This window comes from Drosophila hydei, unplaced genomic scaffold, assembly GCF_003285905.1.
Source record: "Drosophila hydei strain 15085-1641.00,03,60 unplaced genomic scaffold, DhydRS2 tig00008130-arrow-arrow-pilon, whole genome shotgun sequence".
Classification (NCBI taxonomy): domain Eukaryota; kingdom Metazoa; phylum Arthropoda; class Insecta; order Diptera; family Drosophilidae; genus Drosophila; species Drosophila hydei.
In genome coordinates this window covers 1,289,276-1,787,493 of record NW_022045839.1, presented here as the reverse complement: position 1 = coordinate 1,787,493, position 498,218 = coordinate 1,289,276, and the positions used below count along the sequence as shown (strand labels likewise).

Sequence of the window (498,218 nt, the reverse complement as noted above, 5' to 3'; positions counted from 1 at the left end):
TTAAGAAAATAATTTCCCTACCGCATGGAGACAATGTGAAAAACAAAAACAAGTAAGAAAACTCTTGTCGGGCTTGACTGACTGCATAATACTCCGGTCAACCAGTTCAGAAGGCGTGGACGATATTTTAACTACGGAATATATAGCTTATTTAACATGAACATTTTAAACTGTGTTTATATTCATATGAATTTAAAATATCCAAAAATCTAAAAAATTTATTCCACAATATCCCAAGAGTTTGGATACAAAATGGATCTAGCTTAGAGAGCGTTTAACAGGCACTAGGCATTGATCTACTGATATACTTTTCGAGCAAGTATAAAAAAGAGAATGATAACGGCATTAAGCGTGCAGCTTAACGGTACATTAGGTAAACAGTCTTGTCAACATTCTGCTGAACTCTCTTTCTCTCTCTGCCTGCCTCTCGTATAACTTAAAATGGCGCCCAGCCAATGACCCTGTCAAGGATGTGGGTGTTCAGAGGCTGGCCACGTCTCCACCTCTTACTCCCATTCCCATTGGGGCTCCGTCCCCTTTTGGGGATCTGCTGGTTTTCCGTTGTCTAAGTGTGCGTGCATTTGAAAAGTGACCGAGATAATTTTTGGCATGCTTTGTTTGCTTTTACTTTTGCTGCTTCACAAAACAGAGGCCGCCCATCCACAGTTCCCTTTGCCATAAAATTTTGATGAGCAGCTGCTGTATTTTGGGTTGTGGTTTAGCCCAGGGTTTGGGCTCGGGCTCCGGAACAAATAAATTGGTGCGACTGCAGGCGGGAGGATTCTACCTTTATCAGCGACAAACAACAGGAAAGTGTGCTTAAGTATGTAAATGCCAGACTAGGAGATAGTCTACAGCTAAACATGTTTATAAGGCACAGCAAATTCTATCTTTAAAAATTAGTTCTTCACAGCAAACTTTATACCATAGGTATATGAACTAAACTTAGATAAAAACTTTAATTTATCGATGATTTGTATACAATAGGCAGAGATATCTAAAATGCACATCTCTAGGTTTTAAGAGTTCCAAGAGCTCATGCATACAATACACAGAGGACGTTACTCATCAGTTGATTCTGATCAAAAATGTATATAGTTGAGATGACGCAAACTCCTCCTTCTACCGGGTTTGTACTTTTCAACAAAAACTAATATACCCCGTTTAGCATCCCGCAAACGCAACGAAATGATTTGGAAGCTACTTTTGGGACAATGCCTAACAACCCCTTCGGTCCACTTTTACTCGTGCCCAACCTGCAGCCCTCTTGTAAAGGGTTTGCTGCTGTAATTATGCTAATTTCTGTTTAACATTCTTCTTAATACAAATAAATACCATGCATAGAGAAAAAACACAACCACAAAATTCCCAATTCAAGCATCCATCTCCTTCCGACTGAATTGGCTTTGACGTTTAAAGCTTAACGGAAATTGTTTAAAAACGTCTTTCGGCACAATTTCCGGTTAAAGCTGGCAACAGCTGCGGTTACTAAAGCAAATAACGTTTCTTATTTACATAAGTAAATGGATTTCAAATTTTACTAATGAAAACCAAGAAAAGACCATTTTTTCTAGAACTGGCAACTCTAGTTAAACAAGATGATTCGTTTCCATTGGAATTCGATTAAAATAATTATTTACCGAAGCTTAATAAAATAATATTAAAGATATTCAAATGTTTTCAAACAAACTCTCAAATTACGTTAAATTTTCTATACGATTTAGTTCTTCAATTTGACTGTACTGATAATAGTAGAAAGGAAGACTGATTATATGTATAACTCACGTTCTACACAATAATAAATATCTTAAAATGAAAAAGACAAACTCTCTTATTAAGCTGCTTAGCCAAGTTTTTGGCCAATTACTAAATACGTTTTTAGCATTAGGAACTTTGTGCCTTAAGTACATTTTGGCACTTGATAAACGCCGAAATGTTTACCGAGGCGAGCCTTTTCATCAATCAACTGGCTAATGAAGCCTGCCTGTAGAGCAAACAAGCAGCTAATTGAAAACTTTTGCTCCTTAACTAGCCGTAACGCCTCCTACAAATCCGGCGACCCAAAAACACCTGCACAGGTCCCACAGACGGTTGCCCACTCTCCATGTACTTTAACGGACAGCTTTGCTGCTGCTTCTTATAGCGCCCGACAAATAAGACTTTTTGGCAAGAAACATGGCGCACAGGCACCTTATATATTGGGCACGCTGTCTGAACTTAAGTTTCCGGTTGTGTTTTACTTCTTTTGGTTCTGTTTGCGCACGGCTTCCGTTTCCGCACCAGACTCGACTCAGGTCGCAGCAGCTGGTTGGTTCTCTTATTAGAGTTGTGCACATGTCGTGATGTAGCTAAAAATAATATGGAGATCGAAGTGTCTTGCCGATATTTTTATGTTCACAAATTAAAACTGTGGCTGGCTTAGTTCGCATTGTCTTACTTCTATCGTTTCAATATTGTAATGAATCTTGGATATTATCGAAAAGTCGTGCCGATATATTTTCTTATGTTTTAAGCTTCGGTTCGTTATTCCAGTTTCTTCTGTACTGCTACTATTGTTCATCTCTGCCCTTATCCTTATCGAAACCTCGTGCATCGCTATATCGATATTTACGTATGAGAGTATTAAAGCTGTGTTTCGTCCATCTCCAAACTCTTGGCCATTGTTCGTTTCTTTTCTTACTCACACTTGCTGTCACATCGGCAGCTTCACGTGACGCATTGCCGAAAAATTTATTGCTTCGCGCCTGGTGGCGAACCCAAAAGCAATCTCGCATTAATTTCTTAAATTGAAGCCTCGGCCAGCAGCAGACACAGCATGCATATATTTTCACATACACATACAAACGTATTGTTTCTATCCATTGTCTTTTCCAGTCAGGAAAATCGATTCGAATTACTTGCCAACAGTTACTGGCGTCGCCGATCTGAAAATAATTAAATATGTCTATGGTACAGATGGATATGTACATTTTCTTGTGCCTGGTGCCTGCTAATTAAGGTCGGCACTGTTTGCCAGGTGTTTTGTCTTGTTTAATTTATGCATCGTCCAGTCGCTGGCGAAGTGCATTAAAAACACAAATAATTAATCAATTAGTGAGACTATATAAAGAGGCGAAGCTTGCATGTCTGAACAGTGTTGATTAATGCTTTTAACGGCCGATAAATTATATCGTTTGGCAATTGCCGTTAAATTTAAAAAACTTGAATATTCATTTTTCTTTTAATTAATTATATAATAAATATTTATACGTGTTAAACGTAGTTGTCGGCTTGAATATTTATATAAAATATTTACAGCATACTTCTGAGCGTTTAAATTTCTTTATTGTATTCGTCGATCAATATTCGGAATGCCTATAATTCACTTCGTTTGTGGTGAAATGCTGCAGCTTTATTCGGGGCAACTGCGCGTTGCGTCAGCAACACAAAATGAATGTTTCTTTTGGCTCTTGTAGCTGCTGGTCATGCGACCCGAAATTTACAACAAAAAAAATGGAAAAAGATAGAAGAAAAAGAGGCAAGATTTACGAGTTGCATTTATGAGCAAGCTTTTGGCCCTACCATGGACCAAGGGGGCTGCTGGCAGTTGAGTAATGTATGTTTCACAATCGCCAATTGGCTGCCATATATCAATTGTTAGCAGCCAATTTGGCGATCAATATAAAAACGCGTGCTCTGGCCATTAACACATAATCATGGCTCGGCCACGTTGCTGGCCTGCAGTAGTTAAAATGGGGAAGGAAGGACGATTGCTTTGGTACGCAGTGGCCCGCATATTTGTATTGGCTTTGGTTGCGCTCCACAGCTCCAGCTGGACTCGTTCTGCTGCTACCTTCATTAAATTACACAAGCACACTCACACACACTTACCCGCACACCCGCACGCAGAGGCAGAGGCAGCCATGTGTGCTGGTCGTCGTGTCCTTCGTTTCAAGGATTTGCTGTGGCTCCCATTGCCTGCTGGCCGTGTAATCGCAAATAATCATCCACTTAGCGTCATGAAACTTTATGCCAAATGCTCCTCCGTCCGGCTTAGCCAAGAGCCGTGCAGTTCTCAGAGCTCAGCTGAGAAGCTGAAACTCGGCACTCAAATAGCCAGGCCCTAAGAGACCCTAAGAGACTCCGCCTCAGCCTCATATAAAGTGCCCGAACATAGTCATAATAATGTTTATTATTGTTCGCAATTGAGCACATGTCGACTATTTGTTTGCTCTGACAATGTTACGCATAAAAGATACAAATGGATTTCACATACCACACAGTACTCAAAGTGTGGCTGGGGCCTACTGCGGCTCCTCGTTTTAGGAGCTTGCTTAAAGCCAAAGGAAATACTCGTTAAGTGAATGTACTTATTTTTGGATACTAGACCAAGGGGATAGCTGATAGGTAGCTTTAATTTGTTGTACAGGGAAAACACTCAAAGGAGAAAATGAAGTAAAATGAATATAGATTAAAGAGAACAAAAATGAATATTTTTAAATTAATTTGTAGAGCTCATTTTTTAAATGAACTAACCTAATTCATATTATTCAATTTTTGCCTATAGCAGATAGTTGTATTGCATGTAATTAAAAGTTAATAAATATTTAGAATCAATATACAAATATTAAAGGCTTAGTTCACATGAATAGATAATCAAATGCAACAATCAAATTACAAAATACAAAATAAATTTCATTGAAATATAGAGAGAATTTCTGGTTACATAAAGGCTGCGGTCCTGATCAACATGGCGTATAGTTACAGTTGCAGTTAAAGTAAGTGGAATCCATTTGTGGCTAACAAAATTTGCCGGTAATTACGCACAATTTGAATTTGATGTAGCAAAGGCCCTGCAATTTGGGGCTCATTATGGTCAAAAATCAGAAATACTCGTAGCCAATAGGCTGGAATAATGCGCAAGAACAAAGCTCAATGGGTTGTTAATGAATTAATTAATGCTTAAACGCGAGTTACACTAAATTTATTACAACAACAACAATAACAACGGCAGCAGCAGCAGCTAGAAAAGCCATCAATTTTAGTGGGCGTTTCGTTGTAGGGAATTGGGGAATTCGGGGGCGGATGCGCCAACGGAGCCAGCCAAGCATGCAATTTGCAAGCTTATTTATGGGCCCCAAGACGGAACGCTAAACCGGATGCGGGTCCGGAACCATAAAGAAAACTTGCAAAATAAAACTTTTCCGCTATTTGATTTGTCGGTCAGCGCAGACCAGGCCGAGTCGAAGGGTTGCGAGTCTGCGAAAATCTATTGACCCATTAGGCTATCTGCAAGCAGCAAATAGAAATTGGCAAACTGCAATTGCAACTGCAACTGCCACTGCAACTTCGACTGCAACGCTGCTCTCGTCTGCTCCTTCCGCTCCAGCAAATGTCCCGTCCACATCCTGTTACTGGCTCTCTTTTGTTTGTGCACTTGCGAAAAAACTTTACAACTTCTGGCCCCGAGCTGCGGATGTTCGTTGCTTGTTGCTGCCGCAGGATGGGGGCCCAGAAATGGCTGCACTTCCTTTCCGCTTTCTGCTTTATGCTTGGTCTCGGACGGCCAAACTACTCTATGTAAATAGCATTTTATTATGTTTTCTACTTAATTTATACAAATTATATACCTAACTATAAATTACTAAAATACAGCTATAATTAAGTCACGTCACAATGAGAGTAGAAGAGTTGCCCGACTAAAATATACCCTTAACTGTAAATTCCTTAATCTGGGCATATTATTTAAGAAATTAAAGTAAATGAGCATATATTATTATATGACTTCTTACATTGCCATTTAAATTCCTTAATCTGTGTATATTATTTAATAAATTAAAGTAAATGATCATATATTATTATATGACTTATCTAGCTTCTAAAGTCTTTTAATAATACTTAAGAAACTAAAATCCTGCAGACAGATCTTATGAGCATTAGCCAAATTAACATTTTCTTCATCATAATTTTTGTAAATGACAATTTTAGCGCCACATATTTTACATTGCCATTTTACTTATTTTTAATACATATCATTATCATTATAACATGATTTATTAACATAATTGCATTTAACATCAATGCCTATGTTATTATTTTATATACAATCATCATTTTGATCGTTGTGTTAATGATCATTATTACAATGACAATTAACCTCATCATAAATACGATCAGTGTCTTATAAATATTATATATATATATACATATATATTATTTATATATATATTATTATTATATATATATATATATATATATATATTATTTATATATGTATTTATTCATATATATATTTATCTATATATATTATTTTTGCTTAACATTATTAACAATTGAAATATTTACTTAATTATAACAACGTTTAACAGCACCACGACTATTTACTGAATGATCCTAAACATGGCGATCATTATTTTAAGTTTACAATAATTATTATAAATATTGTTTAAACAATTTCTTAAAGTTATAAACATTAAGCTATTACATTTGCACTTAACATATACTTAATATTATTAACTATTTAAATACTCACCAAAGGCAGCAGAAGAGGAAGAGGAAGAGCACTGCACCACACAACACTGAACGACTGACCACCAGCAGGTCAAAAATGCGACTGAAGAAGCGCTGCAGCAGCTCGCCCTTTTATAGGGGGGAGCGACGCTTCCACTCAAAGTCGAGCTCAACTCTAGAGCCTCTCTCTGAGTGGTTTTTTGCGCGCGATCATTAGGCAACCAATCAGAGCATTTTCTGCTCGCTCTCCATAATATACCAATCGAAAAGAGCTGCTGCTGCAATTATACTCAACTCAATATGTTTTTTCAATTTTTCTTAAGCTCTGCTTCAGCTCTTCTTCTTGTTTTTCTTTTCTTCTATTGATTAATTTAGTTGTTAGATGTGCGATCAATGTTAGATGGGTAGACAGAGAGACAAACAGACAGACAGACAGACAGACAGACTAACAGACTAACAGACTAACAGACAGACAGAGAGACCGACAGACAGACATACAGACTAACAGTCTGATAGCCTGACAGACTGAAAGAAAGCTAGACATGATTAGATTAGCTCACCGATCTGATCAGGAATATATACTTTGGCAATCTGTCACGCTTCTTTTTGTATAATACATGCATTTGAAGGGAGCTTTGGAGCTTAATAATCGAAGCAGGGTATTTTCGGCTTCTCTGTTGATACTAAATAGATACTAAATATACTGCATGAGCGTGTCCTTCCTCTACTTGCAACATACCAAAAGCAATATACCCGGCTTAGCAATTTGGGCTAGGCTCGGAGTATATAAAAAGCTGGCGCATCATAAAACAGTGTTGTAAAATGTTATAAAATGTGAGATTGGCTTTAATTAGCTGAAATAGCAGCAAATGCAATTTAATTTAATTTTTATGCGAGTCAGGAAATCTTCATTAAAAGAGCACAGATGACGCTCCTAGTTACAGACAGAGCTTTAAAGCGACAAAGACAGAGGCACAGAGAAACAAAGAGAGAGAGAACAAAACGGCGTGTGCAGGTAAATAGAAGGTAAACACCAGGTGTAAGTAAGCGAAAAAAAAGCCAAGTTGAGCAGCTCATAAAAACTCAAGAAGGCGAAGTATTTAGCTTGAAGGGTGCAGCAAAATGGAAAAGTATATGAAGAGGGCGTGGGGGCGTGGCATGGCTTAGCAAAGAGGCGGGCTTACGGGGCAGAGAGCACCTGCATTTAGCTAATCCATGGCCCAAGTTTAAGCAAAACAAAGCCAAATGCCAAAGCACAACTCAAGGACAACGTCGACGACGACGCCTGCCAGGATGTAGAGAATGCAGGCAGGTAGGCAGGTGGGCAGGTGGGCGAAACTGGCAAGCTGGCAGGTCGTCGAGTGGCACTGGGGAACGACAACTATGCGACTACTTGACAGTCGCCAAGTCTTGAGCTCAGTTCTTTATTTGAATGCTCTATACCCAAGGTAAATGGGCGAGTGAAGAGAGTGGCTTGGTTGGCTGACAAGGAAAACGTATTTGACAAATAGGTGAAAGGGTAGAAGCAATTTTTGAAACCACCCTCGCCTTTATTCTCAATAACAATAAGATGATCTCTGTGCTCTGCTGCTTCTCTTTGGCTCGATATATTCCTTGCGTAGCACAACTTAAAGCTTATAATATATTCGCAGATGTTATATCAAATGTCTTGAAAATCGATAAATATCGGGACCTGACTTACAGACATTTGTGTATATAAATGGGAACATTCTTTATGTATTTCAATTTTCGATAAGGTATGCAGCTCAAAATTATGAAGTTCCTTCTACAACCTTCACAGAGTCTGTGCTTATCGATAATTATCGATTATCTTATATGAGGTTAAGCATATGATATGATATTTCTTATGGTATTTTCGCCTATTTTTTACAGAAGAAATCAATTATTCTACGTTTACACTTATCGATAATTATCGAATGTCAGCCTTAAGGTTAGAGTTGTGTATATGCCGTTGCTCAGCTTTGGTATTCCATCTGACCTCATTTGCAAACAAGTTCGTGCATACCCTACGTCAAATCAACTCAGCGTCCAGGGTATCTACAGCTGCTACTGCTTTCTTTTCGTAGCTCTTTGTGCTGCATACTTTTGTGCGCTTAAATTTGCCGTTGCAAATATTTTTTGTGGAACGCTTCTATGCAAATTGATGGCTTCTGTTTGTGTTTAGCGCGCAGTCGAAAAACTCGCAAATCCGTTGAAAATCCTTTTTTAACTTTTAATGATGCCTGCCTCGTGCCTTGTGCCTTGTGCCTGCTGCTTGTCTCTCCTTCGACAGCTCGCATAGTGCGGCAATGTTTTCTCTTGGGATTTGCGTAAAGTATCTGCTAAAAGCTTCCTTTCATTTCGGCAACACCGACCACATGGCCGCAGCAAAAAATGAGCCAAGTGAAAAGAGCAGCTGCCCCAAATTCTGTTTGCCATCAATTTAGCCTGGCTAACAAATATGAAAGCCATTTTCATGCTCACGCAGCCTCCCAGCTGGGGCTGACTCGCGAGTCTCATAAATGTGACTTTATTTTTCACTTTATACGTGTTTTGTTCTTTTTCGCCTTTTTTATGATCCTCGCGGGACAGTTTTGATGATCTTTGCTCTCTGATTAGAAGTTGGTGTTATGGTAAAAAAAAATGGAACTCTGCACGCCTGAAGTGCGAATTCGTACTTAATTTTGTTTTCAAAATGCACGCGAAAGTCTAGAAAGCTTTAGCTGCTCTGTATGCTTGTGTAGAGCTTCTATACAATGTCAGTTGAGTCGCCTGAGTGGACAGCAAGTGGACAGGTTCAAGTCCCAGCTCATGTGTATGAATCCGTTTTAGGAACTGAGGAATAGATATTTAAATATACTGAGAGGTATTTCATATAAGTATGCGCGACCACGATTCCTTTTATAACAGTAAGGCTACACTTGTATTTCTAATTATGTTTCTATCTAAGCTCAATTTCCCTCACATTCCTGCTTCTGTCTACTCCACAACTGCCCCATCTCTTAGCCACTTTATTCATATCTTCAATTTCGTTTGTCCCTTTATTATTTATTACTTGTATCCGAGAGGCACGTTTCGCATCTAACACATCATCCTCTACCATGTTCGTTTTATTATCAAGAAATACTTTATCTCTTTCCAAGATTCCTTTTTATCACTCACTCTTAGAAATGTTGAGCTCTCTTTAAAAGTACCTAGACTGGGTATATTGGTTTCGTTAAATCCAATTCGATTCATATAATCAAAACGAGACGTCGATAATTGTTATCAGTTTACATGACATCGATTAAAATCGATAACAAGCATAAATAACTTGATAGAAAGATTTGATAGATAGATTATATACTTGAACAGCATTTTCACTGACTCGAGTCTTGACTCTTGGCACAGAGTATCTCCTAGTCGAGCACGCTCCGCTCAGCTCTAAGCACAGTCACTGTTTTATCACTTGTTTCACGTCTGGTTCCTTTATTACTTTGCTTACGTTGCACATTTTGCTCACGCATTGCTCTTATCTTCAGCTCGGAGCTCCCTTTATGCTTTTCGGTGCCAAATTATTTCCGCAACATTTATTCGACAATTAAAATTGAGTGAGTGGATGCTGAGGGTAGTGAACACTTAAAAATGATATAGCACCTTTTCATATTCAGTGGTCGTAAAATTTTAATTGCGCACGCAGCCCAGACGCAGCCAACCTCCTGTATTTCAATCAGCAAATTCAGTACATATTTGATTGCCATCCACGTCCTGGTCGGCATCTATAACCTCAAATGTAGCTGGCACTGTCTTAAGCGCTGAATGGCGAGGGTTCTGGCGTCTGGTCCAAGGACACGAACAATTTCTAGCACGTGCGCAAACGTTTGAATAATATAACAGCTGCAGAAACAGACGCCGAAACAATGGCAATGACAGTGCCACGCCTTGACGCCTTCGTCTTGGCCCTATTCATTGCCGCGTAGGCCTCCCTTCGGCGGACTAAACTCATTAATTATGGGAGCTGGCCATGAATACGACATTGTATTTATAATCAACTTAAACCATTCGTAATGCTTGCTCATCAGCATTCATTCAACATGTTTTATACGTTTTCGTGCGCTTTCGATTCTTCTGCCTTAATGTTGCGCGCCGTAATGATTATTGCAATAGTTTTCGCATTAGCCAACACTGGAAAGCCAGACAGACTTTCAGCTGCTCTATACGATAGGGAACACTAAGAAAATAATTCGGATTGATTGTTGAAGTGTGACCAGACTTTGGCTAAGTGAACAGTGTTGCTAAATGCAGTTTGTGTCTGAGATAATTCAAAGTTAGTGTTGGCAAACAAATTATTGCTTCCTTAACTTATGTTGTAAATAGCTCTGCGAACCGAAGCTATATTTTACAGAGCTCGTAAGCATTCATGGAATTTCTTTAAACTCCCTTTTCTCTTCATACTTTCTACTATTCAGGGTGGCCCAAATTTCATCTCTTCTATGAAACACATGCAATCTCCCCTTAATGTCCCTAGCAACACGTTTTAGCGCCATTGTTTGACTTTTTGTCTGCATTTTTGATCTCGTTTGTCTTTGATTTAATATTAATCAATGGAAAAATGCGACATTATGCTCTCTAACTGGCTTTCCATGTCAATTGTTTGCGCTAACAACTTCTCGGAATTGATTTATCGTATGTGCTTGAATGACATTTACATGATTTTGCCGTGTCGACTGCAAATGTCGCTTTAACAGGCGAACTCCAATCATTTGTCCACCCCGGCAGTTGCAGTGGGAAAGCATTAATCAAAATAATTCTATTAGCTCGCTAATATGGCAATCGTAGCAACTACAAAACGTCCCAGACACAGTCATCAGCATGAGAAAAAAGGGCAAAAGAACAGATGTTGCTGCGGGTAGATTAGGTTAGGTGCCCAACCTCCGAGAGCCACTGCCTGGCACTGATTTATATTAATGGTTTAACAGTTTCACATTAAGGCAGTCTAATATTCAGCTTAACAATATTGTTCTCTATGAAAGTATTTATTTTAAGTTTCTGATCAGCTTTTTTATGGATGCAGTAATTTATCTGTTGAAGTCTATAGTATTAGGTGGATTGAATTGTATAAGAACAATGATAAAGTATCTGTGTAAGGGTATTAAAGCTTCGTTGAAATTAACTCTTGGTATTTCCACTCTGCATATAAATAGTATAGCCTGTTAAATAAATGTGTATAAAGAACTATATATGTATATGTATGTATGAGGATTGGCTGGCGTGTGACGGAAATTAAAGTAGTGAAAAGACCTTCGGGCTGGGCTCACATTCCATTCTAGCACAGGGCTCTATTGGCCCTTTCAGCTTGACAGCAGCTGCTGCCTTCTGTTCTCTGTCCTTCGATGTTTTTGGCTCAAAGGCATTTTAATGATTTTAATTAACTGCATGTTTGTCAGTAATTACACTGGCAACAATGCAATTATGAGTCTAGTTCGAGCCATAAACAACTGTCTTTGGCTCTGGCTGTGGCACAGGACCTGCACAAGGCCTTTCGGCTTTTGCTACAAATACATACACTCACACACATACACCTTAGTTGACACAATAATTACATGCATACAGCACTCTCTTCCCTGCAGTCCCAGCCCTTCAAAGCGCACAGCTTGACGCAATTGTGGGGCAGGCAGTCAGGCTCTTAGTTCATATAAAAGCATTTTGCCTGTTTGCTGTTGACAGTTTGAGCCCACGTGGTGCGATTGATGTGGCACAGTGGGATGAAACTTAATTGGCATGACAGCACAAATACAACGCAATATGACACCGTTTATACTGAAGGCAGCCTGGTAGCAAGGTAATTGGATTTTATACGAGTTTTGTATAACAATTCTGAAGCTTGTTTAAAATTAATTAAATTAAATTTTATAAAATCTAATTTAATTTATGCGATATTGGGAAGTTAAATTTGATTTATTTTAGAAATAATAATTTAATTGATTAAATTTTTTGTACTTAAATTTTTATACTAATTTGTAATGAAATCTATTTATTGGTTTAACTATGCAAAAGTGTCAACCATGTTAAATTTAATAGTTTTCATTTTTTTACATTTGTTTGGAAAGATAATACAATTTTTACAATTTAAAAAATTAGCTTTTTATTTTTAAAATCAATTTAATTATTTATATTATTAGGAATTCAATATTTTATAAAAAAAACAATAATTATTTGTTCATATTTCATATGAAAATGGTTCCACAGTGCGTATGTGTGACTCTCGCACTTATTACTCATACGACATGTGGCCCCACACACCCACACATACACACTCAAAGATGGTACATGTGTAATTATGGCCAACAATGTGGCCGTCCTTGAGTGTCATTGATGTTAGATGGAACCGAACAGAAAAAAGAATAAACCGAGGAAACTTGTTGCACTTGTGACGGCTATTGGACAATGGGCGTGGCCCAGTCGGACAATCGGACCGTTCAACCCGTTGTCCTCCTCGACTTGAGCTTTGTAAATATCAAGTCATTTTCTGCAATTTTTTTTTTGCACTGTCAATTGATTTATGGCTCCACAGCCCACCCCGCCACGCCCACGCCAACAGTCCGTGCTTTTGTTGGCAAAACACAAAAAGAAAAGCCAAGTGAACGCGTTGTACTCTCTGAAATATATATTGCGCCTGTCGCCCGCGGCTGTCATGTGCTGGGCTCCATTGTATGCAAAGAAATATATAAAAAAAATGTGTCGCCTTCGTTGACCGCCCACAGTTCGCATTGGCATTTGGTTCGTTCAAACTGCCACGCCCACCCACTGGGCGTGACCGTTTTACAAGGAAATTCGTTTAGTGAATTTCATTTACATATTTCTTGAGACACTAACACGCATATATATACATATATATATATATATATATATATATATATATATTTATATATATATTTATATGTATGAATTTGTTGTTAAATAAAAAGAAAGAAATGTTTTTTATTTGGATGCGTGCTTCTGGCGCATTTAATAAGGCGTTGCTCATACGCCACGTGGCGCAGATTTCATCTCCGCCTTAATTGGATCAGTGACATTTCCACTGAAGTGTCCCCTAATGGAGACTTTCTCTGCCTGTCTCTCTGTTTCATGGCTGTCTGTTTTATTTATGCAAATTGCATAATTCAATTGCCTTGTAATTGTCCAGGCATTTAATTAGTTTGATGACAGTTCTGTGGGGGTAAAACACTTCTGCAAAGGACATGCACAAATTTACTTATAGATTTCTCTATTGCAAATACTTACGCAAGCCGTCAACTCTTATATTAATTTGACCTCGTTTATATGTCGAAGTTTAGATTCTGTACGAGTATCTTTGTGTGTGGCCAAAATACTTCATTAACCTATTTAATAATTAATTAATATAATAATCAATTTGGAATATTTCTCAGTGAAAATAAAGAAAATTCGTAAAGAAACACTGTCTATTAGAATATGAAATTTGTTTTGCTTATCCTTTTTGAAGACAAAGATCAGTCAGACACCAGATTATCTACTAGAGCAGCTTGCTTTTTGCAATGAATCAATATTTCTTTATTTTTACAAATACATTAAATGAACTGAATAAGAATTGATATAGATTTAGTTGCAAAAAATTTGTTACTAAAAGTTGTAAGTCTAATGTCAAGTCAAACTCAACACAAAGCAGCTATAAACATTTTGATTTATTGTTAAATACAGTAATGTTGGCAACTCGAAGTTGTAAGTATCTAGAAAAAACGCCCTTCACTGCTGCAAGGAAATAAATAATAGCACTACTAAGGCACTTTGTCTTGATTGATCAAAAAGCAAAACCAATTTCTTTTTTATATATAGCGCGGACCTATTTGGGACTAAGAAGCGTACAAAGCCAATAATATACGAAAATATTTAATGCTAGCCAGAAGTACAAATAAAACAAAGTAAAGAAAAATATAATAGCACCACTGACAAGTCGAAATGATTCACATATTTAATTTCTTAGCAAACATTTGTCTGGGGTAATTGACATGGATTATATTATTTCATTCATTAAAGCTTAATGTGTCACAGAAATGTATATAGTATATATAATTAAATATTACTCTATTTACGCAGTGTCTACTATAGAGTAGCCCACTTGGCTGGCCAGCCAGCTGTAATATATTAGAAGCGTCAGTGGTTGGTATGGCGACGCATAATTTATCTGTTTAAAGATAATATCCTTATATATTATATGTTTTTATTATGGTTTTACTGCCTGGTTGCCTGACTGCAACAAATTGTGGGCTCAGTGTCGCTAACAAGCAGCTGCGCTGACCGCAGCATCACATGCAACCAGAAGCCGCAGAGCGCATCGCGTTGACCTTTTCGCTTGGTCTACTAGGCCCACAAAACCGCACGCAGAACATTAAAATGCAGCACACATGTGTGAGGGAAGGCCCCTCTTCTCTCTGTGTGTGTGTGTGTGTGTGTGTTTGTGTGCATTTCTCATTTTTATTCGTGCTGCAACGTTTCATTTAATTTATGACGCCCCCATGAACCATGGAACTGCACCTTGGAGATTTATGCTTGAGGCGTGAGTGAGTCTTATTAAAGGACTGGGCGTGGCAGCTGTGCTGCTGCTGCTCCTGCTTAACAGTTGGCAATCAAATTTAGTTGCTTTTTGAAGTCGATGCTCAACTTAATCGCATTTACGGCAATCAAATATAAACACACACCCAAAATACAGCCCAAAACATGCGCCCGCATGCAAAATGGCCCTACAGCGCACAGTGGTTGAAAAGCCCATTTTTAAGGAATTCTAAGTATACTTAAGAGTATGCTATGAACATAGAAGCAATTCTCTAAAATGCAATATAAGAAAGAGACAAATAAACTGATCCAAACTTAAACACTTTCCAACACTGAAATTATGCTCTTTACTGTAATTGCCTTTAGTACATTGTCCAACACTGTTGCAAGGTGTTTTGAGCCAACTTTTACATTATACTTTTCAAACTGCATCAATCAATCAGCAAATTGATTGAATCTCTGCGCTTTTTGACCACTGTAAATTGGGAGTGAAACGGAAAAGCATTTTCCATTAACGCATTACTGAACTGCTGCTGCTGCTGATGCTGCTGCTGCTGCTGAGCTAGCAACTGTGTGTGTATGTGTTCCATTTTCCATGTGACTTGGGCTTATTTCCTCGCTTTCCACTTGTGTTAACCAATAATGTATGCAAATCCAATTTTGCGCTCCATAAGCTTTATTAGATGCCAAAGTTGACACAGCTCCCCAACTACCTTTCGTCATTTAATGATAAACTTCTAGTTGATTGACTGACTGACTGCTTGACTGCCTGACTGCTTGACTGCTTGTTATCTAGCTCAGCTTGGCATTAAGTATCTTGTGTAATTTAATTTTCTTGCAGTCAATCATCTGCTCGATTGACCAGGTGGCCGTCAGGACGTGCCTTTTGGCACGACAATAACAAGAGCCAACCGCATAAGCCGCAGCACGTTTGCCACATTATGAGTTATTGCCAGTGTTGTATAGCAATAAACAGTTTTCCCTCTACACATATGAGTTAGGTTTACGAGTCGCAGCTTTTGTCTGCTGGCTCAGCGATATTTGTGTTTTTATTATAAGTTGGAAACGTGATGCCCAGATTCACAGATCTAATTTTCTGATTCAGGCAAAGCGATTAAATAGCAAATGTAGGCGACGACTGCAATTTTGTGAAATCGATAGTATTGTTATCGATTGCCGACGATTGCGTTTAACTCAATTTAGTTTATTGTACTACATTTTGATAAAAAAAAATAGAAATCTTAGATAATAGCTCAGAGTCTGAATCGTTAGTATTGTTATCGATTAATATTCTATATTGATACAGTTAAGTAATCAAATCTAATTCTGCAATTCATAATTTATATTTAATCTATCGATATTATTAACTATCGATAATTCTATATTTGACTAAGCTTGACTTCTAAATTTAAGTATTTCTCAAAAACTAACTCATTTTGGCGTTAATCTGTTTCAACACTAACGATAACAGCTCAATTATCGATAGATAAGTGCTTTGCTTTAGTTTCTTGTATTAAATTTATGCCATGATTTTTCAAGTTTAAAGGATATATTTGCTCTATTTGCAAAATATACGTTTCAAATGAAATTCTATTTATTTATTCCTATAATCCACTCAGATCGCAATCACCTAAGCTCAAGCTCAATAAAGCTTGCTTCTCCTTTATACCAATATTATATTATTGGTATATTCGGTAGTTAAGTCATCGTAAAGACCTCGCAAAGCTGCGGAATTAACTTTAGTCGTCTTAAAATACAATTTTCTCTTACTTTTTTTATTTCTTTTTAGCATTTCGTTTACATTTTTTTCCAACTGTTTGAGCTTCAATCCATCATGTGGCTTAGCCCACCTGTCGGACGATTTTATTAGGCTCTATATAGATATATTTATACACAAATGTATGTGTGTGTGTGCGTGTGTTTATATGGTAGATATATGTTAATTTCATTTAGAACATTGGCTGCTTAATATTTCGCTTTAGTTGTTATAGCATCTGGGGGTTAAGCAAAAGGCAATCTTTCTGTTTGCTTGTGCAGTAGACGAAGACGAAGACAGAGGCGAAGCAGGACGAGAAGGCAGAGGCGAATTACGTGTCCTGCAGGTAGACAATAAAAAAGCAACAATGGGCCACAAAATAAGCTTTTGCCACAGCCTTGATGATGATATACGAGTGGGTGGTGCCTTGGGTTGCTTATCAGAGAGACTGAATACAGGACCAGTAGCGGCAGCAGCAGCAGCAGTAGCAGGAGCCAGGAAACGTGCCCGAATGTCCTCTTCCTCTTTCTCTTATACATCTACTTGGCAGCTGCTGTTGCGCAAAATCCAAACTAATAATGACATTTTGCAAATTATTCCACATCGCACGCTGCTTGACACACTGACACTGTAACCGAAGGCGAGCGGGGTAGCCATGGCAGCGAAGGCTGTAGCAACTGGGTAGAACAGGTGTAGCACAGGTGGCAGCCAGCAGCCCGGCTGGGTGTGAAATTTATTTGCTGCCAGTAGCTGTTCGTTCTCGTCACGTTGCCATTTCCCATTTGCCACGTATGTGTTGCATACAATTTAACATTTGCCAGCGCAAAAATGAAAACAGTTACGCGGGCGACATTCGAATTGCGTTCTTTTTTGAAAGGGTATCTGAAGTGTGGTATGTCCGCTTGCAGAACAAGGTACTTATTAGCGAAAATTAATTGAATGAAACATTAAGCAAATATTAAAATGTTATCAGCAGTCTGTTAAGCATATAATATTATGAGAAATCTTTGAGTTGTACGCAAAAAGAAGACTATTAACAGCAGTACATTAAGTATAGCATGTTAACAGTACTTTATTTTCTTATTATTCAAGAAAATGACACGTCACTGCTTGCTATCAATAGAAAGACTGTTAACATTACTATGTTAAGTCGGTAACTTTTCAAAATTTCAACAGCTTACAGCGTAAGCTGTTAGCTATACAGTGTAACCAGAGCTTTATCTTCGACTTATCCAACAGACCTGATAGCTAACAGCATACGCATATGATATCAACATGAAAATTATATTTTTCTTGAACTTAACAGATATTTGAGCTAACATCTTAATAGCTGATAACATAATTATGTTACGAATATAGTGTGAGCAGAACTTTGTTTCAATTTGGCAAAAAAATTTAACAGTGGTATGTTAACTGCTGAGTGCTGTTAAAGTACCATGTTATGCATGGAGTATCACTAGGATTAAATAATATATGTTATGTGCTATGTTATAGGTGGGATGTTAAAAACTGTATGCTATATTATAAAACTCAAGCGCTTAATTCTATCGCGACTTGCATCACATGCAACATTTCATACATATTCCATAGAATGTTGAGCTTGAGATTAGAGAAATGTTAATTAAACAAATTCTAGTCCTCACACACTCTTTTACCAGCACAAACAAAATCCTATTAAAAGATATTCTCAGAGCTTTCATGCTAGATGTTTGCTTGATTGCTTTAGAGCAGTGAATATGCATGCCAATTAGTGGTAGCTGAGGACACATTTCAGCTGTCAGCTGCTCAGTTGTTGTTTCTGTGGGTTTCCATTGCAGTTTGCATTTGGGTTTGGCCTGACAGCTTATCAGTTGGCGTAAGCCAAAGAGAACTATAATAAATATAAATAAATTTTCCTGTCTTTTCATTTCATTTCGTTTATTTTGTGACATAAATTTTGTGAGGGTTTTCTTACGTTATTTACATTTTTTTCTGTCTCTGCCTGCCTTTTGGGCTGTCGTCTCTCATGCGCTCTGCATAATCCCAATTTTTGGCCTAGGCCCCGGGTTGACGTTTGTCAAATAAAATACGAAAAGGCATTTGTCATGCTTGAGATGCAAAAACCTGACTTAATTTATTGATGGCTCGGCAATTTGTTCAAAGGGATTTAAAAGTGAACCTTTTCTTATTACTGCTCCGCATCTGTTTTAAATGCGCTTCACAACTATAAATATTTGAAAGGAAAATTTTACACAAACATTTCTCATGTATTTTTTAAAGGTAATTAAGATGTTGTAAGCATGGAAATTATTTATAAAAATATCATTAATTTATTAGAATTATTATATTATAGCTATTACACGTATATCAATAGATAGATAAGTCTGATTGGGACTTTTTATCTTTCTATCTATCGTTATTTTTATCTACCTATCTTATAACTTACTCTATATATTCATCAATTCATCTCTATATCCATGTTATATTTATATTTATATGTACCTCTCGTGTCAGTTGCATACTTTTTTTCAACAGCCAAAATCAAAGTTTCTTTGGATTAAATATTTTTATACTTTTATACACGCTTAATGCAAACATAATTAAAATGTCGCGTGCTCTCATATATTATAGATATTATTAGTTAAGCAGATGTTATAGATATTATTAGTTAAGCAGATGCTGCTTATTCAACAAAGTATCGCATTTTTTGCAGCTCGATTTATTTTTCTGTCGTGTCCGGTGAAATTCTTTGGCTAAATATTTGCTTAGTTGTAAGTGAGATGGTAAAAGCGAAATGCAAATAGCGCTGCAGTTGCAAAGTTGCAGCAAGCACAGCACTTGTTGACGCAACAGCCACGCTGCGTCGTCTAACTGTAAGTCCACTCCGCTCTCCTGGCTTAACTGCATGGCTGGCTTTTTATTTTAATTTAGCTGCTTCAACTAATGGATTTGGGGCTTACGTAACTTCCAACACTTTGCCCCAGTTACGCCCCCGTCACGCCCCCACCACTTTTTTGTACTTAATTTGCATTTACACTACGCTCCGTACGTGTGTGTTTATATGTATTTATATAGGTGTATATAGTTAGCGCTCAACTATTGTGGTACGTGACTGAGAAGCTTTTGCCTATATATAAATATTAAGTATACGCAGTGCAGCACACACTGCTGTCACAGCATGGGTGTTGTGTATGAGTGTGTGTGTGTGCGTGTTTTTAAATTACAGTATGTACAAAGTGAAGCAAAGTCTCTAATGACCACTTTGAGGGTTTAAAATGCGTGACAGGCATTGGCCACATAAACAACACTTGTGAGGGCAGGATAAAATTAACTTATTCATTAGCAAATGGCAAACGCTGGGGCACACTCTATATATGTATATAGACATATATCTGTACAAGCTTCGCTTCAAGCTGTGTGTTAATTAAAAAACATTCTCGCATTGCAAGGTGCAAAATAGCTGGCAAATTGCATAAACGGCAAAGTTTAAAGCCTCAACTCCCACTCCAATATATATGTGTGTATATATATATGTGTATATATGTGCACCGTTAGCTCTGCCTGGCATCTCACTCTGACGTTATTGTTCTGTATAACAAAAAAAAGAAAACTTTAATTAAGTTTTCAAGTTTATTTTTAGCATTCTCTCACTCTCATTGTTTGCATGCGTTGCCTGGCGAACAACAACAATAACAAGTACAATTGTGATTTTTGACAGCTGGCTTTAATTTATGACGGCATTTAGTTGCAGATTTTTGACATGCTGCAGCGAACGCCATCAAAATTGTTCCACGTGGCTTAAACCAAAAACTTTTACAACGTGATATATGACGGGCATTTAAAACAATGAACAGCCCACACAATGGCCAACAAAAAGCAGCTGTATGCGTATATATATATTCATATATATATATCTGTATATGTGCATAAAGGCCAAATTGAAATGCTTATCATAAAATTTAGTATCTGGCAACAAAGAAAAATGTGAAGCTTATCACAATTGAAAGCGTACAAAGAATTGTTTTCATAAATTTATAATTGACTTCATATTATTTTTTTTAACATTAACATTACCTTTATCATGAATCTCATTATAAATAAAATAATTGTCATTGTCATTGTCATTGTCATTGTCATTGTCATTGTCATTGTCATTGTCATTGTCATTGTCATTGTCATTGTCATTGTCATTGTCATTGTCATTGTCATTGTCATTGTCATTGTCATTGTCATTGTCTTTGTCATTGTCATTGTCATTGTCATTGTCATTGTCAGTGTCATTGTCATTGTCATTGTCATTGTCATTGTCATTGTCATTGTCATTGTCATTGTCATTGTCATTGTCATTGTCATTGTCATTGTCATTGTCATTGTCATTGTCATTGTCATTATCATTGTCATTGTCATTGTCATTGTCATTGTCATTGTCATTGTCATTGTCATTGTCATTGTCATTGTCATTGTCATTGTCATTGTCATTGTCATTGTCATTGTCATTGTCATTGTCATTGTCATTGTCATTGTCATTGTCATTGTCATTGTCATTGTCATTGTCATTGCCATTGCCATTGTCATTGTCATTGTCATTGTCATTGTCATTGTCATTGTCATTGTCATTGTCATTGTCATTGTCATTGCCATTGTCATTGTCATTGTCATTGTCATTGTCATTGTCATTGTCATTGTCATTGTCATTGTCATTGTCATTGTCATTGTCATTGTCATTGTCATTGTCATTGTCATTGTCATTGTCAATGTCAATGTATTGTTATTCGCTTAAGCTGAACTGCAATTAGATGACATGAATTTGCATTGGTTCGCTTTAGCTCGTCTGTCTTCATCGCAAATGCATTTATTTTAAAACTTTCGTAAGCGAATGGACAGCTTAAACTGCAAGCAGCATTTAAAGTGCAATTTGCGCGCTGGAATTGACAATTTTCCACTTTTCTACTGAAATTTCTTTCCAAATAAAATGGCGACCATAGCTGATGGAAAAAAGAAAATGTGAAAAACCAGCTCGCATTTTAAGTTTTCTGCTACAATCAAAAGCTGCTGTGACAAATCCGGTTACAATGTGCAAGCAGCAATAAAAAATGATATTCCTGTAAGGTCTTTCGCTTTGTTTGCTAAGGGTATTAAATTATTTTAAATTTCCATGCCATTATTTTATGAATAATTAAATGCCTAATGCAAAGTCTTTTAGAAAACGACTTTTTGAAATATTTTGAAAGTTCACTTCATACGCATTGAAAGCAGTTAAATTCAGAATAGGCTAAATTGAGTTGAAATTGTTATATGGAATGCATATCCTTGCACGTTTTTTACGACGTGTCCACCTGGCCGTGGCAATTGAACACCTTTTCCGATGGCAGGCAGGGCAGGACACGAAAATGTAGCACACGTTGCGCGTCCAGGACCTTTCGTTTGCTTCGATTCAGTGAAGTGCGAAATATTCGCGCCTCGATTTGCATGTCCACATAAAGTTTGAAAAGGGGAAAAGCACAGGGCAAGGGAGCTCGGCAGGTTCGTGTTGGCGCCGCACATAAATGCAAATGCTAATGGGTTCTGGGTGCCAAAAGAAAGAGTGGAGACTGGAGAGTGGCGAGTGGAGAAGGGCAGCAACTGCTTAGGCGCATTCGAGCAGAAACTGTGGCATACATTTAGGCGCCGCCGCATGCAAATGTTTGACGTTATGCGATAATAAAAGCAAATCCGAGCACACAAAGTAAACACAAAATGCAAAAAGCAAAAAAGAATTTATATATATTTACTCGTATATATGTACATAAAACGCAGGCAAAAAGATATTTTCATCTTTCTTTATTTCAGTTGTTCCCTTTATGTTTTTTTATGCGTTTCACTTTGCATATTTTCTTGTTGCTTGTTCGATTTTTATCGCAACGTCTGCGACGATATTTGAAATTGTTGCGCAAATATTTGCGCTTTTATGTGCATTCTCCAAACGAAGGTACCGAGGCCCTACCCTGGCCAACGCCAGCGCAATCTCGCTCATCTAATGCCTTCACTGCTTCAACGAACTGAATTTTTCTTTTACTCTTGATACCCTGTAGATAATAGGTAGCAGATAACAGACTTAGACAAATTGCTGGGTTACTCGAGGGTATTACAAGAGCCAAACAATTTGAGATGTGTACAATTCACTCATAGTAAAGTTGAGCTATGAATTCATAGAATAAATAACTAGATTTATGGCTTATGAGCAGAGACATTGCACATAGATATAATTAAGAATTTATGTCTAAGATTAGTGTATCTCAATTTTTATAGGGTATATCTAGGCAAAATAGTTGGCATTTATATATATATTTCAGTTTAGTTAAGATTGAGGCTCATTCAGATTTTTCTGATACTTTGCATTTGCATGTATATAGCCTTAAAAGTTATAGTTAATCTTGTGACTTTATAGGGTATATAAAATTAAAAAAAAATGTTCATAAATCAAAAATTAGAGGTTTTTTTAAAACATTAAATGTAACCTTAAAAAATCTTATAAACAAATAAAAAGTTCACTTTGTTTCTTCTTCCCTCTCTCTTTTTCTACCCCTTAGTATTACACTACAGGATATCTCTCGGTCATGCTCCAAAAATAATACATTCTTGCTTTTTATGCATGCTGATTTCCTTTACGTTTCATTTTTTTTGTTTGATTTACTTGCGCTTTGTGTTTGTCTTCTCATTCGTATTGGTATTTGTATTTGTATTTGTGCTTGCAGTCGCATAGGGTATACGTATATATATATAGGGTATACGGACTGGTATTGGTATTGAGTATTGGGTATTGCAAAGGTAAATTGGATTGAGAAATTGAAATCGCATTCACAGCATTGGAAAAGCGTAAGGAAAATAAGAAAAAAATGCCAGCAACTGTAAAACAGTTCGCAGCAATTGAAATTTTCTTGTCTTATTTGTCTTATCGATTTTATATACATGTAAATATATGTATAGACTAAATAGAGCATGTCTGCGAGTGTGTGTGTGTGAGCGTTTGTTTGTCTAACTTGTGTAGCAGATAATCAAGCCAAAGTTACATCCAAGCCATAAACTTTAATGAGTTCGCCCAAAAGGCAATGCTCAAAAGATGCCTGAAGCACAGCTTTGACCCTAGATATAAACATGTAATATTAGATTGCAAAGAGAATATCATTGTAACGAAAGTACCTGAGGAGCTTTACTTTGTAGTTTGTTTGCTTGTCAACACTGAATTGGAAAACTTAAGGAATACACTGAAAAAAACTGTTTATCTTAAAGATCATTTCAAGTTTATGCAAAATACTCTTGAAGAGTTAATACATAATTAATTTAGGGGCAACTCTTTATAAAGTGGCATTTCCTTAAAACCAGTTAAATGCAGATTATGCCAAGTTAAAGTGGCAACTCCTTCAACCTATATTTAGGGAAAGTATTTTTCTGACAGAGCTTCAATTCTAAGCCTGCTCTTTTGTCATCTAGCTAAACATTAAATTTAATATTCACCATTGTGAATTTATTCACTTAACATTCGTTTCAGGCTCTTCATACATTATTCAGTTGCTGCCCGGTAGCAGCTAATTAACTTCGTAAGATGTGTCCAATTTGCAGCTGCTTTTTAACAAATTACAACGTTCATGGGCCCAGAGCTTCACTTCTGACTAATTTATGCGCCCACTGCAACATAGGAGGAAAAAATTGAATAGGAAAGTCGAAAGCGAAATTTCAATACTCTTTAGGGACATAGAAAAATATTTATATAATCAAAATATTATTATTTATATAATTTTATATAAATTATATATACTTTTTCAACTAATTTTTTACAAGAAAGCCCTTGTACCACCTTTAATTTAGATAAATATAGTGACTAGTTGAGGCTATATGGATGCAGTTCAACAATCTTAGAGCACTCAAATGACTTACAGTCTTGGCTATCCGAACATAATACCCTGTGTGTCAGGGTATCAGAAGTGCTTTCAGTGGAATTTTCAACGTTTCACTTTAATTAAGTATGACGTCATCAAGGTTCTGCTCTGTTTTTTCCTTTCCACATTTTTATTATTTTTTTTTTGCTCACGTGGTGGTCAATTAGGCAAAGTCATCGCTTGGCATACGCCTTCATTGGCTTTGACTATTTTCAAATAACATGGAAAACTTGTATGCGCTGACGTTGATGAATTTCCCCAACATTTTGGGCAGCATTTAACCTCAAAGCCCATTTTCTAGCTAATAGTTGGGCAAGGAACCCAACAGAAAATGAAGTGCAATATGGAAAGTTGGAGTCTTGGCAATGGGGCGTTGCCTAATGTCTGCAATCAATTGCCAAATGTCAGGTCAGGGAGTGCTTTAAGCGGGTTGCATATATTCTTTTAAAACCATTTGAAAATTTTCCGTAATTGCTGGTGAGTGTTCAATTGGAATTAACACAAATAACTTAGCTCGATTAATCAACTGATAGACGTAAGTCGCAGAGACAAACAAACAACTTGACTTGCTGAAGCGCTTCAAGCTCGCTGAAATGCAGTAGCTTCCTCTGTCACTCAGCCTTGCAAGAAGGTACACAAGTAATAAACAAGTAATACAATTGCAACAAATAATACTTTTTAATACTAACTTTTGCTCTTCATTTATTGTAGTAGAAAACGTTGCCTACTTTTGCGCGTTTCCTTAATTCACAATTAGGTAAAATATGCAGCATACTTTCGAGCGCCCGAATAAGAAACGTTCAGTTTATAAGAGTGAATCACTCTTAACATATAATCACTTTAATAAGTTTTATTATTTAATATGTTTAAGTTTTTTAATTATTTGTAATAAAAATAAAAATAACGAAAAATTCATCAGCTTGTTTTTGGATGCCAAAATGTTATTCCGCTGCTCGCTAACAGATTGCAGCTGATGGTCGACTGTTAGGCTGCAACTGCATTGCAATCTAAACTGTTAAACAGCTGTTAACTTACAGCTCATGTAAAAAAAATAGTGCTGAAAGAGAAATTGTTAGTGTTCGTAGGGCATTTTAATGTTATTTTTGTATTTGTTAAGATTCTTACAGCAAGCCAAAAATGTTCATTACTAACTCCAAAATCAACAAAATTAATAATAATTAAAAGTAAATAATTTTTGTAATATCATTTTATTCGTTATATCTCAAAGACTTATTGCACGATAGATGCGTGACTTGGAGAGCGACTAAGAACGATGCTAAACACAATTTAAATTATTTGGTACGGGTTGATTCATCTTTTTTCTTTTCAAGTAAATATATAAGCAGGTGAAGTGAGTTACGTACAAATGGTTTTTGCTTTTCATTATCGATGGTTCTTACTGTAAATAGTTTAACTAGAGACTAAAACCAAACACCCCAATGACCCGAGTGCCGAGTGCCCGTACCGTGGACGCTCAGTACTGTCGACCCATGACTCGATCCAAATCATTCCAACTGCAGGAATAATCGATCTGCAGCAGACCCTTCTTGCTCAAGCCAAATTTACGCGAATAAATTCCGGCGTAGAGCGACGAGTCGCTTGGCGAATCGCTCTGCGTCCCACCCGTCCGTCCGTATAGTGTGGATGGCGCCGCATAGATGAGCGACGTCGCCTGCTGCTGGCACTCGGCGCAATCCGGTAGGCTGCAAAACGGCATTGTAGCATACGGATTGCAATAGTCGTACGCGGGCGAGAGCGGAGGCGGCGCTGGAAAATCAATCTGGGGCATAGCCTTTGCCTGTGCCATGGCCAACGATTTGCCAGTGGGCGTGGCCGAGCTACGCTTGCGTCGTGGATGCGGCGCAGTGCCATAGCCCGAACTATAGTTGGAGTTGTTGTAGCTAGTGCGATCTCTGGTCTCACTCGGTTGGGCATGACGCTGCAGCGTGGCTGCACGTCGAGGCAGCGTCGTCATCAAGGGCAACTCATCACTTATGGAGGAGTGTGGCTCCGTGGAGCTGGCGCTGGAGAAACCTGACAAGAAATGGAAGATTGTAAGTAAACTGGATAAGAATAGAGCATGGATTGAGCCTGACATTGTGGCCCACACACATACCTCCATAGCCATTGTATATCTGACGCTGCTCCTGTTCCTGTTGCTCGATGTCATCGTCATCCAGATGCAGCTGCCTGGTCATGGTGGCCATATAGTCATCATATCGACTCGATATGGGTGCCTGGCCATAGACTTCGCTGCGTGCTGCATAGAGCAGCTCCTTGCGACTGCGACTGCGATTGCGACTGCCGTTGACATTGGGCAGGCGACAGCACTCCAGCTGGCACTGGCTGCGTGACAGGCGTCTGGTGTGTGGGCGTGGCATGGTAGAGGCCATGACCAGGCGATTGCCATGACCATAGACAGGACTGGGCGACTGCGAGGGCTCCAGTTCGTAGTCCAACGCCGTTTCGTAGTCTGGCAAAATGTTGTCGATGTCCATTTTCTTGCGCACATAATCGTAATTCTCCAGATCCCACGGATCCATAAAGCGGCGCTGCGACGGCAACAGCGTCGAGCCATAAATGGCCTCGGTCTGCTCTAACTGGTAGTTGGACTCCACGGGCAGCGCCTGCTTGGGACCATTGCGACGACGACGCGGCGTTGTTTGACTGCGTTCCCGCATGCTGCAGAGGGAGAGAGCGAGAGTGAGAGAGAGTGAGTGTGCGTAGCTGGTTGAGTTTTCAATGGCTCGATTATGCAATCGGATAACTCCACATTATGCGACAACAAAAACTCTTCCGCCAACCATCAACAGCAACAACAGCAATTGCAAATCTGTTGCATGCCCCATCAATATGCCACAGATTCATAGATTGTCGCGTTCATTATGTTCGCTTAAAAGCCACTAGCTCACCTTCGTCGAACAGGTGTTACAATTAATGGCATATTTAAACATCTGCATCGATTTTTTTGCGGTCAAACTAGTTGGCTTTTATATGTATTAACCACGTTTTGTTATTTATGGAAATTCACATCAACTTAATGTTTATTTTACTGTGGAAAGCAAAAGCCGATCTATTAGATAAAGTTCTTCAGACTATATATGTGATATCAGGAATTAGAAGAGCTATTAAAGCTTTGATGGACATGGAGTTGGTCTGCTGATATAGTGATATCACAGGTCTCTCATTCAAAGAACTGGATTATTTAATCGAAGAAATTTAGTACATAGAATATAACCAGAAATTTCATATATAGAAATCAATATGCATGGGAAGCTTTAAGATGTTAAATAAAATTTAAAATTTATTTGTACAAAGTACAGAGAGATGAATAGTATTTAAAGACTAAAGCCAATTTGAAGTATTTTATTTTATTTTTCATTTTCAATAATTAAATAAATTTTTCATACATATATTTTTTACATTTAAAAATATAAATAAAATTTTGACATAATTCTGAACGGAATTTACAACATTTCTTGCAGTTTTTTCTGTATACAAAGTAGCTTTAACCAGTTTCCATTATTTTTTTTCTGCATAAACTGAGCATAAAATGTAATTGGCTTGGCTGCCTGACAAAGTTGTAAAGTTTTTAATTAAAAATCTGTTAACTCTTCCGCAGTAGAAAATATTCATTTACTATGAATAAATATATTATATAAAATATGTGAAATGCAACTGACGCTAAAATTTGGCATTGCATGCCGAAAAGTTAATTGAGATAAAATCCGATTCGCTGAGCTGGAAAATCAAATAGTTGATAAGCTCCCCTTAAGGGGGCATGGGGAAGGGGGATTGACTTTTCATGATGTCCATTTAATAGCATATTTTGTATTGTCCGACAGCTCCCTAATTGAAATTAACAGGAATTGTGTTTGGCATATTATAATTATATATTTTTACATTTATTTCATGTTTGCTTTTATATTAAACTCAAATTTATAGCCAAAGGTTTTTTTGTTGAAAATCAATTTTTTTTATACATAAAAAAACCAAATTCCCCATCATAAATTATTTATTATTGATTTGCATTCAAAGGTCGACAAATTAAAGTGATTTAAATATAACAAAAGACTTTTGGCACTTGTATAAAATATTTTAGTTTCAAATGAGGCAAATGATGAGCCGAATCAAACGAACTAAGTTGAAGGTTAAGCTATAAAATTGTACTAAGATAGGTAAGATAGATATTTGTATAGCATAAGCTGAATATAGAAAGGCGTTGACTTAAAAACTAAATAAAGAATTTTGTAAATATTTACAAAGCTTTCTATTTAAACTATTGTCAGTTCTTGTTAAAATATAAAAGAATTATTTAGCTAATTTTTATAAGATATTTGCGAATGAAATATGAGAGATATCAGCTTGAAATTTCTTGTTTCAAACGAAACTACTCGCTCAACCAGGCCTATCATATCGCAACATTTCTCCAACTATTGGCATGATGTCATGTATTAAAAGGGTATATTGTGCTATCTAATTAGAGCGTCTAGGCCACACCCATCTACTTATAATGCTTATTCACACATACTCATGCATATTTGAAAAGATATTTCATATGTTCAGCAAGCATTGCCTCAGTCCCGGCAAGTGCAACGATCCATTATAACCCGCACATTCATCTGTTTGTTTGGCAATATGTTGCTTGAGATATTGGCCATATATTGACTATTGATTATTTGGGTTTTTCTCTTTTGTTAACCACATTTTGTTTTACGCCCATTTCAAGTCGCTGCGGCTTATGCAACTATTTTGTAGGCATTTGCAATTTGCTAATTTGCATAGTTTTTTGTTTTAATTTCTTGGGCGATCGATTTACATTTCTATGGGTTGCATGCCTCCCCCTCTAGCCATCTCTCTGTTTCCATCTCTCTTTTACTAAATTCCTCCCGCTCTCACTAGCCATTGACACAATGTCGGGCGCCCCTAACCAATATTTTATTTAGCATTTCTTTTGTTTTCTTAGCCAAAGCAAAAAAAATTTATAAAATACACAAAATAAATTGCAATATAAACAAAGCAACGTGACTTTGCTTTGGCACGCAAATCAAATTGGCTGGCAACAACTATTTGCCTGGGCGCATATATTTTTAAATAAAATAACTAAACAGATGGGTATGCGCGACTAGGCAGATACTTAGAAGATCGGATGGAGCTTTAAAAAAATTATTCATTAATAAGTTTTCTGTTCATTGATTAAAGTTTGTCTTTTGTCTTTGAATTCCTTGTTGATTTATCTATATTCAAGCAGTTCTTTAATCTGTCATGAAGGATCAACTGTTACCTAAGCTCTTATAATGGACACTTGTACTCTTCTTTCCCTCTGCTCCAGTGCCAATCTAACCGTATGCCCAATCCAAGCTCAACTAACTTTCATCTAGACCATATTCCGAAATACATATTTTCCGAGCATTTAGATCATGTCTGAATATACTTTACTAAATACAGTTGATATAATTTTTATCCGAAAAGCATAAAGAAATAAAACCAATCACAATCGCTGAACGTCATAAATTAGATTCTTAGGAAAATGGAAAGAGATTTCTCGCTTCGCTACAAATACAACTTTCTTATTACCTTCTGCCGAATATAGCCAATAAATAATGGAAATTAGTTACTTTTCCCTGCTGCTTACTACCCAGAGTACCCTCTCTACAAGTATACAGGGTATTACCACGATGCCCATGCCTATGCCTATATTTTACCATATTTCCATGCACGCAAATAAATCGAGCGATGGTTACAATATTTTGATTTATTACAGTTTTTGCAACGCTTAGTGAGGCATGGAATGCAAACAGATACAGACTGAGTTACACACACAGAGACACACGCACACCCTTCGGCATGCAGCTGTGTAGTTGCATAAATGCATATTACGTATACGTCATGTGGTACAAGCAAGCAACTCCAGCAAGACAATGCAATTAGCATTAACCACAAGGTATATATACATGTATGCATATATATAATTGTATAGTACTGGTCGTCGTTTAATTAATTGCCCACGATGCAGATAGCGGTCTTGGTCAGGGGTTAGTTGGCCATTTGTTTGATTGGACTCGGCTAGCAGTCATCAATTGGCTATTTGCATACCAAATGTGCGAAGTTCACGCTATAATTAAAGTACCTCAGACTTAATATAGCTGCTGCGCACTAATATGTCGCTTAAGCTAATCAATATTCAAATTCCCTGACTTAATAAACTTCATGTTATTTGGCTTTATTAAAGCAAAGCAAAAACCCACTTGAAGCTTATTATGACTTTTTAATACGACTATAAAAGCCGCAAGTGCACGACGCTGGAGTCCAAGATAAACCAAGTGAAATTTGTGTAATCATTTTTAAGTGCATTTTCATAGCCAACGCAGCGCATAAATTGATTAAAAACGAGACACAATAAAGTGAAGCAAGCGCCATAAAACAAGGCAGCTATAGAAATGTGTGAAACAGATTGGAATCTTATCGGCAACTTTGCAACTCTTCAACTAATTCAACTTAGAGTGTATAAGAATTAGAAGTTCATAAATTGAATATATTATTTTCCAGTTTTGCCATCCTTCTCTAGATCTATTCCAACTACAATTTCTAAGACACAAATTGAAGAGCTAATCAATATACAAATTTAATCCCTACTAAAGTGCGTAAGCTTATTAATAATATTAAAAAAAATTATCAATAAAATTCCAAAAAACGATTCAAAAAATTTTTTTTGCAATCTGCTTTAAAATATTTTAAATTAATTTAAAATTCACTTTTTGATTCATTCACAAATTTGACTCTTAAGTCATGTTTTATTAACATTTCAGTTTATTTGTTCTCATGTTTTCATTTTAAATAATCGTAAATAAAAATAATCTGCATTGTTTTCTGACTGCTCAGCTAGCTTCAAAAATGCAGAGCATGAAAATACTTCCTGAATTATCAGTAAAATATGTTTTTAATATTCAAATTTAATTTTTCAAACGACGATTGATTGTTATGCCAATGATTTTATTTAAGCTGAATGAAATCTTCATCTCGTTTTTTTTGCATTTTTTGGCAGTGCGTCAAAATTTTTGATAGTTGAAGAAAAAAACAGGTTTTATTTTTATGTCTGACGACCTTGCGAATTATGCGAAATGATTAGCTTAAATGGAATACAAATTCCTATAAATAAATAGCTGAACTAGCTGTGATATCATCAAAGAAGATGAAGATGTATGGGTTAGTTGGATATTTTATATATAGGATATAGATATAGAATATAGATCTGAACTGAATCAATTTTCATTTTTATCTGACAAAAATATTATGAATAATTAAGAATTTTTGCAGATATCATAAGATATCATCATTTATATATAAATAAATCTAAACTTTTATTAATGTCAAAGAACTCCAAGAACTCTCTTTCTCCATATATAAATATAATTTATCTTCAAAGAAAGATCTCACGTATATTGCTTGATTATTTATTCAGTGTCATTAGAATGCTTTCTTTTATGTCCTAAACCTTAACGTGTTTTCTTTTCAAATCAAAAAGTTCTCTTCTTTAGAGCACAGATTAAAGATATTTCGCATTTCAATTTGTGGCTCCGCTGGTGGCTTGCCGAGCTGCTTTCTTCTGGAATGTGTTCTTCCATGCTGAAGCCTAAAGAATCTTTTGTATTTATTTATCACATTCGCATCACGCATCAACCGCGCCCTCAAATAAACACCCAGCAACAAGTGTTTAACGAAATGACTCAGCAAACAAATTAAAAATAAAAATAAAAAGTCTTGCAAATCTTCTCAATAATTCTTCTGCTTTTCGAACTGGCCTGCCTGGGCGTATGACAATTGCCAACGCTTGATGATGATCATCAGCAATGAGTTATCCCAAAATGGTCTTCTTTACATTGGCATTGCAATGTGGCCTACGCCAACACCAACAGCAACAATACAGTGCCCGAGACAAGCCTCAGACAGCCTACCAGCTGTCGTTATAATCATATGTCGTAAATCATATTTCATTCTATATGTTGTTGAGTAGCCCACGTTTGGCTCTTAGCTGTGTAACTTTCTTTGCATTTGACATAGTTTGCCATTTCTGGATATTCATTCACCTTTTATTATTATTATATCGATTTTTGGACCTTATATTCTTTATTTGTTCACACTTTTTCTTTTTGGTCGCTTGGGCCAAAAGCTGTTTCCACAGTTCTTTCTTTTCAAGTTTGCTTTTTTATTTGCGAATTTTAAGCACGTTTCAGTCGCGGCACATAGAGTACATTAATGCGCTTGCCAGGCATGGCAAGCCACAAATCTTTTCGAAGATCGCCGCATAAAAAACCTCCCACCGATACATGCGCTTCACGAGGCGCTCGCGTCTTGACTGACAACTTGATTTGTCTTCACTTCTGCGCAGACTTACGAACTTAAGGCTGCAACGCACAAGGTTCGAGCGCTGATCGAACATAATGAGGTAGTTGCGTCTCGACTCGAAGCCGCTGCGCTTTTGCGCAGACTGACTACTTACAACCAACGTGTATGCGGCTGCATGCTAAGCGCCGATCGAACATGTATGCATGTTACAGACTCTGAGGCTCAACTTAAGCTATTGTATGCACCGACTCATAACCAGGTTCGAAAGGTGTGCTGCTGACGCATGAGAAACGCCGATCAAATATTCCCGCTATCACTGACTGATTGCAGAGCCAACATGCAACAGGTTTGAAGTTGCAGCTGCTGGCTAATCGAGTCTCTAGAGCCTAATAAGCCTCTTAAGCTTATGCCAACAACATTTTCGTTGATCTTGTTCTGCTTATAACTGCCTCTCAAAATGTTGTTGCTTGTTAATTAAAGCTAATTATTTGACAAACTTTTCACTTGATTGACAATAACTTACAAGTGATAGCTACATTTGAACAATTTCTTCTTTCTCTCTGTCAACTTGTCAACGAACTGTTGCCAATTAAAATACGTGGCTTTGTCGCAATGACAATTTGAACAACTCGTTGACAGCAGCAACATGCCAACTAACATGAGCTTTGACAGACATATAAACACAAGAGATCGGTCATTAATACTGATTGAATGCAAATATTTTTCTGAGCTGTGAGCGTAAATACTTGATGACTTTTTAATGCAGTCATACTGTTTGTACTTTAACATACGCTTTAAAAATTAGATGACTTTATATTAAAGATTCTTAGATTAATTGATCTGCTAGAGTCCTACTTCTTCATATCTATTCCTATGTCTTCTACTTCTAGCAAACTTAATCTCTTCAAACCTGGTTTGACACACATGTTGCACTTGTTCAATGTTCGTTTTCAAACTTGAATTGATGTCGAATCTTGTTGGTGTGGGTTCGATCTTGCTAAAGCCAAAATTTTACAACTTTGAACCCTCACCCAGTGCTCAGGCTTTAATTAATTAACAACATATTTAAGCCACTGTGAACTGATTATATCACAGCCAGAGCTAAGCTTTGAATGCGCATTGATATGTAAATTTGTTTTTCTTTGTTGGATTCGTAGCTCTGGCATGCAGTTAAACTAGTTGCCAAGTTCAAAGAGAAGAAATGGCTAGCAATTACATAACAACGTGTAGCCTTTAAACTTGAACCGGCTTTCAATTCGTTGTTGTTTACTTTTGGGAAAATATGAGAGTCAAGTCGACTGTCACCGCCCGCCGCACTGAACGTGGTCAACATCAACACTTCGTTGGCATTTGAGGTTTGTAATATAATCTATCTCACTCTCTCTCTCTCTCCTTTTATGCCTCTCTCTGTTTCACTTAACAATTCAGCTCCCACTTTTTCAAATGTAAATATTAAATTTATGCATAGTTTTTTTTTTCTATTTGTGGGTTTTGGTTTGAAAACTTTTCGTTTATTTATAAAAAGGTAAATAATTGCCAAGCCACAGAAAAATGTTGAAAAAAAATCAAATAAAACAAAAAACTTTCACTTTCAGCGCGTTGGCGGCATTGTCATTGAGTCGCTCACATATCATTTTCATGGGGCAGGTCAGTAATTTCGTTTGCGGTCGAAACCTCGTTGAGTGCCAATAAAAAGCAGCTATTGATGTCAATTAATCATTGCAAACAATTTAATTAACATTTAAAGAGCTTTTGAGGTCGCTTTGCGGTGGGCAAACATGAGAAATTTGAATTTACTTTTTGATTTTAATAATTGAAGAAGAAAAATATTTGAAGTGAATAAAATATGAGCGATAAAAATATAATATCGATTTTGACTTTGAAAATTTGTAAATAAATTGTGGAAGCATAAAAGCTATTTGAAAAAATGTTTAACTAGTTATTAAAAATATATGAAAATAATTTAAGGCCATAAAGATTAATAGAAAATATTATATTAAAAGAAAAAATATAATACTGCATGCTGTGCCAAGATCTCATCATTCAGCTTAATTATAATCATTCACTGAATTAGTATAAATTGCTTGCATTGTATAGAGAAAAAATTTGACTCTTCAGTTTATATTTCTGATATTGAAAAGTATTTTAACTCCAAATTGAATTCAAGTTATTAACTGGAAAACTTTTTAATGGCATTTCAGCTAATTAGTTTCAGTTTTAACAATTTGTCGTCTTTGTATATCATATCTATAAATATTGGCCCAGTCGTATTGAATTAAATAAATACAAGTAAATAAAAGGGAGCTAAACCACAGCCCGAATAAGCCGTCGTAAGTTTACTTCAAAATTCATTCAAAAGCTGCAATCCAGATTTTATAAATCAAAAGCCCACAAATTCCACTAATAAAAAATATTTATAGATAACCCATAAAAATTGTTCTACTTTGGTAATTCAATAAATATTTGCACCCATTTAGAAACTAAACTGAGCCGAAACTTAATGCTCGTGTGCCAAATACCTGGCTACCAAAGCTAGTAAAAAAAGCAAGTAAGAATGTGTAGCTGACCGAAGCCGACTGCACAATACTCGTTCACAGCTGAATTAAATGTTATTTCAATCTTATCGAATAGATCTATATAGAGAGGCGTAAATATAAACCAGTTTCATAGCTCTTATGCCAAGCTCCTTTTAATATTATAGTTTGAGCTCTGAATGAAGTCAACAAATTTTATTTATTTTTATCGATTTACTATCGTTATTTAATATCGATCTACCATTGGTTATAGCGAAGAAATTTTAACAATTCCTTTGAGTGAACGCACCAGAATTTGTTTAAAATTCCAAAGCTTCAAGCTTCAAGAGAAACAAAATTAATAAACTCCTTTCATTTCCTGAACGGGTATATAAAAAAGAACCAGGTAAACTGCGCAAATGGCCAACGGGGCTTATTGTATGCATTTATGAGTGTGGCAGAGAAAAACCTGCTCCAGTATGCCTCTCGCCTCTCACGCCTCACTCCTCGCCAATTGTGCCGCGCCTCTCTTTCGGGAGGCAGCAGCTGGTTGCCTTTAAAAGTGTCGACTCGGCGGCTCGTTGATCTCTGCTCCAATTTTTGTGCGCGGCAACTTTGGCATTGTGCAACATGCGGGCAGCTATACATATGCTTGCTGCCACGCGTTGTTAGAGGCAGCTGCATGGCAGCTGATGCAGATTTGCCAGCCCTCCCTCTAACGCTGCCTGCCTCTCTCCCCACCTGGTTCACCTTTTTGTGTTGAGCTGCCTTTGCCTCACCTTTCGATTTTTCATGTGTCGTTTTATAGACGCATTTATCGCTTTATGCGTTTGATTGCAACACGTTTCGATTATATTTTTTTCTTCCTCTTTTACTTGTTGGAATTGGACCTGCACCTTTATGGCCTTTTCCTTTTCCCCATGGCAAGTTCCCCGCGAGACCCTTGAAGCCACCTTGCCACTCTTGCACTCATTGTTCGACTTGCACGTGTGCTTCACACACACAAAAAACCAGCTAAAGAAATGGCTAAGAAATTTGTCTTCTTATTGTGTGTGTGTGTGTGTAAGAGTGTGTGTATGGTGTGTGCTTCCCATTTATTGTGCCGCGTCAGCAAAAACTTTTGCAATGCCCGCTGCCAAGTGGGTTGGTCCAACAAGGAAACAATACATTAGCTCTATGAGTCGCACAGGCGGCGAGAGTTTCCAGAAAAGAAGGAAAATCAAATAAATAAAAGAATCAAAAGGGAACAAAATACATATTTTATTTAATAAATAAATAAAAAGAAACTTTTGCTTCTCTAATAAAATAAACTTCAATCTTTGTTTGTTTCTGCCTGAATTTCAATGAAAGCAAAAATGTTTTAGGCAAAGATTTATGAATTTAGGATTAGGCTAACTGGCAAGCAAATGCAGAAAAATATCCTTAGGTTAAATGTTTTTATTTGTAGTCTTAAAACTTTATATATTGAACTATTGATAATCAAATATTGGCGTGGTATTTATGGCATTGCGATTTATTGATTGGCATTAAAAAAGGAAAATTTCGAAAGGAAAAATTATTTAAGACTTCAAATAATAGCTTTAAAAACTTTAGGAAGATTTTTAAAAATTATATTTTAAACGAAAACAAATTATAATTAAGTCTAAGCGGTCATATAAACAAAAAGTATTATTTTAAAATCTGAACTCATTGAATTCTGTCATCTATTATAGATACAACAACGTTGTAAGGTTCCTTTATAGCCTTTATAGAGTTAGAAATTCATAAAAATTATTGCCAAAAAGGGCTTTCGCGCAGTTTTCAGACAAATTGTTATAATATAGCTTGTGGAAATATAACTTAAAGATAAATCTTTTTATATAATATATGCTTTGATTTCGCAACTGCAATCTCTTTATCAAAATTAAGCTTGAACTTTCGCGCGGCTGATCGATGGTTCATGTATTTGATGGGCGTACGTATCACAATCATATTTTAAACCATTTATTGCACAATTGAACAGAGATGATGCAACAAGATAGCAACAATATAATATGCTCGTAAGTAAGCTGTATTACCAGACAACAGACAACAATAACAACAACGACGTGAACAACTTGAACAGCTCACTGAGGGCCAACAAATCGCCAGCAGCTTCAACGCAAATCTTAAGTCCACAAACAGCTAAAGATGCTGCTGAGTTCAAGTGGCACTGGCACAAATCATCAGCATCAAAACAACAACAACAACAACAACAACAGCAACAATGAAAACTGCAACGCCAGACTCCAACTTTGGCATAATTTGGTCAGATCTTTCGAGCTATGTTTGGGTTTTTATGCGAAAACAGGGTAAACAGGGTATATTGTTTTTGTCAAGCTTTTTTTGGCTAGCTAGTGACTCTTGATGTGTTAGTCTGTCCGTCTAGGAAAATTCGTCGCTCTCGAAAAGCGTAAGAACGGGAGACTTAAATTCTGAGCAGTAAGTTCATTAGGAGCTCAACTTTAATAGCAATAAGTAATAGCTATAAGCTAAAATTTTACAGGGTATCTACTAGTCAGGCACTGGCCACTCCAGCAATCTTATTTGTTTTTTCTTTAGTTTTCGCTTAGGAGGTCGTCTTTTTTTATTTGTGTTTATCTTTGACGAGTTTTAATTTGTTTTTTTTTTTTTGTTTTTGCTGATTGCTGTTTGTCTTAGTGCGTCCCATTGTTGTTGTTGTTGCTTAATAGTCGCTTTGCTGTTGTAAATCAAAAGTTTTGCCTTTATTTGGGGTGTGGTGCGGAAATGTTCAGTTGTTTTTCTCTTCTCATTAATTTAAAGCGTTTGGCAAACAGTCGACAAAATAAATAAATAAAAAAATTGCATTGTGCAAGCATTAAGATTTGGCAAAATTTAAATATTATGTCAATACGTTTTGGCTACAAAATGTGTGAAATATAAGTAAAGATAAAGAAATGAATAAGATATGAGTGAAATATGCGATCGATAAGTCTAGCAAGCGTAGCTAACTTTCAAAGCTGCAATGGGACGTACTTGAAATGCCTAGACTCAGTTTTAATTTTATATAATAAAATATTTATTTGAGTAGAAAAAGAAGCCATCTCCTAAGCAAATTTTTTTGTTTATTAAACAAATGTGAACGGCTTCATCTACATCCCTAGAAGTCATTTTACTCATTTTTCATTTGTTTAGTAATAAATATTATTAGAGTTTAATTTGAAGATTTCTGTATTAACAGCAAGCTGAAAATCGTAATACAGAAACCTTATATATATATATATATATATATATATATATATATAAGGAAAGTTTTCAATTTCTAATTAGCTACTTTAACAAGCTTTCACATTAAATAACTAGTTAGTTAATGGAAAACTTTATCTGTAGTCCATCGGGGTCTTTGGCTTTGGCTTGAACACTTGCCAAGAGTAAAATTAATGCATGAGATCAATAAGATCCATAAGACATAGCTCTAAGAAAGAATGTGAAATATGCTTTCACAAGGGCATAAAATAAAAAACAATTAATATTTTTATATATTTTATTTCAATTTTCATATATAGTTTTATTTTTTTTTTTAATTTTTTTTTAAATATTTTTATATTATATATTTTTTTCAAATTATTGTTAGATAGTATTATATTTATATATTTTTCTAAGCTAAAAAGTAAAACTGTCTAATATATTTTATATAATTTATATTTCTTTTAAGTGTCCCTTAAAGAAATATATAAATAAATAAATTTGCCATTTTGAAAAAATGATTAGAAAAAAAAATACTAAAAATAAATAAAACATACAAATTACTTAATTTAATTTAAACTTTTGAAAATGTCATTGAAAAAGGTCTAAGGAAACACATGTTGCACAATAATTTGTAGATTTATTTTAGAAAGCTTTAAGATTTATATTTATCTATCTCTAAATCTGATTTTCGCCTAGTATAAAATTACCTGACTGAGACTCATTAGCACGTTCTAGTTAATAATAAGTTATAGCCAGTTAAAGCCATAATCTAAATTGTGATATCCGTTGAATCTAGTTTAGAAATCAGTTAATTTACGAAGCTTCGAGCTGAAGAGTCGTGGTACATTAATTGAATTAATGATATCAACAAATATTAAGAAAACACAAAGCAAAGGTTATTTTTTTTGTGTGTGTTTAATAACTTTTGTTATTAAGTGCTAGCGAAGCGTTAAAGGCAGCAGCAGTAGCTAAATGGCAACAAACTGTTGCCTGTTTAACACATGCCAAATATTGTAGCGCACAGATACTAAATGTATCTCACAGATACAAAATGTGAGCAGTTGCGCCTCTTCACGCGTGGCAAATTTTCAATTTCAGTCGCCGTTTCAGTTTCAGTTTCAAGTGCAGCATGCAATGTTGCAACCGCAAGAAGTAGAAGAAGCAGAAAAAAAAGAGAAAAAAGTGAAACTTGATGTGGTGTGTATCTGACAGATACACGAACATGTATCTGCAGCCATAATTGCGGCTCAGTGCGGCATGCAAAATGAAAAGCGAAACAAAATTAATGAAGTGTGTGATAAGCGCTGTGAAAAACGCAACCCACACAACAAGCCAACACACCCACACACACACACAGCAGCCGCAACAATGCACAAAAAGTACCACAATTTGCAGTTGTTGTTGTTGATTAACGAGTATCTTTAACTTTGCATCTCGCTGAGATATTTTTGTGTGCGGCACGCGGAAGTTGAAAAAATTTAAAAAAAACCAAGAGAAACAAAAATTTGTATCTAAAACAATGCACATTGTACACAGACAGCATCAAATTGTCTGTACACATTTGTATCTTGAACTTGAGGCATCATTGAGCAATGTGTGTGCAAGTGTGTGGGTGTAGCTAGCGGGTGTAGCCAACATGAGTAGTTTGTGTTGAGGCGTGTTAGCCGTATGTCAAGTCTTTGTTTACTTTTTGTTTCAAGCAGCAGCACTTGAAGCACTCCAACAATTAGAAGACAATTTTCAAGCCAGTTAAGCATCTCCGTTCTTTGCACAATACATATCTTCATTAAGAATAGACAAATAAGCGAGAATAATTATCTTTGCAGTTGCCAAATTTAAAGAATTTTTTAATTATATTTAACTTTGTTTTGGTCTTATGGTTAGATTATTTCTATTATTTTTTAGTCATATTTTAATATAATTTCAATTACATCTGAGTCGTATTTTGAAGCCTTAAGTTCTGATGTCATTTCATAAAGATATATTAATGAGGAATTTTTTTTTTTTTGTTAATAAGACATTAACTAAATAATTAATACGTTGTTAAGTTAAGTTTTGCTTAGAAATCATAATATATAACCAAATAGTGAATGATAAGGATGAAGTAATATATATAATTAAATAAGATGTTTATCATGCTTCCAGACGTCCACTTAATTCAAATCGTATTTTTTCTTAATTTATTTAAGTTTCTGTTTCAATAAGATTTGGTTAATACAATTGTAAATTTGAATTTGAATTTGAATTTGAACTTGAATATAATAATATTTCCCTCAGCTTTAAATACTCAGATCATATTTCAAATACACCTATTTCAAGTTAATTATAGCTGAAAAAGAAACGATGCGTTCATATTGCTTTAATAATAATAAATTAATAAATAAATAATAATATGTATTCAAATAATATTAAATATTTTTCTTTATTATTAACAATCCATTTAAGTCATGTTCCGTTTAACATTTACATCCGATCGGCTTGTAGCCACACGAATAGCGCACATAATTCAGCTAGTTATACGGAAATTATTAAAGTCAAACACGAAATATGAATTCATTGCAAAATGCATGTGGAGAGGCCAATCAATAAGACGATTTGCGGGCGAGTTGCATGAACTGCCGCACGCAAATTCCTTTAATTATAAATGGGAGAAATCCACGGCAGTTGTTGACAAGTTCAATGGCTGCTGCAGCGGCGCACGCGGCGTATGCGCAATTTGCATTGTGCTTTTAATTAGTGGCAATAATTACGCATACGCCGCGTTGCACCTGTCAGTATTAATACAAACACACATACACACAACTCTGCACACATAATTAAGATTAACTTAATTAGGTCTTTAATTGGCAGTTGCTGCGGCAGCTGCAGCTGTTAAAACAGTTCGTAAAGCCACTGCCACTGCCACTGCCACTGCTGGAAAGTTTTTCAATTTAATTGATATTGATGCTTCGGTTAGTTGAATATTATCGATCAACATGCACTTAATTGAGTGCTTCAATCTCATTTGCTGGCTACTATACTGGACGAGAATGTAAGTCCGTTTGCGTATGTACAGAGATGAATGTGAGCTTCAGTTCAAATTAGTTTGCAGAAGATACCTATTCGAGTTTTTATTTAAATATCTATGAATATAAATGCATGTGCATGAGGTAGCCCTAGCTCTACAATCAATATTTTTTTACATTGGAGTAATAGAATCTAATCAAAAATTGCAAATTATATCTGGTGAACAGGTATTCTATATACCTCTCTATAATGAAAATAAACTTGGTTCCATCCATCAAGCTACCTGTTCTTAACAGCTGCGGAAGTTATCTCTGGCCATTAGTCAGAAAAAATTTCCAATTCTGCACAGGCTCAAACAATATAAATGACAAGTAAATTAATCTAATCGCCTAGGTAGCACACCTGTTAAATCACATTTTAGAGTAGCCAAAACACAATCAAATAAAAAAACTGTTAAGTTACAAAATTTGCATAAATAGCTGAACGATTTCCTTATAGCAGCAATTACCTGCTTCCCTCTCTCTTTCTCTCGCTCTCCCTCTCTGTCCCTTGTTTCGCAAAAAAACTACATAAAATCGAAAATTGATGTGAAGTTATAAATCAGCAAAAGGTGTTAAAATTGTCGCAAATATTTTGCCTCAAGATCAAAATCATGATGATGATAATGATAATAGCAATAATGATGATGATGATAATGCAATAAGTTAGTTCGAAACTTTGACAAACATTTTATTGTTGATTGTTTTTTTTATTTGTTTCTTTTTATTTGTTTTTTTTTTTTTGGGTATTTATCAATGTGTTTTTCATGGTTTCGAGGCAAAGCAAATAAAATCGCATTAAAAACGCTCATTACAGCGGGCTGTGGCTGAGACTGAAGAGAGATGTGTATATGTATGTATATATATATATATATATGTATATATATATATATATATATATACATATATATATATAAATATATACATATCGCTATATATGTGTATAAATCAATAAATCAGCCCAATTGCTGTCGCTCCACGCTTGGCAGTTATGGCTGTAATAATCATAATGATTATAACGATTACAGATTATTATCGGCCTCTGTAAACGCATCTCTGTCGTGTCGATTACCAAATCCGTTGGCCTTGTGCGAATTTTAAGCATCGTCAGTTTTTTTCCTGTGTCTGCGACTGTGTTAATTATGACGCCAACTGCGAGCCGAGCCACTCGAATGCGATTGCAACTCTTAACGACCGACAAATTGTTTAACTACATGAAAATATTAACTCAATTTATTCTGCAGAGCTGAACGGCAGCGAGTGAAGCCCTAAGAAGATTGCATAATATAATTGCTTTAAAATCATAATTAAACACAATTAAAGCCAAAAGACTTAGAAGCAGACAAATAATATTTAATATGTGCACACATTTGAATGCCATTTGGAAGCTCTAAGCAAGTTAAATATAAATTAAAATGGCAAAATTGAATATTTAATGCATAAAGCTGAGCTTAGCAGCATTATTAGACATCGCCTATGCCCTGTTAAAGTTATCTGTGCTTGTCTAGCTGTTTACAGCGTGTCTTCAAGCCAGTTGCCCCAATGAATAGTTGCTATCAAAATATTCAAAACACAATTCCGAGCCAACTTCATACATGAAAATGATATAATTACAAACAGCTCTAATAAATTTTGATCATAACCCAAAGCTGCTTTCAATTCAAATGTTCGAAAATAAAGAGAAAAACAAATAATAACTGTACAGTTGTATTTGTCAAATAACTGCCCAATGACATTTGTTATTTACAGCTCAATATTAGTATTCTGTGTATTGTCAGAGAAAATATATATGTTTATATATATATATATATAAAACAACAACATAAAATTGAATATTTTGCAATACTAATTTAAGCCTCAGCGAAAAATAAAAAAAAATATGTAAGAAAAATGAAGAAGAGGAAGAGGGACCTTTAAAAAAATGGTATGATAATTAGCAAACGCGGCACGTAGACGCACAAAAACAATTCAGCATTTCGTTTGAGGTTCTTGGGCCCAGCCGCGATGGCATTTGTAGGCTATATATGGCGATATTTGTCGGTCATGTCGTTGGAGAGGGGCGAAACCGTTAAGCACATACACAATTTTGGCAGTGGCAGTGGCAGTAGGAAAAAACCAAGAGCTATACGTGAGAGACTGCAAAAGACCCTGTAAAAAGTAGAAAGATCATATTTTGGTTATAGCAAAAAGAAGAAGTTATAGCTATAAATATAGCGAAAGGAGAAAGTGCAAGATAAAAAAATGCTGTTTACTCAGTATGGAGCTTTAAAGTTATAGGCTAATAGTTTTTGATTATATCATCTTTATACTAAATTATTTATCTCTAGCTTTTATTATAATATAATATATCTTCCATAATACGGGAGCACGTAAATATAAATCGTATATATGTATATGTATTTTTTTATATTTTATATTGCTGATCTAATCCCCGTCTTGTACTGTCTTATGATATTTACCGCTGCCGGCTCAAACAATTTCTTTGTCATATAATGACAGTTCGAATTAAAGCTAACAGACTAAGAAATATCTAGTGCCTAACAAAACTTACCCTATAGAGTGCACTTAAAACTAATACACCCTGTCCATCTACACTAGCTCAGTGCATAGGGTACGCATTAACAGTTTGGCTCATTTGCATGGACAGTAGACGTCGAGCAGACGCTAAGGCCGTCATGCACGTGCGCTCGAGCATGTTTGAAGCGAACAGGTTGCGAGCAGCGGCAGTTGCAGCTGTTGTGGCGTGATTGCCACGCCTGCGCGCAAGCTGCTGTAAGGCTGGTCATTTTTAGTTGGCCATAACTTTAATTAGCACCAAACCGAAAATAACATTAATTAACCAACTGGCGACGCAGACGGAGATGTTGTTGTTGTTGCTTGTATAAATTAGACAGGCTTAAATTGTTTTATGGTCATTCTTGCCACATGCCCCACAGATTACCAATTGGCATTCGCAGCGATTGCGACAAACGCGACACACACTCAGCTTTTGGCCAAGCAACCACTGGACAGCCGCTCACTGGACAATTAAAGATTGGACACGTTACCCATTGCCCAATCTGCAGAGCTCCGCTGGCCAAGTTAGCGAGAAGCCAGCCACAGCTAACTATAGCCGCTCTCATTAGTGCAGTGAACCATTTGACATTTTTAGTGCGACGACCTCACGCATGCGCCCCATATGGCCTGCCCACCCTAAAGCTTCAACTGGGGGCTATCTGCAGGCCTCTCTTATGGACAATATGTGTTATATATGGTTATCGAATGAAGTGTCAGACCCTAAGACCTTCACGACTTGGCATATCGACTTTTCGCTTTTGGGCTTATGCTCATTAAAAGTTGAATGCTTTCGGCTACAGTGAATAATCGATAACAAGTAATGGACGATATGGTAATGCCATCTTAAGACGGCTACCTCAAGCTGGGAGTGATTAAATATGACCTTGAAATTCAGTACTATGAGTAAGTCAGGTGTTAAATCGATAACACTAGAGTCGCAACAATTAAAAGCATTGGCTCTTAAGATTTAATTATAGATTAAGACGGCTGAAGAAATGTAGGTCTGGCCTTTAAGCGACTAATTATTTCGAAAAATGCTTTAAGGCTTATCGTTAATCGATTAGGTATATCGTTTAAATTCTTTCTTTTTAAAAATTGATTTTCGTTAGATTTAGTATATTTCTACCTTCTGCAATACATGTGGTAAATATTTGTTAACCGAATCTTAAAATACACTAATCGATAGCCACATTTTACTTATCGATAAGCGTTGCGCTAAGCTACATAAAGGAGGTCATTAATATGATAGCAATGAATAATTTCTTAAATATTTTCTTCCATCCTTATCTAGAACAAGAACTACAAATCAAATCGATTGTAAAATAATCGAAAAGCAGCTTCCATTAACCGATAGCACAAGCATAATTGATATTAGCAGCAAAATCCCACTCTACATTGTACACTCTAACAGCTTCCTTTCAATCTATATAATTGATAGTTAAATGCTCCTCGCCTCGGCACATATTCATCTGCCAATGCATAATTTATAGTCTTAAACTCCATCAGCTTCGGGTCTTCAACTCAGCTGCCTCCACAGGCCAAGAGGCCAGCAAAATAATTATACAAATTGTGTGTTCAATTTTAGTTAAAATAGCACTCAAAACTTTAAGTGCTGCAAGCACTTTCATTGAAAGCCAAAACGACGAACGCCTCGACAGCCAAAAAAAAAAAAGGGGGCAAAATCGACAACACCAACAATGAGGCTTAAAAATTGTATAATCAACAAAAAGCGGCTGCAATTGGCAATCATTTCTGGTACAAATTAAAATTATATTACAACATTTTCTTAAGCCAGAGTCCGAGCACAATGCAACCAGAGCTACTTGGCCTGGGCATTAAGCGCGTATATCAGTCAACTAACCCAAAACAAACAAGTAAGAATATTGTGAGCGGCAGTGATTGACGGGGGTATATCCTGGAATTTAATTATGCATTGTTGCTAAGGAACTTAGCTTACGATATGAACTAAGTTAATAATTTTTAAGAACATATTTTAATATTTTAAATAAAGAACAAAGAATTTTTAAGAGTAATTTTACAATATTCATTTTGAGACATATGTTTATTTATTAAATAAAAATATTTAAAAAATTACAACAAATTTATTTCATATTAAATTATTAAGTTAAAGATTCTTAAATACTTTTTCATTGTTTTTAAATATATTGAAAATATTGTATGTATATATATATATATATAATCTTATATATTATATAATCTTAAATTAAAAAGATTTCTTTTCCTGCTGATCTTAACTTAAAATAAATGCAAATTGCTTTGGCCACTCTTGCCTCGCTTAGCTTACATAATCTCTAAGTGCAATGAGTTTGATAATGCCCATATTTAGTTAATTACAGGGTATATCTAAAACACAATAATTATATGAGTCCGATATCTGAGGCGGCCCAAATCGCAAATGCGCTCAAGCATTGCAAACTCTTTTGCAGGCGGCGATTTGTGCTTTAAGCCACGTCTACAGCAAAACTGACCTGCCCAAAAAATACAAAAAGCTAAGAAAATAGAAAAACAAAGAGACTGAATGAAACGAAATACGGGCAGTTGAAAGTGAAAGTCCTCTGTTGTTGCTGCTGTTGATATACACTGTTTGTAATGCGAGCTAGGGTATATAGTTGTTACTGGAGAGGGTTTAAATATCATTGCATTTAGACAATGCGTTCAGTAGAGGGAAAGTCTCCCAAGGGGGAGCTAATTTCTTTGTATCTTTTTTTGAAAAATTCCTATCAGTTTGAAAAGTATGAGACACAGAGTATGCCCAGGTAGGTAGCGTAGGTCTCTTGAAAGCCGAATCAAAGAACTACTAAGATTACCAAACTAGCCTTGAGCTCTAGAGCTGGCATCAGCAATTCGGTTAGCTAGAAAATTGAAGAGTTAAAGCTTAAAATATCTAGATATATAAAAAAAATGTAGCTAGCCTTATGTCATTTTATATACTAAGATAAAATAAATAAATTGAACAGTTTCTGTTTTGGGATTGAAATCACAGAACATTACAAAAAGCTCTTAGCTGCTGTTCGACTTTAAACAGAGTATGGTTTAGTTATGCACAACTGAAGAACTTATGAGTAGAAACGCATTGACAGTTCTTGCTTTGGACTAAGGAACTTCAAAAACCCCAGCAGCTAATCACTCCATCAACAGAGTATTATGCAGTTGCTACTAAAAGTTCCCCCCTTTCCTATTTTCCTCTCATTCAGTATTAGAACCTCTGCAACCTCTGTCAACTCTCAGCTGCTTGTACAGCATAAACAGTGTATGCTGCAGTCATGGACCCTGTTTGGGGCTTTTCTTAACTAGGGGGAGCTGCCGCATTGGCAGCATCACGCGAATTTCAATTGGCAAATGAATAAGCCGCATCTAGCGAGTAAATTAAACAATTTTATTGCACACGCAGCTAAATGGAGCGCTGCAATCAATTGCATTGCGTTGACCAAAGTAAGATGCAATAAACCAGTTGATAAGATCTGCTTTGGAAGCGCTTCCTGCTACCGAAAAACCCGTTAAATGTTTCGCAGTTAAGGCCAGCAAATGAGGCAGATGCCTGCGTGGTTACCTGGCTGGCTAACTGCCTTCTTCTTCTGCTTAAACACGCCTGTTTTCAAGTTTAACCACATTCGCTTTTATTTCTTTTTTTTGTTTATATTTTTTACTCGCATTTCGTTTCGCTTTTCCATTCGCATTCGTTTTGTTTTCGTCTTATTTGTTTTTATCGCCAATTTCTACACTTTTCTCACCTTTCGAAGCGGCCTTTTGCCTTTTGAACTCTTCGTGAACTAATTTACATTAGAAATCAACCAGATTTCCCCAAGCTAAATAGTTTTATAATACCTATCTTAATATTGATTAGGGCCCTATTTTGTAGATTAGGTAAGCGTCGAGGCTTTATTGTTTTGTTCATAAGCTTTGTCCAAAGCAAAGAGTGAAATATAATAAATGATTGTTTTTTAATTTGCTCTACACACAAATTAATCTTAAGCAGCGCCGCGACAATAATTAATGTCAAGAGTTACGAAAATGTCTCAAACGAAGATAACACTAATGATACCCTGTAGCAATCATAAATAGGGTAGTCAAGTCAACTCGCCTGTTAACGCTTAGTTCAATCAGAACTCTTTCAAGGCTCTCTCTATTAGCATAGTTAATACACTACGTTAATTTGCAGATACATTTGTATCTTATAGATACAATGGCGTTCATTGGAAATTATTTTCAATTTTCTTTAAACGATTTTGTGGTAAGTAAAATTCCCCATCGATTTGTGGCGACAAAATTGATACAAGCGTGCTGCATGTTGCATGTGGTCGCTACTAAATTCATGAGTCTGCATATTTATTCAACTTTGTCGCTTATGACAATTAAATTGCTCTTGTTTAATATTTAATGGCCGGCAATTAGTTTTTATTGGCTATTAAATTGGTTCTACGAGAGCTCAAGATTGGTGAAATGTTTTGGCCAGATTTTGTCGCCATAGAAAAAAAAGCAAGTGACAGGGCTCTAGTGAGGAGTGCACGACTAGTAGATACCCTGAAATGCATGATGAGCTGCTGTTTGAAGCATTTTAGCTTCTATTTCTGGGTGTAAGAGTATGAATATAGAGCAGAATTGAATATAATTTGTAAGAGACCCAGAATATAACTTTGTATCTATAATTTATTTCTTTTATAACCAATGAAATATAGGCATGCTAGAATACTTTCTTGCAAATATCTAAAATATTGTGCTAGAGATAACTTCATATATGCATACACACAAGACGCATAAAGTGATTGATAAACTGCCTGGCATAGCCAGAACAACTCTGCTGTGGCTTCCAACCAAGAATACAGAGGCACGCTTAATATATTAAAATACACAGCTAAACTTTGTAAGGTGAGCTACGCCACCTTCTCGTGCCTCAATTCTCATTTTTAATTTACGCTATAGAAAACAAAAACAAACTATTGATTAAACTGCGAGTTGTTGAAAGTTGTGCACTCAACCAAACTAAGCTGGCTGTTATTGATGAGGCTTTTGCCTGAGGTGTAAGCTGCCACGCCCACACGCACCTACGTACCCACTTGTGACCCAGTTTCTAAACGTTTTGATATCGATGCAAATTTATGCAGCAGCAAGGCATAATTAAAACACACGCACAAGCTTTGCATTGATATTGGGTTCTGATTTGGCCACTGCACTGGCCAGTGCTGTGTCAATACATCACTTTAACAATATATCAGCATGGATTTAAGCCAAACTATTTAAGGCCAATTAACGCAGCAGATTTTGCAGCCTTGACCAATACGCAACGGCATTTTATTGTAGTGCGTTTATGGAATGTTTAAACAAAACATTAAAAAACAGTGCAAATAACCACATTTTTGACTTAAATGATAGTTGGAATACCCTTCATATTATTGAAATTGAAATATTAAGATATTGTATATGGAGCTTTGATCAAGATCCTATAAGAGAATATAAATAGATTGGTCAAAAATATATCATTTAAAAATATATGCTTAAATACTTTGAGCTTATTATTTATTTGTATTATATATTAATTACTTAATAATCATTATTAAAAATATGTAATTTTGAAATATACAAATATAATAATTTGAGTTATTAACTTAATTAATATTTCTATTGATTATCATGTTAAATATATCAAGATTTCTCTTAAACACTCAGAAAATTGTAAAATAAAAATGTAATTTATTATTATTTTAATTATTATTTATTATTATTTATTATTTGTATATCAATTTATTTTCACTCTAGACTTTCATGTTAAGTTCCCTTACATTACACATTTTCCTTAAGACATCATAATAACCTCAAGTTGAGGGTATTCGTTCAAGAAGTGCAACCAACAAAAAAAAGGAAAATAAAAAACTTTACGCGTTCGCGCTTCAAATGTTTATGCGCTGTTTGTTTTGCGCGTTTATTTATTATTTTTTTTGTTCGCCTCACTGTTTTATTTATTTATTTCTTTTTTATCTTCTTGTTTGTTTTATGTTCATTTGAACGCTTCGCTATGAAATTTAATTTGATGTGTGGCCCAAGCGCTGACAGGGTCGAGTAGCCCAAATGACGTTGTCAGTCAAATAATTTTAACTGCGCGCGTGTGTGTGTGAGTGTAGTTGTTGCTGTTGTTGTTGGCTTGAGCTGTGTGTTGATGTAAATACTCGAGCAAGTGCACTAGATAGTCAAGTGTGGATCGGACTTTAAGTGGCTGTTGGTTATTGAAAGGCCATTAGCAAATAACCTTCTTATCTGATCTTTCTGATCTGCAACCGAATTGGAATTTCGAACGTTGTTTAGCCCATCTTAAAATCATCGTCAAGTTTAATTCAATAATATTTATAAACATCGTTAGGAGTAATATTGTAATAGGCAAGAGGTAAATTGAGTTCGACTCTGTTTGCTCTTGTAATTATGAACCTTTTTATATGAAACTAATATTGAAGTGGGTGCAAATTCTTATCATCAATATTAGCTGATTTCTAATTGGATTTTACAGATAACTTAGACAATTACTCCAACGGTCTAGAGTGAAGGATTAAAAAAAAATATATATATATATATATTTTATATTTTATTAATATATTATATTAACTTTCCCTTTAAATGACTTTGTCTTTAGGGTTTATGGCATTGGCTTCGAGACTGAAACAGCATTTCTTAGCTTTTATACTTTTCTCTACTTTTGTTACTCTGGCGATGAGCTAAGGGCTTTGCTGTCAGCAACAAAAATATCATCCATCACCCACCTTTTTATTATAATAGATTTAGTTAATGTTGTTAATAAGTTTGTAATTTGTTGTTCTACTAAAATGTTCCATATATTGTCAATATATATCCAAATTAATTATATTTTAAAATATCATTTCTCAAGTCTAAATTATATACTTTTAGGCATGGTTAAATATAGTTGTAGTAAAGTAGTCAGAGATGTATTTAGCCCTAATTAAAGCATATTAACAGCAGACAGAGCATAGTTAACAAGAAGCTCATTAATAAATCTCTCTACAATCTAAGTTCAAGTATTTTATCCTTTAAGATCTTTTGAGTACATATGCTAGAAATAAACAAAAGTAAAACTTTAAGCTCATTGAAAAGATTTAATCTGATTTCATTGAAGGTTGTTGATTATTAAGTATATTAAAATATTAATAATATAATATTTATGAATAGATTATATAAATAAAATGTAACAATAACTCATTATTATTGCGCCCTGCACCTAAACCAATTATTCATATATGAAAACTGTTGCCTACTTTTGAGCGCTGCACATTAAATAATTAAGCCCTGAATAAATTTAAATTCATATAAAATATTTGTGTTATTTTAGGCTTTTAAAAAAAATTGTCGTGAAAAAAGTTGGCAAAAAATTTTTGTGTTTGCGCAACTGTTTTGCCAAAATGAATAAAAACTGTTGGCTAACAAAGTGTTCAATGTCGATCAACATTGAAGCAAGGTCACACTAGATTAAAGAGCCTTAGATTTGCTATAAAAACTGGCAAGCAGCATTCGGAAAGCGAATTCAAATCAAGAACATGAGAGCTACGTTACTTCTGACTGCGCTCTTGGCAATCTTGTCCAGCGCTGTTTTGATCAATGGCCAACTCTTCAACAGTGGCAGCAACCTGCTAGGCAGCGGCAGCAGCAATACACCAAGGATCTGTGTGCTCTCCAATTGCAATTACTATGCAGTTAGCGAAGTCTGCGGTCGCTATGGAAGCTCGAATCTCTGCAAACGTTTCAGCAACAGTTGCATGCTGCGCTACGAGGCCTGCGTCAACTCCGTGGCCTACACAACTGTCTCCATCTCCATGTGCTCAGGCATTCCCGTGGGCACACGCAGACTGTGCGCCGGCAGCTCCACAGGCTCCACATCGAATATACAGCCCATATACATAAACAGACGTCGTGGTCGTGGTTAAGTCAAGCTTACATTTTGTTATTGCGTTAAAAATAAATATTTAGCCTATTTAAAATGAAGAAAATTTGACGAAATTGAGAACATTATATAATTTGGCAATTAATAGAAATACAATAATATATGAAGGGTGTCCAAGTAAGAGTGATACTAATTTTAATAACTATATTGAAGCAACTATTAGAGTTAAGAGTCATAGGCAGCTAACAAAATAATGAATAAGATTTGCCATTATATTTAAAAGTCTTTTTATGCCAGTAGAAAACATTAAAAAACTCTAACAAAATTTAGATTTGGTCGTTGTCATTATGACTTCAGTACACAGAAATTCGAAATGGAAACAGCCTTTTGGGTATAGAAAATATCACTTCCATAGCAATTGGTAGATCACACCTAGATGACTTGAATCGGCAACGATTAGCTTAATTGTTCAAGGGCAGAGAACTAACCCATATATATCCTTAGAGAATTGTGTCATACTAAAGCTACAAAATAAGCTTTATAATAAAATGAATAAAAACAAAATCAAATAATTTTTTCTGTTTCCTTCAATTAATTAACTTAAATTCATTAATATTATATTATATAAATATGGGCTTAATTACAGACAATTGCTTTTAATATATTAAATAAATACACAGAATTAGGTAAGTATTTGAGCAAGTGCTCGAGCACAGAATAAAGACTCAAATTTCTGAGAGCATCTTGGATAGCCTTCTTGAATTCTTTGACATTGGTAAGCAAACACAGCTGACAGCTAATTGGCATAATATTTGGCTGAAACACAATATAAATGCCAACAGTTGCTTAGCCATATTATATGCGTTCTGTGGCACAATGAGAGCTCTGCTATTGGCAGTCGTGCTGCTCACTTTGGTGTACCTAAGCAGCTCCGCTGAGACGAAGGCAAGCGCCAGCAGATTGCAAAGCTGTCGACGCACAGTTCGGGCCAAATGTAAACCGAATGGCAAAATATGTGTGCGCATCGCACGCAGCAATCTGTGTCAACTGAGAAGTTACAGCTGCAAACAAAGGCTGGCCAATTGCAGAACAGCCAACAGCAATAATTCGCTGTCCCAAGCATGTGAGTTATGCCCTCGATATACGCACTCACAATTGTTAACCCTCTTGCCCGCTTCAGTTTATCAGAGAGTCAACAGAAAACTCTGCTCGAGCAACAAAATCAATCAAAGTTTGCCCTGTGCCAGCTCCAACAACAACAACAACAATAGCACGAATACTCCAATAATATATGCATGAAATGTGTGTAGAGGGAAATTTCATATATGCTCATCGTTTGCATGTGAGAGTGAAGTGCCAAAGTTGATTGACTCTCATCTTGAATAATTTATGCTATCAATATAACATCTGGATACTTTAAGTAAAAGCTTGCCTTTGTCTAACATGCATTCAGCTGGTGCTATGTTAAGAGTTAACAGGTTTAGGTTGACTGATAATTAAAGCAAATTTTTATTGATGAAAATAAACCAAAAAAATATAAAGAAATGATAATATTCTTAACTTTTTAGTAGATAAAATATAGAAATTATTACAAATGCTATCTACAATTAATAATAGTAAAATACTCAAAAAAAAACCATAATAAAATGTATTTAATAATTTAATTTAATTAAGCATCAACATTTCAATTAACATGTTCATATGACCCAGGGCAAATTTATAAATTTTAAATTATGTGGCGTATGAGGAAAAGTATCTATTTGATGAACAGACAAACAGACAGGTCTATATTGCCTCATATGTACTTCAAAAAGTTCAAGTAAAATGTTAGTCATATTAGTAAATATTAAATATTATTGCAAACATCAATAATACTATTAAATAAGCTTAAAATAAAATGCGAAATTTAACTCAGTTTATCTTCCCATATTTCAGGCTAGCGCTCTGTCTCTAGCTCTCACTCTCTCTCTCTCTTTCTCTCTCACTCTCCATCTCCCACTAATCGCCATATATTGTGACAATTATATATGTATTTGGTTTTATTGCTGAAATTTTTAATTGCATCCGCAGGCGGTTTCAGTAATCCGCAACACAAAATAAAAAATAAAGCACAGCAAAAGGCAAACCCAAAAACAAAACATAAAAAGCGAAAAAAGTGCTTTTATAAATTGCGCGTGTGTGTGAGTGTTTTTAGCCATAACTATAATTTTCTTTTCTCCTTTTGCTGTTGTTTTGCCTTGAAAATGTGCAATTTATGGTAAATTCGCTTTCATGTTATGCGATAGCAATTAAAAAGCAGAGCACACAAAAACTGCAGCATATATCATGGCGCGATGTGTGCATTACTGCGTGTGTGTGTGCGTGTGTATGTGTCTGGCTATGGAACACACTCACACACACAGTTGCACGCGTTTTGCCAGCGCCAAATGATAAAATGAATAATTGTTCAGCTTTTTGCTGGCACAACGGAAATGCAATCATCAAAATGGACGAACTGCTGTTTCCGGTTTGACAAACGCCCATCGAACGCTTAGTTGAACCCGTTATGCAACACTTGTGCGCCATTTGCAGCACAGCGAAACCAACACAGGATTCAAATTTACTGCAATCAATTTTAATACTCCGCTATCTAGAAAAAATATTTTTTAATATTACATATGTTTTAATTATTTTAAGCTTTATTTTGCAAAGTTATTAAAAATATTTATGCAATGAAAATTAATTTTAAATATTTTAAATTAATTAATAAAATAAAAAAGTATTTTTGTGAATTTTGAAAATAATTTTTTGTAAATTTTTTAGAACTATTTAAGCAGAAAATAAAAACTTTTCTTTCAAACAAAATCAAAACTATTTTTAAATTATTTTAATTCAGTTAAAAATATTTTATTAATTTTTCAAATTCATAAGTGCAAATATTTTTTTACAAATTTGTACAATTTCTGTAAGCTCAAATAAATAATATTTATATTTTATATTATATTATAAATATGTTTATCTTAAGTAATGCAATTATGTGCCGCAGATGCCCATTTGGTTGATACCAAGATTCTTGCAGCCTGGAGAGAAACTCACTGGGGTTCCCTGGCGACCGAATTCTAAGGAAAGCAAACCGATTTGGTTTTATATATAGTCTATATAGAAGTTTCCTTATATAAGTCTTTGGCTTACCGGTTTTAGACAGACAATTATCAATCATAAATTGGCATTCGTTTTTGTAATTCTTGCAATAGCTCATCGCATTATCGGTATACGAGACACATATGGCCCCGAACTTATCACAGATTCGCCGATTGGCCCATTTGCAGTAGATATATCCATTTCGGCTGAGAAAGAGTCCAGCCTGAATTGACCCAAGCAGCTGCAGCAGCACACAGCAACAGATAATTAGGCGAGTGAGTGTCTTCATCTTCGTCTTGAGCTAATTGAATTGAGACTGATCCAAACACTAAATATTCTTCCACATTTTATAGTCGAATCGGTAAAGCCGAGCTCGAGAGCTTCGACTGCAAATATTTGCCAACTGAAAGCGGTTCAAAATAAACTGTTTGCCAAATGTTACGACAGTAAGAGCGAAAATGTCAATAGCTGAGGCTGAGCAAATAGAGCACGAGCTTAATGCTTTCAAATAGACCAAAATTATTACTTACATAAGTATGCTTGGAGATATGTATAGCAAAAGATTTTGTTTGCAAATATGTGCGTACGGAAGGGATCTGAGTAGCTTGCGGCCTACTTTTGAAGGCAACAATTATAGGAAACATGTAGATAAATAAAATATAAATATCTATAGTAGTCTATAGTAGTATAGAGTAGTAATCAGCTTTACTTTTAAAATAGTAGTATATTTTAGTACTATTTATGATAGATACTACTCTATCATAATTAATTTATAGTAGTAGCAATTAATGGAACTTATGATAGAGTAGTAGACTACGCTAGTTATTTTTCATTTAGTAGTATGTTAAAATAGTAGTATCTGAGTAGTAGTATTGAGTCCGCAGTACTTTTTATATAATACTGTATTTAAATAGTAGTATCTATCGCATAGTTTAGAAAACTACTGCTCATAAAGTAGTAGAACAAAGTATAGTCATAGTAAATATACAATATTAGATATTCTCAAATCTACAACAGCAAAAGTATAATATTAGGAGTATATAACAATAGTAGTATATTTGGCTTAGTAGTTAACAGTTGCAGTAGAAAAAGTAGTTTGTAGTACTAAAGATCAGTTAAAATAAAGCCGCAGTAGAGCATGGTCGCAATACCTATGATATAGTTAGTAGTAAACTATAATAGTAGTCTGTAGATATATGTCATATATCATATATCACATATCATATATCATATATCATATATCATATATCATATATCATATATCATATATCATATATCATATATCATATATCATATATCATATATCATATATCATATATCATACATCATATATCATATATCATATATCATATATCATATATCATTTATCATTTATCATATATCATATATCATATATCATATATCATATATCATATATCATATATCATATATCATATATCATATATCATATATCATATATCATATATCATATATCATATATCATATATCATATATCATATATCATATATCATATATCATATATCATATATCATATATCATATATCATATATCATAATCATATATCATATATCATATATCATATATCATATATCATATATCATATATCATATATCATATATCATATATCATATATCATATATCATATATCATATATCATAAGCAGAGGCAGAGAGCAGAGAGCAGAGAGCAGAGAGCAGAGAGCAGAGAGCAGAGAGCAGAGAGCAGAGAGCAGAGAGCAGAGAGCAGAGAGCAGAGAGCAGAGAGCAGGAGCAGAAGCAGAGAGCAGAGAGCAGATGAGCAGAGAGCAGAGAGCAGAGAGCAGAGAGCAGAGAGCAGAGAGCAGAGAGCAGAGAGCAGAGAGCAGAGAGCAGAGAGCAGAGAGCAGAGAGCAGGAGAGCAGAGAGCAGAGAGCAGAGAGCAGAGAGCAGAGCAGAGAGCAGAGAGCAGAGAGCAGAGAGCAGAGAGCAGAGAGCAGAGAGCAGAGCAGAGAGCAGAGAGCAGAGAGGCAGAGAGCAGAGAGCAGAGAGCAGGAGAGCAGAGAGCAGAGAGCAGAGAGCAGAGAGCAGGAGCAGAGGCAGAGAGCAGAGAGCAGAGAGCAGAGAGCAGAGAGCAGAGAGCAGAGAGCAGAGAGCAGAGAGCAGAAGCAGAGAGCAGAGAGCAGAGAGCAGAGAGCAGAGAGCAGAGAGCAGAGAGCAGAGAGCAGAGAGCAGAGAGCAGAGAGCAGAGAGCAGAGAGCAGAGAGCAGAGAGCAGAGAGCAGAGAGCAGAGAGCAGAGAGCAGAGAGCAGAGAGCAGAGAGCAGAGAGCAGAGAGCAGAGAGCAGAGAGCAGAGAGCAGAGAGCAGAGAGCAGAGAGCAGAGAGCAGAGAGCAGAGAGCAGAGAGCAGAGAGCAGAGAGCAGAGAGCAGAGAGCAGAGGCAGAGAGATGGATCAGAAGCATAAGCATAAGGCATATAGAGCAGAGAGCAAGAGCAGAGATGCAGAAGCAGAGAGCAGAGAGCATAGAGCAGAATCAAGGAGTCATAGATCAAGAGCAGTAGAGCAGAGACAAGAGCATAGAGCAGGAGCAATAGCATAAGCAGATATCATATAGCAGATGAGCAGATAGAGAATCAGGAGCATAAGCATAGATGCATAGAGCAGATATCATATGCAAAGCAATATCATATATCAATATCATATATCAGTATATCATATATCATATATCATATATCATATATCATATATCATATATCATATATCATATATCATATATCATATATCATATAATCATATATCATATATCATATATCATATATCATACATTCTATATGAAATCTTATAGCTCTATCATATCTCCTTCCACAGAATTGACGTTTAAAGTCTCTTTTGACTCTTTTCTAGCTGCCAAATATCCTTCTATTGATTATAGAAAAACCAATATTTTTTAAATTTAGTTAATGGTAAGCCATTTCGTGACTACGCCCAGTTATTATATGGGTTTATTTAAGTGTCCATAACAGTTTGGTCCTGTTGTTGGGTTCTCATGATTATTTGGCTTTTAGGCTTATTATAAATTCAAAAAGTGTCGACCGCTAATGAAATAGCTCTGCTTTCTCAAACACACACACATATATATATATATATGTATGTATATATATATGTATATATTTATATACATTTATATAGTTGTAAAATACCGTGTATAATAATAATTACTATGCCGCCGTCCCAGTAATTAGCGAGCTGTGTACAAGCTCAAGTACAGCTCGGTAGGGTTTTCGTGGCTATGTCACTCAGTCACTCATAGCCAACAGTTTTTATTTTTTCATCATGCAAATTTACACACATCACACAAACACACACAGCTGTACACACTCGCATTCTCCTGAGAGCTTTGCACATTTCATGTCAAAACCGTTGGCATGTCATGTCAGGCGCTCATTTCGTTGCATGTTCAACTGTAAATGTACACCGCCCACCTGCCCACTAGCCCAGCTGTCTACCTGCCTAGCCACTAGGCGTGTGTGTTACCCAAATGCGTCTTAGTATACTCTGATATGCTTGGTGTACTCGTAAGAATAAGCTGCTTACAACCAACAGGCGCAAAGGGAATACCTCAAAATAACTTGGAGAAGCTTAGGCATGAGCTTTCAGAAACTTGCAGTGCTAAGCTCTGCGTTATTAACAGTTGTATAAGAAGATAAAGTTTCTGTTTAGCTAAATTTAAGCGTCTTATCAAATTTAAAGAAACTTAGCTCTAAAAGCTCTTATTGATTAATGTAGCAGCAAGTTTCCATTTTCAGAGTTGCTTCAAAGGGTATGCGATAGGTCGGCTTGTTTCTTATTTTCCGTTTTTCCATTTCCATTTCTTCTATCCAATTTCCCTTGCTGCTGTTATTTGTGGTGCATTTGTTGTTAAGGCTTTTTGGGGTTTAATGTTTTTATTTTATCGCACCTTCAGGGCTCGACAAGAGGCCAGACCCAAGCGCAGTCCTCAGCACAGCCAGAGACTCGATAAAAATGTTGCTTTTCTTATGCTTTTCAGCATTTTCGCCTTCGTTTTTTGCACACTTTTCCCTTGAGCAACTCGCACTTGCATGCAATGCAGAAAATGATTAACAATGCCCACAACGCCGACCGACAGGCCCAGCCAGCAAAGTATTTTCGTACAATAATAAATAATAAATGAAAATGAGAAGGAAAAAGAAAAACAAAAAAATAAATAATAACAACTTGGCTTTAATTAGTCGCACGGTTGCACAGTTGCATGTCATATAAATTACAAATGGCTTATCGTCATTTTACCTCTCTTTTCAAAGTATTTTTTTAGTATTTTTTCAGTATTTCTTATATATATAGTTGTTTTGCAGCTCTTACAGCTTGCAGGCAAGGTCAAGCAGTCAGGCGCAAAGCCACGCGTAATACGAAAATGTCATAAGAATTAAAACAAAATATTAAAAAAAGAGAGAGAAATAAAAAAGCAACGCAGTAAAGTTTCTATACCCTGTAAATAGTTGTTTTTACTAAAAGAGTTTTTCGGAATAAATTTTTAAAATAATAATAAAATTAAATAAAAAAATAAAAATTATAAGGAATTAAAGGCCTTATGTATCCCTGTTTAACCTCTAGGCTTAACTTTTATATTTTATTTATTTATTTAGACATGAAAATTTGTTCATAACTGACATATTTGAAGTACTTAAGTTTGTTTTTAGTTTTTTATAAACGAAAAATAAAAATTAAAAACAAAAATAAATGAGTCAAGCATCAATCAACAATTTAGGCAAAGATCTCATAGTTCACATACCCGTGTTATAATATATATATCTGTATATGTCTTTATTTTTTCTGAGTTCCAGCTTTATTTATCCTGAGTACAGGATATTTGTCAAGTCGTATATACAAAGTTTTAAGTTTGTTTCGCTAACTAACTTGTTTGCATTGTCAACATGGCTAATTATTTTCCATTTTCATTTAGCCCTTTGGTTTCGCTGGACTCAACTTGTCGACTTTTCCTCTGCTAGTCTCCCTCCCTCTTCCTCTCTCTCTTTCTCTCCCTTTCTCATGGTCTTTGCCTTGCTTTCCTTAATGCGCTTTGAAACATTCCGTTGGCATTTTCTTGCTTTTTATTAATAGGCTTAAATGCACTTTCTCTGTTTCAGCTGTGCTCTAAGCATTTCGCAATTTATGTCATCCCCACAAATTATATAATTATTCGAATTACCTCAAGGCAAATGCTTTCAAATATTTAAGCTTTCGAAATGAAATTCTCTTGAGGCATGAAAAGTCCTTGAAATTATATCAATTATCTATTATTTCCCATTTGCCATTTTCCATTATCGACCAAAAATATTCTTTTAAAGGGCATTCACATGTCGCCTGACCAATTATTTTATAATTCGATTCACTTTTAGCTTTTAGTTAGCTCATTTACAGCTACAACCTCAGCTGTAAATTTTCTTGCATTGTTTCGCTTTCTCTGTTTGCCTCTATTGCTTTCTCACTCTTTCCCTACCTCTCTCTCTTTCTCAGTTGAAACTGTACATTATGCATGAGGCACTAATTGAATAATAGCCCTTCGTTCCATGCGTTCACATACCGACACACACAACTGTGGACTGCACTTGTAATAGCTCTAGTATATTACATCGATCAATCTCTAGTTTTCGTTGATTTAAAGAAAATTTAATTTGATTTTTATCTGATATTTATTTGAATGCTGAAAAGTTTTTCATAGAGATTTCAAAAATAAATTATAGGTATATATATATATATATATATATGTTTTTCCAATGTTTCATTCCAGCGTTCCACTTTTTGATATATTGCTTGAAAGATAATATAAAAATATAAGAATTTTTTAGGAAATAAATAAAAATGTTCAAAATATATGTTTTACTGCACTTATCATATAACAAATGTTATTAAATAACACTATAAATACATTAAATGTTTCAACTTAATCATATTCCTTTCACTAACTCCATAACACCTCAAACTCGAAACTTTGTGGAGCAGAAACCCGAAAAAGGTTTGCCAGCTAAACAAATAAATCAAGTTTTTGTCATTCGCAGCAATAAAATTCAAATTATTTTTAGCTTTAGATCGGGCGAGAGCCTCAGAGGCTAGGCACACGCAAGCCAACCTGAAAGGGAATATATTAAACATATACATATATATAGATACAGGCTATACCATATCATGCACTATATTTGTTAATAGCATGAGAACTTTTTCCAGCCTTTGCCCTTTTATTTCCTCTTTCTCTGCTTCTCCTGCTGCTTCTTTATATTTTGGCGACTCAACACGCGGCGCGTCAACGACAATCAAAAGTTTGTGGCTTGTGGCAGAGTTGACACAACTAATGTCTGTCTGTCTGCCGGTACCAATTTCCTGTCAATACCCATAAACACCTCCCCTGCCTCCCTCTACAGACACCAGCATAGATATGACTCCTGTTCTGAACAGGGTTTCGTGTCTGCAAAGCAAAAAAAAACCGATTTTTGGATAGCACACAAAAGAAAATTAAGAATATTTCAATGTGTTTTGAGAGTATGCCTAACTTGCAGATACCCTGGAAGTAACTTTGAATGTATGTCAATGAATCTTTAGAGTATGCCTGACTTGTAGTTAAGCAAGCTATTAAATTCTAGGGTATTATTAGAGTACAGAAGGCATATATAGAAAGTTAGTGTGATATATGTATATCTGCAATAAAAAGAAGCTAGATAAATGCGCGAATAACATAAGTTTATTAAATTAAGAAAATATAATATCTGATATATATGTATTTAAAATTATATTTTAAATCAATTTTGAGCTATTCCCCTAGCACTACAGCACTATAAAGATGCTATTCAAGCTATATTTGCTTTTTGAATTATTTTAGCAGCAGATTGAACTGAAGTCTGTGAGATGCAGGAATATATAATTAACTGAAGTAAATTTAACTTAATTTTAAAAAGTAAAATGATCAAATGAAGCTAACAATTTATATATTTGTCAATTAATATTCTAGAAATTCTAAATAATATATATATTTTTATATATATGTAATAACCAATTTAAATATATTTAAGAATATAATAAAGGACTATAAAATATACCCGCAGTTGAGCTCTATGGCTACAGGGTATGCCTGACTGGTAATACAAAGCGAATGAATGGAAAATGCGGCGCCTGCCAGTTATAAAATTTGTTGTTTGTTATATATATCGTATATACATACATATATATCGTGTGTAGCTCACGATTTATCGATAAAACATGCGCCTAGGCAGCGTTAAGCGTCTCATTACGCCCACGACAAAAAAAGTGTGTATTGGAGGCCAGGAAATTGAAAAGCAAAAATAAGAAGAAGAAGAAGAAAACGTAACCGTAAACGTAAACGTCAACATTTTGTTTGCACTCGCAAATATGTTTCTGGGTTGTTTTGTTTGCGAAATCAAATTATTGCATGTGCCACCAATTCCAATTTGAGCTGGTGCTAAAAGCTAAAACTAGAAATGGCAAAACTGCGATAAATGGCAAAAGTATCAAGCCCAACACACACACACACACACACAGATGCACACCCACACAGAGGCTAGTAAATTGGCCCCAAAAACGTTTTTCCTCGTAACTGCCTGTCGAAAGTTATTCGCAGCCAAAGCTGGAAAAATGGCTAGATGGGAGCAAAATACTTGAAATGAAACTTTGATGAGCTATTAGTCATTTTGACATGTGCTTTACGACTCTAGTACATAGAGCAACTCAGCCAACGAACAACATCTAGCCACCATCAATAAACATTTGTCTAGACTCCAGGGCGTTTTTCTGCCATATATTGCGCATACGCAATGTATTACGAGCAAAGTAGTTGCCATAGCTGGGCAGCTATGTTTGCTGGGCACGAAGTGTTTACATACTATATAAAAGTGATTCCTGGGTTGCATATAATGTTGGCTCTTAAAGTTAACATGAGTAGTGTTCGCTACATGACAGAGCATTACTAGAGTCAATCGAGATGGAGTACATTTATTTAAGTATATTAATGCGACTAGTAACAGCATGTTACGGTATTTTATAAATTGTAGATAGTTAACAGCTGTTACTGTTATGAGCTGCAACCACTGCTATCTTTTACAGCACTTTAACATAACTATGCAAAGGCTAGCATTGCAGCCATGCTACTGTTAGCAGCTACACTTACTGTTAACATATGTTACGTGACTAATGCTAAAGCTTCTATATTGTATTTATATTATATATGCCATATATGCATTATTTTTAGTGTTCGCTAAAATGTTTTTCTCAACTTAAGAACTCACATTTAGCTTAATTATCATTCCGAATTTAATTTCATTAAAATAACAAGCTTAATGTTAATTAAGAAACGGAATAGCTAGCCAAGTTTGGAACACATCAGCCAACTTTATGAAACTTTGGGAAGTGTTCAACTCATTTAAGACTTGGTTTGCTGTGAACTGGCAAATTGGCAGAGACAATTCAAAAGTATTTCTTTGCTCGTTCAGCATGGTGAGGAAAACGAGTATATTGGCTTTGTGAGAGGCAGCCTTTGACAGAACATATATATATATACTTGGTATCAACTTTATCTTTCAAGCTTTTACAACTAGAAACTGTAGATTGAGAGCGGGAAGAGCTATATCTTATATAGTTTCAGAGTCAATAACATCAATTCAATTCATTCAGAAATTATGGATTATTTATGCCTCTTTTTCGAAGCCTTAAGCAAGTATCAAGTAGTTAGTTATGCCCTGCTTCAACCTCTTTACTTGTTTCTTTTTTTGGCAGCAAAGAGCAGCAGCAGGCACTTAAGTTCCGTCTGGTTAGCCAGTTGTAGTACTTCAGTTCAGAATGTGCAATGTCACTTAGCTTGATTGCGAATTATTGTCATTGGGCCGGAGAGTAGAAGCTGGAAACTGGAAACTGAAGGCCGGCAAAAGATGTTTCCCTTAATTCCATTGGGGCAAATGTAGTTTGAGCTATATTTGAGGCATGCCAAATAAATAAAGTCCACTGGTCAACGAAATGCAGCAGGAAATTTACTTTTATCTATTTTCTGCACAGTTTTTTTTCTTTATCGAATTGGGTCAACATAAAATGCTTCGACTAAGTGCACTAAAAAGCCCACTCGACTAGAACTTAAGTCACGTTTTGAGGGTTGTATGGGCAGGGCAAAGAGAGAGAGCGAGAGATAAAAGAGAGCATATCTTAATTCTATAAATACCCTGTGCTTGAATAACAGTTTCTATTAACAGAAGTGTAAGCAGAAGTATTACATAGTTAGTTACTTAACAGCGCCTGCACTTAACATAAAGTTACAAATGCTAAGAAGGAGTCATTGAACAGAGTGTAGATTCATAAACGAGTAAGTAGGAGGGAGAGAGAGTCGTTTAACAGACTTTAACTTAATATAAGTATTACTTATTCATATATGTTACCTCTAACACTAACAGAATGGAGATGATGATACTTAACATTGTTTCAAAATGAACATAAAATGCTGGCAAATATGACTTACAGCTGTTACTGTTTGTCTGTTAACAGCTATTACTGCTCTCATGTTAACCACTGTTAAGCTTTTCTGTTAATTATATCAGTGTTAGAGAAGAGACTACTAACAGACTGTAGTCAATTAGACTATAACAGTGGGACTTTTTGTTAACTGCATTGAAATGTTTTCTTAGACAGCCTGCAGTTTGCACGCTTTTAGCTATGCGCTAAGAAGTATGCTATAAACATTTGACAAGTCGTAAATTTAGCCACGTTGCTCTTAGACTGAAAGTACGAGTATATTAAGCTTATGTGGGGCGACAGCCCAAGCCCTCTAATTTAGTGGAGTGGGCTGTTTTAAGAGCCACTCGAGTGCTCAGCATATGCGACACGTCAACATTCAATTTTGTAATGAAATTTTCATTATAATAAGCATCAGGCAGTTGATGAACGCGATTGAGAACGTGAAACGGAGTGAGAATTTGAAAGAGAACGGGAGATGGGAATGGGAGATGAGATACGACAAGCACTGGAGTCTGCCTCTGTATTTTTGGTGCCTCGGTGCCACGCCCCTTGCAGAATATGGTAAAGTATTCATGACGCCAGCGCCCCTTTTCTCTCTCTCTCCTTCTCTCCCTCTCTCTCTCTCTCGCTCTCTCTTTGTGCAGAGCTCAAATGGAACGCAGCTCCATCCGCAACTCCTACTCCTACTTCAGCTCCTGCTCCTGCTCCCGCTCCTGCTCCTGCTTCTGCTTTTGTTTCTGCTTTAGCTCGTATTTTGCCCAGCCCAACATGACCTACATTTTGGCCTGGGCCGCGTAGCTAAGCAACCCCAGTTTGAGGGCCTGGCAGCAACACCCCAACAAGCAACAAAAAAAATTAAGCAAATAAATTCCTAAAGACTAAGAAATACCCTGTAAACTTACATAAAGCGTGTTGTTTGATATTATATATGATTATAAGCTCTAGCATAGGCCCATTGATAATATCTAATAACAATTTCTTTTGCATGACATCATCATACCCTATACAGTAGGCTATATACAGGGTATTCACAAAAATGAAATATAAAGAAAACCAGACCAGAGCACGCGGCACGCATAGGCAAGTATGCCAGCAACCCCCGCTTTACCCCAACTTCAGCCCTCCCTTCCTCCTTCTCTCTTTGTCTCTCAGTTTCGCCTCCTTTCGGCCGACTTACATTCAGTGCACACATATAAAAATTGTTTTCGGTTGCTTATTGGCAGCAAATTTGCGTGCCGCGCATGCACAAGCAGCCCGGGTGAAATGAAAAGCCAAACGAAGGTTTCCACACGATTTTCACCAACTTCATTTACATGGGATATGTTTTCGTACAGGATTTGCCTATGGTTTTTGCAATTTCTCTATCAACTGCCTGGCAAGCCCCCCAGAGTTACGAGTTTCTAATAGACCTTGTGGCTTAGGCATTTACAACGTGTTGACAACTGAATTTCTCTTTACTTCTCATATATTTAAGCTCATCAATCACTTGAAAATAGGTATATATGTATTAGTTGACCTTAGGCATCGCACGTGCCAGCATTTTGGTCATTTCACTGTTGATTTTGGCTTACCAAATAGATCCGTCTACGTATCCCCAAACATACCAGGCAATCATCAGCATTTGATATATTTGTCAAGGGCAAACTTAAGTGGGCAAAATTACCATTTTAGGGCTTAAACATAAAACTTCAGACTAAAGCATATTTAACAGTAATGTTAATGTTACATAGGGAGTAGCAGAAGATCGCATACAACTACAGCTGTTAGTTGTACAGAAGTCTCCTATCTATTAAATAGCTTAACATAAATGTTAGCATTAACAGTATCTGTATCTGCTAAGACTTAACAGTTTATATTATAGTCCACTTTAATAGTGACTATCTATAATAACATTTAATTTGAGCGATAAAACATGTCATAACAGTAGCCATAATGTTAGCCACACTTACCGTTAACATTAAGAGTTAAAGCTACTTTTTATAACATAACATTTTGCAAATGGACTGCTATATAAAAACGAAAGCCATATGTTCTTCATTTACATGTATATTTAGAATAACATATACTACCCCAAAATAGACATTAATCGAAACCTCTCGAAGCCCCACAACTGTCATCCTAACTAGTTTTTACAGGCCTATAAAAGTCAGCGGGAAAAAGGTCATGTCAAATGCGTTTATTGATAAAACTAAAAAATAAAGCGACTTCAATTTTTATTGCATACTTTTCGGCGCGTGCTGAAGAGCCCAAAAAATCGTAACGAAAAAGGAATTTTATTACTGTTTTCTTTTTTTTATATGCTCCTCTTCAATTGCGTCGCAGCGCAACGGTTAGGTGCCCTCTCCTTTTCTACCATGCCTCTCTCCATAACATGTGTTAAACGGACAAAATAAATTAACGAGCTGCTCAATAAGCGAGCAGATGGCGTATATGCCATTCCTCCGTTTCGCTCACACATCAAAGTTTGCGCCATTTTTATTTTTGTTTCCTTTTGTGCTGTTTGTCAATCAAAGAACATTTTTCATTTATTTTGCGCGGACGAAAAACTCAATTTAATTGTGAAAAAAAGTTTTTCACGTTTTCATAAATTAAATCTGGGCCAAGTTTTTTCTTGCTTTTGCTCTGCGAGCTTATTAAATTATCCACAAAAGAGAAACAGAGCGTGGGAAAGGGAAGGCGACAAAGCAAAAACTTTTTTAATAGCAGCAAAAGTTAAGCGCAGCGAAAAGCCAGAAGGCGATAGAGCACAGAGTAAACTGAGAGAGAGAAGAAAAAGAGGAAGAAGAAGCAGAGCGAGCAATTGGATCGTATTGAGAAAGTCTTGTGAGCGTGACCTGCATAACAGAACAATATGTAGATCCAATCATGAAGGAAGGATGTAATGTTAGTTAACAGCTTCGAATACTTGTGCTTATGTTAAAGTAACATATGAATAGGAAGATCTAAGAGGCAAGTGTATATTGTTAGTTAGCGACTGAGCTAATATTACCCAGTGTACTTTAAAATCATATTTAACATAGTATAAAACGTTTGATATTAAAACTAGTTATAACTAAAAATACGCTTCAATGTTAAGCCTGACTTGCCCGCATGTTAGGTAACATAATGTAACTATAACAGCTTTGCTAAAAGCACAAAGAGCAAAAAACTTTTATAATACAATCAAATCTAAGATTCACTCACACACACCCACACACTGGCTCAACACACAAATTGCCTTGCAAGCAGTTTATTAGATAACAGAAACTCTTCTACTCTGCAAAGTTCTTGGCCCATAATCAAGCCCAAGTGGGAGGCGGCGGCGGAGGCGTAGCTTCACAGTTGAAAAAATTCAAATTACAAGCCAAAAGGTTGAGACAAAAAACAGCAACAACAAAATGGCTGAGCAGCTGCCAAAGGCCAAAAGACCAAGAGACCAAAAGTTCGAGTCCTGAAAGAAAACCCAAGTGGAACCTATGAGAGAATTGCAAAGCGAACGCTTTCAAATGAAAACTTTTATGTAGGCGAGCGCAAGGGGGACGGGGTGGGAAAGTCAAGCAAGTGGAAATAGAAATGTTGAAAATTGTCGTTAAGTTTTATACTCGAGCTGAATTATCAACTATGTGGGATCTGTACTGTATAAAAAAATATATATAACAGTAGAATACAAAAGACAATGGCAGAAGAAGTGAGAAAAAATAAATGTGGCAGCTCAAGATATGAAAAAAAAAATGAAATAAAAAATAAAAAGAATAAAATATACTTTTAATAAATAATCTTCAATTAAAAAATTTTGCGAGGCAGTGTTGTCTAATGTATAAATTTACGGCAGCAAACAAACACACAGATAAGAAATTATTCATGAGGAAAGAGAAAGCATATTAAAAATTAACTGTGCATGCCCTTTGGAAGACGCAAAGCTAACCTTTTTTTATGAGTTGGCAACCCTGGCCGCAAGCACTCATTGCCCCCTAAAGTAATTCACCAAGGCGAATGCAAAATACAAAAAAAAGAGAAGGAAAAAACCACAGATTTATAACTGCAATGCGGCCAAGCGAAGCAGAACAAAAATTTTTAGCTAGTCGTGAAAATAAAGTAAAGACAATAAAAATATATAACATTAAGCAGGAATGCTGCCAAGGCGACGCCGACGGCAACGGCAGCGGCAACGGCAACGGCGACAGCGACGCCAGCGACATAATGAGCAGCCCAAACGGTAAAAATCAGACACAGCTGAGCCTGGCAAATGTGGGCCAAGCGGCAGCAGCAACAGCCAGGAGCACGAAAGTGAGAGAACGAGAGCGAGTCGTTGCTATTGGTTAGATTTTGCTTTGCGCTGCACATTCTTTGCAGTACCGTTAACGTTTTTCTGCGGTGCCGCTTTACATGGCCATTTGCTACACACACACACGGACGTAAGTCGAGGCGAGGCCAGTAACAAATACAGCTGCATACATCTGGGCGCGAGCTCTCTCTGCCTCTCACAAAAGTTTACCCTCTCGCACTCTCTCTATCTGTTATTCTCTCTCTGTAAGCTGCTAGTGCTTCTCCTACTGCTGCTTATGCGTCATTTTTTCATTCTTGTCCCATTGCTATCGCTTTTTCTTACCATCTTTATCACGCATTCGCTTTCGCTGCCAGCAATAACAAGAACAACAATATCATTATTGTTCTTGTTGTCCGTCAGCATTGCAGCATTTTACACAGCACGAAGAAAAAAATGTTATTTAGACTTTTGCTTGGCCTACGACGTTTTGCTGCTGCTCTTGCTCTTTCATTTTGGCTGGTATATTATTGGACGTTTTGCTTCAACCTCTTCACCTATTGCTTCTTCTTACTTGTTGCGCTGACGCTGACGCAGCTGACACTGCGGTTGCCTGTCCTCGCTGGCTCCCACTCTCATGCCCACACTCACTCTTTCTCTCTCTCTCTCTCTGTCTCTCTCATTCTATGCGAGTTGACTTTTAGCAGCTATTGCTGCGCTATGTTTGAACACTGTAAATCTGCCTGTCTGTGTGTGTGTATGTACGTGAAAGTGTGCAAGCGTGCATATGTGAGCGTGTGCCTGTGTGCTTTTTGGAGGTCTTTCATGTTACCTGCAAATTGTGCGTCACATAGCAGGGGAAATAGGCGTACGTTTGAATGGAAAAGGAGAACAAAAGTGAAAAAGGAATAGGGGCTGGATTTCAGCTATTTGGGTAACATATCATTTAGAAAATAACTATAAACTGACAAATAGAAAAGAGGACTTTACTAAAATGGACACATCAAAGCTGAAAATGTTTATGAATAGGGTATTTGAGAGCCTATTTGCTAAGTTATTAGTGTATGATGAGTCTTAGGATGAACATGAATATTAATAATACCATTGGATGATTAATGTTTATTTTATTATAGGTATACAATAAGTTTTAATAATATAAGTATTAATATTATATATATTAGTATAAGTATTAGTATTATTATTACTATAATTATAAGTGTCCATATAATATTAGTATAACTTTTCGTATATATTAAAATTACTTGTAGTATTATTAGTAGTTCTTAGATTGGGAATTTCTTTGATAGAATACCCTCTTTTCAGTACCCTTACTCGCTCGATGCAATAAAGCTTAAGCCAAACCGACTATGGAAATCTATTCTTTAAGTTTTCTCCACATTTTCTCAACTTTCCCACACACAATCTAACAAAACTTTTCGCACCTGAGGCCTATAATTCCGTACACCTCTTTTCTAGTAATTTTGTTTGTTGTCAGCGCTTTGTATGAAAGTTTACGCTTTGCCTTTTGTCAGGACACGCCCAGTTCCTCCTGCTGCTGCTGCTGTTGCTGCTGCCTCGATTCCATTTTCCATTTCCATTTCCATTTCTTGAAAGGCCTGTTCGCCTGGCAAACAAACATTCAGGCAAACGGAAATGCCCCTCCGCAACGTTTTGCAGTTGTAGTTGCTGCGTTGTTTCGCCTGTCGCAGCTATCATTCATGCCACGCCAGTTGACATAATGCGACACACGCCAGCCCCCCAAGTGCCCCACACACCCTCCGCACCCTAGACAACCAACCCCACCCCCTGCGGTCCCCCACTATCTGTGATCCTTCTGCAACAACTTTTTTGCAGGCAGGCAGGCAGCCAGCTAGAGCCAAGGTCCCAAATACAACTGAAGCCAACTGCCAAACACACACACACGCACACCCCTTCCCATGCCACGCCTCTTTGCACAACTTTGCATAGCACATCCAAACGCCCACGCGAGTGTGCCACACCCACGCCTAAAGGCGGCATACGCAATGCTATATTTAGCTCGCAAACTGCGATTTTATACCCTGTGCGAAAATAGTGCAGCAAAGGGTATGCTCAAATAGTTTGACTGCTTGTAACAGAAGCATTCAAGAGTCAGAATAGATGTATATATAGTATATAGTATATATAGTCTTGAATATTTCTTAAGCCATCATTAACAAATCAAAAATAATTGTGGCTTTACTAACTCCCTTTCTCTGTCTATCTCTCTCTCTCTCTCCATCTCTATCTCCCTCTCTATCTCCCACTCTTTCTACCTCTCTCTCAGTATCTCCTTTTCACACTACCTCTCTCTCTCATCTCCCTCTCTCTCCTCTCTCGCCCCTCTCTCTCCCGACATATTCCACAAACCCAAATCGGAAATAGATCAATCTAGATATTTCGAAGCTACTCTTATCTCTTCCACAACATTTTCTTTTCTTCACATATTAAAATTAATTTTTCCTGAATTCGAATAGATTTCTCTCGAAACAAACAACAAACTGTAATATTTATGGTTGTTACCTAGCAACCTCCATCAAGTAAGCCAGGCAACAAGCTTCGTTTTCCTAACAGCCAAAACGAAGGAACATAACTTAGTGCCCAAAAGGAAACACAAACATACACAATATAAAACATACAGGTACAATACAGAAGATATATACAAATGCACTTAAATATATACAAATAGGTATATACAAATATATCGATATATATATATGTAAAAATATATATATATAGATCTGGTAGCTGAGACCCAGAGATGCAGAACGTTGAGGCTTCTCTGGCAGAAGGTGAGTTTGGAGATTGGTATATTATGGAACCTATGTAGACTTGCATTCCAAACCGATTTCCATTCCGATTTCGATTTCGATTCCTCGCAGATTTCGCGCGTATTCGTGAAGTACAAGTTAACAATGTTATACGCATTTTGGAGGATTCGCTTGGCCGGATCAAAGTATCGCTTATATTGCCGCAAATGGTCTCCGATCTAGACACTGTCGAGCGGCAACTGCGCGGCACTGCCTATCAGCCGGCGATTGAGCTGTTGAGCAATGTGAAGAAATTGGGTACGGTCAATATGCAGCTGGTCGATAGCGAGATACTTAAGACAATCGATTATTTTCATCGAAATTTTGAGATGAATGAACTATTTCCACGCTTTCTCAACAATCTGTCGCCCTACGATAAGACCGTATTGGTGGCCTTCGAGACAATTCTGTCCGTCGCTCGTAGACAAATCGAGCGCACTTCGAAGGCCGAGATAAATATGGAGCGGCAGCTGTATGTCATGTACCGGGAACGAGAGGAGACCATGGCACGCAACGAGAAGTTCAGAAAGAAGCTCAAGTCGAAGTATGCGGCTCTGCGCTGGAAGCAGGGCGCCCAATTCGTAATATTGGAGAAGCATGAGAGCGATCTGGCCAACAAAAAGTGGAAGAATAATGTGAGGATTCAAAACGAAATGTGAGTCGAGTCGTCCGGGTTAGATGCCAGCTTCAGGTTTTCACACTTTCCACTCTTTTCTCACGCCACACAGTGAAAAACGCAGTCGCATGTTAAGAGATAATCACAAGCTTAGCCTGCTCAGGCAAAAGGAACTGGAGGAGGAGCTGGAACGTGCAGAATCTAAATACGAATTGCTAATCAAAAATAATGTGATTAAGGAAAAAGAAATACGCGGTGAAAAGTAAGTAAAAGGCTCGAAGCTTTATAGCCCATGAAATAATTATATATTTGATCTATAGTTATTTCATGGGCTATAAATTTGTAACTTAGTTTCTTAAACGAAGATAAAAATCCTTTTGAGCAGATATACCTATTCTTCTGCTTATCTAATACCTCTTTCGCTATTCTGTCGCCCTACAGAAGCAAGCTGCTGATCCAGCTCGAGAATATACTTCGCAAATATGACACCAGTGTCAGTGACAAGTTGCGCGAAAATCTCGAACTGGAGGATATGTATAAGGTGGCGAAAAAGCAGTTGGATGAGTTTATGGTACAGTATCGCAAGGAGGAGGCAGTCTACAAGAACATTGTTGTCAAATACGAAAAGGAGGAGCAGCGCAAGCAGCAACAGCGAATCATGATATACATGATGAATCGGGCGGCTCGCAAGATCCAAAGATATTGGCAGAAATGGCGAAAGGATCAGCTAAAGAAAGCACGCAAGGCTAGGAAGAGCAAGAAGAAGTAAACTGATTAGATTATATATTGGATTTGTATATTTATTAAATTAACACTCGAAGAATCTTGTAATATGCAAAGTTTTTCACTTTTCTAACATAAACTAGTCTCGACATTACTTTGAGACGAGGTTTCCTTTTCAGTTTCATAGCTATGAAGTCGATTTCATCATATGTTAGGTTAGGTCGAAGGATCTCCTACAGTAAAAGTTTACTGATGTTAGCAGCTGGAAAGATATTTTTACCTTTATTTCCCTATCTAAAAAGTTAAAGAAAAGTGTATATTCAGGATCTGAAGTATCATACATTTCTTTATATATGTATATCAAATAAAACTCCATTTAAGTCCTTTACCACATATCAATACCTACACATTATTTTTTATTTCCGGCACTTTTGGCCACATTCCTCACATTTCGCTCATTTTTGACTTTAGGCGTTGAATTAAACGCTTAGCTTTCCATAAAAATAGCTTAAATGGCCTTTTTTGTCAGCTTCTAGTGGAACTTATTGAAGGCCCCGGGACGCACTGAGGAAATCACCTTTTAGTGGCTCCATTAAAAGACCATCATATATACCCAACGTAATTGCCAGCGTTTATTTCGCTGACAATTAGCGGGCTCACACAGAGAATTTTCTGGCTGTTTTATGGCTAGATGTGCCCTCGTAATTAGCTTTTATTTTACTCACATACCCAAAAAAAAGAAGGAAGCAAAATGTTAATGCTTAATGCCCTGTGGTGCAATTTGATGGTTTCAGAAGTTTTGCACTAGGAAAAGGAAATTTATAACCTCACAAAGTTAGGCTAAGATAATAGATTAATATACATTATGTCATCAGCTGCCACAACTATCACTGGAACTCCATAAAGTTGGGAGATGAACTAAATAAATTTACGTTTGGTATATACATATAAAATAATAATAATAAGCCTTATAAGAGTTAGGATAATATATATCCAATCCTGATTTTGCTTTCTATTGTCTTCTATAAATAAACGCTTATAAAAAATTCTATTCAAATAGATGAAAATGCAAATAAACCAAACTTACACTCCAAAGTTATTTAAGCTTATAAAATTTTAACGGATTCATGTTTATGCATAAGCCCCATAAAAAACAACTGTAAATGAAGAGGCGAACAAATGAATTTTCAGCAAGTTTGAACGCATTGCGACGAAAGCTTTGACAAGTCACCGAAAGGAAGGAGAGAAAATGGTTTTTGGCTTTGGGTTTGGACTCTGGCTGCGGCTTGTAGGGCTTCGCTGGCTTGCAAAATGTTTACCCAACATACACACACACATGTATGCACTGACTGACGGACGTAGAGCGAAAGACGTCCCTAACCGAATTTCATGGCGAAAAATGGCGCATTGCTGTCGTCGCCGTCGCCATCACCAATGACGACGTCAGCGTCGCAGTCACCGTTACCATCGTCGTCGCCGTCGCAGTTGCTGCATTGTTACTTCATTTCTGTGCCCTTTCCCGCTTGTTGGCTCTCTTTCTCCTCCTCCTCCTCCTTGTCTAATTTACAGAGGTTAACATACTTAACTTGTTGGCATGCGTTGAATTGGACGACAACTGCGCCAAAAGAAAGAAAAAACACATTGCGACAATTTGCTGCGGCAAAAAAAAGCAAGGCGAGTACAAAATCGAGGGGTAGAAACTGACCAAAAGAAAAGTCCAAAAATCGAACCAATGCAACAACTTTTACACATGTACATGAAAATGTATGGGTATAACAGCATAACATAACATAAGAACATACACATAAACACACATGTCTATTTGAGCTTAAAACCAATATCAAAAGCTAAGTTTATATGCATTTCTGTGTACAATATTGGACTTTTAAGATAGTCGGCGTAGAGCAAAGATCAGACAGTAAGAAGAAATATTTTTAGCCCGAATTCTACTCATTGCAATCACAATCCTATGTTATATACAATTGGATGTTTTATTTTACCATAAATACCAATAAAAATTTAAACAATTCCAATTAGAAGATTCTTAGTTTTTTCACACAAGGGCGCCGGCGCGACTGTTTGCAAAAATTGTCCTCAAAATTTCTTTTCGCATTGGCCCTTTTTTTGCGTTTACGCAAAGCAGAAAACATGACAAAAACGAGAAAACGCAATGGAGAGCGCAACTGAGCCGTTTCGCTCCACAACCGTTTCGCTCAACTGCTTGCTTTGCAGCAGTGCGAGCGTAAACTAACAGCAGTTATGTTAGTTAGCAGAGCCACTGAGCACAACAGCGGGGCTAGCAGCTCACTTGAGCAGCGTCGTGAGCGAATGCAGCTCATTTGAGCAGCTAACAGCCCCCACTTAACATTATCTTTGCAGCCGAACAACAGCTGAACACCACGAATTTATTGTAGTACGCTAACGGTTTTTAAACGGTACAGTTACAATTGAGTTGTCAACCGTTACGGACGCAAGTTCTGATTAAGATCGTGAGTTACCCACAATAGCAAAATTATAAAAAAATATATATAAATTATAAAATACAAAACCCAACAAAGTTGCAGAGGGAACCTTTAGTCAGGCGAAAAATCTTCTAAAGCAACTAGCCCACACAAAATTCACTAAAAATCAAATGTATTAAACAAATATAAATATTTGTATAAACCGAAATCGAGCAATTTGCATATATATTAACGAGTGTGCGCGCGTGTGTTTCGCCATTATATCGCACAATAGAAAAACCAAAAGAAATAAATACGCAAGAAAAAAATTTGTACAAAAATTCGGCAGAGCAACAAATAGCAACAAGAAATTTGCCACGGCAAAAGATAAAAAAAAGAAGAAAATAAGCAGTGTCGCTGCCAGCGGCGACGTCAACGTTAACATTTTTGTCGCCTCTTTTTTTTGCCTCACTTCATTCTTTGGTTTCCTTCATTTCATTTGTGTTCGGCGCCGGCAACGACGCTGCTTTAGTTCTTGGAGTGTGCGAGTGTGTGCGTGAATTTTTTTGCTACTGTTGTTGCTCCGTTTTATGTGCATTATTCTCAACATCTTCTTCTTCTCGATCTTTTACAGTGTGTTATTAAAGTAAATTTGCTTAAAACGCAAATCAATTTACAAGTTAAACGTTGAACGCGCGTCGTCCACGTAAATTCCACTCACACATACCAACAACAGCAAAAAGTCGCCGCCAGCAGCAGCAGCAGCGGATTAACCTTTAGCTACATTTCTTTCCAAACACAACTACAAAAACCCATCAACAAAAATGGTAAGTTCATAAATTTTCCCCACTTTTTTCGGCTCTCTCTCTCTTTCTCACTTGTGCATTGTTTACACAAAATATTTCCATTGAAATTTCAACAATTTGGCGAAATCTCAAAGACACAAAGGTTAAAATTGAACATGTGTTCTCGTTTGCGTGTGTATGTATATATGCCAGTATGAATTACTTGCTTGTCCAATTGGATTACATTTGATCCTTAGCCCTGCAGCAGCTGCCGTGCTGAAATGCATCCCTTTGGTTCATATGACTGAAACTGGCTTTTCTGCCTGCACAGTTTTTATTTTTAATTTTTTAAAAGCTGAGGGTTAGTGTTCTAGTGACTCACCTTTGCGTAGCGTCAGCAGAGAAAATAATTTTCTTTATCATCTTAGACGGCGTTTTTTATATTTTTTAGACTTGATAAACATTATCTGTAACTCGATTTTGCATAAACAGTTGAGTTTGTATATTTTAGTTATTAATACAAATATGTTTATATATACATGTATAAACAAATAGTTTCGAAAAATGCATTAAAAAATTGTGTATATTGTTTTTTTGTTATAAAAAAATGTTTATAAAAATGTTTATAAAAAATAAAAAAATAAAAGCTATATATTTGTATACATTACCATTTATATTATTTATTAAAAATAAAATATATGAATTCCACTAGAAATTTTGAATAATCAAAAATAAAATATCAATTATTATTTAAATTGATTTTTGCACCGAGTTAAAAAAACATCAATTTAATGCTTATAGGAAATTTGAAATAAAATAACGATAAATAATATTATTTCTTTTTATATGTTCGTACGGTATCAACAAATACTGTGAAATATGTCTGAATACTGGGAAATTTATATATACCTTTATAATTTAGCAACTGCAAAAGAAATATTCAAGGCTAATAATTCTCACACAACTAAAGTTCAAGCTAGTATTATCCAAAGGGTGCAACTGACGAAACATGTTTCGCTCGCTTAGCACCGCCCCACCCCATATTAATTAAACTTTAAGGCAGGCAGAAAATAGTAAAGCAACACAAAAAAACTCGTTATCAGCAACGCGCTGTGGTGCGCCCCTCGCGCTTCTCAAAAGGCGTCGCAGCGGCTCGGTTTCCAGCTGTATCACAGACAGACACACACACACACACACACAAATATATGAACTCATAAAAACTATATATACGTATATATATACTTGTGCATTGCCTAGTGCAGCAGCAAAAAAATGTGTTGCCAATCGGCACTTTATCAACATTTATTTGCACTCATAAATACAAGGCAAATTGTGAGAGAGAGCGCTGATCATCAGTATCAGCAACAACAGCAGTAGCTGTAGCAACGCTTCCAGCAGCGCCACCGGCATTTTTTTCTTTACTTGTTTCTTATTGTATTTCGTTTCGCTTTATTTACCGCGAAAATTGAGGTTAGATACGCTTGACGTGTGGAAGAAAAAATATAAGCAAAAATAAGAAAAGGCAACGGCGAAAATTCTTGGGCTTTTGGAATTCTTACTGGTCGTTGCTTTGTCGCGTTTCGTTGGCTTGCTCAGTTTAACCGTTTCGTATGCGCGCAGCAGCTAGTTCACTCTCCCACACTCTCTTGCTCAGTAATAACCGTTTCACACAGTTTTGCGCCTGGTTGCGTTTGGCTTCGTTTCGTTTCGTTTCTCTCGCTCTGCACATTTGTTATCAATCGTATTTCGCACTGCGTCGCTTTTGGCTCTCTGGCCGCGCACTTTTATCTGCGTGCGCTTTCTTTTGCGTTTTCGCAGTCGCTCACGCTCTCTCACGTTCTGACTCTCGCTGTGTTGGTCGGTTGCGGCGCCTACGTTTTGTTGTTTTCTTCCATAACCGTTTCATTTGCCGCATTGCGGTTATTTTGCTGTTTCGCTTTCAGCTTTGGCTTCTGTTGCTGCTGCTGTATGGCCATGTTGCTGTTGTTGCTTTTGCTGCTTGTTCTACTTTGCCATTCGCACAAGAATTTCATTGTAACGGGCAATCGTATGCAGCGTGCAGCATAATGAAGAGAGAAAAAAATTATTTTCCTTCTATTTTTTTAGCCGCAGACGCCAAACGTGGCGACGTCGCCATATTAACCGCACACAAACCCATTTTCACTGCTGTCTTTTTATTTTATTTGGTTTTAGTGCTTGCTGCGTTTGCTTTCTGATAAGCAAATACACACGCAGTCAACACCCACCCCCACCTTTCGGTTAATTTAATTAGCGTTCGCTTCTTTTTTTACAATGCAAACAGCTTTTAATTAAAACAAATCGTTTTACGTGCTCAATATTTTGTTTTGCATTAAATGTGATTCAGTTGGGGTTGATCTTTCATGTTTGTTGTTATTTAATTTCCTTAGCGCCCTATGTTGCCATATCTTCAAACATGGATAAAGTTGAGCTCTCAGTGTCGGCTGTTATTTCTTTTCTTTTAATTTTATGACTCATTTGGCTGAGTTCATCAAAAGCGCTAACAAAAAAACATTGACAACACATTAGCACAGCAATTCTTTTCGGCAAACATGGACGCATACAAGCACACACATACATGCATAGGCACATATGTTTGTATGTATGAGTGTACATATCTTGATACCAATGCTAACCGGTTCACACCGGCTGACCGGCAACTCTCTTTTTGACTTTGTCAATTCGCCTTAAAAGAAGTAACGAAAAAATGGTTGCTAAAGCACATTAATAAAAAAACCGCAATGTGCCGGTTTTTGGCTCAGCCAAATGCAAGCGGACGGAATAAACAGTTAGACGAAAGGTGAGAGAGCGAGATAGCTAGCTAGAGAAAGCTATTAAAAGTATTGTTTATGCATCATTTGTATCACATGTGCAATGCCTGCAAAGCGCAATACACACACGCACATATATATATACGTGCACAAGTATACTCACATGCATAGCCAGGTGTTCGTTAGGTGGGCGTCGACTGGACGCGCAATTTAAGGCTTGACAATTAGGCAGCGCCTGCGATCTGGTTACGATGTCAGCGTGGGTGGAGTTGCCATATTGTTTATAAGGCATCATGCTGCGCTTTGATCTGACTTTGGCGCTTTGACTCACATTTTTATGACATAATCAACAACAATAACAGCTTACTACTGACAAACACAAAAAAATCTATATGTAAAAATAAAAGAAAAAAGTGTTTTATCGGAAACAGCGATAAGCCAAAATTCAATTGACGCCCAACGCTACACCTACAGTACAGTGGTACAATGTCAATTGAAAAATACAATAATAATATATTTAAAGATTATTTTATATAATATAATCCAACAATTTTTCGAACTTTCCAAAACATCTAAACCAGTTGGCTATACCATAAGAGTTGCTTATCAATCGGTTAAAAGAATTTTAATTTCCGATCGTTAAAGATTATATAACACATAAATCTATATAGACCTGGTGCTCTTAAATTGTAATCGACAACGATTAGATAACATTTCAATCGTTAGCATTTTGGCAAAGCTCAACAGAATTTGTCCATATACACCTGTACAGGTATATATATATAAATACATAGTCAGCAAACATTTAGGCATGTCACTTATATAACAATCGAACTCGTACACCTTGATTCAGAAGTGTGTCTACTTAAAAGGTACATTTTCCATACGTTTTACTCCGTAAATTGATTAGATAGTGAATATTTGGGTTTATTGATAGAGTTAACTTACTTGGGCCATAAGAACTTTGCACTTCAGATTCTTCGGGGAACTGTAAAACAATATTGCGATATGTCAGTTGATATAGTCGCAGCGTTGTTATTTAACGAATCTTATCTGAAATCTAAGAAATGTTTTAATCTACTTTAAATTGCCCTGCAATGGGTGTTTTCAAATTGTTTTCATCTAGACTTGCATCTAGATTGAGTCACAATACGAATGAGCTCATAGAGGTTAAAATTCTAGTAATAATCTACAAGGTTCCGTCATCTATATTATAATATGAATATTTCTGGTTGATGAATATTAGCAACTACAGTGAAAATTCGATTTGAGCGACTTCTATGTTCTTTAACGTCTTCATAGTTTTTATATAAACAATTTATTAGAATTTAATTTCTTTGACAATTTTATTTCCTATATAATTCGAATTTCCATTAGTTCAGTAAATCTTTAGATTAGCTCATCGCTTACCCTAAATATGATTTCATATTATATTGTAATGCAAATGATTTAATAGAGCTAGAAAAGCATCATTTTGGCTACCTTTTATCTAAAAAGGGGAAGTCGCGTGCATTACGAGCTTAGTTTCCGAAATCAATCAATGCCAAATATATAATCAAAAATAAAAATAAATATGAAAATTATTTTGAAACTATTTGCTGCTGACGTGGGCCATAAAAATAATCATAAATATTATTGATATGCGAGTCGTACCTCTATTATACACTTGTGTGTATATATAGGGGCGCCGACCTTATCGCTTTGCTTGATATATATATAAAATAATATTTGAATTGATGTCTGTCAAAACAAATTGGATTCGGAAACGCTTCGATTGTCAACGAGCTTTGGTTTATAAAGTCAGGGAAATACTAGAAGCAAGGGCTCTACAATAACATAATATACCAAAAAAAAAAAACCTTGTAGCTCACAGAGCTACAGTTACGCATATAGATACATGTGTGATAATACAAAACTTTAGACCCCTTAAAAAATATAAGTAAATTGACGTCAGCGGAACCCAACACCTTTTTGCTAGATACCATCGCTGAGATATGAGAACAACTGTATCTCTATATACATATCTCTATATACATATATACATATATGAGTATGTATCTGGCGCCTTTTTGTTGAGTGCAAACAATATGCCAAATTATTCAAAAACCAACCTTTCCTTTGACGTATCTATTCGACTGAATGTTTCGACATATTCGCCTCTAACATTTTTATTGTTCTCTTTTGTTTCTTTTTATGGTTTCGCTAGGGGAACGCGCATTGTATTATAATTGCAAATACTTTTTTCTTATAGATACAATTGTCATGATTCTCGAACTATATGTGCCTCTATAGACATATTTAGAAGTGTATATAAAGCTCCTGACTGATTGACGCACATGGCCTAAATGAAAGATAGTTCACAAACTAATTTTGCCCTTCCTAACTTTAAAAGTTTTAGAATATTTTCTCTTAACGTTTATACCTTACAAATATCATATTAGTTCAAGGTTTTCATCCAAAATATAGGGTATAAGAAAAATTCAAGAAATCTTGAACAATTTTTTTTTACTTTTTACATTTTTAGAAAGTTTTTGGGCTGTGAATAAAAAATTGTATGGGATCTTATGAAAAATTACTCGGAAAACTTGTGGAAAACTTGGAAAATTTAAATTGTTTTTTATTTTAAATTATTCTTAAGAATTTTTGGAAAGTTGCCTTGCCTTACAAATATAAAAAATGTATGGGAAATGTTTATCCACACAAAGCCCCGCAGTACTGGCCAGCTTTAGCTATATATATAGTAGTTTATATATAGATATATGGGATATTGTTGTCTACCCATATGTTGGCATTGAAATAACATCAAGTAGTCGTCGGCTGTGTCATCATTCATAAACACTTCATAAACTTGACAGCAATTAATAATCAAATATACATTGAAGCAAGTCGGTTCAATCGAAAACTAAATTATGGTATTTAAAAACAGAAAAAGAAAACGACCCGCAAATAGCGAAAAGTGAAACTGAGAGAATATTCTGATTTTTCTTCTTGCAGGCCGATCAGCTGACAGAGGAACAAATCGCTGAGTTCAAAGAGGCGTTCTCGCTATTCGACAAAGACGGCGATGGCACCATCACAACAAAGGAATTGGGCACAGTTATGCGCTCCTTGGGACAGAACCCCACAGAGGCTGAGCTCCAGGATATGATAAACGAGGTCGATGCCGATGGTGAGTTGAAAATATCTAATATTGGCTAAGAAATAGATGAAGTTTACCGAAAGAAGCAAGCGAGAGGCTTAGTATTTTATTTTATTAAGTTAATTTCAGGCACTATAACAAGTGAAGAGTATTTAGAATTCTTATCAATATCTGTATCGCATTCGTAAACGTAATATTGTAAATTATATCCAATATTTAACTAGACTTATAAAAGAAAAACACATTTATTAATTTTATTTTGATTTCGTAAAAGTTCAATTGGAAAATCAATTCTCAATTGCCTGAATTCTTGAACTAGTTCCACTTGAGATTTGTGGTTCGGTTCTTGTATTCCTAGTGTGCTAATTGCTTTGAACCCTTTTTTTTTCTCTCAAGCTAATTATATACTCTACTATGGATCTATTCTTAAATGGGATCAACAGACAACAAAATTGTGAATAGATCAGACAGAAGAAAGACGGACAACGACGTCGAATTCTTCTTCGTCTTTTCTTAGCTTTTCGTTCTTTTTGCGATCGGCTAAAAATATGCAACAAAAACACGTCATAGCCATTAAAAATAGATTACAAAATATTTGGCCTGTTGTTTTGCCTGGCTAATGTTCATATTCTTGTAGCTGTTGTTGTTGTAATTGCTGTCAGAAGTGCACACCCAGGATTCCTGACAAAAGGTGGTTGAGGCCCCAAAAACTGGGAACACAAAGAATCTTAAGAAAAATGGGGAAAAAATAAAAAAGAAATATTTCAATTTTGTTTCTTTTTTAAAAGAAATTGAGCGATAGACGCCGCCAAATGTGTCGCCTGTTGAGGTTTTTCACCTTTTGCATGAAAACTTGCTCTCAACAACTGCACATTTTCACTTAAAGCCAGAGAGAGAGAGGGTGAGTGAGAGTGGTGGGGCGCCCGCTCGTGTGGCTTTTTATATGTATTTTTAGCAATTGTGAAATGTGTCTAGAATAATTTGTTTTTGCTCTTGCGGGCTATATAAATTTTCACAAATTATAAATCACTTTTTTATGCATGCACACACGCATACACATGTGCGCGCGCGTTTGTGTGTACATTTGCCTTTTGCATAATGTGCTCAAAGCTCGACAATTAGCTTAAAAATAAAACAGGCCCCACCCAAGCAAGAGCAATCATATGAGGACACTTACACACACAAACAAAAGCAGTGCGATAACTGCAAGGCGTAACAAGTAAAAAATGCAATGAGATAAAAATGCAAGAAACTGAAATCAAGTCACCCACATCCGCTAGCCAGCAACAACAACAATGCGTAAGGCAGCAGCTAAAATCTCTTCGATTCCCAGTTCTCTCTCTCTGTAGTGCGTTTGCTCTTTACCGCTGTTCTGCCTGCGCTGCTGTCGTGCCAAAGTGCAAGGCGAAAAAAATTCTGTAACAGAATTGAAGTTACCTACTTCGGTCGGCAGCAGCAGCCAGCACTCTTCTCTTTCCAGCACTTTCTTTGCAGAGTCTATGCTCTTCACCATTACTCTGCCGGAGTTGCTGTGCCGCCATGAGAGTGCAAGGCAACAAAAATAGCACAAACCGAATAGAAGTTACCCACATTCGATGGAAGCGGTAACAACGGCTCTTACTCTATGCTATTGTCGGCAGCGGCTGTGCTGCTGCTCGCGTCGTTACTTACAATAATAATTGTTCTTCTTCTGCTTCTTACACGTGCAGAATGCGCATGTGATGAAAAATCCAGGGCAAAGTCTGCACAAAAGACCCTGAGTAGCGCATGCGTCAAACAGTAAGCAGCAAAGAGGACAACAGGCACAAGGAGCACGTCGATAGGCAGGCATTTAAGAGGGTTGGAGGCAGTGAATGACAGATTGACTGACTGACGAACTGATACTTATCGTTCTAAACTAAAAATAGATTCCTGCTTGGCTAAGAACAAATTAGAGAGTGGCTGTAGCAAATGTATCAGTGTGTGTGAGAGAGAGAGAGAGAGAATAAAAGAGTGTTGAGCTTTGTTTTTGCAGTTAAAATTGAAGCTGTGGATAATGGAGTCGTGTGATTATATATGTGCTTGTGTATGTTCAAAGGTTGATGTAGGTTTTTATATTTATTCAAGCGTGAATGTTTTATTTTGAGTAATATGCAATGAATTAAATATAGTAAACATTTAGCCTACATAGCTGTATAATATAAATGTTTATAGTTTCTGGAATTCCCCAACTTTGCTTTTGTTTTGGAAATTTCAAATTGTAGAAATATTTCTGGTTTTTTATAGCTGTGTTGATTTTTTAAATTTTATTAACAAATGGACAGAATAAATTACACTATATTTAAATATTTATATTTCCAAATAATATATAGTTTATTATATCTCTAATCATTTTAAATCTTTAGTCACTTTTATTTGTTTTCCGCTTAGTTTTCTAAATATAATTCTACAATATTAATGTTTGTTTGTAATTGTTTTAAAAAAATTTCTGTTGCTTCACTGCAGTTAAGTAAACGATAAAAATTTATATTTATTAAGGCTGGTCACACTGTCTGACAGTCATTAAAAACTCAACTTAATTATAGTAATTTGCTTAAGTGTATTATATATATAAATATGTATATATGTATATGTATATATATCTGTACTATATAGAGTGTTTAGTTTTAGTCATTTATATTTGTTTTGCACTTGCATTATTCACATGGCTGTTTTTCTATATAGTAACTATGGTTTGCATAGCGATTATCTCGCCTATTTTACGATCTGGCGTTTCGTGCATCAAATTGTATAAAATATATACAAATACACTCACGCACACCTGTGTTCGTGTGTGTAAGTTTTGTAGTCTCTGAATAACAGACGGAAACATTAAACATTCATTACTTAACATTTTGTTGGCGACGTCCAAAAAGAACTGCAGTCTGCATACAAATGACGCCATTAGAGAGAGATAGCAATCAAGAGAGGGTGAGAGAGGCACTTCTCTTCACCTAAAAGTTTTTGTCTTTGGAAGTTTTTACAATTGTCCAGCTCTATGCAAATGGCATATAAAATGAGAGTCAGGCAGAAAAAGATATATATATATATATATATATAGATATGTCCATAAGGAATCCCAATGTGTTATTTATAAAGAGTTCATACACTCCTCTGTGTCTACCCAACTAAATTTAGCGTTGAAAAAATTCTTATTAAAATTTTAAATTGTCTGCAAGATAAAATTTTGCGCGACGTTGCGAAACGACGACGCGGGCGGGTATAGAGTCTGCGACTTATACATTTAAATATATATATATATATAATATTATTATAGAGGAAGTGTGACTCGTCTCTCTAGAGGTAATGGAAACCAAAAACCAAGCAGGCAACCAGACATTGGCAACACAAATTGGCAAGAGGCTCGTCATCATCATCATCATCATCGGCAACATCATATGAGCCTTGTCAAAAAGTGTTTCTGTCTAAGGCGCGTCTAAAAGTCGATCAGCCATATAGATATATATCTATATATATATAATATATATAAGCTATATCTGGCCTATACACAAAAATGGCCTCAAATTTGTATTTAGCTCGTTTCTTGTATTTTGATTTTGTTGGGGAAATCCTTAGCCAAAATCAGCTACATAGTTCGCGTCAAAAAAACTATTTTAAAATAGAAATTTCCATATAATATTTGTTTTCACTCTTGTCTCATTCAGTCAAAAGAGTATATTGGGCTGTGGGCAATGTTTGACATGAAATTGTGCCTCATCTGATTCGGATATTAAGATATTTGTGAATGCACTTGAACTGAATTACTAAATCTACTAAATGCAGCTAGTTAGTTGGAATACGGGAATACATATTAATATATATCAGAAATATACACAAATATATGGTTCAGCTCTTTTATAGAATGATTACAAAGTATGTCTTTTAGGTACGTCAACAATATCCAGCCTTAGAGCCAGACTTACTAAGAATTGTAGCTCGATGAGCCATAGGCCTCTACAGATAGACCTATAAATCCTATGGTTTCGCATATTCTGGCGTGTTTTCGTACAGAAGACGGGTATTTTGTAGTCGTTCACTGCCGATTGCAGCATTTTTACTGTTTCTTTTTCTGATTTTCTTTTGGCGCCTCTTTATTCGCCGATATGTGCTGCAGATGAGCTTCTTGCGCCTTGCTTATTATTTCTAAATGTTCCATTCAATAATCTTAATAATACTTGTGTGTTCCTTAATTGAAAGCACATTTTTTTTCACTTTTAATTGCTGGATTTTTTTTTAAGATTTCGTTATTTATTTTGCTGTTCGCGCTCTCGTTTAATGTAGTTGTTTTTCGGCTGTGTTCGGGAGTCTTGGAAGGTAACACTTGTGAATTGATTTGTATTTGTATTTGAACTTGAAATAATTGACTGGCTGCGTATTTGTTGTAGCTACTAAATACGATAGCTAAACATTAATTTTACATTTCGAATGAATTGTGGAATGTTTGCTAAACGATGTGTGTAGCATTGATTGTAATGAGTGAGTGGTGTTGGCAAAAAGTGGGGCTACGACAGGTAGCGGCGAGTGGGATAACGTGTTACCTTAACACTCAATGAGCGAATTAAAAAGTTTAGCAACACTAATTGAAGATGCATAGCTAAGTTGCAAGGCTGAGCAGCCAGTAAAACGTTTACGAATGCGATACAAATGTTTTATAATATTAAATTATAAATATATCTATTATAGAGTAAATAAAAATGATTTCTAAATAAATATGTCAGAATTATAAGAGAATATATCTGAATATATAATACTATGTATTTGAAGTAAAACGTTTAAGAATGTTAAATAAAGAGCAATTGAAAATTTAAGCCTGTGTTGGCAATGTTTCCAGAATTTCTATAAATACACCCATTATATATACAACTCAGCTGCACAATTCAAGCTTTCAAAACTTAGTCAGCAGGTAACAGACTTTCGACTTGATTTATCTGCTAGTTAAATTCGGCTTTCAAATATTTTTCACATGAGTTTTGGGAAAGTTTCCTCCTCTAGTTGCTCAAAGTTCTTCAAGTTAGGCAAACACTTTTCAAGCCCCTCGAGACAGTTGTGTTATCGTAACATTATGTGTAAATATGTAATGTGAATGCTCCATTAAAAGAGCAGGCATTAGTTAGATATACTAGATACAGTTCATGACATATACATGGAATCCTTTTTGTTGTTGGGTAGACATGACCCAGGCCACGCCCCATGTTTGCAGAGTCAATAACAATTAAGGTCTCAAGAGTTCGACACAAAAGTTTTGCTGGTTAAGCGCAAGGAAATGTTTCCATTTTCAGCCAATGGAGAGACATAAAAACCGAAAGAAGAAAAGAAAGGGAGGGAGGGCGGTAGGAGAAAAAACAGCACAAACTTTAAATAGAGAATGTATGTGAAGGGAAACTTTTTCAATTAGTCTAACGGCCATTTTAGGTAGCCATTGGAGGTCACTTCATTTGTGAGCCTCTGAAAAGTTTGTGCTGGTCTTATCTTAGCCATGGCCGGGCCCACAAAAATGTTATCAATGTCACAAATGTTGCGCATACGCCACGTGTGCAGAAAAAAAGCAAATAAAAGGAAAATCCTTTCAGCCAGCACACACACAGGTCAAATATGAAAATCTGCTTGATTGCGACTGAGGGGATTTTGGTTTGTGTGCGAACGAAAAGGGATTTGCCCGAGTTTATATAGCCGACAGGTACACAATGTGGGCGTGGCTGCCACTGCCTTATAATAGAGCAATTTATGTTTGCCTTGTAAATTATGACAAAGTGTGTAGAGGGAAGCTGACCAAAAAAGGTCTTGAAGGCCTTTCTTGATTATGAGGACTTTTTAAGAAGGTGAGAAACTAAATGAGTTATAATTGGAATAAAAAAAACAATGTTTGGTGAGAGATGTTAAAGAAGAATTGAAATAATTGGAATGAAATATGAGCAAATTTAAAAGAAAAAAAATTGTGATGCGAAAAACTTCGGAAAAACTTTAGGTAAAATTTATAGAAAAAGCCCATTGGAACCGAGGAGGTAATGATTATGTTATGTGGCACCTCTGGCGGCGTGTTCAGCTGGAGGATTTTAGTTTAAAATACAAGGATGAAATATAAAATGTAAGGGCTAGTTTCATGAAAGTCTGGCAACGCTATCGCTGCAACTGCAAACAAAAAGAAAACCAAAAGTTAATGTTTAATAGCTGAAATGATAGATTACGAGATTTAAATAGAGCAGAAAGTCTTACACTAGAAAATAGCCAAGTATTAGACTAGTTATACGAATATATGTGTAAAAATTAATAGATTCAAAGAAGACGAGCAACTGCATGGTAAACACATCTATTAACCAGAATTTCCAAATTACTCTTAACTAATTTATATTCCATTTTCGTTTTGGCCAGGCAACGGTACAATTGACTTCCCAGAATTCCTTACCATGATGGCACGCAAAATGAAGGACACCGATAGCGAAGAGGAGATTCGGGAAGCGTTCAGAGTGTTTGATAAGGATGGCAACGGCTTCATCTCAGCGGCCGAATTGCGTCACGTGATGACAAATTTGGGCGAGAAATTAACAGACGAGGAGGTCGATGAGATGATCCGTGAGGCTGATATCGATGGTGATGGTCAGGTCAATTACGAAGGTAAGCAAAGGGAAAGCAACAAAAAAGCACCTCCAATCAACGCTAAGCTGTGCCGGCGTATGCTGTTGTCGCGTGTCGTGTTGCTGTTGTTGTTGTTATTATTGTCATGTCATGTCAACCCACTAATTGGATATTCGCACAACATTTTCTGTTGTTAGACAATTGACTTATGGCTGGGGTTATGCGTTTTGCGCTGCCAAAACAATCGCATAGCTGCCGATTGAATCACACAACACGCGGACTCACACACACAGTCATAGTATATGTATTTGAGTCACACTTTGGCAGTTGTTTTGTCATTCGTTACTTTTTACTCATGAAATTTTCTATAAACTGATTCATTAGTGCGTGCTAAAGTCTATAGACACTGCACTCTCAATGCAGCCCAGCCCAGCATATGGCCTCTAGCAAATATACCCTGTAATTTTTTATTTCTTTTCATAAAATGTTTCTCTCTAAAATCCCAGTTCCACAGAATTTCTTCAATATAACATAATGTTTCACAAGAATTTGAGTTCATATAACTTCCTTCGTTCTATATAATTGAGTTCATTGTTAAACCAAATATTTATTAGAAAATGTTTGCAAATAATTGAAACATAGTTCAAGTATTTTGAATTCTAAAAGAAATTTTATGGATTAAAGATTCCTGGAATATTTTCGTGTCAATTGCTTATAAAAAGTTTTAGTCTGACATGATAAATAGTTGCTCTCCAATAAAGATTCTTTTTAGTCTAGGGCATCAATTAGTCATTCTTAGCCGGCACACTTGGTAAGCAATTTTTTTACTTTTTGTGTATTCTTCGAAATTTAATTTAATTGCTTGAAAATTGAATTTTCAATTGAGCAAAATACAGAGTAAAGCCTCAAGAAGAAAGAAAAGGAAAACAACAACTAGAATGAATATATAAAATATAGAAACAAGGTGTTAAGATATTGTTCATGCTGCGTCTCGTACAGCTTTAGCCCCTCTGCACCATTTGTGCCTCGTCTGCTTTGATTGTACTTAGAATAGCAACAAATACTGAAATAATGTGCTGTGATCTCTCTCTCTCTGACTGCGATAATCTAGTACACAGATACAGATAGAGATACTTATATATATTCACGCATATATATAGTTATCGAGAGTTCTTTTCTTCCTCAAGTTCAAATAAAAATCGTTTGGCGCAAAAATCTGCGGCGGATCAAATAGATTAATCACAAACAATTTATGAACCGAACATAAAAATAACCAAGTGAAACAATATAAAAATAGGCGCTACGAAACCTATTTTCTAACCCGAAACAGCAACAGAACTTGATGAAAAGTCAAGGAAGCAGAAGATAAACTACAAATTATCAGATTATACAGGGCGCCAGTTGATTATACTAAATAAAACTGAAAATCGATTGGCGAAGTAAATTAATCAGTTTTAAGTGTTGCGAAACGCGCTAACAGACTACAGGAATATAATCTATAATAGTCTGGTGATTTTTTTCGGGTTTATTGACTGTAAATTGTGAATTTTATATCATTTGAAATCTAATCTGAAATAGGGTCATAATTGTCATATGAAATTATTGATTTATATGGGTCAAGAACTAATTGACTTTTGCGTTGGTATGTCGAAAACCTATTCTATTATAGATTTGTAGTTAGGCAATTGTTTGACTTGAAATCCATAGGATATCTATCCTTCTTGATTGTTTTTCTTACATTGTCTAGCTATCTTGTAGTCTTTCTACAAGGTAGAAGTACCTATGCTACTTCAATATCTCCTCCCCTCTCTCTCTCTCTTCCTATCTACCTCACCAGATCCTTTCCTTCTTTATTTTTCTCTACGATCTACATTTACTCTTTTATGGTCACTTTCCTCCCGTTCTCTTCTGTGTTTTTCTCTTCCGTCCTCTGTCTCTTTCGTTTTTTCTTTATCTCTCCTTTTCTCTTATTTTTTCTCTCCCCTCTCTTACCATTTCTCTCGTAATTTTCCTCCTTGTCGTTCGCTCCCTTTCTCTCGTTCCATTAGTGTAGCTGATGCTTCTCTCGCTCTCCCCCGTATCTTTTCCCCCTTCTCTTATTCTGCTGGTCTCCTTTCTCTCTTATACTCTACCATTCATTACAGAAGCTGCGTGCTATGCAACGCATAACATATGGTCGCAGTTGAACATTTGTCAGCTGTTTTTTCTTCTTCCCTGTGTTAATTTGTTTTTGGGCTTTTCCGCTGCCTACGCGGAATGCTTAATGTTTAAATGAGACAACAACAATTAAAATCAAATATAAATATTGTGCAATAATTTGAACAACAAAAGAAATTCGAATAGAGCATGAAATGGGCTTCAGACCAAGCGAGAGGGCAATAGCACACGGCTAGCAGGCAATTTTGGCGAGCTGTTTGAACATTGACCGACAAGAAGCCGAACAAATATACATATGTCTGTTATATATACTATATGGCAAAATGAGCATAACATAAATAAATGCGAGTTGTTGCCATTTGCTTATTGCCAATTAACGAAAGTCTTTATTGTTGTCTTGTTGGTAACGACGGTGGGTGTACGGCAGTACGGCAACTGAAAATTATATGGCGCAAACAATGGGGCCAGACCCCGACTTCTCTCTATAATGACTATATGCACACACAAAGATGAGACTTACTTTGGCCTACGGCCAAATATAAAAATGTTGTCAGAAAATAGGCGAAAAGGAAAATAAAAGAGCAAAAAAAAAAAAATAAGAAAAAAGCAATACGAAATGAAAATCAAATAAAATGTTAAGCAAAATACAAAAGAAAAACAAATTCAGGCAATAGCACAGAAACGCGGCAAAATAAGATATGGCAAAGGAAAAAAAGAAACAAAATTGTTAGCTCTGGTGAATGTAAACAAAACGACGAAAGATAAACAGCAGAGCCACAGAAGCAAAGAGGCCCAACGATCATTGGAAAATCAAAAGTTTTCTGCGTTTTATAACACTATAAAATAGAGTTTTAATTTTAGTTTAATTGCCAAGAAACAGAAGTCCAAGCCCAAAAAATTCACGAAAAACCCATTAAGAAAATTCACTCGGCAAAAACATAAAAAAGCGAAAAAAGGGTGCGAAATGTCAAGGCCCAACACGAAAAGTCAATTTCTGATTCGATTTGGGTTGGGTTCAAGAAAAAGGAGCATTTGCATATTGTGAAAGATAGTAAAAGGGAAATGTTCTATAGGTGGTTCGAGGCGTGTCCTCTGAACTTTTTACTTGCTTGCGTTTGTGCCTCTAATAACGTTTTATTTATAAAACTGTTTAATATTTAACGAGCAAAAGGCGCGGAATCTTGGGCATTTTAATGGGTTATATAATAGTAGAATAGAGTAGAATTTATGATACAGTTTTATAGATAGTGCGAGAAAATAGAGTGAACTGTTTCTTATCAATCTATAAAATGAATTGGTGCTGTCAGGAAACGCGTGAAATGTTGTTGAAAATTAATGAATAAGCAAATAATACAAATGGAAACAGTTTGGAAATGAAACAGATATTATGGACTTATATATGGTAAGGAGGAAAGCCACAAGAGTGTGAAATCATGAAAATATAATTAGGCTGACAGAAGGGTATCCTTAATTTCAATATATGTGAGATACACTGATTTTTGAAACACTTTAGAATAGAAACAGACGATAAAACAGAATGAAATATATTATATTAGAAGCGAAACATTTGGAATAGAAACATGAGAATTCCGAAACAAGCTTCATTATATAACATTCTGTAGAGATGCTTGGAATTAGAAATAGCCCTGCATTGTAATAAAAACAAATGGTATAGCGAAACACTTGGCATAAAACGGAACACAGATCTCTCTAATCGCTACGTTAGCTATGAGAATTAAACGCAATGATCTGTTCAACTCGTGAGTAGATGAATTACAGCATCATCTTTTGAACAATCAGGTGCCATGTGACGTGGTCCGTTGCGATGTTGTGACTTACGTATTTGTTGTGGTCGAGAGGCCAAACGTTTTTCACATGCTACAAATATGTCAAAAATGCGCGCGACCACAACCGATAGAAGAAGAGAGAGTCACAACAATAGCCCCAACGCGGCAAATGCAGTTGGATGTACAGAGCTGAGGGGGAGGAGGAGGGGGTTGTGTGGAGGCAGTCACTTGTCTATATTTAGGAGCTGCATGCAAACACCTGATAAATCGGGGACACGAACGAACAGCCCCGGAATCGTTTCATCAGCCAACGTTGCGCTGACAACGTTTGCCAATTTGTGCGCCCCTCGCGCTACTCACTTATGTCCCTTGACACACACCCAACTTTGTACTGATTGCCGGTTTTATCAGGAAGAGAATGACGCGTCTGTCGTTCAAATCGAACCGTGTCCGCGCTCGCCCTTGTACCATTCCACTTGGATCACTTTTCATCTATATCTCGTCTGCTCTCTGTCTCGTTTTTCATTGCATCCTCCTGCTGCTCTGATTGCAGTTTCTATTTTTGGCACACATACTTAGCACAGTAAATGGAATAGAGTATATGCAGAGAGTCTATTCACTTGATGGAATCTCGTTTTTCATATTGTTTCTTGATTTCATATACCCTTATTTTTGAATGGATTGAAGAGGAACAGAATGCACTGGTTTCCATGCCATGCCAATAGCTTATATTCCCATTTGATTTCATTCTCCAAACATTTTATTTCCGCAGCGTATTTGAAATTCGAATTTATTTGTATACCTCTTATTTCCCCCATATCTTTTTTTTTTTTTTTTTTTTTTTTCGTTTTTATTTCTTTATTTTGTTGCAGCTTATTGTCTTAGACTCTATAGCGCATTTAGCTCTAAACCTTAACTAATGGGAGGGCAGATATGCCAATTATTCTGCACTTGTAGCTACTATCTTAATTAGTTCTAATATTGTCTAGAGGATGCAATCTCTTCAGTCTTCGCCTATTGTTGTTTATAGCCAGGTTGCTTGCGAGATGGTTAGGATGCGCTGCAAGTCTGTCCGCGTATCTTGAACTGTGTCGCCCAATGAGTTCAGCAACTGTGGGAATTGCTAAATCCCTATGTAAGACTGAGTTTCTTACAAACCAGCTGGCTCCAGTCCATCTGCGTAGTGCTTTATTCTGCAGGGTCTGAATTTTGTTCCTTGTAGTCTTCGCCGAGGAGCCCCATAGAGAGATACCATATACGAAGGTTGGGACAACTATTGCCTTGTAGATGGCGGCCTTGCTGCTGTAAGACAACTTGCTTGAAGCTCTCAGCATCCAGTCGAGGGTTTTTAGCTTGCTTTTGCATTTTGAGGTTACTTGACTTATGTGCGCTTTAAAAGTCAGCCTTCTGTCAAGAGTGATACCAAGGTACTTTACTTTTGAGGCTTTGGGAATAGTGGGCCCCAATGCAACGCTTGGGCAATCTCCTCTTCTAGTGGCGAAGGTAGTATGTACAGACTTTTGTGCATTAATGGTGATACACCACCGTTTTGCCCAGCGTCCGAAAGAGTCCAGATATTTTTGTAGTGAGTCTGAAGCTTCTTGCGCAGATACGTGACGTGATAAGATGGCGGTGTCATCTGCATAGGTCGCTATGAGTACTGCATCTGTACTTCCTATATTTGGCTCGGGAGTTGGCATATCTCCTGTGAATAAAGTATAAAGTGTTGGGCCTAGAACACTACCCTGTGGTACTCCAGCCATAATTGGTCTAGTCAAGGATACTGTTTGCCCCCTTGACACTTGGAAGGTTCTTCCAATAAGGTATGAGGATAGCAACGCGAAAAATGGGGCTGGAAGGGTGGTCCTCACTTTCTGCAGCAGTCCCAGGTGCCAAACTCGATCAAACGCCTGTTTGATGTCTAAAAAGACGGCAGAGCAGTACATCTTTTCTTCAAAGGCTCCAAGGATATGGTGCACAACTCTGTGAACCTGTTCCGGTGTTCCATGCTGTCTCCTGAAGCCAAACTGATGGTTTGGAATGGCCTCCTGGCGTCCCAGATGTGTCAGTACTCGTTCCAGAAATATTCTTTCGAATATTTTGGAGAGTACTGGCAACAGGCTAATTGGTCTGTACGACTCAATTTCTCCCACGGGTTTGCCAGGCTTAGGAATCATCACAATCACGGCGCGCTTCCAGCAGGCTGGAAAGTGCCGGATGCGGAGCATGGCGTTGTACACCATAGTTATGTAGTCTATGGTGGAGTCAGGCAGTGCTCTAAGGACTCTGCCGTTTATTAGATCATATCCAGGGGATTTTTTTGCCTTCACTCTTCTGATGTGTTCAAGAACCTCTTCTTTTGTACATCCAGTTATCTGGTCTTCAGCTGGGAGGGGCGAGAGAACGATGTCTTCTGTTGCTTCGATTTCTGAGGCCTCTGCGGTAATCACCGGCGTGAATTGGTCTTGAAGGTGGTTTGCAAAAGCCTCAGCTTGAGCTTCGTCTCCAATGTGCCAGGAACCAGAAATGCTCCGAATGGGATGACGTCGTATTGGCTGCCGTTTGAGCTTTCTTGTAAATTTCCATAATTGAAACTCTGCGTCAGTGGGCGATTCAGCTCGTACCAGCGCATCGCTGATACACCTCTTTTGAAGCAGGGCGAGAGCAGCTTTAAGATGCCTCGTGGCTTCGTTGTACATGGATTTGGCATCAGGCGTGCGTAATCTTAACCAGCGTCTCCTGGCCCATCTTTTGTGTATTAGTAGGTGTTGGGCCTCCAAGGTGAGGGGGATGTTGTACGGAGACTGTTGTCTTGTTTGGCAAGATGGTGGGGCGGCTTGGTGCGCAGCTTTGACTATTTCTTCCTGCAGTTTGTTTGCTGCGTAGTCCACGTCTTCAGGAGTGTTAAGTTCCATTTCTATGTGCAAAGAGTAATGGAGCTCGCGCCTAAAGACTCCTAAATCTGATCCTGCTGGCAGTAGTTGTTTCCTAATGGGCAAGGGCTGTGGCTGCGCGTGGATTGTGACTATTAGTGGCAGGTGGTCAGAGGATAGGTCCAAGGATTCTTCAATGGTCAATTGCCGGTCACAGATGCCTTTGTAGACAGCGAAGTCGATTGCCGAGGGCCTGTGTCCATTAATTGGGTAACGGGTGGGGGCTCCAGTCGCCAATATGCTGAATTGTAAGTTTTGAATCGCCTCAAATATGACTTCTCCGCGACGATTCGCACTATTGCTTCCCCAAAATGGGTGCCATCCATTCCAGTCGCCGCCGATGAGGGTCTTATTCAACCTTTGGCCTAGAACCTGTTCCATGTGATGATCACACAGACCAGTGTTTGGCGGAAGATAAATTGACGCAACTTCGATCGCTCCAATAGACGTAGGCAGGGTGATGGCTGAGACCTGCATTGTTGCGTTGCAAATTGGCAGTAAAGGTGTATGCGGTATTGTTGCTCGTATGAGGATTGAGGATCCACCAAAGCAGTTTGCTCCTTCACCATGAGCCTGATAGTGTTCGTATCCGAAAATTTGTGTAGTGGGGCACTCATGAGTTTCTGTTATTAACATTATATCTATGTTTTCTTGTGAGAGAAACGCAGCCAGTTCCTGAGTCTTGTTTCTCAGGCCATTGGCGTTCCAGATACCCACACGTAAAGCCATTATTTGTAGGCAAGCTTGGTTATGATGGCCATTAAACTGTTTAGCATGGTTGCTTGTTGGGATTGTACTTCTCGCATCGCTTTGAGCTCGGCATTAATTGCGTCAAACTGACGTTGTTGTTGCTGAAGCATTTCAGTGAACAAAGTGTCACTTGTGGTATTCTTATTTGACGGTCCACCTCTAGCGGCCTGTGCGTAAGAAACACCACTAATAGGCGTTGCAAAGCTCGTGGCTTGGGTAATGCTCCGGGGCCTTGTAATTTCGGAAGCAGTACTCGGACCCGTAGACGGTGTTTGTGTGGGACTCCTTTTTTGTGCTGGGGATTGCAATTTGCGCAACCGCTTGTATACTTGGCAGCCCTTATAGTTGGCTGGGTGCTGTAACTCACAGTGCACACAAGTTGGTGCCTGGTCCTTTTCGCGGGTGCAGTCTTTGGATGCGTGTTTCCCGGCGCAACGCACACATCTGGGAGCTTTGTGGCAGTAGCGTTGTGTGTGTCCAAATTCTTGACAGCGATGGCATTGTGTCAGGTCGTTGTATCTTCTTGGCAGTTCCACTGTGCAGCGTTGCCTGCAGACAACTCGAATGTCCAAAATTTCTTTGTTGTTGGGGGCCTGAGCCACGTCAACAAAAAATATATTTAGCGGTGTTTTGTCCATACGGCTCAGTGGGTTGTGCACATTTGTAATTGTGTGGCCTTTGGTTTCCAATTCCTTTTTAATTAGTGTTGTATCAGTGCTGGAGTGAAGCCCTTTGAACACGACTCTATATGGTTTGTCCTCCTTAAGCTGGTAGCAGTGGAACTCCAATTCCAGCTTAGTAAAGTGGTCTATAACTCTGCGATAGTCCTCACTGCATTGGGTTAATACACCTATGTTATTCTTCTTTGGCTTAATTACGTATGATTTAGCATCAATTACTTTATCTATTATCTGTTGAAGTAGGGCCACAGACTTGATGTTTGGACACCATATGGGGGGCGGACGAGGTTTCGGTGTAGTTTGCTGGTCGGTCAATACTGGGGCTTCTGGAGCTACAGGTGATTCGCTGTAGTCTTCATCTTCTTCTACGAGCAGTGAAAATCGATTTTCTGATATTAATGCTGCATTGCTGGTGCTTGGTTCGTCGAAGATGAGCCTTTTCTTGATGGTTTTTGGTGAATTTGGCTGTTTACGTTTCGTGTTTTTGTTGTTAGTGATGCCTTGCACGGAGGCGATATCTATTTTTGAGTTTATTGGCATGATGGAGGCTTGCCTATTTGCCATCACAACGTTAAGCTGGGCTTGCATTTCTGCTCCCCCATATCTATCTGGTCTCTTAATCTGGCGTGTCTGGCGGTGCACTTAATAAATTTCCCCCTGATTTCTGTTCTCGCCGTTGTTCGCGCGAACAGCTTTTCATCAGTCACTCAGCGCGTCGCTGCGCATCTTGTGACTTACCTATTTGTCTTATTGATTAGTTGATTTTGTGTTTGGCTGGGGCCTCTCTTGGCGCACGACACATCTATTTGCAGCTTTGGCCTCCTACACTCACGTATAGCTTGTCTCGAGTTCTAGTGTAATGATTAGCTATTTTTGTGTAACGGTTCATTGTAAACTGAACAAGTTCATGGTATATGTTGGCTGTAAATATTTAATTTATGTTAACATTCCGAAATTCTATAAATATCCCACTAATAAATTGTGTTTATTTTTTGACTTATGAGTTATGCTCAGTCTAAATCAAACAAGTTCATGGTAAATCTTGCTTGTAAATATTTAAACTCTCGTAATTGGATAGAAACTTATCAAGCGCAATATGAATCAAGAAATCAAATTCTGAATTGAAAGGGGAATCTCAGTCTTTTTTAACATTTCCTTTAAGCAATATTTAACAGATTAAACTCTGGAACTTCCCCCAACTAATCACATTCTTGTTCTCTCCCTTTCTTTGCAGAATTCGTGACTATGATGACATCGAAGTGAAGCGTTAAATTATTTCTTTTTAAGCCTTTCTATTTTTTTAAGATGTTGACGAAGACTGTAGCTGTGCGCAAGAACATCGCGCCGCGCTGTTGCTATGGACCCCAATAAAAGATCTTAAAAAAACAACAAAGAGTTAAGCAAAAAACATCAACAACAAGAATAAGAAGAAGAACACATAAAAAACAAAAACATTTAAGAAACTTATAAAACAAAAGAAAAGAAAAACTTTACACTTAAACTAAACGAAGCAAAAAGCAAAACGCAAGAAAATTTAAACAAAGCAAAAAATGAGAAAAACCCAGAAAAAATTACATAAAAAAATTTATATAAAAAACAACAAAACACACTTAATTTTAATGCAAAAAGAAATGCGAGAAACCAACAACAAACAGCAAAACTTAAAGAAGTCACCGTTTAAACAACAACCAACAGCAAAAAGCATGTTATAAGAAAAAAATTAAACTACTACACTTAAACTACAGGCATACCACACTATAACAAACAATCAGAACTTTGTGTAAGCCGCGCGCAGAGCGTAGCGTGTAGCGCCCTCTACGGGCCCGCAGCGAAGCCCACTGGCTGGGGCGACAGCAGCGCCAACTGGCGGCGGCGGCGGCGACATTTGTAGGCAAGAGAGAACTGTTAAAAAAAAAACAAAAACTAAATTGTTTCAAGTGTAAACATTTGTCGAAATTCGTTGCAAAAATAATAAAAAATAAACAAAAAGAAAAAGAAAATTAAATTTGTAATTTCTGCAAAAAGAGGAAGATGAAAAACACCAACAACAGCTCTGCACACAAACACACACACACATATACACACCAACACACACTCACACACAACACACAGAAATAAAATATATTATAAATACAACATATATATATTATAAATAATGTAAAATCAAACAACAAATTCTTCTTATTAATTATATTTAAATTTAAAATTAATAAATATAAAGAAACAAACAACAACAAAAAAGAAAACAAATAAAAATTACCAAAAAAAAACAAAAAAACCAAACCAACTAAGAATACATTTTCGATATAAAATTAAATTAAAATTATGCAATATGTGTATAGATATATATATATGATATATGTTTATATATATATATATATATATACTAACTGGCTGGTCAGAGTTTCAGCTTTTGGCGCGCTGAGGATGGGTTTATTTTAAAAGTTTGAATGGATGAACAGCGTTATATATATATATATATATATATATATATATATATATATATATATATATATATATATATATATATATATATATATATATATATATATATATATATATATCTGAGATATCTGATAAAGGCAGCATAAACTTATTAAAAAAGCAAATCGCAACAACTAAAAACATTTCTCTAGCAAATTAAGTGGCAACAAAGCAAAAAACAAGTTAAAACTAACCTATAAATAAATATATATATATACACATTCTTATATATATATATATATATTTAAAAGAAAATTAAAATAATTTTATTATAAAGAATATACAAATTAAATATTTATATGCGAAGAGAAGGGCGCAGAAGCGAAAAGATTTCATCAAACACACACATAAAAAATTATATATAAATAAAGGAGGAGCAGCTAGTAGAAGAAGAAGCACCAGCAGAAGAAGACAACTCTTAATAGCAAACTAGACGACGAAGAAGATGAAGCAACAACAGCAGCATAAACTTAATATATATATAGCAAAAAGTAAAAAACATAGTTATACATATATATATATATATATAAATCATATATTATTATATATGTGCCTATATGGGGTTTTCTTTTAAGTTAAGTGAGCTTATGATAAATGAATCCTGAAACAATGCACGCGAATGAAAAAGAAAACAAAAGAAAAGCAAACACAACTGTACCCAACGTCGGCGCGCATTAGCCAGACCTAACCTAACTTATAGAGAACTAACCTCAAAAAAAAAATGAAAAAATGTTGCCACCAAAAAAAGCAAACTGAACACAACTGTACTTTAATTTAGTTTCATATCGAAAAAGCGTTTTCCTTGTTTCCTTTCTATGAAAACTTTCTGCTTAAGTTTTTCCTCTTATCTCTTGTACTGTCTCTTCCCACGTCTCTCCTCCAGCTATATTGTTGCTCTTGCTGAACGAACTCTGCTAATAACTTCTCTCTCTCCATGTATCTATATTTATATATATATATGTGAGAAACTATCCACTACACTCTACTACAAAACTGCGCATCTTCACACACTTTTATTTTCTCTTCTCCCACTGCATTAAACCAACTGTGAGTATAATATATATGCAAACATCTAAATATATATATATATATATATATATATATATAATGCTATTGAAAGATTCGGCTATAATATAACTATATATATAAAATAGTAAAGAAACTTTTGGTTTGCTTGATCTTTGGAACGAAATCTTTGAGTTCCGCAAGCAAACAACAAAATTGAACTCAAAATCAACTTTTCTATAACTTTTTTTAAACAAATAAAAAAAGAAAAAACCAAAATTTTGTAGTGAAAATTTGTGCAAGTTTTAAAACCAAAATTTAAACTAATGCAAGTTATATATACGATCGGATGGTCTCTATGAAGAAAAAGCTAAACTTTAAACTTAAACAAAATTTAACTTTAAAAAATAAAATAAAAAACACGAATTTTTCTATTTAAAACAAAAAAAATGAACACACTTTACAACACTAGAGCCAAGAGATTCTGTTAAGCTTCGCAACGATCTGGCAACTCTGGCGCATGCATTTCCATTGCAAATGTTGCAAAACAAATAAAAAACACAAAAGAAAAAGCAAAGGAAAGAATTGAATAAACCATTTGAAACAAATTTGTTGCTAATTTGCCTAACAAAACAAAACCAAACATAAATTAAATGAAAATAAAGAAAGAAGAGAACAACAGCAACAATAACAAGAAGAACAAGAACTAAAAAGCAAATGTCTTAAATATTTATAAATTCTGTTTTTTCTGTGGCAAACGTTAAATATTACAATATTTGCAGGCATATATATAGACACACACACACATATATGCATATATACATAATGTATATATATGTGTAAACATCATGTATGCTAAACAGAAACTTCTTTAAAAATACACAAACATTTTAAAAACCTCAAAACAACAAAAAAATTGTGTTTTGTCTTGTTTTTTTTTTTTGGTATTTTTCTATTTAACTTTCTCTTTTTTTTTTAATTTTCTTTGAAAAACTTTGGGATTGGCTTCTTACAGACAACACACTCGCTAACGCATCTGGTCACACTCAACAGAACATTTCTCACAAACAACGTCTTCTTCTTCCAACTAACGGCCGATGAGGTCAAGTGGCTCACATCCGACCATAAGAAAAAGAAAGCAAAATAAAACCCAATTTCCACGCGCGCTGGATGAAACCAAGGAACCGCATTCTATCAAAGAATTTAGAAACCAAACTAAAACAAAAACTCAACAACCACCTATAAAAATGTTTTCAGTGTAACGTTGCAAGAACTAAATCAAATATATATATATATAATATAAAAAACATATTTTTAATGTCTAAATATATGCGTCTAATACAATATAAACTAATACAAATAACCATATGTACCTATACCAAAAGCTTAAACAGCCCTCGTAATAACAGTTTATAGTGTGCACAGAAAAAAACAAAAAAAAAGAAATAAAACTCTGTTTCCATTTCACAAAAACTTCTCGAAGACTTCGAAGTTCTGAAGCATATTTTTCGATTGTTGTACATAGAGAAAAACATTTGTGTCTAAACATAATCGATAATATATCCGATATATATATTATATTATTATATATACATTCCAGAAACAGATATTGATGTTGTGCATAGTTTTCAAAATTTCTGAGTGTGCAAAATATTTAAAGAAAACCATAATATATATAATTGAAATGAAAAGCAATTGTAGGCCTTCAGACATAAAGCAAACTATATATGAAATAGAACAGATATATATATATATATATATATATATATATATATATATAAATATATATATAAGTCATAAATCATAAATTATTAAAAAATTTATTTCAATAACTAAAATAAAACTTAATTATATTTATTATTTATTTTCACATAGTTTTTTTTATAAATTTAGCTTGTTTTCACATATTTTTTTTTAAAAATAAGTTTAGCTTGTTCCCGTTTCGTTTCGTGAAAGTTATAAACGTTTCAGTTCCGCACGTTCCACCATTTGCTTTTGGTGTTTAGAATCACGTGTGATCTCGTTACGTTTTTAGCTTTTTCGAAATCGATTTCGATAACGTTTTTCGATAGCAAAACACAAACTGGTCGTGTGTGTGACTGTGTGAGTGTGCGTGTATGTGTGCATGTGTATGTGTAAGTGTGTATGTGTCTAATAAAAGCTTTAAATAAAAGCTAAAAAATTTGCAAAATTTTTAGAAATAATTCGAAAATTTTTTAAAAATTTGTGGAACAGCTAAAAAATTAGAATTTATTTAATTTTGTTAAAAATATTTTATGACTTAACTTAATGTCTAAGCAGAGTTGAAATAGTTTTAGTTTGTTTGTATAGTTTGCTTAGATTTAAATTTAAGATTTTAACCTAATTTAAGCTAATTTTGATTCAGCCTGAAAGCAGGCAACAAATTTGAAATTTAGTTGAGCCTGAAAGTAGGCAACGTATTTTGTATTGCAAGATTTTGTCTATTCATAGTCCAAGATTCACACATTTATAATTATCTGTAAATTAATTGCCAGCTTGTTGCATAACACACACAGACACACGTCCACACACACACCGACACACAGACTTGGTAATTTCTGGGTTTTTGCAACATTTTGTGGACTGCGAAATTGTTTGAATTTTCTTCAAACAGCTACAACAACAACGGCATCGAATTTTAAGAAAAAACAGCAAAAAACATTAATATATATATATATTGAAATTGAAAATAAAAATGAAGGAAACACAGCGCATAAGCTGTTTATCTTAAGCATATACCGATTATAAAGATCCTAAATGTTGAGCATATATATAGTGAGTATATGGATATATATATTTAGTCTACAGAAACCAAATTGCTTTAGAAAGCACTTGACAACACTGGACACACACACAAAAATACTCCAATACACACAAACTTATATATTAATCAAAATTTTTGGCAAAACCCGAAAATAAAAGTGAAAAAAAAAAAAAACAAACAAACCAAAACAAATCCCTAAACAACTGAACTTATGTAAACTGTAACTTCTAAGCGCTGTAAACGACAAGTCTTAACAAATTTCAGAAACAATATAGAAAAAAACCAACATGAACCTTTTCTTTTGTAATTACTAAAACAATTTCCAACAACCGAAACTAGCTGAAAACTATTTATACCACATTGTAACAGCGGGTAAATAGAGCAGTTCTCCATTATATCAAGTATTAAGGTACATGCCTAATAAAACAACAAAAACAAACAAAACAAATCAGTTAAGAGTGTCAACGTAAACAAAATCAAATTCATAAACCAACAACAAGAATAAAATTAAACAAACTGAAAACAGAAATATAAAAAAAATTTTAATAACAATTCTATTCTATTTAACAGGCAAAGAAAAAACCAATAAAAACAGAATATACAAATAAAACTTAAAAGTCGTTCATTTTTTTGATGCTTTGGAACTAGTTCAAGTTGCAATTTAAACCGTTGCGCAGTGCGTATGCTCAATGATATTGGCGCCATCTAGATCTTAGAGCTAATATTTTGATCGAAAATGAAATAGAAATTGTGGCGCCACCTATGTGTCATTCTCTATGAAGCGCTTTCGAGCTATTATGAAAAGCGTTATTAAAAGTATAAGTATACATAAGCTAAGCAATAGAAAGCGCTAAATTGGGATTTTAAAATATATTTACAAAAACATCCTTTTATTTACTCTCGTAAGTAATTGTCCATGTTTATAATATGCATAAAACCGCTGAAAATATATCACTACTCATTTATCTCAATTAGAGCGTTTCAGAAAGCTGTCGACACTCTCTTGTTAGCGCTCTGCACACTTTTCACTCACTTTTGAGTTCAAACGCAGCTTTTACAACTGTAATATACAGTCAATCAGGCAAACGACGTTTAATGAATGAATTAAGCTCAAATAGTGAACAGCAGCTGGCAGCTTTCACACAGCAGCTAAGCAAAAGCAAAACAAAAACAAAACGAAAGCTCGCTCAATGCAGTTGTGCAGCGTCTTCTCGGATGCCATGTGTTGAGTAACTAGAAAGAGCGGGTAGGGAGATGTTGAGCCTACAAGGCAATATGTGAAACGGAGTGTGGGAGAGCACTAGACAAATGTGAGAGCAGAACGAGCGAATTAGGGTTGCCAGAGGGTACCATTTTTATGCCAAAAACAGATGAAATTAATTATTATAGCATTTTATTTCTTAATGCAAATTAAATAACAGTTTATAGTTATACAACAAAATTATGCATTTCTAATTAGAAATATAAATGTAAGTAAATAAAGCAATAATTTTATTATTATAAGAAATTAATATTTTTTAGTTTGCTCATTTTTGAGTTAAAATTGTTGTACTGGTAACCCTGGATCGAGCATTGTTTATGCCGTGCTTGCTTTGGTATTTGTTCGACCGCGAGACGAGAGGCTGGCAAGGCAACGTCGACTGCGACGTCGGCTGATGTTGCTGCTGCGTCGACTGCTGCTGCTGCTGCTGCTGCTGAGCGAGCTCAGTTGCTGGCAGGACTTCGACAGTGAAAGTCGTTGGTTGTGGGCGCGCGCGTCTTGAGTTTGTTGTTAGTTTTTATGCGTTGTTGTTGCTTCTGGCTGTGCTGCTGCTGCTGCCGTTCTCGTTGCAGTTAAAGTAACAAGCGCGAGCGTGTCCTTGCCGGTTGTGTTCTTCTGCCTCTGCCACTTTTTCTACTACTTCAATTGAAGCGATTCCCCAAAGTGTGTGCATTGCAAATGCAGCCATAAAAGAGGCAGTTTGCATATAGTTTTATTGGCATGCTCCTGGCTGGCCGGAAAGTGGCCGCGTCGCGAATGTTGCTGCAGGCTTAAGTAGTTGACCAGCTGCGCGGCATGGCCAGTGAACGTTTAGCCAGCGGCGGCCGTCATGCACGCGTCAGCCCGACGCCGGGACGCGGTAGCAAAATCGCGTATACGCCTTGTCCGCGCTCCGAGCCGCCGCAGGATCTGCCGCTCACTGCTACGGCTCGCAACTGTCTGGCCATACCTATGTCCTCGCTGCAGACTGCCAATGGACCCAATAGCAAAGGTAAGTACGGCTAATTAGTGTACAGATTGCAGTGCGATATATATATATATATATATATATATATATATATATATATGTTTTTTTTTTTGATATACTCTGTATTTATGGAATCTTTGGTAAGAGGTATATCGGTGCAGCTACGTTTTGTGGGATAATGAAATTGCGTGATCTAACCCATAATTACGATATACACTGTACGTTTTGAAAATTGTGTAACAGGTATATTTTTATACTGCAGATTAAATGTGAAGATAGAATGATTAGAGTCATGTATTCATTGAGTAACCTAAGATCGGTTAAGGTTCGGAGTACATTACTTATGTAGCTAAGACCGTGTTATTTACTTAAAAAGTAAAGACTTGTCAAAAAAAATTTTATTGGAAAAAAGTGTTTTCAGAACATCCCTGTAGTCGATCACTCTCAGTTAGACTCGCACTCGCAACATGTCTTGACATGCAATTGTTTTGTCTATTTGTTCTTCTCATAAATCAGCTAAAAGGGCCGCCGCAGCCGCCTGCATTTGTGCCTGGCAATCAGACTTACAGATATTTGCTATAGATAATGTTGTTGTTTTTGTTCTCTGTGTGTGTGTTGTTTTTCTGTTTTGTTTTTCTGCTTTATTTTCACATTTGCCTTGACATGTTTCGTGCGCTGTTTGATGAGTTTCGGCCCCTTCTTCACCCATTCGTCTTTCATCTTTACACACATATCTTCATCTGTATTTTGTCTTCCGTTTGCTCTTTTCAAGTGGCAATTTGCATGTGAATTTAACAGCTGCCGCTGCCAACACGTGACTTTGATGGCGAATTCATTGTCAATGAGAAATACAAATCGCAAATCAATTCAATGTCTGCTAAGGGGGCTAGTGAAAGAGGGGGTGTGAGAGAGAGAGAGCGGGAAGAGAGACAATGGCTAGAAGTGCAACGTAAACGAAATGAGAGCGTAAGCGCGTGAGCGCGATGAAGTGTGAGGAAGTGAGTTGTTTTTCGGCGACAGCGATCGGCTCAAACTCTTTTAATTATACGCTTGGAGAAATTCCGTCATTTTAATGACATGAAACAGACAGACTTACTTTTATTGGAATAATGGTATATTTTACTGCTACAGTATTTCCCTATCTCGTCAATAAAAATTATTGGTAGAAAGACAAAGGCAATATTACGTAAATAATAGATATTTCCTTATGCTTGGATAAATGCAAGAAAATGTTGCAAGATAAATTGGCATGGTATATATGTGTACATTGTGAAGAATTGAAGTTGATAATTTCCCCACATTAAAGAGACTGTAGAATATCAGCATAGCAAGGAAAACAAAAATTGTGTTGAACAATTACCCACTGTTCAGCCATTTTATTTTGTTTGCGGTTGCCTTTTGGTCAGTGTTAACAAATTGTGGCGTAAATGGCCGACTGCTCATCATTCGAAATTAGCCATGTTTTATGTGACGCCGACAGATACGTATTATTATTTTTAAAATTTATGGCTGCAACAGCAGCTGCTGTTGACCTACAAAACAATAATAATGAAAAAAGAAGCAGACCCTAGACTGGGCTAAGTTGCAATTGTGACCCACTGATCGAAGGAGCACATCACAAAGCGTGTGGCAAGCAATTTAAGCAGCTGCCTAATTAATATTCATGCAACATACACACACACATATATAAAGGCAAAATGTCAATAAAGTGGGCGGTGTTTGCAACCCGCTGAGCTAAGCTGCAGCTAGCAACGCGCAACGTGCAACATGCAGCGTGCCACGCGGCGTATAATTTATGCAACTGCCTTTGATGCTGTTGCATATGCATGGAAGTAAAGGGAAAGTAAAGAAACCAAACGCAAAAAAAGTTAGAATAACTTTTCCCATTTTTCCACATTTTTTGCTGAGTTCATCTTCTTAAGCGGCTTTCTGTTGGGTAATTTGTGTGATGCCAAATTTTGGGTTTTTTAACATCTGCTTTTAACTTAATGAAACTGTCATTAAAATGTATATTTTTATATTTTTCTTATTGGTAATTTGTTATATACTTGGGTGAGAATAAGGAATTAAGAATATTGGGATATTTAACAGTTGCTTTACGTTTTATTTAGAGCTTATAACAGCAACAATTAATATAAACTATATAAAATACTAAAGTATTTGGTGTCATATTTTGCTTTAACATTATATCTTATAATTGCACTGTTAAACGTTTAATTTACGATATACCTCAGAAGCTCATACATCAAACTGCTGTTAGCTGGATCATAATATAATTTAAAATCTTAAACTCTATGATTGACATATTTCTGATTTGTGATTTATCATAAATTTATTTACAAACTGCTATTACTCATACGTTAAAAAATTGAAATGAAAGCTAGATTTGTTAACAGTTTACTCTTGAGTGTAAAACTTTACATAATACGCTTAACATAGCACCTGTGATTGCCAATTTAACATTGTTTTCACATAAAATACACTTGATTCAATATATTCTTGATGACTTTTGCCCTTAGAGGCTATCCAAAGTGACATTAAATGGCAAAGCCAAATAGCAACAGTCACGAATTTCAATTGTTTTTCTCCCTTTAAAAATTTTTTGTCTCTGTTTTGGGTATCTGTGTAACCTTTGTTGGCTTTCGGCCAAAATGCTTAAATTATAGTGCGGGCAGCCATTGATAAGTAGCCCGGCAACATGGCAGCTCACTTCATTTATCACAATTTATGGCCGTGCGGACATGCCAATTGGAAGCTGCAGGTGTCTTTTTTTCACGCTATTCGTTCGTCTGCCCTTTTTGACTATCTGGCAACTTGGTCACTTTGTTTCGCTTTGCTGCATCAGTGGGTAATTTGTTTGGACTTGCACTTGGCCTTGAACGCGCCGCAGGCAATTGATTTGATGCGCTGCCAAAGATTGTCTACCGAATGGAGTTGTCAGCCAAGGTCCAAAAAAGACGTCCCAGTCAGCGAAAAGCGTTAGAGGCGGGCGCAATTGACTGCATAATGCTCGTTCACGGTTCAAAGAACAGCTCCACTTAGTCAAATATTGAGTTGGCTAATAATAATCCATTTAAAAACATTGATTTTAGCTTCCAATATACTTATATATAATAATTTGTATGATCTATATAGGAGGTAACTTAAGAGTTGACTATTCAACTGTGGAAGATAGCTTTGCACAACACGAATATGCCCTTTTTCAGTTTATGAACGAGTATAAGAAACGCTGTACGGCTGCATCAGTTGTTGGCATTTGCTCTCATTTAATCTTTCTGTGTGCATCTTTGTCCTGTGGTTGGCTTTCATCTGGCCAACTAAATCAGTTTAAGTCTTTCAACTGACAGCTCAGAGGCTCAGAGGTTTATTAAAAGAGTGCGCATACATACATATACATGCACACATATATACATATTCATATATATATATATATATAAATGTATATATACTGAATACTCTTTTGTCATTGGCTTAGTCAATATTGCCTGTAAATCTGTTTAGTAAACTCCTTTGTATACTTTCTATATTATATAATCAGCTTTTTATTGTTATAAAATACGAAATCTTAGCTCTGATTCATAAGGCAAATGGCGTTAGTCCCCAATGCAGCTAAAACCTCCTGCGTTACGTTAACGTTAACGAATTGAACACACAACGGAGTTGCAATTTAAATGCTCTCTTGAGAGAGAGAGAGAGATAGTGGGAGATAGAGGGCGAGATGCAACAATGTGTGCTTCTTATATATATATATATATATATATATATATATATTTATATGTATGACTGGCTGTTCCTTTGTTGCCTGAGGCTATGCTTTGCAGTCGCAACGGGAAATGGTCATAGCTTTTGACGTATATATAGCATATATATACACATAGATATTTACTTAAGCATATGCTATGAGGTTATTTTTAGAAAAAGGTTCAGCTTGACCTAAATCAAATAATATTTCTTCACATATCAAAGGAACTAAGATTTCTTTGCTAGTATGGGAGCGAGTCAAGGGAAAATTGATTTTCTTTGTACAGTTTAGCCTGGCTAAGACGAGCACTCAGCCTTCAATACTTTCTTTAATCAGTTCTGTTCAGTCTGTTCTAGAGAGTTTCGATTATAGTGTGACGTTTCTATTTTGTTAATAAACTGACCTATCTATTTTAAGAACCTCCCCATCTATGCCTATTGTACCATCAGCGTACTTTGTTATTGAATGATAACTCTTGCTTAGCTATAACCAGTTGATGTGCGTATTGATCGTATTCAGCGCAATTATATAATCAGTGAGCATTGCTCTCCTTAAGCATTTATTATAATATTCTGTGTACAAAAAAAAAATTAAATTTCTATATTTTTCGTTTTCTTCTAATTGCAAATCAAATTATACAACTTTCTATACCCACACAACGCAATCGAAACCCCTCTTACACTTCGCTTTTAAGGAGTATATAGCACGCCCTTTTTTAAAGCTCTGATTTATTTATGCGTCTAGCGTCAAATGTCCATTAAAATGTGCTGAAAATATGCTTATGAAATGAATTACATTCATTTTTTTTTTCGTTATGCCCCCAAAAGTCGAAACAATAAAAAATATTTAATGCATGCGCGAATGTCATTGTTGATGCTGCACGAAGTGGGCGTAACGACGAGCCACGCCCATCTGGTAACAATACAAATACCAGAATGGCTCGTAAAACCCTTCTTTTTTTTCTTTTGCTACCTGCAGAATGTAGCTTATGTGGCAGAGTATGTGGGTGTGTGGGTACATGTGTGTGTTTCTTCCTTCACATACGTAAAATTTATGGGCTTGCAGTTGCCACGCCCACACCGCTGCTGTTACAGCTGCTTGACTGGCTTTTTATGCTGGCAGCGCTGCTTATCCGCAGTCCGCGACATTATCATACACTGTTACCAAGTGCTTAAAGAAGAGTATATTGGTTTTGAGTAATAGTCGTTTGGTTTGAAGAAGCTTCTAATGTCTAGTATCTAGTTTCTAGTATCTAGTGCCCAGTTTCTAGAATCTATCATGTAGTATCGAGTATCTAGTATCTAGTATCTAGTATCTAGTATCTAGTATCTAGTATCTAGTATCTAGTATCTAGTATCTAGTATCTAGTATCTAGTATCTAGTATCTAGTATCTAGTATCTAGTATCTAGTATCTATTATCTATTATCTAGTATCTAGAATCTATCATATAGTATCTAGTATCTAGTATCTAGTATCTAGTATCTAGTATCTAGTATCTAGTATCTAGTATCTAGTATCTAGTATCTAGTATCTAGTATCTAGTATCTAGTATCTAGTATCTAGTATCTAGTATCTAGTATCTAGTATCGAGTATCTAGTATCTAGTATCTAGTATCTAGTATCTAGTATCTAGTATCTAGTATCTAGTATCTAGTATCTAGTATCTAGTATCTAGTATCTAGTATCTAGTATCTAGTATCTAGTATCTAGTATCTAGTATCTAGTATCTAGTATCTAGTATCTAGTATCTAGTATCTAGTATCTAGTATCTAGTATCTAGTATCTAGTATCTAGTATCTAGTATCTAGTATCTAGTATCTAGTATCTAGTATCTAGTATCTAGTATCTAGTATCTAGTATCTAGTACCTATTATTTAGTGTCTATTATCTAGTATCTAGTAGTATCTAGTATCTATTACATTCTACTGCTATTTGTGCTCAAACAGAGTATTATGCCGTCAATCACAGCATTTCTTTAGTATTTTTTAGTACCCAAAAAAACGTGAGGAGAGTTTACTGGGGGCTTAAGAAAATGAAGAAACGCGCAAATAAAATAAATGCCAAAGACGTTGATGTTGAAAATATTGCAAAAAAAGGAAAGGAAATACAGATCGCGTCTAAAACACGTTGGAAACCCTTTCGTAGTCACGTATGTACATATATATATATATATATATATATATATATATATATGTGGCAAGTTGTACTTGCCATACTTGGCGTGGCAACTGGCAGTTGTTATTTTTCTGCCTCGTCCAAATAATTAATTATTAATAATATATTTGCATACTAAAAATTTGTTGCATTGCCTGCAAATTGAGTTTTCATGTTTGCAACCGAAAGCGAGGAAAGAAATACGAAATACGAAATGCCTAAACTAATTACTCATATGCTAAATTCCCAAATACAGTTAGTAAGAAGTCGTACCCATTATCATATATTTACGAATTTTAATGTAGTTGACTGTGGACGTGCGCCTTGATTGAAATTTTCGAGTTTGACAGGCTATAATACTTTGGGGGTTTCTCAATGTCATGTGCTGTGGTCTGATAAATTCGATTATGCCATTAACAAATATAGAACAGTTGGCTTTTGAACTCATAGAATTTAAATGTAAACTTAAAGATAGTAAAAAGTTGACTTAGGTTACGTTTATAAAATAGAAACTTTCGTCTAATATAAGTAAATTCTGGAATTTAATTGTGAAGAGAAATGATAAAGAAATTTAAGGCAAGACTATAAAATGTCTTGTAATTGTTTTTGCATTTTAGTTGTAATATTTTCTAAATGTCTAAAATAAAAAAATTCTACTTGATTTTTGTGAAAAATCTATATTTTGTATATACATATATATAAATATATCTGTTCAATTATTTATATATATAAAACAGCTTCAACTGCAAATATCTGCCTTTTGCAAGTTTCGTCCCAAATAATTCAATTGCAAAACAAAACAAAATCAATTTTTATTTTCTCTATTTTATTTGGAGCAAATCGAGTTTGTTATTTATTTTCTATTTTCTGCATTGCACTTCCATTGCAAATTAGTTTTTCCGATTTGAGTCTGCACAACAAACAAGGGACGTAAATCGAGTGCGAAATTTGTCTGGACGAAAATTATTTGCAGACCTCTAATAATTTGGGACACGGCAAATAGAGCCTTGGTCGTAATTGCCAGCAATTTGCGATTGACCACAACTAATTTGGTCAAATGCAATCAATATGTGCGCATAAATAACAAACATAATTAGCACCACGAAAATGGTCGTAAATAAAATATATTTATAAATATAAATATATAATTTGTGAATAATTTTTGAAATGAATCTCGAGAGTAATGGTTTCAATGAAATCTTTCTAAGTTATTCAGAAAAGTTAAAAATCAAATAAATTAAATGAAATTTGTGCATACGTCTATGGATGTGATAGAGAGATATGGAGAAAATATTTAGAATGGGGTATGATGGAGTTGCAAACTGTTTAAAGATAATTAAAAAATATTGTTTTTATTGAGAATTTAAATTAAAAATATATAACATTTTTGTCTCGAATACATTAAACTCATACAAATACAAATAAAATAGATATATAAAGATAATAAATTGGTATATAGACGAGTTAACTTTCATCAGCTTTCTATGCCTACAGGGTATTGAAAGTGTATCATATGAGTTTAAAACGTGTCATTGGCAGTGCCTGAAAATATGCATTAATATATGACATTTGCATTTACCATGATGAGAGCCGCAAATTTGTGTATAGTATAAAAATATACGTTGGGTATTCTATAGAAAAGTCTGAGCATGAATTATATGGCTGATTTATTGTTCGAAGAGTTTACAATAGATGCCCGGACGCATGAATAATGACAGCAAAAATTAAAGGGGGCTTTTTCTTGACTGAACTAAGTGAATTATTGTGATTTCTTTTCGCCCTTTAAATTTGCTGTTCTTTCTTCAGTTTTTTCATGAGTAATTGAAAAGCTGTCGCCCAGATACCCAAAATGACAATTTTGATTGACATGGAGGCATTGTGGAGCTTATCGAACAATACGTTGATTTTTGGAACACAAATTTACGACAGACACGAGGTGAAACTTATCGAAAGCAAAAAATAAAGAAGTAAAAATTAATATGAGTTTTTGGTATCTTAGACTTCGGCGCACAATAGTGCGACGCGCAGTTGGGCCTTAAGTGTCTGGCAGTTAATATCAATTGCAAAAAAAGGAGAAAAAAATTGAAAAGTTTATAAACAATTCGCATAAATGTATCGCAACGCTATGCAACGAGCATTGGAGCTAACCAAATTAGACGTCAGCTTCGAGTTTGAGCCAAGTATTCTCAACTGCGAGCGCACGAACACGGCTCGAAGCAAATTGGCCCAGTTGATGCACTGGCTAAAGAAGCTGCACGAACAACCACCGGAGCCACTGCAATGCGACTACATGGGTGAGTGGGAGCTAGCAATGGCAATCAATTGATTTCTGATTGATTTACTGAGTACACTTAACTGCTGATTAACTATGGAACTTCCATGCGGAAGTGTGGAATATGAGTGACTAATGACTACATGACTGATTAAATGGTTGATGAGCAAGGCATTGCCTGAAATGTAAGAGTTAGAGAGCTGCAGATTCTTCTATAGTTGTGCTGTGCCCTTGAGAATTCCATTCGTTTCATTTTAGATAAGATTCCAGTCTAAAGTAAATATGAAAAATACGTGAAAAACAAAATTGCACACATAACCGAAAGCTTCAGTCTATGGAGAAAAGTGTTCGCTTCAATCTCATTTCAAGCACCTCTTTAACTCAGTGGCATGAGCATTTTTTTTTATATTTGTTGCACAATTTTTGCTCTTGGGCTGGAAATTGTGTGAAAATAGTTGAAAAAAGCTGCTGCATTCCCTTTGTATCGAAAATATTTCCATAGCCGAACACACTGAAAATCTGGCAAATTCAAAAGCAAAGTCCACACACAGCAATCGAGCGAGCATAAATTTTTGCATATGCCTTTTAGGCAAAACTTTGAAAGCAGGAGCAGTAGGAGGTGTGGGTGGCATGTCATTGTTTGTCCATTTGCTGCGGTTGACCTTTGGGCCATATTGGCTGGAGGCAGGCAGGCAGAGTGGGACTGTCTTTTCTATAGTTCTGACATTAATGAAAGCTTTTGGTCAGCAGGCAACAAATTATTTAGATATCAGCACATTTGCTGCAGCCCCGCCTTCCTCAATTGGCTTTTATGTCTGTATGTGTGCATGTGTGTGTGTGCGTGTGGTAATTGCATATGTTGAGCACTGGCTCTGCGTCCAGTTATGCAAATATGCAATCAGAAACTGTCCGCAATGATTGCATATTTGACATTTCCAAGCACTCTGCAGTTTCATACGCGTCAGCTTTTGTCAGTGCAAACATCTTTAATGCTATGACAAATATGAATTTGTTATCTCAGATAGCTCAGATATGTGCTATTTATACTAACTGCTAATTGCATTTTATTCATGTTAGATATTTGAATATGAAAACATAACTTAAATTTATATATTCCGTATGCTGTGTTGTGTTGAAATAGGATTTAATACAATTTAGATACAAATAAATTGCTTTCCTTGAGGAGGAAAAATGCAGATGTTGTTCATATAAATAATATTGAAACTTTTATAAATTATTTGTTATTATTAATGATTTAATGATTTATTTATCACATCTTTAAAAATTTGATTTATAATTTTTTTTTTCATTTCCAAAATTAATATAAATTATAATTTTATAAAACACTTAAAAATCGACAATGATATAAAATTTAATATTTCCATATCGTCGACTCTTTCATTTAACTTTCCTTAGATTTCCTATAAACTTGGACTTAACTTCTAATAAATGTGTAGAATGCACATATATATATTGACATTTCAGTGAGCACATAAACCATGTTTTGAAGCTTAGTATTCATTTGTGCGTTGTTTGTTATTGATACTGACTGTGAATACCCTTACTGATCTTCAACACGTTCACATACGACTATCATAACTATCATTAGTTTTCCGGCCAAAAATAAAAGTTCATTCCTGTTATGATAAAAAACTTTCAGCAGTTGCATCAATTGAAAGTCAACTGAAGTTTTTTCCCATGCATTTTAATGTGGCATGCAACAGAGACAGAGGGAGAGACAGTGCCGCAAATGGCGTCTGTTATTTGTGGCAGCACCAAAGCAATTTCCACTGCAGCTATAAAAAAGTACACACACACAAAACATATATGTATAAACGTATCTACTCTCTCTATATGAGTGTATGTGCATGTAGTTTTCCGGCCGCGAATTTTCAATGCGTTTGCGCTTTTCTTTTTCGGCGCTTTTCTTGTTGGTTTTTTGGTATTTACGCGTAATTTGCACAACATTTTTCAATTTTATGACGGAAATGAATGACGTTGTAATTTATGTTGTTGAAAGGGGCGTGGAATGGGGCAGTGGGAGAAATGGGATAGCAAGAGAAGGGCATTTCCTTTATGGTGGGCGTGCCAAAGCAGTAAACTGGCCAAGGAGAAACCAAAAAGCGGACATTAACAGATTTACTCGCAGCTTCGACAGCTGCTCCCACATTTTTTTCAAATACCCTGTACACAGGCATAGGCTAGCGAAGGGGTATACAGACTGTGCCAAGGAATTTGATTATAGATTTCAATAAATAAATATAGATAAGCTGCATATGAATTTTGCTTATGATTAAGAAACACAAATTAGTATTGATGGCAGGGTATTTTTGAGTCAGGCAGTCAGACGCACTCACACTCTCAATTATATTGCTTTCTCACTTCGCCTGGCGGTCGTAAAATTACAAATTTCTACACGCTTTTTATTCTTTTCTTACGTAATGCAGTTAAGCGGAGTTTATATTTTGTTTAACGAAATTGAAAAGTGGCCGAAAACAATGCAGCAAATGCCTCAAAGGCCACGTTTGCAGCTGGATTGATCGAGGCTAAAACAAGGGTTCGATGAGCTCTAGTGACAAGTGGGAGTGTGCCGCCAATAGATAACAATTATGAAATTAATTCTACATAAATGCAAGAACTATAGAAGGTTACATTTAATTTCGTAGCAGCTGCTAGCATCATAAATCAATCATGATTACGATGATTATCATGATTATTGGAAACGAAACTGTGTTGACAAGTGCTTGACAAGCGCAGTGGTGTCGCTTGCGAGGGGAACTCGAGCCATTTTACGCTAGTTCACAACCAACAAAACAATCTGAAAGTTGAGTCATAAAAAAATTAAAGCAAAACTCTTTAGAGCAGCTAGTGCCAAGCACCAAATGAAAGTCATAAACTGTTACCCTACCATTTGCCTACCTTCTTTAGATGAAAATTTATGCACACGTTAAGCAGCTCATAATGGCTGAAGAGTATGCAAGAGGCCAAGTTGAGTTGAACTGCCAGGCGACACTTTAGCCGGGCCATGAAAACTAATTCATTTAAAATTCATGAGCCAAGGAATTCCATTTAGATCATAACGTGTATTCAAGCCATAGCTGCAGGCAGCTCAGCCAACTGCAGCTAACAGTCGCTTTGCCACATTGTTTATGGCTAGAGCTCGCTTAGACTCGGTCGCCCGGGCAACTTGGCTAAGTAGTTATAGTATTGTGTGTACTCTAATGTAGATAATGAGTATTCAGCTGCTTAGTTGAAAATGGGATAATGATGCTCTCATAGAATAGAAAAAGATATAAATTATAAATAATACTAAGATCCTACTTCTTGACTTTAATATAAATATAAAAATAAAAAATAAAAATTATGAAATAGAAATGCCATTATATTAATCGTTCTTTGAGTAAAAGAAGTTTGGTGTGGGCTCTTCAGTCTGATTGAGTTGACTTTTTATCAATTCAAAGCTAGAATAACATTCTTTAGCAGTTAGTACTCTCTTGATAAATATATTCTGCAGCTTAAGATAACTCAAAATATTAAAAGCGTATTTTGCACTCGTCTTACTGGCTACACTTTTCCTCTCAACGGACAAACGTTGTTGCATGTCTCAGTTGCGTGTTGCCAGTTGCCCGCTGCCTTTGGCAATTGTTCCGACTGCAAAACTTTTGTTGAAACAGAAAAAAGAAAAGCAAGAATAAAACAATGCAGTTGGCTTGTGCCAGGCAGCATAAAATTGATTTAGCTTTAATTTTAGCCGCTGAGCTGCCTCCTGCAACTGCAGCAGGCTTAACTTAAAAGCTGCATGCGCTTACTGCTCAGCTGCAGCTGCTGCTGTTGCTAGACACATATAAGTCACGTGTTTTCTCTCGCTCTCTGTGTGGACAATAGCAAAAGCTGAAGCTGCATTTGAATATTTTAGAGCACATATGTTAAGGGGGCTTAGATGTAGACAAGACAAAATGCTAAGCAATGTGCTTGTAAATAATTTAAACAGACAAGAAAAGTCTTGTTATGTTGTGTAATGTTAAATAGAAACACTTTAAAGTAGTTTCATATTAAGTATTGTATAAATAATTATTTATACTATTTTTTATAAATGATTGAGCGGGTATAAAAAAGGGTAAGTTGTGGTAGAGATTTATTTAAATACCAAGGAAAAGCATTGAAGTACAATCCTAATTCCAGCAATTAGAGGGCATCTAAAGTGCTTTCTAACCATTATCTATAATTGTATGCGAAAACAATGAACTTTAATGTTGGACTCATTAGTTTTTTGCAGATTTTCCGACAGGACAACAAACATTTGTAATTGTCATCGAGGTTCGTGGAGTTGCGGCTAAAAACTTTCTCCTCACGGCACGTGGCCAAATTAGCTAGGAAAATCGCCAAAACTGAGTTCAGCAGTTTTATGGCTGCAAATTAGTCAGAAACCGCAAAACAAAACAAAACAGAATAAGCAACAACAAAAAAAAAAAAAAGAAATTGCCAAAAAATAGTAAAAAAAAAAGAAAAAGCCGATTAAAGGCGAACGACTTCCGCGCTGGTTATGAGTTTCCCAAACTTCTGCTTTTTGTGGAGAGGTCAGGAGCTGCGGGAATTGTCAGTTGGCCAGGCGACAGAACATAATCAATAAAATGCTAGGAAAAAGCACGCAGGATAAACGCAGTATAAAAAAAAGAAAAAAAAAGACATAAATACAGTACAACAAAATGTTGTTTGCTAGTATACCCGTAATTGAGGAATTAACAAGAGGTATGCTCGACTAGGAAGTAAATCATAATTAGGTAGAAATACCTAATTATAATGTTTGAACTGAAATTTGTAATGGCAATAATATTATTATATATTCATTCATATTCATTCATTCATAGTTAATATTGCCTGATTAAGTTTAAGGCCTCAATCAGTGAGATAGAATGGAATAACCTAGAATATAGAATAATATAATAACCTATGCAAAGCTCAATCAAATTGAAGCCTAGAAATGTTGCTACATTTCACAAAGAGCCTAATTAATCAAGCTAATCAAATTTTGAACGGGCTCAGGTATATTCAAGTCGTGTCCACTCTTCACGCATTCCCATTCATTTGTTTTTTATTACGTTTTGTTGCTTTCGTTTGTTGTTTTTGGTGCTGTGGGCGTGTGTATCCTACGCTTCCGAATAGCTTTATACACGTGGTATATATATTGTGGCCCGAATACGTTTCCAATTCATTTGACGTTAATTTGCCGCGATGTGTACTACATTGACGGTGCGACTGAAAAATCCATAATAAAAATTGTATGTTAAATAATTAATAACGCACAATAAGAGCAGCAGCAGCGGCAGTGGCAGACGACAAATGTCGAAGTGCGTTGTGGCCCACACGGCGTATGCGCAACAAGTGACGAAAAGCTTTTCCCATCATTTTTCATTTTGGCTGAGTGCAAGTTGTTGTCGTTGTTTTTTTTGAATATTTTTGATGCCGTCATATATATTTGAGCTAATGAAAAGCGTTTCGAACGTTTCCCAAAAACGTTGCGAAAAGCTTGCCCCAACTGTCAGTTGAATATTAAACGCAACGCAACGCAGTCGAATCGAAATTCGTATTCCCATTCGCAGTTGTCCACATTTTTCGTGCGAGTTGTAAGAAAAACGAAGAAAATAAGTAAAAGAAAATTTAATTTATAAATACATAAATAAAATATGTATTTAGAGAAAGGGGCATGGCGTCCTATCTATGCGACAAATTGTGCTCTGTGAGAAATTTTTGTGTGCGTGTGAGTCTTTGTGTGTGGAAAGCTTGACGCGTGTGCGTTTTATTTATAAAGGTGTTTCTTATATACATATTTCCACTAGAATTTGAATGAGTTTTTGTTGCTTTTTGTTTTTTATAAATGAAAAAAAAAGAGACTCACTTTTTGCCCATCTATACGATTATATTGATTTCTTTTGTGCTTCATTGTTGTTTGTCTAATTACTGTGCACATCCAGCAAACACATAAATATTACGTAGCCGACCCGGCTGACACTGAATTTCGCATTAAGGTCGCGCGCAAAGCAACGGCTCTTCTGTGTCCTGCGGCAGGATAAAAACGATGAACAAAAAAACTCGTGCTTTATTTAGAAATGCTTTTTCATGTACCCAAAAACCGTGCAACATTTAATATGTGAAACCAAGATGAAAGTGTTGCAAAATTAAGTATACGTCGGGTACACGCGCAAAGCAAATTTGAATATTGTGTGGGAAAGCGGCTTTAAAATTAAGTAATTAACATACGAAAACAATTTGTAATAAAACAAAACCGTTGTGAAACAAAGAATAAAATATTCAAAAATAAATATGTGTATTTAATATATAAATTAAAAAAAAAGTATTACATATCTATTTAATATAAAAAAAATAATTTAAATGTTCTAAAAAATAAAAAAAAAATGAATGCACAAATTCATCAATTAATAATATTAAATGCTTTAATAGAATTAATCATATTTAAAAAATAACAGTAACAAAGATTATAATATTAATTAAACATTTATAAAATGGGAAAAATATAACTAACAATTTTGGATACACATAAATATTCTTAAGATAAATTTTCATTATAAAAGTTGTAATTGAAAAAAGCAAAAACATGAAAAATTTCCTTTTTTTCAGCTGCTAAACTGGCTTTAATCAAAAGCTAAACATATGTATCTATATGTAGGTATCATATATATATATATATATTGGAATATATATAAATATATATATATAGTTGATAAATATTTACGAATCACACGCCAAACAATTCCAAATTACACAAAATGCTTTCTCTCTGTGTGTGAATTGTGTCAACAATTTAAATGCTAACCTGCCGAATCATTCAACGAGATTAACATACGAGCATGCCCACAGCTACAATTAGTCACACACACGCACACACTGACACATACGTGTACACACACACACGTAAACACACTCATTTGATAGTACACGCCCACAAGGTCAAGGGCCGTCTGCCTCTGCCTAGGTCATGTGCGAGTACAACTCAAATGCAACCCTCACGAATATTCAAATTTACTTTATATACCCTGTAATGTACGCTTGTAAATGAGGTATTTTAGAGACTGTGCTTAGGTGAGATGACTGAGTAGCAATAAAATAATATTTAAAGCAAATATTAAGAATAAACAAAGGAATTTTTATATTTATAAATCTCGTAAAGAAGTTCTTTAAGTATGTAACAGGTGAATAGCTAATGCATAAATATATATATATTTATTTATTTATTTATATATGTACACTCAAAGTGTGGAATATTAAAATTCACTTGATATACCCTATAAGAAAAGTACTCAAATGTGGTAGCTTAGAAGTTAATATGAGTCATAAGTCGGTGGCACTTCTCAAATCGTCAAGCTATATAGTAACTAAAATATCTCTGTTGATCTATGTTCCCATATCCATGCAACCATTATAAATATAGTTAAATAGATTAGGCTTCACAATTTGTTAGACTCTCATATATAAAAACTGAAAAGATGTCATATATCTTTAATTTCGTATAGGGTATCGTCTAGTCAATGTTTTTCTCACAACTCAAATGGCCCAAATGGCTAGAAACTGAGATATATGTATTTGTCTATACATACATATATATCGGCCATATATTATTTGGCTGCCTTTATTTTTAGACGCTGCCACAAAATTAGGAATTGAATAACGAGCGGAATTTTGATTTTTACGTTTATTATCTCTCAGTCTTCAAGTGTTTTCTGCTTTGACGCTTGATTGTTTCATTGTTGTTTGTTTTGATTGCTGGTTTGTAAGAGTGTGTGTGTATGTGTGTGTTAACGATGAGCATTATTGTTGTAACTTGTGTCGTAAATACAATTAATTATGGCCACCATCGTTTGGCCAAAGGCAATTTTCATCGCACTTCAAGCACTCGAAAATGAAATGCCATAAAAACTTTATGACCCATCGCTTATTAGATCGTTGGGGTTGTGCTTTCCGAACTGTGTGTGCGGACAGCTTAAGTGTGTGCTGACAGGGCGCATCTAGCTGTTGATTTTGCATGTGCAGTCTTACACTATCACTCATACGCATTTTATGGGCCATTCCGAATGACAAGAGATTACTTTTAGATATCGATGCTTGGGCTGAGGAGCTATAGGAAACTAAGTTTTCGCTACAGCTTGAGGAATTTAATAAGATTAGACATTGAGTGCATAAAGATTTTTTTGCTATAACTGCCAAATGAAATATGTGATTGTAGCTTGAAGGAAGGCAAGCCGTATATGTTAGTACTGAATCTTAATTACTTACGGACTTAGAGGGATAATAAAAGAAATGATAGGAAATGTTGAGAACAGCTTAGTTAAGGCATAATGTTGTTATTATGTTATGTTTGTTAATTAACTATTAAGAAACCATTACAGCCGTTACCATAGTTAGTTGTGGTTGATTGTATATGTGAGATTGGATTATTTAATGTTATATTATTTATAAGATGAAAGACTTAGTTTAGCAAAGCTTTGTTTGGCTTACGTAAAATGATGCTGGAATCATGCAAAGTAATGTTTGATTAATGATTAATTAAATGGGCACGCTGTTCAGATATCTTAAAGGAAACAAGACTTGAGAAGACTTACCTTGATTGAATTCCTATCTCAAGGCTTAAATTCTTCACAACTTCCTTAAGTAAATATCTAAAACTCAGATTGACTTCTTACCTAATTCCCTTTACAAAATTCGTACTCACAACAGCTCACTTAGCTGAGTTTGTGTGGGTTTGTTTATGCGAATGATGATTAAAAATAAGAATTAAGTAACTTTTACAAATGGCTTCTGTTGCTTTCCGTGAGTGCGCTGCACAGCAGCAGCCTGCCTAATATAATACAAATACAAATTTTCATTAAATCTTTTTCAATATGCAACTTTTTGGGGAAACTTCCTCTTAATTTCCGTTTCTTTATAACTGTTGCTGACGCTTTGAAGCGTTTGTTTTCCGTATACACTTGGCCATTAATTCATTTTAAAATGCCCAACAGCTTCGGCGATTGTTATAAATGACTTTTCAAGAACTTTTCAATTTGGCTATGCTGAGCGATTTCGATGCTGCTGTTCAAATTTATCGCCCATTGGCAATCAATAAGCCGCAGTAAAACTAATTGCGTCGTGTCTTGAACTAATTAAACTCACACAGTTATACAAATCTCTTGATCTCCATCTCTTTTGCTCTCGCTAACTGTCTCTCGGCCTCTCTCTCGCTCTTGCGGAAAACCCTTTTTTGGCAGCATGAGCTAATTGCTGGCCCTTTACAGTTTGACTTTCCGTTTTGGCTGTTCGCGTGCCAGAAGAAAACACACTCAGAGAGCTAGTGTAAACAGACGACGCAGAGATACCCTAGGATTGAAAAAAAGTATTAAATGTTGCACTTTCAGATACGAGTCAGATATGAAATTGGAATATATATATATTTACGGCTTAAATATAAGCGCTGCAGACCAATACAGTTTTTTTACGGTCAAAAAGATTCACTGTTTATTATATAGTTCAATATAGAAGAAATTTACCTTCATGTATAATATCTGACTTGAAGCGTGAGGCCTTTTTGTTTAGATATGATAACAGAATATAATAATAACATATATCTGGCCTCTATTACATATTAAAAAATACTTTTGCACAATATGCCCCAATTTGCATCTCACTTACAGGGTAGAGGTTGAGCCAAGAAATGAACTACTTACACACGAGGAGCTCGAAGGCTCATGCTCTCCTTTCCGCTGGGCGTGTGTTGAGTAATTTTGAACTGCTTAGCAGCGGAAATGGGTAATTTCCGCAGCTGCTGCCACAAAACAAAAAAGAAAAAATAACAACAACACTAACAAAGAACAAAAACAATACACGCACACTTATGCACACACACACAGATACACACACAAGAGCTTAGCAAGTTTTGACTTTTTGATTGGCTTTTTGTTGCACTCAAGACAAAAAGTAATAATGAGGAAGTAGCTGTCAGACTTGAGACTTGTTAAGCATTTGGTCTAATGCAAAGACTAAAAGGTAGTGATCGACTGGATATCCTGTTTGTACCTTGTACCGAGAAAGCTATTTATCTGCTTAAACTATGCAAAATACTTTAAAAAATAATTTAATTTTTATTTCAAATAAAAAATTATATCATAAATATATAAATTTTTTTAAATTAAATGATTTGCTGCAGTTAGAGTATACAAAATCTTTATTGAAAATCAAACACATTCCTTATAAATGATGAGTTGCACATACAAATTATCTACATTAAATCATATTTTATTATCTATAAGTAAAGATGCGTTCACATATTTCATGGCTACATTTTGCTAACTAATTAAATCTTTGATTTTTTGGTTACCAATTAGAAAAGCAAAAAAGCAAATGCTATGAAAATACGCAATTGGCTAAAAATAGAGCCAAGAAAATAAGAAGAAGAAGAAAATGTTTTGAAAATTCGCATTGCGCAGAAAGCATTTGACACAGAAATTTGCCCAAAACTGGTTTCGACCTGTTGCAAGAGAATATTTTTATACTTTTTATTTTGCTGGCACAAAGTTTCTCATTTAACTTTAAAATAAAGCATTTCATTAAGCGAGGGCCGGTGAAAGGTAAATAAAATAAATTGCCTGACCGCAAAGCAGGCAAATTAATTTTAACTCAATGGCAAAGTAAATAAAACGATAAACAAACACTCAGACACAGACACACACAGACAAAAGGAGAGTAAATAAAATATACCGACGATTGCATGCCCTGCAATCCGTCGAACACTGCTCATTCTAGCCAAGCAGCTATAAGAATACAAAACTGTTATTAATCCTGTGCGGACAACGGCAGCAACAGCAGCACCAGCACCACCAACACCACCACCACCACAACCACAGCCATCGCGTCCACGACCACGACCATATTCAACAACACATTCAATAGCACCACACAGGACCACATTCATAACTACCTTTACAACTACAACCACTACAACAACAACAACAACATGAATTTAATGTTTCGCAAGAATTTTCGCGAGGGCGCCAGCAAATCAGGCGGCGGCGGCGGCAAGCTTCAATCGAAGGCGAATCGCACGAAACGTTCGCGAGATATGGGCATGGTGCAGCAGCCGGAGGAGATACACTATCGCACGCATCTCTTCTTCTCGCCCAATCGGCCCGGCTATGATGTGGGCGAAGGTAAATTGTCGCCAAAGCAATCGAGCAAAGCAACATGACAACCATTGCACACAGTCACTCTCTCTCTCTCTCTCTCTTTCTCTCTTTATATATATTTCTTTCTTAGTCTCTTGCTCTTTTGTGTTCTCAGCTCAGTTATTTGCGCACCATTAACCCATTAACGCCCTACTTCATTTACTTTTACATTTTAACCCATTACCATTTCCATTTCCATTTCCATTCGCATTCGCATTCAAATGTTTTCATCAATTTTACAAATGGCTGGCAACAAGGACCTTTGCAAGCTGGCAATTGTTATGAAGGCTCAATTAAGCACAAATAGGCGACAATCATTGAGAATATTCAATGAGGGCGCAGCATCTGCGGCGTATACGTAATATGGGCGCATAACACGCATACGCAGCGTATGCATAGCAATCGTTGAATGAAAAGCGTTTAGTTCTGTTGTGCATAAGAGATTAAGTTGGAGTGTTGTCAATAGCGTCAAAATGAAATAAATGTGTTTATTATTGATCAAGTTAAATTATTAAAAATGTAAATATGAAGCTATAGGTAAGAAAAATACTTTTCAACTGTTAAGGAGACTTATACAAAAATCTATACATGAATGTAAAAATTTATAAGAATGTATTTTATATAATTCAAGATTTAAAATTAGATTAGTTGCAGAACAATGTCGCCTTATATAGCATAGTTTGTATGTGAATTAATTTCAATATTCAGTTTTGGGATTCGAATATAGGAAATATAAAGTCAAATAACTTCTAAGGCTAACTGTAGTTATATATGTATGAATTTATATATATTCTAGTCAGACATAAGTGTTTTATCTTGCTTTACCACATCTCTTTCTAACATGTCGTATCTCTAATCCATCAGTTACTCAAAACTTACAATTTTAACCGATTTGCTATACAAAATTTCGCAGGCTTGCCTAGACACGCATGCGGTAAACCTGTGCATTACTACAATATATATATATATATATTTCTTATATATACATATATATATATTTATATATATGTTGTAGTATTTGCATTTGGTAAAAACTTAAGCTCAAGCGTTATCGAAATGCTCAAATATTTAGCTTATCTACGAACTTCCAGTTGGCTTGGCTTGTATGGCACAAGACGTATGTAAGCTGCGATTCTTTATATTTATATATATATATATATTTGTTTTTGGCAATGGTAATGGCCTTGAATGTGCATTATTCAAAAGAAAAGAAAAGAAAAAATTAGACGAAGGTCGAGCGAATGGAACGTGTGTTTAGCGTATGTATATGCGACATCTCTATATATATCCAGCTAACAGTTAATTGTAGTAATGCAATGCCTACTAATCCTCGAGAATAGAGAAACGCTGATGAATATGTCTAGTTTTGTGTAAATAAATATACTTGCATACTCTATCTGTCTGTATATGTGCCTAACTGCAACAACAGAAAACTGAAGAATAAAACTTTCACCCAACACAAAAACAATCTCTATCCGCCACCCACCAACCCAATCCAAATGCAATCCGAATCCTACCCAGATTCAATTTTCTAAATTCACTCTCTCTATTATGATTTGTTTGTTTGTTTTTTTTTCGTTCTTTTTTGTGTTGTGTGTCCAATATAAAATATCGACAGAATCCATTGCAGAACGATGTAGCGCACTATCGGGCATACCCAGTACCCCGACCACGTCCACGTCCTTTACACAGCCCAATCCCTATGAAGTGGACGTACCGCAGCCGCTGGTCGATAGATCCGTATCGCTGATGCGTTGGAACAGCAGCAGCAACAGTGCCGGCACAAATAACAGTCTCATCCGTTTGCAGCAACAGTTGCAGCCGCAGCAGCAGCAACAGCAGCAGCAGCAGCAGCTACAGCAACAGCAACTCCTACCAACCTACCCGTATCAGCAGCAGCAACTGCCACAGACTCTCAGTGCGACGAACACTTATTTAACGGCTGCCGCTGCGGCGACGCGGCAAGGTTTGAGCCCCACAACTAGTCAACTTGTTGTTGTTGTTGCTGCCACCAAAAAAAAAAAAAAGAAAATGAATACAGTGAAATCTCCCATGAGCGAACAAGCACTAATTTACATATTATGCGATGTATTTGTCATGTAGTCTCCCATGTGGAACTGTCCGATTAAGAGTAGAGCATGTTGACGTATTACTTCAATTTAAGGTCTATCAATAGGATCTGCACATCCTTTTTCGATTCAAAAGCTTCAAATATTTTCCCTTATTTTACAAAGTGGGTCAAACGTGATCATAGTTAAAGACTAATCGAAGATGGAAGATATCTAATGGAATTTCTATAAATATACTTCTGAGACGTTTGTCCTTGCGAATGTAGCTGTGCGTTAATGGAGATTTCACTGTATAACTAAATACACTGCAAGAAATATCGAACTAATCTCAAATCTAAAAGCTCACAACTAGCATCTGTTGTGCACTGATTCCCTAAACACACACACACGCGCGCACGCACACAGACACACTCAAACACAGTTAATACAGTTATACTTCAATCCTAACCTCAAAAAGAGAAAAAGGAATCTGTTTCTCAGTTTGATCCTTACTCCTTCTTGTTGTTTCTCATCTTGTTGTTGTTGGTGCAAGTTTTTGTTGTGTTGATTGAATACTGAAAGCTAGACATGTTTTTTTGTACTCGCTTAAAAGCTTTGGCGCTTTATTTAACTTTGAGTTTGACGAAAGCTTTGGAAGTGTTGAGCTCTCAGTATTTGACTAATGGAAGCCTAAATAGTCTAACACAAGTCTATTAAATAATGATTTTATTGTCATTTTAAGCCTTTTCCTCGAAGCTTTAAGCTCTTTAACACTGTGAACTAGAGGATATACAGCAAAAGCTTCAAAATCGACAAAGGCTTAACGATAATTTTCAACAAGTATTGATTTACTTCTAACAGCAAGCTTTTTCTGCTCAAAGCTTTAAGCTAGATGATCTTTGTGATCGAAAAAAGCTTCACAAAGCTGAACACATTTTAAAGCTTGTCCGTATTGAAAATATTTCCTAATGATCTCTATCGTAATTATGTTGTTTCTATTTAACTACATGGATATATAACTTACTGTGGAGTTCCTTAAATATTAAGCTTTCATTTTTGCTTTACAGGCAACTTTGGAAGTGGTGGCAACGCGGGAACCACTCGGGCAGAGCCCATATCCTTGGCTACCTTGGATCGCGATTGTTTCATCATTCCGGTGCACAGCGTAGATCGCTTTCTGCCAGCTGGCATACCAGTAAGAAAAGCTTAAATATCTATTTAGAAAACTTTAAAGCTTTATTTGGTCTCTCAATTTAGTTACCTGCTCTAAGTGCCGATGGCAAGGCGTGCAGTCCGTTGAGCGTTTTAGAGGTCTCTGATCCCAAGTTGTGCATACTTGTCCATCTCATGAGTCCACTGGAGGCCATAGATCCCGTTATGGAATCACCGCTCTCCCATCCGCTGCTGAAGCAACGGGCCATTGCCTCAGAGCTTCTAACAGAGGTGCAGCAGGCAAATACAGCTGTCGGGGGCATGATACTAGTCAACATGGAGAAGAGCTGTAAGTTTATAGGAAATACAAAATTATTATTATAGTATAAATAGTATAAAAATCTTGCTTCTATTATTACAGCCGAATTTCCCTTTATATCGTATTACCTGATAAACACGATGCAAACGGATCCATCGAATTTCTATGCCAACCTGCGCGTCTCTTCGCTATCTAAATTCGAGCCGAAAGCACTCAAGTAAGCCAATCAACAATAATCATGCACATTAATAATGCAGTTTGTTGCCTATACCCTGTAATTTCAATTTGAAAGATATGCTTTTCCCAATGATGGTTCTGTTTAGTTATATGAAAAGTCATAACGAGTTTGATGTGTTTGACTGAGTTGCAGAGTATCGCACATTCGAGCATCTTAAACAAATGACAGCTTTATCAATCTAAAAGTCAATCTGATGATATATTACTATTTTTTGCAAGTCTTTGCATAAATATCAAGCTGCAGAGATTTCTTTCATTGATCGCCTGCAAGCTTTATAATCTTTGAACTAAGCAAAATCATATTGTAGCAAATTCCAGGATATTTGATATTCCATCAGCTCGCACGCTTGCCATTTTATTAAGTTATTAACCCCTCCTCCTCCACAGATACACTGCCGCCCACACGCTAGACCTGTACAGCGAGGTGGCTGCCATTTGCCGACCGCCTCTGGTGCTACCCTCTAACGAAGCGGGCAGCTTTAAGAAGTCCCAGACAGCGGCCACCGGCTACATAATCAGCGTATTCAAGGCAAGTCCAAGAAACACACATATATATATATATATATATATATATATATATATATATATATATCATACATTGCACTTTCATATAAAATGCAAAATTTAATTTTAGGTTTTCGAGGGCGACGATGGCGAGCGCTTCGAAAAGAATTGGCTGTACTGGACAGGTGCGCGAATGCTGTACAGGTAGGCCGAGCGTTGGACTCTATATATATATTAATGTATTAAAATATATATCTGTATTTATATTAAAATATATATCTTACTTTATCTGTGGATCTCTCTCTAAATCTATCTGTATCTATAGATATATTTGTATCTGTATCTACACTGTATAACGAAATGTATCTTTAACTGAATCTTTAAGTATTTGTATATATATATGCTTATATTTAAACTGTATCAGTATCTGAATTTGGTTCGGTATCTGAATGTGTATCTGTATTTGTATCTGCGTCTAAATCTCAATCTGTATCTAAATCTGAATCTGATATCTTGATATCTAGATGTATCTGCATCAGTATTTGCACATATATCTGTATCTATTTGTATCTAGACCTATATCTGCATCTACATGCATATCTTTATTACTATTTGTATCTGTATCATATTCATACATTAATTTATATATATCTTGCTTTATTTGTTTCACAGATATTTACCTCGCGCTGCGGGCCTTCGGCGCATTGCCCTGCACAAGAGCACCTCACAGAAGGGGGACAAAATGTATCTGTTGGTGTGCGAGTGTGCGGAACTTTTGAAGGATATCTCATTGGCCGCATTTTTGATACCCGCACTGCGTGCCCGTCTGTGCGGCTATACGGGACTCTATCGACCAATACAGACTTTCTAAAGCAAATAATATCTACTATTTTTCTATGCTGTAAATAGATATGGGAAACTGAAAACTGACAACTGAAAAAGGCAAATGTTAAGTGAATCGATTTTTAACTAATTATTAACGGGGTAGACCTATATATCTACATATATATATATAAAGCCAACACAAGCAACTTTTAAATTCTATTAGGCACAGACACACACCTACAAACCAGGCAATATCATTAGCAAGTAGACAATATACTCAAGGTAACTCATATCGTATATATGTTAACTTTTTCTATATATATAGGCGCAACACAAATAGGACCATATCTAGTGTGAAAAGAACAAATCGTTAAAGCGAAACAAAAATTACTTCCATTTTTTAGCCAGCGCATATAGATTTTCAATTCTACTTAAGAATATACTCTATATATACATATATATGTATAAATATATATATATATATATGTAGCCAAGTTACGCTGAATTTTTATTAAAACTTTGCGCTGAAATGTAGGCTATGAAATTACAAGTCAATTCTTAATTCATTAGTGTTGATTAGTTCGTATACCGATTAGATGATATACATACGTGCATATATATATACATATATATATATATGTAGTAAATTGAAATCACATTTTAATGGGTTTCAACAACTAATCAAAACAAAAAAAAAAAAAAAAAAACAACATAATGTGAATACATTGCCCAAATCTAACAAAAATCTGCCAACAAAATTATAAAAAAACATAAATAAATAAAAAAAATAAAAACAGCTCTATTAAAGACACATTTTAGCCAGTTCAAAAGTATCTTAAAAAGCAAGCCAAAAACATAATAACTAAATAAATGAAAAATCTTTCTAAAATAATTTTATTCAATAATTTAAACAAATTGCTTAGCCGCAGCTGAACAGAAAATATAAACGAAAAGGAGAAAAAAACAATAATAATTAGCTTAGTTCTTATGCATAAGCTGGGAGCTGTAAATACCTGAGTTCGGGACATTTTCAACTTTCGTTTTGGCATATATCTGATTTTGCACAATAATAATAAAAGAAATCAAAAAGTGCTGTGATAATTAACCAGAGATTTATTGTAATTTGTGAATTATTCGAATGCATTCAAATTGCAGCAGAATCATAAATAATAAAGTAACAATAATTTCTATAGTTAAGTTATAAACTAAGTTACACTTGAAGCTTCTTGAGTAATTTTTAATATTTTGCCCAGTTTATTTTGATTATTTGTAAAAATTCTTCATATTAAATCCATAGAAATTTATATTTTCCATTTTCATATTTAAAAAAAAGACGTATCTTTTCTCTTATTTATTCTTCTTATTATTTATCTAAGCGTTATACAAATCAGAAAAATAAAACTTCAAGGCATTATATTTAATAAATATATTTAAAATTTTTTCTTTTTTTCTAGCAATTAGTATGGTTTTTTATTTAAATTTGTATTTATTTATTATAGTTAAATCGTACAGGTTTTCATTTTTTTTATTATTTGAACTTTTATCATAAGTATCTTAAGTGAAAGTTAATGTAAGAACAAATATATAGTTAAAAAATTGCTGCTAAAATGCTAAAGCCTATAATTATAATATAATAAAACTCTATATGCATAAAAATGTTAGTTTTTAAAACTTTTGCAATTTAAAAGCTAAGAGTTTTGCAGCTTTTAATTTTTCTCTTTCATTTAAACGAAATAAAGCGTACAAGAGTATTTTCAAACTAGTCTCGCATTGCTTTGATCGCTCCTTGATACCCTGTAGACACGGTTTAGTTCCGGAGCTATCCAAAGATATTGTCGAAAAAGAAGCCACCGCGTCGCTGTTTAGAGCTCATGACTTTCTGGCGGTGCAGCAGATATGCCTGCAGCTGCTGTGGCTGCCGTGGCCCCCAATCCTTGGTGGGCTGCAGAGCAAGTCGAAATTTCTGCAAGGAAGAATTCTTATAGCAAATGGAAATCTGCGAGAGCACATTGTGACTTACGGTGAGAAAACCGTGACCCGGTTGCTGGTAAATTGTGTAGAGCGCCCAGAAGGGCAGCTGTGCCACGCCCAGGCCCCAGATGAGCCAGCCAGCCATGTAGGCTGACTCTGGATACTCGACGCCCTTATATGTCAGCGGCTCATAGCTGACCAGCATATAGATGAGCACAAGGAACATTAAGCCCGGCGCCATAATGGCCCAGCAGATGCGCCAATAGAAGCCAGTCTTAACATTCAGCATGAACTCTATATCGCTGCACACACGCTTGACACCATAGATCCAGGAGATAGCAAACAGTTCAGCTATGGCCATCACCAGGGCAATGAAGGTGCAGCCATAAAAGTCTACCAGATTCAGTACGAACTGTCCTCCGGGCGTCATGTAGACAAGTCCACAAAGGAATCCAACAACAGAGGCGCCTATGGCTAGCTGCCAGTGCTGCAAGTGGGGAAAGCGATCCTTGACCACATTGATCACACAGGAGGCCATGCCAATATTGCTGCCAATGCCCAGCACTAGCAGCATAAAGAAGAAGAGCACAGCGAACATTTGCGGCAAATACTTAAACTTGGCTATGGCCTCCGGATACGAGATGAAGGCCAAGCCGGCGCCGCCCTTCACCACCTTCGATATGTCCGTGACGTTAGTCTCGTAGGCCAAATTGCCGAGAATGCCAAAGATGATGCACCCAGCCAAAATGGAAGTAAACGAATCTATAGTAGTGACTATGATGACATCCCTGTATCGATTCATTGAACGAAGTAAGCAATTAGAGTTACATTCAATCAGTCAAACGGTTCTAATACTAACAATATTTCTAGTACTCACTTGTGCACGCGTTTGTTGAAGTCATTGAAGGAGGCGTACATGACCAGCGTGCCAAAGCAAATGGCAAGGGAGAAGAACATTTGCGTTATGGCCGCATACCAGACATGCGGATTGAGCAGCTGGCTCCACTGCGGCTGTATGAAGTAGATAATGCCATTCCAGGCGCCTGGCAATGTTAGCGCTCTGACCAATAGTATCAGCATAATCACATAGGGAAAGAGTGCCAGAAAGTAGGATGCCTTGCCCGAGCTGCGTATGCCCTTGAACAGGGTCAGAGCTATGATGATCCAAGTGACCAACAGGCACATGACCATTTCCCAGCTGGGCGTGCCGAGACCCTCGTCCAAACTTTCCGGTTCACGTAGCACAGTCTGACTGCAAGAGGAGAGAGGAAAATAGGAATTAGATTTCCTGTAAGTGTATATTAATTACACCTACGTAAAATATAGCTCAGCTGAGGATTTTCCTTGAGTAGATGTGTTGGTATTGCTGCTATTGAAGCCTGTAGCTCCGGTTGCCAAGCACTGAGCGCCCCACTCGGTGAGGCAATACGTCCAGGGCAACACCTCGGAGAAGGAGACCACCAAATAACGTATAGTCAGAGCCATGATGCAGGCATAGTATGTGGTAGCCAAAGCTGTTGAATACACCTGCCCAAAGGCAACACCTGTAAGTTATACATAAGTTAAAAGATAGAAAAGGTTTGCATTTGGAATTTTGTAAGCACTCTCCATCTATTTCGTTTCTCAAAGCTCATCTCGAGTATTTAATTAACACTATTCATTTATTTTTTGCAGTGTACCTTTAAAAATGGGTGCTATATCGAAAGCGCCTATGCAGCCGCGACTGCTGAACTGTCCCATGATCACCTCCAGATAGTAAATCGGACGACCCACCAACAGCAACACGACCAGATAGGGTATCAGGAATGCACCGCCACCGTTCTCCAGAGCTATAAATGGAAAACGCCAAACGTTGCCCAGGCCCACGCTCAACGCAATGCATGAGAACAGAAACTCAACGCCCTTGCCCCAAGTATCGCGCTCGGTTGCCATTGGCTGTTCGGGTTCGTCCTCACTGTTGTCCATTTCCAACTGTGCTTTGCAATTGAAATATGATTAATCGCAGCACTTGATGTACCTTAAGCCTGACTCACCACTTCGGTGGTGTAGACCGCGCAGTCCTTCTCCTTCGTCAGCTTTATACTATCGTCCATTCGTTTAAGCTTTGCAAATTGTTTGCTATCCATATTTATGTATGAGCGTCGAGCGATGCAGGAACTGCAGTGCATCTGCTGGAATGAATGCGTCTTTTATAGGGCACACACGCCTATCAATTACTATATAGAGTCCACGATAAGAGATACATAATCTCTTTGCTCTCTAAAATCGTAGGAGACAAGCCTGCAATTAAAGCTAATAGCATGGAATTTCAAGTATGCATATAAACAATGAAACCAATTCTTATATATCTATATAAATAAAAAGATCCGAAAAAGGAGATATGTTTCCCTGACAGCTGCTTTGTGAAAATATATTGCATACTTTAGTGCGTGCCAAAAATTTTAATGTGGGCAAATTATGTAGCATGCTTTTGGGGGTGTGTTTAATATATTTATATATATATATATATATATATATATATTTATATATTTATATATTTATATATTTATATATTTATATATTTATATATTTATATATACACATACAAATCAAACATCGACAGAAGACACCTCGAAATCTGAGTATTGCATACTCTAATGCGGGCCAAAAATTAAATATGGTGAAATTATAAAGCATACTTTCGGGGCTGTGATTAATGAAGTATAACAGCCAATCTTGTTTATATCTATTCGGGATATTTGAAATGTCATGTAACTGTGCATGTGCTTTGTATACATAAACACAATATAAATATATGTATGCACATATACTTGACGAAAATTTGAATGAAATACCAGGTGAACAGAAGTCGCAGAAGGGAGATAACTAAGCCGGCAAAAATTGATTGCATATCCGAGCGGGACTAGGGAAAATTGCATCACAGACAACAGCAAATACCTGACTCACAGAAGCTGACAAGCTACAAATCAAAAAAGTTGAAATTATTTAAATTTTTATATATTTCTTGCCACGGACAATTGTTAACATAATTAGTATATATGCATCTCTGATCATTTCGTCATATTGCTGATAGGATTTATGGGTGCAACAGCATTTGGGATTTGGGCAACAAACCCTTATCGAAACCGTTTGGTTCAATGTACACACATTGAGGCAGCCCCCGACAGGGAAAGGTTTGTATTTAATGTTTTTAATTATAAGACTAGAGGATTTCTAAAACATTCTCAGTAGACTATTTTTATCCAAGTGCAAACAAAACATTTCAAATAAAGATAAAGTTACTTATCCAAAATTTATGCTAAGACTAGGTTATTAAGGCCAAATATAACACTGCTATAAGCTATACATTTTATTAGCTTTCAAATCCCTCTTATCTAAACTTCTAAAGTTTGATAAAAAGCACGTTTTTGAAAATTTTTTGGCTGCCAGAGCTGCAAGGTTTTGGTGTTTTAACAAAGGGCTGACTGATCATAAACTGCCAACTTAATCTCATCTCAGAAAATTAAAATAAAGTAAAAATTTCAGATTCAATTTACATACATTTGCATGAGCTATCAAACGCTTTATAGCCGATCGAAGAACTATGCCAAAAGGAACATTTTAATTCCAAACTTGATTGGAAGTTTTTTTTAAATATATCAAACACAAAAGGTAAAAATTTTAAAAATTCACATTGAAAATATTTAAAATTGCGGCCTAACACTGTTTTTTTAAGATTAAGGCGCATTAAGTATACAATATTTGAATCTCACGCTTTTAGGCTTATACCTTAAATGATTTTCACTTTGTAAACGATGAGCACTGCAGCCACCAACTGGGAAGAGCAACGCGACGCGACTAATTCGAAATCTAACTGATAAACCAAAAAGAAATCTACGCAGAATCTCGGCAGGGCAGGTCTGTGTTCAAGATTATGCTACAATTTATGTTCTGCTTATGTGTATGTAGACATCTAGCCAGTTGGATCTAGTTGAGAGAGGAGAGACTCTGGTCTCAAAATGCAAAATCGCTTAATTGAAAGTTTTCTTTAAAGCGCCGCCGATGCATTTAAAAATATTTACTCATATACACATACACAAAATATAAAGCCGATCTATTAGTAATTACAAAATTGGAGCGGGTGTTCTACTACGCAGGGTTTACAATTTTGTTGAATATATATTATTATATATATATATATATATATATATATATATATTTATATATATCTATATATATATATATATATATATATGTATTTCAAATACATATGTATATATATTTACATGTGATTTAATTGGTACGTATATATGCAGAAACTGAAGAAACAGTTATTTGAATATCGCTAAGCGCTAAATACATGTACATATATATAGACAAATTTGTATTTACACACACACATATATATATACACATATGTATATATATATATTTATATATAAAGCTATATAGCTATATATATAAATTTTTGTAGAAATTGTTTTTTTGGTTTTACTGTTGTGACTGCTGCTGCTTTTTGTTGCGTTTGGATCCAAGAGTTAGCACCTCATGAGCCGAGACTGGCTCGAATATATTCTGTCCATTGTTGCCAATTAGAATTTTGACATAAACGTTGCTACAAATGAGAAAGAGAGATGAAAGGGATTAGGTTTCTTTAATGTTCAGTGTTCAGTGCTCGTAACAAGTGCCGCTTACCTTAATAACTTTCTTAATTTTGCTAATTATATAGTCTTATTTTGGTTTATTCCAGCAGAATATCTGCAACATCCGCATCGTTCACATCACTGCCTAACATTAGATTATTTCTGTGACGAAACAAGTATTGGAGAACAGTATATTAAAGTTGTTAAAAGCAAAGAAAACTATTCGAGTTCGAGCCAATTTACTAAATTTAGTCCGAATTTTTACATTTTTGTTTCATATGCAAATATCGAAGAATATAAAAGTATAAAGTAAAGTAACCTGAATTTTGAAAACATACGAAACATTCCGGTTTATGCAGCATATTAAAGAAACTTGAACATGGCAAGCCGGAAGAATCGATAGTTACGACATAAAACTCAATCTAATAGAAATCCGGTTTCATGAATGTAGCTAAACGTAAAACATTTTATCTAGCGTACTTGTTACGAGTTGTTACGCTCTATATACAAACACACATATATACACATCTACGCATATATATAACTTACACAGTGCGCCGTAAATGATCGAGTTCGTCCTTTAGCAGTGCATTTTTTTCGCCCAGTTTTGTGTGGAGCTTGACGCTGCGTGCATTGCTCTCCTCGAGAAGCTTAATAACGTGCTCTTGGTTATGGAGCTTCGTCTGTTTGGTGCTGAGCGTCGAGCATAGATTCTGGAATTGTTCGTTTGTTGATGCCAGCTCGTTTGATATCTGTGTGAGAGGTACAATTTTACAAGACGAATCAAATTGTAATCTTTGATGCTCTATTGCCTGTGTAATGAGCGTATTTTTGTCACTAGTTTGAGCCATAATTTCATTAATCCTGCGATTGCTCTCCTGTTCACGTTGCTTCATCTCTTGATCCAGATAATTAATGCGCTCACCGCGCACGGCCAGCACTTGGCGATTGTGTTCGTTCTGTTCTTCCAGTCTGCTGAGCTTAAGCTCCGCCTTTCGCAGTTCCTCCTGCTTTTGTTGCAGTTCCGTTCGCAGCACTTGTTCCGCCTCCTCCTGCCCTGAAAGTAGCATTTGTTGACGCTCCAGTTCTGCTTGCAGGTGGCTAAGACATGAGAAGAGACATTACTATAAAGGATATCAGATATCTTTCAGCTTACGTTATCTGTTCCGTGTCCGGATCATCAGCCGACGTCATCTTGTACTGCTCCAGTTCGAGCAGCTGCGCCGTCTGCTCGGCAATGAGCGTCTCCTTACCGGTCAGAGCTTGCATTAGCTCATCCGTTTTCCTTTTGAGCAATAAGCATTCGTTCTGTGCCTGAACCAGTTGCTCTTCCAAGTCCTCGATGCGATGCAATTGCTTGTCATTTAATAGCCGAAAGCTATCCATTCTGCTTTCGTTCTCTTTGATGCGCTGCTGCAATACCACTTTGCCGCTGGTATGACTGTTTCCAAGTTAAATAAGTGTCAGCTCTCGAAATTTCAATGGTCATGGACTTACGTCTTCTTTAGATGCTTAATTTCACCGCGCAAGTCATCAATGGCACCTGCCTGCTCCACCAGCAAAATATTCTTTTCGGCCAGCTCTAAGGCGAGATCGTTGTTGCGCTTCTGCGACGATTCGAGCACCTTTTGAAGTTCATCCCGACTGTTGCGCATGTCCGCTAAGTCCGTGTCCAATTTCGCGTTGGTGGACTTTAGGCGGGTGTTCACTTCGCTTAGCTCGCATATCTGATGCGTTAATTTAGAGGTGTCCTCCTTGCTAGCCGCTTTGCACATATGCATCAGCTCATTGTCGACTGCAGCCAGTTTGTTGTTCTAAATAGTTAAATAAATTGATTTAGATTGATTTATCTTAAGAGTGTTCAATATAGATGTTACTGACCAGCACGCCCATCAGCTTGTTGCGTAGTTCTTCACGGCATACAGGCTCCATGCTCTTGCCATCCGACGGCGCGGATGCGAACTGCTCGAAAATGAACGTATAGCCCTCCTTGAGTGCATTATGACACAGGGTTTTAAAATCATTCACCGAATGAGCAGCTAAGGAAGGATGCAGATTGATATAAGCAAGTGAACTCACTTAGGGAATCCCAATTGAAGCTCACGCAGATTTTTGGGCAGGGCAAGCAAGTCGTCATTGCGCACGAGCACCTTGCAATTATCGTTGTGCACGATGGTAACTAGTTTGTAGGCATATCCATAGCCTTGCTCACGAAAGTTCACCACTCTGTTCATAAATTCCGACTGCAGGTCCTCCAATCGCCTTTGTAGCTCCTCCAGGGGCTGTGGACATGGTATTGGCCCAATTTCATCCGGCTGTGACTGAGCACACATCGACGATTGGCTGGAGCTATTAAAATATTTCTTTTTTGTATGCGGCGTGGGTGCCTCCGAAGGCGTGTTCTCCGGCCCAACTAAGGAGAAAGAGCGTAAATAAAATTATTTCGAGAAACTCGAGTACCGACTAACCATTGGCTCCATCTGCCGCAGACGATCGTAAGCGGCTAATGCGCTGCTCTGTTAGTTGATTCAAGCGCGGTCTGGTAAACTTCGTCTTTGTCTTGGGCGGGGCATCCTCCGAATCGGCTTCCGTTCGTCGCGACACAAGACTTGTCCCGGATGTCGTTGAATCTATGTTACAATCCAATGGCGGCGAGGCGGGTTGTGTGGGATCCAAAGGGATACTGCCCGTGTTATTATTTAACTTAGTTTTATTGTTGTTGTTCGCCACAACGGAAGCTGACCTGTTGATAATTGGTATGCGTTTTATCGGCGGTTTGTTCTGAAAGCAGAGAGAGAAATTCTAATTCATTTTCATCTTGTTTATACTTAAATTCTACTTACGTGCTGGCCCCTAGCTGTTTCATTTCTTTTTGACTCGGTCACTTTAGGTGCAACATTTTTCCCGTTTGGTAGGTGCGTTGCTATAGAAAGGCAAATTAAGTTTCGAAGTATCAGTGTTAGTTGAGCTTTCAGCGTTACCACGTGATAAAACAGCGGAATTTTGCATATTGGCTACAAAGTTTATGCTCCTTAGGCTTCACTATGTAATACTGTTCCAAAAATAATAACCGACTGAGTGCATGAATCTGCAAATATCTAGAAATAAAAAAATATATAATTTCGAAATACGAAACGCAGCGGTGTACTGTTTGATGTTGAATGACTCGAATAGACTTAAATTATTTTTGAATTCTTAACAGAGTTAAATGACAATTAATAGGACAGCCTGCTTTGTCTACGAAGATATGTCCTATGTCCTTTTACTTTATTTTCGTGAGGAGCCTGAAGTTTAACTATCTCCAATTGTTACAGATATTTCACGAAAATTTAATGGCTAACTACGAGCTACGTCAGAACTGAAAAGAAAAAGAGAGGAAACCAGATTTTTCCGATTTGAAGACTTTATTCAAAGATCAAATCAATGAAAGTATAATTACAATATATTAATATTTAAGCAACTGTCAGTCTACTAAATTATTAAATAGCTCAAGTAAAAAGCATAAAAAAGTCAATAGCTTCGAACCACTGTGCCAGTTGCCAGTGCCTCAATTCATAGCCTGCTCCCCGGGTTTGTCTAGAATAGCGTGATAAAAACAAAAATGCAAACATAAACAAACGCGAGGCAGGAGCCAGACAAACGAAACGTTGCTCTTTGGCCACCCACTCGATGGAGCTCCGCCCCGAGCTGCAGCGGCAGCTCGTGAGAAATAATTGAAAATTGACTCGTTGAAATCAGTTCGTGCAATTTGCATTTCAGTTGCGTTTCGAGCGCCCGACGGAACAGACGTCCATGTGAATAGGAATGTGAATGTGAGTGTGAATGTAAAGTGAATTAATGTGAATAATATGAAAAGCTAATCACAGTTGCTAGCTGATATGTTCTAATATTAAAAATATATTTATTTCGTTGATGAATGCAAAACGTGTTGTCACACTTGCGACTGTCAAAGTATACATATATTATAGGATTTGTAATAGTCCATGTAAGTTGCCAAGTTGTGGGATTTCGAGAGGTCGTAATGCCACAGCCGAAACCCTAAAAGTGATTTTAATCATACGTTTTTCTATTGCAATTGATTTCCCTGCTACGCGCTGGGCTTGTTCTCTTTATTTTCGCAATTTTTCAATTGAGTTTAATCAGTGACGTAGCCGCTGGATGTAGTCCATGATTTATTCCGAGAGGGATTCTCTCTTGCGCCCTGCCAACTGCTTGGGGTGGCTACTAACTAAACTAACCCACAGATTATTGTATAGTTAAAATGATTTGAAAAGCGCAAGTGTTAAATTGATCTACTTTTGAAAAGTTCTGAAAGGTTCGGCTACTAAAGGGCTGAAGTTTTTCGAATGCTTTCGCAGTGCTCTTCTTTTGAAATGTATTTACTCTAAGGGACCTTTCTTTTGAAATTTTTAATGAATGATTTTAATATGAGAAATATTTCACACATTTAACTTCTCTTGCGACTTTTAAAGTTGAGATGAGATGAGAATGAGATTTACTCTAAAAGTGTTACACTACCTTAACTTTTATTTGATTTACTGCAAAATTATATAAATATATTCCAATTGAAATTGTATGAAATTTCCATATTTATGGCATTTTCCGTAAATAATTCTTGCAATGTCAAGAGCAATTGCAATTCATGGCGAATGCTGAATGTCTGTCCATGAGTCACTGACATTGGACACCAATGATTAGAGGCGCAAAGCAATTAATGATCTAAACGAGCTATGGAAACGTAGATAATAATTTCCGCATATCTAAAAAATAGAAATTATAATGTAATGTAAAATCTAAATATAGATTATTTCAACTAAATATTCGTCCAGCTTAAAGCTAAGTTCGCAATTTTTCTTTAAGTATAATTAGATATGTGAACTCGTTCAATATATAGTCTATACTATTGTATATCTGCTAAGTATACATTCGCTAATATACCTGTTCTCTAACTTTGCAAACAGGCTATATATACAGCGAGCCCTCAGTTGACAAATGCACCCTAGCTAAATATAGAACACATAATTAATGGCGTTTTAATTACAGCCAGCAACAAGCAACGCAGAAAGTAAGCGAAGAGAATCACAGAGAGAGGCAGCACAGGCAATATATAGAGATGAGAATCGTATGCATCATAATTATATTGGCAACCACCTGCTGCTTGCCACCCATCAAGGCGTGCAGTCGTGTGCCACAGGGAGCCACCGCAGCGAAATCGCCAGTGGATGAGAATTTCGTTGTGTCCGTGGCGGGCCATGCTCAGAGCTATGTGCCCGGACAGAAATACAATGGTGAGTGAGCTAATGCCAGTTCCAACAGCAAAGAGTTTCGACTTGTTCCCTTTATCGTAGTGACGCTGAGCGCCTATTCGGGTCTGTCGTTTGTGAGCTTTATGCTCGCCCTGGAACTGGAAACGGGCGATAGTGAGAACGATCCGAACGCTATGGGCGCCTTTGAGATTAGCGACTTGTCGGAGACGCGGTTCAGTCCGCGGTGTCCCAATGTCGTGGAGAACACAAACACGAATCTGAAAACACATGTGGAGGTTGTTTGGGCAGCTCCAACCATGGCGGGTCAGGGCTGTGTGCTGATACGCGCGACAGTCATGCAGCATCGCGATGTTTGGTTCATGGATGATGGATTGCTGACCAAACGCATGTGCGAGGAGGAAGTGGACGACATCAATACACAGCCCAGCATTGTGGATCCCTGCTGTGCCTGCGACGAAGCCAAATATGAGGTGAGAACGAGGACTGTGAGGTCGGCCAAACATCTAACAGGCACACACATATGATTGTCTTTCGTAGCTAACTTTCGAGGGCAAATGGTCGCGCCACACACATCCCAAGGACTTTCCGGCCAACAGCTGGCGCACAAGATTCAGCGACATCATCGGCGCCTCCCACACGATCGACTATCGCTTCTGGCAGTATGGTGAGATGGCTAGCGAAGGCCTGCGCGAAGTAGCCGAACATGGTTCGACGCGCACTCTGGAGAGCGAGCTGAAGGATCAGAGCGAGCACATTCGAACAATTATAAAGGCGCGCGGCATCGCCTATCCAAATGTGACGGGCAAAACGTTTGCTGTCTTCCGGGTCGACTCCAATCATCATTTGATTTCATTGGTTTCCATGGTTGATCCATCGCCCGATTGGATTGTGGGCGTGTCTGGACTAGAGCTATGCTTAGCCAATTGCTCGTGGGTGGAGAACAAGGTGCACAATCTATATCCCTGGGATGCGGGCACAGACAGCGGCCCCTCCTACATGGTTAGTAATTTGTCTTCAATACAATGTGCTCTGTTATTTATTTACTTAAGGTATTCTCTTCTTTAGTCCGCCGATCAGCCACAAGTGCCACCTGATGTTGTGCGTCGCATCAAATCCAATTTTCCCAATGATCCACGCTCTCCCTTCTATGATCCAACGGGCGCAGAAATGAAGCCTTTGGCTACTTTGCACATAAACAGGCGTCGACTCTACGAGAAGAATTGCGAAACACCTGATGGTAGGTTATAGCTCATAGAACATGGATAAACTATTTTGGTTAAGATGTATAAGAAGCAGAGAGAGAAAGCGACAAATCTCATTAGCTATAAGTATTCTAGAACAGGATTAACAACCAAAGCTGAGGCTGTGCGGCTGCGTCTGTCAGTCCGTCTATAATAAAACTGATGATATATCTCCGGCACTCAGGACTAAAGCTAGCTTAACTTCTTTTCTATTCCTTAGCGGAGCAATTGCCCTTGGAATGCGGCACAACCGCCTGGACACGTTGGGACGAGTGCAGCACCAAATGTGGTCCTGGAAAACAGTACAGAACGCGCGAGTTTAGGAATCCAACGCTAGCCATGGTGAGAGCAACTTGTACAATGCATATGCACGTCCTTCTTAGACATTCCCAAATCATTATCACAGCGACACAGATGCAACAATGCGCTGCGTGAGGAGAAGAATTGCATGGGCCGTAAGTGCGCCACGTTCAACGAGGAGGCGTCGGAGGGTGCGCAACCCGAGGCGGAGCAACCCGGCACAGATCCCGAATGCGGTCTGTCCGAGTGGAGCGAATGGTCATCATGCACCGTGACCTGTGGCACAGGCGAGCTGGTACGCACTCGCCACTACCTCAACAGGCGGGCCAAGAAGAAGTGTCAGAAGGCGAGCAAGGCGCGTTTGCAGGAGACCAAAATGTGTGAGGCTATCGACTGTGGCGGCGACATAGGCAACGAGGCGGCCGGCGAAGGTGAGCCGGAGGAAGCTAAAGCGGAAGGCGGTGGAGCTGATGGCGAAGCGGGCTCTGCAGAGAAGCGTTCACTATTTCGCAACTTTCAGAGCTTCAGTCAACGTAGCGAGGACTATATACCGCCCGTGTGTGGCGTCTCACCCTGGTCGGATTTCTCGCCCTGCTTGGGTCCCTGTGGTGGCAGCGGTCAACGTCGTCGCATGCGAAAAGTATGGAACAACAATGAAGTCTATGGCGTACATGATCCCACAGATGATGGCACCGATCCCTGTCGTCACATCAAGCTCATCGAAGAGGTCAACTGCACGAATCCCAGTTGCGACACGATTGTGCCCTCCTATTGCTACGATTCGCTACGCGTGAGCCACTGTCGGGACAGCGATGTGGCCAACTTTTGGTACTACGATCATGTGAGTGATCAGTGCGCCATTTACTGGTCGGATCGCTGTGATACAAATCAGAACAAATTCAAGTCGAAGGAAGAGTGCGATGAGACCTGTCGCCTGCCCCGACATAAGCAGGAACTGCAGATCGAACGCCTTAGTTCAGAGAAGCCGCAACCCGTGGATTGCATGGTCTCCGAGTGGATAGCACACAGCTGCAATGCCAGCTGCGGCGACGGCGTACAGTTGAGGACACGTCGAGTACTACGCACACCCAAATACGGTGGCAAACAGTGTCCCAAGCACTTGGTGCGCATGGATCGCTGCTATCAGCGCTGCGATGACATGTATTCGGTGAGTGGAGCCTTTGGCGAACGACGACATATGCCCGCCAAGATACAGACCCAGCTGGAGCCACGCGATGAGTGCCGCTACTCCGAGTGGTCCGCCTGGACGCCCTGCACAGCGAGCTGCGGCGAAAACTCTGTCCGACAGCGGACACGCACTCTCCTCAACACTGACCTGAGCTACAAGTGCAAGGACAGGGTGCGCATCGAGAAGTGCGTCATGATGCCGTGCATGCTCAATAGCAACGACGACAGCGACAAGTGGTGAACACCAAAAGCTGAATAGCTCTGAATACTCTATACCAAATTAATTTAGCTACAAGTATTAGCAGCTCCCAAGTTTGCATGTCGCTACCAAACTAAATATGTACTCGTATTAATAAATAACTATATAAATATAAAATATAAAATATAAATATGAAATTATCTTATTTGCGTCAATGTCTGGCAACTTCCTGAGACTTAAGCGGAATAATTTCTATACTTTAAATAAATCAACCAGGATCGTCTACAGTCTACAGTCTAGAGGATCGTCTACAGTCTTCAAGCACAGATCAAGTTTGCATGTCTCAAATGTACTAAAAACAGGCCAAGCAAATTCTTTAACTCATAGATGAACTACTTTCCATTACCCCATATATTTATTTATTAATTTAATGGAACGTTTTCGATATTATATGGTTTTCTTACGAATTCGCCATATGTTTGGCTGCCTGCTGTTTATCATTGACCTACTTAAATTGCTGGGAAGACGGGCTATAAAATAGTTGGCTTCAGATCTCGCAAAAGTTCAAAGAACCTACGCAAAATAAATTAATTGGCGCCCCAGCGATGCAAAAGCCACACAAATTGTTGACGGCTTGTTGAAGAGCTCAACTCAAAGTAAATATTTCAAATGACGAGCGAACCAATTAAGACGCTTTGAAGCGTCGCGACGCAGTCTGAGATAGATATAATTGAAACGTTACGTCAACGAGTCGAAAAGCGAAATTCAAACCAATTCGGACAGTTACCAGTGAGCCGTCACTGCGATAAGAAGTGCTGGGAAATGTGTCGAGGAATTCTCTTATTGTTTATGCTGAGTCTGAGTTGGCTCAAGCTCACTGCTGGCGGTTGCAGTCGCATACCGCAGGGCGCAACGGGAGAGCGTTCGGCAGTCGATGATAATTTCAAAATATTAATCGATGGCAATCCGACGACCTTTATACCCGATCATCAGTACAATGGTGACTTGGCGACGCAGCCACAGTTGTCGAGAGCTAAACTACATGAACCACTTGTTCTACTCCTTAGTTTCCCTGTCGTGTCCGATCAACCTGAAGTTCATTAGCTTTACGCTGATTGTCGAAAGCGAGGATCAATCGCTGGCCTACAACGCACAGGATATGACTGGACACTTTGAGCTGACCGACACGGCCGAGACGCGTTTCAGCATTGGCTGCGAGAACATGATCGAGAGCACCAATACGAATGCAAAGACGCGTATCGACGTCTCCTGGATATCACCAAAGCAGCCAGATAGTGGCTGTGTTCTGATCAGGGCAGGCGTGGTGCAGCATCGCGACGTGTGGTTCATTGATGATGGCTTCCTTACAAAACGCATCTGTCCAGAGGAAATCGATGAGCTGAACAGTCTAACGCCAGCGCTGCAAAATTGCTGTGCTTGCGACGAGGCCAAGTATGAGGTAAGTGTTGAAGAATGAACTGAGAAACTGATCTAAAGACTAAGACTCGAGTTCTCATATGTATGCAGATAATTTTGGAGCGCAAGTGGGCCAGGAATACGCATGCCAAGCATTTTCCATCGGAGGCTTGGCGCACACGTTTGGGCGAAATAATTGGCGCCTCGCACAGCTACAGCTATCGTTATTGGGCGTATGGCGGACGGGCCAGTCAAGGCATGCGTGAAATGGCAGAGCACGGATCGACGCGTACATTGGAGCAGGAGATTAGGGATAATACACAGGTGGCAGAGTTTTACAAGTTTGATTTCCATTTGCCAGCTTTTTTCATTTTTCCCCACATTTTCCAGAATGGCGAGGTGCGCACCATAATTAAGGCACCTGGCATCGGACATCGTCAGAATGTCTTTGGCACCACCTTGGCGAATGCGCGTGTCGATCCACAGCATCATCAAATATCTCTGGCGGCCAAAATTGATCCATCTCCAGACTGGATAGTGGGCGTGGCTGGCTTGGAATTGTGCTTGAGCAATTGCACTTGGCTGGAGCGTAAAGTTCTGAACTTATATCCCTGGGACATAGGCACCGACTCGGGTCCCTCGTACATGGTGAGATCAGTTCAAGTTCTGTTTAGTTTAAGCTTAACTAAACTGATTTCCTTAAACAGTCGCCCGATCAACCACAAGTACCGCCGGATGTTATACGTCGCATTACCTCGTCGTACCCCAGCGATTATCGTTCGCCCTTCTTTGATGATTCGGGTGCCCCAATGAAGCCCTTAGCCACGCTCTACGTGACCAGAAAGAAGCTATACATACGCGAGTGTGAGGAGGGTGAGCCTAGACAAATGATTATAGCAGAATACTATTCATAACACATAGAAATTGATCTTGTAGTGCCTCAAGACGGTCCTTTGGAGTGCGCAACTCATCCGTGGAACGAGTGGAGCAATTGCAGCACGCGCTGTGGACCTGGCTATTCGCAACGTTATCGCAGCTACAAGAATCCGTCACTGGCAGCCAGCTACAGCTGCGACAATCGCATGGAGGAAGTGCGTCAGTGTCAGGGCATGCAATGCGGCATGGAGAACGAACAGCTGGGCAATGGTGAATTTAATGAAGATGCCAATGGTCCGGCTACCATGGCTGAGTGTGAGATGAGCACGTGGAGTGAGTGGTCGCCATGCTCAAAGACATGTGGGCGTGGCATATCGACGCGCAGGCGTGACTATCACAATCCTCAGGCCAGGTCGCGCTGCCAGACAGTGGTGCGAATGCCACTAGAGGAGACAAGGCAGTGCACCGGCACCGACTGTGGTGGCACAATAGCCGACAATGGCGACCTGGATGGCCTGCAACCGGAGTCGGATCCGTTCGGAGGCATCAATGAAGCTGGCTTTGAAAGTAATAGACCCGGCTGGAACTTGAATAACAACTACAACAGAAGGCCGAGCTTGGATAGGATGGATCAAGGCTGGACTGGAAACAATTTGGCCACACCCAACTATCAAGAACTAGGCAAGAGTAATCGACGACAGCCCTACGAAATGGAACGACCCTCAGGCAACAGCTATAATAATGATCAGAGGAGCGATGGCTACAACGAATACAAACAGAACAGAGAAGATAGCGACAACGACTACAGGCAGGATAATCGAGACGATAGTTACAACGACTACAAGCAGGACGGTCGAGGCAACAGCTATAACAACAACAATTATGAATCCGTCTCTAGGAACAATAATAACAACGACTACAGTAATACCCTATATAGAGGCGGCTTCGGCACGCGTGCCCCATTTGCTCCACGCTATCCGGATCGCCAGGGCCAACAGGATGCGGCAGGCAGCAATTACAATGTGATGCAGGACTATTGCTATGAGAAGCCCTTCGCCTCGACGGTACCCTGTCTGGCCAACCCGGTTATCGTGCGCAACTATTGGTTCTACGATCACGATGATCACGAGTGCAAAATCTTTACCACAGACAATTGCGACGAGAACAACAATCGCTTTCGCACACTGATGGCGTGCGAGGGCACCTGCCTGCTGCCCCAAATCAATTTGGCCCGTACCGACGATCCCGAAGAGAGCCCATATGCAGGTGATAACCCCTATGGAGCCGATACGTTCCAGCCAAGCGGCGGTTTCAGAGGAGATGAAGGCTTTGGTCAGCCCATGGCTCAGACAAGAAACAAATATAGCAATGTCCGACGTGGCAGATATGGCAGTTAAGCACTTAATAAAGTTTAAAGCAAAAAGACATTTAAGCCAGTTTGTCTTAGTTGAGATGGGAGGCTCTTCTTTTGAGAAAGCCTGAACGAAGATCATATTGAAGTCTTACGCTTGTCCGAGCTTGCTTCACTTAGTATTTGAAATCCTGGCTTACAATCTTTTTAAATAAATCTGTGTCTATTTGCAGTAGAGATGGCCAAATGGTGTCATGCTTATAATATCTTATTGTTACCGCAGTTTTACTTCTTCAGATACTTTAGGTACTGAACATAGTCTAATATAACTTATGTTTCCAAGTGCCAAAGCCAATGCTCTCTAATTATTCTCTAAATTTTTTCATTGTAGACTAAAGACTTGCACCGCGCAGTCTCTTTCTCTTAAGAGCTCAAGCTGAAGTGTTTCTCTTGTATTCTCTTTAATTTCTATATGAATTTTTACTCTATATAGTTTGTTTTTCCGGCTTTTCGACTGGGTTGGTGGGCTGCGTCTGCTGATAAGTCAATTTTTGTATTTGTATCAGTGGGTCAGAAAAATAAAGTTCTCTTGCCGGGCAGGCCTTATCAGCATCTCCCAGCAGCTGGCTTTTTGCTAGAACCAAAAAAAAATGAGCTCTCAGTTTCAAACAGCAGCTGAAGACGACGAGTCAGAGGATTTAATTCCAGAATGTGGCATTTATTAATGGTGTTCGTGATGCTGCCCTACTCAAGCTGGGCATTGATCTGTACACGTCATCCGGCCAATACACATACGCCCAAATCCCCGGTGGACGAGAACTATGTGATAAGCATAACGGGCAACCCGGAAACCTATATACTCGGACAGGAGTACAACGGTGAGCGCGTGAGTTCATTGACCTTGCGCTTGAACTTCAAAAGTCTGCTTCCGATTGCTCTCGCATTGTTTCAGTGTGTAAAAAATAAACAAAATTGCTTAAGAGTAATCGACTGGAAGATACCCTGTACACAGCTTTCGTACTTACATTCATATTTACGAAGTGACTTGCGAATTCTAATCACAATCTGTCTCAATATACCCTGTTCAGTGATTTTTTTACTCAAAGTCTTAGTGTACGAAACAAAGTTAAGCGTAATCGGCTTGCTGATGCTCTGTAGTCAGCTTTATTCATATTGCTAAGTGATTCAGAAGTCCTAATTTCCGCAGCTTCATTAAACTCCTGCCTTTCTGTGTGTACAGGGTATACAAAAAAGAAAACAAAAACAAACGTTTCGCAATACTTGCGCTTTGCTTTGTAAACAAAATAGAGGCATTCGCTTCATTCTTATCAGGATATTGCGAATTTGAAAGGTCTCACGATTTTCAAGGTCGGTTTCCCCGATAAGTGTCGTCTATATACATAATATGATTTCTTATTTCATTGCTTTTTTTCGACAGTTTCGCTGAATGCATTCAATGGGCATCGCTTCATTAGCTATATACTGGCGCTGGAGAATGAGAACGGCGACTTCAGCTATATAAACGATCTGGGTCGCTTCGAGCTAAGCAATTTGATTGAGACACGTTTCAATCCCAACTGTATTAACATGGTGGAGAACACGAACACCAATCCCAAGACCCACATGCATTTGACGTGGATAGCGCCCAGTGAGCCGGGCAACGGCTGCATATTGATACGTGCCACAGTGTTGCAGCATCGAGACGTCTGGCACATGGACGATGGCGGATTGACACGTCGCATATGCGAGGAGGTTGTCGATGATGTCGAGAGTCAACCTACAGGCATTACTCTAAGCAATCCATGCTGCGCCTGCGACGAGGCGAGATATGAGGTGAGTAAATCGAGTAAGCAACCCAAGTGGGTAACAGAAATCAAGTGAAATAATTGAAGAAATGTGTTTCTGGTTCTCTGTCACTACTCCCCCACTCTCTAACTCCTTTGCAAACCTTAACTGAAATACATGTAATCCAGAGTTTACCTAACCAAAAGCCTTATTTTCTAGCTGACATTCGAAGGCGTCTGGTCACGTAATTTACATCCGCGTAATTTTCCAGCCCGTGGTTGGGAGACGCGCTTCTGTGAGCTGGTGGGCGCCGCACACAGCGCCGACTATCGCTTTTGGGAGTCCGGTGAATTAGCCAGCGAAGGACTCAAGCAATATGCTGAGCACTGCACTTCTCGCCTGCTCGAGCGTGAGTTTAGCATCAACTTTCGAGTGAGTCCGCCTAATTACTGAAAAACTTTCAATTAATCAAGTCTTTTTTGCAGGATCAAAAGGTACGCACCATAATTAAAGCGCGTGGGCCCGCCTTTCCCAATCTAAATAGCAAATCAATGGCATCGGTACGTGTAGATCCAGTGCATCATATGGTATCGTTTGCATCCAAAATTGAGCCCTCGCCAGATTGGATAGTGGGCGTAAGTGGGCTAGAATTATGTCTACGCAACTGCACTTGGATGGAGGCAAAGGTTATCAATTTATATCCCTGGGACGTGGGCACCGATGCGGGACCCACTTATACGGTAAGTAAAAGAAGGTGTGGCAGCTAAATATTGTTTGGCCTTGTCTATCTTCCAGTCACCCGATCAGCCACAAGTACCGCCAGATGTTATTAGACGAATACGCTCCGACTTTCCGAATGATCCGCGTTCACCTTTCTATGATGAGTCGGGTGCACCAATGAAGCCCATGGCCATATTAACAGTGAGACGTCAACGCATCTACGAGCGTCGCTGTGCGGATGAAGATTGTAAGTCGGATTCAACATTCAGTATATAATGCTTATTAACTGTACCTTAGCTAACAATGATGCCGATGTGCCGCGTGAATGTCTAACGCATCCATGGTCCAGTTGGAGCGATTGCTCTACCAAATGCGGCGAAGGCATGCAGTATAGAAGACGAGTCTACAAGCAGCCAGAGCTGGCCAGGATTTACAATTGTAATGTGCCGCAATACGAGGAACGCGCATGCGACGGCCAGGACTGCGGTTTAAGCGGCGATCCGATGCGGCATGTCGAAGATCATGATGAATTTAACATGGGTCTACAGCACCAGCAACAGGATGCATATCAGAGACGTGCCGAATGCCAACTGTCTGGTTGGAGTGGATGGAGCTCGTGTAGCGTTACCTGCGGAGAAGGCTATCAGATGCGTCAACGGCAATATCTAAATCCAAGCGCTGAGCTCAAATGCCAGAGCGTACGCCGGCTAGAGCTGCAGGAGATGCGTCCATGTGCGGGCAGAGCTTGCCTGGGTAACTTAAATGGAGGAGACATTGAAGCGCCGTATGACGAACGAGAGCCACAGCCTGAGCAGGAACTAGAGCGGGAGAATGAGCAAGATCCGGAAGCTTTTGACAACAATAATTTTAATAGAGATTACGATGCGGGAGAAACGGATGAGGGTCGTAGACTTGACGGGTTTGATGTAGGCAACTTGAAGGGCAGCGAGGGCAAAATAAACTATGGGCAAGCGCCCCGACTGGAAGATGTGGAGCGAGCGCCGTGGAACCGCAGACGCCCCAGCGACAACATTGGAGAGTATGAGCACCGAACACGTTATGGCAATAAAGAGATGAGTGAAACTCAAGTCGCTGTAGAGCAGGAGGAAGATGATCAACAGCGCAGGGGATGGAACAGAATGAACAGCAATAAATACAACAGAAACTTTAATCACGAAAATATTGAAGACGAGACAGATGACGATGCGAACCTGGCCAAGCGCTGCTTTCAAATGTTGCGAACCAATCAGCCGCGCTGTAGAAATCAGACTGTTGTCGGGCACTTTTGGTTCTACAATTTTTGTGTGGATGAGTGCATGTTATTCGCGGCGGATCCTTGCGATCGCAATGTGAACAAGTTCAGCAGGTGGGAGGAGTGTGAAGAGTGTCGTCGTTCCGAATTTCAACAGCTGCAAGAGCAGCGGTCCATCTCACATGAATGCGAAATGATTTTAGCGTCGCAGAGGGCGCAGCAAAGAAATCGCGAGGAACAGCGCAACAGTTACTCTAGCAGCAGAAGACGAAATAATGGAAACCGGCAATGGGGTTAAGAGTGAGATTGTAGCCTAAGATACTTTTAATTAGTTGCAGTCTTTTAAACTTTTTCTTTAGCTTAATAAACAAATAATCAGAAATGAATTTTTAATTACCGTTATAGTTTAAAACGATGACAAGCTATCGCGCCTAATTCGATATCAATAAAAATGTACTCGATACTTACTCATATATGGTTGAATAAGTAAAACAATGAAAATATATTAAATTTATTATAATACCTACATTTAACTTATTATTTGTGTGAATATATAATAGAAATATATAATTAATGAAGTAATGTATTACATTTTTAAGCTATCAAACTCAATAATGATAAGCTTTGTCATCTATAGGCAACTCTGCCAGTATTGAACAGTCAAATTTCGGAAACAAAGTTAAACTAGCAAAAGAAAAAAAAAAATAACTTGAAATAAAATGCAGCAAAATCACTTAAATATTATACGTAGTCTACTGGCATTTCGTTCGCTGACGCTGCAAATACCTAAATACCACAATGCAATCAATGCTTCGCCCAGCGCACAACCACAAATATTTAATCGAAATCTTACACAAGCAATAACACCAAAAACCAAAACCGATGATCAAAAATCAAAAAAATTAAAGCAAAAAATAACGCTTATTGCACAGAATGAAGCCATTAGCATTACTACTTTGGAAGAGGCCCAAAAGCTGGCCAAGCGTCGCGATTTGCATTTGTTGCGTTTGCAACAACCGGATGTCAAAACCGGGCGAGTGATGTTCAAGTAGGTGTAGTCGACTTAACATATGTCCTATACTCAATACTCCATTGTCTTTATGCAGATTAGTTACATCTAGTGAAATGTTGGCTGATGAAACACTTGGCAAAGGCGCTTCCAAATCAGCCGATACGCAGGGCCTCAGAAAGTCGGAAAAATCCCTATCCATTGGTGCTCGAATGGCTGACCATGATTTATCTTCCAGGCTGAAGAACATAATCAAATGGCTGAATAAACGACACGAAGTGCGAATTCTCATCCAGGGAAGTGTGAATGGCGCCGATGAGGGCAATGCGGAACGCATTGTCAAGGCCATTGAGATGACCATTAAGGAGCCGCAAGTCATTGGCAAAATTGTGCAAAAACGCCAAAAGGGAAGCTACATCAAATTCAATATTATCCCATTGGCAGCTGCAGCGGAAACAGAAGCATCCACAGTGAAGGAATTGTGACAACCAATGGGCTTTTTTATGCCCATCCTAGCAGGAAAACCACCAACTCAATTGTTTCCCTTACTCGGCAATCTGGATACAGCCCAGGTATGGCAAAACTATTCTACCAGCCAGAACAACTTTGAAGGCGAACCAGAGCATACAAAATCAATTATAGTTGCCTTTACCTCAGTCTTGTTTATGTTCGCCATAAAATACACATTTTGGTTACGCAAATTTGGCACCACCGAACTAATCATTGAAGATGATATAGATGCAGATGAAAGAAATTCATAAAGTAAATCATAAAGCCTTAATAGACATTGTAAGAATAATTTCTGAATGTCATTTTTTAGTTTCTCATGTAATTTATACAAGATATATAATAAAAAAGCCTCTTTTGCCATATATTTTATATTATATTACATTATATATATATATATATATATATATATAAATCAGGTTTTGAGCAATTGTAAAAGTTTTAAAAACAAAAACAAATTGGTTATATCCGGTTGTTACCATGATATGGATAGATGGATGGATGTCTTCCTTTGCCAAAAAATTTTAGCAAGGCTATACTAAATAAAAGTCGTTTTTGTACATTTCTTTAAATATGTTTTATTTATTTATTTTATTTATAAGCACTTAATGATATAGTGCAATAGATTTTTTCATATACATGTAATATTTTATTAATCTTTTTCCATTTATTTTTTGGGGTTACATTTTTGTATTTAATTATAGAACATAATTAAATTTTAAATTTTGAAACGATTGCAGCACAATTTTGTATGAATATATAAATGGAATTTTTTAAGCAGACATTGCACATAAAATAAGCTTATTACAATAAATATAAAAAATAAAGCTTGCTATTTGTTTGGTTGTTAGAAAATAAATAAATTTGTATGTTTCTAAGTGGAATATTAATCGTTTTATATTTTGAGAAATACAATGTTTAAAAGAATAGCTAGGCAGGCAGAGTTAAATCTGCAGATTCAACTAGTTCTAAATGAGCTTTACGATAGTATGTCAATCAGGTATAGAATCTATATAACATATATGCATAAATAGAAACTAAGAAAAAACAAATAAATTACTTAAGCAAAGTTTTACGAATACGGCACAAGGAACTTTTGATATTTTAAAATAAAAACATAAAATAAAGATTTGTTGACAAAAGCAATTTGAGAAGCAGTTTTAAATATTAGACTGTTAAAATCTTATATTCCGCCGACTTACTGATGAATCAGTTTTAAGTTATTATATATTTTTAAATTAAAATTCTTTTAAAACATTGACATTTACTAATTTGAAAAATTTGGTTTGTGGAATGAATTAAAAACTAAATAAATTAACTACAGTAAATGCAAAAGCGTGTTGTTTCTTGGATAATCTACGTTCTTGTTGCTGTTGTTGTTTTTCATTGTATTTGTTGTTGTTGGTTCCACTTACTATTATTATAACAGTTTTAGACGCGCTGTATTTCAAAGAGCTTCACCTCAGTATCATACCAAATGGCCGGCTCCACGTTTCGTAAATAGATAACGCCCCAAATGTAGGTTCGAAACCAGGCCGTAGTCCCAGAATTTGCTTGATATTTACGTATTAAAATGGGATGCGGCACAGGCAGCAGACCCACCAAAGTGCCATGCTGCAAGAACTTCAATATCTCCGATTCGTCTGTGAGGCCTTTATCAATGCAAATCTTTTCCACCTGCGGCACCAGCACCTGCAATAATCGCATTATCGTTTGCAACGGCAGCTTTGAACGCCACGAGACAATCCATTCAGGTGTGGGCGTCCAGCGATCATTTTCAGCCGGTACCATGCGTATGCTGGCCCTATGTGCGACAGATAGACGTGTAGGGGATGTGGACTTGGCGGGCGACATGTCGTTGGCTTTGTCATTGGGATGTGGGTGTTCGCTTTCGGTCATTTGACCAATATTTGGAGTGTCCAGCAGAGAGGTTTTCAGTGTTCCGGGCTCGGCGGGCTGTGCTACAGGTGCTGTAGAGTCCAACTGTGTATCTCCCATCTGTGAACGCTCGTGCGATTCTGTTTCTGATTCGAGATCCTCTTCGGCAATACCAGAAGAAACAGCAGCAGCAGCAGTCTCCTTGTCAGCTACAATATTTTCAACATCTTCGTCCTCCTCTTCCTCCTCGTCAATATAATCGTCGTCCGGTACTTGAGCCGAAGGCAGTTCCTGGCTAGTCATTGCTGCTGCCTGCTTCCTCTGTGGCACGCGTGGCAAATTAAATTTGCCACCCGTTTTTCGTCCACTCAGACATTTAGCTATGCCAGCCATATCTGTGGGCAAATTGGCCATGGCATGAAAGACATGACGTTTGCGTATGATCGTATATACTAAATTCGAATTTCCATCAAATTGATACTGTATAATGTTGTTGAAGATCTCCAGCAAAAAGAAGACCAAGTGATGATTACTAGGCGCCGAGAGCAAAAACCAAGGCGTACTAAAAGCTTCCAGCAAATGCAATAGCTTTACACTGGCCACCATCGAAAGGGTTTTTAGATATGGTGAAACATTCACCAATATCGTCAACAAACAATCGAACAGTGGCTGCAAACGCTGATGACCTGTGGCTATAATCTTGTGAAACACTGTGATAAGCAGATCTGCATGGGTACCAGTAAAGACCGGTATGTCCATGGGCACCGTAGCCGAGTAGGCCTTGTTCAAGCGTACGCCAAAGTTTCGCTCCCCTAGGAAAAGAGATATATATTAAATCTTATAAATATACAAAAGTATATTGGGAATGTTTCAATGAGGTTAAATATATTAATACTCTCTCTACATATATGTCTTACCCGATAGCAGCAGCAGTATAAAGACGCCAATGTGCATGAGACCAACGCGCGATTGATCCGCACGTGAATAATTCAAATGATACAGTATAGGAATGAGTATATCGAGCACATCCGAACTCTTTAACACAAAGTACAAGAACTTTTTGTTGTAGTCGCAGATCTTCCAAAACAAGATAAGTAGCTCCTGGTGGCAATGGAGGCGTTTCGTTGAATTTGGTAAATAGTTTTGGACCAGAGGATTGTTAAGCAGTCGCGTAATGCCACGCAGCACAAAATGGAAATCCTCATCGCGATGCACGCGTGATAAATAATTGATGAACAGATTATCACCACATCCGCCCTCGTCGTAAGGCGTGACCAGCACGCCTCCAGCATGAGCCAATTGATGTTGCTGCTGCTGCTGTTGCTGTTGCAGTTGCTGGTGCTGCACGACCATATCGTGATCGAGAGTAACTATTAGCAGCTGCAGACAGGCCTCCACCAGCGGCTCAGTCGTATCCGCGAATATCAAATGATTGTAGGGCACACCAAAACCAACCGGATCATATGAGCAAACCGTATTTAAGAAGGAGGTGAACAGAGGCAACGCATGTCTGTTGTCTGCAGAGGTGAAGTAGGCAATCCACTTGTTGGGCTCCTCAGATTGCTGAGGCGTACGATACATAGGCTCCGAGAAGCAGGTGAGCAGCAGCTTCAATAGCTCCGTCCGCCTGCGTTCCATGTGCGCATTGCGGGGCGGGGATTGGGCAAACCCCACGCCCGCCTCCCAAATGTATTCGCAGCTATCAATATTGGCCAACTCCTCGGCCTTCTCTGGCCCTGCACGCCTTGTTGCCGTCACCGTGAAATCTGGACAAAATAACAAATCACATATGGCATTGATAAGGGATTGAGCCAGGGGCACCGTTTGACCATGATTTGCCTGCTCCTGTGCCGGCAGATTACTCCAAAAGAAATCACGCCATTTATCATCTTCGAAGATATAAGGCAATAGCCGTACGAGTAGTCTTACACAGTTCAGCACACATTGTTGCTCGGCCTGCGTGCGACAGCTGCTGTCGACAGCCTGTGCCAACTTTTCCACAGCCTTGTAGCAGAGCGTAGCCAAATTAGCTGGATTATCATTTCTTATTTGACGTATTTCACTTGCTGTGACCAATGCAAAGACATCCTCTAACGTTGTTTGATGCGCTTGCCAGAATTGATCCCAGAACTGGTCATCATTGTTGTCAATCTTTTGATTCTTCTGCGTTAGCTGTACGATTGCTTTGCGAAAGTTTAGTTTTGAATCAGTGTTTCCCATATTGAAGTGTTGTTAGTGTGTTTAAACGCCTTTGTTGCAGCTACTCTGTTTACTGTTGCCTCAAGCAAAGTTAATACAATTGCAGTGTTATGGTTTTACATAAATTTCGCTTCGGTCTCAATAAGAAAAGTAAGAAATTCGCCTACGCACGACTATGAAAATAGAGTAGCAAGTGTGTTGTTGTTGTTGGTTGACAGCAGAGGTGTCATAGTATATCGATATGATTGCTATCGGACACCAGGAAATCTGGCAGCACTCGCTCTCTAACCGTTGCCACCGCCAAATAATTATATTTAACTGGAGGCAGATAGAAATGCATAAAATGTATTTTATTTTTATTTAAATTATGCAAATTTTAGTATCTAATTATTTTGTTTCGTTGAGTAATTTCAAACTATCACGAATAGTATTGCAGTATCGATAGCACTTCGCCATGAATGAACAATCGTTAGCTCATTAAGATACACAAAGAACAGCTGACAAAAATCTATCGATATTTTCAACAGCATTTATTGTTTTCGGTGCAAACGACTCCGGCAATTTGTTTAAATGTAGCCCCATTCGGTTTGAGAACCTCTAAAATAGAATGGGTTATGACGAACGCAGCGATGGCAGCAGCTCTAGCGATGCTCAGGATTGTTTTCAGCGCAGTATGTCAACAAAAATGGGCACACAGCAGGTGACTATGCCTAAGCATATTCCTTTTCCGGAGCACGCAACTACATCGGAATGGCTAAGTGAGCTTATAATGTGCGCCTTTACAATGGGCGCAGCTATTGTACAATTTATAAACATTTATCGCACTAATTGGTGGTTGCCACAGTTCCAAACACGTCACATGGTGGTAAGTTGTCATTGTACAGCAAAATAAATCCGAATTAATATTTTGTTTTATTTACAGAACATTGAACTAATCGATCCGTATTTACGTTATCTTATACTCATTCTAAATACACGAAGATTTCTTTATTGCATGCTGTTGGCCAAATGGAAAAACAATGGCTGTCGCATAGTCCAGTTGAGCATTAAATATGGCTTCGGTGTTATTGTTCAGATAGGTCTGTGCTATTGCGCTTTCAGGCTCTATCAGACACACACCTACATGTTGCTCTTCTATTTGAGTTATCCGTAAGAAATTGACTAATTGATCCTTCTTATACTACATACGTGTTTTGCTTTTAGAGTGGTGGTATATCTCATAATTTTTGGCTTTCAATTGGAACCGTTTCTGCGCACTCGTTTCGAGGTACCGGGCGTTTATATCAACGATCTGCCCGTACATAGCTGCACTACGAATGCAGCACAAATACGTGACGAAATTGAAACGCTGCGTCATGATTTCAACAAACGTTTCAAGCAATTGATTTTCACCTGCATGCTGAATGCATATCTAGTGCTTATTCCCTGTCTTTTGTCATTGAGTGTGCAATATAATGTTATGCGTGCTGCTCAGCATTGCATTATCGTTTGCCTGGGCGCCTTTAGCTTGTCAGCTGTTTTCCAATATCCGGCCAAGTACAGCGATACTCTGCATCGTGCCACTTTGCACTTAGGCAGCTGGCAGCGCATGGATCGAGATCCACTGGCAGCGCCCTCGCAGCTTATTGTAGCAGCCAACGCACAGAGCTGGTCAAAGTACACTGTCTACGGGCATGGTACGGTGGTAAAGCACAATGGAGCGCTCTATCGGAGTCACGGCCTGGTCACTGTTGCCACTCCCGGCAATGCCAGCCATCTCCGTTTCTATGTAAGTAAAACTCTTTTTCAATGTTTCTTATACAGCTACTTATATATGTTTGTATTCACAGAAACTGTTCCACAATCCCACTGTCATTTACTCCACTTTAGCTACTTTGCAGGCAGCAGTGCTCCTAGTGGAGATTGCTTCACTAAGCGCGGCCAGCATTGAATGGCATTTTGTACTATCCATTAGCTTTGTAGCTTTTACTAGCATGGTCGCCTTCTTTAAACTGGTACGAGATTACTTGATTACCAAGCATTTGTACAAAGCAGAGTGCTCCACCATTTACAATTAAGTTAGCTAAGAGCGTGTTCATGTCAAAAAATGACATATGCTAGGTCTTTAAATATATGGAACAGCTTAAGTTCTTTCCTCTTTTTTCTTATTAATTTAAGGTCAATATGAAAATCTTTTAATTTAAGCCAATGATGAATACAAAATATAATATCAGATAATATAATATAAATAATATAAATAATATAAAATCCCAATAAATTAAATGGACTGACTATCTATAAAAACCATTTTTATGCCGACTTATTGATTTAAATAATATCAAAATAAAGAACTGAATTAAAAATATTGAATGAAACCCAAAACGAATATATGTTAGATTTTTACATATAGTTACTTATAGATAACTTATTATCTTACCGTATATACCCACTTATTATAGCCTGAAAAAATTCGGGACAGAATGGAGAAACAACATGAATTTCGATTAGCCAATTTATTGTCATTTATGTATTCATTACACTAAAGTGTATATTTAAAAAACTAGTTTTTTTGCATCGCTCAATTAAAAATATTTAACAACATAATTTACATTCTTCGAATTACGCTCTTTTGATCACTGTAAACCCAGGAGCTACCCTGCTTGTGGTCGCGTACATAGATGCCATGTTGCTGAAGAAGGTTTCGCAGCTTATCGCATAGTTCGAGTAGTTCGTTTCTCTTCGTATCTGAGGATTTAACAGCCTGCTCTCGAAGTTGACTACGAACGGCCAACAGATCGGCAACTAGCAAATTTATATCTACTTTGGCAGAGCTATTTGCATTTTGCTGCTGACTCTTTTCAATGCTCTTATCCGTTAGCGAACTGATACCAAAGTTAATCATAGATGTGCCTATAAAATTGCCTGCAGCCAGCAGCAAATCGAGACAGTAACCGGGCTCCTGTTCTGCATCTGCTTGTTCATTGATGCAGCGACTGATGCTGCTCATCTGATCCATTAAGACGCCAACGGCCCGTGATGTATCAAAATCATCGCGCAGACTATTATCAAACTCCATTACCATATGATTCAGCTGTGCCTGCAGTGCGCCCTTATCCAGTAATTTTGGTGCCTTCTTGAATTGCATATAAGCGTTAAGATCAGCGTGGAAATTCCTGAACTTGTTCAATGTTTGACGTGCAGTCAACATCAGTTGATCACTATAAATCATTGCATTATTATAATTGGATAGGAGGCAGGCCATGCGGAACTCATCCGCTGTATAGCTTTTCAGCATTTCATCTACAGTAATTATATTTCCCAACGACTTTGACATCTTTTGTTGATTGCCCACCAAATGGAGTTGGCCGGTGTGTAGCCAGTAGTTGACCCATTGATTCGTTTTGTAGCGTGCACAGCATTGTGCTTCCTCATTCTCATGATGGGGAAAGCGCAAATCGAGGCCACCCGCATGGAAATCTAATTCTTCACCGAAAAACATGCTAGCAATTGCACTGCATTCAATATGCCAGCCTGGACGTCCATCTCCACCCCATTTCGTTTTCCAGCTTGGTTCGTCCTCTGTCTTTTTCGCTTTCCAGAGCGCAAAATCTGCAGCATTCCGTTTCCCCTGCTCGTTCTCTTGTAGGTCTCGTTCGACGTTGCTGATGTTTTCCAATTTTCCATAATTCGGGCATTTGGCTATATCAAAATAAACAGATTTATCCTCAGCTACGTATGCTTGCTGATTTTTGACCAGTTTCTCGATAAAGCGCAAAATTACAGATATATTGGTAGATACATGCGCTCGCATATTAGGAGGCTTTACATTTAATCGCAACATGTCCTCTTTAAATTCCGCATCGTAATCGCGCGCCAGCTCCTGCCAATTACGTTTCGTTTCCTTGCTGCGCCTGATAATCTTGTCATCCACATCGGTGACATTCATGGCTGTTATAAGATTGTATTTGAAATAGTCCCGCATTATGCGCTGTATTATGTCCACCTTTACATAGGTGCTCGCATGTCCCACATGTGTTTTATCATAGACTGTTGGCCCACATGTGTACCAGGTAACCATATGTGGATTGCGCAGTATCAAGGGCACTTTCCCACGCACTCTGTGATTGTAAATGCTTATGCCAGTGTACTCACCGCATGGTCTTTGCCAGCTGGTGGCAAATGTTTGTGCCGGATTAGAAGGGCTATTACTGTTTATCGAACGACGAAATTGTTGCGAATTGAGAGCCCTTCTGCAATCTTCTATACGGCAACTGGTAAAAGAGAGTAACAGAGAAGTTCGCAAAACTGCATTAAACAAATGTCATTATCTACTTACAGTCTTAACATATTTCTAAGTAACTTATAGAAAATTTAAAGGTATATCAAAAATGTTTTGTTTTGATTATTAAGCAACAGCTGATTGAGGATTGAAGATTAAGCAACTATCGATACCAGCAGTCGACGTCCGAAAGTCCAACCGGTTACTGAAAGTCCAAAATGTTATCGATTTCTATCAAATTGTTTCCGCGATTCGTCCCTGGTTTTAAAAGTAAGTAATTTGTAATACTACATCTATGGACGATCTTATATGATCTTATGACTGAGAGGCTAGAAAATAAGAAAATATTACTACCTCCTACTGATTGCTGGTAACAAAGACACATACCAGTTGAAAAGCTTTTACTTTATACAGCAAGCTTTTTCTTGTGCGTATATACCCTTCACTTTAGTCGTATGACCGTTAACACACAAGTCAACAACAGAAAAGCCAGTCAATAAGATTTGCGGAAGAATTTGTTTTGAAAAATGTATATATATATATATAACTTTAACCCCATTAAATTTATCAAGATTTTAAGCATCAGCCAAAATTCCAGCGATTAAATAATAATCATACTATTTTGTATTATAACGTGTTTATAAATTTATATTAAAACATATCTATTTCTTAAAAATATTTTTAAATACAGTTTTAGAAAAGGTCCCTTAGTTCCAGTTGTTTTTTTTTCGCATGTTAAATCAATATAGCTAAGTAAAAGTCAGACGTAACTGACTGCCTAATACTAGTTCACGGTACAAAAATAGATTTTATTTATTACAGAATATATGTTTTCGGATTGGCCACGCCCAATTAGGCTCAAAAGAATGATCCAAAAATGGATGATATTAGCAGTACAATGGTGTGAAATATAGTTCTTTAATATGCCACGCCTCAAAAGTAGTAAACAAAATCTATTGTCCTTATCTAAAGAGCAGATCTGAAATATGAAATCCTGCATTACCAGCTATAATCTTGACACTGTGCTCTATTTCATAGTTTTTCTTTTTCTTTTTTCTTTTCTTTTCTTTCATAAGAACAGACATCGCAGAAAACAAATAGACCCCCTTTTCGCTTTGTGAACGAGCATTAGAAAAGCATTGTTTGGCAAATGGCAGAAATCATACGCACCATGGTCAGAACGTTTGCCAAAAACTTTCATCAATGCGTAAGCAAAAAATACGAGCATTGAGGTCAAGGATATTCCATGCCACAAGCAGGTGAGAAATCGGAAAAGAAAAATATCGTAGTATTTTTGGTAACTAAATTAAATGTGACTTAGGCATTCACGTTGACCCGGCTGGCTGGCTGACTGGCTGAAAAGGAGGTTAAGTTAAATTGCAAGCAAATTAAAAGGGAGTTAGAATTGCGGCCTGGAATTCCCCATTCGAAAATTACGTATACGTAACTCTATTCATATATGGAGCACGCTTGTGCCGGTAATTGGATATTTCACAGATTCGGGCTTGGTCTATTGTTCGCTTCTCAGCAATTGATATTAATTTATTGGCTGTGCTTTTTAAATCGGCATCGCGTGAAAACATTTGTGCGCCCAGAAATTAGCATGAATAGGCTACACAGCTTGTTGCTGTTGCTGTTGCTGTTGCTGTTGCTGTTGCAGTTGCTGTTGCTTTTTCAGCTGCTGTTGCCGTTGGACTGCGCCCAGTGCAAGGTGCAGTTCCGAATAATAGAAATTAGATTGAAAGCCTGCCTGGCCAGGCGTAGCTAAGCCTGGCCAGGCCAAAATATGATTCTGGGTTTGGTATCCTGCTGATTAAGGTCAGCGAAGCGATTACATTGACTCAAGCAAGGAAACCCAACCCAAAACCATTCAGCTTGTAATGAGTGCCTAACAACTACAAATACTTGCGAATTGCAATGCCCAAGCACGATTCATCTTTCAAATATATTTGGAAGCAGACCCAAATTTCAGTAAAACAACCTTTTTATGAAGCATAAAATATTTCATAGCCAAAAATAGCTTGTTTTAGACTTGCTCATTAAATATTAAGACTCTTTGCCTACCATTTTAATAGTAGTAGAAGTAGTAGAAATTTATTTAGGCTTTTATCTAACCAGATAATATTTAATAGAAATAATTTCCAACAATTTGATATAAATTTTACAATTATTTAATTCATTAATGTTAATTGTTACAGTAGAAATATAATTTTCCATTATAATAATTATGCATATATAATAATTATTAATTAAAATGTTTAAAAATTATACATATATTTTTCTATTTTAATTTTTTCATTATATAAAATTAATAAGAATTAATGTTTATTCTACATTAATTATTGTAAATTGTAAAGTCAAGTATTTTGTTGAAAATTGCAAAAAAATTGTTCATGGAATAAATTAAAAATATTTTAAAGATTTGCTTATGACTATTATTTTTTATTATTTCTCGTTGGCTTAGCAGAGGAAATTTAGCGACCTTGGCCAAAATGCAAGAAGAACTCTCTTTGCTTAAGCCACTACATACTGCCGGCTTGCTCTAAAGAAGCACGCAGTTGCAATTGAAAAGCCGAAAAAAAAAAAAACAAAACAACTAAACAAAAAAACTAAATTCAAATCTATAGCCATAGAATGTCAGTCTAACAAACAACAAAAACAACAAACAGTGGCAAGTTTTCATGTCCAAGGCGTATTTATGTCAACCGGAAGTAGGTTTACTGACCCACGTATACGTTTCAGAACGACAGCCGAAGACTTCGTCCGTTAAAGTACACTTCGGCTGCCCAATAGAGGCGACTACTGCTGGACACATCAAGAACTGGCTGCCTTACCTTAGCTTAGGTTAGCTGCTTATCCAGGTGGCAGACGAAGACGACGAACAACGACAACGGCAACGGCAACTCGTAGTATAAGAAGGCATTTTCTTTCAACGTTTTAGTTTTCCAACGAACGGCAAGTGCATCGGATCGATGCGAAAAGCGCGTTGTGCTGACTCCTTAATTCGATTTGAATAATTGTATGTACACACTTATACTTAAACACACACGCATACACACACACACACACATTTAAGTGTTGCCTACAGGAGTGCGGTACTTAAACGAAGTCAAACACAACTTTTTTTAAGTGTATATAATTTAGAGCTCAGCTCGGATAATAAAAGCTTGAATGAATATAAAATGTTAAATCAATGCCGGTGATAATAATACCAAATAATATACATACCTAATTTCTTTATTAAATTTTTAAAATAAATTGAAAGCTAAAGTATACATAGGTCCTTTCGAAATCTTGGATATATCATAATAAATCGTTATTCAAATAAAAAATATATATAAAATACGAATTAAATAAATAAATTAAAAAATATTTAGAATATTCAAATATAAAAAAGCCTAAAAAAGCTACGCAAAAATAAATTGGTTTTCTAACAAATAAACTCTGAAATAAAATATAAAAAATGAATCAATAAAATGAAAATAAAATATTAAATAAATTAACATATTTATTTAACATATTATTAATTTTCTTCAAACTAAAAATCTATTGTGCTTAAAGAAAACTAAAAATCAAAATTATAAGATGGATTTTAATGAAAACTATAAAGCTCAAATGGCCTAGCTGCGGGTTAACCGGTTGTACTTGATTAACACTATATGAGACGATGCTATATACAAATTTCCATTCAAAATTATAAAAGTAAACTTTAATTGTATTACTAAACAGAAATAAAAATATGTAAAGTAATTAGTTTAAACAATAGTAAGATTTCAAGTCAAATGAAGAAAAACGAAAAAATTCAAGGAAAATATATATAATTATTTAAGAAAAGCTCATTAAAATTCCGAATTGATAAAACAAATTGTAACAATTTAATTTAAATTAAAGAAAACGGAAAATCAAAAAAAAAATTCCCCCAAACTAAAGCCGCTTTATAGCTCAAAACAATCTGTTGAAATCTGTTTAATGGGAAAACCCAAAAAAACGAAAACTCCCAATTCTTAAAGAGAATGAAAATTGCAGTTTTAAACTGAATGGAAATTTGCCATCACGACACTAACCAAGGATTTTTCCTTTTTTAATTTACTTGCGGTGTGCTCTGTGTATGTGTGTGTGGCACATTAATAGTCGTTTCTGTTGGCAGACTGTGTTGTGTTGCAACTAGACGGACGCCAAGGAGCGTGGCAAGTCGCGTTGGTCATTCAAGTGCTGCCTGGTTGTTGACTTGTGTAAAATTGTTGCTATTTTGACCCCCTTAAACCCAAAGCCAAGGAGAAGGCAAAAGGCGAACGAAGCCTAGACCCAACGATGAGAACGCGAGTGTAACACACTCACACACATACACAGTTATGTGTGTACGTGTCTGAATTGAAAATAGATTTCACGTCACTTTTTAAGCCAAAACTTTGGTTTAGGTTTAGGTTTACGCACAGCCTTTTCAATATAGGTTAATCAAATAGTTCTCAGACTTAGAACGCATGCGAAAATTGTGGCACACATACACATGTGTATATATTTATATATACACAGATACATATACAATGTAAATCGCGTGTCATAACAACAGGTGCCACGCGGCAAGTGACCAAACACAAACAGAAGCACACACACACATTCACAGAAGCGTAAATTGCAAACACACAGACACACACATATACACACAATCGTAGCTTGCAGGCAATGGCGCCGGCGGCTCTTCGCCCGCTTACTTTTTGCGGCGAATTGGCAAGGGCGAATTCAGGCTTCTACTTGACGTGGGAATTTATGCCAACTTTTAAGTGTCTTTCAAAGCAATTACAACTTTTGCTTTGATTTCGCCTTGACTGTTGACAGCCGCGAAATTCAAAACTTTATGGTTAAGTGATTTTTTGTTGTTGGCGGCAAATGTTGAATTTGTTTATTATTGAATTTTAAATTTTCTTTGTAAAGTCAATTTGAACATCATTTGAAGATAACTCACAATTAATGCTTGGTTCAGACGAAAATCACTTTCACTAATTACTTGCGTATAAGCGAACAGTTAAAGTCACTGCACATTTTTGGTGTGAATGTTATTTGGTGCAGCTTTAAAGTGCAACATAAAGCAGCAATTTGCCACATGCAACGTGAGGCATAGCCACAATCTAGACACGCACAAGTTATGCTCTCGTTAGCGAACATCAATCGAAGGCGAATCAAATGACTACAACTGGCGGAGTTCACATTAATTAAATACCCTGTAAACATGCAACAGCTGTGAAGATTTATGGTTGAAGCTTAACCTACTTAGTTACTGTCGAGTCAAGCGTAATCAAGCGTCATACACATCCAACGCTTCTCAGGTGTAGGGTGTAAATAGTGGCTGAGATGGCAACATTTGACTATTATTTTATTAGATTGCCTTAAGTTTGCATTAGAAATAAGAGTCGGGTATACCCAATGCATCTCTAGTATGAGGTATATGAGCTCTGTGTACCGTTAACTGTGTCTTTTAAAAAACACTCAATTGTTTTTATCAATTCGAGAAACATGTGAACTAGACCTCATAGTTATGTACACCCAATGCACTTATAGTACAGGGTATAAATAATCGCTGAACTGTTAACTGTGGATACATTGAGCTGTCTGTTGCTTTATCAGCTCAAGCAGCAACGCTCAATGGCAATGGCAGTGAAATACTTGATATTAGAAATGCCCCTAGATATATATAATATATTATATAGTAGTAAAAAATAATTACTATTTTCGCAACTTCTCTCATACATCGCACATCGCACATCGTCTATCGGCTTTTCCGCTGCACATTTGCCCGGGTTTGGGTCTTTCTTCATTCAGTCGGCCTATGGAGCTTCGCGTGTTTGGTGCACTGACATTGCATTGCCCATTGCCATAGAAGGTCTTACTGACAGTCGTCTATGGCCATAAAATTGGATACGTACAGAGTAAGTGTGGCGATATAATTTTAGTTGCTTCGTGTCACTTACTTTACCTGTGCAGCCGAAGGACTTGAGTATTTTAGTCAAGCTTTAATCGAAATAATTATAAATAACTTCATGTTTAAATACCAATAACTTTTGGGCTTTATACAAAATAGGCTAAGACCAAGCATTTTTCGTTAGAGTAAAGGAAACCTTTAAAAACAATTGATTTAAATTAAAATTATAGTATTATAAAAAACAATAAAACAATATGAGTCATAATACAGTAACATGCTTGATTGCTACTGGATTAGAACCTGAGTCGCGCAGCTATCAAGTGCACGATCTATCAGCTAAGCTACTCCCTGCACACATTGCGAATATAAAGAAAGAGCGAGTCAGAGAAATAAAAATCCCTAACAAAGTAGAATTTCCCTCTGCTCAAAGAGAGCCAGAAAGAGAGAGAGACAGAGGTATAAAAGTCCTTAGGAACAAATTTAAGACAGAATGTGAGTTAAATGAAAAGCCCAAAGATTAATCTCTTTAGAGAGAAATAGAGAGAGAGAGGGAAATGAAATGTCTGCTGCATTGATATTGATGTAAAGCTAATATACGAAAATAAAATAGATAATTAAAAATTGAATTATTAAAAATGTATATATATCATAAGTATATATATATATATATAAGTATATAATGTATTTCTGTTTTCTTTTACAGAATAAAGAACTATGGCACATCTTCCAGGCTAGAACAACTGCAGCTCACATTGAAATATACGGCGTGCTTCCTGTGCCACCTTAGCGTTTACCCTCAAGGAGTTCTTGGAGAGAGAACAGCACAAATGATTAATCATGCAGCAAACATTATCATATTCATCATCACCTTCACCAACACTCATCTCGACAATAGCTCAGCCAATCATCAGATCGCCCACGGACACAGACACAGCCACAGCCGCAGGCACAGCCACGACAACGGCTGCGCCTGCTATAATATCTGTCGACTATAGCTACGATCCGAATCGCATAATGTCGCCATCGGCTCGCAGCAATGTCAGCTATACGGCTAAGCGGGATCAGCGCGGGTCAGAGATCGCCTCGGAGACGCTGTATATGGAAAAGAGCTCAGCGAATATTCAGCCGTATAGCAGTCTGTTTGGTGATCCTGTGCCTCCACCGCAGCCGGAAGATTACTTTGGCACTGCAGCCTTTGAGACGATACGTGCAGGGTCTATCGAAATACCCAGTTCCGAGGAGGATACCCTTGTGGCTGCCGTTGCCCTTAACACGCTGATGGGGCAGGATAATCGCCGCAGGCTCTTCTCCAATGTGCCCTACAGCACTCTAAGAGCTCAGTCTCAATCCATACCGCGGCTGCAGCCACCTGATATACAAATACTGCCCAATTCGAGTGGGGGCTCCAGCTCAGAGCAGCTCGATTCACCGAATTTTCTGCTTCTTACACCGCAGGACATAGTCAATAAGCCAGATGTATACGAATGTGAGTACGAACAGGCCACTCAGGCTACGGAACGTACGTTTGAGGAGCAGGAAGCAGCACAGACTGGAAATAGGTGAGTAAAAGAAGCCGAAAGCCTATTGTTCCCCAATTGATTCCCAACTTTTGCAGGACTATATCGGACTTAGATTGGTATCGCCCGACGGCGCAACATTTCGCAGAATTTAGCCGCATACCCAAGCTGCGACCCAGTTCCAAGATGGTGATGTCCATGAAGCACGAGGATATGCCGCTATCTCCGCTTGCCACTATGCTACAAGATTCAAACGGTTCGACCAGCAGTGGCGAAGATCATTTGCTGAACAATGAATTGCAGCAGTTACCAGCCCGAAGCACGACACCCACGATGGACAGAAATCTCATACTCTCGCCAAAGCAGTTTCTGCAGCAACAGCAACGGGAGCTACTGCTCAATGAGCGGCAGCTGCTTGAGAGCATGCGGGCTTATGGCTTGGAGAAACCCCAAACAGCCAGTCTGCAGCAAAGTCAGTTACCAGAGTCGAGCACTGATATGGAGGAGCAGACGCAATCACAGATTTTGTCGCCCGTCGTCATGAAGGAGTCGATCGCAACGGGCGGTGAATATCGGTAAGTTCTGAGACCTTAACTAGGATCTGTAAGCATCAGAAAATTTATCCCAACTCCCTTTCTGCCGCTCCTCAGTGTTGGAGACACACGGCTGCACAAGAAGTCTGCCTTCACCATACTCTCGGTGCGTTCACCCAAATCCTCGTTGGGTCACAGTCCAAGTGCCACGCCTGTGACTCAGCGGCAGCCCGCAATCAACAGACATCCCTCGTTACAGTCAACCACTACCTCGTCGAATGCAGCTCAGCCACAGCAACAGTTGAGGCCGCGTCGCAAGTCGCTGACTGCATCACGCTTACCGCAATTGCCGCCCAGCAGCCAGCCAGTTAATGATGATTCGCCACGGCCCTCAGTCCAGTTCAATATGACCGGACGCTACAGTCCAAGCAAACTGGCCATGCCCACAAAGGGTATACTACAGCAGAGAGATTCGCTGACTTCATCGGTGGATACATATACGCCGCGCTTTCAGCGACGTGATTCCATGGGTATGGCCTCATCTCCATTTGGTCAGCGCATCAAAAGTCTAGAATCGCTGCCTCTCATCACGCAACCCTATCGCAGCGCCATACCTCGTTTGCATAGCTCCTCCATGGAACTGGATAAGGAGGCAAACCGTTTCCGTAGATCCTCGATGGAACTGGATAAGGAGACAACAATAATACCACCGGGCACATTGCCGCGTCCTTTAAAGCCAAACCCGAATCCTACACGTAAGCAGCGTGGATTGCTTGGAGTTATCAACAAACAGGCTGATGACGACTCCCCCAGCCAGCCAAGCCGTTCGAATTGGCTGAGTCTGGATGATCTAACAATGGGTGCACAATTGGCCAAGTCCACGTTTGAACCAATGCGCATCCAGGCCAGGCGACGCTCTAGCTCTACTTCACCGGAGCGTCGCAGCTCCACGCAAACAGCTTCGGATCGCCGCAGCTCGAATCTGAGCAGCATCACAACCTCCGATTTTAGTTTCCGCCGACCCTCGACACTCGCAACACTGCCAGCAACAACGAAAACAGGAATGCAACGTCGCAAATCCATTTATCATCCGGCAAGCAAGCTGAAGAGTCCCCGACGCCATCCACTGCCCGGCAAGGATTCGAAGCGCGCCAAGATAGTTAAGCCAAGCACTCTGTCACCTATAATTGGTACACCAAACAAGGATAGCGGCAAGGAGAGTCCACTGCATGGCGATGCCTATGAAGCCGCTCACAGAGATACACCTTCCGACTTGTCGATGCGTCGGGACTCTATGTCCCGCATACCTGTACGCAGTCGGCAGGATTCCTATCCAAATAGTCGCTCCAATTCGCCACTTAAGGACTTTGCCAATTTGTCCAGCTTGTCCGGTAGGAATTCACGGGCCAGCAATAGCCGTTCCCCATCGCTGACCACGATACGCAGTAGCTTTGACAACCAGGCTCTGCTCGAAGGCAGACTGACGCCCACACGCTTTAATAGCAGTCGCCCCGTCTCTAGAGGCCCGCCCTCTAGACCTAGCTCACGCTTAGCTCAAGCGAAGGATAACTCACAAGCCAACTCCAGGGCTAACTCGAGAGCCGAGTCCCGGGCAAACTCTCGAGCAGAGTCACGAGCCAATTCACGGGCAGATTCACGGGCGAATTCTCGAGCAGATTCACGAGCCAACTCGCGGGCAGATTCGGTGGCTAACTCTCGAGCTAACTCTCGTTTGAGCGTGCGTTCATCAATACGTTCCTCGAGCATTTCACCCTCAACAGCATCGCGTAATGGCCGTCAAACTAAAACTACGCCCAATCGCAGAAAAACTGTTTCCACAAGTCCTAAAGGTCTGCCGCCTAAAGGCATGTTTGGACGCAGAATGTCACTGAGTCCTGCGGTCAAGCAGGGTAAGCCGACGCCAAGACACGAGCGCAACGAAGCTCCTCTCAGTAGTCAACGTAGAAGTTCTCGTTCCCTTATACCAACAAGTACAAGTGTGCGCAGAGCTGCCTCCAAGTCCAGTTCTCCGGCCAAGAAAAAGCCGGAAAAGCCCTCTGAGAAAACTGCAACGCCCAAGAGCAAAAGGCCTACACAAATACTGTTTAAAGCCAGCCCCAAGGAGAAATCCAGTAAAGCAGAAAGTGCCAAAAAGAAGAACACAGCAATAACCAAACCCGAACTGAATCTGAAGCGAAACGGAAGTAAGATCTTAGCGAAAACTATTTCTAAAAGCAACCAAGCATACAAGCCAAATAAAACTCCAGCAAAGCAACAAAAGCCGGAAGCTGTGCAAAAGAATTCTAAAACAGATAAGACAGCAAGCAAAACTAATGGAGCTAGTGGTTTACTCAAGCCTCAGGTGCGCGCTGCAACCCAGCAGAACAACAATAAGAAACCAAACGAAAGTCCAGCCACAAAAAGCATGCAAAGGGAATCCCCGGAGAAGTCGGACACGACTGCTGCTGCTGCTGCTGCCGCTGCTGCTGCTGCTACTGCTGCTGCTGCTGCTGCTACTACTGCTTCTGAATCTGCCTCTGCTTCTAAGGAAACTACGGCGGACAGCATAAAACCCTTGGCCATGCATGTGGGCAATGCGGTGAATGCAGCTGCAGAAGCTTTGCCCGCAGTTCGTAACGAGGTGAATGCAACTCCAGCCAAGCCGGGAGCTGTTAAGCGACAACCTTCCAATATGTCCAATTTGGTACGCATGAGCTCGCGTCTCAGCTTGTTAAGCAACAAGAAGCGAGTCGATTCCGCACAGAATAGCAAAGTGGCCACGGTCCCAGAACTCGCTCTAGAAGCTGAAGGTAAGTGGAACTCCGTATGAAGAGTATTTGTTTCGTCTAATATTGATTAAACTCCTTCTACATTCACAGTAGCCAATGGGCAGTCTACACCACAGTCGGGCGACAGCTTAGACCCCACTGCAACAAGTGCTGATGCTATGGACGGCACCACCGAGGCACAGAAAACGGTTAATGAACATTTAATTGACCAGAAAAGCCATGAAAGTGAATCAGGGCTTGCCCCACTTACTGCTGCCTCTCCCACACCCAGTGGAGTCACAATGCTGGCCAAGACCCATGATGTCGCCCCCCGTCTGGACACAGCCGATGGAAGCAATGCGCAGCGCAGCTCCCCCGCCGAGTTACAAAAGTCCCCCCTGCCACCCACACAGCCCATTGAGGCGTCGATATCTGTGCTGAATGCGATCGAGGCAGATGCAGCCAGCGCTCAGCTTAGCGCTGTGCCAGAGGCTGACAGCGAACGGGCCAATTTACAAGAGGATCATGCTACGAACTTAGAGCATCCAATAACGACAGCTGGACTCGGTGATGATTTTCCAGTAGACGACAAACGACTCTCACCCGATGGTCAGGGCTCGACTGTCGGCAGCGGAGGAATTGCCAAGTAAGTAAAATATCAACGTCGAGGGAACGTTCAGCTCATGAAAATGGAAAAGGATATTGTTTTATTTTCTATATATATATAGAAGGACATAGAGTGGTCTAGATCAAGCTGGTTGATCGCTTGATTCTGATCAATGCCCAGCAGCTGTAGAAGAACTAGCCAAGCCGTCTATAGACTTACTGTGGCGACTGTTCACTGAACAACTTTCCCATGCATAAACAAAACACAAACAAATCTCAGCCAATTTGCCACAGTTTTTTTTTGCATTTTTTTGGAAGTCTACTAACTTTTTGCGTCGTTCTTAAACTCTCCAAGTAAAAACAATTGCCTGGCATATACCCCTTGGCCAGTAAATTTACATAGCCGGAAACTCCACGAACAAGAAACGTACGGCTAAAACTTTAGACCGCCAAACCACGTAGCCCACACACACATATACCTATATAAACATATATATTTATATTTATATATATATATATGTTTATATAGGACTACATATACACATACATTTATATAGTTGTAGTTGTGGTGGGCTTTGGGCCACCAGGCCACTCATAAATGCGTCAATAAATTTACGAGCTGCTCGGGTTTGGGGGGCTAAGCGAACTTTAGGGCGACCATACGAAACGCCTTTAAGGATATCCGTTCGCTTGCCTTGTCGTCCTCAAGCGCCGACGTCCTTCGAAGTGTACATATACATATGCATACCTATATACGTTTGTGTGTGTTGTATTGCAGGTCGGCCAGTCAAGAGGTGTGCACATACATAACAATCTGCCTAGCTAGTTAGTTTTCGTGGCATGTCCAAAGTTTCATGCCGCAATAACAAATCAGTTTTAGCCGGACAATCGCGCCAACCACAACTAGGATTCGAATTCAAATTGAAAAAATAAAAATATATAAAAAACAATATTGATGAAAAATACTTAGATCTTAACGAGTGATACCTGTGATAGCTGTGCGACCTAAGCATGTTGACCAAGAAGAAAAAGAACTCGGTTATCTTTCACATTGATCTGCCGCAGAATTCGCTAATTGAACCGGACAAATATTTATTTAGGTAAACAACAAAGTATTTATTATATATTGATTACAAGCATCATATAGGATATCACTCTTGAATGGAAGTTTTTTGTTGTTTAACCTTATCAAAATTTATCTAATGCGAAATTTCATAAAGAAAAGTTTATGCACTGCTTGAGCAATGCGGATATATTGTATATGTAGTGATGTATATTTATAGAACTTATTGAACTATAAGAACTGTTAAGCAATAGAAAGCTCTTCTTTCAATATCGACTTTCTGAAAGATAAGACAACATTTATTTTTATTTAAAAGATAAACAATATTTGTTTCTATTTGATATAACAGGATAATAAAATTTACAAAAGTCCTAAAATATTCTTAGCTAAACCAAAAAATCTTAAAGCTAAGGCAGAATTGTTTTGCATATATGATATACTATGATAATTAGGTAACATTCATTGAAAAAGGCGGAAAGACGTAAAGGAAAATCTTTTCGGCATACCTTAATAATTCTAGGAAAACTTCTTAAAACTGGGTTCTTTTAAGATATATATTTAAAATATATAAAATATATTAGCTGAGGCATGAAACTCTAAAAGCTCCTCCGACAGATTTTTACTTCTTCCTAAATATATTTTCGACTAATCCAAAGATCAGCTGGACTTGTAACTCCTTAATAAAAGTTTGTTTCTTCATTTAAATACGCTATACAATGATAATTAAGTAATAGTCATTGAGCAATGCGGAAATAGTTGCAAGCTCCGAAAACTCCGAAAGGAAAGCTTTGTTTATTTTCCAGTATATATTATATATGTGCAGGCCAATGTTAATTGAGTAGTTAATGCGACAAAAGTACGGAAAAAACTTGTAGTTTCTTTCGACTCGCGTCAAGTTCTCGGCCTCCAAAAGAAGTTTGGTCGTTGGCTCGTGCGGTTGTTGAAATCATATTTATTAGCGTGTGGGATATTTTTATTTTCTTCTTCTTTCTGTTGCCTTTGGCACGTGGTCGAGTGGAAAATTGTGTAAGTGAGGGCTAATTTATGTTTAGTTAAAGTACCCATTAGAGTTACCCCAAACGAAAATGCTAACCTTGAACTTAAAGTGGGTTTAATAACCCACCAAGCCAATGCGTGTGCGTAGCACAAACTAAATCCAATCTGTGAATGAACAATGTATATATATATACAGTATATAATAAATATTATAAAGGATGTTTCAACTTTTGACCTATAAGCAAAAATATGTGCATGCTAATGCGAATGCTCTCGTGCATTTCATCTTTATCGCATCGAATGCAAAAGTCATTAAATATGCTAATGCAATTGTATGGCAACAATGCAACACGAAATCGATTTGCATAATAAATGTGAACCATGCAAATTGAGTGCAAATTATTACCATGATATCACAAAAAGGACAAGGTCTCTGCGGCTCTATGGTTATTACCCACAGTTTCCGATAGACAGCAATTATAGCAATTATGTCCCGGAATCAAGGCTATAAACGAAGGCTGATTCCGTTATAGCCATTTTGAAAGGCAAGGAGTGGATTGATTTACAACGTTGAAAATATAATTGTCTAATTGGTTTTTCCACTTTCGACTTCCGGTAGACATGTTTTACGTCTATTGAGTGTGCCTGTAAATCATTACTGTCACTAAAGTCTGATTGAGACCCCTATGGACATAAACTATACTTTAACATACGATATATCCGATAATCTAAGTAGCTTGCTAACCTTTCCTAACTTAACAGCCAATTTCCGATAGGAGCGCAGGCAGCAAGTCTAATCAGATTCTCAGCAATTTCAAATCGATATTCCAATTGGCTTAGCTCTTTATAGCCTGTATTCAAGTAATTCCTTCGCTTTCTTCCTCATAGAACCAATAGTCAGGAGTTCCTTAAGGATGATGCAGGTAAGGCTGGTTGCTGCCGCTGCTGCACCACGCTTTGCATGCGTTTCCGTCGCTCTCGCTGCATGCGCTGCTGTGGACTGCGTAAGGAGCGTCTGCAAGATGCCGCTGATGAGCAGCCTGTGCTCGCGAGTGGTAGGAGCAGCGCCTCAACCCAACTGGAGATAGTTGATGAGGCGAAGGACTCTAAGAAAAAGACACGCTGCTGGCCCACAGCCAATTGCTGCACGAGCTGTCGCAAAAAGCCAAAGTCTACTGAGATTACCGAGGAGAAACAGACCAAAACGATCATGGAACCAATGCAGCAACCTACATTAAGCAATCAACCAAAGCAGCAACAGCAGCAAAGTAAATGTGGCATGTGCTTGCGCAAGGTTTTCTGCTGTCGATCTGTAAATAAAGTCGATCCCATAACGGGCGACGAGACGGAGCTAAGGAAATGCTGCTTTTGTATACCCTGTAGGCGCAAACATGCAGTCGTTGCAGCGGCCACCGAGCCCAAGGTAGCTTGGCGAGATCAAGATCCAGAGCTGGGCATAGCTGCTACAGATGCCGCCATACTGGAGGGCTCCTCAATGGCGCCATCAGCAGCGACAGCAACAGAAGATCCGACCAAAATGTAAGTCGAGCAACCATATACTTTAGAGATGGGAACTCTAGTTGAGATTGATGACTAATTGAGCGATTGTTCAATTTCGAATTGATAATTTGTCTGGCAGCTCATAATTGTTAACGATTTTGCTTCAAATGTTCATTCGCTCATGGTCGACAGATGAACAACTCAATAGAATAAGCTAATCGTTCATGAGCAAATGAATCACTGAGCAAATCGAATCGATTGCACTATCGTTTAACGGAATTAGTTCTTTTTAAAAAATTGAACACATTACTCTAATCGACATCCTGTGCGCTTTCAGGAGTTGCTGCAGACGTTTTTGGCTGATGCTGCTTTGCTGTCGCAAGAAACCACGCCGTACCTCCGATGCACGCCGACAAAGTATTATAGCACCGCCAACAAGTGAGGTAAGTACTGATTGAGCTTAAGATCAAAGATCTCCTTTTCTGGATTAAGCCTCAAATATTTAATTAATTAATTTGAAACCACTTCAAAATCAAAAAGAAAATACAAATATATAGATATCCAATTTTTATTTATATTAATATTTAGGAAACGCGTCGCAAGCTCCATAACGACCTGGTGGAGTATACATCCAAGATGAAAGGAGCCATACCTGTGCTGCCGCTCTACCTTGCCTGGTTTTGCGCCTTCTGCAACGTCATCTTTCCGGGCCTGGGTGGGTATTCACAATTGAACACTATACCCCGTACATTCCTTAATTTGCAAGTTTTCTACAGGCACTCTGCTCTCTGGTCTGTTCTGCCTGTGCGTTGGCATTCCACGTTTCTCACAGTTTGATAGCGCGCGCGCTCGCATCGGATCCTTTATCATCAATATCATTGTGGCTGTCTCTCAGTTTTTCTGTGTGCTCTTCTGTTTTGTAGGCTGGGGCTGGTCCATTTGGTGGGGCACAATTATGTTAAAGTGTGCAAGTAAGTTGGACTTACATAAAAACATTTATTGATAAACATATATCCATTATCGTATCTTTTTAGAGAAACTGAGCAAAATCAAAAAGGTGGAGCGTCTGGAATTGGAGGAGGAACAACGTCAAGCCGAAATGGCAGCCGCTGCGGGCCGAACCGAAACAGAGGCGACAAAGACCTAAACGTCTTTAAATTTACAATGTATCCATTAGGGTGCAAATAAAAAACTAAGCTTCCACATACTGCATGCCCATACACTTCCAATATAACTTCCAATACAAAGTGAGATGGCAGTGGATAGTCCAGTTGGAACAAAATATAAATCAAGTCAAACTTCCAAGATAAAATTAGTTGGCAACGTATAATCCAATTGGGTGCAACTACAAATCGTTTTTATGCTTCCGACACAAGACAGAGGAAATCCAATTGGAAATTAACTAAAGATCAAGTCAAACTTCCAGTTAAAAAGGCGTAAAGTACAGAGAAGATAAACAGAAATTTACTTCCACATGTACATATATATACATGCATTAAGAAGTATTTATATAAACTTTTGCAAATAAGTGACCTTAAACATAGACCAATAACAATTTGGGATTAATAAAAAATAATTTTATTTACTAATAAAAAATGGATTCAATTTATTTGTATGGAATTGCAGAAATTTGCAGAACGCAAAATTAATCTCTGTTAAACACCTGAGCACTGAAGTTAAGTGGTGTTGTATGTCCCGCGCGATTAGTTGTTCTCGTTGCGCATCACTGTTGTAAGCAAAAACATAAACACTCCTTAAAAACGTCGTATTATATTACTATACACAACATTTTGCAATAGATTGCTTTAATATAAGAGCCCGGCAGATTTGACAAACTGAACACCACTGTTAAAACACAGTATTCGTCAATTGTGACTAAACACTGCTTGCCGCTAATAGCAGCTGTTAATAACGTTACGGCATTAGAAAACAAACACTGCTTGTTTATAATGACTGTTGTTTAGCTGTCCTGCCAGGGCTGCAATATTGTTAGTTCGCTCTTGTGAATCAGATGTTCTATTGAACTTCCTCGGAACGATTCAATACAGCCCTGTGTAAAAAATAAATTTTAGCATCGCCACGCGAATATAATTTCATCTATTTCTTTCGCATATAAATTACAAAATGGCACACTTGGTGAAAATGGAAAACGGTCAGAGCCAGACCATACAGGAAATGTTGGGCTGCATTGAACGGTAAGCGGTTTTTTCGGCATCCGTCAATAAGTACACAAATGAAACATAACCTATTTTTCATTTGTTGTTCCCAGCTACAATCCGGACCATTTAAAGATACTCGAATCGTATGTTCAGGACCAGGCCAAGAATAACACCTATGATTTGGAAGCAAATCTGGCCGTACTCAAGCTATATCAGTTCAATCCACACATGCTCAACTTCGATATCACCTACACGATTCTGCTAAAGTGTTTGACGAACTTGCCGCACACGGACTTTGTGATGGCAAAATGTTTGTTGCTGCCGCAGCAGATGAAGGATGAGAACGTGCAGACAATTATTGACTTGGCCGATATATTGGAGCGTGCCGATTTCACATTGTTCTGGCAACGAGCTGAAGTAAATCGCACGATGTTCCGTCATATAAGCGGTTTCCATGATTCCATACGCAAATTTGTTTCTCATGTGGTGGGCACCACATTCCAGACAATCAAGAAGGATTTACTGAAGGAGCTGTTGGGCGGCATTGAAGACTCCACACTGGAGACTTGGATCAAGCGCAATGGCTGGAAGCACCAGGGACATGAGCTTGTGGTCGTTGCCACCCAGGACGATAAGATTAAGACGAAGAACATTACGGAAAAGATCGAGTTCGAGAATGTGGGTGCACTGATGGCACAATGTATCTAAGCTAATTAAGGTTTACAACGGTTAAGTGATGCTCTACATGCCAATAAAATCCAGGCAACAACATTTATCAACTAAATACAGTATTTATTATTAACCTTATTTCAATCTACAATTAGTCAACTTTAAGAGTCAATAACCTAAAAGAAAACTTACGACTGCTTCTTGAACTTCTTCAATATGGGAAATATCTTGTCGAACGCATCATAGATCTCCTGTCGCACTTTGGCTCCAGTTAGCACAACCTTGCCAGAGACGAAGATCAGCAGAACGATACGTGGACGCACCATTCGATAAATTAAACCCGGAAACAGCTCTGGCTCGTAACTACTGAAGTTGCAATGGGTCAGAACAAGGCCCTCTAGTCGGATAGGAAACTTTACATCGCACGAGCCCACCATATTTTGTATCTTAAAATCAAGGAATTTGGCCTGCAAGCGAAAGACAATTAGATTATTAAGAATTCATTTAATAATTAAGTATGGTAACTTCAATAATTAAATGCTCAACACTTACCGGAAATCCCAGCTTCTGTATGATGCGCGCATACTTGCGAGCTGCTAGCCGTGAATCATCTTCGCTCTTGGCCCCTGTGCATACCATTTTGCCGGAACTGAAGATCAGGGCCGTGGTTCGTGGCTCTCGGATACGCATAATCACGGCCGCAAAACGCTTTGGATTATACTCAGCATTACGCGCATGCAGAGCTATTTTCTTTAAGTCCAATTTACAACACAGATTAACAGTAGATACTATATTCTGCAGCTGCGGCACAATGCCCGGATCGGCGGAACCAGGTGTGGCAGGTGTCATCGGTGTTGATGGACCCATCGTCTGATGTATATTACTCAGGGATGAATCTCCGGGTGCACTTCGCTCTGTCATTGGCATCATGTGGGACATCATACTCTGAGGCGTCTGTGGCTGCATAAGAGATTGGGGCGTGCTGCCGCCTGTGTTGCCGCTTTGCTGCTGCTGTTGCTGGTAGGAGGCAGAGGGCTGATAGCTTTGCATTTGTTTATGAGCAAGAGGTATAGAGGGTTCATGACCAAACAAACCGCTACCGCTGCTTCCATCAGGCACGCCCGTTCCATTGTCTGTTTGTTGTTGCTGCGCTGTGGCTGCCGTTGTTGTTGGCTCTGCTGCGGGTGGATGATAAACTTGATGTGGTAATGCTTCGATTTGTTGATCGGCGTCCAGGCTGTGATGCAGCGGCGTCGGTGCATGTCCAATGCTGGGTATTGAAAAGCCTGGACTCAATATGTCATCCATTCTGATGTTTCTACTTATTCCTATTTGTTAAACTAACGCAGAAACTGGTGAAAATGCAACAAAAATATGCGAGCGCAAATGGAAAGCCGCGTCGCTCATCAGGGTTGCAATAAACACTAAATATATTTGCATGTACAAATAACACTTAATTAGTTCCATTGCTAAAACACAAGTTCATTTCCTCTTGAGCATGTAATCGATGTATACATATATCGTTAACGACGATAGTTTAATCTGGTATTGAAAATTATTTATAATTAATACAATTTATATGAAATTTAATACAATAACAATTATTTTGCTTCTTATAATTATATTTAACTGATTTTTAATATATCTTTCATTATTTACGTATACTTCAACATTAAGATTTTTCAGCACTCGTAGTCATGTTATCGATGTATTCTCATATCGTTTGAAGCGATAGCTTTTTTAATATCCTTATCGAAAAATATTTCGATTTAAACTGATTCAAAATTATTAGAAACAAGTATAATGAATTCAAATAGTTTTTTTTTTCATATGTACAAAGAATCAAAATGCTTCTAACGGCTTTATTTAAGTGGCTTATAAAATAATTAACAGTTAGGATACAAATACACATTGAAGTTACCATACGCAGCACATATATAAATTAAAATATTATTAATGTAAGACACATTTAGAATATCTTTGATGAATTAATACCAGAAAAAATGTGTGTATGTATGTTTCACAAAAGTATTTCCATTAAAATTTTATTTCATTTTTTTTTTCTGTTTATTATTCTAAATGATTTTATTCTTTGGCCCTTTTAACACACATTAGCTGCTGTAAATTGAAGGTGTTTCATAGCCATAAATACAATAGCTGATGTATATATCCATATATATATCTCGATCTTCCTTTTTCGCTCTTCAATTGCCCTCTGGCTTCGGCAAATTCGTGTCATAAGCCCGTATAACTATAGATTGAGGTACAGCACCGCCTTCCTCTTGCGAAAATGCATAGCCATCTGTATGGGTAGAAAAATAATGTAGAAAAATGTTATATAGATATCAGATATGGTAATTATATGTTGTTCGTGTATGGGATGGGGAAAGGGTATTTCGTTTTTAATGAGCGTGTGGATGAAATGAAATATAAAATCAAATGTCATTTCCTTTATTGACCTTTTGATACACTACAGCTGATAACCATGGATATATATGTACAGGTATATGTTACTATACACTTGACTTATATGTCTGTATATATGCCTTTAACTAGCCCATTAAAAAATGAAGTACTGCCCAAACCCTGTTTGGCCTGCACTAATAGCACCTCGGGGACATTTCGCTGCATCTGATTCACAGTTCTTTTGGTATATGGTTTGTACTCACGCGATAATTCTAGTTCCGTTTCGACTCTTGTGTTGGCACGACGGGTGAAAACATTTCGTAGCAATCTCGCCGTTTCAGTAAATCTGTAGAATTAATTGTTTTTTTTTGGGATTTTGATTTTTTAGTTGGGTTTAAGTGGGATATAAAACTCTTAGTTTTTCGAACATTTTTAAGTTATGGAAATTAGCATAAAAATTAATGTTAAATATTTCGAATTGCTCAGTCTTCCAACTTTTTTTTTGGATTTTGAATAATTAAAAAAATATTTCATTTTAGGATTCTATTTGTGTGGTTTAATAAGTTATGCAATTTTTGCTTTTCACAATTTTATTAATTTTTTGTAAGGCAAAATAATTGTTTTTTTATTAATTTTCATTTTGAATTGTTAGCATCTACATACAGTTAAAAAAAAAAAGATAATTGTGAGCGGCTGTTGGAGAGCAATAAAAAATCTACAATCAAATGTGACAAATTTTTATGGGACATGCAAAATTGTTTTTAAAAAGATTTTTGTTTTCTTTTTTTTTTTTCAATATTAGTTAACCAAAGAAATATATTTGAGAACAAAAACATGCAATGCGAAAGCGACCTTAAAATACGTATTATTTATTCATTTGTATATTTTACAAAATCTGTGCTGTTATACCGTTTGCCTAACACTAACTATTTGATACCCTCTAATTGCAACAGTTGTTTTCGGGGCCTGCTCGGATGAATGGGTGTTTTGTGACTGTCTATGATTATGGGTTCGACTTGAATGTTATCGTTATGCGAGGGTAGTCTGAAAACTTTGCACACGAATCTCAAGAATGTTAAATTTAAATAAAACTTTAGTAAATTTATGTCCAATTTCATTTAAGTATGTTAGGCACTGCAATCTTTTGAACTACCCTCGCAATATAGGTATGTGTACATTTATATTTATGTATTTGGTATTTAGGTTTTTTTTTGTAATATACATTTGATTCATGTATTACTTACACCGAATAATTGATCCCAAGGCATACATAGTACTGCGCGCACACACACAGAAACACACACACACACACAAGAAAATATATATATATATAATATATTGATATTCATATAGATTGCATAGATATTTTATTATATAAAACACAAAAAATAAATTGCTCTTTGTGTGATTATACAGAAAATATAGAAAATCAAAAAAGGTGCAAAACATTTTCGACATTTTTTCATTTTTTTTTTGTCAAATATTGTGCCAAACTGATTTGTTCTGTTAGTGGGATTCAAAAATGTTGTAGGGTATTCATTAAACTGCATGCAAGTTGATGAAAACTAATGCATCAGCTGCTATTTTAGTTAGAATAAACATATATTTGACATACATTTGTATATATAAATATTATATATTTTATTTAATTGCTATTTGAATAGCTTCAAAACAATTAGAAATTTTGCTTTTTGTTAACTTGAACTTTATTCTATAAGTATTTAATAGATGTTCTGATTGGAATATCCTTGGGTTTTAAACAGTTATTAATTGCATAGGTAGGTTAGAAGGGATGGCATATAGATTTACTTAAGAGACTATATATTTGTATGTATATATATATATTTTTAAATATTTCACAAATTAACAATATTGAAAAACAAATATGATTGCTCTAGTCGGCAGTGCTCGACTAGCAAATACCCTGAACCAAGTGGCGAGCTGTCTTTATGCATAAAGATGCTGTGCTCATGCTGCTTCATTTATAGAATAACATCGGTGCTTAAAGTGTGCTCATGATTCAATTTGTAACATATGTATGTAGCCTATGATCCTCAACTCGATTATTAACAATTTATAATTAGTTTGCCCAAATGGGTACGTGTCCAAAACATAGGAAATGTTCCATGTTTAAGTATAGTAAAATAGCACTTTCTTTTTATAATAAACTTATATCACACATATAGACAAAACAGATAGACGCACATGTCTGGCTCAGCCTTAGTCTACATACATATATTTGTTTTCAAGTGGTTCAGGGTGTAACAACAACAATGGAGACTGGAATAGTTGAGCTTAAATTAAAGTTCTTGTTAACTGGTTTACATACAAGTTTTCTTCCACTTTTGTACATTCATTTAGACGTGGGTTTAGTTTTAGTTTATGGAATGATTTCTTCATCTTTCCTTTTTTGATTTCTCTTTGAAGTTAAGCGTAGTACAATTGACTTAAGATATAAACAACGTGAAATATGAAATAAATTGCAATTCTTTGAAAACATTCATTTAACTACAGTAATCATTATCACAGTTGGATCAATTTTAAGACTTGCATCTGTACAGAGATGATCCTATATATCTATATATATGTAAGAATACTACAGTGTTTTCTTTATTATTGACTGATTGATTGATATATAATGGATATGGCTTGGCATGCCCTGAGCATATATATATACACACATAGAATTCTATATCAATTTGATGAGCACTTAGTCTATAACATGTATATAATTTTATATATATTTATTTCAATTGATGTCATTAAAATCACAAATATTATATACATATATGGTATATAGAGACACAGGAACTTGCTCTCCTCCCAGCTTCTTCTAGCTACATGTGCAGAATCTCACTGCCCTGCCAGCGCTGTCGGCGTCTATAGAATTCACGTTGCTGATCCCTGCTATCCAGATCCTCATCGAAATCCAGGTGCTCGACACGTAGATGACGAGCTGAAAATTCTACACTCTGCCTTGAATTGAAGTATCTCGCCTGAGATTGCTGCCTTTTCGTACTCGATCTCTGGTCCAAATCATGCTTAAAACGATATTCCCTTTTTTTTAACGCAGTCGAACAATTTTTGTGGATTTGGCATGAGGGAGTTTAGGATTTGTTAACAATGAATATGCATAAATTCACATGTTTGTTACAGATCAAACATGATTTGAATTATTTTATATATGTATGTATGCGTATGTGTGTGTGTATGTGTGTGTATGTATGGGTGTGTGTATATGTGAGTTAATAAAGGATAGAGGATAGAGAGAATTACATTTCTTGGTTTTTCTATTTTGAATTTCAAATTTGATTGTTGCTAATAAGATAAATAATATTACAATAGTCAACTCGATATCTATATTTATATTTGCAATTTTGCCCGCTAATAAATTTGAAGTGTTTCGATATGTTCTACACGTTCACGCAGGGACAAAAGAGCATTTTGGTTTGTCTATAGAGATTTGAAACTTGGAATATATATTCACGTAAGGATATAAAGCTAACCCCATTGGGGGTAAGATATATATGTATAGAAGTTCAAAATTCAACTACTATACAAGAAATCATAAATGCTCTATTCACGTCCATTGAAAAGCATCACAATATAATCTTAAGTATATATCAAAACTAGAGAGTTTTGAAGTTTGCTATATACATTTTTATACATCAAAATATCAGGAATAGGCGCACATTAGAATTGGAATACGTTTGAGCTGAGCTGCTCAATAAATAATATTGTACATCAGAAAACTATATTTATATAGAGGCAAACAGTTTTTATAGCGTGAACGAGTATTATGCAGTCGATTATGCCCGACTGCAACATTCTTAGTTGTTTTTGCTTTTGATTAAATGCACATTTTGCTACTAAATTAAAATACACACAATTTTAATTCATGACTAAATAAAATACGTAATTTTAATTTCAATTTCAAACAATTTTTGCTACCATATATATATATATATATACAAACATATAAATATATATACATATACTCAATGATAGAAATATGCAAATGTCTTGTGTTTTTTGTTGCGAACAAGAAACTACTTGTAATTTAATGCCCTGTGCTGTGTTGTTTCTTCGTGTATAAGAACTAATACTTAATTATAGAATCGTGTTGCTGTATACCCTGTAAACAGGTGTAGAAGGTGTTCTGACTAGATCAAATGCTTTTGCTAAAGTTCAACACAAATTTGTTTTTACTTTGTGAAAAGTAAAAAAATGTTTCAGAATCATTTCTTTTTCATATATAACTATTTGGTTTTCCAATAATAAATTGTATGTTATGTTTACCGTTGTGTATATGTTTTAAATTTAAAGGGTATTAGTTATCGTTAGAGCCAACTAGTTTTCAGAACTTTCGTGTGGTTTGTTAAGTGAAACAAATGTAGAACTTGCGCTAAGAGTTAAGGTGGGTTTCATTTAAACTAAGAGATAAACAGTTAGACAATATGTGACTAATATATTAATTAAATTGGGTGACTAATTAAATGCAAAATTAACTCATTGCTGATTAGCTTCACAAGTTGGTGCAAAATACAAATACAAATACAAAACGAAAAATGCAAAAATAAAGCACGGATCACAACGAATTGCAATTATATAGACAACTATATGAGCGATCCGTGCTTAATAAAGTAAAGGAAATAGAATTGCTTCAAATCAAAATTAACTCTACTTAAGATGCGCAACAATTCAAATTGAAAACGTAGTAGCATATTTTTGTTTTTCGCTTTTTTTTTTTCTTTTTGCCAGATAAATAGTTTAACCAATTGTATAGGAAAATAAATCCAGAAATAATGCAAAATACGTAGTGTACATATACAGAGCAGATAGTCTCGCTCTATCTCTATGTCTGTCTTTAAGCGGAATACTTACGAGGAGCGCGACTCTTCCATCACCTGTGACGGATCATTACGCTGTATCTCCGACTCACGTACAGCATCCGTCAGAGTTTTGAATACGGTATTATGTATGCTAAAAGCAAATGAAAATATATATATCAAATACATCTGGTCCATAACTAAAATTGCTTATACGTACAGCTTGCAGATGACATCGATCAGCAGACTGGTAATGGGTACCAGAATTAAAGCCAGCCAAAATACAGGCGTCGACAGCAGCTGACTGTCCATTCCAGCAAAGTTACTCGCAAAATTCAACGATGGCCAGATATGACTATAGATCACCACAAACAAGAACCAGAGCAGAATCGATCCCCAAATGGCGGCATGCGTTAGCCAAGTCCATGAGCTGGTAATTAAGCCCGCTTTCAAGCAAACAGTCACAATTACATACTGAAAAAGAATAAACAATATAGCTCATTTTACTGACATCCTTTAGCATGGAAAATCCTCTCTCCTCTGTACGCCCGACAGTAACTCACCGTGTAGACCATGTTGCCGAGCATCAGATAATCGCTAGTCTTGCCGTCGGACCAAATCGCTTCCGTCTCGAAGGCGCACAGTGGCAGCCAGAAGAGAAACACAGAGTGTAGCAGGGCATTGAAGATCCAAATCCAAAACACGCGTACATTGAAGAGTTTGGCATTCTGTGAGGGCTTGTAGAGCAGCGGATACTTAAGCATTGTTTCTGCCGTACAGAACTTCTCAAAGAGTCCAATTGCAAATGGTGGCATGGCCGTGAAGACAACGTTGTACAGACCAATGGTCCAGCGTTCGAACAGAATTTGACCTGACCAGCCAGAGTATAGGGCGAACCAGAGCTCAATCACATATAAGCATACATTTTTATAGAAACTGTAGAGGATTAGCTTGCTGATTCGCGCATAATTCCAGGCGCCATGAACGAGAATGAGACGACGCAAAAATCGAAACTGGGCAATTGAATAGTCGGAGGCGCAGGCCGCTTGCAAACCCTCAACGCCTGAAATGCCAATGCCCACGCTTGCTTTCTGAATCATAGCCACATCGTTGGCGCCGTCTCCAATAGCCAAGGTTACGGCTTTCGTGCTCTGTGTGACCATGTCAACAACTTCGGCTTTTTGGATGGGTGACACGCGGCAACAGATGACGACACGACACACGAGGCAAAGCTCCTGAAAATCACCTCGCAGATCACAGGTCAGGGCATACTTCAATGTTTTACCATCGATGACCAGCGCCACATTTGCATCCTTGGTCGAGGTGGTCTTGAATTCGTCCACATGTCGCAGCACAGCATCTCGTGTGGCCTACAATAGAAAGTTGATTATTACTGATGTATTACATATGTATTATTATTGGATTATTGGAAACCAGATGAATTTCCTAAAATATTTTATCTAATCAGGTCTCTAACTTACGTCCAAACTGCCCTCATTGAGTATGAGGATGTCCATGTTGTGTGAGATTAATTTGCAGGAGTAGCCAATGTTGATGGCCGTCTCCTGCTTATCGCCCGTTAGCACCCAAATGTATATGCCAGCTTCGAGTAGAGCGGCAATTGTCTCTGGCACGCCTTCCTGTAGCTTATCCTCAATAGCCGTTGCACCCAACAGACGTAAATTGGTCTCAATTAGGTTACAAGAGTCTTCCAGCTTGCTTTCCCTATACTGCAATGCGATCGATGCCTTGTGATGTGTCTGCGTCCATTCCTCATAAACTTCATCATCAATATCCGCCACGGCCAGACAAAGCGTACGCAAACCTTCCGAGGCAAACTCTTCTAAATGCTGCAACGTTGACTCTCGATACGATTGATCTCTGGGAGAGAGACGTTCGTATATAACCGAATCGGCACCTTTGGTAAAGAGCTTAATTCGTCCCCCGGGCGTACGTACTATGATCGACATGCGTTTCCTTGACGACGTAAATTCTAGGACATTCAGGACTTCGTAACGCAGTCGCTTGCCCAAAGCATTTATCTCCACATATTCTGGCGTGCGTGTATCAAAAATGTAGCCAAACTTGCGAGCTCCATCGACTAAAGCTCGTTCATCTGGACTGGCGGCATGGTAAATAATGCTGCCATCCTCCTTTTTCTCTGGTATAACCGTATGGCACACGGATAACAAGACGAGAAACTCCTCTATGTCCCTAGAGGATTCGTGCTTTCGCAATATATTCTGTACCAACTCTGATTGCTCGGGTGTGTGCTCCGTTTGATAAATGCGCTTGGCAATGGAACATTTCTTGAACTCCATTACATTCCGCGTTAATGTGCCCGTCTTGTCCGAGAAAATGTACTTGATCAGGCCCAACTCCTCATTGAGATTCGAGGTGCGTGCACTAGCTGGCATATTCGATTCCTCGTGATACATCTCGATGTCATAGTTAATGAAGATCGCCTGCAGAAAACGCACCAGCTCCAAAGTCACTTGCAACGAAATGGGTATCAAATTGTTGTACAAAATAAAAAAGGTCAACAGATTGTAGCCGAGACTCAAGCTCACGAAATCTCCAATGCCCAGATACCAATCCGTTATGGAATGTTTTTGCGTCCAAAACAAATTGCACAATCCACTCGTTATGCAGAGTGTGATCAATATCATGAACAGCATCAAAATCTGTGTATTGGTCAGCTTATCAACAGTCGAACGCTTAAGCGGGGCAGATGTTGAGTTCTTCATCAGTTTCGTTTCATGTCCGGAGTAGATGACGACGCCAAATATCCAAGCCGTGTTCCTCAGCATGGCACCGCGCTGCAGCACCTGATCATTGCCCAAAGGAACCAACCTAAAATATGAATTTTTCTTTAATATTAAATATAGTTCATAATACAGAATTAGTCAGCGATATATTTAAACGGACTATGTTCATAAAAGTTAATTTAGTTCAATTGTTCACAAAGGATTCGATAGTATGCATCGATCACGAGCTGTTGAACTGAACTGAACTAGCGAATGACTCACAGTTCACAATTTAAATTTCTAAACCGAAGTTCATTTAGTTCAATTGTTCATAAAGGACTCGATAGTACGCATCGATCACGAGCTGTTGAACTGAACTGAACTAGCGAATGACTCACAGTTCACAATTTAAATTTCTAAACCGAATTACTTACGGTTTGCCATACTCCTTGAGCACACCATTAAACTCGTACAACAGCCGATTCGGCAGTTCACATTCGATTTTTCCCTGTAATTGCGTCAAGTCTTTTGTGTCCAATAATTTGGCTGTCGACGTCATACCTTGGCGAATCTTCAAATTTGTCTCTCCATCCAGATTTGCAGTTTCAATGAAACACATACCCTGCGGTTCACTGCAACAGATTCGATAAATTGTTTAGTAGTGGTTCGTTTACCATAGCAGTTGGTGAGCCCAATGCTTGGCATGTTATCCAATCGGTACTCACCTAGACGATAGCAATATTAAGTCGGCAGGAAAGAATGTATCGATGACCACCTTTATAATGTCCCCAACTGTCAGCTCGGACCACCGTACAGTGGTCCAAGCGCCATTTTCTAGCCGTTCAATCAAGCGATGGTTAATTTCATTATCAGCACGATGTCGTTTCTGTAAAGATATTAAATATTTATATAAATATATGTCATATATAACCGATTATTGTATTTAATTACTTACTACATCCTCAATAATTTCCTTAATGGCGCTTACTGAGAGTATAAATACGAGTGGCACCAGTGTGGTGTAGCGACCCGTTGGCGATACATCCGGAATTTGTTGTAATAATGCAATTAGTAAGAAAAATATATTGGAATATCGTCGAAATTGCTCAAAGAGAAACGACGGTATAAAGGTGAGGACACTGTGTACGAAAAAATAGAAAAGGGCAGCATTTATTAATCAATTAGTTTACCACAAACATAGGCTTAGATCGTATCTTATCAGAGTAAGCCATGTCACTTAAATAGCGCATAGCGCATAGGCAAATGAATACGTATGGACATTACTCCTGATAATCGATGCCCATTCCAATTACTCACTTATATTTAGCCGTTGATATTCGGTTATTGCAATATTTTGTTGGCTGCGACCCATTCAGCACAATGATGCGTTTCTCGTCGTCAGTCGACGCGTAACTGCCAAAGTTCGGAGGCTCTTCATCATCATCTACAAGAAAAGAGTCCGAAACTTAATCGAAAATTCATTTTAGACATAAAAGCCTAAAGGTCTAGCTCGAAGAGTATTACTCATCGATCAGACTTCAGTTCAATCAATCATTTGAAACGCTTTCATATATCAAGCACCCAGCTATTTTGTATCAATCCGAGTTTTATTGTCACCTACGCAAACACAGAATATAAAGGGACTCAATGCAAATCATTTTCCCATTTGGCAAAGAAAAAATTAAGTGCTACGGGATTGCCTAGGGCATACTTTTTGGCAAATCGCCGGAGGCTAAAGCAGGGTCTGCCGTCGTAGGTGGCCCGAGGTATATAGCTTTCGTCAAAGTCCACTTCACAAAGCTGCTTGAATACCACGAATACGTAACGATGTTTGCCCGTCTCTGCGGGCGGACGACTGCCAATGTATTCCACAATCTGCTGGCCACGGACCACATCGCAGCCAGGTATATTGCCAACGAGCCAATGGAGCCATTCGCGATACGTGGGCTTGGCACGGCTTGGTGCATCCGGATCGATCAAGGCCAGCGTATAGAACTTGTGCGGATCGGCCATCCAACGAATAATTGGCTCACGCCTCACCTGGAATGGGGTCAGATGGCAGCCAGGCGAGACAGTAATTTCGCATGGATATAATATGCTGACCACATACTCCGGAATGCAGGTAACCACGTCTGGTATGATTCCATGCTCTTTCATCTGTTTGCCCAGTTGAATAACCGGAGCTACCACGGGGCAGGTGACAAACATTCTGATTTTGGAATTTTGAAAATCCGTACCGGATTTTTGAGCTCGTATAAGCTAGCTCCACAAGGTTACTGCTATTTTATATATATATAATTACGTACATACAGATATTTTACGTAGGTGGACTTTTAATATAAATTATATATATATTCTCTTCAGAATATTTCCCTTCGTTTTTGGTATTGATTTACGAAAGATCTTGAGTTCAACTTACGACTCCAGCGTATACGCAGCGCTCTATAGACGTTGCGGAAGTTCATTCTGCCCCAACGTCTGCTGCACGGCCTGCCCGATAGTCTGCGTCGTCGAAGTGGACGTTTTTTCAAATTTAAAAAACGATTAGAATCGTCGTTGAGGTCGCCAATTAGTTCAGTTGCAGCCGTCTCTATTGATTCCTGATCCGTTCCATCTGCCACGTAGTGCTCGTCGATGCCTGAGCCAACCGCCTGAAAGGCGATGCTCTCCCTGCTGCTGGCTGACTTTGCTCTCAATATGCCCTCCAGGTTGTATGTTTTATAGCTCTACTCTGCTGCTGCTGCTGCTGCTGCTGTTGTTGGTAAGCCACAAGTGGGCGTGGCAAATAGGCGTTGCAATATCTTCACGAAGCCGGAGCCAGCGCTTGCGCTCTTAATTTTGGCCACATTTCGTACAAATGCCAGAATAACTTGCTCAACTCGCTTCAACTTTGACATTTTGCTAACAACATGAATAGTTTATATAGATATATATACTATATACGATACACTCTATAGACATTTGATCTGACACTAATCAGTAAATAGCTTCAACTTCGGTCAATTTCGAGCAATTTGGAAACTCTTTTATCAAAGTGCGTCAAAAAGTGCGCATTATCGATTTGTCACACATTGAACGCAGCTGTATGCCACGTGATGCACACGATAGTAGACTAGGACTGTGCCACAATTTGTTGCACTTAACACCGGAGGACAGCACTTAACACTTGCCGAAAACAAAAAACAAATCAAAATTTCCCCAAAAAACTTTTTAACACATTTCGAATATTTCAACAAATTGTTGCCCCAGTTTTTCTTGTCCTTCTGTTTTTTGTTTGCTGCGTGCTGCGTGTTGTGCGCTCTTGCAGCTTGACTGTGCGACTGAATACAATGCGAGAGAGCGTCGTTTGCCACGGGGTGGCGCCCCCAAACTTCAGATGCCGTTCGAATTGGCCCAGGTAGGCCATAATGAGCAAATATTGCCAGGCACTCAGGGTCGAAGCATAACGCACAGCAAACCAAATGCAGAGTTAGAAGCAAGTAGGGAAAACGGGGTACAGGGAACGGGGCACGGGCTGTGGCAGTGGCAGAGGCAGGAGGGAACGGCGATTTCAACGCTCTGATTTGTGTCCTTTGGGCTGTGTGTCGCAGACCCATTGAAATATGGCTTACCCTAAGCTCAACATCAAACAAAAGGGGTATATGCAATCGGCAGCTACCTGACTTATTATATATCTAACAATTTCTAATATATCTCTCATATTATTATATATTCGTTAAATATATACCATATGCCCAGTAACATTACTTTTATATTATCTATACTATAATATAATATATAAGATGCCATACTTTTTGCTAAGTTTTTCTTTGAGTTCAGTTTTTGTGTAGTCTAAAGTGAAACGAAAAAGTTGCATAGCTTTTACAGGGTATCTCAAAAGCTAAGCACTACAACTTGGAACTCTTTCATATTTGGATATCTGGCTAAAGTAACTTCCCTTGAGTGCATTTCACAGCCGCAAGGGAACAATAACGATTTAAAGCTGAATAGTGTGGGGCCATAGATGGACGTATTCGACCAGCAGTTGTCATATATGTTAGCATATATATATATATATATGATATATACTCATTTATATATGTATAGCAGTTTATAACTTGGCTGGCCTTAAGTTAAATAGTTTGTAAAAGGATAAGATAGCAATTAGCATGTCAGCAAGACAGACATTTAGATTCATAGACAGCTAAATTGACATACATACGAGGGTAGTTTGATAATATACTTTTCAGACTCTTTATATATGTCTGTATATATATATATACCTGTGCATGTATTATATTTACAAACTATCTGCAATATGCATTATTAAATGTCGTTTGCTCTTTCAGATAAGATTACAATCCAAAACAAAGAAATCTAGATATATATAGAAATTGCAATTGCAGTGCAATTCACAACATTCTGAAGAATAGCATTAATATAGCTGAGATATATAAACCAGATAATAAAGATAAATAGCTTCACATTTCTGTGATTTACTCACTCTATAAATTGAAATATCTTAGGCTCAGATTGAAATATATATATGACATATGATATAGGGTTATAGTAATGTAAAAAGAATAAACACCTTTACATTTGCGCTTCCTCTTGAATATTTTCTCCACGATATGGCTTTTGACGTTCGAGAGCCATTCACATTTCTCCCCCTCCCTCTTTGGCAGTGGCCGTGGGGCAGTGGCGCCATCGGCTTCGGTGATACTTTCGCTGCTGTTCTCCACATAGTGGACTGCGTGCTCGTCGGTCTCTCCGGTGTTTGTGCCGGCATCCGGTGCAAAGCTTGTGGGTCTTGTCGTCGCTGTGTGCCTCAAGGCTTCACCTCTCAGCCGGCGCAGGCAGTCCTGGCACCACAATTGGAATTTCTCCGGCATCGTTGCCCAGGCCGGAGGCAGTTGAAATCTTCTGCCCGAACCGGAACCGGAACCGGAATCGTAGGCGGGATTGACTCTAGTAGAGCAGCTAGCTGACTCCGCTTGTGGTGCACCATTTCTTGACTTGTGATTGCCATTGGTATTATTTGGATTTGGATCACGATTCGGATTATAATTCCTATTGGGATCTGTCATGTTGACATGATTCTTCACATATATCACTTTTTAGTTCTTTACAGTTGAAAAGAAATTTTGATTATACTTTTGATTTAACTTTCAATTCGATTGAACATTTTGAGTGTCCTTCCGGAGCTGCCTTCAATTAAGCCGTTTTATTCAAGTTCTCAACTAATTATTCACACATCGAATATTGATTTTATGAATGGAAATTCATTAGATATGATAAAAGACACACAGGTAGGCAACGCCTTACCAAGTCAACGACCTTCTCTAAAACATATAACAAGGAAATAAACAAACACACACAGTCGCTCACCCACACACAACGGTGTTCACCTGTCGCTCAGTCATTCACAAATCATAAGTAAACACCTTAATTTGCGTGTGTCCACGCCAGGTATGTAGAGGGAACAGTAAAAAGCGTTGGTGCTAGCCCGAGTTAGGATCTGGCCTTTAGCGTGTGCACCTTGACTACAGTAAACAGCCAAAGTACACAAATACTCAGGTATAATTAAGCGAATTCAAACTCACTCGAACTTTAATGAAAATGCTTAAATTTAATACTTTGAAAAATAATGGAAATTTAATCAGACTTCACACAGTCAACTGCAGTAACTGTTCTTTTCTTAGAACAAATAAACTTTTGTTTAGCTGTAATTAGCTTAACTGGCACAGCTGCTGGTTAAATGCAATTTACCTGCTACTAATTATGAGACATATACTTAGAATTCGAATATTAATTCATAGAAATTGAAATGAAAGGTGGTAAAAGCAAATGTCTGAATCGGATGAGCTATACTATATATAGATATATATTAAATATGTATATGTATTTTGAATGTTTCATTCTTGATTGTTCATAAAGCATATATCTAATTATGACTTCATAGTATAGATATGATGAAAACCAATTCGATTTAAAATTAGTTAAGAACTAACATTCCATAGACAATAACTAACATTCCCTTAAACAACGTCAAGTATTAATAACACTATTGAACAAAATACAAGTTTTTATAAAGGCCTCATTAGTGATATGTGATATATATTATAAAAGCATTATGTCGGTAGAATGTAAAGCCAATATATATTATAGAACAAACTTTTCTTTCAGTTGATGTCACTCGGAAATCTTTCAGCTTTACGTTCTAGTTCTAAAGATCATCAAATCATCAGGTTTTAATGCTCTGAGTTACATTTTGTCAGACGTGAATCATAAAATTCACATCTACATATTCTTCTGCAGTCTAATCGCGCTATGCCTTTGCCAAAATCTTTGTCGTGTAGTGTAATACACTATATAAAGCACAAGTTAGCCGTAGTTCTTCAGTTCCGTGTGCTAAATTACAGAGAATACATCAATAGCAGAGTAGCTAAGCGTAGTAGCCCTAACTTAGTTTTCTTCCCTGACGAAAATTGATCATAAATATTAAAGTAGGCACTCAACGTCGTAGGTTTCTGTAATTAGAGGATGACATTTGTCCTATTGGAAGGCCAAGTGTATAAAAATATATACATATATACATCGTATAGCTATCATGAAAAGGAAAATAATTACGAGTCATTTTTTTGCTTTGTTAACTTGAAAAGAAATCCAAAAATACCGAAATATACATATACTATATAGAGCTCTATCCAGATAGCAGACCAGAACGTATAGACAGACAAAATAAAATTGGCTTCGTGTTTTTATTCGGTTTCTATAAATAACAGCATCAAATAATATATATTTTGGATTCATTCCAAACATTTTTACTTGTGGATTCTGTTTGAAAAACAAAAACAAAAACAACTAAACAACTAAAAATATTTCAAATTCTGGTTTCTAATGGGGTTTACAAGTAGTTAATTTAAACTTAACAAAACAAATGGCTTCAAACATTTGCGAAGCTTAAACAAAAACAAAAACAAAAACAAAAACCAAAATACCTTCAAGTTGACTCACTCAATCAGTTAACGATAAATGACATAGTTCACAGCAGCACAGCTCATTGTGTATATAGTATATTGCATCGTATATAGTATATCTAGCATATATAGCACAGGTGTACCTGTACAGTCAACACTTGTACAAACAGTTAGCACGACAGCGTTGCGAAAGCACAACAACAAAGGCCAGCCTATAGTAACATTCGTATGTAAATGCATGTTGACAGTTCACAGTGAACAAGTTCACAAATGAATCATCTTATCAGTTGGCTATGACCGACACAGTTCGTTAACTGGTTCAACAAATTCATATATAAATGTAAGTTGACAATTCATAATGAGAAAGTTCGTGAACAACTTCACAAATGAATCATTTTATTTGTTGATTCAAATTATCAGTTAGCTGTGACTGGTTCGACAACTTTATATATTGACAATTGCAGATGAACAAGTTCATGAATTAGCTTATAAATTAACAATTTTAATTTCCAGCCCATTTTATTTCAGTTACTTTTGAACTAGTTCATGAACTAAAAAATTAAAAATGATGTTAAACAAACTCATATGCATTTACAGTTGGAAATACTCATTTAAATTGATTAACTAGTTTATGAACTGTTCATTTGCTCAATTATATATAGTAGGATTTAGAATTGTGATTAGAATTTTATTAAGTTCGTAGTTCTATTCTCCACAAAGCTAGTCTTATCTTTTTATTCAGATCTTTTTCCTTGTTAGTCCAATCTGAATTTATATAATGCTTATAAGCGAGCGTGATTCATATGAACTATTTACTACTTCTTACGAGTTAACAGTTAAATTGAACGTCTTATGAACCCTAATGTAAATATTCATCTGGCATTTATATATTTATTATTTAGGTACAGGTGTTATATATGTATACTACAGCACACTCAATTAAGAATGGAAACGTATAATATCTTGTTATGCCTTTTATGGCAAGCCAACGCCTTTTCTAAGGTTTTTCAAATAGGGGCACTTTAGGTAAATAAAGTCATCACTTTGAAATGAAATAATTTGCATGGAAATACACATACAAAAGTGTGACAAAACTTTGACTGACTGCAAGGTCCCAAAATATACATACATATATACGCATGTATGTATATATATATGTATTTTTATATGTATAAGTATCTCAATACCAAATACAATCGCATAGAAAGTAATTGTAAAAAACGAATCAATACGAAATTATTGTCCAACGAACAATAATTGAGTAGATGGCTGGTCAAAGGCGGCCACGCTATTTGCACAGTGGACGGAAACGACTTATCGAAAATTATATCGAATAGTTAAGTTATATAACATACTATAGCAACATGATTAAAGCTGAATACAAATAACAGATTTGTTTGTATAGATAAATTTAGCAGAAAATCAGGCTAAAGTCAAAATCCAATTAAACGCAACTTTTATGCCATGCTAACAAAGTAAGTACTAAAATATCTTTTACAAGATCTAAAACGACTTGAAGATGATCTAAAGCTCTCACATCCCTAGAGGAAACAAATTTAACATAAAACTCGGAAAAATATCGAACACAGGATTTAAAATCTCTAAAACAAAGGGAAGGAATAAGCAGGGAGCTTTTTATATGCATAGAGAAAGCAAGTGAAAGGTAAAAGATGTTAAATACTTTCAAAGTATACCAAATTTGTAGAGAAAACAAATAAATATAAAAAATCAGAAAACAAATTAAATTAGTGGAGTAAGCAAGTGGAATGTAAAAGTACAAATCTCTTGAGGTATTTCAAAAGAATTCAGATCTAAAGTCCAAGTTCTCTAGAGGAAACATGTAATATACGGGTTAAACGACAGTGACAAAAACTAGTGAATATCGGAATTGCAAAATATGTTCTAAATTTCATTATAGAAATTAGAAATACTTTCGTTTGCTTACATAAAAATGAAACGAACATGTATTATTTATATTTGTTTTTGGCCTATTTGTATAATATAAAAATAATGACGTTTTATTTATTTTTGTATTTATTTTGAAATTCGTACGTAACCAATGTATAAATAAATTGAAAAACATATAAATATATATATATAAATATATATATATTTATCTAAGTTTATTCTATGACAATATTTACTTTTATGCATTTTATTACCAGTAAAAAATGACAGCTATATTTTACCTTCCGAGCGTAATTTGTGTTTACTTTCTGCATAGTAAATATTAAACATATTTTTTTTTATTAAAAACTGCGCGAAATAAATTTCACTTCTTTCAAAATTTACAAAATATCAACTGAAATGCAGCCAGAAGGTTTGCAATGAAATTGCAGGAAAAAGAAAACAATAACAAAAAAATTAACAAATAGAGATTGAAAGCGGAACACTTGATAAAAAGGGGTAGGCGATATTATTTAAAACAGAGTCCGAAAAAATAATAAAACACGAGGAAACTAGTTTGAACAACATTTCTGTACACACACACAATCACAAACCATGTGTATGCATGTGTGTGTATGAGAAAAAGTACAATTACAATAATGCAACAATGGCAAAGAAATAACCGCGAGAAATACAAAACAAGACAATTGCCGTTGACAAATGAGAGAGAGAGAGAGAGAGCAAGAGAGCGCGACACTCACACACACATACACACAACACACAGAGAGTATAAGGTGTTTCGCAGAATAAAGCAGAATTAATAGAGAAGGCGCCAACCTACACCATCTCAAATATATGTAAACACACATTTATTAGCCATGCATGCACACATGTATATATATGTATGTATTTCATTGAATCAACATTAGATTGGTCATGGATTTAACTTATTCAAGCACTAACACATTTATACGCACACTTTTGTATTTAAGACGTGGCGCATAAGAAGCCACCGTTAAGCCGCAACTACTTTTTAATTTTGCCAATACTAATGCACATGTGCACGTTGTATATGTGATGTGTGAATAACAGTTTTCGTTAACTTCTATTATCCACCTTTGCCGTTTTTCTTCTTCAATGACTATTCACTCTGCATTTAAATTCAGAATATATTCAAAGACGGATATGCTTCCGGGCATTATTCCACAATATGCTATTCCAAATATGTAGTGCTACTAACACGATACATTATTCAAAGCAATTTATCTCAACGAGATTCTTTTAGCAACTCAGTCGATCCACGTAGTGTGCGCGCGTGGGTTTCGAAAGCAACTGAATAAAAGCCGCCAGCGACTAACCTATGCGTGCGTGAGCGAGAGAGTACTTCACATATGCATATGTTGAATAGCGCTAAAACATAGCAGAGGCTACCACCTGAATTGTGATTTCACCACTAACAAAAGTGGCGCAAAAATATCAACCTCACGAACCCACCACATTACATTTAGTGGATTTAAAATTATTGCCTGCTGCTGTTATTCCACTGTTAAGGTCTAATATTAATGTCACAATATATAAATATTACTTTAGAAAAGCAAAAATACGTTTGGTTCCGCTATTTTTGCAAGCGCCTCACAAATTTAAGGTTGTACATGTAATTATAAATTTAATACTAATAAAAAAAAGTTTTAGCCGCCCCCGGGTGGACTCGAACCACCAACCTTTCGGTTAACAGCCGAACGCGCTAACCGATTGCGCCACGGAGGCACTTGTTGAACTGCCAGATACAATATAATTTAGTATATGTGTTGTAAGTAGTTACGTACTTGCATATCGTGTATTATTCAGAAATGTTTTGTTAAAATATTTAAACAGTACTCTTTATAAAAAAAATTATAAGTTTATCGTCGTAAAAAATAATTGTTAAAAATATAAATTTATAAAAAAAGTATTTGTCAGAAGTGGGATTCGAACCCACGCCCTCAGAGAGGACCAGAACGCTCATACAAACCTCTGTTTGAGAGGCAAGATTTATAATCTTGAGTCTGGCGCCTTAGACCGCTCGGCCATCCTGACACTTGGATGAAGCATGTCGTAAATGAAACTTATACGTGAGAACCGAATGTAGTAGTAGCGAAATACTATGGTATACATATTTAAAAGCTTGCTCGTCGCACAAGTAGATTTTTACTAATGTTATTGACGTTATATTTACAAAATTTTTTTCGTTATATATATTAATGTTATATTTAAATATGCATAATCTATTTTAAATATTATTATCATTATTTATTATTATTAATATTATTTTCTACTATATTTGAAAATTATTATTATTTTTTAATCTAAATTTATCCTTTTATCAATTTATATATAAATAACTTAAGTTGACACATTTTTATGCATATATTATTATTATATTACAACTTAATGTTTATATTTCCGTGTAACTGCGACAAAAAACTAAAAGTTTTTCTTTTATGTGTGTTAAATCAGTCATATGGTATATTTGCCTGCAAATTTATATCGGCCCATTAGCTCAGCTGGTTAGAGCGTCGTGCTAATAACGCGAAGGTCGCGGGTTCGATCCCCCCATGGGCCAGTTGATTTTTTTTTTAATTTGTCTACAACTTTTTCAAGGTATCTGAAGTGAATGTATGAAGCAGTTTTTTATTGCTCGCAAATGTACTGAGAATACAGAGAGTGAGAGAGATAGGAGGAGGACACAAACGCGGCCACACACGTGAAGAAATTTTCATTGATTTTTAAAACAGCGGTAATCCCCGGGAAACCAAGTCGTTAAGACTACGGAAAGATATTATATGCTGGACATGAAACAATTTAGAGTGAAAAGCTTTTTAGCAATGAATGGAAAATGTCACCGTATCCGCAGGCACAATCACAACCTAGTAATACACATTAGGATAGAAGGTCCCAACCCCCATGTGGATGATGTTATTGCGAAATCAAGTAAGAGAAATCCAAGTAAGTGCGCTTATGCTGAGGCATTTGATGATCTCAGAGCTGACTAGGCCCAGTGCCACTTAGTTTCTTATCTATCAAAGATGGCACAGCCCTAGAGCTAATGGTTTTAATTAGTTTTAAAGTCAAGCAAGGACTACGTATACATAAATACATCTATTCATCAACACATCCTTAGTTTTTCCCTTCACAGAGTAAGCAGTTGTATTTCTAATGTAACATTCAAATTTGTTTTCTATTTAAATCCAAAAAGTACACAGGCAAAATGAACGCAACCTCATCAAAGTTGGATAAAAGCCTCTGCCAAAAGTCTATACTCTCGCTCAAGGATGCGTCTAAGGATGAAATTAAAGGAAACGAATCAAAAATTACCAAAAAACAAGTAACTTTCAATCGATTCGTCGACTATCACATTTATACAGAAAATTTGCAAATGGAAGAGATGCCGTGCTTCTATCCAAATGATGATGATTGGGTAGCTTCTGCCTTGCATTAGTCTCTATTTTCAATTCCAATCATAATCAATTCGCTTATTTTCAGGGTCTAAGTGACGAGCAGCTAAGTGAAATGTCTATCCATCGAAAGTAAAAGAACCGTCGCACAGTTTCAAAACATATTTATCTATTTATTTTATATGACGTAATAAACGGGAGTAGGCAAACGGACGATAAAACCTGCCCGGAAGCTGAAAACGTTTTAATGGACGACGTGACAGTCGACCAGTGTCTCAATAAAGTACCGTTTTCTAGTTCCAAAAGTTGTTGTGTAATCAGTTTATGGATTTGCTTAGCTATCGATTACGATTTTAAAAGGTGTCATCAAGAAAATTTATCGCTGGAGCGTTCTCTTAAGCACTTAGCCAGCCTCAAAGCACTATGTCATATCGTAGGCACACCTTGAAGAGCTTCTCTATAGTTACTTAAATGGAAAAGCTGTGCAATAAGGTATCTACGGCCAGTCTACTATATCACTTAAGAGTACTACAATATATGGTATTATGGAGAGAGAGGAAGAGAGAGAGAGAGAGGGAGAGAGAGAGAGAGAGAGAGAGAGAGAGAGAGAGAGAGAGAGAGAAAGCGAGCATGCCTAACATGTACCATATACCAAAATACAACTGAAACTAAGAGAGGTTTTCCATGATATTATCGTACGTAGACCTTCGGAAAACTCTATAGTTTGACCTATATATTGCGGGCGTGGAAAAGCACCAGTTTAGACAAGGTCTCTTGTATCATAAGACTCTAGCTCTTAAGCTATAGCACAGCGTATAGCCACAGTCCCACGCGAAAGCTTTAGATTTGCCTACAAAATAAGCAGTAAAGTTCCATATCGATAAGGACTTTTATTTAGATAATTTGAATTTTGATATTTGAAAACACCTTTATCAGATATTATGTATTCCTCTTCATTTTTTAAACAATTTGACGCAAAAGTTTGTTTATGCATTTTGCCGATATTTACAATGGGCAAAAGCCCCAAGTGCAGCCGGATGGATTATGGGCCATATAAGCAGCGCAAGATAATGCTAGCTGATAGGAGAAATCAAAAAGAGTAGCTGTAATATATAATGAGATCGGGAGACCGTATAATATCATTAGGGCAGATTTTCCCTGGGGTCTGAATGACGCAGGAGAATTTACGAAATATGGCTGCAGCCATGCCCCTGACTGGAACTGCGGAGGTCTCGAGTAGAAGGCTTACTCGGTTTACAGCTACGTAAATTTATGGCGATATTGTAAATAGTAATGCGAAGTGTGCATCGATATCTGTCGACAGGCCAGCTGCAGCCGTTGGGTCTATATAAAGCGGAGCTAGGCCAAAGACTGGAACACAAGACACGAATCGAAATGTTTGTGAAGACCTCAATTGTAGTGCTCAGCTCGCTGCTGGCCTTGGCCAATGGAGCTGTACGACCCTTGGGCCTGGAGCCGCAGCTGGATGGACGCATTGTGGGCGGCTCACCGGCTGCACTTGGCGCGCATCCTTGGCAGGTTTCGCTGCAGCGCTCGGGCGCCCACTACTGTGGCGGCAGCCTAATTGGGCAAAATCTGGTTGTAACCGCCGCCCACTGTCTGCTCAAGGATGGCCTCACTGTGGCCAATTTGCGCATTAGAGCTGGCTCCACGGCCAAGTACTCTGGCGGCATTCTCGCCAGCGTCACGGCCTATAAGGCGCACAGCGGATACGACGCGAGTGCCAAAATGAACGACATTGGTTTGGTCAGATTGAAGACGAAGCTGACATTGAGCAGGACCATCAATACGATTGGCTTGGCCAGCAGCACGCCGCAACATGGCGCCGCTGCCACCTGCTCCGGCTGGGGCTCCACCAAATACCAGGGCACCAATTCCGCAGTTCTGCTCTATATCAATACCAGCATTGTGGGCCGCTCGGAGTGCGCCAGTGGCAGCTATAGCTATGGCTCCAAGATCAAGCAGACTATGATCTGTGCCTCGGCGAACAACAAGGATGCCTGCCAGGGCGACTCCGGCGGACCCCTTGTATCCGGCGGCAAGCTGGTCGGCATCGTTTCATGGGGCACAAACTGCGCCCAGCCCAAATATCCGGGCGTCTATGCGAATGTGGCGGAGCTACGCGATTGGATCAGCCAAACGGAGCAGACAATTTAGCTTAAACAAAGCTGATTTTAGATTAAGCAATTAAATATTCGGTATTTAAGTGGTCAAATCGTTCCGGACGGGTTTGATGATGACCTCTTAGCCGGATGATGTTGTAGCCAAGTGCTTATTGAGCTGGGCTTATAGTTTATAACTATATCCTAGACTTGCAATTAACCAATAAATTTAAGAGAGCATTACCAAAACAGTGCTGTAAAATGCTGAAAAGTTGGGAGAGAGAGGGGAAACCCGACGGGGTCTTAGCTGAGATTTCGCCTTTAATTTGACGAGTTAATGAAGGGAAATCACTTGAGTTACAAATAGGAAGTACTTCTTGGCATGCAGGGCAACTGCTAGTCGGGTAGCTCTCATTAAAAATATATTTACTTAGTATACGCTGACTGGGAAACAATTCAGCGCTTCTATTATAAGGGCAGGCAGTAGTAGGCAAGCATGATATGAAGTATATATATTCTTAATCAGCTGCAATCATCTTAATCAGTTGATCAAGCCTTGTCAGTCTCTCCGCCCCTTTGTCATTCAATAATTTTCAACTGTCTCTAGGTCTACTTCTATTTACATTCAATTTACTTAATATACAAAGCTAATATGCTCACTTTACTTTCGTTGAGCTTCGTCTATGATCATTGAGACTGGTTAATGATCAAACTGATGATGATAATGATATTGGCACTGATCAGGCGTATAAACACAACAACTATGAAATGATCATTATCATTATTGAATCCTTTCCATTGAACCAGCTTAGTTCAATAGCTGACTCACGGAACCAGTTCAGTGGTTCATTCAAACAAACTTATGTCAGGGTTAAGTAGAGGATGCTCCCTGCGTTCTCAACTCCTACCCAATAGTTAAAGATGAATAAAAGCTTTTGTATTTTAGTTAATTTTTGTTTATCGACAACTTGTTATATAAAATATGATTCACTTGGCTACAAAATTTATAAATAATTATAAAACTCTCAGATTTGATGCGGGAACATTGCCTCTTAAGATAAGAACACAAAACAAATTGCTTAGAGCTTTATGAGAACTTCTTATTCGTACTTCAAGCGCCTTGGGTACAGGTCACTCACCTTCGTATTCCTTGCGTTTGCGACGTAGGAATGAAGTGGTCATGCGTAGGCCGCGTGCCGCATTGGACAGGATGGAGGCACGTGAGTCCTTGCGATTACGCGACGATCTGTGCCGAGAGCCGGGCTCGGCTGGCGGCTGACAGGAGGAGAGGGTGCCCGCCACGGAGCTGGACGGCGGAGTGATCGGCGTGTTGGGTGTGTCGGAGTCAATGAATCCCAGATTGCTATTGGCACTGTTCAGATGGATGCTCGTGTGGCTGAGCACGGGCAGCTTGCCGCTCAACGAGGCTGCCAGCTGCTCATCGAGGCCGTTGCCCGTGTCCTGCGTCTGCAGATGCTCCAGCGATTCGAAATCTCGGTTGATGGCTGGCGGCATCGAGTGTCGAAACCAGGACTCCTGGCGATGCAGTGAAGCGCGCTGCTGTCGCCGTCGCTGGCTGGGATTGCAGCTGGCTGTCGTATTGGTCCTATTTAGCTCCACGGAAATGCTCGGCGAGTGTTTGGCTTGCAGCTCCAAGCTCTGGCGCTGATAACAGCCAGACATATTCGTTAGAGGTGAGGGCTTAGAAAGCCAAGGCACTTAGCAGGTATATGTGCGTATAGCGTATAGAGCAAGGCACCTTTTAAAGCAGTTAGCTATTCAGTTTATTTAATTAGAACATATTCACAGTTATATAAGGTCTTTAACCCAAGCTCAAGCCTTGAACTTAGAGCGCTAAGGACATGTCTCTGAGAACCTAAACAACTGCCAGCCAGCCACAGCTCGGCCCGTCTAAAATTTCTACTTATTTTGTCTCTCTAACCATTGCAAGTTGTACATCAAAAATTTATAGCACTTAAAACACACATAGTTATTTGGCCGTCACGCATATGCAGTTCTCGCTGACAGCAAATCTACTATACAGTTTATGTATATATATAGTGTGGTATATATGCATCAACAATCAGATTTGTTGATTTTCCTAAAGGCACACGTTTTCATTAGCTATGCAGCTGCTAAGTTTTCATCACGTAAATGCACAAGTTCCCAATTATCGCACAATTAAATACATTAATTAATTAAAGTTAAGGCCAATTATGATATAGTTAGTGATATATACGCGTATCTATATCTACATAACTAGAGATGCGCTGTTCTGATTTTCGCCCAAATAACTTCTATTTGCCGTAGCCCTGCCGCCGTACCACAAATACGCGTCCATAACGTGCGAGAGCCGAAAGCCAACTGTCAAAGCCAAGCCAAGCCAAACCAAGCAAAGCCAAGGCAAGCGAAAAACAAAAACAAAAAAAGACATTCAATAAAATGTCCTTCGCTGTCCACGAACGAAAGCCGAAGTGAAAGTTGTCAACTACAGCGAAGCCGAAAGCTAGCAATAAAATGAGTTAGAAAATCAAAACAAAAGCAAGTGAAGCTAAATATTTTAGTACATAAATAAAATTAAATAATAAATATTTATTGATTTCCACTGCATGTTAAGTCGATAAAAGCTACAAATTTATTTTCATTCATATAAACAAACGCTAAGCATTTACTACATATGCGACATTTAGACAACAGCTAGCAACATGGCCCATTAGCTCAGCTGGTTAGAGCGTCGTGCTAATAACGCGAAGGTCGCGGGTTCGATCCCCCCATGGGCCAATAATTTTTTTAAATTTTTTTTGTTATAAACAATGCCGTACTAACAGTTTAAGGCATACGTGTCTATCTTATAAATAGCACACACCACTCTTCCAATCTTATCAATATTGTTGTAGCATATACCATTCAAATTAGAAACATTTCTTCTAAATGGAAACACTATTCATTCTAACTTATGATTCATGTGAATATATTTTGTATGCCTAATGTTTACTTACTTACGTGATTGCGAATACGTATTGCTAATATTTACTTACGTGATTGCAAGAGGCCGGCAGATTCGGGGCGTGAACGACGACGATTTTGCCTTGGTGCAGTTGTCTGTGCATCGGCATCTTCTTGTAGCTGGTAACGGGACACCATGTGAGTATGTGAGGGGCTTCAGATATGCGCAGATATTTGAGCAACTGGTGTGGACGAGTACAAAAAAAGGAACTCACAAACCCTCACAAACAAAATATAAAAATCAAACTGTAGGTTGTCTTTGTATCTAATGCATGGTTGGAATTGTTGGAATTATCTATACACTCACACACAAATATTGTTATTGTTTAATAATTGTTGATAAGAGTAAACCAAGCAAATAAAAACAAACACACGGTTGCAACCGCGAGACGCAAAGACAGACTAATTAATAAAAAGCGTAAGATAACATTTTCCTGTTAATAACGACGAGCAGTTGCTGTTACCTGCTTCAAACCAATAAGACTTATTTTTAAAATACATTTTAAGGAAATTAATTGTGTGCCAATATATTATCCAAATCTTTTGTTTTGTAGTTTTTTTAATTTAAATTATAGAACCTTATTTATAGATAACAGCTGTCTAACAGCGACTCTGATTATACCAGGGCTACATATCCATTGAAATATCTGGCAACACCAAATAGCTATAGATGTACGTTATTATTTAAATATAAAATAACACAAATATGCGTTATTCAAATGCATCGAGTGGCAAACAAATATATGAAAAGACAAATATTTAAAACGAACTACAAATGTATTTTATTCTATAACATTGGTACAAAAGTCTTTAGTCGTATACACTAAGAACTTGTCGAATTCAACTTTTTTACAGATTATACATAGAGAGATAAATCATAATTTAACTTCAATATCCATGCCGATTTTAAACTGAAAACGAAAATTCATAGCAAACAAATTAATATCAAATTAAGCAGAATATGAAGATTATTCATTTATTTTGTTATAGAAATTAACGATCTGATATGGCAAGAGATGGCATCAGTTATTCAAGAATTATATATAAGATTATGATACTGTTTTTGAAATCAGTTAGTAGTGCACTTATCTATAGTATATTACTGTATATAAATATGTATATGTATATGTATATATGTATATATTAGTCATTCAATATGAACGATTTTGTGCCTGGCTGTCTTGCATTTGTTACATACAAAATTATATATTCATTTTTATTAGTATTATTATACAGTCTTTAAAAAATGCAAGTGCTATATAACTCGTTGCTTTGCGTGCCTTATGTACAGGACATTTACAAGAAAACGTTGAAACAAGTAATTAGTAGAAAAATAAAAAATGTGAAAATTGTGAAAAATTAAAAATAATTGTGGACCCGCATGAAATTTGCAATCAAATCAATTGTTGTTATAAAACATTCTCCATATTGGAGCGTACATTGCGCAGGACATTGTGCGTCTTAAGTATTTGATTTTTAATATCCTTTTCGACTTGTGCTTTTGCTTTGTTAACCACACGTAACTTTTCATAGGTGTCTTCGAATGCGCGCTTTGTGCGTATTAATTTGCGCCGTAATTCGGCATTTTCTTGCTCTACCTTTAGGCAATCGTGCACGGGCACGGACACGGGCCGTTCTCCGGCTGGTAGTTCCGTATCCGGTGACAGATCTGTGGAATAGCAATCTGTGAGTTTGTATTCATGTTTAATATGCTTTCAACGACTTACCATTCTTTTCGTCCAGTATGTCATCATTGACCAACTCGACGGTCTTAAGCAAGGGATGCTGTGTATTCGATAGCTCGACACTATGCACCCGACCCGTATCACTCTCGATGCCCAGATCCGGTGAGGGATTGCTAAGACGTCCCACTCTTTGACGCTGAGGCAGCTCCTCTGATGTATAGCCAGATTGTGAGACATCGCTGGGCTCCCTCTGTCTTTGCTTTTGCTTTTGCTCGTCCTGCAATTTAACCAGCTGTAGCTTTATCTCTTCCAGCCTTTGTTCCAGCTGGAGTTTGTCATTGTAGGCCTTGGTGCGCTCCATGATAGCCTTTGAAGCTTGCAACGTACTTTCGTCCAGCTCCTTTTTGAGCGCACGTGATGACAGCTCGTTCTCTACGAGTGTCTGCTTCAGTTCTTTCTCATTTTCTTGGTAGAACTCCAAGGAGCTTTGTAAATGGACTAACTGACTCTTAAGCTCCTCGTACTGGGTTAACGCTACCCAATTCCGTTCCAATTCTTGTTGCTGGAGTAGGTGTTGTGCCTCCAAGCGTTGAGAAACTTCTAGCTGGAACTCTGCAAACTTGGTTTCATTTTCTTTTTGAATTTCCAGGAGTTGTTGACGCGCTTCATGCAGCTCTATCTCTGTTATTTGTGCGTCCGCCTGCAGCGTCTTGTGCTCCACTTGCAGTTTCTCCAACTGCTGCGTCTTTTGCTCAATTAGAGACTGTAGCTCTTCCATTTGCTGTTCTTCCTGGCAGCCAATTGCACGTAGATCCGCATGCAACGCTTCGTTTTGTAAACGCAGCTGATCCAACTGCTGACTCAACTCCAGGACACGCAGCTGCTCCTGCTTGTAGCGATTGTCAGCCTCAACCAGCTGACATTGGGCTTGAAGCAGGCGCTCATCACGTTGCGCTATCAATGTCTCCAACTGGCCAATACGTTCGCTTCTGCGCTCCTGTTTCATCGTATTAGTCGCACAAGCATGGCCTTCGCTGTCCGATTCGCTATGATGCTGCTCGCCAGCTATGCTATTCGACGTATCCTCCAGACCGATGCGCGCCAAGGATACCTTACGATCCGGCTCCGACCAAGCTTCCGATTCGCTTTGATTGTCCAGCTGCTGAGGCAGAGGCAGCGAGCGTCGCTCTTTGCGTGCTTCTGCTTTAGCTGCCTTGGCCGCCTGCAGATCCTCATGCGAATTGTATGTATGGTTGCATTCATCTGCATCATTGTAGAGCATTTCGGAGAGCTTGCTCAGCTGCGCCAGACTTTGATCGGCCAGCGACACGCCTGTGATGGACAACGTCATGTTTAGGCTCTTCGACAGGTCTAGACTGCGATCTACAGCTCGTCGCATAGCATGTCGACGGTCCGCTGCCAGCACACCAAGCACATCTTTGTGCTTGAGCAGGGAATTAAGGAAGCCAGCCAGCTCATCCAATCGATTCGTTAATACACTGCACACATCGGCACACTCTAGACGCCACTTGTTGGCATTCTCCACTTTAAGCTGCATGTTTTGCAGCTCCTGTTTCAGCTGAGAGGCCAGCTTGGTCTCCTCCTGCGCACTACCCAATCTTTGAAGCAGCACATCTACCTTACGCTGCAACAGCTGATTGCGCTTGACAGCCTTGACGAAGTCAGCCTCTGTAAAGGATTGTTGCAAATCTACGCCACCGGTGGAATCATCGCCTGAATGTTCTACAGATTGCTGCGAATGCTGTTTACCGCTGACCAACTTGGTTAGGCGCTCCACTTCACGATTTTTCTCCCAGAGCTCCTTGTTAACGAGATTCTGCAAGTTTGCGGTCTTCTTTTTAACCTCCGACTGCAGCTGCTTGATTAGCTCATCCTGATCTTCAATTTGTTTCTCATAGCGTTGCTTTAGGCTGCGTGAAATGTCCACAGCACACGCCTCGGTATCGCTTAACGAATGCAACTGCTTGGCAGGCGAAGAATTCTCTGTTAACGATTTGTTCTAAAAAGGAAATGTCTTAAATATAGCACATAAATGTATACAGAATTTCATTCATTCTGCACCTGTTGCTGCTTTTGCTGTTTGTGTCGATTGATTTCCTTCTCCTGGCTGCTCAGTTTTTGCATTAGCTTTTGAATTGTGCGGCACGCTTTCTCGTGCACTCGCTCCCGCTCCTTAAGCTTCTCCTCTGCATCCTGCAGCTCGCAGATTTTGTCAGCCAATTGGGCGCGCAGCTCTGGCTGGGCCTGAAATATAGAATAGAAGCAATTTGAAATAAATGTAAAGAATAATGCTAGATCTATGAATGAACGATTGATTGATCGATGAACAACTGGCTAGAGAGCTGAGTGCTAAATATTACTTTATTTCTCTTTATAATTTTGAATATATTACAATTTATTAAAGATGTGAGCTTTGAATGATTGCTTGCTTTCCAGCTTGACGGATCGATGAGCAACTGCGCTTCACTTTTGGTAGTCGTAATATATTGATTGATGGATGGATGAGCGACAGGCATAGAGAGCACACAACCTATGTATTGGTATATATTACAATTTATTTATGAATGATTGATTGATTGCATGACTGACTGATGAACATCACACAAAGAGAGCTCAAACCCTTTCTATATTTCAGTTTTTTTTTCAAGACGAACTTCGTTAAAACAAAATGTATTACAATTTATTGAAACGCGTGTGTTTTACATTAACTTATCTTTTAACTAAAAATTCAACATTTCAAAAACAATTTGTAAATGGGATGCCACGATGTTTTTGTTAAATTTTATTTTCATTATATAAGTTTATAATAACGAGAAATTTTTGCATAACTACCAGCGAATGATGTATCGACATACTAGCTAACAAATTGTTTTGGAACTCTGAATCAATTGAACATGCGAAAATGCGACGGCCGTACATACATTCTTATATATATATGTATGAGAAATACATACATATACATATCTGTGATACATATATATAGAAAGTGGTATGTCATCAATTCATCAGCAGAGTGAATGAATATATATATATATAGATATATATATATATACATATATATAGACACATATATATGGATATATATACATATATACACATAAATATATAGATTTAGCTGTACATTGTAAAGTTTCATGGGCCATTTTGCATTTTGAAGACAAAGTGAAAGACATCAACAGTGGATACTGTGGCAAAGGCCTCGGCCTCGCGGCAGTGTAACTACTTAAACGAAGATTGAATATGATTGATTGATTGTATTGATTTGGTAATATCCATTAATTAGGTGACTGCATCGAGCACCAGCACCAGCGGCTAAGCAGCTCTCGCAATCCATTAAACGGCGGCAGGGAATAATTATAAAAGGCCGTACTAGGAGCTGCAACCGACAAAGGCATTGTGACTGCTCTGCAATGCTGCGAAACGAATCGTATTTAAATTGAACAAATAAATATATAACATATATATGAAAGGAGAACAATATTGCCATTGCTTCACCTCGGGCATGGAGTAATACAAGCGCCTCACTTGCTTTGCAGTCAGTTGGTCTTGATTATTAAACAATATGCTAATCGCTGAAAAGTTTTGCGCTCGACTCGGAATCTCACGGAACTTATTAAAGCGGATCGGCTGTACGAAGGCAATTCGTTCCAGGCAGTGCATCCGATCTGGGTGTTGCAACTTATTGCTGAGATCCTGGAAAAATTGCTTTTCACGTCGCACCGTGTTAACCTCGCAGCTTTGCTTCCTAATCATGCCCTCATACTCAATCAATCTTATAAATAGACGCCGCTGGGCACGGTCTTTTTCACTGTTCATGTCCTTGTGGAGGTTGTTTTAAATTAGAGCTCGATCCTCTCTCCCACATGCTTTGGTTACTTACTTCCATTAGTTTTATGGTCTTCCGCTGTACATCTAGCACATTGACTGCATCGCCTATCCACTTATTTTGTCTCTCGATTTCGTGCTCAGCAATGCTAAGCTCGCTGAGCAGTCGTCCATTCTCACTTAAGTTGGCGCTAACTTCGAGCTTCTGACTCTTTATAGTTTGGTAAGAGTATGTTTCAAACCATCGGGCCAGAACTCACTCAACCCACTACGAATTCAATATAAACTACAATTTGTATTATACTTACATTTGTTTGCTGATTGCTATCGTTGTTTCGCTTCTCTAGCTGCTCAAGCAGCTTGGCATTTTTAATAGCTAGCTCCTCGATCTTCGCCTCGCATGCCATAAGCGTCTCCTGCTTTTCAGCTAAATCTGCTGTCAGCAGCTCCTGATGGCGCTTAGACTCTGTCTCGCGCAAATCTGCTTCGAGCAAGGCGTTTTCTAAATTTAATAGCTGTTTTATGGGTGGTAAATAAATTAAACAAAAATTAATACAAATTGCACATAATTAGAGATGAGAATTATATGTTCAATATAGCTATAACGGACACTTTAGCCGATAGTATAGTTCGCCAGTTCATTAATGGTATCCAATTGGTTCGAAACAATTCCATTTGATAATTTTTCAGCAACAGTTTGATAGTTCGATAGACCACATAGTTCATTCAAAAGAATAAACATTCACCATGCAAAACGCAAATTCACTAATGACGTCAATAGTTCACTAGTTCATTTGGCAGATGCGTTCTATCGAACTTATTAAAAATTTCGCAACAATTATCCAATATACATATACACAATGTTAAACTAAATGCACTCCTGGAAATCGACGTAAATTCACTAACCTCTGCTTCGAGAGCTTTAAATTTTTCTGTGTCCAAAGAATCCATAGAATTTTTGGTTACTTTCTGCTTGGCGGAGCTCTGTGGACCAGAGAAGAAAACGAATTTAGTTTTCAAATTCAAATAAATATATATATTGTCCATGGAGTTTACCTCTAACTGTTGAATGTACTGTTGCATTTGTTCAATCATTGCCTGACTTTCTAAATCGGCCTTCTTTTGCATTTCTTCGTGCTGTGATATCGCGCGTGCCGCGTCTTTAAGTAGCTCCGTCTTCTCATCGACTCTCTTCCGCAGTATTTCAATCTCAATTTTAGAGTCAATCAACTGTTTGGCTGGTGAATCGGCAGCAGTTTTGCCACCACGTGAGCCATGTTGACCTTCCTCCATAAAATAAATTCGAAGCTTTAAGTTGAAGTTCTCTTTTCGCAGTGTTGACATTTGCTCTTCCAGCTCCCGCACGGATCGACCCTGCATCGGGGAATGGATGCCACCCGCTGCACGCGCCGCATCGAAGCTGGTATCTGTCAGTCCGAAAAAAAAAAACAACAAAAAATATCATTAGTTGCGCCTTACGAATTTTCCATTTTCATACAACCATCAAACATGCGTAAGCTACTTGTTCTGTTCGTCCGTGGCGAGACCGCTGATAGCATGCCGTTCTTGCCCATTGCGGCAAATAAATAAAAAAAATATATATATAAAAGGAAACTAAGTGATTGATTTGCATATAGTATTTACGGGTGTGTTTCGAAACTAAACTCTAATAAAATAGATGTATGTGTTGACATAATACACACGGATAATAAGTCTCGACAAAGTCTAGTGAATAAGTGCTATCAAATCGGAGAATTGACAGCAAATGCTTAACGGCAGTCGTCATACCCTGTACTTTTTTGAAGCTCACACAAATAGCGGGTATAAAGACATTAAGCAAATCAAATACTATTTATATTTGTGGAATAGAGTTGAAAGATCTTCGATCTGACTATATACATATATATATCTAAACTCATTTATTTTTATTTATTTATATTCTAAAATTTCATGTCAACGTCAGAGTTCCTCGTTTTCTTTTTGCAGGGTATTTATTGTTGAGGTTTTTTGCTTCTCCTGTTTGATACTCACATGAAGTTTCCATGGTTACATCTTGCATACCCCCGGGACTTGTGCTGCAAATGAAAAAGAAAAGCCATAAAAATTGATTAGAACTTGAAAAGTTTTGTAGCAGTTGCCCTATAAATAAGCTCAAAGGCTATTTCGCTTTTACGTTCAGTAAAGAAAACAAGAAAATCAATTCTACTTTTACTTCTCGTTAGAATTAACTCAAGATGAATTTCCTTCAGTTGTAAAAAAAAATGTCAAGCATAGATTAATATATATTTATTTTATATTTATTTAATCAAATGTGGTTTTCAAATTATTGTTTTAAACTATATTAGATCTATTTACTTCTATTCTTAGGCCAAATCAATCTTTTATTAATAATCTCCACTTATTAATACATTCGAAAACTTAAATATATTCTTACTTCACTTAATATATATTCTAAAATTCTATAATAATTGATTTCTAAAGGCAGTGATAAGAGCAGAATAAAAAAATGAGAACAGCTTAATTAATTTCCGTGTCAGCAGTCGTCGTTTCTACTTCCGTAATCTGCTCGGTTGTCATTTCCATTGGTTGGAAACACTTGTCCGTATCTGTCAGAGTTCCATTGCAGAATTCCGCATAAACAGACCAAGCCGTCCAGCCCTGTTGTTTCTTGATAAGCTGGGCACATCGAACGGCCGTTGTGATATTATCACTCAAGAGCTCGGTGCAGTTCACATTGCATCCGTTGAAGGCGTGGTAGAGCGTTTCTTCCGGCGGAGCACACCAATATCGATCGCTGATCTGAAAGAGTCCATAGTCCAGACTGCCATCCGCATTGGCCCGTCCAATAACATGGGTATTAAAGCGACTCTCGAAATCGGCTATGCACAGCCATTGGGACAGCTCCACTTTGGGCACATCCAATATATAAAGCTGTCCAGCTAAGTCGCACGGCTCTAAACGTACGGCTAACATAGAGCTGAAGCCTAGCAGGCACATCCAGCTGGCCAGAGCAAACTTATTCATTATACTAAACTAACATTTAACTACAAAGCTAACTCTGTGAATCAAGACACTTGTAGCTCAATGGCATAGAGATGGTCAAGCTATCAACGTCATATTCATAGATGCACGAAAAAAAAACTACATATAAGATATTTACTATGCTTTCGAATTTAGTGGAAATTTACAGAATTTTATTGAGAATTCCTGAAGTAAAATGAATTTAATTTCAAAACAACGCCTCTCTAAGCAGTTCTCATGAGGACTCAGTTCTCTGCGCTATACCTCCACCATACCAAATCCCTAATCAATATTTAATTTTCATTTTATGCACGCTGCCATCTCTAGTCTGGAGGTCAATTTAAAACGGGTTTGAATTGTTTTAATGCTGCTTCAAGCAACTATAATTAACTTCTATCGACATGCAAACATATATGAATACACCTGATAAATCTATCAATAAATCAAATAGTAATAAGACTTGTCGAATAATTGATACCGTACGCCGATTACCGAATGGCTCTAACATAGATTTTATTTAATGAAGGAAGTTAAGGTAAGCAATTTGAATTGGTGAAAGCAATTATTTTGATAGTATATATAAGTAAGAGGTAGGTAAAATAATTTACATTTCTATAGATGCTGCCTCTCTATTCAATTCTCAATAGGTAATAGTTATTCAGCTTCAATTGGCAAACAGATGTTGACATCTAAGCTTATTTGAAAGCTTTCAAAATTAAGTCTCATTTAGCTATCGGATCAAAAACTCAGCGACAAATCATTTTAATTGCACATGACATACATATGAATATATATCTATCTACACGCATATATATATACAACTACATATATAGAAACAACAGCCGAAAAATTTGGACTCGCGTTAAGTGAAGCGTGTAAATTGTTTCTGTAGCATAGAAATGGCACACCTTGATTACTTTTTATTTCCAAATCAATGAAACGTTTAATTTCCAAGAGTCAAGCCATATATGTGAATTGGAATAATAAAAAGTAAATCAAGAAGTTTAAAGCTACAAAAGCTAGCAGAAATAAAAGCAATCTATACTTCGCCTTTATATATAATTGTAATAATAAACCTATCTGTATTAGTATTAGAGCAAGAAATATGAGCTGCATCCTATTGAAAATTTATATATCAAAGAACTACTTTCTGTATACTTATAAAGTACTTTTATTTTATTTAAACTGTAGCCGGAGTTCTGCCGAAAAAGTTCTACGCACAAATAAGTTATACTAGAATGAGTCATATCTAAACTTTTGTATATAACTTGGAAATACTAGAAGAAATTATATTTAAACGGTTATATATAACTATGAAATACTAGCAGTATGTAATACTAGAAAAGTTCTATTGAAACCTTTGTATATAACTCTGAAATGCTAGATGTTCTATTACAGAAGTTCATATCAGAAGTATTGAATAATAGGCGAAATCATATTTAATAAGTTCTAACGAAACATTTACGAAACAAATATTGAGGAAACTTACCAAATAGTGCTCGGCGTTCCGGAACAAACAGAAAATCGTTTAAATGGCGATCTTTTAGGGGAATCATTTGTGGTGATCATAGAGTTCGTACGAAATAAGCCCGCCATTATGATAAGACTTAAATTGGTTTGGCATTAAAACAGCAGACTTTTTGGCCTTTTTTCTTTTTTTTTTTTTTTGTTTTAGGTATTATTCACTCCAGTTCAGTCAATATGCTGATCGATACGATTTTAAAAATATACATATATAAGAAACCTGACTTTGATTTTATTTAAAGTCAAACGAATGCGTCATCCCTTTTGTGGTTGTTGTTGTTGGTGTGCTTATCCTAAATAGCTTTGCGGCACACCGAGTCTAAATAAAAGCAACTTCAGTGCAGGTACAAGTACTCTGTACTACAAGCACATAGATACATATATCTGTGTGTGTGTGTGCCTTCTATGAGTCATTGGCAGCACGGGCAGCCAGCGATTGGCGCTTGCATTGCTTGGGCAAATGTCCCCAAATGATGCTACGCAGCATCGCATCACATCACAGGAGATGTTTTATGCTTTCTTTATCTGGGCAGCATAGATATATCTGCTTTACTTATTTTTTTATATATATTTATTTTGGCTGCATCTCGCAGTTTCTATTCGCAATTTGCAATTCGCAGTCCCGGCGACACATGTGGGCCACACATTTTCACATTTGCACATTTTCACGTTTTCACGTGCGTGTCTCCTCTATGAATTATTTTGGGAAATGAGCAAAAACACAAATACCAAAACTTATGAGCTGATATACAACTACAATTTATTGGCCACAATTTGTTGTTATTGTTGTCGTCAGGTTTTGTTTTGACCCGCTGACTATTTTGGCCATAGCTATGGTTACAGCCAGCTGGGCCAACCAAATAGGTATACACAATTACTAAGAATTGGACGTACGAAAGGTCCATGTGTTGCAGGACAAACAACAGGTGTGCTACAGTGTGACCCCGCCATAATTCTAACTCATACTATAACTTAAGTAGTACATTGGAACTGTAAGAGAATTTCTCATTCAATCTCAACAAAAAGGACGGACCTAATGGAATCCTTTAGCGGAGAGTGCTCGACTAGAAATTACCCGGCAAATCATCGACGTGCAATATATATATTATTCTTTTTACATTTTAAACTTACTTAACATAGTTGAAACTCGAACGATTTTTTCTTATTTTCTTCATGATTTATCCTGTCACTTAAATGTACATTAAAAATTTATAAGCTATTAACTCTGACTAAACACTGTTCGAACTTTTCACTTTTTAATTACTAGAAATAAAGGCTTCTTCGAAATTTTCTTTGTTCGAATTTTAATTTTTATTAATTTTGAATGCGTTAAAATTGGTAAAAAAAAAAAAAAATAAATAATGAAAAGTTTTAAAACTTTTTATGTGGTTTCACATTAGTGTTCATTTAAAAATGTAAAAAAATGTGACTTGTAAAACTTTCTAAGTGACTGGGTTTATATAAAAAAGAAGCTTACGTAACTTTGTCAAGGTACAAAAGCTAATGGAAGTTTTAAGTTTTGAGTTGACAGCAAAATATAAATATATAAATATAATGAAATTATAGGAAAAACAAAACATTAAAAACATTAATTCATACCCAGATATTTTTTGGGCACGAATAAGTTGTTCTGTTTTATATTTTACTTTCCGGATGCCAACTGTAATGCCTACTTAACGAGTGAGCACTGTAATTGTAACAGCTGTTGCACATGCCAACATATGTGTCCTAAATGCCGCTTTCAGGCCGACTACCTGAACTAACTTAATTGCATTCGACATAATTATTATCTAAATATAAATGGTCTTCGAACATAATTAACAACAATTGGCGCCAAAAAGTACGACGACAAAACGCATTCTAAATGTAATTTTCCTCTCACAGTTTTCCTAGATCGAGAACGTTAGACAAGAAACTCGATTGTTTTGCTGACCATAAATGAATTACTGAACTCATTTGTGAAAAAAGTGATGCACTGCAAAAACGCAGAGGCAGCTACAACAAATATGAATAGTATATAAAAACATATGAAAGGATAAAACGTATAAAAACTAGCATTGATATAACAAACTGTACCAAACATCCGAATTTGTGGTGGTGCAAAGCGAAAGTTGAGGGTCTTATGACAATGCAGTGCAGGGTTTTAGGGGGTTCATAACAAAGGCCAAAGGCAAGATACGTGCGTAAATAAACCAAATAACTTTCCACTCAAATACCGAGCGCATATATCCGCTTTAAGAAGACTTTAACAAAAGTCTTATACCATAAAATGTATAAGGCTCAGTCGTGTATTAGAAGACTTTTTGATATCTTCTATTTACTCGATTAATCGAGCACAATAACACTATATATATATATATAGATATGTACAAAAGATGTTGTGTTATATTATTCCATAACTAAATTTAGATGCAGCCGCAGCAACAATAACAACAACAACAACCACAAAGCAAATCAACAAGATGAGGCGCGCGTAGCCGTAATTTATGCACGCACACACATGCACGCTCATGCACACAAACACACACATTCATATCAGACATATATGTGTATGTACGTCGCTTAATTTATATAAGAACATTGTGTCTTTTTACACCAATGGAGAGCATTCGTCAAGGCTGTTTATCTACATATAACACACAGTGATAAAAAACAAACAACTATCTTATTCTCACTTTTGTTGTTGCATTTTTGCACACACACACGCGCATATATTTGTATATACGTGTATATACACAGCAGTCTTTATTTACTTAGCCGCGGTCCGAGCAACGTTTATATATGTAAATAATTAATTGTATGTACGTTTGTCCATATGTATGTATATTTGTATTGCGCAAAAAGAAAGACTGATAGGCGTTAAACGAAGAAGCACAATCACAACAAACGAACAAAAATACAATTGAAATATACTAGATTAAAGTTGTCTTCATATATTGTACATATAGTATGTCTAATTGAACCGAATGCCAGAATATTACTGAAAATGCGCATCGCGATAACGAGAGAAAAACCCCACCACAGTGGGTAGCAGCATCATCCGCCGTTCATCCCATAGGAGAGTTCGTTAGCTCCGCAAGGAAAAACGCGCTCAGCTCAAATGCACGACAGATGTTGCGCTCGTGTTTTCCGTAACGTGCGCTCTTTTTCTCACCCACCACATAAGGCGAACGGCTGTGTTGGATTTTGCTCTCGCACGCAAATGGGGTGGGTTATGTACACACACACATGCATATATACATAATTTACTCACCAACGAGTGAGGGGAGAACATATCGAACCTGCCACTGAGCACCAATGCTTATGATCTTTTGATGCAGTTCTGTCCACTTAGTACTCAGACGCGGATGGCTAAACATTGGCATTAGTAAATAGATATGTATGCTGTGTGTGATTTCATTTTTCATTTTAATGAATCCAAATTTAGTTTTGGATCAAAGCCAAAGTACGCGTTGCACTTGCAATGTAGCACTGCCAAACAAAACTTCAAAGGGGTATCTACAGCATACGCACATGCACCTCCCGAGGTACACAGCATGCATGCACAATAAGAATAAATTGAATTAGTACTCACTCATCTGTGCTTATGCGTTTGGATAGAGCCTCGGCCAAGTTTTTCAAAATCCGTGGATCGACCTCGCCAGCGCCATTCTCCTCCAGAAAACTTGTCACAGTTTCTATTAGGGAGATTTCCTTTAAGGACGACGTACACATTGCATCACTGTCGCAAAATTCTCGCGTCGTTTGCTTCGAGTAGTCTTGATCCATATTCTTAGTTTGTCTTTTATATTATTTTTGTACTATACGTTAAAACTGCAGCTTTAGATTTACTTCTGCTATTAAGCAATTATAAAAATTTAGCGCGCTCCTCAGATGTTTTTGGCGTCTAAATGTTTAAGTCTTATCGATAATTGCGATGGCAGCTTTACAGCTGTGCTGCCAGATGTGAAAATTTACCTCAGTGGCAAGCTCGGTGCTGCACGTATTGCTTCTAATAAGAAGAAGCAACATATATAGACTGCAAATTTAAATAGATTTACATTTCTTTGATAAGCCTAAACACAAAACATACCCGAATTGGAGCAATGATATAAAAAATAAAGCAGCCGTACCGCTGTTGTGCCGCAACGCGATCCATTTCGTACCAAATAACGTTTAATCAAGTCTTAACCAGACAATTGGCAAAAGGCAGGCAAGCATATAAAAATGTTTGCTACGTTAAAAAACAAAATTAAGGAGGAAACTGGCGAAGATGTGTCCACGTCGGCAAGCCAGACGCTTCAGCGACATAATAATAACAATATTAACAATTATCGCATACGTAGCCGTCGTGTGAGCATAAATTCGAGTGTAGCTGACGATACGGGCGGAGTCTACAGCGAGGTGAGCAAATACAATTTATATTTATATACTTAACAAAATAAAAAAAATACAAACAACTGTTTATATTCAGTCGGAACAGTTGTGCCAGCTACGCAGTCAATGCAATGAGCTATCCTCTAGGGTAGCCAGCCTAAACCAAAGTTTGCAACAGCTACAGGAGGAGAAGATGCGAGTGGATAAGACGAACGAAATCCTATTGGAAACCGTGCGAGTAGCTCAAACACAAAAAGACATTTACTGCGAAGAACAGGAGAAGATACAAACGTTGCAGCAAATCGAAATTGATAAGCTGAAAAGCTTGCTCGGCTTTCGCGAACAGGAAGCCGTTGATCATATGAATTCCATACGCCAATATCAACAGCAAATTGAGAACTTTAACCAGGAGCTGGAACGTTTGCGCAACATAGAACCCATCGCTGAGGATCTGCGCGATGAATTGGAGCAGTTGCGTCATGCCACGCAGCAGGAGAAGAGCTTATTGACCACTACGCTGGCTGCCGTGCAAGAGGATAATCGTAATATGAAAATGCGTATGAGAATTGTAGAGGAACTTCGCTTGGATGCACTGCCTCAATTGAGTACGGAACAACAAGTGCAGGCACTTGTACAGGAGCATAAACTTTTGGAGCAGCATCTCGAGGAAGCGCACCTACAGTTATCGGACATCAAGAGCTCATGGAGTGGCCAAAACTTTGCGCTCGAGAAACAAGTGAGTCGCCTCTCACAGCAGGTGGCCGAGGAAACCACTGAAAAGAGAAAAGCTTTAAAATCGAGAGATGATGCCATAGAGAATCGTAAGCAAGTCGCATTTGAGCTCGAGAAAGCCAATATTGAGATCAAGCAAAGAGACGATAAGGTACGTCGCAACATTTAATAAAGAGACTAAGAGTTCTTTGTATGAATACTCTTTTATTGCAGATTAAATTATTGGAAGACGAACTTGATGAGCTGAATGTTGCTTTGAAGGAATGTCGCGAAGAGAACGAACAGCAAATTCTCTTCGAACGCAACAAATCTGTGAGTATCCTTCCTTCGGAAGTTGGCGTTTAGCAGTGACATCAATAACACACACGCAAACACACTTTCCACACACACACACATACCTATACCTCTACCTATATCTGTTTAACTGGTATGACTAATTGTATAACTAACCAAAAACAAACTTAGCACGTACATTAACAATTTGCTCGCAATGAAAATATATATTTAATTTACCTTGTTTTGCAATTCCTAATTTAACAAAATTTTGTATTATAATCTAATTCTATTATCTATTAAATTGCTTTAATGTTTTACTAAACAGAAACAGCTTTTCTTATTAAAAAAATTCTATTACAATCCAAGTATCCATTTTCTATTAAATAGCTTTTATGTTTTATTAAAAGAGAGAGAAAAGCATATTTTACTTATTCCAAAAAAAAACTTAAAAACTTAGGAAACGCTGGCAGCTGAAACAAAAGATTTGAAAAATCGCCTTACGACCGCTGACGAAAGATTTAGTGAATATGTGAAAAATGCCGAGCAAATTGCTCAAAAGTTGCGTTCGCAAGTTACGGAGAAACAAGATATTCTAGGTGACACGCAAATGAAACTGGAACTGGAGCGAGAAGAGAAATTGACTGCCCTATTACGAAATGCGGAGATCTCGCAGAGTGAAGAGCTGCTGAAGAAGGAGCTGCGCATGGAACAAACGGAATCCAATGAATTGCATGACAAGAATAAGCAACTAGAGCAGGACCTGCAGGAGACCAAGCAGGCATTGCATTTGCTCAAGGATGCAGCGGAGCAAAATGCAAATGATCAGGCTAAATACGAGCTGAGTCAGCGCGAAATTGCAGAGAAGAATAAGGTGCGAATTTACTTTAAATTGGATTATTTATTATAAATTTATGTATTTTTCTATGTTTCTGTGCAGACAATAAAGACTTTAAATCAACGTTTGGGGGATCTGAAAAAGACGCTGCAAAAGGAGTTTCGCAGCGCACAAACCGCTACCATTGATGTGGATACGGAACAAGTAATGCCCGCCTTTAGAGTAACCAATGCACCAATTGAGAACTTTCAATCCGACAACAAACCAAATTGCATTATCATGGACGAAGTAAATTTTATGTATTTAAAACATGTCATTGTCAAATTTTTGACTAGCAGAGAGGTACTTGCACATAAATATAACGATAGAAAATGCTACAAGATTAACACAAAGTTAATCTCTCTTTGTATAGGTCGAAGCACGTCATCTGGTGAGAGCAGTTTCGACGTTGTTGCAGCTATCGCCGGAGGAGGAAAAACTGTTGCACGATACGCTTAATTGGAAAATGAGTTGGTTTGGCGTGAAACCTAGTTAAACTCTATCACGGCTTAGTGATAAATGCATTAATTTAAATGTGCAATAATTAAGTACATACATATGTACATATTTCCATACTTTTCATGCATTCCTACATATTGATATATATATATATTCGTTTTTCAATAAGGGTCATTTGTACTATGTACATAATACATTGCATTACATTGTGATTGAATATTTTTTCTGTTAAAATCTGATTTACCAGCACCAAAATTAAAAATAGATTGTTAAATATTTATATACTGAATATGTTTTCTGTTAAAATCTGTTGCTCGTACATGACGGTCCACAGTTTTCATTGCACGTTATTTATTTCTTGATATATATATTGGTAATTAAAAAATTATTTTATTAGTCTGATTTTTTATGTTAAATATTATCAAATAATTCCTGAGTATACATATTCATACTTATATACATACATATAGAACGGTTTGTGATGCACTGTCAATAAAAGCTCTATATCTAATGCAATTTTAATGAAATTTAAAATATAACCAAGTCAAATTTAGTTGAAATGAATTAGAATTTAAGTCACAATCGCAAAATCGACCACGTAAACTTATCGATAGCTTGTTATCGCTAAAAAATGACAGAACAAAATATTCGGTATTTTCTTAAAATTGACATCACAGTCACACTGGGTCTATTGACAATGCCGCTTGGAAACGCTGGGCGAATTGCTGTTTGTTGGTTCGTAACATATGTGTAATAAATTATACACGTTGACTTAAATTAAAATTGTGTGTTCATTAGGGCATTTTTAACTGTTGGTGGTGTGTACGCTTTTGTCTTGTCCAAAAGATCAGTCGAAGGCCGAAGGTCAGAGACATTACGAGTGCGTGAGCGCATGAAAAAGGCAAACCACGGCGAATACGATCACACTATTTCCGACAGGCGTTTTGACTAGAAACCAAAAGCAAAATTGTAAAACAAAACAACAAAAAATATATAATCAATTTATAATAAAACATCAAACAACATGGCAATGCCCCAAATAAGCGTAGCTGACCAGGCAAAATTGCAGCTGATGCAAGAAATGGAGATTGAGATGATGTCGGATTTATATAACCGCATGACTAATGCCTGCCACAAAAAGTGCATTCCGCCGCGTTACGGCGAATCGGAATTGGGTAAGTTTCGAATTATCCTCGACTATCATGAAAGAACATAACATATGTCGATGTTCTTACAGGTAAAGGCGAAATGGTTTGCATCGACAGATGTGTTGCCAAGTATTTGGACATACATGAAAAGATTGGCAAGAAGCTAACGGCCATGTCCATGCAGGACGAAGAGCTGATCAAGAAAATGTCTAGTTAAATTTCAAGTTTCTAGGTTTTTGGTCATATTGACCCCCTGTATATTTTGTGTAGCTGCTATCCAGCTGCCAAACCAAAGCGCATTTCAATTGTTACGTTTTACACACACACAACTCTGCACAGACAGACACGAATAAACCGTACGCAACAGATTTATATATTTTGATTAATAGTCTTAAAATGTTGTTACAAAGCGAGACATTTCGGGCAGCATGACGCTTAAATCTTCGATGGTATTCTCCAATGTGCTCTCATCGGAACTATCCAATTGGCTAGTCCTTGCACTGTTAGCCCAATCCGATGATGAATCTTGATCCTGATCTTCCTGTACATTGGGCAGTGCGTCACTGTTGGTATTGAAAAGATTGCCGTTGATGGGTCCCTGATGCGAGTCATCTAAAGACTCCACATAAATATTCATCAAATGCTGTAAATGTAACGAAAGTTTTACAAGCTATTCTCAGGGATTAGACCGAGCACGACTTACTCCTGCCAGCTCCTGCATCTCAGGCTGGATGCTTATTGGATTCATGGATAGGTTCAGCAAGCGCAGATATTTTAGTTGTTCCAGGTCTGCGCGATTTGGCATTTGGTCAATTTGATTGTCATTGAGGAATACGAATCTCAGTTTGGGCATGACAATTAACATGCGCGGCAGCCGTTTCAAACGATTGTTCTTTAGATTCAGATGTACCAGATTCTGCAACATACCCAATGTTTTCGGCACCTCTACTATATCATTATTCTCTGCGGTAAACCAACGTAGCTCCGATAATTTTCCTATTTCCTCGGGTAGCTTGCGCAAACAATTTCCTCGCACTCCCAGCGTTTCAAGGCGATCGCAATTCGATATTTCAACGGGCAACGCACGGAGACCCGTATTATTGCACCAGAAAGTCTCCAGAGCCGTAAGTTGTCCCAGTTGCGGGGGCAATCTTATGATATTATTACAGCTAACATTTAGGAATTTCAATCGAACTAGTTCACAAACACAATCGGGAAATTCATCGAGCTTATTATAGTCGAGTGCCAGGACCTGCAAGCGCATTAAGTTGCCCAGACTGGAGGGTACCTGGATATAAATAAATTTCCATGAAATATTTATATATTCTATACATGATTCACTCTCCTACCTTTGTTAGCTTATTCTGATTGAGAAAGAGCTTCATCAACGTTTCACAGTGCTCAATTATCTCCGGTAATTCGTCCATTTGGTAATGGGATAGATTTAGGGTGAATCCCTTCTTTCGAATGACATCCTCGCAGTTGGCCAATATATAATTGGTCCGAAAGAAATGGCAAACCGCGTCCATTACCTGGTTAAACGGTGTATCTATATTGTACTTGAAACAGTTATAATACCAAGTCTGTGACAGTTTCACGATTTAAAACGAATATTTTCCAAATATATACAACTTTTTCACAGCCTCAGAGAGAACTAGGCAAATATACTATACAGATATATGTATATCCGTTTAGTTATATAGACACATATGTCTCTCTATAGTTTATATACTGCAGAAACCTTCTGGCCTGGTTCTGGGTTTCTAAATTTAACTATTTCGCTGCTCGCCAAATCAAAATATACATCTTCAATAGCAGCGAAAATTGGATACACTTTTCAATTAGATTCAGAAAAACTGAACATTCTGAATGATATGAAGTCCCTTAACATAATAAATCAAGGCAACTCTTGTTGGGTGAAATCGAATTTGGAGAAACTCTTGTTCCTGAATTTTCATACGATAGATTACAAATCTAGGGAATTTCAAGTCGATTTAAATAATATTTAGACATCAATTATGCTCTCAATGTTAGCCCTAATATGATATACTCTTCTCTTCTCTACTGAGGCTCAGGTAAATCACAAATAGTAAATTAAGAGATCAATTAGCAACTCTTGCAATCTTTTATGGTATAATATAATATAATAATAAAATAAAAATCAAGAATAATTACTAATTCCAGAAAACAAATTAAAAAATTAGTGATAAATTATCGTATCAAAAATATTAACTTGAGAATCTGGTGAATATTATGTTTAAAATAAAGTTCCAATAAAGGTACCAAATATATCAGCTAATACTAATTTTATGGTATTTCAAAAGAACCCCAATCGAGATGTAAAGGAGAAGAGAAGTCCAAGGGAGAGTAGTAAGCCTGAAAGTTGGCAAGTCTCTGTCTGTTTCAAGAGAAGCATTTAGACCTCTGTGGTACAGTGATAGGTGCACAGGGAAGGACAGAAGGTCTGACAGACGAGAAGCTTGCAGAGCTTTCCAGATCAGACTCCATTAAGCCAGACGGCATGAAACACGACAAGTGCTCGAATGTTTCGAAAGGATTCCTTCATTTTTATCAAATAATTATTATTATATATACTATATATACATTTGTGAAAATTGATGTATTTGATTTAAGTATTTCGTACTACATTTAATGTTGCCTCTTCAGTCCTTCCTCGTTTAGCCGGAATACTAAAGAAACGAATAAGAAAAGTATTACAGATAAAAGTACTTCATAATATCTCTGTCACTTACGCGCTGTGGACCGCGTCCGTTGGGACTGCCGGAGGTGATGACATTGCCATTGCTATCAACGGTAACTGTGCGTCCATCGGGACGCTTCCAAATGGAGACGTTATCGTTCCAGATGCCAGCCTGATCATCGCGTGCCACAAAGTTTTCGCCCTGGACACGTGCGCGTCTATGCCGGGAGTGGGCAACAGTGCGTCCATCACGGCCATTGGCAATGAAGCCACCATCGCCATAGCTCACTGAACGGCCATCCGGACGACTAACGTACACAGACTCGGGACTGCGTCGGCCGCGCTGTATGACAAAATCACCGGATCCGGTGCTGTAGTCGACGGTGCGATCGGGGCGTCCGACATGGAAGTCACGACGACTGCGACTAATTACGGTTGGGCCACTCCTTGTGATGCTAACAACACGATCCGGGCGACTAATTACAGTATCTCGTCGGCTACGATAAGCATTGGCAGAAGGATCGCTTACACGACGCTGTGCGCCTCCACGACGAGCCACTAGGTCCGGGCCATCTATGCTGTGTGTAGCTATAAGTCAGGCATATAAGAGTAATGTCGAAAATAGTAGCTGATTGCTATTCACCTGGTCTACCACCTCCATTCTTATTATGCACATACGTGTTGCCGTTCTCGTCCGTGTAGCTGTGTGCTCCGCCACCAGTAGCCGAGTTCTGGAATGTGCCGGGTACTCCAGGTACCTGATAGCTACCTTCATTCTGACCACGTATATACACCTGCTGACCTGGCGGGCCAAACACATGCGGTCCATTGCGTCCATCGTACGTTTGTTGTGCGCTAATCACTAAAATCAAAGCGAATATTGAATCTATATTATTCGAATTATATTTTGAGTATTTTAATCAATTTACCTGCGCACAGCAAGAGCGCGCAGCTCAATCCAAGTATTCCTCGCGAACCCATGTTACCTATAGCTCAACAGATTTCAGTTGAATGCCATCAGCATTGAGCTCCTCCAGTATTTATACACATTCTCATACAGCAGTAAGTTTCCCCAGCTACGACGACCACGACGACATTTGATTTGATAAGCAAGCAAATCTAGCTTGGGAAATTCAGAAGTTCGACCAAGCTATATAACAATTTTTTTTATATATATATAAGACATTTGCTCTCTATATGTTAAAATTGACAACGCCCAACGAAACTGATAAATCTATCAAGTTAACGCGATTTTATCTAGCAAATCATAGAAAACTGACATATGCATAGGGTATATAAGGCATATATACATATAATATATCTATAAATACAATGCTTTATATAGTACATGTTTATAATAAGTTCATCTTGCTTAGGTTCTGATTACACAGAATTATGAATCGGGCATTACCCAGCGAACGAACAAGTTTCAATAATCTGCCGTAGATCAAGTTCGTTTCAATGCACATATATGCATAAATATATATATATATATATATCTGTATATATAAATACATGCATATATGTCTATAAGTATTGCTTTAAATGACATACAAATCATGCTCGTTAAATCAAGTCTAAGTACGAGAGCAACCTTCAGTAAGGGGGGAAATGCGAACAAGTTTTACAATCAGCTTTGGTACAGATATTTTCTTAGAGATGTTTTCCTAGATAAATATACTTATTAATATAAGCACTGCAAACCGGTTGTAAGCCATAACGAGAAGTATATGGGACTTCCAATGATGAGCTGAACGACTCAAGTGTCAAACTAGCAAATACTCCATACGTCCAAATATAGATAACCTTTACTTATCTATATACTCTTCTCAAATGTATTCCTTTTGAATTCTTTCATTTATACATAGCTGTTCTAGATGACATTCCAGTCTAGATAACCCAATTTATGGCTTTTGTAGAACTGTCTGAGCCCAGCAGCCATATCAGTGTACAGAAAATAAATCATATGGTTTAAGCACTTAGAATATCCTGTTCCCTATGCATTATACTTTTCTATTCCAGTTTCTTTTCCCCTTACTAATAACATACCCTGCATAAAACGTCATTATATACAGTGTATAAATGATCAATTATTGATTAGCTTAAGATCTAACGCAAACAGTTATTGAAAATATATTAAGTTTGATTTAATTGTGGGTATGTGTCTTTGTAAACAGTTATTCAACTTAAAATTAAATGGAATTTCTTTTTTTTTATCAGTTACAAAAAAACATTTTAAAAACTTGCATTCTTGCTGGCCGGTCGAAACGTTTTTACTGGCTTAGATCTATTTCTCTCTCTCTCTCTCTGTCTCAATCTGTCGATCGTTAGTGCTTCTAGTCCTCCGGCACTTTCCATTGCAGCTGCTTGCCCCGATCGTATAAGTTTTTCAATGCAAGCGTAAATTTCTTTTCCGCCTGCAGTTGCAAATAATGTTTGTAGAGCTGAAGGGTTGTGCGTGCATCCTCGATAGAGTCATGTGTTTCCGATTGTATCTTAGTGCCTATACGCAATTGAAAGTGTATTTAATAATATGCCTTACATTTATTATATATTTGTTACGTACCCAAGAAGTGCCAGGCCAAGAAACGCAGTGAAACCATACGATGATGTGGCAGATGAAACAGATGTACAGTATCAATAATTTGATCGGATGGTACATAAATATTAATGACTCTGCAATATGGAATATAACAAGTTAAATATAAACCCATTTATATATCTCGTAAATATACCTGAAATCATTCTTTAAGCCATGGCCCACAAATATAACGCCCACATCGACGAGAAACTTTAATTTCTGATACGAATACTTCAAGGCAGTCAAACGCTTATTGCTGAAATTGGCATCCAAATCGCCAGGCTTAATGCCTGAAAATTGTGTTAGGTAATCAACGACCTTCTCTTGTGTCGAAATATAATCGTCTATAAAAGGCACGCCCTCATCTCGACCTTGACTGCAATATAGAACAGATTAATTTAGTTAACAAATCGAAACTAATATACATCTATTTATATGTAAACTCGCCCTCGAATGCAGGAGATGCGGGCAACGCTCATGTGACAAGGTTTAATTGTTGCTGTTTTGCCATCCGGACGTATTTCATTTTCTTCCGGATTCAATGTTACAAACTCCGCATCCATTGCAATTAAATCACCAGCTTTAGGCATCTCATCCGGTTGCAAGGGCCGCAAAGTGGCATCTGTGGCGAGATTGTTGGGCAACGGATTCAAAATTTCCTAAGAACCAAAATTAAATTAGAAAAATTTGTACTCAATTTCACATATGTCCGTATAATACTCTCTTACGTGCATGAATGGATTGGCTGGGTTATTGATTAAATCATTGCATTTCGTGGAGATTGGCTCTTCTGCACTTGGTGCAGCTTCTGCTTCATCCTCCAGACTGCGATAGAAAAGCACACACGGCACCTTCCAATCCAATGTAAACCACACGGATTCTTGTGGTGCAACAGGTGAAATGCTAAAGTCATTAAATATATACCATTGCTGTTGAGTTTCGTCCGATGCATCTGAGGTTGCTGACTTCATTGAATGATACTTTTGTCGCACATTGATTAGGGACACCAAGTTCTTTTGGGTGCCATCGTCTACCTGGCAGACAACTGCATGCAGCGCATACATTCTTTGAATCTGGTTCACCTGTTGCTGCTGCTGTTGTTGCTGCAGTTGTGGTTGCTGTTGTTGCTGCTCCTCATCTTCAGATTCTTGTTCTGTTTTGGAGGCATGCGTGGGCGAGAGGACGTTCAGCTCGCCAGTTTCGCTGATGCCCATATTAAAGGCCAAAGGAAACCAAGACTTTTGACGTGCGCTCGGTGAACTGTTGACATTGCTCGTTTGATTAGTGTGCGACGGGGACTTCCTATCTGGATGCATAAAATGACAATCACTGCGAGAACAATTCACACCATAGCGACAAGGTTTGCTGGTGCTCAATGAAGTGGCCTCGGCAACAGGTCGCTCATTCGAACGATTCAATTGACGCTTCAAGAAACTAATATCCTTTTCATTATTCAGGCCGCAGTTAATTGCCAGCATTTGCGGCAAGGATGTTACCTAAACGACACACAATTGACGTATAACTGAATATAAATTAAAATTAATTTTGTATAATACCTTAACGCTCTGATTGGTGGGCGAAAACTTTTTACAACTCTCACAAAATGCTTGAATGTTTTTCTCTGAGCTTAAAGAACGTTTCAAAATGTTACCAAAATCATAATGCTGTTCGTTGTCCTTCAAGTGCGTGGGATATGATAAATTGCAGGCCAACAGTATGTTCTCTTTTGATTTCTAACAAAGAAAGAAGAGTGTTGTAGTCGAGGGAGTATCAGACTAGGAGAGACTCATAACCATGCGATCTTAAACTATTCAAGCTACAATTTACCTCTGCCTGACATTTGATACATCTGTTTATGCATATCTGTTTGGTACCAAATATTTTACTTATATCCGTTTCAGCATTTATTTTGCAACGTTCCCTTTCCTCTTCCTTCGCATTGTCGTCTGTAGAGTATAAACAGTTAAATATATTCTATTTAATAGAAGTTGTAAGATAGAATTAATTCCTACCAGCAATTGTTTCATATACTTCAGAGGACGCGTTGCTATCTGTGCACATACTTTCAGCTAAAACATTATTATGCATAATACAATACGATAACAAATATTTAAATAGACAAAATACATTTACCAACAAATAATGCATTTTGGGGACCATTTAAGCCAGAGTTCTTGCCCGAATCGAGAATTTCATAATGCATTTGATGTAATATAAAACGATTCCAGTTCTGTAAAATTAAAATATGATAAATACGTATAAAACATTATTTAGACAACATCTATTACTTGCCTGAATTAAACTAATCAGATTAACATTCGAAGATCGATCAGACAAAATCAAGCCCAAAGCGGACGCTTCAGGCACTGTGCGAAATGACCGCAAAAAGTTACTCGCTTGGCAAGGGGTTGAAGCTATAAATAAGTGTTTTTGTGTACATCATCTAATAGCCGTATAGTTGTATGCATACAAAAAACCAACCAGTGCTTTTGTCCAGCATGTGAAAGAGGAAACCCAATTCGCAGGATAAGCAGAACTCCTTCGAGCAGGTGTGACCCATTAGCTTTATGCGCAAGGGTTCCGTGAAGTAGAGGATCTATATATATACAACAATGATTAGATTAGATAACCAGTTTAAGGTTTGTAATCGAATTTCTAACCTGCAGCATGGCATTGCAATAGGAGTTGGGTAAGGTGGCTTCTAGTCCGGCAAAACACGTCTGGTTATGTTGCTCGAAATCAAAATCCTGCGTGCCCAGCTTCGTGTATTTCAATTCCACTTTACGGTATCGCCTCGGGATGATCTTAACACCGCTTTCTGCTTTCGTAGCTGCCGTATTGCCATTGGCATTGGGATTGCCTGCACCGCCTTGGCCTTGTTCAACCAAGCAATAGGGTATTTGATTACGTCGAGCTGTTCTAGGATTGGGGGAGTAGCCAATAGGTCCCTGCATTTTCATATTATTCAGCACATCTGCATCGATGGTCTTTGGACGGTGATAGCCATAGTGCAAGAGCTCCTCGGGCCAGTCAGAAAACCAACGCGTACCCGTTGTCAAATGAGGCAACATAACCGAGGACAAGGGGAAATTGGTGTCCCCAAAGGGAACCATCGGTAACTGTGGCACTACGTCCGCGAATTCTGTGTTTCTCGAAAAAGCATTAAATTGCGGCTGTGGCGTCTGTACTGAGGTAATTGTATTAATATGACCTGATTGATCACCGAATGCCATCGCTTGCGATGATGAGCTGATGTCAAAGCTCAAGCATTGGCTACCATTTGTATTGATTTGATACATAGAAACGCGTGGCTCACTCAGTTCGACAGTATCAACCAACTGGAATTGACCGTAGCTCGATACAACGGCCAGGCGGGATGTAAGCGAAGGCAAGAACTTCAACATTTGTGGATCAATTAGCACTTGAATGGGAGAGATCGGACGCAGCATACGCAGATCGTATACAATTAAGAAACGATCGATCGCCAAATTATTTTGCCTCCCACTATAGCCACATGATATGAGATAATTGCCCTGCACATCGAAATCGGAAAGGCTGTTCGTATGTGTTTTGATGGTATGCTCCACGCTGAGGGTGTTCAAATCTCTCAAAGTGACTGTGCCAAACTGATCGCCTGCAAAGAGATAGCGAGAATTCTTGCGAAGGACCGTGCAACCAGCAGATCCGACATGCTCCAGCCGTGTTTCCTTCAAGCTGCGCATATCGAAGTCGATGAGCTCCTCCTGCAGACCAGCCATGACCAGACGATGTGGGGACAACTGCAGCATGCACACCATTTCAGCCATGTTGTTGGATCTGTTTAAAACAAGAGTTGAGAATCAATATATGAGACATAAATAGTGAAACATACAGAATTTAGGAGTATATAAACGATTTACTTGTGCGTAAACTTTGGTAGTCCCCGGCGTATCTGATGGCGCAGCGATGTCTGCGTTAATACTAGCACTCCCGAATCAATCGTTATTATTTGTCTGACTATATCGCTGGCATGCACCTGGAATGATGTGTATTTCTGCAAGGAGCTAGTATAGTACGACGTAACATGGCCCTGTCAATGAAGATATATTTTTATAGCAAAGTCGATTGTTAGTTCAGATAGTGAATGCCTCACGCCTTGGTTGCCCATCCAGAGAAGCTCTTCATAGTCATCGAAGGCCACAGTTGAGACCCCGAAATTTTCACCGCCGTCAGCAAGAATTGGTATCGGGCTAGCGACATAATCTGCATCGCTGGAGCCAATATTAAATCCATTAAAACTAGGTGAATAATGATCCGAGTTACGCGCGGGGCCAGTATCGTAAACACCTAAATGTATAGATATAGTTTATAATGAATTAATGTTTATATATACATATATAAATAAAAATGGAGAAAGTTTCAAAAAATATACAATACGCATACATGTAAGTTGTGTATATGTGTATTGGTTGACGTACTTAAAATGTCTTCTGACGCGCCGATTTGATCGGCGCCGCCGCAATAAACGTAATCCATTTTGGGAACCAAGGACACTCTTTATCTACTGTTTACGCTTATTATTTATATTGAAGTTTTATTTGCATCAGTTGTTGTTGCGTATATATATAGGCTCACGAATCATCATCGTTTAACATCCAAAATGTATCGATATGTTGTAGTAAAAATATGAAACAAACGCCAAATAAATTATCGATATACATAATTTTAAATCACAAATTTAAACAAATTGAATGCATTTTGAATCAGAATGAATACTAGTAATTCGAAAAAATGAAATAATTTTTTCATTTTACCAAATACCAATATTTGAGCTTAGTTCTTAATGTACATGTCAAATCATCGTATCAATTTTGTAGCCCTGGCTGTCCCATAAGAATGCTTCGTGCCACATGCAGATTTGCATTAAACTTAACTAGAGATCAGTTCGGAAAAAGCTTGAAAATGGCTGATTTACAAAAAATTGTTGAAAACAATCGGCGTGCCGAAAGTCTTATTAACTCAATAAAGCAAGAGGTAACATTAATGGAAAATCATGTTCAAATAAGTTAATTTTAACCAATTTCAGATGGAGGCTGTTCAACACGAGCTCGTCGAACGCAAGAAGCAGGAGCTTATTGAGGAAAACGCAACTTTAACGAAGGAAATTGAAGCAGCTTTAGCACAACTCGTCGCTCTGGAAATACGCAACGGCAAGAGACAAATACCGGTGCCGGGTAATCGAGGATTCTGTACCCAAACCGAAGCAACGTCCACCGCAGCTGTTCCAGCGGAAACTGAAACGAAAGCCGCATCTGCGTCTCCAGCTCCAGCTCCAGTATCTGCTCCCAAAGAGAAAAAGATAAAGGAGAAGAAAGCTCCAGCTGAAAAGCCAAAAGCCGTTGCCGAAGCTCCTGTTGATGTTGGCCGCTTAGATATGCGTGTGGGTAAAATTGTTGAGGTCGGTCGCCATCCTGACGCGGACAGCCTGTATCTGGAAAAGATTGATTGCGGAGAAGCAGCTCCGCGTACTGTTGTCTCGGGACTAGTGAAATTTGTGCCACTAGAGGAAATGCAAAATCGTTTAGTCGTTGTTCTCTGCAATTTGAAGCCAGCCAAGATGCGTGGCGTTACTTCCGAGGCAATGGTCATGTGTGCTTCAACACCGGACAAGGTTGAAGTGCTAAGTCCACCTGCTGGTGCTGTGCCTGGAGATCTAGTTCATTGTGAGGGCTATGAACGTCAACCGGATGCACAGCTCAATCCGAAGAAGAAAGTTTTTGAGACGTGTGCGCCGGATTTGATGACCAATGCGGATCTGGTGGCCTGCTATAAAGGAGCTCCACTCCATGTGCCAGGCAAAGGAACCGTTGTAGCACAGTCTCTGAAGAATGTTCATGTTAAATAATGGTTTTTTATTATCATTAAATAATACGAAGCTTACCATTCTTTTCTATATCTACCATTGCCTTAATCGATATTACTACTTTATTTCAGAATCGTGGAGTGGATTCTCATTTAGTGGAATATTAAAAAGATTGAAACATTTAAGTTTTATTTTTATTTCCATTTAAATTCTCCATTTATTTGCACTAAGAATCAATAGAATAACGATGCTTAGTATTAGTTCCTCAACTTGATATTAAAGTAAAATTACTTGAGAAACTGGAATTGATACTAAGTTCACAGGAATAAGAACGCATATGCATTTTCTTGAATAACACTTGTCTTTACATTTCATCTATTTACAATATAATGGAAATCAGTGTGAGCTCAGCTGTTAGTCAGTTTTCAGCGTTAACAAAAATTACATAAATTAGTTTGTCATATTTCATACACATACAAGATTTGGCATTGCATAGATAAAATTTGACTACTGTTGATGAGGCCTTTGAACAGGAGGCACCGCGGCAGGAGTTGGATTCCGATTTACCTCGACCACAATTGTCTTAGTTAAAATATCATAGGCCGTGCGATTGTTTTTGAAGAAAACCATAACAACGCAAATGGGAAACAATAGCGTCATTACGAGATTCTTAGCAAAGGCGCGCATTAAAGCACGCAAGAAGCTTGGAGTCTCTGCGGGGTAGAGCAGGGCACGCAAAGGTTCTCGCTGTGCCTGGAAAACAAATTGTGGCATTACAGGCGCCTGCAGCGGCACCACGGCCTCTACATAGAGGATACGAATCTTCATCAGCGATTTGCCAGGTGTAGCTCCATTATAGAAAACCGTCCATAGGCATTCATAGCAACAGACTAGAAGCTTGGTCAGCAACTCAATTAGTATCAAGTCCGAGGACAGTGTGATAAAGTCCATAGAAATGTCTAGGAAATTTAAAAAGATATCCTCATCCTCCAGAGTTTTACGCATCACCTCCTTATCGAAGTCCAGATCAAAAACATGAAACAGCGAAAAGGTTACAATAATTTTCAATATAAATAATATGACGACATCGATTGCCTCTGCAACAGCTCGTTTCCAAAAGGGCGCCACGATTAACTCTGTGCCACCCAATCTTTGTATGATCTCCTGCTGCTGCGCCTCGTCCAACACACGAAAGCGATTGAAGGTTGGTCGAACAGCTGCAGCTGCTGCCTGAGCCGTAGCCTGCTGCGGCAGTGGCTGCGTTAATGGGCTCTGTTGCTGACGATTTGGGTGCAGCTGCTCAATGCCTGGCGCTGCATATGGCAATTGCGTTTGCAATAATTGGGGATAGTTATAGTTGGCCAACAGATAATTTGGAAACATTTGCATGAGCGCCGCCTGTTTAGCCCACTCGGCAAGGCTGGCAAAATATGCCTCCTTCGTTGACATCTCCTTATTTATGTTCGTCGATTTTCGCTCTCGCAGCTCATTAGTGCTGCCAGATGCCTCTTCGGAGCTCTCCATGTCCAATTACTATCAATTTTTGAAGTATTTTAAATTTGCAAACCCAATTTGTATTTAGTCTTTAGTTTTGTTGTTGCAGTTGACGTGTTAAACAATAGGCGGCGGGGTGTGAAAAGTAAAGGGAGGTATTCATATCGTTACAGGGTTGCATTGAAATACCCAGTGGGACAATAACCAGTGCCCGCTCTCCTACTTTTCGCTATGAAAAAGTTTGTATTTAGGCAGCGACAGTAATTCAATTTTTTTTTTATATAAATGATATAATTTATTATTAAAATCAAGCAAGACATAAAAACTTGTTTATTTTTGTCAAAATTATGCGAATTTAAATTCCAGCAGGGAAGGCACAGACTGACAGTAACATTTTTGTGATATTTTGAGCCCCTCAAATTCGATTTTATTTCATACTCATTTTAGTAAGCAGAATTAATTATTTGAATCGAATCAAATTTATAGGACTAAAATTTAATTAAAATTACCAAAGTTAAGTGAAATTTCTCCCGATTTGTAATAACCACTAAATTGAATTAATTTATTATATATTTAATGAATATTTATTTATTAAAATTGTATCCACTTATTAAATAGAAGTACATACGTATTTCACACTGCGGATTCTCAATTAGGTATTGAAGGACATATACATACATATGTTGCTCGCTCTAAGGATAAAATATAACTTACAAGTACGCTTGCCAAAAGCCACAAAAATCTCACTTACTTTCCCCAGTGTTGTTGGAACGTACATACGTATGGCTGGATGTATATAGTATAATATGGTGTATGTATATACATATATACACATACAGAGAACTTATATTCCAATTGCTACATTCGTCTTATGTTATCTTTAATTACATATATATGTACGATATTTAATGTATGGATGTACAAATGGGCCAATATTATAATTGCAAACAGTTCGTATGTATATGTATATACACGTATATATGCACATGTATGTATGTATATGCAGTTTTGGCTGTTGACAACATCTTATAAACAAATAAACGGAGGGGGGGAGAACAGAAAAAAAATACAGAATTCATCTATTAATACAACTGAAGTTTCGACGACAACGCAGGCAAGTAGGTACAAAAAGTTATACATTAACAATTTATAACTTATATTCAGCATATGTGAACGTTTCTTCAATAAAGGAATGCAGCAGAAGAGTCTCTCTTCCCCTCATTTATTGCCAAACATTACCGATATTTAAATTCCCAAATTGTTGATTTAAATTGGACGTCACAGACGTGGCCGTAATGCCGGTTGCCGCCGGATAACCCGTCGAAGGCAAACCACTTGGCAGCGGCTGCATCAGATTCATGCCAATGCCAAGTTGTGGTTGCTGCTGGAGCTGTGGTTGTGATTGTGGTGTCGTCTGCACCGCTGACCCAGCGTTGCCAAACAGTTGCATGCCACTGAGCAAACTCTGATTGGTTTGCATCAAATTGTTTGCTGATTGTTGATTGTTGCCCACCATATAGGAGCTAGCTGTGGTGGCATTTGGAAATTGGCCACCACCAAAGGCGACATTGCCAACCAGATTCATTGCCCCAGCGGTGGGTGCATTGCTGAATGCATTTGGCGCGGCCATAACGGGTGCATTATACATGCTCACTGAGTTGGGAGGTGTCATAAACTGATGATGATGATGCGTTTGTTGTGGCACCTGCTGCTGCTGATGGTGATGGTGCATGTAGCCGCCAGGTGCCATGCCTGTAAAATTACCGAAGCTCAGTTGTGGATTATGTGTGGTTGGTGCATTGCCATATAATGCCAATATGCTATCCTTGGACATCTTGCCCGACTGATCCTTGTCGCTGGCAGTGAGTGTGCCTTGACTGAAGAAGTCCTGCTCCTGCTGAGCCAACGAATTTGGTTGACTGTTTGGCATAGTAAGCGACGCATCGCCACAAATTCCGTTACCATTACCGTTCGTTTTCTCTGGTGTCACATTACTGCTGCCAGCACTCAGGAAGCTAGTGAAGCTATCATTCTGCAGATCCTGTACAGCACTCGCTGCTATTGGCTTTGTCGGCGAGGAAAGCCCTAATAGATCACTTTCAGCAGCACCACTATTAATGCTATTGGTGTTTTGCACTCGATGCGAAGTCTTTGGACTGCAGCCACCCACCTGATTTGGCTTTGGTTTGGGCAGTGGCGCTGGCAATGGTGCACTTTTCGCTGCTGTAGTTGCCGAGATGCGCTTGTCACTGTTGCTCGTTATATTGCTAATGCCCAATCCAGTTTGGCCTGCTTTCTTTTTACGCTTCTGCCTTTCGAGCTCTTCGTCTATCTCCTTGGCCCAATCGACTTTAGGCGGCGAGGGCGGCACCCATTCTCTAGCCAAATACTTTTTATGCTCATATTTCGCCCGTATGAAATTCTCCAGGGCCGTATCTGTTTGTGGCCGTCTAAAACCATCCGGCAGCTGCGCCTCGTAAACAGCTCGAGCACGCGAATTGCCCATCAATTGCAACGAAATCACCTGCTCCGGTGTCCAGGCATCCAGATTGACGCTCTTCACACGCGATATGTGGACGCCCAGATTACGATGGATGCCAGCGCATCGAATGCACAGAAACACGCCCAGATTCCATGATGCCCAACGGGGACCTGCAATAAATTATTATTAATTATTTACAAACAAACAAAGAACTAAAAAACAGTTTTTAGCGAGAATTTATTTTATGCTTATCTAGAAAACCACACTTATGATGCTAAAAATATGCATGTCGAGTTATATATGGATGGTAATATTATCAGCAACAGTGAAAGCTCAAGAGAGTGGACAACCGTACGTTAAATATATGTAAAGACTATTTACAAATGTGGTTATGTGCTACACATCAGATATGGCTGCTGACAGCCTGAATCCGCTACAGTAAAAACAATTCCTAACAGCTAATAGCACAACTTTTCTTTGAGAAAGCTGTTTGTTATGTGGAGATTTCACTGTACTGTTAAATCGTCCCTGACCCCTATTAAAAAAGGGGAGGAGTACACTTAAAACATTCGGATTGCGTGCAGTGCCATTAACTAAATTAAAATGATGTACGTAATGTAAGCTATGGATGAGTAAGAATCCTTAACAATCTGTCCTGAGTAATAACTGAAGAGGATAAATATAATGAATATATGAATGCATGCATGTGTACATATGTTTACATACAACTCATTTTTTTCTTGTGTATTTATGTATGTACACTAAGGACAAGTGTGTGGATATCTTGTTGCAGTGTTAACTTACCCTTGGCATCACAATCCACACAATATTTATTGTCATCATCGCGTAGCATTTGCGTTAATAGGGTTTGACATTTTTCCTGCATCAATTTCGTGCGTTCCGTTTCCTTACGGCTTGCATTTGACGTGCTCATTTTCTTGCACTTGTCGTTCTGGATGCGCTGCACTAAATGTCTGTAATGTGTGTGTTAATAATATGTTAAACAGATTATGGGTTATGTGCTTGCTTCTTTAAGTTATAAGCCGATGTTTACTGTTTTTTGCATAGATGTAAATGAATTTTTTAATGGTTAAAGAATACTACAATTTTTGCTATCGAAAATAGTGTACGTCTGCGTCTGTACGTCACACTCATTTCGAAAGTCTGGCAACAATAATGTCAAAATGCGAAATTGCAAAGAGTGCTGCCAGACATGCACACTACAAGCCACTGTTTTCAAAAAAAAAAAGTAAACCAAACCTTTGTTGTGTGTTCTTTTATTTGCATGTGCAACAAGTAAAGTGTTTTTGAATTTCTTGAATAATGCAACCATTAAAAGAGCAATTGGATGCATGCCTGCGTATGCTAGATTGTAGTAGGGTGAACAAGGGCGACATAAATTGGCTAAATGTAAGCATTTCAATTTACCGGTTGCAGTTGTTTGCATTGTATTTTTTTTAGGACTTCTGTGCAAAATTTTTAATATTTGCAAATAAGTTGCAAATTTATATTAGTAATCAAATTGAACCTGATTCATTGGAAATTATTTGTCTGTGCTTAACGCAAATACTAATATGTGTTCGACAATTGGAATGTACAATTCAAACGGAGGAATCGAGTGGCTTAAGGATTCCCGTAAGACGGCATTTGATAGTATCTACGAATATTGAAACTTCTGTTATTTCAGGCTAGTCATTTACATTTCACTGATCGCATCAAAGTTTGCCTCAATCGACTATGCATTTGTCTGCTGTCCACAGTAAAAGGAGCTCCTCAAGATAACGCCACAGAAGGCGTTTCCTTTCTTAAATTACTGGATTCTTTGCTTGACTCGCTTACAGATTTCACAAGCGAGCATGTGGATAAAAGCTTTATGGATGTGAATCTTTTAAGCAAGCAAATAAAGTGCCAAGTGGATTTGCTGCTAGGTCAGACGTTGTCCTTTGCCAATGTGGCTTTGCAACAGGATAAAAGGGCACTTAGCGCGCTATGTCAAAGGGTATTCATTTATATGTGTTGAATATCAATTATATGAGATGTTAACGTTTATATTTTACTCTTTCAGGTTATGCGCGATTGCAGCGCCTTTCAAGAGGATTGTCTTCTAGCCAGCAACTATTCCAATCAAAAATTGAGAGCCTTAACCTTGGAGCAGGCGCTTTATCAACTCGAGGAGTATCTCAACGAGGCTCTCCTACGTTTGGTCTATACATGTTTTTTGGATTTTCAAAGAATTTCCGTTGATAAAATACGTAATTTATTGAGGAGCTCAAATACAGAAGCAGCTGCAGATGAATTCATAGCTGATTTCGATGTCAATTTGGATCGTGCAACACAAATTGGCATATATGCCATAGCTTTTGCGCCCAACTTAAAAGGTTTTTACATTAGTTCGATATCCCATAATCTTTATATCTATATCCATTCTGAAATTCTTTTCAGTTAAAACCATTGTACGCAGCTGTTTGGCTTCCTTTGAATATTTGGATACCAGTTTAATACCCTCGCTGCAATCGAATGCATCTGATTTACATTCCGAACTATTGGAACAGCACTTCAAGGAGGAAATGTCAAAATTTAAGCAAGCTCTGCAAGAGATAATAAATAGTCGCGCCTTTGTCGCATGTTATCTGCAAATATTGACGAATGCGCTCAATTCAATTGAAAAACAATTCGACAAGGCGAAACTAGAGGATCTTTTGCAAATGGCTTTCTCAATACTGGAACACTTTCAACTGGATGTCAATCGAAAGACTGTACTGCCACAAGGACATGAACAGCTGCAAAACTTTGTGAAAATTGTGCGCGAATGCAAAGCGATTCTAATGTGCGCTTCCCAAGTAGAGCCCGAGCGCATTATTAAGAGATTTAAAATATTACGCAACATTCTGCGTAAGTTACACGTGCATATTGTCGACGAGGAGAATAAACCAACTGGTTTCAGGGAAAAAGCGGAGCAGCCTCTGGAGGTTGAAGTGGAAGAAACAACAGACAGTTTGCAAGGTCTAGTAGCCTCTCCATCACGCAGCATACTTTACAATACTCACAAGCAACGCAGTAAAGTGAATAGCTCTAAGCTGGAAAATTTTAATACTGATCAAATGCAATCCGAGTATCTTAAGTTGAAAGTGCAGAACTGTTTACGCAGAAGTAAGTTATCGAAAGAGACATAGAGCAATGCAGCTTGACTTTATACTTTATAATACTGAGTATTATATATACGTCATTTTCTATTACAGAGGAAAGCCTACGCACTACGATGTTTAAGCGTCATAATGTTTTTGAAAGCGTCAAGCTTGCCACAAACAATGAGAGCAACTCAGCGAGTCTGGAAATTAGTGGTAAGACCAATTTGTAATTTAATAATATATAATATATACTGTGTTTCTTCCCCTACAGAAATACTCAATCAACTCACATGCCTAACGTCCAGCTTCAACAAGAGTCTGCAGCCGAAGTAAAGAGATTTATTCCGAGCATCATAAATTCCCTTCGTATACCGCATTCGTATTTTTAGTTCGTATTCGTATTCATACTCGCATTCGTAGTGTTAGTACGCAGTGTTTGTTATTTAGCTTTGCTTCTGAAGCATACAAAAAACTTCAAATAATATCAAAGATAATTTATAAAATCACATCAAATAACGTCCAATAGAAATTGTTCTATTAAAACAGCAAGAGCAAGCGTAAAATTGTGCTATGCTAAACATTCGAATATCGATTTATCCAAGCGAAAGCCAGTTGGACTTGTAGATACATAAATATACATAGATTTATTATTTATAGCTTACAAATTGAAGAGCAATGCAAACGAAAGATATTTCAAGAGATGATATAATTAGTTATCGCAATGTAAAACCAACTGATTTAAATAACAATCATCATGTGGTTCCTATTGGCATAATTATAGTGCTTTGCACAGTTTATCTGATGATTGCGGGAGTACAAAACAACTACAATTATTACCTAAAGCCAGGAGTTGCTGCCTTAAAGCTAAATCAAGAAAATGCCAACAACCAATTTCACCATTTACTCGCAATTGAAAAGGATATCGTTCCGGAGGAGCAGCCAGTATGCAGAGAAATTGAAGTATTCAGCAAGGAAGAGTTTACTTTAAAGGATGTCAAGGTTTCCAAAGGGCAGCAGTTAGCAACTATTAAGAGACGTAAACAGCAAATGAAGTCAATTAAGTCGTCGGGCAAACAATCAAAATCTGAATTGCAAAGAAAAAAGGATAAGAAACCAAATACAGCTGAGCCCATTATATATCTGTTCGCCTTGGTGTTTATATATCTGCTGCTAAAAGCGGCTTCCGATATAAATCAGCATTATAAAACGGTAATGGCCCTACTACCAACCTAAAATTTTTCTATATTAATATATGTTTTGTCCACAGCAGAGCAAAGGGGACAAACGGCTTCGTCGCTGCTCCCTACAATCCTATGCGCAGAAGGAGCAAAGGCACAATCACCAAGATCGGCGCGCTTCAAAAGGTATTTCAACAAAAAGTTTGCCAAAATTTTAAAGAGGATCTACATAATTACATATATGTTATATTACATAATTAGGGAACAAATCAAAACAAACTAAATACAAATAGTTTTTACTGTAATAAATGTTGTGAGCTATCGATGTAAAACATATCCTGTCTCAAAAGCTATATACCTTTACACTTGAACTTTATCTGCAATTTCTATATGTATGTGTACTTCGATTCCTATAACTATATATATATATATAATTTTAAGTGTTAATGACTTTGTATGTTTATGTGCCTATATATATGTGTATATATATTCTATATACTGTGTGAAATAAAACTCTTTTCCGCACTCCTGTGATGATTTTACAAAGTATTATCTAACCACAAGATTTGTGTTTTATTTATCCTATTTTCTAATTCTTCTATTTTAAATACCAAAATCTGATATGCATACATATATACATATATATATATATATATATTATATACGAACTTTTCTCTTACAAGATGTTCTTCCATTGCAAACGAGACACAACATATTTATAGAGGGACGTTCCATATCGCTGGATCGTTATAAGGCTAAAGAGCAGACAGCCAGGGACCTGGTGAAGCGAGCCTATCCCAGCAAACCCATTCATCCAGCCATAGGCAAACATCTACCCGGCGATGTCCATTTGGGTAATGGATCGCTTCCATTATGTACACCCAGTTAAGTTTATCTTTCTCCCCACCCAATTCTAGAGCCGCGTATGAGTCGTCGCCTTTCGGTGCCCATCAGCATTAACTATCAAGTGGTGCAGGTGTCTCCGCTAGTGAATCCCGAACTGGCCAGACGTGGCTCCGTAGCCGATATGATTCTGCCCGCGACAGCGCCCAGTGTCCAGACACCCGATCCGAAGAGGCGGGTGCGCATGATAAATCGACACTAAAATAATGATACTACACTATATACATATATATATATAAATATATATATATATATATGTGCGAGGGTAGTTCGAAAAATTTGTAAGTTCAACTTAAAGCTTAAAGAAAAATTGATTTTAGCTTAATGTAAAATAAACAATTTTATTTTTCATTAATTAAATTTGGCAGATTTTAAGACTACCTTCGTGCTTGAAAGTTTAAAAACGAATGGAAATACGTATTCAACGAATTTATGAAACACTTCAGAGTTACTTGAGACCCACCCTAAAACTAATTTAAGAGCTCTATAGCTTTTAATAGAATATATAACAAAATGTTATAAATGTTATGTTATGCCAAATTCATAGGCCAGTCTATATACCAAAAACTTTTTGAAATTTTTAACTTCGAAACGAATTTAGGCAATATTTTAGTACCGCCCAATACGGCTCCATAGCTCTACAGCTATAAAAAGTATTTAAGTTTTTTGTTCTCTAATCAAACCACATTCTTACGTGTCTCAAACTAATTATAAAAACTTTTTAATCTATATTAAATAAGCAATTTATGAATAATATTTGATATATATATATATATAAATGTTGAGCATTAAGTCTCAGAAGCAGAACCCCTTCAAGCTCAAGGAAATTATTAAATAGTTTTATATTCGAGTCTCTCAGTAAAAAGTTTGCATGCTAAATATTTCATATCTGATAAATATAAATAAAACTATGATTTGATATATTATATATATTAACAAATAATATTAAAGTTGCAGGTTCACATTTCATACATATATTCCAGTCTCTCATTGCTTGAAATCTATTTTCCACCTCAAATAAATTGTAGATTATATTTTGTCAGTTTTTTGTTTTTGCTTTTAATCAATAAGTGTAGTATTATTAAGGCATTTTGAAACATAGAAATTACATTATAACTACGCCCATGCAATTATGAAGATATACAAATATACACACATTTAATCAATTGCACAGATGAGCCGTATTACCAGAACATATAGATCTATTTATATATATATGCTAATAATCTACTTAAGGGCAAGATTTAAAACAATCTTAGGCTAACATTTTTGTGTTTTGTTTTTCTTTTCTTCTCGTTTTTTTGGAATCAAATATCAAAAGTATTCAAAACCAGTTGATGTACATACATATATATATATATAAATATATATAAAGTATTCTATTTTTTATTAACTTAGCTTTTAGATTGAGATGGGAAACATAAAGAAAGTCTATGCATTGTTTTAGAGTACGAGTAAAGGAAGAGCATAAAGTCTAACTTAGATTAAGAATTATGTGACAAATCTACAAAAACTTTCTTGAATTTTGTGCTAGTTTTTCGTTATTTTCTTCATCTTCAGCTATTCATTTAAATACAAAATAATAAATTACGTATTTTAATTGCAATTGTGGAAGTGTGATTAAGGATTAATCTTTAACTAAGCTCATTGCCTTCGTACAGGCTCTCGCAGCTCTCCAGCAAACGGAGAACTGGCGATATATCATAGGGATATAGTTGTCGAGAGACGAGCCGGGATATTTGCAGACGCAAACGGATGAGCACGCCCATCGCCTCGTCCAGCATGGCGTTGCCCATGCCAAAGCTATGACAGCTATGCACGAACATCGTCCAATTCATCCGTATATATTTGAGCAATCGAAGTAAATACAGCAGAAAGCAGGTCTCATTGCTGACGAGCAAATCGAGCAACAGATCGGAGTTATTCGATGCCATTTTGAGAAACTCAAGGAATGTATATACAGGATTCAGCATTGCGACCAGCTCTGGAAAGGCATTATTCCGAAACGAGATGCCCGACGTGACATCCAAGGTGCAAACCATTGCCTCTATCAAATGATCATCCTGATCATCAAAGAGGTGTATTAGTATTTTACTAAAATGGCATTCCGGATGGAACTCCAATGTTTGCTTAATGAATGCTTCCAGTTTACTTAAGACATCTCTTATCGATCGTTCGATCAGCTGTATATCCTGAAATGCATCGTAATCGGTTGAATCAATTGATGAATCAGATGAATCGCTCCGTATTTCCTTAACAGTCACCGCTATCGATTTCAGCACCAGTAGCACCATCTTTTGCAGCAAAGTCTTATCCATTTCGATGAGGCCTACTCCACCAGCTGCTGCGGCTGCTGCTGCCGCTGCAGCCTCCGTCGCTTCCTGTGTCGGCAGCGCGTTGTGAAGGAGTAGCGTGCCAGGGACATAATTAATCGGCGCACCATTGTAACCAATGAGTCCAACAATGTTTTCAGGTTGGCGCCGTGGCAAGGATTCGAGTATGCGTAAGCTGCGCACATGGCAGACAATCTGATGGGCCAGCCTGCATGTCTCCTCCGGCAGCATGTCCTGCAGCGCCAGCGTGGAGCCATAGCAGAGCGCTTCATTGAATAGACAGAGCATCTGCTTGTAAACCGTGCAGGACAGATTCTGATTGAGCAGCAGCTCAAATTTATCCAGCTGCGCATAGAACGGCCGCGTCTCATCTATCGAGAGATTCGCTTTAACCGAAATTATGTTCTCCCACAGCTGCAGAAAGTTGAGTACACAATGCTCGGCACTGTCCTGATGCACAGGCGCCATCAGTTCCGACATATGCTTCACCAACGTTGGCCATTTATGCTCCAACTTCTGTATGGTCACGCATTTTAAATGCGTTGTATCGAAACTCTCCGAATCGGTAAGGGCAACGACATGGCAACCATTTGCTGGTATATAGTTAGCGGGTGAATTACTGCTATTTGTTGTTGTTGTTGTTGTACTCTGGCTATTGTCGTAGTGGTCCACGTCAGCCTCGACTGCATCACGAAATTGTAACGCAAAATAGTTATTCGCCAGCGGCTGATCCTGCACAGGGAAATGCATATAGCTAATGGAAGTATCTGCAGCTGTGCTGGCCGCCGTACTGCTCGTCGTATATTCATCATCCAGCGGATGCAGCTCCACATCCTTCCATTCCACAATCCGTTTGATTATATCTAAGCTAAAGTGTATCTTTTGCACAGCTGTCTGATCGAGCAGATCATAGTTGAACAATTGATCAACAATCTTTTGCAGCCACTCGTCGTTCAGCTCCTGTTTGGCAATAACCAAAAAGGCGGCTAAGACGCGCGCTGCCAAAAATTGCACATAGGAATTGTTATAGCCAGCCAGTACAATAATCTCATCGATCAGCTTATGATCGTTGCGTATTAAAGCATCGCACACATCCATAATCCGTGTACAAATGAAGCCCTTCGCATTCTGCTTTAAGTAAATGTCGAAGAGCAGCTGCAAATTAGAGAGGAACTGCAGCAGCTTGTTGGTAGGCCATTCACGCAAATAGGCAATGCGCTTCTGACCATTCGAGTCGTGTGAGTAGTGCGATTGAAAGGGTTTCCTTAACGTACGCTCCGAGACGCCGCACAGACATTGGCGCGTTAGCGATTGCTCAAACTCCAGCATATCGTCAATGGTCGAGGCGGAGGAGGAGGAGCATATGTTGTTGCTACTGCTGCTATTGCTGCTGCTGCCGGTCGTTGTCTGTGTCAACTCCTTTGTTGCCATTAGCAATTCGGTTAGCTGCGCAGCTCGATCCACCTCATCCTTGGCAACGCCTTCGCTACCCTTTTGTGGCAAGATGTTGTTGACTAAATGTTGTACGCCGCCTAGTAGCTGCGCATAGGAGGCGGCGCGCGAATTACTTGGCGTCGTTGTCGGCGAGTTGTTTGTGCTGCTGGACAGCGAGTGTGTGGAACAGGACGAAGATAGCGATGAGGATAACAGATGACTCCTATTGTTGCCATTGGCATCCATGACATCCGCTGCCGCCGACGCCAATATATCTGGCGGTGATTTGGCAGCCACTAAATGTATTTGCTTCTCTATTTTCTGTCGCTTCGTTTGCGGCTGTTCGTTGAGATGATTTGTGGAGACATCTGTGATGGCATAGACAATATTTCCATTGCTGCTGCTGCTGCTGCTACTTGAATTACTGCTGCTGCTGTTGCTGCTGGTGGTGCTGCCCGTTTCCGTGTCCATGTTGCGTTTTGTTTATTACAGTTGACGTACCCGACGTCCTTTTCAATTGTTAAATTGTGCACTGCAAATAAATGAGCATTTCATTTTTTTAATAAAAAACTCAAATGCAAGCCAAGCCAATGCCTTTGCAAGTGCCACCGAATTACGCGTATTCACAAGGTTACGTGTGCATTTAATTTTCTTTGCAACTTGCACACATATATTGTACACCAGCCACTTGCAACGTGCAATTGAACATTTGGAATGTCATTATTTATCATTTTCTGGGCTCACATTAATTTAAACATTTTTGGCTACTTGTTGCTCAATTTACCTTTGTAGTGTTTTGTATTTGTTTCACTTCACTCTCGTTTTTGCAGGCGCAGTGCATTATGGTTTTGTTCTGCATGCAAGTCTCGCGTATTTGTTGTTTACATTTTATTTATTTCGTTCGATTAAAGTTAAAGGGCAATATAAAAAAAATAACAACTGGCACTGTTAATTAACAAGTAGCGAGCGCGTCGCCATCTTTTTGTAGTGTTGGGTTGTTCATATGCTGGTGCAGTGCCTAAACAAACACGTTACAACTGAATGGCCAACAAGTGAAGTAGGGAGTCACACACGTTACGACGTGCATGACAACTGTTCGAAAAAGATTCTATTCAAAAATGTCATTGCCTAAAATCATGCTGCACATAAGATATAAGCAAACTATTTATAATAATTATTATTAGTATTTTTGCAGAGGTTAATCGTTTTTTTGTTTATATTTTTCCCTCATCTATAGCAATATTTAAAATGATTCGATTTGGTAGTTCTGTAGAAACAGAGCTGCCACTTTTTTACAGAACATAAATATCAAATATTTTGTATTTTCTATTTTATACAAAAATAAAATGTCTTTTTCGATACTTTTGATATATGCTAAAATAATAAAATTTAAATTTTAACAGTTTAAGTTTCTCAAATACAATTGCCTTTGGTACCGAGATATATTTGCAGTGTGGCAACATCGCGACTTGTTTTTCATTTGACATTGAAGTTGCACACATTTCCAGCTGGCGGGTGGGTGAAAAGGACTACCATTGCGGTACCATATCGGCAATTAGTATAACAACGGCGCTTTTGTGGAGCTACGCTGTGGGCCGTGCTGCCCAATACCGATTATCAAAGAATTTGTGCAGTAGTCAAATCGACGCAGTTTTAATCACATTTAAGTAAAGTGTCATCTCTTTTGCTTAAGCAGTTGAGTTTTGTCTTTGTTTGTGTCAACGTGTGTTAACAAAACCTTCGAAAGGAAAATGGCTGGTACACTGCCTCCGCTTAATCAAGAGCCAATTTTCAAGAAACTCCAGGAGTTCTATGACGCCCACAACAAGGATCTGGTCATTAAGAATCTGTTCATCAACGATCCTAAGCGCTTCTCCAAATACAGGTGAGTTTTTACAATTATCTATACTTCAACAGAAGCACACATGCATATGTATAAGATTGAATATGTGCGTATATCTGCAAAAACATATACACATATTTATTTGAATGTATTAATTGGGCGGTCAAATCACAAAGCTTTGGACCTCAAATGAAAAAAGTGTTGGTTAATTATACGAAATTAAGAATTGATAAGAAATAATGTTATAACATTTTTGATAATCGAATAAATACTTAATATTTATTTACGGCGAGTTATCTGATTATCTTTGTCCTTGCGTAAGGTCAAATCAATGACTTTTATACCCTTGCAGGAGTATTATGATATGGTTATCAAATATGTTACACACACACATTGATACAACAAACATCTATGCATATGTATGTATATATTTATTTGTGTATTGATTGATATAACCAAAAAGCTCTGCTTGTTTGTTACTGAGTTTTTTAGTTTCTAAATTTTCAAAATCTTTTTAAATATATTCGAAAGCAATATCTTAAATATTAGGTTTAAGAAGAGTAAACATGTCTCATGTAGTTGTTTCGAATTATCCAATTCAGACCTCGATATTATTTTTACCATAAACTTCACTATTTGCTAGTGTATTTCATATTCAACTTTCGCTTTTTTTCATTGTCATATCCAATATCAATTTAAACTTGGTTAAGGTCAAACAAATTACTTTTTATTAATTAATAATAAATTTTTGTTTTATTTTTCTTTTGGTCAATTTAGTTTACGACTGTCAACGCCCAACGATGGTGAAATTCTGTTGGACTACTCTAAGAATCGTGTGAACGATGAAGTGTGGCCTTTGCTATTGGAATTGGCGAAGACGCGACGTATTGAGGTGGCTCGTGATGCCATGTTCAGCGGGCAGCACATCAACATTACCGAAAATCGTGCTGTTTTGCATACGGCGTTGCGTAATCGCGGCACGGAACCTGTGCTGCTTGATGGAAAGGATGTGATGTCTGATGTACGCGCTGAGTTGGCGCATATGAAGGAGTTTACCAACAAGGTCATCTCTGGCGTTTGGCGTGGCTGCACCGGCAAACAAATCACCGATGTGGTTAACATTGGCATCGGTGGCTCCGATTTGGGTCCACTGATGGTTACCGAAGCGCTGAAACCTTATGGCAAGGGCTTGCATTCGCATTTCGTCTCGAACATCGATGGCACCCACATGGCTGAGGTACTGAAAAAGGTCAGCTACGAGACAACGCTGTTCATCATTGCGTCCAAGACCTTTACAACACAAGAAACGATCACAAATGCCACTTCGGCTAAGACTTGGTTGCTCGAGCATGCCAAGGATGTGAGTGTAGATATTTTTTGAGATAGTGTAAATCTTTAATATATGTAATTTGCTTCTAGGAGGATTCGGTAGCCAAACATTTTGTGGCTCTGTCCACAAACAAGGAAAAGGTGACTGCGTTTGGTATCGACAGCGCCAACATGTTCGGCTTCTGGGATTGGGTGGGCGGCCGTTACTCTCTCTGGTCTGCCATTGGCTTGTCCATTTGCTTGTCCATTGGTTTTGAGAACTTTGAACAGCTGCTCGAGGGCGCGCACTATATGGATAATCATTTCCGCACTGCACCGCTGGCGAAAAATGTGAGTAAACAAAGGCTCTGGCATGTAATTAAATATAAATTAACATAATGAACTTTTACATTTCGTAGGCACCCGTTATTCTGGCTTTGCTTGGCGTTTGGTATTCCAATTTTTATAATGCCGAAACGCACGCCCTACTGCCATACGATCAGTATATGCATCGATTTGCTGCATATTTCCAACAGGGCGACATGGAAAGCAATGGCAAATTTGTTAGCAAATCGGGCAAGAAAGTTAGCTATAATACGGGTCCAATTGTTTGGGGCGAGCCAGGCACAAATGGCCAACATGCCTTCTATCAGCTCATACATCAGGGCACGCGTTTGATTCCCTGCGATTTTATCGCACCAGCACAGACGCACAATCCCATTGCCGGTGGTAAACATCATAAGATATTGCTCTCGAATTTCCTGGCTCAAACGGAGGCCCTAATGATGGGTAAGACCGCCGATGAGGCCAAAAATGAGCTAACCACGGCGGGCCTGTGCGGCAACGAGCTGGAAAACTTGTTGCCACACAAGGTGTTCCTTGGCAACCGCCCAACCAACTCGATTGTGGTCAAGAAAGTATCACCCTTCACCCTAGGTGCATTGATCGGTAAGTTAACTGTAGAGAAAGCCCTACGAATTTTAGACTAACTTTATGCTGAATTCACTTTTCAGCCCTCTATGAGCACAAGATCTTTGTGCAAGGCATCATTTGGGACATAAACTCGTTCGATCAGTGGGGCGTCGAGTTAGGCAAACAGTTGGCCAAGGCAATTGAACCAGAGCTGGACAACTGCGAGGAGATCTCTAGCCACGATGGCTCCACAAATGGCTTAATCAATTTCATCAAGGCCAACTGGAAGTAAGCCACGCGCATACCAAAAATTGACAATTACGTCTTTTACTTATTTATATACTCGCGCTACGAAATTCTGTTCTTTGGCACAAAATTCAAACTATACTATATTTGCATGCATATTGGGATTATATACATAAAGCATTTGTTTGCAAATTGGCAAAAATTCACTATCGGTAGTTACACTATATTACACAGATATATATGTTGTTAAATGTAGCTAAATTACATGTAAAAAAGTTTAAAAAAGAAGATTGCATGAAATGTAAAACAGAAAATGTATTTGAAATCAAAGCTGTTGTAGTTTATTTAATTGTTTTGGGCAGGAGGGAGGGAAAGGTTATTTTTTTTTAGCCCGCAGAGGCATCTGTGTCTGTACCCTCTTCATCATTATCATCTTCCGATGAATTCTGTGTCTCTATGAGGTTCTCCTCATCAGCTGCCAAATCATCATCCGCTTCCATTTGATCATTATCCAGGGCGTAGTTTCTACTGGTTTCTGCCTCCTCCTCCAAATCGCTCCAATTGTTTTCGCCCGCTTGCGTGGCATCTTCTAGAAACGTATTTGTTACATTAAATATTATAAAGCATAGTAAATTAAATATAAGCCCATTACCTGGATCCTCGTCTATAACTAAAACATTGTTTGCATTCAACTTGTTTTCCGCATTTCGTTTCATTTGATTTATAATCAAGTTAACTCGACCAGAAACTCTAAAATACAACAAAATTTATAAAATATTAAGCAAACAATTCTTGATAAGCTACTCTTATAGAACGTAAATATAATATTCAAAACAGCGCAGTTAACAAATACCACAAAATTATCTATTAGAATTACCACACAAATTGACACCATGTCATCATCATATATAGTGACCCCTGATGTACAAATCAGTGCAAAATTAAACCAAGCCGATGAACTTCTCCGTTCGGTTGCCCAGTGCAATATGCCATTGGGCGATGATGCAGATATGCAAGTACTTTACGATGTGATTGATGCAACCATCTGTACAGCAATTAAGATCATTGAGTCAGATCCGCGTGGGCTCTTTTGCTACAAGTATCCAATAACACTTTTAAATTTTATGAACGACGTCCTTGGAGTAAATTCACCCTCGTTTAATTTAAGTGATGGCTCGAGTGATTTCGTTCAGCAATGGCTAAAGATTAGTGAATTCGAGTATAGTAATGTGTTGGCTGTGATCCGAGACTTTATCGGTAAATGGATCTTATCGCCACATACGAAATGTGTGGTCCTTACAAATAATCGGCACCACGAGGTGGCTCTAAAAGGCACTATTTACTTTGTCGACGCTCACTTCTCGCGACCCACTCAACGTTGTCCCAATCCTTTGGCCGTTGCCAAGGTTCGGTTCATCATCACCGTATCGAGTATCATGCAAAGTTATTATCCAGTAATGATTACATATCGCTTCGAAGGATTTCGCACACTATATTATGCTTTGGGTGAACGGGCGATACCAACAAATACATTTCAAAGATTCTATATTGATAGCATCTTGCATAGCAAACTAAGTTTCTATGCGGAGATCTGTGAGTGTCGTCATGGCAGCGTCGATAAGCCGAAGAATAATATTCAACCCAAAAAAGATTGTTGAATTTACACGTATATGTATTAAACGAGAAACAGATTTCTCTTAAAAACTAATGTAATTGCTGGGATTGATTGGGGTATCTTAAAACATTTAACGACAGTTCTCAGCGTAGCTTAGCTTGGCTTGAAGATTCTATACCATCGATATAGTATTGAGAATTGTAAAACTTACTGCAGGGCTTCTGTAATGCAATGTAGACGTTGCTCCGCAATGCCGAGGCAAATGCCCAACTTATCGCGCAGTTCCTCCTTGTTCTCAGACATCATGACACTCGTATGAGTTGTTGCCAGGGTTTGCAGCCAGCGTAGAGCACAAATTACACTACAAGAAAATATTTCCATATACATATTACTTAATTCATATAGATGCATTACTCACTTGGCCGCTTTGCCTTGGAGCAGCGTGGACAGCTCGTTGATTAGTGGGCCTATATATTCAAGGGGTAAACGATCGAGTGTTAACTGAACGGTCTTCTCATCGTTTGAAGCCAACACGGATTGCAACATGCTTCAAGGAAACGATATTAGTGTTAATTATTAAACTAAAGCTCAATAGCTTACGTTTGATCCTGGCTGTGTAGCGCCTGCATCAGCAGTTGCGTCTTACTCTGGCTTTGCAGTTTGCCACCCGGCAGCTTCGTCGGTTGGATCGACAAGTTCTGCAGTCTTGCCTCCATAGGCACCTCGTTCTGTACCTTCTTTTTGGACATGGGCAAGGCGCTATTGTACTCCACCTCATTAGTGCGAACAATTGGTGTTTGAGCTTTCAGAGCAGCTTCTGTGCCCGGTTCATTACGCTTGTTCTTGATATACAATTTCTTCGGTGCGGTGCGTACAATAACATTCAGTTTCTCAGCGTAGTTTGGAGTGTAACGTTCGAACTGTAGCAGTTGACGACTGCCGTAGCCAAAAAGTATATCGTGCGACCGTTGAGCATCTTTGACAAAATAAGCAGCGATTGCATGAATCGGTTCCACAGTCTCAGCGCCATCCGAAGCGATTTGCAGCGAAACTTTTGGTTTAATATATTTCTCAGCAGAGAGGCTGTAAAAAAACGAAGCATAAATATTAGATAAACATTTTATAGATCAACTACTTACCTCTCCGCATTGAGCAAGTAAATGTGTATGTTTCCATTGCGGGTCACACTTGCTACGCGCAATTCTCCATCATCGTGCACATCACACGCTACACTGTGTGCCACATCCTCCATTAGCAGCGTGCATACTGAAGCCTTATTTCTGCCTTTTCTATCAATTTTCCAGAACGAAATAACCCTTTCCATTTTGGCTGTCGTTATGACATATTCATTATTGTTGCAGTGAAAACTATTGATTGCATTAATTTCGCCCGAATGCCCGATGCATGTTTCTACCAGCTCCTTCTTGTCCACATCAAAGATCTTCAATTGACGTGAGGCAACGGCCAGAGTTCGACTCTTTGGCAAAAATACTACATTTAATGGATTTTCGGGTCCAACTGGCCACTGGTTAATGCACCGCTCCTCGGCTAAGGACCACACCAACGCTCGACCGTCTGTGCCAACAGTATATAGATGTCCATCATTGTCATAGGCAATGGATGTGATTGATCCATCATGTTTATCGCCTCCCAAAATTCGATCAATCTAAGGGCACATCAAAACTTTGAATAAACGCTCTAAAATATAAAGGAGTTAAGCACATACCTTCCCCTCTATCACTGAATAGAGCACAACTGTTCCCTTAGACGTGCCGAGTGCTATACAATGCTTATCGTTTAGTGTAGAATTAACTTGCAGTGATTTGCGAGACTTCTTTGGACGCGGAGCACTAATTGTAATCCATGTGAGGGCAGTGCAATGGCCAGATATTTGAAAGTTTGGTTTGTATTCCTGCTTTAATGTATTCGACTCAGTGTCCCATATTCGTAGGGTGCCGTGTTCATCAATTAATGCAAAAAGTTTCCCACCATTTGATGAGAATCCCAACACGTGCTTCTTGACCAGCGACATCGCTTTAAATCGTTTGGAACAGACAACACCAACTCCAGTGTTGGTTAACAAAACACAAAAACCGAGCAAGTGTCTTGGTACTTTTCTTTCCCATAGGAAAATACATAATAAATACTATTTAAATTAACATAAACTCGTGTAAATATAAGAAAATATTCTTTGATCTGAATTTCTAGCTTCTGATAAATAATTGAACTTTAATAAAAATATAATATATAATAATATAATATATACATTTTGAAGTCAATTAATAACAAACAATATTTAGAATGCAACTAGGCGAGTTATTTTGCAGTGACAAAACATCATTTATTATCTTAGAGTGAAATCGAAATAAATTCTAAATGGCTCGAATTGAAACAAAAATCAGGTAAGTTCTGTATCATTTATATGTCATAAAGATCTTTAATATTATTAGGCTTTGTACGTGAAGTTTCGTCGATTAACTGAACGAAAATACGTTTTCAGTATTATCAAGTGTATGAAATCAGTATTTTTTGGTAAGAACCAGTGTGCAATCGAGAAATTTCGTTGACTACACTTTGAGGTTAAGCGCTCTACCGACTGATTGACTTGCTTTAGCTACTCTTCGCGTTTTGTTGAATATCTGTGCATAAAAATGGCTTTATCTGTTCCAAAAGCTCCCGGAGTGGCGCAAATGCTAAAGGATGGCGCTCGGGTAAGTGAAAGACATGTGAAAATCAAGAAATTACTATTAATTTAATTGAGATTGCGAAAAAGTAAACCGCCGGTGTGTTTTTCGAAGCGCGTGATTAGTCATCGCAGATGTTCTTTTACAATGATTTAATTCCATGATGAATATAATTTTTGCAGATGTACAGTGGTCTGGAGGAGGCAGTCTATCGCAACATCACCGCCTGCAAAGAGTTCTCACAGACAATGCGGTCCGCCTACGGCCCCAATGGCATGAACAAAATGATCATTAATCACATCGAGAAGCAATTCGTGACCAGCGATGCAGGCACCATAATGCGAGAACTGGATGTAGAGCATCCGGCTGCGAAGCTGATTGTAATGGCCAGTCAAATGCAAGACGCTGAAGTGGGCGATGGCACGAACTTTGTTGTTGTACTGGCCGGTGCGCTGCTCGAGTCGGCAGAGGAACTTCTCCGATTGGGCATAACCACAGCTGAAATAGCCGATGGCTATGAGAAGGCGTTGAATAAATCCTTAGAAATTCTGCCAACTCTAGTCTGTCACAAGGTTGAAGACTATCGCGATGCTGAAAAAGTGAAGGAGGTACTTCGTTCTGCCATTATGTCCAAGCAATATGGCCAGGAGGATTTCCTCAATGATTTGGTTAGCAAGGCCTGCGTCTCTATATTGCCGGACGATGGCACCTTTAATGTGGACAACATACGCATCTGTAAGATTTTGGGCAGTGGACTGGCCAAATCAGAGGTTGTGCGCGGCATGGTCTTCAAGCGTTTCGTTGAAGGTGATGTCACCTTTGCTGAAAAGGCAAAGATTGTCATATTCTCCTGTCCCGTCGATATTATTCAAACAGAGACGAAAGGCACAGTGCTAATCAAATCTGCCGATGAGCTAATGAACTTCTCCTCCGGCGAGGAAGGTTTGCTGGAGAACCAAATCAAGGCTATTGCCGATACAGGTGTGAAGGTTGTTGTTTCTGGCGGTAAAGTTGGAGATATGGCTTTGCATTTCTTAAACAAATATGGTTTGATGGCCGTTCGTTTGAATTCCAAATTTGATTTGCGCCGCTTGAGTCGTACCGTAAATGCCACAGTTCTGCCAAGGATTACAACACCCAGCCAGGAAGAGCTGGGCTATTGCGATAAGGTCTGCATCGAGGAACTGGGTGATACCACAATTGTCGCATTCAGGTAACAATTCAATGATCAAATTATAAAACTAAATATTAATTTTAATGTTTTGTGTTTTCTAGAAATGAAGGCAAGGATTCACGCGTTGCTACCATTGTTATTCGCGGCGCAACAGATAACTTCATGGATGACATTGAGCGCGCGATGGATGATGGCGTCAACAATTTCAAATGTTTGACTCGTGATGGACGCTATCTGCCAGGTGCAGGTGCTACTGAAATAGAGCTGGCTACACAGTTAGCTACATATGCGGACACTTTGCCAGGACTCGATCAGTATGCTGTGCGCAAGTTTGCCAACGCCTTGGAAGTCTTCCCCAAAGCTCTCGCCGAAAACTCCGGCTCCAATGGCACAGATATTGTCAATCAACTCTATCTGGCACATAATTCCGAGAAGGGCAAGAACATTGGCTTTGACATTGAAGCGGAAAAACCAACGACCATCGATGCTGTCGAAGCGAAACTCTTCGATCTGTATCAGGCCAAATTCTGGGGTCTCAAGTATGCTGTGGGTGCAGCTACAACCATATTGAAAGTGGATCAGATTATCATGGCCAAGCGGGCCGGTGGACCAAAACCAAGACAGGCCGCTGGCAGCGATGATGAGAGTTAAATCGAAGTCCAAATTCATACAAATATTTCAAGTTTCGCTAAAATCTATAAATTCATTATTTTAGTTGCAAACAACATATGCTCTTACATGTATTTTTGTAGGCACACATTGGAAATTATAAATTTCATTAACAAAACACACTCACACATACAAAACCAACAAAATGCAACACACTCACACAGCTTCTTTGTATTAATAAACTAAACCTAAAAAAACTGAAAAATGTATTTATGTTTTTATAAAAAAAAATATTGGAAGAAGCAAGTTTATATATGGAAAGAATATTTATATGAACTTAAAAAAAAGTTAATAAAATGATGTATAGTTTTATATTCAGTAATATTGGAAACAAAATAACATTTGTATATATTTTTTAAGATATTTGAAAGGGTTTCCATTTTCATAGCACTGAAATCAAAGACATTTTGAAGTTTTTTCTCTCCGCTAGATAACTCATCTAAGCTTTTTATTTTTTGGAATTCAAGCAAACGATTATTTGTTGATTTTTTTGGAGTACATTACATACTTATTTCAGATACAATTGAATATTTGTTTTGGTTCGAATAAAATACGATATCGTTGTCGTTTTCAAAGTTTGAAGTTAATAAAGTTTTTAAAGTGTTATCTCAATTTTCTAGGGTATTCCGTGCTATAATATATATTCATAATTTTCTTGTAACTTTTACTAGTTTTTTTATTTTAACAGTTGTAAATATTTGTTTTCAGATGCAAAGTTTGCCAATTGGAAAACAAAACAAAAATTATCCGTGCTCCATTGGATATTTTTTGTTTGGTTTCCCAGCAAATTTGAATTCTTTTTTTGAACAAATTAAAATCAAGAGTTAAGAAATTTGATTTTTATTTGAAACAGGCAATGAATCGAAGATTGTTCTTTCATTATTCTTTTTTTATTATTTCAATTTACTTTTAATCCAACTGCAGTTTTGGTATTAAAAGTTTGTCAGAAAACTCCGCTCTTCGAGCGGGGAATAGCATATTCAATTTTGAACAATTTTCTGCTGAATGCTCACGACAGCAGAACAGAGTTCAAAATCTATTTGAATCAGTTGAAAAAGTATTCTCTTTCGTTTTGGAAAATGTGTGATTCTTGTTATTTAATAATTTACTTAAATACGACAATGGAAGAATCGATTAGTTATTAATTAGTAATATATTTGTCGACAAAGCAAATTCGTATTATCTTAATATTTGATTTTATTTAGTTATTTAATGAGTAATCTTTGGACATCAAATGGTATTGGTGAATATGGAATCTAGAATGCAGCTCCTCTGAAACGGGGTGAATATAGAAGCATAGCTGCATTCACTGTGGTAAATTTCAACAATATGGAACTTTCAATGCTGCTCATGTGGTGAATATGGAAATTTGATGCTTCTCTTCTGAGGCAGAACCGTTTTGTCACATTCCAATACCCTACGAATATGCCCATTACCATATCAGAGTGTAGAAAAATAACTCAGCTTTAATATGTATATATACTTTGCCATTCATGCCAATTACGTTTCGGTTTCGTTAATCCTTTACAAAAATATAGGCTCAACCGCGGACAAATCATTTGAAAGTATTATTCGACAATAGTGGAATTTGCATAGTCAACAAAGTATATATTTAAAAAAATGTATACAAGTATTATGAGTGCATTTCTTTCTATTTGGCTCACTTTTATAAGAGAATCACACATGCTTGAAATTTGTTTAGAATTGAATATTGAAGAAATAATTTTCGGGCTCATTTGCAAGTTTCATAGAGATCCAAAATTTTTAAAATAAATTATCGTTCATATTATATTGGCATGGATTGCCGGTTAATAATCAAGAAGACGAAAAAGACTACATTTTAGATATATATTAATTATATATAAATATTTGCATTTGTATGTTTTTGTTGCGTTACTGCAACGATTTTTTAGTAATATTTCTGCTAATAAAAACGTTGGATAATTAAACACACTAAAGCTGATCTAGCTTGCCTGCTGGATTTTAAAGCTTTTAAAGTAATCATATAGTTTGTTGAATCCGCTTAGCTGGGACTTATTATTAATTATATTTATTGATTATAACATACTGCATAATTCGCGTATGCTTAACAACGTGAACAGATTAATTTTGCATTTAAATAAGTAGGCGAAAAAATGAGTGTTGAGATTTGTTGGTTTCTTTGTGATTTTTATTTGTGGGGTTTACTAGGTTTTAATAAATATATTTGGATTGATAAATATATATATATATTTATATATATTATTTAGATATAGATTTCATAGTTTAGGTAGTTGTTGCTATATAGTCCGCACTTAAATTGTCCTTCGAGTTGGGATATTCGTGTACACTGGATGCTTTACTATATATATTTCTGATACATATATATATATATCTATATATAGGGATAAAGAAAGTTTTGCTGATATTTTCCGAATAAATGCCAAGTGTTATTTTCATTAAAGAATTTCAAAATTTCAATTGTTGCTATGTTGTTTGTTTGTTCTGCTTCTTTTTATAAGTATTTAATAGCCCCGTCTATCCTTTTTTGCTATAATATTGCTTTTTGTAATATGTATTTGTAATTGTTTTTTGTTGTTTTAATATATTTATATTTAGCTGGTGGTGTCGACTTTTTTATTGTTCAAGTTTATCTATTTTAATTTTGTGTGCTTGTGTTTTTATAAAGAACTTAAAAACGGAATACATATATCATCCACCGATCCATCCATAAAAACCTGCTTAAAGAGCAGTGCACGAGGACTTCTCACGGAATGGGTTTACCTTTTGACTGGTGAAGCCAGTCAACAGATAATCTTCTTGCTCGTGCTCCGATATATACTTCTTCATTTTATCGCACGACACCGACACGGACTGCCTATCGATCGCCGCCTCCCGGCGTAGCTGGTCAACGACAATGCGCTGCTGTTGTAGGGAAGATGACATTACGTCCATTACGGCTGTCTCGGATAAGCCTATGGTTGAAAATGTTCTCAGATACGATATGCAAATACAATATAGTAAGTGTAGTTGGTGATTGTGTGCTTAATTTGTTGCTTAAAATGCTTTCAAAATTGTCTTAATTTCTTTCTTTTTTTGTTACTCAATTTTTTGTGTTGTTTTTGGATGAATCTGTATGGAGGGGGCGCGCTGTAAATGTAGTAAGAAAAACAGAGCAAATGCCAAAAAAAAATATTGTTTTAAAATATGTTTTTAAATTTTCACATATTGGCACGGACAGTGGACACGACATCAAGTACATATACACAGAAAGTTGGACAGCTTGAAAAGAAGTATGAGGTCTAGAGAGGATTGTGTTAGGTAGCTTTTAAAGAAGTTAAATTTGTTCATTAAATAAGTACTTTTGTTCCAAGTTCACGTTCATATTAAAGTGCACACATATGTATATATGCATGTATGTGTGTCTATGTAAATACAATAGCATTATTATATGCATTTATTGCTTATAAATGAATCATTTTCAGCATAAAAAACTCAGCGGGATGCATAGCTCATCGCATCGATAAGGATTCATTTAAATATAGTATATATATATGTGTCTTTTCTAAATTCTTTCGAATTGATTTTATTTCTCATATGCAAAATTTATGGTCACACATACATGCATACATATGACTACACATACACGTCAATCTTTTCTTTACACTAACAATTTTGGTTAATAGAACACACACAAGCACAACTACATATTAATAACGTAATATTCACAACATTTACCAGCTTTATGTCAAATATTTTGTTAAGATTTCCGAAAAATGAGCTCAGGTTCGCTTGACTTGAACAAAAAGATACACACCCAAACCAATGAAACGTGAAGTTGGCTGCGAGTAGATATTAATCGATATCGATGGCGTTTTAATGAACTATCGGTATATTACATGCGGGTGCCTGTGTGCATCCATCCCTGGTTGTTCGCTATTAGTGCAATGATGATGACGAAGGACGAGTGGTCCGCTGAGGAGGAGTTACAGCTCTTCCATGCAATGGAAGGCTTACGACCCGTAGGCATAAACAAACATTTCTACATGTCTTGCATAGCGGAACGTCTCTCGAAATCGCTTAACCGTGAAATGCCCAGTGACTTAATCTGGAGGCATTTAAGCACAATGTACAAACTAAAAGAGCTAGATGATCTTGAGGGCTTGCCATTTCCCAATGAGGAGCGTGAGTTCTGTTTGCCGGAACAGGATTACGCCACATTCGTGAACAAGAAGACGATTGGAACAAACGCTTTAGAAGAAAACACAGATGCACCGACTCCCATTGGAGCACCGATTTCTGCTGTAGCGACAGAAAGTCACAGTAAAAGTGAGTCAAAAAAAAGTAAATACAATCTCAAATTACATAATATATTGTTCAAATTACAGGCACTAAGCTTGCAGTGGCTCAAGCAAAAGATAGTGAAAAGAAGATGCCAACAAAACTTTCGGATTTGCCAAAAAGACCAGCAAAACGAACTCGGGGTTCCATGTCAAATGAATCGATTAGCCCTTCGACCACACCTCCTCCCATGCAGAGCAGCAAGCGCCGTCGTATTTAAGAGAACAAATATAATTCTTTTTTAGTTGTAGTTAAATCATGACCAAACTTTGACTTAATAATTAAATGTATATATAGCAACTTTAGTCATCGAAATCACTGTTGCTGGACTCCGTTTCAGTTGACTCTTCCTCCGGTTCAGTTGTGGTTTTCATTGAATCCAGCAAAGACTTCAACAAACGCTTATTCAGGTGATCCGTCTGTGTTATCTCACGTACGGGCGGATCCTGGTGTGTATCATTTGTTTCTGTAGTTGGCGCTGGTGGTGAGTTAACAGGCATGGCATCGATATTCTCCAATAATGGCATACCGCGAGTCTTTGTTTAGTTACTGAAACTATGATTCTGAATGCTAGATCTCTTTATTTTTCTTCCTATGACACAGCTGCTAGGGCTGCAGCAATAATACTATTAATTGTTCGTCGGATTTTAACGCTCGTTAGCCCTAGTAAATAACAGCTCTGTTCGTTTTTGAAGTACACTTTGATTCGCGCTCGAATTCAATTTAAATTTATTTGTAGTGGAAAACAGTGATGCTGGTTTTGAGTTTGCTTTCGTGACGTTAGTCCTTCAATATAGAATATGCATATAAAATTAAATGAATGAAATTGCAAAGTGCATCAGTCGTCTAATTCAGGGAGTTTCCTTTTAATGACATAGTGGGTAGTAGGGCTACTGTAAATTGTGCTATTACTTCGTTGAATTTCACTTATAGTAAGCCCTGGCTAATATCAGCCCTGTTCGCTTGGACAGTGCAATTTCTGTCGCGCCCGAATTCAATTTCAATAAGAATTAAAAATGTTTGAAACCGAAGATATGTTACCGCGCGCGGCTCCCAGGCCAAGTGCACCCATACCATTGGGTCATGCTGACGAGATAGTTAAGCCGACTGTGCCTGAAGTTTCAATATTGTTTGGGCAACCGCCTCAGCAACAAGCTCAACTTCAACAACAACAGCAGCAAGCTCAGTTACAACAACGTCCTGCAAGTACTTTCGCTTCATGGAAGAAGCAAGTATTGCCTCGTGTCAATTTTTCCCCAGTGCTGACAACAGAATTAGGCCCAGCCACTCCCCCTGCCGCTTCTGCAGTAGCAATCAGTGGAGTTGTTGGAGGAAATGAATATAATTTTCTACCGCGCAGTCGCGCCTTCGATGCGGAGCCTGTAGTTGGCAATCTGAATCGAGGATATGTTGCGTCTGTTCCCTCACATTATCCACGCGAAACATATGCCACAGATGAGGTGGTGCCCTCCCCTCGCTTGTCTAATTCCAATGCAACTGCTACGGATGTGCTCACAATTTGTGCCAGCACCCAAACAGAAACAGACACTATATCAGCTGTCAATGAGTATAGACCGGAGCCTAGCAATTTATTAGAGAAGAAAGACATTAGAGAAGTGCTCACACTATTGGAAACTATGCGCCAGGAACAACAGCAATTAAGACGCCTCTGTGAATCCCTCGCTCAGCAGCAACAGCAACAGCTGCAACAGAAACTGCCGAGCGAGAAGACTTTCAAAGAAACTGCGTCGCAGTGTGCGCTCCTTGGTTCAGCTAAAAGTAAGTTTCGAACACTGTTGATCATACTAATAGATATCTTCTAATAACGACTCTTAGGTAATGTTGGTATGGTTAAACGCACTACGCCAATTGTTCACGATTATATTGTTGAAGAGGAGGAGCTGCCAGCTAGAGCATTGCCGCAATTTCAATCGCCACGAGGTCCACCTCCAATAGCTCAATCCACGGGATATCGTAGCAATACGCCACAGGGTAAACAATCGCCAGCGTTGCCCGTCAAATCGAATACGGACAAAACTTTGGTCATGAACGAGTTGGCTCTGAAGTATTTGCCGCAACGTCAAATCAATGAATTGATGGAAGATTTGCATGTGTCACCAAAGACAGGCAACGATGTCGTGTCAACTGGAACCCCATTACGTCCCATTGACAATTTCACCCAGAGTCCGAGTAATATGTCAAATGCTTCCTATAAATATCTCAAGAAATATCGGCTGCTGCCCGAAGAACAAATGGGCTACGATCATCATCAACGTTTATCATCGCCGCAGGCAAGGAGCCAGGAGCCCATGCTGGACTTGGACAACATACGCAACCAGCCAAAGCTATTGTAAAACATCGAGTTTTTCTTTATTATAATATATATATTGTATATTTTTGTATAATTTTTTTAAATTTGTTTTGAAATTGTTTTTAGTACCATATTATAATTATAACTGCATCAACTAAAAGCCGGGGAGTACACACAAAATCAAATTAGAAAAACATATATATGGGCAAATTTGATTGACACACAATTAAATCATATAATAAACTAGCGTAGAACCAGTTGCATTTCCGCTGCCGACTGTAGCAAGACTTTCAGGCCCTGCATGAAGCCCGCACACTGAGCAAAGTCCGTGCCAAAGGCGATGCGTTGGTGCACCGCAAGGGCATTAGTATAATCGGCTATTTGTATGAACTGCACAATTTGATTTAGATTCTGCACAGTAGCCGATGTGAGCTGTTAATAAAAATGGATACATTAGCACTGACTTTTCAAAAGAATTGGCAATTCTAATGCATTTTTAGTTGATCTTTTTGTTCACTAGTTCAAATAAAAGAGTCAAGGCGTTCGCTCATGCTCGACAAATGAACAGTTGAACAAAATAAATCGTTCACATGAGATTAAGAAACTGAATATGAAGTTTTCTCTGTGTCGGACAGAGCTTAATGGTTCACCGAATAAGTTCAGTAGTTATTTTAAGTGAAATTATGTTATTTTATTTATTTGCTTACCCGTTCGTAGCGCAAGCAGTCGTAGAGATTTTCCAGGCGTTTCACCACATCCACAAATTTCCGTTTGGTGCGCTGTTAAGCCAAAGGTTGATTAATTAAATGAATTTAGCAACATTTTTTGTCTACTTACTGGATCATTAGTTGCGCTAAGGCATTGTTTTTTAAGCTCTTCTAAAACGGTTTGCAAATAAATATATTCCTCTGGCAATGGAGGCTTCTCCTTAACGGGTTCCGGCTGACGCTGTTCCTGTACCGGAGCTGGTTGTTCGGCATAACCGAACGATTGCTGCTGTTGTGGTTGTCCAGGCCAAAATTGTTGCTGCTGTTGTTGTGATTGCTGCTGCTGTGGTTGTAGATTAGGCACAGCCGTTGCCTGGAAATTCATTTGCTGTTGTTGTTGTGGCGGAAAAGCCTGTGGATTATTATTAGCAGCGGGATTGTAGAAAGATGTACCAGAAGGTGGAGCACCCTGCTAAGGAAAGAGATACAGAAATGTAATAGACTACCCTTGTGAAAAGGGAAAGTGTATACGACCGAGAGATACCCTGCTCTATTATTTTAAGATGATCAGAAGACTAATACCTGATATTGATTAGGATCCATGTAGCTGTTCTGATTTTGATTGGGATCGGCTCCATACAATGGGTGTAAAATGGGTGCTGCAGTAGAATCCGTTGCTGGTCGTGGCTTCGGCTAAAAATAGAAGATTACGTTATGAAAATATGGACATAAATTAAATATTAACTGAAATACGTACCACTCGAGAGGATTTTAAGGCTGGTGGATCATTCCAACCGGGTGGAGGAGTCGGATTACGTTGAATATTCTGCACAAGCGGTGGTGGAGCACCTGCAGCCGGCATAGCGTCAATAGGTGCAACACCTGGTAGGTAGTTGTTTTGGGTGGCCCCAGTGAACGGATTTGGATTGTATTGCTGAGCCGAAGATAGGGGATTGGTATTGAAGGCGTTGCTATTATTTACCAGTGGCACACTGGCTGGCTGTGAGATAGGAGCACCAGCAAAAGGAACAGCTGCTGGAGCTGGCACTGGATTGTAAGCCATGCCATAAGTAGAGTTTGGCGCTGCTACGGAAGGATCTAAAACGTATTTAGATCGCGAGTGAAGGCCTGTTGCTGCTGTGCCTGTAGCTCCACTTGAGGCGCTGGCGTTGCTGAGTGGTCGTGGCGGATGCGTTAGCGGTTCAGCTTTAAGTTGTGGCGGATTGAAGATTTGTGTGGGTGGTTGAGCTGGCTGGAAGGGTGCAGCCGGCGGTACTGCTGGCTGTTGCCAGCTGCCATTTGTCGTCGTAGCATTTGGATTGTATGGATTATAGGAAATAGGATTAGCCGGGTTTGAGAAGGAACCACGCGGTTCCATTTGTCGCATATAGCCCATAGGAGCTGCAGTTGCTGCTGCTGTAGGTTGCACATGATCCACATTTACCGCTTTGCTGATGCGTTCACGCAGCGCATTCAAGTCCTCGCTGTCCGCATTAGCTCTGCTCAATGTGGTTATATACTGTAGAGCAGCGGTCAGAGCGCCCTGGGAGGCAAGTAGTCCACTATATTCAGATATAAAGCCTGCAAATCTGCCAGCTAGATCCACAGCAATGCCCTGCTGTTCCAATGACTTAGTCAGCAGCATAACCACCTCGGCCAACTCCTGCAACTCATTCGTATTTAATTTGTAGTTCTGATTCTGTTGCTCCAGTTGCTTCAATTGATACCAGGCAGTGACTAGCTTGTCAATGCTGCCAGCACAGATATAGCACAGCATTGCATTGCGTGTCAGCTCGATGCTGCTGCTGCTAGACTCGTTCAACAAGCGATCGCCTAGCCTCTCACATATGTCCACCAATTTGCGCTCGCTATGCTTAAGTGCAGCTACTAGTGCCTCCTTCCAGGAGTCTACGGTGCAGCGATTGACAAAGTCGAGCCAATCGCGCGTGACCAAGGCCGATATGACATTCGACAATTCGTTCTTCTGCTGCAGCAAATAACGTGTCTGAGTGCGTGTTAGAATCTCTAAGCCCGCTGTCGAAGCAATGATCAAAGCCTCCGGTATGCGCTGCGCCTCCAGACAGAGCTCAACAGCAGCCTCCACATTGCCTGTGAGTATGGCCTCCGTAATCAAACTGTCGGTATCTGTAAGCAACCCACATGGATTAGAGAATCTATATATATATATATAAAATCAAGTATATACACTTACGATCGCCGCTGGGTATCTTAAATTGCGGCCTGGCTGCAGCTGCATAGTCGTTCAACGTTTGCTGATCGATTGAGCCATCAAATGGAGTTTTAATGTCGTTCGTTTGCTAAAGATTTAAATTGTATATGAATTAACTCTAACGGGAACTTCATTGCTGCTTGTAATAATTGAGAGTGATAATTTGTAAATGAATTTCTTGCGCATCGAATTTCTTACCGAATTATCGGTGCTTGAGTTGGTGCTTTGATCGCATTCAACCTCAGATGAATCGCTCTACAAAGCAACCGAATGTTGGGCAAGCATGACAAAAAAAATCGTTATCAGTGGAATATACAAGAGGAAAGATGAACAAAACTGAAGCAATGCCCAAATATTGATAACGTAATGTGGGACAAATATGTTTATATGCTCATAGAGATAAGAGCTAAATATAGAGAACGGAAACTCACATGAGTTAGGGTTGATATGCGAGTTGTCAGCGTATCCACGTCAGATTGAGAGTTGCTCTCTTCAGCCTCCTTGATGTACTTTGTAAATTTCCCGTCGATGTCATCCTTGTTGTAGCCTACAATTTAAAAATAAATATAGTAGCTATTTCAGTTAGATGTGGGCGACGTGTTTACCCAAAAGGTTCAGCATTTCTTCCTTTGGATTCAATTCAAAGTTCGCTTTGATGAAATACCAAATGTAGCGACCGTGCTGATCGGTAGACTTGTCTGCTCGTTGCCTGCAATAATCGGCATAGTCGGCCTCCGCCAAGGACACTTCCAAGGCATTGGCACGCTCTACGAGTTCTGGTTCGGTGGTCAACTGTGATACTGTCACTGTCTTCGATGTGTTATTGAAGCTAACCAATTTGCCACCAAACTGTAAACGAAATTCGATTTAGTTGGCTACAATAAAAAGAATACTTTGTTATACTAACACCAAATGCCACACCACATGGCCGCTTCATCCACTTAGGCGCATGCGTCAAATCGTGATAAACAACTTGCGTGGCTTGCTGGGGAAGTGGAGCTTGAGCGAATTGATCCATGCCTGGGAAGGAGTCGGCAATCTTCTCAGATGTTTGCACCAGCTGGTGTGTACCACCATTTAAGGAGTATATAGAAACAGCGCCTTCCAAGCTGGCGCTGGCTATCAACGCTGGGTTGCGTGGACAGAATTGCACATCTGAATACCAAGAGGCAGTGGTGGCTACCTCTGAAAGGATTTCGCCTTCAGGTATTTTGGTATTTGGATTCCAGCAGTAGATGCGATTATCCTTGCCACAAGAGACCATCAAATCGGTGTCCTGCAAGCACCAGGACATGCCCAGAACTCCGCGATCGTGTATCTGGTATGTTTTTGCTGGTGCAGTAGCATAACGCAAGTCCCACAATTGCACAACCGGCGCTTGATCATCTTCAGAGGCCAACCAGACCTGGGTGGCCACCTCCGGGTGCCATTCAATGGCATGCCATCTAACCCTCGACTGAGTGTCGGACAATTTGATGATCTGCTGACTTTTGCGCAAGTCCCAAATGACGCAGCGAGTGCTAAACACTGATGCCAAGATATGCTGCACTTGCCGATTCCAAGCGACATTCTTCACATCCTCAAGCGGCTGTGTCTTAGCGCCTGGATTAAGAGGAGTAACTGGGTTATTCAAATCCCAAATGTAAATCTCAGATTCTGAAGCACACGAAGCGAGCAAATTGTTTAGAAACGGATTAAAATCTAAGCCGCTAACTGCGCCTGTATGCTTATCCTGTCTTGCGACCAATGATTCCTCATTGGCCAGCATCTTAGCTGCCGAATAGACATTGATATGGCCAGCCTCGCAGCCACCAACAATCAATCCATTTGTATGCGTTGCATGAGGACTCCAAATCAGTTTTTGAAATCTAAGAAAGCAAATTTATTATTGGTTATTGCTTGAGATATATACAGATATATTCGATATATGCTTACTTGAAGTCGCTCGGCACGCTAGCCTTTAGCTCCAAATCATAGCTGGCATCGCCAATGCTCGGCGAGTAGATTTCCAATGTGGCATTTGCATTTGAATCGAATTGCTGAGCCGCTGTGCCGGCAGCTAACAAAATTTGTTGTTGCTGCGCTGGCGACCAGGCAATGTTCACCGTCTTTTGCAGCTCTTTGATTTTCATTGTTGTTGCGCTCTGCAAATACAATTTCGTTTACATTAACTTAATGGAATTTAAAGCGAAATGTAATGGAACGTCCAATTGGAGCGCGCCTCGTCATCACTTTTTTTCTTCAAAAAAAAAAACATTGGCGTGGCCAACAAAAGTTGCATGCCGCATTATGTAAATAAGTGTTAATTATAAATATCAACTTACGCAGCTTTTTTTTGTGTTTATTGTTAAATAAAACAATATGTGTAAATGATTTATAATTTTATATAAATAGGTTTTTCCAATTCGTTTTAAGAACTACAAGCTGTGGCACAATCGATAATGCTGCTATCGAAAGCAGGTACATTGTTTGCGATATGCAAACAAATTAAAATAAATATCGATGAATCGATTAAGATTTTTATGTTTGTGGGCGCGTTATGTCCATGTGTGTGTAAATAATTTTGAAGTAAAAATTTGGCACAATCTTTTAATTATCATGGAAATTTGAAGCATTTGCTTTATTGATACAAATAAATATATTTCATGTATAAGTGTTATAATGCTAGAGGTGTGCTACATATGTTTAAAATGCTGAGCATATTTATTTAGCGCTAGTTATAGCCGCCACTCTTTGCTCAACTTTAGCGACTTTAGTGTTGATTGTTTCCAGATTTTGGGCAAATGTTTCCTGCACTGAATGTAAAAGCTCTTTGTTATTAACCAAACTGGTGGTAATAGTGCCCTGCTTTTGTTCAATCTCCGCTATGATCTTAGCAAAGTTGTTAGCTACAAAGAGAGAAGCAATAGTTAATTACGCAATTTATTTAATTATGGAAATATTTACCATATTTATGTAAAGCTTCCAATGCTTGCATTCGTTCAATAACATGTGGCAACATCTCAACAACTGGTTCTGTACGTTTCGCCAGGTCGTAGAGCTCTGAGACTTTCTGATCACGTTTGGCGTCCTGTGCGCTGCCGCTGGACTTCTCAGCAATTGCATCCATTTTGCCAGTTAATGTAGTTAGACGTTGTTCAATGGCGTCCAGTTTATCCGGCTGGAGTAGAGCCGCCTTGGTGCTCAAATGCCGGACAGCTTCGAGCACATTGGAGGTGTTAGTGACGGCTGTGAGACGACTCAGTTTCTCGGGCTGTGCACCCACTGCCTTTTCCAGCTGATGCAAACGCTGTTCGAGATTCGCTATACGTGCTGTCGATGCCAAATCCGTGCCGGGTGTGGGCAGAGCAGTTAGCACGCCCGATTGCTTAAATTCTTCGACTTGGGCAACAAGTGCTTTGACTTGTTTATCATTGGGCATTTGCTCCTTGCCCAGTACTTGCTCAAGTTTTAATGTATCCAATACTCTCTTGGCTGTGCTTATTACAGTGGCGACTGCATCATAGGATTGCTTTTCCTCATCGGCAATCTTACGATCCACTTGCAAGGCAGCTACCTCATCGAGCAGCTCGTTCATTTCAATTTGCAAGCGTTGGCACTTTTGCACTGGCGTCTCCTTTTCACCTTGGCCAACCAACTCATATTCTCCACCTCTTACATCGTAGCCACGACACAAGCGACGCCCAATTCGATCCGTAAAGTCGACGTTTCCCTCAAGCGTTGCATTACTAAAGCGTTTGTGGGCGATGCTAGGTGAAATGTGCAATCGCTCAATGGCTTCGTTTTCCGGCTCCTCCTCATAATAGTCAGAAGTATCGACCTCCGGATCGTCGGGTGTCTCAAAAACATCCGGCTGGTCATAAGCCTAAATATAATATATACAAAATATATGTATGTATGTAAAAGCTAGTTCTTATGCGTAAGTCACCAAGATTGTAGCTTACAATGCCGGGCAGGTTTTGAAATTTTGGGTCGGCCATTATGTTGGGCACTGCGATTTGTTATCTTCGACAGTTTATTAACTATTTGCAAGTTTGCAAAAAGCTTTGTGAAACAAAATTGGACAGCTAAGCTAAAACTGATGTCATAGACAAAGTGTGGCTGCGGCAACAAAGGAAAATATACCATGAAATCAGTAAAACAGCTGTGCTTAAAAAATACTAATTTTAACTTTATACTTTTCGTGCGTTTTATATATAAATATACCTTTGTTTTTCATTCATACACTTTTTCTGCATCAAGTATTTTTTTATCTACTATTTACAACAAATTGAAATAATAAATACGGGACGACATCATATTTACTAAAAAGATAAATATTTGTTAACATATGTTATTCATAAGGCTTACTCGATTTCGTTGCTACTTTTCGAGTATTACGGCGTTTATAAAATATACATACATATATGTGTTCCACATTTACCCGTTCACTCAAGGTGTTAAGCGCATGGGACGCACTGAAAGAAACTCCGCTTGATTTGTTGAATTTTTGCAAGGAACACCACTATCCTTGACCGAGTGGTATTTTTTAGCAGACGGTCACATTGGCTAATAGTTATAGAGTCGGTTTAGTTGTTGGGGTAGTTGAGCTAAAAGTTGGTTTATTGGGGCTTGGAATTTGGAACTATAATTATATATATATTTATATATATATATATATATATATATATATATAGAATGTCGTCCATGGACTATTGTCTATACAGCTATAGTGATCTGCCCCTAGAGGTATGCTGATTGATTTAAGACTCGTGACCGAAAGTCAGCTGACAAAATAAACGATTTTGATATTTGATACAGATTGTGCTGCATATATATAAATATCTGGGGTATTCGGATTTATTGGCAGCTGGCACGACTTGTCAACGTTGGCGAAGCGCTCTATATCATACGGAATTCCTAGCACGCACACGTGTTCGTTTCTCTAAGATAGTTTTATCGGATCAACACAGTCCTGCATTGGACTTGATGCGATGTGAACGACGTTTTCGTCATTTTCTATTCGAGGATGTGACGCTGGGTCAGGTGCAGGAACTGATGACATTCATCGGAGAGTCGGCGCACTCCTTGAGCCTAGATAATGTGGACTTGAATGATAAACAATTCTATGGCATTTTAAGCCTGTTGCCTCATTTGCAAATACTTTCTGTGACACGCTGTTTGCCTTTATTTATGTCCGCCACGTTTTTGGATAGCAATTCGTGTGATTTGAATGAAATCTCGGCTAATTTGTTAAGCATCAAAGAGTTGACTATATGCAAAAATCAATATCTAACCGATGCCATACTGCTAAGACTAACAGCTTTAATGCCCAATTTGGAATTGTTGAATATGTCCGGCTGCCAAATTTCCTTTCACAATGCAATCCATCGACGCTTCTATCCTAATGAGCCAAGCACGCCCAGTGAATCGGTGCTGACATTCAAATACATACAAAATGTGCTCAGCCAGCAGCGGAGACTTCTACACACGCTCGACTTTAGTCACACGCTCATCGGACACTCGCTGATGGCTCTCTGTGAGCTAACGAAGACCGATGAGCATGCTCAGCCCGGGCTGCAGCTGCGACGTCTGTATTTGGCCGGCTGCAGGCAATTGAATGCGTCGACCATACGCAGCTTTCTCTGCACTCAATCTCAATTGAGTGTTCTGGATCTATCGTCTACGATGTGCCTGAATGATGACTGCTTAGCGGTAATTGTTCAGGCAAATCCCCTCCTGCAGGATCTGAAGATAAATGCCTGTTCCGGCATCTCAAATACAGGCGCTGCAAATTTACGTAATTTGTCTCGATTGCGCCTGCTCGATATATCCAATTGTGATGGCATCAACAGCAGCGGCATTATAGACGGCATTGCCCGGACAGAGAATAATGTGCTCCAGGAGCTAAACGTCTCTTACCTGACAATATGTGAGGAGTCCATCAAGTCTATAGCAAGAAATCTACACGCTCTACGCTCCCTTCATCTCAACCATTGCGTCAACGCTGTCACAGATGAGGTAATGCAGCTCATAATCAATCACCTATGCTGGCTAAGAGAGCTCTCGCTTGAAAGCTGTTGTCGGGTAAGTCAATAAAGCTGGAGTTCCTGATATAATTAATTTAACTGATTATTAATTTATTTAGCTAACCGATGCCGCTTTGACTGGGATCAATATAGCTAAGCTGGAACTGAATCGCAGCTCTGCTATAGGAAATTTTTACCCACCGTCCGATGGATTCAGCGGCTCATTGCAGTCGATCAAGATATCGTTGCGCAGCAAGGCTGAGGAGGAGATTGTACGGGATGCGAAACGTAAGCAGGCAATGTTTGCGGCCTACGAAATGAATCTGATCAACGAGGAGGACTTCGAAGGTCACAATATACAAGAACTGCGTGGATTGCGATCCCTCAATCTGCGCGGCTGTAATAAAATAAGTGATGTCTCCCTTAAATATGGCCTTAAGCACATAGAGCTGAACAAGCTTTTGCTCTCGAATTGCCAACAGATATCGCTGTTGGGCATGGATGCCTTAGTTAATAACTGCCCAGCCATTGAGGTGCTCGATCTATCCGATTGTTATAACATCAGTGATCAGGGCATTAAGATAATTACGGAGAAGCTGCAACGGCTGCGGTCCCTGGACATCAGCGGCTGCAGCCAGTTGACGGATCACACGATCGACGCTATAATTGTGAACTGTGAATGTCTGGAGACTCTGTCCATATATCGCTGTCGTCGGATGTATACGGATATTGAGGATCGCTTGTCGGGCGTTCGGACACTTCGCAATTTGCACATGGACAATATGAATAACATCGATAATGCCGAATTCTTTCGCTTGAAGAAACGACTCGATTGCTGATATTTTGTTGCAATTTTCGTTGTATTTATACTGTATTATTTTCAATTGTACAATTTTCGCTAGTCAAGTTAGCCTAAGAGGCAAATCGAATTGAATATAAAATACATTATATAAATGGCACTTCTATAGTATACATACATATACTATATATATCGCACAGATATGAACAATATGCTCGTTAAATGTCCACCAAGCAATTAAAGCTTAACTTATTTTAAGTTAGGCCCTATTTAGATGTTAAACATGGATTAAGTAGCTGTGATTTTTAAAGAGAATTTTAAGAAATTTGAAAAATTAATTATGTGATTTGTTTTTACAAATAAGTTAACATATTTTATATTTATTGATGTTATCAAAGTGTATTTAATAAAAAAATATAACAATGAATTGAATTTGCTTTCAACTTCGGTAAAAATGAATCGATTTATTTGGTCGAGCATCCGTAATATGTGTAAAATATACTTAAATTAATTAGAATATTGTTTATCATTGAGAGAATTCAAACATATATCAATATTATTATAGAGATATTAACCGTCATCATATAAATTGTAATAAGAACGAGACTAAGTCGGTGGAGCTCAGCCACCGCCACCGCCGCCGCCAGAGAGCTCGTCCTCGTACTGCTTGCGGAAGCAGTCGCCCACTGGGAAGAAGTCCCAGCTGCGCTGTTGGTACATATTCCACACGTACGTCTCCTGGCCGGTATATTCTGTATCCGGCTTATTGATCAAATGCATCAGGAAGAACATATAGTTGGCCAGATTGTGCTCCTTCTGCACGTGTGTATCGAAGCCATGCGGAACTATATCAAAGAAGTCCTTGCCCATGCCACAAATGAAGCAATTCGATTCCATATTATCCTTGACCGATTCCAATTGATCACGCAACTCGCCGAAGGCGTCGATAATCAAACCCTGGATGATGGCCAACAGGATGACAATGACGAAAAAGAAGAATGTAATGTCGAAGATGATGCGATAGACTTCATAGTCATCTCCATCCGGATCTCCAATTTCATCACCTATGCCACCGCCTGCTCTAACGCCCTTGTACAAATGGAAGACGAAGCACGTCAACATGTCATGGCACTTCTTGTCCACCTCCTCATCCTCCTCCTGTATATAGAACTTGCGGAAGAAATTGAACGCAATCACCGTATATATGTACACAATAATCGTAAGGAGCATCACGGTCAAGACGAGCTGTTTGCCATTGTGTGTTACGGATTGCAGAATCGTGCGCAGTGTCTTGAAGCCGACAGCCACATCCAACAAATGGGCCGCAAAGAAGAAGTTATTAAAGTTGCCCATCACCGAGAAGCTGAAATACCACAGGGAGTAGAGGAAGGAGTTGTCCGTAAAGGTGACGCCCGCTTTCCACACCTGATAGCGCCAGTCGATGTTCATGATGTAACGCAGAATGCCCGTCTCTTCGCTCTCCTGTGCGGTAAATGCGCTCTTCTCCATGCCCAGCAAATTAGAGATGGAATCAAAGTCGTAGGTCTCACTGTACTTTTGCCTGACCTTCTTCTTGACAAATTTATCCCAATAGTTGACAGGGAAACTCTTGGCCGAGATGACCAGCTTATCCCAATGGGACTTAAAGTCATCGTCCTCGGGCTGCTCGGCTATGAAGAGACCATCGAATTCCAGACGACGGGCGATCTCCTTTTCCCGCTTGAATATAGCCAGTGGCACCTTCAGATGATAATACGCGATCAGCATGGCCAGCGATACCAAGGAGTGGAGTAGGGCAGCTATGCGTAGCACATGTTCCATATAGAAGAAGTCCTCGTCCACATGCACAAGCTCCGGTATATCATCGTCTTCGAAATCGCCATCGCCCGACCCATCGCCTGAACCACCCAGGCCAGAGCCCATATCCGCACCGGCACCCGAACCCGAGCCTAGAATGAGTTCCTCCTCAGCCGATCCTTCCGATTCATCGTTAAATGAGGTGACCTTATAGAAGAGCAACATAAAGTTAATGCTGAATGCCAAGACGAGCGCCACATATTTCAAATTGTAGAAGTTACGAGCCAAGAAGCTAACGGCGCGGTGCGTGTACTGCGAGAAGTCGATCTGGTGCACTGCTGGAGTCTCTTGTGGTGCCGATGATGACTTCTTGGCCTCCGCCTCAATGGATGCCATGGCAGCTTCTTGAGCCTTTTGTGCCTCCTGGCGCTCTTGAGCTGCCTTCTTAGCCGCCTCACCACCGAGCATATCAACTATTGAAATTGGATCCTGATGAAGATCGCCTTCGAGTAGTTCTCCAGCAACAGCTGCGCCGTCTTCTGGGCTAGATTCACCGCCCTCTTCCACAGAAGAGCTCGCTGGCGACTCGTGCACCACCACCTTATACATGCCATTTTCTTCCTTGTTTATGTCCAGGCCAAATGCTTGAACCGGACCCGGCGGCTCTTCCAACGGCAACGGCGGCAGCGCACGTCCAAATGTTTCCTCCTCAACTACAGTTTGTTCCTCCTCCTGCTCGGGTGCGGGGCCACGCATCAGATTCAATAGAATGCCAAAGATATAGCGCACCACACAGTAGTGTGCATAGCCCGTGTAGTAGAACATATAGAATATTATCTTAAAGAAGCCAACAATTAGTTCAGGTATCGATTTCGTTTGCATAACTCCAATTTGATGCTTGATATTCGATGGACTCAGCATGTGAACTCCGAACTTCAGACCGTCCTTGACAGCAGTTATTGTGCGCCTAATCGGATCCCGAGCTGCGCGCTCTTCCTCTTCTTCACTCATATAGGAACTGTAGGCCGTATCCCGCTTCACATTGCCGCCACCATCGTCCGTGGCCATGAGACCAGAGGCGTGGGTCATCTCAAAGATCGCATCCTCACAGAAGTTAACAAATGCTTCCAGCTTCTCCTTGTCGCCGCCCTCCGTGACAATCGAGTAGAAGAAGGCGCGCTTCGATTCACGAATCTGTGGCTTCTCCCACTGTTCGATGTTCGAGTCCTTGATCTCGAAGTAAACACGCTCAATGCGCTTCGAGCTGCCCAAGATTTCGATGCGACCCAGGAACGGCTCAAAATAGTTCAGCACAGAGCCCGCTGTCTCCAGGAAACGCGCCAAGCGCGGCTCGTTGGGCATGTGTTCACTTAGGTTGGTCAGCAGCACAGCCAGGTTGAAACCGATCTCCTTTGATGGCTCGTGGAAACGTTCGACAAAGGCTCTATAATCAATTTTGCCTTCGTGATTGCGTTCACAGCAGGCCAAAAGGAAATCCATTTCCTCCCTGAAAATATGTAAAACAAATCGTCAACAGTTGCCCATTAGCTAGGACTCTCTTCACTTACGGTGTGTAGTTCTTGGACTGCTCCATTTTCTCTCTGAAGTCCTTGGGTATTACCCAGCCCTCGTTCTTCATATCGATCTCATGGAAACTGGGCGACTCGATCAAGTCGGCCAACTTCAGGAACATATCGAAATACTTAAGAATCAATTCAACATTGCTAGCCGACTCCACAAGAGTATCCACCATCTGCTTGCCAATAGTGCCTGGGAAATTTTGGAAGAGGAAATTTGTATTGATGGCATGCAGACCTTCTGGAACAGATTGTGCGACTTGCCATTCACAACATTGCCTTCCAGCATGGACAACATCATGGTGATCATATCCTTTTGTAGATTGAGCAGCTCCTTTAGCAGATCCACTTGACTCGAATGCTTCGAGAGCTTGTCCTGCATATGCGAAAATAGAAATAGAAAACCGCCGACCGCATCCCACAATCTGGAATGGGCCAAGGCCTGCTGATTCAAAGTACATGGACCCTGGATGACCTCAGTGAGTGTATTGAACACTTGGCTAGCCACGCCGATGGCCTTGAAGAAGTTAGCCTTGCCAGCCGGATCAATGATCTCCTTGCTGGAGTAGTGCCAATAGAAGTCCATAATCGATTCCTGCAGACGCAGCAAATAATCCACTGTACATATGACCACGTTCACAGTGGTTGTATTTCCAGCCTGTGTTCGCAAATAGTTTTGCCATTCTAGATTTGACGAAAGTAGTATTTACTATATACATAGTTGTTAGGGAATTGATGAGGGACTTACCCAAGTTGTGACCCTCGCAGGTTAGCTGAATGAAACGGAACAGAGCACACGTAAACTCCGCATCGTGCATATTCTTCTCACCCGCAGCGCCCTCCGAGCCGACACCAAGACCTGCACCCGCACTTGGAATATACTCTTTGTTTTTGTGGTTTTTACAACGATAGCGGGGATCAAGTACATATATACGGGATACGGGATATAAACGGCATGCGTGTGTATATGTTGGTTGGATGATTGGGGGAAAGTAGTTGGAAGGAGAGACGAAATCAATAATTGAACTTAGAATAATGCATGAGTCGTGATGATGCCATAATCACAATAATAATAATAATAACACTAACTATAATAATAATCAATTATAAGTTAAGAGCTCAGCAAACTTAAAGCAGGATAGTTTCTGGTCCACACAGCAAGGCTAATTACTAAGGCAACTCACCCTCGGCCTTTGTGTTGCGCTCGAATGCATCCAGATCGAGCACGCTGCACGAGTTCATCAGTCCGGCTATGGAGGTGAAGAAGCCCACATCCTTTTTCTCCTTCAAGTGATTCAACATACCCATTTGAATGTCAATATTACCGCCACGCAATATGGCGATGCCCAAATTGAGTGTCGTCATGACCATCTCCGAAGGTATACCTTTGGAGGCGGATATGTGCAACAGCACCATTTCGGCAACGCCACGATTCGACAGACGCGCTTGATGGAACAGCAGCTTCTGCTTCTCCATTTCTTGTTCCTGTCGAGCGTTAAGAGTATGGTATAGTTAGAATATATATACACTGAATATGTATGGAGTGCATAGCTGTTAGTGGGACGAGCTTTAATTTAGCTTAACTCTATCAATCAATCAGTCAGTCAGTCAGCTCTTATAATTCCCTTTGAGGATTAGCGCTGTTTGTTTTGTTAGAAAACATATAATAAATATAGAACTTTTAGCTGTCAGTCAATGCACAAGTTAATCAATCAATCAATCAAATTTAACTGATGTAAAGAAGTCAATCAATCAATCCGTTAGCTCTAGCAGCCCTTCATACGCTCAGTTGAACCGTTTAATCTGAATTTGTATGACAATATTTACCATTAGCTGGGACATGCGACACTTTTCAATCAAATTAGATTAATTTGCAAGCACAATTGGGATTTGGATAGATTAGTTCATAATTTTGTATTTTTGTTTGATATTGTCTTAACTCACATGAATACTTGTGCCTTCGCCCTCTTCGCCGCCCTCGCCCCCTTCACCTTCCTCGCCGCCTTCCTCTTCCTCTTCGCCACAAGACTTGGCTGCTATTTGGGCATAGGACATGTACAGTAAGTCCTCTTGAAGTGCGCCACTGCGCTCTGTCATGGCACCGCGGCAGAAGGTGGTAACCAGCTGTGTCAAAGGATCCGGTTTGCCGTCAGTTTCCTCTTCGTCCTTCTTCGATTTTTCTGACTCTTCAAATGTCTGGGTCAGATCCTCGATCATTACTTCCTGGCCAACGTTCTCCTCCTGCAGCCATTGTTCGTAATAGGTGCGTGCAAAGATATTGCAAGCACGATGTCTGCGGGCAATAAGAGATCGTTATTAATTTCGACTTGACTATGATAAGCGATAACACAAATGACATGCTTTTAGTATTCGAGTTAAACTGCTAAAAACGCTACGAAATGAAAGCTTATCGGTACGCCGAGCGTTAAATAAAACCCTTGCAGATCCCTTCGAAGAATAATTCAATTTCGAATGACAGAGTGACCATATACATGATATTTACTAAATACAGCGATCTGCAAGGGCTTAAATACTAAAGAAAATAAATAACTGCAAGAAATTGCATTCTTATATTCATATGTATAAGTGTATAAGTTGATGTATAAGATTTATGTTCGTATAGGATATTAGTATTTTTTTGTGGCTACCACCTGCTCATACGATATAGATGCTTGGCGCGTAAGCTTGAAATAACTGCCTGGCGTCGAGCGACCGATATTTTGGAACTCCAACGTTTTGTTTTGTTCTTAGCGCCGGTTGCCTATATGGAGCGTACAATTGCAAGCAAGAGCATAAAAATACATACATACATATTAAAAGACAAAAATGAGTTACAGCACTACAGTCACACTAAGTGGTATTGCGTATTAGTATATTTTTAGTTAGTTGAAATCAGTTGGTGAACGAAATACAAAAAGACAAAAAAAAAACCAAAGTGCGCAATGTGATGTAAATTATAAATAATAATAGTAATTCAAATCTGTTTAAAGGCCTAACGCTTGGTCCCAAGTATTAGCTGAAGCTATGTGCATGTAAATAAATACAGCCCGTTTCTAAATCACTAAATGTTGATCTTCATAAAGTACCGTTACTTTACATACATACACACACACTTGAATTCTTCAGCTTCAGCCGTTGCATAAATGTGCGTACGCATGTGTATTAGTAATGCAGTTAATATATCGGTAATAACCTGGGTAGAGAATGTAGCGATGTCTGACGGAAACATGCGATAACGGCACGCTTCCTTTGTATTGACACAACGCTCCTGTAGACATTTTTGCTCTGCTGTTGTGGATGGTCGATCTGTAATTGTTTCGTTCACGATTTGGTCAGCAGTTGAATATTATGTGTCGTTGAAAGATAAGTTATATATTTATTTGGGGCAAATCGTATCGAAAAGAAAAGTTGAAAGTGCAAAGTTGAAAAAGTATATATAAGTATAAAAGTATATATATAAGTAAGTAATATCAGTTGGTATTGAGAAATAAATATATATAAAATACAAGAGAAAGGAGAGATACTTGTATAAGAGTATATGTATTTGCAATACCATATGTGGGCATAGAATGTCAATCCCATCTCCCCATCTACTTACCATATGCAGGCCAAATAGAACCTTAGCCATAGCCACAATTCGATCAACGGTCTCTGTCGTCTTGTCTTTACCCTTCTCATTCGAATTGGCATTCACCTTCTCCAAAGCCTGCTCATCGACTGGCTCTTCAGTTTTGCCCAGCTTCGAGTAGAGATAATGCTGCCACGACATCTCATCCGATGGATCTAGTTTGTCGGGCAATGTCAACTGATTGCGTGCAAATTCTATGACATCGTATTCGTTCATTTTCTTCAAGTATCTATCCTTGCAATGCTGCACCAGCTCCTGTTCGCGACCCGCGAATAGATTTAGACCAACGGGCAGTAGACGCTTCAGACAGGCAACCATTAAGCTGGCCTGCACTTCCTTGTCCTTGTCACGTTTCTTGTCCCTGTTCTTCTTCTTCTTCTTCACCTTGCCACCCACTGCCGGCACGCCCTCTGATATGGCCGATCGTCGCGTAGCCGTTGGCATTATCAGAGCCATATTATCAATTTCATTGGCTGATATAAAGTTTTGTTCCTCCTTCAAGAAGTATTGACTCTTCGACCAGATATTGAAGATCTCTGCAACATGATTGTAGAGCTCTTCGGCCTCTGGAATATTATCCTTTAGCCAATGATTGCGCTGCAGATCCACATATTTGATGAGTAGAGGATAAAACGAGTATATATCTCGCACAAGCAAATTCCAATCCTCTTGAAGCTGCGTCTCCACTTGCGAAGTATCGTCTGTTGCCGATTTTATAAATCCTCGCATGCTGTCCTCCTTGTGTAGCATATTCTCAGTACGTTTCTTGACCCGCTCGGCCAATGGCAGGAATGGATCCTTGAGCAGCTCCTCCGACGTATTGATGATGATCTGCTGAGTGTAGGCCGCAATGCGTGTCATCCAGGGTGCATTATCATTGCCGATATTTTTCTTGATCATCTTGAGCACATTGCGTAGTAGCGAATTCATGTGATCGGCTGTGACCATGGTCACATGATTGCCGCTGGTCGGACTCACGTTATCCGGACCCTGGGACCACCAGAAGGGCAAATAGGCGCATAGCAGTGGCAATATAACGTCAATGATGTGCGGTGCATCGGTATAAGTCTTATCTGACTCAACGAACTGATCCACTTCAGTGAGGATCGCTTCCAAATTGGGCATACAGCTTTCCATTTTGACCATAATGTCCTGTGCCTCTAGCGAATGGTCTGCAATGCGATTTAGCAACGAGTACTGATTGTGCTTATTGAGATGCGGCTCCAGATAGGCAACTGGAAAGCACGAGCTGTAGGCGCCCAAGCAAGAGCCCAACGCAGGTCGGTGTCTCTCAATTTCCGTTTTCAGGTATTTGCGATCGTGTGTCAATGTCGCATCGGTGCCCAAGTGATACAAGGCAGCTAATATCTTATAAGACGCCACTTGAATCTCGTCGAGTAGCAAATCACTGCCATAATCACAGGCAGCCAGGTGGTCAAACATCGCAGTCAGCACCGGCAGCACCACCTGATTTACATAGCCCAATGATGTGGAGGTCTTAAGATGCGTGCCACGCAAATGGCTGTACTTGCCATCCTGTAGATTCATTATCGTATTGCCGAGATCATCGGAAGTTTGATTGAAGAACGTCAGCATCGATGTGCGTATGAATTCGGGACAGTTTTTGGTCAAAGTCTTGGCATCAATGCCCTTGACAAGAACTTGTAGGCAGCGCACAGTGATGCGCACATCAGGTCCAAAGGCGCTGAGACGATTGCGCAAAAGAGCTGCCAACTTACAGAATATGGATGCAACCATTTCCTTCTCCTTTAGCGAAGCGGCACCTATGTTGTTCGTAGCCGTGGCAATGGCAATAAAATAATTGCGATGCGTCGAGAAGTACTTCTCCATTAAAGGCAAGACTACCTTTGAGAAGAACTTGATGTCACGCGATGCCGTCTTGAATGATGTTCGTCGACTGAACGTGGTGGATGGCTTCAATAGCTTCATGTTGATGGTGGCGCGGTCCAGATATTGGATAAGCTTCTCTAGTAGTGAATAGGAGAAGCGCAGCTCAACGGCAGCTTGTGTGGCACCTCCTTCCTCAACAGCGCCACCCTTTGAGGGCCTACAAGTAAACAGAATTTTATATGTATATATTATATGGTATGTGACATTATAATATCCTCAAAGATGTTAAACTGCCCCTTGTTAAAGAAGAAATACAACTATATGAAAATAGATACATGAATAAACTACATAACCACGATAATGCTCTAGCACTAAGACTACGGGATGACTCAAGTAGGTAAATATATGGATTGATCTCATAGGAGCCCAAGCCATCCGGTTACGTAATACTATTGTTAATAAATTAGCTTATTATATTATATTATTATTATTATTATTTATATTATAACAAAAAAAAAGGATCCTAGGCTGATCTTTCTTACTTATGCAATTTGTATCCCTGGTACTGCATGTATTTGAGGAACTCCTGTGAACGCTCGCGGTCCTTTTTCTTCTCCTTATCCGTAAGCAAGTCATAGGGCACCAACTGTGGATGTATAACACCACCGCATCCATTCAACTCTTCGTTCTTCTTCTTCGCCCATATATCATGAGAGTTTTCGGCCAGACGCTCGGCCATGTTCTGCATTTCTCTGCTCAGCGTCAGGTTGCTCATGTCCACAGGATGTGGATTATAGTTGAAGGGACTGCCCTCATTCTGAAATTCATGCTATTTGTGTAAGCACCAAAGTGTTTTCAAGTAAAAGCGAAGATGTAGATGTGACCAATTGTGCGTTAGGGGTATTCCGTAATTGTAAGCATAAGAAATTTTTGGAAAGGCGTTAATGAAATAAATTTTTGGGAAATATATGTGTTAGTCGATTCATGTAGTAATACATACAATTTGGGGCTTCGATTGACGACGCGTCGAGCCACGATGATTGAGTGGCAAATCGATTTCAGAGTGCTCAACGGTCCAGCCAATGGCCAGGAGACCTTTGAGGCATTCACGCACCGGATCCCGGTAGCGTTCACGCTCCTGTGAAAGTATGTAAATAAGTATTAGATTTATAGAGATATATAGATATCTGTAGATAGATATATGATGTCGATTAGCGATGAGTATGCCCATTAGAACGTTAAAAGTAGTCGAGTTGATTGATATTGATATCTATACTACGTACATATTCACTGAGCATATTGTAGGGCTTTAGACGTGGGTGCTTGCGATCGTTATCTGATCGAATTTCGCCATATGTCCAGCTACCTTCCAAGCGGCGACTGGCCCAAGCATCGTGATAGTGTTCGCTGAACTTTTGAACCAACGAATTTAAATCATTGTCCAAATGTACATTGTTCGTATCGATTGGATTTGGCACATATTGTGGTTGATCCGGTGCACCCATTTGTCTGCCATAATAGTCCTCGTCGGTGTTCTTTGATAAACTATAATCTGGTGGCAAGGCACAGCCAATAGCAATTAGACAGGGCAAAGCTTTACCGAACAGTTCCGGGTCATAGTCCATGTTGCTCAGCGAGTCAAAAATATTTGAGAACAGAAGCATCGTTAGACGCTTCTCCTCATCTGACGAAGCTCCATACGAGCCCTGGCCTTGAGTCGAGCCATAGTACTTAGCGCAGCGATCGAAGTGTAGTGTGAGTAGCTACGAATACGAGAGAGTTTGTCAGTTAATGATACTAGTAACTTGAGTGGGAATTATCAAACTTACCCTGAGTGCGACTGTCGTGTATTCGGATAGTTTGGAGACATCAACAGTCAACTTGCGCAATAGCTTTAAGAGCATGGCAGGTTGCATTTGTGATGTTAACGCCACTAGAAAATCGGATACTGCCTCTCGCTGCCCCTTGGTTAGCATACGGTTCTTGGATAACCTGTAGACCGTGTGCAGTGTGGCATCCAAGAGACTTGCATAGTTCTCAGCCTCGTTATAGAACTTTGAGTGCTTGATGAGCAGTGGCAAAATAGAGTTGCCGATGTAGCGATTCATGGCTAAGGCCATATCGCTCTCCGAGCCATCGCTCTTATCTAAAATTGTGGCTGTACGCAGATCTGGCAGAAAAGCGTCTTCTAGCAGCCGATAGAAGAGATCTTGTGTCTCTATACCATAGACACGTTCCAAAAATAGGACAATACTCTGTTTGTTATTGGGTAAGAGGCCAGATGGCATATCCGATTTCGGTTTCTCCTCGCCAGGAGCAGTTTGTGTGAGCGTAAACTTTAGGCTAAGCACACCTTGAAGGTCTTCCAGTGGCACAAGAGATCTCAAAATAGCTCTAGCTCTCAGTGATTCGTTCTTGCCTTGCTCGATAACAGACACGTCCGGGGCGCATCTTCCCAGCAGGTCAACAAGTGTACAATAGAAATTCAATATGGCAGCACCTGTATCAATATAGTCTTCGTCTTCTTCGCCTTCCGGAAGGGGATGTGTAAAATTGAGTCCAGCTATGGTGCCTTCGGCTTCGTCTTGCATTTTACAACGATCCGATATGCGCTCCGACATACGATTGGCCTCGACGATTGCACGGAAGAGACCTTCCCCTTCTCCTCTTAGAGCCGGTCCCAAACATTCTGGACGACGGATAAGAAGACGAATGACAAGGTTGGCATTCTCCTCGACACTCTCGCCATTGACCCAAACGCAATAGCGCAAAAAGTCCAGATATCGCTCACCCTCGACCGGGTCCCAGCCCAAATCGGGGTAACCCTTTTCAACAAGCTCTGAATTGCTTTGCAATCCACATCTGGACAGGTACACTGCAATCTTCTCCAAATAATGTTCCCTAAGTGCCAGAGCTAATTCTGTGTTCTCCATTAAACTCGAATATGCCACATCCAATGGGGTGGAACCACGCAGACTGGGTCTGGCTAACAATATGTTCGCATTGTCCAGTAAAAAGTCAAAATGATCGAACATGGCCTTCTGATTCTGGCGTCCGGTACGGCAAAAGTAACATAGAAAGCGACAACAAGCCACAACCATTTCGTGCGAGGTGTCTTTCTCCTTTGAGGGCACACCCTCGGCACCCTCGGTTTGTGCGGGGGCATCGCTTTGTGCCTGAGCACGACGGCCTAGAGTATTCATCATGACGGCCATTACGTTTTCGTGCACACGTAAGATGCGTATCAAATCTGGATGCTGGAAGAATGTGGCGTTGTTTACCAGTTTCCACAGACGCTTACGCATCAGCTCCTCCTCTTCCTGGCTCATTTGGACGGGCAGCAATGCACGTATTTGGCTTAAGCCAACCCACATCTCAGCTACATCATCCCGTGCACGGTTGTTGATCACATATGTCTTTTCAAGAGCACGTACCAGCTCACCGACCGTATCGTATTGCCGTACCAGTAAGCTAAACATTTCGCGAACTAATTTTGGATTCTCGATTTGTGATTCTTCAGCCCAGCTGACGATGGTTTTGATTAGGACCTTGCGGAAAACCTCTTCAGGTGTCTTTTTCTCAGGCTCCTCCACTTCTTTGGGTCCCTCCTCTAGTTCCTTGACGGTATTGATGAAATTGTAGATTTTTGTTATGGGTCCCGTTTTGATCTCTTCGATTGCATTAGTCTCAGTACCATCCGGCTCCTGCAGCGCATTCAGCGATACCTTTTGCATTAGACAGTCGTGGAATTCGCTTAAGCGACTGCGCAACTCAAGACCACAGGTGCAATTATCCTGATCGTCAGACTCTAGATTCTTAAAGCAAAGAATCTGATTCATTTGTTCTCTGGGTGGACAACGGAATTCCTTAGTCTTTTTGGCCGCAACAGCACTTGGCAAATCGGATTGCTTAATCTCAATATAACGGCGCAACTGATCGGTTTGCAGATCGCCCACAAAATCGTGGGAGAACGCTATTATGCTCTCCACCCGATGGCGTAGCTGTGTGTCGTACAGATGATGCAATAGATAGCACATTTGCAACTTGGCTCCCTCGGCCATTTTCATGGTGAGCAAACCCTTGCGATGTTCATCTTTGCCCTCTGCAAACAGTTAAATAAACGAATTAGATAGATATAATATATATTGGATGGATTATTTCTTCTTTTTTTGTTTTCTTTTCTCTCCCACCTCTCGCGAAAGTGGCATCCCAAGTCTCTGGATCCACCATTACTAATAGCTTTTGAACGTCCTCATCAGTAAGGACGCCAACTAACAGTAGGCGATCCGTTAGCTTAATGAGTGGCCTACACAAAATATAAAGTGTTTGATCAAGTATAACTAATATATATAAACTGATGTATATACTTACAAGAATAGATTCTCGTTGGTCCAACCGATGGGATCACGGTTATGCACTTGATTTATTTCCACAGCATCTTTAAGTGCTTCCATTACAAATTCTCTGACTACTTCTAATGGGAACTTCGGGGAATACAACTGATCGATGTTGGGTATCGGTTCGCTGGAAACACTTGGCATACTAGATGTTGCAATCACAGGGGGACTGAACGGGTGGAGTTGTTGTTGTTGTTGTTGTGATCGGTAATCGGTAATCGGTTGCGGTTCGATTGGTGGTGCATAGAGTGTTGGATCAGTGCAGGTGTTTTATAGTTTTTGTTTTTTTTTTTTTTTGGATTGAAAGTATTGGAAATAAAATGAGTTATGAGGTAATCACAGGTGCATTATGACAAAATCAAATCAACGAACGAGCGAACCAGTCGTACTTAAAGCTCGTCGTTGAAATGGACATGTATGTAAATGTGATATACTACAACAGTGTGTTTACCCAAGGAACTTATCTTAGACCGTCTGCACTTACGTGATTTCCGTCATACGCAACTGCGGGCGCACAGACTCCGTGACAAGCGAACGCAGTGAGTGGCGCATCTCATCCTCGGCGTAGAGCTCCTTCAGTTCCGCGCCCAACGGTGTAATGTATTCATTTTTGCATACCTCCATTGTGGTGGCATGCGATTCCAGATGCAGCGCTATCAGCAGATCATAGAATCCCTGACGCAATGGTCCACTCATATACTCGGACCGGATGGCATAGAGCAGTTGCTTCTGATCGACATGCTGGCAGAGCGCATGCGCGGCACGATAATTGGATTGATAGCACAGCGCAGCATAGAGTGTAAGCGTGTGGGCATGGAAGGAGAGTAGTTTATCCATTTCAATTAGCTCCAATATATCGATGCAGCGATCTTCTTCGGGTATGTGTAGGGCCAGCATTGAGACTGGATCTTCGCAGAGCATTGACCAGCCACGTATATCGGACAGCTTCAGCGCATGCACCTGCAGTGAGGTGTTGGGCACTCGTGCCCATTGGTGCGGTCGCAGGCACTGCACCTTCAAACGGGGCGGTGACTGCGGGTTTATGTGCTTGTCGCTGGTGGGCAGCACGGCTGCTGACAATGGCAGCGTAGTGGGTGTGCGGCCCAATTCAATTTGTAGGATCTCTTTGCTGGTGGCTTCGACGAAAATTGCTGGAAATAGTTTGGTATCCGGTTCCATCATCCAGCGATGCGATGTCTCCTTGCCCTCGCACGTGAAGCGTATTATGCCCGTAGCTGTATCCACGAAGCAACCGACGAACATACCCTGCGATGCACCTTTGCCAGAGGCATCTTGTGTTACCTCGTTGAATAGCTCGTCGGCGCGTACCACGTAGCAGCTCTGACGATCTATGCGTTCAATGGGCACTTCATAATAATCCTCAATGTAGACCGAGCCGCGTCGCACTTTGTTCTTATTGAATTCGCGACTATGCAAATGGTACTGAGTCGTTACCCAGCCCACGTACACGTGGGTGGGATCCTGACCGGGGAATATGCGCACACCATAGAAATACTCGTTGATCAACTTAAGGCACTCGGCATCGAACATCTCGTTGCCAGATGATTCGACAGGGGGCTGGCCCAAATTCGTAGCGCTCAATTGTTTAGGTCCCTGAGGCACTGGACTGGGCGGTATTTCGGCCTGAAGTGGAAGTAAACATAGCTAAACATAAAAATCTACAAATAGATTTTGTGTTCTACTCACATTGTTTAGTCGCAAAGTTGGTGTTCGTGTTGTCATCTGCTGGTTAACCACGTTTCTGCCATGTGCTACGGTATTTCTGCGCTCCAGCGAGGTGTCCGCAGTTCTAGAACCATTTTTCTCACGACTCTGATCACGTGATTTCTTCGAGAAGAACTTGAACGGGCTGCGGCCACGTTTCTTTTTGTCATCTAGGTCATCGCCCAGGCCATTCATATCCAATACGGAAGACGAACGCTGCATCTCATCCAATGCAGCCGTCATATCGGTTTCAAACGTTATATTGCGGGTCAGGGAACCTTTGCGTGGTGGCCGTGGGGGATTACGCATCATGTGCTCGGCTTCTGCCTCGGTGTGATCATCGAAATTGCGTGTCAAGCCCTTAATATCGTTCATATTGAAGCCGCCCTTGAGCATGTGATCCATATGTGCTGCGGTTTGGGTTTGCATTTGGATAGCTGCCTCTTGTGCTTCGCGCATTAAGCGATATTGGCGTAATTTGATCTCCTCCCAGCGTCTCGCCTTTTCCTGCTCACTGATGAAGTCGCTCATGCAGGTGACAGGCAGGGAGAGACGCAGGAATTCCCAATTCGCCTTCTCCATGGTCTCGAACGTGTTATGCGAGATCTTCAAATGCGGCGGAGTGTCAGCTCCACCAGGTATGCGCGTCACATCGATGCGACAATCGGGCATTTCCTCGGTATTTTCAAAAATGGGCTGATCCTTGGTATACCAGTGCGTGACAGGGCGTCGCATATTGCTGTGAAATGGAACTCGTTAGAAATTATAGTTCCATGAAAAACATATTTATTTCTCTATACACTTACACACAGAATGGCTCGTAGCCCTCTTGCAGACCACATGTGGTAAAGAACTTTAGGGAGTCCACGTCTTGACCATAAATCAAACGCGCCTTCTGGCCCACGCCCAAGGTGCAGGCGGGCACAAAGCCCACGCCCTCAGCGGTTACATCGGCAAAAGTTGTCTCGCCACCCAAGGCATCCATAAGTAGCTCTCCATTCAATGAGAAGCCTGTGCAAATAGTAACATTTGATTAGCCTCGTATAAGAGGAACTTGGCTTCGACTTGTTATATATATTAATGGATCTAAACGAAGCTGCTTTTAAATAAATTAAGAATTCTAGTCAGGCTGAAATCTGCGCAGGATCATAATATGTGTGCGTACTAGTAATCGATCCGTAATGCCTTGACTTTCTAAATAGAAATCAAAATTCATCAAAAAGTCGCATCGCACTAGAAAAAAAAACAAAAAAATCCTATTCAAAATGCGTGCTATTAGATTGCTTGCAATTCTCTGTTTGCAGTTTATCGGTTTAGTTTAGTTGGCAAAAAAGATAAAGCAGATTCAGCTGTTAGATGTCATGCCAAATTCTTGTATACTATATATATATATATATATATTAGTAGACGGATTGAAATCGAAATTGAATTGCCATCGCAACGAATTCAATTTCGCCTTCAATCGTTGATTAGTCAAAATTTAAGGGTGTAAATTCACAGGCAAATCGAACAAAGTAAAAAGCTTTTTTTCAGATGAGCTGATGTGTCACCTTTTGCTCAGGTAGTCCTTCGTTATATTATGCAATAGTTAGGCTTTTGTGTTCAAAGTAATAAAAATCAGGTGTTAGGGCATGGGACATTTGTTGGACTTCAAAAAAAAACAAAATTTAAAGTGATCGAAAATGTACTAGAAAATATTTCTAAGTTTGCAAATTTCAATTTTATTGTATATAACATTATCTGATTGGTATGTAGTTCGATATATGATGCCCTGTTCGAAATGTCGTCTATATAATTATTATATATTTTCATTGTTTATGGTTGAGTTGCAGTCGGGTTGACGTTGGATCTTAGCTGATGTGGTTTTGTGTGACATATTGTATATGTACTTAGCTTTCGTATAGCAGGGACCTTGACATTTAGTAGATATCAAAAGCACGGATGTACAAATCTTGTATTGGGGGAATTGTTTTTGTTTTGTTTTACATTACAACAAACGAGCATTCAGAAGCAATTCTTACTAATTGTATGATCGGCTAGATCTAAAAAGACGCCGACTATATCCCCGGGTCCACATTGTTTACCGAACGATTCACTGTTGCCACCGTAGACTTTCTCTTCCTAAAAAGTTGTAATTTGATGTTTAAAATGTGTCAATTGATCGCATGATCTATCAAAGCCCCAATTAAACGTATTGTTTGTTTGGTATTTTTGTTAATGATCAGATATGAGAGTATCGCTAAATTATATTTATATATATAACAAAAAAGTATTGATTAGAAAACAAATAATTATGTGAAAATAGTAAAGAAAAAATTGAGTTGAGTAGAATAGAATAGAGTTAAACAAAATGCGTTCGATCATAACGAAATTTCAATAAGTTAAACAACGTTGCTAACGTTGCCAGTGCAGCTAGGATCCTTACTGATGGTTTGCTCCTTGACGTCGATGAAACAACCAATGACGTCGCCAGCCTCATAGCGAACACCGAAGTGCTCGATCGTTCCGGCATGCATTTTCGTTACCTATAATCATTTTTTTGGAGGGTTTTGAATTTGAACTTGCATTAAAGTCTAACCAAACGTTTTGAACTAGACGTCACATCACATTAACCCACAATGGAACCTTTGCTCGTCGTCATATACCAATCACTGGTGGACATAGTTTACAATATGGAAACCTAGAACCCTGCATACTCACATTGTGTCCATCAAATGCCCAGCTGGTGTCTTCGCTGCCCAACATGGCGCCCGGATAGCAATCGGCGCGGGCCCAGCCAACGCGCATGGGACCCGCTGTTAGCACCTCAAACTCGAAATACCATTTGCCAGAGGTGACGGCATAGTTGCGTTCCACTCGATACGTTCGAAAGGCTGCGAACTTCAGACGTTGTGCCTCGGCTAGCAATGCTTCGGTGCCCTCGCCAGTGGGCGGATCCAGGACATAGCCATAGACCAACAGAGTGCGCACTGTCTCGGAGGCAGTGTCGCGATTCGCTTTCTTGATTGCCTCATCGACCTTGGCATAGGGCACCAGATGAGGGCTGCGATGATTTTCGGAGTCCTCGTTTAGGCCGTAGGTCCAGCCCTGCTGAATACGCTCGCGTGCCCACAAATTGTGCGTGTTCTCGGCCAGCTGATCCACGAGCTCTTCCAGCTTTGGCGTTAGGGTGACAGCGCTCAGGTCGAGCGGCGCCGGCTTGTAGCCATTGGCCTGCATAAATATCTCATTGGGCAGTCGAACAGGTCGTATGCGTGCTGGTGGCTTGTCCATGGTTATGTAGTAACCCAATGAAATGATAGTTCTGTATATGGAAAGAACATATTTAGATTTGGAACATCTTTTGATATGTGGCAGCTGCTTACTTTAGTGTTTGGACCGCTAGTTGATTGTCGTACCGCTTCTCGGCAGCTGGCAGTTTCTCGAACTGCGTGAGGCAGGGATGTATGCGATGATAATCCTCTCGTTGCTCTCCCCAGGTCCAGCCAGCGTCGATCTTATTCAAAGCCCACATTTCGTGTATATTTTCTGCCAGCTTCTCCTTAATCTGATCCACAGAGCTGGGCAGCGATACGCCTGTCGTATCCACGGGCTTGGGCACAAATGGTGTATCGTCCTCGATGAGCCAGGGACCGGCCAATACATTTTTGCTCAGATTACCAAAGTAAAAGCAGGGATCCAAGCTTAAGATCTGATGCGGCATGAGGCACTGTACGAGCGCCGAGAAGCCCATGGGTGGGGCGTACTTCAAGCGGCCGTGGTCGCCGCCAAACAAAAAGCGACAACTGAGCTTCGACGAGCAACTCATCACTGGGAAGAACATCCCATCCAGATTAAAGTCTCTGAAGCAGCCGCGTACCTTGCCGCCATTAAATGTGAACGTTATGACCGGCACGGACAGATCGATGGCAACGCCAATGACATCGCCCTTGCGAATGTATGGCTCTTCGGGCAGTGTGTCCACCACAAGTGTCTTGCGTCCTCCCGTCCACAAGTGAGCGCCATCGAAGCCAAACGAATAGAGGTCATCGCCAACGCCATTGCCGCCCCACTTCTTGCCACCGCCCGGATAGGGTACATAGCCGGAGGTGTTGGCCCAGCCAATGCGTAGATGTGGCATTATGTGGGTGGTTTGCTCGATGTGATCCATGGTCACCTCAAAGTACCACTTTTGGTACATGGATGAGCCATCGACGCGTCCAACAAAGATGTTGGGACGTATGCTGGCCACATGATCCACAAGCAGTGTCTGCAGCAGCAGGTTCTTGCCAGGCAGCAGGAAATCACAAATGTTATTTTGCGAGGAGCGCACCGCAACGCCATTGCCCACACACAGAGAGCAGAGGACGTCGAGAACTTTGGGGTCTCGGCCGTGTTTCTCCAGCAGCGATATAATTACTTTAATATGCTCGTCCCTCATCATGTTCAGCGCCTCGGGAGAGTCAATTAACACACAATGAAGCACATCCAACATGCCAGATCCTTCGCTTGATGCCTGCGAGCCCAGGCGAGAGAAAAGCCAATTCAGGCGATTGCTGTTCGCAAACTGGGCGCAATTGGTGTGATTGCCCTTGATGATGGCGGCCAGCAGCTGGTACAGATAAGTGGAGATTAGATCCCAACTCTGGCCGGTCTCGTCGCCGGCCAGGAAGCTGGCCAAAAAGCCTTGAGAGGTAATTATATTAATCTTATCAATGGCCTCCAATATGAGATTGAGCACGCCTTCCTCCTGGAACAGATCCTGACGATTGCGCAAGGCACGAAAACGGTTTTGCTTCTCCTCGTGTTCTATGATAAAAGACAGAGAGCTTATATACTTTCCATTGAGCTATTCAGTTTTGCTTACCCATATCATCTTCTGGCTGCGAGAAGTAATTGATTAAATCTTCCAGGCACATGACCATTTCGTTGAGATTAACTTTTTGGAAAAATATTGAATGTCGACGATTGGATTGTAAGGTTTCTAAGGCGCTATAAGTGGAAGAGTTTGGGATTTTTTTTTACAAGATTTGGGAATTATTTTGTCAGGTTTGTCTTACGTTATAAACTGTGTGAAGAGGCTGCTACACTTTCGAATGACGCGTGCCGTCTTTGATTCCTCTTCCTGTGAGCGCGAAAAGTCGAGGCAATCGTCCATTTTACCCTCCTCGTGGAGTATCGCTTGCTTCTCTTCCACCTTGCCGACGCCCTTCTTTTTCGTTTCGTAGCTCTTGTAGCTGAGCCACAGGCTAGACTCGCAGTGCTGCACAATGACGGTGGTGTCACCGTATTTGATGATCGGCGAACCGATTATTTCTAAGTCTTTGTCCTCGAGTACTTTCTTTTCGTCGTCTTTTTCTTGCCTCAGGCAGAAAGTCGTCGTTGCAATCGATGCTTCCTCCTTTTTAACGAGGATTAGCTCGTTGCTCTCGTTGACGCCCAGATAGCGTCCCGTCGTTATATGACGTATACGCATGGGATGATACCAGTTTATGAAGCCGCCCGTCCATTTGGTCCGTGCCAGTTCCAAGCGCCACAGAGAACGTGCCTGAGCCATGACCACGCCTCCTTCGTATATGACAATGCTGTTGAGGATTCGCATTATTAGTGTAGTTAAATCAATGGAGACTTAAGTTGAGGCTTACTTTTGACCTGCCTCACGGCCCCAGGTGCTGGGTATGGTCAGACACTCGTCGCCGCCATGAAAGAAACGCAAGACATCGCCACCGAACACATAGCCAACATATTTCATGCGTGAGATGCCGGTGCCGTAGGGCTGTACGGACCAGTGGGTCACATGGAAGCTGGCGTTCACAATGGACTGTTCGTTCTCCTTGGTTGTGTGCAGATACCGTTCGGTGGCAACGGAGACCAAAATCAAATCATCGCCCACACGCACCTTTTCACCCTCCGAACGCTGTTTGCTCGCCGGATGAACGGTCCACCAACAGGCCTCCCCCTGGCTATGCTCCTGCAGGCCCACATCGAAGGAGAGCTTATCATTCGACGACGATGTTGACAAACAGGCCAGATACTGTTTCGTGGGATGCAATATAATTAAATTCATTTGGGATTATCTATTGTCTGACGACTCAGTGCTTAGCTCACCATGTCGCTGTTATGATGCCTCAGGAGTATGGCATTGCCATAGAGCAGAGTTCTATGGCCAGATCCTGTGCCCTTGCCCTGTAGATTTTAATAGTAATTAGTGAGTGCAAGCGAGAGATGATTCTTAATCGGATTAAGAAATGGTATATGCTTGGTTCTCTACGCTACCAACTTCAAGAATTACAAATTTGGCTCACTTAGAGAAATTTCTGATTGATTAATTGTATATGCATTTCTAGTTGCAATGCGCTAAGACTTTCTCTGAGTGAACCGTTGCAAAGTGTTGATAATTAGCATTTGTGTAGTTGAGAGTTTGCACTTGAAGTTAATTGAGAATGCGATGCTAGCAATTCACTCTTAATGAGCATGTCAATGGGTTTGTTAAATGCGGCAAAGAGCAATCGATTCCACGGTCTGATTTTTCACAAATCGTAGAAAACATATACAAAGAGACAGACAGATAAAGAGATAAATAGAGAGAGAGAGAGAGAGAGGGCGAGTTACACATAGATTTAAACTAGCTGAAGCTCGCTGGACGAGACAGAGAAGCAAAGTAGCAATAATAGCAATAAATAATAATAATAATAATAATAATAATAATGGTAATTAGAATAATAATAAGAATAAGAACAACTACTACATTAGACCGGCAGAGTGAGATAGAGATAGAATAGATACAGTAAGTTATAGTTATAGATAAAGAAAGTAGAGAGAAAGAAGCGCGAGTTTAAAGTCAAAAGAACGTTCTGTAATACTTACAACTTGACTATCCTGTTGGGTATTTAGAAAAATTTTGAAAAATAACGAGAAATTTATAGGTTACAATTTGTGTGAAAACAGAATTGGAAATTGTAGTGAGATCAACATGCAGAAGGTAGGGAATATATGTATGTAGTCAATGTCTGTCACAGAAGGAAATGTGATCATATAATGTTCCAAAGTAAGATATGGACTAGGAATCGGATAGAGGAAGAGACGAGAAGTAGCAAACGACTTAAAGTACAGCATGGGTAGAGTCGATAGATATTTGTTGTTTTTGATTTGACTTGAAGACGGTTTTAACACATGCTGATAAGTGACGTTTTCAATTGTTATTGACTATCAATTGATTGGGGACTTACGGTCTCTGAGCCAGCTGCTGTCACCAGTTCCTGGAGCGCACGCACCGATAGCGCTTGTTCGATGACGAACACGCATTGCGACAAATCGGGCGGCACATTTTTATCGGCAATGTTTTCGAGGAAGCAATGCCGATTACCGAATCCCTCAGCGGCCAGGCAGACACGTTCGCCAGTTGCTGTGCAGGAGAGCGTGACCATATCTTCCTGTAAATTGAGAGATCAAGTTTATTAATCACAGTGTTTATTGATTGTACCCAGTCAGCAGGCATCAACATGTCATGCAAAATAGCAAATTCCAATTGGTTTGCCCAAGCGTCCATTCAACCAGAAGCTATGCCACACGCAAAACGGGGCCGATGAATCGATGCAAAATGGAACGATTACGTGGAGGTTCCTAAATTTGAGGCAACAGAGCTGCAGCCACACGAGCCAGACCTCAACACCCCGACCAAAGTCAGCTAAGTGGGATGTGTAACCAGAAGTGTTGTCTACTATGTGTGCAAGTGTGTGTGAGTGTGTGTGAGTGTGTGTCTGGTGTCCAAGTTAAATGAACGGTAATGGATTTCGAATCGAACAATTTACATAATTTAAATGAAAACGAATCGTCCCATTGCAATAGTTCACTCTGGCCACAACACTGAAGCTGCATATTTGGCTTCCTTTTGTTACTGTTTTTCATTGTAATTCACAACTAATTCATGCTTGATTGTAGAGTAATATATTGTTATATTACTATGTAGAATATGTTAAGCTCAATGAGACCTTAGACTTTTTAGTGTATGGTTTGCCTATATTGTATTAGGATTTCAACTAACTGCACAAAACTGGCTAGGATTAAGTTACCAAGCATCAGGCTATATTTTATTTAAAGTTGTTTTTCAATTAGTCTTCGAATAATACCTTAAATTAAATCAAAGCACATTTTCTTTACACTTTTAAGACAAAAATGAACTTCACCTAAGTCAACACTAAATTCCTAGATATTGGGATTTGAGCTTGCCTCTTTGCAGTTTAGTTATGGAAATAGAGCAGTTACCTAGATGTCATTGAATAGGAGATTCTTGGGACTATACTTTAGCTGTCTATAGAACTTGCAACTTAGTTTCTTTATAAAATTAAATCAATACAAGACTCTATTTAATTTGTATCAAAATAAAAGTAGAACGAACAATTTAACACAATTCGCCTAGTAATTTTTAGTTGCTAAGCGCAAAGTTAGCTAAACTTGAGATCTTTATAGAATAAGTTCATCTAGAATATTCTATTAGACTCGCATTGTGACCTATTTGGGTCAGAGAGGACTGTAAATACAGGCTTTGCTATAAATTCGAAAGAATTATCGTTAAGTCTAATTTAACGGCAGACAACTAAAAAAGAGAGCATAAGGAAAATTGCTCCCCCGGCGTAGCTGTCCGGGGAAAACAGCAAATCGAGTCCCCCAACCTCTCGAATGTATCAAAATGGTCAAAGCGAAAAAACACTTACAGTATTTCCAGCCTATATATGCGAAGCATATTTATTGAATTTGAGCATCGAGTGAGCCAGCGGGCAGAAGCAGCAAGTAGGAAATAGATACGGATACCGAGCATAGCAGAATGTGTTTATTTATTGCAGCCAGGTGCTCGGCGCTGACCTTCTAGCCCCAAGGGGCAGGCAGGCGAGCGCCAAGGATTACCAAAGGACGACTGAGCGAGTGGCCAAGTCGCTGGTCACTGATGCTATTTATTTATAACAGACGTAGCTCCATACACATTTACACATAATGACTGTCATTTTCGGCGTCAGGTGTAGTCGTTGATATATCTATCTATATATATAGATGTATATGCATGTGACTGTGTGTGTATATGTCTATCTATCTCTTTTGTTGTGCTTATCTCTCGTTTATGTAAAGTGAAGCGAACAAATCTGGCGAGAGCTTAAAAATTTGCTGTGATTGAAAAGTGTGGACCTGACTTTTCGTATTTATTGGCAGCCATAAAGAAAGTTGGCGCTGTCTGTCTGTAAAGTCGGCGCCCATAAATATCCTACATCCTTTATGGAGTTCTAGCTGTGTGTGTGTGTGCTTTATGACATCAATTGTGTGAAATCCTCGCTAATATTTTATTGACTGAACGTAATTGATTTGAGATGTTTTTCAATACTGTTCATACAATGTGATTTCTTTTCATACCCATTCAATATGACTGAATGGGGTAACATGGTTTTGTGCTAATGTATGTGACGGGTTAAAGGAAAGGCTATCGATCCTAAATATTTATATTTATTTATCATGAAGTTCATTTGAAATATCGATTCCTTTTCCAATCACAGAAGATTGCTTAATCGATATCACACTCTAATAAGCATAGCCTTTAGCCATTTAGTCTGTAAGTTTTAGGCATTACATTCCCCAAATATTTATATATTTCGACTATATATAGATATCGATCTTTTCGCCAGCCTACACAAGTTTTAAAATGATCGATTAAAGTCGATATCGATAACAAGCATTAGTTATTTGATGATATTTCGTTTGTTTTTAGGCGGACACTCTTAACTAGAGCATATTTACTTAATTCTATTTGATTTGCTTTGAGCACTTACCGTACGCAGGAATGAAACATCATCCTGTTCGGAGCCACCTTCCGCTTCAGCCATTTTGCCGGTTAACGCAACGACTGCAGCGTCCAAACAGAGTTTGAAGCAATTATTTGTGTAGTATTTCGATTGATTTGTCTATGTGACCGGGTAACTCAAACAGGTCCCTAAATGGATTAAAAGAGGCTCGAACTAAAATTCTGCTTACGAAACATACATACAAACACATTCTTTTCTCATGCCTGACTAAGAGTTTGCCATCAAAATGAAAAATATAAAAAAAATATTGCAAAATTCTGTCGTTTGATTTTATTGTAAAAATAGATTTACTCTGAGTAGAGAGCACTCTCTCTCTCTCTCTCTCTCTCGCCCTCTCTCCCTCTCTATTTCCCTGTGTCTCCCTCGCTCTCTCTTGCTCTCGTGGAGGGCTCGTCGGGTCTTTTCATAGTTTGTCATATGCTTTTTGCTTGCCAAGTTTGCTCAGCTGTTTTTCCTTGCCGGCTTTTCTCACTTTTCACTTTTGTTTTTCTTCCCACTCTTCCTGGTCGCGATTTCTGTGTCACTTGTCATTTGTCAGTTTGCTTTGCTTTGCGCTTTCGCGTGCTTGTTCAGTTGGCTCAGATGTTTGTTAATTGTATAAATAGGCAGATTAGATTTAAGATTTTCTGCTTTTCTTTTGGTGCTTTGCCAAAATTTACTGCCGACTCTTAGCCGCAAATATGCGAATGTTACGTAGACAGAACATATGTATCTGAATAGATAGAAAACGAGGCATTCTTTTCAAAGTTCAGAGCATGGCACTAAAAGTGTTTGTATGTATTTGTCATTCATTTAGATTGAATATGATATTCAAATTGTAGATATATACACAAAGATATATATATATATATTTCTTATATTTATTATATTTATATTTATATTTTAATATTGTTGTTTGCTTTTCACTGGGACACTGTCCAGTGCGAGCATCGGTAATCCAGGGTCCGATGGCACGCATGGAGCGCAGCATCCGTCTTTGTTAGATAGAAATTTGTATACCCGGCACTAGCATGGACCATTATATCTATTAAAGATTTCGATAGATATCTATACATATGCATGTCAAAGTGTGTGCGTGTGTGTGTGTGTCTCAGCTACTTCTTTCAATCTTCAATCGGGTTTGCAGCACTGTCGTGTGTTTATTTTTGGGTTTCATCGCCGCACGAACGCGCCAACCGAAGCAGCGACGAGCGCACACATGTCCAAAAATATCACACGCAAAGACCTGGGCAGCCACAAAAAACTAGCACAGAATTTGAATTTGAATTTTTTTGAAGCGTTTTTCACACATTTTTCATATTTTCTTCAAGCACTTTTCATTCGCATTGCATTTCTTATGCAATTGATTTATTTGGAATGTCACACGCGCTGGAACTCGACTCTCGCACGCATGGATTTTCCACGAATTTCCACGAGCTCCAACACACACACACACACTCGTGTACTCAGGCCTGTGTGTGTGTGCACATACTTATAAATTCTATACTCGATACAGCTGCTGTGGGCCAACGGACCCACAGGCCAACTTACTTTTCGTGTCGATATTACTCTCTAGACTGACGAGCATCGTCGAGCAACGGCGGCTACGAAAGTCCCGATTGCCAAATGCCGAGCGAACGAGCGGCCGAGCGCCCAGCGCCAAGCGCCAAATATTGCGGCACGCAGCATGCGGCAATGGTAAATCTATCTCACTGCACAGTGGTTCAAGCAAGCCTCATTTATGAACAGTGTGTAACAACGTGTTTAGGCTTTACATTTTTATTATAGATGTGGCACACAGACATCAATTATCAAAGCTGATCTATCAGTAATGCTGCGAATAATGTGCTTCATGTAAGCGTCGTCAAATTTTAATTTAAATAATAATTATTATATATTAACATAATAATATAATATATTTTAATTATATATTAATTATTATATCGAAAAGTCTACCAATCAACTTCAGCTACGATCTAAAGATTCTTGACTGCGACTCGAATCAGTTTCCCCAATATTTGACTTCCATTTGTTTAAGTATATGTTTAATAATATTTTCAGTAGAATTTACATATGATTCTTATTATTATAATTATTATTGGGATTTAAAATTTAATTTTTAAATACTTAAACAGCTAAGACATTTGCCGTTTCTCTAGCTCACTTTTCACAACTTTTTCACAGTGTCTTAGCACACTGTTGCACGAAGGCAACAAGAAGTGCTCTCTGTTTAAAGTGGGTAGAGTGGGCGTGGCACTTGAATGGGCGAATGTCGGCAGGCAGCGTGTTGCCTGTTGCTTGTTAGCCACGTTCTCTCTCGCTCTCGCTCTCTTTCTCTGTCTTTGGCCAGAGGCCTCTGTTCGGCCAAGTATTTGGAACAGCTGTTTTGCTAGCTGACTTCGTATAGATTAAACAGAAATAACATAAACATCTCAACAGCAAATCGTTTCTTCTATAAACTTATTTTTAAGTAGTGGCTCGCTAAGTGCTCAAAGCATTTGCATGTCTCAACATATATAAAATGGGAAATGTGTAATAGACTTGATAAAAATAACATAAGTCTTAATATATGTATTTCTATATATATGCTAAATGCTTGCCCAGACATTTATTTCATTCAACTTGAACTTGCCAAAAATCATGTTTTAATGAATGAAATCGCAGCCAAGAAAACGTTACTCAACTCTCATATGCAAATGTCTCAAAAGAGAAGGAGAAAGATAGAGATAGGGAGAGAGTGGGAGAGAGAGATGGATGTATTCAATTGGAAGCGCTTGATATAAGTTTCTTTCAAGTTGAAAAGTTTCCTTCTATGATTCGCAGGATGCGTAATGTAAATTATTGTGCATTGCAAATCCTTTTTGCCTCCCTGGGCCCCACGACATCCCTGCGAGAATAAACATTGAGCCAACTTTGAGCATAAATTAGCCATGTGTGTGAGCCGTTGCTGGGTTGCTGTACGGCTGGTTGATGCCCACCACTGCAATGCAGCGATAAAGTGCTGCATATTAAAATCTTTCTATGCCTCGAAATGAATTTTGGGAAAATACCAAACAAAAGCCCGACTTGCAAGGCGAATAAGGATACGCTTTGCTTTACCATGCCATATTCAAATATGTATATCTAGAATGCTTAGCCACAATGAAGGATTTGCTGCTTGGCGCACTTTGTTTTGGTTTGCTCTGGCTGCCGGAATGAATGCGTAACTCCAGATTTCAGCTTCCAGTTTCCAGTTGGCTAATGCCCAGCTACATCTCATCTAAGTATAACAAATTGTTTATGCAAGCGAAACGTGATTTCATTCCATCTGACTGCATATATGTGGCTCTGACTCCTAATCCATACATTCAAGACTATTTGCAAAAGTTGTTTAATACACAAATATCATCATGAATATTTATCTAAAGGCGCAGTTTAGAAGATAATAATCAATAAGAATCTGCCTGGATATAGCTGAGCTAATACTTGTTTTTGCCATGACACATGACTTTTTTACTCTGACTTTTCCATACATTCTGTATAAGTATTTATATAGAAATGTATAGTTGTGTTCATAAAAATAGTAGTGCTGCACTGCACAAAAAAAATAAAATAAGACAAAACTTTGCCAAAGCACAGCTGTAGCAAGTAGTTCAGGAGGCGTGGTATTAGACCGAAAAATATATATGTAAAACTTAATATAGAAGCTGGAACTAATTTTAAATATTATAGTAGCCACTACTATTTTTATTTGGTTAAGTTTTCTTACTTGTCACAAAAAAAATCCATATTAATACGAAATATGTAACTCTTAATATGCAAAAGGTTCAAATTGTTTCCAAAATATTGCGTTAATGTTCAACATTTATTGCTCAGTCGCTCAACTATTTTGGTGAACACAGATCTCTATGCACATCAATATGAGTCACATTCTTGGAATCATATTTGATAGCTTTCAGCTTTACAGCGATATAGTCATGTTATGCTTCTCTGGCTTTTATGTGCCTAGCCCTGTTAACTCACTGTTAACCTAACATAACATATTTATTTTAGCTAACAGTATTCTATCAATGCACTGCTTATGGCGCCTTGCCTGTTATGTAACATTTTTGAGCTGCTCCCACTCATTTCTGTGCACCTGGTGCTTCGGGTCGCCAACTGTCGCCTCGTGAGTCTATGCAATAAATCTGTTTTTTTTTTGTTTTTTACATTTTTTCATTGCTTGTAAAAAAGTTTCTATTGAAATGAAAATACGCTTTAACAACTTTTTTATTGATGTATATAAACAGCTTTTTGTTAGCTACTTAATTTGCATTATTTATATATTAAAAAAAAATATTTTTAATATAATATATACAATTTGTATATATGTAATGTGTTATACTAATTTAAAAATTGAAATAATCTGAAAATAGATCGAGAAGATACATTTATATCCATTCACGGGGCATCCATCAACTTTTCCACCTGCCCAAAAGTATGCAACAAACTGTTTTAATGCAGTTTCTTCTTTTATTTACCTACCTTTGCTGTGAGTGTACTGCGCTCCTTCAATTGACAGTGTCGCTGGGCCGAGTTCAATTTTTTTTGGACATGATAATTTGTAAATTTCCTCGACAATGGCCGTGACAATGATTATGCCCACAAAAACTTTTCCACAGCCATGGCAAATGGTTTTTTTTGTTTTCCTTGTCTCTCGCTGCCTGCTCTGATTTTGACCAGCTGCAGCGTAGCTTTGGCTGGTGTTTTTTTGCTTTTGTGCTTCTAGTTGTTGGATAAAGTTTTAGCCAAGGTGGCGTACTAACAAAACTTTTCCATTTACTCAAACAGATGAACTGCTCGCGCGCTTGAAGGCGAGTTTTCTTTTGGCAGCGCGTTAATCCTTTTAGAACTGCTCGAGTCGCGGCGGCTTGCTGAGGGCTGCGGCCATCGAGCGAGTACTTCGTCAGCTATTTATTGAAAGAGCAGCCCAAAAGCGTATTATCTTTACCTCAAAGTGCTTTATCGATGGCTGCGTAAAGCCAAGACTAAATGTGTGTGTGTGTGTGGGTGGGTGTGTGTTAAAGCATTCTTTGGCAGTTTGGCGGAACTAATTAAGTTCAATTTAAATGAAATACGAGCTGCGATTTGGCCACACGGAGAACGTCGAACGTCGAACGCCGAACGAGCATCATAAAGTCAGTGAGAGCAAAAATAATGCACGCACCCATCACATGTCCAATGGGCCGTATACGCAATCTGAAACTGGGGCTAGGCTGCTGGAGCTGCTGTTAAATTAATGCCAGCTCGTAAGTTTAACAAGGAATTCAATTCTTTTTTTTTTTTGCGCCTCACCAAGTAAGACGAATAGTGGATACTTTCTCGAGGGCGTCGCTAGGCCACGCCCACACCCCAAACAGCACTGCCTCCCCCTGCCAGCAGCCATAGCAGCCGTGCGCACACACACGTTTGCCTCAACCTCTCAACGTCCTCTTGGCTGGCTAGCTGCCTCCTCCTTCTTTTGTTCCACAGCGCGTGTTAGTGTTATTTACGCTCGATGAAAATTGATGCGAATAAAACTGTGAATGCACTGAATATTGTTTTATTCTTTCTTTTTTTATGCTTTTTTTATTCATATATTAACAGATTTCTTAAAAATGCAATAAATTTCATATGCATTAACCCCATTCCATCAAATTAATTTATATTTATTTTTTATACAATTTTTGACTGCATTTTTTCTTGTTTTTTTTTTTTAGCAAATAAACTTAAATTTAAATTCTGTTTTTTTTTTGTTTGGTTTTTGTTTTTCTTATTGTTTTGCTTTAATCTCTGGCTTCTGTACAACAGCTTAGCTATATATTTATATATATTATTTAGCATAAATGTAATCGAAATCATTGTGATCACCGTTGAAACAAAAACATTCACAATAGTCAAATCGTTCCTGGTTATATTCTCCATCGTTTAGCTCTGTCTACGTCTATGAGTTTGTTCTCTGTGTTCCGTATGCTAGTTACGTTGCTTGAGTTTGAATTACAATTAAACTAAATTCAGTATTTGAAGTCTTTGTCCTTTCGGTTCCATTAAACTACATTTAAACATATTACATATGCGTATTAACAAGAGAATTTCTTTACTTTTCTTTAACTGTGATTTCGGCCCGAATTGAGAAGAAAACATTCGATTAATTGGTAAATAATTATTTGCTTTGTTAACAAATCTCTTTGGCCTAGCTTTCAACTACAATATAAGCATAATAATAATGATAATAATAATAATAATAATAATAATAATAAAACTTATAGATATATATTCACTTATCATAGTTTAACATAATTAATGCTTAAGTCTTATTTAGTTTTCCCCCATTTTCATATGTTAGCTTTACAAACTAAATAAATACATACTCGTACCATAGCTGCGACTGTGTGTGCGTGTGCGTGTGTGAAAAGAATAAATCATGTTTAAAAATTAAAATTATTTAATTAGCCATCATAATAATCCCACACACACACACAAATAAGTATTCTCTATTATGCGGGGAAGACATTTTAGTTTTCGATACTCGTTCACGAAATGCAAAGCGTGCATATAGGTTTTATGCCCTTTTCATGTGTCTTGAAATTTTCCATTGAACCTGAAGTCGAAGTGCTTAAGTTTCTTGTGGGGCGTGGCAAATCTCTCTATAGATTGACTTGTTATTATACTTTATCTACGCTCATTGCTCATTGCTCCTCTCTCCCTTGGGAGCTGAGCAAATCGTAAGACAAAATCTCAAAATACTTCTCAGTTTTAGAGTTAGAAGCAGTTGGTTAATGCGTTTAGCCACGGCTAAATTCGGATAGATATGCATGTTAAAACAACGATTTAGCGTGAACGAGCATTAGGCAGTCGATAGCAACCGACAGCAATGATTTAATTGTGTTTTTTTCAATCTTTTTCTTGTTTTCTCTGTATAAAAATCTATTCTCATATGCTTTACATGCCATTATAATCGAGATATATGCATAAAGTGCGATAGTTATATACTTTTAAAAAACCAGCAAGATAATCAATATATATATATATAGTCTGTATCTATATATAGTTAGTATATGCGTGAGACACACTGATAGACTTTGAGTATTGGAATATGTTGTATTCCTTTCTCTCTCCTTCTCTCCCTCTCTCTCTCTCTCGCTCGCTCTCTATCTCTTGGTGGTGATTAAATGTTCTTAAGTTCTATGTTAATTCACACATTATGTAAGTATTCGGGGACAGCTTGTTTAGGGCTTAGCTGAGACAATTAGTCCAACAACACACAGTTCTACATGTACGAGATGCGAAATTTATTCTACTTTTCTTTATATATATTAATTATGCTTGTATGACTGTCTCTTCACTATGTGTACGTAAGTGTGTGTGTGAGTGTGTGTGTGTGTACCTGCATTTGTCCTTTTAAATACATTTTTATTTTAGCTTTTTATTGTACAAATTAAATTTTGGCATATTGATTGAGTAGTTCGAAATTCCTGCTCTAACTTCTTGTGTTTTGTTTTCATACCAGTTTATTGATTTTCTCTCTCAATGTTTCTCTCTTTCTATCTCTCTTTAATTAATTAGTTCGCTTAGCTACTTAAGTCTAGAATTTATTTTAAATGCTTTTCATTTTTATTTCGTTTTTTTAATGCAATTTTGGCAGACCTATGTGAGTATAAGCTTTACATATCTTTAGCTGTGTGTGTGTGTGTGTGTGGGTGTAGCTCATCCCAGACGTTATGCTATATTCAAATTTCTGCACATGTTTATCTTAACTGAAAGTTTTTGGCCAACATCTTGTGTCTTCTGTGCAAAAAGTATTTCCATTTATTGTCTGTCTGTGCATATGGATTGGAAATACGAGACTCTGTAGAGAAGTACGAATCAATCAGTTCAATATTTGTGAATGTTATATAAATACAGTGCCTCAAAACATAAATAAACTCTGTGAAAATAGAAGTAGTCAGTTACACTTAGCGAAAACTTAAAATGTTTAGCCTGGCGGAGAACTAAAATTCTATTTGTTTTAATTTGCAAAAAGTTCTGCTGAGTTGTGGTAGATATTTTCTTGAAGTGTACGTGCTGCTGCCACTCCGATGTGGCATTAAGCTCCATTATAATTTTACTTATTTTCCCGCTCATTTAACTTTTATCTGCGAACGGCAATCACAATTATTCAATAGCGGAAATCCCAGCGAAAGGCGAACGCACACAGACGCCAGGCGTGACAATGTGCTGGCTGCAAGCTCATGCAAGGCCCTTTCAAATTGATAAACACACACTCGCACACACACACCCACTCAGGCACACTTTCAGACATATCAGCCCAATGATATGTATAGTCCATGTGCTGTTGGCCTCTTTGACTGTTGGCCTATTCTTAATATTCGACTTTCTTAGTTCTGCTGCTTGGAAATTTCTTTGTCTTTGCCTCTTGCCTCAGCGCAATGAATTTCGAAATATATTTAATTTCATTTTTAATTACTTTCACTCGGCTCAGTCAGTCAATCGAACGGGTGGAGATGCTTGCACAGTTTTCTCTCTCGCTGCCTGCAGCTGCGTTTATCTGCGACTGCATTAGCGTGAGACTTGGTAATTACAGCTCGATGAATATTAATTAACACACACACACACACACACAGAGACAGGCACAACCACACGCACACCCAGATACACAGCCACGTCTGTCGCCTGCGTTTGCCCTTGGCAAAGGATGCCCGTCGAGAGGCAGCTAAGGGTGCTCGCATTGCATTGATGCTCCGCATAATAGAATTGTCATGATGTGCTCCAGCGCGGCTAGCAGAAGTTAATGGCGTCCCCAAGATGAGCATGTCACGCTCGCTGAGCTGCGACGAGCAGCAAATGTGCGGCAAGCACTTAAGACTCCATCCAAAAACTGCTGCTGCCGGGGTAAGACAATAATGATACCTATAAGTAGACATAGATCGCAGAGACCGAAAGGCGAATGAATCCTTTGATTATGCCAAAGCAACTGCGTTGCCTGCACATAATGTGAATCTCTACTGGGCGTGGCAGCAGCCTTCACTAGCTACTCCCTCTGCAAATATGGCGCTCTAACTTCCAGCAACAGTTCAAGCACTTTTGCTGAACGCCCAGCGCTACTCCAGCTGCTCCTCTGCAGCTGCTGTCATCTGTTTGCGTTTGCTTATACCCTGAGCTGATGGCAAATGTGATTTTAGGGCATAATCGGTTTGTGCAAATGTATGTAACATGCAGAAGAAGCCGTGGTAGGTTCCATGTTGTCTTTGTCTTTGTCTCAGTCTCAGTCTCAGTCTCAGTCTCAGTCTCAGTCTCAGTCTCAGTCTCAGTCTCAGTCTCAGTCTCAGTCTCAGTCTCAGTCTCAGTCTCAGTCTCAGTCTCAGTCTCAGTCTCAGTCTCAGTCTCAGTCTCAGTCTCAGTCTCAGTCTCAGTCTCAGTCTCAGTCTCAGTCTCAGTCTCAGTCTCAGTCTCAGTCTCAGTCTCAGTCTCAGTCTCAGTCTCAGTCTCAGTCTCAGTCTCAGTCTCAGTCTCAGTCTCAGTCTCAGTCTCAGTCTCAGTCTCAGTCTCAGTCTCAGTCTCAGTCTCAGTCTCAGTCTCAGTCTCAGTCTCAGTCTCAGTCTCAGTCTCAGTCTCAGTCTCAGTCTCAGTCTCAGTCTCAGTCTCAGTCTCAGTCTCAGTCTCAGTCTCAGTCTCAGTCTCAGTCTCAGTCTCAGTCTCAGTCTCAGTCTCAGTCTCAGTCTCAGTCTCAGTCTCAGTCTCAGTCTCAGTCTCAGTCTCAGTCTCAGTCTCAGTCTCAGTCTCAGTCTCAGTCTCAGTCTCAGTCTCAGTCTCAGTCTCAGTCTCAGTCTCAGTCTCAGTCTCAGTCCAGTCTCAGTCTCAGTCTCAGTCTCAGTCTCAGTCTCAGTCTCAGTCTCAGTCTCAGTTAGAGTATCTGTTAGGCGTGCACTCCCGACCAGCGCACTCTTACTTTTCTTTTTCTGCCACGCCCAGTGAGCGCTTCTCTAGTGCAATCACGTGCCCATCGACTTGAGGCCTGAGCACGCCCTAGGGAGCTGTCAAACGGCTGCGCGGCTCTTTGTGTCGTTCGTTCCACTGAACTAATTTCCCAAAAATTTTGACCGCTTCCTGCTGCTGCTGCTGCTGCTGCTGCTGTCGCTGCTGTCGTCCCGCTCAAAGTTTTTCGTTATGGCTGTTGTTATTGCTGCTTGCGAAACCTAATTAGCAAAACGCAAATCCTCAAGCGGACTGACAAACAGACAGACGAACAGATGGAGATACGAGGAGACGAACTGGTCAGCAGAATGAGATCGTCTTTGGGGCTTGTTTATCTGAATAAACAGCGTGCAGTGTCTTATGGGGAAGTGAGAATCGTTTTAAAAATTTACATAAACTAATTCTGTAGCTGATTTGAATAAGGTAATGGGCACTTGCTATACTCTGTAATCCAATTGGGCCAATTGGGCATATGAAGCGGGCGAGAGTAAAAGGTGTTCAGCTTAGCTTTGGGATTAGCTATCCAAGTTGTGAGCTTTTCACACGGCAGCCACACTTTGAATAGGGTAATTAAGGTACTTGTTATACTCTGTAATACAATTTATCGAATGGGGTATGATAGGAAGAAGGAAGGAGAGTTTATTTGAATTATCTTTTCATGTTTTCTGCCTACATCAACTGTGACTAGCTACTCAAGCTGTTCACTTTTTACAGGGTATTTGCTGTTTTTATAAGACAATGCCCATTTGTTATACTCCTTAATTCCTTTAGCCAGTGCTGCATGATAGTTCTTATAGAAGAAGCTATGCTACAACCTTTTTCTGCTCGTTTCATTAACATTTGTCAGACATATACTCTATACTTTATTTAGTGGGGCATGATAGTTGATAGCATCAGGCTGTAGAAAATGTTCTTGTTTCGCTTACCAACTCGAGGCTTTACATGTTACTGGCTATCCAAGTGCTTTTGTTTTTACAGGGTATCTATAATTTGGTGTTATTAACTACTTTCGCAACTGCCTGGCACACGTCTAGGATACATTTTTGTGTACACTCACACACACACAGAAACACTCAAACGTTGAAGAGAGGGAAAGCTTCTAAACTAGCTACGAGTCGAGTGTGGAGTACAGTTAGTTATATATATATAGAATATACATATATATATATATATATATATATGTATGTAGGCCTGTATGTATATGTATATGTGTAGATGCCAGTAGTTACCTCGTTGTGTGGACAGACAAACAGCTATCCTTAGTACCGGGACTCAGAGCTGGCCCCAGTCTCGGCCTACAGCTATACGAGATGCCCGTCGGCGTCTGTATAGGCCACCTGGACGCCAGCTCCAACTCCGACTCCGGCGCCGACGCCTGCTGCGCTCGCATTGAAGCTGCTCAGCGTGGCTGGGTCGTAGGTGGCGCTAGTTGTCATTAGCAAATTGTTGCCCAGCGCTGCGCTGCTCACCGGATTCAGATTCAGAATCTGCAAGCTGCCCACGGGCCCAGATACGGGCACGCCCACTAAACTAGCATTGAGCAGCTGCTGTTGCTGCTGCTGCTGCTGCTGTTGCTGTTGCTGTTGTTGTTGTTGCTGCTGCTGCTGTTGCTGCTTATTGCGATTGGGATCCTTGAGTATGCCGTGCGGCTGGCGTGGCAACGTGGATGTGGCCAGTGGCAATGCTGTCGTCATGCTTCCGTTGAGCGTGGTGCTCGTGGTTAGCGTCGTCGCACTGAGATTCACCGGATGCAGATCGTGCAGCATTTGCATGGCTGGGCCGCCGGCGGAGGTGTGATGCGTAACATCAGGCGGTGGCACGCCCACGTTTACGCCCACCACGCCACGCAATATGCCGCGACGCAGCGTGCCCCCTGTGGCACTGCCATTGCCCACCAGCGTGGCGCCTCCATTGCTCGCCGCCAGCAGCGCCGCCTGCGAGGTAACCGTAATGGGCTGCATGGGCTGCAGGTGCGCCAGCGGCAACGGCGGCGCACTAAAGTCCAGCGCAGTCGGATATTCCTGCAACAAAAATAAATGTAGAGTATCAGTTAGGCCCGGCTCATAATTATGCATGGTCCATGCTCGCAGTGGCACTGCGGCCGAGTCTGCTTCGATTTCAGTTTGCAATGCAAAACTTTTCTCATTTAGCCCTCGTCAGAGATAGCAGCAGGACTCACAGGAGTCGCCAAAGCGAACAAAGTGAGCACTGAACGGCAGCCGGCTCAAGTTCAGCTTTTGTTGCGCCTTTGTCTACTCCAGGCAAAACTTTTATTCTGCTTCTCAGCTTGCAGGCACGCAGTGAAATAATAGCTGCAGCTGACGATTACGCATATTTATTATTTTTAAAAAGAGAATTTAAAGGCAAATTAAAGCCAATTTCGATTGATGAATAGCAGCGGCAGGCATAGCAATAACGAATGTAATAACAGGTGAGAGCCCCAAGCGAAAGGCAATGGCAAACCTCTTACAGTTGTCAGTCATATTGAATTGTGGGCATCATTAACAGCCATAGCTGGCTTAAGAGTAGCTTAGTGAAACTTTGAACAGGACTCAAATAGCAAGGCCAGAATCTCTTCAGCCTAGCCTGAAGACAGAGAAGCTAATTGGCAAACGTTTGAATTGCAGCTAAAAGACGTTGCTTCAAAGACTTAATTAGAAGAGGTTTGCATTATATTCCTTGTCAGCTGCTTATAACTTTAATTAAATAACTGTATATATATAACATATAACATATAGTTCAACTTAGACTTAATACTATGAAGACAATAGAACTTTCCCTTGTTACAGCTAAAGGCAAGCAGCTGCATGGAAAGAGCCTGCAAGCCTCTTTTATTATCTGCAGTATTTTATTATTATTTAATTATATTATTTTGATCTAGTTTATAGTTTAAAAAAATCTAAAATCTCTAAAATATTTCCTAATATTTATTTTTCCTTTGCTAAGATGGCTTAGTGATAAGGTATGTAACAGGCAAAAGGAGGTGTGGCAGACAGGACCGATCTAGACATGTCTTACTGCCCGTCTGTTGGCCCTCGACTTGAGCTGTTTTACTTGCTTTAAGCTATATACTCCATATAGGTTGATGCAATAAGAGCATTGCCGATTCTGATAACCATGCTCCAGTTTTATTAGCCATTTGTCATATTTATAGTCACTAAAGTAGCCTCAAAATCGAGCCAGAAACAACATCTCGAATAGTTTTTACTCGATTCCAATTCCTCTGCCTTTTGCTCGCCCAATATTCCATTGCATATTGGATGCTGCGCTAAGTTTTGCTACATAAATTGTGAATTGATCTAAATGCTTATGGAACGAGAGACTAACAATGCGATAATTGTAAATTGTGCGCTGCTTGGCTTGAAATGTCGTAGCAACACGAGAATTGTGTGCGAGTTGCATGTAGCAAAGTTGTGGACAAGTCGCAAGTTGCGCGTTGCAAGTTGCTAAAAATGTGCTGAATTTTTCGTGTTTGCTGCTGCCGTTGGAAGTTGCCTTAGTTGGAAATATTATCTTCTACTTCGATTGACATGACACTTTGTGTCAGTTTGAAAATTGTTTCGTAGCGAAGCAGCGACAGAGTCAGCGTCAGACTTGAAGTGAGGGCCAGAGCCAGGTCCAGTCCGCGCGAGCGTATTTGCCATAGTTGACGCAAGTTTAATGCTGCAGCTTCAACTTTTTTAAGTTTGGCCTCCAAAGAAAGGAAAACTCAACTTCTCTGCCTAATTGGAATATTGAGGAACTGAGGCTGCAGCAGCCAAGCGGCAAGAAATTTTCCACATTCTTTTCTTTCAATTTATCAATCGTTAAGGAAATTATGTTGGAAATTTAAGCGCATGCGATGTATGTCTTAAGCAGCCTTGCCAACAGGTGCTGGCAGGTGTCATGACTGGAACATAATATATCATTTATGTCAAGAATAATCAGGTTGATTGGGTCCTGGTTTAAATATAGATTGCTATCGTCTACGTTGAATCACTTGCAATATAAAATCACTTAGACTAAATTGAAAGCTTTCAGCCCAAACAATATTTAGCAGTTTATTTGCATTAGCAACAAAAATGAATGCTTCAATCTGTATTCCACTATTGGGGACTTCTTTGCGATGACGGCTTGATTTCTTAGCAGCATAATGTGCCAAGCCAAACAGATTGTTTTAGAAATGTCAGCTCTTTCTTAAGCTGCTCAAAAATGTTCGTTTGACATTGTTAATTCCAGTTACTTTCGGAAAACACCGGGAATAAACTGTTTGTTAGTGCTGTCCAGAGCTAACAGAAATGCTGCATAGTTCGAGACTATGAAAGAATTTAATAATAGTTCAGTTGAGATACTTTATTTCACTCTGACAAGCCAGGCTAGAGACCAAATACTGGGTATAAATAATCGGCTTGAAGCTGCCCACTGCAGGTGTCATAAGCCACTCAGTTTCAGAACCAGAATCAGATTTTCCAGCCTCAGCATTGCTGGCCTACAATATCTATATAATTATGTGTATCTATAGATAAAAGCGATATAGTATGCTTGGCAAACTCGGAAATATAGAATTTTCAATAAAATTAGTTTTGTTGTTTTTTTTTTAAGTACTTTTATATTGGAAAATATTTGTTTATATCCTAGAGGTAGTTTGGTATATTCTGATACACGCACAATTTAGCTGGCACTGATTAACAGTAGAAGACATTGGAGTAGGTGGCATGGGAATTGCTAGCTAAGGAGGATAAAAGGACTTAAGTATACCAAGGCGAACATTTTGTATCAGTTTACAAAGTTAAATTGTCTTTAACGAAAAGTTTTTGAGCTGAGTTTGTGCGGCAGCAATTTGTTGCACTAGCTAGAATCAGCATGGCCTGTAAAGGGGTTTCACTCGAACTCGCACTCGCACTCTAGCTCCCTGCCTTACTCTCTCTCTGACACACTTGAAAAAGTTTTTGGTTGGTGTGGCATTTAAAGGTCTTCTTTGTTGTCCTGTGGCTCGCGTGCCTCTCTATGCCAAGTGGGCGCTAATTGTGGGCGGGGCACGGCTCATTATTGTCGTTATTGTTAAAGTTGCCAAGAAGCAGCCGCAGCAGCAGCAGCAGCATCAGCAGGGCAAAGGAGTTCATTTTGCGTAAATAGAATATCAAATGTATGACTAGCAGCCTGCTCCTGCTCTCTCTGCTGTTCCCACTTTCCCTTTCCTTTGCTCGTTCTTTAGCAAAGAGCCATCAAACTTTACACATTAAATCCAGCAAATGCGGCGCCAGGACGCCGCGTTCTTAGCTAAAATTAAATTATGGACACTACACGACACTACACGATGCTGCGAGCGAGTATATATTTCGGTTATTTATTTAATCGACATCAGCTGCTCTGAGCCTTGAATTTTAAACACAAGTCGTCTCGAGCCGTGTTGAGCCTTTTACTGGGCATACAATGCGTATGCGCGATATCGTGCAACTAGCTGACTTTCCAACTGTCCATGACAGAGCAGAGACACAGAGAGAGGGGGAGATGAAGAGCGTAAGAGAGAGACAGAGACAATGCCCGCACAAAAAACTAATTGAATTTCAAACTGTGCAAAACTCGCTAACAAAGTGAGCCATAGTTAAGTTGGACGAGTTCACTTGGCACATGCACACGTCGCTGCTGCCAGATAGCCCAGTCTACAGGCCCTGATCCAACACACAGCTCGAATATCTAAAATGGGACAGCAGCTCACAGCCAGCATTTAACTTATCAAACACCAGTTGAGCGGAGGGGCGAGCCGACTTTTGTCTGTTCCATACAAAGTTTTGTTCTTGTTGTTGCTGTTGTTGTTGTTAAATGGACATGCAGAACGCAATTGGCAATAAAATACAAATTGCCGCTTAAATAGTTACACATGTTGGTCCACAACACGAAAACTGGGCGTTGGCCACAATTGTATTTATATATATATATATATATATATATATATGTTTAGGCTGTTCATTGAGATCAAGCCTAATTAAATGCAATTTAGAAACTGCTTCGATAATTTCATTTGCCTTTAATTCTGTTGGCATTCAATACAATAAATGTCATTCACTCACTTCAGTAGTAACTAAGAAATACGACTACAGTCAAGCCTCTCTTAGAGTTAACTATAATACTACGTTATTTACTGATTCGAAGTTACGTCTATCGACGGGCATACAAGGTTGTTACTTTTATAAAAATATCTAAAAAAAGTTGTAAGCTTGCTATGAATATCACTTAAAGTAAATAGCTTTTGCATTCAATAACTTTACAAGAGTTTTCAATTTTTAAACAACACAAACTGCATCAGAATATGTTGCTTCTTCGTCAAATTTGATATATAAACTTCTTCTACATCAATTACAACTGAGAAACATTGACTCTTGCTTACAAATCAGGCAGTTTGTGAGCTAAGAGCGAGTGTATGCATTATGCACGTATTGCAATTGCTGTGTAGTTCCATAAAGGTATTCTGCAGTTGTATATAACAGGCAGCAGTAGCTGTGCTTGCCCTCAGGTAAATGTATGTATTTTAGATGAGGACTACAACCTAAAACGTTCTAGTCGAGTCGAGTCAATCAGAGTCGTTCTATGCCCTGCGGTTCGTCTGCCTTGCGCTGTGACTACCTTAGCTTATGTCAAAGAGTAGAGTCTTGGACTATATAGTATGTGGAATATATGGCTGTCAGAAGCCCAAGCTCTTATTTAGATGATACACTTGGAAGTGTACTGCGTCGAAAGTCAGGGTATCTGCGCGTCGAGCACTTCCGACCTGTGATTTCTTTTAGCTGCAGCTAAAACTAACATTTATAGAGTTCGCAGTTTTAAGCTCGATTGTTGGCTGAAGAGCTTATCAAAAAAACTTGTTAGTATTGTTAAATAAGCTGCAATATTGCGTATACGCAGCGTGTGCCGTTTCTGTGGCCACATTTGTGTCCAATGGTTGTTGCTCGTTTCGGTTGGCTGGGTGAAGTGTCATCGGCGACTGGGAATGAATCCTTTTTGTTAGCTGTCAAGCATGCGATTGAAATTTAATTTGATTTACTACAACAAAATTGTTTTTATTCATTTAGGTTTGAGTGGTGCGAGCAGCGGGCATCGAGCATCGAACGTCGAGCATCGAGTAGAGAGCAGCGAGCAACGACTGGACATCTGTGCACCAAAAAGTAATTTAGTGCTGGGCAAATGTTTAAGAAATAAGAAAAAAAAGCCGCAGCTGTGCCGCGCGCGCTCTCTCTCTCTCGCTCGCTCTCGCTCTGGCGCTGACTCTCGTGATTTGTTGCCGCATGCTGAGTGCTCTATATATTTTGTAATTTTTCTAATGATGTTTATCAAATAATTCAATTTGGCTCCACAAAACATTTCTTATGTGTGTGTGGGCTCTCACAAGAGCCAGCAGACCTTTCTCCCGAGCGTGTAGGCACACACACAGACACACATACTTACACACACTTATATATAAAGTGCCATTGTTGGCCAACTAAACCGAAATTGAATTTTTCTCCCTAGTTGACTAAAAACCGCAAACAAAAGGTTTTGCGTCCCATGCTGAATGACTGAATGAACATGTGTGCATGCAATAGAGAATTGTGGCAGAGAAAGCCTGCAGCTGTCCTCAGATATAATATCTCTCTCGCTCTCACTCTCCCCCTCTATCTCGCACGACTCTTCATCATTTAACTGTTATCCAGAGTAAACAAGAAACGCCCTGGCTGCTCGCTGCTCGCTGCTGCTAGCTGAAATTGAGTAACTGGCCAAATCGCATAAAGCATAAAGCCCATAAAAATGGTCAGCAGCTAGCATAAATATTATTACATTAGCCGCCATTAGGCAGGCCAACGAGTGTGTGTGTGTGTGTGCCATGCAGCTGGCGACAGCCCTTTAGGGATCCACACACACACACACACACACAGAGAGAGTGTCTGTCTGCTAACTGCATTTCGTTCGTATCTAATTTATACAATTATTGGCCTCGCAGCGACATAAAATGCCAGCTGACAGTCGACTGGGTTGGGCTCGGGTCAAAACTGGAGCTGGGTTGGCGCTGGCTGGCGTGTCAGACGCATTGAGTGTCGTCTTAACTTGTCACATTTACACCCCTTTAACGGCAGCAGCAGCAGCAGTTGTGATACCTCCAAATGGAAAACGTGGGCAATAAATTTCGAAAATTGATTTTGCCCTGTTTATTGTGAATTTGTGGAATTTATATTGGTTTACCCTAATGCGACAAGTAGATGCCAATGATGTGTCATGTGGGCATTGCCATTTTCCTCTGTTGCTGTCGACCTGGTCAGATAGCGTGGCATGCCACAAAAATCGGTGAAAGGCAACAAATGAAGGCCAAGCGCATATTTGAGATATGAAAATCTGAGCACAAGTTCAATATGCTTTAAGACTCTGGCGCATGAAATACGAGTGGAGCTTGTCATCATAAGCGATTCACGCTCCACGCTGCGTATGAGTAATATTAAATTGTTGTCTTGAGAAAATAATGTTTACTTTGGCAAGTACAAACAGCAGCAGCAGCAGCAGCAGCAGTAGCAGCAAACAACAGAGCAACAGCAGCAGCTCCCATGTTGCCAACTTACCCAATATGTTATGCTGCCACGCCCTCTAACCGCCCTCGCCTCCCAGTCTGCCCTTTGGGCTGCAGCTTAATGCATTTGAGTTTGTCATTTGTCTTTGGAGCGTTGCATGCGGCACGCGGATTATAAAAGTCGAACCGAGTTAACTGGCAGCCATTCTGCTCAGCGCACATTGGCAGCTGCCACATGCCACATGCCACATGCCACGTGGCTGCTACCCCAACAGCCTGATCGAATATATCTCTGCGTATATGTCTCTGTACATATATAGCTAACATGTGCATTAGTATTTACACTGCAAGAAATTGCAGTCAGAGGAGATAAAGTATTTTATGAGAAATGTTATTACACTTGAAGAAATTCTATAGAGTATAGAATAGAAAAACCTTTGAATGTTGTTTAGAAATTTTCGATTTTTTTTATATGATTTTGAAGTCAAAAACACGCACAAAAAATGTTCAGTGTATGCACATATGTATAGCTATTCAAAGCTGAAATTGCTACGTCTTAAAGTACTTATCAAATCTAGTATGCTTAATTAGCACAGTTATTTTTCTCGATTGTCTACTTCCCTTATTTGGGTTTTAAGTTTTACTTGAGCTCTAGCACTTTCCCACTTGCTTTTTCTCTAAGTGCATGCGAGTATATGTATGTGTAAGTGTGCAGTGGCTCCCTCTCGCTTGCAGAGCGATGCAAATGGAGTAGGATTTGTTAAGGCGACGGACTGGCGGGTGTGTGTCTGTGTGTGTTAGCTGGGAAACGTGCATAAAACTGCAACTAATTGCGCGAACTAATCCTTGGCCGTGACTAGCCATAAGCGCAAAAAGGAACGATATTACGGATCTAGGCGGGCAATTAACATCCTCGCAGCGGCAGCATTTGAAGCTTGAAGCTGCCGCTGCAGCTGCACTTAATCCCGTCGAGTCTTAAAGAAGCGACCAGGCGTGATATGGCAAGTGAATCGGAGATAAGAAACATAAAGCTTTTGTGTGCACTCACCATTGGTGGATACGACAGATATCGTTCGCTGTTCATGTTGTAGTAGGAGCCATCCGGCGGCGGTGCTGGCGATGGGGACGGAATGTAGACGCCCTTGCTGATGAGCATCTGATCGTCGCGCGTCATATGACCAGCGGCAATGGCAGCGGCATGGCCATTATTATGCCGCGGATGTGGCAAAGTGCAGGCATTGACTGTAAGCAGGGCGAGAGATAGAGAGAGATTAATTAGTTATGTGTGAATAGCTCAGAGCAATATGTGATTATGGCTTCTTATGGAGAGTAGAGTATAGAATAGGGTATATTAGTTTTGTTGCAGATCTGTTCAGGCTAGAGAGTTGAGAAATCAGGCAAATCTGAATTATGTTTCATAAAGTTTCATGCTTCACGTCTTCTTTAGATTGATAAGAATGATGAGGCATAAACCTTGGTAGGCGTGGCATATATATATATATATATATTTATTTAAAAATATATTTATTTATTATATTATAATTATAGATATATTTATATGTATACATATATCTATAATTTCAGCAGTTTTCGCACCAGACTCAACAAGTTTTGCATGCAAATCAATGTTGACCCACTCTACACACGGATATGAACCTATAAGTTCTATGAGTTGTGTCTTGGCAGCTTAGAAAATATCGTTATGTGTATAAATTTAGCTGTTTTGAGGCCATAAACGAGTATTATGTATTTAGTTGGGGCTGTTGCACGTAGCTCCAGCCAAACCGCAGATGAACTGCAGCACAAATGCAATTTGTTTGCTGCAAATGACACATTTATAGCCGCATTGGCTACAAAAAGAAAAAAATGGCAAAGACTTTTCACTAAGACACACACACACATACTAGCTGCACATTGAGCTGTGGAAATGCACACGTAGCCTCCATTCAACATTCGAATTGCATTGCATTTGCTCCTCCTGTTGGTCGTCCGACTCCTGCTCCTTCCCCTGCTGCTGCTCATCCTGTTAGACATGCGTTTGCGTTTTCACGTAGGTGCAACATTTTGCTGCTTTCTGGTTCATTTGCTGTGCAAACGTTTGGAAGTGCATAAAACGAAAACCATTAATTGCAGTTGCAGCAGCACTTACAGGTGATAAGAGACTCAGGTGTTGCTGTGATAAGTTCAGCTAGGTAAATCAGTGGCGAAAACCAATACAAGCTCTGCCATTGCCAGCTATTTATGGCATCTACTTATGATAAGACAAATTATCTGGTGGCACACACACACACACACACACACACACATATCTGTGCAAGGGCCTTAACCACTTCAAATTTGGCTGTCATTCGTAAAGGCGTGAAAGCCACAAACGTAACAAATTTGTAATTTTGTAAAATAGACTTAGACAACGAGTCACACACACACACACCCACACTGACACATATTTTGGCACAAATTCCAGCGTGCGCTCAAATGTAGGCAACAATAATTTTGTTAAGAAACTTCAGCAAGCTGCGGGCTGTGGCATTGCCAAACAAGCAGACAAATCGAAGACGCCCCACAGAGGAAACGAAAAAGTGTGTAGCAGACGGGGAGAGTGGGCGAGAGAGAAAGAGAGAGGAGGGTAGCGGTGGTAGCCATGGCTGTAGCTGAGCTGCTTACGTGGCTCCCATGTTCATTTTGTGGCTTGTTTACTTTGCATATGCGTATTGTGTATGCGTGTGTAATACAAAGTGTATTACTGCCTTGGCTAGGCGGGGGTGGAGGTGGTGGCGGTGGCGGAGGCGCTGACGATGCCGGAGTCAGTAGTAGCACCTTCAAAGGAGGTCGCAGCATAGGGTGTCCTCATGAATTATTGATTTTTCGATCAGCAGCAGCAGCAGCAAGAGCAGCAGCAGCAGCAGCAGCTGAAACCGCACTAACCAATTGCCAGTTACAGCTAAATCAAAATCAGAGCAGCTTCAAAAAGAAAAAGACGAAGAGACGGAAGAAGAAGGAGAAGTTCACTTTTGTGCATATATAATGCACATAATTGGCCAGATACTTGCAACTAACTAACTATGCATGCCACGCATGCAACACATATATCACACACCCACACACACACACAATGCATACATATCCATATATCAACAGGCAACACTCATTTCATATTAATAGCCTTGCTGAAAGGCAATTATTTGGTCGAAAGTATATTGTGCATAGTTAATGAGAGAGTACAAGGTAATGCGATTGCTCCTATATATATACATATATATATATATATCGTGCTATATAGTGCAGTTGGAGCTGTAATGTCAAGGGAGAGTCGAGAAGTTCTTTAAGGCTCATTCTGTTGAAGTTTAGAGCAACTTTTCGTAGTTCCTAAAAGCTTAACTAAAGTTAAAGAGTTCGAGTTGGAGGCTTAATGTTTTTGTAAGAAGAAGAACACAAATAAGAATTAGAGAAGAAGAAAAGGATGAACTAAAGAAAAAAAGACAAAGATGGACTAAAGGAGAAAAAAGAGAAGAGCTAAAGAAATACAAGACGAAGAAGATAAAGCTGAACTAAAGAAGAAAAGAAGAACGAAGGAAGAAAAAGAAAAGCTAAAGAAGAAGAAAAATATGGATTAAAGAAAACAAAAGATAAGAAGAGAAGAATTAAAGATGCAGACGAGGGAGGAGAATGTAGAAGAAGAAGAAAAATAATATAATAATGATATAATAATAATATAATATATAATATAATATATAATACATAATATAATAATAATATAAAAATAATATAATAATAATAATAATAATATATCTATTTGCCAGAGTTGTGGGAAGACTTTAACGTATAATGATTATATGTCTGTGATGTATATATGTCTGTGTATAGTATACTATAGGACATTACAGGACACTCCCAAGTATTAGCTATAAGCATATATCTCTACAGCAGGAGTAGGCGAAAAAGGAATATCAAAATTTGCGCTGCTTCGCTTGAGGCTGACCAAGAGTCTATGGAAATCGAGCAGAACTTGGCTTTTCATTTAATGCTTGTCTCTTCTTCTGCATTTACTGTTTGCTGTCGCATATTTGCACACTTGTAGTTCGGCAAATCGCCTGCAGATGGCGCTGGGCCTTCCGTTTCGTGCGGCTTGCTCATTAACAGGGTGGCGCTTTGAATGGTATCTCATTAAAAATGCGCTTCACAGTTTGCTATTTGGCTTAAATGCAATGGCCATCAAATGGGGGAGGGTGGTTGTGTTTGGTTCGTTGTAGGGAAACCTTGGGTTGCTGTTGTTGCTGCTGCTCATCTATTATTTGATCTCAATTGAGGCGGCAGCAGCAGCAGCAGCAGCAGCAGGTGGCAACAACTAACAGCAAGACAAGTTGTGTAAATGCATGTATGTGCGTGTGTGTGTGTGTGTGTGTGCTTGTACATATGTATATGTGTGCTGACTACCCCACACGCTACCCATGCTTGGGGCTCTTGTTTGAGCTTCAGCTTCCGGCAAGCATTTTAATTTTTATGCCACGAGCCATTTTTCGTTCACATCTTCTTTTTCTTTCATTCGTTTCTCTCGCCTGCCTTTTGTGCTCGCGTTTCGTGTTCGTGTTTTTATGTGGTTTTTCGTGTTGTTCTTTCGTTTATTTTCTTCGTTTTTTTTTGCTTTTCTTTCACTTTTGTTGTTGTTGTTTTACCACGCAGTCGCATACATAATTACGCGCACTGTAGCCGACGCCGTCTCCTGCTCCATCTCGAGCTCCATCTGAGTTTATCTGTGGCAAGTCCGTGTCTCTCAGCGTCAAACGCTATCAAATGTTTTTGCTCTTTGAATACACTGCCAAACGGCATGATTATTTTGACAAAAAGTATGCGCAGCTTCAAATATTTTCTTATTATATTTGTAGCTCAAGTTTAGGCAATAAATCTATGAGAAGATTTCGAATAATTATGGCTTGTGCTTGCATCTAACTTATATGTAATATAACTAATGTAGATATTATAGGCTATATATGCGTACTCTCATTATACCAACAAATATTGGCGCAGCATTCCCTTTTCTAGATCCTCTGCAACACAAGTTCTTACATTATCTTCCTATCGCATCTATCTTGAGCTGTTTATTGACCTAAGATATCAAAGAGTTCATTTATATTGTAACTTTAAAAATATGTCTCAAATATAGTGGGAATTGAAGCCAAGTTGAGCAATGCACAAATTTGAGTTAAAATTTCGATCAAGTTTTATGAAAATGTTTTTCGATTTTATGGCACAACTTATGGAACAATTCTAAAACTGAATGCCATCCATAACTTAAGCTGCTGCTGAAATATAGTTATCGAAAATAGTAACACTCATGTTTGGTCAACAGCTGCTCTGCCCGCAAGTGTATTTCGTAGTCGTCTAATGCATTTCAAATTCACTTTTTCTTATTCTTCTTGATGTTGTTGTTGCCGCTGACACTTTTGAAGTATGCTCCACTTGGCGCCTTCAGTTGTCGAAATTCGTTGACATAAGGTAATTGTATTTTTGATATTCAGCAGCGCACAGAGAAGCGCGACAGTCGGCAGCAAACCCAAAAACAAAAGCAAAAGTTTGCAGCTAATGTATTTTTATTATTTTTGCGCTTTGCATTTGAAATGCAGTTGCGCGCGATGCTTTCAGCAGTGCCTCAGTCGTTGTCTTCGCTGCCGTCTCAGTCTGAAATGTTATTATAATACGTCCATTGTTTTTACTTATTTCTTCTACTTTTGGCTCTGGCACTCGCCCACTCGCCCACTCGCCCACTCTCCCACTCACTCTCTCCCTCTCCATGCTTGAGTTTTATTATTTTTTCATTTTCATGCGGCTTGATAAACGATATTCTTAAATTGTGACGCACTCTTAAATTAGCAGAGAACCGAAACGTGATTTGGTTTCTAGTGTTCGTAGCTGGCGACTGACTCGGCATCGGGATGTGGTCAAACACACACACACAGTCACACACACACTCTTGAGTCAATTGAAAATCAAGACTGGCAAAAACTTTGCTGCTCAATTACAATTAAGATGGAGATGTTGCACACTCAAATTGAATTTTCATCTGACGCTCGCGCACTTAGTTGCTCTGTGCATCTTTGCCGATATCCGTTTTTACATCGCTTTTATTTTTAGCTCTGATTGCAATCATTGCCATCAAATCAGGCAACAACTGCAGTTGCAGTGGCAGTTGCTGTTGCCGCTGCAGCTGCAGCTGCACCAAGGACTTTGCCTTGACGTGTGCTGACAGCGCGTGCAACTCTCAACTTGCTTTGCTTTGGGTTCTTTTCGTTTTTGGTTTTTTTTTCCCGTAGCCAAAAGTTAATTATCTAAAATGCTTTTTATGTGCTCTGCTCTATCTCGCTCTAGTTTCGCTTTTATGCCCTCTAAAGGGCCATGCCGGGTATATCTAAAACAGGCAGAAGAAGGCGTAACAGTAACAGAATGAGGTCTCGCAAACTCCTTTAGATAGGGACTTGACATGTTTAATAGCTATAATTAGTAGAAGTTTATTTCAATATTTAATTATTTTTCTTTAATACTTTGCTGTGCACATTGTGCATAGTTAATCTTTTATATAAGCCAACCCGTTCTCCATTTCAAATAGTAAACTCCAACATTTTGGTACTGAGACACGTATGGATGCTATTCATAATAGTTTTCGGGTATTTGCTAGTCGAGCACTCCCGCTTGAAGCACTTCTACTTGTTTTTTTCACAGTCTGCACATTCATTATCTGTTATCTGGTCAGCTAGATCTTGACTTACCCATATTATTTGGATATAATGCTGGCAGCGTGCCATCCTTTTGGTATCTGGGCGGTGGCATGTCCGTGCTCTCAACCAGATATGTCGATGTCGCCTTCTTGCGTGCTTCGTCCTGCAGAAGAAGAGAGAGAGAGAGAGAGAGAGAAAACATTGAGTATAAATGCAATGCATGTAAGAGTAACTCGCCCCGCCCATGTCTCTGGTCTGTTTGTGAAGTGCTTCGTGTTTTCGTAATTACTCTCTACTTAAGCTTTTGTTTTTTTCGGAAGGCGTTGAAAGTTGAATTGACAGCGCGACACCTTCGTCGAGGGCGTCGCACGCTGCGTATACGCAACTTTGATTTATGGCACGCCCCACGGCCAGACTGCGGCAAGATGACGCTGTACAGTTAACAGTCAACATTAGGCGGCAGTTTTTGTGGCAAGTCAGATTACGCGCATAATAAATGATTTTAATAATTTGAAACGATTTGTTTGGCGCAGCTCGAGCGCCGCGGTTCGCTTTCGGTTCGCAATTTTCGGAATTCGGTTCGGTTTTTGGTACATTTCGGAGTCCGCTGCTCATCATTATCCTGAGCTGAGCGTAATTAATCACAACGTCTTAGCTGGCTGCCGGTTGCCAGCATCCGGCTGACTGCCTGACTGACTGCCTACCAGTTCCGGCGACCTCGATGTCAACAGTCGCCACCCAAGCCAATCCCCAGTTCCGGCCTTGAGAGTTGTAATTTTCGAGCGCCTGGCCATAACTTAAGAGAGGCATACAATTTTTTATATTTTGCTAACTGCTCCAGCAGTGGCAGCAGCAGCAGCCAGACAAGCAGACAACTTTTTGGACCCATTGTACTCAATCGCGTTCACAAATTGCATATTCATGTAGAACAGCAGAAAAAAAAACACTGAGAACATTATAGCTGGGCTAAAAAGTGGCGGCATACTCACAATATATTCCGGTTGACTGCCCTCATTGGAGTAGGACTCGCTCTTCTCCGAAACGCTGGACAACGTTTCGCCGGTGACGGTGTCATTGTACGAGCTGGGCGCGTACATTTCGATGGTCGCCGTTTTGCCTGGTTGATTTGTAGTTTCCGCCACTGGATGCGCCACATCCAGACACAGAGCGAGCGCCACGCGGGCAGGTGGCGGGGGATCAGGATGACAGAGGACACAGACATTCAGCCAGGCAGCGCAGTAAAAAAAGTATAGGTATAGGTAGGTAGAAAGTATGCGGCGCAAATATTGAAAAGGTGTAATTGGCAGTGACATGCCGAAAATTGATTGGGCGGTGGTGCGGGCGGGCAGTCGGTGGTGCGCAGTACGCCAGTCATTTGGAACACCGCACGGGCCATGCAGAAAGAGAAACAGAGACAGAGAGCGAGAGCGGGAGCGAGTGGGGGATGCGAGTTATCCGGATATAGCGGGTGTTTGTTGTAAATGTCAGGGGTGTGGGCGTGGTCGTGGTCGTGGTCGTGGCAGCGGCAGTGGGCATAGTTTCAGGCAATGCAAATCAAATGCAAATAGCAAAGATTGTCAAAGTGCAGCGCAAGCAAATGTTTCGCCAGCGGCGGCAGAAATAAATGTGGCATAGGAGGGATCCGAATGGGTGAAGGGATCAGGGTTGAGGCATGCGGATTGGAGCAGGCATTCCGTTAAATTATTCACATTTTGGTGCAGAGTCGCCAACGTGCATTTTGTTGGCCGTGGTCAAGGGTTAAAATCAATGCATGCGATGTCCAGTTTTTGGCGATGCGTGACAAGGCGGCGGAGAGCGAGTGGCGCGCGGGCGGCACGAGTGAAAATGCAATTAAATTTGTATATAAAATGCCATTAAATGATTCATGGCACATTTTCACAAATGGCAACGACAAAATGACCGCGCCACATGGTTAACACGTGTTTTACACAAAGTCAATGTGCGTGAGAGTGTGTGTGTGTGTGTGTATGTGTGTGAGTTCGTTGAGTGCATTTGTTGTTTTCATATCCATATGCGACAGCAGCATTAAGTTGAGTGATTCGTCATTCATTCAGTTGCAGGTGTTCAGGTTACATGTTGAAAAAAATACAAAGAAATTGAAAAAATAATGTAAGAAAATATTCGAATATATATTTTGAAAAATGTATAAATATATAGAATTATGCAGGTATAAATAAATAAATAAATATATATATATATATAAATTTATGTTGCTGTTGCTTTTGTATACAATTATTTAGTCTAAACTTTGCGAAGCTTTTGATAGTCTCTTAGAAACCTTTCACAGTTGGCACTTTTCAGTAGTTAGATGAAACATGATGTATATACAGTTACGAGGCGCGTGGCAGCTCGAATTTCCCACAGTTATGCTGTTGCTTTCAACTAGTTCTGCTCCCATTTTTTTAACTCTTTTGTCTCACGTTTTTTTTTTATTTTTAATTTTGAAACTTTTATTTATATATATTATATTATTATATTATATATATTTTTATTTTATCTACCTTTCCTTTCTTCTTCAACAAAAAATGGAAAATGTAAATTGCATTTAATTGCGAGCCGTCAATTGTGGTGCGTATCCCGGCTGACTGTTGTGTCGACACCTTTACGTATTTATTGTAAATAAAACATGTATGTTGCCCGGGGTCAGAGGTCAGGCCTGCACACTCCACTCGCAATTCACAACTATCCGATTGCATTCATAGTTTAGTGAATTAAAAATATTTGCTTTGCCAGCCATTTTAACATACTTTATTTATGATGACACGTGGCGGCAGCAAAAAATAAAAAAAAAAAACAACAACAGCAAAGCCAGAGCAACACAACCACAATTAACTTCAACAGGAACTGAATGTGGGGCTTCCAGATGTCGCTGTGTGAAATACCCTAGAAATTATTGAGTTCATTTGCGGTCTATGACAAATCGGGTTTGAGAAAAAAAATAGAACTGATTGATTGATTGAATAATATATGTACACTATATACATTATATAGCGAGAAGTTTTCAGCTTCCAACTTCAAATTTCCATCTTCCATCTTCCATCTTCAGCCTTCCATCGAGTGACTGAGACATAGAGACAATATAAACTCAATTTTTGATCTCAGCTACAAATTTATCTAATGGATTCCATTAGAAATCAATGCACACGTCATAAATACACAGCAAGAGCCGAAGGTAAGCTCAACTAAACATTTCTGTGTGACTCGACTTGGTCCATGTATAGACAGCTGGAATTAAAGGTTAGCTGGCGGGCTTAGCATTGACAAAGCCTTGCCCCGTCTAATAATCCAGTGCCCGTTGTTGTTGTTGTTGTGATGGTGGCTTCACTGTACTTGTAGAGCCAGCCCACATAGCTACGGCTGCACTTTATGTGCCGCCACACGGACACAGAGATTACAAATTTTGCACTTATGCCACGACAGCCCGAAAAATCTGGACAGAAAGCAAACGTTTTTTTGCTTGCTATACAAATACGTATAAAGATATATTTGTTATATATATATATATATATGTGTGTGTGTGTATGTATCTATAGATATACACGAGTATGACACGGCTTAGACAGCTTTTGCGGTCGTCAGGTCAGTTAATGACGTGGCCGTTGACATGGACGTCTGCTTTGAAGGTTTTTCTCTTAATCTGCCGAGCTGCTGGCAGCGCAGGACCAAAAAAGATATAAAAAACTGGCCGCCAGTTATTCTTTGACTTCTCACAGCTTTTTTTTGAGTGTGTGCGAGCAAAGCTTCTGTTCGAAATCACAAGTGTTGAGCAAACTTATTGACTAAGTGTGCAGTTTTTATACCCTACAATCGATTGAGAAGGAGGAGGTATGAACAGAGTGAGGGAAGTAAAAGATGGAATGCAGTTGTTAGGAACATATCGACAAATTGTATTTAATTGGACAGCTTTCGTCTTTTTGATGTCTCTCTGTTTTTCTCTCTCATGAATTTCTTCGTTCTACTTTCCTTTTATCTCTTCTCTTTTGTATTATTTTCTATTATACTTTCTGCTCCTCTTCCTCGCTTCTTATCTCTGCTCATGAATTTGTACTTTTCCTTTATCCTTTCGCTTTTCACTTCTCGTCTCTTCTGGCACTTGCTTACTCTAGTCTTCTGTTATATATTCTTCTCATATCCCTTATTTTTTATCTCTGCTCTCCTCAATTTAAGCCTAATTTCCTGTAATTTGCCCTCTTTTTCTCCCCTTTCTTTCTTCGTTTCCTTTTGTCTGCTTTCTTTTCCTTATGTCCTTCTCTTCTCATCTATTTTCTCTCTTCCACTCTCATCTCTTCACTTCTTAACTCTCCTCTTCAATTCTCCTTTCTTCTTTTCACTTCAGTTCTTTTCTCTTCTCTTCTCTTAATTTAGCCTCTATTTTCTTTCTTACTTTCCTTCATTCCTCTCCCCTTCTTACCTCACCCCTCCTAACATCTATTAGGCTTTACAACGCAATGTATTCCTGTTTACAGTGTATATAGCAGTCGACCAGAAGCCCTCTGGTTGCTGCAAATATTGCAAATAGCAAAATGTATTTAAGTCTCAGCGAAAAATATGTGGCATGTAGTATGTGGCAGTTAGCTATGGCAAGCAGGAAAGTTTGAAACTTTTGGACAACGGCGATGGCGCCGAATTGTTTGACAGGCTGTGTGCTTATCTTACCAGAGTCGATGGCCACTGCGCAGTCGGGGACCGCAGTCAATTGTTTAAAGAGTGTCAAAGTCAAGCGGTTTTTCGTTTATATTGAAGTAGCGAGCAGCGAGTTCACGCTTATCGCCACTGGCAAACGCAGCGTTGGCACAAAACTTTCCACTGGTGTCGCAGTTACTTTTCACCTCTCTCTCCCTCCATCTCTCTCTCTCTCTCTCTCTGTCTGTCTCTTGCTCTAAGCAACTGTCCATTTGTCATTGGTTTTTCGAATTTTCATCATTGACTATGCCATTGCCAGTCTCAAATTAACGTAAGCCCCGTCTAGTCTTGTAATTTCCACTCTGTGCAACTGTGCAACTGTGGCACTGCCTTTGCTTTGGTCTTTTCCTTTACGCACACTTCACATCTGTGGGCCAGTTGAAAGCCAATAAACATTAGAAATGGCATTCTGCACAAAACTCATATGAGAATGATATATGAGTGTGAATCGCTGTCTGTGTGTGTGTGTGCCGTTGCCAATGTCCATTGGAGTACAATGACCTAGCCGAACTGCCGAACCGCCGACCAGCTGCCAACCGCAGACTTTTGGCATAGTTTATCGGGCAACAGCGAAATCTTCTTAGCTATCTCCGTGCGGATGACTTCCTCTCGTGGTTATGGTTCGGAGTTTGGGTTTTGAGTTCTTTTTTGGTTTGAGGCGGATGAATTTCTTTTCCGTCATGCGGCATTTGGACACAAAAGCGCAAATGCACATTAAAAATGCATATCCAAAGGGCCGAGCACAACAAACAAACAGCAGTCGAGCAGGCAGGCAGGCAGGCAGTCAGGCAGGCAGTCAGGCAGTCCACAAGTCAAGTTTCGCTAGCGAAAACATTGAAATATGCAGAGTTATCTTCAGGCTAAAAGCTGTCCACTGGTCCCCCGCCTGCCAGCGACCGCTGTCATCCTGGCCGACGCACCAGTTTCCCTGACAACTCCTTTATGGCCAAAAAAAAGAAAAAGAAAGAGAAAGAAATAGAAGAAAAAGTGCTTTTGGGCATTGTCAGTTATCGGCTTATGGAGGGACGCGAAGGCGGCGGAGCAGCCGAACGAACATTGTCATAAAAATGTTGTTGGGGTAGACAGTTTTCATTTTTTTTGTACTTTAGTTTACTTGGAAAGCAGGAGTAGCAGCAGCTTTCTGGCTCGCTTAACAGTTCTTGTAACAAGCGGCTGTTAAGACTTGAAATATGAATTTCTTTTGTGCAGGGTATTCGGTGGGTGGCGGCGCTGGCATCCATATGCAAGCGCGTCATTTGTTCAAACATAGCTGTGCACTGGAAATAAGAGAGAAATTGCCAGCAGTCGTAGCAATAGCCCAGCCCAAGCCAACCCGTTTCCGTATCCGTATAATAAAGCAAGCTGAATTTCTAAGAAAAATATCTTATTTATGTCCTGCGGCTGTAGTTCATGCTCCGCCAGAGAGTGCCGCGCGCTCATAATGTCAAAAAATCTTGGCCTACATTTCACACAGACCGAATTCGAGGATGCAAACAAAAGCTACAGCTGCAGATCCTGTTGAACGAGAGCTGGCGGCGCTTTTCCTTTCTTTTCCTTTTTCTATTTCAAAGGATTTCCAAACTTCTTTAATCAAATTTACAAACTAGAAAATATCATAATGATACCATAAGCTAAATTAATATCAAATATCAATATTGATTTACGGGTTTGCGGGTTAGAACGAGAGAGAGATAGACAGAGAGACTGAGAGAGATAGAGAGAGATGAAGATCAATCAGTCAATCAATCTACATTTTCTAGCAATCACGCTTAAATATACTTCTTACATAAACCTCAACTATTTCTAGTAGTATGACATTATATGAAGCTTTGATTGTCAGTCAATCAATCATTCAATCAGTCAATCAGAATTTCCTAGTGCCTAACTATACTTAATACATAAGCCTTAATTCTAGTATGACAACATTAGATGACACTTTGATCGTCAATCAGTCAATCAATCATTCAGTCAATCACAAATTGCCACGAATTACGTTCAATCAATCAAGAATTTCTTTTAAGTATTCCCTTAGATCAATTTCAATCAATTTAACTTTCCAGCCTTAGGAACTTAGACCTATGATTAATCATCAATCAGTCAATCAGTTAATTAGTCAGTTAACAAATTCACACACATTCACAGCTAGTCAAAGCCGAAAAAGTCGTCAGCTTCGCTTTTGCTCTTTGCATTCATATGCAAGGCGACCCATTAAGCCGTCAAAAGTCAAAAGCTGGCGGGCAAAAAGTCGACTCATAAGTCAAATGTTTGCCAAAAGTATATGAGCGTACATTACAACTGCAAATAGCGAGCAACAGAGGGAGAGACAGACACAAAGAGAGAGCAGGAAAAAGAATGTGCACAGCTGTACAGACTGTTGCGAAGGACATCTGGCAGTTGGAATGCCACGTCTTATGGGATGGCACAGAAGGAGCTCACGTACAAATGCGTATGCATAATTCGGCTTCGTTGCATTGGGACTTGAGTCTGATTGAGAAGATGCTGCTGCTGCGGCTGCTGCTGCTGCTGCTTTGGAGCTCGCTGCGTGTCAAACCACTAAATTTGGCTCAATTAAAAATAATTTGGTTAGCACGCCTGGCCAAATGCTCGGCTCATTCTTTGGCCAAAAGAATTTTTGTGAAGCTTTTGGCGAAATTGTTCGCCTCGCTCAGCTAACACTTTCTGCACGTTCCGGCTTGGTTTGTCTTTGAGACCTGACTTGCCAAGAAATGTCTGCATTTTTTTCGACGCTCCAGAGTCGATTGGGTCGATAGGTCGTTAGGTCTGTCTGTCCGTTCGTCCGTCCGGACGTCTGTCTCACTGTCTATTTGTCTATCGGGATTCATATTTATATTTCGCTCGCTTGGCCTGTTGAAATATAATTCCATATTAATAAACAATCTGCAGCTTTAGCTGCAAATTGAGCGGCAGGCAGCAGCCAAGGCGACGCAGGACTTCCAACACGTGCTCTCTGCTCTATCTGGCCGGACTGTCTGCCTGCTCTAATGCCTGTGGATGGAGCAGAGCAATCTGATTTCCGAAAGATTGTGCGTTCAGCTAAGAAAACGATGCACATTTGTCTTCGCCAACGGCCAAATGGGGTGGGGGCAGCCGGACGAGGTGGCTGCCAACGTCGTTGTTCAATAAACAGTTGCACTTGGCATGGACCTCGGGGTCGTGCGCTGGCTGCTGGCTGCTGGCTGTTGGCTGCTGTCCGCTGCCAGGATGCATCATTATTTTCTGTCATCATTATATTCTTGTTGACTGCTCAGAGCGGTTTGTTTTTCGTTTTCCTTATTTTCTCTTTTTTTGTTGCCCTTTGACTTGGCTGGCTTCCTCTGGCCACGCTCGAGCTTTGGTTTTCTCGCGGAAATTACAAGAAGCGCATATACGATATCCAGACCTATTTATACGTTAGCCACCTTTGACTATCTATCTAGCTATCTCTTTTTCTCTATCTCTCTCAAACTCTCTTTCTATATATATATATATAGATATATATATATCATCTATGTAGATGCAGGAAATTGTTTAGTGAGCATCATAAAGTGAACAGGCCACGTCCACGTTCCACTGGGAGCAACGGATGTTGCACAACGCGTTCGCTTCCTATGGTGTCACGGAAGTGGCTGCTGGATGCCACACTTAAAACCCTAAAGATACCCAGCCAGAGAAATGGCTTTTCACGAGCTCAAAGAGTTGAATTTACATCGGCAAATGCCTCAAGCGCACAGCAAATAAAAATACAATTGCAAGTAAATAAAAATTAAACAAATATGTAAAGATTAAGAATTAAAATAAATAAAAAGGAAAATAAAACATGGAATATGTCAACGAACCTTTTTTGCGTCGCTGATGCACAAAGAACCAGGCGACGAGCGCCGCATTGACCAGGAGGAATCCGAATGCCGCCAGAGAGATGGCAATTATGAGCAGATTCGGTGTGTTGCTGGAGTCCTCCGTTAGCTCGGCTGGCAGCATTTCAATTCCTGGTGCATGAAAATGTCGCGACAGCAAGTCAAAATAAACCAAAGTCAGCCAAACGAGACCATGAAAACATAAACACAAAAAATAATAACAGAAAATATGCTTGTAAAAATAAAACAATAAATAAATTCGAAAAACGAAATGAGAAATCGTAATAAAAATGACGCAGCAGCGCTTCGGGGGCAAATGGGTGGTGCGAGTGGGTCGGCTGTATAGTGGCGTCCTACTTCCAGCCGTAGCTGACTGTGACTCTGGGCACGGTTAAGGAACCCATGCAAAAGTGACGCAAATCACGTAGCCATGGAGTCACAATGGCGCGCACGCGGAAACGCAGTCCCAACATGTGACGGGGCCAAATGAAATTAGCGCCGTCCGATGCTGACCGCAGCGGCACGTAGGAACGCAGACCATGGCGCAGCACTGGCAACGGCGAAACTGTATTCAAAAATTGAAATTAAATTAAAGTCATCTACGAGCTGTTGCCACAACTATCGAGTACTCTGCGCATTCCATTTCCATTTTGCTTTTTGCAAAAATAAACGAGATTTCCAAGAATTTATCAATCGAACTGAAAAGGTTTCTATATTAAAAAGTTAGCTCTAACGATTGAGCTTTGTCAGTTATTGTCAACCATTCAGTTAGCCAAATGATTAATCGGACTATTTTCTATATCTTTCATTCAAGTATTTTAAATCTTTATTTGACTGTATTTAGCTTCTTAGCTCCTGCCATTGAGCTTATGCGATGATTGTCAGTCTAAGAGTCCATCAATCACTTAGCAAAGTTTTTCAGTTTCATATAAATTTTGTATATCTTTAAGAAAATCTTTGAAACTCGATATATTTAGCGTTTTCTTAGATCCAAGCTGAGCTCGACTCATGCGTTGATTGTCAATCAATCACCAGGTGCATTCCAAATATATAAATAATTTTACTTCACTATATTAGAAAAATAGTTAACGGTGCTACATTTCCCATTTTCCCAGTTTACACTATAAAATTGATGTATTGCTTGTCAATCAGTCAGTCAATCAAGTCTACTTCTAGCTATCAATCACCATGACAAGTTTAACATATGCGCTAATGAGCAGATTGTCAATCCATCGATCAATCAATTAGTCAATTTCATTAATAGCATTAGAAAATATATCCAGTGTATGAGTGGCTTGTCAATCATAAAGTCAATTTCATATATAAAAGCAACAGCAACAACAACAAGAGGAGGTAAGAGTCGATGTTGTTGTTGATGTACCTCGCTTCAGACGCTTCTCGTTGCGCTTGTGCAGGCAACAGCCGATGACAAATACGTTGAGCAGCACCACTGTAATGCCTGCTGCGACGCCAACAAGCAGCATGCCCGATGTGCCACCCAGCGGTGTCTGACTGGTGGTTGGCGGTCCACCGCCCAGCGAGGAAGCCGGCTGTGAGGGTGGCGGCGCTTCTGCAAGTGGTGGCGGTGCACATATCCAATGTATATTCATGTTTTAGGTGGAGTTTTCGACGTTGTCGCACGCCATAATACAATTCCAATTAAGTGCAGCGTTGAAGGAAAGAGAGATCATTGATTGAGTGAAGAAAACGCGCTGGGGGCAACACTGAACGAGGAAATAGACCAGCCTGTCTACTTCATTGTCAGTCGAATGACCATAAATGCCAAATGGCTGTGCGCGCATAAATCAATCAATCAGGAGGAGACAGCGGGCGCGCTAGCCTCGGCTGCTGAGGTATACTTTGGTGCTTACCTTTGGTCTGGGCACGCGTCAAATCCGGCAGGTAAGAGCTCTGGCCCAAATCGTTCCACGACATCACCGAAAACAGATACAGCGTATTCATACGCAGTCCGCCGATGGTCAGTTTGTGACTGTTGGGCAACCCGTCAATATATTTATACTGCTCGCGGTCTGCCATGCTGCAATGAGAGATAGAGACGGCGAGAGAGAGAGAGAGAGAGAGAGAGAGAGGGGGAGTGAGATGCAGTGGAAGAGGTAGCAAACACATGAGGGACAATTTCATTAGTGCACGTGACATTTGCAGTAATTGCAATGGAATGCACTTCAGGCACGACATGAGCAGGGAGTGGGGACAGAGAGCAGGAAGTGTGTACATACCGATAGCGCACACGGTAGGAGGCCTTCAAGCCGCCATCGAAACCTGGCGTCCAGGCAACGGTCACCGTGTCATGGGTCACATTCAGTATATTAAGGCTGAGCGGTGGCTCCGGCTGCGAGGTAATGTCCAGACGCACTGTTTCAACATCCTCGCCCAGCTCGTTGCGTGCCACACACTCGTAGGCGCCATAGTCGGCGGGCGCCACCTTCTCCACAATCAGCGACGACTCGTAGGTGAGCGAGTCTATTTTACGCTCCTCCAGCTCGTACTTGAATGTATGATTGATGGGCAGATCCTTTCCATCCTGGCGCCAAATAAATTGCGGCTTGGGTGACGACTGCGCCCGGCACGGCAAACGCCCTCGCTCGCCCGTGCCGCTGGCGGCGCGCAGCAGCGTCGGCGACTTGGCGATCTCGGGAGCAACTGCAATTCCGGAGCTTAACAATTAGCAGCTGCAAGTAATTTACCTGACTGTTAAGCTACTCACATTTGACAATGAGCAGAACGTCTCGATTGGTCGGATTGGCCACGTGATTGTCGGCCACGCAACGGAAGTTGCCCACATCCTCGCGCTGGGCGTTCTTAATGTGCAGATAGGCGGTGCCATTGGTGAAGGTCGTTGTGGTCTTCGCTTTCATATCGTAGCCCACACGCTCCCACTTGACGTGCTCGTCGGCGAGTGGCTTGCCCTCAACGCTGCAGGACAACATGGCATCCTCGCCGGGATTGACAATAATGTTCTCCGAGACAGACTTGATGGTGGTGCCATCTGTGCAAGGGAGCTGGCTATAGAATTCACTTCTACTTGGCATTAGGCTACTTACATTCCACAACGACTGTGATATTAATGCTCGCCTTGCCCTGCGAGTTGCTGGCCGTGCAGGAGTAAATGCCAGAGTCCTCGCGATGCAGCTTGGTAAAGTTGAGCACAGCGCCGTCGGCAAAGATGCGATGCTCGGCGGCAGAGATGCTGCCGCTGGTGTCCTGCGGTATGGGCGTGCCATTCTTTGTCCAGGTGTAGCTAATTAGCGTTGGATTCGCATTGGCCTGCAACGGCACCTGCAACGACTCACCCTCCAAGCCCACCGATGTGGATGACGGCGGCGGCACAAACTTGGGACGATCTGTGCATACATTTCGAATTAGAATTTCATTTCCATTGAGTTTGAGAATTTTAAATTGAGAATTAGACTGCAGACAGAGTCTAATTGCTCAATTAGCACATCGAGATGAACTAAATACTTACATAGGACATTCAGGCTGATTGCCTCGTGAACGCTGCGCTGCAGTGCCTCGTTGGCGCTTTGGCAAGTGTAGACCACACCGTTCATTTCCTGGGTGATGTTTAGCCTGAACTCGAGCGTAGAGACTGTGCCGCCCCAGAGACCTGGCTTGGACGTGTTATTAATGCCTGTAAAGCAAAAGCAGGCACAGCAGCAGCAGCCAATGAAAGAGACAAAATGGGCGGGATTTTACTTTAGTGACTGAACTGACTGGACGTTGGGCTGGGCCAGTTGACTGGCTGGCTGGCAACCAGACCGGATGTTGTCGTGGAAACGCCTTTAAAAAATGCATCAGCATCAGCTTGGTAGCTGGTTGCTTGGGTGTGCAGCAGCAGCAGCAGCAGCTGCCCATTTTGACAACGGCGCCGCCAAGTCCATGCCATGCCTTGCCATGCCTTTGGCTTGCCCTGGCGGCTGGGCAAACTTCCAAAATCTGCAATGCTTCTGGTACGTACCTTCAATGGATATGCCGTCCTTCCACCAGGACAGCTTTGCCGGTGGATTGCTTGAGCTGGAGTCACAAATGATGGTTGCCTCCATGCCAGGTCTCAGCTCTTCCGGTTCAATGCGTATTTTTACCGTCTCTGGCGCAACTGTAAGCACAGCCAGCGGATAATAATGGCGTGAGCGCCGTCTTCAACGACTTTTTTCTCGGGCAAACAACAACAACAACTACTTACAGTGTACACTCAGCGTGGTGGACTCGAAGAGCGGTATCTCTGTGGCACTGTTCGCGGCCTCGCAGCGGTATTGCGCCTGGTTGTCGGTGACGTTGGCCAAAATAGTTATTTCGGCCGAAACTGATTTGTCTGCGGCCCGAATTATAGAGTTGATCTGCAAAAGCAAATGGCAAAAGGTAAAAAATTGCCAAGTTATATATAAATATATATATATATGAATATATATAAATATATAAGGAGGAGCACACAAACAGAGAGGGAGATGCATATTAACTCAGCTGCTAATGGACGGCACATGCAACATGCAAATTTCCAGGCTAACTTTCATAATATTTCTATTTATCTTGACAAACTTTATCTTCGAGCTAAATTAAATGTTAGGCGAGACCATATTGCTGAGATATTGCTGATAGGCAACAACAGCATCTAGCTCTGTCCGTGCTTGAGGTTGTCCTAATGAATGTCCTCGTGCATACCACGTTTCTTGGCTTTTTATGAGTGCATATATGATAGCATCTATGCATAGCTGTTACTTTACTATATAGTCCTTTTCAATTGTAAGCTTGCAGTAGCTGATAAGCTTCATGTCTCTAGCTTCTTCGGCTCAAAGGACCTAGGAAGTCAGGCAAAGGTTTTTGTGTATAACAATCTTTTTGATAGCAACCTTTTAGACTCGTGTGTGCATTCGTGTTTGTCTGCTCTAAAGTAAACAATATAAACTACTTTTGCTTGTGCACATACAGGGTATATAATATTACATACTAAAAGCTAAGAGCAGCTCACGCAGTGTGTAAAAAGCAAAACAACTCGAGGCCGCGTGCTGCATATGCAAAGAGGTTGACACAGACAGACAGACGGACAGATAGCTGGGGGAGCAGCTGGCGGGCGCAGTGCCGAAGTGCTGGGAGCATAAAACACAGCGCATTTTAATTTTGTTGATAAAATATCATTTAATCTGCGTGCACACAGATGAGCAGCCGCACAGGACACCGCAGGCAGCGCCTTACGGCTGAGATAGATGGCAAGCAAACCGCAATGGTGATAAAGATGGTAACAAGAGAGAGACGAACAGAGACAGAGAGAGAGAGAGAGGGCTAGGCGTGTAGCCGTTGCTTGTTTCCGTTGCTGTGACAGAAAACCAGCAGTCGACGGTCGCTAGTTGCCTTTTTTGTTGCATATCAAGTTTACAGCTGGAAAAAATCGCTGCGCCCAACGCCAACGCCCATAAGTATGCAGCAGCAGCTGTGCTGCTAGGCAGCTCGGCAGCTCGACAGCTCGACAGCTGTGCATTTGCGGCCACTTCCGCTGCAGCCAAACTCAGCTAAGGATTTAATTTTGGAGCTTAGCCCAGGCAACGACAATTGCTCGATGGCATCAGCTTCAGCATCAGCATCAGCATCAGTTATGCAAAGGTGCTAAAGGATATGCATGGCGCGCTGACATTAAAGTGGCTGCAGATAAAATGCGACTACCAAACTTCAGCCCCAGCTCCATCTGCAGCTGCGCTTTCAGCCTTATTAGCACTTTCAGCCCATAAACCGGAAGCGGAAATGGTCAACAATAGCGCCATTATTGTTTGGCGCATGTTTGTTGTTTGTCTGCTGTTGATAGCATAACGACTCCAACTGTCTGTGTGTGCTTACATTTTCTCTCTCTATTGCACTAGTGACTGTGCTGCATATGCAAATAAAAAAAAATCAGGTTTGTTCTGCTTAACTGACTTTGGCATACTCGTTTTTGTGGCAAAATTTTTAGATTTGCAATGTCCCAAAGAGCGGGCAACTATCTGGCTAGAAGCTGAACCGAAACCTAACTGCAAGACTTGATGTTGTAGATCTAAAGCTGTGGAAGGCAGGATTTTCTTATTAGTCACGTCTTCACTTTTGGAGTTTCTTAACTTAGAGTTTCGATAACTATACAGAGAGAATCTACAGAGTTAATGACACAAGCATCCCTTAGTGATTGTGGTAATATAATTTCTCTACAGAGACAGTCAACAGCCTAGCCTAGATCTGATGTGATATCTGTATGCTACAAGAAAACTATGTGAATATATATTTCCAATTTCAAGTCTCTCAAGCTGAGCTCACAACGCTTCAGCTTCATTAGCTGCTTTAATACAGACAGCACACAAAGGAACCAATATGCTCTCATTTCACTTTGTGAACCAGTAGATATATATATATATATATATGTATATATATATATATATATATAACGACAAGGAAGATCCATAAAAACTCACCCGTTTGTCGTTTTTGTACCACGTTAACGTTGCCAACGGATTGCCGCCCGATGACACACAGAGGAGTTTTTGCACCGACCCGGCTGGTATAATTTGTCCTTCCATATAGCCCGAAATTAATGGCGGAGCGGGCGGATCTGCAAAAAAAAAAAACAAATAGATAGAGAGGCGAAAAAGCGTCAGCGTAGAGCATAGCATAGAGGACAAAGAAAAACAAATGTTGGCCAAAAAGAAAAGAGAAAAGTGGAAGCGAAAAAGAAACTTGGCCAGCAAATTATGGCCTACTAAAAGAGGAATCCGTAGCCAAGGACCAACCGCTGCGCAGGGTAGGAAGCCGGGCCCAAACAATAAAAATTAAAATTATTTAATTTGCCGCGCATAAAGTACAAGCATGTCGAGGGCCCAACGCATATAGCATATATATTCACATAAGGCACATCGGCCTTGAATTTGCCTAAAATCCCGAACAGCTGGCGGGCAAGAGAAAGGGGAGCAATTCTATGGTCCTAGCTGGCAGCTGCAGCTTGTCAGCGACCACTGAGCGGGAGATAGAGAGAGAGAGAGAGAGAGAGGCGGCAAGTGTGAGTGGGGACGCACTGGCCCCAGGCCTGGGGTATGGGTAATAAATGTAAATCTCACAGTCGGGTTGCGGCTCCGCCCCCGCTGTTTGTGAATGCTGGTCAGAAAAATTAATTAGCGCTGCAGGAGCGCTGCACATAAAGGACGCGTGGACAACAACAACATAAGTCGACCAAACAGCCAGCCCACCAACAGGGCTTTCAAGTAGTAGCTGGCTTTGTTTACCAGTTGTTGCCGCTGGCCACGCTGGATAAGTCAAAGACTGAAACTAGAAATTGGCCAGCGAATAGCGCAATTATTAATAAGCCTTGTGTGCTGGGCCTTGTAACCAAAACTTGGCATCTTGTTATGCAGAAGTGAGAACTGTCAGAGCTCTTAGCCTGACTCGCCTTCCTTGCCTTACTCCCCTACTCCTTCCCTATCTCTCTCTCTCTCTCTCTCTGTTTGACTTGTACTCGTGTTTTGCGCTTTTTCCTCACTCTGTCCACTTATAATTGAGGCAAATGAAGAGTGACGTCGAACATGGCATAATGGAGTTTAAGACACCTTCGTTTGTAACGTGGCAAATAGAGATGAGACTGGACATGAGCCAACAGAATAAGGCAGCAGCAGCAACAGCAACTAGTTTAGTTAACAAATTGACAGGCGTTGACGTTGCGCTGCCAACTGATTGGAACTCAAACTCTGAATGATGCTAATGACAGTTCGCTGCCAAACAATAGCCAAACCAAAAAAGGAAGGCACAAAATCTGATTGAGAATGCGAATAAGACAGACAAGAGCGATAAATTTTGCTTGCTTATTAAATTTTAATTCAAATAAGGTAAAAACACATTTAATAAACCAGTGAGATTAGTTCTAATTGTGCTGAAGCCAATTGGTCTCAGCATCAGTTAGCCACTCTTGAGCTGCTTCTTAAGAGCACTTCATCTAATAGTACTTAATCATCAAATTCTATTCCATCTATCATGCATGCTCTGTTGATTCTACCCATTCTAGCTCCAACCTACGCTAATCCCTTAGCAAATTGTCCTTCAAGAGATAATACTATAGGAAAAACAGTCATAGCTTGAACATGTACTCAAAGAAAACGTCTAGAGCCTAACATTTACTTAAAAAAGAAGATATCTTCTGTTTTGATACTGAATAATATCAAAAATATAGATATATTAAATACTACTTCTTTTCATTATGAATATCTAATTTTTTGTCTCTAGCAAAAGACCGAAAATATATTCACTTTTGACATGATCACTGGAAATTTTGGACTTCTAAATAAATTTAGAGCAGGCCGCAGCCTGAGAATATCAGGCTGCGGCTAAGCTTGCCGTTTTTGGTACCATAGCTTTGTAGACACTCGAGTATCTTACTGCCCTTAACCACCTGGCCAAAGCCGACGCGGCTACCATTTGCAACGCTAAGCGGTTTGAACGATATGGAAAAGCAGATTTTTCCGGAGAACCCCTGCAGATATTCTTTGCTAAAAGAGAGCACATAGGCTGAGGCGCCGTGGTCAATTATTTTGCCGTCGTACTCCAGTGGCTGGCTTAAGTCTGTATTGTCATGCTCCAACAAGTCCACATCCATCCAGAGATTGGGAAAGATTCGCTTGATGATGAACTTGTTGTGCATGTCGCAAATGCAGGTGCGCACCATTTGGAGTACCACAATAGGAGCTGATTCCGTATATAATTGGACAACCACACGACCCAGCCGACGTGACCCCTTCAGAAAGATGTCCACATAAATGTGCGGACGCAATAGATTCCAGCAGTCCTTGTCCGTCGTGGGGATCGAAATGTTGTAGTCTTTGTATTTTTCCAAACCCTTGCTGGGCATCTGGAACGGCTTAATGGGCTCTTTAGTCTCAATCTTTTTCGATTTTCGTTGTGATTTGATGCCCGTGTCAATCTCGCTAGTGACGTCCAGGATGCGTTTACCAATGTCATGATTTTCCAAATCGATGCGTTCGAGCGTCTTCCGCATTAGTGGCAGTGTTGACATCGTGTAAACACGATCATAGCGAAACGGATTGATGGCGCCGTGCGTGCGCATTGTCTTTGATAATTCGACAAGCATCTGGATGTTTTTCTTGGTACGTTCCATATACTGCCATGCCATTCGGCGCAACCCAATTACGCCGGTTACGCGGCTGGCTGGATAGCCGGGAGCCTTCGTATCGAGATTACTCTCCATGCCCAGAACTCGTTTATGATGTTCGCGCCACATTTCGGCGTGACTTGTGTTTCCATGTTTTACTTTGGGCTTCTTCTTCTTCTTCTTCAGTACAGCTTTTGGCTGCGGGTCTGGCTGTGAATCTATTTGAGGTTGTTGCACATTCAGCACACTAGAATCAAACGAGTTGACCGAGTGGCACACCGGAAGCTCATACGAAGTCATCGATAATCAAGTCAACACTCAACGGTTTATCAAAAAAGTAAAAAATGACGCTAAATTTGTTATATCTTTTAATTTATCCCTACGACCCTATATGATTAGCTTATAAAAATGTACTGACATCGAACATCCCAAATTGAAGCTATAATAATTTGACATTTGATAAATACCCCTAGGTTTACCCCGTTTCAATTTATAAACTGATACACTACTGGACTACATTAAATTTGGCGCAACTGAACCGATATAGGTATCAAGTCATTAAAACACGCCGCAATCGGTGATGAGAATGCCACGGCTCAGAGTGCCATTCTTGGTGCCATAGTTCTGCAGGCAATCAAAGATCTTGATGCCCTTGACCACACGACCGAAGCCGACGCGTGTGCCGTTCACCACCTGCAGCGGCTTGAACGAGATGGAGAAGGGGATGCTGCTGCCAAAGCCCTGCAGATGGTCTTTACTAAAGGAGAGCACATAGCTGTTTGCGCCATGATCGATGACCTTGCCGTCGTACTCCAAGGCCCTATTCAACGCGGGATTGTTGTCCGTGGGCAGCTCGACATCCAGCCAGAGCTGGGGAAACAGGCGTTTGATCTGGAACTTGTTGTGCATATTGCACATGCAAGCACGCACCAGCTGCAGCACAACCACTGGCGCTGCCTCTGTATATAGCTGAACGACGAAGCGTCCGAGTGGGCGTGCGTCCTTCAGGTAAATGTCGAAGTAGATGCGCGGACGAAAGAGCTGCCAGCGCTCCTTGTTCGTCGTGGGTAGCTTGAGGTTGAACGACTTGTACTTGGCTAAGGCATCGTCGGGCATGACAAAGGGCTGGAACTTCCGCTTGTTGCCCTGCCCATCAGGTCTAATGCCCGAGTCGGTCATGCTGTGCACAGTCAATAGGTGCTTGCCTAAGTCATAATTATCCTGTTCCAGTCGCTCCAAGTTGGCAATGATGCTCGGCACCGCAGACATCACATAAGGAGCATCGTAGCGAAATGGATTGATGGCGCCGTGGGTGCGTATGGTCTGCGACAGACCAAGCAGCAAATGAATGTTATCCCTTGTTCGTGTCATAAAGTTCTGTGCCTCGTCGCGCAACGTATTTACGCGTGTCTGTCGCACCGCTTGAATAGCGGGCGGCGACCGATCTAGATCGCTACAGATATTCAGAATACGTGCACGATGCTCACGCCACATCACATGCTGCATTGCTTCCAATGGAGTCATTGGCTTCTTGGTAACATTCTTCTTCAATTTCTTTTTTTTGACGCTTTTGATACGGACCACTTTCTCGGTGGGGGCATCTGGCTCCTCAATTGAAAGTTCCGACACGCATTTCGGAATCTCGAAACTCATCTTTATCAACAATTTAACTCAAAGAAAACTCAATGCGGAACCTTAACGTAGAGTGTTAGTAATAAATACAATATGTGCTCGAAATCATAGCTCGATCGACAGTTGAATCGGAGAAGCAGAAAAAACCAAGTAAACTCTGTTGGCTACCAAGAAACGAAAGGGAAATCAGGTCTCGATACTTACATAGAACATTAATCGTGTGCGTGGAGACAACGTTCTCGGTGAGCTGCATATTGAGGCCATGACAGATGACCACCAGGGAGCGCTTGTTGGGCTCCACAATGGTGGTGATGTTCGAGTTGGTGGTCCAGCCGCCTGCAACAAATGAAAATTTCAAGATAATTAGCAAATGCAGTCGACTCTCAGCGAGCTCTATTAGATACTCACCCTCTGGGCTGATGTCAGTCTTGGAGGTGGCATTGCGTATCTGACGCCCGCCCACCATCCATTTGATCTCGGCGGGCGGATTCGATGGTGCTGTGGTGCACATCAGGGGCACAACATCGCCGACGCGCGCCTCCGTCGGACCTGTCACCGTGACTTGCGAAGGTGCGACTGTACATAGAAGACATAGGATATAGATGAAGGCTGTAGTAGAAGGCGCCAAGTTTCACAGTTAGAAAGTGTGGCACGCCTCTGCTAGAGCAGCGGCAATTTCGCATGGCATTAATATTTAATAAGCCCGCGTCAGTGCCACACTTGTGGCATGCCGCGCGGCTTATATACATGCATATACATATATGCCATATACTGCGTATCGTTCACGCATGAGCCTGAATGCAAATGATGACTGAGTGACTGAGTGACAGGCGACTGAGGCTCTGCCTTGGCGAGCTATTACCTAATGCCAGTAACGAAAGTAGCTGGAGCTGAAGCTGAAGCTGCAGCTGCCTTCTGGCTGCTATTTTTCTTGATGGATAAGTGCAGGCAGCAGCAGCAGCTGTGCATACATTACGCATACGCCATGCTGGACCAATTCGTAGCCCGGGCAAAGTGAGGAAATACAAAAATAAAAAAACACAAAACTTCGTCTCGATATGTTTCGCATATAAATAAACATTATGAATTCTTAACTTCTCGCATCTTTTGCCATACATCTTCATTCCGAACACACACGCTAGAGGCGGAGAGAACGGTGGGTCAGGAATTTCTATGTGTATTCCAGCTACGTCTTCATTTTTGTGCCACATTTCGTTATACATAAATAATGCGAAGAGCGAGCGCAGCTGAAGCCAATGTGGCAGCGTGTGTGTGTGTGTGTGAGTGTGTGCGTGTGTGTGCTAGTTGGCTGGCCACTCAATGTGGCATATTTTGAGGCTAAAAAATAAGGTAAACAAAGCATAGCTTTGCTGGTTAAGTAACAAGAGCCAATTTGATTGGCTGGACAAGTTGGCTGTGTCCGAGTAGCAGCAGATGGGCAGGTGGGGGGATTAGCTCTAGCTGGGCACGTGCTGACAGCCTTTCATTATGCAGGTAAACTAACACTAAACAGCGACAATTCAGCTACGGCCACTTGCCTCGCTTTCAAATTTGAATATCACGCATACGCAGCGTATGCCCTCAAGTAGCCCATTTGCATGTTAGACACAAGTGTGCGAGGGCCTTGCCGAGCAGACAGACTAAGAGCCGAGGACTAGATGCTTTGGCAACTGCATGCAAATGACGTCGACTAACGACGTTTTTGGACAGACAAGTCGCGTCCCCTCACAGCCTGATTGCAATTGTTGTAGCCAGGGAATGGCTGGCTAGGCGTGTGGGGCTTATGCTATTTGGCACTTGAAAAGAATGTGCATTGCTTGATTTGACAAAGCCAAGTGGGGGTGGGACGGGTGGCGGGTGGTGGCCGATGGGAGTGCAAACTTAAGCTTAATTGCAAAAGAAAGCACACAGAGCGAGAGAGGGTGGCAAGGGGAGAGGCAGGGAGAGAGTTTGTCAGGCTTATTTTCACTTTGTGTCGCGTGCCAAGTGGCACGCTGAAAAGGACGACTGTTGACACAAACCAGCGACAGAATCTGAGTGTAAGCATAAGTGTATATATGTGTGTATGTGTGTGTGTGTGTGTGTGGGCGTCAGAGTGTGTAAATATGAAAATTAACGAAATACAATTAGGCAAACATGCAAAGGAGTCGCAACGAGCAGGCGTTGCAGCAGAAGGCAATTGCCACCATCTGCATAACGAGACCCAACCCGAGCAGGACACGCAAATTATCTGATGGCAGAGCATTAAGAGCAGCTGGCTCTCACTTTGATGATGGTGCAGGGTGGCTGGGTGGTGGGTTGAGTGGGCTGAGTGTGAGGCGAGTGGCTCTCTGGTTGCACTTACATAGCACAGTCAAATCAACTTCCGCCTTGAGCGGCGTCTGTGACATCACGTTGCTCGCCTCGCAACGGAAGCGCGCCTTGTTGTCGCCCGCCTCGGCAGTGAACGTGTATATATTCTCTGATAGCCGGCCCGAGGTTCTGCAAGCAAGTTGATAGAGATAATGACGGCAGCAGCAGCAGCACAATCAGCAGCAGCAGCGGCAGCTGAGCTGCTTCACTTACCTGTAGGCCATGCGTATTTGTGAATTGTTTTTGTACCAAATGAGCTGCGCGGGCGGATTGCCGCCGCGACTGCGACAAATGAGCTCCACCGTCTGGCCGCGTCGCAGCGTTTCAGTGGGTGAATAGCCCTCAATGTACGGCGGTCCCGGCGGATCTGTGCGGACAGAAGCAAGAACAAAGACAAAAAATAGACTTGTTAAAGAGCGACCATATATAATGCAGCTGGATAATGGATATATTTATATATATATATTGGCTGTATGTGTGTGCGTGTGCATATTTAATTGTATCTGTGTCTGCCACAAATAAATTCAATTTACACTAAAACAAATGTGGCACGGCCATAGCCATGGCATATGCAACACAATTTGCGCGCAGTTTTTAATTGAAGTGTTTGCGCGCCAATCGTTTATGTGGTCAAAATGCATTATTTTCCCGATTTCCCGCCGCCCTTCAATGTTGTTTTTATTTGTATTTGTTTGCTGGGGGCGTGGCATATCTGCATTGCATTTGCTTTAGCTGACTGTAATTTTGCATGTTTTGTGGGCGTTTTAATCACATTGCAAATACCACAAGCAAAAAGCGACCTTTAAACGCCTTTAAAAAACGATGCTACAACAGCTGCCAAAGGTGCGTATGCGTAACGTGTGTGTGAGTGTGTGCCACGACCTGAGCCATAATCTATGCCACACACACACACACACAGATAGAGAGTGGGAGGGAGTATATGTAGCGGCACACAATTAAATTAATATCACTTAAAATATTGTGTACGAGTATCGTTCGCGTGGGGGATTTGCCCATGAATATGGCCCCAGCATGTGGCCAACTGAATCCGATTACAGCCCCGGACTGGTCCTTGACAGGGGCGAGTTCAGAGCGGGTGGCGGTCTGCAATAATAGCGCATAATTAAGCACCGAGGCGAGCAAATATGTATGGCCCAACATCACGGCAATGTGCATGTCCCACAGATACGCGTAAGTGTAGCCGCAATTAAGATGTATAAATATTTATAGCCAACACACACACACACACACGCATGTGATATTGTGTGTGTGATGATAGCGATTAAAACAGATCTATCACATGTTTGTATTCGCTTTAGCAGCTGCCCTGGCTTCAGTTTTTAAATAATCAAATGAAGCGCCAATTAAGCAATTAGTTCTCATTGAACAGCTTTTGAGTCTGCCTAAGCCCTTAAAGTAGCATCTAGTTGAGAGTTGGCTAATGGACTTTACTTTTTAAATGTAGGCTGTATTTGTTTAAATAATAATATCGAAGTACTTTATAACAATAAATTCAGCTTTTGAACTTGCTTTCGATTCTTTTCTTCTATTGATTTAAAACTTGAACTCTTCAAATTAAGCTGTTTATTTTAATTGAATATTTTACTTTTGTTTCGTGTTGAGCTCTGCATTGATTTAGCATTTAAATTCAAATTTTATTTTATATTTAAATAAGTTATTCAATTTTGTACTTTCCAATGTACAACTTCCATTAACAAATGTTGCCAACTTTGGGCAAGTTCATTCAATTTTGCTAAGGTTTACAATTTGCTTTATGATTCAACTTAGTTCTTTGACTTTACTGACGGATGGCTGCGAGGTGCCGTCGTTTCCAACTCTTTGCTTTAGTTTAGCCTTTAAACAGAGACTCAACTATTGAATAATAATATATTAATTGAACTAGATTTGTTTACTTAAATAAAGAAATTATATATTTTACTGTTAAAACTAAAAATTAATAAAATTTTCTTAATGATTTGATATAGAAAAATTAAATGATTTTAATTTGATAAGATTTAAAAAGTATTTTAATACTTGAAGTTGTTTTTTGTTTGCAAAGCATTTAAACATAGAACAAACTGAAAACTTGCTCAATAGTTATAATACAAACAGAGCCTTAGTCAACGATGATGTAGATGCTTTCTATAGCTAGCAGAGATCAATCTAAACGACTCTAAGATATAATGCTTTATATACCCAAGTATTATGCATAAGGAATTACTTTATATATTACTTGCTATTCTAATAATATAGGAGCAAACGAATATCAGGTTAAGACAATGGAGACAGACCCAACTGAATATTCATTCGACTGATTAGTATTGATTAATTAACGATAATTGCAATGCCGCATTCAGAGTGCGTTAAATAATAAAGCGAAGCTGGTTGCTAGTTGGTTGCTTGGGCAATTCGAATTCAATCTATTTTGTCAACAGGCATTGGCAGCATTGGCCAAAGAGCACGAAATGGCTAAATGAATGGCAGCGCCAATAATAGCCTGTTGGTCAACTACAGCTACAGCTCCAGGCAGCTGGAGCGGCAGGCAATGCATAAATAGCAAACATAATTAATTTGAATATGGCGCACGTAATGTGTGCTGTCAGGAGAGGGGGAGAAAGAGAGGGACAGGTGGACAGCTGGGGCATTGCCTACTTTGGTTACCGCTCGACAAAGCTGGCAATCAATAACAGAAGTTTGAAATGCGTCGTACTGGGCACGCAATTGTTTTGACCTCTTGTGCCACGGCATTCCTGCTATTCACACACATCACACACAATAACCTGTGACCCCTGGACCAGCCTGGACGCATGCAGCAGCAGCAGCAGCAGCAGCAGCACCAGCTGCTCGTCGCATTAGAATTTAAAAACTAATTAATACGCGCGCCAATTGCGCAATTAGCGGCCATGGAGGCCAGCAGAGCAACGGCTGTGGCCAAACGGTAGCCCCTGTTTTTGCGGCTCACAAATGGCCATGGGCTCGGGCATCGGCGTGGGTATTGGGCGAGGTGAGCACTTGGCACAAGTGTGCGCGGCTAGCATTTCAATTGTATTGCAAACTTGGCCATTTGAGCTGGCTAATGAGGTCGTCATTTGGCATTTTGCACTACGCATATATTTGATATGCCATACAAACGGCTATCTATAGCTATATATATATATATCTATGTGTGTGCGTGTATATATCTTTACTCACACAACACGGACAGTTGCACGGTGGAACGCATGGGCATGTCCGGGGATAGAGCCTTGTGCTTTGCCTGGCAGGTGTATTCCGTGTAGTCGTCATCCGCGCCGGGCTTCAGTTTCAGACTTGAGGTGGTTGTAAAGCGCTTCGGTGTTGACTCCTCTACCTTATCATCACGTTTTTCTGTGGAGCAGAGCGAATTGAGATAGACTGAAGTTAGTTAGCGTGTAAAATATATATTGTTATTGTTGTTGTATTATTTATAACTTGAGTAAGCGAAACTCTTCTAAAAGTTTCCAATATTTTAACAAGATTCAACGATTAAATAATCAACCAAACACTCTAGTCAGCAGCCTCTTTGAGCATGAAATGAAGTCAGCTTAGTGGGTGGGCCCAGCGCTCTACCTAGTCAAATATTTTAATAATAAAATGCTGAATAAAACTTTTCTTTTGCAACTTAGAAACTACTTTTAGTTAAGTTCGCTCACTGCTTTTTGAAAGCAATACAAATATATTAAATTCAATTACAACAGACAAGTGCAAAGAGAGTGTGCAGATAGTTAATCAAGTTATTTTCCAGATTTCCTTTTCAAATTGTGTTAAGCATATCCTTTGCTCTCAACAAACGATTTTCTACAAAAGTCAACTTTAGCAGCTGCAAGGCTTTGTCAATCAGTCAGTCAGTTAAGATAAAAACTATTTTGTATATGTAGATGCATAGATTGTATAGTTTATTTGCCTGTCTTTTGCAGTTACTGTGAAATGTGGCATGTGGAAGGGCCAGAAACACGCATTGCCATAAATAATGACGCAACAAGCAAACTTCCAAAAATGCAGCTGTGTGTGTGTGTGCTGTGTGATGTGTGCTGCGTGTGTGTGTGTTATAAATTCTTGTGCGCTGCGTTAAATGTCTGCGATTTATCATAATAACAACAACAAAACATCAACAGCAGCACTCAGCAGCGAGCTCTATACAAAGAAAATTAAAATGGCGGGTGTGCGTGTGTTTGAAGGGTGTTACTCCCTCTAACTGGATATTGCAAAATTTGCACGCCATTTTCGCGTACGTGCAGCTAGCATCCTGCCCCGCTGCCCTGCTGCCGCACACCTAAGTCCTTGTCATAAAGTTTAACGCATATTTTATGAAGTTTTCTCGCACCTCCCGCGCCTGCCCTTCTGCGCGATTCTCATGGCCTGTGGAATTCATTTGTAGGCGCATATTTTGTCTCTAATATTTGCTAACAACAACAACAAAGCGCGACACAGTTTGTGACATAATTTAAAGTCATAAATTGCCAATGGCTCGATGTAACTGAAATATTTGAAAGAGTCTCTCTCTCTATCTCTCTCTCTCGCTTTCTCTCCTGTCCTGGTTTAACCAGATAATATTGCTTAAAATGTTGTTGCCTGAACACTAATGAGCAGACATATGAGCTTGGCCCCGTGCTGCATATGTAGACGAAAGTACCCTGAGCGGCTGAGCCGCCAAGCTGAGCCACACTCGTGGCAAGCTCCACTGACAGCTTGCAAATGATGTTGCAGAGCCGTTAACCACATTGCCCACATTGTCGTAAAGTCTTGTTTCTTGTTCTTTTTTTCTGTGGCTCATGCCCCATGCCCCATGCCCATGTCCAGCCGCAACATATTGTGTCGTAAACATAATTCATCATGCACAGCTACGTCCAAGCACTTCCTTCAGCGCTGCCTGCCCGCATTTCCTTTGCGGATTTTCCCACATTTTACGCTGTTTTGCGAAATTTTCTTATTTTCTTTTCTCCCACTCCCAGTTGTTGTTCTTGTTGTTGTTTTCTTTGTTTTCTTTTTTGTTTGCCCAAAAATTTCCATCATCATCATCGTCGCCGCTGTGCGTTTCACATTTTAAGCATTTTTAACGCGCCAGTTGTGTTAAAATGATTTCGTTAGCCGCCAAATGACAGCCGGAGACGAAACTGATGGAAACAGCACCCACTCACACACACACACACACGCGCTCACATTCAGTGTACCTATATGTATACTGCATATCATAATCATTATGAAAATTAAATGTCGTGAAGGCGACTAAGCGCCGTATGATGCCTCCGCTTCGGTTGCTGCCGCGGCTGCTAGCCCTGCTCGTGCCCATGGCCATGGCCTGATGTCCCGGCCAGGACAGCGCGATGCCTTTTACATTTGCATTTTTCCATATTTTCGAAAAGCATCGTCCGTCCAATTTAGCTGGGCAGCAATGAAATGACAAGGCACAAACAGAGGCCAAAGAGATAAGGCAAAACGTCAGCAGCAACGGCAACGGCAACGGCAACGGCAACGGCAACGTCAACCGTTTTGTTAGGGTATAAAATTATTATTTAAGCACCGTCATCAAGCAGAAAGTCAACCGGCGACTCCTGCTCCACTCACACATGTGCCCCAAAACTGGTTGACAGTCAAAGGGCTGCCCAGGCTCACGATCTGCCTCGCCGCCAGCTAAAATCCATTTACACTTTTTTGTTTTTCAGTTCTCTCTTATTTTTTTTGTGGACAAGAGTGGATCAGCTCGTCGCGGGGCAACGCTCGATACAGCAACGGTTAATGGACGAGGGGTTGTCAAGCAGGCGTAGGAAAGGGAAGGAGGGGTAGATGGGATAAGGTCTGGGCACGCCATTAGAAGACACATGCGTTGGATACGGTGATCCGGGACGGAATTTTGCTGTGTAAGTGGACATTAAATTTGATGGCTTAGTGTTGTGACACTTGTCACGAGCTGTGTGTATATATGTATGTGTGTGTGTGTGTGTGTGTATGTATGTGTGTGTGTAGGTGGGCTGATGTGTACGGTCTTGATGTTGATTGCGCCAGCCTTCCATTACATTAGTATATAATGTGCATATACGAAAATTTAAGTGAATATCTACTATATATAAAAGCGTTAGTCGTGACAAATTAGCTGATTGGATGACTGACTGAGTGATGGATTGGCTGAGCGCATGGCTGATTGACCGAGTGACGCTGACTGAATGACTGAATTACTGACTGAGTGAAGGACAATGACTGATTCACTGACTGAGTGAGTGACAAAGACTGATGTATTGACTGCTTAGCTAATGCATTGGCTGACAGATTGACTGATTGACGGCGTGACTGATTGAAAGAGTTACGATTGCTGATTGACTGACTGAGTTGCAGATTGTTTTGACAGATTGAGAGACTGTCTGCCTAACTGAAAGAGGGATTGAGTGATTGACTATGACTGACTGACTGAGCGTGTGGTTGATTGATTGGCTGACTAATTGAGGGCATGACGGATTGATGGACAAACTTACGATTTTTAATTGACTGATTGATTAAGCGGCAGATTGAATGAGTGATTGACAGACTGACTGACTGAGTGATTGAATGATTGAGCGGCTGGCTATAACTGATTGAGATACGCTGATTGACGGATTGGACAATTGACTGACTGAGTAACCTCTGACTGATTGATTGACTAGCTGATAGAGGAGCTCACTGTGAGTGACAGACTGACCAATTGTTGGAGTAATTGAATGATTGATTAATAGATATACATTAATGTTATCTGAGACTTCACTCATTTTTTGTGCTATCAGCTATTAAACTCAATTCAAAACTTATACGAAAAGCTTTAGCTAAAGACAATTAAAGATAAAAACCAAATAGTTTTAGAACTATATATTAATAGCTTGTTTACTAACCTGGCTTATATTCGACATTTCCACGATACCAAACGATTTGTGCCTCCGGCTTCGCATTGGCCACGATGCACTTGAGCGTTAGATCCTGATTCTCACGCACCTCCACCTTGGAGTTGTGGCTATAACCTTTTATCTCGATCGACGAAGGTGGCGCTGCAAACAGACAGAGACAGAGAGAAAGAGAGAGAGAGAGAGAGAGAGTGAGTGAGAGTTAGAGTATAAGTGATTAGACGACTGTTATTTCAAATGCTTGATTCCAACAACTGTTGCAAATAATGCATACATCTGTGGGATGTGGGCGTGGCATTAAGCTAAACAATGACAAAGCCAACAACAGCGATACCAGCGGCAATGCTCGCTCATTATGCCACAATGCAGCACGTTGCCCAGCTAAGTGGGTGGGTGTGTTTGTGTGTGTATGGGAAGTGGGCGTGGCAGCCATTGGAGACGACATTGTTCTTGCTGGCGGTTGCAGTCGCAGGTTGAATGGCCGCCAAAGTAGTGGATGGCCTGCAGGCTGACGGCTGCCACCAGCGCCCGTTAATGTGCTCAAGTATGAGTCTCAATATTTGTGCAAATATTCCCAGAGAGGGACAGAGAGGGAGAGACTGGGGGAGAGAGAGAGAGTGAGAGTTGAGGCTGCCTAACAATGGGGCACTGCAGCAAACACATACAAACAAACAAACAAACAATTGTGGATAAAGTTAAGTGCACGTGTGCATTATTTTAATGCCACCTGAAGGAGTAGGCAGCCATTGCGTCTTCTATGTGCTGCAGCAGCTGATGCAGAAGGAGAAGTAGCATAAGAAAATGCTGCCACACACGCGCACATAGAAGTTAAAGTGAAATGTGTATGGAGCAAAGCAGTTGGGGCGCATTTGACATGCAACATATGTTGCCTGCTGCTGCTGCTGCTAGCTCTGGAGGTTGTTGCATGCAAAATGAGTGTGCGGCAAGCAGTTGGGACGTGGTGCCAGCGCCGCCGCCACCGTGTAAGCCACCATGTCGAGGTAATTGCTTTTGTTGCTACCAAATAAAATCAACACCCTGTCCGTCCAAGCGTCGAGCTCTCGCCCCACGCCCAGTCCCGTTTGATAGCCTCAGCGTTGGTCGGAGATGCCCTCGGTGCCTCGAGGCTGGCTGGCGCGCGTTGTTTGTGAATTTTATTTGCCTGGCTTTGGGCGCATCAAATTATTATGCACAAATCAAATATACAAACACAAAATCCCGCGACGCACAACAAAAACACACCCACACACAAAAGGCGCGAACTTGCCATGTTTCTGTCTGTGTGTGTGTGTGTAGTGGTGAGGTTGTGGGTGCCTGCGGCACTCCATTTCCCTTATACAGCTCTCTATGCAATTCTCATAATTCTATACAACACGGTGTATAAGAAATATGAGAGAAAAAATCAACTCAACTAGCTTGTGGCTTCTGTTCAATTTGCTTAACATTGCGTATACTTAATATATGAAATATATATATTAAGCTTATTGCTTGACTTATGTGGAACAGGTTAAAGAAATTGACTTAGCAACATTTACAATTTTATGATCTTAGAGATTTTAACTAATAAGGAGCAGGCTTCATAATATTGTTGAACACTGCGTATACGTTATACAAGAAGTTTCAGCTGAAAATGCCATATGGAAGAGGCTAATAAATTAGCTCAGTTAACTTTTTCTTTTAATTTTGTTGAACATTGCATATTTATAATGTTTACAGTCACAACTTTGCACTAACAACTAGCAAACTTTATAATTACTTTGAGCATTGCGTGTACGTAATATGTAAGAAGATAATATATAAGAAATAATATATAATTAAATTATAATAGCCCGAATGAAGCAAGCTTAATATAACTATATGTAGTTATAGATATAGATGTCGATATAGCTGTAGATATAGATATAGGTATAGATATAGATATAGAGATAATTCAGTTTACTTAATTTGTCGTTGCGCTTCTCTCTGCTGTCAAGCAATATGTTAAGCTATATTAACATATTGCTTGACTTCTTTCTAACTTCACACTGCGTATACACAATATAAGTACAATAACAGGACATGCATATCTTTCAGCTCATTTGGATCCATCTTTACTCGTCCGCACTTCAGTTAACTTCTCTCATTTGCACACGCGTTTCTCTCTCTCTCTGCTGTCGTTCGTTTGGTTCTCCAAAAATAGATACGAGATATTTTGTTTGAATCTGTCCTCGTTGACAACGTCACCCTTAAGAGAAGGCTCTTGTGTGCAAATTGGTGTCGCAAGGACGCCCCAAGGAGCAGCAGCCACGCAGCGTCACGATGCGCGTAGCGCGTGTTGCACAGTTGAAAGTAGCAGAACAGTTGCGTATGCTCGAAATGTAGAACTTGAAATACTCTCTATGCGAAGGTATTTGGCATGACTGATTGACTGACTGATTGATTGAAGACCAGCGCATAGACCCATACGAAAGGGTGCGATTAATGAATTTTGAACAGTTGATAAATGAATATTAAGTTGGAAGCATTCAGTTTCAGCTAGAGCTAAATTTTCTATAGAGCTACTAAAACTTTTTAGTAGATCAATGCAAATCATACATATTCCGTAGAATGAACTAAATAAGATTTATGTGACAGATTGAACTAGTTCACTAAATTAAACTAGTCTGCTCAACAGCAATGCATGGGGTATAAGGTGGAATTTATATACCCTTATGAACATTTTATGAATCCGCTTTGTACAAAGTCGTTTCAAATGCAGTTCGATTTGTAACAAGGAGCTGCTGTAAGTCCTGAGGCTGCGACGACGACCTATGAGCACCAACGTAGCTGGAGAGGGTGGCGTTGAAGGTCCTCTCAAGCGCCTACATATGATGAGGTGTGTGGGGCGTCGAGCTATATGCATTGTTGATTGGTATGCAAATTGTATTTGATTATTGACATGTGCGAGGCGCATTCAACAACGACAATCGATCAGTGTAGCCGAACGAGCAGGACGCAGTGCTAGAAGAATGCGAAGGTTGTCCTTACAATTGGCGTTACATGCGATTATGAACGAGCTTAGAGAAGGTGCCACAGCAGGTACACAGGAGGTCGCAGGTAAACACTTTACCCCACCTATCGAACCTTAAACATACGAGCGCTGCAGCGATTCGTTGATTAAATTTTATGCACTGCCCCAGCAGCATGTCAGGGGGAATGCTAGGAGAGGGGCTGCTGCGAGGTGCCTGGCTGCAAATAATTTATGCAGTCATTGTTGGGCTGTAGCAGCAGCAGCAGCAGCAGCAGGAACAGCAGCAGCAGCAGCAGCACAAAGTGCAATTTGCCATGAATTCAGGCAAAGCTGAAGCTCAGCCCGCTAACCCACTAATAGTACGCCTCATAAAAGTTTTATGCGCTGAAATATTTCTCGACTCTTTTTTCATCTTTTTTTTTTTTTTTTTGCTTTTTTGCAGGGCAAGAATTGGCAATTTTTCCATTTGACGTCAACTGTTTTGTCGGGGGCGGCGGGGTCTGGAGACAGCCCCAGTGAGTGACTGCGAGTGGGTTGGTGAGCTGCCAGTTGAAAGTCGCTGGGTCGCTGGCCCCGACTTTAAGGTCCAAGAAGAGAAAAAAGAACAAATGTTTGGCCATATTTCAAACAGCCTCACGCCGAGGGGGTTCAGCACAAACTTTGACGATTTGCACTACAATTACGATGCGATTACTCGACTCAAATGGGCGGAAATTGAAGAAATTTTTGACCATTTTAAAATCATTAAAGCACATTTATTGGCTGCCACTGTCAGCACCAAGTGTGGCCCCAACGCTTCCAAGCGCGTTTCGCCATTTCCATTCTGAAGTGCAGGCGGCATTGCATAACAGAGGGAAAAAAGAAAGAATTGTTTCTCCTTTTCTCTTCTCATTTTTTTCTGTTCGCAATGCTGCTTTGTATTCAAAATTTATAAAGGCAGCTCTGCTTTTTGGGCTGTGCATGCCTGGAATTCCATTGTGCCAGGGCACGAAGCAGCTGAATCGCCATTGCCCAGACCCGGACCCAAGCCCAAGCTCAGGCTCACGCAGGCACAGGCCCTGGCTCAGGTTCAGGTTGAGGTTCAGGCTTTGGTCGTGGTCCCAATGCGTTGGCAGTAAAAAGTTTTGTTGGACCCGGTCGGTTCGGGCGTTCGGTCGTTCGGTAGGTCGGTAGTCGCCTTGCGGCATATGTGTTTTTGGCTGCGTTTTTAAAAATTAATGGAATGCGAACATTTTCTAAATTTCCATAAATTTGCACGTGGACTTTTGTGTGCAAAAGTTCTTTACTATGCCAACTTATAATCTAATTGCGCCCTCACCTGTGTGAGACTATATGTGTGTGTGGGTTGGGTCCATGAAACTTTTGGCTAAGCGGGCAGCGTACGTTGAAATTAGTTGCAAAAGAACTTTTGCATTTGCCTCGTTGGAGTGTCTCAAATTTAATTTACGAATGACAAAGGTTCGTTCATTAGGTTTCTACATAGCATATGCTATTTGAATTAGAGCAAGACAGGCCAACTGAGCCACAGACAGAGAGAAGGTGACAGAGAGATAAAATATTTTGGTATATTGCAGCTGAGTGCAATTAACTGCGCAACACTTTGTTTGCAGTTTATTAAAAGCTGAAGCTGCTTTGAATAGTGCTTCAGGTATATAATAAAAATATGCCCTTCTTCATTCATATACAAAAAGAAATCTTGTCCTCACAGCAGCCAACAGACAAGCTTGGAGCTCAAGGCATAACTACAGCAGGGATATAAACATATATATTTTTACAGTTCTTTAGCTTAATATCATGGCATAAAAGTCTCTTAAAGGAAAGGCAATGACACAAACTGGCTCTGCAGCACAACTCATTTCATTTGGATTCAAGTACAAAACTTTCTCATGGTTCAATAAAGTAAAGCAAATATGGAAAAACATGTTATATTGGACTTGTCGACAGCTAATAAAGGCAGAGCTTAGATTCAACTGAATGAACTTAGTAATGAATAAACTTATCATCTGTTGCCGTGTAGCTGCTTAGCCAGAAAGTAAATAAATTATAAATGTTTAATATAAATACAATATTACATTCAAATTGTATAGAAATTAAGACTCAATGAAACGTTGCTGCTTTGTTAAAGAGCTCAAAACTTAAGCTAATCACATGGCTCAGCGCCGCTGGCCCAAATGACCCCATCACAGACTAAATACTAACTAGCAAAACAATGCCAAGCTCTATGGCATTAATCAATATCGAACTGGCGGGGGAAATTGGCTTAATAAATAAATCAAATAAATGTTACTTGAACTTAATTGAATTATTACACATTTGTCTACATTTTGCTTGGCTAATTGCTGCAATAATGTCGCACGTGTTTTCTGGGATGCCTACGGGACATACCTTTGCTTACGTCTCCTACATACATAGCTACATAGCTACATAGCTACATAGCTACATATTTAAGTCAGTGAAACATAGTAGATGCCATTATAGAACAAAAGAGAGACTCACACACACTCACACAGACAAAGCCTGGAGTTGGGGGAGGACTCACTGGACTCACAAGTACCGACAATTATGACAAACATTTCTTCATGGGGGCAGATAGGAGACAGAGGCGCCGCCGCCGGACGACCTTTTGCCACAGCAACAACAAGGGCAGCAATAACTAACGAGCTTATACGAATCCCAGCCAAACATACACAGGCATACACTGAGAGAACAAAATGCCGAGCGTATTATGCGCTAATCGAGCTGAGATTGAAATTCCTAAAGCTATGCCTGAAATGCCCAGCTCAAGACTTTTTGTCTAACCCAAAATTCCAAGCGTAACATAAACTTCTTTTAAGTTTATAAATTTTAAGCCATTTGCATACCTCCAAATAAATGGGAAATATTTTTTGGGGAAATTATGTTCTTTTTTTCAAGCTGAAATTATATTTTTTTATTTTACTATTTCAAGCTGCTAAAATAAAAGTATAAATTCAAGTAAAATTCTTGTTTTTTTTAAAGTTCTAAATTCAATTAAGTAAAAGTTCTTTTATATTTAAATATCTCCGTGACAGATACTCATTAAATATAAAGCAGAATATTGCATTAGCTGTCAACGCACGACTTTTTCTCTAAGTGAGTTTTTTTTATATATTTTTGTACTTTGAGTTTTTCTAAGGCTCCTTGGCACACATCATCATTGTCACAGCTCATGGCGCGTAATTAACTAAACAAACGTCATTAGGCATGCGCATGTGTGTGTGTGTGTGTCTGTGTGTGAGCCTTGGGCAAGATAGCAACGGCAGCAGCAGCAGCAGCAGCAGCATTGTCGCTGCCGTTGCCATGGCCCATTACTGAAGTGGGCGGAGGTGGGTGGGGACATATCTACAAGAATAGAATAGAAGGCAGCCAAACTAAGCACAGGAAATGAAAATCGCTGTCATCAAATGTAGCGCAATTTCTTGAGTGATTACAACAACAGGCAGCAGCAGCAGCAGCGGCAGCGAGAAGAAGTAACAGTAGCAGTAGCAGCAGCAGCAGCAGCAGCAGCAGCATTAGCAACAGGAGTACCCACACTTTCAAAGTGATTACACGACAGCCGGAATAACAATGCAACGAGACACGCACACAGACAGACACACACATACACCCACACACATTGACAACACAAAAAAAAAAACAAAAAAATAAATTCATTTCGGTTCAATTTGAAAATGCTAAACCCCCTCTATCTCGCTCTCATCTGTCTCAGTCCCTGGCCCAATCTGAACTTAGTTCTGTGACAGTGTCAGCTCCTCCGAGCTGACTCCTTGGAGCAATAAACTGCGCTAAATTCAGCTCAGCCTCGCACATTGTTGTTGTTGTTGTTGTTCCAGTTGCTGTTGCTGTTGCTTTGCAAATTGCTGACAATAAATGTTGGCAGCGACAACCAACAACCAGCCACGCCCCCCACTTGGTGGGAGCAGGACCACCCGCATGCGAGTCGGCGTGACAATTTAAATATGCAAGTGCAAAATGCTATAGGTGCAATGAGCAGGAAACAAACACAGACGCAACGCAGTGCGCGGGAGCGAAGGGGCGAATTCTGTGTTACGAATTGTATTTATTACAGAAATTAATTGATGCTGTAAACCAGAGAGGAAGGAAGGGAGTGAGCAAAAGAGAGACAGAGAGCTGAAACTAAAAAGAGAAACAGAGAATCCCAGTTAGCAGCAGACCACAAATGGGATGTAGCGCAGTTGCCAATGGGATTTCAGCTGAATCGATTTCGAACTGAAATTTCAGTTTTAAATTGAACAAAAATTAAATGCGGGAAAACGAAGGCAACAAAATGTTAGATTGGCGTCGAAAACTGAAGTTCATTAAGATAAGTTGAGTATCTATAACTTTTATAGTTTGCGTTTTAACTCAAATGAAGCAGATCTGAAATTTCTAGTTATTGCAGCTTATATGGGCAGTTCCCGACTTGAATATACTGCGACAAAAAAAAATAGCTGCAAATAATAGTTTTTTTTAGCAATTTGAATGTATAAGCTGCTCATTCCGAGTTGGTAGAGCTCTTCATGCTTCAGAGATGACATTGTAGTATGGAAACTGCTAACGATGCTTTAAATTTACATAACCTAAGCTAAGCCAGCATTGATTTCGATGTGGTGTAATATTGTGGTGAATTCGCTAGCATCATTTTATCATCAGCTCTTCTAGATGATGTCTCCAACATTATTCTATTTAAAAACAATTTATATTCTCTTCGAACTTGTGACATCCATCTGTTATATAGATCTTTAGCCTATAACCTTATCAAGTGGTAACTGTCTTGTGTTCAAGTATTATATAGTAATGTATATACTATAGAAATGCAAAGTCTATAGTATAATCAGCTGATAATATAGAAAAACGGCCTTCTTTGTTAAGAGTTTATATCTTATAATAGGCCTGCTATTGCAAGCTTCCTTAAATAGGTATATATAGATAAATAGCTGTTCTCTACTTACATATGACAGTTAGCTTGGCATTCGCTCGAATCGCCGAGTTGAGACGCGCTGGACCGACTTGGCATTGGTATTCGGCATCGTCGTTGATCGAGGCATTGGAGATACGCAGATTGTAGACACCCTGTTTGCGATCGCCCAGCACGGAGTAGCGTGGGAAGCCAGGGATTACGGCTGAGAAGCCAAGTGCAAAGCCATCTTTTGTCCATTGCACGGCGCCGGCCACGTTGGCCACCTCGCAGCGCATCATGGCCTCCGCGCCCTCCAGCACCTGCAGATCGTGTGGCGTGGTGCGAAATTTTTGCTGCTGCCCGTGGCAGCAGGAGGGCGCGAGCAGTGCGCACAGAACTGTAATGGAAAATGCAAGATGGTAAAGAAAAATATCATTTAGAGAGCTGCAAGATTAATTGTGATGCTGTTTTGTTATGCTTGGCCCGAGTCTTTGGCGTCGCATTGGTTACGTGACTTTCTATGGCAGCTGAAAATTATGAATTGTGTATTTAGCCAGTGGGGCACACAGAAGAAGAAAAAACAATGAACGCCGCCCGCAGTCCCATGGAGACAATGGGGCAATGAGCACAGAGACTTTCCCTAAATAGCAAATCCTGACCGCAATAACACAGGACGCAGGACACAGAACGCAGGACGCAGGACGCAGGCCGCGCTGTCACTGAAAGACTTTACGGCCGCCAATGCCACTAAGCTGCCGCAGAGTCCTGCAGTCGGAATCGCAGTCGGCGCTGGAGTTGGAGTCGGAGCCGAACTTTGACCGTTCAAAATGAAAAGTTTTTTAATGAAAAACAAACACACACAGATTTTTACCATCCACGGGCAGTGCACAAAAGCCAATTGTGGGCGTGGCCTGTAGGGGGGAGGGCAGTGGCGAGGTTGTCCGGTCTGTACCGGTGACTGTTTGCCAAGACTTATTGCGGACTGCATTCACAGTCGCCAGCCAGCCAGCAGTTTATTTCTTGCCAGCCGAAACTATTAAATTGTGTAAAAGAGCGAGGAGGTGGTGGCCGGGGGAGGAGCAGGGCGAGCGGGCAACAGCCCTGAATCAACAAAAGCATTTAACGCGGCCATCAGGCAGCTACAGTTGTTTTAGTGAGCGTCGGAGGCCGTGCCGCAGAGCTCAGTGCACTTTAGCCGCGGAGCGAAGCTTTCATAAATTTCAAACGAATCTGCGAGCTGAAAGCGAGAAGAGAAGCAGGCAGCAGGCAACATGGAATGCGCGCTTATGGCCAAAAAATGCAAAAACAACAACAAAAATGCAGAGAAGAAGTGGAGAGCTGTTTATTTATTAGCGCCGAAAACTGCATTTAAATACCACGAGTCGAGAGAGTGTCTGATGAAATGTTAAGTGAAAAAGAGGAGTAGAAATAAAATGCTTTATTTGTGGCTTTTAAAGGCATTAAGTAGAGCTGGCAAGGGTTGAGCTTCTCAACCAGCTTGGCTGACTATGAATATAGCCCATAAACTCGTTTACATAACATAAACAGTGTATGCTGACCGTAAAACGAGCCCAAGACAATGATTAATATGCTCACTATTTGCATAGACATGGACTCTCTGTAAGCGAAACTGAAATGAATTTTAAATATAATATAATAATACATATACATATATAAAGGTATTATATATGCCTAGCGGGAGAATGTCGGCTTAGTCTGGCATCAGTTGTGTGTGCCAACTCTTTACGATTTCATTATTTTGCTTTTCGTACATAATTTGCGCTGTCGAGCCCAAAAGAATGCGATACGAAAAGTTGCTCCTGCTTCTGCATCTAGTCGTTGTTGTTGTTGTCAATGTTGTCGCGCAATTTAACATAGAAATTCTTGTTGTTGTGCTGAGCAGCAGTAGCAGCAAGCAGCCAGCATTACTGTCAATTTATATAAATTTTCAACCCGAACCCGCCGCCCTGCCCGACTTTATCTGAATGAAACTGTCAAACGCAGTCGAGTCTTGTCCCTTTCGCTCTCCCTCCCTCTCCCTCTCAATCTCTCTCTGCGCTGCTCCCTTTCTTGTGCTTGTCCGTTGGCCTCTGTGTGCCCGTTCCCTTGTCCCTAGTTCACATACGAGCCTGAACCCGAGTCCGCGCTGGTAAACCCTTGCCAGCAGCAGGCGCAGTCATAACCTTTGCCCCATCGACGCACGCTCTACGCAAATTTGAGCCTATTTTACAGACATCACACACACACACACTCGCACACCCACACACATACGCATTGGTTTTTAGCGAGAGTTCATAGTTGAGTAAATTTTTACCTCGTTCATGATGGGGCGCATCATTGGCGAACTTGAGCTCTGGCACTTGTGTATGTGTATGTGTATGTGTATGTGTATGGGTGGTGTGTGTGCGTGGGGTATGGGGTGTGCGTGTGTATTTGGATTTTCAACAAATTTGCGTAGCTTGTTGTTTTGTGCTCATTGCCATTGTTGTTGTCCCATATTTTTGAAGCGAAAAATTTTAATAAAGTAAATTCCTATTTTACGGCCTGCGAGAGGAAATGGGTTTCCTCTTCTCACTCTCCCTTTTTTTGCCACGGCACGATGGGTGTATTAGGCACGACTCATCCTTGGCACATTGAATGGCGAAAGCGCTATGAACACACAAATTGAAGCATGACAAGCGCACGCACACACACACACACACACGCGCACATAGTCACTTAATATGTCATATGCGTGTCACACGTATTGCGGCCGGAAATAGTTCATGGAAAAACACGCAACAAGCGGAGACAGCCAAAGTGCGAAAAGGATTTAAATGCTTTAGGCGTCGCCTTTTGACCGCGCTCGACTCACACTGCAATGGGGCGGGCCAAGCAGAAGCTGGCGAGGCGGGGCTTTGTGTCGCTGTCCCAAGCGCTGCACTTCGAGAAAAAACAGAAAAAACAGAAATTCGAATACGGAGTTTAAAGAGAAGAGATCCAATTGGCTTAGTAAACTTGGGTTTCAGGGTTTCAAATAAAATCATTTAAATCAATTTGATTGTGACAAAAATGAATTAAATTTATAAATAGCCAAAAAAAATTCTATAAATATTTATAAACCATAACCGAAATTGTATAAATTATTAGCAAATAAACAAATGGTTTTTTTTTAATTTCTTTAGCTAACTTTTCCCTTAAACGAGCATCAGCTAAATGTGACAAAAATGAAAAAGGACTTAAAAAGCATTTGACATAGTTGAATTATTTCATTAAAAGAGAAAAACTTGTTTAAATTAAAACGTAAAACTTTTTAAGAATTTGAATACAAATAAAACTTTTTTTGGGCAGCAATAAAAATTCTCTTACTAAACAAAAACTGCTTTTGATGAAATGTGTGTTATAATTGGGCAATCTTTTTGATGCCAGTTGAAGAATATTTATTTTTGATACGTGAATTTATTATTATTTTAAAATGAATGTAAGAAATTTGGAATATGCCACAAAAATAATAACAAAATAAATGCTTGAATTATAACAATAAAATTTTTTTGCATTTGGCAGCCGTCAAATAAACTTGAGCTTCGTAGCCTTTGAGGGATTTTCTTTACTTAAATTTGTCTTATGGTACTTCAGCAAATAAGGCTTTTATTTTTCTATTAAGAAATTTTGATTGTAGTTTGATTTTAATTGCTGTATTCTAGACCTTCAGAATATTTAACAGCATTTCTTATTGGAAGGTCGCCAAATGTTTGACATTGTTTTTGACATCTTTAATATTTAATCTTTAATAGATTACAAATTTGTGTTGATTTTAATTAATTATTAAACGCCTGACTCCAGATTCTAATATATTTCTTGATGTATTATGAATATTATCCAAGTTTAATTCGATAAAATGAAAAGAAAATAATTTGAAAGTTCGCATTTGTCAAATAAGTTAAAACGTTTTAGTAAAACCAAATAAAACTTATTTATTAATTATTATTTTATTTTAATGAATATAATTTTAAATTATTGATTATTTTTATATATTGATAAATAATTAAATTTGCAAATTATTTATTTCCTGAACAAAAGGCTCTTATATTCGTGCAAAAGTTATTTTTCAAGAAATTTAAGTTTCGTCTACTTGTAGCTAGACTTTTTCTGCAAGTGTTTGTGCAACGCGTGTTGTTTTACGTTATGTTATGCGCGGGTTCTTGATTGTTTTTGGAGCTGGAAATGGAATGGCAGTTACACACACACACACACATGCTTACATATGAGAACATTCGCACACACACAAATCCCGGCCTCAGTGCCCTGACATTGCGACAGTGGGCAAAAAGGGTTTTATTTTACGAGCGGGACTATCAGTGTTATTGTTATGACTGAAATTTGATGGCCTCAACCGCTTCTGGCTGAAACTGAAGCGGGAGAGAAAAAGATGGAGATGGAGATGGCGATGACGATGGCGCTGGCGATGCTCTTGTTGAACTAGCCATGTGACGAATGTGTGAAGAGTGTGCGCGGGAGTGAGAGAGGGTAGAGATTTGTAGGGTGCACGCACCCCGCTCTGCTGTCGCTGTTTATGACGCTGACGCAGTCAAACGATGATGATGCCTGCTCCCGCCCAGCTCGAGCCCAGTTACAGCCCAGTTAGTTATCTGTCATGGCCTGGTCGCTGATTAAGCAGCCTTTCAAGCTAGCGCAGATTGGATTTAACGAGGGTCTGGGACACCTGAGTAGCCTAACCCGAGCCACACATGAAACCAGCCAATCTCTGACACCATATTTATATATTCCCCTCTCCCTCGCACTCCCCTCTCTGCTGTGGCACTTAAGTTTTATTCGCTTTGCTTTAAATGCTCACGTCGTATTTGGGAGGCCATGCTCCAAGCACCAATTTGAGCCTGGCAGCAAATTTTGGCTCCTTCGTGCGAGTCGCTCGCGCGTTAATTTGATGATTATGATTTTCACACTGGCCTGAATCGTGCGCATCTTTTATATACATACGTATACATATGTATATGTGCATGTATGTGCCATTCGTTGGCTGCCAGAATAGGCTGCAGCTAAACTGTCGCAGTTTTGTGGCATGCGGCACCTTGGCTCAGCCACGCCCAGTTGTCAACAACGTGCTTTGCATGCCCAACTCGATTCGTTATAAAATATTGTTAGTTCAATTCAATGTCTTCAGGTTCTTCTGCTTGTTCAATAGCTGCTGCCACTGCATATGCAATATAACAATAGCTGCGCGACTTTTTCGCCTAATGGTGCATGGCCTTCTCCTTCGAGTTGTACGTGCAACTGCAGCATATGCTACACTCGATTGGACACATGGCAGCGATTGCTTCAACTGCTTCAACTCCTCTTCCTATTTTTTGGCTCTGTCTAAACATTGCGACTGTTTGGCTAAGCCACAACAGCTTCAGTCACATCCAGGCAGCTGTCCCAAAATATGGCACAATTAATCGCATCCAGCTGAAGTTGGCATCATCACAAAAAGCCAAATAACTTCGCAAATATATTTCATTTAACCTCCATGGCAGCTTGGCCCCTGAAGCAGTTACATTATCTTAGTGGAATGTTTCATAAGATTTGATATATTTAAATTGCTGCAGTAACCGTTGGCGGCATTAAGATCTGCGGCCAGCAACAACGTTGCCGCAAGCATAGTGCAACATTAACTGCTGCTGCTGCCACCACCACGCAACTTGAGAAAACAATAAAACTGCAAAGGAGAAGAGCTGCAAAATGCGGCAAACAAGGCTGCCACAGTCGCCAGTAAGCGGAATGCTGCAGGCTGCAACCTGCCATCGTAGGTAACTCACGCTTAAAAGAATTCTGCAACAGCTAATTTTATTTATGCATTAACCATGAATATTTTGCGGCTCTTGGCGACCGCAGCAGCTCGCATTTCTCACAGGACTAAATTAAGTGAGAGCAACAACGAGGGACAACATGCAGCAGCCAATAAATAAATGCAGAGCAGAAGAAGAAGACGGATTCAAAGATGATTGAATGAGCTTGAAAGATGCGAAACATTTTCTGCTCTATTTCAGCTGAAGGCAGCTATCTTTACAGATAGAGAATATAAAGAGTAAGCTATAGCCTATATATATAGGTATATATATAATCGGCTGATGTAGGAACATCTATTGCAAACAGTTCAGCTTTGTGCGCAGGATACTCATCATACGCCAAGAGCATAAGCAGGAATCTGTGTGATAGGCTCTATAGAAAAGATTTAATGCAAAATAGTAAATAGCATATATTTCTATATAGTAATATATTATTCTCAAAATATTCAGAATATGATAGAAACTCAGTAAAGGCTGCTGAACTCAAGAGCGCAACAGGCAAAGGAATAATAACTTTTCCGTTGATAAAAATTAATTTGGGAATCATTTTCTTAAATATTTCATGAAGAACAGCCAAGTTATTTGATAAAGCATTTTTCATAGAATTTGGAAAGAAGAAGAATGTGTATATATATATGTATATTGCATATTTAGATAAATGCACGTATGCCTCAAGGCATCCTTGAGACTGTTAACTTATAGATTTTATTAATTTATATCAGAGTAAATATATAAGATTTTTCTAACTCGAACTGAGCTTCTTTTGTTTCAGATTTTTCTTATATGTAAACAACATGATAAGTGCTCATTAGTCCAATATCATATATTCATATATCATATATATCTAGCTGCTTCAATAAGTCAAATTTCTATGAACTTTGATCAGAAAGTATGGCCTATTTCGTATTACTCATCTCATCAAATTAGCTTAACTACTTTGTACTTTCTTCTTCTTCTTCTTCTTACTGCTTCTCTTCTGCCCATAGCCTTGCACAACTATATTTAAATAATATTTGTATGCAACTCTCGCCAATGATGTTTGCTGCAATATTTTTTGGCACTTCAACTGCTGCACAACTGGAAAAGTTGTTGAAGCAGCCGTTGAAATGCAATGCGAGTGCTGCGTGGGTGCATAGAGACAGAGAAAGAGAGACAGAGGCAGAGAGAGTTGCAGAGACAGGTGAAGTAGTTTTAAGGTCTATTCTGTTAGTGTTTCGTTTGATTAAAGTGGTCATCGTGGTGCAGACCTGTTGCAACCCACTTCACAAAAAAAGGGTTCTCAGTGGTGCATAGTTTTTGCCACAAATCTCGTGCAACCACTCGTCACACACCCACACACATAGAGGAAATACATGATGTTCATGCGTAGCAATTAGCTTGCTGCCATTTGCAACATGGGAGCAGAGCTCAACTTAAAACGTGAAAATTATAATTGTTAAAAATGTTTTTTTCTTTCCCTCTTAATATACATATTTCTTCTTCTTCTTCTGCTTGTTCGGCTTCTACTTGTTGTTGACTTCTGGACACAATTGTGGGAGCGAATTATGCGGCCATTGTGATTTGAACATGCGTTGGGAAAATAATTTGGTCGGCGCACACGCAAAGCGAGCAAAGAGCAAATTACATGGCAAGTGTTGACCACTAAAAATCACTCGAGGGCGCACCGTTGTCAAGGGGAATTATTATTAAATGGCAATCTCTATAGAAATCCCAAGCTGAGCCGATTTAAGCGACAAGCGGCGCTGAAAGATTGCGACGCCCAGTTCGCCTGATTTATTTATAACACATGCACACGCAGCGTCGCATATGCTTATGAAATTCACGGAATAATATAAGAAAACGGCAGGACGAAAGCGACAGGACGACGACGACAGGATATCGAAGGACAAACGACATAAAAAGCGACATCATCCAATCAATTTATGCGCCAGTGTCTCCAATGGGCGGGGCGCTGTAGACTGTAGAAGCTGCCACATAAGCAGGCTCAGAGATTGGAAAATGGATAATTGGAACTGGGTTTCGCTTCACTCTGCTCACTCTCCCTCTCTCTCTCTCTCCCAATTCCTAATATTATATTTAAAAAAAATCATTCGAGTTAAATCGAAATTTCTTTTGGGCTCAAAGTACAGTGACTGCTCTGCCTAATGCCCCACGATGCAGCATTATATTTGCACAATAAACTCATCAATTGAGCATTGACAACGATTTGGCCAGGAACTTGTCATCATTATCGGCCGCAGTTCCGTGTAAAGGGACAAAACTCAGCACCAGCTCAATTTCAACTTTAATTCTCAATTCAGGCTCCTTGCATTGCTTCTTCGTCGTCTTCTAGTTGCTGCTGCTGCTGTTGTTGTTGTTGTTGTTGTAGCGCTTTCAAAGTTATTTGCTGTCCATTTCCAAACATTAAACCAGAGTGACTTGAATAAATTTCATATTTGAAAGCCTCACACACACACGTTAAATGGAGAAGGCGGAAATATCGAAACCAAAGTAAACCCAACATGGCTAATATGTGCGCAGCAGCCACTTTGCCGGGGGGGTCAGAACAGCGCAAGCCAGAGGTAGGCAGAAGCCAGCTCATGTGTGCATGCGTGTGTGTGTGTGCGTGTGTGTGTGTGTGTGTGTTGGGGCATAAACCAAAAATTCCTATACGCTGCTGATGCAGCAAATTTCCGGTCATAGTGAAAGTGGTGCGTGCGACAACAGTGCCAGACCAGTTAGTGGGCGTGCCATCCGCCTCGACTCGCAGTTAGACTCCATGTGGCTGAGGCAGGCACTCAAGAATTTTTGCTGCTGGTCGAAATAGCTGATATGGCCAACACTGCGAAAACTGATGCCATTAACAGACGAAAATTTCATTCTCGAATATTCATACACTTGCGAGCCTAGGCTTTGACAGAGATAGCGAAAGAGCCACAGACAGCAAGAGAGAGCAAGAGAGAGAGGGAGGGAGGGCAAGAGATAGAGAAGACCGCAGGCAAATTTTTAAATTATGGCTGTTATTATCGTAGGAATTGTTGCCAAAAAATTGAGGCATGCAAAACACAAAATGCTTCAATGAAGATGTCTTTAGCAAGAAGTGAAGAAAAACAAAGAGCGAGAAGGAGAGGAAGAAAAAGAGGGCGAATAAAGTTCAATTTAGAAGAGACAGCTTGATTAGCCTCATCAGAAATTTGGCAGATGTGATAATGCTATATAACTCGATTTGAGTTGTCTGTTCACTTGCGCATAGTTTTATTCATTTTATAACTATATCAATTTATGTCCCATCTAATTTGAGCTCTTGTGATTCAGTTTGATCATTCTTAGATTTCACATTGACATAAAATAGTTCAAAAGGAAGTTCAAAGGAAGGCAGCTTAAAATGAGATGTGAGATGTCTGAAGTATATAGACTGACTATTCCGAATGGCTCAAGTAATGGATGTTAACGTAAAGTGAGGCAAGGTAAGACATAAAGGAATATGTGAGAATAACTTTTATTTATTAAATAATAAGCAGAGCGAAAGGCGACTAAAGTGAAGGCTTATATATAATTATATAGAGTCTATATCTATTTAGTTATAGAGTCCATATCTCCATAGTTATATATTCTATCTACTATATAGTTACACAGATATACATTTGCATACAATTTTTAATTTGTATAAATTTTGTTGGCTGAGCAATCTTTCAAACTACCCTCTTATGCGACATACATATATGCCATGCATATATTTATATATTTTTGTTTATCGATATATATTTATACATACAAATTATATAAAGACACTGCTGCTGGGGTTGCTTAAGGACGGCAAAAATAACCTTGAAGCTGAGACAACGAACTTTGCCAAGCGGCAATTAGGCGAGCCACCTGCACAGTCGCTTGTAGGCTGTAGCCTGCAGCTTGCAGCTTGCAGCTTGCGGCATGCAGCTTGCTGCTTGCACCACCAAATGACAATTGTGGCAGCGAGTTGTTTGTCAGCTTATTGTTTGCGCTAATTGCCGTTTGAGCTGCCAACGCGTGTACAGCGAGCGGGCAGCCTTTGCATTGTTTGTCCAAATTACTCAAAGCACACCCACACACACACACACACACACACACACACACACACGAGATGACAATGGAAGCCACCCCAGCGGGTTGAGAGCAATAATACTGCGGCTGCTGCTGGTTTGGGCAAGGGTTAACAGGAGTCGAGTTACCAGAAATCCCTGCACACAAAATAATGTTTGCGCAATCGAATGACAATGCGAACCGAATGAGTCAGGATGAGTTGAACGAGGGACTGGGCATGAGACTGAAAGAATGGGGGTGTTGCGTTGTCCAAGCTGTCCAATCAAGCATGTCTGCGTGTGAAACCCGATGCGAAGCACTGCACGGATGGGGGAGAGCGGCTGAGCTTAGCTGTTGCATAGCTGTTGTTCCCAAGCAATTGTTGCAGACGCAAACGAACGAATTACGAATTTTTCTCTGTCGCAATTAAAAGCCAAGACTCTGTTGCTTGTCTCCTTTTTGCTTGCTCAGTTCCCAGCAAATGCCGCCGCGTCACAGATTTCCACACATGTACTCCACTGACGCGGCTTGGGGTCAGCGGCAAGCCGGCGAAGCGGAACCACACGTCAACTGGACAGGTCGTGCAAAAGGTGCTAAGACGAGCTCGACGACTCTCGCCCGAGTCTCATGTTAACTGATGCGTGGCACAAAGCGTGCAACAGACGCTGACAAAGTGGTGCGGTCGGGGCCAGGGCTAGGGCTAGCAGAAGACGTCAACAAAGTTCACACGATGCGGCGATAAGCCAAAAGCCTTTCCACAAGATGCGGTTGCCACAGATACGCCATAGATGCAATGCCGACACAGCAGCTGCACCAATTGGCAAGTGGCAAGTGGCAAGTGGCAAGTGGCAGACGGCAAGCTGCAGTTTTCGACTGCCAAAAACCGGTTTGGTAGCACGCGCCAACATTGCAGCAATTAGGACTTGGAGCTGGCTCAATAAATGCCACCTGCCAGTCAGCCAGTCAGCCAGTCAGTTAGCTGCCATACACCAGCTTGCCACACTTGCCACACATGCCACGCATGCAACAACAGCTCAACAATCATGCAACTCGCAAGTCGTATGTTTGCATTTCAGATCAAATATTCATTTTCAATATATGAACAGGACTTCGATTTATAACTCGAGCTGTTTTCCGCTGCTCGTCGATAGTGTTTGAAGTGGGGTATATTGCTTTCAAGCAAGTGTTTGTCGCAGCTAGTTAAAGTACACAATAAGTTGCTCAATTTTATATAATATTTATTTAGTTGGCTTTTTAAGGGGTATCTGTATGTCCAGCTCATATAGGCAGACAAAAATAAGGTTTTATAGGGTATCTGCTTATAAAGCTCTTTCAATTAGTGCTCCTATGTGTAGATATGCCTAGAGAGAACTCTTATTTAGATGTGAAAATATTTGACACAGTGAAACAATTCTTGATAAATAGATTTTGTATAGGCTTAGTTATTTATAGGGTATCTAAGAGTTGAATATACTTGAATATACAGGCTAGCTGTTCATCATAGTTAACTATAGCTCGTATTTATATAATTTATAGAATATCTGCGCGTCGTGCCATAAGCCTTAATATCAGTACCTCAAGCTCTCCCAACTCCCAGCATGCAAACCTTAGTGCAGGGTATCTTGTAGTCGTTCAATCTACTATTCGCGCTGCCTTGCTTGTTCTACTTCCTGTTGCTGTTGATGTTGTTGTTGAGTTGTAAACTTATTTAATCTGCATAAAATATGCAGAGACCTGAACACACACACAGCTACACTCAGCTATACATATATCAACACACTCGCACACACATGTTGCACAACAAAAGGCCGTTGAGGCAGAGGGAATAAAATGCGAACATTCATAAATAAATAACATTTGGAAATTCATTCAACTTGCGATTGATTTCGAATTAAATGCAAAAATACAAAATACATTTGAAAAGAGACCAATCGAATCTCAGCTTAAGTTGCTGGCGGTGGCGGGGGCGTGGCAGTGGCAGTGGCAAGTCTGTGGTTTTCCTTCTTATATCGATAACAGAGTCTCCGTGAGTAAATCTTTGTATGATGGAGCACACACAAACACGCGCACACACACACACACAAAGAAAATCGACTCCCTTTGAGCAGAATGATGCAATTATTTACACTTGATTAAATACTCAAAAGAAAAGTGAAAGTGTGTGTAAGCAAGTGATGTAGATGGAGGGAGCAGCCATGAGTGGGGAAAATGTATATTTTAAGCAAATTCAAAAGTGCGTGCGGCGCACTGAGCTGTTTTTTTCGCTTCTTTCATAAATTCATAAATTTAAATTAGCAAATGAAGCCATCGATCTGAGCAGCACTAGAGGTGGGCGGGGCGGGGTTGGGTCAAAATAGGTGGCATAAATATATAAATTGATATACACTCATATATATATATATATATATACGTAGCTATCCACAAATGGTATTCAATTACAGTCGCAGTTGAGCCTGCGAAGGCAAAACATTTAATTTATTGACTGGGCTGTGAAGGCGTTTCTTATTACCAAAAGTGCCAGGCACTGTCATTGCCATGGTCGCAGCACCGCCCTAACCCACCAGCACCAGCAGCACCACCCGCCCACCTACCTACCCGTGACAGTCCACTTTCTCTGGCTGTAACCATCTGTCAGTCAAGCAGTCAGGCAGTCTATGATGAGTCTCGAGTCTCATTTGGCATTTGCTTGATTTGCCCTCTTTATTTATTCATCCATCCTGTCCAAATTGTTTGTGCCGAAGGGGGCAAGGGGGTGGAGTGGTGCTGGTGCTGGTGCTGCTGTTACTTCTACTTCTTCTTCTTCAGCATCTGCAATTGTATCAGTCAGCATTGCGCGCTTACCAAATCAATTCGCATCAAAATCGAACCGAAACCCATCAAAATGGAGGCGCAGTCATCTATGATGCCATCTACAGTCCACACTCTGGACCCGAATGCCAACGTAGCCCCAACCCCCTCTCTAAGTATGTGTGTGTTTGTGCATTTGAACGTTATATTCTGCGTAGGAAGTACGCTGGTCTGCACATTGCTAATATCCTGCGTCACCCCTCCCCCTCTATTACCGCTCTCTCCTTATCGCTCCCTCTCACAGTTTCTATGCTAGACCACTCGGCATATTCGCATTTCAAATACATTTCATTAGCTCTCAGACCCCACGACTGCCCCTAGAGCAGCTTTCTTTAAATTAAGTATATCGAACTTTAGATTCTTGCGGCTGGTCCAGCGTGGACATTAGACGTTCAGTTCGTAGGCTACGCCGGAAATGAAATATATATTAGACGAGTACACTGAGCGAAATAACTGACAAAACAAATAATGTGGCTTGATTGAACAAATATGTTTGATATATTCAATTACATAAAGTCTAAATTAATTTATGAATTTGTTTCTACTTTCAAATTATTCAGCAATCAAAGTGGTTTTGTGAACGAAGCTTGATTTCCGAGTGATTTAGATTTTTTTGGATGAAACTTAAAATTGAAGAAATTTAGTCGACTCTGCAAACAGCTTCTTAAACAAAGCAAGAAAAACTGTGATAAGGCGTATTTTATTCGCATGAAAGGGAATTTTGATTGGTATTCAAATTTCTCAGTCTCAAAATATTTATATCTTGACTAACATTTAACTACTCTAGTCAAACTCAACTCAACTCAAAGTTAGCAAAAATCTGGGTCAAGATAATTGAATAAAAAATCTTCTCAAAAATATATCGAATTTTTTTTTATCAGATTATTTAATAAAATATGTTTTTGACGCTCAACGTTTTACAGCTTCGACTTTCATTCAAGAACTTTCTAAGGTTTCTATAGGTAGAACAGATTTGATTTCTAAACAAATTCTTAAAATTTCCTTGACTCTATTTCTTTTATTTTTTGGTCAATTTTTCATTTACTTGTAACTTTAATAATTGACAGCCAAATTCCAATGACTCAGCAATAAATGTTAGACTTAATAGATTGATTTATTTCATTTCATTATCATCATCCTCGACTTTCAATCAAATTATTACAAATTCTCACGAAATCTGAATACAAAACCAATCAACTTTCTATACCTATAATCCAGATGTTATTCAACTTCAGTTGCATAGAGTTCTTCTTCTTCTTCCACTCTTTCTTTATAAATATTTGTCAAAATATTGTACAAACATTTGTTTTGTTATCAAATGTAAATTGACGTTTTGTCTCAGTGTATGGCAGCGTAGCAATCAAATTGTTTATTCGGCACTGCCAGCGAGGCGTGGCAAGGGGCCATCTACACACACTCGAAACACAAACACACACACACACGCATTGTGGGTTGTGTTTTGAGCACTCATAAATCTGAACACAGATGACAAACTGAAGCAGCATTGAGATGTGAGGGGCAGGGGCCGAGGTAGCAGCAGTGGCCAGGGGCAAGTCCAGGTAGCCTGTCTGCGGCGCAGAGCAATTACCACATGCCACGATTGACAAGCGCTGCAGGAGTTCAAACTTGTGTGTGCGGCAGAACTGAGGAACTCAAGAGCTAGAGAAACGGAGACATCGGCGACTTCAAGTGCACAGTTCTCTTGCTCTCGCTCGCTCTCTGTCTCGTTTTTGTGTCTGCCTTGCCTTGACTTGTTTCTCTGTATGTTTTATGCCACATGCTGAAAGTGCAACCGATTTATTTATACTCACAAACACACAGAGACAGACACACACACACACACACAGACATTTATATACATTGTGAAGCTGACGCTTGCTCACAAATTGGATTTGCTTGTTTGCCAGTTGCTGTCGCTGCTGCTGCTGTTGCTGTTGCTGCTGCTTCCTTTGCTTCCATGTCGACATCGCAGCAATTACAACGGCATTCTGTAGTAGCGCCGCCCTCGCTCCAGCTTGAGCGTGTGGCCAAATGCAGTTCTTGATGACTTTAAATAGCTCGGCGCTATTTCAGTTTGCTGGCCAAGCCGCAGGCGGCAACCAAAAAACGCAAGAAAAAAATAGAAAACAAAAACAATAACAACAACAACAAGGCGTCTCAGTGTGTGGCAAGTGCAGCGCATAAATGAGGCAGCTTTCAGTTTTCAGTTGATAGCTTTCAGCTGCATTACGTAAACACGCAGACGCCAACACAGCTGAGCCCTGGCTGAGCTCAGCTTTTGTGTCACCTGTGCGAGAGACGCGCGCGTGGGCGTTTAGCCATGGCTCAGACAATCAGAGCTGACAAACTGGTTGGCCTTAAGCTGTAGTAGTCCAAAAATATATAATATGGTATATATAGTCTATGTACTATATGGCATAAAGTATGACTACTGCCCACACGGATCGACCAGCAGCAGCAGCTGCTGCCAAACGAGCTTCGCCTTCCAACTTGGCAATTGACAGCTGGAGAGTGGAGCGCAATTAACTTTGCAGCAAGAGAACAAACAAAGTCAAATGCAGACCATGAGAAGCCAACTGTTCAATGGCTAACGCGATTCTTGCTGCAGATAAACATACAGCTACAGTGCTAGCTCCATAAAGTGAACAAAGCCGTGCAAGAGTTGTCTGAATCATGCAGACCAGCAGCTTTTGCTTTGCTAACAAGAATCAGACTTTACTTTCTAATCTGCTCTAATCGATGCTGAGTCAAACGCAGTCTCATCCAATAATGTTTTCTGGTTGCACTGGAGTGATTCAGTAACTTCAGCTAAAGGCACTTTAAAGGCGTATTTAGAGAATACTCAGTTAGTATATAGAGCTATCATGGTTTCAGTTTCATCTTCATCTTCATCTTCATCTTCATCTTCATCTTTCATCTGCTAGCAGCTTGTCGAAACTTAGGGCAAGTTAGAAAACTCTCACAGCTTAGTCAAATTCTAACTCATCTCAAGTTATGCTTAGCTTAAGCTCTAAGTACAAGACTTTCCTAAACTAAGCACAATGATGACTTCAGCTAAATTTTGAACTAATTTCAAGTATTGAAATTCTTAAATAAAATCTTTACACTATCTATTCAAAGCGAGTTCTTGTACGCACAGTTTTTACTGTAGCTGAGATTATCCGCCGAAGATATGCGCTTCGCAAGGACTCTACACTCGCTCCACTTGGCGCCCTTTTTTATCTTTGATCCACTCTCTTACAATTGCTGTGTGTGTGTGTGTGTGTGTGCTTAGCACTTGCCCTTTGACCTGTGGCATGAATAGAAAACGCAGAATTGTTTCCTACATGCATCTCGCTCGCTCTGCCACTCTCTCTCTCTCTCTCTCTCTCTCTCTCTCTATCTCCTGCTCGTTCAAGCTGTGGTCAAGCAGTGGCTTCTATTGTCAATGCACTTCAGTACATTAACCAAGCTGTCAGAGACAAACGCAGCTCTTGGCGCTGCTACTGCCTTGCTGGTCCACCTGCTGCCACGCCCACAGCTGATGCTGTCCGCTCTCGCTCTGCAGCTATCTATTACGACATGTTTGCTCTACACTTTCGCCGTTTTGACTCTTGTGGCACACATTTCAACGCTTCAGCCACGAAAAAAGGACGCTCACATATTTCTTCTGCTTCTTCTTCGTGTGTATATGTGTGTGTGTGTGTGTGTGTGTGTGTGTCCTTGTGCTTGTTTTCCGTTTGCCCGCATGTCCTGCCTGTTTGTTGACATATTATGATCCTTGATTATTTTGTGCTGACAAATAAATGCTTTTATTTTGGTTTTCTATGCTTTGACTCCACATTCAACTTCATCTTCATCTTCACCTTCTGCTCCGGGCTGTCGGCTCCTGCTAACTGTTTTTCCTGCATGTTTTTCTTCTTGCGGTCGCTGCCCCCTTGTAGCATTCGCCCATAGCCTCGGGCCGCCGTTGCCAGGTGAGCGGCCTTTTCTCTTCTCCCCTCTTTCTTTTCGTTTCTTTTTTGTTGGTCTAATTGGGCCGCAGCAAAACTCAGGAATTAGCTTCATGCTTGACTTTTCAGATATGTATATATATATACACATACATATCTGTACATATCTATCCATATATACATATAAAAGCTTTATCGACGCATCTTATTTATATTTGTAGGCGTTACCCTGTCACGCAGCTGCTGCCCCGCGATAAAGAGAAAAAGAAAAGCAGGCGGAGCAGCAGGAAAACATTGATTCCAACAGTCGCACATATGGAAGCAACGTGAATAGTACGATGGGATAAGTTCTTGATATTCTATATAAAATATACCAAGATATACGAAATGTTGCCTATTGATCAGTTACTTATGAAGAACAGCTCGATGGCTTACAGAGCTACAAGCTACAAGCTGCGAGCTGCAGCTGTTAACTTGAAAGCTGTTAACATGATGTTAACATTTCTATGCGATGTAAGATTTCTGTGATGGAATAATTCAGTTTATTCAGTATATTCAAAATTCTATTTTCATTTTATTAACATACATGCATTTTCAGATTCACGATCGACGAAAGCGTTACATACGTTTAGCACGTGTTAAGCTAACAGCTGTTGGAAATATATTAGGAGTTCTATGCTAAGTCAGATTTATTCACAAAGATAAGATTGGTCTTTGATCATAGAAGTTTTACTGACAAAAGTGTCAGCCATTGAATTTTGAGTGAAGATAACATTAAATGATTCCATTGTGTTGGCAACCTGTAAAGCGCTGCCGCCGGCTCTGTTGATTGCCTATGTGATTTCGTCAACAAAAAACAATAACAACAAACCAACAAAAACAACAACTTAGACTGAAAGAGAAAACCCCGCACAAACGCCCACAAAAAAAATGCTAGTTAAGCCAAGAACTGTGGGCGTTCGAACATATTTTGTGAATTATATATTTGATTGTTATTGTGTTTTTTTTGGGGCCATTCAAAACTGGGAGACCATAAGCAGAAGAGGCCAAGTTCCGACGCAGACGATGAGTTGCTGAATTTCAATGCGATTCGAGGCTCGAAGGGAATTTGGGAATTCGATGAGCGGAAGTGCGATAAGCGCCGGCTTGAAGTGCATTTGCAGTGCTGCTACCTTGGCCACGGACCCGCCCCGTTGCCCACAACCGGAAGTGAAATGCTTGCGTCATCCGGCTTGCATTATTAATTATTAATTAGGCAACGCTTCGATTAGGCTTCTTTACAGATATATACGATTATAAACTTATTCCCCATCTTCTTGTTCTCCACTTTGGGTTAAACAAATTATGGAGTAACATGAGCGAAAAGAGTCTTGCGGTTTAAGGCAGCGTCTCTAGATGCTGGGCAAGGCAGCTGCTCCTACTTCTGTTCCCCAACCTAAGCCAGACATGCGAGGACACCTTCAGCACTCATCAGTGCTTTTGGCACTGACCGCAACGCATTTTAAAAGGAAGTCAGGGCAACCGCAAAGTCCAAAATACACACACACACACGCATACAATGTCTCCAATAAAAACACTTGAAAAAAAACACGTTTTAAATAAGTCTAAATTCTTTTATAAATATTTAGAGAAATTGAAATCACATTAGATGGAAAAGTTTGGATCATTATAATTTGATTTTTTCTGTTTTAATAATTAAAAAAATCAGCGCAACTTTTTCTTTTATAGCTCGAACATCTAAGAACATTTGACCCAGACAACAAACAATGTACGCATTCATTAGAGTAGATGTTTTAGCCCTAATACTCAGTGTGCCCTACTGTGCTGTAATCTTCGATTTTACTATATATATTTTATTTTTGTCATTGTTTATATATTTTTATTTTTTTTTAAATATTATCATATTTTTTATATATTTACTTTTTATACCCTGATCCCATTAAAAATGGGAAATCAGGGTATAATGGTTTTGTGCAAATGTATGTAACAGGCAGAAGGAGGCGTGGCAGACCCCATAAAGTATATATATTCTTGATCAGGACGACAAGCCGAGTCGATTGAGCCCTGTCCGTCTGTCTGTCCGTCCGTCTGTCCGTCTGTCCGTCTGTCCGTCTGTCCGTATGTGTGAACGCGTGGATCTCAGCATCTATAAGAGCTAGAGACTTGAAATTTTTTTTGTAGGTCCGTGTATAGCACGCGCAGGTCAAGTTTGTTTCAAATATTCGATAACTATTCGCATTTAATTGTTATCGAATAAAAACATTATTGAAATGCAGTAAATAAATTATATCTCGAACTCAAATTTTGTATTTAGTCTTATATATATTTTATGCAATTTTGATTTTTGTTGGATTTTGGATACCGGCTCCAAATTCCCCCAAATTCTTAGAATTTAAGTTTAGTTGGAAATAGGGCCATTATGTGAAGGCGTTTGCATCTCAACCAAGCCAATAGGATATGTAGATCATATGCTGAAAATTTCATTAAAATCCATTAAGTAAAACAGAAGTTATTAAACAAAACGTTTGGCCAATTTCCAAAAGCACATGTCAGCAGCGCCACGCGCACGCATTTTTCCTATGCGTGTGCACACATACATTCAAATGCGTGTATTCTTTTCTATTCCAAGAATTGAAATTGCGATTGAATTGTGCTGAATTATTAGCTGCTACTTATGTTCAAATTTGCAACAGCCCGTGCAAGAAGGACAGTGGCTGCGTTGGTAGAGGCCCCGCTCGTATGCAGCTTGGTCCGGGTTCGAGACCGGAGGAGATGAAATGTTTTTTACTGTTTTATTTTTTTTTTTTTTAGTTATGAAGTGGCGGTGTTGGTAGAGTTTGTGCACGTTGCGCAAATAATCCGGGTTCGAATCCTGGTCTCGCAATGTCGATTTTTATTTGTTTTCTCTTTTTTTTTAATACTCGATACAAACTACGGAAAATATTACAAAACTCAAAGGACTGGGATCAGGGTATCTCCTAGTCGGGCACCCCGACTAGAGCTTTCTTACTTGTTTTGTATATTTTCATATATTTTTTATATTATTTAATTATTTACTACAATTCTTTACATACTCATATAAAAATAATTTTATATTTTTATATTTATTTGTTTATATATTTATATATATTTTCATTTTTTATTAAGACTTTCATAAGCTCTTATATATCTTCTTATATTTATATATAATTTCTTCCACATCCATATTTTAACATATATTTTCAGTCCCCTTTAAAAGTCTACCCAGAATTTATTCCAGTGCATAACTGAAATCTCCTGCTGCAACTCGTTTGCCAGCCGCAAAAGTCAAACGAAATGACTTGTGCTTTGGCCTAATGAGCTGGATATTGGCTTTGGGTCAGGCTTAGGTTAGGGTATTAAGAAGTGCAGCAACAGCTGCAGCAGTGGCTGCCACGCCTACTGTGTAATACGTCAAATTGAAAGACTTACCCATGCAAAGCAGTCGAAGCTGTTTAATCCAATGTGAATGTTGCTGTTGCTGCTTCCGTTGTTGCCGGCAACAGCAATTGTTGCTGCTGCTGCTGCATTTGCTTCGTCTGCGTTTTCTTGTGTCTTGTAATTGTTGTTGCATTTGAGTTGCTTCTGCTTTTGCTTCTTCTTCGTGTGTTTTCAATGCCATTTTGCTGCTTCCTCTTGATCTTAGCTGTAGTTATTACAGTTATCTTTGTTGTTTTTGTAGCAATTGCTGCTCGCTTTATTCGTAACGCGCCAGAAGCTGACTGCTATAACAAGCAGCAGTTGCAGTTACAGTTATCGCTGCTGCTGCAGCGCCGCATTTGTTGCAATTTGCTTTAGCTACAGATGATGTTGTTGTTGTTGTAATTGCAATCCGATCAAAGTAATACCCTATAGAATTTTTTGCTGGACAACAACTACGGCTTATGCTAAGCCCTGATCGAGTGTGGCCATGTTTGCAGGCAGCGGGACCTTCCGTTACGTGACGGAGTCAGAGGGCGACAGAGGCGCGAGGTGCTAGCAGAGCGGAGAGAGACGGCGGTACACGCGACACGCAACCAACGAAAGCCGCGCGACAAAACACAACAACGAAATTGTTGACGAGGACAAACGAATCAAGCCGAGAGGAGCTGCGGAGCTAAGGAGGAGCAGAAACGTGTGCCCTAAAATTTTGGTCACTTCTTGCACTTGGTGTTTGGGTACATTCGCTGATACATTCGCTTTATTTCCAGCTTCAGCTTTAAGATTAACAATTGAAATCACTTTTGGCGCAGACTCGATAATTTTGGCGCTGTTACCGCGGCGGCTGCTGCTGCTGCTGCTGCCGAATGGACCACCATTTGTACATGTATGTGTGTGCGTATGTATGGGCGAGTGTGTGTTGCCAGAGCCCGACTGCGTCAGAGTATGTGTGTGTGCGTGCGACGCACTTGATGACGGCGGCCCGCGTTTACTTTAATCGAGGCGTCCACACAGAATGAGAGCTAAAACCGAACTAAAACTTCTAACTGACGAAGCCAGTAGCAGCAGCAGCAGCAGCCGTCGCCATCATCAGACAAAGCTGCAGCCGACGAAGGCAAACATAAACGAGCGACGCCGCCTTCGTCTTCGGTCACTTGTACAGCTCGAGAGAGAAAGAGAGAGAGAGCGCACATGTGATAACACAAACAATTGGACTCATTGTATGTTGTTTGGCTCCGTGCTCTGGTATTGCAGGTGACTCGCATTGTTTGTTTGCAGCCGGCTTGCGCTCGCTTGCTCTCTCTTATTGGTATACTTATACAAAATTGTTCTTATACGAGAGCGCGTGAAGAGAAGTGACAGACATTCGAGCTTCGAAATGTGTCGAGCAAGCAAGTGCTGCATATCTTATACGTTGTTCGTATACAATGCTGCTTAACTTATACTGGCTGTGCCTATTTGCGTATGCTGTAACTCGTATACACCACAGTTGCTCAATTGCTGCTTCCTATACAAGCGCATACAATACAAGTGGTGGTTTAAGTATACGATAGACCATACCGGTTAGCTTATACAGATTATGCGACTGTTTGCGTTTATTGTGTGATGCATATTGAATATAAGTTACATTTAAAAGTGTATGCCATGGTGGTGGTTTGAGCATGCGATTCATATAGGTACTTAGACCCAGCAAGCAACATTTATCTTCGAACATCTGCTAATATAAGTGTACTTATACATCTGCTCGCATACGTATACGATTGTGTTGAATGTTAACTTATAATTCTATGTTTTTGCTGTTCACGGAAAAACTGTTATACACGGTATGTGCGCATAGTAGAAGATTTGAAATTTATAGTAGTTGCAACATGTTCGATGCGATTTGCTAGGGCATTGGCGGCAACGACGAAAAGAAAATAAAAACAATTAATGTCTATAAATGAAAAATGATATATTTTGATATATAAATAAGAAATAAATAGAAATACACTTGATATATAATAAAAGCATAGCATGTTTTATCTTATTAAAGACATGCATATGTACTTCTGCCCTATTTAATATTCAACATACCAGTAATAATTGCTGCTTTCTTGTTTATGTGCACATCATTGTCATATTCCACTCTTTCTCACTCCCTCTCTCTTCGTTATAGCCCCTTCTCAAGCTCGCTGCCATGAAATTCCCTTGCCAAGTGTAAGTAATTTTCATTTCATTTGCAAGAGAATTACTTCACACACACGAATATGGGTGTGAGAGAGGGAGACAGCAACAAACACTTGTTACTCTTCGCTCGCTACACGCGACAAACCCCGCGGGAAAGCTTCGCGTGCAATTTGCCTGGAATAGACATGAATTTGGATGTGAAGCTAGCAGCTAACTGTTGCTCCATAGCGGCAGGGGTCGAGGCGAGGCCGAGCAATCTAGTAAGCTGTAGCGATGTGGGCGTGGCTGGCAGAAAGGGCAGCCAAAGGCACAATAAAAGCCAGATTAAATCCTTAGAAACGTTGAATTTGGGCCAAGTGCGCAATTCAATCAACAAACAGAAGGGGCTGTGTGGGCCATGGGGGCGGCTGGCAGTGGGCGTGCTGCCTAATAAGCTTCAATTTAAAATTGAGTGCTAATCTCTTTATGCGAAAACATAGCGAAGCGAAAAACAACGAGGAAAACAAAAGCAGAAAACAGAAAATAGAAAAATAGACAAAAGAAAAAAAATGACAACAAAAAAATGACAAACGGACAGCGCCTGCTCCTTGTGTCTTGTCCTTGAACCCAGCACAAAGCAGATGTCCTGATAGATGGAAACGAAGCAGCAGCAGCAGACGCACAGCACACGTATTCCATTTCAAATTGTATATTTTGCACATCATTTACCCCCGCACCAGAGCCCCACCTACCCGCCTCTCGCCATACGCGCAGCCAGCGCTCTTTAACAAGCAGTTCATCTTTTTGCGCTTGAGCCACTTTCCACAGCGCTGCCAGCTGCAGCGAAATTATTTCTGATTCCTAAAACCGGAAGTGGCAGGAAATGCAGTGTCTGTGGCTCCAGCAGGATTCGGCTCATCCTTAAACCGCAATCAGCAGCCAGTGCATGGGACTGAAGAGACAGACTCTATCCAGTTACTTTTACTATGCAGTGAATATAGGAAAGTGAGAGAGAGAGAGAGAGAGAGTGAGTGAGAGAGAGAGAGAGAGAGAGAGAGAGGGCAGTTAAATTATATATATAAAACTAGACATACCTCTATATCTATATAGAATCATATTAGAATACATATTACATGCGTTTGTTCACTTCAATATACCCCACTGTGACTGTCTATACAGGGTATAGCATATCAAATACTTCTAGCACAAACTCTCTACTAAAGAAATTGAGTATGAAAAGCTTGCATATAGTAGCTATATACATATGAGCCAATATACCCCATAGTCTGCTTATGCAGGGTATAACAATGAAACGCATTACTCTTTAATTTGTAAGAAATTAATCTAACATTCTGCACACGAATGTATAGAAAGTATATGAGAATATACAAAGTGCAGCATACCCTATGAACTGCATATACAGGGTATAACAAGATAAACAATTTGTCCTTTTTGCGTTAAGAAGATGCTAAGTGGGGAATGTGTATGTATGTCTTAGCATACATGTGTATGTATGTATGTACTACAATATACCCTCTGCGCTTGGTGTATAGGGTATACCACTGGCACTCTCTTCTGCATTATAGACAAGTTGTATACGCTTAAGGTTCATATACAATATTTGTATATGAGCACATGTGCTCTAATATACCCTCTGCTCTACTTGCTAAAGGGTATAACAGCATGAAGACTCCTAGCATATGCTTTGCATCTCAAGGGCAATCTGTTTAGATGTAGCTATGTAAGTGAGAGTATTTGCAAGTCAATATATGCTCTTCACAATGTACGGGGTATAACAGACGCCTCAACTGTCTATAGGGTATATGGCAGCATGCCTCACAGAGCTGGCAAATATTTTAGCTCTGTTTAGCTGCTAAGCCGATGGCTTTGATCCATGCCTGGCTGCCACAATTCGGCACATCAATCGCAACTTTTTGTGCCTTTTCAGTCTGCAGAGATTCGTTATCTTCAGCGCACACCTCTAAACCAGCCAGCCACACCCAGCCGCCCTCCCTTACCACGTGCTCATGTGTGCCTTGTTAAGCATTGAGTCGAGGGGAAATTTACTTTTTTTCTGTCACTTGATTTTTTTTTTGTTGGGGGTTGCAAAGACTTTGCCTGCCCCTTCCTGCTCTTGCTCTGGCTCTGCCTCGTCCTCTTCTTTTTCTTCTTCTTCTGTTATTGTTGTTGTTGCTGTTATTTAGTAGTCCGCCATTGTAGTCGCTATTTGTTTATGGTTGTTGTTGACTCAGACCATGCCCAGCCCCGCCTGCCTGTGCCATGTGTGTGCTTGCCCTGCGCACATTAGCAGCTCAAAGGACAACTCCTTCAACTCCTTCAACGAAGATTTGCTAAAAATGTATTGCTAACCAATGTTTTGTTCATTGGCATTGCAACAATGTTGATGGCAAACTATGCTAAAAGCCTGCGTTCGAGTTGCTCTCGACACTTTTATGAAATTAAATGCAAATATTTTCACAGACACAACAACAAATATTTGTGTGGTAAAATGAACCATCAACACGCACACACACACACACACACACGCACACACACTTGTTGTGCAAAACTTAAGATTCATTTGCAAACAATACTCTCAAACTTTGGCCTAATGCTTGGTCCGAGCTTTAAGCTGAGTTCTGAGAATTGCTTCATTTGAAGAAACTTCTGCTGCCGCAGTTTTTCTTTGTTGGCCTAATTATATTTTGTAATTGGCTCGCACTTTATAGAAAACACAATTCGTTGAGTGTTTTCTTTTCATTTGATAAATACCCTGTAACTGGAGCAGGGCGACAGGCGGCAAGACACAAGCAGCTGAGGCCATGTTTTGGTGGCCTTGGTATAGAGTGTTGCCTGCGTTAATTTGCCTATATGCATATATATTTATTATATATATATGCATATATATAATCATTACATATATATAATAATCTATGTTTAGTTACAGCGCAACTGTCAGTCGAGCACGCCTGTCTCTTCTGTTCCCTCCCTCAACTCGCCTTGCTGTTGGCTTGCGAAATGAACTCATGGCATTCGATACGCATTTGGTGGCACTGTCTCAAATCGTGGCCTATTTTAAAGGTGCCACACACACACACACACACACACACACACACACACAGACACAGCTACACGCGCACACAAACAATTGAAAGTTATTTGTGAAAATTTTATTGTAATTACAAAAGTTTTGCCATGTTGTTTGGCTCGCAGCCTTTTTTTCTCGCTTTCGCTGGCTGCGCGCATTCGATTCGCCAATACCTTGAATTTTACTCAAAATTCCAGGCAGCCCCGCCCCGCCCTTTTAGCTATCTAGCCTAGTGCTGTTACTGTTTCAGTTTGGCTTTCCACGTCTGCGTCTTGTCGAGCAAACTTTATCCACTTCATTATTTGCTCGTTTTCATTGCTTTGTTTCGCTATTTGTTTGTTTGTTTGTTTGTTCGTTCGTTTCGATTTTAATTGTATTCCCCGCCAGCCGCAAGCCCTCCCATAACATTTTATGGCATAGACGGTGCGAGTATATTAAAAATAACCCCAAACCAAAAGCCCAAAACACCAAAACTTCCCTCGCAGGTCATTCAAGGGCGGAGGCAGGCCAACGAGCTCTGCTTTCTGTTGTTGGCCAATTAACAGAACCAGCTGCCAGCCAGGTCCACAGCACAACCAAACTCAGCTATAATCATATATAAAAACTAATTCCAAATCTCGAATCTAATACTAAATTTTCGAACTAATTTACATTCATTTTATAGAACTTTTCTGCTGCTCGCTTGGCTTAAGTTTTAGAATTATATTTGCCTGATTGTGATTATCTACATATTTCAGCTGATTCTCTTTTAACTACAATTTGTTATCTAGTCATTTTTATCTAACTGAATTAATCTTATGTTCAGCTGATTCTCTTTTATGAACAATTTCTTAACTACTCTCTCCACTGTTTTATATAGAGAGGGAAGTAGTCGAGCTCTAAGAGCTCTAAGAGTGTTTCACTTGGATATCTTGAAGTTATATACAAAAGTCATTAGCTTTAGCTCTGAAAGATCTGAAAGAGATTTAGATTAACCCACATATCATATAAACTGCAAGCGATACTATAATTTAAACTACTTAAGAGTTTAGGGTTTCTAGAACTGGCAGATGCCGATCAGATTGATTGGAAATTAATATTTATTATTATATTATTATTATTATTATTATATATATATAATTAAAATATAAATTATTATTATATATATTATATTATATTAGACAAAAAAATAAACATTTGCCTCTTATATCAATACATTTATTGCTGATCTTTCTATACATATATCAGACATAATGAAAAATTACAAGTTTCACCTAATAATTTGGCCTCAACTCTTTAGGCTAGTCCAGGCCTCAAGAGTTATCTCAATTATTTCACAGCTAACTTCAATGTGTCACAAACTGAACGTTGTTTATAGTTCGTAAAACGTGCTCTAAGCTGCGATCCTTAATTTGAAGCCAACTATGATCTTACACCCAGTCCTGGTAGTTCTTTGCCCTAACCTACGTGCTCCAGCTCACTGATTGATAAACTATATCCTCACAAATGATCGCAAACAGTATATTTATATGTCTAACAAAAAGAAACTAAACGAAAAGTAATTACTGACAGCTTGGACATGTCAACAGGAAATAGCAACAAGCTCTATGAACACGAGGTCTAGCTCCGCATGAGAGCTTCCTTTGCTAGTTGTAGTAGAAGTTGCCGCAGTAGCGACTGCCGCGCTTGGGGTTCCTGTACAGGGACTCCATGGGTACAACATATTTGGGGCAGTGTTGGATCTGCCGCTGGGCGAGTCGGGTCACGTGCTGCAGCGGATTGTAGTTGCGCCTTCTGCCCTGCGTGCGGGACTCGCGGTGGTGCTCGTGCTGCTGATGCTGCTGCTCCTCCCGCAGCTGGCGATCTTCATATGATTTTGAGCCCAGTATTGTGGTGGGACGATAGCAGAGGGGCACGGCGTAGGGATTTTTGATCTTGAGTATTGTCTTCTTGGGCGGCGTTGCTTCCTTGTCAAGTACGTCTGACGTCCTTCGGTCGCCGCCTCTGCTGTCGTCGTTCCTCCAATCGCCCGACTTCTGGCTCCAGTAGTCGCGCAGCACCGTGGCATCGACGACCAGAATTTTGGGCGTATCCGTTGAATTAACGCAAACATGTTGTTGCACCGGCTGCTTCCGCTTCTCGACATGTCGTGGCTTGCCACAACGCAGCACTGGCCTGTCAGCCTTGCTGGGCACCTGCTCACTGGTGCCCTGCTGCGTCGGCGCACTGTTGTGGGCCACCGGCGTGGCGGACTCCATTACCGGACTGCAGGCCAACAGCCAGGCTAAGCTCAGATTGGGGCTGGCCGGAAAGGGAGTCGCATGCCTGCTGCTCGGTATGCAGGGCGCCGAGTAACTGCGCCCCCTCAGCTCGCCGAAGTACTTGCTGCACTTGACGTAGTCGGACCACCTAGTGTCCTGTCTGCCGGGCCTTCTCAGCGCACCATGCATATCCATATCCTTATCCAATTCCAGTTCACAGATTTTCATACTTTCGATTTCGTATTGACCTACTGCGAAACGTTTAATTTTTTCATGGAGACGTGCAGAAATTTAATTAAAAAACCATGTTTCGGGACATTTGGGCTGGGGTTTCAAAAATTCAACATTAGTTTTACTTTTTTTGATTTCTAGTTTTTTTCTTTAAATTACTTTTAACTGTATAGCCCAGTATTTCGATTTAGAATGAGAGTGTGGCCAAACAACTTCAAAATCTCAATCATATTCTATTTCAGCTTTTGCCTTTTGATTTGCTGTCAATGCTATAGAAACTATTTTACGGCATGGCCGAATCCTGCAATTTTCCGTTAGATCAAAAGCGTTTCAGACTTTGTTTTTTTTTTGGGCACAATTTGAGCTGGCTTTAAGCCAATTCAAATGTTTGCTAAAGCAGTTTGTAATACCAAAATGTAATCTTTGCTTATGATTTATATTTTTTTCGTTGGGTTTTTGTTTATGGTCCATGTGGGTCACAGGTTGCCCGCACACACACACACACACACACACGCACATCAACTTTCAGATCGACTCATGGCATTAATGCAAATAAGTGGAAATACAAATATTTTCAACGCTTTGTGGTTAGGGCAAACCTTTCGCTGCGCCCTTTCTCCCTCTTGTTTCGCTTTTCTGCTGTTGTTGCTTTCCGTTTGGCCAATGCCCAAATAAATTGCTGCAGGGGCGTGGCACAGCGGGTTTGCCAGCAACAGCAACAAGGTCGATGGATCATTTCCGCTGTCATGGCGCTTCCTGAATCCCTTTTGCCCAAGCGTCCGTTTGGGCCAACCGTTTCCTGTCGGCGACGTAGTTAAATATTGAAATTTATATTTAAAATATTTCAAATATACAGTTAAATGTGAGCTTTCGCCTGCCATTTTGCCCTCCCCTGCTCTACTGCTCGCATTTTTCACTTTAGTTTCTGCGGCGCATGTTTAATTTATGAGCTTCAACCTTAGCGCCGCTTAGTCCCTGCCCCCACATTAGTCCAATGAATATGAAAATCAATTTGGCTGGCTAAACAGGCCAACAAACACACTCACTCACACACACACAGATACAGCTACAGCCTTTGCCCATGAAGGTCACATCCAAGTTTCGCTCTTTAAGCAGACGCGCAGCTCCAGTTCTGTTGCTGCTATCGACCTTTCGCCTAGGTCAGTCCAATTTTATGGACCATTCTACATTAATTCTTCAAATTGACAATCATTTCGACGCAGACTGACCAACGCGGCGCTGTTTGCTTTGCTTTTCCCACTTATTTTGTGCCTTCGACTTCCGGTTGGGTTTTATTTTCCTCTTTTTTTGTTTTTGTTTTTATTTTTTGGCTTTCGTTGGGTATTCCTTGCCCCTCGGTTTCCAATTAGCAACAGGAATCACCTTTTTTTGTTTTTGGGCTTTACTTTCCATTTGCCTGCTCATTCGACTACGACTTGGACTTGGGACCGTCGTGTCTTTGTGTTAATTGAAGATTTGTACTTGCTACAATTTTATGGGCGAAAGATAAGGCGAGTTCCGCCCGGCGAAGGGGCAGGAACTGCTCGACGGCGAGCGAAAGTCGGAAAGTTGTTCGATAAATGGCGTAATAAATGGTCCTCGTGCTCGTCGAACAGAATCCTGGGCACGCGCAGGTTAATTGCATTTCGCACTCATTTATTTGACGATTTCGTAGCACGCTGGACCTGAATCTGAGCGCCGAGCTGCTCTTTAACTTTCAACTTTATTTTGTATTTGTATTTAATTAGGCGTGGCGTTTTTATTCTGTTAGATTTATTCGGACGGCACTGAGCCAGGCCACGCGGACTGGCTCCCTGGGTATGTGTTTGCATTGCATTTCCTTTGTGCGCTCCGTAAAATGTGAATGTTGGAACAGTCAGAGGATGTAGCGCCGCCGCTGCCGCTGCCACTGCCGCTGCCACTGTGAACGCAAAAATCCACGAATCCACTTAGCGGCGCATAAATTTTGCTGCGAACATAAAATACAAGTGTACAAACAAAAGGACTTTTGGCGACGCCGAGAAGCGGGCATTAAAAAGCATAAAGAAAACCGCATTCCAAGTCCAAAGTCGGACAAAGTGCAGCTGAGCGGCCATGGGCAAACATAAACTGAAGAAGCAGAGTGAATAAAATCGCTGCCAGAGCAGATGAAAAATGAAGCAGCAGCAGCTACAACTAGGCTGAAAAATCCTCTCCAACAGAGAGCAGACCTTTTGCCTATTTACAAATGTCGCACCGAAACATAAAGAGTCGGCAAACCCTTCCTGCCACAACCCTCAAGAAGACGTTGCGAGTGAAATGCACGTAAAATAATAAACAAGGCTTTGCAAACAATAAATGTTGCTCCTACTCCTGCTCCAGCTCCTGCTCCTGCTACTGCTCCAGCTCCTGCTCCTCCTCCATCTGTTTCTTTTCCTGTTCGCTACGAGCTGTTAGCGACGGCGACGTCGACGAGATTTCTGTGGAGTCTTGTTGCAGGCCTCTCGTTGTTGCATGCTCGCTCTTATTGTTGTTAAATGCGAAATGCGAAATGCGAAATGCTTGTAAGGGCAATGCAAATGTAATGGGCAAAAAGGACATTTCACGCTGCCGCAGTCTGGACGCAGCCGGCGCTGACCCCGGCGGTGCTGCCAGGCTGCTGGCCATGCAGCCAAGTGGCAAAGGCACAGCAGACAGCCGCCGGAGCCAACGTCGTCGTCGTCCTTATTAATTGCAACAATAACTGGGCCGTTGCCGGTTGTAGGTGAGCCTGGCTGGCTTCATCTTCGTCTTCTTCATCTGCTTCTTCTGCTGGCAGCGAATTTATGGCACGAGCACAGGAAGCAGCACTTAGCTTCTGGCACTGAGCCCTTCACTTAGTCCACACTGTCCACTGTTCCATGTTGCTTCTTGCTCTTCATCAAAAGCAAACTACCGTGAAGGCATCAGGCTTCAGCCTTCAGGCTTCAGGCTTTAGACTCCTGGGCGGAAGCTAGCATATGTCCGATAGACTATATAGTTATATATATGATGCTGCACTGCTGGCCGATCAATCGCGGTTCGCTTTAATGCCCGTCCGATAAGTAATTGCTTGGGGCCAAGAGCTTTAACTTGGCTAGCTGCAGGCGAGCGCCAGCAATTTTTTATGAGCCAAGACTTTCATGGTTTTTGGGGGACTCTAAAAACATTTAAAAGCAATAAAGAATGGCAGGCGTTATCAAGAGGCTGCTCAAACTCTGAAACGGTCCGATTTTCAGCCAGGTATTCAAATTAGGAACGAGAACGTCCCCCAACCCCGCGCCAAGGAAATGAGCCGTTGGCGCTGCTGCCGTAAAATCCCCGGCGACCATAAAAACCACTGTGACGCTGGCGAAAGTGAAAGAAAAAAGCACGAAGGTGGAAAAGGTGAAAAAAAAGGGCAAAAGTGCTTGGCAGTGATTTTTTGCCATCGTTCGAGCCACGCAAATAAAACGAAAATGAACTCGAAACGTCGTAGAAAAAGTTTATTTTAATGAAATTCGCGTCGACATTTAACGTCGACGGGCAAAAACTCTTTCTCTCGCTCCCCCCACCAAAGCAGCACGGAACAGAACAGAGGAGCAACAGCCCAAGCTCAAGCCCATGCCAATGGCAATGGCAATGGCAATGGCAATGGCAATAGCAATGGTATTCACGTGTTCTTCATAACCCAGCCACAGCTCTGCCTCTCTTTCGCTCCCTCTTCAACATAAAAAAGAAGAAAAGCGATTGGCCGCATGTATTTAATTGAACCCAGCCTTACCTTAGCTTTCGTTACCTTTCCTAACCTCACCTTAAATACAAAATCGAAGCTCGCTTTAAGCACAGCCAACACAAACGACTATAAATTCAGACCACACTCGCTGCAGCAACAAGGATAAGCAAATAATAATGAAAAACAAGCTAAAGTGCTTAAGTTGAGTGTGCTTGACTGTGCAATACTCTATTCCTTACTTGATTATGCTTGGATATATGAAAGTCACATAGATAAGTGGAAAGGAGAGAGAGCGAGAGTAAGAAGGTCAAAAGGAGAGCAAAGCGAGCCAAAGGTTAGTACTAGATGACTGAGCCTGATGAGCGAAAGATAGCTTATATAATCTGAAGGAAAAAAGTTGAATTTCTGAGAATCGCATAGAGCGCTCTTGCTTTGAAGTGCGAGGTACGCTAGAACAAGCCAAAACGTAAATAAGCATGAAACCTATAATCGCATAAAGAGTTTGTATTTAGAAGGAAAAAAGAGAGAGAGAGAGAGTCGAAAAGTTGACGGGATATCTCTTTCACAGATATGAACACAAATAAAAAACAAACCAAATGAAAATTTGAATTCCTGAGAATCACAGCGAAATATCTTCAACACAGCTGTGAGAGGTAAAAGAGGCAACGAGCTGGAGCAGTCATTAAAAAGGCAAATAGCTAATCAGCTTGAAGAATTTAAATGAAAACTTGAACCTATGAAAATCACATAGAGAGGTCATGCACAAAAAGAGAGAGAGAGAGAGAGGAGAGAGACAGACAGCGAGATCAGATGAGAACTGTCTGTGTGGGAAGCTTCTCCGCTTGTCGAACAGCTGCTAAAATCAAATAGTAGAAAGGTTCAATCACAAGCGAAAAGTAAAGTAAAGAGCTCTGCTTTAAAGAGCTAAGGCTAATTAGCAGATGAAGCAAGGAACAGAGGTAAGAGCAAAAGTATTTCAAATAGAAATCGTTGCGAAAGCCTGTCAAAATGTCAGACAAAAGTATTGAACTTTCTCGGGAGTTGGCTGTAACAGTTAAACATTTTTCAAAGCCATAAATTTTGGTTAAATTTGTGCGTTTATTATTGTTGCTGTGCGCTCAAGCTGAAGCACGCACAAGTAGGTCGAGCTGTAGATACAAGAGTGGGGGAGGGAGATACACAAAGTAGCTGCGTGTCGCCCAAGTGTTCTATAAGTTGAGCACTTGAGCGTGTGCTTGTGTCTCTCGGATCGGATTTGCTAGCTAATTTCCTATGCGAAATCTGCATAATGAAGCATATAAGGAAGCCAATTGACTTTCCCTGCGACCACTATTAGGAGTAGTTGCCGTTGCCTACCAAGCCAGAACCAAGCCAGAATCGGCTGCCCGTTTAAAGTCGCTCTTTGATTCCATTGACGCTTCTACAAGTGGCTTAAAGCTCGCCAATGGCAACGGCAAGTGCAGATTAGTTAATTAAATTATCCGGCTGTTTCACTTAGCTCAGAAATATTTTTAATTACCCAACCAGCCAGCCAGCCGACCACTCCAACCAAGCTGCCACTGAATGCGGTTCACCAGGAGCCGTAGACGGAGCCGGAGCCGGAGCCGGAGACGGAAATCAATAAATATGTTTGCAAGCGCAAATTGAAAAACTTGCTAGCCACATTTACTGGTAAAATGATTTTTTTCACTCTTTATTTTATATTTTAGTATTTTGTGTAAAATCACAAAAACCAAAAAAAGGAAAAAAAACCGAGGAAATCTAGGAAATATGCATCGTGATTTTCTTTTGCCTTTAACTTTGCAGTCTCCGCAACTAAAACAAAGGCTCAACAAAATGGCAGCCGGAGGCGTAAGCCACTTGAAGCAGAAGTGAAAGGCGACTGTTAGAATGATAGGTGATTGGTGGGTGAGCGGGGGAGGGACGATGGGCGGGGCATTGTGGGCGTTTGCCTGTTTTCGAGGCACTCATTCATTCATTCGTAAAGGCTTTAGCAGTAAAATAAACGTGCATTGATGCGGAAAATGTGCTACGCACGACGCACGATGCTTGCCGCATGCCGCATGCCGCACACCTCTGGCTTGCCCCCTCCCCCTTCAGCCAATTGAAGCGGGCTATAGCCACATCCTCTAACCACGCCCGGAAGGTTTAGGCAGCGACAGTTTCCTCCTTGAGTCATACGCGCCAGTCAATACACTTTTTCGCCTTCCTCCTGTTTTTTTTGGAAGTTTTAAAGTTGCACTTGAGTGGCTTAGCGAAGCCAAAGGATAAGTCGCAGGGCCGGGGCGGAGGCGGCACTTGACACTGACTGAAGCAGCCAACGTTGCCAAGGCGCTCAGCCAGGCAAGGCAAGGCAAGGCACTTCATCATTCAGGCGTAAATTTTACTTTACGCAAATACGCGTAAATCTTGCAGTCGAGAGGCCACCTTCTAGCGGAGCAACAAACAAACTGCTAAAGCTCCACCAAATCCTCCAACTGCTCCGACTGCAGCAGCAAGTGCCATTAAAGCTGACCTCTAGGGCGCTCCGGTTTCGGCACGATCATGTTTCATATTTATGTGTGTGCACTGGCATTTCAATAAAACTCGCTTCACTGGCTCGCAATTTGCACAGTTTGTGTTTTCCTTGCGCTTTGCCACGTTTATTATTTACTTCGATTTGCTATTTTATTTGCTGCCCCATGCCAAGCCCATTTACCTGCATCGACTAACTCAATTTGAGTTTCAATTGCCAAGCCCATTTACCTGCATCGACTAACTCAATTTGAGTTTCAATTGCCAAACTTTGATGATGACAAGTAAATTGCTGCGCGCTCGCTCTCCCTCGCCTGCTCTCTGCCTTCCTCTATGTATGTATGTGCCTTGAGCCTTCCATAGAGAAAATAGTTGGGCAAACTCGATTTACGCGCAGAAATCGAGTCACAGCTGCTAATTAGCAGCATTTCCTCAGGCTGCAAATATTACGGGCTTTGGGTCAAGCTGAGGTCTGCCTGGGCAGACAGAGACAAGAGCGATCATAAATGAAATTATCGATGCATAAATTATTAGCTTAACTTAAGTTCAAGCTTGAACAATGCTGAGCCCAAAAACTTGAACTAGTTAGTTCCGAGTACTGAACAAGTTTTACGATTCAGCTCAATTTTATAGTATTTATATTAAATAGAGGCCATAAACTAACTCAACTCAACAAGTGAATACTGAGCAACGGAACGAAACTGGTTCAAAGAACTTGAACTAGAATTCGCAGCTCGCTTCGGCAGGGCTGTTGCAGGCAATAGCAAAAGTTTTGCCATAGTCGAGCTGAAAATAATTGATTAGAAACGAACGTGATTGTTAACTTTTTGCATATGTAATTTCGATTTGGCCAAAACCCTAACCCCAACCTCTTCTAGCTGCCCCGTGCTCTCTCAGTTCTCTGTTCTCTGCAGGGTGCAACTGTGCGTATGAGCAATGTGTATAGCTAGCAGTTCAATGACTGTTGATGCTGCTGTTGCTACTATTAGCAATAGGCAGTCAGGCACAGTTGCCATTATGGCCGCTGCTGCCTAAGCAACATTTGCCTACACACCCTGCCTGCATGGCCTACCTTTCCTTAAGCCTCACTCACTGGCATCACACAATGCAAATTTACAGTTACATGCTTCGATTGGCAATTTAATAAGGTAACTTTTTTTCACCGAGCCAGCTCGAGCTCGAGCCGAGTTAGAGAGCCCTTGCTGTGGTGGCTGCTTCTGCGAGCAGCGCTTAACACACACACGTACACGCACACACACACACACACACACACACACACACATACAACGCGTTCACACAGAAACTGACGTGCTTTACATATTTAATGTTTAACTGTAAATTAGGTTAAAATGTGTTTGCAAAAGCCGTTTTACACTGAAAGGATTTCAACGTGCAAACTTTGCACACACACACACGCACACACACACACCATCCCTACCCCAAAAAGCTGCCTCGCTACTTACTACCCTCAATTGTGCCTCTGGCTGCGTTTGGAGCAACTTTTTTTTATTCCGCTTTGTGGCTCGAAATGTTTGCCTTCCATTTACTTTGCTCGCGCGCTTAAAGATTGCCTAACATTTTGCTGCTCTCTCACTCACTCTCTTTCTCTCTCTCAATATTTGGGCACCAGTTGCCGCGTATGACCTTCGTAGTGGACCACGAGTCCGAGCGCTTGGGCAGCTAAACAAGCCAAAACAGCTGGCCGAGAACCCAGCGAAAAACTGTTCACGCATTAATTAATAATTTATGCGAGCGTGTGTGCGTGTGTGTGTGTGTGTGTGTACTGAAGTGCATTTGCACACACATTTAAATTTATTTCATTTGCTGACGTGTCCACTCAGCAGCAAGCGCACATTCCACCCACACAGGGCGTGGCTTTAATGCGGTTTTCCCACTATTCATATACTTTAACTGCGCCCAATAACAAAAACTACTTAATTGTGAGTGTATGAATACACTGAAAAAAAAGTTGATAAATAGTTTTATCCCACAAGAGAATATAATACGAGACTAAATGAGATATTACTACATGTCGGATCTGAGTTTCTAAATACACTAAGAGAAAGGGTAAGGGAAAGACAAGCTTTACCTTTGGATAGACAACAAATTTATGTAAGCGAAAACTTTTTACTTTAACTTTACTTAAATAAACTGCTTTTGATATATTCGCTGTGCTAGGTAACTAAATACACTCAGAGAAATATACATTATACATTATACACTTAATAAAATCGTAGACTTATTTGATACATGTATTTAAAAATTTTTTTATTTAAGACCAGTTTTACTTCAAATTGATTCAAATGAAATATTCTAGTTAAATAAGATCTAAATAAACTGGGAAATAAAAATAAAATATAAACCAGAGACAATATATATACAACTAGTGAGTGATTGAGTTGAGAGTGCTTGACTGGGAGATACCCTGACTGAAGCAAAGAGTTGCCATTTCACTTATTGCGACTTTCAGTATGCTTGACATATAGCAACAGACTTCTAGTATGCATGACATATATACGACAAATGACATACAGACAGACACACAAACACACACACACACATATACAGCTGCTGTAATTGTTCCTCTTATAGAGATATTAGTTATTGATTAACTGAACTACTGTTCAGAACTACTGTCTTAATAACTTCTATTATTTTAATTTTTTTTTTGTATTATGTTATTATTATTAAGTGTAGAACCTGTACAATCAAATTTAGCACCTTAATAATTTTTTTTTATTTTTTTTTATCGTAAAAATTTCTTTTATTTGCGGAAAAATAGACAGTGGCATCTGAGAGCTGAAGTATCTATGATATATGCTCTTATTAATGAATCCTATATAATTTGATATTTCTAGCTTTTATAGCCTAATTTCTATCTATCTATTATATCTAATATTGATTTCTATCAATTATAAGTAAATGAAATGTGATATATTTAACAGTTTAATTCTCTAACATGCCAGATACGCAGGGACAGTCAGACAGTGGAGTGACAGAGGTGCAGAGAGATGGACAAGCCTAGAGCGAGTCAGCTGATCGCATTGAGAGAAGTTTTTGCTTGAGAATTTACTTTGAGCAAATTATTTTTAAGTTTTTTACTCCCTCTCCCTCTCGGTCATTCACTCTCCCTCTCTCTCTCTTAGTACAAAAAAGCCTTGTCTAGTCGGATGCATGAATTATTTGCCAGTATACGAAATTTATGAGTTTCTGGGCAATGTTAACTGTTACTCTCGCTGCTTCGCATATCAGAGCAATAAAATTGAGCAAATTTTATGTACAAATTTGTATTTTTTATTAGCACATTCAATATGCAAAGCACACACACACACACGCACAGCAAGATGCGCGCGTATAGAGCAACAGCAGGAATTGTTTTCTCGTAAAAAGTACAAATTCTTCAATTTTACTTTTCAATACAAAATATTTATAGACTTTAAGGATAAGCTGAACAAAAACATGAAAATGCATTTACATAACAGAGACCGAAAGATGGGGGGCGTGTTGGCGTGTGGGCGTGTGGGCATTTCAGCTGGCGTCTTTTGCCAATATTCGGTTGTTGCCATCGAGAAAGCCCTCCAACTAAGAGCAATACACAGACAGCCAGACAAAGAGAGAGAGCGAGAGAGAGGGAGATAGCGAGTGTGAGAGAAAAGGCTGCTGGACACTCGCACAAGACACAAGCAGGAAAATGTAATCCCAGCCAAGCGAAGCAAACTTCCGGCAAACACTGGAACGGACGCTTCAATGTATTGGATACGGGAAATGGCAGCAATTGGCAACAGTGCAGAGAGCTGCAGCAGCTACTGGTTTTTGGTCCAGCTGGCTGCTTCAGGCTGTTGCGGCTGCGTCTTTGCTGGCATGCATGCTCCGGCTATCCCGACAACCCGTCCCGGTCGCCCGACCATATGCAACAGCATTGCAATCGCTGAACCATAACCAAAAGAAGATCCAACAATGGCAACGGCTTTCACAATGCCAGCAGCAGCAACAACTTGCAGCTGCAACATTGTCAACGCAGCTTCTTCTCGGCCCCAGCCCCGCGTGCGTTGTGGGCGTGGCAAGTGCAACGGCAACGGCAACGGCAACTGCTGTCAGTTTTGCTTTCGAGTTTAGGTATTTCTCGCACAATATCTTTGTCTGTAGCAAGAAGATTTTTCCTTTACCTTTTGTGTCAGCCACACACACACGCACACACACACACACAGTCTGCCATCCTCGATTGGACTCTGCAAATATGAAGTGCAAGTGCATAAATGACTCTGAAACTAACTAAACATTTCTGTTCTATTGCTTTATAGCCAACCGCTTGACAAGTGCCCCAGCTTTGGCACTGCCTTCGCCTGTGTTGCATGCAACATACCATATGACATCGTGTATACAAACAGTTTTACTGCCATGAACTTTAATTTCTTCTTGTTGTTGTTATTGTTTTTGTTGTTGTTGCTGTGTTGTAAATATTTTCAACCAACTTTTTGCTATGCGGCCTAGAAATGTTTTCGATCTCACGCTCATTCAGCCTGCCGCTTGCTGTGGGTAGAAAAAGCACAAAATTTGTGGGCTGTGTTTGGTCAGCGTCAAGCCGCAGGCAGCCACGCCCACACAAAGCCCTTGAGCGTACGCCCTGATAGTATTTGCATTTTTTTTGTTGTATTCCCCTTTTTTTTGACAAGTTGTTGCGAATGCGGTATTTTTAATTGAATAACTGAAACTCGTAATACGGTTTGCCACTGCCACTGCCACTGCTGCTGCTGTTGTGGCATCTGCAACATTCGCCAAAATCAATACACTCAGAGTATACATATAGAGCGTCTAGAGCGAGTAGAGCGAGGCATGTCAATAAACAAACATTATTGTGGCAACGCCTACAGTTTGGCTAATTTCAGTTGGGCCAACAAAGTTTTTATGCAATAAAATCCAATTTTATAATATGAACTTCGAATTGACTCAGACGCTTAAGCGGCAGCAGCAGAAAAACTATGTGCATGTGTGTGTGTGTGTGTGTGTGTGCCAAGTATCCTAATCATCCAGCAGCTACAGTTAACAGAGGCACACACACCACACTCGCTGCGAGAGTTTAAAGCAGCCAATAAATTATTAATAGCCCTGGCATTGATTGGAAAACTTTTCAAATATGTTGCCACTTTTCTACACGAATAATTTGTAGAGAGTATTTTCCCAAAAAGAAAGAGAGTGTGTGTATGTGTGTGGGTAGCTGCACTCGCTAGGACATTAGCAGCTAAGAGTGTGTGCGTGTGTGTGTGTGTGTGTGTGGCTGCTGTTTATTTATTAAAGCCAAGTTTCGGGTTTCGCAGCTTATTTACTCGCAACTATGCAACACGCACTCTATCAGCTGCACCCGACCCCAACCCACAGCCACAGCACTTTTGCACTCGCTAACCACGCCCCCGCCCACGGCCCTCCGCCTTTTGAGCATGGCTGTCTTTGCCATCAGCAGATTTTTCGTAAATATTTGCTTGTTTATTCTGTGGCAAAATGTATTTTTGAAATATTATTTGATAGCCAGCAATCGCAACACAGCAACTGCATTAGTTTGCCACAAATCGTTGCAAATACATATATATATATATATATACCTTTTATATATGTATTCGAATTTAATTTATTTGCTTTGCCTGTGCACCTCAAACTTTTTTAATATCCATTGCTGTTGTGGCAATTAGAATACGAAACAAAAACAATACGAAACGAAGCGCAGTTACCTGCAGCACAGCACACATTGCGCATACGCCGCATTGTACCTTCGTCTGCTGCTCTATGTAAGATATATATATATATATATATGTATTGCTCTACAAGTCTCTGGCCATAAACTCTGCCGCATGCGAATGGCATTATAAATTTAATGCCATTTATTGGCGGCTCAGAGTTCAAGCCGCAAAAGCAGTTGAGCATGATTAGAATCGCTTTCTCTCCCTGTCTTCTTGGCTATTGTTGCAGCCATTGCTGTTGCTGCTGTGAGTTTACAACAAATTGCATACAAAAATGGCTGCAATTTGCATTCGACTGCCAAACAAGCTGACAGCGAGCAACTCGTGCCACCCATTTTGCCATTTTGGCATGTGTCGCACATTCATCGTCTTTTGCCATTTTCTTCTCCATTTCGATACACTAAGAAGAGGTCGTCGAGCTATGGCATCATGTGATACAAATATCTAAAAATTTCCTAATGAAATTCTGTGACTCATGCGCCCTGGGCATCACTTCGAACTTCATAATATTGTTTTAGACACAAATATGTTAACACATCACACAATCGAAAAGCTTAACCACCTGAGGGTGTAGTCGCTGTGACTTGGCAGCTGTAAAACGTGTCTACCCTTTTGGATATGTATGTAGGTTTCATTCAGCGTTGTTAATTAACTTTTCGCTGTTCTAGCAAACAAGTGTCTGAGTCTTACAAATGTGTAAAAGCCTTAGTTGCATATATCTGAACACGACAGCTCTTATGAAATAGCTTTTATAGAACACATTGAGATCTTTCTAAAGGCAGATTATGTCAAGTTACTTAACGTTAGATAGGCATAAGAAGCAAGGCTTAATTCATTTGTCTCTCTATCACGCTCATCTATGCCCATTTTAACTTCAGCAATTCATTCAAAATATTCTCACTAAAAGACTTTTAAAGCAAAGTCTCACAAAACAATTATCAAGTTCATTGCAAATAATCAAAAGCTCTTTTTTACTGCCATTAAATTGAGAAATTAAGATCTAAAGTCAATACACTTTGCCTAAGCTGAGCACAATATCTAAAAATATTTAGAGAACTAAATAAAACGCTTAAAAAGTTTGACTCAAAGTTTGAATCAAATTTCAGGGTATCCTTTAGTCAAGCTCGCCCGCGTTGTTGCGTTCTATTAATTTGTTTTCATAATTAAATACTTTTAATATTTAGTCAATGCAAGAGTTGTTTGCCTATTGAAAGCTCATCGACATGAATTTTTCTCTTCAATTTGTCAATTCAATTAAATAGGTTATTGCATTATTTAGAATTGATTGAATTGACTATATATTGGTATTATTTTTTTGGCTAAAATTTACCAAAAATATGTGTGCACAATTGCATTTTGAGTGGAATATATATAGAGATTTATGGTAGCTCTGCTGGTCTGCTACGTGCGCAATGTAAACAACTTGATATCCAAATGAAATAATTGTGCACAAGATTGCGCTGTCATTGTACTTGAAAGGGAGCAATTTCTGAGAAGAACAAAATGACTCCATCTCTCTGTGTGCAAAGGGCATTCAAATTTCGAGTCATGTTTCTTGAGCCATTTTCGTTGAGCATTTGCAGCATTGTCACTTGGGGGAAGCGCATGGAAATGTCCAAAAAGTCGAAATGGGTTCCAGACTTTGGCTGCCGGAAGAGTCCTGCGTCAGCTGCCTGTCAGCCTGTCGTACGTCGTTGTTTGTGGCCTTCTCTCTCTGTCTCTCTCTCTCTCTCTCTGCTTGCGTTAAATGTCCTTGAGAGATGCAAAGCCACCTATATACATTAAATAGACGAGGCGAATGTCGTGTCGAGTTTTGTTGTGGCCTTTTTATTTTTTGTTGGCCTTCATTTTGAGGGAAAAGTGGCAGGAGGTGAGGGTGGGTGCGTCGCTTTTGGCGTAGTTAATTATTAGCGCGTTTTAGTCCATTATCCGTTTCGAATCAAGCGCACTCCATTGAAATGCAATTAGCGTGCCGTGGCAGCATCCACGAAGCGACTCGACTGGCCTTCATCACACGGATGACGTATGACCATTAAATGAGGACACGTGCACATGCCACGTCCCTTGCCTGCTTACAGCCGGCCCTGTCTGTCTGCTCCTGCTGCTGCTGCTGCTGCTGCTGCTGCTGGCTACGATATATAAACAAGCATTCGTATTCATATGTAAGTACGGCTAAAACAATTTCGCTTAACAACATCAACAGCAATAGCAAGCACAACAACAACAACAACAACAACAATGATGACTACAACGACAACGTCAATTTGTCAAGGGTAGACAAAAAGTGTTTAATTGTATTACAACTACAAAAGTGGCCATTTTTTATTTTCGGCAAAGTGTTCCGAGGTTTTTATTTAATTTAGCAATGCTGCACGAAATATATATTTTGATATCATGCGCTAGACACAACTTAACGGGTATGCCAAGCCCATGGGTGAATATGTTGCTTATGTATATATATGGAGATATATTAAAAGCTAGTTATCAAAGGCATATTTATGATGCGATCAAATTTCACTTAAGATATTTTGTTAGCATGCGCTAGAAAGTGGCGAACGGGTATGCCAGACTGATAGCTGAGTAGGCAACAAAATTCGAATGACTTTATTCAAATAGTTCAGAGTTATAGAGCTTGCTGAAGAGTGAAGTAATGCGCTAGAAAGTGGCGAACGGGTATGCTAGACTAGTAAGTGAGTATGTAACAGACACTCTAAGAAGAGTATAAGTAATCAGAAATTAAATATCGCATGCTTGCTGAAAGATATTATATATTGTGAATGTATAAGCTGAACGGGTATGCCAAACTCATAAGTAAGCAGCTAACAAAAAGCGCTAAAAACTAATTTCAAATGCTGCAAAATCAATTAAAATAGCTGAAGAGCGAACAGCAATAGAATAATTTACACAAACCAAACACAAGAAAACACAGAACGAGCATGACAAGCTAATAGGTATGTCTGCAACCCATGGAAATAAGCTGAAAAGTCTTGATTTACTCATTTAAAAAGCGTTTTTAATAGAGCAGAGCCCGTTACAATGACTAATATTATATTGATGGGTAACTGTTAGTTAGTATCTGCTGTCGATTCATATATAGAGTGCTTTCTTAGCAAGTATTAATTAGGTCTTATGTATGCAGTAAGCGCCATAAAAAGCTATGTTAAGCATAGCTTTTTCATTCTAACCAATGAGCATCTCATAGTCGAGCATTATTCGGCGTCTTTTTTTGAAGTTTTATGGTGGCCACATTGAAATAGTTTTTGCTCTTGCTGCTGCACATAAATCTTTGCACATGCCTCCAACTGGCCATCCACTTCAGCTGGGCAGCCCTGCCCTGCCCTGCCCTGTACCCTACCCGAGCACATAGCACAGCACCCACACTCGCACACCTCATCGCCCAGTTGGTTAACAAAGCTTGACACTTATCAAACTCAGCCAGCGCTTATAACAGGGTTGCGGTTTGGAACGCAATAAAAAACGGAGTAGCTGGCAAATAATAAAAAAAATAAAAGGACAGCAGCAAACAATTATTGTCAAACGCAGATACACACACGCACACAACACACACACACACACTCACTCGAGTGTGTGCGCACATACGCTTGACTGACAATTTTAGAGTTTCGCAGTGACAGTCAGACAAACGAGACGAGACGGCAGTCAGATAGACAGTCAAACAGACCCAACCAAGTTAACAGCTAGCCTAGCAGGCCCCAGCTCGTACCCTTGACAGCTTTTACTGTCCAATAATTTCAGTGAGCCGGTATTAGTTTTATGCTTATTATATTCCTAGTGTAGCTACAGTTGCCTTCGCAAATGCTTACGCCGGATTAGGTCGGGAAGGAGGGCGTTCTGATATCATTAACTTATTGCATTTGCCCCATGCCGCACACTCACTTCGGTCGCAGACCCTTTGGCCATATTTATGCATAAGATCAGGCGACACAAAATGCTCATCTATCAAGGAGCGGCAGCGCCAGCCGCTCACTCATGCCCATCCTCGGCGACGCATGGAGGACACGTACCTGAATGTGGAAAATATTATTTATGCACGTAACTAGTTTGTCATGTTATCCTTCTGCTTGAGGTAACTTTTTTTTGCCGTTGCCTGGCGACGATGTCCTCCAGTTTATTGCCAAGTGAGTGGACGCACTCGTAAATAAGCAGCTAGCCTGTCAGCTCCTTTCAGTTAGTCGCTCAGTCAGTTGGTCAATTAGTCAATCGCTTCGGCAGTCAGTTAATGAGGCAGTCAATCTGTCAGGCAATCAGTCGTTGGCCTTTTACTTTTTTGCTGCACTCACATTCGAGCTAATGGAATTGCTGGCAATGCTAATGCTAATGATCATGATGAAGATGATGAGCAATTGACAAACTTGACTACACATTAGCATATCATATTGACAGTTCTACTCAAATTATGAGCATTCCCCTTTGATATAATGATAAAGATGATGGGCAATTGACAAACTGTTTGAGTCGTTATCTTATCTTATATCTTATTGACAGCTTTCTTATCATCTTAATCTTCTCTCATCATGATTGTAATGATGATAATCATAATAATAATTATATATCATATATTCAAAATCCTGCTAGAGTCGAAGGAGCAATAGAAGTAGAAATATTGTCCTTTTCGAAACAATGATGACAATGAGACTGATGAATGAATGATGAACATTGGCTGACAATATTATTGACAGATTCCTTCTGCTTATAATAATAATGATATTGATAATGATGAAGACAGAATTGCTAACGAAACATACATCCATATCCAATTACCACATTCATTCAGCTTATAATTCCAATTAAAATCAATAATGTTGATGTATATAATGATAATGATGATGCTAATGAGCAATATATAGACTAGCTTAGAGTATATTAGCATATCTGTCTACTTATAAAATCCCTTTTAAGTAACTCTAAAAGTGTTCTCTTTCCTCGCTCTTATACTCGAATACTTATACAGCAATCCAATTGCTGAATAGCTGAATTTCCTTCTTCGAAATTCGCAGAGAATCTGGCTCTCTTTCTATGCATAGTAAACTGCGTTAGCCAGACAGAAATTCGACAGTTTGTAGGCAACTTTGATTCGGTGTTGACCGTGAAAATTTGTTGATTAACAACAACATTGAAGGCATCAAATAAGTTCGATTTCAATTGCTCATTAATATATTTCTTTCAATATTCAATACAAAATTTAATTTCTGCAATTACCAATTATAAACAAGAAAAGAATAAGTAAAAAGTACTAAATTCTAGAGTAAATTAATTTATATATATTTTATTAATAAATTAATTTTTTTAATTTAATTTAAAATGTATATTTAATTTTATAAATTAAAAAAAATATAAAATAAATGGAAATATTACAAAAAAAAATAATATTAAATTGCAACATGCATATAATAATATATTTTGTTATTAATTAAAAAAATATTTTTTAAAATTTAACTTTATCTATAATCCTCAATATTATTTTTCAATTAGAACAAAAACGCTTACAAATTTTGAAATAACACCAAAATATAGATGACATTTATTTTATAAAGTCCGCAATCAAATAAACATTCTTGATTATTATATTGACTAAAAATTGTAAAAATTAAGAGCAAAAAGACAACTTTTAACAAGAATTTTTATCTAGGACATAAAACTTTCTCAAAGCAACTAAAATATATTTAGAATTTAGTTCATATTTTTATATTTAACTTTAAAATGATGCATTTGTCAGCTACTACTTGAATTTAAAAATGAAAAACACATTTCTTAAATTCAATTTTCTTAAAGCATTCACAACATTTCCTAAATTCAATCCTCTCTTAGTTTAAGCATCAATAAAAATATTGTTGAAAAAACTTTCTTACGAATTTAAGAAAATCTTTATTTGATTTCTATTAGAAAACGCTTGCTCCTATCCCGGATATGTTTCTCTCGGATGCTGGACTCAATCATGGCTTGTACAGCAGAGAGCTTCACACCTAACTAGTTTCAGTTCAGTTTTTTGTTTTTTTTTTGGTGTCTGTCTTTCGGGTTCGCTGTCGCCGCATAACCCTAATCAAAGCCAGCCAACCATAAAGTCCACTTTGGTGCCTCATCAAAATCACTTTATGCTAATGGACGCATTTACATAATTTCCAAGTCCAAGTCCAAGCCCAAGCCCAAATGCCTCGCCTGGCGCAACAAGAAGAGCAAAACAAAGCAAATATTTCATATGCCAACTTTGGCAATAATTCGCAGCGAAGCCTTAAATAAATTCATATACGTCTATGCCATGTCTATATATATGTATACAGATTTGTGCATAAATTCTTAACGATGCTCGGTTAAAAAACTATTATTGACATTTTCATGGCAATGTGAATTATTGTAAACGGACATGTGCAATCCAGAGCAAAAGTTCCGCTCAACCTTCTCTCTCTCGCTCTCTCTTGGCCTGTTAACCAGGCTGAGACCCGCTGTGATATGCGTTCCATATTTCACGTGGTTCACATTTGGCGGTTGAATTTACCTGCCCAATTGCCACATGCCGCTTGCCGTCTGGTGCCTGCTGCCAGTTGCCGGTTGCCTCTCGTGCGACGGAAACTGTTGGTTATACGCTCAAGTTCCGGTAATTATTTGATATAGGCCAGCAGCGCATGAATGCGTGTGTGTGTGTGAGTGTGTGGGTGGGTTTGAGTGGGTGCATGAGCCGGTTGTTATTTCAGTTTTACGCCCAGGTTTGTGCCGACTTTTTCATATGGTCACGTAATGCATAAAAACCTGTTACTTGAACTTGAGTCCGCGAGGCGTTGGGGAAGCCAGCTGGCTTGTGATTGGTGAATTGATTCATTGATTCATTGATTCACGAATATATATGCAGTCAAGATGCTTGTGTGTTCATAAAATTTAATCTCCAGCTCAATTAGTGACTGCCCCTCGCTTCTAGGTAGCAATTAGAAATGATTTATGCCAAGCCATCAAATACGCCCCGCATATCGTCCAGTCATCAGCTGGCAGTTGGCAGTTGGCTGTTTCCTGCGCCCTGTCAATTGCAGTCAAAGTATTTTTATGAGCAGCAGCCACTGCTGCTGTCTGCTGCCTACTGCTACTGCTACACCCACTTTCAGCGTACGCATGACGATGAAGTCATCTTCAAATCTGCGGCCTTGTTGTCATCATAAAAACGCGGCGTCTGTGCGCGTTTTTATGGCTTTTAATTTGATATCCGCATTTACATAAACAGCTCATTTAGTTAATACAAGAGTGGACAAATCATTTTGCAGTACGGCAAGCCGGCACAGACTTCCGCTCAGCTTAAAGCAGCTCAACACTGTCCAGCAAAGGTTCGCAAAATGCTCTGTTGACACCCAAGTAAGTCGCAGACTGATTAAAATATATATTTTCCTGTTGAGAGAAAGACTCAAAATCAATACTGCAAATTGCCAGACAGCTTATAGAATAGCAATAGCTTATTCTAGCTCACACACACATCGAAATCTCTGTTGAGCTGGCAATTATTAATTGCTCAGATACACACACACAGTTAGTCAGCCACACACACATTAGCCTAAATGGCGCAACAGGAATCCATTTGCACTGATTGCCTTTGCGGAATGGAAAGCGTGTGGCACTAATGCGACGCCTCGACTTGCCTCGCTTTCGTCTCGCCTCAGTTGAAACCGCTTTCGAACTTGGCTTACTGGCAAAATTCCAGCTAATTAACGCATATTTAAACGCTGCAGCTTGTTAGTCTGTAAATGCTTGGCATATTCTTTCACCTGCTTAACAAATCACTCGACATGATTTCCGATAGCGAACACAGTTGCATCATTGAGTGGCAAGTGGCATGTGGCAAGTGATGCTGATGCTGCTGCTACTGTCTACCGCACAACTAACTGAATATGCAATGAGGCAAAAGCCAAACCCCAAGCCCAAGAACCAAAAACCCAAAGGCGGCTGTTGTGCCTGCATCTCTCCCTCTCTCTCTCTTTCTATATGTCTCTCTCTCTCTCTCTCTCTCTAGAGTGCAGTTTCAATTGTTGTTGTCTGTGTCTCGTTATCATTGGTAAATACTAAATTGCCTACAAATATGAAGCAATTATCAAACATAAATGGGAAAAATTATTAATTACATGTATGTCTGTGTGTGTGTTTGTCTGTGTGGGTGTGTCTATGTGTGTTCGCTTTGGTTGCTGTCTTTATAGTGTGTAGTAATTGCCATCATTGTGTGCAATTGATTGCATCTGGCCGAGGGACGCCAATATAAACAAACCAATTAAGGGCCCAAGCACAGAGACCCAATCACAACAACAACAACAACAAGTGGGCGGGCCTGAACTTAGACCAAATGTGGACAGGGTCAGAGCACCCAGCATCAGTGCACACAATCACACACACACACACAGTAAATGGCAGGCAATGAAAATCAAAGCAAATGGAGCCAATTGTTTTATGAACTTATTGCACGCTCTTTTATCATTCGAAACCAAGAATATATGTAGAGAGAGAGCAGCAGAGAGAGTGAGGGAAAGAGAGAGAGGGGGAGCGTGTGAGTTTTGCTCTCACTCCATCACTAGAGACGACGACAAGCACAAGGAGGGCAGCAGCAACTGAGCGAAATGTGCTTATGCTGCAAGAAATGGCAAATACAAGTGTATAAATACGCATACACAGACACACACATATACACATGCACACATATAAAAAACATACGCGAGTCTGCGTGCATGTATTTGTTGCTGCTCGCTGGCTGAAGCATAAAATGTATTGCAAACAAATTGTCAAGTATTTTTGTGGCTTACATCTTGGTTGCCTGGCTGACTGGCTGGCTGGCTGGCTGGCTGCTTCACAGCCACCGACAGCTTTATGCCAAAAGTCCACTCAGTCGCGCCACGGGAACTCCTCGTCCAGACATTTGGCTGGCTTTTGGCACAGCTGGGCATTGCCATCAAATGCCCTCGCTTCAAGCGACTTATTCTTTGGTATTTGCCTGTGCTACAGTTGAAGAAATGCTTTGAGATATCTAGCGAAGATGCTGTTGCTCTGCTATCTAGGCACATAGAGAGAGAGATCACAGCTTAGATATGCCCCACATATAGTCCATTTATACAAATTACATTCCTTATTAAGTAAGCTGTGCAGCTTGGTTTCTTGTTTATCCATTTTCATATATGCCTTCAAGCTTATTATAGCTATTCAGCTTGAAATTATTTAACTACAGAGTTATATTTTCGCTCTATATATACTCTATTCATACTCTCTATTCATACTCTACATATTCCAGCTATCAAGCTTATACATTTGCTTGAGACATAGACTTCACACATATTCGAGCTACAAATTCTGAAGCTCAAGCTCTATATGACTCTAAGAGTTCTTTTTACTCTTTATATGTACACATATTACTAAACTATATATACACAAAAATAATTCCAGTTACGCATCAACAAATTGAAGTCTAGTACTTTTCGCCAAGTGCACGTGGCGTCTCCAGAGTCCAGCTATACAAATTATGAGCCGTCGCCTGACCCACTGCCAACTTGATTTTTATTTATGCTGCGCATTCAGAGCAACAGGTTGTTGCATTGCATTGCATTGCAGCATAATTGAATTATTTTATTTAATTAATGCAAGCAAATGCTGAAGTTTTGGCTAATGCGGCGCTGCATTACGCACACGCCAGGTGCGCCGCGTCAATTTATCTGCACAGCAAACAACAAAAGTTTGCTGCTTAATTATTTGCGTGAGTAAGTGCGTGGGTGTTTGCCTGTGTGTGTGTGCGTCTAATCAAACTTTAAATAGAATTTTGTGCTAGCAAGAGCAAAACTAGTTTCTGTTGCCCTCTATGCCACCCGATACCCCTTACAAGCGACCATCACGTACATATCAGAAATGTTTTACAAAGTGAAAATGCATGAAACGTGTGCTCCCAGAGTTCGTACGGTTAACTTGCTTTCTTCTTCTAGTGTTTCTCGGCTGTTTGTTGTTTGTTTTCCACAAAAGAGCATTTTGTATCTGGCAGGCTCTGACTCTGACTCTGAGTCTGAGGTGCCGCCTGCCACATTGCGCAAAGTTTTTGCCAAAATGTTTTCGCTGCAGTTGCAAGTTGCACACAAGTCGAAGTTGCAGTCGACGTTGCAAGTGCAACAACTACAAATGGCGACACATTTCAGGCATTTCGCAACACTTTTGCCCACAACTGTTTGCCAAAGTAGCAGCAACAGCAACAGCAACAGCAACGGCAGCTGCAGCACGCTTTTACTTTCGCGCTTTCGTTGCAAGTTCTGCGACTTTCAGGCAACAACTCGGCTGGCCCATATAAGCTCTAGTCGCACATGGTTGATGGTGTTGAAAAGCGGCTCATAAACAGTAAGCTGCTTAGGAAATGCACAAACGCTGAACACATCGACAACTGTCTGGCGCACGGCTGGCATGCCACGCCATGCCATAGCATGGCATACTTTACGCTTTATTTCAATTTATAAGTAAAAACCCTTTTTTAACGGCAAATCCCTTAAGCCGCCCATACCAGCCCTTTGTGGTGCAACAATATTTATTTTAAAGCAAATAAGTTCATAAATATGTGCCAGCGCCTGCCTAGGCAGCAGCCAACAGAGTGCCACAACGATTAGGCTATGTTTGAAGGGAGCAAGCAAAGAGGCAGCAGACAGCAGGCAGAGCTCGCTTTGCTTGACTGCTGAAAAGCGCTCGAAGCGTGCTGCTCTCTATCTCTGTGTGTGTGTTGATATTTCAGACAGCTTCATGATTCTGCTAATTGCCACTGGTTGGTAAGCCGCGCATGCCTTCGCATCTGTGAGAGCTGATAGTGTGGAGGGAGGGAGGGAGGATATGGATATCAAGGAACAACACCAGAGGTGCTGTTGCGTGGCTTTTGTCGCATTCTCTGTGTGTGTGCTGCAGCAGCATTTTAAAGCGCACGACAAGCAAGCAACGGGAATTGAGTCTAAGTGGATGGCCTGAAGATAACCATAAATCATTCTATTCATATAATTTCCTTGAAGGCGACGCTGTGTGCCAATAAAGTAATTTGTATAAACAATATAATTCATTGTCGTCTCCCATTTATCAAAGTGAGAGAGACAACCCTTCCAGCAGAAGCTGGCTGTATAATCAGGCGTATCTCTTATTTATGCCATCGATGATGACAACGATGACGATCATAATGATGATGACAACTGTCAACTGTCAGCGGCAACAACAACGATTCGCGCTGCACAACTGCAGAGAGAAAGGGACTCAAGATGAAGACGTCGCGAATGGGCGCTGAAAAATTGTTAAGCATTTATTTTGACAGCGCGTTTTGACAATACAAAAGGCAGACAAATAATGCGACGCATCGGCCAAATAGAACGGTGGAAAGACAACAGCAACGACAGAAGGAAACGCAATTGGCAGTTGAAGATATGAAATTCATTCCAAACTGTGACGCACGAAAAGGCTTGAGAGTAGGGAGAGAGAGAGACAGAGAGAGAGAGAGAGAGAGAGAGCAGAAGAGAGTTCGATGCAGTCAAACACTCATAATATAAATACATTGAGTTATACTACTTCATCTACCTACTTAGGCAAGGTCTAGACAATGAAAGCACAAGCAGCGCGTATCTAACTGCCAGATACCCTTTGCCTAGAGTCATATGATTGCAGACAAGCAAATAGAGACAGAGAGAGAGAGAGATGCAGAAAGAGAATGAGAGAATTCAATGCAGGCAAACACACACTAATTTAAATATACTTAGTTGTTGGCGTTCTACCTTGCGTATACTTTATTTACCTACTTATCGCGCCAGCCGATGAAAGCGGCGTGTGCTCTATGAAACAGTGAATGACTGGCAGATACTCTATACGTTGAACCAAGTGAATATTGAGAAATAAAAAGAGAGAGATAAAAAGAGAGATAGTGACAGAGAAAGAGATACACTCAGGGGGATGAGCGAGAGAGAGATAGAGGAAGGGATCAAGAGAAGGTAAGAGATGAGGAAAGGGATCAAAAAAGGGATAAAGAGGGACAGAGTGAAAGAGGCAAAGAGAGTGAGAGAAAGTAACAATGAGAGAGAGAATGCTGAGAGAGAGGCAGACAGAGAGAGAGAGATAGAGAGTGAGAAAGATGGAGAGAGAGAGAGCAGTAGAAAGGGATAGAAAAGGAGAGAGGGAAAGTCAAAAGTCGAAATAGGCTAGGCAACAAAATCATACTTTATTCTAGAGTACCAATGCTAAAGATACTCTGTATGCACTAAGTTTACGTCTCCACATACTTACAGGGTATAACAAACAGGCTCTGACTACCTCTAACCTCTGCTTACGGCACGTATAACTAACCTTTGTGTTGACAGTGCACACGTATGACCAGGTGAAACTAGTTGCGTGGGAACATAACATGCCCCTTTTTAACAAAGCAGCCAGGGTATAGCAAGGCAGCTGGGTGCGTTTGTCTATGTGCATCTCACGTCTTGTTTGCGCAAATTTCAATTTGTATATTACCTCATATCATATGAGTATTGAGCGCATTTCTTATGCACATGCAGCCACTTGCACACTTCCAACTGTGTGTGCGGGTGTGCGTGTGTGTGTGTGGGTGTGAGCGTGCGTGCAGACAATGAAATTTATGGAAACGACAGACGGAATAGCAATAACCTTCAGCATTGGCAGAGCGCCGAGCAGAATATGCTACAAATTTGCTTTATTTAACATGAAAAGTGAAAAAGAAAGAAACAAAAACCAAGAGGAAAAGTTGTAAAGTTTTTTTTATGCTCGACGCGAACGAGAAATGCTGAACAGCGTAAATTCGCCGTATGGCAGGGTATGCCATGTTCGGATTGACGTGCTCTGCATTCTGCTATGTGCCGTTTCAGCTGCATTGCATTGTCAGACAAAGTATGTAATGTGCTTTCATGTGATTTCATTTGCCAACCCACCCAAAACCCAGCCACGACCCAGACCAGCCAGCAGAGCCATCAAAATATTTCTTATACGCGCACAGTTTGGGAAGTTTCTTGCAGCGCTTCAGTCTTTGCCACGTATGAATAACTTGACGTGGCTTCTGCTTCGTTCCAGCCAACAATCGTCGACAAAAAAAAATAAATAAAACAAAGAGTTCCAAAACTTAATTCAAGACAAACTGTTCTCCAAGTGGCAAACTCTTTAAGCTGATAAGCAAATTCCACGCAATTTTTCTCTAAACTAGAGCTTAATCGCTGTGCCCTTTGCTAGCTTATGATTCATGTTAATTTTTGTACATAAGGATATTAGTTACTGGGAACTTGAATTCAATCCGAATGCTTCTGCTACTCATCCCAGTGCTGCGATGCCAAATATGCAAAAAGGAAACAAAATTAATGCTCGACTTTGTAAATTTAATTCTCTAAATTAAATAATTTTAGTTTTAGACATTTTCTAATTATTTCAAATTTCAAATTTAATAGATTCATTGAAATATTTCTCTGCTGCCAATATGCCGAAATTCCATTCCTACTATTAGGCAAATTCTTTATATGCACTCAGCTTCACTCAACCAGGCAATCAAGTCTAATTCATGAACAGTTTGAATGATTTTATAAATTTTCTATAAATTTCTATGCTAGAATTTATAATAAAATTTGTAGTCCATTGTGAAACTCTCTTTAGCTAGCAGAAGTCAATCGAGTTAGCAGCTCTACGCCTTTGGTAAGTGAAAACCTTTAAGCACACTCTTTTTTGACTTAAATTGTTTTCTTTTTTTTTGGGGCCAACAAGATGCACGAGTTGCCTTCGCTGGCATTGACCAAAAGCAATTTGTTGTACAATTTGTAGCAAGTTTGGCGCGCATGTTGCAAGGCGAGCAGCGAAAGCAAAAAGAGATGCAATGGACAGCAGCAGCAGTAACTGCGAGTATGTTGGTCCAGCATCCTGTGTGCTGTATGCTGTGTCCTGCTGACAGACAACGGGGACAATGTGTCCTTATTATTGTCGTAATTATCTGCGGAGCGTGCTGGCAGGCAGAAGCGTGAAGCAAATGTAAATATAATAAAAATAAAAGCAGTTAAATGAACAAATTGAGTTGAGTCCGGGCCACCGGCGACAGCAGCCAGCAGCCAGCCATCAACTTGCCAACGGGTTGCAAGTATTCCGTGTGCCATTGTTGTCTATATATATATGTGTGTCTATATATACATGTCTGTGTGTGTATGTTATGTATTTTATAGTTTTTATTTTTAATTGCGTTTTTATTCCATTTAATTCTTTTATTTTCCTTGCTGTTGCTGCCGCTGCCGCTGCTGCTGTGTGCAGTGACCGAACAGTCAACAGTCAAAGCCGTAACATGAGTGCACCTTATGCAACACGTGACGTATGCGTAATATGTGAGAGCTGCCGCTGCTACTGCTGCTGCCATTGTTTGCCACGCTTTAAGCAATTGCAACAGTACATTGCCACGCATGTGGCATACCTTTAATGAGTCCCATAAACGCTTCCTTATATCTCTATACATACATCTGTATATATGTTTGCCCAACTGCTTTGGCTATTTATGGTCAGCTTTTGTGGCAATGCCACAAAATTTAATTAGAACCCAGCTGCTGATGTCGTTGCTGTTGCCCGGTGTTGTTGGTGTTGATGCCTCATTTTATTTGCAGCATTTATCAGTAGCAACCGCAAAAGCCAGCTCATGGAGAGCGCAGAGCGGAGAGAGGGAGGCGCCGCCTGCTAACAGGTGCCGCAGCAAATTTTATGAATCATTTATAACTCAATAATCCCGTTGAGTTGATTTTAACCAATAATTGATTATTGTTTCCGTCGCTCGTTGTTGTTGTCGTTGCTGTTGTTGCGGCTGCTGTCGTTGTAAAATGCAGCCATAAATTTATAAATTCATTTCAAAACGAATTTGTGTGCACATTTTCATCTACGTTTTTTCTCTTGTTTTGTGGCAACGCGAAAAACTTTTTAATGCATTTGCCACAGCGAATTTAATGCGAAATTTAACTGATAAATCCATAGAATAAAACAGCTGCTGCTACTGAAGCTAACCCCTAAAAAACTCAAACCCTTAGCCGCATATCAACTAACTGGAACTCAAACTCAAAATTTATGCAAATTTGCGGCTGCTTTTTCTGCAGCTAGGCTAGGCTAGGCCTGCAGAGGCGTGCACAGAGACACAGAGAGAGTTCCATGAATATTAATGAGACAACACATGGAAATTAGAAGCAGCTAGTGGGCGTGTGGGTGTGTGTGCGGCAAGTTAAACAATTGCTGGCAAATTATGTATTTCAACATGATTTCAAAAATCAAAATGCCAACATAGTTTTTGCTGCAGAAGCCATGGCGTCTACCAACACTAATAAGACAGAAGCCAAAGGTGTTGGACCAATGAATATATGAGCTGTCTGTGTATATGTGTGTGGGTGTGTGTGTGCGAGCACTTTAGCATTTAGTGTATACTATTTATGGGCCAAGCAGCAGGCAATTTGTGGCATGCATAAATTTAAAGCAGTTGAAATTAATGACACAACGGAAAGTAGGCAACAAACAACAGACATAACCACACACTCACACACACACAGGCACAACACATATAATTAACAAAAATCAAAAGCAACAACAACGAGCGAGCGAGAGAAATGTAATGAAAATTACAGCAGCTACAAACAAAACTCGCCAAGAGAATAAACGAAGAAGCAGCTGCCCTTAAATGTGTGTGCGTGTGTGTGTGCGTGTGTGTGTGTGCGTGTTGTTTGTTGTAACACACATTATAAAGTTTTACCGACACTTAAACATCGCTTACATACACAAACATAAGCACACACAGACGCCCCCACTATGCAGATAAAGCTGCAACAGATTCCAGTTCAGCCAAAGGACGAAGCGCAGCTTGTCTGCTAGATTGCATCTTGCCAAAGAGCAAAAAACAATGCAACAAAAGCAGAGTCAGAAAAGGGGGACGAAGAGAGATAGGGAGGGTGAGAATGGCGTTATATAAAGAAAATGCCAAACGTGTGGAGGTCAGACATCATCATCATCACCAGCCGATGCAAGGGCTACATGACTACTTGCCACAATTTTCGGCAGGTTGCATTTAACGCAACATTTAAAAGGGGCGTGGCAATTGAGATAGCATCCGACTAGAGCAGACTTGCAGCACAGTGTAGAACATGCCTCAGGCAAACGCATTGCCATATTAATAAAATGGAAGACAGACCAAGCCGAGCGTCCCCAACATACACTGGCAAAAAATATGTGTACTTCAATTGAAAGTTGTTATTAATGCTTAAGATTTTGCTGTCAAGTAATTTTACTCACTAATTGATTATAAAATAAGTTAAGCTGTTTCAAAAAGTCTTCAACTCTATATCAAATAAAAATGTTATAGACTTTACTTTAACATTTAATTGCAAGACTAACTCTTATATTTCTCACTGTGTAACCACAAACGTATTCACATTTATATCAATAGCAAAACTTATTCGTAGCTTAAATTTAGTGTGTGGCAGTTGACTCGATAGTTGACTCGACAGAGACAGAGGCCACATCTGCGATATGTAGATATATACACACATATATATATATGTATATATATATATCTAGTATATTGCTAACTTACATATGTAGCAAACAATACAAAAAGTCAGCTCGAAAATGTTCTCGCAGGACTGTTTGGCACTGGCCAACTGTTTGGGATTAGCTGTATAGAAGGTCTCCGGACAAAGGGCTGAAAACATGCAATCTTTTATTTAATGAGTGCGAGTCAACAGCTCCACTTCAAATTGACACTTTGGCCACGCAGCTGGAGATGGAGATGGAGATGGAGATTGAGATGGAGATGGAGGCAAAGCTCAGCCAGCCATGCAAAAGTCGCCACACACACACACACACGAATGAGTTATTAAGCCATGTTTGCACTTGACTCTGTGTGTGTGTGTCTATGTGTGTGTGTGTGTGTATGGCACACATTCATTGAGAAATATTTGCAGTCAGCCTGGCTTTCAAGCTGTCTTTGAGGCGTGATTTGGAAACTTTTCAAATATGTTGGCCATTGCCACTTTTTGTTCAATGTGTGCATGTGAGTGCGTGTGTAATGGTGTGAGTGTGAGTACACTCTGAGAAAAGAGGTTGTCACAAATTTAAACATTAACAGAAAAAAAATTATAGCAATTTCTGCTCTAATATTCAAATGCTTTTAGTTAATTTCTTAAAGTTTTTTATAGAAAAGGAATTCACATATTTATTTTTTATCAGTGTAGCTAACTCGCTCCAAGAATCTAAGCCCACACAACATATAATATATATTAATTTCTTCACCAGATTTGATCAACTTTTCGTAATTTTACATCATTTCAACCTGACGTGGCTAGACTATTTCGTCGAGTGTAGTTAAGCTATCAAGCTATCTTGACCAGGCTGTCTCCGCCTGTGATCTTTGGCTAGACTTTTGCATTCATTTGATTGGAAAAATCGCTGAAGCAGAAAAGGCATCAACGGCTCTACAAGTCGTGGTAGCAGCAGCTATGTATGACTGTGCTTCTGATTTATATCCTCGCCACGCCCCCGCCTTCAATCATTATGCTCCAACTTGTTGGCTGTCGCGTGGCCCACAATTTTGCAGCAAATGTGCATAAAGTTTAAACTTGGCCAGGCTTGCTTGCCACAATCGCTGCTCCATTAGGAGCTGCAGGTGCAAATATGCAGCAGCCTGGCCAAGGATATGGCTCTGCTCACCGCAAATTAGTTTTCAATAGCAACTGTGAGCAGTTGCACAGACTCAGCCACCCAGGATTCTGGTTACTGTGTACTGTGTGGTTTGCCTGGCGAACCGGAATCATTGGAAACATAAATAAATATGCCTTAAACTGCCATATCGAGAGTCCTGCTCGACGGCCAATCCGGCCTGACAACTATAATAATTTATACATTTATTTCATTTGCTTTGCGTTTTATTTATTTTTGTATTTACTGCCGCTGCTTGCAGCTGCGCAAAAAAAAACAAAAAAGAAAATCCAAAAAAAAAGTACAAACAACAAAGCAAAACCACAGTAAATATTCGCAAATATTTAAGGCTTTTAAAAAATATCTATATACCATATATATACTAAATAAATAAATATTACTGTATATTTACTTTAATTGATTCGCTTAAAGCGAACCAGGTTGGCCTGCCGTTAACTCCCCACAGCTATTGCCTGGCTATCCCTGACCACGGTCAATGTCTCTGCGCCTTTCCATCTGCCTCTGCCTCTGCTCCTGCTCCTGCTACTGACCCGCCCACTGGCAATCCACAAAAATTTTGTTTACGTTTTGCTGGACGCGACGAGCACACACTTTATTTTGACCGAGATGTCCTTGCTGCTGCTGCCGCTGCTGCTGGTGTGTGTGTGCGCCTCATTGCTGGCTGTCAGCGCCTTTGAGATAAGCTGACTGCGAGAAATATGCGAGCAACTCGGCTCCTGTCACTGCCACCCAACCGCCCATCCACCCAGCCAGCCAGCTGCTCCTACCGAATGTGCGAATAATGAGCCAGCGGAGCCGGAAATGGAAGGCGTAGCGAATGCGAGACAAAATATGGCAAACGCGGCGCTTCTAAGGGTAAAGCTTATAGATAACATAGAAAGCTCAACTTAAGCCTTTGGAATAATAACTATGAGATACCCTATTTGCCTAAATATTTAAGATAATGAAACAATTAAGCCAATGTACAAAACTAGGCCACGTTGCCTCATTTCAGATTTTTTGCAACTGATTTTTTTGAATATTTTAACTGAATTTGAAATCGATCGCAGTCATCTTTGACTACTCATTGCATGTACCATGTTCTATTGTTAATACCCTATGGGAAAAGTAAAATATTTGGGGGTCTTTAATTGGTCACGCCGGCAAACAAACAAGCGACTAACCGAACAATCCACAACAAACCCACCGAACACAGCCGAAACTGCGGCCAGTTGCTCGCTGGCGAGGTTAATATGGGCGACTGATTTATGTTGGCAGCAGTAGAGGCAGCAGCAGCACAGCATCATACACAGACTCCGAATTCTACTCTGACTCTGACTCTGACTCCTACTCCGATTGCTACTGCGACTAGGATTGCGATTCGGACGTGGGCATCTTTGAAGCTGGCGCCAGGCGCCAAACGCACGCAGCACATCCTTCATCCTTCATCATGAAGCACTCACATGCTGCACCCTCTCCCTCTCCCTCTCCCACTACCATTTCCAGTCCCAATTTCAGATCTCGAACCCCCTCGCTTATCCAGCGAGCTTGCGTGGCTCGGCTCGCATTATAAATGATTTTAATAATTTGAAACGATTTGTTTAGTTCTGCATCAAGTCGGATAAACGTCGATGATTAATTAGCAGCCGCGTCTCGACTAGGGGTCCTGCTGCCTACAGTCAGGATAAAGGACGCATAAAGCACAAAGCAAGCAGCACGCAGCAAGACAACAACAGCAGCAGCAGTAACAGCCATTACATAAGCATGTTTTGTATTTTCGCCATTTTTATCGCTTTGCCATTAAATTCTATGTAACGGCATTTGCCTATGAAGTGTGTCTTCTCAGCGATACAGAGAGTAAGAAAGAGAGAGATAGAAAGAGACAAAAGGTTGATTGTGTTGGTGCTGCTTCAATTGCCGTTAATCAACTTTCTGTTTTGTTCGCACATCTTTCGCAAAGCGAAAATTAATTGGCTACGGCCCTTTCCCAATACTCTACACTATCCAACACATGTTTTGTCTACTTCTTTTTCTAAGAAAGGGCTCTAGTTGTGATTTTCGCGTTAGTTAATTGATAAATGAGCAAAGCCCTTGGGTGGAGTGCATGTATACATATCTATGTATTGCGTATTTGTGTGCCAATTATAAATGTAGTCATTCTTGTTGTTGAGAATACCAAAGAAATGTGATATATTTTTGACAATTAATTACCACTCATAATACACAAATATCGCTGCACTTCACAATCGCTAACTTTATCCCTTTTTCAACCGTCTCGTCTTAACGCATACCACTTAATGTGTGTGGTGAACTTAATGGCAAAGGGAAGCAAAGCAATGTAGCTATGCAGTTCAAAGAATGTGGTAAACGCCGACAGGCTCCAACATTCCAATTATTGTAACGGTCATTTAGAGTTATTCCTGGTATCTCGCTTATGTACATGCACACACGCAAAAATACACCACGCTGTCTGCATATGCACTCGTTTGCTTGCCTACTGCTGCGTTAAGCTATTGTATACATGTATACACGTATATGCACACTCAAATATTGCTGTTACTGCATTCAACGACACTTCTCATACCACTTAATTTTAAACTGAGCGGCTTAAACGCGCTCAATCAATGTAAATGATGCAGATCATAAAGACAACAAGTGTGAGCGGAAGAGCGCATGTTTGCACTCATTTACAGTAAAGCTTGAGGTCTTGAATATTCTTCTGTAGCTCAAGCATGTGTGAGTGAGCTAACATGCAATTATGCATGAGTGCCCTTTATATTCTCTCTCGCTGTTAACTAACAGCTCCGACGTATGAGCATGCAGATCATTCGCTATACAGGATATGTTAAGTCAGCCACTGTAATTAATCTGTGCATATTTATGTATATGTAAATGTTAACATTATTGTTGGGCTTCCCATTTAGCTTTGCTGCAGTAATTAAATTTACAAAAACCAAAAAAAAAATAAAGAATTAATTATTTACACAGTTTAACAACGGGCGGGCGACTTTAAAACCAATTTATGTAAATGCAAACGCAAATATTTACACAATGCCAAATTGAAATTATTGTTGTGTACATGCATGTATGCGTGTGAAGGTGAGAGTGGGAGAGATGTATTGAGAGCTTGTTACAGCTGCATCCCTCTGACTTGTGAAGCTAACCGCATTCACATCGCTCGGTCAAACCTCGAATACCAACATTCTCGGCCGGGCTACAGAGTGTGAGAGAGAGAGTCAAATAACAAACTGTTTCTCAGGAGCTGCTGCTGGAGCCATTTGTTTACAAGTCCAGAATACATTAATTCTAACTAAAATACTCTTAATTACCAAAGCGACAGAGAAAGTGGGCGGACAGTTTGTGCGTGTGTGTGTGTGTGTGTTGCCATTGGATACCTGAGCCAATTTGTCCATCTGGCTGGCAATTTGTCACTGTTTCCATTATTATTGACACATTTAAGCCATAATTGTCAGAGCATTATTCTCCTAGACAAATTAAAGCCCATCAGTTGATATATAAAGAGTTAAAAATATGTTTATGGCGCAGCCTGTGGCAAATGCCACATTCAGCAAATGTGCATAAATTTATTTTATTTTATTGGCATTTTGCTGTATTTATTTTTATTATATTTAAATATATTTATATATATATATATGTGTATGTAAAGCCCAGCATAAATCATAATGCTAGACAAATAGTTAATATTTGTTAATTCACAATTTGCATATTTATGCATATTTATTAACGCTCCAATAAACTTCTTTTGCATTTAAATTATTTGCAATTTAAATCATTATTTCAACAAATTTCAATAAAATATATCTGCGTGAAGGTGTTGATGGACATGCAGAAATATTTAGCTAATTAAAATTAACAATCTACTGGCCAGTGGAGGCGACCCATTAAGCTGCTGCCACTGCCACTGCCACTGCCCCGCCCACTTTCCACTTGCCACAGCCTACTGCCGCAGCAGCTCCTTAATGTGGACCAGTTGGACAGAAGCGACTGACAATGCCATTTAATTAATTGGAAAAATCAAGAGTTTCAATTACGTGGCTTGAATTGCCAACTCAATGATGGAAATCTATGGGCAAAGAGCATGCATAGAAACTAGCACAGCGAGCGAGTGAGAGAGACAGTGCGAGAGGAAGAGGAAGAGGGGAGGGAAGGAGCGTGAGTAAGAGTCAATAAGGTACTCAGAGATGGCATATGAAATATATTTGCGATTGAAATATTCTTAAGCAAAACATTAAAATGCTAAAAATATGAATTGACTTGAAGAGAAAATATTTAAAATATATATTTGCATTATTTAAAGAAGCTACAAAGTTATTCACAAGAGAAATATAACAAATAGAAGTGATTCATATAAGAATTTGTATTAATGCATATAAGACAACAAATAGATTCATATAAGAATTCTAACTAATACATATAAGAGAGCAAAATAATTGAATTCGAACTACTGCATATATGTATAAGCAGTCAATGTAATTCATATAAGTAAATCATATAAGATTATTAAAATATTTCTAGCTGCTAAACAATAAATATATTTAAAAATTGATATATAAATTTATAAATAGAAATATATATATAAATATATATATATATATATATATATATTTATTTATTATATACATTCTTGATCAGTGTGTGCAGCAGTATTTTGTCAGTATTTTAATTTAGAGCAAAAAATACTTCCAATTGGCACTCGCCAACAGCGCGCGCTTTTGTCTTGCTGCTTCAAGCAAAACCAACTCAAAGAGCGGCTCGAGACTTGAGCTCGACTTTGAGTGGAATTTCCGCTGCCTATATAAAGGCGAGTCAGCTGCAGCGCTCTTCAGTCGCATTTCTGATCTACTGGTGTAAGGTGATGCTGTGCAGTGCTCCTCTTCTTCTTCTTCTTTTTCTGCGTGAGTGTCAAATAATTATATTTTTCATCATTTCAAGTATATTAAGCAAAATTGTATTAGTTTTTATTTATAATTTTAAAGAAATTGCTTAACAATATTTGTAATAATATTTATTATTAAATATGTATATTATTATTATTATTTAATCAACTTAATAGGTTAATCATTATTGTGTTGTGCCAAACATCATTTGCTAAGTAATCATTATGATAATAATTATAATGTTAATGATCATTTGAGTTAAATAAACAGTCATTATGCGAATTATCATTAAGTTAATGATTATTAAGAATCAAATTTAAATAATATTTTTAAATTTATACTATTAATATTTTAAAATAATTTTTTTTATTATTTTTATATTACAATGATCTTTGCAATTAAGTATTTAATTATATAACGGTCAAGTTGAACATGTTAATATATGTTCATGATGATAATGATAATGATAATTAATAATAATATTTTAACTCTTCTTGTAGTCTATAAAAAGGCAGCAAACGATGCTTAAGCTGTAATTGACTATTTATAGTTAATTATGTGTATACAGGTAACATATACAGGTAAGTGCAGGCTTTTGAGCAATGTTAATTATGCCGCGCTTGGATTTAGCTGTTCATCGCTTGAAAACATAAATTGAATATTTGAGAATTCGATTCGATTCGAGTCGATTGCAAATGGCAAATTGATTCACGTTCGATTAGTCGGAGTGCAGAGACGAATGCGACTTGAATGGAAACAAACTATACACACATAGATATATACATGTGTGTGTGTGTGTGTCCTGTCTGTTAATCACTTGTCAGCTGCAGTCGTCCTGGAGTGCATGCAATTACTTAGGATAATTGAATATTCTCACAGGGGTCGCACCTGCGATTAATTAATAACTGCACTTCATCGCGCTGACTGATTGTCTAGCAGGTGTAATAAAAAATGGAAAAGAATTACGCTGACAACACACACACTGGGCGTGGCCAACAGCCTTAGTTGCTAATTAAATGAATGCGAAGCGAATTAACACCAATTTTTATCCATAATCGTCGCTGGGGCGAGGCCAATCGAGGGTGAAATAAATTAAACTGACTCAGAGCAAGTATTCTAACACTTTTTTCATTACTTCTTGTTTATTTGAAAGACCTTTTTCCAACGAAATACCCTGGAGTAAGCGATGCAAAGGTATATTCTCAGCAATACCCAAGCCAGAGCTGCTATAGTTGAAGTCTTATAGAGAGTTCTATATAGACTATACTCCAAGTGAATTAATGTTGATAGACAACATTATGTTCTTCACGATTCAAGCTGCAAGATTTTAGGCACTTTCCAATTATATAAATTTTTATTTAAAAAAAAAAAATTTTTTGGCTTTTAAGATTTTCAACATTTTTCTACTTTTATTCAAACTTACATAACTCAGTCAAAACTTAATCTAAAAAAACCTTAATTTTAATAATTTTTTAAATTTATTTATACAATTTTTGCTCAACTATAAATTTAAATTCTTAGTGTTTTAATATTTTTTATTTTATTAAGTAAAACATGCATTTCAAGTAAAATAATTAAAGTTTCTCATTAAGCTCAAGCCGAAGCCCAGACAAAGCTCAACAGCATTGCAGGGCAACTGCCAGTCTGGTCAATTTGTGTTTATTTGTTTTTTAAGTTTCCTGCATATTTTGGGCAGCTTCACTTGCTGATTGCAAATGCTGGATCGCAGCGAGCACGGAGCAGGGCGGAGCCAGAAAGCGGGGCTATAAATTTATTGCTGAACTTTGAAATACCACGGCCACAGCAGCTACTGCCTCAGCTTGGCTGGCTGACTGTCTGGAGTCGAAGCGTTTTAAAGAAAAACTTCTGCAGCTGTATTTTTCGCAATTATCCTTGAAAATGCTGCAGCAGCAGCAGCAGCCGAAGTTGCAGCAGCGTGTTGAAGGATGCAGCGGAAATTTGCTGTGGGGCTGGCAGTGGAAGTGGCCTGTTGACACAAGCTAAGACCTAAGAGTAAGAGAGGCAGATAGAGAGAGAGAGAGAGAGAAAGCCAGAAGCTGCGAATAATTTATTAGTTGCGTAAAGAAATCATTTATTTGTTGACTTGTCCCACCAGCTGACGGCGGCTGAGAGGAAGGCGTGGCAAATCCACAGTTCAAGCAATACGAAACAGTCGATGGCGGTGCGTGTCTTGGCTACAGTTTGAGTGGCATTGAGTTGTTGATTTACAGGCTGTTTTCGAAAGAGGGGAACTATTGTCGAATTTAGAGTAGAATTTCGTTATTGACTTTTTGGTCAGCTGTTGTCGAAAGAGGGGAAAGAAACTTTAAACATTGTTGAAGCAATTCGAATTCGTATTACGGTTCGTATCTCGACTATAGCAAGATTGTTGAGTTAATAGCTGTTGTCGAAAGCGTAATACTCCAACTACCGAATGAGGTTTGTGTGTCGACTATACTTAAAGCAAGAGTTGCTGAATTAGTAGTTGTTGCACACAAAGGACATCTAAAATCGCTATAGAAGTAAATTAAAACAATGTAAGGTTTTATATTGTATACAGTTTGAGGAGTAGTTATTTAATGATTAACTCGTAGATTATCGAAAGACGATCCGGGCGGCAGCATAAAAGCCGCTTAATTCGAAAATTAGCTGGGTCTATTTCTCAGCTAAAGTTCGAGTATAACTGTAAGTTTTTTCCGAAAAAGAGGAGCAAGTCATTGTTGAAGTAATTCGAGAAAAGGTTTAGGATTCGTGCCTTGGCTACAGTTTGATTTGCAGTTCGAAGAGGAGAGAAAAGGGAGTTCGAAAGCCATGTGGTGCATGTATCGACTAAAGTTTTAGTAGCACTGTGCTGCAGTTAAAACAACTGGGTGATTTTCTTAGCTAAGTTAAGATTTGTGTTTATTAAAAATATATATTTAAGTATATATATATATATATATATATATATATTAAGTACACTTCACATTTACAATATGACGAGAATTGCAACAAGGGTTAAGAGTCCTTAGTGAGCTAAATGCCGCCTGGCCCGGGCTTCAGATTCAGTTGCTCTGCAGCTTAAGCGGGCTTTGCGTTTGATTAGAAATATGTTTCGATTCGGATTACGATTAGCAACTAGGTATAGTTAAATAATAACAGCGGCAGCACCTGGCTTGGTCTGATTACCTATGCCTACGCCCTTCACTTTGTCTTGGCGCTGCGTAAATTCGATGCGGACAGCAGCGAACGCGAGGGCGGAGGACGCTCATCCACTGGGTAGCCGTTGTGGCGTCGATTGGTGGACGATGACGACTCCTGCTTGCGGCCCAGCCGGCTCAGCGTGCTCGCACTGGTGGCGCCATTGTGCGGCGGCGGTTTCCTTGGCAGCGTGGAGATCTGTCAGAGAAGAGTTAGGAATTAGATGGCTTTACAGAGGATCGACCCCAACCAATACCCTTTACACACTGAGTATAAAAGGTCAACCTACGCGCTTGTTCTGCTCCTGCGAATAGTTGATCTCGTAGCCCTCGCTGATGTGCTTGGGCTTCCAGGGCGCCAGCATGGAGACTGAGCGCGAGACGGTGCGCGTCATGGGCTGCAAGGGGGGCTTGCCGCCAGCAGCTCCAGCTGCCGCTGCTCCGCCCTTGCGCAGATCGTCGCGCGACATGGAGCGACGTCGCAGATTATATGGCTGTGGTATGTCGCCCACTGTGGTGGCATGCAAATAAACCACGCTGCGCTGGCTGTGCAAGCTCGACTCGCCCTCTGTGCCGGAGCTCTCCGCCGGATAGCGTTCCCTGGAGAAGAAAAGGTGTTTGAGCAATGGAAATCTCTCCCTCTCTCACACACTCTATATATATCTACATCCATTTCTTTACTTACTTGCCGTAGCCGCCATCGACTGCACTCGTAGTCAGTCCGCGACGTTCGGCACTGCGCGCCGGCTTTGGGGGTCCAAGCAGCGGCCTATCCTCGTAGCGCTTTGGCAGATCGGCTGAACGCTCGAGCGACATGGCACGCTGTGTTGGGCCACGCTTGTGTCGCTCCACTGGCTCCGGCTCCGAGCCGCTCTCCGAGATGTCGTGCAGCTCGCGGGAGCGCGAATAGTGGCGACGCTTGCGGAAGTCCACTTCATCGCTGCCGTGCTCCAGGTGCTGCATCGAGCTGGCGCGCTGCCGTGCTCCGGTCGGTGTCATCGTCGTCGCCGCTGTCGTCGTCGCTGTCGACAGGCTCTGGCGATAGTCGCGCGACGGCGGCGGCGGACTGCGATCCAAGTGATAGGCGCTCTGCGAGTGCTTCGACAGCTGTGGACGGCGTCTGCAAGTGGCAGCAGATCAGAGTTTTGTGTCAATAAAACGGAGCAGAGATCATGCCTCGTTGCACTTACCTCGGCATGCTGCTGGCCTTTGAGATGGTTGGCGGATTCGAGTCCAAGTCGGTGTCACCGAAGAAACGCAAATTCTTGGCTGGGGCGGCGCTGGCATTGCGCTTGCTGCGCTTCAAGCTGGAGCTGGTCTCGCTGTGTCCGTTCACTGAAACATTGAGCTGCAAGCCAGAATCTTGTCAGCGACGGCGATCAAAGAGGAAGTTAGTGCACTTGCCTGCTCCTTGGGATTGCTCTTGGCACGACGATCCAGCGACTTGAACCAGCTGGTCTTCTCCGCCTTGATGGGCGTCGATGATGAGCTGGTGAGCGTTGTCTTCTGCTTGGGCGGCTTCTTCAACAGCAACGGACTAGCTTTCGGCGTGGAGAGCCGTCGGCGCATAGAGATGTCCATAGTCTGCATAGAAGATTTGGTTAAATTTGCAAATTTGCATATCAAGCGGGTCAAAGGTTCGCAGCAGGTTGCCCCAGCTATGTGGAGCAGGTGGCCTTTTGCTTGAGCCTTGTCTTGCCTTGCCTAATGAGTGACTGTGTGGCTTTGCCTGCGGCTTGTGGGGGCGCAACAACAACAACAACAACAACAATGCGAGCTCACGTTGCAAACAAACTTGTTTTGAGACTTTGGCCCAGTTGTGGTTGGTACGATATATATATATACTTAAGCATTTTAGGCAGGTAGCTCTATGGTCTACGAGAGAGTCGAGTGTGCTGCATGCCTGCTCTGCATGTGGCAGGGTATTTATGTTTATTTAATTTGTATGCCTTGAGCCCATGGCGAGTTGCAGCTGTGGGGTATACTGTGCTTATTGCCAGGCATGTAAGAGGCAGAAGTTGCTGTGATCAGTGCTGATCAGAATCAACATCTGTCCATCCCTATATTCGTCTAACTGTCTGCCTAACTGTCCTTCTGTGAGTCCATATGGCTGTTTGTTTGTTTATCCGTCCATGCGCCCGTCCAGCTTTCAGTCTATTCGTCCGTTCGTCCATCCCCCTTTCAATCTATCAGTCCGTCTATCAGCCTTTTTGTCTTGTCTATTCGCCTTCTCCATCTCCATCTCCATTCTCCATCCGCTCGTCAGTCCATCCATCCGTCCTTTCATCCATCTATCTGCTTGTCCGTCCGTTCAATCCTAGCTTGTGCATTTGTCTATCAAATCGCGTAGTTCTTTGTCCGATTTGTCTGTTTTTTCGTTAATCTATTTTTCAGGCCGCCCATATAGCCGTCCATCTAGCCATCCGTCTGTTTATTTGTCTGTGCTTCTATCTATCCGATCGCTTGTCTTTCCGTCCGTCAGTGCATACATCTTTCCGTATGAATCTCTTCAACTTTCAAGTTTGACATTTTCATCTTTGTATATCAGTTCGCTAAATTAGCATTCTATGAAATCCGCTGAAGACTTAATTAAGCAAATCTCCCACCTCCTTCAAGTTAGACTCTTTATATTTGACTTCTAGTTTCTTGTATAATATATACAATTTCGATTTATTTTAAATTTATATTGAATTAATTTTCAATAACTCAAACGTGATATCCATATACCATGGGAATTCGAACTTAAAGAGAAAAACGCATTGCCTGGCTCAGGGTGAGGGTAGCGCTTGGTCGAGCAGCCTCAACTAGATCAGGCTGAGTTGTGTTTTGATTTGTGAGTCCGTAACAAACTAACAAACTAAACTTTGCATTGGAATGTGAACGAAAGGTAAGCCAAGACAGCCAGCAATGCGCTGTGTCGCTTACGCACCCACCGAAGTAAGAGGAAATAAATATCAAATATTCAAATGCCGCCTTAATTTAGTTTATGGCCTCTGAGTCGCAGCCATAAATTAGCGAAGAACATTATTGGCTTTATTTTATTTTTTATTTATTTTGTTTTTATTTTTTATTTTTATTTTTCTTTTTTTTTGGTCATGTAGAATCTTCGAAAATGAATGCCACGGCACTTTATGTGTATTTCTTGTTTAAAACGTTTATTGGGCCGCGATTTTTATGGCCATCGGGCATGAGCATGAATAATAGCCGCATATTGTCCAAATCGTTTACCACTCGAAAGTTTCGCTCGCTGCGGCACGCAAACACTTTTTGACACACACGCAGAGCAAGAGGCAGGGCCACACCTTTTGGCCATTGTATCGAGTGGCAGTGGACGCCCCCGCTTGCCTGCAGGATTTCGGCCTTATCGAACCGAAATTCGCCAAAGAATTTCGCTAATTTGTTTGTCGCTCAGCCAATTGTGTGGTGATGCGTGTCGTTGCAACATCCGCTAGAACGAACTCAGTAGCTTTAGGCCAGTCAGTAACATCCTCTTGGCAAGGTCTGCAAGGCCCACAAATCCGCTCAAGCATTGCAAATTAGCTAAGCAGCAGTGGCAGCAGCGGCAACTGTTGCAGTTGCCCAACTATTGCCAGTAGCCTCAGCCCAGGCAAAAGCGTTTTGCAATATGGCATCTGTGCGCAGCTTTAATCAATTTCTCATACGCCCCGTTGGCCGTCGTCTTGCTGTCAGCTTTCTTGAGCGACAACAGAGCGCGAGAGGTGAGGCCGAGCTGGCCTGAGTTACTGACAGCTGCTGCGTGGGTCTCGCGCTTTTGTTCTAGCTCTAAACGCTAAGCGACGCCTCGTCAGCTTGCGGAATTCTCAACTCTATTTGGCCAACTGTTATTATTGTTGTTAAACACAATTTCAAGCATTCTTTATGGCATGCTACGTCTTGATTTAGACTCGATTTGATTTGCCCCTCAAGAGTGTCGCTCTCCCTCTCCCTCTCTCGCACCGTCTCTCTCTCTTTAAGTGGCCCCCAGCTGACATGACGTCTACTCGAAACGCTGCACCATTTTCGGCTATGCCCAGACGCCCACCTGGACAGCGTCTGTGAGCAGGAAGTAGGCGCCTTAACAAACAGCAAATTTATACAAATCTATAGAAAGAATGGCATAGTTAACAAGGCCAATACGAACTTGAAATACCCTCGCCGAGCAGCTTTAGTGACTATTTGAGGCAGTGCTCAGATTGAAGCTAGTAGAAAGCTTGAGATTTCTATAGGATGATGATGTGTGATCGATCTATGAGCTGCTTAAGATGCTGTCGAGTATAGAAACTCTGCTGCTCTGCTGTTAGTTTTGTCAGAGTTTTTATTTATGGCTCAAACTAGTGGAAGTCGAGCTAGAGTTCTACTTTATATAGCTCCCCTTTCATCCATCTATCTTGACTTACTCTCAATTTGAACATATCTTTAAGGCATGGCAATAGTTCTGTGAACCCAAGCAGTCAATGAGAGGAATATAGATTCAATAGAAATTACTTTAAATTAGTTTTAATCTGACTGAATTCATTTTCAATTCTTATTACCAACAGATATAGATGTTAGTTAAGATATGATACCATTGCAACTACTCAGACTTGAGTTGAGATAGTCAAAGATCAGGAAAGCAATGCAGCATTCCTTCAAGCTAGCCTGACCCATTCAATACAATTATTCGCTGATGAAAATAGAGTCACAACTCAACATCATATGATCAAGGAAACCTGGGCAAACAGCAGCAATTGGCAAGCAAACAGCTCAAGCTTCATCAGTTACTATTTTGCCTTTGCACAGTGAGTTGCTCCTTCACTGTGTCACTTTTCATGTCGTGTATCAAAGACCCTTTCGCATACTCTAACAAATGTAATCAAATTGCAAAAAAAGAGGCAAATTCGCACGTAGTTGGGGGCGACGCAACTGCCGCAAGACTTGATTAATTCGAAATTAATAATAGCCAAACCCATGACCAAAGAGCCGCACACAGCTGACCCATACGCGAGGTTCAACGACCTGTGGAGCAAGCGCCATCATTTGGCCATTAAGAGTCGGACTTACCTTTGGTTCGCGTGAGGTCTCTTCGGTTGATGCTTGATGATGCTCGCGATAGCGTGAACGCATCTCCTCCTCCCGTACCATGTAGCGCTCCTTCTCCTTGTCCTTCTCCAGCCTGGCCCTCTCCTTATCTTTGTCACGGCGGCTCAGCGTGCTGCTGGTGCCATTGGTCAGACGTGACTGTGTGTCTTTCTTGCCGCTGGAGACATTGCTGCCGCTGCTGCGACCGCTGCCGCCGTTGCTGCCACTGCCGCCGTTACCTGTGAACAGCTGCTTCACTTTCTCAAAGCCGCCCAGCTTCTTGTTGCGCTTCAGCGTGCTGGAATCTTCGCGCTGTTTCTGCTGCGATTGCTGCGATTGCTGCTCTCTGCGACGCAAGGTGCTCGTAGACACTGGATACTTGTCCAGATGCGGATCAAAGTGGGAGCCATCGTCTATGGAGCGTTCCCTATACACATAGCTGTGCTCACGACGCAGACGCTGCAGCTCCTGCAGCTGCTGGGCGCTCTCGCGGCGCTCCTTGCGCAAAAAGGACTCGCAAGCCCTCATATCATCAAGGGCCGTGCGCTTGCGCCATCTAAGCGAGGGCAACAAATGGAAGCAATGGATAATGGATGGCTCTAGTGCAACTACAAGTGACCAGCTCAGACTTACCTTGTGGTTAAATCGCCATTGAACGATTCCTTGCGGAAATCATTCTCAATGCCAGAGTCGCCCTTGTCGAAGCTGCGCTGCTGCAGCTTGTCACGCTTGAGGCTGCTCTGCCAATAGTCCTGCAGTCGGCCGCGTTCTGTGCTGCGCAGCTCTGGCGAGGATCTGTACTGATCCGTGCCCACAGTCAGCTGGGAGTCCAGGCTCTTCGGCTCCTGCTCCTCGAGCTCGCGTGGCGAGGAGCCGAGTCTTTCGCGATGCCGCGATTCGCGCACCTGCCCATCCCTTTGGGTCTCGCGCACATAGGTCTCCTTGATGCCACCACTACCATCATCATAGTACTTGGTGTGGCGATAGCGCGAGCTCTTCTCTATCTTCGGCAGTGTGGTACTGTTCTCCAGCTCCAGCTGAACGGGTCGATGATAACGCTCATCGGCAACTAGTTCCCGTTCCCGTTCCCTTTCTCTTTCCCTTTCCCTTTCACGTTCCCTTTCCCTCTCCCTTTCAGGACTGGGATAATCACGGAATCTTTCGCGCTCTTGCTTATAGTTATGCTGACGCTCCAATGTGGCCACCTCGCCGAAGCGACGCGTCAATATGCGATTCTCGAGCTGCGCTCGTCTGTAGCCCAGCTCATCGAGATAGGGCGCTGGACTGACGCTTCTGATAACGGGCACAATAGGTGGTTCCGCGCGTCGTTCCTGCTTGGGTATTTCTTCCTCATAATACAATTTGCGTGTCTCGAAGCCGAGACCTTCATCCTCATCGCTGAGATTGCGTGGACTAAGCTGTTGCCATGGCGATGGCGAATGGGAGCTGGCCAGTCTGGACGGAGTTGCTGCTCCCCCACCTCCATTCTGCATGGGTGAGTAGCTCCTCAAAGGTCGGTCGGTGGCTCTAGGTGGCCTTGGTGGTGGGAATTCGCGTTGCGGTGTACGCGAATCTCGGCCAGAAACACGCTGATGTTGCTGCTGCTGCTGCTGCGGCTCGTCGCTCAGATCAAGCTGGGCGTAGGTGATGCCCTCGTTGGGCCTTATGTAGGAGAAGGCCGGCTGACTAATGACCGGTTGTGGCGAGAAGCGCTCCATGGACAAACGCTTCACCAGGCCATTGACGGTGCGGCCCCTGGTCAGCGGCAAACGCTCCGCTGGCTGCTGTGAACTGTGCATATTTTCGCTAGACTTGGACTTTAATGTCTCAATGCGATCCCGTATGCCAGCGGATATGGATGAACCTGTTGCTGTGCCTGGTGCACCGACTACTGATTGCTTCTTCAACAGCGGCCCGTCCAGCTCCGCTTTGGAACGACTGCGTGAGAGCAGCTCACTCAGACCCTGGCCGCTCTCATGCTTTTCGCGCACAGTAACAGCGTCCGATTTGCGTCGCTCGCGTTCCCGGAAATAGTCCTGCTCAAAGAAGTCCTCCCGCTGCGTCTGCTCGATGATGGGACTCAGCTGCTGCTTGGCCGCTGTACTCGCTGTGTCGTTCTTCTTGCTCACTTTGCTGTTGCGTGAATCCTTTTGAGCGCTGCCAACATCACTTTTGCTGCGTACTAAACGACGGCCTGGCGGTCCGTCCTCGAAGCGTGGATCTCGCTCCAATTGACTAACATTCGTGTCGCTCTTGCGACTGAATAGGCCAAAGATCGAGGGACGTTTGGCTGGTTTCTTGGCTGCTGAGGCGTCGCTCACGCTGCGTGCCACAGGCTTGCCCTTTTTGCGACGCGTGGGCAACGAATGGAAACGCTGCGAATCGCTGTTTGAGCTTTGACGCGGCTTCTGCTTCACACGAAACGTGGGTATATTATCCCCGTTGGCCGCCTTGCTCTGATGCTGGCCGGCCTGTGCGATGACTAGAGCCGCCTCCTTTCGTATGTCCTCCGGATCGATGTCCGGCGGTAGCTGATGGTAGCCCTCTAAGCCAATCGGCGCTAAATCTGTTGTCTCGTAGTCGTACTCAGACGGTTCGTTTGGGCGCTTGGCTGCAAAGCATAAAAGTAAAGTATGAATGGATAAGCTGTGAAGTTTCGTTTAGTAAAGGGTTAAGAGATGAGATAGTATGAACTAAGTAGCAGGCAGAGAGCAGAAAACAGAGAGAGAGAGAGAGATCCTGGATATAAGAATTCTTTCGCTAACAAAGAGAGAGAAATAGGCAGAGAGAGAGGGATTGTTGTTGGAGAAGTCAGGATAGAGCTAGTTCACTTTTAGATAGAGTTGTAGAAGAGCTACATAGTAGAAAGAGAGAGATAGATAAGGAGTTTCCACATCTCTCACATAAGAACTACACAGCTCATATTCAGCGAAAAGGAAGGCGATCTGAAAGTTGTTAACTCTTGATTAAGCAACAAACAGTAAAGCTGCCTATTTAACTCAATTTTTGGGGTAAGAGCTTCAGAAAGCGTAAAGAAAGTTCAGCTAAGCACAAGACTTAACCAGTTAGAGATTCATATTTTCGGAACTGATTCTGAAACAAGGAACAGCATCAATTTCCAGTCTCGAATGCTCTGGTTGGCATTCATGTAATGACAATTAGCACATTAGACGAGAGGTCGGCTGCGCTGGCGATGATGTAATACGAATTTACCAACTAGCCGCAGCTGTTGGGCCAGTCTCAAAGTGTGAATTGGCAACAGCTGCCCCTGCTAAATAAGGCAGCCTGAAACGTTGCCACTAACAATGGATAGAGCGGCATTAGCCCACGTCTCTTGCTCTCCCGCTCCCGCTCCCTCTACCTCTCTCCTTCTCTGCTCGTCTTATGGTACGTGTAGTCTGTAATCGGGCGCTGTAAGCGCTAATGGCCATTGAAGCATCTTAGTTGAGCTGAACGAGGCGCTACTATTCGGTCGCTTCTATTCGAAGAGATCATAAAGATTCTTCAGCCACTTCCTCACTTGTTGTTCATAATCATTATTATTTAATACCCCGAAAACAAAAAACGTGCCGCTCCATCTTCAACAGCAGCCAACATAGCGATCATCATGACCGAATACAAGATTGCGGACCAGCAAACACCACAACCAGAGCAACCCAAAGCAGAAGAGCTCAAAAGCAGAAACGTGCGTGTTCTTTGATAGCTTTTTTAGCTCTTTGTTTCTTTTCTAGTCATTTTTTGTTGTTGCGTTTTGCCTTTTGGTTTTTGTTGTCTCTGTTCATTCTTGCTTTTCTACGGCTCATCAGCTCATCATCAGCTAGGGCCCAGCTGAACGGGAGCAATCACAACATCTTGACAATCAGCACTTGTTAAGCGATAGAACATGCCTTTTACACACACACACAGAGATACACATATATCATTCAACGCTTCTAGTTTGTTGCTTAAGTCATTTGTTTTGCTAGCCTAGCAATTAGGTTGACCTTGTCCTGACTAACTATAATAAAGTAGGCATACATTGTAATTGCTTTTACTAGATCTCTAACTGACTTCTGCCTCGAAAATATGGCTAAGAACTATCAAAGAAAAATATGCGCTCTTGGCCAACAAAACTGAATTTAATTTGTTAATCAAGATGCAGCCAAAGTTTTTATTTAAGTGTTGAGCTGAGATAATTAAGTTGTCTAATTGCACTAAGCCTTTTCACAGATCTGCTTTTTAAAGTCTTCATTTGTTTTTATAATGTCGATTGAGGAGAGGAAATTTGAGGCAGCTAATCTGTTAATTCAAGAGAGCTCTTTGCTTAGATTAAATCGTTAACTTGTTAAAGTCTAATTAGTTAATGAATGCCTAATATTTTTCCATTTTTAATTATACTACAGCAAAACTTAGCATTCAGCTACTGCCAGTTCGTTGCCTGCGTCATTTGTTTTTTTTTATAGCAGCTTAGCAATTGACTGGCTTTGCTTATACAGACTAAAGTAGTATATTTATAGATTAACAATTTATATCTAGGTTTCAAATCTGGTTAAATATTACAAAGGTATTTCCCTATCTACCCAATCAGAAAGCACTTATAACACTGGATGGATTCATAAAACATACGTTCATTATTTTCATTTTTTGTTGCCTACATTTAGCTCATATAGTTTTCTTAATTATGCATTAAGCTGATTTCTAGGTAAATCTATATAATCTCTTGCTCACCATTGGGATTATCGTTCACCTGTAAGCTTGACACAGCTGATTGCATTTTCACAGCCTGTCACATTGGCCGGGCGAATGCCTGTGGCAAACTGATTACGATACACAATGAGCATTGACAAGCTGGGCGTGGCAAGTGTCAAAGCGCCTTCACAACCCATTAAAACAGCCAGCAGTCAAGCGGGAGAAGTTTTCTCAATTGTGTAAAGGAGAAAGAGAGGCGAGACGAGGCGAGCTGCCAAGACTTGGCCAAAATGATGAACGAAACGCAAAATTGTGATTCCGTGATATGTGTCAAGGTAAATTGTAACTATGAAGCGCATACCATACAAGTGTGTACGTACAGTGAAGACCCCAATAAGCGAACATATACGTTTATTGCTGAAGCAGAAGCAGAGTAGATATGAAACGTCTTTCAGAAGGAAATGAAACATTTTCTTACATTCAGTGCAAGCCCGATTGTTCACTCACGGCAGACTTCACTGTAGTTTTATATTGTACGATCGCTCGACATGCGAACTTGAGGTTTACTCAAGGAGCCGCTCGCATGTTCATCAGTTTGCGGTTGTTGTTGTCGTTGTTGTTGCTGTTGAGCTGAATGCATTGCTGTTGCGTTTCTTAGCTTGAGGTGTTTCTGTGGCCGCGTTTTGTGGCTGGGCATTTGGGCAACAGGAAAGCATAAATTGCGACTAAGCGACAGTTGGATAGCACAGCGAGTGAAACTGAAGCTCAAGTCAATGTCAAGTAACAGTAAACGCTCTACAATGCCGCATTCCCCCAGAGAGCTGGGCTGGAGTGCAGCTATGATTGATTGCGAAAGCTCTGCGTCAACAGCAGCAGCAACAGCAACAACACCTGGCACAAAGAGCTGCTGAAAGCCATTCATTAATTTAATCATCGATCCACTTAATGAACTCGAACCAGCGCCCGTCGGGCTCTATGATTTGTGTGTGCCCATGCCGAATGAGTTCTACATGCCTACAGGAATTTGAATACTACAAAAAAAAAATATGGAACACAACAAAACTTTGACGCATTGCGATAAGAAATCTGATCCAATTTTCCGGCCTATTGCAAGCAGTTCACCAAACCAAACCTGCCTCAGCGCCTGTTCCGGTTTTAGTTTCGTTTCGTTTCGTTTTCAATACCCTGAAACTCTAGCAAATGCATAAATAGGGTCTAATGGCTTAATGGAAATGTAGCAGGAGACGTGGCGTATGCTTGATCAGCATTAAGCCTTCTTCATCTGTCTCAGCAAACAAACCTAAGATTTTCATTCACTCTAACTAGAAGCTTCCCTAGTATATAGCTTATACAGTTATGCATTACAGTTAAGCACTAGAACTATCTAAACTATACTCTGTCGCAGCTTTCAGGGTATCTGCTAGTGCGACACTCTCTCCAACAAGTTTTTGCTTGGTTTTTTCGTGATAGCTGCATTTGTTGTTGCACATAATTTGGTTTTCGTGATAGCCAGAAATCACAGCACACTGACCAAGTCCCAGTTCATATTGCTAATAGCAGCCAGTTGTTATTTTGTTGTCGTTTTTGTTGGTTTCATATTTCATGACGCCGACTTTCACTTGGCTAAGTTTATGTATGATGATGGCATGTGCTTGGCTCATTAGGAGCCACGCTTAATGGCATTAGCGTTACGTTTAGGCCAACAAATGATTCATATCAAAACGCGCCCACAACCTGTCATTGAGCTAGATAACAGGCTGTTAGGGCACTGCCTACTGGTCTCTAAGTTCAAGTTTGCGACGTGCGGGCTAATGAAGCAACACCCCATGGCAGCGCGGGACTCGGGATACGAAACGCATGCGAAGGCGAAGGCAGCGACTGCCAAAGATCTTGGCGCTCAGGGCCGTTCGGCGCGCCTTTGGGGCATTTCAATTAACCTGCGCACTTTCAGTTTCGATTGGGTCGGGCCTAGGCCGGGCCGCTTTGCCAACTTTAACTTTATCTAGGCGGGTCCAGCGCATGCACCGCAGCAATTCCAATACTAAACGGCCGCGCACTCATTCCAGAATTGAAATAATTGAATGCCCTTGTGCGCTTATCGTTGTGCCAGAGTGGAAGGGAAAGAGCAGAAGGCAAGCCAGCACCAGCACCAGCAGCACAAGCAGCACCAGCAGTAGAAGAAGCGGCTCCTAATCACATCAAAAGAGCTGTGCCGCATGGACGTCCTTGAAGGCAGTCAGCGAGCCAGGCTCTCCAATGTGACAAGTATGCAAATAAGCTAGCCTATTTTGACATGAGCCTGCACTCAAAAGCCGACTAAAGCAGCATCCTCGCTGAGCCCAATTAAAATATCTTTGAGTTGTTGTTGTTGTTTTAAAATCTCTTGTCGCCGTGACTTTCAAAACAAATACAAATAGAAACTTTCGTTAAAGAATGGACGCGTCTCATTTGCGCACAAAAGACTTAAGCGACAAACTTGTTTTAGCACAGCAGCTGTCAACAGCTACATTAAGTGAGAGCAAATAACAAACACGCACACACACAGAGCGACTGTCTATATAGACGGGCACCTCGAGTGCCGAAAATAAAATATAATCTGAGACTCTTTTTCAATAACACATTTCGATAAACAAATGACGCAATCTTTGCAAATTCAAATCGTAGCAGAACTTTCGAGTTTTGAAGTTGATGTTTGATTGGACCGATGCTCGTTGGCGTTTGGCGTGATTGAGCTGATGATCAATGAGCGACAACTCCATTTACCCAATTCGCAACAATTTATAACCCTCGGCACTCGAGCACTTCACTCAATTCACAATTTAATAACTGCGAACGCGACGACGACAATAACACCCAATGCCAACCGGGCAAAGAACCTGACTGAGCCACAGCAACTCAAGACTCCACACAACAACTGCAGATAGAGAGAGAGACAAAGAGAGAGAGAGGCTGCTGCCTACGCCAATGTCACAAAAGCAAAATAGTGCGAAATGGTGGGCAGTTCACAACCAAAATGCGACTTATTAATTAAGTTTCTTCAGCTCGCTGTGACAGTTGTTGTTATTATTGCTGTTGTTGTTGGCACTATAAAACAACATATGCAAATTATGAATTAAAAAAACCTAAATGGCATTTTAATGGTGGCAATGGCGTGCGCTGCCAGACAGCCCCAAAGATCTGCCTCTAAGTCGTCGTCGTCGGGCTGCCCCTTTGCCACCCGCATGGTGCAGAGTTTTACAGGCACATAAAATCAGGTTTGACAAAAATCTGCGCACAAGCAATTCCATGCGAAAATTGCGTAGTAGGCGTAACACAAAACAAAGTCATCAACAATTAGTGAAATGTTGTCATATGAACAGCTTGCAAATACCCTGTAATACTAGCGAACTGCTTCAGTTAGGTAACTATAAATATATGCATCGAATGAATCTGTTTTTATTTAAGTAGATATTTCATTCCTTTTTTATATTGCTTGATATAACAAAGATTCACAAATCGTACATCATAATTTTATGGAATCAGGCAAGGATATTATATTTATATTTTATTATTATGTTATATTATTTATTTTTGTTTTGTTAGTCTAAATCAAGAGCATCTGGTTTCTCTTAGCTGAATTATATTATATAAATTTATTATTAATTTTTTTTAGATATAGTTACTCATAAATGAAGCTAATGTCTGTTCATAAAGATATTTGATTTTACTATATTGTATATTACAATATTTTTTATATATTATTTACATATTTCTATTCGAAATCTCTCATCACTTTATCGCTGAAAACTTCATTAGTTGTTATGGTTTTTCAACCATTCTAGACACAGTTTTCTTTTCGCACAATGAGCTCATTTACATATGTTTACAATGCTGAATAATAAAATTAAAACATATATACATATTTTTGTTTATGATGCTTTATTATAGTACTAAAATACCCTGTAAATGGTGTGCTAAACAAGCCCTAGTCTTACGCCTGAGTTCAACTCGCTTTCATTTGCACTTAAGCACAGCAAAATATTTTTTTATTTTTTATTATCAGAAAAATAGTAATTTATTGCTATACCCTGTAAATTATTTTAGGCAAACACATTTAAGGAAGTCATTTAAAGATATTTTAGTCTTGGCAAAACGATTTATTTTGTCCACTCCCACCAGCTGTCACATTTAGTCAAGTCTATCATACTCTAGTTAGCTCCAAGTCAAGTCCATCAGACTCCGATACGTTGGCAGAGAGCAGGCCACGAGCTGAGCAGCTAATCAAATTCAAAACTGGTCAAATAAATTAAAAATCACAGCAAGCAAACGGCATAGAAATTGCACGAATAGGAAACGCCGCAACAATTTCATAATGATGCATACCTATTAAATTAATTTTGTTTCTGCTCTTTTCTTCTGTCGTTTTTAACAATTAAATTTAATTAATTAAAATATATGCGAGCTCATTAAAATATATGTATTTATGCATTATAAAACACGGTGGCAAACAGCGGCTCATTTAATTACGAGTTCAAATTGCAAATCGCAAATTGCAAATCTTGCGTCATGATCTATGCTGCGGATGCCCAATTACGACAACTTGTTGCAAGATCAGTGCCATAATTGAATCAATTAATGAGTCACATTATGGTCAGCAAGTCAGGTACTCTCTCCTCTGAACAGCTGCTCAAAGATTATGTCATTCGCAACGGATGTCAGTTGTTCAACTCTTGTGGATCACATCTAACTCTCAGCGTGTTCTAATGCAGATTGTACAGTACAGAACAGCAATAAATGAAACTAATATGACTACGAATCTTGCCAGATGATCTAGAAATAGGATAAATTATTTTAATTTTAATTTTTTTTTAAATTTGCTACAGCTCAAAGAGTTCATAATTCATAGATCCTTCTGTAAAGAAGATCAATCTGTAACCTGCGGACAAAACATGGAAATCTAAGCTCTAAAATTATATATATGTAAACTATATATATATAGATGTAGCATATCTGATCAATTAATATAGAATGTCTACACCATGTAAATATGTGAGTTACAATCTATGTAGACTGATCTACATGCAGTCTACTGTAACTTATTAACTATATCACTAACTGCCATAAATATATATACCTCCAATTTAGCACGCGAACATCATAGATCTAAGCAACTTATAGACAAGACTGGACAAGAGTATATATTGCACATTGCAGCTACTTACGACTTTACTAGCCAGCTGAACTTTAATAATTAAGAGAATCTGATCACAGCAGTGCCAATATGCATCTTTTCACTTAATAAACAAGTATAATCACAAAAACAACAATAATAATTGCAACAACCTGCCTTACATACACACCTGGAATAACAGCTGGCAGCAGCTTGACTCGTTGCTGCCAAATTTGTCGCTACGCAAGGTTGCCCACGAGCTAAAATACACTGACATCACAATCGCACTCACCAACACACACACACGCACTCATATACTCACATTCATAAGTTTGTTTATACACTTGACTCGCTGTTCATCAAGTGAGGCTCAAGCAAAGAGCAAAACTTGCCTCAAAATTAGCCTCAACAGCTCGGAATGAAATGTGGCTTTAACCCCACAGGCAGCTAATTTTTGCTACGCACACACACACTCACACACACCCATGTTTTTAAGCTAAAATTAAATCATCATTTTATCTATATTTTCTCACATAATTGCCTCAATTTGCATGTGAACAACAAAGTCATTTAAAACATTATGCTTAACTACGTGTAGTCTGCCTCCCTCTCTCTCTCTCCGTCTAACCCTCACATGCTCCGTCCGTCTGTATCGTTAAATGGCGCCTTGGCCGTTTTTAGATGAGACTTTAAGCCATCATTTTGGCAAATAAATCTAATTAAAATAACACATCAATCTAACGAGCGGCACAAACAAGTTAGCCAAAGAGATCTTGTCGCGATTTCAGCTCAATTTGAAGTAAAGAAGAGCAAAACTTTTAATGCCACTTGCGACTACATAGTTGCCAAGGCCGAAATTAGAGGTGATTGCAAAACATTAACTAGATTCAATTTAATTACAAATTGAGTTTAGACCATATTGAGTGTGAGCTGCAGAAGGAAATTCAAGTCGAGACGAAAGCCAAAAACAAAAGACTTAGGCAACGAACGTGACCAGCCAGTGACTGCGCGCATCTACTAAATGCAGCTAAATAATTTACATTTATGCCGCTTTTGTCATAATCAATTTTTAATTTCTTCATTTCAGACAGAGGCCATAAATTCCATTCTAGCTTTGGTATAAATCGCATTGCCCCTGCAATTATAAATGCAGCCCCAACTGGACTGGAGGATTGTTGCTGTTCTTGTTGTTGTTGCTGCAACTGCTGCCAGACATAATCATAACAATAATAATGTAGTCGACTCTGGAGACAAACAGACAGTTCTTGCTGCAGCCACAGCGACAGTCGACAGTCGACAGTCGACAGTCGGCAGTCGGCAGTCGTACCAGCCTGAGCGCATACACATACATGCACACATACATATATATATTTAATGCGAGTGCCACTGATGAGTTTTTTCGTTGCTTTTTATACCCTGAACCCAGTGAAAATGGGAATTTAGGGTATAATAGCTTTTTTTGCAAAATTATGCAATTGGTAGAAGAAGGCGTGGATGATTCCATATGGCATATATATTCCTGTCTTGATGGAGACAGGAACATCAATCCACTGCAAACAAAAGTTGAAAACTTGACAATATAAATTAATAATTTTCTTACTCTATAACTCATCCAGTTTTTCTCTAATCGATAAATAACTTCAGTTGTGAACGTCAACTTTGGCTTGAAGCTTTCTGTGATGAATTCAGCTCTTAAATTATTAGCAATTTGTAATACACCAAACACATATTGTTCAAATAGAGCTTACTTCATATAGTATAAGCTTCAACTTTGGTACAGAAACACGTTTGACTTGTACAATGACGTTCTTTAAATTGCTTGAAGAACATACAACTAGAACCAAAGTTGTTCAGGTACAACTATTCCGAGAAGAGCTTGTTCCTTCCTGCCTATAGCTGCTTAAAGTATTACAAGATATTTTTAGGGTATTGTCTAGTCGTGCACGCCCGCCCACAGCTCTCGTACTTATATATGTTTTTTCTTTTCAGGCTCAGCCACCCATTTGCCAGTGCGAGACCCAAAGACTGATGTGCAAAGTGATACTTTTGGCTTTAACAACCAGACGCAGCAGCAGCAGCTGTAGAGAGTGTCTCACTACTTGGAACTTGTAATGCCTTATAAAAAAATTATATATATATATATATCTACTTATTTAAAATAGTTATTTGTGCCTGACTTGTGTGCGAGCTCTCAAGGTAAACTACATTTTATTGTTGAGGCGGCATTGTTACGAGCATTGCTTTTGGCATTCGTTCTGGCTTATTCGCCCACTGCTTTGCTTCCAGCTCCCCTATAAACATACAAGCCACATATATATACATATATATGTGTTTATATATTCTATATATGATGCATGCAATCAATATCAACACTGGGACTCGTCAAAACAGTTCAAAGAATTATGCAATTGATGGATGTGCAAATGCCATTTTTGCAGCACCATCGAAGCCAAAGTCGCCTAACCATTTTGAACTAGCACGAAGGTGATTCGCTTGCCATGTCTCTGACCATCTTAGAATCCCAATCAGCTAGCAGCTCGCAGCTCGCAGCTCGCAGCTTACTGCTGACTGCGACTGCCCAGTTAATTAGTTAGTTGAATTATGTAGTCATTCCGATTGTCGATGTGCGGAGCGTGGGTTGTTTGCGGCATTGATTGACCAAAATTAGCGTGTATGTCACGATGCCAGTATATATATATGTGTGTGTGTGTGTTTGTATCTGTGTATTTTGATCATTTTAGCTAGCGGCAAACATTGAGCACATTCAAAAGCCGTGTGGAGAAATGCAATTATTGACATGGCAAAACAGGTAAAAAGTAGGTAAACAGTAGACAATAAATTTGCTTTAGTGAAAAAAATACACTTAGCTAGCAGCTGAGAAAAGAGAAAGAATGTTTTAGTCAACAGCTGTTGACTGAGCTCAGCTGCTGTGATACTTGCAGCTTATTTTAAACTTCAATGGGAACTTGTTCTTCCACTTAATATTTTCAGTGAATATTTTTTTAAAATTTATTATTTACATTATTTATTATATTTAATATTATTTGCTTAAGAATTTAGTATAAAAGCTTGGCTTGTAAAGCTTTTCCTGGTTCCTAATCTCTAGTGACTTCATTGAATCCTTCGTTGCTTTGTCAAGGCTGAATAAATTTTCTTGATCTATTATCTTTTACATTTTTTATTTATTTTTTTTTTTATTCTTTTACTCATTAATCAAATAAAAAATTTTTCCAAAATTTTTCAACTTCAAATTTGAAAAATTTATATAAAAAGTAGCTTTAAAAGTTCATTCTGAGGCTATCAAAAGTTTTTTCAAATTTCGTATGAGACTGTAGGAACTTTTACGCTAATATCTATAGTTCTTTTATGAATTTAGAAATTTGTTGTATTAAAATTTGAATATGTCATACTGAAAAATTAACAGATATCATTCTCTCTTTTTCCAGAAAAAACCAATAATTTTTAACAATTGCAAATATCGCAAAAATAAGTGATTTCTAAGAATTACATTCAATTTCTCAATTTCATTTGCATTCCTTAAGCACTCCGACTTGAAAAGATTCTGTGGCTCTAAGCAAGCTGAGCCGACTTCTTCCATAATTTGCCTTCCGCAACTTTTTATAACATTTCAGCAAAAACATAGTAAATTTGGCTTTAAAAAACTCTTATTATTATAAATAAATTTGAGTGTGATTTCAGTTCTGAGCTTTGTGATTGATGTGCCGATGCTTAGCCCAATGCTCTACTTTTGTTAACAATGAGTTTCAACTAATTTATCATTAGACTAATGACGGCTTTTTAGTTAGGCATGTATTTAGGCGTATGTGTGTGTGTGAGTGTGTGAGTAGGTGTGTGTGTGTTGTGGTTATTTTGAGGTTATATGCCTTAACACAACACACTGACCTATGCGCTTCACATGAACATCCCGATTGAAGCTGACACGTGGTCCGCCGTTCGCCGCTGCTGTTGTTGTTGTTCCATGTTGATGCTGAGGTTGAGGCGGCATTTTGACTCCTATTGCAAGTACTTTTTCTTTTATCAGCTATAATTATTCTGTGAGTCGTTGCTGGGGTTGTTGTTGTTGCTGTTCGCTTTCAATTTTTCACTTGGCTGGGAGAAAAGTTTTAAGCTGGCGTTCCAGGCATTTTATATTCTGTGTTAGGTTCGACTTAGAAACCTTGTTTAAAATCTTGACTGCAAATCGAAATAGAAAATAGAAGAAAAAACATATCTCAACGTCAAGTTCTTGATGCAATTCGCCTTCGGTTTAGTTCGTATTATGTGTTGAGTTGTTTTTTGTTGGTTTGAAAGCCTGGTTAGACGCGACCTCGTTTAGTTTGTTTTGTTTATTTGTTTTTTTTTTTTTTTGGTTAAATCAACTTTTTACTTGCTTTATTAATGGGCAGTTCACATGTGCCCCACTGCCAGCGAAAGTGTTATTAAAATTAAATCAAAGCTTTAGTTTTGATAGACAAAAAGAGGGAAAAAAGTTTTCCTCAATCTATTTTTGTTAACAAGAGATTTCGTATGCCGCGCATAATCCGTTTGCAGACAAACACAACGCAATAAACCGCCAAGAAATTAGAAACGAAAACAAGTAGAGAAATAAAAGAAAAAACCTGACAGTGAAAAGAATAATTGCCAATTAATAAAAAGCCAATGACTCTGTAGACGAATCCGCGTTACCCTAACCGCCCCCAGCTTGTGGCTTCAAAAGGGGGCGCGACACGAAGTGGCCAAAGCGAATCAAGTTTGTTTTGCGTTATGCTCGTTAGCCGAAGCACAAAAAAAAAACAAAAAAAAATCAAGAATACGTACATCATGAGGGTGTTTTGTCTGTCTGCATACGATATATGGCATATATAATTCGAAGCGCGCCTTTGTCATTGTCACTGAGCGGAATGGAGTTTGAGTGAGTGGAGCGAATATCAATACAAAAGCGGATGTCGGGTAGCCAGCAAACTGGCCGACAATTTGGGTGTGTCCTCCAGCTAAATATAACAACAACAACAACAACATGAATATATGTTGATTGCGATTAAGCAAACGCGATAATATTCATATTTGAATACGAGTCGAACAAACTCTATTTAAACAATGCATTCGCCCCGAGGACTTCGACTGCAACTGGCCGCGCTAAGCAGGCGCAGCCAATGAGCATCCACTTAGTTTGTGTGCCAGTCCAGTCCAGTCCAGGGCACCACTGCACGGCAGACACGCACCCACCCAAAACGCCAACGCAGCAGCGCGATGTAATGGGTAGAAAATGCATGCCCATTATGGCACCTGGTCAGAGGCCGAGCCGCAATCATAGCCAGAGCCGCAGTCGGAGAGCGCTTAGAACCAGACTCAGAATTGTAGCGACTGCCCAGTGCTCATTCACTTACTGGCTTACTTACAGACAGGACAGCTTTCCACTCTAACAAGCACATACACTCGCACACAGAGAACACACCACAGGCTAAAGTCAATCGAGCGACTAGACATCAATGGCGACGGCGTATGATCATGACTAGAACGTCTGGCTGCCCAGGCTCTAGCATTGCACCACATACACTGAGAGAAACCAATAATGTAGATTGTTTCCAGTTTGGAATCTGGCATAAAAATTGTTTAATGTGTATAGAACACTTTAAGCAATTTTTATACCAGATAAAATATAATAAATAAATAAAATGCCCGATAAAATATAAATAATAAATAAATACTTTTTTGTTCATGCATTTTGTATAAATGCAAGAATTTTAATGCTTCAAAATAATATAAATTTTTTCCGTTAAACTGATATTAGTCACAACTTATAGTTGTACGTAACTCTTCTATTTAGAAATTAAAAAATTAAATGAAAATATTTATTAATATAAAAACTTCAGCAGTTGAGGCAAGGTATAACATTTTCCCAGTTAACTGAAAATTTACGCAGTTGAAGAATTTTACTTACATAAAATAATTGAAAAATTGAAAAAATAATATTTGAAGTCAGCTAAAACCTTCACAGCTGAAAGTCTTAATTTGGCATAGAAAATAAGTCACAATTTGTTTCGCTAAGTGTACGCAAAACGCTTGAAGCTGCCAATAAAAATGCTTTACCATATAATTTGAGTGGCGATGCGTGCGCTGCGCTGCGCTAGCCGCTGCGACGCAACGACGCATCGACTGACGTTGATGGGAAGCTGACTAGTCAGCATGGACACCGACGACTATGTGTATAAGTAGAACCCACTGGCAGCAGGTCGAGGCCCAGATGCCGATGTCGATGCTACGATGCTACGATGCCGATGCCGATGCCGATGCCGATTGCTGCGCGTTGATTGCGCCATGAACGTGATTTGTTTGTAAACACGCATTATTAAGGTGTAATAAACATAAAATTTGTAGCGCTTCGAAGCGTAGGAGCTAACCTGTGCGACGTCCTCGCTCTGAGCATATATATATATGTATATATATATTCAATTAAACAACTTTGCTGAATGCAATTTGTATCTAATTTTGCAATTGCGTAGTGTGTAGCTAATTTTATACAAATTATTTTAAATTATACGAAAAATGGGGCTCAGAAACAAACAAGCGTTGGAAGGGGCGAAGTAATGATTCTGAACTTGAACTTTGACACGGCGAATGAGGCAGAGCAAGACAATCAGTAAACATAATGACGGCCTAGGCCCAGCCCAGGTGCTCCCCCTGCTGGGCCTGCCCCCACAACCAGCCAGCGAGCGTGTCAAGTGAAACCAAAAGTGCGGCAACAGCCCCAGTGGACAGACTGACGGACTGACAGACAGGCAGACAGGCGAGCCAGAGTCCGAGTGTGAGGCTGAGTCCAAGTTTGAGGCAAAGGCAAACAACGCGTTCGCCCACTTTGTGTGTGTTCTCGCAGCGCCAGCCGCTGACCTTTGGAAAGGGGGTTCAGGTTCAGGTTCAGGTTCAGTCTAAATAACAGGCAACAGGCAACAGGCAATGGGCAATGGGCAAACAAACAGCTAACAGAAATTGAGTCTGTCTAAAAGCCATGTCGAAGCCGAAGTGAAAATGAAGGTGTAGTCCAATTTGTAAGTATGGCCAAGCCCCAAGGCGAACAGCAGCCGTAGAAGTCCAAGCCGACGTCAAAGTTATGCAAAGACCAAGAGCTATAGCTGGAACCTCTGCTTTCCGACTGCATTTTTCCATGCGTGCCGCCTTTTGCTTTGTTGGTGGCGCTCGCAGCGGCAGCAGAGACGTCGCCGTGGCCGTCGCTGCTGCTGCTCCAACGTCCATTTGCCGACTTGGCAAATACTTAATTGCATTTCGATATCTATGCTCAGGCATCTGTGAGTGGATGCCGCATCGAGCTCAATACCTCAGACAGCGAGACAGAGGCATTTCCAGACACAAAGACAGCCAAGTAGAAGCTGAACTGTGCTGAGCTGGTTGTCGGCGACAGCCGAGGAAAATAAGAAGAAGCAGCAGCAGCAGCAGTCTCTGTCTCTATTTTTTATTTATTTCGTTTTCTTTTTTTTTTTGCATTTTCGATTTTTACAACTAAATTCCCTTGTTGCATGCGCAGCGCACAAAAGAAATTAGTAATTGCTACTTGCCATATTTAGAGCCATATTGCATACCTAAGATACTGCTGACAAGTTGAAAAGAGATTTCATTTGCTATTCTAATGTTAAGCTAGCGCCCACACGCACACACACACACACACACACAGATAGTCACTGGCCAATGCCAACCTCACTGAGTTCGTCTCATATCCGTTCGCATATTGTTTGTCATCGTTTTGTTTGGCTGCCCCGTTGATGGCCGGCCGTCAATCTCACCATCGCAGTCGCAGTGCCCCACTTTGCCCCGCCCCGCTCCCATTCCCTTGTTCACATTGTGCTCGAGCACGCTGTCATTTTCACGCTTTGTTAGCTCACTAAACTGTAGCTCACAAGTCCGTCTAGGAAACGTTTGTATTTATGACTACATATTTCACTTTATTATGTATGTTAGAAGGTTAATCTCTGCGGCATTACATTGCAACTTTTTTCTTTTTTGTTTTCCTCTCTGTTTTCTTTTGCTCAGCGCCTTTGTGGCAATTTCTTTGCCTTGTACACTACCGAAATACGAAAAGCTGTGCATCTAATACACAAGTGTGTGTGTAAGCGTTGCTATCTCAGTGTACCGGAGTGTATCAGCTTTTCGGCAGTTTTGATGAGAAATGTAAATCAATTTCTTATTTAATGGCAAGCTGCCAATGATTAATGTGGCTCTCAGCTCTGAGCTGCTCCCAGCGGGCACACAAATTTGGACTACACAAATTTCACTTTTCGAATTTATAATACAATAATTAACCCAGAGAGTATCAATAGCTACATGGGCAAAAAATAAGATGAAAAAGAATATTTTACTTAGCGATGCTGAAGCTTTAATACCCTAGCAGAAATATGCGTTGATAGAGTGAAAAGTATTCGATATTTACAGTTATTATTTTATGTGTATATATATTAAATTTTTAAATATTTATTTCTTAGAAAATTTCAATCTAGGGCATATTGCTGTTGTTCAAATATAGAAGGCGTGGGCGAGCTCGAAAAGCATAAATAATCTTGATTAAGAGCTAAACTCGCGCTATCTGACCATCTGCCTGACCTTTAGCCAATCTGCTTGCCCTTATATATGAAGACGTCGATCTATATCTGAGCATATCTTGCTTACTTCAAAGGAATTTCTTTCAATTAGCCTCTAAATAGAATACCTGTTGAGTATATATCTGCTTGGCATTACATAACTAAGGCTTTAGTGATAATACCCTAAGCTAAAATAGCTGTAGAGTATGCTCTCGACTGCTGCTGTGCCATTTTTCACATGTCACAGTGTGCTGGCTGTGCGACTTTTAACCTGTGCAGAAATCAATTAGGTATCATATCGAACAAGAAACTCACACACATGTGCCGAAGAGCGATCGATCATCAGCGTTCGAAATGAGCGTCATCAGGCGAATGCTGAGTTGGCCCTTGATTGTTCGCTCAGTGAGTTTTCAAAATGTTTTCTAATTTATCAATTATATGAATCGGGCAGCGAGAATTGTGCGCAATTACTGAGTAAATAGCAAATGAGCCGAGTTCGTTGCCTAAGTCTTTCGTTTAATTTTCTAGCTGTGAGCCAAGTTCGTTGCCTAAGTCTTTTGATTCAATTTCTAGTTATGAGCACAGTTTGTTGCCCAACTCTTTTCTTTTCATTTCGTTTTTCACCCAACAATTCTCGCTAAGAGGCTGCACGAAATTTTGAAAGCTCTGGGTGTCAGTTTCGTTTTTCGGTTGCATCTTTCGAGCTCGGGCAACATTTCCGGCAATGTTGACGGTGGCAAAGGTCAACGACGAAGAAACGAATCGGCAATTGGCACCCAAGCCCATGCAACGTGCCGCATGTTGCATGCTGCCTAGCTGCCAACGCTGCATGCAACAACTTCAGTGGGAAAAAGGGCGCTAGGCATGCAATATTTTCCTTCTTTGGGTCTCTGGCACAACTCATAATCCATGTTGCATGCGAACTGTGCGACCATCTTCCGTCTTGCATAAGCCACAACGCAGTTTCACTTTTCCCGTCTTACATTTTTTTCTCTTTTTGACTTTTTATTTGGCTTTTATCTATACCAAATGTCGCTGCCGGGGTAATTAAAGCCACTGGGCCAGCGGTAGCGGCGATTGGAACATAATTTATGCAAATTTTTGCTGAAATCTTGAGTCTAATTATTAGCTGCCAGCTATGAGGGATGTGATTTGATTTAATTTGATTTGATTGATAGAAATGCAAGAGTCTGCTGAAATATGTAAGTATATATGTGCATGTATATGCTATAGGTATGTCAGCGTCTCGTAATACACTTTTTGATTGATGAAAGCATTTTAAAATTTCGAAATTTCAATATCGTAACTTTAAATTAGAGGCAAATGCGCTTACAGCTGATTGAGAGATGAGTTCATTGATATGCCATACAGAGTGGCATATATAGAAGATATATATGTATGGTCTGTAGGCACGTGAGTAACTTATAATATTTGATTGATAAAAATGATGAAAATTTCAATATCGTAAAATTATTTTGGGAGCTAATTGCGAGCCGAATTCATTCATATGCCGTATAGCTTGGCATTTAATGGAATGGATATATATGACTATATGATTTGGGTACGTGAGTACCTAGTTTTTGATTAATAAAAATGCAAAGTCTGCTGGAATTTGAATTTTAATTTTAATATCACAAATCAGTATTGTAAGCAGCAGCAACTTCAGCTGATTGCGAGCCGGGTTCATCAATATGCTAAACATATAAACATACTAAAAGTGCGCGAGTGGCTCGTAATATAGTTTTTGATTAATGGAAATGCAAAGTCCGCTTAAAATTTCGAAATTTCAATATCGTAAAATAATATTGGGAGCAGACGCGTCTGCCATCTGCAGCTGATCGCAAGACGAGTTCATTGATATGCCATACAGTTTCGGCAGATATCGTCAAATGTTGTTGACCGCAACGCTTGGGCGGCATACAAAGCAGTCAGCCGAAAGGAACGGTGCAGGGGATGAGGGTAACGATCGTTTGAGTGACTCAATTTCGACATTATTTATACTGCTTGATATATATATATTGGAGCGCATTGGGTAATGCGCATAATGGCGGTCAGTCCCAAAATAATTTGGCCCCATTGCAGCCGCATTATGAAACGCGTTACAAATTTTCTTTCTTTCTCATTTTTTTGCCAATTGATAAGACGGCCATTATCGTTAGTGGCAAACGAACTGGGAAACGGGCAGCACAATGCATGATCGTAATCGCTCCAGTTTCCAGCTCTCATTTGTATGCATGAATCTCAGTTTGTCTCTTTGTGCGAGGCAGTCATCAAATGTCACCCAATGCCTTGGCAAAGCATCCACAAGCGAATGACATCACATCGGTCAATTATTATTATAACAAAAAGGCTGGCTAGACAAAGAGAAATTTGCTGGAATCGTTATGGCAGTCGCAACCAGACGCAGTTCTTGGAACTTCATAATTGGCTCGAGAGAGAGAGAGATGAAAGCTAAGCAGGCCCAACGGCCAGCGACCGGCAGTCAATACATCAATTTAATGACTTCATTGAAAGCATTTTCGGCTAACATCATGCACGCCCCAAATATTCATTTTTGGTTCGATCCACTCTGCCAGTCAGCCAGAGCTTGACGCCATCGAAATGTGTGCCAATTAAGATATTGTATAGAAAAAATACCCTGTTTGCTTATCTCTTCTCAAGAGCACAATCCTGTGAGTAGAAAATATGTGGAATATAAATTTTCAATTGGTTTAGGCTGATCTTTAGAGATCTTCGAAATAACTTCTCTAACAACTTCCAGCTAAAGACGCTCTCATAACTTTTCTGCACTGTATGTCAATATTAAGCTAAAAGATTGACTTCCAGGCTCGTTTCCATTAAGGGAAACCGAAAATTCCAGTTAAAGACGTTATCATTCCTTTTCTACAGTGTATAGCTGAAAAGCTTTGCTGTTATGTCTAACAATTTACAGCTGCAGACTCTCCGTCTCTTGCCAGCTTTACAGGGTATATCCGTGCTAAGCTTTGCCCAAATTAAATCAGCTTAGAGCGTTCCCAGGGCGTCGTATTGCAATCAAAGTTGCCCCTGCACCTGCCAATGCCAATGGCGTCACTTGACACCTGATACACCTGAGGCACCACAGGCCAGAGACAATGCGGGAGGAGGTCAATTGAAAAAAAACACAGCTAAGCTGATAAGTGTTTCAGTTATGATTATGATTGCCGGCCACTAATTGGGTCTTTTCTGAGAGCATTGTGAGTTAACTTCCGCACATGCTTTGTGAAGTGTCAAATGCTGTTTACCGTTCACAATTGACCGATCAACTTCCGCTCAACGTGCTCAACGTCTGCTCAATGTCAGTCCATTTGTCCATTACAAATGAAAACGCGACCAGGTTAAACAATTTGTTAAATAGCAGTCGACCCCATTAAATCAACAGCTAGTCTCAACGCTGGCTTTCAGGCCGCCTCAACAATCACAAATCACACACACACACACACACATACAAATGCGATTACGCCATTTGGAAGACTTTGTGCGCTTGGCTCTTGTCTCACACATTTCGAATTCGATTTTGATTTTGTTTTTGTTCCCCTGTACACATTGCATGTGGGCTAAACAGGTATATTGCAGACGTAGCTAAATTTGTGCATAACAGGCAGATGCTGGCACAACTTGGCCTATATAGAGTGTATGAACTCAAGATTAGTTAAATTAGTTATCGTAGAGCAGACGAAGGCAGTCTGAAAGAAAGACTGAAGACTGAAAGATTGATGCCTAATGTATTTTAAGTATTCAGTTTTATATATAAATTGCCTTCAATGTAATTTGCAGTCAAATGTTAACTAGAATATCAAATGCCAACTGAGCAGCAAAGGAATCTGAGGTATCTATCGTAGTAATCTAAGGAATTTATCTGAAGAAAACTATTTTAGGAATCTATCTACTTTAGTGAGTTACCTAAGGTAATAGAAATATGCCATAATTTTGACAGCACTGAATGCAGTCAACTTTTAATGCAGATAAATAACTAAAAAAGAGCAATTCAAGATAATGTGTAACATAATAAATATATTTATTCATCTGATCCATCATCTGCTATATATATTTATTCCTTAACTACATACAGCAGGGTATTTGCTGGCCAACACACTTTAAATTTGATTTGTCTTGCGTTTGATGTTTGCCCCGTGGGCAATTAAAGGTGCACGATGCGAAAGTGAATGTTGCCTGCTTTTGTTGACCCGATGCGCCGCGTAGCGTTGGCCCGCTATTAGGTAAGGTCACTCGGGGAACGCGCATTCATTAGCAGCCCATATACAAGACACTAAAAGCCAGTCAGCATTGCCAATTTGTTTATATTTGTTTCTCTGTTACAGTCAACTCTCGGAAATGTGTACAATTGCATGGCTAAGACTTTCAAGTGTATTTAGTTCGAAGAGTGTTAATCACCCTGCGGCACATTTGTGAAGACAAACACTTCGTAGGTGCTAAATGGCAGACAGAAAATTTACGTACAATGAGTCAAACAGGCGCGGGGCAGGAAGCAAGCACAACAAAACCAAAAAAAAAAAATAAAGAAAAAATCACAAATAAAATTTTGATGCCGCTGCCGCTGCTGCCTTTTGCATTAAAACAAATCATCCTTGACGCATGCACACCAAAAACGGCAGCCAGCTAAAAAACACGCAACACAGCTTCCAAAAGAGAGAAAAAACGAAACCAGCCGTAGGACTGCGTACAAGGCAAGGCTCTACACCATTTTTGGCAACATCAACACAAAAAATAAGCAGTTTATTCGAGAATTTTCAATTTGTTGTGCGTGTGTGTGTGTGTGTGTGAGTACGTGTGTGTGTTTGTGTATGCAACGTCGCTTGATTTCGCTGCTGCACAGGTTCCTTTTAAATTGACGTTTATTTCCAGACACAAAAGCCGAAACTTTCGAAGTTTTAATGAGCACGAAAAAAGCGAAAAAAACAAAATTTTGTGCGTCGATTTAATGTTTTGGCAAAGCGTTTGAAGACAACAGGCAAGCAGGCCAAGAGACTTGCTGGAAACGAGCAGCTGTGGGGCAAAGAGAGGTGTTAGCCAGTTCGAAGACACCTACACAGACACACACACACACACGCTACTTACATGCAGTCCGCAGCATGACGTCATTGGCATTGGCATTGAACTGAAGGTGAAGATCGTTTGGAAACAAGTTCAAAATGCGCCCACGTACAGAACGCAGCTACAAAAGTATATATATTTATAAATATATATGTATAAATATACAGTATACATATATTATCTTTATCCTTGCTTAATACTTCCACAAGAGAAACGGTCGAGCAATATAATTGGAGTAAGCTGGACATAGGCTCGACAGCGTCAGCAAATCCAGGAGAACAACAATCGAGACTTTGGCATTTTGCACAGCTGGCAGATTGAAGAACCAATTCAAAGTGTTGCATAAGCTTTGCAATTTTGTTGGTTTCGAATTTCCAGCCATTTTCACAAGTTTCCTATCTTATAAGAGAACGTTTATAAAATTCTTTACTTAAATTTTCTATTCGATGCTTACTTCAGCTCTCTCGTACAACAAATGAATGTAAATCGTATGCAATCCAAATGTCAAATGGAGAAATCTGCAAAAGCGTTCTAGATCGTCTAGATAAAAGTTTTTTATATTTAACAAATTACATATGTATATTAGCTGTTTTTGAGCAATATTTGCGATTTTGGCAAAAATACATAAATAAAAAATTCCTAATCGAATTTAAAGTCGAAAATTTATGTGAATTTTAAGGCAAATTATTTTAATTCGCATTTTCAATCACATTTGCAATGCTAATTTTATTTGAGCTCTTAGAACTGAAACGCGAAACGATAGTGGACATATTCGTCGGCTAATTTTTTAAGGTGAAAATTATTAAGAAGAAACCTGTAGCAGCCTTTGCGAAAGCTGACTGCATAATACTTGTTCAGTTTCATGTGTGGGGCATCAAGACTCTAGCTCCTATATCAAGATATAATAGAATTTTCTTATTTAACCACGCCTCAATGGAATGAGCATATATATTGTATATATTCGATTAACTATTGCCAAAATCAACTTCCTAACTAGAACAGATAGACATTCAGTCGGCCATTGCCAAAAGCCAATCTACTCTTTTCGCTGTGTGAACGAGCATCGAAACACGTCCCTTCCCTTAAAAAGGCTTAGTCAATCGAACTTTCACTAAAAAATTTACAGTTGTAAAGAAATATCTATATATATATATATATATGTATATATATATTTATAGATTGCATTGTAAGACCTTCAGAATTCTATTTCCGTTCGTGTTCAGCTGCCGTCCCGCATTATCATTGGAATGATCATTCGGCGATACACGAGTTCATCATAATGATAGCAAAGCTTTATATTCACATTATAATTGGTTATTAATTTGCATCCGAAATTCAAAGCAATCGCCGCAGCACACAACACACAACACACAACAAAAGCTTGTAGCTCCAACAAGTCGGCAGCTTAGAGAGCTCGCATATTTATGGACTTACAAAAATGTTGCCAATACTTTGTTGAAATCGAAAGAAAGTCTTGACATTGTGAACTTTAAATTACTTTGAGCTAAGAGCAAAGAGTTAGCCAAAAGGGTAACAGTTCAATTTGTCGGTGCTCCATTTGGCGCAAATGTGTTTAGAACTATTAATCAGCCTGTTTTTATTCTACTTCAGCAATTGCCAAATGAGTCAGAAACGTGTGTCTACTATTGACAATGCGTTGGCTGGGCATACACTGCGAGAAAAGAGCTCAGCAGTCATTTTGAATTCAAATTTAAGAATTAATTTTATCTATTGTTATCTAGGCGTTCTTATCTATTTACTCCTAGCAGTGGGAAAAAATTGATAAATCAAAACACAAAATTGGCAATTTATTTTTTCTTTCTACACTTAATTTTATTGCAAAAAATATATACTCTTTACGCACTTTAGCTCTCTTGTTGATAAGCAAACATATTTAATCAAAAAAATATTGAATCAATAATCAATAAATAAATGCGGGCTAAACTTAATAAATAATAACAAAATAATTTAAGTTTAAAAAAGGAAAAATAATAAAACTAATAAAAAAAAGCAAAATGTTTTTTTATTACTTAAATTGTTTAGCTTATTTTTTATTATTTTCTTTTTATAAGAACTGTTTTCTTCTCAAGAAAAAACTTCAGGATTTTTCAATAATTGCATTTTAATTTATTATGTTTTAAATCTGTTAAAACATTTTGCATAAATCTTCATAAAAAAGCGCCAAGCGATCATGAACGAATGTTTTACACGGAATGCTTGAAAATCAAAAGTTGTGCGAATTGCAATATTTTAAAAATTTTATTTGCTCCTTTTTTGTTGTTAACTTTCAAGTTTTTTTTGTGCATTTCTTACATGTAAAACCTGTCATAAAGGAATGTCTCAGACGAGGAATTTTTCAATAATCAAACTTCCTGCTTATTATCTTAAAATACTCAAGAAGAATTCAAACAATAAATATTCTGATTGGAATTCATGGCAGGCTCTGATGAAGCGTTTTCCAACTCGAATTTGCAGCTTATAAACAAAACGTTCTTGGATTTTGCGACAAGTGTAGACACATCCACCCACCCACACACACACACACACACAGATGTTGTATATGTGTAATTGGAACAAACTAAGAATATTCTAGGTTCATAAAAGGTAAGATTTTAGATAAGATGTTGGGCGAAACAGCGATTTGAATTATTCAGAAGAAGAAATAAAAAAATCTCTCGTTTTTTTAGTTGTTTTTGTTTTATTTTTTTTTAATATTTAGTATAGCTACGATTAGATTTGTTTTAATAATTCGATTGGTTACAGAAAGTAAAAGCGTTACAGAGTCAGAAATTGTTGTTGGAAAGTCTGGTTTAGCGTAGCTCTACTGTAGTTCATTTGGATGCCTTGAAAAGCCCACGTTAAATATTTGTGACAATTGTATTTACAATTCTATTGCAGCTAAGCGACTCACCTCATCAAAAGCGTTTTGCGCAGTTCTAATTACATTAGTTGTTATTTGAGTTGTTGTTGCTGCTGTGTTTGTTGTTGCTGGATGAATAAACAAATTGTTGCACTTGTTGAGGCGAGTGTAGTTCGATCTTCTTTTGAAATCGTTTTGCAAATGCACATCAAATTCTTAATTAGTCACACACACACATACACACCTGCACATGCACACACACTCGCACACACATGCAGTCGTTGTTAAATGTTTTTTTTTACCAAAAAATCGTTTGCACAATTTAAGCGAAAATTTATCACGATTTGCTTTTTGCACTGCGCACAAAGTCGTTTGTTTTTTTTCTAACTTTTTTCTAATTTTATTTTTCCTTCTTCTATGTGTGTGGGTTGAGTGCAGTTGAATGGACGTGCCGATGGTCGTTGGCGATTGATCGCAAATATTCGAGAGAGTGAGAGAGAGAGAGACGCAATATTGATTTCCTAATTGCAATGCAAATGCAAGCGAGTTAGGGTTAGCAGCTGTGCTGACCAGTTCGTATATATATATAAATATATATATTAATCGTTGTCAATTTTGTATAACAAATCGCGCATCTTAAACGCGCGCACACACACACACACACGAGAGAGCGAGAGAGCGAGCGAGTGAGAGTGGGAGTATCGCACGTTGGGTTCAGCCAGGTGAACACCGTCACGTCTGAAAGTCGACTAAAGCTAAAAACTTGAACGATCCGCGTTACAAGCTCAGAAACTTTACTCGTGAGCGTCAAAGCTCATCGTCTTGGAGCTTAATGAGCCGAGCTCAGGTAAGCAGCACAGAGCAACAGGTAGCCGGCATTTCTTTTACGCTCGCTCTCTCTCTCTCTCACTCACTCACTCGCTCTGGCTCTCTGTGGCACTCGCTCTCTCTGACTTGATTTAAATGAAGGCAAGATGTGACTGGGCTGTTGATGTTGGCGATGTAAACAAGTGAAACCAGCTCGCCCAAAAACATTCTTCACTTAGTTCCAGCTTCAGTTTTAGTATCTTCGTTAGGTTTGCATCATAGAAATAATATGGAAATTCTGTACAGCAAAGTCCGATAGATACGCTCAACACCAACAGCTGCTACTGCTGCTGCCGCATCAACTGCGGATGCTGCGTAAGACAAACAAACAGTAACCTCCCAGACCAGCAGCACACCCCAGCTCATCAATCACGATATTGGCTAGCTATAATCGCTGCACTTAGCGAAAAGCCCTTTTCTAGCACCTAATATAAGCCACACATAAATGCTCTTGAATGGAAAAATATTCCTTTTTCTATATATATTTATTAAAATTTTATTATAAGTTCAAATCTATTAAGACTTCCGGACTCTTAACGTTCTCCCAATATAACTAAAAATTCAAATCTTAAATTTATGCCATTAAGCTCACGCTTGAATTTCGTTAAACAAATTAATAACCATTTACATATTTAAATTAGTATTCTGATTATTTTTAAAGCTACACTAAGCCTCAAAACTTATCAAAATAATTCTTTAAATTATAATATTAAATTCAGCAAATTCCAAAATTCTGAATTTTTAAATTTTTAAATATTTAAATATCTATTAAATCTATTAAATACCCTTGAGAGACATATACTCAAAAGACTCTGTATAAGCAGAGGCTCTTAGAATACTTATTACTTACAAATTTCTGCTACATTTCATTTTAAAAAAATTCGAACTTACTTCTAATATTTCAAATATATGAAAATTCTCTAAATGTTTAATATTTTCAAGCATAGTCTTCATATTTCATAATATGCATATATAGAATTTATTAATTTTAAGTGTTTTTATTTGTTTTGCACGCCGAAATCTTGATATTTTTTTTCTGAGTGTATTGGCGTAGCATCAGAATTCATCGAGTTGGTCGCCTTACTAATTAATTCGTCTTGTAGATAAGTTAGTTATGAAAGAGCGCTAATCCCCAGGGCAGCTGAAACTATTCTGGCAAGTGTCATAAACAAAGCAAATCATGTAGGCAGGCAGTTCTGCAGGTAGCTCAGCAGACGAACAACAATCGGAATAAAATAATTCACGCAAATATTTCCCCACACACTTGAAAATTTGAATATCTCAGTAATTAATCAAAAAAGAAGAAATACGCAAAATATACAAATAAATCATCGATTGTCATCGTCGTCAACCGGTCAAGAAACTATAAAGCACCAATCTGTTGGCGTCCCACGTCCACTCAAAACGAAATACCCTCCTTCACTCCCTCTCTCTCTCTCTCTCTCAAACACACACTCTTTGCAAGGAGCCCATTTAAGTTTAATAAAGTTGTCAACGCACGAATCTGTCGTGTGAAGCATTTGCCATATCTTTTACACTTCAGCAACGGCCAGGCTGACAGTGCCAAGTGGACTCTCTCCCTCACACTCACTCACTGTCGTTTGCATTCCTGGTCGAGTGTATAATCTAACGGTTAACGGTTTTTCTTTCCCACAGACGCGACTTTGGCACAACTGTTCCACAACAGTTGCAAATGGGATTTTATTTTTGAAATAAGTCCCTTCAGCTTTTCCCACACTTCAATTGCTGAGAAGAGAAAGCTTTCGTTGACGAAGCCTGTCAAATGCTAAAGCGTAGCTTTTTTGCGCAAATTATGTTCTGTGCAAAACTTTTCACATTCAGTACCTTTTTTTGTTCTCAACAGTAAAGTACAAAGCGCGTAAAGCGTCAGGCGCTCAATAAAGTGAAAGCAATTAACTACAAGATATTTTAAATTTAATAATGGTGATGCGAGTTACGCAAAAATTAACAGTGATTAAAATGTAAATTGATTAATAACATTACATCCTTCTTTCTGTTAATATGATTAATGTTAGTGTTAAGTGTTGTGCTCCCACTGCTGCCTTATGTAAATGCCAGAGGGTCATCTTCTTACCAAGCCTGGCATATAATAATAGGCCACGTGCATAAAATATATCTATATACATAAATACTCATATGTACAAATGTATGCGTACCTTAAATAGCAACAAAAGCTTAGAGCTGAGTGAAAACGAAAGCTTTCTTCCCGTTACATGTCAACAGCTGATTTTATCTAAGGAACACACCAACACATTCTCATGTATGAACACATACACAAGTGAACGCACAGCTTTCTTCATTGAGGGACAAACATAGAAAATAATAATGGCATTAATACGTTGCTGCTTTGAACCACCCGAGCTACCGGAGTTTTTCGATAGCTTTGTACAGAAATGCACCGATCCCAGTTGTAAGTATATATATACATAAATAAGAATGCATATTTTCATTAGACACAAAACAAAAACAAACCGAACGCGCCTTACCACAATTAAATGTTATTGTGGTGTGGAGCAATGCTGTTAAAACTTGCAGCCAACTTCAAGTATGGCAGCACGCTGCCAGATCACTGGATTTGAAACTGTGTGGCAACTCCTTGTAAAAATAGTCAAAGAGAAAAACAAAAATTCGAGCACACAAGTTTACAACAGCGAAATACTTTTATCGCAGAGTTTATTATCTAACGCCGCGATAAAACATAAAAGGAGAGACTGTTGAACAAACATGCCAGGTGAGTGATTGGTAAGAGTGGAAATAACAGCAACGCAATTTGGCCTCCAAACGAATAAATGAATGACGCCAGCGATCGATGACGAAATCCAAGGATTTTACCGAAGATGTGTAGCAAAAGAGAACGGAAAACAACAAAAAATATAGCCATAACAACAACATGCGCTCTTAGCACGCGACTCGGGTCAATTCTCTTTTAAAAAATGGCAACGATTATGGATGATAAGATAAACGACTTGGTCTAAATGGCCACCGCACCCAGTCCAGCTGGTAGCGAACAACAGCGAACTCCGCTTTTAGGGTTGATAGTCTATTAGTCACCATTTATCCATTGCCGAAGGCACAACAGACACTGCGTCTACTGCATCGCATGTTTACCTATCGCTGCATACACGTCTGCCTGCCGAATCCATCTAAGCAATGCGCCTTTCCTTGCGCTCTTTTAGGTTGCTGCGGCTGTTGCTCGGCACTGCGACCGCGCTATAAGCGCCTGGTTGACAACATATTCCCTGTCAACCCAGAGGATGGGCTCGTCAAATCGAATATGGAGAAGCTAACATTCTATTCGCTTAGCTCGCCCGACAAACTGGACCGCATTGGCGAGTATCTCTACCAGAAGGCCACCAAGGACATCAACCGCAAGCGCTACAAGTAAGATAATATATAATATAGCTTATATCAACATATATTATACATTTTCTTATAGACTAGCCGAGATTGCCATGGAAGCCATGGATCTGCTGCTACAGGCCTGTCATGCCCAAACAACGCTCAATTTGTTCGTTGAATCGTTTTTGCGCATGGTGCAAAAACTGCTCGAGGATTCTAATCCGAATTTAAAAATAATGGCAACTAATTCGGTACGAATTAAAAATACTTTCAGACTCTTGAGATTACGTTAATTTTCCTTGAAAACTTTTATGTAATAACTATAAACATTTTACTCTCGGTCTCCCATTACAGTTTGTTAAGTTTGCTAATATTAACGAAGATACGCCCTCGTATCACCGACGTTACGATTTCTTTATCTCGAAGTTTTCGTCCATGTGTCACAGCGATAGCCAGGACTTGCGTGATAGCCTGCGACTGGCTGGCATCAAAGGACTACAGGGTGTTATACGTAAAACAGTATCCGACGATCTGGTCGAGAACATCTGGGAGGCACAGCACATGGAGAAGATTGTACCTTCACTGCTGTTCAATATGCAGGTTAGTCCACTTTACCCAAACCAGGTGCAACAACTACTTTGTTCATACTTTTTAAAAATTGGCAAAACTCGAGCCTCACGACTAATTTCTGTTGTTTTTCGTTGTTTTCGTATATATTCTGTCATAATGCAAACGAAACCAATTCAACACACAACAACAACAAACAACACACAACAATTACACATAACTGAAACACCAAAAAGTTCTGTGTGAACGTTATGTTTGTGAAGAAAAATTTACTGGCGGTAATTTGAATTAATTCCAAATATAATTAATCAAACTCTCTCCATAAGTATAATAATGTCTAGCCCTAAGTCTTATAAATATATAGTTAGAGTTACTTCAACTAACGAATTGAAGCTCCGTCTGCTAAGGGATACACGAACAATCTCTAAAGTCCAGACAAGGCAACATTCAGTTAGTAGAGATTTCACTGTATATATTATATGTGTTGTTATATATGTTTAGCATAAATCCACATAGCAGCACTTACCTTACCCCGCTCCATCGAGTTCAAAGATTTTGTTACCAATAACTGCTCTTATTCACCTAGTCGGGCGATCTAACACCTGTTGAGGATGCCACCAATGTGACGCCACCTGTGCTGGCAGAGGAAGTGCTGCGCGAGCTAGTGGGTCGTGCGTCCTTTGGACACATACGTAGCGTACTGAAGCCGCTGTTGACGTAAGTAGCCAAGCGAGTTGTGCTCAATCAGTTATTTAACCTTATTGGCTACTCCAATACAGCCATTTGGATCGGCATGAACTGTGGGTGCCCAACACGTTTGCTATACACACATTCCGTATTGTTATGATTTCCATACAACCACAATATTCCTACACCGTGGTGGAGACACTCATGCAGCATTTGGATAGCAATTTCAAGTCATCGCCCAAAACACGCACCTCCCTGGCGGTGGTGCTGTCGAAGATCATTGCCATTGCGGCCGGCGAGAGCGTGGGGCCGTCTGCACTGGATATTATTAACAATCTGTTGACCCACTTGCGTACAAGCGTAAGCACAACCACTGAAATAACACCGGAGGAGTCGCAATACCAGGAGGCGCTTATCAATGCGCTCGGCGAGTTCGCCAATCATCATCCGGACTATCAGAAGATCGAGATCATGTTGTTCATCATGAACACGGTGCCCGATCTATCCAAGAATAGCAAAAGCGATCAAATGTTGCAGAACATATTACTCAAGTCCCTACTCAAAGTGGGCAACCAGTATAGCACAGTATCCTTCGAGAAAGCTTTTCCTGCCTCGTTCCTACAACCGCTGCTGCGAATGGCGCGCGCACCACACGACCCAACGCGCATGATTGTGATGCAGATCTTCCAGGCGCTGCTCGATCGCCATCAAAATGAGAAGGTGCTCAGCAACGTGAGCGTGAAGCCGTATCCTGCACTATCACAGGAGCCGCCCTCACGGTCTGACATCATATTCACGCATAAATATGGCGCGAATATTATGCAGGCGCTGATCGATAGCATGGCACTATCCGATCGCGTTGATTCCCTAACTGCTAGTTATAATACAGCAGCGCTTCTCATTGTAGAAATGTCCTGCAGTGAAACAGTTCAGGAGTTCTTGCTGTTCATATTGGGGTAAGAGAGATGCCAATACAAAATGAAATTGTAATTTCTATAAGTCTCTTTTTCCAATGCCTGTAGAATTCAGCAAATGGCTTGCACTGTGGAGACCCTGGGCGCGGTGCACAGATGCAATTTACACTCCATTTCCATTGCGCTGCTGGTGCTCATCTCGCGTGTCAGCGGCATCAACAACCTGTTGGAATATGCACAAAAGATTATTGAGGCGCGACGCGAAGAGGCTATATACTATCTGCCCCCACTATTGGAGCCGAAGAAGGTGGTCTCAAAGAATCTAAACTTATCGCTGCCTCATCTGTCCATCGATAAATTAGCACTGGGTGAATACTTGCAAAATGCAGGCATGGACGCACAGCGCCTCAATACTGGAGCGCCCTATACACTCAACCAGGCTGATAATCCAGGACATCGTCACTCCTGGGTGGAATCGGTTAGCACGCACATGACGCAGCGTAATAGCTCCGCTGACTTAACACTCTACAACGGAGATGTGGACAGCGTGAATAGCTCGCCAGGTGTCTGCAAGAAATCGCTATCGCCCGAATACAACTTCGATGCAATGAAACGAGCTTTAGCCGAACCAACAGAGGCGGCAAAGCGAGAGCAACGCGAACGACAAATGCAAATTGTACGCACCTTCCGTGAAGGTGAATTCGACGATTTAATACGACGCACTGAACCGAAGGTAAACTCCCTAGCTTTTTCATAAATGTTTGGCTAATGTTCTCTTATTCAATTCCAGCATGATCTTATTCAAAACCGTCTAAACGAGCTCTTCAACTCACTGGCCGTGGAACGTCAGATAACGCAAAGCGATAACAAAACAGCTCAAACCAACAGCGAGAAGCCCGTCTATGAGACGAAATTTCCAGAGCTGTTCTACTACTAAACAAAGAGTATATATATATATATTAAAATATATAGAATACTTCCAGTAACCTGGTCATGGAACATGGATACGAAATATGGTATGGTATTTATAGCACATAGCGAAATTGTTTGTTTGTATATTACACGGGCAGGGATATAGATATTTTGTTTGACCGGGTCAATTTAAATTAAAGTTCTGTTATTACAATACGCTAATAATGTTTGTTACAAATAAATATATAATATAACAAAGGAAATGTAAATGGATTTCATGAAACTTTCGAATTGTTGAAATTTTCAATCCAAAAGATTGATCGATCGATCAAATCGCTGTAAATCCTTTGATTTGCATATCACAAAATCTTTGATAAAAATAGAAGACTCTTGTTGTTTTAAAAAGTTCACATATTTAATAATAATTTAGTGAGGGTTAATTAAAATGCAATGGACTTAAGACGTTAAGAGCTTTTAATGACGTTAGCAATTGTAATTCGAATTCGATTTATAATTCGATTGCCGCATTGTTAGCTTAACTTTCGCGCTTAGGATCTGAGTTTTAGATACGTAAGTTCTATATATTCTTTACATATATTATTTTCTAAATATATATTGGTTTCTAAACACTATTGTGCCGAACGCACAAAAAATTGTGCCAATATAAACTTAACTGGTTCTGGTTACAAAATAGTTATGCATTAATTGCTAGGATGTAATGTAAACGATTTTACAAATATATAAAGTCGGGCGCATTAGAGCGCTCTAAAACATTATGTACAATTATATGGAGTACAGTTAGTAGAAGGTTTAACTATATATCTATAGTGTATATATATAGCGATATGAATATATATATACAGCGGACGCTAGTCGTAGCCAACGGAGAACGAATATACAACTATATATTAAACGAGGCTCGAGTGGCGAGTCCTTGAACAGAACGAGGTGGTTTGTGCCTAATGGGAATATGTAGGACGTAGTTTGATGCATAGATAGGTGGTTTGGGTGGTTTGTGCAACGCGCTCAGCACGCCACGTCGCGACACAGCGCCTCGCCATCGCTTGTCAAGGCGGTACTACCTCTCTGCCAGCTAAAGCGTCCAGCTGGTCGCAGTCCCAGAGACGGCGACGATGATGTCGATGTCGCCGAATCGCTACTCACACAAACAGCTGAGTCATCGGCGCTGGCTGGGGTCAAGGATCGTTCACAGCTGGCGCCAATTTCCGAAATGGGTATCGCAGCAGCCGACAACGTCGATTCCTCGCTCTGTGGCACAATCTCCTTGAAGCTTTGATTGGGCGGCATCACGACCAGCATGTTAATAGAGATAAGTAGCGGATGCACTAGCTTGGGGTCAAGCACCATCAGCGACACCTCCTCATTCTTTTCTAGGCTCAACGTTGTGATCTCCGACGTCTGTGTGAACACCGCCTGTCGCTGTGCATTAATTGATGTAACTGTGGTGCGTATCATGAACTTTCGCTTCGTCTGCAAGCTGAGCACCCGCTCGTGCTCATGTCGGTGGTGGCGGCGTATATTTAGACGACGTGAGTCCATAATGAGTATGAGATCCATTCCGTAGTTAAAGCCCGTCCAGCGCCACTTTTGATATCCGGGCTCCAGCAGCAAACGGCCACAGCGCATGCAATTCTCAAAGAACTCCTCATTGTCCAGCTGCTGCGGACTTCTGTTTAAGCAAATATTTTCAACTATAATAAATAATTAATTAATTAATTAATTTGCACTTACGCATCCTCTTGGCCGTGATCGATGCGTAGCAGTGCATCCCAATGGCTGTGTATGTGCTTGAAAAGCCACTCCTTGGGAATGATATTGTCGTTGAAAATGATCTTCAAGTCCATGTAATGATTGGTCAGGTACTGGGTGCGCAGCTTTTGGAAAACGGGCACATATGGCTGGCCCTCGGGCGTGGCCAAAAATGAACGCTCCTCCATGCGGCTGGCGAAGTACGTCCACTGGACCACATCCACGCTGGGCGTATGAGTCTCTACGCCGGCATTTACCAGTCTCTCTTGAGTCTTTTGTGCCTCGGCGCGTTGCACAGGATCATCGGGATCATAGTGTGGATGCAGTTGCAAGAACATCCAAGTGCGCAGCAGCGTATACAGCGAGAATTCCGTTTGCATCACATACAAATCGTGGCTAGCTGTGAGCAAAGTCATCAAATCGATGGAGATATGCCGCAACAGGTTGGGATGTTTGTTATAAATGCTAAGTAAATTGATCTGGAACCACTGGAACGTGGACTTCTTGACGCTCAGTACACCGTACTGGCAGGCAGCCTCATAGTATTGTATCGCAGTTTCAGCATCGATGCTGTCCACCATCACCTCGGCGCACTTGTCAATGATGCCGTCCAAATGGAAGAGTGTCGCAGTCGCCAGTACGGGTATCACATCTTTTGGTTCAATCTCTATTTCATCAGAGTACATAGAGCCAAAAACAGCATCCAAGCTATCCGCAGTGATCCGATCGTCGAGTATTTTAATATTCACAAAATTCTGTTGTGCCTCCTTCCACGACCCATTAAACATACTATAAAAGTAGGGGCTCTGACTAAGGTAAACCTTATGAAGGTGCCACACTTTGTCCAGTGCCATCACGGCCACATCCGAGTTCTTCTGCTCCTTGAACAGAGCTTTGTATATATACTGTGTGGTTGTCAATAGTTTTTTTCTGCAAATCAAATTGTTGATTAATTGAACGAATCCTCTTCAACTTTCTCCACTCACTTTTTTGGAGATTTGGCCTCCAGTTGGGCTCGATCTCGCTCCTCCTGTGATGCAGTCGAGTCTGTGCTACGTCTCCGCTTGCGCCGACCGCTGAACACCTCCCCAATATTACTTTGCATGGATACAACGATTTGGCCCATGATTCTGAGACTCTCTCCAAACAGGAGCCCTCTCAAGAATCCTAAAAGGAACACAAGTATCATGTAAATTGAACGACTTTAGTTCTCAGCATCATCTCAACACAAAAATTTATGAAACAAAAAAAATAAAAAAAAATTAAAACAATATTATTTTTTAATAAACCAATATTAAATTTCAAATTCTTGCAGAATTACAAAATCCTTATATCGCTATATCTTAAGAACTTATTTCTCTCTTCCAGACGAATATCTGAGACCTACAATGAATATGATTAGAATGTCGTGCGTGCCGTGACAGTTTTTCAACGTGTAAATGTAGCTCGTGCTACGCGCACCTCGCTAATTCATGTAATACTTAAACATTGGAGTTTTGTGTTATTTTACCAGGTTGCGTGTGCCTCTAGTTTATATGTACACAAAGCTGACCCAGTTTTTGCCACCGCCCACAACGGATCACACTAATAGGTCAAAAGTAGTGGGTGACCATTCATTAGGTATATTATTTCATAAAGCTTCAGTGCAGGTTGTGCATCTAATCGGTCACTTCACTTCACTCTACTTCTCTACCTTTCCAACCAACAGATGATGTCACCCGCGTGCAGCCTTCTAAGAGGTGGCCCGTTGAACGTTGAACGATATCTCCTATTGAGTCTAACTCTGCAAGCACACAAATACATATGCCAAAGAAATTGTTTATGTTTTTCTTCCCCCTTCTACTGTTTGGCCCATAAACTGAATGTTGTTGGTGCTGGATGTTGTAACCGTGTCAAGGCCGTTGCCATAATAATACTTATAATAAAAAAGCTTTGATTTTTTTGCTTTGTTTACATGTTTCCATAGGCTTGTATACTCCATATCGGAAATTACGCACTCATCCATACACCATTTATTTGTTGTTATACACACATAAACACACACATACATTTAGCTTCCAAGTTTGTTTTGGTGCGACGCAGTTGGAGCTCTCAAAACCAGTTTGAGCACACATTTCTTATAAGACAAAAACAAGAAATTCGATTGCAACGCCTGAAAATTACGTCACTAAACACGGAGAGCAACAGAGTGGCAGCGACTTAGATTGTAAAGAGAGAGTGGTGAAGAGAGACACACAAAGAGAGAGCGTTAGCTCTGTTGTTAATTTTAAACGCTGATGATATCAGATAGCTAGCTTATTGCAATCGTTCCATTCATTGGATTATATGCAATTCAATAAAAAAAAATATATATAATATAAACGAGCATTAAATACCCTTACAAAAAATATTTGCATAAAAAAATTTACTGTTGCCCGATTAGTTACGGCTAAATAACGTGAATTATCGTCAAAGAAGCCAACAAGATCGGGCGGAGCGGAGCGGAATCGAACTCGCGCTGTTCAGCGTTTCCAAATTAGAATCAAAACGTTTAGACGGCTACACCATCGCCAACACTTGGCTGCGCTCTCCAAATAGTGTATAAAAGTATGTTTATATACTTGGGTAAGTAAATAAAAATGAGCACACATATTTATTAATAAACATACGTTGTATATGGTTTGATAAATAGTTTAATTTGTACATACATATATACATATATATATATATATATATATAGAGTGTAGAGGTTCAGCGAACTTGCAAGACAACGCGATATGACCAGCTGTTCGGCTGTGGATCGGCCAGACGAACCTGATTGGCAATTCACTGTTGCTGCTGCGTCTGCGGTTGCGGCTGGTGCGTTAAGTCTACCTAAAATTTACTGTTGTGCGGCACTGATAGCGCGAGGGTTTATATACCCATATGCATGTATGTATATACATATACGTTCATATACTCTTTAAGACATTTCAAAATATACGCGAGTTGGAAATATATCAACGTTTGTCAACAAATGCGCACCGTCCACATCCCACTGCCAACAATCCGCTCTCCCGCTCACTCTCTCTTTCATTCTTTATGTTGCACTCACACACGTTCATGCCAATAGCTATCTGTGGCGATGCTGTTATTACCATTGTAACAGTAAATCGCCCCTATAAATAGCAAAGAAAAGTAAATTTGGGAACATGTGGGGGAGAATTGGAGAATACGAAAACAACGACGCAGTAATAAACGAAGACCATACCCTTGTCTGTGTACATGAGTTCGTGGTGGCTGAGAGCAATTGTACTCTCTCGCGCACCAAACAAAACAAGAGTGAAAGACGCAAAATGCAACTACTGAACACACATACAAATGCATATACAAATAACTGCTGAACTGATAAAAAAAGCGAAAAACGAATGCAATGCTGCACTTACTGTAAATGTGGAGTTACAGTTTTACTTTGTTTTTCTTTATGTAACTCGTTAAGGATTATCACTTCACTTTATGCAAATTTACTAACAATTTGAACGCTTTCCACAGTTTTTAAGACATTTATTTGCAATATAGTTTTTTGTTTCTATTTAAGTTTCAGTTTTCTTTTAACACAAGAGCTTTGCGCACTCCACACGCACAAACCGTTCCCTCTCGTGAACCTCAGGCAACTCGCAATCACTCGTGCTTGGCTAGATGAGAAACGAGAAACAATAACATCCATAATAATAAAATTGTTTTCGAAATGTTATTATTTACAGCACTGTAATAGTTAACAGCACAACATTGAACAGCTGCTTACGACTAAGATATAATTGGTTATGAGGCGGCTAGCATATTTTTCGGTAGAACTGTACAATTAAAATTTCCTTTTTGCTTTTATTAAGCAAAATTTAAAAAATAATGTTTATTTAAGCATAAACTAAAAGCCTTTTAACAGTGGAAACATACTGAACCCTTGACCAGTAACGGGGGTTGTTTCTATAGTATTTGTTTAAAGATCTATTATTATTATTTTTGTGAAGTATATTCATATATTTTACCTAGGCGTGTGAAAATTGTTCATGCGTTTTAGAATTTTAGACTCAAAATTGGCTAAATGCTTGCAATATCATATCAGTGACAGTGCAAAGTTGTTAAATTCAAAATCGTTGATACGGTCGATTAAAGTGTTATCGGCATTGGCGTCCATCACTAACAAGTTGCCATTCACTGTGTTTTCATTTGAAAATTTGATTTGAAGAATTGAAAAGAACAATTAGTATAGAATCAACATCATGAAAGTGACTCCGAAGAAATCTCGGGCTACAGCTGTAGAGGGAACACTGCGCCCGCGGGAATCCCGCAAAGAGATTGCAAAGGATGAATCCGAAGCACCACTCCCGATGTTGCAAATGGACGACGACATGGAATCCGAGTTGCCCATACGTGGACGGCCCTCCAAAAAGCTGGTGCTGCTGCAAAAGCAACAACAACGGGCCCAATCCAATGCAAAACAGCAATCCGAGGTGAAGTCCGAGTCCGCAGCAGAAGCAGAAATCGAGGCTGAAACAGTAACAACACCTGCAACTGCAACTGGTTCAGGAAGATCTAAAGCAAAACGCTCGCTTTACAAAAAGAGCGGCAATCATGCAGCCCAAAAGTCACATAGCGAAACCTATGTAATGCGTTTGTTCGAACGCAGCCTAGATTTGTCCAAGTATAAAGATAAAACACCGCTCTATCCTATTTGCCGTGCGTGGATGGCCAACCAGCCACGCAATCCAAGCGTATCGGTCTACAATACAGACGGCACAGTACCCATTGTAAAACGTGAAGACGATGCCGAGGAAGTGCTCAGCAAATTGCTTAGCGGCGAATTGAAAGTTGTGAAGCAAATGCCACAGGCGCGCAAAACTGAGATGTCGCTCATTCCACCCCGCCTACCGAACACCCAGGATGAGAGGCTGAATGGTGCCAGCAAAGAGGAGCTGCTGGCGGAGAATGTGAGCCATTGGAAGCGGGTGCGCAGTCACTGGTTGAAGCATGCGCAGAAATATGAGCGCGAACGCTACGAGATAATTGACCAGATAATGGATGCTGTGTGCAAGCGTGAATGAAAATGAAAATACGATTTTAATAAATTTCACTTGAATAAATCTTTATTTGTAATTGCGTTTGCCTTTTTCAATAATCTGTGTGCTTGGTAATTAAGTCTAATTTCATCTTTCATTCATTTTTTTCTTTTGAATATAATTAAAATGCTGTTGGATTGTTCTTGTTTGGTTCTGTTGCCACTGCCGGAGCGCGCGCCAGGTTGTTGAAGATGTGCATGAGTGTGTGTGTATAACAGTGCTTACACATATACACACGCATGCACAAAAGGTCTTCGGCTGTTTGCTGCATTCGAACACTTTATTCGACCTTGAGCAGTTCGACGTCGAAAGTCAAGGTAGAGTTGGGAGGAATGACACCTGGATGACCACGGCTGCCGTAGGCGTAGTCGGGAGAGCAAATCAACTTGGCCCGTTGGCCAACGCTCAGCTGAGCAACGCCCTCATCCCAACCGCGAATAACCTCACCCTTGCCAATGGTGAACTTAAAGGGCTTGTTACGGTCCCGAGACGAATCGAACTAAAATTTGTGGGCAAAATATGAACACAAATATATTTCCAACTGTTATCTATTCACTTACCTTTGTGCCATCGTCCAATGTGCCAGTGTAATGCACTGAAACTTTTTGGCCATTCTTTGGGAAGGTGCTACCTGCAATAAGAGAGAGAGAGAGAGGGAGAGTGAGATACATATACATGGTGTATAAAAATGTGTATGTGTATAGAGAGCGGAAAAATACTTTTCTGTCAAAGTGCCGCAAATTATAGGTTAAGCTCAATAATACAATCAAAACTTAAACAGTATTTCTTTTTTACTTACCATCTCCGGGAGAAATTGGAACAACTTGTACACCCATTTTACGTATTTTTTCTTTATTTAGAAGCGGCCTGTTAGAAAAAAAACTAGCACGTTTTCTCGTCGCGTCGAACAGAAAATCCGGAGATGGCACCAATAGTGAAAAATGTCGATTACCTTAAATTTCAGTGTATCGCTTAATATCGATAGCTTATATCGATGTAGCTATCTATGGTTAATAAAAATAAATAGGCGCGAGAATGTGTTTTCAATTTTTTATATATATCTACTTAAACTGAATTCCGTTCTCATTGATGACAATTTCTTTGTCATTCAACATACGCTTGCCATTCGTTAAGTATTCCAATTGCAATTTGTGATCTATGTTTATCGCTCTACATGGCGCATATGGGTTTTGTATAAAACTGCTGTCAATTGTGTAAATGCAGCAAACATAAAATCTCTTGCATATTTTGTTTATTTCTTCTAAAATATTCATATAGTATTTGTATTTACGAATGCGTACATTTTGTGGCAAATCAAACCAATAAAATTCGCAAAGTCCATTTATTGCAACTAGACTTATTCTCTCATTATGAAGCAAAATGTGATTATCCAATGCTTTTAAAGCCATTCGAATATCTAGAGATGAAAAACAGTTTATAATTTCCAACGAATTAAAGCACTTTTCACAAATCTTTTGCAATTGAACGTCTATTGCATCTGGATTGGCTTTCTTAACAGCGTCCTGCACGAGTCTTCCTAATACTTGATATTCAATTTTATGGTTAATATTTATTAATATAACATCACAGTTCGTAAGACAATTTGCAATAATTTGCATTAGTAGAAAAGTTTTCCCGCTTTTTCTTTTGCCAGATATTTCGACAAGTGATTTGGGATCTGGTCCGCCTTCTGTGAATATGTTGCAATTCAATTCGGAAATACGTGGACGCGTCTCGCCCACCTGGCGTAAATAAACGTTAGCCGCCGAAAAAAGATCCATTCAAAGCGCATTTAAATAGTTTTATAAAGATTGTTTACACTTTTACATCAAGCTATGCTTGAAACAGGGCTGTTATGAAACTATCGTATATCATTAATGTGTAGTGTTGGAAAACGGGAAAAGCCAGCTCAAAGTATTGCCGATAAGACAATTAACTTAGAACACGCAAATTAATTGCAGCTACAGCTCTGTGCGAGAGGGTGGCATAAACTATTAAATATATGAGCAGCTAAACAAAAACGTTCGTGTCAGTACAGTGCTTAAAATAGTTAAATAAAATGCATAGCAACATATGAGTGGATTAATCGACAACTCTGCTTACCCAGCGTAGCTATAAGACTCCACACATGTAGATTATTGCGAAGAAAAACATATTTTCAACTACACAGTACCCACTGCAACATGCAGGATGCTCCGGAGCCCGCGTCAAGCAGCAGCAACATCATCAGCAAGCTGAAAAATGCAATAACGGAATTGGGTAATTCAGAGGGAGATGCCGGAGCGTGCACCATTTGCGGCAGCAGCAAATCCTCGTCTTCTTCTTTGTTAGATCTGAGGGACAACAGCGTAATGCAGCGGCGTCTCAGTCGCGACTGGAAGCTATCGGTAAGCGGGTACAGTTCACAGTTACAATTTTCAATCTAATAATTATAATATTTCAGGCAGATATCATCAAGAGTACGCTGAGAGCCATATGCGTAGAATGCGTGTGCAAGCTAAATATGCACTCTGAGGTAACCCGGACCCTGATGCAACGCTTGCAGCGCATAACGGGCACAAGCAAGCAGCCTGAGCGACGACAGTGCAGTCCCCCAATAGCGGATGCTGAGGTGTCGACAACTGGAGTGCCATTGCCACAGGAAGATGTTGGCACAGTTCGAACGGCATCGTCAACATCCAGTTCATCATCATGCCTGGTGCTGCAGGCCTACTCAGCTCAGCCACCAGAATCTCCCACTGCCACCGAATCGGGTGGTCTGCGCAACAACAGCGGCAACGCTTTGGACGGCTGGAAATGGCGCACTCGACTCGTTTGCCAGCACTGTGAGCGTGCCTACTTTCGGAAGGATCATTATACAGTGCACGTGCGTCGCTGTTGGCGTCAGCAAACACAGCGTCGACCCAAATGCAGAGTGCTCAATGAGGCAGGCAAGGATGATGATGAGGATGACAATGTGGACGTGGGAGACATTGAAAATGGGGAACAACTGCGGCAGCAGACGCCACGACACTCGCGTACCTTTCAATGCAAAAACTGTGACAAGGAATTTGCTGGCGTTGTTGCGCTACGGCAGCATCAGCGCCTCACACATCAATGCAGACACCGCTGCAGCCTGTGCGAAGCGGACTTTGGCACAAAGTACGAATGGGAGCTCCATCATACGATATGCAGTGCAAAGCAGGAGGCAAGTAACTAAATTCTTTACTAAACATCGAATGCAGCTGTGAGCTGAAGGTAGATTTCACTGTACTCAATTGCTAATGCTTCCCTTACTTCCACAGGCTTTGCTAATGCAAGAGTCTGCCACCCAGGCACGATCTACACGTTCGCGTTCGCGTGCCTGCTCGTTAGCCTGGTATGAGGATGATGAAGAACAGGCCGAAGAGGATCAGCAGGAGAATGATGATGCCACCTCGGTGGCGGACACGATGTACACAAGGCGTATGAATTTTACCGGCGATTGGATCGTGAATCACAGTCGCAGCAATAGCAATAGCGCACTTAATCTATCCATGCTCTATGATGATTACGTGCTAGAGGAGTCTCAAATTACTACAGATAAGGAGTATGATCTCTACTTGCTGGATCTGCTGAAGACTCAGGTGCAGCTGAAAGCCTTCTCGTGCTTCGTGCCCAACTGCTGCTATCAAACGGACACCCTAGTGGATCTAATGAAGCACGACTACATGCAGCACTGGAAGATGAGCTGGTTCTATTGCCACAAATGCGGCGACGTCTTCACCAGCAAGTGAGCGAATGAAACTAGACACACTATATATACATATGTATAACATTCACGCTGTGTTACCTTTTAGGGTCTTCTTGGACTATCACTTGCATCGCCAGAATCGCGGCGTTTATATCTGCCACAAGTGTCATGATGAGTTTGAGTTCCAGCATCAGTTGGATCGTCATCAGGTGCTGCATAGCAAAGGCATCAATTATTACTGCAACTATTGCCGCTTGGAGTTTCTGAGTGAGGCCAAACTGTTGGCCCACTGCGAGCATGAACGTCACAGTCCCAACGATGAGCCACCATTGATACACATCGAGCACGAGCTGTCCATTAGCAATCCGGTAGCCAAAGAGCCAGTCAAGTTGCAGCATTATACGGTGCGTGTGCTAAACATACCACACATGCCATGGATATCCAATCGACCCATGCATTTGCCTCATCACAAACCCTTTCGTTTTGCCATTGGCATCTGCGAGTTCGATAACCGCAATCCGCCCAACTGCGTGGGCTGCCTGTAGAGCACTTACAGTTGTCCGATTCGAGTCCATGTGTATTTGATAAAGCTGCCTGTAGTAATGTACTTAGATCTTTGTATATATGTGTGTGTTCTTGACTAGACCTCAACTTTTTTATAATATCCTGTGTATAGTTTGTATTCGTTCTCATTTTAATTCTGTACTCTCTATCTTTGTATGTGGTGGACCAGGCTCGTCTAGGCGTCTACCTTGTGTTGAGTGTATGTCCAGTGTACAGCTTTTGGTTTAGTTTCATTTTATTGCTATGCTAGCAAAAGTCTGATCGTGTCTCCTGAATAGATTTAGTACACAAATACACCAATACATATATATATATATATACATATATATATTTTTATATACCAATTGTAAATGTTGTAATAAATATATGAGCTTACCATTGTTAAAACCGATCTCATATGAACTATATAAAAACACATAATGTTTATTTATTATATATATATATATATATATGTTTATATATATTTTCAGTCATTTTTATTTTTTGCTCATTATATACCGAAAATGTTTTTTTGCTTTTGCCTAAATTACAATTTAGATTTGATTTCTGTTACAATTATTTAAGAACTTGTTTATAATTAACACTAAATGTTTAATAACGGCAAAATACTTTTAAAACTTTTCTTTAATTATCTTATGTACACAGGGATTGTTGTGGTTGTTGTTAAACTTAAGAGTAACTAGCTTAGCCTACAATTGTATAACAAATGAATTAACGCTAAATAGAACTATGTCTATATATACATATATATATGCAGGTATACGTCCAAGGTATTTCCATATGTATATATATGCATTTATGTTTATACTTATATAGAGCCTATTGCATTGCCCCCAGCGCATGTTTGTTTGATTTTTGCATCATTTTCTGTTTTTTGTTTTTCATTAACAACTAAAAATGATTATGAATTACAATTGAATTAAGCTTAATTAATAATTTTTTTGTACGCTTTAAATTTGTATAAACGATTGTGTGTGTGTGCGTGTGTGTGTGTGTGGGTGTGAGTCGGTGTCAGTCTTATAAAATTCAACCCAGGAAACTTTTTTGCACTCAAAAAAAATCGAAAAAATATTAAAATAACTATTATTATTATGTTGTTGTTGTTGAGCTATTTGAGGTAGTTCGGTTACAAGTTTCGAAATCTATTTTTAAGCCTTTACAACTATAACTATAAGCAGCTAAATAATTTTTAAAACAAATCACTGGCATTTTAAGATAGTTGTACAAAGTATTGCTAACTCGTTTTGTTTGTTTGTTGTTAAAAACTCATCTGGATTCATGCTCTCAAATGCGATCGTATTTCTATATATATATATGTATGTGTTTTGAGCCTCTTCTGCTCTGCCACGCCCACTATCCTTCAGTCTTATGCAAGTGTACAGTTTTTTGTTGACATAAGCAATGTGTGTGTGTGTGTGCTTGTATGGGTGTGTGGGTGCTTCCTAAGTCTAGCCTAAGCCTAATCTAAACTATGTGTCTATATGTATATATAATATTTATTTGAATAATTCTATTTCTTTTAGGCACAAAGTGATGCTGACAACAATTTATAGTTTTTTTTTTTATTCGTGTTTGATTTTTCGTTTTCCCATTTTCTTTTTTGTTTTTCTTTTGCTTTCTCTCATTCTAAAGGTGCATTGATTGATTGATTGATTGGGTGAGTTATTGTTTTTTTTTTTTTGCTGGGAAATTTTAGATGTTTAAAGCTTCACTACCGCTAGATCGACGCCGAGGCTTGTCGATGAAGTTGAGAACACAACAAAAATAAGTTTTGCACGTTGTACGTCGAAACCAGAAATGAAATGTGCGCGCGTCTTACATGAAGAAGAAGAAAGCTTGCTAATACACAAGCGTCTAAATGTGTGTGTGTGTGTGTGTGTGTGGGTGTGGGTGGCCTAGTATATGGAATCGTGGCTATCGGCTGCATACTGCCAGGCCATCGTCAGCATCAATCAGTCGGTGCGCGCCTGCGCCTCGTCGCTGCCCAGCAGCTCACGCTTGAGACCCAGGCCCAGGGGCAGGCTCATCGATTGCGATGCTGGCGATGCGGCTTCGCTGTACTCTTCCAGCTCCTGGTCACGATCGCGCTCCGCCTCCAGCTCGGGCGCATCTTTGCCGTTTGTGGACAGCGAAGCCGAATTGGAGTGCATGATGACGCTGGCGCTCTCCATGGGCGAGGCGGCGCGTGCCGGGCCAGGCGAGTAGGGCGATTCGGGCCGCTCTTTGCGTGCCAGCGACAGGTCCTCCACCTGATCGTGATCATCCTCATCGTCGGCATCGCGCTCCTCCTCAATGGCCTCGCGCTTTATCAGACGCTGCTCGTCGTGCTTCTCCTCCTCGGCGTAATGGCTAGGCGAGCGTGCGGCATGTCCGTTCGAGCCGGGCGGACTGCTGGACATGCGATTGGCAGCTGCATGAGCAGCGGCCGCCAAGGCCATGGCATGCAATGCCTCTCGACCGGCTATATCCCCGCCACGATTCTCCAGTGCCTGCTGCAGAAAGGCGTGATCCAGGAGCGCAGCAGCCGAGTGCGGAATTGTGGGCGGCATGCCGTGGTGCGGGGCCTGACCGTGGCCGTGACCATGGCCATGACCATGGCCATGACCATGTCCGTGCTCCTTCGGCTCACGCTCCAGCTCCGTTTGTCCATAGTTGTGGGCAGCCGCTGCCGCTGCCGCTGCAGCCGAGTAGGGAAAGGCGGCCGAGGACTCGACACCAGGTGGACTGCGCTTGGGTGTGCGATGTGTGCCGCGACCAGTTGTGATGTTCAGCTTGCGCACCTTGTCGTACAGCGTGCGGCTGGGCAGACCGAACTTGCGGCTGGCCTGCAGGGCGCTCATGCCCTCGCGCACACACTGTATGGCGCACATCATGTCCGCTCGGGTGTATTGCTTGTAGCGCTTCCATTCTGGCTTCTTGCCCGCCTGGCCGCCGGTTTCCTCGTCGAAGGAGCGATCCGTGTGCGGCGACAGTGGCTCCTTATCGCCGCCATAGTCGGAGCCATTGAAGCTGTGACTGCCGGCGCCGCCGGATGCACTCGAGCCATGGTGATGCGTGGGCGTCGTCTTCTCTGCTGACTGCTTAACGCCTGGCAGCAGGAGCGGATTCGGCTGTGAGGAGTCAGCTGGGTTGGCCTGTGCCAAGACATTGCGCAGTATCGGCGTGTCCCGTGTCGTATTGAGCAGCATGCTCGAGATGGCCGACAGCTTCTTGCGCTTCAGCGGATTCATATCGGCCGCCGATTCGTATACCGAATTGAGCATCGCAGCTGCTGCGGCTGAGGGTGAGAGCGGCCATTGCCCAGCCTCGCCAGCCGCTGGATGGGAGCTGGAGTGTGTGGGTGTCAGTGGTGCCTCGCCAGCGGCGATGATTGGATTGATGGAACCGCTGCTGGCCGAGAAGCTCGTGTAAGGCGTCTGATAGCTGCCGAAGGGCGGCGGTGGTGGCGAGCAGCTGCTCGAGATGGCGGCACTGGGCGATATGTGTGTGGATGTTGAGATCACGGAGGAGGAATTCAGCTGGCTGTGATGGGGCTGATGCTGGCCATAGTTGCCCTCAGTGCCAGCTGTGGAGCCAGATCCATTCAGTGGCTTACCCGATGCGGCGGAGGAGCTGGAGGTGGGCGCAGAGTGCTGTGGCTGCTGCTGCTGCTGATTGTGGTGGTGATGGTGGTGGTGTTGCTGTTGCTGCTGATGGTGTTGGTGATGTGGAGCACCTGTGCTGCCCTGGAATTGTGAGCTCTGCGTACGCTCGTCAGACACGCTCGTCGCCTTGTGATTGAACTTCATCAAATTGTCGTAGAGGCCCTTCACCTGCAGCTCCTTGGCAGTGCGCAGGATCTCTGGCTCCTGGCTCTTGGTCACCGTTGTCTCACCTGTGTACATGTACTGCAGCAGGGCAGCGATCTCGAAGCCCTTAACGCCCGGCAGTATGATGCTGCACTGATCCTGCGGCACGTCCTGCAATATGGCCTGAAAGTAGGGCGAGTTGGCCGCGAGGACAACGCGATGCGCCTTGAATTGCTCGTCGTCGACGACCAGGGTGCAGTCCACATAGCTGCCCACCTCGTGCAGAGCGTGCAGGATCTGGACCAGATTCGTTTGATGATTGTTCCAGCGCAAACAGTACGTTTGACCCTCGCTGCTGGCCACGGGCGTCGGCCCACCCATCTCGCCGCTGTGGCTCTGACTGTGGCTCTCTCTGTGGCTGTGACTGTGATTGTGACTCTGACTGTGTCCGTGACTGTGACTGTGACTATGTCCGTGACTGTGGCTGTGACTGTGTCTGCGATGTCGTTGGCGGTGCGCTGGGCTAAGTGGTTCCGGCTCCTCGTCCGGGGCGGTGTCACTGCTGCTGTGATAGGCGCTGTTCAAGCTGGTGAACGCGGCGCTCAGCAGTGTGGGCGAGTATGAGGCAAGATGCTTCCTCACCTTGAGCGCCAGCTTAAGGCTTACGAATCACCAGTTGTCTGTTTGTTTACACACAAACATAAAAAGACAGAAATAGAAAGAGAGAGAGGCAATTAGTATATGCTGACTAGTCAAGTCCGGATCAAGGACTCCCCAATGCCCCCTCAATAATTTGCACAGATATTTGGAAATGCCAAAAAGAAAACCTGAAGCGAATTTCGCATGGGTTACTATAATCTAAATATGAACAAAAATTAAATTGGCAATGAAAATGGGAATGGAAATGGATATTGGACATGGCACATTGGACATTGGACACGGATGTGAGCATTGCCCTGCCTCTGTGCACGGCACTGCCTGACTGCCTATCACCCGGACTGGCCGTTACTAGGTCAGGCAGTGGGAGCACAAGGCGGATTATCCACAGGAATTGGCAATGTAAATAGAGATGGCACTACGCATAGATATCGATGGATATGGAAAAGCAATAGTAGCACTACAATATCATGATTTATACCATCTTAAACAAAACTTGGCAATCGAAATCAATTTGTATATTACAGGATATGCTTGAACAAGAATATGGCAATAGATGTGGATGAAGAACGTGAATAGAAATGGATGTGGATAAGGTTGGGCATGTGGATAATGAAATGGGTATGGATATGAATGAATTATGATATGAATATGAATTATAAATAACAATATGGATGTGGATAAAGATATAGGATAAGGATACGGATATGGATATGAATATGAATAAGAATATGGAGGTGTATAGAGATATGAATGGAAATATGGCTGTGGATAAGAATATGGATATGAATATAAATAAGAATATGGATGTGGATAGGGATATGAATGGAAATATGGCTGTGGATAAGAATATGGATAAGATTGTGGATATGAATATGAATAAGAATATGGATGTGGTTTGGGATATGAATGGAAACATGGATGAGAATGTCTATGCATGTGAATATAGATATGGGTATGTAGACAGTTGTGGATAGGGATATGGATAAGTATAGGGATAGATGCATCTACTAATGAAATTGCTTAAAATTAATATAATTAGAAAATGGTCTAAGCAAAGGGATAAATAGCTAAAGATATTCATATTCCTATAGAATACATAGACCTCTAAGGCGACTACTAAACCAATTGACAAATTGGCACTGGAAGTGGATGTGGATGAGGATGTGGAATGCATGAAGTCACGATGCCTCTACCTGATCTACCTGACAGCTTCCGCTTGCGCTGCCTCGCTGTCAGGTGTGCAAAAATAATGTGTATTTGGGGCTGATTACGCCTACCTGCCATGTCCGCGCTTCACCTTGCGAGTTTCCTCAGCCATTTCATTGCAAAAGTTGAGTTTTTTTGGCGGAAAATCTTCGCTTTTTATATATATAAATTTGGTTTTTTTTTAAATTTATGCCCAAACGCCACCCTGCCAAGTTTTATGCGCCATAAAAAAGTGAAAGCGCCTTTGCCAATGGAAACGATGGGAAGAGAATATTAAGGCGTTCGAGGAGGGGGCGGCGGTGGAAGCCGGGTTGCCGGAGTGGGAGGGTGACAGAAAATACGCGGATAACAGGAAGAAAAAAAATGAAATGGGGGAAAAATATGCAAACATCCCTCGGAAAAACGAAAAAAAAACGAAAAAACGTGTGCGCGTATTTTTCCGGCTGCTTTTCGCGCGTTTTACTTTACATATTTTCTGTGTTTTTTTTTTTACTGGAAAATGGAAAGCGTCACACACACACTCAAACGCACACGCATATGAAAACAAAAAAACGTAAATGAAAAACTTGCAATAATTTGCTTTACGGAGTTTTCATTCATTTCATATACAAATACGTGTATATATATACTTGATATTCTTTTCCTGTTTTTCATAGAGCAAGGCGCGAGGGTGTGCGTGCGCGTGTGTGTGTGTGCCGCTGCCCGTTCTTCTAGGCGCATTGCAGCCGCGAAGTGGTTGCTCGTATTTCAATTTGAAAGTCGTTAGGAATTGGGTTTTGTTGCCTTTGTTTTTGGCATGGGCCAAGCGCTGCCAAGTGTTTGCCATATGTTGGACGCAGGATGACCGGAATGTGCGGCATATGTTGGACATGCGTGCGACTGCCATGTGTTGCCAATAGGCGAAACGAGCCGTTGGAGTTTCGTGGAACAACAGGTAAAGCAGAAGCAGCTCCACTTGCGGGTGATCGCAAATGCGACGCAGTTTATAAAAAATTGGCCAGGATAATGGCAAAAAAAGGGCAGAAAAGGAACAAAACATTAAAACGTCGACAGGCAGACAATGGAAAAACAATCAACCGGCATTGTATGCCACACTGAAGTGCGGAAAATGCGCAAGACGTTGCCCATTGTTCGGTATCCCATTGTACCCGGGCCAAAGCGGATAATGCGGTAAGAATCGAGCAACCTGCCAAGCGATCCCTAGCAATTGCCATTTCATAGAGAGAGAGAGAGGGAGACAGATAATATAGGCGCGCTGCAGGTAGAAGAGCAGCGCACAAATGCGTTCGTAAATGAGAAACGCATCAACGCCTCGTTGTGGCGTCTTATACGAAAAGTCTTATACGCTGCCGATCGTCGCAGCTTTTTGGCGAGCTTTCAACAACAGCGCTTTAACAGTGGGCGCCATTTTGTTCAATTTGATAAGCAAACGTCATTGAAACGAAATGCACTTGGAAACCGGTTTTTGGATTTTCCAGTTTTTTTTTGTTTTTTTTGTCGATGGCCTTTTGGTGGTTTTATATTTTATACACGTACCCCAAAATAAAAACAACTTTTAGTTGCGAAATTATGCGTAAAGCTGATTTTTTTAAGTAGCAAATATTTTTGGAAAACTAATTTTAATTTTGCTTAAATACTAAAATCTTACCACAAAAATGGTTGCAATTGGCAATTGAAGCGAGGCTCAATTGCAAAATGGCACTTTTCAATGATTATTGTTTAGAAACTTTTTGTTTTTATTTCCATGCAATTTGAGTTCCTTTTACTTTGTTGTTTCTTCTGCTCTTCACATGCAATAAGAAATTTCCTTTTTGCGAGTTTGTTAATCAACAATATTGCGATAATTTTTTTTTTTTGATTTTAGCGAATCACACACGCACACAAAGCCACTTAAAACAATCCCAAAATGCTGTTTGCAGTTTATCCAATTGTTGTTGCTATTTTTAATTTTTAATTTAAAAATATTTCGTTTTTTTTTATATTTTGTTTGGAGTGCCCAAAAAACTGCGACACGTACGAATTTTGCGTTTTTTTGTGTTTTTTTTATTTTTGTTGAATTTTGCGTGGCACGTTGTTGCAGATTCGAGCGCTCAAACTTGAATAAAACTGCCACGGCGCTCGTGTGCAGCAAGTCATTGAAAACAAAATTTCCCGAGCGAGACAGCGCGCACATTTCCACACACACAGAGGCAAGCAGAAATATGCCTCTCACACGCACGCACTTCCCCTGCTCATACACATATAACACGCTAAGGAAAAGCCACAAAACTGTGCTACGGCTCGGCTACAACCCTCTTGCTGTCTCGCTCACTGTATTGCGCCGCAGTCGACGTCGCGACGCTGTCGCTGTCGGCGTTGCAGTCTGCAGCTGTGTGCGTTTTTGCGCTGCGCTCGCCGCGTGGCTGGCTGGCTGTATATGTGTGTGTGTGTGGGTGAGGCTTGCATATGGCGGCTGCTGCTGCTGCCATTGGCACCCAAGAGAGTAACCTGTCCATGTGATTGTGCTTGTGCGTGTACGTGTGTGTGCGTGTGTGTGCGCTTGTGTTTGTGTGTTTGTGCTCTTTTTGGCGTATGTGTAAAAATAAAAAGTGTGGCGGCTGCATTTTTTTCGTTTTTTTTTAGTTTTTTTTTTGTTAAACTGGCCAAAGTTGTTCAACTGGCTGCAGGTTATACGCATGTGTGTGTGTGCATGCTGGCAGCAGAAACTGGTTAGGCTTACTGGTTAGCGTCAACGAATGAAAACCCTTTTTTCATGTCTTTTGCCTTAGCTTCAGTTAATTTTTGAATTTGACTAATTATGCAAGCCATAAAATGCCAATCTGCTAAGCGCATAAAACGTTTAATAGGCGGAGGTATAAGAAGCAGAAACAGAGGTAGGCAAATAAAATTGGAATGGGACAATTTATTTGGCATTTCGCTCAAGTTATGCAAATTGCGTTTAGACCTTAAGACGGGCCAGCGACCTTCAGCAATCAATATCCCTTTGAATTGATGCAATTGATGCACTTTTTGTTGTTGTATAGAAAGGGTAGCTGGCAATTTGCATATGTTTGGTTTATTTCTTTCTATTTATATGCAAATTAGTTGGCCTTGTAACGGTAAAACCCAGCAAAAGTCTGCTGACGTCACAAATGTGAGCTGTAACTAGACTAAAATATAGTTGCGGCTGCTTTTAATTAAAAAGAAATGTGCACATGCATGTATATGTGTGTGTGTGTGAATTTATAGCGAGCTGCGATTCGCTGACACTCGCCTGCGCACACACATACACTCACACATGCACATTGCTTGCACACATTCAGCATCCGCAACAGTCGCGCATGTGCAACTGTTGTGCTCTCGCTCGCACACACGTGGCCTGCATATGGCAACAGTTTTTAGTTTTTTAGTTTCAGTTTTTTTGCGGAGCTCAGTTTAATTACATAATTATGCTCATTATAAGAGCTGTTCTCTTGCTTTGTGTTTTGTTAGAATGCTGTACCTGCCACTAGTTGGCAATTGGCTTGCAACGTTCGCCTGCAATTGTGCATCATTAATTTCTACGCCTCCTCCTCCTCCTTCTGGCGCTGCTTTTGTGGTCGCTGCTTTTTGTTGTTTATTTTTTTATACTCGCTCGATTCATTAATCATGGCCGAGAAATTAAGGTCAACCGCATTCAACAGACTGACGTTTTTGGCAGACCCTTTGCTTGTTGCATACGGATTTCTATATGCTATATGATATATATATATAGCTATATATATACTATGCGGCCAAATCTGAATTCAAACTAAACTAGTTCGCAAGTGCATTCAACTCCCCCGGCTCGAGGAACTGCTGATAAAAAACCAACAAATAAATATATAAAGGAAAGCAAAGAAAAACTGAAAAACGAATTTGAAATACCCTACATATATTAGAGAGTTTACATGATTTCTAACATAGTTTAGTTAGGGTGATGCAAAAAAAAAAACCAAGTCCGAATTTTCAATATCTTTTCAGATCTAGCTAGTATATATACATATATGCATGGATAAACTGCCTTTTCATTTGGTTTAAGTTTTGTCTAGTGCAGCACTACTATTTTTATGAACACTTCTGTATATAAAAATCAAATTTTCATATTTTTCCTTAAATGTTTCCAAATTTGATGGGATAGTCATAACACATTGAGGCTAGTGTATCAAATAAGTACTTGTAAAAGCTGCAGCGCACTGAGCTGCGCTGACTTGCAACACACTTAATCTGTGGCATAATGTCTTCAGCCTTGTCTGTCTGTCCGTCCGTCTGTCTCTGTCTGTGTGCCCGTTTGCCTCACTCGCTAATCTTATCGGCAATGTTTTGCTGCGACTTCGGCAGTTGCAGAGAAAGTTTGAGTTGCAGTTGCAGTTGCATTTTAGTTAGTTTAGAAATGCGATAAGCGCTGGCGATTCAGAGTCCGGAAATTGTTGAAAGATTTGCAGGCACATGGAGTGCTCCTCTGTAGTGGGAAAAGAAAAACCCGAAAGCGGATTATCCTCTATTGACTTTGCTGACTTCTTGACTCTATTTTCGCATGCTCCGTGCTAATCGCCATGACTGACTATGAAGACATATAGTCATTATGTTGATTATGTGAGATTAGCTCAATGCAAATCCGCACATAATCCAACCGCAGCGGGAGTCAATGAGCAACAGCAGGTAGCCCTGCTGCCCGTTGCAATTCAATTGACCTTCGCGATGTCTTCAACCTTTGCCCACGCGAACAAAGCAACAAAAGACGCCAAATCGCTGGGAGACTAAGCAAATTGTTGATGGCAAATATTTTTGCGATAAGTTTTAATCAGCTTCCAGCGAGCCACACATGTTCGAGGAAAATGGGAAATTTATGATTGCCCTGCGAGCTGAAAGGGTTTTTTATGCTTTTATTGAACGTCGAGTTTTGCGAAAAAGTGCGAAAGTTGTTCCAGCGAAAAGAGTTTGCCGTTTACGACCCTCGCATATAACCCTTTTCCTTCTTTTTGGCATCTCATTACCATTGAGCAAAGTTTGGCCAGCCGATGTCCGGGTTCTGGGAAAACGGCGCACAGGCAGGCAGCAGCGTCTCATCTTCATTATCATTATCAGCCGGGTCTGACGTGAGAGCTCAATCAATGTCTGCAGCGAGGCATTTGTCACAAACATATGCAAAATGTAAATGGAAAATGGAAAACTCAGCTATGATAACCCTTTCGCTAGGGCTACCTGGAGCTAGTCGTGGTCGCCTCAAGTGCCGACAATCTTTGAAGTTGAGAATTTCTCTTAAATCTTATACAATTAGCAATTAGCGCGCTCAGCTCTAAACAAATGAAGCGCGGCCCGAACATGACTATGTTTACCCGGGGACTACTATATATATATATATATATATATATATATACCGAAACAGAAGCCGACAATCGGCCATCGACAATGGACAATGGTCGACCTGCCGTGCACAGGTTAACGTTTCGTTCTGGCCATAAACTCTGCATTTGCAGGCACTCGACAAACTCTTTCGCAATGCAATGCTAATGGAAGTGCCAAAATCAGGCGGCAAGATCGAACGGACGGACGAGATGAAAGGCAGGCAGATATTATTTAGTATAATTATATATATTTATATAGATAAAGTGGGGGTTGCTCAGCCTCTGAACAGTTCTTGTAGCCAGGATCAACAAGTTATGCCGCTGGATATGCTCTATAAATGAGTGTAGCCATTTGGGGCTTGGCAAGTCCAACAATTTCGATATTTGAATGCATTAAGCTGATAGTGTGACTGTGAAAGAGTATGAAGCGCTCAAGTATGCCCGACAGCAACTAAAAATTCAATGCAAATACTAAAGAAACTCACTTTTATGGCAGATCTAAACTAATCTAGTCTTGATGAGGTTCGTCTTTAGGAGCTTTTACTGCACTGCAAAGTGCATCAAATGTAAATTTGCTAATAGTAAGATATATTACATGTTTCTGACTATTCAGAGCTGAGATACACATTATGCTTTATTCCCCTTCCTCTCGCGCTAGGCCTCGCCCCTTCCCCATGATGGCTCGGCTGACAAATGTTTATCCAAAAATTCGACTGGCGGAAGGGCAAAAAAAAAAAGAAAAAAAATACGAAATATCTACCAAATATTTATTTTTATGTACATATAAACATGCTTGAGTGGATGTGTGTGTGTGCACAAGTGTGTGTGTATGTTAGTGTGTAAAGCAACAGCCAAAAAGCAAACAAACTGCAGCAAACGAACAAAATTAATAAAAATGCAACAAAACTGGAAAACGAAATAGAAGAGTGTCTGTATTTATATATATATATATATGTGTGTGTGTGTAACAACATCACGAAAAGCAGAGGAATTGAAAACGTTGAAAATTTATCGCGCGCGTCATTTTGCTGCAACTTCTAACGCGAGAGTGTGTGAGTGCGTGTGCTTCTGTGTGTGTGTGTGTGATTATGGAAAGCAGCACGTAGGCATAGGCATAGAACCGGAGCTGACGCCGCACAGACGACGACGACGACGTCGTGTTGGCGTCGAGGGCAGAGCCGGTGGAATGGGCGGGGGGTAGGGCACGGGCATGGGCAGAGGAGGGCAGCGATCATTCGCGCTACGCATGGGTCATTGCACTTTTGCAGCGCGGACGCAGATACAGATACATGCACACACACGCACACACATACACACATGGATAGAGATACACGCGGAGATAGCAAAAGGCAACATTTCTCGGCAGTTGTATAAAAAACGTACGAAAAATTAGGCGAAAGCAAGTAAAGAGAGGGACAGCGATAAAAGGAGCGAGACAGAGAGAGTGTGTGTGTGGGGGTTGGGGGAGGTTATATGAGCAGGCGAGAAGCAGCCATAAATATTTGAAGCGCAGACAGAAAAAACACACGAAAACACAGTTACATATACAAATGCACTTGGAGAAAAGAAGAAATCTAAAGAACATTGCATTAAAGGAGAAGTGTATAAACTTTGAGAATTTTGTATGCAGCTTGAAACAAGTTTTCGAGAAAGGAGTTATGAAAAATAAGAATTTACATATATATAATAGATGCATGTGTATAATATATAGTATATTTACAATTAATTGTAAATTTGACAAAACACTTTTCGTTCGTAAGGATATATATAGTAATAATAATATAAAAAATATAGAGTTTATAAAACATATTTAAATTAAATTTATTTTTTAAATTGTAGTTAATTCTAAAATATAAAGCTAAAGCTTGAATTCTCAACTTTTCGCTGAGTGTATGCACACACTGTATATTTCTGTTGTATATAATGGGCGGCAGTGGAATTGTTGCATTGCTGCGTCGACGGCGACCGCGACTGCGACTGCGCGAGCAACTTTGACTTTGCATTGGGCGCCATTTTGTTAGTTGGCGCGTTAATTTCGCCTGCATTCACACACACACACATGCGCACACATGCGCTTTCTAAAAATAGGGCCCACGCCGGCGTTCGGTTTTATGTGCGTATGTATGAATGCATGCATGTGTATATGCTTGCTTGCATGTATATATATCAGCTAGTTTTTGCCCCTTCCATTGGCAATGCCATTTGTGCCGCCAACGCCACTCGAGTGTTGCAGTTGCAGTTGCAGTTTGCTGCACATGTGGAAAACGAGGCACATTGAGTGAGTGAAGTACAGCAAGCAGAATGAACGGCGCATGGGGTGCGTTTTCCATGTTTTTACCAAAAAAAAGTCTAAACTAGACACACGCACATTTCCCAACATTTTATTTTTAGCAATTTGAATGTGAACGAAATAATTTTCAAGTCCAGCACAATGAGAATTTATAGGGCTTGCCTCACAAACACACACACACTTGGAAGGAGCGGGACAGGGGCGGGGGCGTGGTTCCATACACATGCGTTGATTCTAGTTCAACTTCATTTTCTAATTCCAAATTTTTGCTTTTAACAGCATAACTTACCTTCTTCTCCGTTAGCAGGGTATGCGCAGTCGATGTTATTGTTGTTGTACCGTTGATTGTATACGTATGTATGTATATCTGTGTATGTACATATGTATATGTTAATACATGTATTTAACTCACGTTTCCAGCCGCTTTTTCACTCGCACTTTGTCGCTGATTTTTGGCAAACTTTGCTTGATTTAGCCACGTGTCACACTGTCTCACAGTCATTTTGCACATTGTTCGGCATTTGGAAACTACATAGTTTTAGCTACTCTAATACACTACGATTTGCTGATGCTTTCGCGCACAAACTCGCGAAGTTCGCGCCATTATGCAGAAGAACACGAAATTCTTTTCTGAGTTGAGGTTACGAGCTGCTTACACGATTTTAGTCTTAGTTTTGTTGTTTTTTTTTATGGATCGGCAACTGTAGCCGGGCGGACAGCTTGGTCGACGGTTAAAACTGACCTTGAGTAGACAAAAAGTTACCAAGGGTCTGGGGGTCTGGGCACTGGGCTCTGTGTAATGGGTCGGATTGTTTGTCTGCCTGCCGGCCGACTAAATTTGTTTCTGTTTCTGTTTCTGGATGCCGTTGCTCAAAAAACGTAATGCTGAGCAAAGCGACAGAGAGGCGGTAAAAGCTCCCCAAATACATAAGACTATATACACGCATGCCATGCTATATACTGGCCGTACTATATACAAGCAACTGACTCATGGAATTGAGCAAAAAAAAAAACTACCAAAATTTTTACATTACAACAACTAGTTATTTATGTTGGGGAATGGCTGGGGGAGGTGGGGGACAGCAAAAGCTCTCGTCCAGCATAAAATTATCAAGCAGCCCTTTTTGAGAGAGACTGAGAGACAGCAAGATAGAGAGGGAGAGAGGCAAAGGGAGAGAGGGAGAGAACGTTTAGATTGACGCTCTCTGAATTCTACGAAACCAAAAAGCATTTTGCAAATAACAAAAAAAACAAAAATGAAAACAACAAAAATGGAAAAACAAGAACCGACATTTGGTCGCTGCTTTATCTGTAGAACTTTTCAGGGTCACTTAATTATTACACAATTTTTGTTTACAGCGAAAAATATAAAAATTGTTGTCGCTGGCAAAAAAAAAAGTGTGTGTGTGCGAGTGTGTGTGACAGCGATTCTGTTGCTTACAACGAAAACAAATTTCATTAATTTTGTTGTTTTCGTCGTTTTGTAGCTGTGCCAGGGCCAACAAAAAACTGGTGTAACTGTGTGTATGTAAATACGGAAGATCTACTTCAATGCTAGAATACGCTCACATGTGCACACAGATGTAAATATTTAATTGATGGGCATTTATTGCGTTACAAATGTGTATGAATGTAGTCCAAGGTGTTGTTGATTGTTATGTTTGCTAATCGCAATTTTCTGCGCAATTTCTGCATCAACAAGAACCAGAACAACAACAGACGCAACAAGTTACGTCAACAGCGAAAGCCGGGCGGGGCATATTATGTGCTATAATAGAAAAAAGCACGTTAAAAAGCTAAAAAAAATAGAGAGAAAACGCAAGAATAACAACACGAGCAGAAAACGCGTCGCAGCGCCGTCCCTAAACTTGAACTTGAAATACTGCGAAAACAAAATTCAAGAGCAAAATGCCGGCAAAAAAAAAAACGCAAAAAACAAGCCAATAACAATAACAAGTATGCTATCAATAAGGGTCGCCGACATTGATATACCCTGTTCAAACTAAAAGTATGCATATGAACACAATTTTCAACTAGTGTATAAAATATTTGTTCTTCACGTCACAATCTAAGTCACTGCTATTAAAAAACTAAAGAATAAATTATATAATGTACAGCTAGTCACTGGCTGTTGCAACATATAATAGGCACCGCTCTACCCTTTGACACATTCACTGCATAGGGTATGATAAATAACAGCTCTCTATCTTTCACTCGGTCTCGCATTGTGGCATAGCCGAAAGCAGCCGACGCTATCCGAATCTACCCGAAGCTTTCAAATGCAAAATTGCGATTCGGCTCTCGCACTCGCGAATTTGCGAACCGACCAATCAGCTTAACTGGGAGCCGAAAGCTGCGTCTATGTTCGCACACGCTATATGCAAGCATATGGACACACATATATATATGCTATATGTATTTTCGCTTGCTTTTGCTTATTTTTGGCACAGATAAGTCGCCATTTTTGCGCAAAAACTTACTCAAAGCTGACGGCAGCTAAAAAAAACTTGTCGCTCGCTGGCGTCGTTCTATTTATTTACTATTTACTATTTCGCATGTGTGTTGATTAGGTAAATTGAAAGAACCAGAAGACGAACCACGTGGTCTTCGCTTGAGCAAAGCTTTCTGGAGAGCACGCTGGAACTAGCTATCAATTAAGTCTAGTTCATGAGATAGTTTTGCGCCTAAGGCGAGGTATTGTTGATTTTAACTTAATTTTTTTAAGTATATATTTATATATTATTTAATTATTTGCAATTTTGTATACCTACATATTTTAATAACAAATTTTTGATAAATTAGGTTTGCAATATTAAATGATTGTATATTATAAATATCAGCTTAAATTTATTTTCTTGCTGAAATTTTCATGTGCAAATATTTTGGCAGATCTCTTAACAGACTTTAGGGCTAAATAGCTTTTTGCGTGCTTTCGCTTACAGCGTGGTTCATGTCTTAGCTGATGAAATTTATAAGAGTCGTAAGCTCATAGAGATCAGTCAATGAGCGCTCCAAACTAATTGGGCAAATGTCGATAGCCAATTGTTATCCGTTTTCCCAAGCCAACCTGCAACCTGCTGCAGTTCAGCTGCTGTTGCCCCCAACTCCAACTCTTCGACTGACTTGCAACATGTTCCTATCCGCATCGTGTGACTTTTTCTTTAAATCAAAAAGTTAACTTTTCCCAGGGTCCCGCATGTGAGTGTGTGTATCCTGTTGCTCGTGTCCTGCACGCATACCCAAACCCAAATACAATAATAAGACTCTGCCGCCCCTGCAACAGAAGCAGCTATCAATTTGTGCATTCGTTTTGGTTTTTGCCTGCTCAGCGATCGTTCCCTGTTCAAATCCTTTGTGTGTGTGTGCGTGTGTGCCATAATTTCTCGTCATTCTCCTGGTTTTTCCTATTGTTCGAGATTCGCTGGGTTATTGAACTATTGATTCCCCTTGCGTTTTATTGTTCGATTAGTCGGCGCACAGGTGATAATTTTGTTGTAGATTTGGCTGTGGCAACAAGTGAATGTTGCCACAATGTTAAGCGCATTAATATACACCTTTGGCAAGCTTCTGTAATACAGTGTGGATGCTTTTACCTGTCCGTTTTTCTTTGGCTCCCTTAGACGGTTTGCTTAAGAAATTTTCACACATTTTTCAAACGTCTCTACGGCCAAAACAACTAAGTCAACAATTGCACGGCAGGTAGAGCCAACAGACGGCAGCCCAATGTTTGGCCAAGGTACGTGAAAATTCTGTTGGCCAAGTTCTTCGTCTCAGCAGGCGCAAATTATTTTGACAAGTGGCCGAAAAATTGTCGAGCATTGTTTAAGGAACTGTGTATGCACAGTAGAAGCACTAAATACAACAACAAATGCAACAATAACAATATATTCAGTTGATTTGGCTGGGACGATCGTTTTCTTTTTATTTTTTGTTGAGTGGCAGCGGCTATTAGGCCTGACCCGAATCTTGGAGTGGGGTAAGAGACAGTATGTCTCTGCCATTGAATAAATATTGCGACTCATTAATTACAATCCAAGTGCCACACACACGCACACGCACTCGCACACACATTAATAAATATGTTTGTCCCTTTGACATTTGATTAATTTCGTTGGCAATTGACATTAAATGCAATTGCAATAACATAGCAAACGCAATTTATTTGCATTGACTAAAGTTTCGCTTTCTATCTCTGTTACTCTTTGACCATTTCAATAACAGAGCAAATACTATTTATTTCCCTTGGCAAACGTAAAGCGAATGCAAATGCAAAAACAGAGCAAAGCAAGAACTAAAGCTCGCTTACTAGTTGCATCTCGCTCTCTCTAATTGAGTATGCATATTCAATTCAGCTCATTTGTTTTTGTTTTTTAATTCTTTATAGTGAAAATTAATGAACATTTTATAAAAGAGATCAAAAAAGTGCGTTATAATGTTTGTGTGTAATAAATGGAACCCATGGAGTAGCTGGTCTTGGTATATATAGCATAACTGTTGCTGGAACTGTTTTTTTAGTGAAATATGTACATCCATGTGTCTATAAGGTCTATAAGAAGACTGTTTATTTTGCATTTATGATTGTAAATATTGTGTGTTGCATACATATGTATGCACATGTTTGTGTGTATGTAGCTGTGGTACAGTCGCTGCTCAGTCGTTGGTGTAGCCGGAAATCGCTAGCAATTGCACGTTCGGGTCTCCTGTGCGTGTCTTCCAAATTGTGTTCGTCTATGTTTTTCTACATTTTGGAAATGCGGCAACAACAACAACAACACCAGCAGCAGCAGCGCTGCGACTGTAGAATAACAAATAATTAGCATTAACCACGCAATTGACTGCAGCCGCGTCAGCGACTACGGCAGAGGCAGCAAAAACGGCGATTTGAGTGCAATGTGCACAGCAAAGCAGCATGAACACACAATACTTACGCACACACACACACACTAACAAATAACCTCGTATAAGCATTGACGAAGACGAAGACGAAGAAAACAGACGCGAACGCCAATCAAGCAAACAACAACAACAACAACAGCAGAAGCAGCGGCAGCAGCAGCAAAAGCAACAAAGATAATACATTTTTGGAAATGTCAACAAAACGAAGAACGAAAACAAATTGTGTAAAAGTAAAAGAAAATGCCAATGTTGTGTGAGAGCGAGCGCAAAAGCGAGAGCGAGAGAGAGCGTCAGTGCGCCAGCATGGGACGTGGGCGCAGTGCTGCGTTTTATATATGTATTTTTTTATTTTTACTTGATCAGTGACGCCATCTTTGCTTTGGAGCAACGCATAGGAAAAGGTAATTGGTAAATATGCAAATAATTGAAGTATGCAGAACTCTAGTTCATTTTGATTGGCTAGTGAACTAGATCAGTTCTATGCACTAGCTTCGTGATATTTTACCAATATCTAATTTAGTTTTTAAGTGCAATTTAATGTCAATTAATTAAATAAATTTTTTTTAGAATTTTATTAGTTCTCTCTTGTCTAATTATTGCATCTATTACCAGTTCAGTTGTTGAGTTCATTAACTCTACAAAATAGCATACATGTGAGTATATTTGTATGCATATCTGTGGGTGCTTGTGTGTGCGTAGCTGCTCGTTTATGCCTCATGTGGCGCAATGGCGGCCCTACGTCAACACAAACTGAAGTTCTGTGCTGGTGCTGCGATTTGTGTGCACGCCGCCCAAAAAAAAAATGTGTGAGGGGCATTCAAATTAGGAAACGATTGCATAATTGCCAGCCAGTATGCACTCACAATATGTCTTATTGACTGTGCCTAATTTAACCACAAAGGTCAACAAGTCACAACAATGACCGTCATGAGAGATCTGCAGACTGACACACGTCCAGCATACGGCGATCCTGCAAATAAAGGAAGCCCGAAAATGAAAGTGAAAGGACATCGCGTTGAGGCCGAGGTCGAGGCCGAGGCACAAGGACAAAGCAAACCGTCTGACACACGTACAAGCCAAGACAAAAGACAAAAGATCCTTGGGCATGGCAGAGAATAGCACACAGAAATGCGACAATTCAAACATATTTCAAGTCACAAAAATAGGAAAAAAAACTGCTAGGCTATCTATTGTAATTGGATCCTTTTCGAGATCCTTGCGCGTGTGAAGCACGACGAGTGCGCGTTTTCATTTCATTTTTGGCTGTTGTTGTTTCTTTTTTGTTGTTGTTGCGTTGTTTATGGTGGTGCCGCTGTCGCGTAAAAAATACCCAAACCGTAACCTATCCCTCGCCAGCGCCCCCGTCCCCTGCCCCCATCCACTCTCACACTATCTCTAGCCCTTATTTGATGAGATGTCCTGCGCTGCATACGGGTCGCCAACGATGGCGTCTAATTTATGCCAAATATGAGACTAGTTATATAAAACACAAACACATGACAGAAATGACATCGAATGTTTGTCCTTTGTGTAATTTAAGAGCAGTTGCACGTACTTGAAAGAGGGAGCTTTAGATAATATAAAGTTGATCTGTTTTGTTTGATGATATCGACAGCATAAATGATACAAATAGCTGTGTATGTTTGTCTGCTTGTCACTTTACAGAGCTGTGCAATGTTGCATGTTGCAAATGATGTCATATCTCTACTTTATTTGATGTCAAATATGCAACGTTCTAGCACAGAATCTCCACTGCTCACTCGACTTTTCAGCGAGTCTTGAATGTTGCATGTGTTTTTAATGTTTTTTTTATATAATATTGTCCTGTGTTTTTATGGTAGATATATCATAGATATTGATCAACCACCACATCTTTAGTCCTTTGTCGTTGGCATGATTTATAGATCAGTTATGCACTTAAAAGGCTATCTAATCTGGCTTAAACAAATATTTATGATCATATTCTATATTTATCTG

General features: G+C 39.7%; 62 protein-coding genes, 1 long non-coding RNA gene and 4 other non-coding genes across 113 annotated transcripts; 32 read left to right on the top strand and 35 right to left on the bottom strand.

Moving 5' to 3' along the window:
• Window positions 1-25,998: 25,998 nt before the first annotated feature.
• LOC111597995 (la-related protein 1) lies at window positions 25,999-33,028 on the bottom strand. 2 transcript variants are annotated; one of them, XM_023312975.2, is made up of 3 exons: window positions 32,778-33,028; window positions 26,807-27,372; window positions 25,999-26,724 (listed from the first exon to the last, which is right to left on the bottom strand). In XM_023312975.2, the coding sequence occupies exons 2-3, from the start codon at window positions 27,369-27,371 to the stop codon at window positions 26,165-26,167; spliced, it is 1,125 nt and encodes a 374-aa protein (XP_023168743.2). In that variant the 5' UTR covers window position 27,372; window positions 32,778-33,028; the 3' UTR covers window positions 25,999-26,164. The 2 variants fall into 2 exon arrangements, with proteins under 2 accessions (XP_023168743.2, XP_023168742.2); XM_023312974.2 differs by lacking the exon at window positions 32,778-33,028 and adding an exon at window positions 27,603-27,670.
• An 18,757-nt stretch (window positions 33,029-51,785) lies between these two features.
• On the top strand, window positions 51,786-52,381 carry LOC111598023. The gene has a single exon (XM_023313035.2). It carries the CDS (start codon window positions 51,934-51,936, stop codon window positions 52,318-52,320), a length of 387 nt encoding a protein of 128 aa, XP_023168803.2. The 5' UTR covers window positions 51,786-51,933; the 3' UTR covers window positions 52,321-52,381.
• Window positions 52,382-52,944: 563 nt separating this feature from the next.
• Window positions 52,945-53,807, top strand: LOC111598002. Its single transcript, XM_023312995.2, has 3 exons — window positions 52,945-53,052; window positions 53,120-53,400; window positions 53,458-53,807. The coding sequence occupies exons 2-3, from the start codon at window positions 53,154-53,156 to the stop codon at window positions 53,574-53,576; spliced, it is 366 nt and encodes a 121-aa protein (XP_023168763.2). The 5' UTR covers window positions 52,945-53,052; window positions 53,120-53,153; the 3' UTR covers window positions 53,577-53,807.
• Window positions 53,808-55,289: 1,482 nt separating this feature from the next.
• Window positions 55,290-58,609, bottom strand: LOC111598038. Its single transcript, XM_030225395.1, has 3 exons — window positions 58,575-58,609; window positions 55,449-55,800; window positions 55,290-55,375 (listed from the first exon to the last, which is right to left on the bottom strand). Exons 2-3 carry the CDS (start codon window positions 55,684-55,686, stop codon window positions 55,290-55,292), a joined length of 324 nt encoding a protein of 107 aa, XP_030081255.1. The 5' UTR covers window positions 55,687-55,800; window positions 58,575-58,609.
• A 13,248-nt stretch (window positions 58,610-71,857) lies between these two features.
• On the top strand, window positions 71,858-73,387 carry LOC111597973. Its single transcript, XM_023312947.2, has 4 exons — window positions 71,858-71,952; window positions 72,043-72,625; window positions 72,699-72,848; window positions 73,028-73,387. Exons 1-4 carry the CDS (start codon window positions 71,922-71,924, stop codon window positions 73,353-73,355), a joined length of 1,092 nt encoding a protein of 363 aa, XP_023168715.1. The 5' UTR covers window positions 71,858-71,921; the 3' UTR covers window positions 73,356-73,387.
• A 2,320-nt stretch (window positions 73,388-75,707) lies between these two features.
• Window positions 75,708-98,787, top strand: LOC111597919 (calmodulin). 2 transcript variants are annotated; one of them, XM_023312863.2, is made up of 5 exons: window positions 75,708-75,798; window positions 76,385-76,577; window positions 82,319-82,493; window positions 88,851-89,093; window positions 98,596-98,787. In XM_023312863.2, exons 2-5 carry the CDS (start codon window positions 76,575-76,577, stop codon window positions 98,622-98,624), a joined length of 450 nt encoding a protein of 149 aa, XP_023168631.1. In that variant the 5' UTR covers window positions 75,708-75,798; window positions 76,385-76,574; the 3' UTR covers window positions 98,625-98,787. The 2 variants fall into 2 exon arrangements, with proteins under 2 accessions (XP_023168631.1, XP_023168632.1); XM_023312864.2 differs by lacking the exons at window positions 75,708-75,798; window positions 76,385-76,577 and adding an exon at window positions 82,160-82,236.
• On the bottom strand, window positions 79,013-79,696 carry LOC115483423. Its single transcript, XR_003944349.1, has 2 exons — window positions 79,488-79,696; window positions 79,013-79,053 (listed from the first exon to the last, which is right to left on the bottom strand). It is a non-coding gene; the product is annotated as an uncharacterized LOC115483423 (long non-coding RNA).
• Window positions 98,788-105,230: 6,443 nt separating the features above from the next.
• LOC111598015 lies at window positions 105,231-130,732 on the top strand. Of its 8 annotated transcripts, none has more exons than XM_023313015.2 (9): window positions 119,585-119,656; window positions 124,824-125,227; window positions 126,861-127,208; window positions 128,358-128,485; window positions 128,548-128,791; window positions 128,864-128,978; window positions 129,386-129,527; window positions 129,633-129,706; window positions 130,175-130,373. In XM_023313015.2, the coding sequence occupies exons 2-9, from the start codon at window positions 125,035-125,037 to the stop codon at window positions 130,371-130,373; spliced, it is 1,443 nt and encodes a 480-aa protein (XP_023168783.1). In that variant the 5' UTR covers window positions 119,585-119,656; window positions 124,824-125,034. The 8 variants fall into 8 exon arrangements, with proteins under 8 accessions (XP_023168786.1, XP_023168789.1, XP_023168791.1 ...); XM_023313019.2 differs by lacking the exon at window positions 119,585-119,656 and adding an exon at window positions 120,679-120,713 and having other exon boundaries at window positions 125,056-125,227; XM_023313018.2 differs by lacking the exons at window positions 119,585-119,656; window positions 124,824-125,227 and adding an exon at window positions 105,231-105,887 and having other exon boundaries at window positions 126,873-127,208.
• Window positions 130,733-132,070: 1,338 nt separating this feature from the next.
• On the bottom strand, window positions 132,071-134,658 carry LOC111597965 (sodium-dependent nutrient amino acid transporter 1). The gene is made up of 6 exons (XM_023312938.2): window positions 134,332-134,658; window positions 133,978-134,269; window positions 133,614-133,842; window positions 133,176-133,550; window positions 132,348-133,086; window positions 132,071-132,290 (listed from the first exon to the last, which is right to left on the bottom strand). Exons 1-6 carry the CDS (start codon window positions 134,464-134,466, stop codon window positions 132,147-132,149), a joined length of 1,914 nt encoding a protein of 637 aa, XP_023168706.2. The 5' UTR covers window positions 134,467-134,658; the 3' UTR covers window positions 132,071-132,146.
• A 2,091-nt stretch (window positions 134,659-136,749) lies between these two features.
• LOC111597960 (putative leucine-rich repeat-containing protein DDB_G0290503) lies at window positions 136,750-140,075 on the bottom strand. 2 transcript variants are annotated; one of them, XM_023312925.2, is made up of 11 exons: window positions 139,902-140,074; window positions 139,764-139,843; window positions 139,389-139,701; window positions 139,025-139,333; window positions 138,802-138,959; window positions 138,418-138,734; window positions 138,077-138,361; window positions 137,733-138,021; window positions 137,470-137,672; window positions 136,973-137,082; window positions 136,811-136,892 (listed from the first exon to the last, which is right to left on the bottom strand). In XM_023312925.2, exons 1-10 carry the CDS (start codon window positions 139,927-139,929, stop codon window positions 137,019-137,021), a joined length of 2,046 nt encoding a protein of 681 aa, XP_023168693.2. In that variant the 5' UTR covers window positions 139,930-140,074; the 3' UTR covers window positions 136,811-136,892; window positions 136,973-137,018. The 2 variants fall into 2 exon arrangements, with proteins under 2 accessions (XP_023168692.2, XP_023168693.2); XM_023312924.2 differs by lacking the exon at window positions 136,973-137,082 and having other exon boundaries at window positions 136,750-136,892; window positions 139,902-140,075.
• Window positions 140,076-140,637: 562 nt separating this feature from the next.
• On the top strand, window positions 140,638-145,257 carry LOC111598014 (spondin-1). Of its 2 annotated transcripts, XM_023313014.2 has the most exons (8): window positions 140,672-140,732; window positions 140,889-140,905; window positions 141,964-142,208; window positions 142,269-142,657; window positions 142,725-143,186; window positions 143,253-143,424; window positions 143,649-143,770; window positions 143,835-145,257. In XM_023313014.2, the coding sequence occupies exons 3-8, from the start codon at window positions 142,034-142,036 to the stop codon at window positions 145,155-145,157; spliced, it is 2,643 nt and encodes an 880-aa protein (XP_023168782.2). In that variant the 5' UTR covers window positions 140,672-140,732; window positions 140,889-140,905; window positions 141,964-142,033; the 3' UTR covers window positions 145,158-145,257. The 2 variants fall into 2 exon arrangements, with proteins under 2 accessions (XP_023168781.2, XP_023168782.2); XM_023313013.2 differs by lacking the exon at window positions 140,889-140,905 and having other exon boundaries at window positions 140,638-140,732.
• Window positions 145,258-145,921: 664 nt separating this feature from the next.
• On the top strand, window positions 145,922-148,827 carry LOC111597976 (spondin-1). Its single transcript, XM_023312951.2, has 6 exons — window positions 145,922-146,115; window positions 146,183-146,574; window positions 146,643-146,855; window positions 146,922-147,179; window positions 147,239-147,404; window positions 147,468-148,827. Exons 1-6 carry the CDS (start codon window positions 145,938-145,940, stop codon window positions 148,802-148,804), a joined length of 2,544 nt encoding a protein of 847 aa, XP_023168719.2. The 5' UTR covers window positions 145,922-145,937; the 3' UTR covers window positions 148,805-148,827.
• A 617-nt stretch (window positions 148,828-149,444) lies between these two features.
• LOC111597968 (spondin-1) lies at window positions 149,445-152,837 on the top strand. The gene is made up of 6 exons (XM_023312941.2): window positions 149,445-149,636; window positions 150,197-150,591; window positions 150,763-150,975; window positions 151,029-151,283; window positions 151,339-151,510; window positions 151,561-152,837. Exons 1-6 carry the CDS (start codon window positions 149,468-149,470, stop codon window positions 152,811-152,813), a joined length of 2,457 nt encoding a protein of 818 aa, XP_023168709.2. The 5' UTR covers window positions 149,445-149,467; the 3' UTR covers window positions 152,814-152,837.
• Window positions 152,838-153,148: 311 nt separating this feature from the next.
• Window positions 153,149-154,387, top strand: LOC111597983 (translation initiation factor IF-3, mitochondrial). Of its 2 annotated transcripts, XM_023312960.2 has the most exons (3): window positions 153,149-153,563; window positions 153,622-153,705; window positions 153,763-154,387. In XM_023312960.2, the coding sequence occupies exons 1-3, from the start codon at window positions 153,235-153,237 to the stop codon at window positions 154,007-154,009; spliced, it is 660 nt and encodes a 219-aa protein (XP_023168728.1). In that variant the 5' UTR covers window positions 153,149-153,234; the 3' UTR covers window positions 154,010-154,387. The 2 variants fall into 2 exon arrangements, with proteins under 2 accessions (XP_023168728.1, XP_023168727.1); XM_023312959.2 differs by having other exon boundaries at window positions 153,622-154,380.
• A 927-nt stretch (window positions 154,388-155,314) lies between these two features.
• On the bottom strand, window positions 155,315-158,325 carry LOC111597939 (protein HID1). The gene is made up of 2 exons (XM_023312895.2): window positions 156,827-158,325; window positions 155,315-156,721 (listed from the first exon to the last, which is right to left on the bottom strand). Exons 1-2 carry the CDS (start codon window positions 158,127-158,129, stop codon window positions 155,463-155,465), a joined length of 2,562 nt encoding a protein of 853 aa, XP_023168663.1. The 5' UTR covers window positions 158,130-158,325; the 3' UTR covers window positions 155,315-155,462.
• Window positions 158,326-158,601: 276 nt separating this feature from the next.
• On the top strand, window positions 158,602-160,303 carry LOC111597988 (transmembrane protein 39A). Its single transcript, XM_023312966.2, has 4 exons — window positions 158,602-158,973; window positions 159,031-159,257; window positions 159,312-159,876; window positions 159,938-160,303. Exons 1-4 carry the CDS (start codon window positions 158,716-158,718, stop codon window positions 160,163-160,165), a joined length of 1,278 nt encoding a protein of 425 aa, XP_023168734.2. The 5' UTR covers window positions 158,602-158,715; the 3' UTR covers window positions 160,166-160,303.
• A 282-nt stretch (window positions 160,304-160,585) lies between these two features.
• On the bottom strand, window positions 160,586-163,006 carry LOC111597959 (probable cysteine--tRNA ligase, mitochondrial). Its single transcript, XM_023312923.2, has 3 exons — window positions 162,754-163,006; window positions 162,424-162,695; window positions 160,586-162,358 (listed from the first exon to the last, which is right to left on the bottom strand). The coding sequence occupies exons 2-3, from the start codon at window positions 162,432-162,434 to the stop codon at window positions 160,693-160,695; spliced, it is 1,677 nt and encodes a 558-aa protein (XP_023168691.1). The 5' UTR covers window positions 162,435-162,695; window positions 162,754-163,006; the 3' UTR covers window positions 160,586-160,692.
• Window positions 163,007-165,315: 2,309 nt separating this feature from the next.
• LOC115482749 (protein stum-like) lies at window positions 165,316-173,751 on the top strand. Its single transcript, XM_030225394.1, has 7 exons — window positions 165,316-165,385; window positions 168,184-168,290; window positions 168,987-169,842; window positions 169,899-170,375; window positions 170,451-172,830; window positions 172,882-173,143; window positions 173,213-173,751. Exons 3-7 carry the CDS (start codon window positions 169,121-169,123, stop codon window positions 173,749-173,751), a joined length of 4,380 nt encoding a protein of 1,459 aa, XP_030081254.1. The 5' UTR covers window positions 165,316-165,385; window positions 168,184-168,290; window positions 168,987-169,120.
• Window positions 173,752-174,600: 849 nt separating this feature from the next.
• On the top strand, window positions 174,601-178,806 carry LOC111597985 (protein stum). Its single transcript, XM_023312964.2, has 6 exons — window positions 174,601-174,807; window positions 176,655-177,305; window positions 177,604-177,709; window positions 177,855-177,981; window positions 178,043-178,237; window positions 178,301-178,806. The coding sequence occupies exons 1-6, from the start codon at window positions 174,719-174,721 to the stop codon at window positions 178,411-178,413; spliced, it is 1,281 nt and encodes a 426-aa protein (XP_023168732.2). The 5' UTR covers window positions 174,601-174,718; the 3' UTR covers window positions 178,414-178,806.
• A 460-nt stretch (window positions 178,807-179,266) lies between these two features.
• Window positions 179,267-180,232, top strand: LOC111597948 (eukaryotic translation initiation factor 3 subunit K). Its single transcript, XM_023312910.2, has 2 exons — window positions 179,267-179,461; window positions 179,536-180,232. Exons 1-2 carry the CDS (start codon window positions 179,391-179,393, stop codon window positions 180,131-180,133), a joined length of 669 nt encoding a protein of 222 aa, XP_023168678.1. The 5' UTR covers window positions 179,267-179,390; the 3' UTR covers window positions 180,134-180,232.
• Window positions 180,196-181,525, bottom strand: LOC111597947 (TATA-box-binding protein). Its single transcript, XM_023312909.2, has 2 exons — window positions 180,647-181,525; window positions 180,196-180,561 (listed from the first exon to the last, which is right to left on the bottom strand). Exons 1-2 carry the CDS (start codon window positions 181,400-181,402, stop codon window positions 180,283-180,285), a joined length of 1,035 nt encoding a protein of 344 aa, XP_023168677.1. The 5' UTR covers window positions 181,403-181,525; the 3' UTR covers window positions 180,196-180,282.
• Window positions 181,526-182,089: 564 nt separating this feature from the next.
• Window positions 182,090-207,845, bottom strand: LOC111598025 (probable phospholipid-transporting ATPase IA). Of its 12 annotated transcripts, none has more exons than XM_023313039.2 (12): window positions 207,518-207,845; window positions 205,619-206,144; window positions 191,394-191,520; window positions 191,032-191,215; window positions 190,802-190,962; window positions 190,511-190,708; window positions 188,811-190,182; window positions 187,893-188,699; window positions 187,550-187,803; window positions 187,385-187,483; window positions 183,745-183,776; window positions 182,090-182,396 (listed from the first exon to the last, which is right to left on the bottom strand). In XM_023313039.2, exons 1-12 carry the CDS (start codon window positions 207,593-207,595, stop codon window positions 182,299-182,301), a joined length of 3,936 nt encoding a protein of 1,311 aa, XP_023168807.2. In that variant the 5' UTR covers window positions 207,596-207,845; the 3' UTR covers window positions 182,090-182,298. The 12 variants fall into 12 exon arrangements, with proteins under 12 accessions (XP_023168807.2, XP_023168806.2, XP_023168814.2 ...); XM_023313038.2 differs by lacking the exon at window positions 183,745-183,776 and adding an exon at window positions 182,764-182,846; XM_023313046.2 differs by lacking the exon at window positions 183,745-183,776.
• Window positions 191,673-192,366, bottom strand: LOC115483431 (protein D2). Its single transcript, XM_030225398.1, has one exon. It carries the CDS (start codon window positions 192,282-192,284, stop codon window positions 191,721-191,723), a length of 564 nt encoding a protein of 187 aa, XP_030081258.1. The 5' UTR covers window positions 192,285-192,366; the 3' UTR covers window positions 191,673-191,720.
• Window positions 200,616-200,689, bottom strand: Trnan-guu. The gene has a single exon. It is a non-coding gene; the product is annotated as a tRNA-Asn (tRNA).
• Window positions 200,876-200,998, bottom strand: Trnal-caa. The gene is made up of 2 exons: window positions 200,961-200,998; window positions 200,876-200,920 (listed from the first exon to the last, which is right to left on the bottom strand). It is a non-coding gene; the product is annotated as a tRNA-Leu (tRNA).
• Window positions 201,451-201,524, top strand: Trnai-aau. The gene has a single exon. It is a non-coding gene; the product is annotated as a tRNA-Ile (tRNA).
• On the top strand, window positions 203,635-204,731 carry LOC111598026 (trypsin alpha-3). Its single transcript, XM_023313049.2, has one exon. The coding sequence runs from the start codon at window positions 203,650-203,652 to the stop codon at window positions 204,532-204,534; it is 885 nt and encodes a 294-aa protein (XP_023168817.2). The 5' UTR covers window positions 203,635-203,649; the 3' UTR covers window positions 204,535-204,731.
• On the top strand, window positions 207,187-207,260 carry Trnai-aau. Its single transcript has one exon. It is a non-coding gene; the product is annotated as a tRNA-Ile (tRNA).
• Window positions 207,846-208,603: 758 nt separating the features above from the next.
• On the bottom strand, window positions 208,604-221,430 carry LOC111598017 (centrosomin). Of its 4 annotated transcripts, none has more exons than XM_023313026.2 (8): window positions 217,527-217,690; window positions 215,048-215,091; window positions 214,073-214,443; window positions 213,923-214,000; window positions 213,325-213,531; window positions 211,253-211,435; window positions 209,213-211,190; window positions 208,604-209,154 (listed from the first exon to the last, which is right to left on the bottom strand). In XM_023313026.2, the coding sequence occupies exons 1-8, from the start codon at window positions 217,631-217,633 to the stop codon at window positions 208,895-208,897; spliced, it is 3,228 nt and encodes a 1,075-aa protein (XP_023168794.2). In that variant the 5' UTR covers window positions 217,634-217,690; the 3' UTR covers window positions 208,604-208,894. The 4 variants fall into 4 exon arrangements, with proteins under 4 accessions (XP_023168794.2, XP_023168793.2, XP_023168796.2 ...); XM_023313025.2 differs by lacking the exon at window positions 217,527-217,690 and adding an exon at window positions 221,136-221,430 and having other exon boundaries at window positions 208,606-209,154; XM_023313028.2 differs by lacking the exon at window positions 217,527-217,690 and adding an exon at window positions 218,693-218,893 and having other exon boundaries at window positions 208,612-209,154.
• On the bottom strand, window positions 215,509-216,455 carry LOC111598020 (lysozyme 1B). The gene has a single exon (XM_023313032.2). The coding sequence runs from the start codon at window positions 216,038-216,040 to the stop codon at window positions 215,534-215,536; it is 507 nt and encodes a 168-aa protein (XP_023168800.2). The 5' UTR covers window positions 216,041-216,455; the 3' UTR covers window positions 215,509-215,533.
• A 114-nt stretch (window positions 221,431-221,544) lies between the features above and the next one.
• LOC111598018 (golgin subfamily A member 1) lies at window positions 221,545-224,481 on the top strand. The gene is made up of 6 exons (XM_023313030.2): window positions 221,545-221,944; window positions 222,015-222,800; window positions 222,863-222,961; window positions 223,383-223,796; window positions 223,863-224,102; window positions 224,173-224,481. The coding sequence occupies exons 1-6, from the start codon at window positions 221,768-221,770 to the stop codon at window positions 224,293-224,295; spliced, it is 1,839 nt and encodes a 612-aa protein (XP_023168798.1). The 5' UTR covers window positions 221,545-221,767; the 3' UTR covers window positions 224,296-224,481.
• A 416-nt stretch (window positions 224,482-224,897) lies between these two features.
• LOC111598022 lies at window positions 224,898-225,277 on the top strand. Its single transcript, XM_023313034.2, has 2 exons — window positions 224,898-224,993; window positions 225,057-225,277. Exons 1-2 carry the CDS (start codon window positions 224,956-224,958, stop codon window positions 225,208-225,210), a joined length of 192 nt encoding a protein of 63 aa, XP_023168802.2. The 5' UTR covers window positions 224,898-224,955; the 3' UTR covers window positions 225,211-225,277.
• Window positions 225,216-225,774, top strand: LOC111598021 (mitochondrial import inner membrane translocase subunit Tim10). The gene is made up of 2 exons (XM_023313033.2): window positions 225,216-225,433; window positions 225,496-225,774. Exons 1-2 carry the CDS (start codon window positions 225,283-225,285, stop codon window positions 225,621-225,623), a joined length of 279 nt encoding a protein of 92 aa, XP_023168801.1. The 5' UTR covers window positions 225,216-225,282; the 3' UTR covers window positions 225,624-225,774.
• Window positions 225,769-226,935, bottom strand: LOC111598019 (protein lap1). The gene is made up of 3 exons (XM_023313031.2): window positions 226,756-226,935; window positions 226,110-226,694; window positions 225,769-226,049 (listed from the first exon to the last, which is right to left on the bottom strand). The coding sequence occupies exons 1-3, from the start codon at window positions 226,933-226,935 to the stop codon at window positions 225,798-225,800; spliced, it is 1,017 nt and encodes a 338-aa protein (XP_023168799.2). The 3' UTR covers window positions 225,769-225,797.
• Window positions 226,936-228,007: 1,072 nt separating this feature from the next.
• Window positions 228,008-229,135, bottom strand: LOC111597975 (immune-induced peptides). The gene is made up of 4 exons (XM_023312950.2): window positions 229,037-229,135; window positions 228,751-228,969; window positions 228,160-228,695; window positions 228,008-228,096 (listed from the first exon to the last, which is right to left on the bottom strand). Exons 1-4 carry the CDS (start codon window positions 229,086-229,088, stop codon window positions 228,085-228,087), a joined length of 819 nt encoding a protein of 272 aa, XP_023168718.2. The 5' UTR covers window positions 229,089-229,135; the 3' UTR covers window positions 228,008-228,084.
• Window positions 229,136-230,229: 1,094 nt separating this feature from the next.
• LOC111597935 (PAN2-PAN3 deadenylation complex catalytic subunit PAN2) lies at window positions 230,230-235,354 on the bottom strand. The gene is made up of 15 exons (XM_023312889.2): window positions 235,146-235,354; window positions 234,821-235,014; window positions 234,588-234,757; window positions 233,349-234,504; window positions 233,170-233,284; window positions 232,981-233,102; window positions 232,822-232,918; window positions 232,701-232,757; window positions 232,516-232,634; window positions 232,245-232,421; window positions 231,417-232,184; window positions 231,136-231,347; window positions 230,843-231,064; window positions 230,674-230,783; window positions 230,230-230,610 (listed from the first exon to the last, which is right to left on the bottom strand). Exons 1-15 carry the CDS (start codon window positions 235,201-235,203, stop codon window positions 230,444-230,446), a joined length of 3,744 nt encoding a protein of 1,247 aa, XP_023168657.1. The 5' UTR covers window positions 235,204-235,354; the 3' UTR covers window positions 230,230-230,443.
• Window positions 235,355-235,452: 98 nt separating this feature from the next.
• LOC111597937 (aminoacyl tRNA synthase complex-interacting multifunctional protein 1) lies at window positions 235,453-236,622 on the top strand. The gene is made up of 2 exons (XM_023312892.2): window positions 235,453-235,701; window positions 235,754-236,622. The coding sequence occupies exons 1-2, from the start codon at window positions 235,564-235,566 to the stop codon at window positions 236,570-236,572; spliced, it is 957 nt and encodes a 318-aa protein (XP_023168660.2). The 5' UTR covers window positions 235,453-235,563; the 3' UTR covers window positions 236,573-236,622.
• Window positions 236,623-236,871: 249 nt separating this feature from the next.
• LOC111597936 (protein FAM8A1) lies at window positions 236,872-238,264 on the bottom strand. The gene has a single exon (XM_023312890.2). It carries the CDS (start codon window positions 238,052-238,054, stop codon window positions 237,038-237,040), a length of 1,017 nt encoding a protein of 338 aa, XP_023168658.1. The 5' UTR covers window positions 238,055-238,264; the 3' UTR covers window positions 236,872-237,037.
• A 936-nt stretch (window positions 238,265-239,200) lies between these two features.
• On the bottom strand, window positions 239,201-241,691 carry LOC111597966 (stromal membrane-associated protein 1). Its single transcript, XM_023312939.2, has 3 exons — window positions 241,534-241,691; window positions 241,311-241,480; window positions 239,201-240,676 (listed from the first exon to the last, which is right to left on the bottom strand). Exons 2-3 carry the CDS (start codon window positions 241,438-241,440, stop codon window positions 239,247-239,249), a joined length of 1,560 nt encoding a protein of 519 aa, XP_023168707.2. The 5' UTR covers window positions 241,441-241,480; window positions 241,534-241,691; the 3' UTR covers window positions 239,201-239,246.
• Window positions 241,692-241,818: 127 nt separating this feature from the next.
• On the top strand, window positions 241,819-244,279 carry LOC111597967 (serendipity locus protein alpha). Its single transcript, XM_023312940.2, has 7 exons — window positions 241,819-241,916; window positions 241,968-242,141; window positions 242,194-242,505; window positions 242,572-242,884; window positions 242,949-243,656; window positions 243,746-243,847; window positions 243,906-244,279. Exons 1-7 carry the CDS (start codon window positions 241,830-241,832, stop codon window positions 243,965-243,967), a joined length of 1,758 nt encoding a protein of 585 aa, XP_023168708.2. The 5' UTR covers window positions 241,819-241,829; the 3' UTR covers window positions 243,968-244,279.
• Window positions 244,280-245,713: 1,434 nt separating this feature from the next.
• On the top strand, window positions 245,714-245,917 carry LOC111598037. Its single transcript, XM_023313066.2, has one exon. It carries the CDS (start codon window positions 245,738-245,740, stop codon window positions 245,915-245,917), a length of 180 nt encoding a protein of 59 aa, XP_023168834.2. The 5' UTR covers window positions 245,714-245,737.
• Window positions 245,918-247,217: 1,300 nt separating this feature from the next.
• LOC111597946 (protein lines) lies at window positions 247,218-250,559 on the bottom strand. The gene is made up of 2 exons (XM_023312908.2): window positions 250,267-250,559; window positions 247,218-250,014 (listed from the first exon to the last, which is right to left on the bottom strand). Exon 2 carries the CDS (start codon window positions 249,951-249,953, stop codon window positions 247,350-247,352), a length of 2,604 nt encoding a protein of 867 aa, XP_023168676.2. The 5' UTR covers window positions 249,954-250,014; window positions 250,267-250,559; the 3' UTR covers window positions 247,218-247,349.
• A 267-nt stretch (window positions 250,560-250,826) lies between these two features.
• LOC111598043 (glucose-6-phosphate isomerase) lies at window positions 250,827-254,016 on the top strand. 2 transcript variants are annotated; one of them, XM_023313082.2, is made up of 6 exons: window positions 250,827-251,149; window positions 251,230-251,367; window positions 252,103-252,685; window positions 252,745-252,984; window positions 253,053-253,581; window positions 253,647-254,016. In XM_023313082.2, the coding sequence occupies exons 2-6, from the start codon at window positions 251,234-251,236 to the stop codon at window positions 253,835-253,837; spliced, it is 1,677 nt and encodes a 558-aa protein (XP_023168850.2). In that variant the 5' UTR covers window positions 250,827-251,149; window positions 251,230-251,233; the 3' UTR covers window positions 253,838-254,016. The 2 variants fall into 2 exon arrangements, with proteins under 2 accessions (XP_023168850.2, XP_023168848.2); XM_023313080.2 differs by having other exon boundaries at window positions 250,827-251,177.
• Window positions 254,017-254,160: 144 nt separating this feature from the next.
• Window positions 254,161-257,500, bottom strand: LOC111598040 (WD repeat-containing protein 43). Of its 2 annotated transcripts, none has more exons than XM_023313078.2 (7): window positions 257,133-257,500; window positions 256,546-257,072; window positions 256,007-256,489; window positions 255,825-255,953; window positions 255,618-255,767; window positions 254,444-254,541; window positions 254,161-254,377 (listed from the first exon to the last, which is right to left on the bottom strand). In XM_023313078.2, the coding sequence occupies exons 1-7, from the start codon at window positions 257,436-257,438 to the stop codon at window positions 254,178-254,180; spliced, it is 1,893 nt and encodes a 630-aa protein (XP_023168846.1). In that variant the 5' UTR covers window positions 257,439-257,500; the 3' UTR covers window positions 254,161-254,177. The 2 variants fall into 2 exon arrangements, with proteins under 2 accessions (XP_023168846.1, XP_023168845.1); XM_023313077.2 differs by having other exon boundaries at window positions 254,161-254,380; window positions 257,133-257,498.
• Window positions 254,548-255,488, top strand: LOC111598042. Its single transcript, XM_023313079.2, has one exon. It carries the CDS (start codon window positions 254,685-254,687, stop codon window positions 255,447-255,449), a length of 765 nt encoding a protein of 254 aa, XP_023168847.1. The 5' UTR covers window positions 254,548-254,684; the 3' UTR covers window positions 255,450-255,488.
• A 423-nt stretch (window positions 257,501-257,923) lies between the features above and the next one.
• On the top strand, window positions 257,924-260,092 carry LOC111597958 (T-complex protein 1 subunit theta). Its single transcript, XM_023312922.2, has 3 exons — window positions 257,924-258,117; window positions 258,273-259,303; window positions 259,366-260,092. The coding sequence occupies exons 1-3, from the start codon at window positions 258,058-258,060 to the stop codon at window positions 259,913-259,915; spliced, it is 1,641 nt and encodes a 546-aa protein (XP_023168690.2). The 5' UTR covers window positions 257,924-258,057; the 3' UTR covers window positions 259,916-260,092.
• Window positions 260,093-262,529: 2,437 nt separating this feature from the next.
• Window positions 262,530-263,754, bottom strand: LOC111598006 (guanine nucleotide-binding protein subunit gamma-1). Of its 2 annotated transcripts, none has more exons than XM_023313001.2 (2): window positions 263,651-263,754; window positions 262,530-262,887 (listed from the first exon to the last, which is right to left on the bottom strand). In XM_023313001.2, the coding sequence occupies exon 2, from the start codon at window positions 262,865-262,867 to the stop codon at window positions 262,655-262,657; it is 213 nt and encodes a 70-aa protein (XP_023168769.1). In that variant the 5' UTR covers window positions 262,868-262,887; window positions 263,651-263,754; the 3' UTR covers window positions 262,530-262,654. The 2 variants fall into 2 exon arrangements, with proteins under 2 accessions (XP_023168769.1, XP_023168766.1); XM_023312998.2 differs by having other exon boundaries at window positions 262,530-263,062; window positions 263,651-263,753.
• A 65-nt stretch (window positions 263,755-263,819) lies between these two features.
• On the top strand, window positions 263,820-264,555 carry LOC111598004 (MRG/MORF4L-binding protein). Its single transcript, XM_023312996.1, has 2 exons — window positions 263,820-264,241; window positions 264,301-264,555. The coding sequence occupies exons 1-2, from the start codon at window positions 263,860-263,862 to the stop codon at window positions 264,471-264,473; spliced, it is 555 nt and encodes a 184-aa protein (XP_023168764.1). The 5' UTR covers window positions 263,820-263,859; the 3' UTR covers window positions 264,474-264,555.
• On the bottom strand, window positions 264,487-264,873 carry LOC111598005. The gene has a single exon (XM_023312997.1). It carries the CDS (start codon window positions 264,778-264,780, stop codon window positions 264,556-264,558), a length of 225 nt encoding a protein of 74 aa, XP_023168765.1. The 5' UTR covers window positions 264,781-264,873; the 3' UTR covers window positions 264,487-264,555.
• A 170-nt stretch (window positions 264,874-265,043) lies between these two features.
• Window positions 265,044-266,646, top strand: LOC111597964 (E1A-binding protein p400). Its single transcript, XM_023312937.2, has 2 exons — window positions 265,044-266,032; window positions 266,090-266,646. Exons 1-2 carry the CDS (start codon window positions 265,270-265,272, stop codon window positions 266,605-266,607), a joined length of 1,281 nt encoding a protein of 426 aa, XP_023168705.2. The 5' UTR covers window positions 265,044-265,269; the 3' UTR covers window positions 266,608-266,646.
• A 19-nt stretch (window positions 266,647-266,665) lies between these two features.
• LOC111597963 (protein transport protein Sec31A) lies at window positions 266,666-271,916 on the bottom strand. 2 transcript variants are annotated; one of them, XM_023312936.2, is made up of 11 exons: window positions 271,826-271,916; window positions 271,437-271,645; window positions 270,409-271,369; window positions 270,107-270,350; window positions 269,933-270,048; window positions 269,484-269,589; window positions 268,029-269,416; window positions 267,854-267,964; window positions 267,402-267,740; window positions 267,272-267,343; window positions 266,666-266,996 (listed from the first exon to the last, which is right to left on the bottom strand). In XM_023312936.2, the coding sequence occupies exons 2-11, from the start codon at window positions 271,631-271,633 to the stop codon at window positions 266,808-266,810; spliced, it is 3,723 nt and encodes a 1,240-aa protein (XP_023168704.2). In that variant the 5' UTR covers window positions 271,634-271,645; window positions 271,826-271,916; the 3' UTR covers window positions 266,666-266,807. The 2 variants fall into 2 exon arrangements, with proteins under 2 accessions (XP_023168704.2, XP_023168703.2); XM_023312935.2 differs by having other exon boundaries at window positions 266,667-266,996; window positions 267,402-267,743; window positions 271,826-271,914.
• A 203-nt stretch (window positions 271,917-272,119) lies between these two features.
• Window positions 272,120-273,645, bottom strand: LOC111598008 (dynactin subunit 2). Its single transcript, XM_030225383.1, has 3 exons — window positions 273,446-273,645; window positions 272,448-273,366; window positions 272,120-272,389 (listed from the first exon to the last, which is right to left on the bottom strand). Exons 1-3 carry the CDS (start codon window positions 273,479-273,481, stop codon window positions 272,205-272,207), a joined length of 1,140 nt encoding a protein of 379 aa, XP_030081243.1. The 5' UTR covers window positions 273,482-273,645; the 3' UTR covers window positions 272,120-272,204.
• Window positions 273,646-274,178: 533 nt separating this feature from the next.
• LOC111598007 (dynein regulatory complex subunit 6) lies at window positions 274,179-276,485 on the top strand. The gene is made up of 3 exons (XM_023313002.2): window positions 274,179-274,229; window positions 274,302-275,567; window positions 275,629-276,485. Exons 1-3 carry the CDS (start codon window positions 274,179-274,181, stop codon window positions 276,346-276,348), a joined length of 2,037 nt encoding a protein of 678 aa, XP_023168770.1. The 3' UTR covers window positions 276,349-276,485.
• Window positions 276,486-276,847: 362 nt separating this feature from the next.
• On the bottom strand, window positions 276,848-302,692 carry LOC111598039 (ryanodine receptor). Of its 8 annotated transcripts, none has more exons than XM_023313074.2 (28): window positions 302,641-302,692; window positions 301,078-301,238; window positions 298,492-298,695; window positions 298,130-298,141; window positions 297,371-297,448; window positions 296,908-297,296; window positions 296,323-296,847; window positions 296,130-296,254; window positions 294,649-296,071; window positions 293,984-294,587; window positions 293,709-293,808; window positions 292,090-292,294; window positions 291,266-292,022; window positions 290,043-291,202; window positions 289,533-289,727; window positions 289,352-289,467; window positions 286,991-289,263; window positions 286,445-286,924; window positions 286,162-286,299; window positions 285,704-285,978; window positions 283,281-285,378; window positions 282,334-282,443; window positions 281,627-281,975; window positions 280,867-281,167; window positions 280,431-280,541; window positions 279,947-280,366; window positions 279,674-279,875; window positions 276,848-279,612 (listed from the first exon to the last, which is right to left on the bottom strand). In XM_023313074.2, exons 2-28 carry the CDS (start codon window positions 301,129-301,131, stop codon window positions 276,930-276,932), a joined length of 15,387 nt encoding a protein of 5,128 aa, XP_023168842.1. In that variant the 5' UTR covers window positions 301,132-301,238; window positions 302,641-302,692; the 3' UTR covers window positions 276,848-276,929. The 8 variants fall into 8 exon arrangements, with proteins under 8 accessions (XP_023168842.1, XP_023168838.1, XP_023168837.1 ...); XM_023313070.2 differs by lacking the exons at window positions 282,334-282,443; window positions 293,709-293,808 and adding exons at window positions 282,876-282,988; window positions 293,305-293,404 and having other exon boundaries at window positions 289,533-289,685; XM_023313069.2 differs by lacking the exons at window positions 282,334-282,443; window positions 298,130-298,141 and adding an exon at window positions 282,876-282,988.
• A 4,155-nt stretch (window positions 302,693-306,847) lies between these two features.
• On the bottom strand, window positions 306,848-382,894 carry LOC111598029 (nephrin). Of its 4 annotated transcripts, XM_023313057.2 has the most exons (23): window positions 382,833-382,894; window positions 362,793-363,137; window positions 354,825-354,977; window positions 351,142-351,315; window positions 348,163-348,316; window positions 347,942-348,078; window positions 346,006-346,173; window positions 345,802-345,933; window positions 341,288-341,424; window positions 339,043-339,196; window positions 338,818-338,955; window positions 338,326-338,490; window positions 337,904-338,203; window positions 337,567-337,848; window positions 337,079-337,502; window positions 336,713-336,879; window positions 336,223-336,411; window positions 334,824-334,973; window positions 327,273-327,424; window positions 326,335-326,446; window positions 320,622-320,815; window positions 312,291-313,082; window positions 306,848-307,197 (listed from the first exon to the last, which is right to left on the bottom strand). In XM_023313057.2, exons 1-22 carry the CDS (start codon window positions 382,834-382,836, stop codon window positions 312,363-312,365), a joined length of 4,551 nt encoding a protein of 1,516 aa, XP_023168825.2. In that variant the 5' UTR covers window positions 382,837-382,894; the 3' UTR covers window positions 306,848-307,197; window positions 312,291-312,362. The 4 variants fall into 4 exon arrangements, with proteins under 4 accessions (XP_023168825.2, XP_023168822.2, XP_023168820.2 ...); XM_023313054.2 differs by lacking the exon at window positions 334,824-334,973; XM_023313052.2 differs by lacking the exons at window positions 306,848-307,197; window positions 334,824-334,973 and adding an exon at window positions 308,709-308,935.
• On the bottom strand, window positions 343,132-344,288 carry LOC111598030. The gene has a single exon (XM_023313058.2). It carries the CDS (start codon window positions 344,263-344,265, stop codon window positions 343,147-343,149), a length of 1,119 nt encoding a protein of 372 aa, XP_023168826.1. The 5' UTR covers window positions 344,266-344,288; the 3' UTR covers window positions 343,132-343,146.
• Window positions 344,317-345,728, bottom strand: LOC111598031. The gene has a single exon (XM_023313059.2). The coding sequence runs from the start codon at window positions 345,616-345,618 to the stop codon at window positions 344,524-344,526; it is 1,095 nt and encodes a 364-aa protein (XP_023168827.1). The 5' UTR covers window positions 345,619-345,728; the 3' UTR covers window positions 344,317-344,523.
• Window positions 382,895-428,036: 45,142 nt separating the features above from the next.
• On the bottom strand, window positions 428,037-460,314 carry LOC111597917 (zinc finger CCCH domain-containing protein 18). 2 transcript variants are annotated; one of them, XM_023312859.2, is made up of 9 exons: window positions 459,680-460,314; window positions 447,011-447,301; window positions 433,924-435,901; window positions 433,273-433,846; window positions 429,637-429,816; window positions 429,423-429,580; window positions 428,918-429,352; window positions 428,523-428,832; window positions 428,037-428,431 (listed from the first exon to the last, which is right to left on the bottom strand). In XM_023312859.2, the coding sequence occupies exons 2-9, from the start codon at window positions 447,111-447,113 to the stop codon at window positions 428,237-428,239; spliced, it is 3,933 nt and encodes a 1,310-aa protein (XP_023168627.2). In that variant the 5' UTR covers window positions 447,114-447,301; window positions 459,680-460,314; the 3' UTR covers window positions 428,037-428,236. The 2 variants fall into 2 exon arrangements, with proteins under 2 accessions (XP_023168627.2, XP_023168628.2); XM_023312860.2 differs by lacking the exon at window positions 459,680-460,314 and having other exon boundaries at window positions 447,011-447,217; window positions 447,285-447,448.
• On the bottom strand, window positions 456,452-457,272 carry LOC111597918. Of its 2 annotated transcripts, none has more exons than XM_023312861.2 (3): window positions 457,223-457,272; window positions 456,793-457,163; window positions 456,452-456,720 (listed from the first exon to the last, which is right to left on the bottom strand). In XM_023312861.2, the coding sequence occupies exon 2, from the start codon at window positions 457,148-457,150 to the stop codon at window positions 456,962-456,964; it is 189 nt and encodes a 62-aa protein (XP_023168629.1). In that variant the 5' UTR covers window positions 457,151-457,163; window positions 457,223-457,272; the 3' UTR covers window positions 456,452-456,720; window positions 456,793-456,961. The 2 variants fall into 2 exon arrangements, with proteins under 2 accessions (XP_023168629.1, XP_023168630.1); XM_023312862.2 differs by having other exon boundaries at window positions 456,793-457,167; window positions 457,223-457,267.
• Window positions 460,315-462,354: 2,040 nt separating the features above from the next.
• LOC111598001 (protein EFR3 homolog cmp44E) lies at window positions 462,355-467,198 on the top strand. Of its 4 annotated transcripts, none has more exons than XM_023312992.2 (9): window positions 462,355-462,477; window positions 462,740-462,926; window positions 463,693-463,897; window positions 463,953-464,106; window positions 464,210-464,455; window positions 465,009-465,139; window positions 465,202-466,065; window positions 466,132-466,756; window positions 466,814-467,198. In XM_023312992.2, exons 2-9 carry the CDS (start codon window positions 462,842-462,844, stop codon window positions 466,958-466,960), a joined length of 2,457 nt encoding a protein of 818 aa, XP_023168760.2. In that variant the 5' UTR covers window positions 462,355-462,477; window positions 462,740-462,841; the 3' UTR covers window positions 466,961-467,198. The 4 variants fall into 4 exon arrangements, with proteins under 4 accessions (XP_023168760.2, XP_023168761.2, XP_023168759.2 ...); XM_023312993.2 differs by lacking the exon at window positions 462,355-462,477 and adding an exon at window positions 462,544-462,662; XM_023312991.2 differs by lacking the exon at window positions 462,355-462,477 and having other exon boundaries at window positions 462,544-462,926.
• Window positions 467,199-467,345: 147 nt separating this feature from the next.
• LOC111598009 (protein germ cell-less) lies at window positions 467,346-472,353 on the bottom strand. 2 transcript variants are annotated; one of them, XM_023313004.2, is made up of 4 exons: window positions 472,110-472,353; window positions 469,692-469,872; window positions 468,688-469,635; window positions 467,346-468,625 (listed from the first exon to the last, which is right to left on the bottom strand). In XM_023313004.2, exons 2-4 carry the CDS (start codon window positions 469,829-469,831, stop codon window positions 467,962-467,964), a joined length of 1,752 nt encoding a protein of 583 aa, XP_023168772.1. In that variant the 5' UTR covers window positions 469,832-469,872; window positions 472,110-472,353; the 3' UTR covers window positions 467,346-467,961. The 2 variants fall into 2 exon arrangements, with proteins under 2 accessions (XP_023168772.1, XP_023168773.1); XM_023313005.2 differs by having other exon boundaries at window positions 472,196-472,353.
• A 469-nt stretch (window positions 472,354-472,822) lies between these two features.
• LOC111597978 (protein lin-37 homolog) lies at window positions 472,823-474,003 on the top strand. Its single transcript, XM_023312953.1, has one exon. The coding sequence runs from the start codon at window positions 472,944-472,946 to the stop codon at window positions 473,763-473,765; it is 822 nt and encodes a 273-aa protein (XP_023168721.1). The 5' UTR covers window positions 472,823-472,943; the 3' UTR covers window positions 473,766-474,003.
• Window positions 473,786-474,710, bottom strand: LOC111597980 (12 kDa FK506-binding protein). Its single transcript, XM_023312955.2, has 3 exons — window positions 474,580-474,710; window positions 474,341-474,411; window positions 473,786-474,279 (listed from the first exon to the last, which is right to left on the bottom strand). Exons 1-3 carry the CDS (start codon window positions 474,614-474,616, stop codon window positions 474,061-474,063), a joined length of 327 nt encoding a protein of 108 aa, XP_023168723.1. The 5' UTR covers window positions 474,617-474,710; the 3' UTR covers window positions 473,786-474,060.
• LOC111597979 lies at window positions 474,632-475,596 on the bottom strand. Its single transcript, XM_023312954.2, has one exon. The coding sequence runs from the start codon at window positions 475,559-475,561 to the stop codon at window positions 474,842-474,844; it is 720 nt and encodes a 239-aa protein (XP_023168722.2). The 5' UTR covers window positions 475,562-475,596; the 3' UTR covers window positions 474,632-474,841.
• Window positions 475,597-475,680: 84 nt separating this feature from the next.
• Window positions 475,681-478,126, top strand: LOC111597977 (zinc finger protein 33B). The gene is made up of 4 exons (XM_023312952.2): window positions 475,681-476,167; window positions 476,224-476,967; window positions 477,065-477,531; window positions 477,599-478,126. The coding sequence occupies exons 1-4, from the start codon at window positions 475,964-475,966 to the stop codon at window positions 478,035-478,037; spliced, it is 1,854 nt and encodes a 617-aa protein (XP_023168720.1). The 5' UTR covers window positions 475,681-475,963; the 3' UTR covers window positions 478,038-478,126.
• Window positions 478,127-479,724: 1,598 nt separating this feature from the next.
• On the bottom strand, window positions 479,725-482,831 carry LOC111598024 (protein bric-a-brac 2). The gene has a single exon (XM_023313036.2). It carries the CDS (start codon window positions 482,223-482,225, stop codon window positions 480,009-480,011), a length of 2,217 nt encoding a protein of 738 aa, XP_023168804.2. The 5' UTR covers window positions 482,226-482,831; the 3' UTR covers window positions 479,725-480,008.
• Window positions 482,832-482,930: 99 nt separating this feature from the next.
• Window positions 482,931-483,680, top strand: LOC115483429 (asparagine-rich protein-like). The gene is made up of 2 exons (XM_030225393.1): window positions 482,931-483,456; window positions 483,596-483,680. The coding sequence occupies exons 1-2, from the start codon at window positions 483,209-483,211 to the stop codon at window positions 483,678-483,680; spliced, it is 333 nt and encodes a 110-aa protein (XP_030081253.1). The 5' UTR covers window positions 482,931-483,208.
• The last annotated feature ends 14,538 nt before the right edge of the window (window positions 483,681-498,218 follow it).

Bases quoted from the DNA above. Each gene is read 5' to 3' on its own strand.
- LOC111598019 (XM_023313031.2), bottom strand. From the start codon at position 226,935: ATGGACGCGGTTTGCCATTTCTTTCGGACCAATTATATATTGGCCAAC. The intron at 226,695-226,755 runs GTAGGAGAGTGA...ATTTATATCCAG, and splicing joins ATCAGAATAAGCTAACAAAG to GTACCCTCCAGTCTGGGCAA. The intron at 226,050-226,109 runs GTAAGTCGTGCT...TTACATTTACAG, and splicing joins AGATGCAGGAGCTGGCAGGA to CATTTGATGAATATTTATGT.
- LOC111598037 (XM_023313066.2), top strand. From the start codon at position 245,738: ATGAGTCGTCGCCTTTCGGTGCCCATCAGCATTAACTATCAAGTGGTG.
- LOC111597917 (XM_023312859.2), bottom strand. From the start codon at position 447,113: ATGCCGCCTCAACCTCAGCATCAACATGGAACAACAACAACAGCAGCG. The intron at 429,581-429,636 runs GCAAGTGCACTA...TCTGGCTTGCAG, and splicing joins AGAGCAATCCCAAGGAGCAG to CTCAATGTTTCAGTGAACGG. The intron at 428,833-428,917 runs GTAAGTAAAGAA...TTTCTTCTCCAG, and splicing joins GTCGATGGCGGCTACGGCAA to GGAACGCTATCCGGCGGAGA.
- LOC111598031 (XM_023313059.2), bottom strand. From the start codon at position 345,618: ATGAGTTTCGAGATTCCGAAATGCGTGTCGGAACTTTCAATTGAGGAG.
- LOC111598021 (XM_023313033.2), top strand. From the start codon at position 225,283: ATGGCAATGCCCCAAATAAGCGTAGCTGACCAGGCAAAATTGCAGCTG. The intron at 225,434-225,495 runs GTAAGTTTCGAA...ATGTTCTTACAG, and splicing joins TTACGGCGAATCGGAATTGG to GTAAAGGCGAAATGGTTTGC.
- LOC111597937 (XM_023312892.2), top strand. From the start codon at position 235,564: ATGCTTCGTGCCACATGCAGATTTGCATTAAACTTAACTAGAGATCAG. The intron at 235,702-235,753 runs GTAACATTAATG...AACCAATTTCAG, and splicing joins TTAACTCAATAAAGCAAGAG to ATGGAGGCTGTTCAACACGA.
- LOC111597976 (XM_023312951.2), top strand. From the start codon at position 145,938: ATGTGTCGAGGAATTCTCTTATTGTTTATGCTGAGTCTGAGTTGGCTC. The intron at 146,856-146,921 runs GTGGCAGAGTTT...CACATTTTCCAG, and splicing joins AGATTAGGGATAATACACAG to AATGGCGAGGTGCGCACCAT. The intron at 147,405-147,467 runs GTGAGCCTAGAC...TTGATCTTGTAG, and splicing joins CATACGCGAGTGTGAGGAGG to TGCCTCAAGACGGTCCTTTG.
- LOC111598004 (XM_023312996.1), top strand. From the start codon at position 263,860: ATGATGATGACGAAGGACGAGTGGTCCGCTGAGGAGGAGTTACAGCTC. The intron at 264,242-264,300 runs GTGAGTCAAAAA...TTCAAATTACAG, and splicing joins GACAGAAAGTCACAGTAAAA to GCACTAAGCTTGCAGTGGCT.
- LOC111598007 (XM_023313002.2), top strand. From the start codon at position 274,179: ATGTCGTCCATGGACTATTGTCTATACAGCTATAGTGATCTGCCCCTA. The intron at 274,230-274,301 runs GTATGCTGATTG...TATTTGATACAG, and splicing joins ATAGTGATCTGCCCCTAGAG to ATTGTGCTGCATATATATAA. The intron at 275,568-275,628 runs GTAAGTCAATAA...TAATTTATTTAG, and splicing joins CGCTTGAAAGCTGTTGTCGG to CTAACCGATGCCGCTTTGAC.
- LOC111597979 (XM_023312954.2), bottom strand. From the start codon at position 475,561: ATGGATCTTTTTTCGGCGGCTAACGTTTATTTACGCCAGGTGGGCGAG.
- LOC111597948 (XM_023312910.2), top strand. From the start codon at position 179,391: ATGGCACACTTGGTGAAAATGGAAAACGGTCAGAGCCAGACCATACAG. The intron at 179,462-179,535 runs GTAAGCGGTTTT...TGTTGTTCCCAG, and splicing joins ATGTTGGGCTGCATTGAACG to CTACAATCCGGACCATTTAA.
- LOC115482749 (XM_030225394.1), top strand. From the start codon at position 169,121: ATGCAGCAAACATTATCATATTCATCATCACCTTCACCAACACTCATC. The intron at 172,831-172,881 runs GCTGCTGCTGCT...TCTGCTTCTAAG, and splicing joins CCGCTGCTGCTGCTGCTACT to GAAACTACGGCGGACAGCAT. The intron at 173,144-173,212 runs GTAAGTGGAACT...CTACATTCACAG, and splicing joins ACTCGCTCTAGAAGCTGAAG to TAGCCAATGGGCAGTCTACA.
- LOC111597985 (XM_023312964.2), top strand. From the start codon at position 174,719: ATGTTGACCAAGAAGAAAAAGAACTCGGTTATCTTTCACATTGATCTG. The intron at 177,982-178,042 runs GTGGGTATTCAC...AGTTTTCTACAG, and splicing joins CGTCATCTTTCCGGGCCTGG to GCACTCTGCTCTCTGGTCTG. The intron at 178,238-178,300 runs GTAAGTTGGACT...GTATCTTTTTAG, and splicing joins AATTATGTTAAAGTGTGCAA to AGAAACTGAGCAAAATCAAA.
- LOC111598014 (XM_023313013.2), top strand. From the start codon at position 142,034: ATGAGAATCGTATGCATCATAATTATATTGGCAACCACCTGCTGCTTG. The intron at 143,187-143,252 runs GTTAGTAATTTG...TCTCTTCTTTAG, and splicing joins ACAGCGGCCCCTCCTACATG to TCCGCCGATCAGCCACAAGT. The intron at 143,771-143,834 runs GTGAGAGCAACT...TCATTATCACAG, and splicing joins GGAATCCAACGCTAGCCATG to CGACACAGATGCAACAATGC.
- LOC111598043 (XM_023313082.2), top strand. From the start codon at position 251,234: ATGGCTGGTACACTGCCTCCGCTTAATCAAGAGCCAATTTTCAAGAAA. The intron at 251,368-252,102 runs GTGAGTTTTTAC...TGGTCAATTTAG, and splicing joins AAGCGCTTCTCCAAATACAG to TTTACGACTGTCAACGCCCA. The intron at 252,985-253,052 runs GTGAGTAAACAA...TACATTTCGTAG, and splicing joins CTGCACCGCTGGCGAAAAAT to GCACCCGTTATTCTGGCTTT.
- LOC111598024 (XM_023313036.2), bottom strand. From the start codon at position 482,225: ATGGGTGGGCCGACGCCCGTGGCCAGCAGCGAGGGTCAAACGTACTGT.
- LOC111597966 (XM_023312939.2), bottom strand. From the start codon at position 241,440: ATGAGCACGTCAAATGCAAGCCGTAAGGAAACGGAACGCACGAAATTG. The intron at 240,677-241,310 runs GTAAGTTAACAC...AATTTATTGCAG, and splicing joins TGTGGATTGTGATGCCAAGG to GTCCCCGTTGGGCATCATGG.
- LOC111597946 (XM_023312908.2), bottom strand. From the start codon at position 249,953: ATGGACACGGAAACGGGCAGCACCACCAGCAGCAACAGCAGCAGCAGT.
- LOC111598001 (XM_023312992.2), top strand. From the start codon at position 462,842: ATGGCATTAATACGTTGCTGCTTTGAACCACCCGAGCTACCGGAGTTT. The intron at 464,456-465,008 runs GTTAGTCCACTT...TTATTCACCTAG, and splicing joins CACTGCTGTTCAATATGCAG to TCGGGCGATCTAACACCTGT. The intron at 465,140-465,201 runs GTAAGTAGCCAA...ACTCCAATACAG, and splicing joins GTACTGAAGCCGCTGTTGAC to CCATTTGGATCGGCATGAAC.
- LOC111597980 (XM_023312955.2), bottom strand. From the start codon at position 474,616: ATGGGTGTACAAGTTGTTCCAATTTCTCCCGGAGATG. The intron at 474,412-474,579 runs GTAAGTAAAAAA...CTCTTATTGCAG, and splicing joins TCCAATTTCTCCCGGAGATG to GTAGCACCTTCCCAAAGAAT. The intron at 474,280-474,340 runs GTAAGTGAATAG...CACAAATTTTAG, and splicing joins CATTGGACGATGGCACAAAG to TTCGATTCGTCTCGGGACCG.
- LOC111597977 (XM_023312952.2), top strand. From the start codon at position 475,964: ATGCAGGATGCTCCGGAGCCCGCGTCAAGCAGCAGCAACATCATCAGC. The intron at 476,168-476,223 runs GTAAGCGGGTAC...ATAATATTTCAG, and splicing joins GTCGCGACTGGAAGCTATCG to GCAGATATCATCAAGAGTAC. The intron at 477,532-477,598 runs GTGAGCGAATGA...GTTACCTTTTAG, and splicing joins GGCGACGTCTTCACCAGCAA to GGTCTTCTTGGACTATCACT.
- LOC111597964 (XM_023312937.2), top strand. From the start codon at position 265,270: ATGTTTGAAACCGAAGATATGTTACCGCGCGCGGCTCCCAGGCCAAGT. The intron at 266,033-266,089 runs GTAAGTTTCGAA...AACGACTCTTAG, and splicing joins GCTCCTTGGTTCAGCTAAAA to GTAATGTTGGTATGGTTAAA.
- LOC111598020 (XM_023313032.2), bottom strand. From the start codon at position 216,040: ATGAATAAGTTTGCTCTGGCCAGCTGGATGTGCCTGCTAGGCTTCAGC.
- LOC111598005 (XM_023312997.1), bottom strand. From the start codon at position 264,780: ATGCCATTATTGGAGAATATCGATGCCATGCCTGTTAACTCACCACCA.
- LOC111597968 (XM_023312941.2), top strand. From the start codon at position 149,468: ATGTGGCATTTATTAATGGTGTTCGTGATGCTGCCCTACTCAAGCTGG. The intron at 149,637-150,196 runs GTGAGCGCGTGA...TTTTTTCGACAG, and splicing joins ACTCGGACAGGAGTACAACG to TTTCGCTGAATGCATTCAAT. The intron at 151,284-151,338 runs GTAAGTAAAAGA...TCTATCTTCCAG, and splicing joins ATGCGGGACCCACTTATACG to TCACCCGATCAGCCACAAGT.
- LOC111597995 (XM_023312974.2), bottom strand. From the start codon at position 27,634: ATGCCATTAATTGTAACACCTGTTCGACGAAG. The intron at 27,373-27,602 runs GTGAGCTAGTGG...CTCCCTCTGCAG, and splicing joins GTAACACCTGTTCGACGAAG to CATGCGGGAACGCAGTCAAA. The intron at 26,725-26,806 runs GTATGTGTGTGG...ATTTCTTGTCAG, and splicing joins GATATACAATGGCTATGGAG to GTTTCTCCAGCGCCAGCTCC.
- LOC111597919 (XM_023312863.2), top strand. The intron at 82,494-88,850 runs GTGAGTTGAAAA...CGTTTTGGCCAG, and splicing joins AAACGAGGTCGATGCCGATG to GCAACGGTACAATTGACTTC. The intron at 89,094-98,595 runs GTAAGCAAAGGG...CTTTCTTTGCAG, and splicing joins TGGTCAGGTCAATTACGAAG to AATTCGTGACTATGATGACA.
- LOC111597947 (XM_023312909.2), bottom strand. From the start codon at position 181,402: ATGGATGACATATTGAGTCCAGGCTTTTCAATACCCAGCATTGGACAT. The intron at 180,562-180,646 runs GTAAGTGTTGAG...TTTCGCTTGCAG, and splicing joins TACAGAAGCTGGGATTTCCG to GCCAAATTCCTTGATTTTAA.
- LOC111597918 (XM_023312861.2), bottom strand. From the start codon at position 457,150: ATGGCTGGAAATTCGAAACCAACAAAATTGCAAAGCTTATGCAACACT.
- LOC111598008 (XM_030225383.1), bottom strand. From the start codon at position 273,481: ATGGCCGACCCAAAATTTCAAAACCTGCCCGGCATT. The intron at 273,367-273,445 runs GTAAGCTACAAT...TATTATATTTAG, and splicing joins TTCAAAACCTGCCCGGCATT to GCTTATGACCAGCCGGATGT. The intron at 272,390-272,447 runs GTAAATATTTCC...CTCTCTTTGTAG, and splicing joins GGAAGCTTTACATAAATATG to CTAACAACTTTGCTAAGATC.
- LOC111597967 (XM_023312940.2), top strand. From the start codon at position 241,830: ATGCAACCATTAAAAGAGCAATTGGATGCATGCCTGCGTATGCTAGAT. The intron at 242,506-242,571 runs GTATTCATTTAT...TTACTCTTTCAG, and splicing joins TTAGCGCGCTATGTCAAAGG to GTTATGCGCGATTGCAGCGC. The intron at 243,657-243,745 runs GTAAGTTATCGA...TTTCTATTACAG, and splicing joins GCAGAACTGTTTACGCAGAA to AGGAAAGCCTACGCACTACG.
- LOC111597988 (XM_023312966.2), top strand. From the start codon at position 158,716: ATGGGTTATGACGAACGCAGCGATGGCAGCAGCTCTAGCGATGCTCAG. The intron at 158,974-159,030 runs GTAAGTTGTCAT...TTTTATTTACAG, and splicing joins TCCAAACACGTCACATGGTG to AACATTGAACTAATCGATCC. The intron at 159,877-159,937 runs GTAAGTAAAACT...TTGTATTCACAG, and splicing joins CCAGCCATCTCCGTTTCTAT to AAACTGTTCCACAATCCCAC.
- LOC111597973 (XM_023312947.2), top strand. From the start codon at position 71,922: ATGCAGAACGTTGAGGCTTCTCTGGCAGAAG. The intron at 71,953-72,042 runs GTGAGTTTGGAG...GATTCCTCGCAG, and splicing joins TGAGGCTTCTCTGGCAGAAG to ATTTCGCGCGTATTCGTGAA. The intron at 72,849-73,027 runs GTAAGTAAAAGG...GTCGCCCTACAG, and splicing joins AAAGAAATACGCGGTGAAAA to AAGCAAGCTGCTGATCCAGC.
- LOC111598015 (XM_023313016.2), top strand. From the start codon at position 125,035: ATGAATTTAATGTTTCGCAAGAATTTTCGCGAGGGCGCCAGCAAATCA. The intron at 125,228-126,860 runs GTAAATTGTCGC...AAATATCGACAG, and splicing joins CGGCTATGATGTGGGCGAAG to AATCCATTGCAGAACGATGT. The intron at 129,528-129,632 runs GCAAGTCCAAGA...ATTTAATTTTAG, and splicing joins ACATAATCAGCGTATTCAAG to GTTTTCGAGGGCGACGATGG.
- LOC111598002 (XM_023312995.2), top strand. From the start codon at position 53,154: ATGAGAGCTCTGCTATTGGCAGTCGTGCTGCTCACTTTGGTGTACCTA. The intron at 53,401-53,457 runs GTGAGTTATGCC...TGCCCGCTTCAG, and splicing joins TAATTCGCTGTCCCAAGCAT to TTTATCAGAGAGTCAACAGA.
- LOC111597978 (XM_023312953.1), top strand. From the start codon at position 472,944: ATGAAAGTGACTCCGAAGAAATCTCGGGCTACAGCTGTAGAGGGAACA.
- LOC115483431 (XM_030225398.1), bottom strand. From the start codon at position 192,284: ATGTTTGTCACCTGCCCCGTGGTAGCTCCGGTTATTCAACTGGGCAAA.
- LOC111598040 (XM_023313077.2), bottom strand. From the start codon at position 257,438: ATGTCGCTGGTCAAGAAGCACGTGTTGGGATTCTCATCAAATGGTGGG. The intron at 257,073-257,132 runs GTATGTGCTTAA...ATGTGCCCTTAG, and splicing joins ATTCAGTGATAGAGGGGAAG to ATTGATCGAATTTTGGGAGG. The intron at 255,768-255,824 runs GTGAGTAATGCA...ATTTTCTTGTAG, and splicing joins CTCCAAGGCAAAGCGGCCAA to TGTAATTTGTGCTCTACGCT.
- LOC111598026 (XM_023313049.2), top strand. From the start codon at position 203,650: ATGCGAAGTGTGCATCGATATCTGTCGACAGGCCAGCTGCAGCCGTTG.
- LOC111597965 (XM_023312938.2), bottom strand. From the start codon at position 134,466: ATGCACTGCAGTTCCTGCATCGCTCGACGCTCATACATAAATATGGAT. The intron at 134,270-134,331 runs GTGAGTCAGGCT...TGCAAAGCACAG, and splicing joins CGGTCTACACCACCGAAGTG to TTGGAAATGGACAACAGTGA. The intron at 132,291-132,347 runs GTAAGTCACAAT...TCTTCCTTGCAG, and splicing joins CGGGTCACGGTTTTCTCACC to AAATTTCGACTTGCTCTGCA.
- LOC111598017 (XM_023313025.2), bottom strand. From the start codon at position 221,329: ATGGATCAAGACTACTCGAAGCAAACGACGCGAGAATTTTGCGACAGT. The intron at 214,001-214,072 runs GTAAACTCCATG...TCTGGTCCACAG, and splicing joins AGTACATTCAACAGTTAGAG to AGCTCCGCCAAGCAGAAAGT. The intron at 209,155-209,212 runs GTAAGTCGTTGA...GCTATTCCACAG, and splicing joins CATACTGGACGAAAAGAATG to ATCTGTCACCGGATACGGAA.
- LOC111598039 (XM_023313073.2), bottom strand. From the start codon at position 301,131: ATGGCTGAAGCGGAAGGTGGCTCCGAACAGGATGATGTTTCATTCCTG. The intron at 280,566-280,866 runs GTGAGTTGCCTT...ACAAAAACAAAG, and splicing joins GCGCAACACAAAGGCCGAGG to AGTATATTCCAAGTGCGGGT. The intron at 280,367-280,430 runs GTAAGTCCCTCA...CGTCAAATCTAG, and splicing joins CTGCGAGGGTCACAACTTGG to AATGGCAAAACTATTTGCGA.
- LOC111598006 (XM_023313001.2), bottom strand. From the start codon at position 262,867: ATGGACGTAATGTCATCTTCCCTACAACAGCAGCGCATTGTCGTTGAC.
- LOC111597936 (XM_023312890.2), bottom strand. From the start codon at position 238,054: ATGGAGAGCTCCGAAGAGGCATCTGGCAGCACTAATGAGCTGCGAGAG.
- LOC111598029 (XM_023313057.2), bottom strand. The intron at 345,934-346,005 runs GTGAGTATCTAA...CATTTGTTGCAG, and splicing joins GACTGACATCAGCCCAGAGG to GCGGCTGGACCACCAACTCG. The intron at 338,491-338,817 runs GTACGTACCAGA...TTTGCTTTACAG, and splicing joins GGACGGCATATCCATTGAAG to GCATTAATAACACGTCCAAG.
- LOC111598030 (XM_023313058.2), bottom strand. From the start codon at position 344,265: ATGACTTCGTATGAGCTTCCGGTGTGCCACTCGGTCAACTCGTTTGAT.
- LOC111598023 (XM_023313035.2), top strand. From the start codon at position 51,934: ATGAGAGCTACGTTACTTCTGACTGCGCTCTTGGCAATCTTGTCCAGC.
- LOC111598025 (XM_023313037.2), bottom strand. From the start codon at position 207,595: ATGCCGATGCACAGACAACTGCACCAAGGCAAAATCGTCGTCGTTCAC. The intron at 206,145-207,517 runs GTAAGTAAATAT...GGCTGTTATCAG, and splicing joins TGCCGGCCTCTTGCAATCAC to CGCCAGAGCTTGGAGCTGCA. The intron at 187,484-187,549 runs GTACGTATAAGC...ATTTGCTTTTAG, and splicing joins ATCGATGTCATCTGCAAGCT to CATACATAATACCGTATTCA.
- LOC115483429 (XM_030225393.1), top strand. From the start codon at position 483,209: ATGGATATGAATATGAATAAGAATATGGAGGTGTATAGAGATATGAAT. The intron at 483,457-483,595 runs GTATGTAGACAG...ATATTCCTATAG, and splicing joins GCATGTGAATATAGATATGG to AATACATAGACCTCTAAGGC.
- LOC111598038 (XM_030225395.1), bottom strand. From the start codon at position 55,686: ATGAAGACACTCACTCGCCTAATTATCTGTTGCTGTGTGCTGCTGCAG. The intron at 55,376-55,448 runs GTAAGCCAAAGA...TGCTTTCCTTAG, and splicing joins TAATTGTCTGTCTAAAACCG to AATTCGGTCGCCAGGGAACC.
- LOC111598022 (XM_023313034.2), top strand. From the start codon at position 224,956: ATGCCGCTTGGAAACGCTGGGCGAATTGCTGTTTGTTG. The intron at 224,994-225,056 runs GTTCGTAACATA...TGTGTTCATTAG, and splicing joins GGGCGAATTGCTGTTTGTTG to GGCATTTTTAACTGTTGGTG.
- LOC111597960 (XM_023312924.2), bottom strand. From the start codon at position 139,929: ATGCAAAATTCCGCTGTTTTATCACGTG. The intron at 138,960-139,024 runs GTGAGCTTCAAT...ATCCTTCCTTAG, and splicing joins TGCCCTGCCCAAAAATCTGC to CTGCTCATTCGGTGAATGAT. The intron at 138,022-138,076 runs GTAAGCTGAAAG...CTCATGTCTTAG, and splicing joins CCGGACACGGAACAGATAAC to CCACCTGCAAGCAGAACTGG.
- LOC111597975 (XM_023312950.2), bottom strand. From the start codon at position 229,088: ATGGGTTCGCGAGGAATACTTGGATTGAGCTGCGCGCTCTTGCTGTGC. The intron at 228,970-229,036 runs GTAAATTGATTA...CTTTGATTTTAG, and splicing joins CGCGCTCTTGCTGTGCGCAG to TGATTAGCGCACAACAAACG. The intron at 228,696-228,750 runs GTGAATAGCAAT...CCTGACTTATAG, and splicing joins GAATGGAGGTGGTAGACCAG to CTACACACAGCATAGATGGC.
- LOC111597958 (XM_023312922.2), top strand. From the start codon at position 258,058: ATGGCTTTATCTGTTCCAAAAGCTCCCGGAGTGGCGCAAATGCTAAAG. The intron at 258,118-258,272 runs GTAAGTGAAAGA...TAATTTTTGCAG, and splicing joins TGCTAAAGGATGGCGCTCGG to ATGTACAGTGGTCTGGAGGA. The intron at 259,304-259,365 runs GTAACAATTCAA...TGTGTTTTCTAG, and splicing joins ACCACAATTGTCGCATTCAG to AAATGAAGGCAAGGATTCAC.
- LOC111597935 (XM_023312889.2), bottom strand. From the start codon at position 235,203: ATGGATTACGTTTATTGCGGCGGCGCCGATCAAATCGGCGCGTCAGAA. The intron at 234,505-234,587 runs GTAAATCGTTTA...TGTTTTAAACAG, and splicing joins CTACCAAAGTTTACGCACAA to ATCCAACAACATGGCTGAAA. The intron at 230,611-230,673 runs GTACGTAACAAA...AATTGCGTATAG, and splicing joins CTTGGCCTGGCACTTCTTGG to GCACTAAGATACAATCGGAA.
- LOC111597983 (XM_023312959.2), top strand. From the start codon at position 153,235: ATGCAGCAAAATCACTTAAATATTATACGTAGTCTACTGGCATTTCGT. The intron at 153,564-153,621 runs GTAGGTGTAGTC...GTCTTTATGCAG, and splicing joins ACCGGGCGAGTGATGTTCAA to ATTAGTTACATCTAGTGAAA.
- LOC111597939 (XM_023312895.2), bottom strand. From the start codon at position 158,129: ATGGGAAACACTGATTCAAAACTAAACTTTCGCAAAGCAATCGTACAG. The intron at 156,722-156,826 runs GTAAGACATATA...CTCTTTTCCTAG, and splicing joins TATACTGCTGCTGCTATCGG to GGGAGCGAAACTTTGGCGTA.
- LOC111597963 (XM_023312935.2), bottom strand. From the start codon at position 271,633: ATGAAAATCAAAGAGCTGCAAAAGACGGTGAACATTGCCTGGTCGCCA. The intron at 270,351-270,408 runs GTTAGTATAACA...TTTCGTTTACAG, and splicing joins CATGTGGTGTGGCATTTGGT to TTTGGTGGCAAATTGGTTAG. The intron at 267,965-268,028 runs GTACGTATTTCA...TTCTATTTTTAG, and splicing joins CCTTAAAATCCTCTCGAGTG to CCGAAGCCACGACCAGCAAC.
- LOC111598042 (XM_023313079.2), top strand. From the start codon at position 254,685: ATGTCATCATCATATATAGTGACCCCTGATGTACAAATCAGTGCAAAA.
- LOC111598018 (XM_023313030.2), top strand. From the start codon at position 221,768: ATGTTTGCTACGTTAAAAAACAAAATTAAGGAGGAAACTGGCGAAGAT. The intron at 223,797-223,862 runs GTGCGAATTTAC...GTTTCTGTGCAG, and splicing joins AAATTGCAGAGAAGAATAAG to ACAATAAAGACTTTAAATCA. The intron at 224,103-224,172 runs GTACTTGCACAT...CTCTTTGTATAG, and splicing joins AATTTTTGACTAGCAGAGAG to GTCGAAGCACGTCATCTGGT.
- LOC111598009 (XM_023313004.2), bottom strand. From the start codon at position 469,831: ATGGGCCAAATCGTTGTATCCATGCAAAGTAATATTGGGGAGGTGTTC. The intron at 469,636-469,691 runs GTGAGTGGAGAA...TTTGATTTGCAG, and splicing joins GAGGCCAAATCTCCAAAAAA to AAAAAAACTATTGACAACCA. The intron at 468,626-468,687 runs GTAAGTGCAAAT...TTGCTTAAACAG, and splicing joins GATCACGGCCAAGAGGATGC to AAGTCCGCAGCAGCTGGACA.